This window comes from Ptiloglossa arizonensis, chromosome 2 (genome assembly GCF_051014685.1).
Source record: "Ptiloglossa arizonensis isolate GNS036 chromosome 2, iyPtiAriz1_principal, whole genome shotgun sequence".
Taxonomy (NCBI): Eukaryota; Metazoa; Arthropoda; class Insecta; order Hymenoptera; family Colletidae; genus Ptiloglossa; species Ptiloglossa arizonensis.
Genome location: NC_135049.1, coordinates 4,807,775 through 5,273,907, shown reverse-complemented (window position 1 = coordinate 5,273,907; position 466,133 = coordinate 4,807,775). Strand labels below are relative to the sequence as shown.

The 466,133-nt window shown below is 33.1% G+C and overlaps 11 protein-coding genes and 3 long non-coding RNA genes across 23 annotated transcripts; 4 read left to right on the top strand and 10 right to left on the bottom strand.

The window, feature by feature from the left end:
- Positions 1–1,234: 1,234 nt before the first annotated feature.
- On the top strand, positions 1,235–6,412 carry Eaf6 (chromatin modification-related protein EAF6/MEAF6). Its single transcript, XM_076304204.1, has 4 exons — positions 1,235–1,408; positions 2,394–2,597; positions 3,815–3,851; positions 5,491–6,412. The coding sequence occupies exons 1-4, from the start codon at positions 1,337–1,339 to the stop codon at positions 5,823–5,825; spliced, it is 648 nt and encodes a 215-aa protein (XP_076160319.1). The 5' UTR covers positions 1,235–1,336; the 3' UTR covers positions 5,826–6,412.
- Positions 6,413–7,377: 965 nt separating this feature from the next.
- Positions 7,378–12,852, bottom strand: LOC143143196 (cuticle protein 8). The gene is made up of 4 exons (XM_076304206.1): positions 12,690–12,852; positions 11,373–11,425; positions 9,981–10,227; positions 7,378–8,956 (listed from the first exon to the last, which is right to left on the bottom strand). Exons 1-4 carry the CDS (start codon positions 12,723–12,725, stop codon positions 8,687–8,689), a joined length of 606 nt encoding a protein of 201 aa, XP_076160321.1. The 5' UTR covers positions 12,726–12,852; the 3' UTR covers positions 7,378–8,686.
- A 2,699-nt stretch (positions 12,853–15,551) lies between these two features.
- Bonsai (28S ribosomal protein S15, mitochondrial) lies at positions 15,552–17,932 on the bottom strand. Its single transcript, XM_076304203.1, has 4 exons — positions 17,576–17,932; positions 17,046–17,179; positions 16,164–16,359; positions 15,552–16,038 (listed from the first exon to the last, which is right to left on the bottom strand). Exons 1-4 carry the CDS (start codon positions 17,839–17,841, stop codon positions 15,789–15,791), a joined length of 846 nt encoding a protein of 281 aa, XP_076160318.1. The 5' UTR covers positions 17,842–17,932; the 3' UTR covers positions 15,552–15,788.
- A 10,203-nt stretch (positions 17,933–28,135) lies between these two features.
- Positions 28,136–61,745, top strand: LOC143155249 (uncharacterized). Its single transcript, XM_076327731.1, has 8 exons — positions 28,136–28,258; positions 50,418–52,102; positions 52,662–53,221; positions 57,281–57,396; positions 57,915–58,052; positions 59,227–59,428; positions 59,911–60,135; positions 61,549–61,745. Exons 1-8 carry the CDS (start codon positions 28,136–28,138, stop codon positions 61,635–61,637), a joined length of 3,138 nt encoding a protein of 1,045 aa, XP_076183846.1. The 3' UTR covers positions 61,638–61,745.
- Positions 61,746–62,570: 825 nt separating this feature from the next.
- Positions 62,571–66,689, bottom strand: Vps52 (vacuolar protein sorting 52). The gene is made up of 9 exons (XM_076326907.1): positions 66,303–66,689; positions 65,681–65,856; positions 65,173–65,557; positions 64,911–65,093; positions 64,660–64,785; positions 64,394–64,578; positions 64,226–64,310; positions 63,949–64,152; positions 62,571–63,733 (listed from the first exon to the last, which is right to left on the bottom strand). Exons 1-9 carry the CDS (start codon positions 66,534–66,536, stop codon positions 63,293–63,295), a joined length of 2,019 nt encoding a protein of 672 aa, XP_076183022.1. The 5' UTR covers positions 66,537–66,689; the 3' UTR covers positions 62,571–63,292.
- Positions 66,690–66,990: 301 nt separating this feature from the next.
- On the bottom strand, positions 66,991–70,083 carry LOC143154884 (antichymotrypsin-2). 2 transcript variants are annotated; one of them, XM_076326910.1, is made up of 9 exons: positions 69,744–70,083; positions 69,315–69,369; positions 68,754–68,872; positions 68,405–68,584; positions 68,125–68,335; positions 67,828–68,042; positions 67,593–67,772; positions 67,388–67,523; positions 66,991–67,322 (listed from the first exon to the last, which is right to left on the bottom strand). In XM_076326910.1, the coding sequence occupies exons 1-9, from the start codon at positions 69,891–69,893 to the stop codon at positions 67,165–67,167; spliced, it is 1,404 nt and encodes a 467-aa protein (XP_076183025.1). In that variant the 5' UTR covers positions 69,894–70,083; the 3' UTR covers positions 66,991–67,164. The 2 variants fall into 2 exon arrangements, with proteins under 2 accessions (XP_076183025.1, XP_076183026.1); XM_076326911.1 differs by having other exon boundaries at positions 68,972–69,832.
- A 334-nt stretch (positions 70,084–70,417) lies between these two features.
- Positions 70,418–85,853, bottom strand: LOC143154883 (uncharacterized). 2 transcript variants are annotated; one of them, XM_076326908.1, is made up of 10 exons: positions 85,403–85,853; positions 85,175–85,267; positions 84,962–85,083; positions 83,979–84,326; positions 82,406–82,722; positions 80,209–80,691; positions 73,002–73,288; positions 72,559–72,780; positions 71,927–72,214; positions 70,418–71,386 (listed from the first exon to the last, which is right to left on the bottom strand). In XM_076326908.1, the coding sequence occupies exons 5-10, from the start codon at positions 82,716–82,718 to the stop codon at positions 71,237–71,239; spliced, it is 1,743 nt and encodes a 580-aa protein (XP_076183023.1). In that variant the 5' UTR covers positions 82,719–82,722; positions 83,979–84,326; positions 84,962–85,083; positions 85,175–85,267; positions 85,403–85,853; the 3' UTR covers positions 70,418–71,236. The 2 variants fall into 2 exon arrangements, with proteins under 2 accessions (XP_076183023.1, XP_076183024.1); XM_076326909.1 differs by having other exon boundaries at positions 80,479–80,691; positions 85,403–85,849.
- Positions 85,854–86,057: 204 nt separating this feature from the next.
- Positions 86,058–89,075, bottom strand: LOC143143287 (uncharacterized). Of its 2 annotated transcripts, none has more exons than XR_012991078.1 (4): positions 88,797–89,075; positions 87,617–88,384; positions 86,772–87,018; positions 86,058–86,620 (listed from the first exon to the last, which is right to left on the bottom strand). It is a non-coding gene; the product is annotated as an uncharacterized LOC143143287 (long non-coding RNA). The 2 variants fall into 2 exon arrangements; XR_012991077.1 differs by having other exon boundaries at positions 86,058–87,018; positions 87,617–87,998; positions 88,103–88,384.
- Positions 89,076–94,031: 4,956 nt separating this feature from the next.
- LOC143155210 (uncharacterized) lies at positions 94,032–95,346 on the bottom strand. Its single transcript, XR_012994349.1, has 2 exons — positions 95,172–95,346; positions 94,032–94,243 (listed from the first exon to the last, which is right to left on the bottom strand). It is a non-coding gene; the product is annotated as an uncharacterized LOC143155210 (long non-coding RNA).
- On the top strand, positions 95,221–98,600 carry LOC143155207 (methylglutaconyl-CoA hydratase, mitochondrial). The gene is made up of 3 exons (XM_076327664.1): positions 95,221–95,374; positions 95,737–96,539; positions 96,743–98,600. Exons 2-3 carry the CDS (start codon positions 95,791–95,793, stop codon positions 96,900–96,902), a joined length of 909 nt encoding a protein of 302 aa, XP_076183779.1. The 5' UTR covers positions 95,221–95,374; positions 95,737–95,790; the 3' UTR covers positions 96,903–98,600.
- On the bottom strand, positions 98,596–102,862 carry Pmm2 (phosphomannomutase). 4 transcript variants are annotated; one of them, XM_076327665.1, is made up of 7 exons: positions 102,738–102,862; positions 102,035–102,254; positions 100,158–100,242; positions 99,886–100,080; positions 99,517–99,784; positions 98,887–99,263; positions 98,596–98,789 (listed from the first exon to the last, which is right to left on the bottom strand). In XM_076327665.1, the coding sequence occupies exons 3-6, from the start codon at positions 100,215–100,217 to the stop codon at positions 98,998–99,000; spliced, it is 789 nt and encodes a 262-aa protein (XP_076183780.1). In that variant the 5' UTR covers positions 100,218–100,242; positions 102,035–102,254; positions 102,738–102,862; the 3' UTR covers positions 98,596–98,789; positions 98,887–98,997. The 4 variants fall into 4 exon arrangements, with proteins under 4 accessions (XP_076183780.1, XP_076183781.1, XP_076183783.1 ...); XM_076327666.1 differs by having other exon boundaries at positions 102,715–102,850; XM_076327668.1 differs by lacking the exons at positions 102,035–102,254; positions 102,738–102,862 and adding an exon at positions 100,866–101,066.
- Positions 100,737–103,826, top strand: Sgsh (N-sulfoglucosamine sulfohydrolase). 2 transcript variants are annotated; one of them, XM_076327662.1, is made up of 10 exons: positions 100,737–101,043; positions 101,259–101,388; positions 101,510–101,646; positions 101,707–101,857; positions 101,980–102,218; positions 102,424–102,543; positions 102,618–102,818; positions 102,901–103,070; positions 103,223–103,369; positions 103,455–103,826. In XM_076327662.1, the coding sequence occupies exons 1-10, from the start codon at positions 100,929–100,931 to the stop codon at positions 103,593–103,595; spliced, it is 1,551 nt and encodes a 516-aa protein (XP_076183777.1). In that variant the 5' UTR covers positions 100,737–100,928; the 3' UTR covers positions 103,596–103,826. The 2 variants fall into 2 exon arrangements, with proteins under 2 accessions (XP_076183777.1, XP_076183778.1); XM_076327663.1 differs by lacking the exon at positions 101,259–101,388 and having other exon boundaries at positions 101,018–101,043.
- A 93-nt stretch (positions 103,827–103,919) lies between these two features.
- LOC143155209 (uncharacterized) lies at positions 103,920–104,317 on the bottom strand. The gene is made up of 2 exons (XR_012994348.1): positions 104,164–104,317; positions 103,920–104,078 (listed from the first exon to the last, which is right to left on the bottom strand). It is a non-coding gene; the product is annotated as an uncharacterized LOC143155209 (long non-coding RNA).
- Positions 104,318–107,914: 3,597 nt separating this feature from the next.
- Positions 107,915–457,206, bottom strand: LOC143155285 (nephrin). Of its 3 annotated transcripts, none has more exons than XM_076327850.1 (16): positions 457,028–457,206; positions 439,107–439,569; positions 338,826–338,864; positions 126,961–127,090; positions 124,556–124,764; positions 120,707–120,817; positions 117,679–117,885; positions 116,965–117,119; positions 115,172–115,316; positions 114,316–114,446; positions 113,921–114,080; positions 112,666–112,965; positions 111,985–112,284; positions 110,578–110,802; positions 109,817–109,977; positions 107,915–109,127 (listed from the first exon to the last, which is right to left on the bottom strand). In XM_076327850.1, the coding sequence occupies exons 2-16, from the start codon at positions 439,162–439,164 to the stop codon at positions 108,759–108,761; spliced, it is 2,700 nt and encodes an 899-aa protein (XP_076183965.1). In that variant the 5' UTR covers positions 439,165–439,569; positions 457,028–457,206; the 3' UTR covers positions 107,915–108,758. The 3 variants fall into 3 exon arrangements, with proteins under 3 accessions (XP_076183965.1, XP_076183966.1, XP_076183967.1); XM_076327851.1 differs by having other exon boundaries at positions 109,817–109,971; XM_076327852.1 differs by lacking the exon at positions 338,826–338,864.
- Between the last annotated feature and the right edge of the window lie 8,927 nt (positions 457,207–466,133).

Sequence of the window (466,133 nt, the reverse complement as noted above, 5' to 3'; positions counted from 1 at the left end):
AAAAACTCAAGGACGAATATTGGTGAAATTTCACGTTTCGCGGTATAGTTCAGTATTGTCAGCGTCCTTTTAAATTATTTGCAACAAATGGCTTTATAATATAACGAAGGTAGCAATTCCTTAAATTGAAAGTTTGTACCAAAGCTTTCCATCCATTCTATTGCGTCAATTTTATATTTGTTTTTTTATTTTAAATAGAAACAGTATTATTTAATTAAATATCTTGTTGTCAGGGATGAAAAACATTTTATCATTTATACCATATAATGAAAAAGTGCCTATATATACAGAACAATAACACTAAAAATATACATTCTATTTATTTGTTCCCTTTTATTAAAAATATACTAACTATTATAATTCCTTAAATTGTAAAGATTTCAAGTTTTCTGCAATTTAATTTCAATAGTTTTAACGATTTAAACAAAACCAATAGTTTTATAAGAATTTTAAATGACAGGTGGAACTGCATACAGTGAACGCCTATGGGCGATTGGTGAAAACACTTAATACACACGACTATGGGATTTCCGCATTCACGTGTATGAATTTCGATACAAAAAGAATTAACTTCAATTTTTACCTTATCCTAGTATATTTGTTTATACTACCAAATATATAGTTTTATTCAAAGAAACAATTACAAAATTTTCCTTCCTTAATTCTCTAATATTAACATCTCTTTCGTTATAAAAAAATTCCTTTTTATTGAAAATTTGTGACAAAATATTTAATAAACACAACTCTTTCGTTATCAGTAATAACTATTTGGTTTCTAATTAGTAATGTTACGAAACAAGCTACTCTTAATTAAATTTTGCATTAGTATCTAGTGTGACACCATCTATAAAAAGAAACATCTGTTTCCTTTTCCATCTGTAATCTTATTTTGTATTAAATTGTACGTTTTAATTCGTGAATGTATAGGTAAGCTGCACTTTTAGCGAATCTGTAAATACTAATATATGTATATAGTAATTATAGAATACGTATGTAATATTAACAAGATACTTATAAGTTTAACTTTATAGTATTAGTAATAAACTGTTAGTTATTATTTATATGTCAGTGTAATTAAATTTAACTTCCGTAATTAATTACTAAATTTTCATAAAATGTTTTATAATTAAATTAGTTGTGTACAACTTTTGTAATTCAAATATTTATGTGCAACCGGTGATTTGATTCTTACTTCGGACAGTAACAACTTCAAGTCAATCAGGATAGTTTTCGTTGAAAAATGAAGGGTAGTATTTGTTAAAGATAAAGAGAGACGTTTTAAAAGCAAGAGAATTCGAGTTGTTGTTAGTGTTATATTTATATATTTAAATAAATAATGTCGACGAAGTCCTCCGTCGATTTGAGAGCGGAACTCGCTGAATTAGTGAAACGGAAAGCAGAAATAGCTGTAAGTATTGTGGCAACTGTCAAACTGCGTCTTTTCTTTCAGATATTTCCATGTACAGATAAGCTACATGTCTAAAGCATTGCTTATTATCACTTTTCTTACGAAAGGTTATAGTTCCTTTTCATTAGTAACCGTTTTAGAAAAGTATGAAAAAGTAACAGTAAATTTTGTATCATATTTTACAAATTTTAAGGTTAAGGTTAACATAACCCCCTTGTATTGTTTTCATTGTTATGATCTTTTCCCTTCATATTTCTTTCAATTTTTGAAATTATTAGTTATTGTTATATCAAGAAGAATCAACTAGAGACTGAAATAAGGTACATAAATATTTTTTTTTAATATCTTTGGTTGTTTTGTAATATAACCTTAATATTTTATTTTGATCACAGAAATTGTCTAAAAATCTTAATTACTTTTAACTACATGTACTGTCTTTGCATTAAAGTTATAAACGTGTTTTAATTGCATTTTAGGTTTTTAGTTCTATACGTGTTATATATATTTATTATAATAATTTTGTTTATATCTTCATGAATGCTTAGAAATGTACTTTTAATTCATATATGTATCGTGTAAAATAAATGTATAGATATCTTAATATTACTACATCTTTACTATTAGTTTTGAATTTACCTTCTTATAAATGTACACAAAAACAAATTCTATATCGTTTAATAAATGGTGTATTAAATATAAGTATACAAAATTCATAATAATAATTTGTAAAATAGAAATGATAATATATTCAAACAACATTCTAAAATACTAGGAACATTTGTATTAGTAATAAATTCAGTTAAATGTGTAATTAAGATGAACATGTTATAAAATAAAATTTCAAATTTCAAATCAAATTTTGATTTTTGTAAATAAATTATGTTGAAGTATTAATCAAAATTTTAACCATACATTAGTATTGGTTATTTAAAATAAATGGAAATGTATAATATATTTTCTAGAGCAAAATTTTATAATTTTATAGGATACTCTCGCCAATTTAGAACGTCAGATTTACGCATTTGAAGGTAGCTATTTGGAAGATACACAATTGTATGGAAATATAATTCGTGGTTGGGACAGATATTTAGCCAGCAACAAAAATACAAATAGTAAAGCAGACAAACGCAATAGAAAATTTAAAGAAGCCGAAAGGCTATTCTCAAAATCTTCCATCACCTCCATGGCAGTGAGTAGTTAATATATTGTCTTGTAACAGTTATATATTGCTGTTTTTTGTTAAGCAATACTGGTTCTCTGCCGTTCTTTAATTTGCAGCCTAATGATATTTTTCATTTAGCAACAAATGATTACCACCATTTATTCTGACCACAATATAATAATTCTCTGCTTTCCCTTAATAGTGTTCATATATGTATATCTTGATTGTATGTTCTGTACTTCTTGATTATTAACATCATAAAATGATAGAAACATAGTATGATATTATGCAAACTATTCTGTTTGAAGGAAGTGTGAAATATTATGTATTCTTGTAATCATAAAAAGCAATGTTACTCAATTTGTCGTAACACATTTTGCTTATATTTTGTATACAACAGTATCAATTCAATATTACAATACAATACAATATCACTATACATAAATGTAATTAATTATTGGAACATAACATTAAGTATTATGGCTCATAATAGAAAGAAGAAAATATAAAATTCTTTTTTAATCTCAATTTTAAACAAAATTATATTAAATTTTAATATACATGTTTGACATGTGACCTACTTTGTTTGAAATAAATGAATTTTTATATTAAATTCATAGCTACATATTTTATTTTAATAATTGTTTATATAATGGATATAAGAAAAGATATATTTTATAGATAATCTTATGCCTAATTAGTATATTCCTCAAAGAGGAAAATAACTGTCTATACATTAAAATAATTCTCATATTTATACATAAATATCTTTAAATGTTAAATGGGTAATTGAAACATGAGTTTACTTATACTATTGCATGTTTGTGTACCTACAGAGTGTTTTCAACATATCACTCATAAATATAAACGATTGTTTAATAAACCAAGATATTTGTTTAAAAAATAATAAAACCTTTTCCTAAGGTTTGATTTAAATATGAAATGGAAAATTGCAGTAGCAGCACTAGTATTTATATGTCATTTCAATAAAAATAAAATACAAATTCTGAGCAAAATTATAGTTTTTAAGTTATGAATTTGAACAAACTAATATGATCAAAATTGAAACATTTTTTACTTCTAATGAAATACTATTTCTTGTGTGTTTATTCGTTTTGTGCATCCCTTTTAGATAATATTATAGCAAGAAATGAATGAACATTACAAAATTCATAATATATTTTCTATTTTGTAAGAAGGAAAAATTATTTTAAATCATCAAAATTATCCTTATACTTTTACAGGCTGTCAGTGGACTTGTCGAAAATACCCAGGAAAAAAGTAAGGACCTCAATGGATATTCCTGAGATAGTTAATTCTTTAAAACGAAAGAAAGAGTACAACTTATTTTTCATCCTATCTCCCCTTCCAACTTTTCTTTTTATCCTATCCATAAAAACAATTCTTTTTAGTTATTAAGTTAAATTAAATTGTACTTCTTTCTTTTTCAATGTATTAATCATACTATCTTCCAGTAAAAGAAGAGTAATAAATGTAGATTGTTAAGAAGTACAATTAGATAAATTAATGATGAAAAATTCGAAGCATGTTCAGGAACCACTTCGAATTTTACGAAATAATTTTTATTTTTTTCTGTATTTAAGTTATAAATAAATTTTTATTTATTCCCTGTCTATTTTTATGATAATTCATTCTAAACTTTTCAAAGTAACTTAGCATAAAACTTTATAAATGATTTCCTCTATTTCTTTCATCTATATTTATCTTTTTTCTGTATCTCTATTATGAATAAATTTAATATCCGTTTCTCATAAGTGTTTCAAAGATTTATAAAAGATTATTCCTTAATTTTAATGACTTTTATTTGTTGTATTGTTTTTTTGTGTTGAAAGTATAGAAAACAAAAGCTCGACAATATTGCTCTATCCCCTACATTTCTTCTAAAGTTCAAATAAACTTATGTTTTCCATATCAATGTGAGTATAACAGAAAAACTTCTTTCATAATTTGGGAAGATAATTTTCAAATATTATTTTTACATAATGAAAATGACTATATCAGATTAAGATTAATTAAAGTTGTAAATATGTTTATAAAAATTTTATATTTAATCATATATGTATGTTTAACTTTAATTGTTTCAGTATAGTACACATTCATATATTCCATATTTACATTCTTCTTTTAACACCAGGAAGCTATAGAACATGAAATATTGATTTAAATTTTTGAAATTAAGTAATCAATATTAATTTGTAAAATTCAGTAAGTGATTAGAGAATACTATATAGATTCAAATGTCAAATTCTAAATAAAATCATTTTTGTGAATGGATGTGAATCAGTTGAGAAAATTTGGTTTTGTAAAATACTTTTTCAATAATGTTTTTACACTTATTTTTATTATTTAAAATTTGAAATGCTTTTTTCTTCTTTCGCCTTGAAGTTTCTAATTTAAAATTCCCATTTAGTAGTTTGTATAGTATTGATAATATAGTAGTTGATATTGTATTGTATCTAATATTATTTAATAATGTTGTACTTAATTATGAAAACTTTAATATTTTCTCAGATGTTTCTACTTATGTGAAAACTAAAAATCTTTGCCATTGCTGTTTTGAAAATATCACTATAATAATACATTATTGATTAAAATTCGATGGATTGCTTTATCAATTTATAATCAATTTCTATATGAAAAAAATATTAACTTTTTGATTCAATCACGGAGTCATCGATCGTTTAATCGGCCATCTAAAGGGAACAATCAATTAAACAAGAATCGTTCGATCGAGCAATTTTTTTATTGATTATGATAATTGTTAATAACTAAATCTGTCGATAGAACAATCTATAGTTGAATGAATCGAATAATTGTCGATTAAGCAATCTGTAGTCGGTCAATCGAGCCTCGTACCGATCGGGAGTCGCGGTTTTCCCATTTTAAAACCTGATTCCAGTTGACCGGTACAGCGAATCGGAGTCACAGATTGGCAACAGCGGTAGCGAGGACAATTGCAGCCTGATGAATTCACATGGAACAACCGGCAATAGTGCGACTAGCAACGGTAATAAGGAGTCATCTGGAAAGAACCACTCTGTTACTGGCCAGTATAATCAAAACGGATCCCTGTCTTCTTCCACTGAGATATCTGGACAGTTTGCGAATGGACACGCGAGCAATGGCAGCCTCGAACACGTCTCCTTGAAAGAGAACACCGGAAAAGAACCTTCGAAAAATAAATCTGGAAATAGTGCAAAAAAGAATAGCAATAAAAGATCTAGGAACAGGTAGAACACTTTTAAACCTCTATCTGTTTATAATAGTCCTTCACCCTCAAGAACGATCAAACGAACATTTTCTTCGAATCACTATTTCGTTTTACTCATTCGATTTTATCGATGTATGATATCTCACTCTATTTTATAACAAATGCACCACAAACATTACATTTTTATAGAAGAGTGAATGTTAAAAGCTTTTTATTAATCGTAAGAATTTTAGGGTTAGTTAGAAGGTAACAGCTGGATTAATCGAAAGTGTTGCTCTTGAAGAACAGGTCGCTTGGTATTGAAATCGAATTTTTTAATCGTTTCTTTAATACCTTGTACTAAAATCTTTCTTTCATTTTAATGTTTAAAGAATGAAATGCGACAAATGGTAGAACAGTGAATGTTGTACTGTACGAAATTTAATTCAAATTAAAAATGAAATCGAATTAAGTATTAAGAGATTCCAAATTTTGTGTTATTCAGTCAATTGAGCAGTATTTGTTAGGTTTAAGGCTAGAAATAATAGAATTGAAAGCCTCATTTCTTTCACCTTTTATTCATTGTACTTTTAATCTTCTTGTAATAAATATGAGATCTGTTTCTAAATTACATTTTGTAATCATTCTCTTTAAGTATTGAGATACTAATTGTAATATCCTCAGTTCCAATTTTAACATGTACTATAATCTTTTTATTTTCGTTATATCAAATCCCCCACTTTTTATAATGTACATACAGTATTGTTTTATAGATCGTTATTCGTGTTTCGTCGTAAATAGTCTATGTATGTAAGTAGACTACGAATGAGCGTGAGGGCATATGACGGCAACAAACGATAAAGTTCGCTCGAGTCTTTGGTAACTTTGATAACCAATCTTATATCGTGACGTTGTTACGTCGATATCACAATTTTGTAACTATTTCGAATACTTTTTCCTGTAATAATAAATCCGCGAGATTTCTCATTCATGTCTCAAAACTGTATATCCTTTGTTTTAATTTTAATTCACGGATTCTTTTAGCTGTGTAGCTTGTTAATTTATTTTCCTCACATTGAATGTGTCGAATATAATATTTTTTTAAATTTAAGTAACTTTTCCTTAAAAAAAAAAAGCAATATTTACATTCCTGTATCCCTATACAATCGAAGTCACTGACACTTGAGCAGCCCTTTATGATTTGCTGGCGTCATGTGACGCCTCGCTCATTAGTAGTCAGTTGCACTCGTCGCGGCAAAGAACAGAAGAACTGCAAAATAGGGGACTGGATTCCTTGTAAGTCGTGCCTGTCCCCCAAGTGGACGACCTATAACGAGACAATACTGTATAAATGTAACGGTAAAATTCTAGTTGTAGTAAAAATACGACTAAAATTTTGCTTGCCCAAGAAAACAAAGCTAAACGAAATTTGAGCTTGTCTTTGTAATTATCGTATATTAATTTAAAGGTTTGAATGATTAACTAATTTAATTTTAGAATATAATTAAAAAACAATCTATTTTTTATTTTTTACATAAATTTTCGCTCTAAGAATACTACTTATACACTATATTTATTTTATTATTATAACAATATACAACTTTATCCTTTTATCACAATAATTTCTTAATTTACAACGTTCACACTGTGAAATTGAATTTTACGAGAAGTATAAAATACCGAGAACATATTTTTTTGTAACTACCGCATATAAGTATTGTTAATAAAGAATTCGGAAGAATTCGAAAAATTGTTAACTTTTTTCGTAGTGATGCTTAGTAAATTTCTACCACATCTTCTAATACAGGTATGAAAAAATGTTCTTCTCCACAAATGTATCATGAACACATATTTATAAGAACACAAATTTATACATATAATGTTTGCGTTTCGTTTACACGGCTATCCTTTCTGTATTTTGAGCTTTTAAGTCGGTTAAAAATTGTTGTATTTACTTATCATCTTTTACTCTTCTCTACTTTTGTATTAAACTCTACTTGTATTAAACTTATACAGAGATGGACTCAGTTCTCAAAAACAATCGAATAAATTGATATAAATATACGTCCGATTTCGAATCATAACATGCATCTTATTGTATATTAGTAATACTGCTAGGATTTCTAATTAATTCAACATTTTAAGAAAAAAGAAAGATCACTCCTGGAAGGAATTGGAACAAATAACTAATCGTATTGGGTCAGACGTTGTAGTCAGCCATTGTAAGCCCTACACTCAAGGTATGATAACTCGTCGCTGCCACATTCTACTTACTCATAGTGCCACATTCCCCTTAATCCTGACCTTGTTTTTGCCCACAATATGTTTGTCGACTATTCCGTAAATACTGTCCTATTCTGTGAATAATTTCAATATGATCTCTCGTTAAGACCTTTTCATTTGTTAATAGAATCTGTTTATTTTATTTATATATCAGAGGTCCCTGAAAGTTAAGTAGCTCTGTCTCCATCTCCGTGAACTCTGCGCGTTGAAATAATCTAATCTACTCATAATCTGTATCATAACTACGCGTTATGAGCTATGTGTCAGCAAGATAAAAAGATGATCGAGAAAACAATTTCAAATTGATATCGAAACACAAAATGGCCGTTTTGAACATCTCCCATGGAAATAAATAAATATAAGTTACAAAGAAAAACGAAATCGGATATATGTTTGTAGGAACTTGATTTATTGTTTTTAAGTACTAAATTCGTCCTCGAAGTAGATCCCAGATATTACGTTACACTCTGTATAGAATATTGAAGTTGTGCAGTATTAGATCCCTCACTGACACTACCTTGTGAGCGTTGAAGTCACCGAAGTAGATGATCTTCCAATTCTGTCGAACATTGTATTTCAAAGGAGACCGGGTATAATTTGTTTAGAGAATAACTCGTTCCTTTTAACGAGGATGGGAAAGAATCGCTGCTGGTACAAATGCTTTTAAATTAGCGTCCTGTTTTGCATTCTTTGGAGGTTCGTTCCTTGTAACAACGGCGTTGAATCCATTATGATTATCCGCTGTGTAGGTAACTGTTCGGATCGAACCGTCTGCTTCAACGACAGAATATTCACCTTTTACAATATCACCGTCCCTTTCTTCCCAAGCAGATTTCGAGTCACCCGTGTATCCGTCCAGGACACCATAGTTAAACGAATACTTTGGATAGGCCTGTGAAAAATGTAGTTGTTCGATTAATTTTTAACCACTGAAGCAAAAATGATCCCTTTGGTTAGTGGCGTGTTAAATTTAGCATATTGAATTTCACACGGTTTAAAACAAAACGGAGGTAGTAATTTCGCTCGTTATTTCATATATTCTTACATTTTGTACGTGTATATCAACTACGTTATATGTACACTCTCGTCTAAGTACCTTGTCATGGAAAAATTGAAATCTGACTACAGTTTTACGTTGCGTTAGTAAAACCAATCAGCCGATGCATTAGTTCAAGAAAAAATTACAATTGAAAATGTTGTAATTGTATGCATATTTACAAGTGTTTGTTTACGTTATAAGGTTTACTTTGGTAATAGGGTTATTTTACGGGAAATCGGACAATTTTTAGAGTAACGTTTCGAATTTTGCCGAAACATATATCTACGTTTATATGTCTTATATATATCTACGTAGGCATATAAACATAGGTATATAAACGTAGAAATATACCTACGTAGATATATATAAACGTAGATATACATCTATGTACAATGAATATGTAAACGTAAATATGCATCTACGTACAATAAATATGTAAACGTAGATATACGTCTACGTGCAATAAATATGTAAACGTAGATATACATCTACGTACAATAAATATGTAAACGTAGATATACATCTACGTACAATAAATATGTAAACGTAAATATATACCTACGTTTATATATATGTTATATATATACCTGCATTTATATATATGTCATATATATATATATATGTATTTACGTAGATATATATGTCTTTAGTGGTATCTAAATGTATCTCGAAGAATTTTTCAAAATGTTGAAAACTATTGATTTATATTGCTCGAATCACAGTATTAACTTCGGGCAAATTGTTTTATGATTTGTCAGCGTGAAATTCGATTTACGACGAATTTGAATCATAGCCAAAAATTATCGAACGAAACTCCTCCGTAAATCGTAAGTCGAATACCTATCTTTTTAAGAATTATACGTGGATCTCAAATTACCGTGTACTCTGCCTCTTTCTCGCTCTTTGTCTCGGTCGCAGCGACAGCAGAGACTGTTTTAAAAATCGGAGGAGCAATGTATACCAAAGACGACGTCTTCGGCAGAGGCCTATATGCAATTGGAGTCGAGACTTTCACGTAAGATGGAAGCGGTTCGATTTTACTTCCGATTGGCTGAAGGGCACAAGTTACCGGTACTGCTGCACCGTCCACGGAAATTGCATCTATTGGCGTGCAAGGAAACCTCCTGAAGCATCGTTTCATGTATACCGATTATTCGTCGTTGAAAATGGTTATATAATGAAAAAGGTGCAAGTTCCATTTAATTCCTTAATGGTCGCACTAGCAACCCTTTACCAGCTCCATTCGATACTCTCGTCGTATTGATTGCTTTCGATTATTTTAACTGCTCGTGTATAATCGATGGTACAAATATAATGATCTCGTCAATGTGAATTACTAAATGGGTCTTGTGAATCACTAAATGGGTTTTTCATAGCGCGCTAGGGTTAGTCTATTGGCTACCGGGGCTCTACTAATTCATCCAAGTTGTGTTCATTTTTATTTTTTGTCATGAAACTTTAGCTTTTCATGTGTTTCTAAAAATATTTTGCCATAAAAGATACATCACAGAACCATCTTTGCTCGTTAACGTATCCACCTTGGAACAAACCGAGATCTCGAACCTTTAACATTCGAAAGGAAACCTAAAGTCTTACAAGAGGACTCGTAAAGAGAACAGTAAAGTCCTACCAACCATATATCGGTGTTGTTCGTGATAAGCTTCGTAGCTTACCACACTGTATACTCTGTTACAATGGTTGCTAATTTAAGTTACCACTCGAAATCATCAAGAGGTAATTCTAATCAAAAATGGAGAAATCTTCTTCGAATCGCTATTTAAATCACGAATAAAAACAATGTATAGCGATTTGTTCGTGTCGTTTATTCGATTAAATACCTATTGAAATAAGTTCAACGTGCGATATAATGTCGTTCTAAAATTACAATTTTTGTCGAATGAACAATTGTTCATCTTTTATTCGTTATTCGAAATTTGTTTCAATGTAGATGAAAGCTTCGCCAATTTTTGGTTCCAGTTCTAAAGCAGAGGTATCCAAACTAAACATTGAAGCTTAAGCAACTTTTGCTCAATCTAGTGATCATTGTTTTACAAGCTTTGTTCATTATTTTTCTTTACAAATTACAAATATCATTTTATTTTTTCTAATACCGTACGAGATTTAGAAAAAAAAATTAATTGCACTTATAAAGGCTTCAAAATTATTGATTACGTCACTATATGTATTGTAATGTTATTTTACTGTCAAAAAAGTATGGCTTTCAGAGCTAATGGTCTACAAAACTGTGATAAAATTTATTTAATCTTACTGTTGAAGAACGCCCGCGATGCTCAGCTTCAAAATACAGCACACAATAACAATCTGTAAAAAAAATGAAAAATCCCCATTAATATGAAAATCATAATTAATTTCTAATTTCTTTACTCTACAAAAATCACAAAAATATTGTCTGTGTGTTCACACATATATTATAAACGTTGCATTCTGTTTGAACGAAAAAGAAATGACTCCTTGTTATTAAATACTATTAGTGTAATAATTCACATGCATTTTATAGTGAATTGCATTGGGTAACAATCGTAATATATTCATCCACTTTCAGGAAGTTACTTTTAATTAAACTCGGTTAGTATTGGTCGAAGCAATAGCAAAATTAACATCAGGACTCGTGAGAATTCAACGATCTATCGCGCATGCGTGCACCAGATTCTCATTGTGCAACATGTATGCTTGCACTCTTAAGGAGTGCCCGTATAAATTCTTAACAGACATATATCTATGCGTAGCTACTTCGATCAGCGGTTCTCGAACATGAAGTGACATACGCACTACTCTTTTCTTTACATATAAGCTCTATTTTTGTTTAAGTGCAATAATATTTCTAATATTAATTTGTATTCCATACTTCGAACACTGTTGCGTTAATCTTTGGATATTTTACAATGAAAATGTGTAATTGTAAGTACGAAAGTCTATAAGTATTCTCATAAATATATGGAAAATAATAAAAAGTTATTATTATTCTTATTATTCAAAAACTGATCCCCAGACTTCGTCGCAATTAACACGATTGACATACAATAAACTACAGAATAAGTTTTCATTTATAGTGAACAAAGAAGAAATATAACTTTCTAACATTAACCGATAGTTGCATTTCCGATGCATTTATAATAATTGCAAACCTCTATATTAAGCAATCTTGCTTTTAACGAGTAACCACAAATGGAGTGGCAAAATAAAAAGTGATCGGTAAATTTAATGTGTAATCAGATTCTACCTGTGTCACCTTTTAAAGTTGTGAAGTAGTTGAACATTTATTTGTCATATTATTGCCATCGAAAAATATGAAAATCGTAAAAACTTAAAAATTCTGCGCTATTCGATCTAGAAAAATAACTGCAAATTATGTCAATCTGAAGAATCGAAGTTTGTCAAAACATTGATTTATTACTTAAAAATATCACGATTAAACTTCTCTTCTATAATAATGATGAGTGAATTTAAAAAAAAAAACTATTTCTTCTTTTTCTATATTGGTTACACATTAAGATACTAGTGTATAAACTTTGAATATCTTTCACATCGTGGAAATATTCGAATTTTTGTAGACATTCGTACTAACCTTGTTAATAATACCCTTAGAAAACTGTGACTTCATCTTATGGCAAATATAAATGCAACAGTTGACTTAAGATGTACTGGAGATTCTTCAGAATTCTTCCTGTATTGCCATTTATCCGCAGTTATTACAAAAAATAAATCGCATTTCCTTTATTAATAAAAAAGGCTTTTTTGATTAATTAAAAAGAAATCACGGTTCACAAATACGTTTATTGCAAATATTAAACACATATACACTCTGGAATTAATTTTTAATAAAATTTTAAGATTCAATGAAACTTTCACGGAGGTCTTCTCGAGAATAGAACATCAGCATCCAGCTCATCTTTATATATGACTTATATAGGGTGGTCTTAATTTCAATTATTATTCACCGAATTTGTAAATTAATTGTATTATGGAGAAAATACCATTCAACTCATTGACAAAAAAATATTTTATACATAACTAATAATTAATCAAAGTTGCTTGACTGATTTTAAATTATTTTCATCGACTGATATGTAATTCATTGTATTTCAAAAATCAAGATATATCTCAAGAACGTTTAAATTATTGTTTCTTCTTATTTTTACTACTAAAATGGGAAATCAAATATTTTATTTCCTTTCTTTTTATTATGAAATAAAGTGTGTAAGTTCATACCTGTAATATGAAAATAAAACAGTTTAATTACATTACCGTATAAATATTTTAATATGTTTAAACATAAGTTTAAATTGTTCCATTTCGAGGAAAAATGTAGAAACATTTCTCAAACATTACTAAGGTAAAAAGATAGTTCAAAATTTAAGACAAAAGAATAAAAAATAAAACATTAATATACGATGTGATTGAGGCGTTACAATCAGTGAACATGTGGCCTAAAAATAAAAATCTATTAAGAAGAATCATTTTCGATTTGAACCACCCGGTATATTCTCAGGAGTACGTTCACTTACATTTTTTGGGCCTCCTTGGTACGAGGGATGCGCAACGTGCAGTCGTGGGAACGTCATCGCCTGCTGAAACTGATGCACCTAGTGGAATACTCATAATAAATACTTTATATTTAATAAAATCAGGAAAATTTAAACAACTTAAGCAACTTGTCCCCATTTATAATTTCATTGTCCAATATTACTTTACTTTATGATACATATTTCGGAAACTAGAATGTAACTATTGAAAAACTAAAATGTTGAACCAACTAATGTAGAATTGAGCAGTAATTGATTATTTTTTGATTACTTTTGTAATTGGTTAATAGAAGTGAAGATGCCAGTAATAATCATTTAGCAATTAATTTCATGATTACTGATTTAATTATGTCTGATAATTATATTTTCTTTAACTATTTTGTGTTATTTATTACTTAATCGCAACTATTAATTATACAGTAATCATAACCATTACTTACTTATTTAATAGAAGATAATTATAATCGTTAATCACTAATCAAATTACGTTTTACTTAACGATATAAACAATGTTAAGATAGTGTATCCATACTTTTGTGCGAGCGAAGAGATATTTGGTGTATGAAATTCTTTTTATTTATCTATATATTAAGTGACGAACAAATTAAAACAATAAGTTGAAAAATTTCAAGAAAAATATTTGATTAATATTGTTTTCTATTTTATTGATCATTTTTATATCGATTTTGAAAAAATTTCTTAAGCACCGCAATTTTAGCGCGATTTTTAATTTCGTACATCTCAGTGTTGAATACATTAAAAGTTACTTGTAATAGTATTTAATTTCATAAATCAATTTTGTAATTACAATATATATTTTATTTTAACAAATACATTTATATTCTAAACAAAGAAAAATTTTAAAAAAGAAACATTGGCGCAATCTGAAACTATTCATTTCTTGTCTTACGCAATAACTCCTTAAAGAAGAATTCGAGAATCTAAACGCCTTTACGTAATATACGCAGTCTATTGTTTGTGCCTCGAGTCAGTGTTTCTCAAGCTTCATTACAGAGCTAGCAATAAAAATAGCACTAATTATAATCATAACAAATAAGAAATTGTATATCCTACTCTACAGATCAAAGAATTTCAAACTACAAGAATTTCTAAAATAACTTTTCTATAAATGTCAGAAATACTATTATATTATTAAAAATATGAACATATTTTATAATAAAAAATGTTATTTATGAATCAAAAATCAGAAACTTGTGCTCTGTGTAAATGATAATTAAAATAAATATTTAATTGTTTAATAAGAGCAATTTAAAAAACCTTACATAATAAATTTAAAAGATTTTACCTAAAAGACAGTTTGCCTTATTTGTTATTAGATAATAAACTAATTTTTAAACATATAAGAATTTTACGTCATTCTTATCGCGACACCAATTAATATCGCTAACCATCTAGTGATAAAAACGGAAAAGAATAAAACTTTATCTACTATTCTTTTATTTATATCACTAGTATTTAAATTACACTGTAAATACTATATAGGTTAACCTTTAGAAGAAAATAAAAACAGGAAAAATAGAAAAATAGATGTTGCTGTGAAACGAAAAATGAAATAAAATTTATTTTTATTGATACAAATTGATTTTAAATTTACACTTTAACAATGTTAACCTGGAACTCAAATCAAGAATTGTAATATTTTTAATATATAATCTGTATAATATTAACATTTCTGTAATGTACAAATATTTTTATTGCACAGAGTTTACGTGGGCGAGCATACAATGCTAACTATAAATAATTTTTATAAAAAAGTCAATATCTTTTACGTGTTGCAGAAAATGGATAGTAAATTAAGAACTATTATAATCAAGTCTTATTTTGATAGTAAAACAAAACAAATTGTCACCTTTCATTATCAAATACATATGTAAGTTTCCTATTTCCATCTCAAAGATAGATTATCAATTTCAACATCCAAAAATAAATATAACTTATAGGCTATAATTTTAATATTTTATTTATTTTTTATAAATTTATATAGACAATAGTATTAATTATTAATTGATACTGTATAAACTAGAATGTCAAGGAAAATAAAACGAGAAAATTAAATCAAGACAGAAGTAAATAAAGAAAGATTATTTATTTAATCTAAATTCAATTAACTTATTATTTATTTAATTTTGCAGCTCTTCCGATTTTTTCCGTGCAGCTTCAATTTCCCCTTCTGTTACAGTTGATTCTATGCCGCATTCAGTTTCTTCTTTTAAAATGAATGCCAATTTTTCAGCTTTTTCTCGGAAAAATTCTTTTTGTTTAATTTTAAGTTCAGCCTTGTACGCATCCAGTTTTTCTTGAACAAGATTATTGCAATGTTTTTCTGTTATTTGTCTCAGTGAATTTTTTCTTGAGACCATACCATTTATCCTATAATCGAGTAGAAAAAATGATATATATATATATATATCTTATAATACAAATTAAGTTACTTAATATAGCTATCAAGTCAGTCTATGTATTTTGTGCATATTTGAGATAAAAGAATATCATACAGTGGTTCTGGTTTATAAACAAGATTCAGCCGTTCAAGGATCCATTCAAATCGTTTGTAGTCCCATTTACGTAAATGTTTTAGGTGTTTCTTCCTTCTATCAATAAGTTCTTTTAAGAATACTTTTGTAAGTTTGTTTCTTGGGTTCTCTGCCATATATTCTTGAAGGTATAATATTTCACTTGTCATTGCTGCAACTGAAATAATTTATTTATTCATACAAATTCTTATTCATCCAATTTAGGGTTATCAAATATTCAACAAATAATACATTAAGACTGTACTGACTGATTCATTGCTTAAGATTAAAATAACTCATAAAATTAACAGATAGCTATATGTGTAAATAATTAGAAAAAACAAACAATATAACATCTAAATTTAAATAAAATGTATTTATTCAAGCTCACAAATGTTTCGGTAGATTGATGTAAGCTGTTATATTTATAAAGTTCACACAACACAAATAGCTAAAAAATTTTACAAGAAAATGCATCTTAAAGCAGGAATAATATAGTTCAATATTTGAAGATGTAAAAAACAAAATATTTAATAAAGAAATACTTAAATTTTGGTAGCAAAGCATTATTCGTCAATTTTTAAAAGTTAATGTATACGCATAGTTGTTTCGTAGACATAGTGCTAAGCAAGTTTGAGGTATATAAATTAACTTAATTTCCCTTCGGCAGCTTAATTGATTTATGCACTTCCAAGATAATTACTTTTTTAAACATAGTTATAAACAGAAACAATTTCTAACTTTTATGTGTAAATAGATGAATCAATGTAAAAACAATAAATTAACACTTTTACTGAGAAAGTTACTTGAAAAAAATGTTATTGTCACATATGCTTTACAAATATTTTACAAAAATAAACTTACTCTTGGATTCTGCAGAACCTCGATCACAAATATGTCGTTTTACAAGTCCTATTATTTTTTCTCTTTGGACATTTCTGCTTTCTCTCTTAGGTTGAAATCCCAAACTGAATACTTTTTTTACCAAACTATTTGCACTACACAATATACAGGATTAATTAATTATTTATATTATTAATATTTTAATAAGAAATAATAACAATTAATGTGCAAAACATAAAAATAAATAATAAATACATTAACGCATTAGGTAGCAATGTGTTAGAATAACATGTATAATAAAAGAGAACCAATTTTTGAGAGAACTATTAAGGGTAATAAGAAATTCTTTTTTATATAACGTTTTTTTAAAATGTTAGCATTTATTAAAATACACTAAACATTGATATAAAAAGTTTCATTCTATATATGCATTAAATTACTTCACTTTTTATTTATTTTTTTTTTTTGAATCAGAGTATAACAAAGTGAGATTCTTTAGATATTCTTACATTCTCTGTAAAGTGAATAGAGTCAAAAAGAAATCTACTTACTCTTCCCATTCTTTTGAGTGCTCGTAATGAAGTAGATAATCAGTTGGTTGCAAATTTAGATTTATACCCAAATCGCCGCTTTGCCCGGCCTGTATTTCAGGAATCCTCTGTGGTCTAACCCACTTAATCTTAAGAACATCTTCGATTGTTTTCATATCACGACTCACATAACCTCCTAACTTAAAAATATTATTTACTTTTGTGTAGGGTAACCTACAAGAAATCATTGCTACATTTGTTTTAATTAAGAAACGCTGAAGATACATAAATGAATTAAATGAAGTTTAAAGTTAGAAAAATGTCTATTGCACTATGTACAAATACAGTGCACTACATACATGTAAGATATATGCCTAATGGGAAGTTTTCATGTAAACAAATGTCAAGTGTAATGAAAATATCTAGTTTACATTTGTCAGCATAAGGACATGTTGCCTAATTGTTAATTGGTTGTATTAATTGTTAATTTTTATTATAAGAATTTAAATATTCCACTAACAAAAATGTGTGTGTATTTAATCAAATCTAAATCAATCAAATAATAATCAATTATATATAGGATAATTATAGATACAATATATATAATTTTTTTATCATTGTTTAATCTTATTCATGTATTTGTTAACATATTATTTTATATTTAAAAAATCTGTTTCTCTGTTACTGTCGATTGCCTTCGTGAGTACAACAACGCAGTTTTATCAACTTTAGTAGTTTAATATAGTTCCTATAATCACCGTTCTTGAACAAAGAGATTGTTCCTGAACTATTGATATTTTTCGTAGCTAGTGTAACATTAACATCCGTAAAATAAAATGTTTGTATTTCGTCTGCGGATATGACACAAAAAGGGTAAAGCAGATCGTGAGCTTCCTAATCGTGTAATACAAACTTCCGTTGGATGGCAGGTGCATTCCTTTACTTTGTTTATTTTACAAGTTAACTTATATCTTTATTTTCATGATATATTGTCAGCGATTACTCAATATTAAAATTAAACTTTAACTAAAACTTAAAGAAAAAAAGAATTATAAATACATAGTTATTAGTTAACATTATAAATACATAGATTGTAAGTTATTAATTCGATAAAGAAATGAAAATCTATAAATAAGGTTAGATAAAACAAAGAATTGATTCTGGAATATTTAATTACAAACATTTCTAAATATTTAAAACATTTGAATGACTAACTACTTCTTTTTGTAATTAATACTGAATATATGTCCATTAACTGATATCCTACAGATCTTAATTTCAAATTACTATGCATCAATTGTTACGTGGCAAAATTAATTATACAAAGAACGACGACTTGGGAAAGTGGTTTATTATCGGTGCAACCATAAAAAAACAATGCTGCCGCAAATCTGTCCGTCGCGTTGGTTGCACCCCGGGGAATTCCTAAATCGCTATTCGGCCTTACCTGGGCGTTCATGTGTAACATACGTAAGCAGGAATCTTCCCTTTTCCTTATATGGTCAGGCAACCCCTGCTCACTCCATAACCTCCAATCTCGTATTGTTTTTTCTTATCTACCATGTTCCACACCACTAGTCAAAACCATAAAAATGTCATGGTACAAGAAAACAAATAGAAAACACCCAGATTTAAACATAAAAAAATACTAGACTGCACGCCGTCGACACGAAGGTTCATGGAAAATTATATACGTGGAAATATATATCTCGAAATGTTAAAGAAAATATATATATATATATGGAAAATTATGAAAAGATTTAATTTTTTGAATAGTTCTTGAATAAATTCTTGAAGAAAGTTCTTCCTTTTATGGTAATACAAGTACTTGTACACTTCCTTAACTCATTATGATAGACATAATTGCAGTGGTTAGTAAAAATTGGTGGCGAGTTGAAAATAACCTCAAGGATGCGGGCCTTGTTTACAGGTGGCGAAATTGTGTCGTTTGGTTTGTAAAGAGTAGGCTGTAAATGATTTGTCACGAGAATAACAAATTAAATAATAATTGTCGGTAATTGAAAAGAAGTCTGCTTAGGAACGTTTCAAACACATCATTAATACATGTTTCAAATAAGATTCACTTTCTTAGCCAGTTAGATTATTTACATAAATGCTCGTTCCTTGCGTAACATCAAAGCAATTTTCAGTAAGTACGAAGGCAACCCATCGCAATCCTACAAACTTGATGACACTCGGATGGTATACGTATTATACAGAAATTACATAGGTGCACGCTTACCCCCAAGGTTTAGGGAGCTTGGGGGGTCTAATACAAAAATTATTCGTGAAACCACAGTCAGCTGACTGTTCTTATTTATGAGGTTCTTTTGCAACCGTCTCTACATTTTTCGCTTGTTAGAATCTTTTCGTGCTCGAAAGAATAAACAATTAGGTTTTATGCTTGAGAGAACATTCGAAGCAGATTATGGAGCAACAATACTTTTATGACGAATTATACAGAATAAATATCTTTGGCATCAAAAGTGGCATTTTACAAACAGAATTCCCAACTATAATTCCTTCTTAGGTTAAATATCACATTTATTTAACAATTTATATAGCATAAATCTTTTTAAGAACCTCAAGTGGGGGATAACTCTATCAAAAGTGTTCGAAAATAAAGGAAATTCTTTCTTATTAATTTACAGACCTCCAGAAACTGTATAACTTTTATTGTAACATTTTTAAATATCTTTTGTAACTTAAGAATTACATAGACATAGATAAAATGGGTGATTCTGATATAATACATACGAGATGCTTCCTCCCTTCGAATCAAAAACTAATAGCAACGAAATGTGACATAGTTTTTAGGTTGGACCAATAAATATTTGTGTAAAGTTTCGTTAAAATCAGCGTCTGACAATGTGTTCCCTTGTTAGTGAAATTTTCGAAACTATCGTCCGTCAACAAACGTACCTAACTTTCCTCATATGATTAACCCACTGAAGGCAGATTTGAATGCTTCACTGTTGTTGCAGCAATCGAATCCGTACAAATGACAATGAGATTGGGGAGGGAATAGATAGTAAATAAATGAGTAATATCTAAATAGAAAAGACTTTCGACACTTTCGATCGAACAAATGAACAGATAAACACTTATGTTACATAGACTGCAACGCAATAAGTAGACAATACTTGAATAACTGATTCAGCAACTGAAAATAATGAAAATACGAAATAACGGTACATAAAACACTACATTTTGTGAAATATAAAACAAGGTGAAATATAACATAACCCTCTGAAGTATTGCCCACTAATTATGTTATACCCTGTATAAGATCATTGTAGATGATGAACTGTAGTCCATGGATGATTTCTTGATCTTGGATCGATCGAGTAAAATATCTGCTATCCGAACAGAAGTTTAGCTTTGTAATTTCATAAAACACGTAAATATTTACATACGTTATTTTCGGTGATAATTTTGTTTAGGTTTTCGTATTATTTTCATAAATATCCAACCTATGCAATTTGCACGCCGCAGCGCGACATTATTGCGTCGTGCTACGGCCACGAAAACAGAAAACACGTCGGCAAATTATCCGGACAATTACCTCGCAAGACAGGAGAAAATCGAGGAGGCGCTGGTGAACTTAAAGAGTGCAAGGGAAAACTTGGCTTCCATATCGGGCGAAATTGTATTGTTTAACGTAAATTATGTCATATCGTACTGTTTTCTTGCAAACTAGCAGCATCCAGTTAAAAACCTTTCACTCGCGTCCAATCGTTCGTTCTTAAAAAATTTATTTACATTTCACCGCGTAAATCTTTCAAGTGAATACTTTTACTAAAGCTTCACTTACTGATCTCATTTAAGTATGGTTATTAGAAAAGTATTTGCGATACGCACAGTTACCTACTTTAATTGATGGTTGTATATGATTTTTGTGTTTCAGAAATTTTTGTTCATTTCGTCGAACACTGATTACACTTTGCGAGCCTAAAAAATTAAACACTCTCCCTCTGATACCCCAAGATCATCATCTTTTAAAGAGTGTTTTGTATACTTTTTTCTTACGATTCAGAAATGATAAGCAGCATGGAGAGGTATAAACAGGGTTTTACATTTCAGAGGTTATGATGTGACCACGTGTTGTAACACACCACTAGTGTGTGTCTGGTAAGTGATATAATACGTTTGAAGGTTCATACGGCCACGTGCTCTCATGTGAGTGACAATAATATATTTCCGCCTTCACTGTGAACTCTATCAGCTAACCGGAGACGAAACGGTTAAATGCATACGATGAACGAGGGAATTGGTGCGCATGCGCGTCTGCGTGATTCTGAATACTCCAATGGTGAAATTTCTCGATCAGAGAACGGTAAATCAAAGATTAAGAAAACTGTATTACGTAAGGGGAACACGGTGTCCGTACGTTTATCAGAAACGAGACATCTCACAACTCGTGAAAAGTATTGTGTGTACGAGTACTGTGGATGGGAAAAAAGACTTTCGTTCGTATACTCGTACGAATCTCATTAAAAAGTGTTTCACTCGCACGCACGAAACGGAGCGGAAGAGAATCTTAACGAAAATATTCTCGTAATTTCGATTCTTCTTTAAGGGAACCTTATTAACCTTTTATGCAATTATATTGTTACGGTGCGTATCGAATCTGTTCAATTTTGGCGGATTGTATAATGCATTATCTTGATAGTTTATCTTACTTATATGTACTTACCAATGAGTTTTGTTTTTCAAACGAAGCTCGTCTAAATATTTGCACTTAAGCGTGACCTACTCGAATCGGTAATTGTTTATTCAACTTTTTTTTCAAATTCTATTTTGAGCGAGTATAGAAACGATTGTATATGATTTAAAAGATAATAAGACAAATTTAATTTTGAACAAATTTATTTCACGAGGTATGTATGTACAAGTATAGAATACACTTACTTAACACTAGGAAATAGCAAATTAATTTATGAGTATCGCTAATTCTCTATTTTAATAACTATCATCGAATATTGCGGGAAAAAGCACCGTTAATAATTGAGTCATTTTAAAAAGAAGTTTAAAAAAGGTCAAATTGACCTTTGACATGTCTGAAATTTACTATATTCCCAGGTTTACAGAGAACAGCTTAATTTCACTGATAATTTAGAACAAACGAAAAAAAGTAACGTCTACACGCTATCATTTTAATTATTGGTTCGAAAAATATTTTATACTGTTAACAAAAACTACTAAAAGAAAATGATACATATGCAGAGAAATTATACACATTTGAATTTATTAACGTTTTCTACGATGCACGAAAAACAATTTTAATTATCACTACCGCCACGAAACTGAAAAAAAAAAAAAACGAAAGTACTATCGCTTTAAATACTTTTCTCGAAAAGAAATCATTTGCTTCCTACTTTATTGGTTTCCATTTTCCGTATTTATTCGATGAAATTATACTTGTGTAATTAACTTTTTTTTTTAATTTTAGAACATGTATTTTAATTAAGTAAGATTCAAAATAGTTTTTAGTCATGAATATAATTAAATATGATATTTAAAACATAGATAATTTTATCAAATTTTTATACTTATTGAATTTCGTCGAGTTTTAAAACTTAAAGATCGAAATCTACAACTAGCGCCACTAGATGGTAATTAACTTAACCTCTCCAGGGACAAACTATTTTGAAGTAAATAAGAAGTTTCTTATTTACCCATGACAAGTGTCAATTTTGTAACTGTCTTCCATGTTGTTTCACTGGAAAATTTAATTAGAAGTATTTATTCATAGTTTTAGCGGTTACCTTTTTCATAATAAAAAATCTTAAAAAACTCAAAAATTAAGCGTACATACATATATCTGTAACCTTGAAAAGGTTTAACATTTTTTAAAATATATTCCTATATATTTTATATTCATTACGAACACCTAATTGCGTTCAAGATTGATGAGACTTACTGATGAGTCCACTAGCAACAAGACAACAAATCCACTAAGACAAAATATCATTTCTTAAAAGACGAATTAGTCCCGAGACTCGAAGAAGTTAAATTTGTAATTGTAATTTTTAAGTAAATTATTCTACATTTTTAATCGAATCGATTACATTTCAAATATCATATTTAATCTTTTAATATTCCAAAATTACATAATTTGTTTAATTCGAACAAAAATTAAAATTCTGTTGAAGCGTTCGTGAAGTGTTTGCAGAACTTTCAGGCATAACTAGTATCGTAGTGTAATCTGCAAATATTGAAAGTGCAAACGTAGCAATTAGAAATTAAAAACTTGTGCAGGATGTTTTAAGACCGTGGGGTTCTAATTAACTAATAACTGCTCGTAACTCGAGTAATCAGCAAAGAAATTGGTACACTTGCATCTTGAATGTTAGCGTGATCGATACGATAGTAAATGTACTGGATGTATATATATACTTACTCCGGAAAAATACAAGCAACAGGTTATCGGAATATGATCGCACTTTGCACAAGTCTTGGCAAAAAAGGTAATTGAAACATTGCAGATGGAAAGGGAGGTTCTCTGCAGGAGGAGATTGAAACTTTCGCCTCATACTCGAGTCTTGCATCACATGGATAGTCCTGCACATTGACGTTTTAGGGTCAGATAGGAGAGACCATAGAAACTCAAACGAACATCCTTATATAGTCAATTGATTTATTTCCATTTGGTCGATCAACCACGAATAACCTGACTTCGAAATAATTAGTGTATCTATTATAAAAGAAAACACATAGCTCCATCTGCGAAAATCTTTGACGAAGAAACTTGGGTTAATATTTAAATAACATTAATTTAAATAAAATTAATCTTAATAGAAGAGTATTAATATAATATAAATATATTATACTTACATCATGAGTAATTAATTTTATTAATAATATAAATTTCCTCAAATAAATTCTTTGGAATTAAAGTAGGTATATTAGAGAAACATAATATATATTATAATAAATGTATTTATTAAATGACCCCCAGTAAATTCTATAATTTTATAAAATCAAATACAATTTTTTTTTATAATTTAACGTGTACCTACTGCTGCATATTTCCGTTGCTTTAATAATGTTTGTGTATTCATTGAAATCCTAGAAAAATTTTTGTCTATTTGGAAATTCAATGATCAGCTAATCAGTACCGTTTTATCCAAACAAGCAATGATGGTTGCTCAAGTTGGTCGTTCTCGGTATTAGATCGATTGTTACACCATTTTCGGAATCAGGAATCGTTTTTGAAAGGATCCTTTCTCTTCCAACTTTTTATCCGAAGCGGATGATCGGGCTGAATTGAAACTCGTTTTCGATGAGGAGAAAGGACACATACTGAACGCGTTTTCATTGCCCCAAGCCATTCAAAAAAGATTCCACAGATCAATCGGAAATTATTGGTTTGAATAAAACAATACATTGAATTTAATTCGATTATTATATTACCACGAAATGTATGTTCTTTAATTGACGCGTGTAACCTTTCGAATAGGGTTCTTTAATATATAAGATATTTAATGTTGGAAATATATCGTTGTACCAATTTTAGTGGAATACCCTGTATACACTATCGTTCAACCAGAGCAAACCAGCAAACAGATCATGTGTTCTGTACAAGAAAAATTAAAATTTTGTAAAAATAATAATTGAATTTTTACTCTTTTATCGATCGTAGGTCCGTACAACAAGCGATCAAATACTTTTGAGCGGTAGTATATATTTATTGTAAAAAAAAAGGTCATTTTCGGGTTAATTGAATCGAGTAATTTTTGTTTAAAATCGAGTTGTTTATTACAAATGTGATGTAAGTGTATTTATGTTTACTTTGAGATATAAAAGATATTGCATTTTTAATGGGTTAAGAAATGTTGATAAGTGTTCATTGGTTGGCAGTATGCTTCTAATAATCGAAGATAAGTAAATTTATCAGGTGCTTAGATAAAATAGATATGATCTGAAGAAAAATTTGTTTTTGATGGCCAGAAATAAATTTACACCAATTTCCTATATATCTAATTTCGAAAGTGTGGACTTGCATAAATGTTTTCTCTAAGGCAGGAAAAGAGCTACGTAACTCATTACGTCTTTTGAGCGGCAGTTGAATTCCTTCGAGCAACTAGATGTGTGAGAAAACAGGTATCTAAAAACAATAAATGTAATATGTTTATTTGAGTGGAATGATTTTTGTGTATATATAACAATAAAAAAATAACATTGTTATTGTACGAGTATAAGAACATTCGTGTTCGTGAACTGACACCACTTTCGCAATGAATGCTTTTCTATTATGTATAATTCTGTTTAACAAGTGAATTTCAGTTAACGCATTTTTATAACAAAATACATAATTGAGACAAAGAATAATTTAGAATACATATATTGTGAGAAAGTAGAAGAGATAGTCTCTTAACAACGAGTGAAATTAAAGGAAGTTGGTAACAGTGATCGTACACGGTGAAGATAAACGGTGTAAGTGCAACTTTTTTTCACTGGATAAATTATCTCGATTATTACATAAAACTCGAGCAATGTATAAAAATTCTCTATTATCTTCTTCCGTATAAACTTCATGCAACAAAGAATTCAAATTCACATTCTTCTCGTGAATAAATTTCATGTAGTAAAGAGTTCAAATTTACATTCTTCTCGTGGATAAACTTCGTGCAATAAAAAGTTCATATTTATGAGTTCATTTCAGATATAATATTGACGCAGGTATCGTGAGCGATGATTACACAAAAATGATTTATTATCGGAAATAAGTATCGAAAGATACTCCGAAACCTACGATCAGAACTGGAATAATTTAATGTTCGTTGAAGTGTTACCGTTTGTTTGTTAACATAGCGTTAAGTAACATTCTGTCGCATCGATTTACGTCTTCTATTGAAAGTGGTGATGCATTCTTTTACTTGCGGTCATTTCTCCAGGTATATCAAGGCAAAAAGTTGACACGAACCGATTACAGGATCAGCATGCTTGTTACTCCATTACTTTCTTATGCGAAGAGAAAAACAATAGAATAATTTCTTAGCACGAAACTAATAACAAAGTAACACAAATATTAAAATAGTAAGATTAAAAATGAATATAAAGAAACCATGCGTTTAAAACTTTGTGGCTCATATCAGAATTGGTATGGTATGAAATTATAGTATTTCCATGCTAACTGTTGAGTTACGAAAAGAAAGCTTTCATCAAAGCTTTTTTCATCTTAGGACGAGTTATGTATAAGGTAAACACACAGAATATGCAACACTGTAGATTTCAACAGATAAATAACAAATTCCATCAGCCACAGTACGAATCACTTTCTTACAGACAAAAAGCAGCCATATTAAGTTTTAAACTTCGGTTGAAAATCCGTTGAAAGAGATATACTTTTATATTTAAAGATGCTCGAAACGAAAGGCAGGTCAATAATTGATTTTTCTGTGATACATTTATAAAAATAAAAAAATACTATGCACATAGAAAATACTTTAATTTTAATGTATCTAGTAAGATTGCAGCACTACAATTCTAGTCCAGTGTGTATATGTCCCAATCATCACCGGTTGATTTGAATTTTGCGCCATTTTTCAAACGTCAAACCGATTAACCTGAAACTTGACACATATTATCTAAACAGATGGGAAATTAATCATGGAAAAGTACACAGTATTATGAAAAATTTTTGAAAAAGATTGGTAGTCTGTAAATATATCTTATTCCATTATTAACTCCCAAGTTTGTATTTTTAAATAAAAATACAAACATCAAGATTACTTAAACCGTTTGAGTTTTATTAAAAAAATAAATCGACCGATGATGATTGGAGCACCCTCTGTATGCTAAGAAACCAAAATATGACTAATTTTGACTATATAAATATCTTAAATTTTGAAAAGAATTAAATAAAAGACCTGTTTCGCTGAAAAAATAACACTAAAGTCGCAACAATGTACAAAGGTAAGTTCTAATCGAATATAAAAGGACTAAAAAAGTACCAACTTGTTTCACTTCGCTGTGCAAATGTTTTTCAGATGGAAGTGATCGCAAGAAACGGTAAGAGAAGACAGAAGTGGGTTCATTCTTCACCGACGTTCACCGTCCTACCTGTTCGTCTCCCACCTGGTCTTTACGCTAGAACTCTTCCCCAGCTGGGGAAGTAAAACTCTCGGACGTTTTCCGATCTCCAACAGTTCCGAACCCGTCCTTGTCAACGTGCAAAGTTGTCAGCCAACAAATACCTAACGCGTTCTTGCTATTACCCCCTTGTATTCCACCTCTGCGAGGGAAATCCCCCTAAATAATAAAACACGTTGAAAAAAGAAAGGTTCTCCTAAACGAAGAATACTCCAATTCCTAAACGTTTTCATCCTGGGTGGATATCTCGAGATTCGTCGCTCGAGACACATCGAAAACACCTTCGAAGGGTTACTATTTGATAACAGTGTAATCATTCGTTCCAATCGGGCGAGTTCAAAGGTTCAACTTTACGTTTATATCGATCAAGTAACGCAGTGGGGTTCGATGTTCCGGTGGCGAAGTTTATAGAAGAACCGATAGTTGTTCCGCGTTTGAGTGTGAGCAATTGAGCAAGAATCGAGGAAGAGGATCGCTGACGCAATGAGACGGAAGAGTGCACTGTGCTTCCTGTGGATCGCGTTGATCTTGAAGATAGAGGTTTTCGTTGCTGCTGAAGCTGATCCAGCGACTCTGTCCGGTGCTGATTTAACGCATTTTCAACAGGTAAAGGAAACGCTGCTCCCTTTTTATATTTTCTCAGTATTGTGCGAGTATTACTCACAATCAGTATTGTGGAGCGAGAGCGCAGTGTTTCTGCAGGTCCCGGAACGACAGGCGTCGTTTGAGAATTGTTGTTTAAATGGTGATATTTATTAGTGCTCTGACAATGAAGACATTTTTAAGGTAAATTATCAACACATCCTTATGGATATTTTTGGCCCACCTTCGAGTAAATAAAGCATTTCATGGGGAGGGAGTACAAACTTTATTTACTTTGTTTTATAATAATAATAGTTTGTATTATATTTAAATTCTTAAGGAACGAGTCACCAATTGTGTAATAAAAGAATGTTCCATTTCGAACATTTATCTATAGGATTGAAGCAGAGTTATTTGTAATTGATGTGTCTAAAATAATAATTACAATGTTACTCATATCGGTAAACTTAACCTTATCGCTTGAAGGGTGGCTATTAGGCGCAACCGATATCAAGCATTCTACTTCGAGTTAGGCACTCCATTGAGTAGCTTATTTTCTTTAACCTGCGAACATGAACCTGGATTGCACATTAAGGAATGTTTTACGAAATACCACACATCGGTCAAATATAACTAACCTATTAAGTATCATTATCGAAATTATATTATTTTTAAAATGAACAAAGATTGCTTTCGAATGATACGGAGTTTATTATTTGCATATTATTATCGCATTTAAAGTACGACATTGAAATCTTTCGAGCAAACAATATCCAGCATAAGTTGGAATCACCGCTAAACAATTGGAGCAATAAGAATTATAGTATACGGTTCACAAAACGTAATAAAATACAATTTTACCAAACTATTAAGAATTACACGAATAAATTGAAAATAAAAATCACAGGGTTTGGATTAATTTTCAAAATTGAATCTGCATTTCCAAACTGCCCCAACAGCCAAATAGTTCATGCGCACAAGGGTTAAATGAAACAAAAAATTGTATTGGGTACGATTAAATATTGAAAAATAATTCTTGTAATGTCTTTACTGAGTTCTTTAATTGTCATTTATATTGTACCGTATCATTGCTGTAAACGTTGTTAAAACTTGTTTGCTTAACACTGATCCTGTGTAATCATTCAATAGCCATGTTCATTGAACATGTTCGTTAGACACGATTGTACAGCTCAATTGAGCACCTATGAAGAGTAAAAAGGCTGGTTGAATGTTTATTTCGAGTAATGTTCGCTTGGAAAGAAATTTCAACCGATAAAAATTCTATTAACAATTGCTCAGTAACACAAGAGCAACTGATGTCCTTTTTCCACGATTGTGTAAAGTTTCCTCTGAGCGAGTACAATGCGTGGGAGAATCACTTTCGAATTAAACACGTAAGAATGCCAAATACAAAAGTATCTCGATTCAAGACTTGTGGAGATCGTTCGACAAAGGAGCGACTCTCCTGGTAATTTGAATATCGCTGTCAGAAATTACCATTCGAACCGGAATCGAGATGTCGCTAACCGTATTCTCGATGTAGTCGAGTGTTAGGGAAAGTAATTTTGAAGATGAATCACCTCTCAACCACTTTCAACATTACGAAAGTGCATAGTAATTTGATGAAAATGTAAAAGTCGAATAAAAAAAAAAAAGAAATACGCCAAAGTTTAATCTTAAGACTCTTAAATAGACATACAGAAATGTTAATTTGTTACAGCAATGAAATTTGGTAAAAATTGAAATTACTCTTATTGAAAGTACACATTGATTTGTTCTATCGTTAGTAGCGAAACATTGAAAAAGTAACTAAAATCTAAAGAGATTAAAAATTTGGAATAGCTGAAATTTGTTGTACACTCTTATCAAGATTATTTTCTATAATATTGTCATTACTTTTCAGTCTGTTCCTCTTATATGGAATAAAAGGTAGCAAATTTTATTGAATTATTGATTTGCAATGTGATACAAGGATAGTCCAATAATACTCCATACAAGAATGAATCTTTCATTAAACAGTATTAAATAAATTTGGTTTCATGGAATTTAATTATCAAAGAAATTTAACTAAAATATATTTCAATAATAATAAATTAAGTCTGCTCCAGGGGATCTAGGAAAGTAGAGTTTGAGGAATGTTCTAGTAATTGATAACTTCCGGGTTCGATTCCTGGCGAGTGAAAATTCCTTTTAAGTACCAATCCTGACCACTCGGAAAAGGACTTATTAAACAATTAGACATCGATCATTGCTTTGGATTTCCACGTAGCGCGTTCCAACGTGCAATTAGATCTGTTTCTAGATTTCCTCGGCGTGGCTGTAAAATGTACAACGTGTTGCACGTATTTGCAATAGATATGCAGATTTGATGAAATTACTCCGCCTGACTCTCGCACCTGACGTAATCAGACCATAGTACATAAACCCTTTCGCATGGCGGGCATAGCTATCTTTCCTGACAATCGTGCACAAGTTTCACTGGTAAAGTGGTGTACCAGCAAAAAATCTAAGGCTTACACTTAATTGTGCTCGGTCTGTTAACGCGCGACTTCCTTGCTTGTATTCATCTGCATCGTTTCTGATCCCCCGTGATCCTTCGTGATTTCGATTTCACTCGCACGTTTCCGTACTCTTAATACTTTCACAGTACGGTGTGCTCTCAAAGTTTCAAATCTGAATTGGGCCAATTGTTTTATAATATCTTACACGTTAGAAATATTGAAATCTGTTCGTTACTTTGTGGAGCAAAAGCTTAAATCATCTTCGAGGTGATTCAATTCTAAAAATATATATGGCTACTGTTTTTCTTTTTCTTCTATCCAGATCTAACAGGTGAGATTTAACCGGACCAAAGTCAGTATTGTTGACTAGAATCGAACCTACTTCGACATCGTCGGCATCTAATTTATTCTTGTCAGATCTAATCTAGTATGGTGGAAGTAACGGGTCTAATTAAACCCAGACCTAACCTACCACCGTATACACGCTTGCTGAAATCCAACTTATTCTTATCAAACCTAATCTAGTCTGAAACTAGTATCCTGAAGTAACTTCTACTGAAAGTAATGGGTGAAAATAGACCTAGACATAATTTACCACCGAATCTATAGTTGTTGATCCAACCCAAACTGTACACATTTTATTGTCAGATAAGTTTCGAATTCGCTCAGAACTGTTCGAAACATTGAAGAACTGCCAAGACTTCAGTCACTGCGTAACTTTAATAATATTCGAAGAAATTCGATATGAAAAATTGCTGAATCAATGGACAATTTACGTGATAATGGCTCGAGTGCCTATCGTTGAAGATACAGCACTTGTTCTATCTTCAAGAGAAATCTAGCAGTTGGAAGGAGATGCTGCGAAAGAGATATGGAACACTGATATTGAACGAGACAAAGATAGAGAAACGTAATATGTGTATAGGAAGATATTTGCGAGAGCAGGCAAAAGAAAGGTTAGAAGTCACTCTGTTAGTGGGTGAACATCTTGGTCCTACTTTCGTACGCTGTCATTCACGTACTCACTTGTTTCGCGATATTCCTACGACGTGTACGAACACATGACAAATGCGAAGAGGATTATTATGATTAGCGGGCTGCAGAGGAAAGAAAGGAGACACATGACAATTACGTTGAATCAACTGACAGTCGTTACGTGTTTAAACAAACGGACTGGGAACAACACAACCGATGTTTAAATTAGAAAACGTTAACCTCTTTAAGAATTCTGGCACGCACGTGTAGGTTTTAAATTATTCTTAATACGGAAATAACGTAAAAATTGTGAAGAAATATTCATAATTAAATTTCTTAATAATATTATACAATATCGTCCCAAGTTTAATAAATATTATGAGCTAGTATCGATTTGAATTTTGATTTGCTTCGAGCAAGATAATTCGTTTCTAAAGAGGTTATGTATCACAGATCGTTTCTAATCAAGAAATAGTATCTTTTACTCAAGTTATGTCCCAAGTTTGATAAATATTATGAACTAGTATCGATTTGAATTTTGATTTGCTTCGAGCAAGATAATTCGTTTCTAAAGAGGTTATGTATCACAGATCGTTTCTAATCAAGAAATAGTATCTTTTACTCAAATTTGGTCCCAAGTTTGATAAATATTATGGACTAGTATCGATTTGAATTTTAATTTGCTTTGAGCAAGATACTTCGTTTTTAAAGAGGTTATGTATCTCGCATCATTTCTAATCAAAACATAGTATGTTTTACCATTGATATATACTGATGTACATACATACAGTGCTGGACGAAAGTATTGGCACAGCATCATTGTTCTGATACAAGTGCTTATAACTATGAAACAAATTGATAAAAAGGAGAAATTTTTTAATACATTTATTTATTTATTATTCTAGATTATTATTTAACAGAAACAGTAATATAAATAAAGTGATATGCGAAATAATAACAAAAACATATTTATTGAGCGTTTTAAGCGTGGACAAAAGTATTGGCACATTATACAAAATTTAGTGTAGTTGTATCTCTCGGAAAAAAATCCGATTGTCACTTGATGGTATAGGTAGGGGATTCCCTGATAGTCATTTTTTCTAACAGTCATCCTTAAGTTCAGTCGATTAGCAACATAGGAAATATAACAAGCAACAATGTCAAGAAGAGGGAAAGAAACTACAAGTGAAGAGAGAAAAATAATATTAAATTTGCACAAAATGCGAAAATCTTATAGTGAAATAGCAAAAAGTGTTAATAGAAGTCGATTCACTATTAGAAGTGTCGTAAAACGATTTGAGAATCAATCAGATTTCAAAAGTAGGAATCGAAGTGGACGTCCCTCAAAGTTAACAGTTAGAGAAAAACGGAAAATTGTAAAGGAAGTGAAAATAAATTGTAAATTAAACTCATCGCAACTTAGAGCAAAGTTAAATGAAGAAAATCAAAAAGAAGTAAGTTCGAAAACTATACTGAGAGTGTTAAAAGATGCGGGATATTCTGCGTGTGTCGCAAGAAGGAAACCATACATATCCAAGAAGAATCGGAAGATGAGAAAAGAATTTGCAAAAGAATTTATAAAAAAGGATCCCACATTCTGGAATAACGTATTATTTTCAGATGAAAGTAAATTTAATATATTTAAATCAGATGGCAGAGTATTAGTTTGGAGAAAGCCAAATACGGAAATGGATCCACAACATTTACAAGCCACTGTGAAACATGGAGGAGGTGGAGTCATGGTATGGGGTTCCATTGCAGCGTCTGGGGTTGGCGAATTAGTATTCATAGATGAGATTATGGACAAATATGTATATTTAAATATATTAAAGGAAAACTTATTTAAAAGTGCTAATAAATTAAATCTCCCGCGTGATTTTTATTTTCAACAAGACCATGATCCAAAACATACTGCCTATATTGTACGACAATGGATCGTTTACAATACCGCACACACGTTAAATACCCCACCCCAGAGTCCAGACATGAATCCCATCGAACATGTTTGGAATGAATTAGAAAAAAGAATTAGAAAATATAATATAACAAACAAAAACCAATTAAAAGCTATTATTTTACAAGAATGGAACAATATAGAGCCGGATTTTACAAAAAAATTGGTAACTTCAATGCCAAAACGATTGAAGGAAGTTATCATGAGGAATGGAGGGCCAACCAAATATTAATTTTTAATTTCTAAGTACTTTCAATCATTTGTGCCAATACTTTTGTCCACGCTTAAAACGCTCAATAAATATGTTTTTGTTATTATTTCGCATATCACTTTATTTATATTACTGTTTCTGTTAAATAATAATCTAGAATAATAAATAAATAAATGTATTAAAAAATTTCTCCTTTTTATCAATTTGTTTCATAGTTATAAGCACTTGTATCAGAACAATGATGCTGTGCCAATACTTTTGTCCAGCACTGTATATTAATACGTATCGATTGTGTAAAAACTGACCTTATTCTAACCCTACCTGAGAGCAAAACGTTTTCTCCACGTAAATGCAGATGTACTTATTTACATCATATATAACGTTGTACACGTTCGTGCAAATGATTACAACGTTCGTTTATTTAAAAATATTGTAGAAAGCATTTCTTGGCTGAATGTCTATTCGTTGTAAATTATCAACTTTTTTTTAACATCGTTTACAAAATCAATAAAAATATTTAGTCGTTTATCTACATTATTCGAAAAAAAGTTATACGTATAACGATTAACAAATACCGTATAATGTTTCATTCGTATGTTATAAATAAATGTTTCATTTGAATAAAACTTTTCGTGACTTACGAATAAATGTTTATCTAGCTAAAACGTTATTCGTTATTCCATGTTTAGATAAAAATATGTCCAACTCTGGTATTGTGAAATCCGTAATAAATAAATTATAATAAATATCGTAAAACGAGTTTCACTCGCACGGTAGGAAAAGAATTTTAATAACCATTTCCAACTTAATCGTTCGTAATGGCGGATGGAGACGAGGGCAATAGTGATTAAAGAAACCGGTGCAAGTCAATCGAAGATCCTTTCACTCTCGTTTACCCGGAATAAAGAAACGATGAATCGTCGTCTTCGAAACGAAGAGCACGCCGTGCATGGAAACGGAAGTATTAGTGACATCCTATCAGCATGGCTTCCGGTTTTTCTTTCTCGACGCTTACGTACATAACCTCCACGACGACCGAACTTTCGATTTCACGGATGCCAGAACAGTCTATAAAAACGTCCGCAAGAGAAATTATTCGAAAACGCGATCCTTGTTTCTCGCAATCCGCGTTCTCGACACGCGCAAGAGTGTCTGCAACATTTATCGTTGCATTTTATGAAAGTATTGCTCGATGGAGCGATAGATAAGAACCGGAAATGCGATCGTCTTAACCTCCTCGATACCGACAAACAGCTACAAATGGTTCAGCTCCGATTTAGATGAAACTTTACAGACCTATAGAACAACTAAAATTAATTCTTGTATCCATCTTGGAAAATTAAATCTCTGAAGCGTTAACTCAAAAATAATTAGAGATAGGAAAAAAAGTTTTAATAAAAAGTAAACGTTTCTTGGTACACTTCAATTTATCGACAATAGAAATGCTGATCTCGGTGCTTTTCTATCTAGAGATTATCAACTATATCAAAAAGAAAATAAATGAAAATTGGACTTAACAAAACTAAATTTGCTTAATTTAACAGAAGACTTCTACAAATCAATCTATAATAACCAGATTAAAAATGGGTCCACATTAAAATCATCTACAATTATATAGTGGATAAAACCAAACTTTCTTACTACACTTTTTATGACAAACTAGTAACAGATAAGAATTTAACAATATTATACAAATATAGGAAATTTTAACTAAAGAGGCACACAGATGCGATGTAGATTCGGGGGTAGTTCTCATATTCAAGAAATGTACAAGAAACACTCTCACATTCCTGAAAAACATCAACCACATTTTACAAGATATAAAACAACCGATCCATAAGTTGCTAATGATCTGAATACGTAAAACAATGAAGAAGAAGAAGTTAACAAATTTTATACTTCCATGCAAATTCTTTATTTCGAAGGTTTACTTAACACATGGACGTTAATTTTTTGTTATGGGAACAAAGTGAAATATATTTTCATTTCTATTTTCTCTAAACATTTTGTGCGAAAATACAAAGATTCCCAACTTTTATATTCTCCTCAAGTATAATGATATTACTCATCACTACAATGATCTAAAAATGACATTACCGTGATAAATCATATGGATAGCCTTGAAACCTCGAAAGAAAATTACTTTATACTTATACTTTTTAATAAAAACGTATCTTCCAAAGCTGATGGACTTTTACGAATGAGAAATGAAGTCCAGTATAAACGCGTAAAATAATTTTGCGGTAAAAGAAGTAAGTTTTAATAAAAATTTGTAATCGTTTCATTAAGAAACATCTTACTGTTCCACTCTGTTAAGCAAAATGATTTATTCATAAGTATAGAGCATGTATGTATTAACGAAATAGGTACGAGTGGAAGTAATGAAACGTGACGTAATTCTTACATTCTTATTCTACAGATATATGTATCAATAAGTACGAAATTATAGTCTTCAAACATACCTCAAAATACATGGATACAAAAGTACTAGTTTCAAACGGAATGTCACACACGATGTTAAAACAAACCTTGATCTCATTCACTAACTACAACAAAGTAGCAGTTTAAGTTCAGTTCGATCATTATTTACACATAATCATTCATGTGTGACAAATATACTAAACGATAGTGGTTCTCAAACCGTATGCACACATTTAAACTTTTCAAAAAAAAACTAACAATAAATACTTGTTAAATACATAACAGTAAGAATAATCAGTACATTGTACAAAATATGGTACCACGAGTAAAAGGAATATGAATTGTGGGATTCATTTTCATAGTCGCGATGATCCAATACGAACCATAATCTACTTGTATAGATAGTAAAGAAGCAGTAATTTCGACACTTTTTATTTTACAGTAAATATACGTTGACACGAAAGTTCAAAAGAGAAAATTGAAGGTTTCGTTGTTGGTTTTGTTAATATGCGTCTAAACAATATTGAAGTGAGTCTTTGTCGTTAAATCTTCAGAGCTGAGTTTAATAATTACTTGGATTTCGGGATAAAGAAATGTTGAATGAGTAAAATCAGTGAGAGTGGTAACGAGTTTGCTCCAACTCGTGATGCCCGGAAGATACAACATATACATCTACATTATGACTTTTTATCTGTGGAAGATTTGTGGTAGAAAGTTGCCTATACACCTTTTCTCATTTTTGCGAGAGAATGAGAATGTCACGTTACAGTCATATTCTTTCTAAACGAGTCGTGGAAAGATTACTGAGACACGATGTAAGGGCCTCGAAAACAGAGGAAATTTGAGAGCCTCTGTTTCATGTTACAACACGTATACGTTACTATCTAACGTAGTTTTACGCAGATAAGAATTCTGATTTCAGAAGGCCACAATTCAGTGAATGCGTGGCGTCGAAGAAGGCGCGAAAGAAATTTTCGCTTGTTAATCATCGATGCAAACGGTGCTCGCTATTCCCAGCTTGCATGTGTTTTTTATTTGCCAAGATACATTATTCAGAGCGTGTCGGGAATAACTCTGGCTCAGACTGCAAAGCATCCTAGTTATTATAAACACATATAGTTTATGAGACACGATATGATAAACTTGTTTTCCGAATGTTGGAAATTATTATTGTAAACTTAATCGGTGAAATAGAAATCAGATTTTAAATCGAAAATGAGTTACCGAACAAGATATATATTGATAAAATATGATTTTTCTTTTGCAAGCAAAAATATAATTACGAAGTAAAATACATCAGCTCTGTAAAAACAGAATATGCTAAATACTCGATATGAAAATTATTATGAAATGTATATCGTGGAATATAAAATATTTGATTTAAAAATTATAATGAAACTTGTATGTATAACAATTCTGCGAATTTTGAAAAACTGAAATATTCTTCCTAAGTTTGTAAAATGATAACTGAACAATATTAGAGTATAAAGAAAGGAATTTTTCTTAATTCTTTGATTCTTTCTATTTGGTAACGAAACACAATTTAATTTTACATTTAGTGAATAAATATTTATAAACGACTGCAAGTTTATCGGTAGATACGAATTTATTTTTATGTAAACAATAAGTAGCATATTCAAAGAATTCACTGTTTCAATGTACAAGAAACACAATAGTAAATTAAAGAAATCTGAATTGATACATATAATACCGAATGATTAATAAACATATAATAATAGTCAATTTATAATGATAAAATTGATATTTTAATCCAAAGATACTCACAATCAGCAAAATTGAAAATTCGATTTTCATCGAGTAGTTTTCATCGATCTGTATGCAACATATCTTTTTTCTTCGAACGATGTTTATTGAAATTTTAAATAATTTACTTCGATTCAAATGGCAACATCCCGATTTGATTTACCTTTTCGAGGACACGAAGTGGAATCAAGGCGAATATACACGGGACAATAGGTGAAGGTGAAGTATGCTACGTGCTCTCTCACTTTCTCCAGAAACCTTCCTGATTAACAGATTGCAGCCAGGAACGTCTCGACTTGGTTCAAGCCTGGAAAGATGTTGCAATCCAAACGAAACGTCTTGAGAAATTATCAGAGAAATTTCCTACACTTAAAACGTTCCAAAATTGATCGATTCAATGTCAATATTTTAGATATTTTATTCTAGAAACTATCACATTGAGTAACGTCATATATCTGGTTAAATAAATACACGCTTAAAGAATCTTAATTGCAGAAATTGAGATAAACTTGTCAAACAAGGTAAAGAAAATTTAAGAAAATCTTGAGTGGTCGTATAATTTTTGTTCAAATTAAACGACACGTGTACATTATTTTCATTAAATGAAATTATAAGCTTTTTGTTACACAAATCGATTTCTATTATTATTTCCCATATAAAACCATCAATATATATTTATCGAAACTCTCGAATATTTAGTGAAACTCTCACGAAATATTTCAAACTTTATTTAAAACGATTATATACTTTATTGCTCTAATGTTTCTTCGTCACTAATCTTCGGTAACTTTCAGTAACTTTCAATGACTTTCCGTGACCTACCGTGATCTTGAATCAAAGGTCATTGCAATAATTTTCAAAGCCTTTATTGGAAGATGAATAAGATTATACATTTTTTTTTCGTTTAAAAAATGTTTGTGACCTTGAATTATCCTGAACGTGTCAAATTTAAAAAAAATGAACAAACAAGTAATTACTTTCAACGAAATGTAATTATTATTAATAATATACAGATTGAAAATCAAATTCATAAAATTTGAATATGCAAACATTCAACTTTCTTCTTGCTACGTAAAATGTTAATAAGTCGGGGACGTTTCGAAAATTTATACTTTCTAAATAATTGTGAAATATATTACTTATATAAAATGTTTAAATCATTTCTTATCACCAGAGTTACATTTGCTTTATTTACATCCTCAGACAGAAAATATTATTATGCCCTTCTCTAGATGTTAAAAGTAAATATTAAAATTATTAACAATAAATACAACAAATCTGATATGTAATGAAAGAAACAAACAATTTTTATGATTTATGGAACTCTAGATCGTCCCATTTTATCACTATTGGTTGGAATTATGATAAATATTATATACACAGTTTTAGTTAAACATCATAATAATTCGCTCTTTTTCGATGAAAAGAAAAAATGTAAAATCGTGAGATTTCTACGTCACATTGTTTAAAATGTTGTCAATTCTTTTATTTATTGTCCAAATCATTATTTTCATCTTCTATTAATCTTCTTATCGTTTCTTCTGCTTCACTCCGAATATCTTCCAAGTAATCATTAGTCGCATTATTTTTAGTCTACAATTCGGATGCAATAATTTTCCAAACTTATATTTACTACTATTACACATTCCTGTTCGTTTTAACAAGTTCTTGGTGTGTATAATTTTCGTGCCACTTATTTATGAACACTCTGTATATGCACAAAACAAGAAGCCCCGTGTGACTTCTGTATGACCCTGAGGTGAAATTTCTCTCTCGGTAGTAAAATGAAAGAGACAACTTGTCCTACATTTTCAGTCAAAAGTTGAGTATCACTATTCGAATAAAAGAGAAGTAGAAATTTTCTGACGAAAAAAACAATTTTACATTACCTAATTATTTTGCGCCAGAATTTCATAATTTCTGATTATTCGTTCGAATAAAAAAGAAGTAGAAATTTTCTGACGAAAAAAACAATTTTACATTACCTAATTATTTTGCGCCAGAATTTCATAATTTCTGATTATTCGTTCGAATAAAAAAGAAGTAGAAATTTTCTGACGAAAAAAACAATTGAACATTACTTAATTATTTTGCGCCAGAATTTCATAATTTCTGATTATTCGTTCGAATAAAAAAGAAGTAGAAATTTTCTGACGAAAAACACAATTGAACATTACTTAATTATTTTGCGCCAGAATTTCATAATTTCTGATTATTCGTTCGAATAAAAAAGAAGTAGAAATTTTCTGACGAAAAACACAATTGAACATTACTTAATTATTTTGCGCCAGAATTTCATAATTTCTGATTATTCGATCCTTTCGTGTAAATATTCACACGCATAGTGATGCGTTCTTAGTTCAAAGTGAGTTATCGCTATCGCTGATTTTTTATGAGAACTATGATGTGTATAATTATTTCGCGAGAGATATTTTACGAGAACATGAGAAATGTGTATAATTATTCTGTCCGAACGGAGATTTTTAAATATTTTTTCATTGTTCAGGAGAGTGTGGATTACTTTTATTGATAGAATTATCGATCAGTAGTGATGGAATCAAACATCCTTCGAGTAGGAACAAATCTTTAAGTTAATATAAACACTATAAATATTTCGAGAAACAAAAATAATACATTCGAACAAAATCGAGTGTGTTATACTTTTCTGAATATCTTTTCAAAAATGTTACGCGTTCACATGCAGCATAGTAATGATCAAAACTAAATTAAATATTGTTCACAATTCGATTATTGCTCGTAAGAGGTTCAATTCTTTCGAATATCGAAGAACTTTTAATCAAAGCTGGGAAAATTTTACTTGAAACGAAAGTAAAAAATAACTGTTCGAAATAATATTTCGGTCCTTTATTTCCTATAACTTTATTTATAAATAACGAAAATATCGATTTATTTGCTGAACAAAAGATCGTCTTCTCGAAACGATGTAAAATTTGTTTAAATATATTTTAGAATAACCTGTATTTTCGGAGGTAATCGTGTGAAAAGATTAAAATGGGCCACTGTGTACGATTATTCCGTAAATTGGAATAGTTAATCATAGAAGCAATTTACTAGAATTATAATGAACTACAAGTACAGCGAACGAAGTAGAGAAAGCAGACGCGAATTTCCTCACGTAAAATTTGCCCTTGGAGCAGTAATTTGTATAATGTGCAAAAACTGCAGTAATGTGGTCTGATTTTTTCGTCAGATAAGTCGACGACTCTGGTACCTTTCTCATTAGTATGCACCTTTCACCCAGAGGTCATCCAACGGTGCGTCGCACTATATGCATATTGCACAAAATACGCTAAACAGGCATCATGTAACACGTAACGAGGCATTAGATCACGCATGGCATTGATTTTCTTGTGCTATGGATATCGCAGTGATTGCTATGCAACTTTTACCCTAGTTTCAAGTACACTGACAGAAAGCACATTTTTTTATTCAATGAATACGAAAGCTAATATGTTATTTTATAAAATAACGTTGCATTAAAAGGAAACATCGCGATAAAATATTTTTTTGCTGTACAAGGTGATCTACGTACACTATGAAATTTCAAGTATTTCTAAAGTAAAGTTGGTTCAATTAAAATTCGACTGATTTTAGTTACACGGATTTTTAAACAAACTCTCACACTTACATTTATTAGGAAACCAGTGTAAGAACCAAAAAAAAAAAAAAACAGAAGGTTGTTAGATATATGTATATATAAACTTTTGTCATTAGATCGATCATTTTCAGGATTCCCACACTATTGTATGCAGACAGTATCAATAATATCGAGTGCAAGAGAAATGCATTCAACACAGATTAACGTGTAAATACAAAGGGAATGAAACATACGTTTATTTAAGATGTATACATCTATACTGATGACAAAAATGGAATAGTGTTATCGAAAAAGAAATTTTTGTTTAACATATTGTTTAACTATATATGTAATTAACGAAATACGTTGATGAAATTTAAACAAACGGTTTAGGAACAGTCCCTATAAATAAAAATTTTATAATTTGCGATATAACACATTATGATATAAAGAGATCGATAATACGTAGAAGAATCTAGTTAAAGGCTTACGTTTCAGGTCGTCCTTTCACTGAAACCGAACGATCTTGCGTACGGTGGAAAGTAAAAGCGATCAACCGACACTTTACTTTCTACAGAAAATAAAAGATAAAAATACGAAGACACTTTCAATGAGAAGATTATCTTTGTAGTATTTACAACTTCTTGCAAATATTTCACTTTGCAATTAACTGTTGAGAATTCAAGTTATATGTTTAATAAGTTTCTACGATTCCACAAATAAAAGTGGTGCAAAATAGTGAAAAAGTGGTGTAAAATAGAAAACAACGTTTTTAAATTGTAAAATATTCAAAATCGAATATTAATTGTTACGTGACATTGTTGAATCACATTTTATTATAATTAACAAACATGTCAGATAAATCACATCTGCCTTGCAATAAAAATTCCAATCGTTGAAGTATAATTTAATGCCATTGTGTAACTGTGATGTTTGTTTCATTATCTGGGATATACAATTATCGTGTACAAAATTATTTTTTGAAATGAAATAGTAATAATTGTATTCCAAACAGCGAAATAATCCTAACATGGAATAATACTTCAAACAATAATTATCTTAAAAGTGCTCGAGATCTGGTGTACAGATAAAATTAAGAGCAATGACACCAGAGTCAATTAGATTGGTAATTTCATTATTACTTCCAATTCTAAATGTAAGAAGCAGTTCGAAATTAATGAGGAAGTGATTCTAGTTTCGAAAGTCGTGGGAAGAGGAACAGATGGTTCGGTTTTAAAATATTATCGACTTTCTCTGCGCTTTAATGGAGCCTCGTTGTGTTGTTAGTGTCGTCGAAAACACTTCGATCGAACATAATTTATGCATTATGAATTTTGTGAAAAAAGGTAGTCCGAATCGTTGCCACGTCGAGGTTAGTCACATGGAAACGAGACTTTCCTGTTATGTTTGGCGATATAGTTGTTACAAGTACGATTGTTAAATTTTTCTCCGAATAGCCATACACACATAAAGTAACAAAATTTTTATACAAATATGTAAAAAAACATCTATACACATATTGCACAAAAGATAACGAGTATGCAAATATGATATATATTTATATTGATAATAAAAAATAAACCAATAATAATTATAATACCAGGTGAGATGCCCCACCTTTTTAAAAAATGTCAGTACATAACACTCAATATAATTGATATTAAACTGTAACAGAACTAAGGGATAATCTTTTAATTTAAAAAAGAAGATTTGCATTATATGCAAGAGTGTTTTCCACCAAGACTGTATAAGTTGAAAAATTTGGAGTTTCACAACACCCTTTGGGATTTCTATAACATTTAAATGTGCTTCTTTTGACCACGGTTTTCTACATTTTTCAACATTTTTTTTATATTTACTTGGCACAATAACAGAGAACAAAACATTTACTAGTATTGCGGAATAAAAGTATACTAATGACTATATACTAGTCATTATGCATAATTCTATCATGGCATAATGGTATGGGAAGAACTACTTATTTGTTTTTCGTATAATGATAATTATTATCATTATGCGAGATATTTCTCGTCGTAACAATGGAAACATAACCTTTACAAATTATATCAACGTACTGTATTCGAAAGAAGCCATTATTTTTAGTAAAATGTTAGTCAATTATTATTTACAAAATAGGGCAATGTGTGTGTTGCAAGTTACGAATAATAATTTAGAAACTTGTAGTTAAAATATTTCTTAAACTAACAGCTGTCTGGAAAAATATCCTAATACTTTTCAGTGGAAAATAAAAAAACTGCACTGAGTAATGCATTAAAAAAGTGTGAGGTTCCATTTAAGGAAGAGGTACAACTGCACTATGCACCTCCATACATGCACCTAAATCCATAACAGTGATAGAAGAATTTAGAGCACTTAAAACTATTCAATTTGCCTTATAAAAAAATTAACAAAGCTGAATAAGTCGCAATAAGATTTCATTTAATGTTGCCTTCATTAGAGACTAAAGGAAAAAACTATATTTAAGTTTCTTGTGAAAAATTTATTCCTCTTTAAGATTTATTTAAGGAAAACACGATTTATAATCCATTTAGCAAATTTCTACATTTGAAAACAACAATTTTTTTCGAATTTCCCCATGTGCGTTAATATTCAGATATTAAAGTCCAATGAATTTGCATAAAAATTTAAATAAACATTTCTCCCGCCTTATTTAAGCCGCATTTTTTCATTTGGAAAGTATTACGTCCCATTTGACGCTTTTAATTTTATTTTATAATTGCAACACTATTCGGGTATCTTAATGTGTGTTTTTTCAACACTTTCTAATTTAAAACATCTTCCATCCTTGTAGGTCGGAATGTAAACAGGTTGTCGTAATACAAACAGAACAAAAACTATACACGTTGTGTGTATTTAGTGTGTACGTTCAATGTAGAAACAATGGCTTCGCGGCGATTGAAAATTTTCCGCGAAATGGAAAGGAAGCGAAAGGTGACAAAAATATTTTCTGTATGGTTAAATGCCACAATGTTCGTGAGTCCGGTGAACGTAAAAGTGAAGGAGCACCCGTTACATAACGGGAACTGCACGATCCCGCGATGAATGCACGCGTTCGATCGTACATACCGATGGACGATTATGCAACTTCATATGTAATAAGGGTAGCACGGTATGGTGTGCACGGATGTGCTTGGATACCTTTAAAAAAAAAAACGTAACGCGGAAGAAATTGCTTACAAATAAAATTGGAAAGCGAAGAACCAGTTAGAAGTACTCGTGCACACGTTGTTGAAAATGATTAAAAAACAGTATAATAATACTATTGGGAAACGAATTCGAGAAAATACAGCACGCTGACATTCGTTAAATTAATTATTAATTCTTAGATTTATATTTTTCTGCAAGGAACCAGTTTACATAGCCGAAACGTCGAATGAATAATCATTTTTATCCAGGTATTAATTGCTTTTACTATCAAAATACTTATTTAACTTTTTTAGTATTCAGAAATGTAATCAGTAAAATATACAAATGTAAGAAATTGTTTTTTAAACGGTGAATCAATTCGTATCAAAAAACGAACAATTATAATTAACGTCTTACTTTTCAAAATTATTAATTATGCATCAACAATTGCAATTACTATTTACAATTATTTTAAAAGAAGTGAACCGTTTAATTTCTGCGGTAAATGTTAAAAAAGAGCACTATTTTGACGGAAAAATTATTAAAAAGTTACCATTAATAGTCGTACGACTGATGACGATAATATTCAACACAGTATTAACAATCAACTGTTTCCCAATTCAATTGAACGTGATCCAAGTAAGGGGTTTACTTTTTTTACTTCGTGTATAATACAACCACTTTTAATAATATCGAAGATATTAAAATGGCATAAATGGCACTCGTAAAAATGAGGAAAATTATTTTCAAAAAAAAAAAAAGAACTTATACTTGATAATCAATTTAGAACGTGCAATAAACATGACAGAATGAGATAATGGAACACATACACGAACTACTACAAGTTTTTTAAATAAACTGTTCAGCAACGTTTCTAAATATTGATCGAGCGTTTGACAAAATTTAAGAAAATAGGGACCGCAGATGTAATAACTTTTTTTACAATAATTCGTACAACTATCGTTAATACGACTGTTTGAACGATAATTTTAAAAATATATGGACTTGTACAACCTGTCTGTGGGTGTGTTGGACCATCCATCTTGGACGATAGTATGGCGCTGTTGCAATTCGACGTACGACTGATTGCACAATAAATCGTTACGTTTATGGTCTTAATAAGAGAGTTCCAAGTAAGATTGCAGAAAAGATTCTAGCTCTAGAATCTATGGTGGACATACTATTGAAATATAGTATATAATAACTATCCACTATTGAAATCATTCTTAATACATAAAATATTTCAAGGCAAGCTCCGGGATATTGAAGTTTCTCAAAGAAGTGTGTTAGGTCCCATAACGATGGAAACAATGCTTTCTACATCCTCAAATACACTGTCACACTAGCTATGCAAGAAAACACAAAAATTGCCTCGAAACAAATATCGAAAAACGTAACATCTCTTTTTATCAATTAATCATCAAAGTTTAACAAATACAGGAGGATATTTTTCTTACGTTATTTGAAATTTTAATATACCACTTATTCGTTCATACAATGAATACCTTCCTTATATTTAAATAATTTTGTATACTCCACGAGTGAAGAATTGAATCCATCGAGATGAATAAAAACAACTTGATTATAATAAACACAATGAGAAAAGATTGCACGATAAAAATATATTATAGTATAATAAATATTGAGAAAAATAATTGGTTCATAAATCTTAGACGCAAAAAGTCCCTCTTTTTTAAAGAGGTAACTTGGAATGCGTTCAGGAATTGACATAAGACATGAACTTGACGTCTAGCAAGGGTAACTAACGGAGTAATTTGATATTTCTTTCTTTTCCCGTAACGTGCACGAATTTCATTTCGTTACGTTTCATTAAATCACCTACACGTATGTGTGTACACGTCGGTGCTTCCTCATTGTAATTCTACCACGACTTTCTCATTTCTGATTACACGCAACGTAACTTGGTCGACTATCGCTATCCAACTTGTTGGAACAACCCGTTCACCCAAGTGTTAAGAGCCGACATAACCAACATAACCGCTCGAGGCATTCCCCCATACCAGACGAAGGAAATCCACGAGTGGTTCATGGAATCCATTCGGACACAAGATAGTTCTTGCGTGTATGGCAAATCGTTACAACGAAAGAGATAGGAAGCCGCGCCCAGAATAAACGGTGAGCTTTTCACATCAGCTGTGGGAAACCCGCGGCCACGCAGACTGGACTGTGATCACTATAGGCGACTTAATTGCGTCAGGAAAATACCATCGATGGACTGGCTATCTCGTAATATAATTATTTAACCCTTGAAGACAATTTCCTGGAACTATCTCTACTTCTTCCATCACCTAGTTACGATTTACAGCTTACATAAATATAATTGGCAAGTTGTTTCATCATAGTGGTTTAAATTCATACGTAGATACTTAGATACAATCACCTATTGGTCCATATCTCGTTCGGTTTATTATTATCCTTTGTGATTCTATGGAGGTTATCGCGTACTTTCGATCAGATTATGCGGATCTATAAGGAAGGAAAGTATTTTAATCTTTCAGTAAATCTTGCAGGTTATCGGATGATGTTCAATCGCGATTGTTAACTGTAATATGCCTGCTTTTAAAAACGATCGTCCTGCTGGAACGGACATTTCCTACAAATGGTAGATACCATCACGATAGTGACGATAGGTACACGATAATGACACGATGATCAATAATCTTATGTACTCTCTGAATAATTCTTTCGGAATGTTCGATTACAAAAACGTAGAAATTCTGATGAAAATGCTTGCTTTGTGAACAATCTATGTGAAATTCAAAAACAACGAAAGAGGAATGAAATCCTCACTTCGGACGTATCGATTCAAAAATCGATGGTCACGTAAAAGAAAATCAATATTCTAGAAATTTATAAAAAATTCTAACGATATTGTTTAATGTCGTTGAGTAAAGTTTCAGCCTGCCAAGTGAGTTGCAGTTAATTAACTCAGGCACTATCTATGCAAAGATAGTAGAGGTTGAGAAAGGTTCCGCACCAATCAGTATGGATACATGGAACTTGCCACCTAGTATCGTACTGGAAGATTGTACTAACTGTGGAGGCGCTAATTGGGTTTATCCTAATCCCGACATCCAAGATGGAAGGGAGGTTATGAGCAAAAGCCTCGATACAACATAAGTACCAGATCAGCTCGATCAAACTCTAGGTTCAGTCGCCTTTGTGTACATCGGGGACAAGGCTGAAAACAGTGAGAGTAAGCGAGATGAAATTAAATAACGAGAAACGGTGAGAGCGAGTAAGATGCAATTAACTAGTGGGGATAACTATGAGATATTATGCGAGGTATTACTTTACAAACTCGGTGTTTATAATTCCATGGAAACAAAAGTGACCTGAAATTTGTACAGTTGATTTAAACCGAGTGCGTTGTTCGGGTCTTTTTCGACCCATCGAGTCCTCGTTATTTTTCTATAATTAATTACTATGTTGTACTATATTCCCATATTTCTTAACTCCTCTTATTGCATAATAAAGTTAAAATAAACAAACTCTTCATAATATGTTATTTTTCTATAATTAATTACTGTGTTATATTTGTATTATATTTCTATGTTTTTATCGACACCTCTCATTGCACAAAGTTAAAAAAGCAAACGATAAACGACTTCCATACAGTAGGGACGTTATTTATCTAAAAAGTTTAAGCGTTATAGTCGAAGAAACACATTATGGTTAAACAAATGAATAAATAATATGCTTGATTGCTTATTAGAAGGAATGATAATGAAGAGTTATCAAAGGTTTCATTCCCTTTATAATATGACTTTCCCATTATTAATGTGACATCTATTGTATATTATGTTATCGTTACTGTTATTACAAAAACCTAGTAAACACATTTATGTTAGAAAAAGAAATCATATTTGTTTCTGTTGGAACTATTATATTTTCTCTTACAGAAAACCCCGCTTTTATGCTATTGTTTCAGTGTAAGAGGAATGGAGTCATCCCCACCACTGTTTTTATTTACTTCAACTCGCGTGGTTAACGAAAACGATCATTGTGAGAATATTATCAATCGATTGACAATATTTTCAAGAAATTGCAATCTTTTCAACTTTTCGTCCAATGATAGCACTACTCTTTTATTACTCACAAGTATTAATTACATACATGCTAACTACCTAGATACTTTCAGTACACTAATGTTTAGTTCGATCGTGTGAAGGTTGAATACAATTTATCTGTGAAGATAGTATTATCGTTGACAAATTACTCATACCTACAATTTCAAACTCATGACATTACATTCTGGATTTAATTCGTCTTTTTTGATAAATAATCTGTCTTTCTCATGACAAATATTCTCATAATCGAAATAAAACATATTAATATTATTGTATATAAATATCTTTGTACAAGTATCTGTTTATAAATATATACAGATAATTATTTCATAAATTAATACAATAATATTAATATTTAATTTTGCATAAACGCAGTCTAATAATTGAATGGGCTCGATCACCAACGCACGCAATATACTTCAAATAAAATGGCGACAGAGCGTTATGAGAAAGACAAATTAAACATTTTTATTCAAATTCAAGATTGTCCAAGCAATTATTATGCGAGTACGCTGAGAAATGAAAACCGTGAGCAGTCGTACTTTCTCAAATCCAAGGAGATTGTCTCACAGCCTCGGTACACTCGAGATGGGGAAGGGAAAGAGAACAATACCTTGGTTAATTACGACGATCCTAATTGCTTTGGACTCTCTTTCTTACTCGAACCAAGTTGATTATTAACTTACGTACGCGCCAGACGCGCAAGCTTTTCTTGAAATAATTACTCAATCTATAACCACCGTTGTATGACAGCAACGTTTCAAAGGATAGTGGTAGCGCAAAGATAGCTGCCATTGCTCTTCAGATAAATTAATATGGACAGAGCTAATTAAATTGTGGATGGTCATGCTGCTAATTGAGATGTGACTACATGGAAGTGTGTACGTAGTGTGGTCCTTATATCATGATCACTTAAAATGTAATCTTAAATAATTATTATTTCCAAAAAATTAATCGAACAATTATAATTATTTTGGAAAATGAATTAAATAATTATTATTAGTTCGAAAAATGAATTACACTTGGTTGATTGTCGAGTTTCAAAACAATACCATAGGTGTATCGATGTGATAACACTAATGTAAACTAATAAAAACATAACGACGTTGACGCAACAAAAATGTAAGACCACTACATCACTATGCACAAAACTTTTTCACTGTAACTTCATGAAAGTGTTATCAATGGTTGGTGAGGTCTTCTCAATAAAAATGAGACCAAATTAGAATTTATTCGAACTAAATTCACTTCTGAAGAACTTTCAACTACTCATCCTCATTACTCACGAGGATCTCGTCGATTGATTAGCAATACTCTCGCGAAGATATAATAAGAAATCTGAAAGTTGTTAGTTTGCATTAATATCGTCACCTCGATCAGCGTTGCAACACCGTTTTGAAATTCGATCGTTTTTAAACTTTTATAGAGGCAAAAGATGATCACTTATCGAGGGATTACCGTATTTCCCTAACCTACTATACAATTCATTAACGCAAACCAAGTATGTATAAATTTGTTCAGGGTCGACCATCTCATGATCCACGACCTCGTCTCTCGGCTTCTCAACAGGCCCAGATACTGAGCGATGTGCAGCAACATCAACAACGTTACCGACGACCTCAACAAGACCCCCCAAACCCTCGTGGATCGAGTTTCTCAAATTTGGACCATGTTCCCTCAAAGCAACCATCCAGCACGTCGTACCAATCTTTGGCAAAATACAAAGTAGATCGCGCAAAGCAACAACAAATTCAGCAACTGTTGCAACAACAACAACAAGTACAACAACTGATCCAGCAGCAACAGCAGAAGATAGCGCAGCAACTTAGCAACACGAATTACCTGGAAAATGCCCAAGTTCAACTCCAAGCGCAAGCCCCGAAGCAACAACAACAATTCAGTAGCCAGTATCAAAGTGGTGCCAGTCAGTTCCAGAATCTTCAACAAGATCTGTCGCAACCTCTGTTTAGTGATCAGCAGGCAGTGCAACTACAAGAGTATTTAGCGAAGCAACGGGAATTGGAATTGTTGCAGAAGCAAAAGCAACAATTGTTGCTGGAACAACAGGAACTACGAAGGCAACAGGAGCTGCTGAGGATTCAACAACTCCAGAAACTAACCTCGACAACTCCGATACCTGTACCCGTCACATCGTCCAGCACTGTCTCTATCAGTACCACTTTGTCTCCTGTTCTCGTATCGCTACCAACAGCAAGAAAAATCACTCCTTCGGAAACGCAGCTCTTCTTGAAAGCAATTGCCACTCATCAGAAAAAGTATTCCACGACAACACCGATCCCTTCGTCGACAACGACGAGCGAGACACCCATTGTTACGGCTGTATCTCCCAAAGCCTATCAAGGAAAAGTAACAGTTGCTTCGAACATTCCAGAAAATCTCTTGAGCCTGATCCAGGACCAAGAAAACCGATTCGTTCAACAAGGTAAACCAAAGCCTCAGATCAAAGTCATATACCAGACTGAAAAGCCAGCGACAGAAAGAACCACAAGTATGAAAACCAGGTCCGCCACGTTGAATTCGGAAAGGGATATTCTATTGAAGCAACTTAAGTTAGCTCTGGCTCAATCCGTGGACGATGATGTTAGGAACGTTAGCACAAGAGACCTTGTTCTCCCTAATGGAAAGAAGATTCAATTGATCGATACACCGACTAGTTCATCCTCTATCGCACCCACGGATAGCTCTAATTTACCAACATCCACGATAGCGTTAAGTACTTTGACAACTACCATTAGACCTCCGAAAGCCATCCTCGAGGAGTTAACGAAGGGTGTGCTTCCTCCCGGAGCGGATTTCGAAGTTATCAGGCAAAAGAGCGATGGAAAGTTGGAAGAGATTGGAAAAGCCCCTATTCAAAGTCTACCGTCCAAAAAGGTTACCTTTGTCGTTTTGGAGGAGCAACCGGATGGTAGCTACAAAGTTCAAGGTGTCAAAGGAAACGCGGACAAAGAAGGAAGTGACGTAGATTCCATCGTGGAGAAGATCAAGAAAGGAGAACTGAAATTACCACCGAGTTCATCAAATCCAGCTACCGTCTCTTCACTCGAATCTCTCAGATCTAGCCTCGATACCGATTTACTTTCAACGAGACAGAGCACATCGATATCGACCCAGAATACTGACTCTACGACCTTCCGACCAACTACCGTCAGATCCACCTCCATTTCATCGAGATACACAGAGAGGTAATTGTACGATAAGTATGTTATTTAAATTCAACAAATGCAGTGCAACTGCAAGAGTATCTATAGTTGAGTCTTACAGACTTCTAACCAGAGATTCTCTCACAGTTACTTGATTTCGTTTACACAAAGTCCTATGAGTCGAACATGGCAGAACTGACAAAGGAGTATTGCAAACTGTTAATCGTCCATTTTGATAAAACTTTGCACCAATGTTCATTGGTCTAATTTAAGCATTACGTCACACTTTGTTGCTGTTTCTTTTTTATTTAAGCCTATTTAATAGTTTAAAGAAGAAACAATGCCTTACATCTAAATCAATAACTTTATTTACACTCGTGTAACTCTTGAATTATAAAAGATATCGAAAAGTAGAGTAATAACCTATTCTTTCAAACAACTTTTTCTACTCTTTTTACGTGTGCACACGTAGGTTAAAATATTTTGTGAACAATGAAATTAGAAATATTGGGTAAATAGGAAAGAACACTATGTTATTTCTAATACTCTACAGATTAAAATTCTATAAATTTACGTATTAACGAAAACTATATTTTCACAGCAGACCCACGGAATACTTCCCTCGCGTAACTATCTCTCCCAACTCGGTTTCTTCAACCGATAAATACGTGTCGTCAGCATCGAGCGTTGCAAGCCACGTGTTGAACTCTCTGAGCACCGTGAACACCACCCCCAAGTTGAGCTCAGTGGATCAGGACAGTCGAGTGACTGCGAAATACTCAACCTCGACCAGGAGTCACTTTATCCCGACTATGGCTCCAGTCAATGAAATCATCACAACAACACCATCGTCGCTGCAGACGACTTTCCCACATCATTCAACCAATTCGTACACTCACTTCACCATTAGGCCAACCAGTGAAACTTCTCCGACGTTCAAACCAATTTCTACTACCACAAGACCAGCTACCACCTTACATAATGAAAATATCATTTACCAGGACAACTACGAAAGGTCTACCTTCGTCCCACCAACGGAATTACCTTTCACGAAAAGTCAAGTTCATGAAAGTCTAACATCGCTGTTGAAGAGAGAAGGACTATTCGCCATGACCAAATACTTGAGACAGTCGGGTCTCGATAACGTGTTGAACGAAACCGGTGAGTATGCACGGAGATTATGTCACTATATTAATCAAATTCTTTGCTCCATTAACATTTGGACAGCAAGCTGTCAGCCGACTAAACAAGTGGTAGTTACGAGTCCATTCAGAACTCGACGTAAGCTCGTATCGTACTATTTGTTTTTGTTTACTTTACAAGTCACGGCATGGGTAACAATAATTAATATTAAGAATAGAAGACAAAATAAATATTACATGTAATTCTGTTTCTACGTCACATTGCGATGTACAGTATTCTCACCTTAAGTGTGCGAAAGGACCTTACGTTAAACGTGACAATTTTATCTCCACTACTAGGGGAATCTCGTTGGAACCAATGAGTAGCAGCATGATTTTCGGTAGTGTACACGTGTGTACGATGGTTCGAAATCAAAACCTTTTTATTTTTCGTTTTTTTTTTGCACACAATTTTTATTAACACTTTCATAATATCTTTCCGATTAAAATGAGACCAGACACGACATAATTTAAATAATTTACTTATGCAATAAAATCATAACTTATTATACTTCGCAATGGCTGCCAATGAATTAGAAAAATAGGATTGAAACCAAATTTAAAAAGAAAAAGTTTTCCGTAATACCAATTTCTTGTAGACACGTCATGTCGGGAGATTATTTCGAAGTATGGAATTCGTTTCTGGTTAACGATAAATATAAATGTAAACTAGAACAACGCTATCTTACACGGATATTGCTGCTCTCAGTCTTTCTTCGTCCTTCACTTGCTATCTCTTTCTAAATTTGGAACGTGCGGTAAAACACAAAGAATGTTATCCTCCCTCGATAAATGTGACTGTTCGGTTCCGAGAAACGCACACTTAAGCTCGATGCGAATGAGCAGTGTTTCATCGTACAATCGTAGATTTTTTCATATTCTTTTGAAGCGGCAACACTGTACATCAAACTTCATTCGTAAAACTTCACTAACTCACATTTTCACAATTATCTTCATTGCCAATTATCTTCATAGTATATATACTAATGTTTAATTTAACTGTCAGTATATATTCGATTGATATTTAATTCCCACCACCCTGCATACAAAATTAAAATCCGCGTCCCTAACCTAAAAATGTAAAACTACGAAAGGGAATGGGTATGAACAAACATTGAACAATTGTTCGATGAACTCGGTAAAGTTTAAACGATAATCTATGATGCATTTATGACAAGTACTACTACAACGACGTCTTATTCTTTACATAACTGCTCGTTAATTCTCACCAGACAATTATGTTCGTACGACATTCATTGGAAAAACGTTCTCACGGCTAACCGAACGTTTCGACATAGTTGCCTCTTCGCGAGAACAATAATGGCCGTTTCTCGTTGAACAAATCTTTAAATTACAAAAGGCGACTTAATTGCACCTTGTGATCATCAACGGACAATACTTCGTGGATTGCTATGTTAATTACCCTATACAATTCGTCGACTCGATCGAACGTTGTATCCTGTGCAATCCTATATAAGTCAGTCACCAATTTTACAATTACACGTATCATTAATGGAACTGCTAACGATTAATTGGAGTCTATTGAACAGTCAATTACAATGAGAACAATGAAATGCTACGAAAGGACAATCGATTTTATATTGGATGCTTCTTTTACTTTCCAATGGAAGGATGCTTATCCTGTCCTTAACATCTGTCTTAAAAATTACGAAAGTATAATATAAATAAAATTAAAAATATAAAATTTTAACGTATGGTTCAATCACTTTGAGCCGAAACGTCGAAGTAAAATAGTAGAGTTTCGTCTGAATAACAATTTCGTTGTTTTATATCTATTATTTAAATAATTCAAAATAATATACCAAACTAATTAAAAAAATGTGTATCAAGCACTAGATACTTATAAAATTATGTTAGGTTAAGAATTTAAGATTTCTTGTGAAGACTTTAAATGCATAGTGAACAATTTTTAAGAAACGCTACTAAATGATGATTTGCTTAAACAATTTTCTCGCGATTCGAATATATTAGTATTACATAATATTAGTATAACAGTCGTTTAATGTAGATTTTGTAGATCAGCCTTATTTATGAATTCATCAGTAACTTGAGATATAGTATACAACAATTTGTTATGTAACTTCCACAAAATCAACAGTTACTATATTTGCAAAGAAAATAATTACTAATGCAGAGAAGTTCAACAAGTCGAAAATACAAAACACTTTTCAACTTTTCAGAATTTAGTACACGTAATGTAAATAACATAACTATTATTGTTGCAGTAATGAAACACCCTAAAAAAAACCGTGAAACCATAATATGTGTAAAAAGAAAAATGTAATTCAATGTTTTATGATTTTTTATATCTCACGATACGGTGAAAACGAATTTTCGAAGAAAATTATGTTCCGTGTTAAAAGTTTGATTGTTTGAGAAATGTTCGAGATTGTACAACTATCGGGTTAAATTATTAACACATTAGACAAATGTAAAAATCATTTATTTCCTTCGATTAAAAGTCGAAGAAGCGTAACGGTGTCATTTCGTGACTAACAATGAATGACCGGATGGTAATTATAGTAATTGAGAAAGATACATTTGTTCCAGCGACAGTAATAGATTTCTTATTTTTTTTATTTGTCCTCTTGATTTCTCGTTGTTGTTATTTAACGTTATTCGTGTAACGAATTATCGCAGTACACCAAGTCGAAAATATTCTTTCGGTTTTGCATCTAACTCTAATTTGGGGTTTTAATTTTCTACAAATAACCCTATACTTAGGGTTGGTGTTGTATAACAACATAACCAATTAACAAGACAAATTAAATAACGTTTATTCCCTCTGTAGTTTTCAATTTGACATTGAGGAAAAATTAACATATTTTATATACTTGATCTTACACGATAATCTGTACAATTTAATTTCATTCCTAGCCTGTTTCTCACGAACGTGTGGAAACGCTTTCTTTTAACGAGCCGTGCTTCAAATTATAGAACTCGAGCTGTTTAAAAAATATGCACTAATTTACATACAAGATGTTCGGCAACAGGTGTCCGAAACTTTAAGGACTTAATGATTCTTCGTGCCAAATTAAGATAAAAATCAAGAATGACGAAATTACATTTGAGGTTTTGTGTCCTTGTTAAGGTGTCCCTATACATAGGGGGCTTATACTACTGCCAGAGACATCTAACTCATGGTAAGGATAGTACTGTAGCCATCTAGAAGGATCCATTTAAAGATTTTTGCTTTTTGGGTCTCTTATAAAAACATGTGAAGGAACAGTATCATGTAATGTAATTTATTATGTAAATTGTTAGGCAAGTGGATCCTTCTAGATGACTGCAACAGTGTCCTCACTGTAAATTGGACGATGTCACAAGGAAATTTCTTAGTTAACATATTAAATAAGGAGATTGTTTCGGTGCGTGGTCAAGATAGCCAAAATATAAGTCAAAGTGAAAGATTCGTAAAAAAATGTACAATCTATCTGCCATTTCTATATACTCTATCTACTGATTATATAGATGACTATCTACTAATTATATAAATGTCATCAAAATGCATTTAGACTAATATAATGATGTTTTTTAAAAACTACTAAAACGAAGTCATATCACAGTCGTAGAGTATCGAAGATATTAGAAGTTATGGGTTATTAAAAAGAAATAACTGTATTTTACTTTATATTTTATTTCTCGAGAAAAAATATCGTTCTTGCTAGAACCTTACGTAGCTCGAGACAGAACTCAAGTGTAGAAGAGGGTATTAGATGCAGTTAGTCCCCTAATTCTTTTCTACAGTGTGAAGTAAACACTTCAAGTGTTCCCAGAACCTTTTCAACGGATTGTTCGACCTCGTGTATATTTTTCCTAAGAGATGAATTTGTTCCATTTATTTTTTCATAGAGAATACCCCCATTTTAGATTGCAATTCTTGAAAAGAATAATTATAATCCATTTTGTAATGTTATTAAATTTTTTTTTTATACGACTATGTACATACGTAGTGTAATCGAACGTCGATGAAAATTGTATAATATTTAAAATATATATGTATACTGTGATATTGCAGGTCCGTATACATTATTCGTTCCAACGGACAAAGCTTTCAGGACACTGTTAGTACAACTAGGCGGCCCGGAGAAAGCGGAAGAGAAATTCCGAGAAAATCCGAGACTCCTTAGCGGGGTAGGTCAGAAAAAGTTTGCTATAATCACTACCACCCTTACAGTCAAATAATAATATCGCCATTACTAAAAATTCTGAATTCGTTGGAATATTTGCACAAAAAATCAAGACACTCAAAGAGGCTATTTTGAGTTGAAAATTGATCGATGTTGATCATTTTTTCTCTCAATGAAGAAATGATTCCATCAGATTGAGAATTAATAAACGTAGAATTTGTGCATTATATTTTAACAAATACATCCTTTTCAAGTAAACCTTTAATTTGATGAATAAATATCAAGAAGAATATCGAACTAATAAATTAGTTTATCTATCGAATGAACCCCTGTGAAACAAAAATTTTAGAAACTAAAAAAATTTCTTAAGTGAATTAAAAAATGAAAATATTCAATATTTCGTGTATTTCTACTCCATACTTTACTCTATCTACTCAAACTTTTTGAAAACTATCCGAAATTACCATTATAATTATTAATTATCGTTCGTAATTAATAAAACTATATATCTTACGTCAACAGCTTCTTCTGCATCACGTAATACCAGGAGCCTTTAGGATCGACACTTTGCAAGATGAAATGACTGGTGTCAGTTTAGCTGGGACACAATTACGAGTAAACGAATATGCGATGCACGACCATGAGTGGAACGACGTAAAGGTATAGGTACTTTTATTTCACGATGTTTTGGGGATTTTTAGTAAATGAATGATTCAAAATTATTTTATCATAAATTAAACGATTCAAAATTATTTTATCATAAATTAAACGATTCAAAATTATTTTATCATAAATTAAACGATTCAAAATTATTTTATCATAAATTAAACGATTCAAAATTATTTTATCATAAATTAAACGATTCAAAATTATTTTATCATAAATTAAACGATTCAAAATTATTTTATCATAAATTAAACGATTCAAAATTATTTTATCATAAATTAAACGATTCAAAATTATTTTATCATAAATTAAACGATTCAAAATTATTTTATCACAGATTGAATAATCTAAAATTATTTTATCACAGATTGAATAATCTAAAATTATTTTATCACAGATTGAATAATTTAAAATTATTTTATCACAGATTGAATAATCTAAAATTGTTTGCACTGCCAGACACTCATTTTAATGAAACTTTATACAAATGTTCGGTAGTTCGATCTAATTAGAAAGGACTATGAAGGAGGAAACTATTAGGACTATTGAGGAAGAAACTTATATATTTACATTACTATAAGTAATTATTTATGTTTATTTTTCCGTCACTTTTTTGGTGCTCCAATTCATTTCCTTGCTCCACAATGGTCTGCATTAAATTATCCAGAACAGAACTTGTACGTTTATCGTCTAATCTTAACGAGCTATTAACACTTGTAGTGAAAGTACAGAAGAAATAAATGTAGCCGAAGTAAAGAAGAAATAAATGTAGCGGAAGTGAAGAAAACATATACGTGCATTGAAAATTGAAATGTGCATTAAAATATTTGATAGTTTTTAAAGAGATTATTAATATGCACTTACATTCACCGTTAAAACAATCATTTTAATACATTATTCAAATACAAAATACATGCCACAAGAATACATTCACGTATATATCCTAGATATATTAAAGTTTACCAAAATTGGTATTAACATCTTAAAAAAAAGTTTTTGTTACACCATGTCCACTCTTTGAATGAATTCAAATTATACCTTAAACAATTTTGTGTATCGCTAGAAACAAAGATAATAATTATATATCCTTGTTCTGGTGGGACACATTATACATAGAGGAAAGTAAGGAACATTCGTTTCTTTATCCTTTCTCATTTCTCTTAAACAGGTGACAACGATAAATGGAGCAAAAGTGACGCCAAATAAACGCAATATCGAAATCCCGCAAGGTGTCGCCCATGCAGTGGACAGGGTCATGTTCCCTCTTCCGGTTGGCGATTTGGTGCAAACTTTGCAAGCTGATCGTGAAAGAAGATTCACAACATTCTTAAAAATGCTTTATGTTTCCGGTCTTCAAGACACTTTGTCAGGTGACTGAAAAATAGAATTTCTCAAACTTGAAAATTTCATTGACTAATTTCGTTTGAAAAATAAAAATTACCAAATTTGTTAACTTTTCAAGAAAGTACTTTCTTAAAAATTAAAAAAAGGTTTTTCTTAAAAGTACAAGAAGATAAAGTTCCGTAACAAAATAATAAAAGTGAATCTAACTCGGATCCATAAAATACGATTCAGTGTTTCAGTAGAGAAAAATACATTTATCAGTTTGCACTCAACAAAGACATTGTTTAACAGATCACTCGAATGTGTCTCGAATAGATCGTCGTGTTTGTTCCGTGTATTATACGAAAATTTAATCGTTTAAATTTCGTAAAATAATTACGTAAAATTTACGCGAATATTTTTATTAGAAGAGATCGTAATAAGAACTCGTCTATGTATACATGTACCACGTTACTAACAAAAGTAATTAGACTCGATTAGAAGTGTGCATAGAAAAATAATATTCCAGGACCGAAAACTTTCACCATCTTTGCTCCAACGGACTCCGCTTTCGATGCAGCAACCACAAAAGATGGGACACCGATTTGGACAGACGAAGACGGGCCAGAAGTTGCAAAAACAATCATTTCGAAACACGTTATACCATCGACCCTTTATACAGCGGGGATGAGGTATTATTTACAAAAGGATACTCTTCGCCCTCAATCGCCCGCTCATATTCACAAAAATGGAGGTGAGTGAAATGATTTTCAATAATAGCTAGTGTTTCCTACATTTTATCAAAAGTTATTTACGTATTTTATTGAACCTTTAGGATACGAAATAGTTTCTATAACTCGAATAATTTGGTTCGAATTAATTTTGCGAAAAATTCAAGTGGACTCAAAATCGCGAACTAATTTATTTTAGTATTATATTACGGATTTAAGATTTACACAAAAAATAATATTTCTTCACGAAAAGAATTTTGCAAAAAAATTCAAGTGGACTCAAAATCGCGAACTAATTTATTTTAGTATTATATTACGGGTTTAAAATTTACACAAAAAATAATATTTCTTCACGAAAGGAATTTTGCAAAAAAATTCAATTGCACTCAAAGTCGCGCCTTCATTTATTTTAATGTTATATTACGGGTTTAAGATTTACACAAAAAATAATATTTCTTCACGAAAAGAATTTTGCAAAAAATTCAATTGGACTCAAAGTCGCGCATTCATTCATTTTAGTATTATATTACAGATTTAAGATTTACACAAAAAATACTATTTCTTCACGAAAAGAATTTTGCAAAAAAATTCAATTGGACTCAAAGTCGCGCATTCATTTATTTTAATGTTATATTACGGGTTTAAGATTCGTACAAAAAATAATATTTTCTCATGAAAAGAAGTATTTCGTCATTTAAAATACATTAACTGAATTGTTAATGTAGCGGTTCGAATTGGGTCCATTCAATGAAAGACACGTATTGTCGAAGAGTTTACATGTAAGATGACCATAAAGAATTTCATTTTCGTAAGAAGTGCCGACTAACACGCAAATCTTAAAGAAGCACCGTCCTAATGACCTATTTGCTCGTTAAGCAGTGATTCCTCGCGTTGTAATTAACACTCCCTTTCAAATCACTTCGCATCGAATCTTTAGACATTGTTGTTACCAATTTATTTAAAACTAGAGAAACCGATTTGTGTAAAATTCCACCCTCGTTAATTAATGTTCAACGTCAACCTTATTAATGCTAAAATTGTCATATGCAGTAAATGTTAATTATCGTTAATATTAAAAAAATAAATTTATGTTGTACACACACACAAAATGTGTATGTGTATTTGTTCTCTTTTTTTTTTTTTATTAAAAAACACGATCACCAATGCACATTCGCATTATGAGTGAATAATGATGTCCAAGAACAGGATAACAGTTAAATTGTAATTTTTAAATTTTCCATTCCATACTTAAAAAATTCCCTTGATTTATTGCTAAAACACACGAATCGTACACGGTGATCGTATTTTTCCATGCGTGTGTATGTACACATTTCCTATAGATAATATTATTTCCTATGGAAATAATTATGAAACAGCGTTCTTAGAAATAAGTTTTGCAATGTGAAAATGGTAAAACATTCCCTTTCGTGTTCCAGGTCGAGTACGAGTGAACGAGGCGCATGTCGTAACACATAATGTACCAGCAACAAATGGAGTTTTACACGCAATTGACGGTGTCCTGTAAACGCGCAACAACTGTTAGACCATGTTTTGAAAAATTAGTCACTTCAAGGAATATTTTAGTCGCAGACCAACCGAAGTATTTAATCGATCAATTCAAAGACATTTACTATCTAAATCAAAATGTAATACAGTTGCAACGATCGTCATAAACTTCTTAAAAATCTTCGACTTAAGAAACTTATTTCCATAGCTAATGAACAGTGATTACGATATTAAAAACATAAAATTATTTCCAATTAAAACTACAGTCGCAAAGAATGAACAACTCTTGAATTTGAGTTTTGATAAAAAGAAACAATATTTTCACGTGGCTATATATAAATTGGAAACTAAATCATTGAATCGTTAAATGTAATAAGTTATTGCTTTATAATTTCTAAGTATTTTATCAATTAGAATTATTGATATAATATTCGAATTAAATTTACATTTTTAAATATATTCACAATCTGACAATTTTTTAAGATAGTCTACATTGAAAGAAAGGCTACTTAACTCTATCAGTTTTAAAACAATTTATATATTTCCTAAAACAGAATAAATCTCTGCGACTATTACAGATTCAACAACTAACGAATGAACACGATTTGCCATAGATGTTGCGAAATTATACAAGGAAAAGACAATGTAACCTTTTTTAAGGTGTACGCGTAAAAATACTAGTCTGGTCAAAGAAAGAATCAATTTTACAGATCTTCCACCACTCATCCCGATGGAGAGAATTCTTTTCCCACTCTGTTGGGCGATGACTAGTGATAGGATCAAGCATATTGCGAGTTATATCAAAATCTGATCAGACATTTCCTGAAATTAATTCACAGAATACAAAATGGATTCTATCTTTAGAACTTTGAATGGATCCACGATAAATAGAAATTAAAATTTGTAGGATATTGAGTAACTGTAAACATTTGAAGAAACAAAAAACATAATAATCCTAATAAATTTCTTAGATTCTTTAATAAATTGAACTTACAAAAATTTTGTTTTGATCCAAACCTTATTTTTATATATTCGATTCTTTTTTCGACCCTGACTATAATTTATATAACGTAGGTATACGTTGCTCGCTTATGCGCTACCGATTACGCAAGTGCGAAAAATTCATTATTGTATAGAATGAGAATACAAAACCATGATTAGTATTATTGGAGTGTGTATTATTTTATAAATAAATGTACAGTATAATTTTCGTAAATTATGATTTTCATGTATATCACTAACAAAAACATAAACTAAGTATCTACTTACGTAGAAATATATTCCACTGAAAATCTCTCTAAATTAAATATTTCTTTAAAATTAATATCACACAATACAAAATTAAAATTGCTGTTTGTTATTGTTATTAACGATAGTTCTTCATCAGACTACCTTTACTGTTGACACTGTTTAGTATGAAACAATAGCTCATATGGAGAAGAGAAACACAAATTATACAATTAAAATTCTTAATCAAATTATCTTTAACTTAATCGAAACATAATACTTAATATTTATTCACAATTTTATGTATATAACATTTAAATTCTATTTTGAGTTAATAATATTTGAAAATCAAATCGATTTTAACACTAATATAATTATTTTTGCCTTGTCAGTTTAAAAGAAAACCAAGTTTTCATATTTTTGATAGTTAGCTTTGTTAATAAATAATTATTTGTTAGTTAACAAATAATTGCTTGCTAATTTCTTAATTTCCACTTTTATATGATGAATGTTTGTCAATTGTGTTCGTGCATTTTGCGGTAAAGTATTGTGAAATCTGTGGTAATATTGCACCAATTGTGTCATGGCACGTTGCACCAGCGCCGTTCCGAGCACCAAATTAGGGAATGAGTTTACCACTTCGCGATTAATTTCTTCTAATGCCCGTTTCCAATTATTTGTAAATGATTGGACAAGAGCTAACGCTTTTCCTTCTTGTCTTTTCAAATCATCAGCTTGTCCTTTCTCGATCAACACCTCTGATTCTTTGACTAACTGTATTATACCACCAAAATATGGATTCAAAACTTCCTCGACATATTCCGCAGAACGTGCATTTAATTGATCTCGAAAACTTTCTGCTTCCTTTGAATTATCTCGTGTTCTTTCCTACAGAAAAGTTCTATCATTATCTTATCATAAGTTTAATCATTAATTAATTTTTATTTTTTAGTAATATAATAAAACTATAATGACTGCAGTTTTAAAAACTTTATATGAAATTAACCATTCCACAAAGTTGAACTAAATTTTAAATAAAAATTCAACTATAAATTGTATACAAAAGAGAATGCTTTTGTAATTATTCAAGTTCAGTATCTTACCATTAGGACTCCGAGAACTAAATCATAATTATTGATAAGAAAAACTAGTTGCTCAATTCTATTAGGAAATATAGTTGCCATTCTTAACAAAAAACATTGCACAGCTTCCCTTAACTCTGCTAATAACTGTATTGCACCTTCACAAGGAAATCCTTCAACTACACTAATCATTGCAGCACTAAATTCAGCATATCTTCGTGTAATCTGTAAATCATTTTCATAGACACACCCAAAATAATAGATATCATTTTATTTGAGTTTAATGTTCTGAACTTACATAATGCGGTCCTGTTTCTTTATTGAGTTTCAATGGATCACAGTCTTTTATACTTCGAATATTCAATTGAAAAATACATTCAAATCTGAAATATAAACATGTTGAATAAAACATTACACTACTGAAATAAGTATAAAATTATAAATATTGTTGTATTAACATAGATACCTAGGCCAAATTACTAAGGTCATATTGTCCCAATATTTATCTAAAGCTGGTACTGCTCTTTTATGACAGGTTAATTGATAACGCATTACTAAATGCAAGCAAATGAATAAAGCAATTGTATCATAGCAATCGTCCACAAAAGATTGCAAGTTTTTAACCATCAGATTTAATGTCTTCCCCATTACCTGTATATGATACAGATATTTATGGAATTCAATCTTACCACATTCATTACAAATACATGCAAAAACGATAATAAAGTTCACCTGGTTAAAAATATCCATTGCTTGTGCACCACGTACTTTAAAAAATTCAGTTAGAAATAAATATTCTCTACAAGCATTATCTACAAGAGCATATTGTTCACTTCTGAATAAGGCTTCATAATGGTACTGTGGAAACAAGATGCACAATTAAGTTTTCATACTACTACTGCAAAGATTAAATATATAATTAACATGTAATACTATGGAAGAATTATAAAAGTACAAAAATTATCAATAATTTCTCTGCTCACTCTTGTTTTAGATGCAGTATGAGGTACAATAATAGGTGCTTCCAATTGCGAGGCTAAAACATCACCTCTATTGCCAATAGAAAATACAGTACCCCTGTGCTTTAATGTAGTTTTATGGAAAATACCTCTTCCTACAGTGTCTTCGACTCCCATCAAATCATCCTTGGTAGCACCTTCCTCAAACTGTATAATTTAATAAAGCTTGAATATACTTAAAGATTGTTGGCATTATGAATGTTTTAATTCTTTAAGTTTATATTACCTGCAATTTCATTAACCGTGAAGAATAAGATTTAAAATAAGAATAATATATTTTACTCATTGTGCTAACATATTCTCCACAAATTTCTTCAGCCACATCTCGTTCATTTGCTAAAATAAACTCGAAGAAAAATTTATATTTTAGCATATTATTTTGGGGCACTTGATAATTTGTCATTGGCTTCCTGAACTTATAAATTTGTTCTAAAAGATATGTTCTAATTTTTGACATTGCTTTCACTTTTAATTTTTCTAATATATCTTTCACATCTAAACAAGATTTGGCTTCTTTAAAAGTCTGCTCTTTTACAAAATTTATTTTGTGATTCAATGTTTGCAGCTGAGTCAAAAATTCTTTTTCTGTTACAGGGCAATCCATAATTCCTCTAAAAACATTACATTTTTTTCAAATTTTACTTAGAGAACTAAAAATATCAAATTTCTTAAAAATTACAATAATAAGAAGTATTATTTAAGTATTAATATACTTCTTTAAAAGTAATTCTTACGCAATGAGTGCTTCTGACACTGTCATATCTTCAATAAATTGGCTAAGGGGACCCCTGATTATTTGCCTATTGGATAGTTGTTGGCTCATTGCTACAGATTTACGCTGAAGAAAAAGTATTTCCGAACTTATACTTCCTAAATCTAATTGAAAACTCATCAACATTAACTCCATTTTCTACAAAAGAATATATTTCCAAATTATCTTGAAAGAATAATCAACCTTCTTAAATTACATCTACATTCAAATCCCTTAAATAGAACAATATATTTTATTTTTTATTAGTCATGAGACCAATCCAATGATACTTATTATTATTATTCGATATCAATTCCCACGTACCACATTACAGTACCAAAGAAATATTAAAGTAAATATTAAACAAATATTAAAGTAAGTATTGGTTTAGTAAGATGAATTTATTAATATATTTGATGTCGATACGGATCACCTACTCAATTATACATCATTTATTAATTTTTATTTGTTTTTGTTCTTTACTTATGTATTTTAAATCTAAAACACTTAATAGTGTCAAAATATGTTTCGGTCCCATTACTACTATTTGCAATTTTAATAAAATTAAATGCTTTTCTTATATTTGGCACAATATAAATTCTAACCTCTAAGATGTTATCGCACGCAGCAATTTGATTATGAAGACTCGCTATATTCTCGCTTTCTTTAATATAATCCTGGATAGATTTATTTTCAACTTCCTTTAATTCTTTCTCAATTTGCCTGGAATATTGACGTAAGTCTGTACCAGTCTTTAAAACTTCTTGAACAATATCATCTCCAAGATCTTGAGGTAATTGTACCTCGTTATCATCGAAAATATAAGTTTCATTTGACATTTTATTGAATTTATTTCGTTTCTTCAAATAATTTAATTGTTCAAATTTATACGAACAACATATTATATGTACAATAGAAAGTGTTAATTTCTATACCACAGCACAACTCTTACTACTTATTGCTATACACTTGCAGCTCTGTGCTGCTATACATCCTACGTAAACATGTCACAACAGGTCTGACAGTTGATATAATTATAATGGCCCGTCGACAATCAAACGCTATGACGCCTGTTGAAAAAGCGGCTTTTTTTAAAACAATTTAAATGAGGGTCGTATAGCGCGTGGTAAAGAATTAAAATTCAAAGGTTAAGATTCTTTCTTACCAGAAATTTATATAGTAGTATTTTATATAGTAGTTGTTTTAATTATTTACTACATGTATATACTTATCTGTAAGGTAATATCATAAAGAAATAAAATTGATTAGACTTAGTAAAAGTAATTGTAAAAATAATATTAATTACAATTTTGACAACTTACAAGTATCTGAATAAAATTAATATAACACGAATGCATGTTAATAAATATACGCACATGTATATATATATATATAAAAGTGTTACAATGTTAACAAATTATATTCTGGCTAAATAATTATGCCTTGTCATCATCTGTAAATAAAATTTTATAATTCATCCCTTTCAGAAGTAACTTTTATATCTTTTACATTTCCAATAAAAAGTGGTATTTTATTTGGTTTATGTTCAATTGCAAACATAAAAGGTCGATTAACTAGAAATTGTTCTGGTATTTCAATCATCCGTCGCAGTCTCATAACAGCAGCTAAAATGAAATATATAAAAGTGTTGCGTTGAAAATAATTTTTCTTTAATTAAAATTAAACACACCTGTTGCAGCTGCAGCTTCTGTACCACTTTCATTAACTTCTATCACTGCTTTATGCAAAACCTTGCTAACCTTTAATGGTACACTTGAAATGTGACTGAAGTTTGCATTATCTTCAAACATTATAGATAAGCCAAGCTAAAATATAAAATACAACTGAAATATAATCTTTTCAAAGATGTGACACATAAAATGTATTATCAATACTTTTTGTAAAATATTTTTCAAGTCTACTGTAAATTCTATTTTGAATCTTGGAAGATATAATTCAATGTCTTTATTCCATCGCTCTGCATTTGCAAGTATTTCCCATGAAAAATTATTTTGCAAATTTGAAAGTCCATCCACTTTGTTTGGCAATATTATCATCATTACAATATCTTCATTCTGTAAGATATTTTTTAAGCTTTTTGACAAAACAGATTTATACATTTAAACATACCATATATGGAATTTCAATAAATGTTGAGTCCAATGTTGGTATTTTACCATAATTATATTTAGATTTATTGAACATTGTTGGCACAAATTTTTGTTCATTTTTTGTCACATGGAATGCTTTCTTCTCTGTGTTCTTCTCATTAAATTTGTATAACCAATTACCGTTAAAATAAATTGCATTTATTAGTACTAACTTTATGTATTCATTGAAATCATCTATGTAAAATATTATTATTATTAGTATTGTTACAGTTATCATAATTTTCTTTTATTTCCTTACAGATAAATAATAATTCACCTGAAGTCACAAGATTAGATATTTTATTATTTGTTGCTGCTTTGACCCATGCATTGATTTTTTCAGCTGCATCTATATTATGTTTGAAATCTAATTTTGAAATTGAAGATTTATAAACATTTGATCCTACTGCCAAAAATTCTGTTAGCAGTTCAAATCCATCTTGAATATATATTGTATTTGCAAGGTGCAATTTAACATTTTTCAGCTCCTTGTGAGTATACAAATTATTTGTTATTTTAATTTATCTGTGACTTGAACTTAATATCAATAATCTTACATTTAATCTATTTATTAAAGTCATATATTCTTCTTTTATGGAATCTTTATCACGATGACAAAGACCATTAGTTAATTCACTTAAAGTTTCAGACTCTGCTCCATGAGAAAGTAAAGATAATATCATATGTATACTTAATGGGGATGTAACAATGTTTTCCTTACTGGTAACAGATAATTCCTAAAACAAATTGAATAGTTTGTTTTAATATAAATAAACCATTGTATTAATCTTTATTCTATAATTAATTAAAAAGAATAATATCATATATTATTAAAATTTTTATCTAGATATATTTAATTTATAAAGCATATTACTGAAATCATATAGACATGTATTATTTACTCACTTTATAAAAAGCTTGTGCAAAATCATTACAAGAGGCAGATAAATTTTGATATATATTTTTGTTGCTCGAAGCCATATTAAGTGATTGTGCAAATGTGAGAACAATAAATATACTTAAAACTGTAAAATAAAATGATTATTATATATAGTTTCAAATGTCACAGAGCTTATTAATCATATTATAATATAAATATTTCATTGCATACAACAAATTATCACCTGCAAATAATGTAAAAGACATCGTTACTTTCATAAAATTTTAATACTGTTGAAAAAATTAAAAAATTTCTAATATAGTTCAACGAAAACAATTATATCTATTTTTATCAAGGGTAAACTGAAACACCCGAATATTTCTGCTTAGCATTTTATTCTTATCACGCAACAGATAACTTTTTAAGCTATTAAAGCTTCGTGTGTATAATAATAAAATAATATGGACATTTAAGGAAAGTAACTACTGAATTATACATTTTCTAGTATGCAATATATGAAAGTATTGCAAAAGAGACACTTTGAAAAGAGGTTAGATTTAACGTAGTAGAGAAAAGCGGTCCACTACCTGCCAAAAATAAAACAACCGGCAAGCTCAGAAGAAAGCCCGCGATATTGTTTAACTTTAAATAAATACACTTGCTTTAATTTTATGCGTTTTAATACCCAAAACTTATACTATTTTTAAAGTATAACTTATCAACATTTAGGGGAATGTATTCGCATTGAAAAGCAATTGAAAATGATCAATCCTGAATTAATTGTGATCGATTTCACAATTAAAAAGTATCACTGTACTGTTTACAATTAAATTATGAATATATTGTTTTTGTTTGATTTAAATGATCGTAAAAGTTATAAAGGATAAATTATATGTTTTCAAGAAGTACTTTATAAATGATAAATTTTAGTATTAAATATGAATGAAAATTTATAAAGATAATTAAATTATAAAATCCGGAAATATTTATTGTACACGACAAGTAATATTATGTACACAGTCGCTCGTGTATAATACGGTATTCGTATAACACGATTTCGATCTAACACGGTTGGAGAATTGCGGAAATCCCCACTGTGCATGCAATACGATGTCTGGAAGGTTTTCGTTTGCTGTTAGTACTATGAAGTCGCGGGAAGAGTACATTACATTGTTTACAGTGATTACAAAGTTAAAATTTTTCAACGTATTTTAGACACTACTATTTCATCTACAGTGAGTCACACCCAAAATCGTATACCACATATCAGAAAATGTTTTTTTTTCGTAAAAAATTTAAGTATAATTTCATGTGCATTTCATTAAAAGATGATTACAGTAGTAACAAAATCAGTCGCTCAAAACCATCATATTGTCTGGTTACCCCCACTATTTTATTTCTTGTTTCTGTACAAACTAAGGATGCAAACACAGAATGCAATATTCCTATAGTAATAAAATTGGTTTGGTAGAAGTTGTTTAAAGTCCAAAATTTATGTTAGACTGCACTGGATTATAGTGTAATGTTTTTGTTAGAAATTAGACTTTTCATTACATAAGATTGTATTTGAATGCATTAATCTAATATTCATTATTCATCTAATTTGTATTAATCTAAACATTAATAAATATTTTGAATGATATATGTATAAGTTAGAGTAGTAATATAATAATAGTACAAAAGATTGATTCATTTTTTCTATTTTATTTTTTAAATGTAAGCTCAACCGTCATGTATTGTGTAACATGAAATAGTTTACATGAATTTTACATCGATACGATATCGTGGTTTGGAACAAGTATCAGACTTTGTTAAGAATTTATAGAAACTACTATAAATAAATAAATAAATATACTTAAATAAATAAATAGATTTAATTCGTGCCGTGCGTTGGTCTAAAATGAAAACGCATATTTTTTAAGTGTCTTAGATTTCCTTCCTTAGTAATTGTAATATTCTTGAATAGATTCTCTTTAAAACAAAGAAAGTATAAATAGTTTCCGCTTTTTTTCTAACTCTTATATAAGTTCCCTGATTTACAACAGTAAATTTAGTATTTTTGAACTTAAATTAGACACTCTTAGCTCTAAAAAGTAACTATTATAAAAAAATATTAGATACATTCAATTTTTGATTACATAAATCAATGATTAAAATATTATCGCGGTTCCAAAAAAGAATTAAACAATAATTTTTCTAACATACTGGTATACTTGGAAAGTCAATCAAACTTTCTAATGCCATCAACATTTTTTCTATAATATTGATGTATAAGTAAATTCCCAACTACTGCAAGTAAAATTTCAACTAATTATGCCTACGGGAATTTCACGCATCCAATTTTCCCGTTTCGAATCTATCGACGTGCGATTTTGTTAAATTTGAAAGACAAGAAGCATGGAAAATAAGCATAAATGGAAATTACTTTGAATAATGAAAATTAAATAAGTTCATTTTTATAGTACTATCGGATGATTTCATTAAGACCAACTGCGAAGACGATAAAAACTTAAGCAGCGATCACTGCAACAGGTGGCGGTCGTAGCATCGACCTCGTAGCTGACGATAATTTCTCTGAGACTAAATGAGCGATATGCGACGATCTCTTCCACACAAATTCTCGTGTTCTATCATGATCGTCTGCGCTCTCCACTCGTACCTAATTAAAAAATACCAAATTAATTTCAAATACAATAAAAATGTTCTTTGGGGAGAAGAATATAACTATTTTTAATGCGAATCGATCATAAAATGTAATCTATAGAATATAAAATATAAGTATAAAAAATCTTGTATACATTTTATTGTATTTGTATCTATTTAGAAAATTTCTCACTACCAACATGTCTGTATTGCAGTCACATGATTCTGTTCACCCATACTTGGTCTTTGAGATAAGTGGGCATTTAAAATTTTTTTAATATAGAATCCAATAACTTATACGTGTCGGGAAAAGTTTATTGGAATATAGTGTTCCCATTTATTATTTCAAGTATGATTATACTAAGAATCTACAACTAATTTCGGGATATGTGATGTCTAATATATTGAACAATGTATTCTGTTGAAAGAGAAGGAAACCAAAAATGTTTCGAGATTTCAATAGGGAGAGCAAAATGAGGACGTTCCTAAATAAATAATATAAGATATAAGTAATATAAGTAATATAAGATCCGATAAGATTTGATCGTTAACATACTTGTTTAGGCTGCAAGACTCGAATAGAGTTTAAGGTGGCAGCACCACCATGGAGAACTCGAAGACTCAATTTCCCCGACATTTCGGCAGTGGTCGCGGTCGCACTTCTCAATTCTTTCTTCGCGGCTCTACCGAATTCTTTTTCAACTTTCAGGATAAGGGGACCCAAAGTGAATCTCGTTTTAATCATGGTATGATCGCTCATCATGTTCACCGACACATCTCCTGATCTTTGAAGGCTCGCAAGTCCGTAAAGAGTGGCTCGTGCTTTCGGTTTATTTTTCTTTGTCTGCAAATTGAACAATGTTTATTTCAATAAAATACCATGTTTGTACGAAACTTACAATTGTTTTAAGTTTTCAGAGAATATACCCGAATAGTTAAAGTATGATGTTTATTTAGAATAATGTATATCAAGTAAAATTTATTTCTTTTTTAGAAAAATGTATATCTAATAAATCTTTTAGACAAAAGCTATAAAAAGATATTTGACAAGTATCTTTTTATATTTTGTATAGTGTAAGCAGCAATATTTAAGAATGATATTAATGAGAAAATTATTTAAGCTTTTTAAACGAACAAAAGATTTTATACAAAACAGGTACACTATGTGTACAAACAAAACATAGGTACCTTATTTTTATTGGTGGTAGCCTGATTTTTTGTTTTGTTCTTTGTCCCAACACGAGTTTTACTTGGCTTTTTATTTTTTGAGCTAGACGTTCGTCGACTTGTAGATTTTACAACAGCTTCACTGACAGATCTACTTGCAACCTCAGATGTGGATATGGTGACTGGATCCTTTTCCACACTAATTGATGATACAGTTATGTTTTCGAGAGGTACTACGATTTTCTGTAAATTAATTCAAATAAATTTCTTATAATGATCTACGCTATAATAATAGTATAAGGCAAAGAAAAGATCTTTTTACTATCTCTAATATTTCTCATGAAAATAGTCTGCAACACTTCACGAACACCCTGTATATATCTTCTTGATATAAAAAATTTGTTTACTAGATACGTTGGCTTCTTATGTAATTCTGATTGTAAAAATGTGATTACCGATCGTACCTGTGCATTTTCGGAAATTTCCTCATTCGGGTTTTCAGTTGTTGTTACGATTGTTACCACAGGGTTTTTCTTCAATTCGTTCTTGTTGTTCTTCTTCTTGGATTTGCTTTTGTTCTTCTGTTTATTTGACTTCGTCTTTGAATTTGGATTAGTCAGTTTCACCGTCACTGGATCGTAATTGCTGCGCAAAATTTTATTAATCCTCCCGAGGATATTGTCGACGAAACGATTATACTTCGCTACATAGATAGCTGACACATCGTTGCTCGATTCCAGCTGCATACCACCTGAAATGTATATGTACATTTCTGTGCATTTTTACAAACGTACAACACACCAGTCACTTTACAGCATTATACCTTTAATTTCAAAACAATTTGAAAGATCTAATGCTCCACCCAATACAGTTAATACTTTTCTGAATTAGCATATTTGTAGAAATAAACATATATAAGAAATATTTAACAATAGTTGTAGAGAGTTTACAAAAAAAAAAATATATTAATCATATTGGAATTCGCAAATTTAAAAGCAAAGATGAATATCTTAACAGCAGCAGACTAATGTACTATGTACGATGTAAAATATTCAAATCGATAACCTTGGTAATACATTAATGTATTTTTAACAAATTATCATGTTCCACGCATTGACGAAAAAATTTACATTTTTGTGGAACATAACAATGTTTTTATGAAACATATGTATACACACTTATAATATTAAAGTTGCTGTATTTTAAAATACGCGTGTATTCGTATTAACTTTTCTCACTTTCCATATAAATTTATATTAACATGCTGGTCTCATTTGCTTAATGAATCCGTGATAACAAATTTCTTTAATAAAATTTAAATTAATATTTAAATACCATAGGACTATTTATTTTATAACTGTTGAATTTATGGTATTTAAATATTAACAATTTTCGAACATTTTGGTATTTTTCATTTTAAGCAATTAATTATAGATTATAGAAACTCTCCTGTTGTTCATAAATTTTACATTTACATACGGCTATAGATAGATTATGTTGTAAAAAATATTTCATAATAAAATTGTCCAAAATCGTAAGAGACCAAATTTGGTCCAATTTTAAAATCGACAAAATGAGAATTAATTCGAGTTATTATTGTGTGTTTGCATATAATATACATATGTACACAGTTACTCTAAAGTATTGTATTATATCATGCGCCCGATATAACAAAAATTAATTTCTATTTGCTACAAGACTGTAATTGAGTCTTAAATCAGTTACTGTTAAAATCAGTAAAATTATATAATTTCATAGCACTGAATGGGCATCGATTTTATTTGATACTGTTCAATATTAAATTATAATAAATGTAGATTGTTTGATGTATCGATAGTATCAATTCGGTATCATTGCTATTGACATTGAGTGTACTCATGGACGTTAGCGTAAATCCAGCGTGGGCGTAAGCTATGCAATGAATCGATACGAAAAATGTCCGTGAGCCGACCTCGATGAGTTAAGTTTGTAAGAAAGAGCGACAATGTTAACGGTATGTCGGAATCCTTTGGTGAAGCCAAACTGGTCTTCGATCTGGGTCACGACCTGCTTCCTACTCACCTACAGACCTATCTACCTGACCGAGGACGTAGGTATGAACAACCTTCCTCGTGCTGCCTAAAACTCTCCCCGGTCGTTGATCCTATTTTAAGCCACTTTCTTCGAGCTGATCGAGATCGATGATCGAAAAAGTAGGCGTTGAACATTTTGACGAAATTTATCGTCGATGTCACCACGAACCTTACTTGAACTGTTACAATCAAATTCGAGTACCGTATGCCAATATTTTCATATTTTAATCTGTTAATTATCGTGCTCGTGTAATAATAGTTTTTTAGCTCGAATTAAATTTCGAACTTGGTTTGGTTAAAAAGTCTTTACCTTCTGTACCGCATAATTTTTTAACATTTTTGCTTAATTTACACACACACACTTCTAAGATATAATTATTAAAAATTAAATTGTGGAATTAACTCAGGACAGATACTTTCCCTGGAACTGATTACTTCAGCTTGTTTCATAATATGTATTCACGTGACTCGTTAATAAATATTCCTCTACCGATTTATCTATTTATCGATGATGACGATAACAACAGGTATGCGCGTTCATTCAATTCTTTGACTAAGGTTAGATACGCAACGATTCTTACTGGATAAAGAATCATTACAATTGTCGCGGTAGAAGAATCGTAAATAACGATTAGATTAAACCCATAATCTTTGGATTTTGCAAATAAAGATTTATGGATTATTCCACGTCAAATCAATCACTTTTTACACTCAACGGCAGTGATTTTGATCAAATTATAAAGTCTTTAATTATGAAGACCGTGTCATTATTCTTTTTTTTATTTTCAATTTGTTTAAAAAACGCAGGACATAAAAGTTTACGACTCTCGTTACCATTTTTATTTTTTTTTAAGTCAAAATCTTCTCGAAAACGAAAGCCCATTTTGAAGAAATCCATTAGGGTGTTTTGATACTAGATGTGTACTATAACTTGCACCTACTACCGTCTCAAAACGGATGTCCACTATCGTAAGGTCCCCCCTTACGATAGTAAATCGTTATTTACGGTCAGTCGGACGAGACGAATCGGTAAAGAAACACAAACGTTCGTGAAACAGACGACGACAAACCATAAGTTTGTTCTTGTCTTGCCTATGCGTCGATCGTTTCTATTTGTTTACATCCGCTGACTCGTCTGTTGGCCCGAGTATAGCTGTGACTTTGGGTATGGGTCAGGGTCACGGACGCGAGAACTCTCGTAGGGGCATGCGCGTTTATACTCTACACTCCGGGTCAGTGGCCTCATTCTGTTTTGGACCGACTGCTCGGTGAAAGCCGAGAAAAAAAATTCAACCCGGTCACACCTTTATTGGATGTCGTCTCGGAGTCATGTAGAAAGTTAATTGACCGACGCGGCGCCCGATTAAAAGTTCCGACGCGTTTGTGCGCGCCGCTCGTTTCCTCCTCAACACTCGACATGCTTCTTCAATTAGCACTTTAATGAAATTAATCGGAAACTCTCGGACACGCTTCATCTAGCATGTAATCTTTACGGTACTTAAAAGTCAGTTGTCTATAATCGTGCTACGAGAAAACAACTGGAGTGATCGTAATAAAATTTGATAAGTATCCATAAAATAGCTCAACAACTTAAAATATAAGCTACCTAACATCGATAAATTAACAACATTAAACTCATACCGGAAGGTGAATTTTTTAGTGTTGTTCTCTCCTCGTTCGAAGAAAATCTATATACGATATCACGCTTACGGTTGTTTTTCCAGGAAATACGTACACGATGAAAGATGTTGCAAATTAAATGTTAAAACCTGTTTAGTAGATACAAATTATCGGTATAAACGATAGTAATCGAGATAAAAACGAAACTTGTGTGTAAATATATACGAGGTGGATGGGAAATCTAAGCTCTAAACTGAATACGTAACTGAAAGAATCGATTAAAAAAATCCATAGTTGTAACGCTGAAGTGCGCCATAGTAAAATATTTCATGTACAATATCGAAAAGGTTAGCTGACACACAATGTAATACTTCCCCGTGGTTATATCAAAGTTCTTGTATTTTCTATATATTGCAAATTTATAGTGCGTGTGCAGAATTTTGCGACTGACATAGTGAACGTTAGGTAACAGTTACTATATTTTACATTGTTTCTACTATTATAGTCTACTACAGTCGGATCAAACTCAATCGATCACTCGAATCCACCGTATCGCTTATCGTGAATCACGTTACGCTGTTTTGCTTTCTCCGTTTAGAAGACAGAAAGCGTATACCTGTAGGTATGCGCATAACGACGAGAAAGGGGAGATGGAGGGGTGATCAAATGGTATGGTGGGGATAAGCGCTAGGTGGCCTTGAACGGCTAGTTGATTTTGATCCGACTTCAGTACGGTGCTTCTACTTCTACAAACTATGAAAAGCAAGGCATGTAGAAGGCACAGAGTTTCGTGCTACTGTCCAATTATATCTACGTAGTTACTGTCAACTGTCGTAAAACCGTCCACCAAACATGTGCATCTTTGTACCAAAGAAAAGGCAAGGAAATTGCAAGCAGGGGCTACTACTGGTTCTACGAACGAGTGGCAAGACATGCGAGATTTACAAGTAACAAAGGAAGATTTTTGGTAACAATTGTTAACCCTTTGGAGCAATTCTACGAGCACTTAATTTCAATCGAGCTGCTTGTATTCAAATTTATTTAATTGTATCAGATTTTGGGCATCAATTCAATTCCAATTATGCATATTATATTGTCTCTGAATAAAAATTTATCTTGTTAAGTAACTTTAAAAATGAAAATGTATAGCTATATGTATGTAAAACTTCTGATGCTTGAAATCCCAGCTAAAAATGAGATCATTATTTTTAAAAGATTAAATGATTGTAATGCAAAAAATAAATTAACTTTCCCATAAAAATTCAATTGATGGTGATAAATTGAGCAAGTAGCTGCAAAGGGTTAAAAGGGCTAAGTGACAACACGTCACGCGTTGAACGAGAAAAGTGTTTCCGAATTAAATTTAAATCTTTTAGGGTATGAACGGTGTTTTATGAAATGGATATTACATCGTTGTTTCTTTTTTCAATTATTCTTTCTTTGCGGAGGAAAAGGAAAAGAGATCTTATCCTCTGGATCACGCGTTGCGTCGAGTACCTGGACAAATACACAAAATCGTTTCGACACGGACAATGGTAACAGAAATAAAAGGCAAGACACAATTTTTGTAAAAACAATAAGTTATCTGTATTTTGCAATCCAGAATGGACAATGTCTCTGTACAAGCTTCTTTTTAGACAGAAATATTCAAATTCTGCGCGATAAGCAACGCCAATGTTGGCCACATTTTCTCAACGAAGGTACATATTAAAAATGTTTACTTTCTCACGTTGTCAAATTAAAGTACTTTCTGTACAGAAACAACCAAACGATACTTCCGAGCAAATAAATAAGAAACTTCCAAGGCTTTAAATAGTATATTTTGGTCGCTAAAAAATTGTAAATATGTTCATAAATAATCTTGCGAGTTGATCGTACCAAACGGTATAAAATATCGAAGGAAATTTTCAAATTAAAAAATTATACTAGAAAAAATTGAAGCAGCCAATCACGATATTGCTTACTTTGCGAATTAATGACATTTTCAAAATTGTATGGTTCTCTTTCTCTCATTCTTACGTACGAACAAACGGAATCTTTCTCTAATCCTCGTTCATTCGATGATCAGTCGATAAATGGATCGAGAAGGAAAAGAAAAATACATGACGTGAGGTCACAAAGCCAAGGCATTTCCAGTGGTGTCTATTTCACATAATCAAAGTACCTTTTTGTAATTTCACGTCGATAAATGTGAAAACTAACTTCTAAAATCCGATGAAAATTTAATATTATTTTTCAATTTTATGGAATGCTTTATGCTTCGCGCGCTCTAAATTTGCTAAAAATAATTGTAAAAAGCAAATAAGGAAACGAAATTTTAGGTTACGAAAATTTGAAAGCACCCCACGTAACGCGAGCATAAACAAACGTGATTCGAAGAGAAGTAGACGCGTAATGTAAAAGGTACTTTGAATTCTTCGCTCCGTTGCTTTCCTCCTACTGTTTGCGTATTCAACAGCACTTACACGAACTTCGAATACTTTGGCTATGTACAATCCACCTCTTGTAATTCACCGCGGTGCTCGTTTAACAGTTACAAAGACGTAATTGGAAGTCGTGCAAGCTCCATCGAAACAACGAAGAACACATAGTGGAAGCTACAAGGTGACCGATTATATTGTATTAATTTACCATGCTGGTCGACGTGCGAATGATTTCCAGTAGAAATGTCGACGTTAATAAATAGAATAAATACCACTACTACTACTGCTACTACTACCATTACTTATACCACTACTAGGCATCTGAAAGGTGCATACTTTAAACTAAAAGCACGATAGCTTGTCAAAGTAAGAGAAAATCTTTGCCGGTCGATCTTACGTTATTCGTCGATGATCCATGTAGATTTCCTCGAACGTTGACGCTTGTATTTAATTCGTTCCCAATAGGATCGAAGCAACGAAAGGATAGGTATGAATAATTTTTACAGTTGTTGGGAGAACAAAGCGAGTCGAACAGCATCTCGTACGGGAGTTTCGCGTTTCTCGAACGAGTGCGCAGGTTCTTCTATACAATCGCAAGAGAGGTTAGTTTCCGCGCCAATTTTCCCTGATATGTAAACTCAGCCAGAAGTATCGGCCACGCGTAGTGTGAGAAACCCGTATACGTGCATCTACTCGTGGAACATTCCTGCACTTGTATTGGTGGAACGATACTTCTGCATCGAGTGTACTACCAAAATGAATTAATTGATATTTAAAAACAAATTTTAAGAAAGGCTCAAACCGTGAAATGTAATTAAAGGAACAAATATAAAATGGATTACGGATGAAATTTCTAATTTCGAATAAATTATTTCCGTTCAACTAATTAGCGTTTACGCGGTAACGTGTTCGCTGCTTGAGAACGCATAGGTAGTTGGAATATTCATTTTAGTTTTCTATTTCCGGTCTACTTGTGGACAACCGTCGAGTCTTTTGCACCTTATCGTGCAATCAATTGCCACAGACGAACTTTTTCGAACTTTACTGTCATTTACAAATATTGTTCTCGAATAGAAACGGAGCAATGTATCAGCAATATAAATGCGTGCTGTTTCTTACGAGCCTCGAGATATTATTAATATATTCAACGAAGCCCTATGTTAAGGGCATTTAGCCAGCACAACGGTAGTAACGAAGATTGCGCGATATCGTAAATTAAATTTCGTTCGTTATTATTCGTATTAACTGTATTACGGTAACGAAGACTTCACTTTATACGACATAAAGTTCGTGTCAAAGATCGTTTTCGCGTGACTATCTCAACATTTGTACATTAGCGAACACGTCGACGAGCTAACCTCTCTTTTGGACGACCGCACAGAAAACCGACTCCTTCGCGTTTAAAATTGAGCACCGAATCAGGAATCGTAGACTTGCCACTCGTCCCCTTTATCCCGGTTAAACCGTCTTCGAGGAAGGGGATGTAGCACGCGTGTGTGCCTTATGCGCGTGTTTACGCCCCGTACTGTGTTTCTTGCTCTTTCCCTTGAACTCACGTGCTCGTCTGGCGCCAGCGATGTCGGCGATGCTGTCAACATCGTCGTCATCCTCGTCGTCGTCGTCATCGTCGTCATCGTCGTCGTCGTCGTCTTCGGTGTAGACGAGATCGACATCGTCCTCGTCGTCATCGTCGTCATCCTCGTCGTCGGTATCGGCCTCGTTCGTGGAAACGGCGGGAACGTGGATCGGATTCGAAACGGTCTCCGACGTTTCGAGCGCCGTCTCGTGGACGCTGGAGGCAGCTTGGCCCTCTGACAACGCATTACCTTCGTCGTCTTCGGCGCCAGTCGTCTCGCCATCAAGGGCCGTTGTTTCGGCAGCTGCTTCTGCTGCAGTAGCCTGTTCCGCTTCTTGTGCAGCGGCGTTCAAATCAGCTTCAACTGCAGCCGGTATAGCTGGTGCAAGCGGTTGTGCCGCTACCGGGGCAGGGGGTTGCACAGGAACCGCCTGATCCTCGTCATCGTCGTCGTCTTCTTCCCCTAGAATTTTTAATTTTGTTTATCAGCAGAAAGTAAACGACACGTACGTATTTAAGTATAGATGTTTCTATGCATATAAAATTATATTTCCTATTTACCGAAAACGTGAAAAGATCAGTATTAGTATTTGTTTAGGATACAGTTGTCTATTGCATTTAGAGAAGAGTTGGAAATTATTGGAAATTATTAATTTCATAATGTTTGCTTTTATAGATGCTTCATTTGACAGATGAGACTATGACAATATTTTAAAAAAGGAGAAGGAAATTCTACTCAATGTAGAGAAACGTAAATTCTTTTGAAACAGAATCTTAGAATAACACTGAAACAGAAATTTTGAAAAATAATCGTTACTGCCTCGATATTAGTCAACTGTCAAACGCGTTAAGCGAATATGATTGAAAAACGTTAATAAAATACTTGGTTTTTCCTAAAGTAGAATACGATTATATGATTTTGTCAAATAAAATATTTATAGGTGGCTGAAGATAACTGAAAATATTAATAACATTTGGTTATTATCAAAGTAGCACACGATGGTTAATTCAGGCCGTCAAAGAATTTGTCTTTTTATCATCTACAAATATATTTCGATCGGAAACGATTATGAACAATTTATGATCAAACGGTTAAAACACCGCAACGATCGCTTTGGAATGCTTAATGAACGCGAGAATGGAAGAATGCTCGTAGTTATAGTTAATTTCCTGGAATGTGGGTCAATGTGAAAAAAGTAGCGCGTAGAAATTCTTTCCGAACTGGGATCGCCGTCAATTTATGTTAATTCGGGCGAGTTTGGAGCACCTTGTACCGTTACGGCTACGTGAACGCACCAGAGTTTCCGTTGAACCTGTCGCTAACTCGAGACCCGATGTTTGCATAACGGCCAGTACTGATTCGCAATTTTTGCCATAATTCGATCCCACGAAACATTAACGTTTTGTTGATAGCAACGTGACGAAAGCAAAAGCTGTCGAATTAGCAAACTTAAGGACACTCGAACATCAACACCTTAGCAAACATGTGTATTTTCTCACTGTACACCAAAAATTGAAATGATAAAAAAATTGAAATTTACGTGACGTATTACGTAATACTACTTTTGGAATATTTTAATGTTCAAAATTACACCCGTTATTTAACGGTTCTCTTTCCTGGAAGTTTTGAACATGCAATTGTAAAAAGAACGTTAAAAGTTTGAAATTTGTGTTCCACGTTTTTGATAAAATTGCTGCAAAATAGTTCTTTTCATTTGCAAGACCTAATTATTTATTTGTTTTTTTATTTAACTAACAGATGGATAAAGATTCATCGTAGAAAACAAAAATAATCGTCCAGTTCGACCCAAAACTTTTAAAATACACAAATTAACGAAAAGGACAATTCAATTTTTTGAACTACTTTTGCGTTCAAGTGTCATTAATGAAAAAATGTTCGAACGCGTTCTACCATTATCTCAAACTACCTACATACGATATTTATAAATTTTACAGAGAAGAATTAGGATCATCGGAATAAACCGATGATCTATTTTTTCGAAAAGACTACCGGAACAAAATTGATGCTCCCATTGACAAAAACCATTTCAAAATAATTAGAAAATTTAGAACCTGGAAAACGAATCAACTATCACAATTTTCAAAATACTGTACATTTAATGCTGCAATTATTTTGAATAGTTTATTATTGCACGAGTAATAATTAAACGTATTACCTAATATATCTTCGATGAAACGCTCCAAGTAATCGGAATCATCGTCATCGTCGTCGTCGTCGTCGTCATCGTCGTCGTCGTCGTCGTCGTCGTCGTCGTCTCCGGTAATATCGAAATCGACATCATCGTCATCGTCGTCGTCGTCGTCGTCGTCGTCGTCGGGCTCACTAACCACAGCTGGTTGGTTTGCTGCCTGTCTTCCTGTCGCTACGACGTTCTGGTTCAATGATTTCTCTTCGATCTTTGGTACCGGTGATGCGAGTGTGTCGATCGCCAGGCAGCACAACACTGCCAATACTATCGCTAACTTCATGGCTCTGCCAAACAATGGGGAAAAATAGTCATTTAATTGATCGAGAATTCCAGTGTCTGGTTTCACCGCGTTTAATAATTCGTTTGAAGAGAAGTTCCGAATTTGAGAAAAGTATTCCCTCTGCGACTAGGAAAAATGTTAAATCTTTCGTCGAGCATTTCGGAGAAAGAATAAACAATTCGAACAATTATCCTGTTTATTCTTTCCCAGTTTGCGCGCGGTCCTTGAACTATATAAATTACTGTTACCTCGAAAGATGTGTCTCAGATGTTTGTTAGCGATCGTTCCTACGTTATTACTGAATTTCTAATGTATAACGTTCAGAATGATACAAATGTTCCATTGTTTAAGAATCATTGGGAAATAATATTATAAGAACAGCGAATAGAGGATATCACGAATTAACAGAATAGAGAGAACACGAATTAAACGATATTAGAAACGTAAAGGCGCGTTCAATGTTCCGCGATATAAATGAATTGAAATATAGTAACGAGGGTACCGTAGCATAGTAGGCGTAATTTTCTCAGAACCACGAAAGAATTTCATTTGACACGCGGCATTGTGACCTTTGGCGAGAGACATCAAGATTTCTATGGCGTTGTAGTCCCACACGCGCGCGTATTTTAACATTCTCTGCAGCTAACGGTAGACAAATAAACGTTACCTGGCCATTTTCCAAGGAAACTCGTCGCATACCCATTTTATGTTACAAAACCCCATCGAATAACTATATTTCGTGCGTTCGCGCGACGAATTGATAAATGTACAATGTACATTCAGGCAGACACTGTGCGTACAATTACTAGAGCAGAGAACGAGAAAGAAGTTTCCTGGACCGAATATACGACCTCGATGGTTTCGATAAACTGCTTTACTTTCGAGTAGCCTACATTGGGAACGATATCTGAACGAAATGCCTATCATCGAGCTCTCTGTTGAACAACCAGTATACGATTCGAACCGGTTCGCCAGTTAGTTGATCACAAAGGGTTCCGGAAGTACTGACGCACAGGAAAATCGCGATGAAGCTACCCCACTATCGTCGCACACAGCATCACTGAACCCACCCCGCGAGGCAAATGTTTCGATTGGTTTCCCAGGGACGTCGATCTGGATCCACCGTTGCAATTAAATCCGTCTCGATTCCTGGAAGAGGGTACCTCTCTTCGCTGCCCACTAAATCCGAGGCGAAATATCCACGAGAGTAGTCGGATAACCGCGGGGGTGTACACGAGCCAACGAGTACCCACGACTCACCTCTCTCTCCCTCTTTCTCCACGTCCTCTTCGGGTGCGAGCACGAGTGACCCGTGTTCTAGACGATATCAGGACGACGCGTCTGATCTACCGAGCGACCCGGTGAGAGTGTTAAAACAGACGAGGCGCCTCGCTACGACCCTTTTATACCGAGCTGCCTCCACCTCCTTCGTTCTCGTTCATCGTCCTCTTTCCCGATCGAGTATTACACCTTCTTCGTGGTCTCCACGTGGCCCGTTGCGTTTTCTCCCTTTCTTGAGCGCTGTGCATTGTGCGTTGCCTTTGGTAAGAGGACCGTAGGAATCGTCGCACGACTTTACGGAGACAGAGCATCAGGAATGTTTTCCCCCTATTGAAAAAGAAATCAAGATAACTGGAAGCGGTGGTATAATTCGTGCAACAAGATCAGATGATCTATGAAAATTACCGGTCACGAATACGATCCTATTTTCAGACCTATCGAGTCTAATTTCTTTAGAAAAAGATATTCAGGGAATTACTTGTTTAATTCACCTATTATTTAATTTCAATGTAGACACCAGAGATTCGAACGAAACCAACGTATAGCTATTGAATTCTAATTTTTATTCAACGAGTAACGGATAAAAATTAATTATTCAACATTTTTTCGGGATAAAAATTAATTATTCAACATTTTTATCGGGATAAAAATTAATTATTCAAAATTTTTATCGGGATAAAAATTAATTATTCAAAATTTTTATCAGGATGAAAATTTTAAATCCGTGATATTAGACAAACGTATTGCACATTACAACGTATCGTATGTAAATAAACGTCAATCCTTATTGTGATGAAGTAACCTTTTCTGGAGAATTATCTTTCTACGAATGTAATAAAGCTTAAGCGTTAATAAGCGAAACTGTTGGGTGTTTCTTTTGGTTTAAGGGCGTCGTAAACAAAATTAGAGACATTAAGGACGTCGTGAACAGGGAAAGTTCGTGAACTTGTGGAATACGTTACCTCGCTAATTGTCGCGGGTTCTGCCGCGTTACATGTGTATAGTTACCCCCACCATTTAACTGTATATCACTCGCTCTCAGTGTTTCTCAGTCTCGCTTTCGACATGCGAATCACGAACGAATCTAAGATAAGATAATGATATAATAGTCATAAGTTGAGGTGATGAGTTATTTCCTTGGTAAAGGTCTTTATTCGACTGAAAAGATTCGGTACCTTTCGACACGATCTCATCTCCCATACTTAAACATCTTATCCTTGAGACGTAAACATCCTAACCGTGGCAGTCGTTCCAAAGATTGCCTGCAACTAGACCAATCTCGACAATTGTGATTGTTCTTGATCACGTATCCATACATACAACCTTACGTTACTCTTAGAACTAATTATAATGTATTAACATAAAATGATTAAACTGATATTAAAATATAAACTTATATTTACATTTTTTACTGCTTAAATTCAAAACGAAACCACGACTTCATCTAGTCTGGTTCAACGATTGGGATGGAGCTGATAATTCTCTTTCACGATGTAAAAACTGGATCTCTCTCTCTCTCTCTCTCTCTCTCTCTCTCTCTCTCTCTCTCTCTCTCTCTCTCTCTCTCTCAAAAATTTTCGTTTGGACTAGGCTACAAGGTCTAAAGGGTCTGTGGAGGCATCACCATAATCGTTTGTCCTATTCCAAGTACCACCGGATTACCTATTTCTTCTTGTGACCATTCTTCAGCGTCCACCCTCAACCGATTCTCGATCTAAGGGTCATGGTGTATCAAACGAGCGATAATTTCACACTTGTTGCTAGTGATTAACTGGCCTTGTTCTCACAACATTTCTTTTAGTTCATGCATATTAAATTCACTTAATGACTGTTTCTGTCCGGTAGCCATTTTCCAAATGATAGAAATAAAACAATGTTCGCAAAAGTCCAAAATGTATACACGCAATCACAATACAAAGTTACTACAACTCTTCATGAAAGTCATCCAAATTTTATAAAAAAAAAAATACAGTCACGAATAAAACATACTGTGAAAACTTGTTTCCATCGAATCCCACTTCTGAAGTTATAATAGTCACAAAGGACTTTCGCAAAGGTCTTATTCGTCTAAAGTTTGGTATTCTTCGACCAACCATCTCATCTTCGATACATAAACATCTTATCTTTGAGACATAAACAGTTGGAAATACTATATGCCGTTCGTCGCCTAATTGTAGCGATCGTTCCAAAGATCATCTACAATGACAATCAATTGAATGGCTATTGTAGGGAACAAGAGAGATCAGTCTCTGGTTAAGGGGACTGTGGTACCATGAGTAAATAGAATATGGACAATGTCGAGTAACTTTTGTTTAATTGTAATTTTTATAAAGGCTGATTAAAACGTGTTATTTAGTTTTTTCTTCCTACACTACCTTCCTTGTTAATTGTATACACAGTGTTTCAGATATAGAGAACCAAACTTTAAAAGTGTATTCCACTTTCGGTAAGGATGAAAAAAGTTATAAACACTTTTTGTTTACGAAAGAGTTAGGCAAGAGTATTTTATTAATTTTTTCTGCAGCAATCCATCACATTGACATCTCGTAAACTGTCGACTACTACAGTTGAAAAATTTCTGGAGTATTTCAAATTTGTGCACGCGAAGTGATAATATGATTCTGAAACAATGTACGCATTGTTTAGAAGTTTTATCCATCGAGTGTACATAATGTAAGACTCGTTTGCTGATACTCTATTCACTTTCTTCGTCGAATGATGCACGCGTTCGTATTTACACGGATGAGCCTTAAACTTAACGTCTTGACTTACGATTTAATTTGTGACACATTCTTCTTCAGAGACGTAGTGATCGATATATTTTTCCAAAAAGTAGTACAACTGGACATAAGAAGAAATACACAGAATCTTTTCAACTGGCCAGTGCACAACTATACATGCTCCCAAACTGTCATTCATTAAACCTGCAGCACTATCAGATTTATGACAATATCGTCCTGTCATCGAACACAAAGTATAATAACTTGTACAACAACCTAAGTTTCTTCCTCCATCCTCTCTAAACATAAATAAAATACTAAAAATTGTTTATTTTATTTCATACAAAAAGTCTCACTTGAAAGCAGTGTTTTTCAAAGTAAGTGGTACCACACTTGAAAGGATCACTATTCAACTGATGATTGAACGAAAGTATACGTCGCAAAGGTTACGAGAATGCAGATAAAAATGCTACTAAAAGATAGTCTAACCTTGAGAAATCAGTAAAAGCGTAAAGAAAGAAAGAAGAAAAATGAAGGAAAAGGAATGATAAACCGTGTTTAAAATTAATTATTTTGATTATATAAAAATTAATTAAAAATGAATTAATTAATTGTTTTTACTACATACAAATGAATTAAAATTAATTAATGGTAATAAACGATAGTACGAATAAAGTCATAACAGTGAGTAATTATCCATTACATTTATGATAATTTTGCGGATTAAGAGATTTAAAAATATAATCGAAGCAATAATAATATTCACAATGGCTGCAACGAAAGACAACTGTTTCTTTCATATCTTAACTAATAAGACGCTCTAATCATTCATAACTCGACAACGTCTTGATAACATTATCTCTTTCTACTAGATAATTAGTTTTAAACCAAACATACTTGATCATATTCTTGTCTTTCAACTGAAAATTGGTAGTTTAACAGGGATCGAAGTTTATAATATTATTGCATTGTTGTTCGTTAGAACGATGCAGCCAGAGGCTTTCTATCTTGAAAAAACTTTTCAGTGTTGGAAAAAGCAGATATCAAGAGGTTAAACAATGCCTGTTGTCCTTGGTGGAATTTTGTTTCATAACAATACTCAGTACTGGCATGTTTCCTGTTCATGTGAACTTGTATTTATATTTGTGACTGTTGTTGCTTAATTCTTTTTATTTAACTGTTGCTCTTTTTGCTATTTGGTGGCAAGTTCTTCTCCAAATTAAAATAAAAATATATTTTTATTTTTATTTACTCGATATATTTCATATATTTTCTCTTGCTAACATAGCCCATGTAATATTGTAAAATGATTAATTGTTATTCATATGCATAAATAGTAACTTGTATAAATACCATTGTATGTACTCGAGGAACAATTCTCACCAATACGGTCCTGCTGATTTTGTTTGAATCCTCTTCATCGAACCATGGTTCGTACTATAATTAGACTCACCATAAAGCTTCATGTGGTAGAATATTCCTTGAACGCGATTAATTATTAATAGTTTTCTTACGTGGAACTCTTTGGTCAAAATTACTATCGCAAAATAGATATTCATAGTAAGCATCTAGTAGAGACTACTTCAAGTATTTTAAATGTTCAAATGTTAGCACCAAAAGATTGCTCCTTTATCGATGGGACTCACGTTACGGTCGAATTTAGCGCTGAAAGATAAGAATATCTGTACAAACATATAATTTGTTTATACTTGCGAAATGAAATCATTTTACATTCCAGTATTCCTTTTGACAAATTGACCTAATTCTTGAAATTTAATATAACCTGTTTTACAACCTTTACCCTATTTATTACTAATACTTAATATTTGATACGTGGCCGTACTGACTATTTTGTAAACACCATTTCATAGTCTTTTATGATTTATTCGAATTTAATTTGTCATTATAAACATTCAATGCGAAACTACAAGTTAAAATCATTCGTGTATAAGAACTCTATTTTGTAATTTTTAATGTTGAAACTAACACTAAAATTGGTCCCACCAGTAATGAATTGTCGTCTTTCGTTCATTAATCGTACAAAAGTTAAAATAAGTAGCAAAATAATTGTTAGTACCTTAAATCTGTTGTGTAAATAATTATATCGTTCGCTCCAAATATATTCGTTCATTTTTAGAATCGTAGAAAAAAGTGAACGAGGAAAGAATTCTTTAATTCGAAGGGCCATATTTCTCATCGAGAAGAAATCATTTTCAAGGTCACGGTCTCTGAAGTCTCAAGGTCGCTTAAACGTTTTCAACGGAACTTAAATTTGATTTCAATAGAGGCGAAAAGATATACCATACGTTGCATGGTTTCATTGGAAAGTTTTCAAATAAAATATATTTCACGTTGTGTTTGTGAATCTGAAAAAAATGTTGAAACATATTCTATAAAAAAAAAGAGTATATACACTCGGTATACTCGTATTTTGCCGCTTTCGTGAAGGACGTATTTTTAAAATAATTATTTGAATCGAAAGTATGCACAGTGTCGCAAATGGTGTGATTTAAGCCAACCGAAAATCCGGAATTCTGTTTGAGAACGAGGAGCGAAAGCAACGCCTGTTTGCTAAGCGATCGTCTAACTGTAAATACCAGACAGCTTCCTCCTCTGTCTAGCTACTGATAGATCATACTCCTCACATCCGTCTAGTCGAACGCCTCGAAGCGATCGAATTTTTGCCAAACATAATCCAGTTTATTCGTCGGCTTCGTCTCACGATTTCACGTTCCGAAGCAACTCCTTAACGATTATTCAACTTAATCTCCTTTATCCGTTTCCGACACGCATTTTCTCGAAGCTCTAACTGCGTTTGCGCCGTTGCCCTCGTATACAACACACAAATTTGTAGTTATCTTTGCTAATGAATTGCATTTCGTTTTCCTTTTCCTTTTTAATTGAACAAAATCATCAGCTGCAGCGATTAGAGTGACCGATAAAAATGATCTATGGTGATAGAAAGGGGACGTCGGAGAAACGGAGCAAGGAAGCTGTCTAAAAATTCTTCGAGAGGAAGCAATCGGAATAGTTTCGAGGAATACAACTTATTTAGTATTTCCTTTTGCACGTCTTTCCTTACTTATATGTTTTCGTGAAAAAGAAAGGGGAGAATAAATTCTAAGAAATAATGTGAAAAGCATATCCTAGAGTTCTGTTTCTTGTACGGTTGCATGCAGAATAAAAATATATTTTTCTATAAGATATTTTTCTAAAACTGGCCAATTTTGAAACAAGTCTCCCTAAAATACTATTTCAAATAACCTGTTATCTCATTTTGCGGTTTTTTATTTTTAAAATACAATTACGTTATCTTATCTCACGAAATAACTTTGGGAATAATAATTCTCTATTTGAAAATATCACATACATTGAATACTTCAACAAACGAAAGTACAAATCTCTTTGTGTCATTAAACTGATTAAAATGATAGATACTGATTCGATGAAAAAAGAAATCGGTATGAGAAATATACTTTATTAATATTCTGTATGTGCATTTATAATTTCAAATACATAATGATTGATATAATTCTCGAATATACAGGGTGTCCAACAAATTGCCCTACGAACTTTACTGGAATATTTTGTGGCTAACAATAAGACGAAAATGTCATGTTATGTTGTTCTAGATATTCAAGTTAGAACATCAGCGTATAAATTTTTTAACAGATAATTCTGTAAGATTTGTCACTGCTTTATTTAATTTTTGTATACATTTACTAGTATAATTATTAACAAATGAATCGTGAAACTAACTCAGCAGAAGTACTTTTCTTGCTACTGATTTAATTCAGCAATGAAAAGGTCGAGTATACAAAGTGTTTCAAAAAGATGGGACAAATCGAAACATGCAAATTCCTCGTGTGAAGAGAAATCGAAAAGAAATATAAGCAGTTAATGATTCTACGCGCGTAAACTTCATGAACACGTGTTTCTCATGTGTAAGTGCGTGTATATGCGATCAGCTGATTGGGCTATAAATAACACGGTAAACTTTAATTACTAATTATATATCGTAAACAAAGGCTCGAAAATGGTACAAGAATTTTTGAGCACAAGGAATGTTTTACACGTTTCGTCTTGTTCTATCCTTTTGAAACACCCTATATATCCTGAAGTGTATATAAAAGCATTAGGTGCCATTGTACGAAGAATATTTTATCGCTAAATTAATTTACAATTTAAATTGTATTCTAGACACTTTTATCGTATCTTCAAATTCAAGGATTCTGGCTTTTGTTTCTCGTTGCTTAAGCTGTGTAGAAAATATGACAAAAGTTTGCTATAACTATTGAATTTCTGTTGCTTTATTTCGCGAAACATATAAAGGAGATCCTTTAATCATTGAAAAGCTTTTTTCAGAGAAACTCTAAAGTACATAATAGTTTGGCCAAGGTATTATTTTCATCTCTGAGTATTCATTTGAATTTTCATCCGAGTTTTGTAAATTATTATAAATTTGCTTTATATTCGTTGGTGGATCAAGCATTATATAATATTATTGTAAATAATAATAATAATACGAATGTATTTAAAACAGTACGATTGGAACAACAACATTTATAAATATGTGAATGATGTGTCTTAAATTCTTTCAGAATTTCATCTCAATTTATTGAGTCATATTTTACATTCGTGTCTATTCTTTTACATCTCGTTTGCATATAAAGTGTTTGCATACCGGATATCACTGACCAGTGATAAACAAGTTTTTTTATAAACAAATAGTATAACAAAAACATAAAAGAGTCAGTATAACTATTTTTCATGAGAAACACAATAATTTAACTATAATCTCTAAATTAATTTCCTTAAATAAATGCTCGAACTACTCATTTTCGCCACGTGAAATTGACTATTCAAACAAACTCGGCAATATAATGTACAATAATCGTATAAATCACATCGATGTGAAAAATAAAAGACATGACAACACTCTTTTACATAATCCTCTCAATCCTCTTTATTATCTTTTATTCTTGGCCTCGTGCGACGACGAACATTATCGCATCACGTATCGTTAAGTTTGTTTCGACAACCGTTGCCGTATGATGGAAAAATAAAATTATAAATATTTCTTTACCTATTCGTATACTTTTGTATTTTGAAAATTTTATAAGTAATTATAATTTAATAATGTTTCCTCTTTTAAACGCGATCAATATTATCTGAAAAACATGAATTTTTCAATAGTTTTCTAATTCTCAAGGTTACTCAACGATTCTCGAGACATTCAATTTGAGAAACTCGTTCTCCGGGAAATGAAAAATGTCGAGAAATCGGAAACACTAGTGCCAGGTGTCGTCCAGTCGTTATTCGCACAATCGGTCAGCGTTTTATGCGACGCGCAAACCCGTAAGAATCAACGCGTCCGTCTCGAATCTCCATTGGGTTGGAATATGGGATTTGGTGTCACAGCGCGCGAAGGAAGTAGTCCGCGGCTTCGTGAATTAGTAATCAGGATGTGTGTCTGTGACCGGCGAACGTATTTTCGTGTATACATGGCCGCACAGGTGGCTGCTGATAAAGAGGAGAGGGAGAGAAATGATTGAGAGAGTAATAGAGGGAGCACGAGAGAAGGGGCAGAGTAATAAGGGCAAAATAAGAACGGTGCGAATGTATAAAAGAAGCTGAGAGAGGGAGGATTTGATCGATGAAAGACGATGAGGAAATGAAAAATTGAAAGAGAAAGTAAAAACGAGAAACAGAGAGGCACGAGAGAAAGAGAGAAAAACAAACGATGGAATATGGCGAGGAAAAAGAAGCAACGGAGACGCGAAGGAAACTTTAATATCTCTAAATAGAAGAAGGATCAAGAATGAAGAAAGATCAAAAGCAAAGGAAAATAAAGAACAAAAAGAAATGTAATCGATGGACACTCTCGAGTGCTTAGTATGTACTTCGTATTGGTTATTTGGTTTTATCGAACAAGACAGTAGAATTAGTTCTCTACGAGTACAAAGTATCCTTAAAAGCAATTGCATATAAAATGTAACGTCATTGAATTTATAACAAGGTGATTGCTGGAATTACTTGGGCGAATATGAAAGATCTGTCAAGATTCAATATGTAATAATTAAATGTAATAACACGAATCGATATCAAACGGTAAGGTATCACAGATACAAACAAACGAGAAATAATACCTGTACTGTATAACGAAATAAAAATAGTCGGTATTAAAATAGTACACAATAATCAAATTTTCCCAAATTTTATGGATAGAACACGATGATGGTTCTGCGTCTGAAACGATGCTGTGTGGTGAACGACGCAGAACGAACACACATCTGTTGCACAAAGTGCAACGAATTAGTTGGAACGAATAAGTTGAATCGATTCGAATTCTATTCGAATATCTTCAAACTCTTTTCATGGATTTTTAATGTTTCGAAGGTCCTAAATACCATAATAGATTTAAATCGATTCGAATACCATTCGAATATCTTGAAACTTTTTTCATAGGTTTTGAGTGCTTCTAAAGTCTTGAATACCATGATGGATTTGAATCGATACGAATATTATTCGAATATATTGAAACTCTTTTCATGGGTTTTGAATGCTTCTAAAGTCTTGAATACCACGATAGATTAGGAATTCATCGAAGCCTCAATAGTCGGACAAGTAAGAGTAGGTTTAATGTCCAGAGTACGTCACGTAATTGGGACAAGTAAGTAAATACCTATCTTCTGTTTCGCTAAAAATAAAAAAAGAGGTAAATAATGTTGATAGTACCTGTAATAAATACAACGATACATGTATATAAATATTACACAGGGTATAATAGTGCTTTGTTTGTAAATGTATCCCTTTGAAACGATATATCTTCTTTTAAGATAAATTCTCCTAATTGTTTTATTTGTAAAGGTGTTAGGAAAAAGTTCACGAAGTATTTCAAATGAAAAGCATAAAGAAACAATTTAGAGTACACTTGTTAGGGATTGTAGAACGTCGACGATCTCATTCAATAAAACAGTGTTTCTCAAACTGTTGTTCGTAAAGTCTAAGCAGTGTTTACTGAAGAAAATTTACTGGTGAGTCTAAATTAGGCATGTTTCCAACATCTATGAAATTTATAATTCTTTATTTAAATCGCAAAAATTTACTCTTTCGATTTTCAATCACAATAATCGATATATGATTATTCCACAATACGAGGTTCTTGATAGTATTCTTTATTGTGTCATTCGGCCAACAAAATTTTAAGTATAAAAATATGTGAATATGTACACGTATGCGGTACGATTTCAAAATATTTAATTTAAAAACGATAAGAAGATAACCGTTGATTATGAATACGCATTACATATATAATAAATCTAATATATTAATAACTACCCTTTGCTACATTATTTTTATATTAAAGCGGATTATACAATTAAATAAAATAAAAATTAGTTCCTTTATATTTGGTTTGCATGTATTGATCAAATACATCATCGATCACTGTGAAGATGGCCGTCAACAGTAACTGATTTTCGCAGATTTTAATTGAGGGGATGTCTGCGTAGACAGTCAGAGCTGAAGTCAGTAACGTACAGATGCAAATTTTAATTTAAGTGCCCTGTGCTATTTTAAATTATATATTACATTAAAAATACAAGAAACCAGAGTTTAAAGTAATATGTATTAATATTTCATTGCATAACAATAATATTTCATAAATTACTTGTCAGGTTTAAGCACAATCTTTTTAAAAATTTACTTTCCTTACTTTTAAATTAGAAAGCTCGGCAGTAATTTTGATCAGTCTCTTCTTTGGAAAGGTACTATGGAGAGGTACGCTTAGATATGATAATCGTGTTTTTTTCTTATTCATCTTTTTTATTCTTTTTTATTTTATTGCTTCCATATAAAGTGATTGCCGTTTATGCATATATAAATAATAAAGGAGTGCTTATATACAATTATAAAGAAATAAATATGTTACCTACGTATCTTAGCACAACTTTCATAGAACTACTTGTTATCAAAAATAAATACTCTCTGATTTTGTTAACTCTTTGTTCCCATGAAAACAACTGTAGAAGTAAATATTGTATTTACTAGAAAAAAGTGAAAAGTAATTGAAAAAGCTAATTTGTTGAATAGCAGACGTTCGGTAATGTGCTTAGAGTATAATTTAAACATTGAGAATATACATATTGAATTTATGCAATTTACTTTTTGTCGATTAAAAATGTTTTAATACGCTATATAATCTTTACAGTAAATGATTCGTACAAAAAATAAACGTACAACTGCGTTTTATTTGCGTCCTCTTCGAAACGACTTTCCTTTGCTATTCTGTATAAATCTAACTATATACATATATACATAGTAAAACATATATATATATATACTGCCACAAATTGATATTTGAAGGTTATCTTTACGTATATAATACATACACAGTATATATTCATATATATATGCGTAACATTTCAGTAGATATAGAGAATACACTAGCCTTTCAATTTCTGAAGCAACCAGTTGCGTCTGCGACGTCGCCGCGGCGGTACTGAAGGTGGGGTGGAGGTTACATTGTTATATTTGAACTTTCCTCGTTTCTCCCTTCCACAAGTGGTGTTGTGATGTTATTGGCGAAACGAGACAGTGCATAAAGTCCAAGGAGTCGACTGCGACATTCCTGTACAGTTTGGAAAAAGCACGGTATGTTTATTTTTCTATAAATATTTGATCTCTCTGTGACTAAATTTGATTGATTCTTGGACAACTTTAATTTTCTATTGCGTTCCTTATTTCTCTATTTGGTGTTCCATGAAATATTCTAAAAAAAGGCAAGTCATGTGCATAAATAATATCGACATTATTCGTAAATTATAACTTGTTAATAGTATTATTAATACTTAATATCCATTACTAAGAATTGTCCATTGCTATAGTCACTTGAGAATTAATTAAAAAGTGATTTTATTGCAAATATATATATATATATATATATATATATATATATATATATATATATGTTTGTTTATTATTATGTTTTACTAATAAAAAGAATTAACTTTTAGGTTGAATTTTTACAAGATTTAATTTAGTGAAAGTCCCTATACATCAACTTTACAATGGGGCCTTTAATAACAAATGTCAGATTCAACCCTACTTTTCGTTCTTTCTGTACAATGGTAACCAAAGCAATGTCTACCAATGCAATGCTAAATCCAAAAGATGATGCAAAGGAAGTAATACTTAAATATTTGGATGGAAAAGATAATGGCATTGTGGTGTTAGGACTAAACCGGCCAGCTACTCGTAATGCACTTGGGCAAACTTTAGTTAACCAACTAAACGATGCTATCTCTTGCATTAAAGAAGATACAAAACTGAGAGTATTAATTGTGCGTAGCTTGGTTCCAAAAATATTTTGCGCTGGTGCAGATTTACGAGAAAGAGTAAAAATGGATAATTCAGAAGCTTCCAAATTCGTTTGTTTTTTAAGAAATATTATGAATAACATAGAAACGCTACCAACTCCAGTTATATCTGCCATAGATGGCATAGCTGTGGGTGGAGGATTAGAATTGGCGTTAGCGACTGATATTAGAGTAGCAGCATCGGAAGCTAAATTAGGTCTTGTGGAAACAAAATTGGCTATTATACCAGGTGCTGGTGGTACGCAACGACTCCCAAGAATAGTTGGCCCTGCTAAAGCAAAGGAACTCATATATACATCACGTATATTTGATGGTGAACATGCTATGAAAATTGGTCTTGTAAATCAAGTTGTTCCACAAAATAAAGATGGTGATGCTGCTTATCAGAGTGCTCTATCCATCGCTAGAGAAATATTACCTAATGGTCCAGTTGGAGTCAAGTATATATCAAATATACATTATGCTAAACATGAAAATTAGCTATTAAATATTAATGTCTTCTAAATTAGCATAACAGACATATAACTTTTGAACAGTTAATAGATAATAGATTTATGACTTACACAAGAAAAAAATGAATTTTTATAATCTTAATTTGTGTTTTAACAAATAATACTAATAATTTATTTTTACTATATCCTAGAGTGGCAAAAGTAGCAATATCAAAAGGTTTTGAAGTACCTATCATGGATGGACTTGAAATCGAAAGACAATGTTATAACAAAATTATGGACACACAAGACAGAATTGAAGGACTTGCAGCATTTGTATCAAAACGTGTGCCTGTATATCAAGGCATGTAAATCTGTAAAATTAACATGTAATGTACTTTACAATTTCATTACGCTTAATTAACATATAAGATAAATGCATTTCTATATTGGTATTAAGGGGATATACTACACTTGTCGCGTTAGAATTGCGCGCTTTTTCGAGAACCTATAAAAACGAACTATTGAACGGAGGGCCTTAATACTCTTTTTTAATTGAGAAATTGCACATTTAAGAACATTGTCTAAAACATTTGAATACTTAAAAATATCATTAATAATGTGTGACAGTTTGCCCAATACTAGTTTCGTATTTCATGGTCACCCCTGGACGGTATGCACAATTTACCGGGAACGACTAATCCAAGTAAAACTAGTTTAATAGTATCGTAATTTACATTAATGTTGTTATTGTGTATCTAATATTTTTTTTTTAATTTTGAGGAATGTATTTATTCTTCGATCATACCCCGAGTTATGGATCTTCGATTTATAACGCTTCAGCTTACAGACATTTTGAATTGACACTATTCCCCAAAGTTACAGCGCTTACTTCTTAGTTATGGCTTTTTAGTGACATAACACGATCAGCATTTAACTATTGGTGTCGCTGTCGTCAGTTTATTTATAAACATCGTTCGCTTAGCATCTCTGTGTTACACTGTGTTTTAGCATTACTGAAAAGTAAGGTCTATAGCTTACAGTAGTTCTTTTAGTTACAAATGTTTTATTTACGTCAATTATGCGCGATGTGAAAATTGTAGTGCAGTGCATAAATTGATAAGTAAAAAAAAGGACCGTTTCAATTTACGGACATTTTTAAGTTTCGGCATTAATTTGGAACCTTAGGTGATGTAACTCAGGGATATAACTGTATATGTATTTAAAAATCAGTGGATTGAATTTAATTTTTGAAAAAAACATTAGATATTTCTAAACAAAAATTAACCATCTCCAATATACTATCGATATTGGTATTTGATACGTGAATATAAAAATAGAGATATAAAATTAATTTAAAGTTTTGGTTAAAAAATCTTCATGTTATTTATTTCAATATCATAACATTTGCTATTATAACCATTTGAAAGTCACTTATTAGTGACTTCAGTGGAATTTTTCATATCATGTTTGTCAAACATTCATTATTATTTAAAGCAATAAAATAATTTCTGATTACATCAGAAGGCAAAGAGGATTTAATGGTATCACATGCAAAAATATTAAGGCTCACTTAACTATTCTACAACTTAGAGTGCCCATTTCTATAAAATCCTTTCTTGGGAGTAACCCTAAGAAATGATACATTAAGAATCAGTAAAAACCTTTGATTTTTTAAACTTTAATTGTATAATATCCCCTTATACACAGACACAAAAGACATCATTATTGTATTACATTTTTATAATACAACTAATTTTTATATAGAAATGTTCATAAAATTTCTACCATATTTGCCTTCATAAGAAGACATGTGAACATTTTATTGATGCTGTAGATTATATTTTTAAATTTTACATAACTTACTGTTATTTAAAAAAAAAACAATATATATCATTTTTATCTTTCATTAAACTTCAGATTTATTATATTCATATTGTTGTTGTTAATATATATATATATATATATATATATATAGTATGTGTGTGCGTATGTATGGATGAGTGGGGAAAAGGAAGAAATGTATACATATATATATATTTTTTGAAAATAATATTACTATGTTTATAATACTGATTTTTATTTTACCTTTTACCTCATTATATCTAGTTCATAATAAAATAATTGTGAATAGATTTATAGTTTTATTCTATAATTTTTCACACAACATTGATAAAGTATTATCTAAAAATTTCTTAAATATTATTTCATAAGTGTCAAAACAAGACTTTGTTGACAGATATTTTCTTCTTTGTACAACTGAAATTCAAAAAATTAAATTATTTTTCATTGAATTGTTGTTTTGGTAATTCAATTGAATTGTTTCATTTCAACTGGAAAATCTACAATCACTTACAAAGTCTTTATTTGATGTTTAACAATAAAACAGCAAAATGGACTGATGTACTATGTAAGAGTACCTTGTGTTTCTTAAGTAAAATAGTTTATGCGTTTAAAATTTGACATGTTAAGCACACTGCATTGGTACAGTGAATTGTTCTTTCTCTTTGTTTTCTTTAACCAGTGCTATAAGAACATTCAGTTGATTGATTGTATCTTCTGGACAAGTTACGCGGTGTCCAATAGTTAAATCACTTTCATAAATTTCAAAATCATTTTCACCATCTACAGTTTTATCACCAAAGAAATGTATTTCATCGTATCCTTGAATATGTCTGAGACAGTATGTCTTGTCCCAACCAAAAGGAAAGACATCAAAAGATATTTGACCTCCTGTGCATGTGAAACAATAGAAATTTTCTCAATTAAAATTTGATCCATGTACTAATATTTAATACTTAAAGTTTTTTTTTAATTGAACTTAAAATTCATTTATATATATATATATTTTTATTTCATTGTTGTAACTATAAATTAAAAATGATCACTAATAGTAAATTTAATTACTTCAGTTAATGACATGAATGATACATAACTGTACACGTAACAATAAGTACATTTTATATTAAATACAAATTTCACTTACCAATACTATATGTTAAAGCAAGATCTGGAAATTCTTTTTTAAGGGCTTGAATAAATTTTTGACGAATTTGGTGCTCCATATCATATTCATAAAACTGAATACGTTCTTCTTTAGTGCAATTACGACCAACTGGTGATACATTAATCATTCCTGTTCTGAATTCTATAAAAGTTCCACGTTTAAATGGCAAATGCAATTCAGATATGTATTTTAAGCAAAAATTTATTAAATCCTGTAATGCCTCTTCACCAATATTACTTTGAATCGTCTAAAATGAAAAATTGACTTTAAAATACACTGCATAGAATTTAAAAATTTTCATTTTAAACTTATATTTATTTTATAATATTTTCTAATTGTATTGCTTACCTCCGTGGGTAATTTTTTGCCATCCTTAAAAGCAATAAGTCCATTTTCGGCAAACACATATTTATATTTTTCATATATAGAACCATCACCCAACTGTTCTTTAATCTTGTTTAGATCTGACCCTCCAATTACAGCTATATCAAATTCCTTACGAACAGTTTCTAATAGAAATTTTTCTACATGTGCCTTAATTGGCTAATGAAAAATTCAATACAATTTTGTATAATTGCAGAAAAATAAAATTTGTATATTGTATATTAAACAAAACATACCTGTCTAGGATCTGTTAGCGTGCCATCTACATCAAATAAACATATTATCTTCTTAGACATAGTAAAACGATTTTGTTCAGTTAATCTGCAACATAAATTTCTATATTAAACACTTAATAAAGAAAGCTATAATATAATAAAAAATACGAATATAATCATTAGAACACATTCTAAAATATATGATTAAAGTTACTACCAGAAACTTTTATTATATTATTTTTACTGTTAAAAAAAAATGGTAGTAGTAAGCGAGTGAATAATATACTTCTAAGTCACGTGCAAGGCATTTCCCATCATTATATATTAACAACCCCCCTCCAACTGTAATGTCCCAATTCTTCCTAGCAAATTTTACACTCCTTCAAAAATCTCTTTTTATGTATGAAGTAAAAATTGATAGATTGACCAATAGAAAGAAAAAAGATATTCTACCAGAACCCATATTTTTAAAATGTTTAAAAATTGTAAATTTTGTGTTAAAATTGCGAGTTTGATAAATTTCATCACACGTCACTCATGACAGCGAATATAACCTATATATACACCTGGTACTTTGTATATATGTATATACATATAAAGAAAATACTACTATATTAGATATTTCATTCCCATTCCATTTAAACTATAGTTTTGCTTTTTTTGCTTTTGTTAATCTTAAAACTTATTAAGTATTGTGAGTAAAAGAGAAAAAAAAGATATAGACGGTACTGTAATTAATACGTGGCCAATTTGACGCGGTCTTTGTGTCTGGTACTATCTATTGATATTGAAATGTTGAAGAGAATTTGGTTCAACAAATTGTGTTACTTTATCTGCCTTATCTTGTTACAATTACGTAATTTAAGTGCAAATATCGCCACGCGTAAAAATGTTCTTTTACTTTTGGGTAAAACAAATTTTATAATTATCGTGGTATAGTAAATAAGTGAATTTTATCTTGATTTAAGAACCTTATAATTTTTCAACTTTTTTTAAAATAGTTTGTGCACTATAATCATAATTTTTATCTGACACTTTTTTTGTATGATATTACGATTAAGGATATTTTACTTTTTATTCTTTATGATTTTACGGTTATATTTAATCACATTTTTTATACAGCCGATGATGGGGGATTTGAAATGCGATCCTATTTAAATAAGATTTGTCAGGCGCCTAATTTAGATAATTTAGCAAAAGAAAGTTTAGTATTTAATAATGCATATTCTTCAGTTAGCAGCTGTTCACCTAGGTACAATTTTTGTTTAATTTGATTGAAATACAAACGATTCTTATATTTGAGAAATATTTGTATTAATGAAAAGCATTTTTATTTTTTGCAATAGTTTTTATAACTTCTTTTTAAATTTTAGTCGTTCGTCTTTACTCACTGGTTTACCATGTCATCAAAATGGCATGTACGGTCTCCACCATGGAATTCATCATTTTAATTCATTTGAACATGTTCAAAGTTTACCAAAAATATTAAAGAAAAATAATATACGAACAGGTATATCTAAACTAATAATGGTTGCAAAAGCAAATTCATTGTATTGTATGCATTTTTCAGGTATCATTGGAAAAAAGCATGTAGGGCCAAATAGTGTATACCCATTTGATTTCTCACAAACAGAAGAAAATAATTCTATACTTCAAGTTGGACGTAATATCACTAAAATCAAACTTTTAGTCAGAGAGTTCCTCTCCCATAATACAACACAGTATGAATCAGTTACATACTAAATTAATTTTCTTTCACTGATATAAAATGTACATTACTAAATTTAATATTGCAATTAACAATAAGAAAAAAACAGATGAATATTAATTCTAAACTTTGTAGACCCTTCTTTTTATACATTGCATTTCATGATCCTCATCGATGTGGTCATACTTACCCAGAATATGGAAATTTTTGTGAAAAATTTGGTAATGGTGACGTTGGTATGGGTACTATTCCCGATTGGCAACCAATATATTATCAATGGGATCAAGTAAAAGTTCCTTATTTTGTTCAAAATACAGAAGCTGCTAGGCGAGATATTGCTGCTCAGTATACAACTATTTCTCGTTTAGATCAAGGTATTTACAATGTAATATTTCATGAACTTTATTAATCTGAAAATAATGCAATTATATTTTATTATGTCGAACAATAGAATACAATAACTTATAATTTTTCATTGAGTTTGATTTACATTAGTTTACTATTTTATATTTTGATTTGTAATAAAATATGATAAAAATAACATTTGAATAACTAATGTAGAATATTTAAATTTTTAAGGTGTAGGTTTAGTTTTAAAAGAACTGGAAAATGCTGGCTTTAAAGATAACACATTAGTGATCTATACATCTGATAATGGTATACCGTTTCCAAATGGTCGAACTAATTTATATGAAGCAGGTATTATTAGAAGTACTTATTATAGAAGATTAAAAATAGTTATATGAAAGTAATTAATTTTTTCATAATGGTAGGTTTGGCAGAACCAATGATGATTAGGTCACCAATTCCTAATCATAGAAAAAATAGTGTAACATATAGCTTGACATCTTTATTGGATATTGTACCAACATTATTAGATTGGTTTAATATACCCTATATGAATCAATCTTTATCTGACACAAATTCTTTTCCACATTTAACAGGAAAATCGCTTCTTCCACTCCTTGTTGAAGGTAAATTTAGGTAGCAGACAATTCGTTTTCACCATTAAGATGATTCCTAAAATTATTTTATTATGCATCTTTATATGTACAGAGCACCTAGAAAACAACACAGCTGTTTTTTCCAGTCAAACGCACCATGAAATTACCATGTATTACCCCATGCGTGCTGTTAGAACTAAAAGATATAAGCTTATACACAATATTAATTACAAAATGCCATTTCCCATTGATCAAGATTTTTACGTATCTCCAACATTTCAGGTAACCTGTAAAAAAGTAAAATTACTAATGTTAAAAAAAAATGGTGTGCATTTGTTATTTATAATTTTGAAGTGACATTTATATTTATCAAATTTTTGTTTCATTTTTTTTATGTTATATCAATAGTAATGAATTTATATTTTTATTTTAAGGATCTCTTGAATAGAACTAGAAATAATCAACCACTTAAATGGTATAAAACATTAAAAAGTTATTACAACAGACCTGAATGGGAGTTATATGATCTAAAGCATGATCCAGAAGAAAAAAATAACATTGCCTCTAAGACATCTGCAAAGGTAGATACAAAAACAAAATCATGCTATTGTATGCTTTTAATTAAAATAAATTAAAAAAGTTAAAGTATATATAAACCTTTTTTAGGAACAACTTACTCATTTACAAACACAATTATTTCTGTGGCAAAAGCTAACCGAAGATCCATGGCTTTGTGCACCAAGAGGCATTCTCAGTAATATTAAAACTAAAAAGCTCCAATGTCTGTCACTTGAAAATCATCTTTAACATATTGACTACTATGTTTGAAGTACCAATGTGTTAAAAGTGATTTACTGAAATTCTACTAAAATACTCAGAAATCATACTCACTAATATTTATATATATATTTTACATAAGAGTATACATATATATTTTACTATATCACTTTTTAATTACATAATGGTTTATATTAGGGTATTCTATAGAGTATAAAAGTATACTCTATTTTATGACTTTTGAAATAAAATTTTTTACTAATAAAATGAAATTGTATTTATTACAAATTACTTTTATATCACATAAGTGTAGATATTTGGAGATATTTTATCTGTTTTTATAAATATACTTGCCACAATAGTTTACAATGGAAGAACGGTACGTGGCAGAGAAATATTTTTCATATCCCTTTCTCGATGTTTCGAAAGAATATCATTTAATTGATGAACATAAGACGACGATTTGTTTGCAGATTTTTCTACTGCCTTCAGTTCTGTTGAAATTTCATTCATCTAACATATAAGTGAATCGATTAAAATTATTGAATAAGTATTAATAGGAACATCTATCTACATCGTTTTTTGAATAAAATCTTACGTAGTCTTTATATTCCAAATATCTGTTGTACTTTTGATTGTTATTATAGATCTGTTTGACTTGTATCATAAAGATAAGGCACAGCAAAAGACCACCAAGTAACACAAGTAAATTTGTATTTTGGAAACCACGTAAAACGAGCATCACTTACGTTGTGGTTATGTTTGTAGTTCAAAATTTCGATTCACCGAAAAAATGTTGAGTAAAATATTGTTTATTATCTCAAAAATATTGTTTATTTAATGTATTAATATACAAATTAGGAACTTAATATTATATTATTATCGTACATCACACGCGATAACTTTTATCGGACATATATATTATAGGTAACGTAACAAGAAATATTAATTTAAAATATCAATTAGGTTAGTTAACACAATAGAAGTTTTAGCTCTGTATAGTAGATGTCGCCATTATTCAGTGGCGTCACTGGCATATAGGTAAGATTGCCTGGTTCCCTGTTATCACACAGCGGTTGACTAGAATTTCTCTTACATCACCAAGCGGAAGGAAGCTATCAGGCCTGGTGGGGGTTGCATTGCTTGATAGTACGATATGACATGATGCTAATCATAACATAACTTTAATAATGTGACCATAGTCATAACCCAACCATACTCATATCAGGTATAAGAGTAATATATAATAGTAATGAAATAAAAAAGTAATGAAATAAACTCTATTTTTATTAAAAATAACTCAATGTAAAATAATGTATGACATAGTTCTATTGAATATATACATGTATAGATACATAAATATAATATAATACAAAAAATAAAAATATGCACTTTGAAGCATAATACATATACAGTGAATCAAATTAATGGTCGAATCTTTCGATAATAAGTGACACACGAGAATTTCGTCGCGATCTCCTTGTCGAACGATGTATTGATAATCGAACAAAATCAGGAATCGCAGAACATATTTTTTTATTTAAAACATTAATACGATGTGTGTGGTACAAGATGTTGAAAAGTAACATAATTAAAAAATACAAGTTATTCTGAAAACTTCTCTTTTATTGTATCGTTTGCGAACAAAATCTGATACGCGTACAATACAACTTAAATATTATGATACATGAACTTGAATTTTCTTTACAAAGTCATGATTGGTACGGACACATTCATATGTGCGACAATCTTGATTTATATTTTATAAACTTTGATTGAAAACCTAGGTGCGCACGCTTCTTAAAAAAAGCTACCAAACATTGTCACTAGTTACTTCTTTCAAAGTTTTCGTAGTTTTACATTATATTAATCACATATTTACAAACAAGTTTGTAACACACATGACTTCTAAAATCAGCCTAATTATAGCACGATGTTCCCATGAACACACCTGACAATTAAATAACGGAGGTTGAAAACTGTAAACGAGATGGTACTTTTATTAGAAACATATTAGGTCTGTGGTGAAGTTCTGTCGCTTTTATCCCGGAATGTTTGATCTCCCCGTAATAAATAAGAGAACATCTAATTGGTACAGAGTTCCGTTATGCACAGCCTAATTTATAAATTTTGTAAATTTAAAAAATGAAATTGTCCACTAACAAAATGCACCTGTGACATTATATACTTTATAAGTATTAAATGTCGTGCAACGTTTCCAAGGATAACATTACTCGTATACTGTTCCATAGGGCGACCATGTCAGAATTATTATAGTGGCCATTATGGAATAATGTCCTTATGTGTTTGGAGCACTGGTGGATCAATGCATAACGATTTATGCGACTCGTTGCATTTGTATTAGATATATCGGAAAGTTCGAGTCGTGCAATCTCACGGTTCGTAACATAATTGTTTTGCGCAGGTACGTTACACAGTTCTACATGTATGCCATCAGTCGGTCAAGAAGGGAAACTATAAAGTGAACCAGTCTTCAAATAATAAAAATCTGTCACTATAAAAAGAAGTATAATAGAGACTTAGTATATTAAGGAGCTTTAGACGAAAATGAAATTATTAATGTCAAATTGGCACCATTGTACTATCTGTTTCGATTACACCTGAAAATATTGAACAGTGAAAATTCAGTAATCTTATAGAAATTATACTTTTAATTGACACCACTGTCTCTTTTATGCAAGTGGAAAAGATGAGCTGCTTATTAAAATGCAAATAGTTTTAAATGATAATCACAAATAAATTATAGAAAGATCTCTTTATTTGTTTTTGTTGTAGTATTGCAAAAGCCAAATAAAGAGAATGACAGAACTTTTCCATAGACTGAACAGTCAATGACATTGATTCATGCTGTGATTCATACACTTCTTGTTATTGTGAGGTCAAATCACTAGATGACAATATTATAACAGGGTGATGTACATCATAAGTAGCTATGTAGAATTATTATGGCACTGTTTACAGGGCAGAGTAGCTGGAATGTTCAAAAATATCTAATCTATATGCAAAGAGTAACACGAACTGCTATGAAATAACAATGTTCTGTCAACAACTTTGCATATGCCATGTGTAAAATTTATAACAGATTATTAATTCAACGGAAAAATGATTATTTATCAAGTATATATTATAATGTTTTGAGAATGAATATATATATATATATAAAGAACAATATTTTGGTATTTAATAAATAATCATTCGTTCATTGGATCGAAAATCTACTATAAATTTTAGATGTTATGACGCTATTGACAAAATGTTAATTTAGATCGATTCGTTCGATTCGTTACACATAGATTAGTCGTTTTAATGTTAGATTTTTTGAAGCTTTCAGTACATAAATTACACCATCTAGTATTATAGCATATCGCCATCTAGTATTATAGCTGCCAACAATTACAATTGTACCGCAAAGGGCAAAGGGTAAAATGAATCAAACATTTGATTTGTCCCACAACACGAATCAGTGTCATCAGATGTAGGTACATACATACATAGAACTAAATTAGAATTCGATGGATATACAATGAAAATACAGAATATTTAATGTATCTGTGATGGTTGACACAATGGAAGAGTTTGAAGTTCGTTTGTGCGAATAAAAATCAGTTACAAATGTGGAGAATCGATTAGAAAATAGAAAATAGTAAACCACGTATTGTATATTCTAATTATGTTCTCTGTATATTTTACACTTTTTTTTCTTAGAATATTTAATGTATATTTGAAAAACAATGAACTTATATATTAAATTTAGTCACCTTGATTTAAGTGAAAAATTCATTATCACTCATATTTAGTAACGTACATGTCATACGTAACCATTAAAGGTATTTTACATAAATAATTTTAATATCATCGGTTCTGATTAATTCTTCAATTTCGAAAAAGATTTAATTAATGTAACGAGAGCACGTACAGTTAACGTCAGTGATTCATGTCGTTTGAGGGTAATTGTTAGGCATATCCCTTCATAGTACGCTATCAGTTGTCGTTTCGTTGACACGCTAGATGTCGTTACTATAATGTCAATGAGAGAATAGAATTATAACTATGCTGTCGAGCACGTGATGGAGCGACATGTTGAAACATTTAAGTTGGTCGCAACGTCGTAACTAACTTCTTTGATGAATGGTACGAATTCTAATAAAATAACAATGCTTCATGAATGGTAAAGTATATAATAGGTTATTAGTTGAATAACGAATTCGAATATTTTATTTAAATTACACACACATACACACACATTTAATACTTTAGAATATTTTGTACATTTCGATTCCGTATATTTCATTCTAATATATTAAATATGTGTAATATATTTGTGTATATGTAATTTAAACAAAATTTAATCAAACTATTGATTACGCATATCGAAATTCATTCTCAAAATATAAAGGTAAGTATTTAATAAATACTTTAATCCTGAGATTTGTAATTTATCTTAAACTTTAAATGACACGAAGCCATTGACAGAGCAGTGTTATTTCATAGATATTCGTACAATTTGTCATCTATAATCTATATATGTATGTAGGTTAGGCGCGTCTAGGTTACATATTCGACTCTCTCTGTCACATGATTGGTGATATAAATGATGTTGAGCACTTACACCGTATCGCTGCGCTATCTAGCGTTTCAACTGCACGTGTGGAGAAGGGGTAACGTGAAGTGAGCTGTATTCTCCTTAAACGACACAAGTCCTTGACACCGAGTGTGCATTCATTTCTGAAGAGTACTGATAAAATTTGTTGCATACATACTTATTCATACCGTTAACTAAAGAATATTATAGCTTTACATGTGACGAGTTATATTAAAATGTTCAAATCAGTCTTATTGATCAAATTTAGCTTAAATTGATCAATATCCTTGAAGAATTTAAAAACTAACATTATCTTCACGCGTTTATTATTGATATAGTAAGAACACTCATTGTTCATTTGTATTCCTTCACTACCGTCTTAATATTCGATAATTTAAAATTGATCAGTTCGTCTGACATTGATTTCATTTTACTACTTTACACCTTTATCGCACACCAAAGAGCTTATACGTCTTATAGTAGGACAAACGGTTAATAAATCTCATTTAGTAGCTAGACGCGCGTATCATCACAGCATTATCACATCAAACATAATACTCGTTGACGTTAGGCGCGTCAAAATCGCATCCCTATACACAACTCTCTTGAGTTGAAATTAATGGTGTACGAACAGTAACAATTTCTATTGAGGGATGATGTTTCACAGTCGAAACATTGAAGTCCTGGAATGCACTCTTTGTAGACAAAGGTGTTGGTACACACGACGATCCGTTAGAGACGTCAACTTTCGACGGTCTTGCGGTGTGGTCTATGCAAGCATAAATTGTTGCTTCTTTTGTGTATGGCTTACCGCCTACAATTACTCCGCTTCCGTAACCCTGAATGGTGCTTAAACCACCGACGCCACTTATACTAGTTAACTTTGTATCGGTTGCTATCGTTGATAAAGTTGTTGGGCGTGTTAGACATAATTCGGCATAAGTTATCTCGCCCGATAACTGAAAAAGAAAAAGGAAAAATATAATTTTATTGTTTATATTACATGTATATTTCGATCCAATCTGTTTAATTGTGTAAATTTATAAAGATTTTTATATCTTTATATTAATTTATAAAGATTTTTATATCTTTATATTAATTTATAAAGATTTTTATATCTTTATATTAATTTATAAAGATTTTTATATCTTTATATTAATTTATAAAGATCGTTACGATAGAAACATCAAGAATACGAATGTATAAAAACATACAAATTATCTAAACGACGGATTACAGAGTAATTAAAACTTGAAACCTTGATGAAATATATTTATAATGGGAATAAAGTTAGTTAATATTACACTAGCAGTACAGTATTAACTAATTTTGTTCTCATTATAAATGTATGTATTTTAACGAAGTTTCAACTTTTAATTACTCTGTGAGCTTGACGTTTTTATCGTGACATAACGATGGACGAAAATAGTTTGCTACATAAAAATCTTCAAATACGAATTATGATGTAATAAGTCAGTTCATTATATAATTTTAAATTTTCAAGTTTAAACGGAAAATTTATTTATTAACAGCATGAATGATGCTTAAAAGAATATTTTCAAAAATATAGGGTAAATTCTACAGTATCCATCAAAATAATAATTAATGATAAAAAGGAATAAAGTAAAATATTTTCATTTTTACTTACCGGTAAAGTTGGATAGTTATTGTAATCGTGTGAATATGGCTGCAATCCTTGTAGATGATTTACTTGTTGAACTGAAAGTGAAGATGGCGGAAGTCCATCTGGAGTATTTTGCGCAGCCAAAGGTGTGCCGGACATTGATCCCGTCAATTGGTAATCTGAACCTTTCAGTTTATTTTTGTAATTTAATGTTTTATTTTCAACAATGACTTGTATTATTGCATTTTTTCGACACAAATATTTCTACATTTTGAAAACCCGTAAACATGTCTCACTTCTATATTTTTACATTATATTTATAATTTCTCTTACAATGTTCAATCTCTTTGCAATAATAATAAAATTTCTAGCTATAAACGTTCAAATGTTTTAAAAAATTGTAAAAGGATACTTTCACGAGAGAAAAAAGTGATTTTTATTATATTCTTCGTTATTTCCTATATAATTAGGACAAGCGAGAGCGAGATTGCTAAAAATGTATCTTTGGTATAGTTTTTAAACGTTGGTACAGTCGGTAGAATAAAATTTGGTCGCAGTTCCGTATCATATACACTTACGAAGGACCTCTTGTCCTTTCTAAGTCTATGCGATGTAAATAATTGAATCGATACATTTTGCATTTTAGTGAAACAATGTCGTATTCAATTTTCATAAATAGAGATACAATTTCAAATATGAAAGTTAGGCTCGTTCGTATTTCTATTTTGTATGTTATAATTTAGAATGATTTGTCCCTTCAATTTTGGAGTGAATTAGTATCATACCTTTATTTACTGGAACGACATCAGGATTCCTGTCGTCAGTATCGTAAAGATCTTCGGAGCTAGGTGCGGTGCTCTTTTTTAACGGTAAATCACTTGGCCTTTGAGTTCTTCTTTCACTTCTGATTTTCATAGCTATTAGAATAGTGACGGTAAGGAAAAGCAATGCGGTAACCACTCCGATCAAACCCGCTAATAACGGGGTGATCTCGAATGGTACCGGGGTACCTGTAAACAAAATACGTACTGCTTTTGTGCATTTATTTTAGAATTAAAGAATCATGGAAGTAAGTATATCGATATAGGTCAATAAAAATACTTTCAGTAGATTTAGAACAAAATATTCTAGTAGCTTCGAATTGTTTCTACTGTACCGACATCACATCGGTAACGAGTTTTGAGTATAGGTTAAGTATAGATTGAGTATAGGTTAAAGCTGGAAAAGTTAAGTAACCTATTCAAGCACGCGTCAATTTATATTGATCAAGATTCTTCTCACGCTATAATCTAGGATAGGTAAATATAGCTCAGTCATGCGCAAGTTCCCGATTCGTTTTATAAATATTCGATTTTAAATAAATTATTTGAATAAGTTTATTTAGATGGAAATGTTGTCAATACGACGAGTGGCCCTTAACAGTTCGAATAATACTTTTGTAACCTATGATGTGTTTTATTCAATTTAATAAATAAAGTCTTTTTTTTAATTCAAATATGTGTTATTATTTAATTTCAATGAAGTTTATACATGCGTTATCCTCATACATTCTCTATACGCAATGTATACGACAATTTTTCAATATTTATTATACTGTATGGTTTGTGTGAATTTCAATTAGAAGTATGTTGTGGTGGTTTCTAAACGAAGGGTGAATGAATGAAAAATACGAAAAGAAAGGGAAAAAGCGTTTCATCATCTAAGGCCTGCTAAGGGATTTATCAGTAAGGTATTCTAACAGGACCTGTTTTATACAACAGTGTAAAGATCGGTAAGGATCGTATATATAGTGATCGGAGCCGATACGGGAACTTGCGAGAAACGGTCAGCGATCGAGTTTCCTTCTAGTGGCGAAAATGGGAGATACCGCTATAATGTCATTGTTCGAATACTTTTATGAGTCCGTATGTGCGTGTGCGCGCGCACGTATGGATAGAGAAGGGGGAGGAGACGAAGTAATCAAAAGATAGTGCTCACTGTGCGATTAAATTTTTTTCCTACGCCAAGTTTTTTGGTGTATCTCCGTTTATAAAAGAATTTGTGCTATTTTCTAGAATCACCCTGTATAGTTCCATGTTGCGCTTCTGGCGATTAACTCTAATTTGCAATTGAAGGTATTAAAATACTTCTACGCCATATATCTATCGCAATACTCTTTAAAATATAAAAAGAATATTAGCAACATTATTTACCAGTTTGTTTTTCAGCAAGCTTCAGAGTAAATCCTTCTAAAGGAGTGGGCTCGCTTCGTCCTTTTGCATTTACTGCATATACGATCATATTGAGAACCTTGCCAGGTTCTAAATTTTGAACAGTAAAGGCAGCATTCTCCTTCGATGTGATGTTCGCTTGAAGTTTGCCCGTGTGCTGATCGAAGACCTCGAGAAAAAAGTGTTGGGGTTGACCACCATCAAAACCGGTGAAACATTCGACCGACAGTGACCTGGTTGTTTGATTGGACAGTGTACAGTTGTACGGAGATTCAGGTTTCCCTGTAAACGATTACGTTAGAGTTCTTCAAACGAATATCAAGCAGTCGTTCGACAAAATATACACTGTCGTTTAAAAGTTCGAAGCACCCTAGAATCTTTACAAGAAACGAACCATTTTTTGCACATGTACAAACGTTCTACCGAAAATATTACTTTACGTATTTACCGGGCTTTGTGTGAATACAATTAAAGACGAAAATGGTAGTTTTATTTGGAAAAAATGTGACATAAAATTTTACATCGAAGAAACGTGAAATAAAATTTTACATTAAAAAAAAATGTAAAATAATACATTGTGCTAAAAAAATAAGAAGGAAACTTGAATGTTGGAGAGTAATTCTCAGCAAATATTATTTTATTATATTTCACACATAGGCATACCCGCAGGAATAATGTGAAATACACAGGCATTCTTCTGTTGACCCGCGGTATTACTGGCCCAGCAAAACACTGTGCCATAGTCCATTTCCGTAACTGGTCGGTATATAAGAACACTTTCAGTGTGTCTTGTGGAGTTCTTGTATCGTGCTTGGGGTACGTCTACCATTTCTTCGGTATTATTGAAAGTCCAACGAAAGCTATCTGGTGGTGGATATGCTTCAACTCTGCAAATTACTCGAGCATCTTCGAGACGTGTCACTCCGAAAATACGTTTCTGATCTGGTACACAAATAGGTTTATCTGCAAATAACGAAAACGGTCGTTAAAAGTTGTTGCAAATTTTGTATACAGTATTTTTCAAACAATTTAAAAAAAAAAAAAAAAGAAACGAATTTCCAGAGTTATCAATCGAGAACTCGATTTCTTTCATTTTGAACTACAAATCGGTCGAGATACAAATATACCATTCGACATAAAGATTGCAGTGTACACCGAGAGCGAGCAAGATGGAGTAACAAGAGCAAGCTTCACATTACACGTGCTCGGTGAGCGAAACATCAAAGTGATGCTGCGTGCGTATTGATGTATCAATGCGAAGCAAAATTTTCATATTTTTTATAATATCTGTACAAGAATATCATACACGGTTCGGAGGGGTTTCCTCGATGAAAATAAATACATCCAAACACAAAGCGATTTTTTTCCCGCGTAATTAAAATTAATCCGAACGAGGCTTCGTTTGGACCAATTTCCACCGGAAAAATCTTATCTATCCATTGGTAATAGTGTCACGAAGATCCAATAAAAAATACAAATTTGATTTTCCATTCGTAGAAAATCTATTTGGCGCGCGGTGAGGATTGTTCTCGTTTACGATTTACATTTAATTTTTCCGTTTCAAATATAAACCATGAGAGTAAATTTCGTTATTTGATGTAAATCTGGTGCTAAATCTGTGACTTGTAAGTGAAAATTAGTCTGTCGAGAAAATTTCTAACGAATGAAAAGATGGCATGGATGATAATAGTTTAGGTTGGTATAGAAGAAGATCTAACGGATGTTTAGGTATCAATTGCGAGAGTAAAGCGAAATCCAATTGTTGGAATGCATGTGAATTTCAGATGCACGTGGTATAAGATAATATTTGTTAGTTAATGGAATATATTAGAATATATGCATACTTGTATACTTTAAGTTAATACTGTACGTTAATTTTAAACGAATAGTTTAAAAAAGATAAGCATAGGAAACTTACACATAATTTTAAGCTCGACGTTATTACTGGTACCATCACCTTCGACATTGCTAGCTATACAAGTATAATTCCCAGCCTGAGAACGATTGACCTCCCTCAAAGCCAAACCGTATTGTTGCACTATCACACCATTCTTTGCATTATTTTGTATCACGTTTCCCTGTAACAGTATACATATATTGGATATTTATAAGTATGAAATATTAATTACAGGCAACGTCTTCGTTACTGGTAAACAAAAGGGTATTTCAAATGTATTTCTCATTGCAAACGAGAAATGGTTCTACACTTTTAATGTCTGTACAACTACGATTTGATATCATACGTATTGTTGTTGTAATTGTGAAAGAAACTGAAAAGAATTTGCGAAAAGATATTATAGTGTTTTAGCTTACATTGTGTTTCCATACTACTTTATAAGCTGCAGGGTTGGCATGCACTTTGCACTCAAAATAAACGTCGTCGCCTTCTTCAATATCATCTGGATTCATATTGGATCCTAACTCCAGGTACAAAATTGGAATAACTAGAACAAAATAAATCTACAACTATCATAACCCAATTAATCACCTACAATATTGTGAGGGAAAATATTGTTTATTGAACTAATGTGTGTTTTTCCCCGTATATAAATTAATATTCCCCTTCGTTTAACGACGGAATATCGGATCTGCGCGAGGTGACGACACATAAGGAAAAAAGGAAACACAAAAAGGAAAAAAGAGCAATCGCGTTCGCATTGTGGGACGTACACGTTTCTTGAAATTTCTTTCCAACTTTCGCGATACCGGTCGACGCACGTGCGTATAGATCGCTGGTTCAAATTTTGCTCTTTGTTTATCGATTTATCGAAAACAGTCGCTAAATCGCTGCCCGAAATTCACGCGATTCGCCCGTGAAAATCCGTCCCTACAATACAGTTATATGGATTATTATATCTTACACAAGCGTGTAAGACATTAATTATGTTTAAAGTTTGAGCGATTTTTAATTCTAGAATCTGGTAATCTCGGGCAATATTTTTATTCCAACGCTTTGTGTTTTTTAAATACTACATTTTCGTTCCAGTAACACGCGAATTTCAAGAAAAGAAATTCAGTATTTATATTATTTAGGAAAATAATGAAAAAAAAAAAAAGAAATAAGAATCCATCAACACTATTATTTAAAATTACCGTACAAATTTATATAATTCGTACAACTCTTGCAAAATAAATGTGTTTTCCTTCTTTCGATTAATGCTTTACTTACAAAAAACATTCAATTTCCATGTGTTTTCCATTGCACCGTCTTGAACCTTGGTATTGTCTGCTCGACAAATTATTACTTTGTCGTGGTCATGTAATGTTGGTTTTAAAACTAACGTGGAACTTGTCATGTTACCGTCCTCAGATACCTTTAACAATAAATAGTAGATGTAAACGTACGAGAGTGTACATAAATACTAAGTACTTCTGTTCTGTACATGGTATTTTGAAAATTAGTCTCATATTTTGGTAGTAGATGTAAACGTACGAGAATGTACATAAGTACTAAGTACTTTTGTTCTGTACATGGTATTTTGAAAATTAGTCTCATACTTTGGTAGTAGATGTAAACGTAAGAGAATGTACATAAGTACTAAGTACTTTTGTTCAAAACATAGTATTTTGAAAATTAGTCTCATACTTTGGTAGTAGATGTAAACGTACGAGAATGTACATAAGTACTAAGTACTTCTGTTCTGTACATGGTATTTTGAAAATTAGTCTCATACTTTGGTAGTAGATGTAAACGTACGAGAATGTACATAAATACTAAGTACTTTTGTTTAGTACATAGTATTTTGAAAATTAGTCTCATACTTTGGTAGTAGATGTAAACGTAAGAGAATGTACATAAGTACTAAGTACTTTTGTTCAAAACATAGTATTTTGAAAATTAGTCTCATACTTTGGTAGTAGATGTAAACGTACGAGAATGTACATAAGTATTTAAGTAACTTTTGTTCAGTACATGGTGTTTTGAAAATTAGTTTCGTACACGTGGGAGATTTATTATGGAGACGAGAATATAGTGAAACAATGATAAATATCATCAATGATAGCCTTGAATTTGATGAAAAAGTCATAGTGAGCGACAAGGCTCAGTTGATCTCAGTGGAGAAGAAGAAGAACAATTCGTCAAGAAACAGAGTAATCGTTATTGAACTGTTGAAAGTTCGTGTCTACCTCGTGTCTGTGTAAAGTGGTTGTTTGGTACGGAAAATGATAATGGAATTCAATAACGGTTACTGGTGTATGTTATCGAGATATGTTGCAAAATTTCTTATCGCGTAAAATGATTGAGTTGGGCTTGGGAAACATGTGGTTTCAACAGAACGATGGTACGACACGTGATACGATACAAGTTCTGGAATCCAGCAATGACATCGACTAGCTGTCCAGTTTCTCTGACTCGACAACTCTGGATTTATTTTTCCAGGGTTTTTTTAAAGAGAGCAAGTCTACGTTAATAAACTCAGAACTCTGGAACAATTAAAGAAGTAAATATATGCCAAGAGATTAATAACATTTCTCCGAAAACCTTCAGAAATCTGATGCAAAATACACTCCAAAGTTCTGGAGTGAACAGAACCGATCATCTGTTTCGATAAATATTATAATTTACATATGTAAACAAATTAGCAGCCTTTTACTACTTTTAGACATTATTTACGAACAACATAAGGTACTAATTTTTGGGACACCTTGTATTATATAATACGAATAATCGTGTACGAAAAGCATCGAAAGTTTATTTTACTTTTTAATATCGGACTATTGTTCGTAATGTTCGAAGTAATAATCGGTATACATAATGATACGTGTAATAACAATACTGTAGTCATTTATAGAAATGACATGATGGGTGATGTTGAAGCGGTACGTAGAAAATGAAAAAGAAAACATGTCATGTTCTGTACCGTTTTATATTGTGTTTCATTGTTCCATTTGCTTACAAATTGTTGTAAAGAAATATGATCACTTTAATAATGGAAATACGTAAATGGTAAATAAAGATACCTTTTCTGTGTAGTTGGTCAATTTCTTCCCATCTATGTACCAGGACAATTTGGCAGGTGGCCTTGAACCAGCAGTCATGCAGTTTACGTCATACTTCCGATCAGCACTAAGAGGTGCATGCTCACTACTCATTATCGTCACACTCAACGGTTTCACTGAAATGTAGGAACAAGTGTGTCATTGGTTCTGTTGCTTATCGCTCGATGCTTTATTAACGTTTGATCATGTTTCCGTCTTGTGATCACAATACTCCTGGTATTATTAAACGAGATTCGTAAACATTAGTTACGTTTATAAATCGAATAATTGGCAACTACGAAAATTAAGGATGTCGATGGAGATCGCATGTGCAGACACACGGTAAAGATTCCTAGTATGCTATGCTTTTATGTAGTTCATCTTTGCCGAGTCATAGATAAATATACATAATTGGTACATTGTTGAACGAACGCTAATCCAATGAAATTCAATATAGTTTTGATGTATGCAAAATGAGCATAACGTGTAAACAGACATCTGATGCTACGTATTATTGGACAATTATTAAAATGAGCAAGAATACATATCCTGTACGTTGTTAACACCGTTTGAAGGTATTTTCTTCTACAGTACGACACCTGTGTTTTATAATGAAATTATGATCTACTTTCTAAATGGGAATCGTCAATCGTTTACAATAAGCATAATATATTTACGAAGTTCCGAGAAACTTACAGTGCATTTCGATAGCTACAGAGGCAGCGGCAGGTTGACTGATATTGTTGTTGGATGCTTGACAGGTAAATCGTGCATGAAGATCAGCTCTTGAGAGTTGCTTGACGATCAACGTGTTTCTACGAAGAGCAGGGAATTCACCTGGTTCGTCTTTGGAATCCAGAAGCATTTCTCCACGCCACCATCTCACTTTTGGTTCAGGACGACCTGGAGAGAAATACAAATGAACGAAGTAGAATTTAAAGAAACATTGATTTGTTGTTTTGTCTTAGGCACACTATTCCAATTTTAACGAATACAAGAGTAACCAAGTCCAAATCAGTTCTAGAACGAATGCACGATCGATCTTGGGTCATTGTTAAGTAGACAGCAGTCTACTAAGAGGATTCAAGGTGCGTTCAATTACTCGATTACTCAACGATTGGAAACGAGTTGTACAGATTCAACACGCGTTATGTCTTACATCAGGGCTACAGATATTTTGTAATAATTACTCGATATTACATTCACAAATTTATGTCAATTTAACGGTGACAATTTAAACTTAACAAGGTCGATAATATAGACTCAGCACGTCTTTGATGGTTAATCTGGAGTCTTACAAGCATAAGAGATTTTAAACAAAAGTTTGTGCAGTTAGCATCCAACATTCGCAGAATAGAGATGCTTGTCTTTTGTAATAGTCACAAGATTATTTTTGCTACTGCTATACCGTTACCGTGACTATCAACAAGTTACTATGACTCCTTCAAGCTTGCAAACTTTTATCTACAGAGTGTCCCAATCATCACCGGTCGATTTGAATTTTATACTGTTTTTAAAACGTCGGACCAATTAACCTGAAACTTGACATATGTCATCTGGATAGATGGGAAATTAATCATGGAAAAGTACACGGTGAAAGAACGCGTGAAAATTATTTAGGCGTATTACGAAAAATTGCGATCTTTAACGCCAACGATTTGGAAACTTTGTAATCATTTCTTTCAAAGTCATGTGGTCTGTAAAAAAAATTTAAATGACCATTTTGATGATATCTTATTTCATTATTAACTCCCAAATTTGTATTTTTAAATTAAAAAAATATATTACGATTACTTAAACCGTTTGAGTTTTATTCAAAAAGTAAATCGACCGGTGATGATTGGGACATCCTCTATATCGAAGTCCGACCGTTCGCGGCCCTTCCTGTTAAGTTTATTGTTATTCTTAATTTAAATAATCGTATGTAAAATAACATGTTTCAATGTACAAATGAAGTTACTCAAAATTAAACAAGAACAGTCCTATGTGCTTTCATTACAATTCCACAATGTCTACCTCCTGGGCTATTATGTTGCCCTGATACAATGTTTCAAAGTTCGACACAATGTCTGGCGAGAATCTCGAAAATTTTAATTCGTGGAATTTCTTGGAAGTGACGCTACGATTCCAGGAATCCGTAAAATTCAAATACCTCCTCGATCATCATGTTCTCCTAATTCCAAAGTGTAAAAGTCCGATACAATTTAAAAAAACATTCCGATAATTTTGATTTGTGGAATTTCTTGGAAATTACGACACAATTTCTGGAATATTTGGAATAGTGTCTTTCAAAATCACGCGAAAATTGTGACGTTATTTGTAAGAAAATTGGGAAAACAAATTTTTGATATTTTCGTCAGACATTTAATTTATTTAAGGAAAGAATTGGAAGAGAGCAAGAAAAAGGTTTAATTGAAAAAACAATTAAAATACTTAAACATTTTGTATATATTAAGAACAAATACCTGGTATAAATATTTGTACGATAAGTACATATACATAAGAAATTTATACAATGTACAATTTCTTTGGACTTATGAACAATTTAACGAAGTAATTATGTACTAGAATAATAATAGATAAATATTTGAATACCTTTTATTCGTTCTCAATACTCGTTTCGCTCTTATGAATAATTATTTATTTGTCATTAATAATTATACATCGAAATAATAACAGTTCAAAACAATAATTATACTATCGAAAATTACTGCTTAGGAGGGAAATAAAATGTCGATTGTATCGCAAATGAAATAAAATTTGAAACAAAGAAATGAAGTTAAAAACATGAGTTTCATAGAAACACTTTTGACTATTATTACAAATTTTGTTTTCGTACGAAATTGGGTTTTTATTCGTCAATGATGAAAATAAATGTCGAAGTGACAGAACGTGCTTGCTATTGCACGAATTACTAAATATTCAAAGAATGTTGAGAACATTGATGGTTGTCGCGAACCATCTCTGAGTACAGAGACTGGGTGGACCGATGCAACGAATGTTTGGAAACCATTACCGATTATTTACACAGAGAAAATTTATCAGTCGGAACGAAACATTCTACGATGGTGGTTGATGCCCCGAATAAAAACTCTGAAAGCGGTCGTGCGAAAAATATTCTCGCGGTTAGGGTGCGGCCTTCGGGTCGATCGAGCGCGGCGCCAACTGTGTGTGAGGAGTCGTCAAATTGACAACTCGGAATCGCGTTTTGACAGGTACTGTCATCAACACAGGTCATGTTAAATCGTTTCAATTTTTTCAACACATAGTTTGATGTATATACAATTACGTTACACCAGTCGAAAATACTTTGAAGATTATTTCTCAATCATACCAACAGTCTAAAGCGAACAGTCGAAGGGAAGATTGTTACAAATAACGATTTCTTATCGTTATATTACGAACAATCGTGCGTAGAATTCAAACGAAAACAATAATAAAATAAAGTATCTATTTATAAACAGGTGCACGTGCATTGCAACTAAATATTTTGTTCTTGATTAATGCTTTTTGAACGTTTTGAATTTTCAAAATTGTACAAAAAGAGGTTATTTAGTTAATCTTAATCTATTAAGTGTTTCCTTGTTTTCCATTTTTCAAAACAGCTGGTCAGGTAAGTATATATTGTTAAATATAGACCAGAACGACAAAATTTTGAATGATAAAAAATAAAAAAAGAAATGATACCTTCCTAAATAATTCTTAAATTTATTCTAATGCTTACCTCCAGAGACGAGACACTGTAATTTCATAACTCCACCATCTTCGTACGGACCTGCTACCGTTGTTACGGTTTTTCCATGCTCGTCGATAATATTTGGTTCTTGTGGTGGCACTGCAATGCAAAAGAAAAATGTTTCTATTTAACTTAAAATTCTTTCTGCAAATAACAGTGCTACTAAATTTGACGAATAATCCTTCGATAGGAAGAATTATTCTCTTCTCTTTAATTTCATTGCTCGCATTGACAACGGTTTATCCAGCGCATAAATATTATTTTGTGAAAATTTATATCATATTTAGACCGACATTACGAAAACGACCAAAATAATATTCTTTAAAATCACTGGTCAACTGCATTTTCAGGGATATCTTCTTTGATATTGAATGAACATTAATCTACAATTGTGTTAAAAAAAAAAAAATGAAATATTCATTCAGGATCAATTTCTCGCGCGAAGAGAAATCAAAAAGCTCTTGACTATTTTGGAATCTGAAGTTTCGTTATCGAGATACAGGCAATTAAAATTTATTCGCGTGATTCACGGTAAGTACCATTTATATTCCACTCGGCTGATTGCATTGCGGTAAATATGCACACTCACACATGAAAATCATGTGTTTATGATGATCATGCGCGTAAAGTATTTTAGTGCTTGTATCTCGATAACGTAGCTTCAGATTACAAACTGTACAAACATTTTTTCATTTATATTAACAGGTGGAAATTGATACCTAAAAAGATGCTACATTTTTCCATATTTCCATTTCGTACATTTCAAAAATTTTATATTATACTTTCGAGTTTGGAATCTTTTTTTGTAAGTAAGAATCAAAGTGTCTAACATACAGCCTGTGAGGTTGCTTAGAAATTACTCTCGTACAAGATAGTAGATAAGCGCTGTAGCTCTTGAACCGTGGTGGATGTTAGGTTTAAATTTTGCACGCGTTAGTGAAAGGAATACAGCCAGGTACTTGAGATACACTTAAGTGTATGAAGCGACAGCTTGGATAGTACAAACTGCTCAATATGTGTTTCGTCGCTAATTAGTAATTATGCTATCGCGTATGTCTTTAACGCGATAGCTTTAAGGGTTACCCTTACAGTGTGTCTACATCCTTAATACGCTAATGTCAAAATAACATACAAAATTCCTGAATAACATACAAATTCTTGACTCTCGACATACGACTTTGTTTCTACTTTCACCTTCTACTGTTTTTATCACTCGACTATATTTCTTCCATCCAGTATAAAATTTATGATGACTTAAGAACAAAAAAGTATCAGCGAGTCTGCTACGTTAACAAGTTTGTTTTTTATTCTCTTTTTACTTTATTTTACGAGTCTTTTGCAGTCAGTATTTGCCACGCAATTGAATGGTGACAATGATTAGAAGAACGAATATGTAGAAATTTCAATCTTACTCTGTTATAAATTTTGCTCGCAGGCTTGTATGTGAACGTTTTGGCTGAACTTTTATCATGATAGATGTATCTTACATTTTTATTGCATCTTGTTGCAGTCAGTATTTGCCATGCAATTGAATGGTGACAATGATCAGAAGAACAAATACGTAGAAATTTCGATCTCACCCCGTTATAAATCTTGCTTACATTTTTTGCTTTACATTTTCTTACATTGCAAATCATAAAAGTCATGCTGGTTTAATATTAACGTAACTTGTTTTTGTGTAAATTGTAATTATATAGAGTTTATCTAGACAGAAAATAGTATAAGTGGAGCTATATTATTTTTAGTAAATACAAATTAGTTCTTTTCGTTATAAATAATTTTCAAAATATTATTGATTATTAAAAATATAAAATGAAACTCATTCTTTCATTACGAGAAGTTTATCGAATCAGTGATGGTATTTAAACAGGAACGAAATTATTCTGTTTCTTAATAGTAAACATTTGATTAGAAGGCTACGCCAATGAAGCGAGGATGTAAACACACTGTGCCTTCTTCTCGTGGACGAATAATACTTGGTGGGGTATGTGAGAATAGAAACTTTCGTTAGGGCTGGAGATGAGTAATTGATGTCTTTACGAGTCAAAGCCCTCGTTTCAACGGTTAATCGGTTGACCACAGTTATGAGCCAATTAACGTCACAGTTAGAGGTGACGAGCGAGGCATAACCGCAGGATTGGTACCTACCAGCACCCAACACAGAATTGGAAGTAAGGAGAGATGGGGCCTGTTTATGCATATGCACTTGAAACTGTGCTTTTGTCTGATCGAGCTATATATACTTTTTTAGTACGATTAGAAAGAAAAATTAATATATAAACAATTCTTAAAAACTATTTGTTTCGTGTGTGCAGTAGCATTCCTTTCCATGAAACATTAAATTAATTTTGTGTCACTGATTCAATTAAAGTGAACCTCGTGAAAATTTCGATTATTCACTGGCTGCTTCCTTCCTTCCTTTGTTAAATCGAACGATAAGACTTTTATTATGAAATTATATTTAGGTAAATAAAGCCATTTAAATTTGACGTTTCTTGCACTATATTTGAAACAGACAGATCACCTATTTCTCATTTCATTTTGTCTTAATGTTTGCGCGTATAGTGTTTCAATTTTAATTTCATAAATGATCAAATTTGTATGCCATTATTTTCTAAGTAATGACCAACACTTGACACAGTATATACATTGTTTTACTTAAGATGCATTCATCGTTGAGATAGCACTTTTCCGGAAGAACAATTTATGCCAGATGCGTATACCTCGATAGCGGAGTTGTCTATCGCGGGGTAGTCTTTTCAAATGGCCAACTCGCGCTCGCCTTGGATTTTCTCCTTTATTTACAGATCAACTCTGAACCTGTACAAATTTCCAAGTCAAATTTCACCTCAACGATAACACAACATCTGTACATTTGCTTCCAGACCAATATTCTATGCGATGGTAACTTTACTATGTAAAAATATATATTTCTTTTTCCAATATGTAAATATCTTAGCCTTGATAGGAATCGAAATGTAAATATCGAAAATATAGAAGAAAAAGAATAGTATACTATTCCACTCGAGGGAAGAGAAACACGAAGAAGTTCTTAGATACGTACAAAATGCTTAATTCTGGATCTTACCAGAATTCTGGACCTACCAAAGTTCAACTAAGACTAAAAGTGTTATTTTATACTTAGCGTCAAAGATCGTGATTTTTCGAAATTCGCTCGAATAATTTTCACGCGTTTTTTTCATCGTGTACTTTTTCACGATTAATTTCCCATCTATCTAGATGACATGTGTCAAGTTTCAGGTTAATCGGTTCGACGTTTTAAAAATAGCGCGAAATTCAAATCGACCGGTGATGATTGGGACACCCTGTACATCACTGGCATCTGAACGCGACACTAACAAGTATGTTGTACGTAGGATCTGTGAGCTTCTTTACAACGAAGACACTAGCTTGTTATGGCTGTCTCTTTGGCGTTGCGTTGTTTCTCTAACAGAGAAGGAACGCTTGGAATGGAAAGCAGACATGCTAGAGGTGTCTACATTAGACAGTGTTGATACATATAACAAATTAGTAAAAAAAATTGAGATTTATTATATGCTTTTGATAATGACCAGGTTCGTGGTCGAAAAGGTTCATTTTCATTATCCATTTAAGTCGTTTACTTCAAGAAGATTAAATAACAAATGTTTGAATTACCAAGTTCTTTTTATATATTAATATCCTTTATCAGTTACGATTACTAAACATCTGGCAATCTATTAAGTGTTTTTTTTTTTACTCAAAATGTGAGCATTGCAGTAACCAAAGTGGTAGCCGTCAGTTTTATGTATTTAATATTTTTTATAAACATTAATATTATTATATTTTGATACAAACCTATCACTGTGAGATGAATTCTTGAATTTCTGGTGGGACTCTTAGCAAAATCTACTCGACATCTGTATTCACCTTCGTCCTTTTCTTCGATGTGATTTATATTTAAGGTTGCTGGGTCCGTGACTGTCCTGAAGAACGCTCGGTCGTTCAGGTGGTCTTTGTCGTTCCAATGAGAAGGTTTTTCGAAATGTTTACCCCTCATATCGTAACTGGAACAAAGCATCTTTGCTTTAGGGTTTCGAGATGCAAATATGTTTAATTCGAATCAAATTATACTATCTTAAATAAATAGAGTAGGGTCGAAGGTAAGAATAAAATATATCTCTTATACCAGTTACATTATACGTAATGATAATTAATACACCATCGTTTTAGTACACGAGTTTATGATAATTAGAAAGTGTTCCAGGAATTGAGCATTGTTACGCATTTCACCTCCGGGATGAGCCTGAGAAACCTTTTTGTCATAGACACAGGGTGAGACAAAATAACCTGTTATAAATCAGTAGCTGAAGAACAATTGTACTGTAAAAATTCTTTATTCGGTTTCACTGGTAAAAACTGGAAAGAAACTACGTCAAAGATCTTAAATTCTAAAAAAGCAGATATCGTTTAAAAAAATAGTGTCACACTGTCCTGTTCCCTTCTTGATATTAAGGTGATCTGTCATATTGATAGCTTTAATTTTTTCGAAATTTTCTAAACAAAGGAACAGATTTTTTGATCGAAACAGATATAAAATGAACGTTTTTAAGTACTTATTTAAAAATACTCCAAATCGATAAAGTGATTAACTTCTTTTCTTGAGACGAGCTATTGTCTTTAACGCAAAGGAAGTGCAAAGCTCCAACTTAACAGTTCACCTCTTAACCTGTTCACCTTTAACAGTTTGCTTTTATTGCCCTTCGAAAAAGTATATATTTTCAACGTATTCGGTTTAGCGTGTCCCTAGATTTTTTATTATATCTTGATAGAGATATTGACTTGTAACAGGATACGTGACTCACTCTATACGTAGGTAGCTACCACAAAACAATCGTTTCACTTGAAAGGAAGGTTTCTCTCACTCGGCACGATTCTCAATTAGATGGTTGGTAACATTGCCCAATTTCTCTAACAGAGACCAAACTTTCAGTCACAGAAGCTCGTTGAGTTGGAAAAGTCGTTCCCTCTCAACATTTTCCCGGAGGATAACAATTTATTTGCCCTTACTGTATACTCGATTCGTTAAATTCATGTCACGTAAGGTGAGCATCAAAACGAGTTATACCTTTCTATTTATATTGTTTACGATATATATATTCCGATATCTTATATTTATGTTGATATATTGTTTCAGCAAGATTGAATATCGCACGTTAAATATTAATATAAACAAATAGAATGGCAAGAAGGTAGCAGGTGTAACATACGAAATTAAAGAAAAATGATGAGGAACGAAGAGGAGAATCAATATCTACGAGGATTTTAACATAAAAATTGAGGTAGGAGAAACGACTGTCTGTCGAATTGAAAGCTGATGTAAGAGGAAGATTTCAAGATAAGATACTTATGGGAATTGAACGCTTGTGGAGAGAACTCAAGCTCCGAGTCCATAAGTACAGATATCCGAATAATATTGAATTATTCAAAGTTTTAATAGAAAATTGAAATAAAATCTCTCAGATTACATTACTGTTTCGTTGCAGAAGATGTAGGTATAGAGTTTTGGAAATAAAATATTACAGGGAAACACACCTGTTCGATTAAAAAAACTTTCGGACAGTATTATGGAATACTCACTATTCTGACATTGTTTATTTTACAAAATAAAATGACAAAATTAATAACAACAGAAATGAAGAATAATATCAACGAACGTTTATCTTAATAGAACATAAATTTCGTGTCTTTTCTTTAAAGAAATTTATGCCTAACACCATTTAAGGCCTTCTTCTAATATCACTCGTACTTGGAAAATGTTTGATAAATTTAATTTTTAATTTTAACTTTTCCGGTACTATGCAATTTCTATTCTTCGATAAAATAATTGTCATTATATTATTTTGATATCGTTATTATTTTCACACCAAATTATCCTTATGGAAGAATATTTCAATAAGGAAAGGGATACTCCATAAAGACATACTTCATCAACCTGGAGTACTTGGAAGCAAAAAGTTAATAAAAATAATAGTTTTGCAGATGGTTCGCAGCTGTCCAAGAACCCAGGTTATGGTTATTGTTGTCTAAATTAATTAATTGTGTACTGCAATAAAATTTAATTCTCGGAGGTTTGCATTAAATATGTTACATTCGATAGTACATTATAATGGATAACGCAGAAATTCATGGTTTGGGTATTCCAACGCGAGCTTTAAAACTGTAAAACTAATATTTCCTAATATTTTTTTTTTATTACTCACCTATAGATAGGCGTAATATCGCTTTTGTACCAGACGACCAAAATGGCGGAGTCATTTTGTCGTGGGGGACGTATATCGCATGGCAACTCCGCGGTACCCTGAATGACTGCTCTTGTTGCTATAGTTGGTCCTGCAACAGAAAACAGTGTTCCATAATAATTTATTACAAAATTTGATCAATTGTTCCTTGACCAATTGATCGTGAATTCCATAAGCTTCTACTCAATTAGCGAGAGAAAGTAGTGTATCTCGATCAAAGAAGGATAAAGAGTTGTTTCTGTAAGTCAAAGCGCTCATTCCTATTCATGAACAATTGGATATGCCATAACTGATGAGGTGCCAGTTAGGGAGCAACCACAGGAGTTGTATATTCTAGCACTTAAGACACAGAATGAGAAACGAAGGAAGATGAGACTCCACGTTAATCATACTCACACTTGTTTACGCATGCGTATCTAGAACTTCGCTTTTGCTTCGTCAAATACAGGGTTGTCCCAAACATCGTCGATCGATTTGAATTTCGCGCTACTTTTAAAACGTTGAACCGATTAACCTGAAACTTGACATGTGTCATCTAGACAGATGGGAAATTAATTGTGAAAGGTCATGAAAAATTTTTGGAAAAGATTGGTCGTCTGTAAGAAAACCGAGGCGATTATTTGGAAGATTTCTTGTTCTATTATTAACTCCCCAGTTTGTACTTAAAAAAAAGAAATATAGAGATTACTTAAACCGTTTGAGTTTTATTCAAAAAGTAAATCGACCGGTGATGATTGGGACATGCTATAATACATCCAGTGATTCGGATTCGTGTCACGTGAGGGACCAATGTCTCTATTTATGCTACCATTTCTTCCTTGCAGTATGACTTTACTTGTCGCGTAGCTGAAACTCTAGATGGCACTACTGCAAATGGTGTTGGGGCGTTACAGTTTAAGACATTTTTTTACTCTATATATGTTTAAATACACTTTTTAAATTGTACACATCGACAAAACATTTTTTAAATTGTATACATCGACAAAACATTTTTTAAATTGTATACGTCGACTTCATGGAAACGATTAATGTTTTACTCATCAAGTAAAGTTAAGAATTTAATTTTCTTGAATGTTAATTGTTGGGATGTAAATTATTTTTATTTTGTTTATTAAATTATTACTATTGAAAACGATTACCGGTCGTTTTAATAGTCGATCACGTTCAAAGCTCGAAAATTTTATTTTATTATTTGACAAATTGTTTTCTTATTTTATTGATTTTGTGTGGTATGAATTTTTTATCCGCGTATAAATATTCTCTTCCATTTTATAAATGTGCAAATGTTCTATGCCCCTAATCATTGTAGTTTTGATGATAACGCGTGTACCGAAAAATGTGTCTGTAGGAATAAAATATTATATATCGGTAAAGTAGATGTAAAAAATTCTAGATATAAATTTTTATCTAACAGGTGGCATTGCTAATACTATTCATACGTGTACAATTTAAAAACGTGTTGTATACACAATTGTGTTTCATAAATTTCATACGTTTTCCAACGTATGTATGTATATCGAATCGATAACGGCTTTAAAAAATATTTTACTATGCCGTATTACGTTTTATGCAATGAAAAATTATTTCGCTTGGTTATGTATTCGGTAAACGTATTATCTGTCCTAAAATATGTACGAGGGAACAGGAACCGTGCACACGATTATCTATTATAACGAAAATCTAGATGAAAAATTAACGATGATATTGGTACCTGTATTAACATGCGATTTCACGCTCTAGAAAACAATGTTTTCAGTGAACCTATCCGATTTCCTTTCGAGTAAAATGTCGGAGAATCGAGGAGAATATTTGTGTAGGAAACAAAGGAGTTGAGAACAACGTAAGAGAGAAACCGTCTGCCAGAAAGCGGAAACGTTCTAAATAACTGTGCCAATTGTACTGGGTATCCAAAAATTGGATCAAACTGCCGATATGGCGGTATTCGACGAATACAAATTACCAATATATATTACACGATTATAGATATGCTTTCTTGACACCTAATGAGATTATTATTTACAATTATATCTCGATCTTACTCAGTATTGATGCACAGGATAATTAGGAAGACTAGAGACTTTAGTTTATTGCTGGAACAGCTGTAAACCAATTGACTCTGCGACACGTTTGATACAATCTGGGGCAATTTGAAAGAAATAGGCATTACTTGGTCTTCAGAAGCATTTGGTGTACTTAGAGAAAGTTAGGGATCTTCTTTTATTCCTTTTTTAGACTAGTAACCTCAGCACACTACTTAACACTACTGGCGAATTATGCCATACGTTTACTTCGTTTAATACTCGGAGCCTTTAGGTACCCTAGACTTTAGGTACTCAATGTAAGCTCGTATCGTATTATTTGTTTTTGCTTACTCCTATTTCTAGAAATCATGACATGGATAATAATAATTGATGATGAGAATAGAAGGTCGAATAAACATATCTAATATTGCTTTGCAATGTTTATATATCATCGCGTGAAACTTCATTCTCACAATTATTTTCATTGTTTGTTAGCTCGTTGAAAGCTCAGTTATAATTAATAATAATCATAAATCGTATAGTAAAATGTTGTTAAATCTTCGACCAACAATTTTCTGAATTCAAGAAATGTATTTTCTATCGCTTAGTTTTAGTTTATCGTTTGTCTTCTAATTGACATTTTTATCTAGACAGGTATTTATCCATCTTTAGCTAAGATGAACGTTACGTCCTCCCAGGTCCTCAGATCAGGATTCCTGTTTTGGTTTCTTCAATTCGAAGTATGGTACATTATATAATTGTTATTGTCATTGTTATCGTTGTCGTTATTCTTTCTATTGCTATCAATGTCATTGCTGTTTACTGTTATTACTATTATTATTATCTGATGGAATTGCCCGAACAGACGTGACTGAGTATTAATGAAATCCCTTAATAGGAAAGTGCCACATTATTCAGTGTTTATCAAACTTCAGGTGCAATTGCGATCGATAGTTAGATAAAGTAGTAAACACAGCTCGAATAAACAGATTGGATAAACACTGTTGACCTATCCTTAGACCAGTGCTGTCCAACATAAGCTGTATAAGCTATGGAGCTTATGTTGGACAGCGCTGACCTAATGTATCAACGGGCATGCTTGTTATTATTCCCTTGAAAGTTTATACTCAAGTCACGAGATTTTACTACAGTATTCTCATACTTCCGTTTGTAGAACGTTTTCTTAGAGTTCTTATTCATTGATCATATCGGTAAAGTATGGTTTCAAAATTTTTAGACATTTTTTATAATCATAAAACTAGACTTTAGGAACTCATTTTAAAAGATTATACATAGATGAGAAGTTTTGACATTTTCATCAAATAAAAATGTATGAAGTACTATCCAGTCAAACGTATTACACTTTCATTAATTATTCTTTTAGCTAAATTATCGTTTTACCATAATATATATATAGCTCTATATCTTATACAGCTTATGTTGGACAGCACTGGTCTAAGGATAGGTCAACAGTGTTTATCCAATCTGTTTATTCGAGCTGTGTTTACTACTTTATCTAACTATCGATCGCAATTTCGATCGTTTTCAACGAAGAATCGATAATGTATTACCACGATAAAAAAAAAATGTTGTAAACTTTAATATACTTACTTTGTGATATTTCCGTGTACATTATTGTATCGTTATATTTAATTTTGCAGTTGACTGTATGTACTTTAGCAATCTTTTAAGAAAGCTACCCGTTAGTATTTCTCTAGAACTCGGTTTATGACACGAACGTTTGAAGTACCGCTATTTTTGAGAAGCACCTAGAAGGACGAGTGTAAAACCCGGGGTTCGTGGCCTAGATATTGTATTATTGTCGCAAACTTTCATGCTTCTGCTGACCATGTACGTTTTCAGCGTCTCACTGCTGTGTCCTCAATAACGATTGACGTATCATAAACTTACAAACCGTCAGGTGTCCACAGTGGCCTCGAGGGATGATAAGTCTTGGGTCGAGGTCTTTTGTAACGTTCCGTGTAACAAACGTACAGATCATATGCAACAAAGTGGAAATTGCAATATGGAGAATAGTGTCTGTTAGCGTTTGCAGCTGCCAAATTGTGCGTTACGGTTATGTTTACATCTTTTTATCGGTATACATACCTTAGATTCGTGTTATGACAAATACATTTGAATAAAAGGAGATTGAACTGGAAAATAATAGATAGATTTTTATAGAAGTGTATTAACACTATAAATCGAATGTTTCGTGTACCTGGACTGACCAAGACTATTTCAACGAATCTATTCTTGTTGTATGTCGTGGTTGAATATTCAATTACTCCAAGGAGTTGGTAAATAGTCGCGTTTGGCTGGAAGCCAAATTGTTCATCAATGATAATACTATGTTTGTCCAAGTGTTGCTCGATATGTTCTTTTATGACTTTTTTGTATACTTTGCTGTGTATGCTATGTGGGCTAATGAGTCTATAGTTTTCAGGAGCAGTGTCGTTCTTCTTGAGTTCGAGGATGGGAATTAGTTTGGCCAGTTTCCAAGCTTGTGGAAAGTAAATAAGTTGAAACGATTGTTTCAGAATGTAATAGATTTGCAAGACGATATTTTTTGAGCGCTATTTTAATTTGATTTATTATTTGGTCAATCTTTTACGATGTGTTTTATTTTGAAAGCCAAGAAAGAGTGTTTGGTTCATCACTTGAGTTAATCGAGTTAAATGTGATTTATAATAGTCGATCGTACTAAATGTAATTAAATTTTTGAAATTTGAAACGCGATCGACTCGATTTAAACGACCGATGATTGTTATTGGGAAACGATTGTTGTTAGGAAACGGTTGTTGGGAATATTAAAATTAATAAAAAAAAAAAGGGTAGCACTACTCTGCCACAGATCATATAGGGTGTCTCAATCATCACTGGTCGATTTACTTTTTGAATGAAACTCAAACGGTTTAAGTAATCTTAATGTGGCCAAATGGCCGCCTTGGCTTTTTTTTACAGATCACCGATCTTTTCCAAAAATTTCTCACGACGTTCTCGTACGAACTCGGGTCAATTTCACCAATGACACGTTCGATGTTGTCTTTCGGCTTTGGAATTGTCCCTGAATTATTGGCATAAACTTTACCTTTGACTCCAAAGAAAAAAATCCAAAAGTGTCAAATCGCATGATCTTGGTGGCCAATTGACATCACCTCTTCGAGAAATTACGCGTTGCGGAAATTTTGTTCGCAAAAGCGCCATTGTTTCGTTCGCTGTGCGACAAAGGGCACCATCTTGCTGAAACCAAATATTAACCAAGTGTCACCATATCGTTTCCCATTCACAGTAACCACTTCGCCATTATTTTCGAAGAAAAATGGCCCAATCGCGCCTTTTGACCAAAAACCGCACCAAACAGTGACTCGCTTTGGATGCATTGGCAATTGTTCAACCTGTCGTGGATTTTCCGAGCCCCGTATGCGACAATTTTATTTATTCACGTAGCCACCGAGGTGAAAATGCGCCTCGTTGCTGAGGATGATTTTGTCGAAAAAACGCCATGAATACTTCGTAATACGCCTGAGTAATTCCCACGTGTTCTTTCACCGTGTACTTTTCCATAATTAATTTTCCATCTGTCCAGATGATACGTGTCGAGTTTCGGGTTAATCGGTTCGACGGTTTAAAAATAGCGTGAAATTCAAATCGACCGGTGATGATTGGAACACCTTGTACACGAACACCTTGTTCATTGTGCGCAGCATAATGAAACTCGTATTCAGGCAAAGAATGTATAAGGATCAGGTAGATGGCAACGGAACAAAGAGACTGGAAATCATTGTGGTAGTTATTTTGATTTCGTTTACCCCTTTCTACGCGTAGAAACAACTGAGCCAACCGAGGTAGCTAGCTAAGCTGATAATCCTCGGGCCAGACAGTGTCGAGAAATCTTACGACTGTGCTCAGCTTGGCGCCAACTTCTATGGGAGTATTCACCTCTGCTACTTCCTTACATCACACGAAATGTTCCAAAATTGTATATTCCAGAAGTGTCTGAACTGTGATCAAGCCACAACTAATAACTTGCTCGATAAGTTTTGTCGATCGATAAGAAATGACGCTATTAGGTTCGTCGTTTCATTTTTCTAAAGATGTTACTACTGTTTTATGAACATGTGCTAAGTTTCGTGTAGATTTATCGACTCATTTGTATATTTACAGTCGTTTAAAGTTGAAGTGTCATTGTAGTTTTTTTACAATGGAAAAAACGACAAAACTTATTGAACAATCCGGTATAAACAGAACTATTTTTCGGATACCTTCTGACAGCTGAGCTAATTTCGATACATAATTTTATCTTGGATCGTGGCTGCGTTCTCCTAAGCAGATGATAACGAAACGGCTCCATTGTAATTTTAATTACAACATTCAGGTTCTTAAACTATGCGGTATTTCATAAAACGTGGAACTCGTTTCAACGTTGGACGGAGGACATGAGAACAATGATAAGAGTTCGTATAGGGGTGGGTTCTTTTCGACTTTGTTCCCGATTTATAGCCATTTTCCTACTCCAGTAGTTTTTAATGACAAACTCAATTAGTATATTTTAATAATTGGACGTATTGTTAGTCTATACGTGTCTTTACTCAGCCTTTAACTATTACATTTTGATACTTTCTATGTGAAATGGTAATACTCATTAAAAAATGATACAAGTTTTTTGAAATGTAAATATGAATATAGAAGGGATTCGGTATGACTGACATAAGGTACAAATTAGAAAATATGTAGCCATTTTATGTGAAAGAATGAATCGAAAAAATAAAATAAACTTTCTCCGTACGAGGCTTCATTTTCGAGAAAATCGATTTTGAAAACTTATCAGGATGCGCATGCGATTGAGTAAGATTTGAGTAACGTGTCTGTCCATTACTCGTTACTTCTACTTGTTGTTGTTGGTGTTTTTTTAAACATCGATTTTTACTATCTTCTAACTGATTAGAACCAGTCGATACAGATAATACCACTATAAATCAGTACACGTGTACCCGGTGAATGTTTAAAATCGATTTTCTTGAAAAGAAACCTCGCACGAAAAAATGTTGTTCCATAATTTTGATTGATTTTTTCACGTAGAACTTTTCCACGTTGGTAAATCTTGCCTTGATTATTAATTCTAAATTCACTCTGAGGAATATTTTGTTGGCTGAGTAATTAATTATTAGTAGGCGCGAGGATCTTATTTATAGGAAATGTTTTCAATTTGTAATCACGGAGAGATATTTCCTTCGACCAAACGCGAGACGTAGACCACCATTGTTGCAGTTTGTGTTTTTCAAATAAATTCCTAGAGGCGTGCACGAAATCTGCATTCCAGCATTCCGCGCGTGACAATGAGATCATCGCTGGAAGATATAGCTGGAAATTATACACCCTGATTTTCATACCGGAGATGTGCACTCGCGTGATGTGTATCGTCCTCTTCGTGTTCCAACAAATTGCTGGAAACATAGTAACGGTTACGTTTTGCTTTTATCGACGTTTCGAATGTGTTTTTAGAACTACTCCTGAGAAGCTATCGCGTTTCACCCTTATCGACGTTTGTGAATGCATTTCTAGAAATTCACCTGCATTTCGACATTGTTTCGTAGAAATATACTCGGTTAAATTGTAGTTAAATATACCTGTTAAATTTGAAAATGGTCTGTGTTAAAGTTTTACATATTTAAATATTGTTTCTGTAAATACGTATTCTTTGTTTAATATAGCTCCTTCAGATTGGAATGTTTCTAAAATATAAAGAGGTAGAAAGTATTTTCCAAATATTAACCAATGAATTAATTACGAAGCAAATCGATAACAGAAATTTGAACATTTTCGGTTCGTGAAATCACGTTACAAATTTTATAGAAAGTCTAAGACAAGTTAACAAGTTAAAGGCAAAATTAACAAAAGATTAAGATTCAATTATAAGCAGTTCTGTGTTAACTACGAATAGTATAATGAGATAAAATCTATTAAATGTATATAATATTAAGCTCTGATTGGATTAAAATAAACAACGAGGTTTCAATTTTGTACAATGTTGTGAAAACAATTGAATGTGTCGTTTATTTAAAGTGACAATTTTGTGTTTTCAAATTGTTTAGAATATCAGAATATAGAATATATAGAAAATCAAAAATATATTTTTTTAATGCGTTCCTTTTATTTTCCACTAGAATATATTATATAGTGCAGGTAATAGTCAAAAAGTAATAATAATCGAGTAACGTTTACATTGGCACCTATATATATATAGTTTTATACAAAATCAATATTGTACATACCAGTGACACTATCTTTTAATATTACTAGTAATTATTTATAAAATGAAATTGCACCTATATACTACAGTATTCACACTGACGTTTGGAATATTTTACGAGAAAAAAAATTTCAATTTTGACACTTATATACATTGTTTACTGCAAATACATTTTAATTACGAACAATGTAGACGAGCTAATTTCGCTTATTGTTAGTTTTTAATGTAACAGCTCTTGGTTCGTCACTTCTTGTAGGGTTAACCGGAGCAATAGTTTATCGTTTGGAAATAATAAAGTTATTCTGGTGTAACTAAGGTCTACTAAAATCCTTCAATCACCCTCTCTTTTGAACGATATCGACCGATGGTTGTGTTCTTGAGTGATGCGCCGGGTTGAAGTACCTCGAAATGAAGAAGAAACGTAACGGGTGAACGAAGCAATAGCGGTTGAAATGGAAGAAGCGGAAGAGATTACCGCACGAGAAGCTTTACTGGAATCGAATTCATCCTCTAAAGACGATATCGTGGAATGGCTCTTTGGGGGTGAGAATTTATTTTTATTTGCTTTTTATTTAGCCAAGTCTCCATTTTATCGAACAAAGGAGATTCGAAACACTACAGCAGTTTCCATCATGACGGGAGTGTAGATTTAAAAGCGTTCGATATTCGTTCTGTGTAACTAAACAATTTTAATGATAAAGTCACCAGTCTGCTAACAGTATATTACTAAACGTTTTTCACTGAATTTTGAATTTTGAATTCAAGAGAATTAAATTTTACGTAAAAGAATCGAATAGACTTTTCCCTGATCGTCTCTGGTAGAGTCCAAATTAAATAAAATCTGATTTATTGCATTTCTGATACGGTATGTAAACAATAGCCATTTTCACGAAAAGTTTTCAGTTCGTGTCTGGAGAAAGTGATGCGGTAGAACTCCAGAGACAACGTTGGTCACGATTAAAAGCACTGTGGAATGGAAGTCAAATTACCGAAGTCAGCTGTTCGGTAAGACAAATACTAATTTTAGCGTGACTATCGAAGAAACGCAATATTCGAGATTACACACTTTACGGCAAAGCTGGATTGTTTGTCTATCCACGAACTTCAAAGCTTTCTATTATTATTCCTTTATTCATTATAATAAGATAGGAAACCCTTACTGTGTATTTCAAGGAACTTTGGACATGGAACGATAGATTTTGCACATCAAATTTTAGCATATCAAGTTTTAACATATCAAGTTTCAGCACACCAAGTTTTAGGGCATCAAGTTTTAGCATATCAAGTTTTAGCTTATCAAATTTTAGCATATCAAATTTTAGTTTATCAAGTTTTAACATATCAAGTTTTAGCACACCAAGTTTTAGGGCATCAAGTTTTAGCATATCAAGTTTTAGCTTATCAAATTTTAGCATATCAAATTTTAGTTTATCAAGTTTTAACATATCAAGTTTTAGCACATTAAGTTTTAGCATATCAAGTTTTACCTCATCAAGTTTTAACATATCGTACTAGAAAGAGAAGTCCAAGGGTTATGGAACGTTGTTTTGGCTCCGAGTTTTTGTTAAAGCAACAATTATACAACATATTTTACAGGAGAGTAACAATAATCACAAACGGTGAAAGTACAGTCGTATGAAAGGTATATTGATATATATTAATTCTTATTCTTGTAGGCCAGATTTGGTTTCTCGTTTGTCAAAGATACTTGATAATTGTTCAGAAAATTTGTACGAAAATTTTGTTTCTAAACAAAGGGATTGGGGAACGAAACACCGGGATATCTTAAATACAAGTATTAACGGTGGCTCTCTTCCAAAATACCTTGTGGCAGCAAGTTCAGGTCGGCGATCCCAGTAAACAAACAGGCGTTGCAGCTTGCTGCGACGTTATCGCCAACGCACCCAGACTACGAATGGAATTACTAAGAGGCAAATGTATTCTCTATGTTTGCTTTTCACCATTCCCTTTCTCATGCAACACCTCTACTTGAATGTGTACTTTTATGAATAGGCAAAGTTTGAACTGCAGTGTGTACAGCAATAAAATTTGAAATGTCATAGATTTACTTAACTCTAGTGCATTGTTGAAATAATTGTTACAATGAAACTGTTCTGGTCAAATTGACCAGAAATGGAAAAGTATTATAATATTTAAATAAATTCGATTTTCGTTCATGATGGATAATTTATTACAAATATGGAACAAAGAATTACATATTATTCGTATACTACCTTTATGTAAAGTATAAATAATTCTTTTAATAGTACGGAAGATCATAATAGAGTTTCGATGCTTTATAAATAACTGAAATTGAACGAAAGTAGTAATTTATAACTAGATTGTTATAAACGTTAACCGAGATTTATTTATTCATCTTTCACCAACAATTACCGAATATTCTTTGCATGTATGATTTTTTCATACCGAGTAAACTGTAATAGAACATTTACAGAACATGCAGAACAACAAACTTCTTCATGATTTATTTTCGGTTTTACAGTTGCAAACGATGTAATGCACAAATGCATTATTTTTCTACACGATTCGAACTATTTTTAACAAAAATTGATTTTTTAATGGCCCAATTAGAAATAATCGATGTTAATTACGCGAATTATAACATAAATGAACTTTTTGGTCAACATCCGTCAAGCAATAATTGTTCAGTAACGTTAATACAAATTAAATTTGTAGAAAAATATAAAAAAAAGTATATGAGTGCCATTAAGAAAAAATACCTGACCTTGGAAGAAGAATTACGCTATCGTTGCACGTGACACTTCAATCAGTGCAACTTCATTTTGAAGAGTTCTTTTATAGGACAATAAGTAACGGAGATGTGTTTAAGTGTTTCCTTTTAAACGGTCCACCTTGTATACTTGGATTCGCTCGCGTTATGTCGAGGGAGAATAGCCATTTTATTCCAAGAATCAATTTATTTTATCTCGATCCGAGATTCAGCGTAGCGTGTAGCTACCGACGAGAAGAGAGAATGAGATACACCCAGAGTGAATGAAACAGACAAGCAATGAGCAAGTGTCAATTATATAATAGGTTGCTCAATAAGTTTCGTCGTTCGATAAGAAATAGAAATATTAGATTCGTCGGTTCATTTTTCTAAAGATGGTATTACTGTTTGATGAACATGTGTGAAGTTTCATTCATATATCTACAGTTGTAGATCATTCATATTTCAAAGTTGAAGTGTCAGTAGTATTTTTCTTACAATGGAAAAAACGAAAAAACTTATCGAACAACCTAGTTTCTACTCGGGCAACTCGAAACCGAGTGAACACCCTTCAGACACCCTCTTCACGTATTTTTAGCAATTGGTAACTAGAACATAAAATCTCAAACGAAATTTCGCTATTCTCGATTTTCGTTTTAAAGTTTCGAATACCTGTTGCCAAATAAAAAATTTGTTAAATCCTTGTACGAAACGTTTGTGTTTCCAGATTCTTTATAAACTCTGTTACGATTATTTTGAGTAAATATTGACAATATGATGAAATAATTCATTTAGTTACAAATCATTATACGAATAAGAACATTCCTGAATGGGTAGATATAGTATATTGGTGACATTCTAACAAATACAAAATCTACAGATTATTTATGATAGCGTATTAGTAATAATTATTTAAAAAATAATATAAATTTATATTATATCAAATAATTTTATATTCACTTAAAGACATCAAATTGTCATTTGTTTAAATAGTATTATCATTCAATTTCATTGAGTAAGAAAAACTCGAGTTAACCTTCATTTCAATGTTCAATAAATTTTTACAATTAATTATGTAATGGTAAATAGAAGAACCCTCCTACAAAGTTTCGTTTAAAATAGAAACTTTATTAGAAAAACTTAATGGCGAGAGATGAAATTTACTCGGTATTATTTCGTATACTAGGTACTAAAAGACGAGGAAGAAGTCGACTAAAAGGAATGTCCTGACCATTAAATGTCTTTCACAAACCAACCTTGTTGACAGGAGCTCTTCGTCTTTAGTCTTAATCCGTTTGCGGCGCAAAGGGGGATAAGAGCTTATATATCCTGTTAAACCGCATTCAGACGCTGGTAATTACAGCGTTAAAATTATTGCTTCGGATTAGTTCTCTATTTTATCGTAAGTGTGTACTTCCAACAACTGGTCATCTTTACACTTCAAATATTTTTGAATATACGTTGTTCGTGGAAATACAGTACTATGTTTCAGATTGTGATATAGTTAACTTCTTTTTTTTTTCTTTTTTCATTTGGAATATATGTACAGTAATCTTCGTGAAACTGAAATAATTTCTCCTCGTTACTATTTCTCTCCTCAGTGTTAGCAACCGTCAATTTGTTTGACCAAGTTTAAGGTAAAGCACTTTAACTCAAACAATCTGACCTAACCCAAACAATCTGCACTAAACTGATATACATTGAGAAAGTGTATCGTAAATTCAACGTGCAATAAAAAATATTAATAACTATAATTATGATGTTTTCATTATGATTTGTGTGTCATTATGATATCTGCAGATACCAAAGTCCTTGGTAAAAAAGTATACTGAAACACATAATGCTCACTATGATTAGTAAATGTATAAAGTCACTAGTGTATATAAAATTATTACGTTAAGAGATATGCAACTTAATAAGAATTTATAAATTTCATAGAGGTTGTACGTACAGTTACTGCAAAAAGGTGTTTTTTTTTTAATTCCTTTGAAACATTAATGAAAGCAATAAATGGTACCACTTCCTTCGAGGTACGAACCTCTATACGTAATTGCATCAACTACTTAACCATTTCTGGAAGTAACTGTTTCATGTTTCTTTTAGCGCGTTCACCTTCTCCTAAAATGATGCAACTACATCTTCAAGCTACTCAAAACGGCGTCCTTCTCCTCTGACTAGATTTTCAACAGTTGCCACTTTATCTAGCACAACAGCAATTCTGGAACGTCCACTTCTTCCTTCGTCAGTTAACGATGCCTGACCTTGTTTAAAATTCGCTGTAATAGCGACAAACTGTTGCTTGGGAAGATAGTTGGCCAACAAATATCGCGTTTCCCCTATTTTGGTGCCAGCCATTTTGTTTTCATTCGCTCGTGTATTCTTAATAAGATATAACATGGCGATACTCACAAGTTACGTTTATATTTGCAATTATTGGGCTAACCAGAAAGATTAGAATTAATTCACACAGTTAATAAAACAATAAAAATGGTGTCATTGTCCAAATAGTAGGAGAAGATAACGTGTGAATAATTTGTACTTATTAGTAACATGGAATTAAGTTTGCACACGAAATCTAGGTTAATCTAGCCTAAGCAACATTGTTTCTACACATTCCTTCTTTTGTTATGCACATAGTCATTTTACAGTTAATACCTTTGAAATCTTAACCATCAGTTTTTTGAATTTAATTTAATTTCTTCTTTCCTTTATTAAACTATCCTTGTAATCTTTGAATCAGTTTTGCTATTAATTTATTTCATTCCAAACATTTTGCATATATTTGTATTATATATAGAGTTATATAAATACGACAGTTGAAAATATTATTAAACAGTTTGCTTTCCAGTTCGTTATCTACTAGTATAGAGAAATCCCAATCCCTTTTGGTATATATTCTTTTCATTATAACACTGGAATCTATTCCGAAGAGATCAGAAGCTTCCGCAGCTAGATCAGAACTGAGGTACGGAAAGCACCCTTCACATTCGCTTTTGTGCCAAATGGGACTCCATACAAACCCATTTTTGCGATACTTTCGATACGACAGAACTTCAAAGCTTTTTCAGAGAGTTAATGAAACTGTCACACGTTGTAACACTTTTTACGAGCGCTAAAGCCCTGAAATTCAAACTCTGAAAGCTTGCTTTAAAAACACAAAAACAGTTTAATATTGTATTTATATCTTCAAAAGGAACAAATAATAAAAATAACAAACAATTATAAATTTAAAAATCTTTGTCACTATTTCATTGTGCATTTTGATATATCTTTTTGAATAAATGAATTCTTTGAATAATAAAATTAATTTTATCATTTTTGATCAACATCCTCAAAATTGTAAAATATTTATACAATTTTTTTTAACTTATAAATTAGATATTTGTAAATAATACGAGTTAAGTAATAATAACAATTGGAGAGGTGAAAGTCAAATATAAAAAAAATTAACAATTTGATTAATTTCATTGATTTCTTTACAACATTGCAAATTGTAGAAACATCGTTATAGTTGTAGTACGTTTGATGAAATATTTCGTGGCACCTATTCTTAAATTGTAGGATTTTTGTGATTTTTTCTTTTGTATCAGATTATCTGCAATATACAGTGTAATAAATATAATTTACTTATTAACGCGAGCGTTTTGCAAGCATTTAATTTGACCAATAATTTTCTTTAAGTAAAAATTCAAAGTCTATGTTTAAAAAACCAGAGTATCGTACTTGAATGTGCACGTGTGGGTATAATACGCACGTGAAGAGATTACGTTTAAGGTTATGGCAAATCTTATTCGTTCAGGGGTCATCCTTACACACATTCCGAAAGAAACGTAAGCATAAACTTAGTTAAAAATTTCGATGTCAGTATGTTAAAAAACGGAGAAGAATAGTCTCGAACGAAAGTACAATATAACAATTATAAAACAAACTTTATCGCAAGTTTGTTTCAAACCAGTTTACAATCTCAAGCGAAGCGAATCATTATCGAGAGTTTTCTTTATTGCTCGAATGATTTCTGCTACGAACGAATGTAAAAAAAAAAGAGTTCGTAGCTTCGATAAGCCGATGCATGGTCGATGAATAATGCAGATTTTAGTAACCGTTCTGCTTAAAGAAGTTCGAGCGACGTCGTGTTTCAAAGCACTTGAAACTTACAGCGAATGGCTGCTTTGTTTTCGTTTCCGTAAGAACTCAATATTTTTACTGACTTTTTTCCTTCCTCCGTCTTGGCGAATTGTGTAGCGATTGTGAGCAACAGCGACGAGGAACGATCTAAGAAGTCTAATAGCGTAGCGATCTACAAAGTTCCAGAACTGGCATTGGGTTTATTGCTTGGGAATTTTACGAAAGTTCTCTGGGCACAGAAAACTCTTGCAAAAGTATTAGCTTCGTTTCAAAAGCAAGGGGCCGGGATTGTATTCCGTTTTAATTAACTGAATTCTTCTTTGTTGTAAGATTGTTTTGAAGGACTATGTCGTGGAGGTACTGAAAGTCACTGTTAAGTTCAGATATTAACTGGTGATGTACTCGTGGAAACTTGAAAAAGATCTCTCATGGTAGAAATTGGAATCCTATTTCCTTCTATGGTTAGGTGAACCTTTTGTCTTTGGTTCTATTCGTTGAAGTATTTGAAAACGTCTTTGTTACGTCTGCGAATAATTTTAAATAAACAAATAGTGGCGCATGCAAGCTGTTTTATTGTTTCGTTTCAGAGTATGAATCTATTTTCCTTGGTTTCTGAAACACAGCTACTAAACGATTACAAAATTTTGTGCCAAATTAAGGGAATATGGTCAGGAATATGACGAAAGTTGTACACAATTAATTTTCACATAATTTGGACACGTATCAAATTACTAATTCGCATTAGAAAATAAATATATATCTATTTATACACGAGTAATTAACAATGCTATTTTGCATATAAGGTATTAGGAGTAAAGACCTTGTCACTGCAATGGTCAGTAACGTTCTACATATAAATCTTAAATGACCGAATCTCATTCGTTTCAGAATCCACTAAATCTCCTTTAATTAATGATCATACGGAAACGATATTTGGGCCACAAATGCACCTGATACACGGATAAAGGACACATGACAAATTATGTTGTAATTAAATTTAGTCACCTTAACTGAGGCAGTATATACGTACGTACATAGCGAGTACAAAAAGTTGCTAAACTGGTGGGGTATGCAGTATTCAGCAAAACAAATGAAATAGACTTGTACACGGAGAACAGCTGATTAGTTACTTTACATTAATTTTGGGCTAGTAGTTTTACAAGGTAATACCTTTTTACTGTAGTAATCTTTCAGGGTGTTGTGTATTTTTGTATATTTTCTTAACCATCAAACATTTTTCTGCGCGTTGAAGTAATTAAAAATAGTCATAACAATTTAAACAATTAACATGCATTAAAATATATACGGGGGCCTGTAAATTAGTAGAAAAAGTTTGAAAACAGAAACAATTTTTCAACATGTTTTCCTATTAATGTACAAGTTTCTAATATGTTGAAAATAAAAATTGTACTGCTTTTGAAAGCCTGTAAACGAGTAAGAAAACATAGCAACTTTGTTCATCGGGCCTTCGAAAATAGTACAACTTTTACTCGAATAATTTTTTTCAAAATCTTTTTTAATTTACAAGTTTTACAGACTGAAATAAAAAAGTAGCAGCATACGGCATAGAGTTTCTAAGTTGGACTAATTTATAAAAATTTTCATGAAAATTGGCGTTCGACAGTTCAGTCTCTCTATTGTTAAACGCGTCTATATTTATAATTGTATCGATTCGAGAATCCATATACAAAATTTTATTTAAGTTAATCACATTTTGGAAAACACTGATCTACATTGTTCAAAGTATGTGTGTTCCTAGACTTAAATTTATCGTAAGTATCTTGTAGACATAATTTATATTACTAATAAAAGTGTAAAAGCCATTCCTTTCTTAATGTTTGATAATTTAGACATTTTTGAACGTATTAATTGACTGTAGTGCATCAGTTTTACCGTCATTGACATTCATAACGAGCGATCTGGTTTTGACGATAGAAGGTTAAAAATTAACAACATAACATTAAATTACATAATAATTATTTAAATTACATAATAATCTAAGACTCATCAGTTAACTGTATTTCTCTGTCTGTGACAAATCTACCAAAGACTTAGCAACTCTGAGAGAGTCTTCTATGATTTCTGTCACCAAATGACTATCTTGTATACCCAGTGATCGTAATCATGTGCTTGGCATTACTGGACTACCTGATATTGCGAATGGAAATTTAATGGACGCTATATTTCGTACCGCGTCTACAATCAACGTCTCTTTCTTATGAAATGGTATTTTCTTCCACGTGTATCCGTCATAGTACGAGAAACCAAGATTACAAGGTTTGCTTCTGCTTTCATTAGAGGTATGTAGTTTTTTTACAAACGAACTAAAAAAAGGGCCACACATCTTGGAAATTTATTCTAAATGGCCTTCGTATATCGATATGTATTAGTGAACGATCAAAGAGTATTGAATCTTTGTTGAGAAAAAATGTATAATTTCCATGGAGTATCATAACCTACAAATATTATGTCTTAATCTTTTCCAACCATTACTCAGCAACAATGGCATAAAAATTGGCATAAAAACCCGCATAAAAATTGTGTGAAAAATAAGTAAGATTCCGATCGGTGAAAATAAATTTTACATCGTGATATGATTGTTTGCGCAAGAATAATTCTCGGCGTACACATACACACATTGTTGCAGCTTTTATTGCACCAGTGATGGATAATATTGGAACAGGGAATACATCGCACGATTCGTTGCTCATGACGTGCAACGTCGCGTCGTTACGTTTTGCGTTTACATGATCACACATTAGACGAAATCCGCACTGTAAACTTGTGCTTCGATACGTACGGTTCGCATAGATGCGATTAGCTCGAGGCTCGTTGGTCTTCGAAGCGACCATTGTAAGCGACCGTGGAAACCGTGCAGGTGTTCGTGCAATTGCCGATCAGTGATAAGATCAACACGGAAAAACCTGACCCTCACGTTTCTTCGTTCAATTTTCATACAAAGATAAAATACTCCCATTTGTTAAGATATGAACATTTATCCAGGAGAAATAATTAGAAAACGGAACGTTTCATCGCGAGTATTTTAAACAGGCTATAATTTAAAAACGATAAAAATTTCTAATCCAAAAAGGGACAAAATATTATATTTTGCACATTAATAATCCTCCTAATTATTGTTTTCTAAAGTAATAGAAATACAGTCTTTGGAGATCTGTAAATTAGTAAAAAAAGAAACGTTCCGAAGTTATACTCGGTAAAACCACAGTTCTTTTAACTTTCCTAGAAGCAACGAGTTGCTTGTTTATTCACCTTATAAAGTATGAAATTGTCGTGCACGATATAGCAGCGTTTTTTATTTCACAGTTAGTGAATTTAAATGTATTCTAAATTATAAAACCAACGGTATTACCATTGTCCACAACGTCTGCGGGGATTTAAATACCGCACCTTGTGAAGATTAACCACGTATACGTTTACAAGAAACGCTCTTTAGAACTTATGTCACTGTACCGTTATAGTAACGCCATCTAGCGTTTCAACTACGCGACATCTCGAAGCACACAGAGCCACGGAGAAGAAAAGGTGGTTGACTTCAATGATTTCCCCTCACACTATCCAAATTAGTGTCACTCGGTGTATTACACGGAAAAAAAGAAAACCTACTTACTCATTCACATTCTATTTACGTGTAGAACCACCCATTCCTCTGAACTTTTTCACTACCGTATTAATCGATGGTGGAAAAAACTTCTGTATTGAATTGATTTCATAATTTATTCTTTCATGTTATACTTCAGGTATACGAGATTGTTCTTTTTTCTTTCGTGCAATACAATAGACTTGTTACAACGGGTTAAAAGATAATTTAAATATTAAATAACGAATCCAATATACAGACGAATTGACATATTAGTACAAATGGAGATAGTTTGAAAATAATGCAATTAATAGTGATACGTGATTGGTAGGAGAATACCTCTGACGTGGAAACTGTGAAAACTATGACTATAGTAACACGATAAGTGATGCTAACTGAACAATGACTATGGACTACCACCAATGCCTACTTTTCATCTGCTCACATTATTTACGTACAAGAAACTTGAACACTTCATACTAAGAACTCTGTCATACTTAATCGATGCTACATTTATATTTTAGTGAAAAAACCATCTCCTTTGATGGTTAGCAATAGTAAATATTTATTATAAATTTAATATTACAAATGGAAACGTATTAATATATCCTGGATGTTGCGTCTCACAATATTATGAAATTTTGTACGCAAACGTGCATAATGTGGGATAGGCGAATGTTGGTTGGATGCTTTTTGTTGGTAAATTACCAAGATTCCACAGGAAGCACATCTGCATCGCAGTTGCAAAGGATTAAGTATCGTTTGTTCTGCGTGGTTAAACGAAATAGGACATCCCAGTTTTATTACTTTCGCTTGTTTTTCGTTGTTTTCAAAACGATGCGAGGGCTTAGATCGAAAACGTACGCTTGTGTCAGTGAATATGTGGGCGAGTGTATGCAAAGCTCCAAACCAACAATCAAGGTACAGCTTAAAGCTGATTAATCGAAGTGAACAGCGGCGAGGAGGCGTGACGGAGGTAATCACAAAGCACGCGCCATTTAAATTTTCTTACGGTGCCAAAACCGTTACTAACAGCACACATGAACAGTAATTTCTTTTCTTTTGTGGAACATTATGAAGCCTGTATCGATTTTCGTAGCCAGTAATCAAATATAATTTTTCGTGGCCAATAACCAAAACTCACGAATGAACTTTCAACAATTGACAAGTAAACGAACGATGTTTAGTTTAATCGAATTTATTATATTATTTCTCATGGCTAAATACAAAAATCGATTAGATCGATATTATAAGCGTTTGAAAAGCATTGGCACTACTTTTGTTCTCTTTTCAGTTTATTGGTATAATTAATAATGCAATAAAACTCCGAAACAACTTTTCGTATCGTAAATAACCACACTTTTCAGTATCAAGGTAAGAATAAATTCTGTATTTAAATAAATATTTCCTTTGAAATTCAATAAGAGTATCTGTCGAAAAGATAGCTTGTAACGTACAACAAATTTCGAAAATAATATCCCTGAATTTTCTAGGTGGATTTAACTTTTACTATTAGTAATTTTGTAATAATTTGACATTGCACCGACACAAGTATTACCTGTATAATCATTATACGCGTACAAATTTTGTAGAATTAATTATTTTTTATTATTAAAAAAGAAATGTTTATTATTATTATTCTTTGTAAAATTAATTAACCAAATAGAGTCCACAATCGTGATCGAAAAAGTTATATTTAATAAATGCTCAGTAGTTAAGTATTCAAAGTGTGAATAAATTTTAACCACGTAGTACTTCGTTATGCATCGTAATAACTTCTCCGAGACAAATTAACAATTGAAAAATGACGTGGTGAACGTTGCCGAACACCTGGGTCACGACGTCCACCTTATTTAAGTCCTTTCCACTCTTTCCTACGAAGTTATAGCAAAGATAAAGTGTACTCGAGTTGTAAGCAACGAATTATGGTAAAGTCCTAAATCTAAATAATGGCGGTCTTAATTCTCTAATAAAGCACAGTTAGCAAGTGCATTATTGCACTTGTAAAAGAAGCAAAGCCATGGAAGGTTAAATTACAGAACACTACTCAACTGTTTCTTCTATCACTTTTCCACTTGTCTCACTGTATATAGCGAGCAATTTATACATACGTTTCACTTAATAATAAACATTCAGTTATTATTTCATTATTAACTCTCAAGTTTGTACTTTTAAATAAATAAAAAAATATCAAGATTACTTAAACCGTTTGAATTTTATTCAAAAAGTAAATCAATCGGTGATGATTGGGACACCCTGTACTCAATAACTATTATTGGGTTGTTCGGAAAGTCATTTCGTTTTTTTTTTGGTGAAAATGAAATACGATTTTTTTAGAGTATATACACATTTTATTAAATTATGTATTCTCCATTTTGGAAAACGAAATGACTTTCCGAACAACCCAATAGTATTACTTTTCTTTTTTTTGTTTCGATGTCACTATTGTTACGTTTGCAACGAACAAAGGTAGTCTGCGATTCGAGTGAGCATTTTGCGAATGGGACGAAGTTAAAATTCTAGGAGACTATGAATACGAATAAACTGTAGAACAATAGATGTACCTGGTTAGCCATTCTACCAATCTGTGGTGAATATAAAATCTGATCAGCTACATAAGTGACGTTATTGATCACCAAATACACGCTCACATGGTATCATGCAGCATAACGCAACGGTTATCAAGTAGGGCACTAATATTGTATATGCAAATGGCTTGTCGTAAAATTGAAGATTTAAAGCTCGTACGGAATTCGCCTTCTTTACCTTCTGACAGCGTACTGAATACCAAATTTATGCTGCCACGGAATAAATGAATGTATGTACGTACGACGTATCTACTCACTAATTAAAAATATACATTTTTCACTTTCTAGATATGTGCTGTTTCGAAATTAAACTTTCCCAATTTTATTCCTCTATTTAGTGACTTGAATGCTCTGCAAAAAGATGCAGATGTTGAAAATACAATTTATACAACCAATTTGTTTATGTACACAGTTAATGTTTTTTCATTTGCTGCGATGAAATAATATAATATAATCAAAAGGTTTAAATTAATATATTTGGTGTTCTATGTTATAAAGATGGTAATATCGGTTGAGAAAATAGAACATATAAGTTATTTATACAAAAAAATGTGTATAGTTATTCAAAGAAGGCAAATTTGTACAATTATGCGAATAAGTATATTTGGAATTTCTGTTGGATGTATAATATAATTTAATTATATTATTTTATTTATCTTATGTTATTTTCTCTTATTTTATTTTATTAACTAATATTACTAAGTCTATGATGCAATGTACCAAATAAGTTATTTGCAATATTTTGATCGGAACAATTGTCGAAAGTTATAGTAAAATGTTTGTTAATACTACACTCGGCTTGATTTGTGCACAATATATAGTAAACTATTCTCCTAAGAACAGTATGACGAGTATAACGCTAACTTTTCACAAGAATTTTATTGCATAAATTAAAGGACTACGTATTTAAAAATTGTTTAGGTAAAAGATTCCATCCTTGTCTCTACTTTGTCAATTTTCGCAACATTTCTCTCGAATAATTTTCTCTCGATAAAATAGATTCATAACGAAGATAAATCACGTTTAAAGTGTTACAAAATTCAGCAAATTTCAACACGACTCTACGGTGCAATTTTTAGGATGCGTACACTGTGGTACGTTGCTACTTTACTATATTGAAAATAAAAAAAAAATAAAACAATATGCGATCGTTTCGAGTAAAAGAATTACTGGAGGGAAAATGGACACTCCGCCCCCTTCGAAACGTCAGATTGTAAACCGAGGAATGAAAGCAGATTGTGGAATAGTGTCTGAAATCACGAAGTATTCTTGCAGCACGCAATATAGAAGGAGAAACTTTTCTTTCCCGAGATTTGTGTCACCGCATTGTTCATGCTATCTCAGAGATAAATGATTTTTTTCCTGTAACAAGAGGTGCAATGTTTCACTTAAATACGAAGGATAATGAGCCGCGGTCTAATTAACGAGGTAGACGACGGGAAGCTTTTAATAATTGCTCCTTGGTTTTCCATAAATTTTAAAAAGCAAATTAAATCGACAAAATCTTCCCCTCGTAAATCACAAGAAACCTGAAACTAGGAGAGGATTATTAAGTAAATTTTGTGATTTATAGAACGACGGATAAACGTTGGAACAGAATAGGATCTTAATAATGATTCAACCCATATAAACAGAACAAAACATCTAATACTTTTATTTTAACTATCCTGTGAATTATGCGCTCCATGAACAATTGTACGCAAAGTTGTTTAAAGAGATCGTAGCTTATGTATTTTTACTACAAGTGACAAGGTTTCGAATATTTGAAGAACAACTTTATTTTTTCTGCAAATAGAACATATTTTAGGCTAATATTCGAAAATGTGTTAATCTTTATTTGTCCTAAACGTAATAGTTTGTGAGACATTTTCTGCTACATTTCTAGTGCATTATGATACGTAGGTACATTTCATTGTAATTTCTTAACAAAAACGTTGTTATAATAATAATTATTTAAGCAAACTTTTCTATAAACAAAATTAAGGTCACTTTCGTCATTTGATACTTATTACATATTTTGAAAAGTAACATAAGTCAGTTCCTTGTACAAAATAATGAAATTTGTTACTCTCCTATCATTGTCTTCTATTATTTACTTATGTAAAAGTTGTTGCATAACGTAACAGACCTTAGGTTGAAAATTACAAATTAAACAAATTCATTATTAGGATCGTATTCAAGTTTAACTTTCCACGTTAATCGTAATAATTCTCACAATATACAATTCTCAAGCCTGGCACTTTTAAAATATTCAATTATGCCAATACCAATATACAAAACAAATCAAATGTTTACTTTCTTAGAGCTTTTGTAATGCAAATTCTCACTATAAATCCACTCGAATTTTTTTTTACGCGGATGAACTCATTTCTGCGTTAGAAACTCCAGGTCTGCGTTCAGTATAGTTACATTACAAAAAGTGTAACCGTCTCAGTTAAAAGTCTCTCTTGAAATGTTAAAAAAAAAAAAAAAAAAAAAAAAAAAAGAACTTCGATGGGTGAAAATCGATGCGGGACTAGGTCGACCGTAAATACGGAAGACAAAGCCATTTCAAAGGCATTCTAAAGAAAGCATTCTTGGTAGTCGCCAAGCACTTCCGGATTGTCGAATACAACGTGGAAACTCGTCTCACCGGATGCTGCTACTATCGCACTGTTTAGCGTACTTGATACGCGAGGGAATGAATCCTGTGTTTCGATAAAAGAGATCCGATGCAAGTCTGCACAGTTAACCGATACCCCGTATGTTTCTTTACTGGCATAATCAAGTGTGAATGTACACGATATTTGTGAAGAGCGTTTCACAGTGACAGATTGTGAAGCACACAAAAGCGTTCCACAATTGAAGCAATCGACTGATTTCAACGAGAAATACACATAATATTTATAGGGTGTTCCATTCATCACCGGTCGATTTGAATTTCGCGTTATTTTTAAAACATTGAAACGATCGACTTGAAACTTGACATATGTCATTTAGATAGACGGGAAATTAATCGTGGAAAAGTATACGGTGAAAAAACGCGTGAAAATTATTCAGACTTAAACCGTTTGTGTTTTATTCAAAAAGTAAATCGACCGGTGATTAGTGGGACACTCTATACTCAATAACTAGTATTACTTTTTCTTTTTTTTATTACATAATAATAAAACCGGTTATATTTTATAGCAGGGACGTTTCCTTTAGATAGTTTAAGGTTTTTTCTATGCGATATAGAATTTTACCTAAAAGAAAACTTTTTTCACTGGAAAAGCATTGTTGAATTATTGATAATATTCTCGCCTAATACACTCCAACGTCCAAATTAATGATTTTTTACAATAGGGAATATTGAATAATAAATGGAGAATTTCTTTCGGAAGTCATATTGTTTATATATACTTCGAAGAGCCAAATCTAAAATATTTTGAATTTATTGATATTTTTTATTAACTAAGATACATAAATGTTGTTAATTTTTTTACATATTTCCAACTTTATCCAACGAACAATGTGGAGACTGTAAAATTACCAAAAGTCTCGTGTTTAATACTATATTGTAAATTTTGTAGATGTACGTAGAATTTCATGGCCGATTGTACATTTATATTAAAATATCATCCAAAGCTGAAATAACCTCATATACCGAGTCATTCTAGAAACTGGGACAAGCTGTAGCTTTTTTTTACGCGATGATATAAAAAATGGATAGCGGAAAAAAGTTGAATGTCGTAATGAGGACTATCTTGTCATGACATAATTTCTTCTGAGTACAATATGCACTGGCACCATTTGTTTTAATGGAACCGTTGTTTTCTTTTTTTACATAAATCGATTCTTATCATACTGCATCTAAAAGTGGTAAAGTTTGATCATTGAAAACAGTATACTTTACGAAATGTTTTACATTTTATATCAGGAATGTACAAGACAACTAATAAATACAAAGAATAATGTCACGAATATATACAGACATCATAAGTTCACTAAATTTGACAAAAATTGTTTCGTGTTCTTATATCAATATTTATTAACTCCTTCATTGAAAAACTAGCATTAGCTTTCAGCAAAGGTGCCCCATTTATTATACAATACGAGGTTGTTCAATAAGTTTTGTCGTTTTTTCCATTATAAAAAAAATACTATGACACTTCAACTTTGAACAACTGTAAATATATGAATGAATCAATAGATTTACACGAAACTTCACACATGTTCATCAAACAGTAGTACCATCTTTAGAAAAATAAAACGACGAATCTAATAGCTTTATTTCTTATCAAACGATAAAACTTATCGAGCAACCTATTATACATCATAAGTTCACTAAAATCGACAAAAATTGTTTCGCGTTCTTGTATCAATATTTACTTACTCCTTTTTTGAAAATATAACTAGCATTAACTTTTGGCAAAGGTACTCCATTTATTATAGAATATTTCTTATTGTGCACGATAAATAAGTTAGATGCATTGGAGTGCAGTTTCTTTATGAATAAAAATTAGACGGTAATACCGCTAAAACAGGAGAAACAATTAACGCTACATTTAGAGAGAGAGCGAAAGATACTTTCACGTAAGAAGTAATCATGGTTGGTTTCCAGAGTTCAAAGCTAGGTAATATAAACTTAAAGCTCGTAAAAGCAGACCGGAGAAAATTGTAAACAGTACTATCTTAAAAAGGATAGCTCTCGTTAGAGAATTTAGCTTGTTTCATGTGTCAATGTTCTGTATCTTTATATGTAAAAGCTTGTACCAATTTTTAGAATCATCCTGTACACATTTACGTAATACTTATTACGCATCTAACTATACTTTATTGCCTCCTTCTCGACAATATATTTTCCTTTGCGTATTCGTTTACTTCAGGATATTGTCTTATCTCAATTAAGAAAGTGCGCTTAAATAAGCAGTTATGCGCAAACGCTCTTAAGAAAGTTTATGCTTCAACTTTTGCAATAGCGTCCCGGAACAATAATTAGCTGCCATTTTCATCCCCCGCGTAATAAGAAGGAAAAGTAAGTTTTGAATAATTGTGTTACGATGTAATCCTGAAGCACAAAATAAAAATATGCGGTAATTTGCTTCCATGAAGCTCAATACCTCGTAGTAAGATTTTCATTTCTGATACGAGATTGTAGTATTTATTAAATATTCATTTGCCATATTCGTGCAGGTATTGGACCGCTTGTTTGAAAAATAATCTGTTACTGTGTAGTTAATTTACACCCAATGTTTGATACACGTACATAAATAGTATATATTTTTGAAAATGAGTAGGTTTTTGGAACCAATCGGTAATATGCATTATTTTGGATACTATTTTTTATATTAAAAACAAATACTGTTATATTTTTCTTTCATTATGATGAACTGTATCTGAGAAATTCGATAGGAATTATGTATATATATATTAAAAAATAAGTATAAAATAGTGATACATTCAGTTTATGTTTATTTAATTGTATTTCTCGAGGATAAGAACACACTTTCAAAAAAATTATATTTGAGAAATATTATTTACACGTAGACCAATATAAATACGCGGTTTTGTGTACAGTACATTATTTAACGCGTTAATCGTTTGCCTGTTTATTACACCTGTTGATCAATAATGACGAGCAAACATTTAATAGAACTCCGTGTATGCTTCGGTTATTGTAATTTCCAACGTTTATTTCAATATAATAATTATTGGCTTCGTATACCATAATAATTATCAAGAAATTAAATTTAAATAATATTCAAACTGTAAAGTATGTAATTTTGGTGCGTCATGTTTTAGTGACCAAATTAACCAAAATTATAGTTATAGATGAAAATATTGAAATAACTATGATAAGAAGATTAATTAATTCTCTTTGAGAAAAAGTAATTTTTACAGAAAAAACTTTGGTACCTACATCCTAATTTTTCGGAAAATTGCAATCGTCGAATCTTTAGACGGTGTACAAATTGTAATAAATATGCATAAACATCGAATTGTCGTAATCAGTACAATATCTCTCGGATAACTGAACGAATTGCTCCCTCGTTAACTGAAACATAATCATTCCCCCACCACCGTCTTTTTTACTCAGCGTAAGCGATACGTTTATTAGTCGTTGAAACTGGACTAGAAAGTTTGCGTAGTACATATTACCAAACTTTAATTAGTTCTTCATTTAAAGATTCGATCGGTGTTAATTTTAAAAACTTACATCAATAGAGATTTTTTCAGCAACTACTTGAAGTATGCAATGAAGAATCATTATACACGTACTTTCTTTGAGAAAACCCAGGTACAATTTCCTAGTTCGAGTTAGTTCAGAATCTCGTGTTCTTGTGGGTTTATGGTACGTCAATCACTATTGAGAGGCGTATGGAAACCGCAAATCCTCCAAGTTCTAATGAGGATTTGAAATTCTCTTCGCTGTATGCTAGCAAATCGAAATGATCATATTCAGTATACACAATAATAATTATTTCTACTACATAACACTCATTAATCCATTCCCTAACTTCTTCATTACAAACGAAGATGTGTTCGGAAAATGTTAAACGACAGAATGTTTTAAATGTTTTGAAATAATTGTAGTAGGACACTTTTTTCAATCGAACAAAAAATTTTTCTCAATTTATATACAAAACTTTATATACAAAAATTTATATACAATTATAAATTTGTGTGCCAACCATTTTTCAAATATCTATTATAGTTTCAAAGATACATAGAAAAATAGGTAAACATTTATCTTTAAGATATTTCTTTCGAAGTCGACTATAAATTTGAAAAGTTTCGCAAAAATTTAAATTTTCGGGTTAACGAAATTTTATTGTATGTGCAATCGAAAATGAAACGAGAGTATCTCGTGCAATAATCGAGGTTCTACTGCAGTTAAAATTTACGATTACGACTTCTAGGGTATTCTACGTATTTAACTTCTAATCAGCCGAAGGCGCCATTGCACATGTAGCCAAAAGATAAGGACTCTTCGATTTCTCTTGATACGAGGAACTTGCATTTCTTTGCTTATCCCACCATTTCGAGGTAACCTGTATATCCAAGACTTTATATACAGTTGGTAACATAGATTCGTGTCAGGTAAGGGGCAAACAATGCAGTTAAGTTACTCATTCTTCTTCACGGTATTTATCTTGATTAGGCGTGCTAGAGTTGGTGGCTGCGCGATATAAATGCGCAAAAACATGTTGTTAACCGTATAACAGAGCGACTTTAATCTTTCATAACATCTAACCTAGACGTGACTAATCTATATTCGCATGAATCGCTATGAATTAACAATGCTCTGACAGTATCTACGCGATACGTAAAGCTTAAACTAGGTTAGTAATCGTCACATTATTGTGGTTTGAGAATTAATTTCAATACACATAACCTATACGCGATAGATTGCACGAGTTACCATGACGTAACAATGTTGTGTCAGTATCTTCGCGATATGAATGGTTTAAGATAGCTCATTAATTTAAAGAATTAATTTTGATATATGTAGCTAATATTATACATGGCAGATCACACGTGTTGTTATAAAGTAACATGACTCTGTCAATATACTCGTATTATATTTGGGGTTCGAATTTCGTACCGCAGTTCTTGACACTTGGTTATACACATAATATTTGAGTAGGTTTACGGGTCGTTGCATCGTAAATTCTTAGTCGGATGGGAGCATATATTATACAGCAGAGTCTCCATTATTCGTACCAATAGGGAACCTACATTGTTCGCGTAAGGAAATTTTTGAGTGAAATTCGAAAAATTAGGATTGTCATATAACTTAGAACCGAACTGTTACCATACTTTAATATTGTACATCAAAACTTATAAACCGTTTTTCTCGAGACGTCATTTTTTATATTTCAAATATTACCTGGCTGATTGTTTTATCTTGAAATTTATCATTTATCTAAAGAACATCGGTTCAAAATGTTGAATGTTTCCATTTTTTAATCAACTTAAGCATGTAAGGCGTGTAGAATAAACTCTGTCAAAACACGGTTATTAAGGTTACGATTACTGTTCCCTAATTGCATATATATACGATATAATACCATTAATAGTTAAGATACAGAATTATTTGAGAAGTTGATGCAATCGTTCGTTACAATATTTTTCAATCATTGTATTACCAAATACTTATCTTTTTGTGTATTCAGTTGTTTATCACGATGATACCCTACATTGTTAATAGTAACGTTATGAGCTAATATTTCGCTATCAAGCTGTATCAACGTATTTCTGCTTTCACGAGACAATAAATTATAATAAGCGGTTAATTACCTTTATCTAGTTAGCGGCATTATATGTGTTTCATAGTATAATAAAATAGTTCTCGTCTAGTTATTTAAATTAATCACTGAAAAAAATCTTTCGTATGAAGGATAGCAAGCACCCGGCTGTTTGTCACAAAATAAATCAATTCCGTTTCCACCCTCTTCTTTTCCATTTCCATTCAACCCTTCGGCGAGATGACAGGACAGTCGGAAAAAGGTGATATTTTCCAAATGGCAAGGGAGCATTTCTCTTTACGTACCTCGAGTGACAGTCTAGGCACGGATCCATCGCTGAAGGTGTTTTCATTGAAAGACGATCTATCACGACTTAAATTTTTGTCTCGTTCTCCCCAGTTTGACAGATAAGGATACTACCGTGACTCAAAATATTTATGGTTTTGAACAATTTCATTTATTGATCGAATAATTAACAAAGAATACGTTATCATGTAACCGAAAAAGTGATCGTTTAATTTCGGGTTAGGTTGAAGAAGAAAAGAAATGAGGACGTTAAGGGAAAACGTATTTTTATAGTTTTCTACAAAATTACACATTTATAGAATAATTTTCGAGGGTGTGTTAGCTGGATCAACCGCACCATCTGGCAGGTTTGAATGCGTTTACCCTAAAACCATGTTCTTCGTATTGATTCTCAAGACTTTTCGATGTACTTCTATATTTTCAGATATACTCTCTATCGTCGAATAAACGATCAGCATTTCCTCACTTTTTCATTGGTTCTCATTTTATGTTAAATAAAAAAAAAATAAAATTGATGTTGAGAACGAAATACTTAACTTTACATGACAGTTATTTTGTTATAAATTATCATTTTACGATCGTAGAATATCGACACTAGATAATTACATTACAAAAATTGTATCTTTCCAGTACTTCAAGAGACCAAAAAATTATCACAATAAATGTTTTTACGAGCGATTAATTTCGACGATAAATAACTTTGAATAAAATTCATATTTTTTCCACCTTCATCTTAATAAAAATGTAATTATCGACTCGAAAGATAAACTGAAAAGATAACCTTATTTTTCGACCCGACACTCTGTTTATCTCCCTTAAATAATTCATATTACATATGCATACTTGTTACGACGCCCTATGGTATCCGTGGAGGAGAAAGGGTAGCGTAAACCGAGTCATGAGCCCTCCAAACGGAAACGGATTAATGTTGCCATGTGTACACAGTGTGTATTTACAGTGTGAAGATATTATTCAGCTGGTAAAGACGGCTTGCTACGAAAATCCTCGATGCTTGATGTAACGTGTTTAGATGTTCCTTGATGCACCGTTGTTTGACGCAACAATGAAAAGTAATGTTGTTGACGGGACATTTTATATTCTTTCACAGCTTTTGGGGATGAGTGGATGTTGCTCGTTGCAGAGGGAAGCGCGATGATATGGAAATTTCCGTTACAGGTGAGAAATAAGACAGACAAAACAGATTCGAGGTGGGGTATTCGGTGCTCTACGGTGAACAGGTGTACAAACTGATATTATTGTTGAAAAATTAGGTGACATTATAAGGAGACAAATCTCTTTTGTCTGTCTTATTTCTCGATGTTGTCAATAGATTCAAAAATTGAACATCACGTATTCGTGAAACACAGTGGCTCATTTACATGGGAGTGCTTAAGTATCTCCATTATTTATAGTTTTATGAAAATACTCTCCAGGACATAAGTTGCACTGTTCGTAGGGTTACGTGTAGTGATAACATTATTCTTTTTCAAAAGTCATTTTTATAAGAGCACTTGAGGTCATTGATATTTCTTTCGATATTCTTACAAAGCATAAAAAAACGAAGTATGACAACCTTGTAAACCATACTGTTTAGATCATTTAATGTCAAGAAATTTTTATTTTTTTTCAATTCGAAGATATCTGGTCTGTAGAATATTTTTTGTCGATAATCATTTTCTATGAACAGCTGCAGGATCACTTTGCTAGAAACCTCTGTATTTCTTGTGCGTTATGATTCACTATCCTTAACCTGGTCACTACGGTGTTTTTTTTTTGTAAACTTTAATACTCGATGACAAAGGCCAGTTACAGTCTGTGCTAAGTCCTGTTCAGAAATTGTAAGTTGCTAACGAATTAGATTAATCGTTCCACCTCCACTTATACGCATTTTCGTCATTAGTTAATGCGATTACGTATGCAAATTTATTGCGTGACGATTGTTGAGAAGGAAAGGCATCGAAACAGAGGGAGACAAAGCGATATCGAGCAACAACTGGAATGTATTGATGTAGACATAGATTCAGAATATTAGTTCTCGAAAATGAAGCTAATTTGTGCCTTTGATTTCTAGAACAGTGACCTGGACATCCACTAACCGAAATCACATACCTAATCTACGCAACAGTTAATGGCACAACCGTTAAAAAGCTCAATAACCCTATAGGATGACCAAACAAGAGAATTTTACTTAATTGTGATACTTTTACTCGACAGGAATTGTTATTGCATAGATCCAGAATATTAAATCTCAGCAGAGCAAAAAATTTCCCAAACGTTTCGTAATATAAACGATAATAATTTAATTTTTTTTTTTTTTATCTAGGCAATAATAATTTTTGTCGAGAAAAAATATTACAATGAAGTAAAATTGTCTTCTTTGGCCATTCTATAGAGTTATTGAGTTTTATTAACGCTTATGCCATTAACTGTTGCGCAGATTGAATGTATGTGATTTCAGTTGGTGGATGTCCAGGTCACTATTCTCCAGCAGAGTTTTCCAAATCTTATTCTACTTGATTTATATCTGTGGGGAAAATTAAAATTTATAGTAGATTTTAACAAAATTACAAGTGGAAGTGAGACAAACAATCATTGCAGCATGTGCTTCAATTACGTTACAAGAGTTAATAAATATACAGGAACCATTTATAATGAGACCTAATTATTGCATTAACGCGAATGAACATCATTTTGAACACAACAGGTATCTTCCAATTGAAAGAAAATAAAAATTTCTTGACATTAAATGATCTAAACAGTATGGTTTACAAGGTTGTTAAACTTCTTTCTCTTATGCTTTGTAAGAATATCGAAAAAAATATCAATCACCTCAAGTGCTCGTATAAAAATGACTTTTGAAAAAGAATAATGTTACCATTACACGTAACTCTTCGAACAGTGCAACTTATGTCCTGGAGAGTATTTTCATAAAACTATAAATAATGGAGATACTTAAGCGCTCCCATGTAAATGAGCCACTGTGTTTCACGAATACGTGATGTTCAATTTTTGAATCTATTGACAATATCGATACTCGAAATGTCCAAGTCTATTAACGGTAATAAGGAAAAGAATCAGCATCGAAGAAAAAACGATGTAGAAAATATCATAATAAACGGTCTTAAGTTCGCAGTTACGTCACTTTATTCAATCTCACGCAGTACGGATAATCCCATCAACCAGCGTTTCCAGCTTAATAAACCTTCGTAACAGGATCTCCGGGAACTCGTGGTCGATGATATCGCTGCTGACGTCAACGGGAATATCCATTATAATCGGTAAACACTCTCACGAATGTATAGGCGATAAATTAGAACGAGCCTGATATATCTAAGGCGACGTCAGATTGATTAGAGTTGGAGGAGCTTTAGAAGGTTGATCGTTGTATTATTATATCTGTACCCGTTCATTTCGTTGGACGGAGACAAACGTCCAAGGTTACACAGGGACGTCTAAAATTACTGGGATTAGAAATACCTTTGTCACGAGTCTTGCAAGCATTCGTGGCTTAAAAAAAGAGAGCTTAGATGGCTCAAGATATACGAGGAATGTAATTCCACGTGTATTAAAAACACTTGTGGGACCTAGGAGCTGAGAAGATTTGGAATTCGTGAATTTCTAAGAAACTTATTCGTTTTTTATTATTTGCCTACTTCTGTTATTACTATTAAAAGTACTTGTGGGACCCAGAAGCTGAGAAGATTTGGGATTCGTAAATTTCTAAGAAACTTATTCGTTTTTTATTATTTGTCTACTTCTGTTATCACTATTAAAAATACTTATGGGACCCAGAAGCTGAGAAGATTTGGGATTCGTGAATTTCTGAGAAACTCATTCGTGTTTTATTATCCGTCTACTTCTGTTATTATTATTAAAAATACTTGTGGGACCTAAAAGTTGAGAAGATCTGGAATTTGGGAATTTTTAAGAAACTTATTCGTTTTCTATTATTTGCCTACTTCTGTTATTATTATTCTTGTTATTTCGTTTTAAATTCAAAATGATTAAGAAATGTACGTTTATTATCCGAAAACTTCTTTAATCAAACAATTGTATCTCTTATTACGAATTGCAATAATTATCTTGTACTTATAAGCCTGTAATTCGGTATTAACGTTATTATTAAAACGAAAATTGCAAAAGAAGCGATAAAAGACAGGAAAAACAAAGTTCTTCGTGGATAGACTTCTCTTTATGGGAAATGGATCTTGAGGAGGAACTGATAAATCTTCCTGTCGTTCTGAACGACGGCCGAATCGTTTATCTGGATTTAATCGTTCTGAACACCTGGCATGCATGGATCCATGGCACTTTAATTTTGCCTTTCCGTTTTTACTACTTCCAATTCCTTTAAACTACCGTTAATTTTCTCGAAAGACTCTGAAACAGTTTCACCATTATACGGGCTTCGACAATGAGGCAATTTTCTACTTCGAAATACAATTAATACCGGATTGCAAGATTTTTTGTCATTTCTTGATCAAGGAAGACTAAGTATATAATTTTTCATTACTGAAAAAGATTTTCAATAACACGATACATTGTAGACCTTGTACAGGGTGTTTCCTTTAATGCGAGCATCTTGAATATTTTCATTTCCTGTAAAAATGTCAAAGTAGAAGTTCTGTTAAAATAAATGTCTCACTGATATTTGTTTAAATGTGTGAATTATAAGAAAAAAGAATATTTAATACTTTATAAGAAAAAAAATTCTTACAAATTTTTAAATGATCTCGAACAAATCATTTATACGACAAAAATCATCTAATAAACGACACTGATCGAGCTTCTTTAAATCATCCGGATGTACAGCAAAAAAATATTTTACTCAAGTTGCTACGACAAAAGGAACAAAGAAGTGTTATTGAGAAAGGAACGAAATTATACATTTTATGTTTAATTGCTGACACAATACTCTTTTTTGGGGTTATTGAATACGTAGCACTTAATGATGGAAAATTTACAATTTGTTTAATCATGGAACGTACCCTTTTTGATAATCTCTTTTGATAATTTAATTTTTTTTAAATTATCTTTTTTACTCTTGAAAACAGAGTCAAGTATATTCATTATTACGTAGTACCGTAATTTTTTTATTTACTTCATACACGTGATTGTTCACTAACTTATGAGTTCGATATTGAAATCGAGATCACGAGGTTTGTTTTCGAAAAATTTTGTGCTTCTGTCACACATTTTACATTTTATATTTTGCACAATTGCTAAGAGCATTAAAAACCGTTAAAATGTTCAATATTCTATTGAATTGTTCGGAAAGTCATTTCGTTTTCCAAAATAGAGAATATACAATTTGATAAAATGTTTATACATTCTAAAAACATCGTGTTTCATTTTCACAAAAAAGAAATGAAATGACTTTCCGAACAATCCAATATAACCATTCACGGAATCAATGATTACATCGGATGAATTGCCCCGTAGTTTCTCGGAACATCTGTTTTTATTTCGCACCAATTAGGTAGTCGTTTTCGCTTGTTACCAGGTATGCTCTTCCTATCGTACAATTTGTGTATTTTCGATTTACACTCGATTGTTTCATATTGAAATATTAACGCAATTTAACGAAAATCATACAAGCTAACGCGATTCTGTAGCTCGCAGAACCGTTTCAGCTGTATCGAACAATATTCAATGAATAGCATAGAATTAGGACATTTCAGATGTCGCGTAACAATTTCTACATGAAGAATCGAACCATTCAGCTTTCAAATAAATCTGCCCCTGTTAGGTATTGTGCGGCTGCAAAGTGGTTTTATTAAGAACCCATGATGGAAATTCTAGTCAGATGTATCAACATTTGCAGCACCCAGTATAGATTTAGGCGTTGTATATTATTGTTATTACTACTACTTCTTTAATAGGTCCTCTTCTATGTTATTTTTAACGATTTGAACTATTAAATTAAAGAAAATAAAGAATTTTTATTTTTGTTTGCGTCACGAAGATGCCGTTGACTTTTTGGAAAACGCCCACCTTGAATTTCTACCCTCAAGATAAGTAGTTGCGTTTAAAATGATTCAAAAAAATGTTTGTATACTTGTATAATTGTTAACTATATTAATAGCGAAAGATGTAGCCGCTCACATTTTTCTACAATGCGTAACAAATTTTCATTTGAGTCTATTTTGATAGGTTTAATTGTGCAAGGAATTAAGTGGACCTTCTGGTTTAGAGAGTTAAAAAAAACCATTCCTTTTTTGCATTATCTTAAAGTTTGAACTCTGGAAAATATGTCTGCACAGTTATTTGACGGAATTCGTCAAAATAGTTAAGATATAAACGCTTGAAGGGATATGTTTAAAACATAGACATGTTTTTGTGTCGATTCATATGTTTGGATTTGTGTGAACAAATCAAGCATTAGTCGAGAAACCTCGTCATTTTGTATTCCTTTGTTAAGGAGTCTTCTTAAAATAGTGTGTAGTAAATACGACAGAGTGAGAAAGAAATAGAAATGGAAGGTCACAGAGGGAGAAAGAAAAATCTTGTATCTAGAGCCAGCAACAAACAATATCAAATCACATTTCAGAAACAAACATTGTCAAATCAATTTCGTATTTCTTTGTCAAGGAAAAAGAGATCGAAATGAGATAGAAGGTCAGAGAGGGAGAAAGAGAAATCCTGTTTCTAAAATCAACAACAAACAACATCATATTTCACAAACAAACATTGTTTATCATGTACATGTTAGACCTCACTTTATCAATCTCCGTAATAAACAATGGGCTGGAAAATGTACGTAATAACCAGATTGCTATGATCGTAAAAGAAAAGGATAAGTTCTTTTGATTCAACCTACGAGAAGAAACTGTTCCAATTCGGAGCAATTATTAAATTTAGCAGCGTGCATAATAGAACAGGGTAGATTCGATACGAGTACACGGTACGTTGTCATACGTATTCGTATTCGGGAATACGTGTACGTTCTCCTCATCTTCCAAGGCGGTTTATGCTAATGCATATGAATATGCATCGATAAGTCGAGACCCACCGCGGTGAAAATAATTCCGCGGATTTATCGACTTGGAATCTCGGTAAAGTGAAGGGCTGCAAGTGCACTGACACGTACCGTCACGGTACGTACATATGTATACGTATGTATACGTGGCAACGCAAGCTCTAGAAGTGCGACCGCCTGTTTCTTTTGCTCCATTTTCCATTTTCCATCAAATAATCCTGATTTCGCGAGGTCTGCTTCTTTCGGTTTAACGATCAAAAATTTACGGTGTCTATTATCGATCGAAAATGATAATCGTCGATCGAAAGTGCATCAATTTACAGACGTGGTTAAATTAATACAACCATTTTTCACGATTTAATAATTAATATTTTGCTAATTATAACACGAATTAAGAGGGTAGTCTGCTTTTCAGATTTTTAGAATTGCAGTAATAACGGTAATAATCGTTTACAGATACTTTGTCGAAACTTTGTTTAAAAATATTAGTTACCATAGGAATTACAATCGATTACGTAATTGTTTAGTTTTTTACCGGAATATGATTACAGATTCATGAGAAATCTAAACAAAAATTCGTCGACGAGTGTACATCTTCCGTGTATCGAAATTAAAAGACGAACAGAAAATTTGATCGTTATTTTATTAAGAAAAATTGAAATTTGTTCATTCTATTCAATTTCAATATTTTTCTTCTTTTTCTACAAAATTTGTTCGATGATGTTCTCCTTTCGATGCACCTTAAATAATTTTAGATGACGCCTTGGTTATTGTTAGCAAACTAAAAGTATGTTATATCCGCGTTGATGGTTAAAAATATTTTTTTACTTTTTCAAAATTGTTGGTATAATTTTTTATAAATTTTCGAAGCCTATAATCTCAACTGTATTAGATTGTCACTAAATCACAAGGAAAATTAGTCTCTTTCTACTTATTTCAATAAATATTAGATTGTTTATTTTCTCGTTTATCAATAATTTCTATATGGATAAATATTTACCACACTGCGAGTTTCTTAATCGGTGATCGATAACTTTCCAATTAGTACTTCCCTTTTTTCAATTAGCGGTTCTTCGTACAGTTTGTTTTAGATTTCCAGTAAATAATATTGTATCGAAGTGAGTCCAAAAATTAAGTTGAAACCGTTTTACAGCAATAAATTGTTCGAATTACGTATATCCGAAAGATATAAGTGCAAAAGTTTGCTCCATCGAGAGAGAATGCGATGCAATCAACTTCTCTTTCAAACATCCAATCATACATCTTCCCGCTCCTTCTTCACCCAATCATTCTCTTCTTCATTTTCTTCTTCCAACCACACATGTTTTCATAGTGATCCTCGATAACTCTCCTGTCATTCTCGAACAGTACCAATCCCGTAAATTTGCTCATCGAAATTTTTTAAATTGTTTTTATATGGTTTAATCAGTGGATTAGAATTGTCCATAAATTGACTTAGGTTCTTCGTACGTGTCTATTCTTAAAATAAAATTTCACTAACATTTGACAAATTTCTTTCAAAAACTACATTCCGGATGATCAGAAAAATTTATTTAGCCCTTAGATATTTCTGTACCAAATATAATGCGTTTTGATTTGAAAATATGAAATCGACTAATGAAATTCAATAAGATAACAAATTTTATTGGTAAAGTAATTTCTTTTTAGCGAGAGAAGATTTTAACACATGAACTGTCCTCCTCGATGCCATTTTAAAACATTTCAAGATGGTTTAATAACTAGTGACGAAAATTGGATTTTACAAACATGTTGCAGGGCTAAATTTAGCACAATTTATCTCAATCATGGTAACGCCAAATTTGCATCAACGGAAGAGAATGTTGTGCGCATAGTGGAATAGGAAAAGGTCGGTTCCGCCCAAAATGTAGTATAACCATTACCGGTTACCGCGTGTGCTATTCATTGTAACTCTCACGTTCCGGGGGCAGCTGAAAAGTTCTGGAAATTAAAATTACTCTGTCGTTATTATACCTGACAGTTGCGAAATTTGAACGCCAGATTTTTAACATTGAATGACGCTATTCTGTCGAAACAAAGAATTAACGAATTTTACCGAGAGGATCAAGGAACTTTTTGTTTCGCTCATTTTTTGCTTTGTGTTTGCTTCATATTCTTGCTACACCATTATCGTGTTTATCTTTTTCCATGTTCGATTATTATGGATCTATGTTTACCAAGTTTACTTACAGTATTCTATACAACTTTTCCGAATCTTAATCACATTTAAGTATCTTTCTTATTTAAATTGAAATTAACTGCTTCAAACGGACCATACCAAAGTTATAGGATCGAAACGTTTAAAATATATTATAAACGTACACTTGTATACGAGTAATTTCTTTTATTGAATATTTCAATGGGCAATTTAGTACGAAATTATTAAGCTTTTTATTTATTTAATACGACAGTGGAACCAGTGTTATGTTTTACAAGAATGCGAAACGTATTAAAAAAAAGGGCATCAGAAGAGCAGCAAAGTAGAATCGTGTCACTGTAAATGCACTCGCTTCGTGACATTGATCGCGTGATATTATCCTACCCGCTTTTAAACGGACTCGTGACTTTTATCAAAGAAATCAGAGACATATTAATTGCAGACACTAGTATAGCACAATTGAAATTTTCATTCAAGTGCATTCTCTGTAATGTAGATACGTCTAATGTATTCAAACGTTACTTTTTTCTTTTTTACATGGTAATTTATATTCATATCGTGATGTATATTTATTTCGACCTTTAAGTATTAATTTTCTTGTTTCTTTCTTTATTCGATACTCTATTTCTGTTTGTATATAATTCTGGCACGATAAAAACACATGATTATTTTATTGTTTCCAGTTAACGATAGAAAAATATTATGCAAATGAAAAGATGGAAACGATGAGTCTTTATAAAAACCATTTTGTTATCATAAAATTTTTAAGAAAGTATTTAGAGTATATAAAGTGTAAAAAATAAAAAATAAAATTTAAAATATGTTCCACTGCTTAAAATTATTGTAACGATAAAATTAGTAAAAATTTATATAAATGATCACATTAATAAGAAATTAAGCAAATATTTACAGTCGTTTGTTTATCAAAACCATGTATTTTTTTTATAATTTATTTATTCTGCCCAGTTTATGTGACTGCAGTATTTTGGCTGTACAAAGTAATAATAATTGATAGATTTTTAAATTGAATCTAAATTTGAAGTAAAAATGCTTAAATATAATTTAATTGCATTTTATGGTTTAATATTTGATTGCCCCGAAAGTAGTTTTTATAATTATTGTCGTCTTCGTTGCAATAATCTGTACGTCACGTGCCAACTAAATTTTGCATGATTAGCGAGCACAAATTATTCACGTGGCGAGACTTTAGCTGATGACGGTGTTGGATAACGCAATTGCTATTTGTCTAGCTTGTTAGAGGAGCTTCCTTAGACTCATGATTTTTCATTTTTTCGACGGGCGGAAGATGTTTCTTCCAGAATTTGACCAAGCCACGTCGTGATTTTATGAAGAGAGAACTTGAACGTGCGAAATGCTTTGTCACGACTTGCATTAGTCGACCGAGGAAATTGATTCGCTGATTAATCAACGCTACACCTTTTAGAGTTTATGCAAGTGAACGATGAATAGTGGTTGGTAAATATATTACTTTTCCGAAGAGACGATGAAACTTTCGTGAAAGTGTTTATGATTGCACACAAACTTGTACATTTATTCATCCTGAATTCAAACCGAAAGTAAGTTGAATACTTTCTTTTGCATGGAAAATTACACATCAGATATGAATAACAACTAATATTTTTTTGAGAGTTTATGAAAATTTGGCCCTTCTTGAAAATTAGGATAGCGCACACATTTCTCTTAAGAAATGCGTTTCCTTTAAACGAATTGTAAACAAAAATCTTCAAATAAATTTTGTTTCAAACAGAAGTAATTTTTGCCTAATAGTCCTTTGTTCTTTTTAGACACTGATACGATTGCCAATTATAGTCGATAATTTTTAAAATTGTTGAAAATCCTTCAAAATACGTTTAATTACGACCAAAAGCTAGTTTCATTTATTTTAACAAGGCTACAGTTCCAAACAAACAATGTTATTGGTAATCCAAACAAATATGCATTCAATAGATCGAAAAATCAATAGATAACAAATTCTATCGTAAAGCGAGATTTGGAAAACTAATAATTATATTTAACGCATATTTCCGTTAGTAATATGTTCGTGAGACGTGTACATTAGTCAGAAAATTACAAAAACTAAAGAAAAGCTAAATGCAGAAATGAATTAAATATTTTTATTATTCACTTATCAGTGTAGGTAACCTTGTGTCGTCAATCGAGCAACATAAATTTTCCTTAAATCTGAAATTACAGCACTGATCCAAAACAGTCGATGGACCTATTAAGACAATTCTCCCCTATACGGTTACAGGAAACAAAATGGGGGATGATCCGTAAGCTACGGAGATTACCATAGACAGTCGTGTATTAGGGGTGTATTCATACTTCTCCTAGTGAGGTTATTGGATTCCAATTAATGACTTTTGTAAAACGCCTTCAGAGCTTGAACTCGTCCTAATTTCGAAGTACGAGAACAGTTAAAGCCTTAACGGTCCAGAAAGATAAACCGGACATTGTCGAAAGATCATTGTCCAAGAATGGTTTAACGATTGCTTGTTTAAGCGAGAACCCACCTGGTCCACCTGAACAAAGCCTGCTGCACAGTAGAGTTAGTAAAACGCTCGATAAGGGAACGTTCGGATCGTTGCAAACTTTGGCTATCGGATTAATATAAACGTGGTAGTATTTCAATAATTATTATGCAGCTATTATTTTACTAGAAACATTTGTTTTCTCACTGTGGCGTTTGTCTGCTAATTTCAAATAGAAGGATCAATTCTTTTCGCATATCTTAAAAGTGCTCAATTTTGAGAATGCGTTTTCGGTAAATGTTACTACAAAATTTGAGAAAACGATTCTGTAGAGTATTTGTGAATATTTAATTTGTATAAGAATGAAAATTTTGTACAATATTCGAGTGACCAATTCTTTAATACGTATATCCAGAGAATAACATCAATAAACCTTAATGAATTTTATATTGGAATTGCCAAATACATGTCATTGTTTGTCATACGAGCAGCTTGAACTACGCAACGGGTGAATGTTGTTTACAATGATGGTATTAAAGAACAAAAACCTTGATTTTGTTCTCACGTCGTTTTAAAAATAAAAGAAACAATCAATGAAACCGTAAACAAGTGGTAGATTTCCGTACTTAAAATAGACTATTTATTACTAATAAAAGTTTCCAAAGTAGTAATTAATACATTTCTGCTACATCCTAATATTAATCTCTTTCGGAGATCTCAGTTTGGATTACCGATAACATTGTTTGTTTGGAACTATAGCCTTGTTAAAATAAATAAAACTGTGACGGAAATAAACAGACAGAAAAGAATGCAATTCTTCATCGAAGTCATAACGATTAATGAAAAATGGGTTCGAAGTGCGAATCTTAACAATGGCGGACGTTGGTTATTCAAAAATGGAAACCTAATAGCGATTAAGAAAAAGAAGGCTGTACCCGATAAGTGTATCGTTACGCATTTCATGGTATATTCCTGGAGTACTCCATTTTGACCTCCTACGTGCAGGTAAAACCATTAAAGCAGATGTTTACTGTGATCAAATACATACTCAAAGAGCGGAATTGATTCAAAAAGGCCGTCTGTAGTCAATAGAAAATGCGTTACATTACACCCTCATACCCTACTGTATGGCTGCTACAGCCAAACAGTTGCTGGCTTTGAACGGTAGTTTCTGCACCATTCTGTTTACTCACCAGACTTCAGTTCTAATGATTATCACTTTTCTCGTTTCGTTCAACATTTTGTAGAAATATTTAATCTATATACTCAAAACTTTGGCTTTTGACACGAGATAGTAGAAGGTAGTAGGTTAAGCTATAGATTAAGGCGTTATTCAGTTTAGATAACTGTTTTTCACCTAAAATTATAACAAAATACCAAGTCACTTATCAAAGAACGTAACTGAAAATTGAAAATAAGAGCTGTAGTAATATCGTGGTAATATGTGGAAAACTAACGAAATGTATATGGTCTGCAGAAAATGTGAAGTGTTTAGTATTGGAATTTTAGGTTATGGGTGCGATTAAAAAATAGTTTGATATTTCTACTTTATCGATAAATCAAACTTTGTTAATATTCCGGAAGGTATATCTTTTGCAAACGTTCTTTACAAGATCGGCTTTCGAACAACTCTTATTTTGTTTAATAAACATCACGTGGCCAGTGTAGTTATAATTTGTCTGTGTTGCTGTCATTTTATTTCTATTATTTAATGTCAATACACGTTAATATTCTATTATATAGTGTTCATATCCCAAAACTCTATTCACTTTTTATCTCATTCATAATTAGTTTTCCTACAATATTATTATACATTGGCTATGAATATAATTAATTACTCATTAAATACTGTGGCTCAGTTGGTATATATATATATATACACTCACGTTCAAACCTTTAACACCCACTGTTACGATGGAACGTCGATTAACCGAAATGTTGATCTTAGAAAAGCCTCTTATCGGAAAGAGATAATTATAAAAGATCAAAAGAGACGAGGTAAGTCCTCCGGGTTCGTTATTAAAATGATCGAGTTTCCGAAGAAAATAGTTTTCTCTGACCATATGCAGTAGCTGTTTGTATTGATACAATATTGAAATTTATTTGTATGTATAAAATACTGAATTAAAAAGAAAAGAAACGAAAAAAATAATAAGCAGTGAATCTACACGTTAGTAGAAAAATTGGTATACAATATTTAACGAAGAGAATCCTGGAAATCATTTCAACGGGAATGATCGGACAATAATAAATGAACTTGGTTATGAATATTCCAAGCTAACACGCGTGTGACGGTTAACGCAAATATTTAAATAAAATGTCAAAAGTACGAAAAAAAAGGAAAAAACCCAAGCAATCAAAAATATTCAATAGCGACGTAATTATATAGAATTGTGCAACGAAACACTATGATTTTAAATACGAGGGAACTATTCAGATTGATCTTCTAAAAAATGCGGTTCGAAATAAATAAATAAGTAAGAAAACGTTACAACTACTCTTCAAATGTTCGAACTTCTTATTTTTGTCCTCGTCGATCGATTATATGAAAATTCATTTAGCGGAGAACGTTTTCTCTCCCCATTATTTACGATAATTGACATTCCACAGTAATTCTTATTAAATGTACTTCGTAGGAAAAAAAAAAAGATTAGCCTGGAGCAGAATGCAACGATTTAACAAGCTGAGTTTGACGCGCATCATCTTTGTGCATGGGATGAAGCTACATGCTACGGTCAGCTTTATAGAAGCTTGTTACTGCCAACAAGAGCTGTCCTTCCTGCCATGAGGTTTTCATTTCACATTGTACAACGATGTACGCGATGGTTTGATAGACAGGGTGCCATTGGAACTGCGAATCGATTCTTTAGAATAACGTCATATGTTGACGTTACATCCTATGGTCGAACGTTTGCAATTCCAATGATTTCTAATGAAATTAAAGCTAAGATAACACGAACTCGTTGACAAATATGCCGGCCTGTTGTATTCTACAAGTAATAGAATATACATACATTTTGAAACATCAAATTACCCTACAAAAAATTACACATTTGCATTTCCATACGATATAATTTCATGCTTTCCTGAGTTTCGAATATATTGCTGGTTTTCGAAAATGTAAATAAATAAATAAAACTTTTCCATTGTTCACATCGATGTGACACTGATTTGTGTCGTGAGACACGCCAATGACTCAGTTCGTGCTCAAAGTTTGATTTAATATTTTTATTAGGTGCTTTTGCTTTAATATTACGTAGATGATGCTCAAATTCCTCGAATTATTCACTATTAGGAGCTATTTGTTCAATCAGTTTTTTATGAAGTAAGATTATTCTTAATATTATTTTCAGTTACTTTGTTACTCGAAAGATGTTCAGTAATCAATTTGTTTATATATTAAAGATATAGTAAATTTTTCTAATACACGACTTCTCTTTCTCTTCGTTTTTCTTGTACGGGCAACTCCAAGAGAGATACATAGTTCTTTTCTGGAGGGCAAAAGCCATTCTCGGAGAAGAATTTTGTGATATATTGTGAGGAGAAAGAAACGTAAGTTTCAGATTAAGGAGAATATGGTACCACGAGTAAGATTAATTTTTGCTTGTAAAGGAACTTTTGTAACCTAAAAATTTCGATTCATTTCCAAGTTTTTATATTCGTTACTTTAAAAGAAGTATTGAGCATTATTTTTATCGATTACAATTCGGATCTTCAGGGTAACAATCTATAAAGAAGATAATTTTATAATTTAAAGATAGTTTTATACTCAACATGTTTAAAAGGATTATGATAACGGTGTGATGATAATTGGATACGAGTTAACGATTGCTATTGTATGGTATTATTCCGTAAATAAAGTTTAACATATTGGTCGTGGAGATTTTCTTTATTTAAAAAAAGAAAGGTTTTTATCAATTGAATCGCATTGTTTCGTAAGATGTAAAACTCCATTAAATTTTTATTCTATCTACTATTGTTTCAAAGATATATAGATAAAATAAGGACTAACGAGCCTACTTAATTTTAAGAGGCGTTTTCACCCAGAAGAACCGAATTGTAGTCGATAAAAATAGTTGCCCTGTACTTTTATCGGAGTCTTCTACAAATCTGCAAAGTTTCAAAAAATTTCGAATTTTCGAGTTACCAAAGTTCCCTTGTTAGTTGCGAACTTTACGAAGATAGACTAAAACATTTGACTCGATACCACTCGCGATTCCTTCTAAGACTGATCTTCCCTTTTCTCTACAATAGCTTACAATTTAAGTTGGTCTGTGCTCTGGATATGGTCCAAGTTTCATCTCGATTTCGCTAGTCGATTTCCCCTGGCGCGGATAACAAACAGACAGACCGAACAGGGATTTACTTATATGTATTAAACTCTGTGGATTGTTATTTGTTACATTGCTATAACGATTTTGAGCGAAAGAAATAAATATGGTTAAAAATATACAAGACACCGACACGGAACTAAAAAATCATCCATGAGTATTGTATCAAGAAAATGGATTCTTACTGTGCCACCTGCAACATTCGAATAACAATTAACCACTTCTTGTAGTATCATGAAAGTGAAAACTACAGTTTCCTGAAAAATAACGTAAAACGGATATAGATCAAATTTCATCGTTAATTATCAAATACATCGGTGATACGAACAAAGCCATACAAAAAGTTTTTTTTTAATTGTTTAGTACCTATTTTTATTTTAGTAACTAATTATCGTTGACACTTGCTATGGTTCTTACTTGTCCAGTTTTTAATAAAATGTTAGCACCCTTCCTTTCTAAATATTTACAAAATTCATGCATTTTGCGAATAATTAACAAAATATTCTAAACTCATTCTATAAAAAGTTGTCACATTTCAATTATGTTTAATCTCGCAAAATAAATTTGTAAGAAACAATTAGTTCTCTTCATCAATTCTGTCTTAAGTAATTGACGCCCACGAAATGAAAGAAGACATGCTTTTCAATCTATTAATAAAAGTTGAAAACTAGAGACTTAAAAGTTAATACAGGAAAGATTCTTTGCACTATAGTAATTAATTTAAAGTACACTCTAATTTGTTTGCCCACTACCTAGTCGGGAGTATAGATTCAACACGTGTTCTAACATAATCTCGTTTCGTCAAATTGTACCCGTGAGTGATAAAGCTGATTGCCTGGGCAAAGTGTAGTATTGTTTGCAGACAACAATGTTCATGTAGAAAGATACTTTTTACGAAGATAAAGGCACGCGACACGACATTTCTATTCAACTCGCAATAACGCCAAATTGAACTGTATTTTATAGTTCTAATTGCTCTTGGAACATTCATCGTTATCTCTATTGTCGACGTGCTATTCGAGCATTTGTAAACCGTAAAGAGAAAATTGATGACCTATCTGGTGGTACAGTTCGCAACACTCGTCTCTATTTCCAACGGACATCGTTCTTTGATCGATACGAGGAGCTTTAATGCAAGGAATTGGTAACAACAATGATACTTGAGAGCAGTTCGCGACACCATTATAGGAAGAGGAAGAAGTATATTATTTTTATTTACCATCACAATAGAAGTGTCAAAGGTTTCAGAGATTAAACGATTCATTTTGTAAATTTCCCACGATTGAGTTATTATGACGTTACAGCCTTAGTGTGACGTCGATCGAGATGAATCTACAACAGTCGGAGACTTGAATAAAAAAAAATTGGTAGTTTTATATTTACGCTAATAATGCAGCCTGTTTCGAGCATTGTTTTTTCTTACGGTGAAGACAATTTTGTTTTGGTAAACTATAGCAGCGTATTCTACTACACGTACCGATAAACAAGTGTCCTGTAAACTTAATCCCCAAATGTCCATTTTTATTAGAGTGACTTTAAAGTCCTATAAGAAAAGATGTAGAGTAAAACTTCAATAGTAGCAGAAAAATGGGGTTAATAGCCAACTACCTGGTCCATACTTCTTATTAAGGAGCTTTCCGGAAGTGATTCCACCTTCGATTTTAGAGATGAAACTACCATTCAAACTTTCACTCTTAAATTCTTTTTATCGCAGCTGAAACAAAAATAAGTGCCACCTTAGTTGTAGACTCAAGAATTTGCAACATATTACCGAAATTGTTGAAAGGGGCCATTTTGAGGATGTTTCTTCTTAATAATAAATGTGGAACATTGGTACGTAGTTGTAAAGAACTGTTGGAGAAGTATGCAAATTTTTAAAATAAAGTTTGTACGATTTCTTACGCAAATTCATTCATACACGACTTGTTCATTTAATTACGCACGTTGAATTCGTGCAATACGTTAGTGGTCAAGAACGCAAATGCTGGATCGAAACATTTAACGATAAATATATTATATTGTACACTTGGAACTGCTATAACTTGTGGATTTTAAATAGTTCTATTGTTCAGCATGGAAGCGGATTATTCAACGGAACGTTAATTTAGTATCTTCTCTTATCGCGGAATTTTAAGGAGGATTGTACTATTGCATTAACAGATTTGCCACAGACCGTGCGAATCTCAAGGGACTCTTGGTTTAATTTTGGAGGAGAACAGTTGGCCAACTGTCGATGACTGGATAGGCTAGCTGTCCCTGTGGACCAGCCTACACAATGGCGCGATCTCTGCCACCTCATTGACGTTAACCATCGGTCATCACAAGTCACCTATTGTTGCACCGAACCCTACCAGACTGTCTGAATCTTTCGACATTGTTTTTCATTTTTTTTCTTTGCTATTTCCATAATAGTTAGTTCACTGAAATTTAACATTTTTCGTTACTACTTGGTCCAACGTCGTTACATTTTTTGTTACATCGGTCATTACAAGTCGAACTATTGTCATCAACGCGTACTATTGTTGCACCGAACCCTACCAGACTGTCTGAATCTTTCGTCATTGTTTTTCATTTTTTTTCTTTGCTATTTCCGTAATAGTTAGTTCATTGAAATGTAACATTTTTTCGTTACTCGTTTTGGAATTTCTCGACTTGCAATATTTTTAAATTAACTTCATTTGTTCGAATCTATCGTAAATTTAGTTCGTGCAATATCGTCGAGTATTTTGTTCGAAAAGTACTCCAGTCACTCTTTAGTATTTGCATTCTTAGTGAGGTGGTAGATACGTGAAATTATGAACGTTAATCAAGAATTATCTATATTTGAGAGATGACTAATGTATGTACACTATTTAATAATTGTATACGTTATATTTAAAATAATCGTTTATTTCAATATAAACGTCGTTTCTTTTATAGAAGAATACGTCTTAAGGCACCCTGTTTACGTCTCAATAATTGCAAAAAGACGTTCAGTTAAAATGTATCAAAACAGCCGAATCAATTTCAGTGTAACTTTACAATTAAACTTTATATTTTCATTTTAAAACTCGATTCAATTTTGGGCACATGATGAGCACAGATAATGATAATTCCCTTCTATAGTTGTATGGCTTTTCTGATACACATTCGTTATTTATAAAAATTCTTTAAAATATTTTACACAAATCTTAAAGACAAATTTCACTTAAAAGAGTCGAATAAAGTTTTCTTGCATCTTTTCTAATACATCAAAAAATTAAACATACTTATATTTTTTAAGTAAGAAATATTATGACATATTCGTTTGTGTTGATGGCGTGTATATATATATCATACAATATTATCCTCAATAGAAATGTACTCAAATTTAAGCCTCGTTTTCATGTGGGTAAATTCTAAAAAAAATTCTATTTTATCTTTAATATTTGAACGATTCTACCAGCGACATTTTATATAATATTTGAAGCAGCGTTCATGGAGCTGAAACCCTAATATGGTTGATTCAGTTTTTCTTTTACACGGTGACGTCTTCACAATGCTCGCTAGGAAACATGTAACGCTCAAACGTACAGGGAACTGCGGGAGTTGCCGTTGTTTCGTCTTAAACAATAGGTACCTGAAATTACGACCACTTGCAACCATAGAATCTTGGGTATAAATGCAATTAACTTACAGGAACTGGAGTCTTTGTCATTTGCGCGCAATTAGCGCCGCGAAATTCGAGGTCCAGCAACGCCTGTTCTTTCCAGAGGGTGGTTCTAAAGTTTCACTCCTTCCTCACCTTTCATGAATCAGTATAGTTTAAGGTTATCGTGATATTATCATTCTAGTTTCCATTGCAAATTAATTTGCCATTAGCGCATTTCAGTTCGTATCGCTGATCTCATCTTTGAAGAGTTCAATAGATAGTTATAAATATTGAAAAATCAAACAGTTTATCGATATATATTTTTACACGCAGAATGTGAAACTTAAAATGCACAATTTAATATTGTGGACTTTTTAATAGACTAGAATTAAAAATTGTATTAGAAATAAATGTGTGTAATATGTTTACACGATTAAATCTCTTGTTTAAAAATAACAGTGAATTAATCAAGTGCACGCATATTCAACTGATAACGAGAGATCACAAAACAAAACTTTATTCTCTATTTTCGATTTGTTTTTGCACGAAGAATCATTAACTTGTTAATTGTACTACGACTACTGAAACATCCTGTACTTGCAGGACACGTACATTGTTTTGTGGCTATTTGTTTTTTAAAATAAGAAATATATCATTAATGTTCAAATGCATTTTATTCTTGATATAGTCAATTATAAAATATACTGGACGAGAAAGTTATTAAACAATAAAAAATTTTAATACCATTATTTTTTTGTGTATACATTCATTTTATTTGCATATGTAATTATATGTACAATATATTTATATATATTCGCATGTATCTTAGTATTATGTATAAAAACGTTCATATTAGTTTTAATATTGATTATTGTTTAATGATTTTTTGTTTTGTATATGTTGTTACATTTTGTAGTTTTCACATCTATAGCTCTCGTATACAAAGAGACAATATCATAGTATTTGTAAGAATGCATTATTTTTTAATTATTCTACACAGTTTGCGCAATGTAACACACGCCCTTCTTCTAGACACTCGTTTAATTATTTACAGAAAACATGATGGAAAGGTTATTAAAAAAACGTTTGAAGTGGAAGGTAAACCGAAATATTGGAAATTTTCGATTTCAAATGCACGTATAAAATGCAAAAATTCAATCGCTATGTAGTAGATGAAAATCTATATTTATATTGTAAGTGAAAGAATATTACTTTATGCATAATTTAATTCTTTTTCAATGTGTTACAAATAACGAATATATGTATACCAGGAGAATAAAAAAACTGACACAATCTTGTTAACAGACATACACACTTAAAAGAAAGTTCTATTTTAATAGTTAAAACGTGATAAAAGAAAAGAGGAAAGATCTCAAGATGTGTTTTTTCATAAAACAAGTTGTTTGAAATTTTTCTCAATTACTATGTTTTCTCCCAAGTTGTACTTGTGCATATAGATCATTGTATTTGCAGGAAGCAATATTGTAGAAATTAGGCACTATATTAGATAGATTCTTTCTTCAATAATTTTCTTGTAACGTTAAGTGTCTGTGTGATATGTTGTAATGAACTAGTTTTGCGGGACAATGCGTTCAGTTTGCAATAAAATTAGATATTTGTTGCAGTGAAATTAAGCTAATAATCGTTAAAACTATGACATAATAAGGATGAGTGTACTTGCCATAATCTGTTCAGCGAATACACCTATTGCACTGTAAATATCATCGAAGGCCTTTGATTATTACAGCTACAGAACTATAGGTACTACGTAATAAGAGTAATTAACGCGATGCAATTGATGTTACTGCTAGTACCCAATTAGTATCATCAAAATCTATTGTCCTGTAACGCCTCTCTAGAGGTCTGTCATTCGTCTCTCCTCAACGAGTGATTCTTTGTGATTTATAATACCGTTCGTTCAGGCTGATTTCAAGTATCCTATTCCAGAGTTTTAAGGGTTGCATTAACATTTTCACAACAACAGAGACAGATGTTTACGTGTGATATCCAACACGTCCGGTTGCATTCCGAGTAGATGTGAAAAGGGAAAAAATAATTTATTACGAACAGCGTTCCAGATTGAAGCTTTTCTATTCTTTCATTTAAAATGTATAATAACCATTAACGTGAATGAAACCTTTGTCGTGACTTTAGAACCATTCATCGTCAGAAACCACGTAAATGTACAGTTACAAACAGTTTTGTATCGAGACGATGCATTTTAAATACATGCATTTCAATTCTACGTATCTTAAATTTCATTAAAGTTTCTCCAGAATGAAATCCAAGTGCTTGTACGTTCAAGAAAATTGAACATTTCCTCGTAATAATAAAAAAATTTAAGCAGTAATGTACCGTGTACAGTTATATCGAACAATTCACTTGCAATTATTTCTAAATGTTGCAACATTTCTCTAGAAATACTTCTTTGTTACACGTAATAAAAAATACACAGTATATATTCGTAATTACATTCATGTTAAATGTCATGTTCGTGCATTACTGCGACAAAATTAATTTTTTGTATTTAAAAATTTATATTTAAAAATACTCTTAAAGTACAAAGTTTCAAATTAGTATCTCGATTAGAGATATTGAAACAAATCAGAAATATCGGCAAATTTTTCGGACTCGAAACTGAGGGAAATCTTTTAAATTACAACACAAGTTAAAGCTCTGTATCGCAGTACTAAATAACCCTATTCTCCCTGTAATTATTACTTATACACTTCCTATAATTAACACTTTAAGGACAAAAACGATCAAAGGGTCTACCACCACCCAATCACGTTTCTTTGTAACGCGTGTTGTGTCGAGAACGAATGACGTACTAACATTTATCTCAAGTGATTCTTCTGATCGAACAATCGACCATTTATTATTGTGACCGTATGTCGAGAACGTAACACTGAAAAGGGCGAGAGTGGTGAGCCCATAAAATTGACGACGACATTCTTTCGGTCCGAGTGCCAAATGCTCGAACAATGTGAATAATGGAACGGCAGTGTGTTCGAGGCTAGGGCGCTAAAAGCGAGGATCTCAAGAGGATAATATGCGTGTGATGCAAAGATGGCGTTTTTGATAGGAACGTTTCAAGGGCTCAATAAAACTCCGGAGTGTTCGCTATCAGCCATATTTATTCGCATTGAAACAGCGTACTTCTGCAACGGGTATTCAAGGTACACGTACGAGTAAATGGATTTTTCAATTCAAAATCCTGCATTTGGTCAAAAATCGATATTTCAAAAATCAGTTGTGAGAGAGACTAGATAATTTGGTATATTTGAAGATATTCTTTTTTTCTGCCTCGAATAACACCTGTCGCAACTGTTACTATAAGGTGTTATTGTAAATACATTCAAAACAGGCTGATATTTTTACATGATGACATTGTGATGGATATTCTGTTGCCACTTTGTTATGTTTGTCACTGAAAATTTTGCCTTTAAAAAATTTCAAAATAAAGATTTAACTCAGACCTAACCACCAACGACGATAAGTACAGGGTGTCCCAATCATTACCGGTCGATTTGAATTTCGCGCTATTTTTAAAACGTCAAACCGAGTAACCTGAAACTTGACCTGTGTCATTTAGACAGATGGGAAATTAATCGTGGAAAAGTATACGGTCATGAGAAAGTTTTAGTAAAAAATTGGTGGTCTGTAAAAAATCCGAGGCGACCATTTGAAAGATATCTTGTTCCATTATTAACTCCAAAGTTCGTACTTTTAAATAAAAAGTTTTATTCAAAACTTTTGAGTTTTATTCAAAAATTAAACAATGTGACAATTGGGACACCCTTTATATAGGTATGAATGGTACCAGGTGCGACTGTGTAACACATTGCCCATTGACGTTAAACATTTTTGTAATGGAAGACGTCTAGATGATTGAAATTTTATCGAAACTTTGGAAACGATTTGGTAATCCTGACGATATCGAAAATCTCAAATATGCTAACGGTATAAGTGATCAAGTATGAAGTGGCGTTTGAAAAGTGCAAAAGTAGATAAAGTTCACGTTACGGTTTTTTGGATCTCAAAAGGACTAGTTTGTTAATTTATTCCATGAACGCGTATGGTCAATGTTTTTTACTAAAATTTTAGAAAGAGTCAAAGCGACGTACTGATCAAAAGGATACGGTTTTCCTATCTACACTACAGTAATTTTCCTTTTCAAGTGACAGTTTTTACACCGGAACCGAGTAACAAAATTGTATTTACTCTACTGTTTAGTTTTACGAAGTGCAAGAGACCTGTACGAGATATTAATGATAATTAAAATTCTTGTATTTGTTGCCCCTCACGACGATATTATAAATAACTAAAATTTTTCTAATGAAAATAAATTCAAACATGATCCTTCTCGACTATTTTTAATTATACGTAAAAAAAATGTCTAAATTCATACAAAAAATATAAATAAAAATAATAGAAATTTTGTAAAATAGCTTTGAGATTTGTTCACTCTTCGTACGAAACACATGATTTATTTATCGTTAATCTATCACTACTACGTTCTCAACGTTGTCACTCAAACTTAATACATACTTAGATAAATTATTGTTTCTCAAACTGTAAAAGCTCTCAGAAGAGAGAAAGAAGAATATTATGTAACAGAATAAAAAGAATAATTCTCGTAGTATTTTATTCGTACTGCCAGTAATAAAAGCGTCAAAACAAAACTGAAATGTAAAAAGTTTAAAAGTGTCAACAGTTGAACTTGTTTGTGTACTTTTATCAACATTGTCTTGCACTTGTAACATGTTTCCCCACTTTTCATTTCGTTTTCCTTAAAAGTAAGAAAAATATCGAATTTTCGAAACCACAAAAAGGTTGTAATACCAGTTTATTAAAAAAACTAATTCTTTATTAAGTGATATTAAATAAAAACTCAAGGAAACTAATGCGAGTACACAAACTATCTAAATACATAATACTTATTCTTGAGCCCTATTTTTGTAAATACTATTTTCAATAGAATATACTTTGTTTAAATATGGATACCTTTTGAAAAAATAGTTCTAAAATACATTTTAGAAATAATGATTTGATTCTATTCTAAGGACTCGACAAAAGTTTCTCTTTTAATGAGGAGAGCAGCGGGAGGGTGAAGTTTGCAAAATACTGTAATAAAGCACTGTTCGAATGAAAACTTTTTGCGTTTCGTGCGATGAAAAAGTAAATCTACATATTCAACAAAATAAACATTTACTTAACCGATTATGCAATTTCTTTTGCCAGGTATTTCTATCTGCCAACCATCGATAATCTCTTCGATCTCTGATTAAAAACTTTTTATCTCTAGCAATTATTAAAATATTAACCAAAGAAGTTAAAATTTAACCAACGTCATTTCCCACGTTTCTGTGTACTGATAATTTTAGAGAAATGATCTCCATGCTTGTGTTGGTTCTGAACAAAGTTTCTTTTATAATAGGTTGTTCAATAAGTTTTGTCGTTCGATAAAACTTATTGAGAAGTATTATATTGAACAGTACTTATTGAGCAACCTAGTACTATACTGTTCAATAAGTTTTATCGAACGACAAAACTTATTGAGCAACCTAGTACTATACTGTTCAATAAGTTTTATCGAACGATAAAACTTATTGAGTAACCTAGTACTATACTGTTCAATAAGTTTTATCGAACGACAAAACTTATTGAACAACCTAGTAGAAATTATAGAGTTCGTATTAGGGTGAAATTGAATTCACCATCTGGACCTTTTGCTTCGAGCACAATTATAAGTGAATCGGATGACAATTCGAATCGCTACCTAAGGAGCACGTTCTAAGCTTATAACCAGAAGCACCACTTCGGATTTACTAGGACACAAGTTGCTGCCGAGGGATCTGGTTAAAGCTCATCACCTGGAGCGCAGCTTCCAATCCGTTGGTTTTGAATCGCTGTCTGAGAGGTTGCTTATTGTTAGAACTCTCACCCACGGTGCAAGTTTGAATCTGTCGGCTTGAGAAATCACTATCACCTTTTGTATCGTCATTTCTCATGGATTGTCGGCCAGAGTTGGACAGTAATTGATTACTGACCAAAAAAAGTAATCATGATAATCTTAATTATTAATTAATTAATCGTCATTAAGATTAATCGGTGATCACAGATTACATTTTTGTACAGGTTGTCCCAATCATCACCGGTCGATTTCAATTTCGCGCCATTTTTGAAACACCAAACCGATTAACTTGAAACTTGACGTGTCATCTTGTCAAAAGATTGGTGGTCTGTAAAAAAAGCCAAGGCGCCCATTTTGAAGATATATTATTTCATTATTAATTCCCAAGTTTGTACTTTTAAATAAAAAAACAAATATCAAGATTACTTAAACCGTTTGAGTTTTATTCGAAAAGTAAATCGACAAGTGATAATTGGGACACCCTTTATATACTCTGTAATTATAAATCAGTAATTAATAGTTTTTGAAGGGTCTTTCAATAAGATTGATGAAACCTTGAATCGAAATAAAATAAAAACTACGAAAAATAATCTGGAGATTCGATGACATGTCATTTAAATGTCCACAGTTTTTGACAACGTCGTGGAATCGACAAAATTTATCACTGAATTGACAATACAGTGGACATATTCTCTTCGCTTCTTGGACTACATTGATCTAGTCGATACGTATTAAAACGAGTCGATCAACAATTGAACCAGTGGCGTTGAATTTGTTCACTAAACGATGAATTGCAAGTTCTATTGGTCGATTAAGCGTACTGCGTACTGTGTACCAATCCTCGATGATTTGCAAAGTACTACCTAATACAAGCGTCACACGACTCTGACAATTCAATAACAAACATAATGGCTATGACAATTCAAAGTTCTATCGTTCTTATTAGAAAACCCTATATTATGTTCACATCTGATTTTCGTACGAATAGCCACGAAGCAAAGTTTCTCAAATTATCATAGTACTGTGTAAGAATTTTATGAGTTTATTTCGAAAATGGCGTTCGTTAATTCTACCGTACAGAGTCCCCATATTGATCGTTTCGTTTTCCACGATTTATCTCTGCATTTACAACCGAAATGTCACTTGTTTATTACAGTACACTCGTTCGTACAAATTTAGGGGGCAATTAATAGTGTACAGCATTTCGTAAAATTAACCAAACGAGAGAGGTTATATGATTATTTAAAGCAAGACATAAAGTAAAACGATTTTGAAACAATACAAAGTACCCGAAGAAAATTTCCTCGTTTAAATAAGCGATATTCATTGGCACAGTTTCGTACGTATTGTGTTTAAGGTAATTTACGTTTGAGAGATTAGTCCTCTTTACAATCTGTTCGTGTCTATAAAATATTTGCACGCCGAAGGTTTAACGTAATCCAAATAAATGAAGATTAAATCGTTCTTAACGCCTTAAAAACTCCACTCTTTTCAGTAACTCGGAATTTGCATAATAATTTCTGTGCCATCTTATCTCCCGTTTCTTTTTTTACGAAATATCGTTGTCCCTTTTTTCCTTCGCGAGAACGTAGACTTAATTCAACCTTGACATTGAAGGGTCGCAACCAGGGACACACTCATCACCCTTTATGGATTCTCGTAACATGGAGATACGAAATTGTCTCGAGGTGATTTACATCTCGAAGAAATTGGACTCCTCTGTCAAACATAAGGCGCAACCTGCAGAATCATACACAATTGTTCAGACGAACGGTCTCAATTTTCAAGAAACGTAATCCGAAGCTTCCACGCAGCTTCTTTACACAGATTAAGTGTTCAGAGATTTACTTCAGATCACGCATCGAGGATTGAACTTATGTGAATTGTATCGAAGAATATTGTGATAATGGTTAACATAGAACGTGATATATTTAGATGTAAATAATGTTTGTACGGAAGGGTGAGCGTGGTAAGTACGTGTGGAATTATTGTGTGAGCTTCAAGTTTATGTCACGATAATGAGTGTAGTATGGTTCTTTTTGAATAAAACTAAAACGGTTTAAGTAATCTTGATAATTTTTTTTTTTAAATATAAACCTAGGAGTTAATAATGGAATGCTAGTTTGTGCGAAAATGTCATGAAAATTTTTTGGAGAAGATCAGTGGTCTGTAAAAAAAAAAAAAACCGAGATGGTTATTTGGAAGATATCTTATTCAATTATTAATTCCAAAGTTTGTACTTTTAAATGAAAAGAAATATCAAGATTACTTAAACCGTTTGAATTTTATTCAAACAGTAAATCGACCAATTTGAACACGTATTGCGTAACAGAGATGCGTAGCAAGATTCAAGTACCGGTTTTGCATTGATTTTTAACAACATTCATTAATTACGTACATCTCAAGGAAATTGTTTTATCGCCGGCACGTGCGCTGATCTAGATTATCGTTATTTTTCTGCATTTCCGGTGCAATTTCTGCACAATTTCCAAATGAATTGCGTAACAGAGATTCGTCCCAAGATTCAAGTACCGGCTTTGCATTGATTTTTAATAACATTCATTAATTACCCACAGCTCAAGGAAATTATTCCAGCGTCGATGCGTGCGCTGATCTATAGAATCGATATTTTTCTCGATTGTTTCCACTAACAGCTGCATAATTTGGACTTGCATTGTTTAGCAGAAACTCTTGCCAACATTTAAGAACAATTTTGTCAACGATTGTTGCGACAAGAATGAGATATCAATAATTTCCAGAGGTAATAATTGTTTTCGCGCTTGTGTTTCGAAATAATACAGGGTTAGTAGACCTATTTTGTTGCCGTCAGCTGTCGCTCTCTGGTGGCAAAAAAATAAACTATTCTTGGAGGGGCTGATTTTGATTTCTGCAGTCCAAATATCAGGCTTTAGTAGCAGGATCACAGAATGTTAATGGAGGTCGTCTATCGAAAACAGAGAAAGGGAGGGGAGAATTTTGTGACGTGTAGGTGAAATATTTCGCGCCAAAAGGAAAAAATGTTAATTAACAAATTCACACAGCACAAATGTGAACTTTTAGAGTTGCATTATATAGCAGGGACGCAAGGCTACATTCAAGGACAGAATTTGCAAAGATTTTCGTTGGAATTAATTAGTTATAAACATTTCTTGAAGGCAATCGTACTAATAAGCTTCACGGTGATCGAGAGAATCGATATTTATCTCGACTTCCGGCCAGATTATTGTACAATTTGAACACGTATTGCGTAACAGAGATGCGTAGTAAGATTCAAGTATCGTTTTTGCACTGATTTTTAACAATATTCATTAGTTACGCACACTTCAAGGAAAAATGTTGCAGCGCCGACGCGTGCACTGATCGAGAGAATCGATATTTTTCTCGATTGTTTGCACTAACAGCTTCATGATTTGGACTTGCATTGTTTAGCAGAAACTCGTCCCAACATTCAAGAACAATTTTGTCAACGATTTTTGCGGCAGGAATGAGTTATCAACAATTTTCGGAGGTAGTAACTGTTTTCGCGGTTGTGTTTCGAATTAATACAGGGTTAGTAGGCCTATTTTGTTGCCGTCAGGTGTCGCCTATCTGGTGGCAGAAAAATAAACTATTCTTGGTGGGGCTGTTTTTGATTTCTGTAGTCCAAATATCAGGCGTTGGTAGCAGGATCACAGAATGATAACAGAGGTCGTCTATCGAAAAGATGGCGAGGGTGGGGAGAATTTTGAGACGTGGAGGGGGTTTATTTTGCGGCAAAAGGAGAAAATGTTAATTAACAAGTTTACAGAGCACAAATGTGAACTTTTAGAGTTGAATTATATAGCAGAGACCTGTGGCTACATTCAAGGACCGAATTGGCAAAGATTTTCGTTGGAATTAATTAGTTATAAACATTTCTCGAAGGCAAACGTACCAATAAGCTTTGCGGTGATCGAGAGAATCGATATTTATGTCGACTTCCCTCCACATTTCTGCACAATTTCCACACGCAGTGCGTAACAGAGATTCGTGTCAAGATTCAAGTATGGTTTTTGCTTTGAGTTTTAACAACATTCATTGTTTACGCACACTTCAAAGGAAATTGTTGTATCGCCGACGCCTGTAGTGATCTAGAGGATCGATATTTTTTTTGACTTCTTACACTAATAGCTGCATAGTTTGGACTTGCATTGTTTAGCAAAAGCTCTTGCCAACATTTAAGAACAATTTTGTCAACAATTTTTGCGAGAAGAATAAGTTATCAACAATATCCAGAGTAATAATATTTTTCGCGCTCGTGTTTCGAAATAATACAGGGTTAGTAGGCCTATTTTGTTGCCGTCAGGTGTCGCCTATCTGGTGGCAGAAAAATAAACTATTCTTGGTGGGGCTGATTTTAATTTCTGGAGTCCAAATATCAGGCGTTGGTAGCAGGATCACAGAATGTTAACAGAGGTCGTCTATCGAAAAGAGAGCGAGGGTGGGGAGAATTTTGAGACGTGGAGGGGGTTTATTTTGCGGCAAAAGAAAGAAATGATAATTAACAAGTTTACAGAGCACAAATGTGAACTTTTAGAGTTGAATTATATAGCAGAGACCCGTGGCTACATTCAAGGACCGAATTGGCAAAGATTTTCGTTGGAATTAATTAGTTATAAACATTTCTCGAAGACAAACATACCAATAAGCTTTGCGGTGATCGAGAGAATCGATATTTATGTCGATTTCCCTCCACATTTCTGCACAATTTCCACACGCATTGCGTAACAGAGATTCGTGTCAAGATTCAAGTATGGTTTTTGCTTTGAGTTTTAACAACATTCATTGTTTACGCACACTTCAAGGAAATTGTATCGCCGACGCCTGCAGTGATCTAGAGGATCGATATTTTTTTTGACTTCTTGCACTAATAGCTGCATAGTTTGGACTTGCATTGTTTAGCAAAAGCTCTTGCCAACATTTAAGAACAATTTTGTCAACAATTTTTGCGAGAAGAATAAGTTATCAACAATATCCAGAGGCAATAATTTTTTTCGCGCTTGTGTTTCGAAATAATACAGGGTTAGTAGGCCTATTTTGTTGCCGTCAGGTGTCGCCTATCTGGTGGCAGAAAAATAAACTATTCTTGGTGGGGCTGATTTTGATTTCTGTAGTCCAAATATCAGGCGTTGGTAGTAGGATCACAGAATATTAACAGAGGTCGTCTATCGAAAAGAGAGCGAGGGTGGGGAGAATTTTGAGACGTGGAGGGGGGTTATTTTGCGGCAAAAGGAAAAAATGTTAATTAACAAGTTTACAGAGCACAAATGTGAACTTTTAGAGTTGAATTAGATAGCAGAGACCCGTGGCTACATTCAAGGATCGAATTGGCAAAGATTTTGGTTGGAATTAATTAGTTATAAACATTTCTCGAAGGCAAACGTACCAATAAGCTTTGCGGTGATCGAGAGAATCGATATTTATGTCGATTTCCCTTCACATTTCTGAACAATTTCCACACGCAGTGCGTAACAGAGATTCGTGTCAAGATTCAAGTATGGTTTTTGCTTTGAGTTTTAACAACATTCATTGTTTACGCACACTTCAAGGAAATTGTATCGCCGACGCCTGCAGTGATCTAGAGGATCGATATTTTTTTTGACTTCTTGCACTAATAGCTGCATAGTTTGGACTTGCATTGTTTAGCAAAAGCTCTTGCCAACATTTAAGAACAATTTTGTCAACAATTTTTGCGAGAAGAATAAGTTATCAACAATATCCAGAGGCAATAATTTTTTTCGCGCTTGTGTTTCGAAATAATACAGGGTTAGTAGGCCTATTTTGTTGCCGTCAGGTGTCGCCTATCTGGTGGCAGAAAAATAAACTATTCTTGGTGGGGCTGATTTTGATTTCTGTAGTCCAAATATCAGGCGTTGGTAGTAGGATCACAGAATATTAACAGAGGTCGTCTATCGAAAAGAGAGCGAGGGTGGGGAGAATTTTGAGACGTGGAGGGGGGTTATTTTGCGGCAAAAGGAAAAAATGTTAATTAACAAGTTTACAGAGCACAAATGTGAACTTTTAGAGTTGAATTAGATAGCAGAGACCCGTGGCTACATTCAAGGATCGAATTGGCAAAGATTTTGGTTGGAATTAATTAGTTATAAACATTTCTCGAAGGCAAACGTACCAATAAGCTTTGCGGTGATCGAGAGAATCGATATTTATGTCGATTTCCCTTCACATTTCTGAACAATTTCCACACGCAGTGCGTAACAGAGATTCGTGTCAAGATTCAAGTATGGTTTTTGCTTTGAGTTTTAACAACATTCATTGTTTACGCACACTTCAAGGAAATTGTATCGCCGACGCCTGCAGTGATCTAGAGGATCGATATTTTTTTTGACTTCTTGCACTAATAGCTGCATAGTTTGGACTTGCATTGTTTAGCAAAAGCTCTTGCCAACATTTAAGAACAATTTTGTCAACAATTTTTGCGAGAAGAATAAGTTATCAACAATATCCAGAGGCAATAATTTTTTTCGCGCTTGTGTTTCGAAATAATACAGGGTTAGTAGGCCTATTTTGTTGCCGTCAGGTGTCGCCTATCTGGTGGCAGAAAAATAAACTATTCTTGGTGGGGCTGATTTTGATTTCTGTAGTCCAAATATCAGGCGTTGGTAGCAGGATCACAGAATGTTAACAGAGGTCGTCTATCGAAAAGAGAGCGAGGGTGGGGAGAATTTTGAGACGTGGAGGGGGTTTATTTTGCGGCAAAAGAAAGAAATGATAATTAACAAGTTTGCAGAGCACAAATGTGAACTTTTAGAGTTGAATTATATAGCAGAGACCCGTGGCTACATTCAAGGACCGAATTGGCAAAGATTTTCGTTGGAATTAATTAGTTATAAACATTTCTCGAAGGCAAACGTACCAATAAGCTTTGCGGTGATCGAGAGAATCGATATTTATGTCGATTTCCCTCCACATTACTGCACAATTTCCACACGCATTGCGTAACAGAGATTCGTGTCAAGATTCAAGTATGGTTTTTGCTTTGAGTTTTAACAACATTCATTGTTTACGCACACTTCAAGGAAATTGTATCGCCGACGCCTGCAGTGATCTAGAGGATCGATATTTTTTTTGACTTCTTGCACTAATAGCTGCATAGTTTGGACTTGCATTGTTTAGCAAAAGCTCTTGCCAACATTTAAGAACAATTTTGTCAACAATTTTTGCGAGAAGAATAAGTTATCAACAATATCCAGAGGCAATAATTTTTTTCGCGCTTGTGTTTCGAAATAATACAGGGTTAGTAGGCCTATTTTGTTGCCGTCAGGTGTCGCCTATCTGGTGGCAGAAAAATAAACTATTCTTGGTGGGGCTGATTTTGATTTCTGTAGTCCAAATATCAGGCGTTGGTAGTAGGATCACAGAATATTAACAGAGGTCGTCTATCGAAAAGAGAGCGAGGGTGGGGAGAATTTTGAGACGTGGAGGGGGGTTATTTTGCGGCAAAAGGAAAAAATGTTAATTAACAAGTTTACAGAGCACAAATGTGAACTTTTAGAGTTGAATTAGATAGCAGAGACCCGTGGCTACATTCAAGGATCGAATTGGCAAAGATTTTGGTTGGAATTAATTAGTTATAAACATTTCTCGAAGGCAAACGTACCAATAAGCTTTGCGGTGATCGAGAGAATCGATATTTATGTCGATTTCCCTTCACATTTCTGAACAATTTCCACACGCAGTGCGTAACAGAGATTCGTGTCAAGATTCAAGTATGGTTTTTGCTTTGAGTTTTAACAACATTCATTGTTTACGCACACTTCAAGGAAATTGTTGTATCGCCGACGCCTGTAGTGATCTAGAGGATCGATATTTTTTTTGACTTCTTGCACTAATAGCTGCATAGTTTGGACTTGCATTGTTTAGCAGAAGTTCTTACCAACATTTAAGAACAATTTTGTCAACAATTTTTGCAACAAGAATAAGTTATCAACAATATCCAGAGGTAATAATTGTTTTCGCGCTTGTGTTTCGAAATAATACGGGGTTAGTAGGCCTATTATGTTGCCGTCAGCTGTCGCTCTCTGGTGGTAGAAAAATAAACTATTCTTGGTGGGGCTGATTTTGATTTCTGTAGTCCAAATATCAGGCGATGGTAGCAGGATCACAGAATGTTAATGGAGGTCGTCTATCGCAAACAGTGGAAGGGAGAGGGGAATTTTGCCACGTGGAGGTGGAATATTTCGCACCAAAAGGAAAAAATGTTAATTAACAAATTCACACAGCATAAATGTGAACTTTTAGAGTTGCATTATATAGCAGAGACCCGTGGCTACATTCAAGGACCGAATTGGCAAAGATTTTCGTCGCAATTAAGTAGTTATAAACATTTTTCGGAGGCAATCGTAGTGACAATCCTTCCTGTGATCGAGAGAATCGATACTCCTCTGGATTCTTTACACGAACAGCTCCATAATGTGTGCCCGCCAGTATTCGATGCTGGTATATTGAGAGTTGAGGATCCGAAGTCTTGTAATATTGAAAATGTGTCATACTTTGACCCTATCCTTTGTAAATAATATTTTGATGTAACTCGAAGAAAATGTAAAATAGAAGTAAAATATAATTCGTTAAATTTGTTACATAATTTTAGAAACATTTCTGTTCACGAATTATATTTTTCATCTTATTTATCTCGAGTGATAATCCCGGTTAAAGAACTATAAACTTCGAATATCTTTAACATAAGATTCGATGTATTCTAGGCCACGGTATTTCTGACTTCTATAGTAATGTTCCACTAATTGTCGCGTAGTTATCTCCACTACTTCTGAAATTACGCACACTCATAATTCCTGGACCACCTAAGTACCTTTTTCTCTAATTACCGCGACTCGATTCTGAGCTTGTGGCAAGCACTGGAACAGGTATTGTATCTCTTAAAAATTTGAAGATTTACTTATTAAGAAGGGATTTATAATTTGGAAACATATATCTCCCCGGTATCGAAAGTAGAGTATAAAATATAATTTTGTTTTTACTTTATTATTAAGAAAAATTAAAATTTTTTCATTTCGTTCGTCCTCAATATTTTATTTCGCATCTTTGAATACTATTACAAATAATTTCCTCGAATAACGAAAATGGTCATAACTATAATCACTGTCGAACCAAATACAAAACTATGCCTTTTTTGTTTTCGAATTGATAAAATTAAAAAATCAAGAACACACAAAGGTTTTTTTCTTTACCGAGGCACCTTGTAAAACATAATTCTTCAATACATTAATGCTCTTTTATGAAGAAACAGCTACACATTTTCGTGACAAATGTTTAAATAAATACATTCGCAAAGTTTCGAAAAACTGTTATAAATAATGTTCGAGTAAAATATTCATTGAAGAAAGTTATTTTTTAATGTTCTAGAAAAGATCCTTGAACTTTAAAAATATCGAAACGTGTCTATGTTGTAAATCCAGTTGTTTGCAAATTCTCAATGGACAATGCTTCGTGCTTTTTTTTAAATATTCACGTAAAGCCCCTTTTACTTGCGGACGTATCTATGTATAAAATATAAATAAGCCCGATATATGTATACGTGCATACATCGGTATTTTTATATTTGTCGAACGAACAAGGCACTCGACCATGAAATAAAGGGGTATGCTATGTTCGATATGTAAACTCCGAAGAATAGCTTATTTTAAAGCGATCACGAAACGCTTTTCATGTCTACTTGGATGATGGAATCGCGCCTTCGTTCGACCATCTCGTTGTGAAAAATGATGCAACGCCTTGGACGTGCATCCCTCCTGCAGTCTTTCTACCTTTTTCTTGCAGGATACGTATGCACATGCATGCTCAAACACTAGACGAGACATTTAAAACAGCATATAAGAATATCTCTCTTGTCTTCTGGTGTAGAAAGAAGGAAATATATTTGGAACAAAAACTTTGTTAGTTACAAAACTTGTTACTTGTTAGTTTAATAGATTTAATGTTAGAAACTCTTGTACTTTTAAAGTACAAGATGTAATTTCTTTTTTTTATTAAATTGAAGGATTGAGGATACTTTAAGGACAGCAACTATGTCTTCAATGGAACGTGTTGAACGACCGAGTTGACCAATTGAATGCATTAAACTGCATCCTGGATGCAATAATGGCATTTATGTATTTGTGGTTATTTATTAAGTAATTACCTGTGCAATATCAGATAAATATGCACAGAAAAGGACCCAATTCCAATGATTTTAATCTTTACGTATGGTATGATAATCATAGTTATCTTCAGCAACAAAGAGGTTTTAGTTGTTGCTCACTGTTTATTAACAAATTACAAACAAGAGAAAAGTAAGTATACAATGAAACGTAATTGTTTCATAACGTATACATATGAGAATGTTTCTTAAAAGTTGAAATTAAACTCAAATTCAAACAGAAACAACTCTTGAACTTTGTTAGAGATGTGGTCTCGTCGGAGGAATATATTATTTTGATATTTTGTGACAAGAAATATACTTTTACTACTTTTGCTACTTTTTGTACATATGTATGCTAAGAGTTATGATAATACGAATAAAAAGCCTCTTGTGTTGAATTTGAAATAGGCAAACAATATACAGTATAATAAATATGTAATGTAACAATTAAAGCGTGTTATTATTAAGGCCGAATAATATCCGGTGCACAATTAAAAAATGATTAAATCTTCGAGTTACTCGAAAGTTTATAATACGAGTAAAAATGGAGCATGGAATCACTTACTTTTAATTTAGTAATTTACATAATAATACCTGGATTAAAGTAATATTCTTCCAATTTAGATTAGCCGATAAACAGTGTATTAGCATATAGATTTAATTATTGGGGGCTTAAACCTACGGATTAAATCCGCATTTAAATGTATATTTCACTAAATTTACATCATTATGTTCGTTATTAACTATAATTTTATCTGCAATTTTGTCATATGTACAACTTCCCTTGATTACGAGCTCTTGTTATTGTTATCTAGGAGTTTTGCGCCATTAGCAGAATTTAATTTCTGAAACACACTCAAGCAAGGAACAATAATATTTTAATCATTTTTGGTGCTCGTCGAAGTAGACATAAATGTGTCATAAAGAGTCACATTTGATTTCTTAAAAAAAAAAAACTTGGTTTATTCTCTAACTAAAATAAGATGAAGTGAGAAATATTGTACATCATTTGGTTTACTCGGATCAAAATAATTAAATCTATGAAACAATGGTGTTGTGATCTGATTGGTAAGATTAACCTAGTAACCTTTAATTTAACGTAACATTTTCAAAATATATAAATACACGTTGATGAAAAATGACGATTGTCGAACATCGTCCGTTCTAAATTCAAAACTGAACTAAACCATAACGATTCCTTTGAACGTTTATTCTAATCGTGTAATAAAAAGTTTGAACAATTTTTTCTGCAACAAAGTACTACTGTTCTAAATGAAAATGAGATTAACACCAATTTGAAAAGAATTCTTTTCATTTGCACTCGTTCGTTCTATCTTCCAAACTAGTTCTTTTCGTTCAATACTTCTTTCACAGAAGAGCGGGAATAATACCCATAAGACTCGTCCCCGTTTCGCAAACTTCGTTTCCTCAGCGGATACGTTTATCCGTGCTTTTGCTGTGTTCGTGGAGCAGACGGTACGTCTGCCGTGTTCATCACGTTCTCTTGTACAAGTAGTCGGCAATTATTAGCCATTGTTCCACGAAAGGCTCCGGAGACTGAATTACGTTAGGATAGAATCGGGGTCCCTGATGTACCACTCACTCTCTTCATAGTCACCACCGAACGATCGACACACGTGTCGAAGAAGTCTGTATAGACGAGGAAATGGATACGTACAAAAGACAGGGGGTGACAGCTTTCGAGGCTCTCGCTAAGGAGAAGCCAGTGAAAGAGCGATGCGGTGGTGCGGTAAATGCGAAGAAAGGAATGGAAAAAACGAGTTTGGCTGTGGGAAGGTAGTTGAACCATTTGAAGGAAGACCGCTCTGGATACTCTTAACCTCGGTTCTTCCAAAGAAACCTAACTTACACAAACGCCTGCGATTCGCCCATGATCAATGTACAGGGTGTCCCGATCGTCATTTGAATTTCGCGCCATTTTTAAAACTTCGAACCGACTAACCTGAAACTTGACATACGTCGTCCAGATACGTGGGAACTTAATTGGAAAGATTGGTGATCTGTAAGAAAAGCCGAGGCGGCCATTTTGAAGATATCTTGTTTCGTTATTAAGTTCCAAGTTTGTACCTTTAAATAAAAAACATACATCGAGATTACTCGAACCGTTTGAGTTTCATTCGAAAAGTAACTCGACCGGTGACGATTGGGACACCCTCTACATAATCTAATATACGGTGGAACGTCGATTAGCGGAAATAACAGGGAGATAAACCGTTTCCAATAATCGATCGCACGAACGAAAATAGGAAATTTGTAATTGGAGAATGTCAAAGTTACGGTTTTCAATGCTATCTAATTCTATACTGAGCGACAGAAATGTATTCTCAATAAACAATGGACTAACGATCAAAGAAAGCAAATGAAGATATTACTCTAACAATAGAAACCTACAATTGTGAATATAATACACTTTTGAATTTTTTTATTCATTGCTGCACGAACAGAAATATTAATAGTGTGAACGTTTCAGGTCTTATCTTCGGGAAACATTATTTTAAAATTATTTTTCTTCTTAGAGATTTAATATAAAATGTAAACAATTACGCAAGAATAAAGTACGGCGATGAAAATTATAAGAAGGATAGATAACTGTCCGAAGATGACCTTTCGAGTTATTAGATTGCTTAGAAATTGTCCTATCGTGTCAGTATGAGAACCTTCATCTTGAATCTCTTATGGGTTCTTCCATCGCTTAGAAATCCTTTACAGGGATTCGGAGATTCCAGGTCTTCGCTTACAACAAGTTACCGCACGTTTGACAACTTTGGAGGGTTTCCTACTTTTGCGTTCAGTCCCTGAATGTTGCTAGTGAAAATGGTTTGGGACAATCTTTAAAAGTTACTCAAGAGGTCACCGAAACACATGCCCGTGGACCCTAGCCAGATGGCCCTTTACGCAAATATCGTCGAGGGTGCTGTTTGTGCCGCTCTAGATTTATGATCTATTGTTGCAACTGCTCGCAGAGGACTTATCTATACGTGACTAACAGCGAATTCTTAATTATAATCGCCCGAAGACTGTTAGCCTTGCTCACAAATCAAATCTACCCTGTGGAGTTTGAAATAATGAATTTTTCATACTGAAAAGAGTACGGAGAAAACTTTCAATGCATGAAATTGAAGAAACTAGTGAACAAGAAAGAACATTAGAAGCAAATACTGAAGAAGCTGTCACTACCATTGCGTGGAATACCAGTGATAATGTAATTCAATTGTTTCAGTAGGATAAAGACAGTTTTATCCATTTCGATTTAAATAAATGAAGTTTAATGCAAAAGAAAGTGTTATATTGTCCGAAATTTTCACTATCTGGCCGCTTTTGTCTTTCAATTTGTACTATTTACTGTATAGCCTAATCAAGGATTGAGATGAAATCTTTCACTATATTTGGGGTAGGGCAACTGATATCTTCACAAGCTGGATCACTCGTTTCAGTTCAAGGAAAATAGATAGGTCATAGCTATTGGCTAATTGAAGACACATTGAGATGTGACAGGTGGGGAACAACCACAGGTGTGGTACGTATTAGCACCTGAGACACAAAGTGAGAATTGGAGGAAGGAACGACTCTGCAGTGATCACATCCGCTAATTTACTCGTGATCGTTTAGTTAGACTATAGAAACATGGGGAGGGGGGTATTAGAATACACTTGTTTACTAAACTTACAAACTTTCATTACAAAGTACTTGCAATTATAAATTTGCACGAACTGCAAATTGTGATTAACTTGTGTAAATTTCTATCGATGAACGTAAAATTTGACAATGTAATACCGACTAATTTATAATAAATAACTTATAACTTAATATGCTTGTAAGGAGTTATAAATATATTATATTACTGTAAAAACGTAATGGTTATAGGAAGATTTGGATGAAATTAGTTCAGAAATATTAAAAAGATTAATCGATAGAATGTCACGTTCGAACGATCATTTTCAAATGAAACGAAATATTTGATAATTTTTTGGTAAGATATAACGTATGATTTACATTTTCTCTATAATGTAAAAATCAAAGAAACGTCAGACTTGGTACATAATTTACACACCGCTTGAAAATATCAATTTATTTTTATTCTACGATCACTAACAATAAATGTCTCGTGATTTATGGATGGAAGCGTATGTCTTATCGAAAAAGAAAACCATTTCCACAAATACTTTTGAAACGAACACGAGAGAAGTGTCTATTATCGTATCGGGATTCTATAAATTCGACAGGCGTTCATGTGAACCTCTATTACAAACAAAAGGTGGATATAACTCAAAGAAGAAACGTTTTCACACTTGTAATCTCCGAACACTTTTATTTTGAAGGCAAGTGATCTATACTTCCAATATTTCATGACTTATCTTGAAACTATGTTGTACGAACGAATTAAAGCAATTATTTTCATTAGAATGTAGAATATTATATTTCGTAAGGTAGATAATTATATTTTCATTTACCTTTATGCAATTACACGTTTGCAAATAATATGTATTAATAACAAAGAGACATAATGTTAAATATAACTCTGTATTTATCAGGTCATTTAATAAATTATCTGAGTATATTTCTCTTCTTGAAAAAAGTCAAATAAAACAATTTATCTACAATCATTATTCATCAATATACTATCGCTCACCGATATACTGTCTGTGCCCTAATTTTTCCATCTTGTTCTTATGAAAAGTTTTTGTTTCTCATAAAAAGAATTCGATCAGCGATTTTAAATGAATCATTATTTCTTAACTCCTTTCCAGTGAAACGATTCTGCAAACTTCTGAATAATAATCACATAATGATTATTATTATATGACGAGAACATTTTCGAAAAGTGAGAAGAGCGAATCAATTTATTCTCGCCCGACTAAATCAATTTTTACCAGCGCCTGCTCCATGTGGCCGAACATTAATCTTAATGAAAAGAATCCATTTTCTTTTAAGAAAATTAGAACAGCTTTTTGAATGCTGATTGCAATCGTTCCAATTGCTGATAAAAAATTTTGTTCGATCGAACGGAATCCTAAATGTTTCGTCCATGTGGCTTGTAACGTAAACAAGTGTTTAATAAAAGAATAAATTTTCTTACTCTTCAAATATATTTTCATCGAATTCTCAAGTAGCTATTCAAGAGTTTACGAAACCATTTCGCCAGAAATGAGTTAAAAATTGTTGACACATTTAGAAAATACCTGACCAAATTCATCGTTTCAAAACCAAAGAATTTTTATAAATGATGGATCTAAAAATGAATAGACAGACGAAAAATCATTATAGAAAATGTAGCAAAATGATGATTAATGTTTCTATATAAATTACAAGACTTGGTCAAAGTGAGAATTTTCTAAGAAATATTTTACAAAACAGTATGAAACAATCTTTTTACACTTTTTTACAAAAGTATTCAGACTTGAATTTCTTTGTACTGACGTATCGTTGAAGTCTAATCAAATAAGAATATCGTCCAATGGGTGGAGGGCTCTAGTTCTTTTGAGAGAATCTTAATAAAATCTAGGCAGTCGACTTGCAACTTCTGCAAACCTTTTATTTCTTCACTTGAAATTCCACAGGAAAATCCATAGAGTCGCATTCCAGAGGGAAATTCTTGTTCTACTCTCACTTTGGCACACCACTTCTCCTTTGGGACAGCCAAAAAACCATATACAACATTTATGTGTATGTGCGTGTTCGCTTTTGTTCCATCTTTATGACATCGAACGTGTGATATACGATAAGAGGGATACGTGAGTAAAAACACTTGTCATAAGATATTACACCCAATGATATCCCTTTGTATTTTTAAAAATGATAAAATTATATCATTATTTAAAAATTATAATGTCTAAATTAAAGATTTACTATTTCCATAGTGCATAGTGCATGTATGCAAATGTATACATCAGCATTACTTTATTCATCTTGCAGATTTAAAGTAACACATTTAAAGTAACTATTAGGATAATCTTTTTCAAATTTTTACAAAAATAATTCCTATCATTTTTAACTACAACTGCGTTTATTTAAATTTTGCTGAAAATACTTGTGAACATTTTCTTGTATTTTTCTTATTTATATAATACAGTATTTTAAGATACTTTTCTCCATATGTAATAATATTTATATTATATTTGAGAAACAATGATGGCGAAATATTGTAGCCAAAATCTGTAAGATGAATAAGGAAATGTAGTATTGAATAATAATGAGTCAAATTATTTTTACGACCAAACAAACATTTATACAAATCATATTAATGATTAAAGTTCTCCAAAAAAAAAAAAACAATCTAACGTTACATTATACTTTTATGTTACATAATACTTCGCGAAACACTAAAACGGAATTTTCCGAAACCTACAATGTGAAAATTGCATGAATTTTTATTTGAATAAGATTATAATTAACTTCGTTAAGAATCTCTTCCGAGAAAAATTTACGTGCACGTATAACAAATAAAAAGTTCAGTATTCAGACATTTCACAGTGTTTTATAATATTATTTGGAAACATTACCATTTATTACGAAAAATAAATTTTTGAGGGACAAGTAGGAAAAGTTAGAATAATTATTCGTGAAAATATATTTTTTTTTAATTGAAGGTTTTCCCTGAAGACCAACATTATTATAATTAGCGCACCACATGCACTGGCGTTTTTACTAGCGCACTTGTATATTCTCATGGCTATATGACATATAGTTAAATGGAATAGAGTACGGTTAAGTACATAGGGAAAGATACATACATCCCTTCGAACCACACTGGTATTCTCGAGGGACTAATACGTTTCCCTGCATACACGATTCCGTCTTTCTTTTTCCGGTCTTTTTTCCGTTTAACCCGATCCCAAGTGAAATACCACGGACGTATGCCAGGATTTTCACGATTCCAAAGGTCTTTCTTTTATACCTTGACGCCGCCCTATTCAGCACAAAAACTTCATTCTTACTTCACTCTGCCCTAGCCTCACGTTTTATTTATTCACACGTTTCTACGTAGAGACGATTCTCTGATTAGTATACCTTGTTTTATACATCCAAAAATTCTAAAAATTACAAAAGCACAATCTAGAACCGTAAAATAAATTTCATACCAAATCTGGAAACATACAAGGAAAAGTTCGAATTTAATGAAGGTTTCAAGAAATAGAATATGTAATTATGATGTATACGTGAATTTCAAACGTGACAGATAGTCTCCGAAACTATCTAGTAGAAAATATAATGAAAAGTTTACTACTACCAAGTAGTTTGAGGAATAGCATATAATTTCTTACATAAGGTTAAATAATTTCTTTAGAAAATATAAAGTAGGGTTTGTGATAAAAGTTACATCAGAACAAAAATTTTATGATGGCTATGGAAAAAATGTTTAATATGATTCTTTTAAGTAAATATAATAATTTGAAATAAAATATGTTGTTAATATTCTTCCTTTCGGTTGAGAAACTTGGTATTTGGTTTTGTATTCAGAAGTATGTTTCTCTTCATATATTTTAAATGCTTTATTAATTAATATTTGATATGCACGAAGTTTAATTGATTTTCAGTCTGTCTATCGATAAACTCTAATTCGATTTTAAGTTGATGAACGCATATAAGAATTTATAATTATATTGTTTTTAATTTTATACCAAACTTATTAATTTCTTGAATAGACAATAAAACGTTGTGAAGAGATAAGTAATACTGAGATAGTGGCAATTTTTATAAATATCAATTTAACAATTATAATATATTAAACAATAATATGTTAATTTATGATCTTTGCTTTAACGGTTTAAATTACCAAATTAGTTACAGGATGAGACAGATTTAAACAATAGATATCTCTATTATTTAATAAATATGGGAAAACGAGTACAATTTAAAATCGGAGAATAAATACAGATATGTCTGAACAAGTAGGATAATTGAAGCAAACAAAAAAAATTAAAAGAAAAATTAGAGAATGATAGCCAGTATTCACCGCCACCTACCAGTGGTCAGCACCTGTTACCAAGAGGTCAAACGGTATTCGTGGAAGTGCGTGAAGGGTTTAGATATCCAAAAGGGTAGTGGTCAGCACTATGTATTTATAGTAATGGTCACTAGTGACCACTAGTGGTCAAGCGTGATCAAGAATGGTGAACAGTTGTCATCACAGTGTTAGAGTGGCCCTAGGCTAGTTCGCGGATGGACCAGGTGCTCCACACAGAGAGATCCGTCCACCTCGGAGGCTCCGCGGAGAATGAAAATTTTGGTAACCAGGCCCTCTATATATACCCCCGACAAGGTGCTTTGCAGTTACTTCGACTGTCTTTGTTCAATTTAATTGAATCTTTCAACAAATTGATGTTTTAAATCATTATTTATACTAGGACATTGTTAATAATTGTTTAAAGTATGGTCCTATGACGGTTGTTAGTAATTATGATAAATAAACATGAAGATATTGCGAAATCTGCGAAGGAGAACAGTTTTAATGAATGTTTGTTCCTGAACGCAATTGTTATTAACATTTACGCATGTTTCGAATATTAATTTTACAATACGCATTTTACTCATACATTATAAATGATTAATTTGTCTACAGAAAGTAATTTTGATCGAGATTCGAAGTAAATACATGTTGCTTTATGTTTTAAAGCATGTGAAGTAATAATTGTTTTTAGATACATTAATTTAACATTTCTTTAATTATTATAAATTACACAATACTCGTAGAAGTTGTATTTTTCACTTAAAAGATTCGAAATTCAATTAATTACTTTTAGGTAGAAAAATCATTTACTTAGAACCAAAAACAATTAATAATCTATATATATCACTGTATTTGAGGAACTTTCTTCTATTTTTGAGAATTAATTAGAACTTTCCAACATTTTCTACTTTTCGTGTAATAGTTCATTTTTGTAAAAAATTCTGGGTTTTTACAAAAGCTCGTGTTTTTTGAAAACTGGAGGTGATACTACAATTTGGCTTTCGAATTTTTGTTTGGAGAGTGTGGCTCTACATGGATCATCCACTGTTTATTGAAAGGTAAAATTCGTGTCGGACAGTGTTATAGTTACACAAAAATTGTAACAGAAACATCTATCGAATCAGAAATAGAGTTGTAGCTTGCAAGAAGCAATTTCTGCCGTAAAACGTAAACATGACTGTTTGACATGCAATCTAGGCTATGGAGTGAAATATTGTAGTTTTTGTTGCAAATCTTTCGTTTTTTACATTTTATGATTCATTAACTATCAACCTGACTACAAGATAAATTTTACGGTCGTTGACTAATGCTGTTTAACACGCAAATTTTATTTACATTGTTTAATACAGTACATTTTCATTTTATCGATTCGTTCCTAAATAGCGCAAAAGAATAATACAATAACTGTGAATAACATACACGCATGATCATTTTGTGTTTTTAAAATTAACAATTTTTGTATGCATGTTACAGAAACGTATACGTTTATATACAACTGTACCTCTATACGTTTATATATATATAATATATATATACGCGCGCGCGTGTGTAGGTGTGTGTATACAGATTACTGTTCGTGTTCTCAGAAGCATCAATTTTACAGTAACGATGCAGCCGTATGCGCAAACCAATAATCGGCTAACGATAACGTTGTAATGTTGAAATCTAGCACAATATAATGTCTACATTAGTCAAATAGTGGAACTGTACGAATACTTTTTTACTCGAATAATCATATTTGCATAATAATATTCGAATACAAAAATATTTAAAGTTGTGTGTAATATTTTAACAAATATTAAATTATTCGAACAGTCCTAGCTCTATTTGCTATGCGACTAATATTCTGAAAATTTGAATAAAAAAAAAAAAGAAAACATTCATCTACGTGACACTGTGGGCATTCGGAAGTAAATTGCGCGAAACTATCTGATATTTTCGATGAACGAGAAAAAACAAATTCGGGTAATCGGGTGGAATCTCTCAAATCGTCGATTCAATTCTATCGTATCAGTCCATCGTGTGTTTCGCGTAAAAACGTGAACGTACAAACACCTACAAGAGGAAAACCAACTCACTACCGTCCGGAGTGGTGAATTTTTCGTGATGCGTATTTTAAGCCAGAAGCTCGCGTGTTTATCGCGGTATCGATATTTATGACTTTCTGATGGACGCGGTGTTACCAAGGGCGTTGGTGTTGTTGCCATCGGTGTATTCAAGTTAATAATGCACGGTCCGATACAATCCAGATGTATGTAGGTACAATATGTATATCCCATATGTGATGTGTATGTTCGCTAGTACTTGAAATTATTACCCTGTTTATATGGTCTGTGTGTGCATGCACTTGGATAGTGTATTGACATAGCAGCACAGAACTAGAGATAGGAACATTTGCGATAAAAAATGTGACCGATATTGTTCTATTATAAACTATATTCAAATAAAATCATCGATAGTCGATCCGCGTCATACTACTAAATGTATTTAAAACAATAATGATTACTGACCTGTCAGAGCGATCACATTGTGCTCTAATAATAATACAATGTTAATGTTGATATATTTTTCCCGGATGTTGTTTAGAATTTTAATTTTAAAGCTTTCTATTGCGTGCTATTTGTTCTATGTAGTGATATTTGCTAGAGATCTAACTATTTTAATTATCTCTAGTTCCTTTTGATAGACTACAAAATGAAGTTAAAATTATACGAAAAATTGGACAAACTTGAATTTAATATGGTCCACGATGCTTTTTAGAAATAAATTTCTTGGAGTGTTCTAACACGATTAACACAGTTTATTAAATCGGTTTGATTTGTCACAGCCACTTTTTATATTTTATTTACAAATGACACTTTTACACAGCCGACACGAATTTATGCACAACTAACTGATTCGTAGGAAAGAATGGGTGATTTCCATTGCTAAGGGCGATAATTTATAATACACGAAGTTGTTAGGGCGAAAGTCTTTGAGGTCGTCATTAAAAATCGCGAGAGCGATCGTCGAGTGCGCTGGTTGTTAGGGAGAATTAAACACGACTGAAGTGTATAGGCCCTCAGGTCTTACGACGCCCTTCGTGGCACAATCAAAACAAACCGTAAGATCGACCCTTCAATTTCAAAATTTAAGAGCAAGTATGTCTATGGACATACTGAAAACGTGCAACTATCAAATTGTAATAATCTAGCGACATTCAAAGTGAACTGAGAAGTTTAAGGTTTTAAAAACCTGGTCCATGTCATTATATTGTGACATTTTGACGTTGTCAGTGTCAAGCATGAGACTCATCGTTTGAAGATTATCTATCACCAGATGACGCTAGACGAACCTTGCCCTTGCGATTCACTCAAAAACAAGCCATAGTCCAGGAATGACAGTACATACAGAGTGTCCTAATCATCACCGGTCGATTTAAATTTCGCGCTATTTTTAAAACGTCGAACCGATTAACCTGAAACTTGACATATGTCATCTAGACAGATGGGAAATTAATTGAAAAGATTTGGCGATTTAGAAGATATCTTGTTTCATTATTAACTCCCAAGTTTTTACTTTTAAATAAATAAAAAAAATATCAAGATTACTTAAACCGTTTGAATTTTATAGAAAAAGTAAATCGACCGGTGATGATTGGGACACCCCTTAGTTCAGTTCGAGTTGGAGTTGCAATCCAGTCTATCAGTGCCCTAATTGGATCTGTAGAATTAAGACAAACTAGGTGTGTGATTACTGATTCCGATAAAATCGGAATAGGTATCTTTAAGAAGACAAGGTTTGGTTTTTTTTGCATTCCCACCTTTCACACTTCAACTTCATTCTCCATTTGATTATTTTTCATCACATTTTCTTCCGTTTGTACTTACCTCCTATCATTTTATTTTATCGCTCTATGTATTTATCGGATTTTTAAAACTGTGCTTTTCTCCGAAATTTGCAAAATACAGAATTATTTATAATTATCAGTTGAAACTGTTGTGGAAACATATTCGTTGACGATGAATATTTCTCTTTATTTTTAAACACTACGCATATAATAAATGTAGATAATAAATTGTAAACATTTTGACGCATAGAAATGTACATTGATAATAATTTTCCCAATTACACATTCATGATAAAAATGAAATTTCAAGTAATGCATTTTCGATAAAAAAAAAAGGTATATCTACCGTATAAATTAATGTAGTGAGATACGAGAAACAGTCAAAATAAATCTTCGATCGAATTTATCAGAGGATAATAAAAAATGGAGAAACTCGATTTTGAATCACGGATGGAAATTGTTAAGGTATTCTGTTTAACGGAGTATTATGATTCTTTTCTCGTTTGAGTACAATATTGACCAGGATAAGAAATTAAATAAATCAACATGATCGATGAGAATAATTATTCAAGAAACTATAATATATTTCATCTACCATACAGCTACAATGGAAGTCATCCTGATATATTTGCAAAAACATGTTAAGGTGCTGGGGAAGTCTTCTAAAGAAGTGTAATCACGAAGGAATACTAAGGAACAGAAATAGAAGAAAGCGAGAAGAAGAACAAAACAAAAGAGTCGAGAAGAATACGAGCAGATAAAGTAGAAGAGACGACGCTCGTGGAACTTTGGAATTCAGGGTGCGCCGCTCCGTTTATGAAATATTCGATGTACTCTGCGGCTCCTTGCGCGAATGAAATTTCCACCGGGCTAAAGTGTTTCCTAAGAGCCTTCCGGCATATTACTAATTCAATGGCCCCGCATACACATTGAACATTAAGGTGAATGATATTTCAATTGTGTGCAATTGAAAATACGTCATCAACTGCAGACCTTATAAAATTTAAAGCGAAACATACTAGACGCGTCTATTATGTTGCTAATACTATAACCTGGTAGAAGCTTCAAGTGAAATTAACAATCTTGATGCGTACAATATAGTGTTTCACGTTGCTCCAAGTATTGGAAACCTGCTTCTAGGTTAAACGTGTTTTGTAGGATGAATTGAAAAGATAATGTGTAATACGATACTTTTACTGATCCAATATTATAGAATTACCTCGATAATTGTCGTGGTTCATGCCTCGTTAGCAGGTGCATCGTTATCCACCACCACTTAACTGAATCGGTGATAGATAACATTGGTCAATTCTTGGTTCACCTACTATCCTCACTAACTGTCGCAACTGAATGAAGTATACCACTTATTACAAAAGCATTCTAGTAAGTATCGTTTCTACTCAGCAAATCAACCGTTTTTATCTTGGATTAAAGCAAACGTAACGTATTATATACACACACGTATTTATATGTTTCATTATATATTTATAAGAGTATTATCATTGACTGGTAAAGCTTTCCTTCTGAAACTGTGTCCAAACACGATTTTATTACGACTAGTTTTAATTATATAAAATTGTAAGTTTTACGAAAACTATTCAAATAGTGTATAATAAAAAATAGCCTAACTTAAGTCGTGTTTAGTCTTATTTTTCTCGCCAAAATCTCGCCAATTCGTTAATAACATTTTCGGGAAGGTGTAATGACGAATATAAAAAGTTTTGTTTCTATTAGTGAATGAAATTTGATCTAACGCTCGAGAAGGATCGCTCTCGATGGTCAGTCGTCGTTTGTTTACACAGCTGCCTGCCGAGCGAGTTAATTGGTCGTTCGTGCTGAAGAAACACAAACAGAGGTGGGCATGATTCCTTGCTTAAATCCAGGATAAAAATTATCACTTGAAAGCAAGAATTATTGGTGAGCAATTTTTTAGGTACTGTCAATGTTAAATGGCTACTCTTACTTTCTCAGCTAAACCTAGCTACGTGTTTACGACTACTTAAAGTGGTTTTTCAATGTATTTCTTGTAATTAACTTCTTTTATGATAGAAGAAATTACTTTGTATCAAACTTACTCCTTTTTATTTTACAATCCACGATAACGATTAGCACTGTAATAAAGACAAATTTTTAAATAATACAGTTTATATCCCCTAATCACGTTTTGACTATTCAAAAAAAAATATTTGTTTTGAATGTGCATGGATAAGTATGTTTTGTATTATTGTTTGTGAAAAGACGAGACAGATTGTTCAAATTGTTAGTGTACTGAAAAGTATTGCATCAACCTCTTAATGCCTACAAAGTTTACCCCCGATATAAATCTATCCAAAGAGATGAGATACCAATGTTTACATTAATGCCTATATGATCAGTTAAATGGTTTGCAGCTATTGGTCTATTTTCTTCAGCTCCAGGAACGACTTTCACTCAGTTATAGAGGGTTCTTTGAACGGTTTGAAAGAACGTTTGGAATTTACACTGCACGTCTTCTTTCGAGTCACTTGGCTCAATTCGAATCGTTTGATTTCCCTCAAGTTGTTCGATTTATTCGAACGGTTCGACCTTTTTTAAAGGAACCCAACATTATTCGGTTGGTGGTGGTGGTGGTTGTAGTAATAGTAGTTGAAACAGCGATTCAGAATAAACTTTCAATTAAAAACAAATTATTTTACCAATTGAAGCCGTTACTTTCTGATCTTAAATGTTTAATATTATGGACTGAAAATTGATTTAGAAAACAAATATAATATGAAAATTATCTAAGATAAGGCTTGTAATATCAGAATCTATAAAGTTAAAATAAAAAATCTATAAATATTATTTTCTCATTTAATAATTTGCCCGGACTGTAATGCACTATTGTTTTATCCTACTAATTCGTTTCTCCCCAGCGGAGGGTGTAAGAGCAATCTAACAATACTCTCTCTCTGGTTTGTATTTGTAATATAGAACACCATATTCCTATTATTATTACAATAATATCCACGGTGAGTTCGTGAAATCCTGTCTATTACATATGCAGCCCATAAAGCTTAAAGATAATAGAAAACAGAAAACAGCATCTAAATATGAGATGAATCGGTAAGTAAAACTTATGATAGGTAGAAAGAAGGATGAAAAGGCAACGAAGTTGGGGTGTTCCACTGTCCTTGGAAGTAGATTAGGTAGAAGTGAAGAGCTGCAAGAAAAATACGGGAACGTTGACGGTAACGTCAAGGATGGTCTCTGCTAGTGCGATATGCACTAAAGTCGTAAATATTTATCAAGATTGGCCTCGAGGTAACGCGACATACTCTTCTCAGTATATCCGCAACTCCCTAAGTCCGTTTTCGTTGTACGCCTGAAGGCTTGTGCAGACATAAGCCACCCTTGTCTCGTTTCTTTGTATTTTTGTTTTGTTTTTTCTTGCACTTTGGCCCTATCCTTTTTACAGATCCACCTACACCCTCTATCCCCATATACCCCTCTCATACGGGGCGCTCTATCCTGTTTTCATTTTTATGCCTCTCCTTCTCTGTTACCCGTTGATCCTCTTTTCCAGAGTTCCATTTTTTCTTGCTTTAAGATACCAAGCTGCCATTGCATCTTCATAAAGTTTTGCCGGGTAGCGGGACTCTTGTCCCCAGAGGGGTTAAAACGACTACATTCTTTGCTTCTTTCCATCGCGAAGGCAGTGCCGTAAACGTCAACGATGTTTCGGCCTGAAAATTTACTTCCCGCCCGAGAGATGCTACGTAATCTTGGAATTTCTTGCCGCTGACGGTCGAATCAAATTTGCACGACGTTCATCCGTACACATATTTTTATGTATTCATCGCAAATGATTTAAGGAACACACAACGACAAATCGTTCTACATCGAAACGAAGGATACTTACGCGACAACAGTTACTCGTATCAGACATCACTTTCATTCGCGTTTTTGTCTTTGAAACGATCTTTATCCGTTTACCGCCATAGCTCTGTAATCATTCGCACCTCGCCCTAGCCTTTTGCCCCATTCTGTTAATGCCCATTCCATTTGTTACCCACCACTATAGAGATAGATATCCCAATCCTCCGTACGTCCAAGTTTCGTGTATCTTTCTTCTACATGTTCGAAATCTATATACTGAACTTCCCTTCGTGTTGGTATACGCAATCCTCCAAGTTATACCCTATTTAAACATACTGCTAATGACTTTAGGTATCTTGTTACACTCTTCTTAGTGCCACCACCTTTTCATTGTTGCATTCTTCCTTTCTTCACCTTAATCTATCTCTTATCTGCTGTTTTGTTCTATTTCTTTTTACTAGCTTTGAATCTTTAAAAATGTAGTCAGGTTTTGGCAACAGTATTTCTAGCTGCATTTCATCTCTTACGTATTTCTTTACCTTAATTTCTGGGAAATTTGTTTTATTTTCAGATAAGGCTAAATTTAATAACAGAGGAGGCATAAATCATTGATTCGATTGTCATTGGCCAATATCACACCAATATCAATGGTCGTTAAACTTTTCGTGTGGTATTGTTAACGGGGTTACTTGGTAAGGCTACTTTTAATTGTACCTTTATTGAAGCTCGATACAAAGCTTTCCTTAGAAACGAACTCTCGGTACTTTTAGAGATAGTTGATCTTGCTACAAGAGCTTGCTTTATTACCATCTTAACGGTGTAACTGCCTACTATAAGCGTACAGTTCGAGTAATACTAAACACTACGTGAACTGGTCAGTAAACGGATGAGGTAGTAATATTTCAGTTTCATCGAGATTATCATATCTAATACATTGTGATTTCTTTTCACGAAGTTACTTGAAAAGTGAGGTTTACATAAATGAAATCAGCATAGCAGGCGATATGAAAATTAAAATTACGCGGTCACAAACTCCTTGTGAATCCTTTGACTGTCATCCATTTGTCTTATCATCCCTAAGTCTATAAGGACCGGGACAAACATGGATGAACTTATTCCTATTAAAAATATTTTAATCAGACTTGCATTAAAAATGGAGAAAATTCATTGCTTTCAACAATTTTTAAACGATTGAACATATTTGAATAAAACTTGCGTTACAAAATGGCGAAAAGTCACTGCTTTCAGATAATACATAGTTTCTAGAGTATATTTTCCATAATAATTATAAAAAGACTCCCTCCTACTTTTCACAGGAAAGTATCCCATCTACTCCATATTTAATTCTTTCTCAAGTAACTTACGTAAATCAGATGTCAATGAAATATTTCGTTTACAAGTTATAGCGTTTAATTCAAATCGTACATCATGCTCGGGTAACCAAATTTGACGCGAATGTATGCCGCGAAATAAGAGTAACGGTCGTGTAGGTATTTGTGTGCATTGATATTTGCTACCTTTATATTCGTTCTGCTTATTTATGTTTATGAAGTTTTAAACAATATATTTGACAAATATATATATGCATTTCGTTTTTTGATGTTTTTGAATTGCATGCCAAACTTTACGCTTGTAAAGTATGTGTTGATGTTATGATTAAGAAGAAAGAACAAAACAGTTAAATACAAAGCAAACAAACGAAAGCAGATTATGCATTAAGAACCGATGAGGTCGTAGAAGGTATTCGTAATGATGCGAGAATTGTTGGTTTCTATGTTAATGACTATTACGTGCTATTAAGTATATCTGCAGAATTTTTAAATAACCATTTTTAAATAACCAATTATTTATAGCACGGATAAATATTATCGAAGACAATTCAGATGAGGGGGATGTCGATTCATCCAACATTATCTGGTATGGTAAAAACTTGAAAATATTTTTATATTTTCATATATGCTTTATTTATAATATTTTCTGTTTAATAAAGTTCACTAGCACCGTGCTAAGACTGTTTATAATATTATTTTCATTTTGAGGCATGAATTTGCGTTAACATAGTTACTGCGAGAGTAATACACAGACTAAACTAAATGCTGTAATACGTATACGAAAAATTTCCACATCTCACTTGAGTCATCTGAAAGAGCATCAAACAAGGTATAATTGAGTCTTTTTAAATAACAGAAACTCGTAAAAACTATTTATCTGAAAGTAGTGATTTGTTTGCATTTTTTGGTGCAAGTCTTATTAAAATATTTGCAAGAGTTATTAATTTTTATCTATTTTCGGCGAATAACGTTTTCATGCCCCCCCCCCCCCCTTTCGTCCTCGCTACGCTTTCTATGGACTTAGGGGAAGATTGACATCGGAAATAGATATCGATCACATGAGTCCATGAATGTGCAAAATGTGAAGCAAATCCATGAAGTGAGGATGGTGGAGGGGGTTGATGAGGAGGATTTGTCAATTTTGAATAAAATCCCTTTCAATCAACGAATTATTTCCTGAAGACATCTCTGAAGGATTTATTCGTTAATATGGCTACAATAAGCATAAACCTGTATATTCGTGGGATAAAACTGATTTTACCGTTAAAGGGATTCTTTGTAGTAACTATCTACAGATAATATTCAATTTAAATTCTCCTCACGACACACGTAAAGCTCACAGACTCGTATCGCGTTCCAGTTTCAAAGCTCGAACTCACCCTTATTCATAATAACTATATTGCGGGACGTGCACGTTTAACTTTTTAAAAATTATAAATGATACAAAGAACGGAACGAAGAATCGCCGACTTCTTTATGAAATAAGGAATCGATCTTTTTAGGAATTCGAAACTGCAAATTGCTCGGGGTAGTGTACAATTTTATGGATCAGTTGACGCTGAAACGGAAATCTTGGGTTTATGATACGGACACCTGGTATACCGTTACTTGTAAGAAGTATATGGAAGAAAAAGTTGGACAACTTTTTTTTTCCGAATTTAGAACTTTTGGTAGTTTTAAAAAAAGTCAAGTTCTTAGAAGTTGGTTTATTAACGAAAGAGTACAATTTCTGTACACCGTATGCATTTTCTTCGCTTTGTGCCTTTGTCCCCAACAACGATTGATGTATCATAAACCCACGACGTGGCATGCCCGGTCAGTAGCCCTAACCGATGTGTAACCCTTAGATTTAGGTTTCCTGCAAGGTTTCCGTGTAGCTAACCTACAGATCACAAGCACATTGGACATCGAATCGTATGTTGTGTCACCACTTCTTGAACACTATGTTTAAAAAATTTATTACATTTCTACAGTCTACTGTTTTCGAAAGCAAAGAAATTTAATGTGAATAAAACATATTTGTATTATGTTTTCTTCAATTGATGCAATTGGTGATGTTGTAACATAAACATTTATGTTGGCTGTATTTGTTCTCATTTTTGTAACATCACGAACTTTCTGTCTGTACATTCATTTGAATGTGTAGATTGATAGGAAATATTAGATGTCGGTTATTGAATTCTGTAGCGTTAATTTAAGAATTATTACTGTTTCATTGACAAAGAATGATAATGAAGAAACTTTGCAGGTTTGTAAAGTGGTAAAAACTAAGGCATATTTATTTTTTTAGGCTGCGGTAACTCAAGTTTAAGGAGTGAAACTAGTCTTTAAAGTTTTAACCTTCTGATGCTACCAGTTTAAAAGTATTGGATTTTATAAAAGGAGGTCTTTTAAACAAACTCTATAGAGCTTTTGGTGGGAAATAACGTAGCGTACACAGGAGAAAAAATTAACAAGAAAATCAAAAATCCACATGAAAAGATCGTTGTCTGTATTTAAGACAGACGTCACTAGGTTTTCGAGGAAGTAAACTATGTTTGTTAAAGGTTCTTATTTGATTAATTGAGTTTTTGATTGTGATAAGCAATGCAATATTTGTTTAAAATTAATTGTACATGAAATGCGCTGTCTTATGAGGATTTGTGAAGTGACACGAAGGCTTCCAATGTCAAAAGTTCTCCACTTCTGAATTAGATAGATGTTTCGGAAGATTAGAGTCGCTTCGTCATGCGGTCTGCCGCATATTGTTTCTGCGCATCTATGTCGCGCAGCTATTAACCGTCTTGGCGCGCGAGACCAATACGTGCGTCGAGAAGAAGAAGGGGTAGCGGATATATGCTTAGCGGAATCGGTTATTCCTTAGGGGTAAGAAACCATGTGACCGGATGTAGGTACATGGGAGCTTTGGGCATAGCCGAGGTTAACATATTGACTGCTAAGCTGATTTCATAAAGTATTCACTGAACACTGCTTTCCCTTTTTTCATAGTTTATACTTTCAACTCAATACCTTCATCTCGACCAATTGACAAGAATTGATTGCTACACTTTCAAACTTCCACTCGATTTCTTAACATACGGATGTTACATGTGTTTGACATTCATGCTTTAAAGTGTCTAGGTTAGGTGTAGAGGTAAAAATACTGATTTTTTTCTTTGTATACTTTTTTAAAGTTTCAAGTTATAAAAAAGTTATGGGGAAAATTCAAAAAATTTACAGTATTATAGGCGTTTGGACTAACACACTTTTACAGTGTATATTAAACCTACATATATTGAATAGTTTTCTGACAAAAAATTTCACTAGAAATGGTATATTTGCTTAAGTATAACTATGGTATACGTATAAGAAAATTGCATCTGAAATTGTGTCTATTCGTTCAGGAGTTATGTCAGGCGCGAAAAGGATGTGTGTATATCTGCCTCGTACAATTTTGGGGAGGCGACCCCTGAACAAATAGGACGCGCCATAATTCTAGATGCAATCTCCTCGTGCGCGTACTGTACCTATGACGCGACAATCAACATGTTAAAAAAGTTCGATGTCTATAAGAAGAGTTATTACCATGAATATACATACATATGTAAAGGAATGAATGCAATTTGGTTATATACAAGTAGTGGTAAATATGCTACAATATAACGATATTTTAATTAGATCGATATTATATAAAATTATATACAAATACTTTTATATAAGTACATTTTTTAGGCATATCGCCTTCATAATTTATTTTTCTATTCGTGACACATTTATATCTAATTTAATCCCGAGGTGAACAATTACGAGTCCATCATAATTTGTGTTCGTTAAACGAACACCTAAGTTGGTTACGAATTGAAGTAAGTCACAATTATTCATAAATATAATAATGTTATAATAAAACCTACCAAATCCACATATATTTGATACGAAATGTTTGAAAAACAATTGCTAGAATAAAATCACGGATTGAATCCTTTAATGCCTCACAGAAGGCTAACAGAAAGTGGATCATCTAATAATTCGTTTTGTTGGTGACTTTGTTTGAAACACGTTTGCAACATAATTCCAATTTGTAGTTATAAAATTATAGTCCGACCTTCGCCACCACTCTTTGCATAGTCTGGTTTTAAGCGATGAGTTTTAATAAATTCGGGGAAACAAGCTGCTAGCTCTTTCCCTTGGCAAAGGTGGTCTTTTGAAAACTAACCGGCACTCCACTCGCAAATTCACAAAGGTCCGAAAGAGTTTCGACTTGACTGTAGGCGTGGTGAATATGTACCGGGTGAACCTCGTAACTAGTTAAGGACAATATTATTTCTCTCATTATTTTATTTATTTGCTGTATTTATTTAACGTCTCTATTTTACTGTGAAATATGACATACAAGGAAATGATACGTAAAGAAACTACGTGGAAGCCAAATGCTGTTTCTACATTTAACCTATCTGTAAACCAGTCAAAATATTTTATTACGGATGACATTAAAGACCAAGCAAACAGAGTCCAACCGTCTCAGAATATTCATCAACAGAAACTGAGTCTTCTAATGTATATTAATGTGGTACACTCTCCTAACAAAAAGAAAACGAATTGGAGTTATGTTGAATGACTATCGTATAAAAGAGATTTTCCACTCATCATACTTATTTATATTTACTCATATTTACTCATCATACTTACTTATCACACTTACTTGTATTTATTCATCATATTCATAGCATTGATAATAAATAAAAATTAATTGAAAGGGAATAAAAAGTGGATGGCATGGTTCAGAAGTCCTTTAAAATGATAGTATTCAATTCGTTCTATGCATTTCTTCTTAGATAATTCGTTAGTGGTAGTTTCAATTAGAATAAACGTTCGAATAAAATGAATTTTATTACATGTTTAAATTTACGAAAATATTAACAACATACATTTCCTAGAATTATTACATTAAAGTAATTTTGAAGCGAGTGTAACATTTAATTTTTTCAACAGTTGGATTGTCAATAATGTTTTAAAGAAATTATCTAGGAATAAACTTCAATTTGTATTAAAAGAACCTAAAATTACTTTATAACATTTTAATTAAAACGTTACAATATTGAAAGTCACTCTGTCACTAACACAATAACTCGAGTTGATATATACGAAAGCTTGGAAATGGATGTACATACATATATACGTCGACAAGGGCAGGAGAAACTGGATGTATTATTCAAAGTCATCGTGTCTGGCATAGTCCTTGTCCCTAGTCTTAGCCCTTCAGCCCGCTTTTCCGTCTGACATTTTCTACTCATAATTCTCGCTAGGTTTACAACGAAGGGAGAATTCTGTCCTTATGTTGCAACATTTTCTATCTTCTATCTTGAAACGTATAAAAATTTATTAACTTTAGTTAGCATACGGAATTTATTACAAATTTCAAATCCAGTAAGAGTATGGTAAATGCGTTTACATGAATTTAGAACAAAAATTGACCTGTATAAAAAGTATGCTTAAATAAAAATGTGAACAGATTGCATCATATTATTCGATAAATTTAGAAAAATTAATAATCGTCGACTTGGTACGATTACATTATACTTTCAGTTTTTGTCGCTTGTATAGTTTTTAAAAATTTTTAATCCTTTCAACTTTAAGCATAGTCGACACGATCGAACTAATTAATAATCCGCCACAAATAAAGTTACGAATTAAAATTTTCAAAGTGTTGGTAATCATTCATATTTCCAAAAACTAGATAGTTCTTTCATAGCTTGTTATTCTACTTTTTAATAAGATAATCCAATAATTCTGTCTCGTACAAAATTAGGTAGTAGTAATGATTCCTGTATGTAGAATCGCTCATTAACAATATCGTGAAAAATAGTTTAAATTAATCGCTATTTAATGGAGTTAGTAGTACAGTTTTCAATCAGGTCGATTGTATTTCGAGTTCGAAAATTTTAATTCCACTTCACAATTCACTATTTTGAACCTTATTTAAGAATTTTAACCTTACGAAGATGAAAATTTTAACTTTATAATTGTTGGAAACATTTTACTTATTCCCGAGAAAGTTTTGTTTTACCTTAAGTTGCTGGCGAACTCATTAGTAGGGCTTGTTCAGTAAACCCAACCTTCTTTATTCAAAAAATTATTCCCGTGCAGATATCTAATTGTTTTATTTGTCGAAGAATAATAGTTCTATTTATTTAGTCGCTAAATTCGATCCTGAACGTTAGTGTACAAGGAAAAGTATGTTAGAACGAGTGTCTGTCCTAATGTTGTTTCTTTCCAAGTTGATAACTCAATTTTACCCATTCTCGGAAAATACATTGCCCCTTGAACGACATTAATCGAGAACATTTGAGAAAGTATAAAGTACTTTTAGTAAAGTTTGTTCCGTACAATTCGTTCAAGTTGCACGTGAAATTTTCTTTTCAACTTAACAGAAAGGAGTAATTTTATTCAACGTAAGCTGCATCTGCGAAATGAAACGAAATACTAATAATAGCTGGATAAAACGATGGGACATTTATAAGACAGCTCAGCGGTTCTATAGAGAAACCTTTCTTAACAATGTCCTTGCTAAAAAATATATTTACTTCGGTTCATCGTCGATATAGAAAAACTGTATCTCTCTCGTCCAATGGAATTAATCGAGTTCGAAACAGACGGATTCGAGCACTTGCAATCGAAGCACGTGATTAAAGTCGAAGAAAATCCAAGACTCAGCATGAGATGGATTGCAGTAGGCATACAAGATGTTTTATACTCCACTGTGCGGAGGATGCTGCGAGAAAACCTTTTGTTCACTATCAGGTGCAACGAGTGCAGGTCCTCTCGCTAGCGGATTATCCCTCGCGATTAATTTTTCCTCAGTGGTACTTGCAAGGGTGCATTGTCCCAAATTTTCAGGCGTCGATGCTTATCGTGGAAAAAAGTAAAATTTACACAAGATTTTTTAACGAATTATTACAATAATCATCAATGGGTGAATAAAAATCTGCATACCCTCGGCTGTAACGAATAATTTTCCCACTGTCTACAATGCTGTTATTTTTAATTTTAATTTCTTTGAGTAGATTTCACATGTTTACATGTGACTAGCTGCACGTGTACAAAAATGTTTACAATGTTACCCGGAATATTTCAAGTCCATACTTTGTTCCATTCAACATGGTACACGGTTTTTCGCAGTGAAATGTTTACTGTTTATTTAGAAACAAAAGTGGAATAAAATAAAATCACATGTGTTTTCTTTCCAGTGACCCACTCCGTTCTGATTTATTATTATTCCGTACAAGCGTCGCACAATAGCTACGCCAACTCGCGTTACTTGTTCATTCACGCATATATAAATTATTGAACATTAAGGGAATCGAGTCGTGAAGTGAAATCATTTTCGCAGTTTATCTTTGGGCTCTGGAATTGTTTGTTTATTTAAATTTATTAACGCATTGAAAATTCATTCTTCGGACAGTGCGATGAGAAACGAACGATTAAAAGATATTAATTTTATCTGAAGTTTATTTACCATCCTCGACATAAAATTTCATTAATTTCTTAATATAAAATCCCAATGAAGAGTATATCTGAGAATATACTGAGAAAATTTAAAGTTAATAGGTTTTAGGTTTTTATAATTAATAAATCTTTTATATTTATAAATGGATTTAAACTTGATAGTGCAATGGAGCAATCTGACGCGCTATAGGAGATATTCTATAACCTCGTTATTTTTTCGAATTACAGAATAAAAATTTTAAGACTTGATTTTAAATATTTCAAAATTTTTTAAACATTTCAATTTTTGCATCGTGGTTATTTCTTGCAATACACCGGTGTTCGAAGGAAGAATAAAATTCAATATGCATCGGAGAACCGAATATGTTTATTTGGTTGGAAAAATAAAATAAATACAAAGTTATCTCGCGCATGTGCGAAAACTCTTGTTGGAAATTCGTTGAACGTCATCATGGAAAACAATGTGTCGAATAAATACGAAATATTTTAGTTTCCTTTAGAATTACGTACTTGTTTACGTCTGGCTTCGAAATTTATTTTTGCTTGGAAACACCGTTGACGGAAGCGATAGTAATTAAAATCTCATAACCGTGGTACTAAGTTGAAGGAAGTATAAATTCGTTGCAATGCACCATATTTTTCCAAGGGATCGCCTCACGTTTTATGATGTAATAGTGCTTCCGCGCGCATAGCATGACAACCTAAAGTCTAGATATCGAGGGCGGTCTCGTGCAGAGCCAAAAGAAAGATAAATTGTTGTAGCAACGGGACACCAAAGAAAAAAGGTGTGTTCACGGCTACGTGTATAGTTTACTCGATGAAATTCTCTTGCTAGAATTTTACCGCGTTTTAAATGATTTTCTCATCAAAGTCACGCGTGTGCGCTAGATTTTAAGGAATGTGAGCTTTCGGTAGTGCTGAAAATACCGTTCAAATTGCTTCAGTAGATAAAGTAAATAAATTTCGAAGAATCTTTCAATGTTTCATTGTTCCAAACCGAATCCTTTCGTTTTCATAAAAGAAATTCCAGTTGGAATCAATCAATACGAAATACTAAAAAAAAGAAAAACAGATTTCTCTTTTCGATATAAAACATGTTTCTTCTTTTTATTAAATAATGATAAAGAAATTAGTATCCCCTGTATATTTTCTTATCGAAGATAAACAATAACGTGACGAACGTATCGCAAATGTAATATTTTGTCATCGAGGAGTCCTCCAATCGTGGATAGAAGCTTTTAACTAAATAAACAAGTGAAATTAATTCTTGTCCCGCTTTCTTTGTTGTTTTTCTGTACGTTGAACAAAAACGTTATAACGATGCGTGATATTCTACTTTCTGGTAAAGACGTTTTATAACGTAATTAACGGCGGAATACTCGGTGAAATTTTAAATAACGCGACGAGGTACTGACGAGTTAAATATCTAAGAGGAATAATTCCTGTATTTTCCTTTGTCTCTGTTTCCCCTACCGAGACACGATAGAATAAGGAGCCGACGGGTAAATGAGTGTTAGGGAGGATACGGTAGAGGTGTAGAGCACCTCTTATCGAGCGTCCTTCTGTTTTTACTTCGCGCAGACTTTTGTATCTTTATTTTAGATTGCTGACAGCTACGGAGCTTAAGAGCCGTTCCGTAACGTGAATCTCGCGGGGGGTTGAGCAGAAGAAAGAAAGGAAGACTAAGTGAAACTGGAATGAAGATATCAAAAAAAAAAAGAAAAAAAAAACGTGGAAAAGAAACAAAAGGAGAGGAGACAAGCACGCAGCAGATCTGTGAAAAACGTAGCGGGAGGATATCAGTTGAAAATAGGAGAAACAATGAGGGATACAGGAAAGAGGAGAAATGTAGGAAATAGGTACAGGGGTACCTCTCTCTGACAGAAAGGTGGGACGAGGAGGTGGGACAGATAAGATTAGAATAGGCAAATGAAAGGAAAAATATCGTAGAGTAGTCATCGGTACGGTGAAGAAAGGGCAGAAGGAGTAAAGGATGGAAGGATTGAGTTTGAAGAATATTCTCTTCGAGAAATGGAATTCTTGGCAATAGCTTGTTTAGCTAGGTGGTTATAGAAAGAAATACCTTGGTGCATCTCCTGGAATAGGTAGTTTCGATTAAAGGTCGATTTATATTATCCGATCAGGTACGGTACCTTTGTGGAACGGTTCGATTCGGAAAATAGCATCTAGTATTTATATATTAATCTGGAAGAAGACTTTGAGTGATCATTTTATGCATAGTATGGTATTAGAGGAAAGTTGAGTCAGTAGTAACACTTTGACTTTGGAACACGATTACCAAAAACTGTTGCATTTATAACTAAAATACTTGTACAAGCATTTTACCTACATGTCCAAGATATTTGTTGAATTTCCAATACCATCTAAAGACGATACAACAAAAATCATCTATAGTTGCCGTATGCATGGATGTGTATGTATGTATATGTATATTTGAATGTATGTATGTGTATATATAGAATGTCTTTCCAGAATCTTCCAAAAGATTCTATTCTTTATTAAACAAATAACAGTTTGTTTGCTACCATGACGAACAGCGATTCGCAGTTAGTCTGAATATTAGTAACGTTTGATTCGTTGATAAATTAGAAATACCGAGCTATTATTTAATCGCATCCATAACCCAAAATTCCAATGATATTAATACAAATTGGCAAGGAGAAAATGTTACAACCTAATTAGCAGCAGAAATATAACCGTGTTTCCATCTTAGTCGACTAAAGTATTAAATATTAAATTTCTCAATAAGGCTGTTCCCTGACATTCCTTATTTTCTCTCCATATCCATCACATGTTCTTTGCATCACATGTTTTTGTGTGTCACATTTCTCAATAAAGCTGTACATTCCTTATTTTTTCTCCATTGCATCACATATTCTTTGCATCACCTGTTCTTTGCACCACGTGTTCTTTACATCACGTGTTCTTTGCACCGCGTATTTATGGGTGTCATACTTCTCAATAAAGTTGTTTTCTGACATTCCTTATTTTTTCTCCATATCCATCACATATTCTTTGCGTCACGTGTTCTTTGCATCACGTGTTCTTTGCATCGCGTATTTATCGATGTCATACTTCTCAACAAAGCTGTTTTCTGACATTCCTTATTTTTTCTCCATATCCATCACATGTTCTTTGCAGACGTGACACGCATAAACATCCGCGGTCTAGTACTGACTGAGGAGATATAGATCAAACAATAGACGCGTTAAACGATGGTGACAGTTGAACGCATCCTGTCGGACGTAGAATCGAGCAGCAGTAGTTCGCATTGATACCGGTATTTCCCGTGGCTCGAGCCTAACCGACAGAATTCAGATTCCATTTAGCATTCTCGAGAGACAACGGCGGCTGGCGGAATGCGTCCGAGCCATCTCCACCGTCTAAACACATACGAGCATAAATGCACACGTACACACGCAGAATGGCATAAATACACTCGGGCAATTTCCCTCTTCGAGTGTATACAGAGAGAAATTCTCCTCTCATCTTTGTTCCCCACGTGCCATCTCTTGTCTGGTTCTGGATTCACAGATACCCAGCTTGGTACACTCCAATGACAATAGTCCAACGTTTTCTCTGTACAAGGTGTCCCTGGAATAATGTTCCCGTTCAATGGAGATACCCAACTCCTTTGGTCCGCATTCCTATATCAACTTCATCTTTCTCTCTGTCTTCCATTGCATTACGTGTCCTTCGTTCGCCCTATCAGCCCGTCGACACTTCTCAGTTTCACGAGTTTCCGGTTTCATGAATCTTTAGATAGGCTTACTGCGCATATACTAGCCGGAAACAGCAAACGGGTATATTGCTGTCATTAATCATGCTTGTGTTCTAAGTGTCGTTAGAGAGTAAGGGAACATTCGTGGAGGACGTAAGTTTCATCTGCAATGGGCCTATTATCGGCGACTCTTAATTTTGATCGCAGTAATCACCTCGTTAATCATTATTATCCATCACCCATTTTTCTTCCGAGAGTTAACTACAATACATCGAATATGTTTCCCTTTTAATAGATTGCTCGATAAGTTTTGTCGTTCGACAAGAAATGGAGCTATTAGGTTCCTCGTTTTATCTTTCTAAAGATGGTACTACTGTTTGATGAACATGTGTGAAGTTTCATTCGTATATTTACAGTTGTTCAAAATTCAAGTGTCGTAGTATTCTTTTTGCAATGGAAAAAACGACAACACTTATTGAACAACCTAATATGTAGATGAAACGTAAGATAACCTACTAATAGGTTGAAAAGAACAGGTTTGTAGTGTGAAACTAAGAGCTGGATCAGTCTATGAGTAATCTTCCGAAACCCTTAACGTGTCTTAATGAATCTTCCAAGTTTGTACTTTTAAATAAAAAGAAAATATCAAGATTATTTAAACCGTTTAAGTTTTATTCAAAAAGTAAATCGACCGGTGACGATTGGGACATCCTCATCGGAAATTGCGTGTAAAGTTAAAGCTTTAGTTTAAGAATGGTCGATTCCTGGAAAGAAACACTTTTCTCTCGGTAGAGAACCTAGTTAGAAATGAATACAATATACTGTAGTGTGTAAAGTAAAAGTAAATAAGGATGTTGCAGCCGATGGTACCCTTTTCATGATTTTAACAAAGAGTAGAACACTCGATGAAAATGTTCGAGAAAGCATTTAAGGCTGTAGCGAGACCGTAAAAATGTTCCCACGTTTCTCCAAATAGAGATTACGATACGCGGATAACTGGAAGGGAAACACGATTATTCATCGATCGTTCGAACCATGTTGAAAAGATGTATCAATCGGTACCCATTTGACAAGCTAATGTCCATAGCGAGGAAAACGAGCTAGCTCTTACACGAATACGTTAGAATTGGTAAGGGAGTATTTTGAATCGATGGAATTAACCATTGGCAGTTTGGTCACGATCCTGTAACATCGTCGCTCAATATTTAACGAATTTTACCAGATTTGGAAACGACGATGTACGCAGGCAATCATTCAAGCCGATTTATCACGCGGCTCGAACGAACACTGGCGACCATATATTCTGACTCCAATTTACATCCGAAATCCATTTGGCCGACATGGCGTTCGTCACGATATTTGGGTCGATCTACGACTTCTTGAGCACATTCCTTCAGTCGGTCACGTAGCTCGTCTCTTGGCTGGATGCCGAAATTATGAAATCAGCAGTACGTGCGTAAGGTTTCCGGATATGGATGTGGAACCGGAATGACCGTAATGCGCGGCTGTGGGATACGAAGACAAATAAATAACAAGGGAAAACAGAGATATAGGAGGAGGCAGTGACAAATAGGCAAACCTCTCGTCGCGTAAGATGTATTAACTTCCTCCCAGGAGTGCCATAATCCCTGTTTTGTGTCGCTCCTTGCACATGCGAATATACAGTCGCCAAAGCTTACGGTTTCTCCGGGGGTATCCCCTATTGCTGATACATTCATGACGTATGTGTTGTATTAGAACCAACATTGAACGATTTAGTATCGTTATTTTTTGACAATCGAGATACCTTGATCACAGGTTTATCGAGAAACGTTTCATTTGAAATTACATTATTTTGGTAAAAGGACCGTGTTTGACTGCATAGCACTTATTTCAGAACTTCCGAGAGGAAAGAGGAGAGATTTTTAATGTTTTCTTTTCACGTCCTTATGGCAAATAATACGAGTAATACTGGTTGTTCGATAAGTTTTGTCGTTTTAACCATTGTAAAGAAATACTATGACACTTCGACTTTGAACAATTGTAAATATACGAACGAGTCGACAATTCTACATGAAACTTCACGCATGTTCATCAAACAGTAGCACCATCTTTAGAAAAATAAAACGACGAACCTAATAGCTTCATTTCTTATCGAACGACAAAACTTATCGAACAACTTATTACATAAATGTTTGAATTTTTGTGTACGTTAGTTGTTCGTACATAAATATCCTTGGATATTATTTTTAGTTATTAACTTTAGTGATTAATCTCTCAGTTGTAATATGTATGATCTGTAGTTCTGACCCTAAGATATGATGTTGCACAGCTGTCCAAGAATCTCAAGTTAGGATATTTCGAAGACAATAAAGCTAAAGCTCAAGGCGTAAATGTGTGCTGAGACTTGCTCGCTTGATTTGCGATGCACCATAGATTGCGGGTCGGTTTCTCGAATTAAGGACGCGTGAAATGCCCTTGCACTGCGTACCTGCATGCCTCATGCGGTAAGGTTATGCAGGTTGCATGCAGAATTCAGGAAGCGGCTCAAGAAATTCTCATTGGCGCTCTCGCGCTCACCATCTTTGCTCACAATTTACCAACCATATTGGCGAATGAAATTAGAAATTAAGAACTGCACAACTGCACTTTTCAGAATTAAATAAATTTTCTAATCCAATGATCTCACTGACGACCTCAACTCATCTTCTAAATGAATGATGATTGCTGATTTGTTCGTAAAAATAGTTGAACTGACAAAAAAATAGTTAAACTAAATAGTTATTTCGTAGCTTTTAACCATTGTATTTTGATCCATAGAAACTAGGATTATGTGATAAATTACAATTGTATATTATAAAATAAAAATAATGAAAAATACATATATTAATACAATTTCGTATTTATACATAAACCTATATTTACATCGATAAAGTTCTAACGTAAGCTGACTGATAATTTCCTAACTGGGAACAGAGGCGGGATCTGGAACCTCTAAAATAATTTGTCTATTTTAAGGTACGGGAGAATATTGCATTCACGTTTTCCTTATCCTCTCAAATACAATAAATAACTATTGTAGATAATTAATTATATTGTAAATAAATATCAGAAAGGAAGTATTAAAGAAACTTGATAAATACAGTGTCTCGTAATATATAGTAGGGGATACGTCTCAGTAATAGATTCTGCATATGAAAATAATAAAAAAGTTGATATAAACGTATGTTCTATTCGATCTTGTTCGAACCTTGTTCGAACGATTTATTCCAAGTTTTGTATTGCAATAATTCTTTCGATAGATTGAAGTAGTTGTACAGAATGTCTATCGACAGTATTGAAATACTTCGTAAGAAAATTGAGCAACGCTTCCAGGAAATCTGAGCGATACGTAGGTAAACGAAGAAGGCAATCGATGGAAGTAGTTCTACGGAATGAGAGAAACGTCTATAGGTTTATGTTTCGGAGCAAGGAGGTAGTTTCGAACACTTCTTACGAAACTAAGCAGGTAGAGCGTACTAAAAAACAAACTCGTTATGACTTGGACACATGTTTGTGCAAACTTTTTTATTCTTTTCATGTGCAAAATTTATCCCCTTGGAGGCGGCTGCCACATGCTACAAGACACTCTCTACAGTACAAAACTTTCTCGACTCTGCTTTCTTTACATATTTATATTTATTTTTCAACTATTTCTATTATTTCTCAATAGACGTGGTAAAACTGATCAACTCTAATTCTTCCAAATATTTACATTTTCTTTTCATTTCCACAGAAATTTCAAGTTGAAACGTTCCAATGCACAATTATTAATTGTCAAAATTATTTTTAAATAAGAAGTATCTTATATCTCGAATCGACAAAATATTGTCTCACTCTTATTGAATTTCACCTCAGTAACAATAATTAGAAATTCATTCGCAAACTTTTTATTTCGTGTTTTTTAAAAATCGAACAATACGAATAAAACAATACCTGGAACAAACGAAGAAAGATGTCCACCTTTTACGAGACACAATCTGAGGGAACAAATTTGTAGTATTTTTTAAAACGGTGTCATCTTCTCTTCCGGTCTGTCCGCTGGTAAAACAATAATTAACGTTTTCGCGAATTTTGCAGCTCTATCTCTCAGGCAGCAAAGTTCGTTATGAAAGGGAATATCGATAAAACAAGATCGAGGGAGAAGAATTAGCGTTTTAGCGAGGTTTGAGTTTCACCCGTAGCTTCTTTATGCCAGATTGTTTTTATTATTTGAGAAGTGGACAGAGTCGCGTTTGTTCTTGCGTGTTAAACGTCATGGTTCCTGGTTGAAGAAATTTCGCTGCTACGTTTCCAAGAAATGAAACCGAACGGTCAACACAGAAGCCGGGACCTCGTCCAGGATTGGCTGTTGTGCTTCGGAATGTTTGTCGCAATCATCATTCGTCTTCTTGTTGACCAATACGACGTTCCTCTGTCTCCCTTCTCCCTCCCAGGGTTGCTCGGAATTTTGTCGCGGTTCTATTTCATCGTTTTTCTACCTCGGTTTGCCACTCTCCTGACACGAGTTTCCCTTTCCTTCCTTCCTTCCTTCCTTCCTTCCTTCCTTCCTCCCTTCCTTCCTTCCTTCCTTCCTTTCTACGTTCTTTCCTTCCTCTTTCCTTCCTATTTCCATCCCTTCTCCTGTCTCCCCCTTTTTTTTCCACCCTTTCTCGGAACGTGGACTGAATTGTCCAGTTTCGTTCTGGAGGTTTCGACGATGGAGGAAATCTAAGGGTAAATGGAAAGTCTGAAAGAAGGTATGGGAAGAGAATTTGACCGTATGAGCCAGCTAGCATACGGTCTGGGGGATAAAAGATAAACAAGGAGTACGGAAAGGACCAGTTTTCTATATCGTGTAGTCACGTTCGACGTTTGTGCACGACATTGGACGGCATGCTCGTTTCTCTTACAAAGACCACCATCCTCGAACAATCGGATATTTGTGTAACTTTGGTTGGTGTAACAACGCGGGGAGAGTGTTGTTCTCCGTTTTCAAGAGTCGTTCGACAAGATATCAACGAGTATTAAAACTTAGGAAACTGATGTAAAATTTAAACATCTTGTTCTTAATTCGGCGTAAGGACACAGGACTGCAGTTTCTTGTATTTTATTGTAACCGATAATTAGAAATTTTATTATAACGCGGGGAGAATATTGTTCCGTTTTCAAGTCATTCGACAGGACATCGACGGATTTTAAAATATAGAAATTTGAAATAAAATTTAAGTATTTAATTTTAGTATTCCGTTCTTTATAAAAATTTGAAATAAAATTTCAGTATTTAATTTTAGTATTCCGTTCTTTATAAAAATTTGAAATAAAATTTCAGTATTTAATTTTAGTATTCCGTTCTTTATAAAAATAATTTACCATCGTTCAGAAATATACTAGAATTCGTTTGTACAAGTCATTACTTGTATTTTGCACTTGGTCCCATTTGAAAGCCTTTTTCCCAATTTGTAGATTCTTTTTCATACGTAGAGAAATAAAATTTAACTGGTGAAATAATATCTTAACAAAATGAGTGTATTCGCCAGTGTTGGACAAATTTTAATCAATGTAACGATTGACAATTACAATTAATGTGAATAGTCATTAATTACTCGTAACGATTGCCAATTACGATTAGTACAGGTAATCGTTAATTGCTTGTGACGATCGACGAGTAAATTAATCGTAAATTGCTCGCTAAAATTGACGATTCAATTAATCATCGTTTCATTCAACTAATCGTTATACTTCGGTAGATTGGACTTGAAAACGTTGAATATTTTTTGTTCGCCTGTTCCGAAAATTTATTTTCAATTTCGAAGAAATAACGAAGCCACAAGTTAAGTCAATCTTTTCGAATAAATTTCCAAGTAGATAAAATTTGTAATTGGTTATCTTTATAATTACTATAAAATAAATTGTGATATTAAGTACTTTAGGTATTATTGATTAATTTAGTGGTAAAAAGGTTAAGAGGAAACAGACGATTGGTCCATTAGTTTATTGATAAATACTTAATGCTTCTAAAATTAATTTACATAATGTAGTATGTACTTCACAAAACTCAATATCAGAGAAGCAATCAGGCTTTGAAAAATTTAAACGATAGTTCTTACCAGAAACTCTGCAAACTCTCGTCCCTGTTGCTGCTAGAATTATACACCACGATGCGCCAAATATTCTCCATAAGTTTCAGGATTAATCGACCGATTGATTTCTTAGCCTGCACACCACAGGAGAATGCAGTTGCCACTGCAAGCTAACTGACTCACTTTTAGCGCGCGCGTACGAGTATAGGGTGTCCCAATCGTCATCGGTCGATATACTTTTCGAATAAAACTCAAACGGTTCAAGTAATCTTGATATTTGTTCTTTTATTTGAAAGTACAAACTTGGGAGTTAATAACGGAATAAGATATGTTCCAAATAGCGATCTTAATTTTTTTTACAGACCACATGATTCCGAGAAAAATGATTACGAAGTTCTCGAATCTTCAGCGTTGAAGATCGCGATTTTTCGTAATAAGCCTGTGTATTTTTCCACAATTAATTTCCCATCTGTATAGATGACATGTGTCGAGTTTTAGGTTAATCGGTTCGACGTTTTAAAAGTAGCGCGAAATTCAAATTGACCGGTGATGATTGGGACACCCTGTATGTTCGCAGGAAAAGTGAACGAACGGGAAGAGGTAGACGAGATACGAATCATGAGTAGTTCGCAATCCATACTGTTCCCGAGAGAGGCTTTTGAGCAAAGAGAGAAGCAATGATCTTACTCGAGGGAAATAACATATTTATGGGCTGCGAATGGCAGTTCTCTTCCCGGTGCGACATCAACTACTTTGATCTCCACGGCGTATCAAAGTGTACCGAAAATCAAAAGCAATTTACAAGAGTACGTAAGTTGATTTATGGAAAGATCGGCACGCGATGTTTGCATTAGATTTAGTAGCTTTCTCCGGTAGTGCAACGCCTAAAAGTGTTTCTGTTTTCTTTCTATCAAATTGTACCCCATTGTATAGTGTGTATTACTATACCGTGTTACTAAATAGCCTTATGAAAACTGTATTTGAATAACAACTTGGCTAAATGTGTAATTACGTTGCTCGTAAATCGTAATTCGTATTATAACGAAAGCTTGTATACATTGTGAGTCATTTAATATTAGGATAACCAGTGGTGAATGTATACCTACTTGTACCAGATCAGATACACATCTTCGAAATTAGAAGGAAAAAGGGTAAATTAATTTACGAATTTCATTAATTTTCTATTTCAATAATTGTCACAGAATGTTGCAAGCAAAGTACCTTTAATAATTGAGTAATTTTAAAAAGAAGTTTGTTACACATCAAATTGACCCCTTTAATATAGAAATGTGTGTGTTGCTGTTATTTTATTTATATTATTTTATTTAATATACGTGTATCCCAAAACTCAACTTTAATAGAGACAAAGAATTCGTACAAAATTAGGGGATTAGTTTTTTGAAGTGAAAAATCGTGTAACGGAGTAATTGAAAATATTCGATCAATTATCCACAACTTTGATAGTAGATTAGTTACATTGTTGTTTCGTTTAGGCCTCATTAACACTTGATCATTTAATTGTATCGATACTGCACAAATTTCAAGGTATCCAATTTATTGATACTAATGAAACTTATTTCCATAACTGTTTGATCTTTCAACGTAATGCAACAGAATGTGTATGTATCGGTATTAATCCTAGACTGAACGAAAAACATTGATCTATAACTAATAAAAATATAGCACCTATTGCAGTAGATTTTGTCTACCTTTCACCTGATTCATTATGCAAGTGTCAACACATTGACAGTGGCCGAAAAGCCGATATATTGGTTGTATCGAAAGGTAAAGAGACAGGTGAAGCTCATCAGATACCAACTGACGTAACATGTTTTGATTAAGAGAGATATAGTTGCTAAAATTTAGACACGTAAAGAATGTACAATAATACTTCGTAGAATATTTACAAATACCATAGCAGTAATATGCTATTTACTGTAAATGTAATTATGTACAAATATTTCATAATAATATAATTTCTTTATGAAATATGTTTTTAAATGGTTAAAATAAGTTTCACAATAAGTGATGTACGACTTAACGTAAATTAACATTTGTTTAAACTCATTAAATGAATTTTTTAAATTAGAATTGACTTAATAGAAATAAATATTTTATAAGTTGTTTAAAAAAGTTAAAAATTTCTATTTTTATAACTTATAATATTTGAAGTAACGATATATTTAAATAACAGTTTCTCTCACTCGTTCATGCAGATTCACATCTCGTGAGATTGAAATGTATGTAATTTATTTACTCACACGATAAGCTGTGTTTATATCATTCATTTGTTTACAGGCAGGTGACATCAAGATTTAAATTTACGTACCTGCAACAATAAAATTAAGACACGTGTGATGCATTGTTTATCATAAAATAGTAAATTGTAATTACTGTACATTTTATAAATAAAATGCTCGCGTATTTTAATCTCATTATGGTGTAATTACTTTTGAGACGTACTTATTTTTGTTTAAATGGTTAAAGAAATTTGTATAAATTATTGAATATGTTTGCGTTTTCTACAGCATTACACTTTATATATTTCATACAATTAAGAATAGAAATAAGTACGTAAATATAATAATCATGATATTTTTCAGTATTGATCCTTACGCAACAAATTTAATATGTCAACAATCGTACAAGTAACACAAACGTTACTCTTGGTTTAAATACTTAAGAATATGTTAACGTTTTGCAGTTAATTAACTCCGTGATGTAGTTACAAATTATCTAATCAATTTTTAACTTAACTTGAACATGACTTCTCGTCTCTGTGAGAAAACTTTTACGCTTAATAACGAACCGCCAGATTCTTCATTTTCTTCTAATTGCAAACACAGATGTTGTAAACTTATGTGTGGATTACATTCGCGTTAGGAGTTTCCGAAAGCCAAGACAGAAATTAGTTTTAACGAATACATATGTATGTACCCAAAAGAGTAACTCTTGCCCTGGAGGATATCTGCTCCGTTGCCAAAATTTCGTCCACCACCGAAAACAAAACAGGCACAGTTGTACTCTCGCTGCAGAAAAAGCTCGCTAAAAGAACAATGGAAAAGAGGACACGAGGCCCTCAGAAAACGGGACTCTAAAACGAGAAGTCAGTCTCTAGTTAGTATGGAAGCAGTTAACAGAAGCGGTTAAGTCTCCACCAGTCTGTCTCCAATCGGTACAAACAACTTTGAACGCAGGCAGGTCTCACGTAACCTAAATTCATCTGAAATAAATCGATTGTGACACCACCTTTCCGATTTAAAAAATTAAATTTTTTTTTTACATCATCTTAAAATTCAATATATCAAGAAAATTGTCCTAAAATATTAAGACGAGATTCAAAATATTAATAATAATATAATTTCTTTTGTAGAATATGTTTCAGCTGCTACTCGACACCAAACCTAAAGCATTTCAATTCTGGAGCTTTCAACGCGTTAAAATTACCACCGGGAAATACATAAGCTGGACCATGTAAAAGTTTTCTTATTAAACGTGTTCTGGAGATTTAAAGAGTATGTTTCTTTTAAGCAGAAACATACAAATATGACCTTTCAGTGAAGTTCTAATACACATTATGCTAATCACGAGCATAATATCATCATCGTAGTACCTGATCCATTATTCATCGATCGAAGAAGAAGAAGAAGCAGTATCACCGACGTAATGATCAATTTATTTAGATGTTTGGTATAACCATAATGGTTGAGATTAACGGTATCGATTAATAGGAGGTCGTAGTTTCAAGTGTCTCGCCCTGTGTAATTCTCTTTGACAGTATTAAAATATTAGACAAAAAAAGGCCTGGGATAAATGGAAGGGAAAATGTGAAAACTCCTTCAAAATGTTCCGTTTTATGTCTGCTATTAAATGCTACTTGTAGAACGACCATTGTGCAAAACGTTGGCTATTGAAAAGGAGGTAATGTCCACACATACCCGAGGCGGCAGTTGCTCAGTATTCTAGAGAGAAAGAAAGAAATTCCGTGGGGAGCGGTTACTAGGCGAAACCTATTGGTTAGAATATTTGACACTGCCTTTATTACATCAGCGATTGAACAATAACCATAAACAGTGGCACCTGTTGGCGAATGACCATTTTGTCTCACAGATACACATTGACTTTGGATCGTTTCTGAAACGCAACTATGAAATTATATATACACATAGATGCATCACTGCTTTGACCTGTCACAGGCAGAGTCAAGAACCCTATCTTTACGTTATATGTTTTGGGAATTAATCGTGTTATAATTTTAAGAAATGCGAAATAACTCAACTGGTCGCGGTGTTGGCATTGATAACTGTTTTAGGTAGAGTGTGGAATTATTGAAACAGAAAACACTCAGTAGATTTACTTTCAGTTACTTCAGATACAAGTTGTTTACACTTAGAAAGGTTACGAGGAAGCGAGTGCTCGGTCAACAGGCAAAATACGGTAGTACAAGTTATACACAAAGAAACTAACATGACTTATCGACAGTACAAGTATTGTCAAGAGACGATAGAGGACGCGATTACCACACTTTAACAATGACGATGCTACGAAAACCTCATGATGACTTAAATGGTAACACAGCGGTCAGTTGACAAGACAGATAAAATGGCCTAAGGATCGATACGATGTATATACAATTCTAGTCGCATAAACAGTCGATAAAGTTAGACAGTTGTGGTACACTAATTTATGCTTTCAAGTGACAAAATCAAGATCGTCCATTCACCAATGACCAGTATGTCGAATTGAGATTTAACTAGACCAGTTATTACACTGGTTCATGAGGCTGAAAAAGTTCTTAGACAGTTCTCTAGACAGTTCTGTGACCTAGGACCTTGGTGATACTATCTTGGTCTCCCACGGGATGGAAGTTCGACTTGTTGTGTGCAGTTACTCAACTCAACAAATATAGAAAGGATTTGTACCAAGAAGTATGGATATGTGGCTCTCGTAACCCAGTATTATACTGGTAGTTTGTACTATCTACGGATGTGCTGATTGGATGTATCTCCAATCGCGACACCTATGGGAATAGTGTATACTGGTATCGACAAACATGTATCCGTATAGCAGAGCTACTTCACGCCTCGGTCGCGATCAATGATGTTGAATTCAGCCCGCAGGCTGGCAATTTTAGAAACCCATGTCTGTCGTGGATAGCGACCCAACGTACCCCAGGCGTTAGTTGACCAGTATTAATAACTATAAGATAACTTGGTTGTACGTGGTGCTGATGGTGCTATGAAGGCCTCATTATGGCTTAACTCGTACCACGGAGGTTGGAGGTACCTATGATAAATCTGAACTAATGTTGTTCAATTTGAAAATACGTATTTACTTAATTCGAGTTGGATTTTCGGCTTGATTACAGTTCACTGTTGCATAGCTTGGTTAAAACTATAAACTGAAACGTCACACGTAGGCTATCCTCATCCACATCGGGTGATTACGTTCTATTTTTCGTCTTTTCGTAAACCACAATTATTATAAATACGATATCAAAATAGGAGTCGTTATTCACACAAAAGGTAGTAACCTCGAGCAATAAATTGATTTTATTCCAATTATAGTTACTCACTGGCAAGCGATTCTACCAAAAACTCGAACAATCTACTCCAATTTCATAGATCCCTAGCTTCTCAGATGATCAAGGTGGATAAATCGGTGGTCAGACTTTAAATTAGTTACTATGCCGATTTAATCATCGTCCCAAGGAAAATCACCGGTAAGAGCTTTGAGCGAAGTATTTGCTAACATTTATATGTTATCATTTATGTGCTAATTTACCTATGCAACGAACATTTGTAAATTTTTAGTGAGAAAATTTCTAAATTTACCACTTCAAAATTACCAATTTCGCCCGGAATCGATGAATTATTACCTTATCGAAGATGGTATTCTCGTTTTCCATAAGATTTCTCCTTGCCTCTTGAAGACTTGTCATTCGAGACTTCTATTTTCAAAAATCTTTGTGGACGACCTAATTCTCGCTTCAGCAATTTTCTTCCTCCGAGCTGCGGTGACCGGAAACATCGAGGAAATACTTGGTCTTCAATGCCCAGCACTTCACCAGCGTACTCATTCTTATGTTATACTCCATTCAGGGTACACCCTTCCAAAAGAATTTGACTTTCTTAAGACTTAGAGAGCGAACCCTTCGAGAAAAATCCGATTGTCTCAAGGCAAAAGGACATAATGGAAAGTCCATCGCAGACAAAAGGATTGTCCAAGGGTTTATGCACTTATTATTTCTTGAACGTTCCTCTTCTGTTGAGGGATTCAAGCGGCCATCATATTTGGCTAAACTGATCAGTTGAACCACCTGAAGGAACGTTATTCAAAATCGACGAAATTCCTCCATGGATTAGTTTCAAATTTTGCATATTCGTAAATCTATACGAGTGTTATCAATCCCTGTGGTAAACTTTCCCTTAGATCTATAAGGGCGAGATTGGGGAGAATTAAACCGCTACTCGGCATAAATCTTAATAAATGATTTGGAATTTTAGTAAAACAAAAAATAATTGCTTTCAAATTATTACGATTTATCATTTTTACCGAGTATTATTATTTTATACGATTTATATCCATTTTTTTTGTTTCGATCTATACGATCAGAAAAAAATTCATATTAATCGTTATAGAGAAGTATATACTTTCCAAATTTTTACAAAAGACTGTCTCAATTATGCCATAAGTCTGCACAAATCTGAAGTAAGGGGAATATTTGGTTCAGTTTATGAAATTTTCGTACACAAGCTTATGAAAATTATTTGAACCCATTAGTCGGTTTCTATTATAGTAAATATAATATAAAATTCGTATGAAACTGACTTTAGGCTACCTATAAAGTACACTGTTTCGTGTATCGAAATTTTACCCACGGATATTGATAGTGTAATACACTTGGCTATAATACAATAGGACAATACAATACAATATTAGTGGTAGATACCAATTTTCATTGCTTTGTAGAGGTAGGTCTGCCAAATAACTTAATTATTGCCATATACGTTCGTGAGTTCCATTCAGTGTAGCATCGATTCGAGTGAATTTAGCTGCGAAGTACAATATATTACACCGATCACATTTCAGTTATACTATTATATACGAGTGAACATAGTTACGTATTATTATACTGTATACGCTTGTTTGCAGAATGAAACGTTGAGTCGCAAATATTAATATGAACAATATGAAAATCTCAAACAAGACTGGACTCAGAGAATTCGTCCAACACAAACAGAAGTAATTGATGATACTGATCGATACTGATAAACTGGTGACATTGATCTTAGTAAACAAAATTATTTATATTCCCTTCATGTCACACTCTATCTTTCTTCGATATGTAGATGATGCAGTTTTATACGCATTTTTATTGTTTCATTTCTTTCCCTATTTTGTTTAAAATATTTACATATTTATCAAACCGTTTTACATCTGTTTGCACTGAAATACAATAGTGCCTAACTAATGCGAAAAATCGGGACCGAACAAATATCATTGGCATGTAAGTAGAATTTGGTTGCGAATTCGTTCCAGGAATCGACCTTTTTCCATCTCGAACTGAGACCCAGCCAAGCGTTAACCATCCGACAAAGAGAGCGAAGAAAATGCACCAAGAGTGAATGCAACAGCGAGCACGTCTTGCATTACAGACGCTTGGTCGCCGAGCTTCAAAGGAATGCCGCAAGTGTATCGGTGTTGCTAATGCAAACTGAAAACTTTTATATCTTTCACTGTACTCTTCATGAGAATATTATCTATTAATTAACGAGATTCTTTCAACGAAAATGAGACTAAATGCAACCGTGTTCAGACTATATTTATATATACTTTATAGAAATTATTTTCGAAAAAATATTTATTAAAAATAGTCCAGATAATGTCGTACTTGGACTTATTTTTGATAGAATATCAGTGATCCATTGATAATACGCCGACGAAGATATAATCTGAAAAATATAACAATTTCTTTTTTAGCGAATAAAATTGATTCTGATAGTTGTGTTAGCTGCTCGAATTGAAGAAACGTAAACAATGTTGGAGATTACTCTTTCATGTGTAAGATGAATAAAACGAAAGATTTTTTGTTGATTGAATAATTAAAAAAATTTGTTTATCCGTATCTCGACGTTGCAGTTTTATACGCAGGCCCGTTTCGAAAGAGACATATTATTACAGAATCGAATTAAAAATGATATATAAAATGATTACATACAATTGTATAAGAACGATATAAATTTGTAGCACTGAGATAATAAATATCGTGTGTTTTCAATTACGGTCATTTCTTGCAATTCTTTCTTCACTCAGCTTACTAAACTCGATTGTCAAACTTTGTGAAACAATTATCTGTAGCTGATGCTGACTACATGCTAAAGTAAATGAATTTGTTCAGTATAGGATGCAGAAACACGTGATGCGTGAAACGATGAGAACTTTAGTATTCTCTTATCTGCAGATTCAGAAACGATGTAAAATATACTAAATTCCTGATATTGCACATCGTAAAATGTAATTTTGTAAGCTCTCTCGATTTTTTACTTAAATAAATTTTGCTCGAGGAAAATCGGTGGGTCATCTTGTATCATTTTTTTTCTATACCAAATTATTAATTGATAAGTTAACTGTAAAATGTTACTATAAAGTTTGTTAACGACATATGAGGGTACTTTGCGCGTTCACATTTGAGGTATTTAATAGACGAGCATTTTAGGGAAATTATTCAATAAATGAGCTATTGTGCCCCATAAAGAAGCGTATCTGATAACTGAGTCTATGTTCTATCGGTTTTTGCTATGTGTTCTCTTCTTTTTATATTTCGGTCGTTCGTTTCAAGATACGCCCATACCGATCCTGTTTTTTGTATTTGTAATCTTGCGAAGAGTTATTGTAATTGCCTTTGTGGTAATATTTTGCAGAAGGCCACAGGCGTGGAGGATGGAGTTCGAGAATTAGTGTCTAGGTGAAAAATTGTAATGATTGGCGGAAGCTGAGTGTTCTTGTAAACGAGCAAATGGAAACAAAGGGAAAAACACACACGAGGAAAATTGGCGCGAAACATAGAACAATCATGGTTCCTCTTGATACGATTTAATGTTATAAAAACTCAAAAAACAGAAACAAATGAGTATGTTCGAAGATTTATAAGATACTTGTTATTACAGTACCTGGGACAATTGCTTAACTTTGTTTTATGATTTCGATAGGTCTAACTGTCACCGTTTTTGTTTATCTAATTGTAATTTTTTTATACGATTATATATTGAACAGAAAAAGCTCATCCATGAAAAATTTAATAATTCATATTTTCTATAACGTTTACTACATTTTTCTTCTATAGGGTTGAATCAAAAGTTTTTGAGTTTTATTTGGTGAATTTTTATGTATATAAATGAACGATTAAAGCTTTTGTTTATTAAATTTTTCAGCTAGTTGCGATCTTAATATTTCTACATTATATTCTTCGCATAAGTTTAAGATACGTTTCGAAAATTTTTACCGATTTTGATGGTTCAAGTATTCTGTCATGAAATTTTATTAGAAAAATTTCCTTTCTTAGCATTGAAAAAATTAGAATTTGTTCTGCTTTGAATCACTATGTGTCACAAGTTTGCAATGACGATCGTTATATGCATATGTGATTTGCGGTTATTGACCTCTGTCACAGCATATGTGTACGTGTGATTTTATTTTTTCGGCCGTGGTGTCGAAATCATCCATTGAATTTATATCACCAGTTTTGTCAATTTTGGGAATATTTTAATTTGAGAAATTATTAATTAGTATTTATTACAATTAACGATATGAAATTTTATTTAATTATATTGATATAATTGAGTTCTATACCGTATAATTTGCAACGTTTTTCGCATTAATGTTTCGTATATATTCTTTTGCGTACGACTGTAAATGTTTTACTCTTAATTTGCAATAAAACAAATGTAGAGTATTAGAGAGAAAAGAAATTGCATAAGATGCTCAGTGTTGCACATTGCTGAAAGTGAAGTTTTAGTGTCAAAATCGTTTAATTAATAACTCTGTTTAAATTTTGTTATTATAGTGATAAGACGTTCAATATTCATAGCATATCAGAGAAAAGTATTTGCACGTACACGCTGGTAACTAACCATGGACAACGCGTTGGATATGTGTGAAATGCTCCAATATTATCTCGTAGTAAACACAGAAACATTTTGTTCGATCCAATATTTGTATTGTACATCCGGTGTTCGGGTATTCGCACATGGATTTTGGCGCTAGGTTAGAAACAAATACTTTACATTCTCTTCGAGTAAAAAATATTCATTTAATTAGAAAGTTTAGTTGAGAAATGTTGTATGTACTTTTAATTACTTATATCTGTAAAATTATTGTATTACTACATCTAGTGTTCTATACATAGCAATACAAACCTATAAACTACAATTAAAAAAAACTAGATTAATATTTTCTCTTGTAAATGTTGCACTTAACTCCCAACACTACGCATACTAAATTTCTTTTTTCCGACTACAATAATTCTCGCTTTTAAGACTCAAGTTTTATCCCGGATTCAACATTTGGAATTATCTCTACTGTTTATGTTTATGTAGTGTGAATGACACATCGATTTGTACGGTTGTACGTGATAGTGATTATTATTGATCACTGTTCGGGATAAAAATAATACCTACCCTCTTTTCAAGACAGCCTCGAGTTTCTTGAACGCTAGAGCTGCTCCATTTGTAATATATTCAATCGAAAAGTTAATAAGAATATGGCGTGAATGACACATGTGTGCTATGCTTAGTTAATTAAGTCTGTCTAATAGAATTAACTTTTATTTCTCTTTCGAACCTCGTTGAAGTACAGTTCGTAAGATTCTTGACATGTTCTTTTAGATAATAATAACTTTTAGTAAAATTGGTACAATTAATGGGAAAACGTCCCATAGTTTAATACCAATTAATAATAATAATATTAATAATAATAATATTTAAATATTTCGGTCCCAAGTTGAGCTCCATTCAATAAAGATAATATTATAGTCTTAAACTATAAAAACAATTATGATTCGAACGATGTCGAATTGTGTCGATCATTGTTTTCCTTCTCCTAACTTTCAATATGACAAGTAGTTTTTATACAAGTGATTGATAAAATTAATGAACTATTATTTAATAGTTTTATATGCCTATGAAGCTAAATATAGTATTAAATTCCAAGAAACTTCGACACAGAATGGTTCTAGAGAGACATAATAATTGTTATTTTAACATTCCATTATATTAGTTCTCATATTATGGAAGTTAGAGTTTATATTTAGCCATGTTATTCTCCGCGGCACATGAAACATATATAGCATAGCTTGAGCAGTTGGCAGAGTATTAATATTTCCAAATTGTAACGAACAATAGCAGAAATTTTACATTCAATGCATATATAAACCGCTCTTAAACACGTGGAAACACGTGAAAATAGATGTTCATTTTGAACAATACATACAAATATGAGTGCAATAAGTATCAGTACAAAATAAATATCAGCATAATTTTTAATAAATCGTTAAGCAAAATCAAATATCTTGAACGCGTTTGGTTATATGTAATTTATTATATATGTATTAATTTTCTATATTAATTATATAATTTCTTTTACTTGAAATAAAATTCTAAGCATACTGACAAAGTTTGCCAATGTATAATAAAGAGCCTTACTGGAAGGGCACACTAACATAATATCTCATAGTTTTTACTTTTACAATCAGTACCAAAGATAGTACATCTGTTTACAGAAATCAGTACTGTTTAAATTAATTCATTTTTGGTAATATGTAACAACTGTCTTTATTCGGTATTACTTTGATTCAGGTTAGTATATATATATCTATTTTTTTTTCAGAATAAAGAAGTACTTTTCACAATTAGTCGACGGATCCACAACTTTGATAGTTGAATAATTATATTATCTTGGTGGGATGTGAATTGTACATAATGTTTAAATTGCATCGATACTCTTAAAATGCTTGAAACACAATGCTCGAAAATTGATGTATATCAGTATTAATAATTCGTTGAATTGTTCCCATCACTGGCCTGTACAATACTATTCTACTTGTCTGATCTAGGACGGGTGCTATACTACTTGACTGGCTCTACGTTTAGTTTTAACTGTAAGTCCCATTTTATTTGTCTGATCATTCATGGTATGATTCTACTTGCTCGATCAGTCATAGCATTTTACTATTAGCCTTGGCAGGAACTGTTATTTTTCAAAATGTTAAAAATGTTAACAACTTTGTAAATTAAGGCTATAAAAATATTTTCCTCAATGTCTTGTAAATTTTTTTACTAGTGGGAGCCTTGTATTATATTCTCCCTGAAATTTCTTATTTCAGAGGAATAAAATATCTTTAGCATGCACGTTAAATTTTTCTACCCCTCTCGTTTATCGCGCATTTCTTCTCTTTGTTATTACTCGTAAAATAATTTTTAAAGGCCCTATGCTTGTATTAATGAAAAATTCCTTGAATTGTAAGAGAGTTCGTGTATTTTATTATCTACAGTTTTCGATTCCATTGTTTTTTTTGGATAATCCTGTTATAACCCTACTCGTATTACTGTTCCTTTTTCTCTCCATTAACAACATTTCTACGTATATTTAATTTTATATTACTAGAATTTCATTACTAACAATTTATCTCGTGCAGATGAACATTGTACAATTTACCCAAGTTATCAACATTTATTTATACTTAACCCATTTATGAGTGATTTCCTTTTTCCATTAACTCAACTTGTAAATCTTATATTTTCAATATATTATGTACCGTTATGTAACAAACTTTGTCTATGCCAAAGACAACTCGAAAAATGGTGTCTAAAGCGTTATACTATATATAACTATATATAAGCGTTATACTATATTGACTATAATTGTCAACTCACTTAACAATTGACTGATGATTATGGAATTTTTGAAAGTACATAGTTTTTTTTAAACTCTTGCTAGTATCAGAAATCATAGTTGAAGATATTTGTCATTTGTTTCTGTTACCGTTTTAAGTAATAATTATCCATAAAAGTGATCTGAAGTGAATTCACTCTCCACGAAAAGGCACGTGAGTGTGATATGTTCGATGAACAGGAAGTATATATAAAAAGTGAGCCTGAAGAAAATTTCATAGCGAAAGGATCGTCCTTTGTTCAGAATCGACCGTGTCTCCCGGGATTTGTTTGATGCCTTGTCCGAAATCGAGACGATCTCCACGGGCAGTGTAACGTTCGTAGGAACGACGCCAGTCGATACAAGCCCAGAATTGAAGGGAGACGAGATGATATTGGGCGCCATCGATGCTTCTTCCGTCGTTCTCGCGCTCGTCCTTCCGGTCGTTTCCGCTGAGCCATCGGCGAATAAGATCTCGCGCAAAAAGTTGATATTAGATAGAACCACCGATTCAGAAACGAAAATGTTCGCGTACGAGGAATCGTATTTTATTCTACGGGGAAACTCCCTCGCCTTGGTCATTTTCATTTTTTCTCCTGACCGGTCAGTTTATGCTGACCAAAAAGTGCTGACAAATTCGTTGGAGAGTAGCACGTGTAAATCGAATCTCTATAAAGTAGAATTTCATGAGTACGTTATAAATTTACAAAATATTCGAACGCGTGTAATTTTCTCATCGCGTTGTATAAAGTTATTTTACTTTTGCTTTCTTTTGCTCGTTTATAGGAGAATTTTATATTATTAAACGTGAGTGTATCGAGAAAACATTGTCAATCGATTTAATTCTTTATTCATTATATTTTGACCGTAAGGTTGTATGATTCTTTTCAGGTGTAATACAACTTTGAAAATGATAATGTCAAACCTGAAGAGGATCTGCATTCTTATAAACGAAATATTACGATTGAAGAATTGAATTAATTTTAACGTTTGGTCGATATAACCAACTAATGTACAATTTTTCTATCAAATTTATCTTAATTGTTTTTAACTTGCAATAAAAAGGGACTGTTAAAATATTAAAAGCTATAAAATTCGCATACAGGTTAAATCACGTAACTGGGGTAGCACGAAGTAAAGATACATAGTGGCCATCCTAGTTGCACGACTCGCGTTAAAAGTTTGCTTAAATTTGAGTTTAGAGATGACAGTAGTTGCAGCTAAAATTGTGACACTTCTGCTATTTAAAGAAAGTGTGCCAGCATAATCGATTTTTTGCGAGGAAGTTTCAATTTAATAGGCGAAGAATGTGTAAGTTTGATACTTGGAGGAGAAAATGGGTTAAAAACTTTAAAATTTACAAGACCTAGAGATTTAAGTGAGTATAACGAAATTTGAAAATCCGATAATAAGGTCGATTGGAGTGAAAAAAGAAGGAATTGTGATATTTTAAATTAATTTGAAATATACAATTATTTTTATAAATACAAATCACATTCAAAATTTGGAGCAACGTCTTTATTTTAACTTTCTCGAAATACTTTTTAGTTACATATGTAAACGTGTTTTCAACTAGATAATGACAATGAAACGTTATTTTATATATTTAATTTATTTACCTCGGCGAAGTTGGTCAGGTAATATGGAATAAATATTCAAAGTAGTGTTTAAAATTAACATATTCATAGTCTGGGCTTATAAGCGTGAATACCATTCGAATCTGCAGTATGTTTTATCGATTTTCATAGCAATTAAATATTCTATCCCTTTCATGAACAGTACGCATTATTATGCTTCCGTTTTAATTGTACCAGCGATGTTTGTTGAATTCAAAAACGTCCTGACCCATCCATGGGACGAGGGATTGTAAACATGTCAAATTAGAACCAGTAGATCCAACTAAAGATTATTAATAACTTTCTGTGACTCTAATTATTACAATTATAATATAATATAATTATTATTGTAAAATGTTCTTTTAATTATACTACTCAGAGGGGTTTTAATTTAACAATCGAATAAATTTTACGAAACGAAAATGAACACATTGAATTTTAAATGAATTTTAAATGGAATGTATTTACGTACTAAAAAGCTTCAACTTCATTAGTTATGCGAAGAACAAAAATGGTACTTACCATTATACACAAGGAAAACAAATCTGTCATTACGTATAAGAATGGTATTATTTTAATTATAAATATCTAAAAATATATCGAGTGTCTGTCGACGTGATACCATATTTAATAAGTAGAGTGGTCAAATTTGCCAGTATACAAATTTCAACTAAAACTATCATTCGAAAGTCTTGTATTTTTTTTCCAAGTACAAATTATCCATTTGCGATTAAAAACGTTTCTGTTCGTACCACTGCAAGGGTATTACAATTTATAAAATTATATCAACACAAATAACATAGAAATGTATATGTACCACTTTTTCTCTCTAATATCTCTGTTGCTTTTAAATCTATAGTTTTATCAAGTTATTGAAAAACAAAATAGAAGGTAAATTTAACTCACCATCGATATAGCGTGTAATGGTCATATCGATCAAATTTTGTCGGTCTCCTGGTGCTCGTTATAAACGAGTTGAACTATATATATTTTTAAACAAACGTGATATTATGTTCAATTGAAATACATGGTTTTACTCCTTCTTCCCTTACGCGAAATTTGATCAGCAGGCAATACTATTTAGTGAGAAAATTTGCAGGAGAGTCCTTTGCTATTAGTATGAAAGAAAAGTATACTGGTTCTCATTAATATCTGGAATAACGATTATGAGAGCTGATAAATTTATAATTTAAATATCGTTCAATTTATACAAATTGGAAAAAAATCTTCAAATAATTGCACTTCTATTGATCCATCTATCTCCAAAGAAATGATAGAACCTCATTTTATATTTTATCTGAAGTGAAAAGCGTTGGGGAATATAGAATTTTATTAAAATTTTATACGATTGTCCTCAAAATCAATGAAACCTCTGTGGAATAATTGATTATTCTAGGACGTGGTATCGAAATAGATTTGTTTACGTACTAAAAGTAGATTTATTCATTCCTTATTCTAAGTCTGTTTTCTATCGGAAAGAAAATTCTCATACCATGCTACAATGATTCAAAGATTCTCCACTTCGTGAATTAATCACAGGAAGAAAAAAGGATTTTCTGTTTTTACTCTAGATTCAATTCAGTTCTATAGTAATTGAATAATACGTCGATAGGAATACGAATTACCACCGTGGGTAAATTATCAGTTCAATAGAAGTTGTAATTATTCTTTCGCGCTGAGTTCAGGCAACGTTTCCGATGTATCGGGTAACCGATAATTTTGCGACAACGAGCAAAAATGGGTGGCTTTACGAGGTTAGCCTCGTGTTTTGCAGCACGGAACAATGCCTAAAAACCAAAATGCTTTATTCCGCGGTGGGTCATTCCGATAACCGTGACGTATGTAGCTAACCGCACTCCGTCCATGGTGGTAGTGCTAAATGTGGTACATGTAGCTCCGAGTACATGTAGCACATTGCAAAGCCACATGTATGACCCTTCGCGTGCGCATGCAGGTGCAAGTAATAAGCCCAGCTGGACATATTCTGCAATCTCCTGTACAATCTCTTATCACAGACATAAATTGTCACGCGATATTAAGGGATATTCAGTTTTGAATAGTTGCTAATTAGAGTGTCTTGCTCTTCTTCCTTAATTTGAACGTGTTCTTTAAAGTGACTGTGCTGGTCGATTGCACGTGTATTCTATCGATCTAAATCGAAAGCAACCTTTTCGACGTAAAAGTTTGGAACAATGATATTCTCAGATGTCGTTTGGAATTCATATTGAATGTTATCTACGCATATCGATTATTTAAACGTTTCCGACCAATTGTGGTCTCCTTCTGTGAAGGTGTGCATTGAAATACCAGAACAGATTTTAACTGTGCAAGAGGTATGTACAACGAATAAAAAAAGATTAATTTAGGTACGATGTAACATGTCAATTGAGAAAGAAAGGATATAAAGATTTATGTAATTGAATTAAATGTACATGTACATAAACGATGATCCTGTCAAAGATTGACAACTTGAGTTACCAAGGGTGTCACTATTTCGAATAATATGAAAAATTACATTGGACACGATTATTATAGTACAATTCTTCTTTTCTATGAAAAAAGTAAGATTGAGTAGATGGAATTGCGAAAGGATAGAATTATATCGAATTATATACAAGAATCATGTATAATGGGAGAAATTTCAAATCAGTGTGTGTATCTAATGTACAAATACAGCCACATAGGGACACATTGTCAGTATGTATGGTTCGGTCCCAAAATATCGTGTACTTTTCGTTTTCTGTTATTGATTCTGGTGTGTATTCGTCGTATGGTGTATTTTCTCTACTGATCCCGTTTTATTTGGTCGTATCCCTGGTATTTTGTACCAGACGTTGCGAATGTGGTCTATTTCAGATGTTTTCCAATTATGTGTTTCCTTCATGACTTGTTTGACTTCCTCGAGTGTGTCAGTGCGATCATTTTGCTGTAGCGTATCTTTATATTCTTCTTCTTCTGTTTTCATCCAAGTGACTCTGTTGCTTGTGGTTTTTGCTGTTCCCATATGCTTTTCCAGTAATTTTCGACCTCTTCGATGTTCAGTGGTACGTTTTGTGTTTGCTGTCCTCTTCTATCGATTTGTTAGTAGAATATATTTTCGTCGTTAAATTGAATCTTTTGAATTGTTCCTCTTATTGATATTTTATATCTTCTTACACTCGTGGAGTATACTGCTAATTTTCGTTTTAGTGTTTCTAGTATTTGTGCTGGGTGTTTGCTCCTTACGATTTGTTGTATGCGTTACTGGATTCATTCTGATTGGTTACCTCTCGCGAATAGCGTTAATCTTCCTATTTGCTTCCCGATATCGTCAACCTTCTTTTTGCGAAGTACTCGTGTAGTTCGTGTTTGTATCCTGTTCCTATTGTTTCTAGCTTTGTTGCTTTGTAGTAGCACCGCATGACGGTTTTGTTCATTTCTGGAGTCCGTGTCATGAGTTGCTGTGGTAGACCAGTTTTGCTGGTTGATGATTGTCCCGTCAAAACACGCTTAGCTGGGTTCTTCTGCTTGTGGTATCTTCGACTATGTCGTTTTCGGGTGACCTGACAGATACCAGCCTGCTCAGCGATCTGTCAACCCAGGCAGAGATCTTCCATTTTCTCTGGCTTCTCTCCATTTGCGTGTGTGTTCCCTTTTAGTCAGCTTGTACGACACGCAGGGAACATGTTGAGCCTATTTTTACTCCGGGACTCACATTGGGTTTATCATTATTATCGTTATTGTTATTTTCACATATGGACACTGTATGCACTTCAATGAAGTTAAGACAATGTTACTCCTACGTAGAGGTTGAATCTCTTCATCTACGGTGAGCAAAGCTACTTCTAGTTGTTAACGAGTTAAATATGTTTGACAGGAATTACGATTCAAAGTACGATTTATAGTTCGTAGTTTGTCACATATACATTATTCGTCTACTGGAAATCATTGAAACATATTAGACAGTAATTAAACTAGGAAATGGATTTACTAAAGCACTAGTAAGTTTCGTATGTGCTCGCAATAATGTAGGGAGGCCATGCGTGAAGATACGGAGAGGTAAAGTGCAGTCGCGGAACATACACGAATACTTACGGACACATTGATATTCTAAATATTAGAGCTTGTGATATCGCATCAAAAGTAAATACATTAATTTTAGTTTATTCTCGTACTATTATATATTCATATATTCGGTACACATGATAGTTTTCAGTCTGTAACGTATACTGTGAGACGTCAGGGATGGTTAGCTAGCGTGTGCAAGGATTTAAACAAATGTCAGAAACGTTTTTAATATATGTGTGGTATGTGTGTGTGTGTGTGGGTAAGAACTGGGTTAGGTCTGGGTTAGGTCTCAAGGTACGTGTGGATTATCGAACAAAACTTGAACAACTATTTTGACAATAAAAAATGGAAATACATAAAAGTTATAAAAATATACAAATACTAAAACCGAGTCATCTCCTATTGATACGACTGATCTCGACGAGAGCTTGATCAGGAGTCCCTCCTTGTCGACTTATATAAAGATAAAGATCAGAGATTCTTTCAATAAACAATATTCGTTGACCCTTCGACCCGATCATTATTCTTACTATCCCGTACTTCTTTGAATAATAACATTAATCGGGTTAACTTAAGATTGTTCGGGAGTTTCTACGAGACATTTCGAAAAGATTATCGCGTTGATCTAAGCACGTTCCACGTACTTGTCTCAATTATTTTAGTTCATCGTCTCACGGGAATTTCCTCGTGACAAAAGTATCCTCGATGGACTGATGCGCCGAAAGCATAACGGTTCGTAGGAGTAGATAAAATAAAGAATACACCGCTCAATTTATATCGCGCAGATTAATGCTGAATTGACTAAACGAGCTCCGAAGCAATGGCGCGCTGGCAATAAAGTCTCGCTATGTCGACACTTTTATTTGCCTACGCCGTTACACGACTCCTCGTTTCACACCTGGATGCACTTTAACTGTTACTACCGCCGCGGATACTTCATTTGGTAAAACGCGAACGATTCAACGATTGCGGTTGTTCTTCTAGAAAAATCCACGTTAGAGCCTGAAAGGTATACGAACCCGAGATAAAGGAACTTTTCATGGAAAAAGAAATTCTCCGCTGGAACTCCTTAAATTTAGTTCCGCCGGGTGGCGCAATTTGCAACTTTTTATTCGTGCAAACGAGAATACTGAGGAGCAATTTTACGTACGAATGGAATGGGAGAATAAAAGGTGTGTGCCATATTGCTCGTCGTAGAACATCACAATTTTCAAGTAGATTATCAGTAAACGTATTAATTTCTATGTAAACCAAACACGTGTAAACACTCCTGTCATTTTTATCTAAGATATGGAACAATCGAAACGGTTATATTATTCGTTATCGAAATCTTGGACAAAGTAGGGTTGTCTTGTACTTTTGTACACATGGTAACTATTGTACATGAATGTGTCACACGGAGTTGGATAGAGAATGAAAATTTCTTGCATATATGAAATCCAAGTGCAATATTGAATAGCAACGAGAGACAAATTTTAATTCATACGTTTACCGATACGTGTACCATGTTATTTTCCATCAAACTCTATACATAAATCGATGAAAAGTTTGTTTGATATATCCAGAACTTTGGAAAATACTATCAAAAGGCTGAAACATTGGAAGGTAGTTTTACTCTTCAATCATGAGTTACTCTGGCTAGAAAGAATACTTATGTTTCATGTTAGCCAGTGTACAAACCTATAGTTTCGTTAAAATCGGGCACTTAAAAGCGGAAATTACTTTCTGAAAAACATGGAAAATAATATTTCATTATTATCTATCTGCAGAAAAGAGCATCCCGCATCCTGTCTACGTTTACGATAGCAGGGATCAGGTGGATCTCTTTTGCTATTGCGGCGCAATGATAACTTCACGGAACTAACAGGTCTACCGACTAACGTTTTGCAAATCAGAATTTTTGTTTTACCAGTGTATCACGAAGGTAGTTCACTAGACAGTAGTTTTCTAACTTTGCCCGCATACTTTCCAGATCCATGAGCTTTATGAGTTCACAATTCGCGGGAACGTTTGAAAGGCGGAAGGAGGAAGGAGCACTATATTTTCATGAACGTCTTTTGAAGGATTAGTTCACTAAAGCAACGTTAGAAAAAGAAAACGAGTAATTGTTTTGCTCGTCAAATGGAGACAAAGTTTCAAGATGGTCGAATAGTATCATAAGTTAGGAAACTTATGATAATTGACACTGGTGTTCACAGTCCTTTTAAATATTTCGTAATGTGATACCTAGAAGGAATATAATTTCATTCTATGAAAAACAGAAAGATAATTTGAGAAAAAAGAGTAATAATTACGTAAATAAGAAGGAAAAAGGAAAATACCTATTTTGTAAAAAGTGAATGAGTAAAAAAGAGAAGTGAAAGTTTAAAATAAAATACAGATTAAATTTGGACAATACCTATGTACTATGTTCGAATTGGATAAATTAAACAATTTTTTGTTGAATTTCTTTCTTGTTTATAGAAAGAACACGGGTATGACCAAAGGATAGACAGAATAGAAAATATTGGAAAGATATTTAGGAAGAAAGTTTGTTCTTCGTATTCAGGTTGATTTTAGTTGAAAACGAGAATCCATACAGTTTTGGTAGACAAATATTGTTCCAAATTGTTTGAGACAAACAATTAGACGTTAGACAAACAAATCGCGTAATACACCACGAAAATCGGAAATGGTAAAATATTTACTGCACCAGTTGATCGTGACGCGTATTTAAAAATGTTTAACCAATGTGTTAAACTACATAATCGATCTGATTAAATCAACCAATAAAGCAATCAAATTATAATACAATTTCAAGATCACGGTTTGTCCGCGTTCCAGCCATGGTAAAATATTGATTTTAATTAAGAGCTGATCAAGAGTGATTTATGTGTCGGTCAAACGTTCGACGCAGACGATCAGTCTTAACGGCTTTGAAACAGTTTCTGTGCGAACGAAATGTATGTATATCAGTGAAAATTTAGGAAAATTGTGATCATTGAATACACTTTGTCATTTAACCAAAATATTTTCTATATCTAAAATATTATCCAAATCACTTTGTGGAAAAGTCTTATTATTATCTTAAAGCTAGACAGATGTCTAATTTAATTTCAACGCACAGTTGCACAACGAAACAGTGAACTTTCAGTGTGATTCACAAGAAATTTTCCATATTCCGAATATTTCGAAACAGAGTGTCCAAAATGAATTTCTATTGGTTTCTATCTCACTTTTCTTTTGCGACTGTCACGTACTCCTTTCGTCACCCCCCTGCTGCCCTTTCCTTTACAGCCTTTAGGATTTTCTTTCAGCGAAGATTAAAGATTCCTGACCTGAATCCCTCTGCAGAGGATTATACGAAAGATATTACCGTCATCGTTGACTTTTTCCTCCGCCTATCACTTCGTTCTATCTTCCTTTTCCCCGCCACCACTTTCCTTTTTACATTTTTCCATCTTCAACGGACGTTTCAAATGTAATTTTTTTATTTCGAGTGTGAATCCTTATATTGTAGTATATTTTGCTCACGAGTAGGGAATTAAATATTTCTCCCCATTATTTATGGAAACATAAAGAAACCCACTCACGCGACGGGAATGGGGCGCGATATAATTTATCATAAGAATGGTGTACACAGTATATCAAATGCAAATCAAATAAAAATATAAATACAAATATAAGGTGTTTAAAATGTGTCGGTTGACGTCAAGCTAATGCGATTCGTTGCAGTCAAGTGACATTCAGAATGCATTCTGAACACTCATAATAGTTTGTAATATGAGGAAAAGTTGTTAAAGGTGATGACTTTTGCAGAACAATTATCGAAAATATGTGCCAAATGTTTCAAATTTTTCTAATTAATAACTTTTTACCTGAAAATAACGGGTGCTTGGGGACTATTCAGAAGGGTCTCCTTGATAACGTATGCCAAGGTTAAGCTTCTCGTAGCTAAAGCTTCTAAATGTATAATTACCTGAAATAAAGGGTAAAGTAAGGGGTTAACCGATGTAACGAGTCCTTGAAACTATCCGGTTTCATTTTTTTGACACGCAAAAGAGCATATTTGTGAGAAACAATTGTTACATATATTTTGTAATTTATTTCCAAAGGAAAACAGAAAAGAAATGATAAATTGACATTCTTTAGTGTTATTCCATGTTTATTTAATTAATTTCGAAATCAAATGTTTAGAGTAGTTAATTTCAAATTGGTTCCTTTACAATGATTCTGTTATGTGTTACTATGAATGTTTCTTTTTTTATACTTGACAGTAGATTAGTAAAACAGCAAAACATATTGGGCACGTATACTTTTTTTTATTAGACACGATTATTTTGTTATTTTTTTACTCGTGAAGATTTATGATGAAGAGATGTAAACATTTTCTGTTCAATATTTTGAAAACTATTAAGTTCAGAAAAATGATTTAAATGGGAAACTTGTTTTTACAACGGGAATTTAAATATATAAACAGTTTTTTAAACTTTTCCGGGGTATTATTGGTAAAGATACAACTAAAGTCGTAATAATTTTCATTCCATTTTCGAATATTTGACTTGCTAAATACACTGAGTAACACATAGATAAAACAAATTTATGTTTGCTAGATGTTCCCATTTCTCAAGTGCAATACATTTTTCATATTTTCAAATGAGGTATGCAAAATACCTAAGTTTCGTGTCGAATGTAAGTAAAAAGAAATAAAAATAGAATTTATACTAATAATGATTATACTATACTACATCTGTGCGAGAGTATTATTAGTGAATTGGTGGGCTATTTCCGATGAAAATGAGCACAAAAATGAACTCACTCAGATTGTTTTTTATTCCACGTTGTTTGAATTACTTCAAGAAAAGTTCCAACTACGTATAATTAAAAGTGTCCGAATGAGGTCGTGTTTGGGCTCATTTTCATCAGGAGAAAATAATGGAATTGTGAAAAATTGTTTAATTAAATGTCTTGTTTAATTTAAAAATTCATTGTCTCATGGGAAACTTTTGAACGACATTTTTCCTGTCGATAATCAAACATATTTACCACATAATGGCTACATAATTTGACAATTTAATGATTTAATATAATAGTGTAATCTGTACTTGACTTTGAGCATACAAAATTCAGAAATGTCTGGCAATCGGTGCAGGAATAACTACAATAGAGAGACCAGTGATGAACATTTATTTTGTTATTTTATTAAACTACTAGAAGTATACAAAGTATTACTTGATTGGTCGTATATATTATAAATCTGTGCTCTAAGTATAAAATTCTTAGGAGCTCTTTCCAATCTCTCCAATTCTCGATTTTTAGTATCTCAAATGCAAGAAGATTATTAGAGAATTAGTAATTAAGAGAATTAGTATCTCAATGCATTTCCTTCAAGTATTCGATACTCGTTACGTTCTGGTATGGCTGCATAGCGAAATGTCAAGAGAAGTTCAAGTCTAGTGATTACTATAGCTAAACTATTGTCCTGCCACAATGAATGCTATATATTCAAACCAATTTGTTGTTTCCCAACTAAAATTAATTGCTGCTCCATTATAAAAATCACTTTTTTTAAATTTTAAAACAGACTTCTTTCAGTAATTCGGGTAATTTTTGAAATATAAAATTTACCTAACGTTAAAGTATCTATGGAAAGGAGTGAGGATCTATGTTTGTAACAATTATGTCAGCCAGAGTCGCATTTGTTTCATTTATGGTCCAAGCAAAAAATATTATGATCCTTTGTTCCGTAGCAAACAGAAGAAAATATTAGTATTACGATCATTAACATTTGTTTACCTAATTAGTAACAAAACGCTATTTGTTAAATATAATCTCGTTTTATAAGTCTCTGCGCTCTAAGGATGTATTACGAATATACATTGTCACAGTACAGTACATAGAGCATTGTTTGTAAATACAAGTATGAACAGAAACAGAATTGCACATAATGATTTGTGTAATTAAACCCCATTTAATTTCGCAAATATCTAACGATTCTTCAAAATCAATTTTCTTCGTAGAAAATTATATTAGGAGGTCTTGTTAACTAAATGTGATAACAAAAATATTAAATTCATTGTATGGTATGGCTCGATGTACTGTATAATATTTAATTGGATCAATTTCCACACAGACCAATCTTGACAAGAGTCTTGAAATGATCCAACATAGTGTTCTACTATATATTGGAAAGTGGTTAAATTCAACTATTACATTATATTAAGTATCACAAGTAATTTCTATACTATTCGTGTGGAACTATTAACCTGAAACGTTTTGTATACACTACATACTGAATAAAGTTGCAAAATGATTGTCATGATCGCATCGTAATTGAAACGAATCTCGACGTTGACACGTCCCATTAAATATTTTCATATCTTCTGTACCAGGAAGCAGTACCAAAGTAGATCACTCTGGCACCCGCATATTTGGGTCACAGTGGTTACAGTTATGTAGTTATTAGGAATGCTGAATATTTTTGGCATCCTACCGCTATAAGAAGCGAGTGGAATTCAAAGCTCTTACGCTCCCTGGATAATCAAGCCGTTTATTTTAGAACTAATTTAGAAATCCACAGCGAAAATTTAATAATACTTTTAACAACTGTTAAATTGTGCAATTTCCACGTTACGATACAATTTACCATAGTCGTATAAATGCAGAATCTCTCATGTCCAAATAAAGGACGAAATGCAAGAAGTTAGCATTGTTTGCTAACACTCACTAACTTACTATTCAGCACCTTTTTCGACGGATAATTACACAACAATTTGTAATAATTATACGATTACGGTACACTTTTTGTAGTCCAATAATATACTTACAATACTCGATGATAATGAATGATCGATTGGGGCTACGTAATAGGATCACATTTGTTTTCCTTATCTTTTTATTCATTTTTTTCTTTAATTTTTTCACTGGAACAAATAAATTTCTTTAAAACAACTGCCATAAAATGATAAATGAAAATTTCATGTGCATTTTATTGTTTACCAAACTTAAATTACAGATAAGGCAATTCGCGATTCGAATCTAAACTCTAAGTACGTGAACATGTTAAGATATCAAATCGCCGGAAGGTGAAATATTAATTGCAAACAGCTTATATGCACATCGTTTATTTATTGTGTTTCTCGTGCTTATGAATAGGTTACTTGACTAAATGGTAACATTGTATTTGAAGCTTCCGTTACACGTGCATATAATTATTTCAGGCTAGTCCAATGCTACGTATAAAATCTTGAAAATACTTCTACTAAACTTGTTATTAGTGTTTCAAAATTATGTTACGTTAGTATGGGACTGTTCAATGTAATAAAAACTTGTTTATACCGAAGAAACATTTGGCGCTAAAATGCACTACAATTTTCAACCTTCTTCACTGTGCATTATACCAATTGCATTTTTTCATTTTAACCAAGTGGTCAGAGTGAAACTGAATCGAGTTCATTTAAGTCTTTTGAAAAAATGCAATGTCTCATGAGAGCGTCAGTTAAGCTCGATGCAATGCGAATGCCACTCAGTTAATGCGTTTCATAGCTCTTTACCGAACTGAGATCAAAGAAACTGATGTAATGACGCTGGTCGTATGACTTGTATGTTGCTTGAAATAGAGAGTTTCGAGTTCGGTGCATTGAGTGATACGAGAAACGTTCTAATTCACGTTTACGAATATTGCCATTGAAATACGAAATTATTATATTACAAATCTATGAAAGGATTCAGAAATAGGTAATTAAATTAAGGCAACTAAGAAAGGTCACAAAAATTATCACATTCAAACAAAAAGAATAACATTTACCATGTTCGAACATTCATGAGCAATTCATAGGAAACTGAAGGAACAACAGATCGATAATAAAATATGACCACTAACATTCGATAAAGTATAAAATATTCAATACTGTATAAAGCGTAAGGAACTCGATCAACTTCACTAGATCAATAACCTCAGTAACATTAAGTACTGCTGGCAGTCTTGTAATATTCCAACCTCAGTTGCTTCAATATTTAAATTAAAATTATTTATATTTTAATTCGAACGATTTACTTTTACTATTCACTCGAAATTAATTTCCTTTGCCGTGAAATGCAGCGATATCAAAAAGCATTTTTCATTCGGTCGCTCTAGTGCAACATTATTCCGCACCGTACCAAGCAACAAAATGTTCGATCGAATAAACGTTGTAAATAATTCACCATATGGTGTTTTCACTTGTCATCCGTTAATAAAATAAAATCTTGTCCATCTTCGTTGCTAGCACAATGATTCCGTGCATACGCGCCACACCAATATCTATTATTGTATCGTCATCTTTGGGATGTCTTGTTCAATGTTTGCAAAGAAAATCGATCCTGAAACTAATCTCCAATTAAATCTCTCAATTCGTTAAAACATCGAACCTGATGAAATCGATTTCCATAAAATAAACAAAATTACCTGTTACACGACTAGCCAGTTAAAATGCGCTGAATTTTTAATATAAGGGAAGGGTGCCTACGACTATGCAAGAAAGATTCGCTCGACGCTCGTTCCAGGTTAGAGAGAACAGTTTTTCGAAATTCTGTTGCCACGCGCGTTAACGAATAACGTAGTTGCGTTAAGTTGTTGCGACTATACTGTTCCAAGAGTATGCCTTTCGATGCGAAACTTCAGCTGGTCCGCAGGCACATCTGCGCGAATGCTGAAAATGACGGAGCCAGCAGTCTAAATTATTAGCTCGGTTGGTAAGTGGTGAAGAGTGTTGCGCCATCTCGATGCTTAAATTTTAGTTTTCACGGCCGACCATTTGTCTGGCGCATAATTTCCTGCCATATTTCCTCCTGGGGCCTCTCCCTCATAGCAATCCACCCTGAAAGTCTGCACAGTATTCACTGCACATTATCCGCATTCGTAGGAAACTTGTCTTTTAGCTTTCGCGCAGCTTAGTCGTGGATAAAATGTTTATAACGAGAATGAAAGGAAAAGTGACTCGAACGCCACTGTTTGCACCAGAACTATACTGGTAATCCAAGATGGTCGTTAGAGGACTAAAGTTTCTAACTCAGAACTATCACTTGCGAAACGTGCTACTTGCTGGCACGTAATATGACCCGACCCTTGACAAATGTGCTCGTGGAAATATAACAAATACTGATAAATTGGTTAGTATCCAACTTAGTTTAGCCTAAACATCAAGTTGTACAGCGCGTAAAACGGAATAAATTGCCTACATTTGTCGTATTTGTGACAAAAGTAATGGTACGATTAAGTATGCCCTCTGGTAGGTTTAAATGTGTAGTCGAATGCAGTACGGTAATAATTTGCTCATTTTATTCGATAACTTATTCTCTGACTCTTGTTGACCTATCGGTAAACTTTAATCTAAATAAATTTTATTTCATCGACACTTCGCTGAGTTTTTAACATTAATCTCGATGTAACTGTAACAAATTACGGGGCACAGTCCCCGAAAGAGTTCCTATTTTCACTGTGGAAATAGTTCTCGGCACTAAAAGTTCTATTTGACTTTCGAAGGATATTAGGTACCTGCTTTGGAACTCTATTTGTTGCACTATACATTGTGAACACGTTTACGCGCGATGTACTGTCGCTCTCTTCATAAAAGGATATTCCAAGAGCAACTTGAAGGATTACACAAGCGTTGGTGTGTTTTACACGTGATTTACACACGTGTTAACGACGGTAATATATTTAAATGCAACAGCGTATTTATGAATGCATGAACGTATACCGGGTACTATTAGCGGTACCATGGGTACCATGAGTGTATACAACGTATCAATGAAAATGTAGGATCATTTTCCAACTTCGATTTCTCGTGTCGATGTAAATTAAAAAATCCTTTTAAGGTTCAATCGTAGCTACCAAAGGCAGCACGAATTCATCGGTCTTCCAATAATTTCAAATAAATCCTCTTCCATAAAAAGTTGAAAAGGAACATAGCAAGAGTTGACGCGGAAAAATGAACTGTTGCGCATGGGATACGATAGTTCGTTAAATCGAATTAATGACGCAATACTGATTCTGACGTACGAATAAACATGTTACAATAAAGAAAAATCAGTCCTTTTTTTATTATAGCAACTAGAATCTCTGTAAAGAGATTATTTGTCTGTATAACGTAATGTTTGTATAATAATATATATCCAATATAATATATTACAAAATCTGTATCGATGTGGACAATGTTTGAAGAAACATAAACAATCAAAAACTTCGAACAGTATTTTCTACCAACTTACAAATGGCCAGAAACAGTACAATTTTTATTCGTAACGTGTTTAAATATGTTTTGTAATTTAAAAGTTTTATAAACACAAATGAAACGGGTGTCTCCGATGTAAGGAATAAATTAGGTCTGAGTCAGACAAGAATTAATAGCAACGGAATATGGTATAGTTGTTAGGTTGGATCGATGTACATTTGTGCAAAGTTTCATCAAAATTGGCGTCTGATAGTTCACCATGCTCTCTTCTAATTAGAAAAGAGATAGAAACGTAGAGAATGTCGGGGACAGAAGATAGAAAGGGACACGAGAGCAAGAAAGAATGGACAAGATCTAAGAGACATGATATGCCCCAAGACACAAGGTGAGGGTAGTTGGTTTGCCAAGGTATATGAAGATAGAGAGCGTAGGAAGAGGAAAGAAATTACAAGTAATGCCACGGTTGAGATCTGGAAACGAGAAGGTGAACAGGTATTGGGTGGAGAAGGACTAGAAACTGTGTGAGCTCTGTGGAAGAGAGCAGAAAACATTGGAACACTTGTGTGACGATGCAAAAACATAAAAAAATGGGACAGACAAGCTGCTAAGGGATGAAGAAGAGGGTTCTGAGTGGATACGCAATAGTTTTCAGAGTGTAATCTATATCATGGTGTTTAATATAATACAACACTTTTGACTAATTGTTTTAGGACTTCTTCAGTATATAAACTTATAATGATTATTAACGTAAAATTATAATAATAGAACTATTAGGTTAACACAGGATGAATACAACAGCGAGAAATGTGTATAAGATAAAATTAACATGTAAAATTAAATTATGTGTAACTATATTTATTAGTGTATTTGTCGGTTCAAGTATTTTACTGTAATATTAATATAACGTTTAAACTTGTCCGATTTTTATTGTCGATTTGAAGAAAGTTACAATATTCGATAGGCTATAAATGGTACAAAAGAGCAGAGAGAGCTCAATTGACTTAAGTAATTACTAAAAGTGATATATTCATATAGAAAGGAAAACAAATTTTTTGTACATTGAGAAAGATTAAACAAATGGGTCTGAAACGTCGAGAAAATAAAGAAAAGTTTCTTATTTATTTTATTATATTTCACTAGATCGCTAAATTTATTTTAGAATAGAGCTTCCCATTACCCATGTACACATAATGATATAAACATATTACGAGATATCGTAGAAAGAAAGAAATGTTTATTTAGAAATTTAAAGAATGGAAGAAATCAAGATCATAAGTGGTGGAGCTTTTATGATTTTCGTTTCACAACATTCCACAGCTTCAACTAGGTTAGTTCATCCAATACGCTGTGCAATACGTTTCGCATTCTCGCACGAAGCGAATCGAAATGAGAAAAGTTTTTGCGGTATAATAAGCGACATGTCCAACCGATTCTGGCCTTTGCTTCTCCTCTGCTGTGGGATTAACACTCCGGAATAGGACGATATAGCGTCAGAAATAATAAAAGGAACAAAAGGGGGAACGGATTTCGAGCGCGAGAAGCGGAAAGTGCTTTGTCCTGCTGTAAACTGTAACGATGCCTTTCGATAAGCTTAGTTTCGTAACGAAATTCTCGATTTTAATCCTACTCGGCTTAGTGCACGATGGCCGTTCTCCTTTTCGTACTAAGATTCTTCACTATTACAAAGTATAATAAAGGAAGAAACTAATAAACTCATTTAGAATTATTTAACACCGTTCACAATTGAGCTGTGCTTTTTAAAATGCACCCTATTATGTAACCTAACCTTAAAATTTGCGACCAATTTGCATTATTTTTATCCTCGAGGGAGGTATTTTATAACGAGTAAATAAGTTGGTCTTTTTCTACGTCACACTGTGTTGATTATTTAAATTACTACGAAATTAAACTTGACAACTTTCTACTCTTTCAGCATGGTTACGAATATATGGGAATTACAATAGTTCTAAACATTTTGCAACTTGTAACGTACTGATGCATACGGTATTTTGTAGCGTATGAGAAGTGCTTCAGCCATGAATTGGGAGTACAAAAATAATGAAAAATGTTTATGTAAACATTGTGTCTTGTTTGATTTCGTTAGTAGTAGCCATTTTTGTACTCGAGTAATGCATAATTGTTTGCTGTTGTAGAGAATGCTCGAAATGGAATTTGATTAACGAATATAACTGAGTTGTAGTAATTTGCTTACAAACCAGAATAGTCAATATGTTCGAGAGATAGGAAGGGCTTATCGAACGTAGTATAGAACAATTTAGTAGAACCAGTTATATAGCAATGGTAATAGGTAATAAATATAGTACAAATTTAAACATCAAGTCTGTGTTAGGGATGAGCAATTAGGATTCATCCTCACCACTGTTTATGGTTCCTCAATTCGAACCATCTCTCGACTCAAGCGGCTGGCAGTTGTAACTATAAAAATTTCAAAATGTCCAACTACTAAATTAAAATGAAAACTTTTTAATTTTTCATTGTATCTTCGTTAGAGTATTATCTTTCACTTCCAAAGATTTTAATTTAAAAATCACTTTATTGTTCAGAATCTTCATTGATCCCATTTCCAATAGCACGGGAAAGTTGTCATAAGCTCAAAAGTTTTCGAAAAGCAAGGTAGAAATTAGTTTTAACCTTGTTTGGAAATATTTTCACCATTAATAAGCATAGATATTGTTGCATTCGTTACTCAATAACGAACTGCATCGATTATACAAGCCAGGGGAGATCCCGATGCAGATATAGATAGTAAGAAGTTATTCAACATTTGGAAATCAGTTGTCACTCATTCTCAATTAGAAAAGCCAAAAGCGCTTAGACGTCTATCATCAGTCAATTAGATTTAAATTTACATAGACTTCACAGAGATCAAGATCTGTTACTTAGTTGTTCGATAATCAGTCTGTTCCCGCTATAATTTGATTACCGAGCCAACCAATGATCTTCACAGTAGGAAGGACGAGGGTCTATATGGAACTGCCAACTACGCAGTCTCTCATTGCCAGCGTACTGGTCTATTTGTAGACATCTGGAAGGTTATGTTATAGTCACAATACAATCACTTTCGAGCCAAAGTTTTGACAAGGAATATCGAAGTGTCCCCCTCTACAATTTCGATCAAACTTTGCACGTTTGCAGAGCAACCAAAGATAAGGGGTATGTATTTTTATAACTGAGGTAAGTCAAGTTTGTAGAATAGAACTACCCTCCAAAGTTGTATCCCCAGCGCTATCTTTAAAATTAATGGGCACATGGAGAAGTCTTTTAAACAAATTCTATATGATTTTTTACGGAAAATAACACGGTGTTATCGGTATAAAAAATTAATAAAATTAAAAAATTACTTGTCAAACATTAATTATTTTAATCGATTGAAGATTGCACAGGTATATAAGATAGTGGCATACTAGGCTGTTACGTTGGTATCCTAACCGTTGTAATTCAAAATACGGAATTCTGTTTCAGTTGCTTTCATTTTTCAAAATTTTTGTCAGTAATAATCAAGTAGTTCAATGATGATTAAAGATAACCGTACAAAAAATTTTGAACGAATAAAAGTAATTGAAAATAATTCTGATGCGCATCAGAATATTTTACCAATTTTACTTGTATTCAAATTAACCTTGCCTACTTTAGCCTTGTACCACCATTTTTTTTACGCAAAAGAGAATATAATTTCAAAGCGAAACTCATTGAATTCCGATAATCGAATCTCTTGTACCATCATAACGAGTCTTGTTTTATCATAGTCTTCTAAATTGATATTCATACATATTTGAAGTTTGAACTCCGGAGTTTAATGTAGACTCTGTACATATCCAAACTTTACCCATCATGATCTAAGTGAGCGATTATCGCGATGTATACAACACATACAATCAGTCAGTTTCAACAGCAATTAGGCTCAAATTGCAAGGTTATTGAATTCACACGTTTGCAATTTGATGGTTGGTTAAAAGCATTAAGTTACCGTTACGAACGTTAACACAAATATTGTGAAACTTGATAACATAACCTACACAGTATTTTTTCCTCCCCATTTTAAGGTTAGATATCGATAATCGATAGTCGATCGCGATGAATATTTCAGATTATTCACTAAAAGTGTTAACGCGTGTCCTCTTTTTATTTTCGACAGAAAATTAAATAGTACATTAGAGTTGCTTCGTAGTTCTAGAACTGAGCTGTCTCGAATATAAAATATTCTCAATGGGGTGTCCCCGAGCTTGTATCGATTCAGACATATCTTCAAAATGAAAAACAAAAAGTTGAAAAGAGACAAGAGAAGTCACGAGGTAACTGCCCGTATAACCCAGATCCGTGCACTCGTAGAACATTTACTATCGGGGATTTCCCCAGGTGGCGGCTGTCATGTATCACCAGAACGTGTAACAGGTTCACCTACAGTCGAAGGAGCTGACATGGACCTGCTCTTGTTTAATCTTGTTCCGTACCTTCAGCGGCTTTTCTCTTCATTTTGTTTATACCCCGATATCTTAGTCATTTTCATAATCCAAGTGATTAATTTAATCGATAATTTAATCGATTAATTTAATCGATTGAAACGATTATTCGGTAGACGAAAAACTTCGAGTTTGGGAACTAATCCATTAAAACAAGCTATTTTGTTTACTTTACATTTGCAATGGGAAATATAAAGTGAATGTAATATCGTTGCATAAAATCTTTTAAAAGTCGTAGAACCAAATGTAATCAAATATGCACATTAATTACACGTATGTAACAGACATTTATCGGTATGAAATTTGTACAGCAGTTTTGACAATAAAAGCGATAATTTAAATAGTTAATGTATTTTCCATTATCTCCGCTGGAGATATGATCTACGTCACGTATGTATCGTGCCACTGTATGTAGATGATATACAAATTATTTACTTTATTGTATTAGGACAATTTAATATTGTACACGAATAGGATTTACGAGTATTATTATTACATAATATTAAATATTATTATAGAATATTTAAACAGTGACGTTAAATATTATTATATAATATTTAAAAAGCGATATTAAATATTATATAATATTTATAGAGCAATATGGAGTATTATTATATCTTTATGATTTCGTGTGCACCATACTATGCGAATAAAATAAATGTCTACCCTCTTTTCTCCCAGGAGAACGAACTTTTATTACATTAAATGTTTTAACGTTTAAATAAAATTGTAAGTTGATACATATGCTTTAACGGCTAGACTATATTATTTTATTTTGTTCATGATATTATTCTTGCGTACTCACGTTCTTGTTTAGATAGCAATAATTTCATTATGGAAATTGATAAATACAAAGATCTGAAAAGGGAAAATTTAAGGAACTAATTTCTATAATTTCTAGATAACTCGATAGGTAGTTATTTACCAGCACTTAAACCAACAATAGTGCGCTATTTGATTATTTAAAATGCCTCGCATTTACTCAGCCGGGTTAGGTATTGAAGCCGTGGACACTTTGTATACTCGAAGAATTCCTCCCATTTTGTACATCTCTGTGCCGGATGTTGTAAAAGTTTTTTGAAGGCAACGCACGTGAAAGGGATATTGAAGAGACAAAAGAAACCGCGGAACTATCTGCGTAACCGCAATCGATAGAAAAAGAACCCGCTTCCACCACGCAAAATCGCTCATGCGACTTTTCTCTTTTCAGTGATTCCATTTTGTTCGTGTATTTCTCCTTTTTTTCGTTTCATTCTTGACCCGCAATCTTCTGCTTCAGCTCCCTTAAATTCCAGTTAATGGTAAATGAAAGCTAGCAGATTAAAAATGTGTATTCTTCGTAGCAACCCTTCGCCAACCATGCGACAATAGTGGTATTTTTCTTTCCTTCTCCAAGTTTCGCTCGCACGACGCATTTCAAATGAAAGTACCAAACTTGATTTTCAGTCTGATGATCTTCGTGTTCTCTCTGAAAAGTCATCTCGAATTGAAAGTGCAGTACTAATTATGCACACGTACACGAGGTGCATCCATATATGTGGGTCTCGCTTCAAGGATGAGTCTAGGAAATACTTTTGCAAACAAATAATTAATTTACAATTATTGATTAATAATTACCTAATTTTCGCAGCGTTGATCAATATCTTACAACACAAGTTAAGTCTTGGAAATTCATCAAAACAATTGTTCTTCACAGATCGCTGGATACGGTCGTTAACTTTTCTCGATTAACGACTCATCAACTGAATTATTATGGTATTATTTAAGACTTGTTGTATCTTTGATTAACACTAGTGTCGTCTGGTTAAAAATTGTAACGTAGTTGACGTAGTGGGATTTGTCTGATTCTAAAAGTAATTTTTCTACATATAAATAAAGTGTGTTCTGATTGATGTATAACGTCACAAATATATTTACAGTATAATATCAAATACTATTTAAAAATTGGTCTGAACTCGCGATGATATCGAGTCAATATTCAGACCTAACCCAGACTACTCTAATTGTAAGATTAACAATGGAATTATATGCCAATCGATCGTTGAAGAATACAAATTTCACAACTCAAAAATATAGCGCATTTATGCGCTATATTTTTATTATAGGCCAATATTTATCGTCTGGGATCTGTCAGTTTTCACTAGACTACCCTAATTCTAAGATTGACAATGGAATCGTATAATAATCGATCGTGAAAGAATAGAAATTTCACAGTAAAGGATAGCGAAGAAATTTCATAAATTTCACTGGTGTCGATTCGTGATCTTGTATCGTTCCTAATTTTTCGTATTACAGAAGAAACGCTGGTAAATTGATACCTTTAATAGAATCGGGTCGTAGTTTTCGAATTCTTCGGATAACAAATTCGGAACAGGTCTGGAGACATTTCCCCGGGGGGGAAGATACTTGTCGTCAACGAAGTGACCACGATGAAAAGCGATAAATAAGGATCGATTGGATTTCTACTCGCAGAGGTAGAAGTTTCGCTCCAATAATAGGACGGGAAGGCGGCTAACCCTCTTGCTTCCAACCTCGATTTTCCTTAACTATTCGTGTCTCTCTCTTCCGCTGATTCAACCAGTAACTTCTGGACTAAGCGGATTAACCGACCCTCTGACGACGGAAACGGTTCTGTTCTATCTGGTACCGTAACTCGTCGTTTATCCAGAGCTCATCCTCTGAGACGGTGTTATGATAAGAATCGTCCACTTCGTTGGAACTCGGTTAATGTAACCTATTATGAACAGTCTCAAATGCGCGACAAGAAACGAAGCCTCGTTTCGTTAAGTATATTATAATTTTTATCAACTATGTCCGGCGAACTTTAGTCCACTCGACGGAAGAGAAGAGTAAAAGTAGTTTGTGAAAAGAAATTCTGATGTTCTTGGGTATTTTATTAATATGAACGACTGTACTATTTATGTCACAGGAGGCTGAGTCGCATTGAGCCAAATTTTTCAAAGTCTTGGCTCGAAGTGAATACGTTTAAAAAGAAATTAATTAACGCAACTGAATTAAAAGTTTCATTAAGTTATTCGATAATTGGAAACTTCCAACTGTGAGGTTGTAGTTAATTAAATTAGTTTCCTTATTATCAATCTTCGAATAGGTAAGAGATGTTTGTATTTTGGGGCGCTTAAATTGATGTGTGTGTGTGTGTGTGGAGTTAAAGGAACGGAAAGCGAGGAAAATTGACGAAGAAGCATCATTATGTTGGACCAAAGAAATCTTTAGGCAAAATGTCCCTCCTAGAATACATGTACACCAATGTTTCCTATTGTACATTTAAAATAGTATTACAATAAAATTATTCACAATAAGTGGATAATATTATATGTATCTATCCTATGATGGCCATTATTTCGTCCTCGGATCTGCTAGTGGACTCATCAGTAAGGCATCCCAGCAGGTCCTACCTTATACGTCGGGACATTGGGAGATCGGTAAGGGATCGTATGTACTATATACCGATCGGAACAGGTGCGGGAATTTGTGGGAAATGGTCGGTGGTCAGTTTCCCTCTGGTGGCAAGCATGTGTAGCGCCGTCACAGTATCGTTCGTGGATTTTACATACAGTTGTCCCCAGTGATTTACAAATACATACAAACGCCTACGAGTGTACAAACAATAAGTGTGATAATGACAAAGCGGTCGATATTTATAAAAACATTGAGCTTTTTATATTAAAAGATAAATATTCTATAAGAATCTCAAAGAATGCTATCAAAATATGTACCACGATCGAGAAGAAAGTCGTTCCAAGTTTTAAAATAAGTCGAAATGGAAGGCAATTTTTTATTTGAAAAATAAATTGAGTGTGTAACGTAATTGGTTGGAAATTAACTCTATACATTCGTTACAGAGAATTCCTACGATTTCTTCCATATAAATAGTTTAACCTAATCGTAGGTTAAACGATTTGGAAAAAAATGATGTAACAGAAATAATAAATTTCTTGCAAAAAAATCACAAACGTCAATATTCTATATAACTTTGGAAAAGTAAGCAATGACTTTCTTTAAGTATTTGTGCTCTTGTGCTCGAAAGCTTTCTTCGTTCCACAGATCGCATGGAAAATATCGTAGCTACCTTTCGTATTGGAACGACGTAATCAAAAACAACTTTTCGAAAGTTCTTCCCAGTGACATTAAATTTCAACGAAATGGCCCACCTGGAGCTACGACGAGATATTCACGTACAACGACGGGCGAGTTACGTCGGTGTGCGCCTATAATTTTGCAAATAGGGACTATAACTTTCTCATTACAGACAGAAGGAAGGTATTTTCCCGTAAATTTACGAGCACGATATTTTCTTCGTCATAGTTGTGCGAAGGAGCGAGTGGAAAATTGACGAAGAAGCATCATTATGTTGGACCAAAGAAATCTTTAGGCAAAATGTCCCTCCTAGAATACATGTACACCAATGTCTCCTATTATACGCTTAAAATGGTATTACAATAAAATTATTCACGATAAGTGGATAATATTACATATATCTATCCTATGATGGCCATTATCCACTTCGTATAAGTTATATGCAGTATTAATTAATATAGAAAAAGGTTTCGACACAAAGTAGATCATAAACTGGTACAGCGCATGCGCAAGTTTTCCCTTTCTTTCGTTTACCATTCAAACTTACCATACCGTTGAATACACATACACCAATAAGAATATTTTTCGGTTAATTTTTTCTTTACCACTGTAACCATATTTCAAATCTGTGAATACGTATGTATCAGTTCCTTTCAGTTGAATATAAATGTTAATCACCAAAAAGGGTATATCTGCGTTCAAAATTTAAACATAAAGAATTATTATTACCTTTATTTTAATTAATCTAAAATTATGCTGTATTCATCGATTTTGACAGATTGAATTGTTCATTCATTGAATATAAAAGATTAATTGAACAGAATTCCCATTAACGTTTCCAAAACTTCACGATAAATACAAATAATATGATAGAAAACAGAAAATCAGAAAAAATAACATATTTTATTTTATAATTTTCTGGAATTAAAATTTGGAAATGCAAGTACTAGTAAGGCAATACATTGCAGCATATGATTTATAATGACGTATAATGAAAACATTGCGCATTTTAAGGCTTTAATTTAATAAACCATACTTGAAAGCATAATTTCAGCATTATGAGAAATGAGTTTCGACCATTGTTCCGGAAGCAATTGCATTCCTCTGAAAATACCATACTGGTTCTTTGTGTGCAAAATACTCTACACAATCGGGTTTAACGTCGCCATCATTGTTAAATCACTTCTCGCTCGAAAAATACTCTATTGCTCGGAAGGGTGACGCTCGAATAGAGCAAGGCGTGGACTACTATATACCCTGGGTGAATACCATTCACGTTGAGAGATGCTGCTTCAGAGAACTGCCAATGGCACGTAAAACTGGATGATACAGACATATTATTTACCAAATAGTAATACTGTTTAGAAAAAAAAATAATTTCATTATGTTGGAACTTTTTCACGAACTAAATATTCGAATAATTTCAAAGCAATTCTAAAGAGCAATTAGTGGAAATCATGGAAATTGTAAACCATTCGTTTAATGAATAATAGCAGTACAGAGATAATATATCTACATGGTGTAATTAAAATAGGTAATTAAAATTGTCCAATTTTGGAAGCACGTTTGAATCGTCTTAGAGTGAAAATTGGAAAATTCATTTTTCCAAAATTTATTCCTACAGTCTTTAATTCTTTGAAAATGACCCTTTAGTTACATTCAAGTGAATAATTAAAAAAATTTTGCATTAAACTTTTTCCAGTATATTTTACAATTTTGTAGATATCGAGGATACTATGAAAACTCGTAAAAAACTTGTTTCCTTCGTAGAATAGCTGTAGGCATTGAAAGAAATATAAAAAAAAAGTTTAAACAAAAATTGCATCTTTCTCGTATATTTACAAAATTCAATGCATATAATTATCGAGAAATCCATATTTTTCGAGTTATCCTCACCACCGATTTTCAAAGTCGAGTTTCTTCACTTTCTAAATTTATGTAAAACTACTTTCTTTCAACCTCTTTTCACATGCATAATCAATTTATGCGTTCTATTTATCTTTGTTCACTCATGAGTAATATGCTCTTAAAGTTTGTCTGCCTATTTCGGCTACACCCTGTAGAAACTTTTCAGCAGGTGGATGTCAAACGAACGACGTTTGAATTATTACTTCCAGGCTAATACAAAAGTACAACTATTTTATTTATGCAGTGAGCTGTCTACGATTCTACGTTACACCGAGAGGCTCGCTTCGAGTGGGATTCTTGAGCGAAAAGGGTCATAGCGTTATATCGTCCAAAAAGTTTCACTTTCGAACTTGGCTTCGAAATGCTTTTATTAAATAACAACTTCCAATTCGCGTCGAGAGGATGCCGGTGACGGTTGAGAAAGTATCTCCTGGAATTTAAAATGTATTCGATGACTTTCTAACTCAACTTTGATTCGCTTCAGCTTGCACTGAAAATATGTTAAAACACCCTGTAGGACCACTTCGTACTATAATCAAATTCGAGGAGGGTGATTGTCTGTGTAAAAATAAATCAATAACGTTGAATAGAATTTTTTCATACGAGTATGCGTTTTCGAGAGAAACGATTTCGATTTATCCGATACGCGTGCAATTGAGTACGAGTTGACTAATGTGTCTACCCATACTCGTTATTTCTACTTGTGGTAGTATAGGCAAACATTGGTGGTGTCATGGTACAACATATTTGTATTTTGTCGATCTCACGATCTTCTAACCAAATAGAACGAACTAAAACACATATCACATTGCATTCAGTGTTCGAATGCAATCGCATTATTGACATAAACAGAAATAATTTGAAAGAAGTTGCAAATTATTTTGGTTAGGTCAAGTTTTTTCAATTAATTTTCTTAAAAACGAAATCTCGTATGAGAAAACGTTAAAGCATACGTTCGATTGATTTTCACACAGGGAGTCATTATCATTTTTGTTTTAATTCGAATTGTACCATACTTTGCATAAAAGTGTTTTCAATATATGCTAGAAGGTACGTGTATAGAAATATTCTCAGGAGAATATACAGGGTGGTGGAAGAACTTAGTCCACCATCTCTGTCATTTTTAGAAATATGAAAGAATATTCTTTACGTAACAGATATTGTACAAGCACCATAGAGTTTATAATATTCGAGATAATAATTGTTTTATCTATGGACGAGCTATAAAGTTTGGTTTCAGTAAGTATGATTTTTAATAGAATGACTTTTAATACAAAGCCATTCAATATCAAGGAAAGTGGTAAAATAATGTTTCTTAGATAATAAAACATGTTCAAATTTATATCGTTGTTAGAAAATCGTAATTAGAAAATTATTTTCATTAATATCCAATAGACCGAGCTATCAGTATTGACAACTTTTTAGATTCAAAAGCTTTCGGCCATTCATTGTATTCTTCCAAGTTGGCTTCCTGATATTGTTTTATTCTTTTTCAAACAAAAAGAAAAGCAATTTTGAATAGTTTTCAAGAAACTTCAACCGTTACTCTTTTCACTAATTTCCAACGACGAATATCATATATATTCTCAGAGTTTCCACAACCACTGTACACTACATTCATTCGTAAGGAATGTACTTAATAATTTAAATAAAAATCTCTTCTGAAAAATTGTTGTCTCAATTTAAGTTTGGTAACTTTTGCTTCAAACTGTCCGTAGTTAACATTAAATTGTTGTGCGCATTGTGTAAAGGATTCATTAGCACAGAGACAACAGTTGATTAGTTGGCACCTCTGAAATTAGTTTATCTTTTTGTTCGTGTCGTCGTCAGGGAACGGACAAACGCGCCGCAGTTAAATTTCGCACGAAGCTTGGAAAAAGCGGTAAAATAGAAAGGTCAAATGGTGGAGGATGTCTGTGAATGGCAACACTTGAATGACACCGCTTGTTTTTTTAAAACAATACGAGTAACAGTAATACAGCGGTCACATATTGAAATGATATCAATTGATAATTAATTATTACTAATTTCTAAAACGTTGAAACGTCACTCAAAGTGCAACACACTTATTGTTAGTTCAGTGGTGTCGGGCGAGATTCCTTTTGCTGCACAAAGCGCGAATGTAAACGTCTATGATTGTGGTGCGCTTTTTTCGTGCGAGACAGGTTACAATTATTCATCACCCTCCTCCCAATTCTTTCAGCAGCGAAAATTTGTCTCCTTTCTAAGGTAAAGTTATACGGGAAAGATAAATCCTCTCACGTCGTGGATGAAATTGAAGCCAACGTAACCAGCGAGTTGAAAGATATATCAGAATATGAACTTTTTAAGAAGTAATAAATTGTGATAATGCTAAAAGATTCGTTTAGAAGCCTATCAAATACACTGTACAGGACAAAATACTTGTATACCACAGCACACACTGAATTCTCTATTTACTTTCATATTGCACGACGTGCTTGAGTGAAGCTATTTTTTTTTTTTAAGTGTTTTTCAAACTGTTTGATAGTATCTTGATACCAAGAATCCAATATACAGATTGATTTGAAATTGTTCACACGTACAATGTAAAATGTCCCCTATTGTTTGAATTAAAATATATTCGACATATTTGAACGTTTCTTTTTATCACTTAAACAAACGTTAAAATTTAACGAGAAAGTTGAGTTTCTTCTTCGATATACTGTATGTTTTTCAATTTTTAAGATTCTCTTACTTGTTTTGATTAAAACAATAACCACTTTTACGCACAATAAGAATCTCTCCAATTTGTTTATTTTGGATGACCGTAACGACGTAAAAGTTTATTTAAATAAGTTTCTTCAGTTTTCATGAAATAATTTCTACACCTCGACAAAGTACAGGGTGTTCCAATATTATCACCGGTCGATTTGAATTTCGCGCTATTTTTAAAACGTCGAACCGCTTAACCTGACACACATGTCATCTAGACAGATGGGAAATCAATCATGGAAAAGTATTTGGCGCACTTTATTTGTGTAATGGAGGTAAAGGAAAGGAAAGCGAGGGAAAAGGAAGGTATGGGTTTTGATCCCGGGCCTGTTAGTGAACTCATCAGTAAGGCATCGTAGTAGGCTCTGCCTTATAAGCCGGGACATTGGGAGATCGGTAAGGGACCGTATATATAGCAATCGGAGCAGGTACGAGAACTTGTGGGAAACAGTCAGCGGTCAATTTCCCTCTGGTGGCAAACGTGGTTAATGTCGCCACAAGTACACTGTCGTGAAAATTTTTTAGAAAAGATTGTTAGTTTGTGAAAAAAAAAACCAAGACGTACATTTGGAAGATATCTCGTTCCATTATTAACTCCCAAGTTTCTACTTTTAAATAGAAAAAAAAATATCAAGATCACTTGAACCGTTTGAGTGCTCTTCAATAAGTAAATCGACCGATGCCGATTGAGACACCCTATAAATACATCTATTACATTAGTAATCGTTGTGTCTAATAGTATTCTCTTCAAAGAAAACGTGAAATGTCACCTAGTTTCTATGGCTCGAACCGGATCAGACATTTGAAGATTCTTCAAAATTAAGGATCAATCTTGTCACGGATTTTGAATAGTTCTTTAGGAGTATGGTGAAACAAACGTGGTGCACCATGCCCTCATGATGTTACGACGAACTGTGGGGGAAATAGTAAAAGTATTCCAATGCTCCCAGTTTCCATTTATCTGGAGGATCCGTTCCCTAAGGAGCCGTCAACGTCGTCAGGAAGATCTTTCTCGAATTATTGCCGCAGACCTGGCTTCGTAGAGGTGCTCTCGCTAGGATTGACCGCGTTGGGATCTGGCATCGAATTCGATCAAATATATATCGCGGATCCCAGCTTAGCGACCGTCCCATTTTTCGATATCGTGGTCGATCCTAGTTTACAATCTGCGTATATGTCGTGATAGATCGGGGAATCTTCGACTCCGCAATGCGATACATACATATTTCAGCAGGAACTCAACGGGAGAGGAAAAATTTTCTTTTCTCAGTGCTTGTCAATACACCGGCCGGTCTTGCACGTCCTATTTTAAACGAAAAGAATATTTTCATCCGGGATTTATCGCGAGTGTGTTATTAAAAATACCGTAAATTCTAGGAATCTAAGACGAACGACATCGTCGTCGTTTGTTATTTATGAACTCACGTTCGAGTAGATAACCAACGTAATGCAATGGAGAGATTATAAAGTAAAAACATTATTTATGCTAGGTGAAATATGAATTTTGACATCCAGCGTTTGTTATTTATGAACTCTCGTTCAAGTGGGTAACTGAAGTAACGTAAAGAGAGATTATAAAGTGAAAATATTATTTACGCTAACTAGAATATGAATTTTGAAATAAACGACTGATAATGAAATTTCCCTTAAATTCTGTTTTAATTCCGTAATCCGATATTTATTCGTGTTCCGATAAGTTATAGTTACCTCGTCTGTAATTTTATCTTTTACACCGCAATATCGACCAAACGCGAGTAAAAGGTCGATATAGATGAAATTTTTGGTAACATTCGGTAACAAGTTTCATGGTGTGTTGTTGTTTAACGTTAGAATTATCGATTAATATCTTTGTAATTAAAGTAATCGGAGTAACGCAATTAGTTCTCTATTTGAATAATTGTCGCTTAAAAATTGCGCCATAATTACCGCTGGTAATTATCTCATTGTAAACAGAAGCTCGAACTGGGTCAAAGTTGGAGCATTTTGGTAGTTCTTAGTCGTAAAATGAACGCGGAGAAACTGAACGGATTTCGAAAAAACTATTTGTTTCGTTCCAAGATTGATAGTGTTGGATGTCAATGGTGCTTGACAAATGTTATCCAACAAAGCGTGAACTCACAGAGACTGGGATACGAAAGATCAGATTGAACCGCGGGTAACGTTACGAAGAAATCGAATTTCTGAAAGGGCATAGCCGTTGCTTGTTCCTTGAAAGAAAACAAGGGAATAGATATTCATGGAATCGAATCGACATGCATCATCCAATGCAGTTACGATGTGCATCACACTGGCTGCCAGCTAAGATTGGGTTCTGATTCTGAAGGCTTTTTAAAACAATATCTTCTGAGCTTGAGCCTGAATTTTATTCAAACACAGTGAATAGGATAAAAAGAGTACGAAGCAAAAGACACGAAGGTCGAGTTTGTTTTTCTAAATGAAATTATATGTTTTCTTTTACCTATCTTCTAACAGAGAGAACTTTTCTTATAACATTAAGGTGTATAAAATTATTTTTAATTGAAGGGAAATATTTGACTTTAAAGAATAAATCAAAGAATTCGATAATGTTTTGCGTAATAATTATTTAGAATAATCAAAATTCGAATTGGTTAATAGCGAATAATCGAGAATGCAATTATTGGAAAATGTTCTAAATCTACATGCGTCCATGCATCGATGCATCGATGCAACGAAAGTATGTCATAGTGTTTCTTTTGAAACGTCAATGTCGACACAAGGATAGTGAAAGCTATGAGTAAATTGTATTAAGTTGTTCGGAAAGTCATTTCGTTTTTTTTTGGTGAAAATGAAACACGATTCTTTTAGAGTGTATAAATATTTTATTAAATTATATATTCTCTATTTTGGAAAACGAAATGACTTTCCGAACAACCCAATAGATCCTGATTTTCAGTTGGCTTTATTTCATTTAAGTCTGTGTGAGAATGAATACATGTATGTTGATGTTAGTTCAGTTATTTCAATAAATACTCTTGTAAAGTAGTTTGTAATTACTTCAAATTATTCCACGCAAAATTCCTGTCAGCGTTCAACTATTGTACTAATATCGTACGTCATTTAACCTGAGAATATAAGGTTTACAATTAACCTCGTCAGGGACGAATTATTTTGCTTGAATTAAACTACAATTTAAATGGATTTACTATGCCATCTAACAATTTTGAAACGATTTTGTTGTGCTATACCACTGGGAAATTTAATTATGAATATTCACTTACAATTTTAGTGGTTACTTTCATATCATAATGTGTGAAATTAACACAATATACGAAATAAATTACGACACACATAGCTAGACATAAATTATATTATAATTGAAATATATTTAAAATTAATATTTATAATTACTTAAAATTTAATATTACTAATATTTAAGATCACCTGAAAACTAAACATATACGTAAGGATGTGTCACCATCTCTCAAAAGGTTAATACCTTATACACTACATTGAAATTTATTAACAATATAATTTTCCTCAAAATGACCAAATTTTATTTATCGTATGATATAAAAATAAAGAACACTACTAAAATAGAATCTTCATTATTGCCACTTTGATTATTGCATGAAAACCTTGTTCCTTGCATTGAATAGATAAGTAAAAGTGATGATTACTTAAGAATGAGTAAAGTTGGGGGGGGGGGGGGGGGGGTAAATGATAGTGAGGTATGACTCCCTCTCGTTAGAATGGTTGCCTCGCTTTTCTGCAATTATCGAGATTTCTACCGTATATATTAAAATTTATACAATGAAATTTTGTATTATATTCATAAGGGGTAAAATTATTATAATACGTATAGTTAACAAGTAGAAATAAATTTTAAACGTTAAATTTTTTATTATACTCCCAAGGTGTAAAACTATGACACGTACAGTTAACAAGTGGAAATAAATTTTAAATCTCGGTGAAACAATTGCATAATTTTCTATTAAAGTGAATGACAACAGTGTATTACACCTTATGATAATTTCACATATATACTGCAGATTACCACATGCATACGCTATGGAAAACCACTGTTGGATAGGAATGCGACAAATTAAATCTCAATTCTTTCGAAGAATTAGTTCTTTGAAGCGTACAATTATGGCGTGGAAAGGAACAATTCTCCGTTTAAAAGCACATCGACAATCTATGGTAAAATGCAATGTAACTGCATTTCCCTTGTGATTTTAAAAGCGTTTTTCTGTGACGTTGAACGTTTTCAATGTTCTTATCGTCGTTATGATAAAAATAACGAATTGATTAAAAGACGTACAGATAAATTAGCACCCATTGAGCAAAAACTGGACAAAAGAAATCGATGAGCCGCGAACGATTCTCTTTTTCTCGTAATTTCAATGTTCTTTCGGTGAGGTTAGGAGATATACATACACATACTTGGGCGTTTCATGCTTTATTCGCATGCGGAGATTGAGCTGACGTTTCAATATGGCTGTACAACAATAATACGTTACTGTGCAATTACGTCTCGATAGCGGAATAATCATTCTTCTGTACTTGAATAGGACATTGAGCTACGCTCTCGACAGAGACAATGTAATGAGTATCAAAAGATAATTGCATCCATTCAGTCGAGAAAACTCGTTCTATTGAACAGAATTACGTTGCATGCACACTTCTCTTTACAACTTTTTTTTCTGTTTCCCATTTACCATCCCGGTTATTGAACACACATCATCCGTAAATTTTCATCCGGCATGACGAACAATCATTAATTCGACGATTGAATTACCCGTGTACGTCGCGCGACAACTGTGTTTTACGCATTCGTTTGCAAATTTGCACAAACTCGGGTTACATTTTAACGCTACGTATCATAATATTACAAGATAATTATTTCGATAAGTCATTCGTGAAGTTTTACACGAAACGGTGTAAATATCATTGTTGCTTTGATCTTATTTTTTAAATACCTGATCAAAATATTCTTAAAAAGTTCTTGAGAAACTATGAAGGTATAAGTTACAAAACGTGAAATATTATAAGATATCGATGCGAAGCTACTGTTGTTTAAATTGCAGTAAATGTTAATTTTATATTTTCCAGAATTATACAAACCTAAACAGATTTATCGCTAACACATTTCTGTCATTGCAAGCTGGCAAATATGCTAAAGTTGACACATTTGTTGACTGTGTTATTTGAAAAGATATATAAATCTCTTTCTCTATGTATGTACTCTGCATCTATTCCTCGATATATTTCTAAAATATCTGCTTACCTATTTATTTCCCTAGATATCTTATCATCGCTGATTTAGATCGCGAAAGAAATAAGAGGTAAATTTGCTCCAACTCGAAATGTCGTTTATTATATATTTCAATATTACTTGGAATGCTATAGCTTCTCGGTATAATTTTCTTTTTCCACGAATATCTGTTAATTGTCTTCAACAGTGAAAATAAATCTTACACAAAACTTAAATTTAACAGGTAAACACTTATACGCAATTGTTCACTTACATTATACGTTGCACACAGTAATATTTGAATTCTTACCATTCGAAATCGATTTATATTACTATGGTTCTAGACTGATGTTTAAAATTTCGACTCTGAAAGTGAGAAACTGATACTCGAAGATACGAGAGTCGTACACGATTGATTAGAATTTTCTGACACATTTTTACTATTTTTTCTTGCATGTTGAATAAAATTGAAATGTTGCAACTTGTACACAAGCACATAATCTCATCGTCTAGATTAATCTGTTTTCCAATAGTGACTAAACTATTTATTTTACTTATTTACATTTCACTAATTTTCATTCCGATTTAATTATTCCTTCGTAGGAAAGAAAATATTATGAGAAACCCACAATTTGGACTCAAAAGTACCAGACTGCTTCCTGCTCAAAGACAAGTACGGAATTCTTGCACACGACGTTAACGAAGCATTCAAATCTTGGCACAGAAAGGGTTAATAGAATCGTGGGTAAGCGAGAATTAAATTTCGTCTACGACTTAATTGCAATTAAACGTCCCCTATTTGAAAACTTCAATATTAGCAGTATTTAGGCCCAAGTTTATGTGTCGAGTCATTCTCGATTATCCATTTGAGTTTGTTGTTCTTGCGATTAAAAACTACAGCCACGTTTTTGTCGTTCATCTTCAACCTTCTATCTTTCTTGCACGAGCGAAACACGTATATAGTATTGTGTTCGTCAGCAGCATTTCTGTCCCATAGTGTGTTAACATTACAAGTAGTTTCACTCACTCGTGTAATCTAATTCAACCCCGTAGAGCAGAATTGCACGAAACTGCCATATATCTTAGCATAGTAAAATATACTACCAGTTCATATTTTTTAAACGAGAAGCTTTAATTAAATACTTCGTCACGTATATTCTGCTTCGTAGGATTTTCGAGTAATATCCTTGAATGAGAAAATGAAGCTAACGAATGATCAATGAATTTGTTTAACAGCCAGTAACAACGACGAATATTACACATTAATACTCGCTCAAAATCTATGATTTTTATTGAGATATTTCGTTTAATTTTTGATCTATCATAAGATTCGAAAATATCACCTTCTACCTTCCTTTCTACCATTTCTCATTAGCTCACTCATTATTTTTATACCATATAAATTTCTGTTCTCTTCTACTTGCGTATATAACCTCATTTCCATCCTTCCTTCTAACCTCACTTTCTAGTTTCTCATCTATCCTACCATCCTATATCTTTCCCCCTATTCTGTTTCCTTGTTTAATATTTTCTTACCTCCTGTATATAAATCTTTTAATTTCTCGTACCCTCCCTCGCTAGATCTCGTTTATGTCTAAATTATTCATAAACTTCTTCGCAGCCTTCTGATGCACTACTCTCCATTCATTCCCTTACTCAGGTCTCTTATATTTCGTATAAATACGTCGACGTATAAATAAAATTTAATACTTATTACAAGCATAAAAAACATAATTTATTATAATTTTATTATTTCATCATTTATCACATAAAATTTCATACTTGTTACAAATATAAAAAGCATAATTTATTATAATTAAATTATTTTATCGTTCGTCACATTCGATAAAATTTTAGCTAATATGTTGTAGAGAATTAGCATAGAATTTTCATGCAACGAACAAATCCATTCAAATGTGAAGTTCTACCAGTAATCTCCTCTTAAACTAATTCGGGTTAAATGGTGACTTAAATGCACTCACACACGTGCTCGCCGCAACAATTCTAAAATAATAGAACCAACGGAAAAGAACGAGAAGATGGACGAACGGTGCAAAACTAAATGAAAGGATAGAAGAAAATGAAACAGTATAATTTATAATTTTTGACGTTGGTTTCTCTGTGGTATGTGTACAAGAATCCAATGTCACACCGCTATTAAAATCCATCCGTTTAAAGAAACAATAGCAACCGAAATAATGGCAGCTGAACGGGGCAAACAATAATTCTTCGATAAAAATATAAGTGGCACGCATAACCTCATTTTCCGCACGAGATCTTCATTATACTATCTCAAAGTACGATATGGTTATTTTTCCAGACGATAGACGTAAAACCAATTCAAGGCTAAAGCATGGAAAAAGAAGAGAATGAAAAAGACGGGACCGAAAGTCTGGAAACTGGGATCAGGTTTATTGAATAAAACGATGAAGAGAAGAAGTTGGAGTTCGGGATAATACTGCTTGAAAAATAATTGGCCGTGCGCCGACGAATCACCAACGAGACTGTCAGTAATTTGAATACATTTTAACGGAACGATTTTCCATCTACGTTTTGTGCTATTTTCAGGAAAACTCGCCTCAATTTTGTTCCATTTTGATACGAATATATGAAGAGCGAAGCAGGCGGAAAATTAATTATATTTAAATAATCAATCAATTACTAGATATTGTCGCGTTTACGCAAATTTCGATGGCTAATTCAACCGTTTTAATCCGATGATCGAGTTTAGTGCTCTTCGTTCCAACTTTGAGCTGGTTTATTGGCGAGTTGCATTCTTTAAAGCGTCGAATAAAAAATGGCGATCAATTCTTCCGCAGGTTTTAGGTGAGAGTTGGTTTTCTTTTTCAGTTGGGATATTATTCGAAATTTCATTTTTTGGTAATATCGTTCGATAATATTTGCTCCGAGAAAAATTGGAGAAAACGATTGCACGTCTTCTAAATGCAACAATAATAAGGGACGTGCGTAAAATTGTCTGCCTATTAATATTAACAAGTAGTGTTTTGTACTTTGAATGGAATTTCAAGCAATTTCGAAACGAACCGGAAGTAATAACAAATTATAATACTCTGTACCATAGCGTTGAGCAAAATATACAATGTAAAATTAATAGCATTCATTATTCATGCTTTCAAATACAGAAAATGTTTCCCAACTTACTTGAAATCACAATAACATCTTCGCTAGTATTGTCTTCTTTAATACTTCTTCTATAGCGTGCAAGTTCGTTATATTTGAGTTATTTTTAAAATGAATTATTTGAAAATGAATGCATTTATCTTTTATAAATAAACCCAACTGTAATCGTGAATCATTTTTTATATTTGAAACGAATACATAGAGTATGTCCCAGTAACAATCGACACTTTAATTACTTTCGGTGTTATGGCAGTCAGAAAAAAATTTCTCAAACAAAAATTGCACAATACGTTACCATTACTTTCATTTAATGGAATGTTATATTTTTAAATTTAGTATAGGTGATAGCTATTCGTAGTAGTGGTTGAATTGGCAAGGAAAATGTATTTTTTATTTACATTTCGATCTCCTGTGTGAGTTTTCTTTATACAGGGTACCCCATCATGGATGGATCAAATTCTATTCTTTCCAAGGGTGAAAAATATCATACTCACATAAGTTTGGAAATGTTCTCTTTTTAAGATAAACTTCTTTATTTACCTCGAAATTCTATACAAGTAGATACCACACGTAGAATTACGAGTTTACGTTACTGTTGACACTTTTTCTAAGTAGTAAATATTGTGATAGAGCAATTTTGTGCAGCTCGTGTCGTAGTAAATCAATTTTCTACCTAAACGTTTGATAGTTAAAATAGTATTGTCAATGTTACTGACTTAATACTTATTTTAATATGTCAAGTAGGCAAATATTCACTTTACAAGCTCAACGTTTGTACGAAGAAACTTTTTCACAAAGACGATGTCCTATCAAGAATATCTTTAGTTCGGTGCATTATCGACTTAGAGAAATTGGATCTCCTTCACCTACTATAGTTAATCAAGGACGACACAGATATGCTCGAACCTCCATAGGCGAAGAGCAAGTAGATACTTAGACGTGTCGAAGAAAATCTAAAACAGCGCAAGATAAATTGCATTAGAAATGCAAAATATTTCTTGCACTAGTGCACAGAGAATTTTAAAAGAAAATACATCACATGCAATCAGTACAAGAACTTCTGCCAGTGGATTACCAACCATGAGTAATCTTTCGTAAGTGTTGTCTGTAAGAACCTTCGATACCATTTAAATTATGTCATAAATATTTTTTGTTCCATTAAAAATAAATGGTATAATCAAAATTTCGTCCATCCTATTTGTAGAACCTTTTCAATGGATGATTATATAAATATAACGTTGGAGATATTTAGATGGTCTCCTTTAGTTAAGTCATCCTGTATAGGTAGGAGATTTGATTTGTTGTTTCAGAATATTCATAAAAAAAGCGCAACTAATGCAAAATAAATTCCTCGGAAATATACTCGACAAAGCCAGAGATACCTTGGTAAAAAGTCTGCACGACACGACAAATATCGCTAGTATAAGAGAATGTATTTTTAGCTTGCTTATACACACACCCCAGTATGGTTGACCTAACCCTCTTGCAGCCAACACAGGGAATTGCAACTCTGGTACAATCCCATTTAAATTGAATGTGAAATTTTCTAGGTGCCTTGAGAGTAAATAAGTCTATCATACTTGGTTGTTGCTACCTAAAAATAAAGTAGGCTATTCTTGTTTGAAAGTAAAACTCCCTAGGTGTCTTGAGAATAAATAAGTCAATCGTACTCGGTTGTTATTGTCATATTAGCAAATATATTAACCATTACCTGCATTATATATTAATCTGCGTAATTTCGTGCTCAAGAACGCGAGTAGTGTCCTTATTAATTAAACATTTTGCATATTTGTACGAATTTTCTATCAAGGTGAATTAGTTAACATCTATAAACGTATAATTAAGCAAGCAATATTATAAAGCTGAAAAAGATTGCAACAATTATTTATGAAAAACGGAAAGTGAAAATCATTTATAAATTAAACAAGACATTTCATTACTTTAAACGAATTTATTACTAGATTCTGGTGTCGAGAATATTTCAAATTTGTTGCATCTGCAATTATGTAATGCACTCACAATTAAAGTGTAATTATACATAGAGAATTTAGTTATTTATATTTCCATCGAAAGGAAGATTTTTGATGGGTTTATTATTAAGAATGTTGTATGCACCTACGTGTGCATACGTATATACATAGAACTGCAATTCAACATGCGAAAGATATTAAAAAATTTAATTTTCAAGATTACCGTTGCAGAGAATTCATTTAATTTCGTAAATCCGATTTTTCACTGTAGAAATGAGTTCACTTGCTTGTGCAGCGTCCAATTTAGGAAGAGAAAAATACTAAACAGCGTTCGTTCTTCCGTATATTACTCGGGAGCTTTGTTTCTATCTACGGTACCGCTGTCGCAATACATCCTCATTTCATTTCACGATCCAACGCGTGAAATTTAAATGAGCATTAACGGCATTAATTCAGAATTGTTTATACGCTATTTTAGAAAACGAATACCGTGGTGTTACATTATCGTAATTTTGCGATCAGGAGTACGAAAATCGACGATGACAAATGTATCGCAATATCTTACGTCACGTCATATTATATTTATTTCAATTGAAGGATACGTGATTCGAGTATGCAACGAACAAGATTCAATAGAATTTTTTTTTTTTAGTACAAGATGGAGAGAATATTTGTTCAATTTTCTTACGTACAATTTAATTTTCTTTCATTTATTTAAAATATTTCAAACATTTTTCACAAATAACGAACATACTCAGAAGTATCGAAAACTAGAAACCATTATTATCTATAAACCGATTTTATCGAAGTAGATCTTGAAATGAGAATATTTTTAAGTATAAAAATTTAAGTATTAAATTGAAATGAAACTATATAATTACGTTTCCTCTTTTTCGTTGTTTGCAGAAATAAATATTTATATCTACAAAACAATAAAATAATAGCATATTGTTTTAAAACTGTTTTCTCTTTTTTTATTAAATTGTATGATCAATGTTTAAAAGTGTATAACAAATGCATGAAATAGTTCAAATGTGTTTTATTTTACTATCTTTCATTCTTACATTTTTTGTGTCAATAATCAAATTATTTAGAAATAATTAAAAAATATAAATCATGTATTTGTTTTACATTTTCAATCACTGCGTGGTTTCCGTTAATTTTGATTTTGGCTATTGAAATCTACATTTAGCAATATTTAGAGAGCACAGAAAACTGCACCGAAGCCTTCGACGTGAGCATATCAAGAATCGAGTTAATCTACCGAAACAGAATGCCAAAAGTTTCCCAAGATACGATTATTTCGTATTTGTGTCGGATAAAATTCCAATATCCTGATTCACGAATAATGCATCGTTGGATGTCAATAAAGCTAGTATTGCCGGAATATCCGCATTACCGGAGCATTGTAGCAATTCGCATCATGTAGCCTAGTCCAGATATACATATTATCCAGACAGCGAGAGCAGCGATATTAAGTAGTATAAGAGAATTAGTAAAGATCGATTTAGTTAGCCAAATCACGATATTGAGCAGAACTAAAATTAGTTTGTTTTAACCAATTAAAAAATTGGAAATACTGAAGGTACTGTTAGCACTTGAGGAGAATACCTGGTTCGTTAATTCGTTCCGTTTGAGCAGGAAGTCGTTAGCTTTGACATTAACCAAGATGGATGTCTTGGAGGCCTGAAAGAGAACACCTTTCACCTTGGTTGGTGTCGAAGCTGGTGAGTTTCTGCTCAAAGGGAAAGCATTAATGGGCCTCATTAGTAATAGAGACATTCTTCTCGAGTGCGAGCTATACATCAGAAAGAGTTCACGACGATTTAGTTCATAGGGCACAGGGTTGTGAACGAGTAAACGAATTTAAATAATACCATAAAATACGATAAAGTACAAATGTTGTCTTGTTAATACCATAAAGTACCATAATGTAAATGTTGTCTTGCGTTTATGTTTATTTTAGTTTAAATCGATGATAAGGCAATAGAAACGACAGAACGTAATTGTCTGATATTATCAGAGGTTCATAAAGAGAAATATAATCATAAGGTAGAGATGAACCAAATTTTTGTCTAAATGAAAATTTTTGACAATAGATACAAAATAAACATCCTTTTCTCCGTTTGTCAAATTAAAATTTTAATTATAGAATGAAATATATTACAATGAACAAGTACAAATTTAACTGTCCAATTGAAAGAACGATATATACACAGTGAAATTTAGAATTATAAGTGGAGAATAGAGCATACTATCCTCGTATAAAAGAACCATATAAAAAGTAAGTCTTTCCTTGTAACAATTTTTTCTAATGTGCTAGAATTATTTTAATTTTGTTGCGTATTATTAATTACTATGTTTACAATTGTTTACAATATTTTGCGTGTATTAACATTTCAAACGCTCGGAATATTAAGGTTCATTGGTAGAAATTCTCGTACACGTGTTGAATTATTTTCGATGAAAATGCATCATATGAAAGTCTGTCAAAATTGTTGGGTAGTCAACTGTATCTCCCCATTGTTAGTTCAATCCGTGCGTATCTGACGAATTTTCAACCGTGACTTTCTCGAAAACAAAATTTCGATGAACAAAATTTTATTGCTTTCAGTTTATTTTTTAACAAAGAGTCCACTCAATTCTAAATAGTACTGAATTCAGATTATATGGTGCTTGTTACAAATTGGTATATCTAACAATAATGCCTAACCCATGACCAATATTATATCGGATTTACGTGTACCCATAAATTTTGGTATATTATTTGGTAAATACTTTAAAAATATTCAATTATACATTGGCACCCACTTTTGACGCGCAATTAAACGTTCGAATTTAATAATAGCGATGCGTAATTTTACACTTGAGTTATTATTGTTCGTTGAATATTTTATAAATAAATAAACTTTGCAACGATGTTTGTAACACTATTCGATACAAGGTACTTTATACATTTCAGGTAACCTGAGTTAAGTAGTAATACACATCCATTCGTTTGTTAAATTTAAAAACTGTTCTTTGACATCAAATGTTATTCACCCGACACAATTATTTGTGTCTGTTTATTTTAAAATGGTATGTTTACTTCCTCGCTTGAAAATCTGATGGAAACAAACTTTGCATCGTATGAAAATTTGTTTCTTGTTCTACTTTGGTCGTTACGAGTGTATATCGTAAAGTGTGTATATATTATCAGGTTCCAAAAAAGAATTTGGACACGTGTAATTTAAATTAATACACACACACACACACACACACACACACACACGCACGCACGCACGCACGCACGCACAAGATTCACATAAAAGACTTGTCATTGTCCTCAATGAGTAGGCGAAAATGCTCCTCGTATTAGAGCTCCTTAAGTAAATTAAAGTAAAATTTATCTCATACTCGTGAAGTATACGAGTACTTACGTTGCAAATAATATTCACCAAGAAAAATGTTTTAACACGTTTGCGTTTACCTTGCCAATAATAAAATGTTAATCTTGCTACGAATGAACTAATTAATATACAATTACTCTATAAATTATAGCAAGGGTAAATAGCATGTCGCAATGGAAAATTTACACCAATACTTATTTAATGTATCTGTAAATTGTTATATCGTACATTAGTTAATTATCGACAAATATTTGTCGATTCTCTAATTGTATTGTTTTCTAGAAATGGGTGTCTACTATTTTCTCGGAACGGAGCTCCGTAAAAATATATTTTATACAAAATTTTTGACTTTTTTTATAACCAAATCGTTCACCATTTCATTCACTCCAGTGTACACAGGCTACATAACACATAGGTTCTACTTCAGCGGTGGATCATGGACAGAACAAATTGGATGAAAATTGTTCATTTAAATATATATAATATGTTTAATATGGACCTTGATCCAGAGTTAAAATCATTTTTGTACAATAATTCTTAGTGAAGAATTTTTAGTAAAATATATATAATTCGTAGTGAAATATTTTTGTACAATAATTCTTAGTGATAACTGAGTTAGGTCTGTAATCGAATGTTTAACAAGTGAATCTCGTGTCAATTTTTTGAGTATTGAATTGCATAAAATATTGAAAGAACTCCCGGTCGGTGTTGCACGTTGCAAGTGGTTTATGCATGGCGGTGCACCGCCACATTTTAGTCGAATAGCCGGACAGTTCCTGAACGAACGATTTCCTATGAAATGGATACATCGTGCAGAACCTACTGCCTGGCTTGCTCAATCTCCAGACTTAAATCTCCTCGATTTCTATTGCTGAAGTGGCTTTAAAATAATTGTTTATTCATCGTTCACTACCAATGTTGAAACAAACAAGACTGCAAACAAATATCGAAGTTAGTGAATTTTCTAGAGATGTAAATGACTTCACATTATAAAAGTACAAAATTGGCTACAACTCGAAAACAAGGGCACGTCTTTATACAAATTCTTTTTATTTTGTGACTCTTGTGCATTGCTGAAATGGATCCAACGTGTTATATAAAACATCTGCAGTTATTATCTGTTCAAAGGTGAGTTTACACAGAATGAGATATTTAAAATTGACCGTTCGTATAATTTGTTCACTTTTAATGAAATTCTACCTGGTTTCAAGGGAGACATTATCCAATGTCAGCAGTTTGTAATCACCTCGTTTTTAAAAATGGAATGATATTTATCCTTTAAAGAAATGTATTTCAACCTCGAAAAATTGTATGAATAAAATTTCTTGTTCAAAGTCCTGTAAAGGGAGAATATTTGAAAGGAAAGTTAGTTGCATAAAATTTGCTTATCAAACTTTATTTTTGCAGACAATCGTCGAACTTTGCGATAAAACTGTAGCGATCAATGCCACATTCGACGACCTTGTACAGTTCCCAAAATGTCCACTGTGGCTGTACTCAGCCACAAATGGAAAAATTGAAAAAAAAAAACGATGACAAACCGAAACCTGATACCTCTGCATCCCTGTTATTGTATTACTTAAGTGTATCGAGTGGACAACGATGAATTAAAACATCAGAACGCTTTCGAAACTGAAAACAAGAGTATTTTAAAACTCAGAACACTCACTTAGCGTCTCATTGTTGTAATTGTTAATCTAAAACTATTTATTTGTTCGAGTTATTATACGTATGTATCAAGTAGAATAATTTAATTACATGATTCAAAAATTGACACAAAATTAAAAATATTGACTAGCTATTTCTGGCATCAATTGGAAGGTCTTGATTTGGTTGATATTTATTTTCAGCAAGATGGTGTTGCTTGCCACACAGCGAATGAAACAATGGCACTTTTGCAAACAAAATTTCCGCAACGCGTAATTTCTCGATGATGGTCACCAAGATCGGGCAATTTGTCACCTTTGGACTATTTTCTTTGGGGTTAAAGGTAAGTTTTATGTCAACAATCCAGAGACAATTCCAGAGCCGAAAGACAACATCGAACGCGTTATTGGTGAAATTGATCCGAGTTTGTGTGAAAACGTCGTGAAAAATTTTGGAAAAGGTCGGTGGTTTGTAAAAAAAACTGAGACGGCCATTTGCAAAATATCTTATTCCACTATTAACTCCCAAGTTTGTACTTTTAAATGAAGAAAAAAATATCAATATTACTTAAACCGTTTCAGTTTTATTCGAAAAGTAAATCGACCGGTAATGATTGGGACGCTCTATACGTTCAACACGTACAAAGTGTACAATACAATATAGAGCAGTGTAAAGACAACTGTTTCCGATCGGTTGTTAGAGACGGCTTGTTGATTTCTTGACTATGTTTGAGTGGATAGAACGCGACATTATATTCTTTTCGAGAAGCTAGAGTCTTAAGGTGATTGGTTGACGTTTAGTAGGGAACGGTTGGTTGTAGAGAAACAAGACCCAAATGGCTCGAGGTAGGGTATTGGATGTGCTATTGTGCACAGGCGTGCAAATGAGTTTATTGCTGAGAATTAGATGGTATTAGTTTCCACGAAGTTATTTCGGTTGAACGAGATTTTTACGAGTGCCTTTGGGAGTGACTATTATTACGCTACTACGCTTCGTAAGATTATACAATGGAAAATTAAGGAGCTTTTATTCGAAACGAGTTTTATTTTTCAATCTCTCGAAGAGAAGTAAAAGTTAATAAGAAACAGAACTGAAAAATGAAACTCCGTTGTTTGGATAGAACAATATATAGCTTGTCGAAGACTGAAATGAGTTGTTATAATTTCTTACAAGCAAGCTACTATACAAATTATTATTACGAAACAAGATTAATTGAGGTCAAGCTTTATTAAATAGCCAGAATAATCTATATTTCATAATCTTCAAGATCTCTTGTCTTTGCGACACTGAGTGTCGCCAAAAGAGAGAACACTGATTAAGAATCTTTTATGAAATACAATTCTGAGTGAAAGGGTTCCAATAAAGAAATCAAAGGTATTGTTAAAACAGAAAGAGTTATGTTATGTGTTTAACTTTACAAGTATTACAGTCGAGATATTTATTTAATACGAACTTATTATCTCCTGGTTAATTTTAATTGCTAATTTCTATTAAATATAATAGAATCTACTTAACTCCCTTGAATTTTTATGTTCGAGCACATTGAAATTTAGTAATAATTTTTCGAACAAACTGGCATTCTAATAAAAGAAAACTGTCCATAATGTACAATATCACTTAGTATAATTTGTTTTGTTTTTTTGGGTAAAAAATTCCGTAACAATTTGCTATTTTTTAAGAAATAGTCTAGAATATCTAGACTATTGGTATTATTACATAAGAAAAACATTCTTTATCGAAGAAAAACAATTTGAACGACAAACATGTTTATTTTGTACGCGAAACGAAACGCCATCAATTAAAGACAAATAAAAAAGCAATTGTACACTTACCTATATGCATATGTATGCGCGAATTCAGGTATGTGTACTTAACTCAGGTACTTTTCGGACTCGAACAAGTCGATTAGCATAGAGATTGAGTCGTGGCTGTTTATGCAAATGTAGTACGGTAGTAAAGGTAGTAGCAGTAATTGACGTCGACGTCGTCAACGACGATGACGTCATTTCGACTTAATACTCGATCCCAGACCCGTCCCTCCTCTAGAAAAAAGATAGGAAATTAAATTATCGAATTAAGTTCCCAATGAAAAGCAGAATTTTGTTTTCGCGAGAAAATCTTTTACACGAGAATTCACTTTTTGGTATTCTTCTCAATTTTATTAACGCGGTGGATATTTCTTTACTTAAAAATTGAGAATCCGAATAGAAATCTGAATCGGTACACTTCAGGAAACATCAATTGTTGTGCTTTAATAATGCCTGCCATGTTCATCAATATTCGCGAATGAGTTTTATTGACTGTCCAATGCAATACTGCTGAATAAGATATTGCGGAATCAAATTTCAGATATTTCCTCAGATTAGTGATAAACTTAAGACTTCGTTTCCAGTTTATGTTTATTCCAATATAGTTTGCGCAACAGTTATTAATATAGAATTAAATAAATTTATTCTTAGTAAAAGAAATTTTGTTCCTTAGTTATTGCTTACGGCGATAATTGATTTCTTGAATATTTATTTATTAATTTCCTTATTCCACATTTTTATAACAATTTTAAATATAAAATAAACATACGATAAATGAACAATACGAGGAATATAGTGTGCAAAGAAATCGAAATGGAATTAAAATATGAAATAAAAAATATGAAATATGAAATATAAAATAAAAAGTATAAAATATGGAATATAAAATATAAAATATAAAATATAAAATAAAAATTATAAAGTATAAAATGTAAAATAAAAATTACAAAATATAAAATATAAAATATAAGATATAAACGCCCATAACTTTTTTGAATACTTATGTACGATGTAAAATATTACATTTGCATTCGAAGAGCCAATCTAAAATGCACTTAATCTTATTTTATTAATCGAGTAATTCAATTACAATGAGACAATAAATATTCTCCTTCGATTTTGCAGAGGAGTTAATTAAACCAAGAATACAAATATATAAATTGAAAAGCAATATCCACTATTGTAATAAAATCTAACTTGTTGATAATCGTTTACGTCCGAAACAACCAATCTTTGCAAATAGTATCGAATTAACGTTGATTGGAATACGAGTGGTATCTGTAGCTTTCATCATTCGCTTCTGCCTAAAGCATCCTCGTATAATTGCAAACAGTTCGATACGCATCTAAGCCACTAAGCGTTTCATACCACGAATTTCCCCTAATTTATCGTATTGGTGGTGTTGGTGATCGGTGTTCGTACTTGTTCTCTAATAACGACGCGTGCTTAAAGTATGCAAGGAACGTTGGTTCAGTCGCATACGGAGTCTCGAAACGAGGATGGAAGATGATCCAGCGTAGTCGGTTACGATTGATTTGCTTATCAGGATCGTATAAATCGGTGATAATCAATTTGCTGGCTTGAGGTGGTACGTGTCTGTCGGTGGGTCCATTCGCAGGCATAGATCGGCAGAGGACAACGTCAACGCCATTAGCATCGACATTAGCATTAGCATTAGCATTAACGCCGACACCGGCAGCAACGTCATCCTCGGCTCGTCCCCTCTGTTCAACGCCTACATATATCCATGCAAAACTGCTCGCTCTTCGTTCGGACGGACCTTCCATGATTTATATTGGACACGTCTAATACCATGGTTGCCTTGTAGATTCGGGACAACTACCGTGAAAGCTCTGGGAATACGAAATCTGTTCACACGACGAGTAATATGCTTAAAATCACGAGGAATACCCAATTATAGCGATGACATTGGTCGTGTTTCGTTACCACCGATACATTTACCTTTGGAATTACATCTTCAAACGATTTAAAACCTATTCGAACGTGCGATTTAACTGTCGGTGTAAATTAATTACATCGAGTTCAATAACTGTCTGATTACACACCGAATTGAATTTTTCTATGCGTTCGAGGAATTCGTGATATAAAATTTTTCTACGGGTTTACAAATATAAATTTACTTTGATGAAGAAACAGTCTTTGGTGATGATACAACACCCTTTGTTATCGTTAAAACTGGGACGTATTTTGATACTTATCGATGGGACAACATTTATCTTTGAAATTAATACTCTTGCATCGGACGACTCTAAGGTACTTCCTCGGGGGATTTTAAACTTATCGAGGCATGTATTTATCGTATCGGTGCATATCGATTGTACGAAGTTTTACATTTGTTTAAATGCACGTATGACTCGTTATGTCGATAAGGAGATGGTAATGTTCGAAAATCGGTCTGAATGTTAAACATAATTAGTAACAGTTAAGGTTACCTGATCAATTGATCCCACAACTGAGTGTGTTATATTTTGTAAAATTAAGAGGAAGAAGCAAGTGTAACAAATACAATAACAAAGATAAGTGTTGAGAAGACAGTTCAAACCTAGGTTTATGTACACCATGTGCAAACATAATCGATTGCACGGTAGATGGAATAAACAATAATAATTCTATTGAAGTATCGATTCGTAAATAAATTAAATTCATATTTTGGAAATTAATTACAACGGCATGTTTCCATTTATATTATGTTTTATTTTCAACTTTATAATGGTCGTTTCAACGAAAACAAATTTTCTCACAATTTTATCGTGATTTCGATTTTTAATTGAGAGAAAGAGTTTGCAGAACGGATTATTTTTCAAAAATGAAAAATCCTGCGAATATAATACTACGTGGAAAATAATTAAAAATATTTAAATTATTATCTAGAGAAACATTTATTCGTTAATCCATATTTTTGATAGTAGACTATCTACATCGTTGTCTCATTAAGGGTTCAATTATATTATAAAACAGATATTACTGGTAGTAATTACAATTTATTTCTACACCTGTTTGTTTCCTCAATCAATATTTGGAAATTGATACATATCGGCATTAATGCGTATATAATCGATCCCGTCATTAATGCATTGTAAGGAACTACGAAAAATGTCCCCGAGTGATAAATTGCATTTTTATGATAATAATACTATTAATCATTGCTTCGTGTAATACGAAATACCGACCAACGGTGCAATTACCTGCTTTAAAAATTCTTATCGCGAAATCTCCATTCAATTCAGGAACATTCTTTTAAATTCACAAGTATAGGTTAGATTTCGACTTGTCTGGTCAATGGCGTGTCACATTCTACTTACGGAACCTAACCGCGACTTATTTCACTAGTCTGATCGGGCACCCAGCATTTATACTTGTCTGACCAGTGACAGAGCTTCTTCTACTTGGACAGACAAGAAGAATTTTATTCTCGCATGTAAGAGGAGGTAAAAATTTTCTTTAGAATTTCTTGTCAAATTTTCTTTAGAATTTCTTGTTATTTTCTTTAAAATTCCTTTTTATTTTCTGTAGAATTTCTTGTTAAATTTTCTTTAAAATTTCTTGTTAAATTTTCTTTAGAATTTCTTGTTAAATTTTTTTAACGATGTGTACACCTTTTTATTTTCTACGAAACGTCGTAAAATACTTGTTTAAAAACTATTTTGTCTTTCAAGCAGTTTTCGAGAGGTAACAAACGGAAACTTTGAACAGTACTTTCATTCTTTTGACTTAAATTACCACAGTTAAAAGAAATAGTGGCCGTTTATTTTAACCGCTCTACAAACTTGCAAGACTTTGTAAAAATCGATGTTGAATACTTTGAGGATGTTTCTTGTTAGTGCAAAGAACAATGAATTGTTGATGATTGCATGATAATCACTGCTGTTTTTGTCGACCAGTTGCCCAACCGTGTTACAAATTGTCATCCAACATGGAGCCTGACAGTAGATAAAGCTGCGTCAACCTTTCAACAGTTTAATGCGTTTGCAAGACGCGAACGACGATATGCACTTGTATTATTTAATACACAGTTCTTTCTAGCGTAGAAAAATTATTTGTTAAATAGAAGGTAATAAACTTTTAGTGAACTACTAGATGGTTAAAACTGTAATTTTAATTAATACTTAATGTATTTTATGGTATTACTTTCACATAAAAATTTAATATTCTTTAGTTTATTCCTTCAATTATAATTTAATATTACAAGTACCAATATCACCATTATTGAAATATCTTTATCTCACGTGTATGTAAAGATGTACATATAATTGAGCAAAAGAGGTGAGATATAGCAATCGTTTGGACAATAATTTAGTTAAAATGATAGGTACGTGAGCCTATAGGCTATATCAGCTATATAGATATAGCCTATATAGCTATAGCCTGATATAGGTTATATCAGGCTTATATACCTCATTGTAACCAGTAAAGCTTTTATAGTAAGATGCAAAATGTTGCCTTAGTTAAACTTAATTGAATATTTCATTCAAAACTGCCAAATTTTTTCTCTTCGTAATTTTATAAACTGCGTACGTGCTATCTATTCTTCATATTCTTAATAACGTTTGTACCAGGTTTTAATTTTCTCTATCATTGCCCGAATACTTGTTCATTCAAGAGACCTTTGAGCTTACGAAACAAACAGAAATCACGGGGTGCTGGAACCGGTGAGTATGTTGGATGAGGGATCGCAGTGACGAAGTTCTTTGCACGAAATTCTTGAATAGAAAACGTTGGAGGTGCTGGAAACACCAATTGCCTGGAGCTCAACTCTCTGCTTTTCTTTGTACCGCTGCATTAGGACTATCTTCAATCATTCGTAATTTACTTACCAATTTTTAAGAACTGACACGAAGAGTTTACTTAATACACGTAAGTTTTCTCTATTTCTGACATGTTTCTCAGACATTTTCTAATTCGAATTGTAATATACTTTAATATAATTTTCTCGAAAAAAAAATTATATTTTTACAAAGTTAAAGATCAAGTATAATGCAAATAGAAATGTATCGTAGCAATTAATTTTCAAGATATTAAATTGTGTTTGCTTATGTACCAGTACTCTGATATAATTATTATTTTTATTATCGTGCCTTTTACATTAATTTTTTTCTTTTTAAATTTAAAAGAATCTTAAACTATCGTGCAACGATAGTTAACTAATGTGAAACTAATTTTCGGTAAAATTATTAAATTCTATTCTTGAAAACTTTGCGATATATAATATTTCTTTATGACACATATACAACTCCGTGTGTTTTTTATCAATTAAATTGTCTTGGTGGTAAGTAAGTAAAATTTAAAAAATTATGACAACCCTCGTATAACGTGCTAAAGACAATTTCAATTGCAACAGTACAAAGGAATCCCCAATTGCATAATAACCTGCATACGAGATTTGTGTTATTTTCTTGTTTATGATGAAATAAAGACAAAAAATTCTGTTATTGCGATGTTACAAAATACTTTTGTCCTTCTTGTACCAGGAAGCATACTTCCATATTAGACCCTTGATTCTCATATAACACGGCTTCGTGTAACTTCGAATAAGATTCTCCGTGTTCAAGTAGAATGTCCGCTTATGGTCAGGTATTTGGAACACGGTTCGTGATTGATCAGACGAGTAGAATAGGTCGCTCGGTGCGTGGACAAGTGAATTCAAACCGTTTCTTGTCAGACATATAGACCAATTCGTTTCTGTACAATTACTTTCTAATAGTTCGTATACTGATCTATTCTATTATCGATTTATTAAATAATTTCGAGAATTAGAACTGATAAAGATAATAATTATCCCGACTAGGATATTTCTTTGAAAATACGCTGCTAAAAAATTTTATGTTGCTATAATGTTTTCCATACTGTCGATACTGATATTCCCGAAGATATTGAATCGATCAGCTTGTTCTTTTGCATACATATAAACTGAATGCCCTGCTATCTCGTGAAGCAGGATTATAACGACAGCTACAATATTTTTTGTAATGCTTCGTGATACTTATAAAATTAATACCGTAAATAAAATTTTACGTTTTCAGTGTCCATCAATTTGTTAAATATTATCATACGTTATTTATCACAGGACACAACAAAATAATCACACTCGTATAAATTAAAATAAATTTGAGTTAATGGATAACTAAAATATATCCAATCAAAATCGTCAGTTAGGTAGAAATTTCGAAATCACGATCTCTAGCTCAAGTACAATACAGTACGATACATTTTATTTTTAATTTGAAAACTTTGCCAGGAAAATAATTATCTAGAATTGGGAGAATATTCTTCTTCCTTAGAAGAAATAACGCAGCTTAAATTGCATTATTACTGTTCACTCATGTTCCATTTGTTAAAAACTACACACACTTACCTGCAATCACCCTCATCTGTTCGAAAAGTTCCATTCACCCTTGGATTCACCGGACATTTTCTCAGTACTACACATACATATGTCTTAGAAACTTCTTCGTATTTCTGAAAGTTTCCTGAATAAGATCAGAGTAGTGAAAGTTTGAAGGGTAGTTTCATCCTTAAAATTTGACCCACCGCAGCTGAAAGGAATTCGTGTCTTTTACTCTTGATTGCTCTTCACATACCCAAACTTTCGATAAAATTGGCATTGGTGTCTTCACGAATATTTCACATGTGTAAGTGGTCAATTGGCTTGTGAATGTTATACTACACTGCAATATCATGTATTCCTAGATTTTAGAATTGGAAAAATTCAGTAGTATGTGATAGTGGGAGCGTTACTTAGCTTACAGTATAAGTCATCGACACGTTGACTGGCGATGGTTTTTCACGAGTAGAGTTATCTTCGACATTTGTCCAAATTGGAGTGTGAACAATAAAAATATGAGATAATCATTGTGTAAATTGAAATTCAACAGACTGCTTTTTATTTGTAAATCATAGACACATTTTGACAACGATTTCGACGTATGGATTTAGATGGATAAAGAATGACGATTGCTCTAATCACAGACAAACAAATAAAAAATGATCTACTTTAAGTAACGATGAAGTAAACACAAATTATTTGACTTATTTTGTTCGATTTCTTCCATTTCACTTATCTTATTCGATTTTTTTATTCGATTCATTTTATTTTACTTATTCTCTTTGATTAATTTTATTTTACTTGTTACTTGAGTGATTGGATCGATTAGAGTTTTTAAGATGTGCACGCAGGAAATGTATTTTCATGCATTGAACAAAGTGAGCAGATATTCTTTATAAAGAAAGAATTAATAATTTTCATATGTTCATGACGTACTACGTGCCATGTCACGCGAGGCGTTCGGATAAATCCGATCCGTTTGCTGCTCTTGTTAATGAATAATTTATTTTGATGCATGTGCTGTCAGAAACAAATACTGTGCCCCTAGTTCCAGATTTCCTTCCACTTTAATTTATAATATGCTCGATGTGAATACATATTTCATTTTCACATTTTCAACATTTCCTAACAATTTTAACATAGCATTTCCAAAATATTGAGTGGTTGTGACAATGTTCTCAATTTTTTAAGTATAAATATTCACGAACCAAACACACACGAGATGTCTTACAAAAATGTATATTCATTTTATCAGTTTTAATAGTATAACAACTTTTTTACTTTCCGGCTTGAAAGAAAGGAAAATTTGTAATGATAATTTTGAAAAATTTTTTTTCGCAGAGAAACATGTTTTAAAACTGATCGTGTTTTGATTAAAAATTTACTTTAAAGGCAAACTCTATTAAATTAAAATTAAGTGAGTTAGCACAGGTGTTATTGACAACAAAAGTTTGTATAATTTTGTTAGGGACACTCTATTGCTTTGTTCACACGAAATGATTTGGTCACAATTCTCTATTCTAACCCAGACTCTATTAAATTAGAATTAAGCGAGCCAACACAGGTGTTATTGATAACAAAAGTTTGTATACTTTTTTTAGGGACACTCTTTATTGTTTTGTTCGCACGAAATGATTTGGTGGAAATTCTGACGTTCATGCACGCGTAATCGTTGAAGGCTAACGTGTAGGGGACGATAGTACGAACGTGACTATTGAAGACTGAAGTGTAACGGACGGCATTTCGAACGTAACTGACAATTTCGCGTGCTGCTTTTTTGTCAGGACGACGATTGGTTGAATACAACTTGAAACACGTTTGGATGTAGAACTTTTCGCAAAACGTTGCTTGTACAAGCTAGAATTGCGATGGTTAGAGCTTCTCCCTTGACGTTCGGATTGGTTGAGACCTGGATTTGGTTTTAAGTGAATCATTCACTATAAAATACCGGAAAAAGTTGTTTCTATGTGAATTTCTTGATCAAATGTTATCGACAACAGCTTCTTCAAATTTTACATACGTTTTTCGACATATTTCAAAACAACGTATTCTTTTATAGAAAGAAATATTAATTTGTTGAAAAAATTGATATTGAAAGTACGCTGAAAAAAAGAAACATGCAATCTAAAATCTATGAAACTCTATTGATCCGAAACAAGGCAATAACGTAACTTTGCGTTTAGTCTGATTTCAAGTTTGGTTAGGACCACAACGATAACAAAATTATATTTTAATTAAGCTTCTCATTCTTGTCGATTAGTGTGATGTCTTTTCAATTATCTATTTGAAAGATATCTTATTTCATTATTAACTTTCAAGTTTGTACTTTTAAATAATAAAAAAAATATCAAGATTACTTAAACCGTTTGAGTTTTATTCAAAAAGTAAATCGACCAATGATGTTTGGAACACCCTCTATTTTATTATTTCTTCTACTTGATAGCAGTTTCTGTATTTGTTTATGTCTATATATTTTCTCTTTTTCTTCTTCCTCTTATGTTTACTATTATTATTACTATATTATATTATATTATATTATATTATATTATATTATATATTATTATTATATTATATTATATATTATTATTATATTATATTATATATTATTATTATATTATATTATATATTATTATTATATTACATTATATATTATTATTATATTATATTATATTATTATTATTATATTATATTATATTATTATTATTATTATTTGTCTCTATTATGCATATATGGAGGTACTTGTACGTGATTAAAAACAAAATATAACTTCATATTCTTACCATAGCTATTTTGATTTCATGGTTTATATATTGTTATTAACAATATATTATTGTATATTGAGTTATTATATATTGAGAAAGGTATCTGAATACATATATTAATCTGGACATTATTGCTCAGGACGTAATTACTTCTAAACCATTCAGAGGAGTGTGTGAAACAAAGAAATAAATATATTACAACACGAACGACGTATAATGTCATAATGACCGTACACAGAACAAAGTGACGGGTGTATATAATATTGTTGGTCATGAAAGAAATCGTACCTGTCTAATGAAGAGCTTTCACATCAGACTCGTGGACTACCTATTGTTTGTCTTTATGAAAGGCCATTGTTTCATTTATCAATTAACAAGAGTATTGAGTTTTTCATAATGCCAAAAGAAATGATGAACATAATGATTATTATATCATTATTTACTTCATATTAGTCAAAATTTCTTATACATATCTCTAATTATATAAATAGTTGGTAATTTAAAAGAATTAAGGAACTAACTTTTTTGTTACATTGCTTCATAATTTTTATCATTCGCAAATAACAAAACGGAAACGAAAAAGTTGTTTATTTTAAAAATATTGTCTGAACAGAAAACTCACAAAATTGTATTAAACATATTTTTCAGAATTAAAATGTTGTCAGAGATTGGATTCAAACGGAAAATTTGGCATGTTGTATGTTAGGTAATACATTGTCGAATAGTTGTGTTTGATTTGTTTTTATAACTATTATAAATTGTTCAAATGTTAAACTTTGGTAATTTCACTGAAGAAGCTTGAAATTGACAAAAACTGAAAAGTTACACGTTAGAAGACGAAGAAAAGAATTTTGACAAACCGAATGTCTAAGGCATGAATACAATTAACACAGTTTTATAATCTTGTCGACAAATGCCCCAGAAACTCGAGGTTCCGACGCACAAAGTAAAGCTGCAATTAGAGTTAATCAGAGCGATGTTAATTACTCTGCAATCAATCAGTCGCTTTTCCGATTTGCAGCTCCCGAACTAAATTAAATTCTTTTGGGATTTCTTTTTACCCTCCATAGTACAAATATGTATAATAACAGACGTTGAAGCGATTGTCGTAATGAAACAAGTACCCTTTAAAGTAATAATTTATAGATGAATGTGTAACGCTCAATTGAACGTCTTGGCTGCATACGGAACAAATGCATCAGGCACGAAAACGTTGCACAAATTAGGAGAACGTATCGAATTGAATCGTTACACGATCTCAGCTTTACCTTTGAACCTAGATCATCAATTAGGATCTTGGAAAGGGAATTTTACCTCTGATGGAATGTCACCATAAATTGAGTCGGATAGTTCAAATAAAATTGAAAGAATATACGGTCTCGATTAAGACAAGTTTACAAATTGTTTAGAATTTTAAACCACATTGCCTCAAGTGCTACACTTAACAATTAACAGTGTTTATTTCCAGTTAAATCGAACGTCGTTACTTCCTGGAAAGAAACGATCCTTTGTATTGAATTTTTCAGTCGGCATGTACAAATTCAAATCATTAAAGTGTGAACGAGAAGGTTAATATCAGACTAAGGGATCAGTCGAAACTAAACTTTTACATATAGTAATGTACGAAACCTTAAATGCCTCCTCGAATATTTCGTTCGTCAGGTATCGTACGAGAAGATCGTTGGGATGCAATAAAGATGAAAAATGCGCTCACAAATCAAGGGAGGTGTGCCCGAAGTATGGGCATTTGTTGCTGCGAATGTAACACAGGACACCTGACACCGCAAGAGTGGGGCTCGTGCTATCGATGTAGCAATACAATGCACTAGGTCGAAAGCTGTCGATGGAAAATCCTTTTCACCAGGTGGTAAAATTGTTATTACCGTTGGCTTCCACAGAGTGGGATAATCAAACCGATTATTTAAGAAATAGAACATTATTCACAAACGGATAATATTTAACAGTACAGAGTGTCTCGAACATCATCGGTCGATTTAAATTTCACACTATTTTTTAAACGTTGAACCGATTAATCTGAAACTTGACATATGGCATTTAGATAGATGGGAAATTAATCGTGGAAAAGTACACGGTGAAAGAACGTGTGAAAATTATTCAGGCGAATTACGAAAAATTGTGATCTTTAACGCCAGAAATTCGTAATCAATTGTTCGTAATCATTTCTCTCGAAATCATGTGGTCGGTAAAAAAAGCTAAGATGGTTATTTGGAAGATCTCTTATTTCGTTATTAACTCCAAAGTTTGTCCTTTTAAATAGAAAAACAAATATCAAGATTACTCAAACTGTTTGAATTTTATTCAAAAAATAAATTGACCGGTGATGTTTGAGACACCCTATACAAAAATATTCAAATGTGCCATAGTTGAACTCTTAGGGTATTCTAATCTTCTTTTGAAAACCTTGGTTCAACCTGACCAAATTCAACATGTATTCAGGTGAGAACATATATTCAGTTAGGAGTTTTATTCGTATTATTCGTAAACGGACAGTATTCGTTTAATAATATAAAAATATTCAAATGTGCCATAGTTGAACTCTCAGGGTATTCTAATCTCCTTCCGGAAACCTTGGTTCAACCTGAACAAATCCAAGCTCCTTCCACCATCAGTGGAGGAACATGTATTCAAATGGGAGTTTTTTAAGACCAATGAAAATTGGGGCGGTTTACTCATTATGCAAAGCCAACAAGACTGAATGCAGTTGTCCCGCAAGAAGGCTGTGAAGGAACGTTGCACAGGAAGTCCTCTGTTCGAGGAAACCGTCCTATGGCACTCCCAAAAGTTTTTCCGCTGTGCCTGAGCCTACGATGCGGCAAATACCGTTGAAAATTGTACGGCTGGATTCTTTCTCAGAAATAGTTAGCTGATATTTTCCAGCCGTACCCAAGTCTTTGAAAATATAGACAAACTCTGAATGCTCTAATGACTATCTCAAAAATAACACAGTCCTCGTGGACACAGAGTGAACCCAGCCATGTGATTTTAATGATTGCAGTGGTGGAATTTACATTACAGTCTCTTGCATAAATCCTCTTCTCGAGCATTTCAATGCTGCGAAAAATTATCGGTTAATATTTTTAAGGATAGTCCACATTCAGTGGATCGTCAGGTTACTCACAACAGAAAGGATTGGGCTTTACAGGTTCGTGTCGAGGATAAAGAGACCTTTCTACAATATCCTTGCATGGTCTGTTTGCATAGTTTGCTTGCAGGAGAAACGTATGGGCTCGCAAGCGATGCATAATTAGAAAACAGCCTGAAATTACCCATCGATCTTATCGTTCGACTACCCGCGTATGCGATTCTCCAAGGATGTTTTACAAGGGAAGCACTCGACCCAACTGGCTTCGATTTTAACCTACATCCACAGAATAACGAAGCGCATGCCTCTGTTGCTGTATGTAAAATAATCGGTGTAATTACTCAATAATCGTGACGATATACAGTCTGCTACGAAAGTATTTGGAAAAAAAATACAAAATCTTATGCTCTGTATTTTAAGTAAATATACGATAAATATATAAAAATCGAATCTATTATGTTACAGTACAATTTCTAGTTAACGAAAATGCAGAAACTTTTTAAACACTGCACTGTTCTCAACCGAAAGACTTTTTTCAATTTTTGCATCGTATAAACTTCTGGAGTCGAACATGTTCACCATATTCGCACGTATTTGCACTCTGAATCGCGTTCACTCCTCCATACTTCCTCTGTTCCGATTCAAAATTCGAAAACTTTGTAATACGTGAAATTGAATGAACTTCGTTTCTACTCCGACGAAATTTCGAGCGATTATTCAAAATTAGCGCAAGAAATCTCGCACACGGTAAAACACTAGGCCTAGCCCAGGAGCATCGACCGGTCTGCGGTAACCCAGTTCAGCATACGACCCATTTATAGTAACCTTTACGTTTAATAATTTGAATAATAACAGGAAAATGTTGAATTATTCTTTTACGGAAATTATTAATACTAATTCACAAAATTAAAGTTCTTGATAGAAATTAAATTTCGTTTTTCTGGAATAACGTATTTAAAGTTCAAGAATTTGATTTCTTTACGAAAATAATGACAGATTTGTTCAACAAATTATCTTGACAAAGTACATTTAGAAACTAATAAGGAACATTTATTGTCAGATACACATGCAAGTATCCATTTTCGCATTTTTGAAAAACTGAAACGACCCTGTAATAACGATTTTTTATTACCTAGAGCGTCTAAAAGTAACATTTTGTCAATTGTTTTACAATAATAAACTTGGGCTGTAAACTTAGGGATCCCGTCAAGAATGTTCTCAATTGGACCCAGAAGCTCAAACAGTGGCAAAGCATACATCTCCGATCAAGATCACCATTTCGAACATTTAAATTAGAACTCGATATGTAAGAATGCAAATTCCTGAATCGTTGCATCTATCACTTATAATAATACGTAGAATTACTATTCTACGTAGAAGCCCTTTAGTAACCCTGGATAACCTCGAATTGTAAGACACTGTAATCATTATACAAACCTCTATTAGAAGCTAATTAAAAAAATATATCGATCCATATAAAACAAAATTATAGACCTTGAAATATTCTTGGTGATTTTAGTCAGAACTGGGAATAATACTATCATACTGTATATTCCATCAAATCAAACAACTTCTTTCTTAATTACAAAAATATATCGATCCACACAAAATAAAATTATAGACCTCGAAATATTCTTGGTGATTTTAGTCAGAACTGGGAATAAAACTATCATACTGTATATTTCATCAAATCAAACAACTTCTTCCTTAATTACAAAAATATATCGATCCATATAAAACAAAATTACAGACCTCGAAATATTCTTGATGATTTTAGCTAGAACTGGGAATAACACCATTGTACTATGTATTCCATTACATCAAACAACTTCTTCCTCAAACTCTTTTTTATCTTTATAAATAAACGGGTTACAATAGTGCCTCGTGTTCAAAAATGAGAAACGCCAACTATTTATCTATCAATACGCGAAACAAGAGTTGAGAATTTTGTCTCGGAATTGACCGAAATCAAACGAGCTGTCCAAAGAGGACAATCAATGGGGTAGAGTTCTACTAGCTGGGATTTGTTTTCACAGCTGTCTTCGGTTCGAATCGCAGGTCGCTCGAGTTGAAGAAACACAAATAGTGGTGGGGATGACTCCTGATCACGAATCCGAACAACAAATTTGATCAATGCCCGAGGTATTCCTGTTTTCGACTGACTTGTCTTAAATGTAATGTAAATTGTCTTCCATCCTCTATTGTTTTAGGCATAGACTGTTACCATAATAATTCAAGAGATACTCAATGCGAAAATTTTGAGAGATTCTATATATTTGGTAATAAAAACACCAGCTCGTTCATGCTAGGAAAAAATACATGTATCGTCCTGAAGCTATAAGAAAAAGTTTATTGCAACGAAAGGAACGAAATATAACACGTATTAACGAACATGTATAATTTAATATAAAAAATGTATAATTAACTCCGAAAGAGGAATTAGTAATGAATAGTAGCAACAAGAAACAATATTTGAAGTAATTTTTCGTTACGTTCCACAAACTTTATTTTGCTTGTTATAACTTTCGATTCATTTTTCTCTTTTACCTCATTATAAAATCTCGTTAAGCGCAACAAAATTTGCTTCTTCCGATATTCATAATATTTTATCACAACAATTATGCGACTTTTCATATGATCATCTTTCGTTTACCACAGTTATCTATGATTCACAAAATTTACATCACAAAATGAAGGTACATATTCTGTTCTAATAACTTTGAAAAAAAAAGCTTCTAATTACATTAGTAATTTAAAATAGTCCAAAGGAAGTCGTGTCACATTCATAATACTCTCATAAAGATATAATAAAACATGTAATTTACATTACATTAATCCTTCGTGATAATAATAATCGCTTTGGTTTGCTATATGCTCGGTTTGCTATATGGTCGGTTTGCTAGAGCACAGGTAATTGAAGATTCGTTTTCTATTGATCTATCTCACTCTTGATATATACTCGTCCCTCGCTTAATGTAAAAAGAAATTAGGACCGTCAGGAGACAATAACCGAGGGTGAGTCAAGTATTTATTCCCAGAACTGGAACTCAAACGAACTGCTCGAAAAGGACAGTAAATGGAATGCAACACTCGGGACGAGTGGGCCATAATTCCTCAAACATATGAAAACGAATGCGTTCGAGTCGGTTTGTTGTTACAAGTTGAATTTACTGTACTTTCAAATTATCAATGATTCAAACACACATTTCAATGAGGATTATTAAGGGATTTTGTGGATGAGAGTCAATAGAGTAGGTTCTAATTGCGATAGAGAGGCCATGTGCTAACGGTCAGGTAGAAAGTTATAACAGAGTTATTACCTCCATGTTGGCTGAATTAAATGATAGTCTGCGGAAATGGGATCGCTTTCAAGACCGGTAGAATTCGCGTTAAAAGGTATTATTTACCACGCGGTAAGTAATAGAAGCAAGCAATTGGTTCGTTATCTAATTTTGCCATCTAAAACTGAATTTTGTCATGTAGACAAGTACACCAGTGAACCAGAATACGAAACTTTGACGTATTTAAAATACTTCTTTGCACGCGTTGGAATATTTGAACGATTAGAATCGCTCACAGTCCTGACTAATAGCAGTAGAAATTCAGGATGCCTAAAATTAAATGGCGAACCAGGAAATTATCGAGGAAGCTATACTTATTAGCATAGATTTGCATGCATTCACTCTACTTCGTACGAAAGTGATGCAACTTTAAAATTGAATTATTTGAGAATCACTCATTGCTAATGTAGGAGATATAATCGTATTCAGCTTGAAGTGCTACCGAATGTTCAATAAAGAGAAAAGCATAGTATAACGAAACAAACCAAGGTATTTTTACAGAATACATTTACCGTTTCCTTAAATTCGAAAACTATTTTATAGTAACGGAGTGATTCGACTTCACAAACTATTCTTATCGATATTAAATATCTAACGAGAGTACATACTATTGTACAATGTATTGCCAAAGTTTATCAAATAAAATAGAGACCAAACATGATCTCAATTGAACTATTCTTTAATATACGTAACCGTAATTTTTTACTCTTCAATCTATGAGGAAGAAACATATTACAATTAAGAAAAGGAAGATAAAATCTTATTCATTGCACAATTAAATCACATTTTTTCCGTCAGAAAGTATTTTGACATATTCGTCTCTGTTAATTTACAAACGTTTCAAGTAACGTGTAATTAAGAGTGAAAAATTGTTTCTATCGTCTATTGCAAGTACTGCGAAATAAAATTTAAGAACAAACATAGAAAGTAGGTAATTCAATACGATATCGCAATCGAACGTAAGAAAAATGTCGATCGAGATTCTCTCGGTATAATAAATAACGTTAATTTTTATGCATTCCGTGTGCGGGATATACCGTTGTAACGTCGAGATTCGTCGCATCGATTATCAAAACAAATTGAAAAAAGGGAGAAAAGGAGAGATAGAATCGAAGAAAAAATCACGGGGGTAGGGGCGAAGAGCAGGGCAGGTCGCGGCTGTGAAACGCCGTTGGCTGCATGGTACTCGCCGTGATTGTAAATCAGTTAGTTCGCATTGTAAATAAATCACCGTTTTACAACTCTGCCATGCCGCACCAAACGACATTCGTATGAAATTTATCGTCCATTTTCGTTGGAGTCGCTTCGATTTTGGGGCTACGGTGCAGCGTCACGACCATACCAACTGGCTGTAACGAGGCTATTACACCCTTGTTTCTTCATGCAAGATACCGAGATATTTCATCTATTTCCCCTGTAATAGAACGAGCAGAACTAGCTAACGCAGATTGCGAATTTGTCTGCTTTAATGGACGCAACGATTTTCAGTTTTCATTACGCCCAGGCTAGAGTTTGCGTTAATTTTCAATTCCCTCTTTTTTCAGGTAATATGATTTCGAATACGATTCTTTCAACTGCCACAGTCGAATCAGCGGTTCTTTACCTGTATAGTCTGATATTAATTCTAATTTTAAGTTAGTCGAAGGATCAAGTATATTTATTAACAAGTGGTGGTGACACATGTGACAATTTTCCTCGTACGTAGAGTAACTTGTCATTTGAGGCGACGTAACATGTCATAAATTGAAAAATGCATCTTTATTGAGAGCATTGTGCAAAAGACAAATGACGTTCTTAAAATAACTAACGATACAGAAAATCGCATAATTGGATATAATATTTAAAAGAAATTTACCATGGTGCATAAGATGTGATCAATTCGTTGCACATTTCGTCATTTGCTTCTTACAAAATTTGTTCATAATGGCATTCATTAGGTATTACAAAATGTGGGTATCGCGCTAGATATTTTAGTTTATAACTAACAATTGTCTATTACTACTAGTTGTTTAGTTTAGTAATTGTCAGTCGTTAGTAGTAGTTATAATGTGAAATTTTATATAACCCTAGTTTGTAAATTAAGAACAGTTGTAGATAAAATTATGTGTAAATTTCTTTAAAATTTTCACGGTCTGATCAATTTTTTATTTTGACAAAATAACAAAGGTAGGAGATATGAAACACTTTGTACAGAAAGATTGTTTCTATTGTATCTTGCAGCGTGCTTTACTATGCAATAGAATTTCATTGCAAGCATAGGACAATGGAATAGCTTTCTTAATAAAAAATTCTCTTATTATTGCATGTCATATATCCAGGACGACGCGCATTTATGCGTATGCATGCGCGAAATCATGAGAATGTGTAATCGTGAAAATCGTGAGTACGGTAAGGCACAGAGAATGCTCATATGAGATAGTCGTAGTGAATGAACTAGTCAAGGAATGCTCTGTAGATTTGTCTCGACACGTAAATGCTTTGAGCAATTTTCCAGAATCAGATATACGTAACTATATTTCTGTTTCAAAGGTCGATGCTCAGTTTTTTATACTAAAATGTACCGTAGTCCAAAGTACCTTTTTTATTTTGCAACAAAATTAATTCCATATATTTATAATTATTACGATAACTTCTAAAAATTTAGCGAATTAAATTAGTTCTGAAAACATATGGCAGTTTGGAGTATTTTATTTTTAGAACAAATTAAATATTTACACTTTTAAACTATTACAATTACTTGTAAACGTTAAGCACGCTGTAAATTATGTTTGGTATATTTTGTTTTGAAATAAATTAATTATACAAATTTACAATTGCCATAATTGTGAAATTTAAATACCATTTGGGTTAATAACAGCATTTATCAGTTGGTTTCGAGATAAGTGCGAGTTCCGAAATAATCTTTTAGTTCAATAAATGGTAATTAGTGACTCGTGCTCTAAAATGTACACAGTAATACAATAATCAAACCTCTTGACTACTTTCAGAAGAATGACCTTCTTGAGTTTTGAATTGAAAAAGTAAAAGGATAGGAAAAATCTCGATCACCGTGATTATAAACTTCAAGATGTCAATACGATCAGGTCGGAGTAATCAATACGGTGCGTTTATGAGGTGTTGTGCTCTACACAGTATTGGACTATAGCTTTATAGGACGGATGTAGGATCAGGCTTGCGGAGTTCGTGAGCGGTCAAAGGATTAAATTCGACCGAGTGATTTCCAATTATTCTCCGTTCATTGTCAAAGTTGAGTTTAAATTAATGATAACAAATCGTACAAGACCGGGATTATGTTTTCTGGTCGAATTTGAATATGTTAACTCTTTGCTTAATTTAGATCCAATAAGTTCTGTTGAGAAGAAAGAAAGATGGTCATGAATAATCATATTTGCAGACTGGTAATTTCAGAAAAAAGCTTTCGATTTTTTGTTTTCTTTGTCCTTTTTCCGAGGGCGTAGGTTTAGAAATGTATTTTGTAAATTTTATTGCAAAATTCAAAACTGAAAAAATTCTATAGAATTGTAAAGCGAGCCAGTCGAATGCGTTCGCATAATACACAAAGTGTGTGAAGTTAAATGCCAGCCTGAAAAATCTCTAAATGATTGATTTTATAGAATAAAGGTACACAAACAATCTTTCTCGTACTAAAGGTTGCTTCAAGCACAACTTAATTTCTTTAAATGAAACAGGTGTATTTTTCTACTATTATTTCTTCGAATAAAAAGTGATAAACTTAACCGTATGAAAAAATAATGTTCAGAATATATATAAATTAAAATTTGTTATATAATTACCACTTTCTTTGTACCGAAAGAGACAGCTAAGGTACCAGAATTTGTTTGGAAGCCCATTTTTAATACGATGATAATGTTTACTATACGTTTCATTTGTAAATTCGGATGATCTTGAACATTATTGTACACCGTATCGTTGAATCTGTATTTTTTATATTTGACAAAATATTAACGTATGAATACAGAATTTATTTAAAGAAATCCATCTAAGAAATAAAAGTCCTGAAAGTTGCTTGTTATTGCAGTTTTGCTTCTTCGGAACACTCGTGCTTCAATCAGTAGCCCTAGCGAGTCTAATACTGGGTGCAGTTCTTCTGCACTCTTCTGCATAGTGATCAGAGCTCTGTATGCAACGAGACGGGCAAGAGTTGCAATGCGGAAAAACTGTCCAACGGTAAACATTTCGGTCACTGACTCGCCAGTCATATCATATACGTATGTATTATATAAATACGAGCGTGACGAATTTCACTTGAGGGGTTGTTTCATCACCTCTGCTAGCCAAAACAAACAACTATTTTACGTGTACCGAACGAACTGTAATTTGAGATATAACTGACAAGAAACTGATTCGTTGTGAAAAATAAGTCGGGAATATTAGATTCGGAGGTTTCTGTAGTATGCAGTGTATTCGACTAGGCTTTGACTGACACTTCCCTCATGTATGTTATATCAGTCATCTTATCCTGTTTAATTCACTGTTTCTATGGAGTTAATACAAGTACAATAACGCTGTATAATAGGATTAGCTTGTAAAACAGCAAATCACTGAACTTTGGCTTTTTACTTTATTTTTTCTACTATATAACATTTTCATGTACTTAACTTGTTTTTTTTTTATTACGATTAGTAAAGTCATTAAACGAATAACTATGAAATAAAAATAATTGATTATTATAAAGCTGCTTTTAAACCTAATCTCAAAATCTATGAAAATTCGTTGATTTTACGAAAATGTTCATTAGAATTCGAAAAAAAATTGGTAAAATAGTTTTCGGTCTATTTCGTTAATTGGTAGCCTGTAGAAAATCATTGTAATAATGTGAAATTTTAATAATCGAAACGATGTTTCATACGAGGAACATTTAAAATAAATTATTCGGAAACAACTCCAATATGGTAGCTCGTATAAAGTTCGTAGAGTCAATCGTATAAAATAGCGTATAAAAATTATTTGTGAAGAGATGACAAATGTAAAATATATATAATAATTCACGTGAAAATAGCTCAAAAGTATCCGAAGTTCAAACAATGCTATTTCAAACTTCAAGTAAACGATCTACTGAGAGTGTTCAAAAACTGTTTGACTAAACTTTGACAACGTATCCTTGATACCAAATGGACCGGCAGCTCAAGACCATTGAAGAGTAAGTCTCGCCACATCGTCCATACAGCCATTTTGAGATTCTATCTCTCGTTTGCTCGCTTCGCGTTTGCTTCACCTTCGCTTCACCCCATTGTTTGTATTAAAACCAGTAAGAAGGAAACAGAGACATCAAGTTAACGAGGCAAACATCTGCGGAAGAGAAGTGCGAAAGTAAATATAGGGTGTTCCGTTTATCTTAACTATGTTAGTACTCTTCTTGCTACTAAGGGCATGAAAAATATGCAAGGAATAAATTATTCGTTCAAATAAGGCTTTTAATTGATTACTTTACCTTCGGAGAGTCATTCTTTCGAGATTTCAAGATAATTACCATTTCTGCTAGTCGTAATGATACAATTTTATTATCACAATCCTAAAATTGGTAAAAACACAAAATCAATCGTAATATATGACGATGTTATGTATTATGTTGAATAAAAAAGGTACGATAATTTGATGAAACCAGAGTTTAAAGTTTATTCAGTTTCGAAACGCTATTCGCTCGGCAATTATTGAAAATATAGTAAAATTGTTTGTAAAACAATTTTTGTTAATATAGCGTTGCGATTAAAAATATGTTAATAATGTTGGAATATCGAGAAACTGACCTTCAGAGATTGGATTCGTAAATGGGAATATTTGTCTTCTAAAATGATTGTCTGAAATGAATATATTGCGCATTACAAATATTAAGACGACAAAGAGAAGCACTCTGTGTAGGATCTGTGCGAAGCCCGTAGTGACACTGTGAAAGGGGAGATAGATTGTGACATCCTTATAGAGTTGCATAAGTGACCTTAAATGTCCAATTCCTTTAACGCTGAGATTCATGACGCAGATGGAAACATGATATACAAGGTGTTTAGTGAGATATTCGATAAACTTCGTCAGCGTGTTCAGCGAATCCTTTTAAAGAAAAAGTGTCATATACACTATAATAAGCTATCGAGCAAACATTTACAGTGAAACAATAATTCCAACGTATTTACTTTATTCTACTTTTGATTTTATCATTTAATAAAAATAAACACGATCCGAACCTTTGATTGGTGAATGCTTGACCTGGTCTATTGAATTATGTGTTTCGGAAACTCTAGATGTCTCTACTGGGAGAAACTAGAAACTGTATTCTACTATTTTAACAAATTGTTACGAGTGTAATTAGAAAGATATCAGCGAGTAAAATTTCACCGAGAAGTTCAAGAACATTTTGTGATATATATGGAAGAGAGTCCTTAGTGCCGGTGCTTACAGTGCAAAAGTTTAAACTGGTCGAATTCTAAAACTAATCTAATACTGAAACGAGAGTTCTAATTTCTTCGCGTAAGATGTTCTTGGAGTAATGTACGTCAAGGTAGAGGCAGCAGGGACGCCAATGAGAGCTTTTTGGGCGGCTTTCTCCTTGCTTCGGCTTTCTGAATTTTATGTACGCTCCGCGTCAAGCCTGTTACCTAGTGCATACAGATATGCAGTGCTGTTACGTTGTATACGTCCTCAATCTGGGAAAACCAACGTGCAATCCTCTAGACCAAGTCCGTTCGTAGTCTAGCATTCTCGTGGGTTTACGATACGTCAAGCGCTATTGGGAGGCGGGAAGAAACTTCAAGTTCTCTAAGTCTTAATTACAGTTTTCGAGTATTCGTGGCTATAAACGTGTGAACTAAAACTAGTTGCGGGAAAGATGCAGAGAAACTTCGACTGGTGGAAATAACGAAGAAGTCACGTATATGTCGTAAACTACGTCGATGGCTTATATTTCTTCTCGCTGACTTTAATCTTAGAGTAATACGGTGAAATTTAATACATCTCAATCGACAAACAATGGTCTATAATTAATAAACACATAGAGACTAATGAGCTACCTTTGTACGTTAGAACATTTTTCTATTATTAAATATTTTTACGTACTTGGTATTCTTATTCTATTATGAAATACAATGAGCATTATATGTTATGATATTTATAAGTATTCTACACGATATTATTGTTTATTCCTTTCCTCTACCAAACCAAGAACGTTAAAATTTTTGGTCAAACAACTTCAGTCCTTGTTGATCAAAGTGGATTTCGTTTGCGAATATGTTCCTTCATTTTCGATTTAGTTTCGCCAAGGAAATGTTGCTCGTTATCTACAATTCTGCTGCCGTGATCTCTCTGGGAAGTTTTCTCGCCGCTTGAACTTATTGTTAAAGTGTAGTGAAAAATGATTTGACTTACCAAGTTTTAATTGTATGCATGAGTGCATTTACTAGAAAATAATTGTATTATATGCAATACAAACATCTACGGTACAGCTATTTTTTAAACAACTATGTTTAAAAGTTAGTAGCTGTGTACAGATAAATACAACATGTGATTGTTAAATTATAAGAAAATAAGAAATGTTAAATTAATGTATCTAATAAACAATTATTACTTCTCATTCTTTAAAACATAAAGGAACATGTCTTTACTTCGAATCTCGATAAAAATTAATTTATGTAAGTAAATTAATCATTTATAATGCATACATAGGATGCATATTGTACCATTAATATGCGGAACATGCGTAAATGTTAATAACAATCGCGGAAACGAACAAACATTCACCGAAATCGTTCGCCTTCACAGATTTCGCAATATCTTGATGCTTATTTATCATAATTATTCACAACCGTCGTAGGACCATAATTTAAACAATGATTAACAATGTCCTAGTATAAATAATGGCTAAATTATTTGATGAATGCTATCAATTTCTTGAAGTATTTAGTTAGATCGAACAAAGACAATCGAAGTCACCTTATGGTGGGTATATAAGGAACTCCCGGTTGCCGAAAATTTCATTCTACCGGGAGCTCCTGAGGTGGACGGACCTCTTCATCTAGGTCACGTAGGTTCTGCGCGGACTATCATGAATGCCGATTGACCGTTTGGTAATCGGTACTGACCGCTGATAAGCGGTGGTCAATACTGGCGACCATTCCCTAATTTTTGTTCGTCCAGTTTTTTCTTTCTTTCAGTTGTTTTTTTTCACATATCTGTATTTATTCTCTGACTTTAATTTGTACTTGTTTTTCCATGTTTATTTTTTGTCACTGCTGTCATTTCCTTTGTTACTGCATGACTAATTAACCATTAACCAACTTCGTTTCTCTTTTGTTAGGAACGTTTCTTGTTACTTTGATTATTGTTAGTCTTGATTTATATTGCATCTTAAATTTGTATGCCTCCTAATTTATATCATGTACTTAATTATTGTGCCAAATTTTCTATCATGCCTTCTTTAATCTCATATTTGTCGTTTTTCAATTTCTTTTTCTTAGGTAGGTCTACAGGAAGAACAAAGGACAAAGGACGAAGAACGAAGAATGAAGAGGACTCTCTCATCGCAGCCTTTAGTTTACCGCGGGATCTTTAGTTTAGTTTTAGTTAAACTAAGATCTTTAGTTCGACTAAGTTAGTTTTAAGGCCACCATGTACGAATATATGTGATCTGCCAAGCAATTATTCAATCTTTAGCTTATTTTTGCTCGTTTCCTAACTCGGTCACCTCTGCTTGTTGCATAAGCAAGTGACTGGCCGTGTAGCTGCTCCGAATGGTCAGTTGTCGTCTCTTCTGATGCGTCCGTTTCCAGAGGAAGATGTTGCGAACGCAGAGGGAGATATTTTATCTCTGTCTTTGTGGAAGTCACCGATCGCAGGAGAGGACCCTCTCTATTGTAATCCTTTGTAAGTCCTGACTACGTGGACTTGCGTGGCTCACGGCGCGAAGTTGTAGGGAAATGGGGCACTCCTTTCGGCGGCATCGGCCACTTCCTCCTGAATTGGGCCCATTGAGGGGAAACGGGACCGACATAGTGGGACCAACTACTCGGTTCGTGTCGCGCTCTTCTCAATTTTGCCTCATTTTGCTCGACGATGTAATTGCTTGACAGAACAAACCGAGGAAGATCGATGGAACTTTGATTCCATCTATCTCCCTCTGGGTCTCCGCTCGCAGCAACCTTCACGTGGTGAGACCTGGTAATCGGTATTACTCGCGACGAACAATAATTCTTCGTCGCGGGTAGTACCAAGCTAATTGGCTGCGAATTTAGTATATTATATTAACGAAATTTCTGTTGATTGAAATTGATTAAGAAGTACATCATAGTTTGATAATTGGTATGTATAGAAATATACGGGAAAAAAATAGTTGTATATCTAAATCTAGGTATTAGATATTTCTGAAGTGGACTAATAAAATTGAAAGAAAACGTTTAATGAATATGATGTGCTTAAATCGACTTTGTCCGAATTATCGAAATGAATAATTCCTATTAAATATTTGAAAATTAGTATAAGATTTGGAACTAAAGTAGGAATTCATTTATATTCGAATTCAAGCAGGTAATTTATGTGGAATAGTGGAGGATTGTCGAATTTCTGTAGATTGTATGAATTTCTACCATGTCACTCATTCGTCTTCAGTATCGATTGTCGTGTCACGAGCTTGTCTTATCGAAAGCCCGTCGACAATTAACCAACACGCAAGTTCACAACTCAACAGCAATGAGTCAATTCAATTTTCGATTCGACAGGGCTAACATTTCACTAATTTCTTTAAAAAGAAACTACACAAGATGTAATTTCCAGCTCTTTTGGAGCTGGAAACGTTGCTCTAAGCTGTGGATTAGGTTTAAATTAGGAAAACGTTGAGTTTAACGATTGATAAAATATTTTTGCTGCTCGAGTGTATCGCACTATGACCTTCTTGTAACATTTGCTCGAAAAACTTTTTCATATTATTTATAGTTTTTTAAATATTTACATGGTTCCACATAAAACGAAACGACTGTATTCGTGCAAAGTATATAACGTTATTTTAACTCATTAAGCATGTTTTGTTAAACAACTGAATATTTTTAAATATCATTCTACAGAACTGTAAGAAATCATCAATGTCATTTACACAATGACATGTATTGTTACCATAAATTACTATACGGTTTACACTATCTACTTGTCCATTTTCTAATGGAACTTCCGTCATTTTAAGAACTTTGTAAAAAAACTCGACTCTTTCAGTAACACGATATTTCCGAAATTTCTGAACTATCAAGAAATTCCCTTTATAGCGTATAATCTGCCATGGATTGCCACATTTTGTTAATTGCTCAAACTGTCGGTGATTTCCTCAGCAGTGGTTGACTTCGTCGTATATAGGGGAACTAACTTAGGAAATTAAGCCACTACTACAAGCAAATATTTATACGCCTTCCTAGCTACATACAGCCGTGGGTCCTAAGTAATCAATGCAGAATGTGTTTAGAGGAGCGTTGCCCTTCGGCGCGAGAATAAGTTCGCCTTCGAGGATCCCTTTCTTCTCATCTGCTAGGATCTACAGAAGGAAGTTACTTAAATTTTTTAGCGGATGTGGAATATAGTATTCTTTTTGAATATTCTCTGCCATCTTCTTTACTTCTTAGTAATTCATTTCGTGTGCCTTACAGATTACATCGGTATGTACACCAGGCGACGTGGAAATGCACATATTCTTTCATTAATATCGTTAACAATACAATTTGCATAAGGTTACGTTTTAAAACTGTTTAATGATCTAAACTTTTCTCTGACATGTGTCTTTCTGATCAAGGCAGTAATTTTGTGCTTTGTTACCGTCAAACGAAATCTATAATACTCAATCCATCAACTTTATGACGAGATTTCTCTTCACTTCGTTTCGTATAAGGTTCTGTCATTTATCGTTACTTCGATTAGTTTCAATCTCATTCGTAACAAATATATTCTCGAAATCTAAAATCGACTATGCGATGTCACAAAGTTCCTGCTAAGAAGAGGAGTTGCAGAAAGCCAAGAATAAAATGCATGATTGGAATTGGAGTTGGAATTCAAGACATCGTAGAACTGTGTAAGTTCGTGAGATATAAAGTTAAAAAGTTTGAAAGTTCACAGGACTTGCTACGTTTAAAATACATCTGAACGAATTAGAGTTCAAAATACATTTCAGTAAATTAAAGTTGAAAGTAGCTCCAAATAATTCCGAATTCGATTATTCGATCACGGAAGTTTAAAACGTATTTGATAAAGAAAGTCAGTTTAGTTCCTGAATTCCAATTTCTTCGTACAAGAATATCAAAGTTGTAGTTAAAAATGAAAATGGAAGGACGATTATTAGGTTCTTTTTAAAGTTTCCTAAATTTAGAATGATATTCAGCAAGCGGATCAAACTTTATACTTTCTAGATATCAACTAGAATTTATACTTTTCTAGGGCATACATGACCCTGAAGAACACGAAACGAGAGATGGACATTACCAAAAATGGAATCGAACGGTTCTTGACAGAAAATTCAATTCATTAATCAAGTTAGCAATATCGACTTCTAGGCCAACGAGGAATTCTCAATAGGGTTAGTTCAACTTACAATTAATTCTGAATGCTTCCACTGACTCAGTGGTTAGCATTCGTTTCTAACTCTAAGTTCTGGTTGATAAATAATACTTCCTTTGCGATGTACGTGGATTAATGGTATTTCTTAACAAATTGGCAAAATTGAAACTATTTATAAAAGAAAAAATGTCAAAGAAATAAAAAAATAATTAATGTATGATATGCTAAAATTCGGTAAATGTCATTTAACAATTCATAGAATTAAAGGCTCTAGATTAGGGACTTTACATAGAACACAGGCTCGCGTAAAGCGCGCTAAGATTTCAATTTGTGATAGATTTAGATTAGATTAGAGATTCTAGTAGTAATAAACAGTTGATGGGCTTGTTATTATGGCGTCTCAAGTCCCTTGTCCCACATTGTTGACCATTACACTGGTTAGTACAGAAACATATAAAATAACGAAAAACAAACTTCTAGTCATCACGAATTGTTTATCTACTTTATAAAAAATAATCTATTACCAAAGTATTGCTTAGCATGACGATACATATTTTAGTAGATGAATAACGTTTATGTTGCCATTCAACAAAGGAATTGGACTTCAAATGTTTCAGACCTTTTAGAATCCTAATCCAGTTAGGATTTGCAATGTTTGTAATTAGAAATAATAAAAATAAAGGTACATACTAATTGTAAATTTTAAGAATAGTGCAAAAGTCAAATATCATTTATGACATAAAATTGTGAACCTGTATCGCAATCCCGATTGTCTGGAATATTTTCTAATAAATTTTACGTAAAAAATAGGTCGCATTTCGTCGAAATTTGTCGCATTTTTTAAAGATTGATATTCCATTGTATTAATTACGTGCAAGTCGAAGTATATCAAACCTATGAATCCTTTATCGCTCGTTAATCGATAAGCATTATTGTTAAATTGAAACGTAGTTGAAACTCGTACCGAATAAAAATTACCAGTGATTGAAACGATATCGTTCATTATCGTATCTTTTTGTTCGTAGAACTCTAATAAATATATGTGTAACGACTTCCATATTTCTGCACGTGTAATGGGTTCGACGTGTATATAGAGGGTGTCCCACTCAAGTTGCCACAGTGAAGTATCTCGTAGGTAACTAATTAAAAAACAAAGTGGATCCTCTCTTCTATGATTTTGAGAGGAAATTCAAATGGTATTATCATTTTGTTAATAGGTAGGTTTCTTCAACGATGGTGAGAAATATCGAAACATCATTCGTTCTAGGAAATAATCGTTTTGTAAATGTTTCTTTAAATATTTTAAGATCTATAAGTTTTACAAGGAAATATTTCGAAGAAAGTAATGAATATTTTTGTACAAAATAGGATTCTGAAATAAACAATCTTTATCATGTTTATGATAAAGAAAAACAAGTTATCTTCAATATAATTTTGAAAATGTTCACGCATTGTAAAATGAATACAAATCCCCTCTTAAAATCATGAAAGGTACGTTTCACCTTTTTTTAAATAATTAGTTATCAACTTAAATGAGAAACCCTGTATATAAATTTAACGAATCCTCGATTATCGACGTTCGTTATTTCAGTTTGTTCTGAATCAGAAAAGAGTTTCTGTTTCCTTGAATTGATCTTTTATTTAAATCTCTACATTTAGATTTGATGACAATGGAAATTTCTTGTAATATTCCTAATTGGCAGGAACAAAGATGTAGATGGTAAACTACAATAAAATACTCATTTCCTTACCTTTGTCTACGTACACACATTCAGTTATGGTAAGGAATACAATATCTTCGATTTTATTTAAAGTCTATAAACTACAATTGAAGTATTTTATATTTATACCACTGGAAATACAAGTGGTTTAAAACTCACTTAACTCGGACAAATAATAAAATAACTTTGCCTTCTTCCCTTTATACGAAACATACTTACATAAATAAGTTTACTGTACTATCAAAACACTTGCACTTACAGAGAGATCACACTTATGGAGTCACGGACATCATTGAAATTTTTTCTGACGATTATAGAGCAAAAATAAGCCAACATGTATTTGAGCTTTTTTGCCATTACTTGTTACTTACAATGATAAAAGACATTTAAGTTTCGGACTTGTTTACATATTTAATTTCATCAAAGTGTGCAATGGCTGTATTGGTGAAAGTGAATGAGTAATAGTGTTGTTCTCGAGTTCTCAAATCTTTACAAGCACAAAATTTTTTCTTTATTTTTACACTTCTCCTAAATTTGCTTGCTTTCTTATTTACTTCAAGATTTTTCGTAATACATTACAATACGAAAAGCAAAATATGTACGCAATGCATTAACTTTTACGAAATGTGCACATATTATTACACTGTATACCATCTGAGATACTGTCAAGTAATTTGAAAAAGGAAGGTATAGAAGAATAAAATAGAAGTAAAGACATAAAAACTTTAAACATATTAGGTCATCTCATAAGTAATGTCGTTTTTTGACAATGACTTTCGGTGAACAAAATTAATACTTACATTTACTTTCAATCATCGATATATTGACCATCAGTTTCGATGACCTTTTCCCATCTATCAGTCAACTTCCTTATTCCATTATCGAAAAACTTCTGGAATTTTGAATCAAAATACTCATTTAGTATTGATTTCACATCCTTGCTATTGTTGAAATTTTTTCCACTTAAAAAATGTTGCATCGACCGGAATAGATGGTAATCGCTTGGAGCAAGATCCGGAGAGTATGGTGGGTGTGGCAGAAGTTCCCAATTGAAATTTTTTATTTTTTCTACCGTTATCCTTGCTGTGTGTGGCCTAGCGTTATCGTGATGGAATAGAACACCTTTGCGATTCACTAACGATGGTCGTTTTTCCACTAACGCTGCTCGAAAACGTTCAAGTTGTTGGCTGTAAATCTCAGCTGTTACGGTCTGATTTTGCTTTAAAAGCTCGAAATGAATAATTCCTCTAATATCCCACCACACGCGCGACAAAACTTTCCGGGGATAAAGCCCTGGTTTTGGACACTGTAAAGATGATCGATCAGGTGATAGTCATTGACGTTTTCGTTTGGGATTGCGGTATAAGACCCACTTTTCGTCACCAGTAATAATCTGATCGAGAAACGAACGATTATTTTGTCGATCTCGCAGGGAAGCACGAATGATCATGCGCTGGATACGGTTAGAAACCGTCAGTTCATGAGGTATCCATTTTCCCAGTTTCGATACTTTTCCCAATTGTATTAAATGTCTATGGACAGTACTGTTGCTATTGCCTAATCTCTCAGCAATTTCATCGGTAGTTAATTGTGGTTCTAACTCTATTAAAGCTTTCAATGCCTCAGGATCAAACGCTGTTTGATCCTCACCTTTTCGAAATTTGGAAAACCATTTTTGACACTTTCTCAAATTCAAAGCATGTTCACCGTACACTTCACAAATGTTTTCAACCGTATACGTAGTTGTACTACCTTTTTTAAATTCAGATAGCATATAGTGCCGCAAATGAAGTTCGCACACGCTCATTTAAAAATTCGTTTTGAAGTGAAAAATGTCGATCAAACTGCATCGAACGCAACCGATAGACCGTCGAGAGAACACTCTTTAAGCTACATAGAAAGAAGTTTCTATAAACAAATCGCCGAGATGCGATTCAAGTCCTTATTTAAAGTACGATAAGAGACGACATTTTATATGGGATGACCCAATAGTTGCGTTACTAGCATCATTTGAATGATATTTCTACAAAGTTTTAAATTTCTATGAATTTTCAATTTGTTCAAACTATCTTTGAGGACACTGTCATTACAAAATACACGTCTATATTTGTTGGAAATTTTTTTGTTCGCCATTTATTCTTAAGACTTTGCTGGAACCACACAGTATAGTATAATCAACGCGTCGATCTATTGATTCGAAAAGAATTTGCATATGCATATTGTAGGTTACGAGAACGTAACAGGTGTATTCTAAGTCGATGTTTCCAAGAAATACTTTGTAAATATTGTTTCTAATGATGAATATCCTTGAAACAGGTATAATCTTGACACTTGAATGTTACTGATATAATAAAAGTAGTCCACAAATTGTAATATAGATAACTTTGTTTCTTTAAGTATTAAACGTTTGTTTTAAAAATATACTTTTATGAGCTACTCTATCTAGCACGAGGGAACAAAATGGAGGCAGCAGAAATATTAATAATATTCGATGAGAAAAGGTTTACAAGAAAATTGTTTTTTTTTTTAATGTTGTACTTTCTATCGTATAAAATACGTAGGAGTAAGTAAAAGTGACCTTGGTTTTCAAGGTTAAAACGAATTTATTAAAACGTGTTTTACGAGACTGCCACGCTATACTCTCACGGAAATCTCATGAGAATATATTGCATTTTTGGGGGACACCGTGCACGCACGCAGTGTATTCAGAGTGAAATTATTTAATGAAAGAATTAATTTTCCCGAATTGCATTCGGACATACTATTCCATATATGCTTAATGCCCGATCGGTAATCTAATCATAATTTGTTTGAATATGTACTACGTAGTCCAAAAGCATCTAGTAGAAAAGCAAATAATAGGCATTATAAGCATAATAATTATGGATTCTTTCTTTATTGGAACGAATTTAATATTCACTTAAATACAGTTTTCCATTTTATATTTCACCAAATGTCAGGCAAATGTGTGTTTTTTATCATAATAAAATAAAGGGATAAAATGAACAGTCAGAAAAAATTGTATTTCTCTACTCTAAATGTTACACGTAACTATGTACATCTTTATTCAATGATGATTGTAAAAATATAGTGTAACGCATTAGTCTAATTTTCTTGAATTAAAATTTAGGAATAGTGGCATTTATTGGACAAAGGAAGTGATATATTTAAATAAATATACTCTTAATGATATTAAACTACGATGATTAGTTTATTAATAAAAAAAGATGTCAAGTCGTCTATATTTTTCTAAATACATTAAAAATATTCTTATGGACTGCTCTCTAATTTTAAAGGGTCCTTCTATTTTGAAAAGCACTGGTTTAGGTTCCTTCTAACAATATATTTTGAAATAACTTTGCATCGAATAATTTCGTTTGGAATAAATTTTATCCATTATTTTCATAATATTTTCTATAACAATTTTATTCGACAGTTTTTGAAATATTTATTTAAAAAATTACACAGAAGTCACAGAAGTCATTCCACGAATGGGTGATGGAACACCTGCAGAAACATGCGCCTCATCCAGATGTGGGTGACAGTGAACGTGTTAACAGACGTATAGATTTATTTGTAAAAATTGTGATAAATATTTTTGTCTATCCGGTATAACGATTCGACTATAGTGTAAATTTCCAATTCAGCGGAGAATTTCTCATTGCATTAATTCGGGCTATTGCAGCGAACATTGTCGCAGAATAGTGGTCATTTACAACGAAGATCACTGCTCTTATCGGCCAGTCGTAGCGAATTTCTCGTTAACACCCATATATCTTAGTTGCATTGGTTGTTTTTACCGCTCTACTGTATAAGGCAGCCTCCTTCCGTTAAATCTAGATCGCTGTTAATTAAACCTGAAACGAAATCCCGGGGAAAAAAGATCCCAGAATCGAAACGTTCACCGAAGTTTCTTATGTTCGTTCTAAAGAATTTAATGCTTTTATACCTCGGCATTGTGTATCGTTCTACAAAACGAGGAACGAACAATCGAATTTTATTGCTACTAAAAGTTTAGTAAGCGAACATAACCAAAACACTCGCTATCAATCATGTATACCTACTCTCGATCGTTATAAAGGATGTCCCAATCGTTATCGGTCGATTTGAATTTCGCGTTATTTTTAAAACGTTAAATCGATTAACCTGAAAAATTTTGGCGGTCATTTGGAAGATATCTTCCATTAATAACTCTGAAGTTTGTACTCTTAAGTAGAAAAAAAAAAATATCAAGATTACTCGAACCGTTTGAGTTTTATTCAAAAAGTAAATCGACCGGTGATGATTGGGACATCCTATACACGTAAGTTTTGTGCCTTCTTTCTTTACACGTTTACATTTTACAAGAATTCCTTTTTCTAACCTATTTTTTGTTTAAAAGAACTACTACAATATTATTGTTCACAGAATGAATTTGACGTTACGATTTCTAACAGCATTTATATATTCCGGTTATATTTTGTTTTTAACATACATTCGTGTATTTATTTTCATATTAAACACGTTTAATACTACTACTACTACTAATACTAATAATAATAATAATATCGATTAAAAGTATCGCAGGACACCTAAATACTCCTATAAAACGTCACTGTAATATTAAAGTCCTCCGGTTCGTATATTTATGCTGTAATTAATTATTACGCTCCGTACACAAAATTATTATACGCGACTGCACGAGATAAGAAAAAATTGTCCAATTATTTTCCTCGTAAACGAACACGCGATGTTGAATTTTCAGTTAATTGCAGCTTTTTGTAAACATCAGCTCGGTTTATACCTGGAATTCAGTTAAAAATTGTTTCGCCAAAAAAATAGGATCCCTAATGTATTCAAGCTTGCCACGAGAGCCCGCTGGTGTAGCTGCTTATCGACGTGGACCGTCAAACTCCATGAAGTAATCAAGAATCTCCAGTCACCGGAATTACGATGGAGAGGTAGTAAATCACAGAAATCAATTCTCGAGAAGAAAGCGCTCAACGCTCGCGCTGAACGATCAACCATAAAACTTTCGGTGGGTTTGCCTTGTGCACAGAACAAAAGAATGAGACGACTGAGTTGGCAGTTCCAGGGTACGGTTTAGCGGTGGATAGTTGTAACGGCGAAATACTGGAACCAGGAGCCGGAGAAACTGAACGAAACGCGAGGAACAGGGGAATGTACTGTTGGAATAAAGAAGAAGGAAAAGAAAAGCGAAACAGAGGTAGATTGTGTGAAAAAAGAGGACGAAGAAAGTAGGTTGGCAGTATATGTATAGAACATGGAGGATTTCGGCCGTTCGAAAACCAAAGGTTGACCACGAACTGGCACAGTGTAGACGGAGAACTCGGCGCTGGGACAAGAGAAAAGGACTGACAAGGACTCGATTGGTTGGTTGGTTCGTTGGTCGGTTCGTTGGTCGGTTCGTCGGTCGGTTGGTCTCCTTTACCCTTTAGCGAGGCACAATGACCGGCCATTTGGGGATTCTTAGACCGTGCCGTTGCCACCACCCACACGATTTAACATCCTTCTGACCTCTCTACCCCCCGATGACTCGCTTCTCTAGTCACCGCCACGAGAACTTGACTAAGTGAAAGGGGTAGAGAGCACGTTTACACTCGAGACTTTCAGGTTCAGAGTGCAACCACCGAGCAGGGTGCAGCGTCTCTCTCCTGTCTCGAGAAAAACGGACTGCACACTTTTGGTGTTCCTCGAGCCGCGATAAATCCTCTTATTTCGCGCTCTCGTTGGGCTCGTGTATCTTACCCGAGCATTGTGATGGAAATGCGTCCCACGATATTCGTACGTCAATCATTCACCCCAAAGAAAACACTTATCGGGCTGCCGCTTGTTCCGTAACCAAACTTTCCCCCTCGAAAAACTATCGCGACAAGGAGGTACAGAGAACGATATATCTTCGTCGATGAAATTTCCAGATACTGCGCATACTTTGATTAAACGCGCCATTGTACTGCGCATACAATGGAATTTATACGTAAAACAACCGTGTATTATTGTAAGGTTACTGGTGTGAATTGTTTAAAAAAATATGTATCGGTAATGGAACTAACACGTAAGGTTCCTGGCGAGGATCCAATGCTCGTAGAAATATCTTTCAAATTTATAATTTTAAAATACAATTTTCTCGGTTTAATTTTCGTTCAAAGGAACAAGTGTGTTAGTTTTTAAATTGTTACAAACCGAATAACGTACTTAGATACGAGAATGCAAATATTTAAGTAGCTTAGAAATTTTTAAAAAGTGCAACCTTAAGGAATACGATCTTTTCTAATTGAATATTCGTTCAACATTTTTTCATATCATCAAAGGCTACATTTCTTTAAAATCGTTCGATTAAGTTTACTATGTGTATTGTTAAAAGAATTTGTATCGGACCACATAGGTATCTTCGAAATTAGATGGGGAAAGGACAAATTAATTTACGATTAGTTGTCTACTATCATTAGTTGTCTATTTCGATAATTGTCCACGAACATTGTAATCAAAGACATCGTTAATAATTAAGTAATTTTAAAAAGAAGTTTGCCGTCAAGATGTGCAAACATTTAACAAAATTATCAATTAGAATACTTTCCAGTTTCAGGAACTAAAAGAAAAAAAAAGAAGAATCATAGTTGTTTCCTACTTTCGATTCGTAACGTAGAAAATACCTTCTTAATTCCTTGCCTTGCGATTGAAATTTTAATAACACGTGTTACAATCAATATCAAGATCGGTTACAATTCTCACTGTCCTCGAAAGCGCTAAATTTTCTTTGTGAAAACATTATGTAAGAGTTTCTTTCTAATATCTTTAAGAAAATATAACTTACGAATGTGGACAAGATTCACTCATGATTCTTCAGTTCGGTCCGATTTCATTACCACGAGTCTCCCACCATATTGTAGGCAAAAGGGTTAACACTGATCATTTCGAAACCTAATCCAAACCCAACAAGTTGTCTTCAACTGGTTCTTAAATTCAATCCGATTTCATTACCAGGAGTCTTCCATCGTATTATAGACGAAAGGGTTTGAACACCGATCATTTCGAAACCTAATCCAGATCCAACAAGTTGTCTCCAACTCGTGGTAACACCGACAGTTGGGATTTAGGTAGTCAACTGAAGTAACGACAAGCACCTTCGAGAAACGTTTTCTCTCGATTAGCTGTATCAATCGGAGCAAGATCTGTTCAGTGGAAAGATCTGGACGGTGAAACATGAATCTCGATGTGGAGCATAAATTCCGGAAGTAGGCATCGGGCCAGTCCCTTCGTGCGAAGCGCCTAGTTGATCCGGTTTTGCGTGCTTTATGGAGTGCAGCAGGACCGTGCACCATCGGACGAAGGGACGAACGTGAGGCGCCATATTTCCATCGGATATAGAACGATCGTGAGTTCGTATCGTAAATGAAATCACGTACTTCGGCCGTTTAACACGGAAACGTATTCTACGTAAGCGATTCCGTCTGCCTGCTATAGTACGCGGTCACAGATATGTGCGCAGCCGCCACCGAAGAGTGTTTCTATGAATGTATGCATGTAAATTCAATAACGCGTGCAAATGCGTGCACGAACCTAGACAGGAACTATGATCGCGAACTTGTACAGCGCATACTTATGCATATGTATTTTCAATTCAATTAGTTGTGCAAACGTATGGCGTTGCGCGTGCATACACGCGCACGACATCGCGGAATATAGAAATGCTTGTTACGCTCGGTGATATCGCGAAAGATGAACCGCGTGTACGGAATATCGCGAGCTTTTCGTTAAAACGATACCAACCGATACGATAACAGCCGTATCGTTTAAAAGGATCTATTTAATTTGGCTGCCTTTATCCCGTCTTTCATCCTTGTTGGACACGAGTAAACAATTTTAACTCAAGTGAGTACTTCTTTTTGATAATAGGAGTGTATTTTATTAGCTCTGCTGTGTACAGATTCATCGTCGTTGATTACGAAATATTTTACAGAATCTAAAGAGCTATCTAGTTGTACCTTCATTTGGAAAATGCTAACCAATAATGGAACTGGCTGCAACATTCTTCGTACGAATGCAGACGTTGAGCGAAAGTCAGTAATGAAGAAAGGTTACGATGTTCGTCGAAAGAGCTGCTTTCCTTCGGATGGTTTAAGTGAGGTTTGTGTGGCACGTAGCAAGGGAATACAGGGTGTCCCAATCATCATCAACTTGACATACTTCGTCTACACAGATGGGAAATTAATCGTGGAAAAGTACAGGGTCATGAAAAATTTTTGGAAAACATTGGTGATCTGTAAAAAAATCCGAATTGGTCATTTGGAAGATACTTTATTCCATTATCAATTCCCAAGTTTGTGATTTTATGTAAAAAAAACAAATATCATGATTACTCAAACTGTTTGAGTTTTATGCAAAAAGTAAATCGACCGATGATGATTGGGACACTCAAAATGGCATGAAAAAATTTGGAAAAGTTTGGTGGTGTATAAAGAAAAATTTGGAAGATACCTTATTCCATTATTAACTCTCAAGTTTGTACTTTTAAATGAAAGAAAAAATATAAAGATTACTCAAATCGTTCGAGTTTTATTCGATAAGTAAATCGGCCGGTGATGATCGGGACACCCTATAGATGGGTGCAACTTTCTGCGCGAATGGCGTAAAATTATCAGCGCGCTGTCTTGGAATTTCGATTTTAGCCGGCCGTGATTTAGATGGTACATACAGAACGCCTGTGTATAGAATCGAGAATGTTGTAGCGTACTCGGCCAGGTACGGTCAGAGCAAAATCAATTGTAATCAAGACCGACATATAAATCAAATCGTCCGCGAAGGGGTGGAAAGTAGGAACTGTACAGCAGGTCGCTTCCTCCTGAATGATTTGTTACCGGGACGCTTTAGGAACCTCGACATAGTGTCTTTCTCGCTTTTCTCCCCACCTCCTTCCTCGACTGTCAGCGCGCTCCAAAGCCCATTACCTCGTGAGAGCCAGAGGGGTGACTGTCGTCTAGATACGCCGCGGGGAAAACTTCTCTCGTATCTTTTCAACTTTCGGCCACGAAGAAACAATATCCATTGCGTACGTGCACCGTGATACGAAACGACACAGCTACGACGGATATTGGTTGCTACCGCTTTGAACCATCGAAAAAGTTACCTCTTTATGGCACCTGTCAATCGTTATTCCGGGATTTTATTTCCATTACTCGAAACGGTTTAAGGAAAACTTCAGACACCTCGATACCACTTACGTGTTTCCCTTCCTTTCGCGCTGAATCAATCGTAATCCTTTTCGCTCACGTCGATTCGAGACCCAAAATCGTTGTTGGATTACGTCTATTATCTTCTTAATCAGAATTCTTACGCCTACCGAAACTTTGAATGCAATATCACAAAAATAGTTCAATATTACCTCGGAGAAAATGGTTAATCTGTCAAATCGATTCAATTTTAAATCCAATTTCGTCGATGAACAGTGGAAGGAGTATCGTGCGTGTATAATCAGCCACATATAAATTGTTATACATTACGAACGATACAAAAATTTCATTCTATGTATCGGAACTTTTTAATGCAAAGACGTTTTACAATCCAAGGGGAGCATGACCACCAAAGTTTAACAATTGTAGTTGTTTATCTTTGTTGTATTATTTTTAATCCACCGTTTATCTTGCGCAAAAAAAGTTTTGAAATCATCGGGGTGGATATTAAATTGTTTGTCGGTTAATATCAGAAATATGTATATCGAAGAAATAATAATAGGCATCTCTTAAACTCGTTTATTAGAAAACAAAATATGAAATTAATTCAGCGCAGAGGGTTTTCCTATCACTGATCAATTCATGTTGAGACTGTTAATTAATCGTTACTTATTTACAATATCTTACATAATATAAACATTATCATCGTATTCTAATCAAATATACATTTTTAATTCGTAGACATGTCAGCAGAAAGCTTAATATTCGAATAAATGACCAAACATGGATACAACAACGTAGCATAGTATAAAAAATAATATTTGGGTAGATATTAAATGTGGCAGAAAACGTGTAAGGAGAAAAAGAATCGATCGGATTACTGGACCCGGATTCGGATCCGGTTAATCCACGAAGCTACCCAGACTGTCGATGAATTTTTTCCCTTCCAAGCTTCATATACGAAACGTCTGCCGCCTACAAATGACAGCATTACCTGTTGGAAATCTTAATTTTTATACAAGAGAAGTTTTTACGTTTCCAGGGGTTTCGTGGTAAGTACCGTGCGGTTTCTCACAAGTCCCTTACCGAAAGTGCATGCAACGCGAAACAGGAATGCACGAACCTAGAATGCAAGTTCGAAACCTTGGGAGTTTAGATAATCGCGATTTTTATCTATGTAATACCGCCGTAGATTCTGTCACGAGTATATTTAGACTTGGTTATAATAGAAAAGTGATTCACGAAAATATTTATCGAAAATAGTTATATTTGAACCCTTCAAGGTTAGTTTCTCTTGCCTTTCGTAACGGAGAATTTAATTGAAATGTTCCGTTTAAGTGGAACACCTTGTATACTTTTAAAATTAGTCAAAATAAAACGTTGATCAGTGTTGTTTATCTTGTTAAATCAACGTTGGGATATTCGACCTTGTCTACAATAACTGAATAATTGAAATAATCTTTACTGGCCTTGGTTCACGATCAAAATAGCTACTCATTTCTTTTTCAAGCCAATTGACACTCTGGATTTTGTCACCTGAAAATAGGAGCTAGTATAACTTAACTAGCGATATTGGTGATGTTGCGACACGAGTCAAATGATACTAAGAGATTCGACAGAAGATGTTGGCAGAGTTGTAGTATACCTTGCGTTCCCTCCCAAACCGCAGGGTCGATAGGAGTCGTGAATCTCCTAAACCAACCGATTAGGATGGCAGTGGTTATTCCATATCGCAGAATAGAACTAAGGTTTGTTAAGCGAGTTAATCGATTTAGATACCGCCTATGAAAATATAGAAGGGGTATAAAAAGACTTTGCATCGAACAGTTTGGATACAAGGAGCTTTTAACACGAAAGCGTATTGAAAGCGCGTGCTACAAGCGCGAATGCTCTGATTAGGTGTATTCGAATCCCGATATCCAAGGTGGTTTGCGTCAGTGTAGACTTTGTGTCTGTACTAGTTTCGGTACAGCAATGTTGCTTTACGGTTCAATCAGACTCAATAGTATTTTGGGCTACTTTCCTGGATCTGGACTCTCTGGTCTCACAGAGAGTATTCTTACTTTCTAACTCTGCGGTCAGATCCCTTAGGAACGATAGTCACCAATTGCGATCAAACCCCTTAGGAACAGTATGTCTGTTCCTTAAGTGCTACAATTTGGGATTGCTTGCCTATTTTAAAACATCTCGAGCTAGCGATGAGATCAATGTGGTGATACATTCATTAATGTTGATAATATTATATTAACACCGAAATTCAAGCTTTGTATTAAACTGATATCCAATAAGTTATCATTGGCATTAGTATGGTTGGCATCATTGAAACCTTAACACTTCGAATATACGTAGGCAGTCTATTATACGAATGGATCCAGATTAATATTGAACATATTTTTATCTATACGATAAATAACGAATAGAAACTACGAATAACATTTTATTCTTGAATGATGAATAAATGTTTATTCATCCAAGTTTGTTAGACGAACGTAAATTGACGAATATATATTTATTCTTTATGTAAGGATTGTGTATCACACATCTGGTAATCCATGATAGTTTTAAATAATTATTATAAAAGAAGTATAATAAAAATTAAAATAAACAATAAAGTCATTTTTAAAGTATGAAATTATTTGTTATTATGGATCATAATTTCAGTGCAATGATTATTGCATCATTATCGCATTCGTTGTATATGTAACTTCCTCTATATGGAAGTTTTTATTAATTATGTCTAATGGTTATACTACGTGTCGAGTGTTATAATCCTTTATTTTATTTACGGTCAGGTAAGAATTAAACAATTTTCAAACACGTAATTAATATACAATCGATAGTCGCAAATCTCATTAAGTATCAAATCAAACGAATCTCAGAATGAACTCGTGCAAGAATCTGTATCAATTTCTAACCTAAATATATTGAAGGTATCAAAACATATTTCAGTCTCGTCACTAATTCAAGCCTACTCTAAACAGTCAGTCGCTTGAGAATCGTCAACCATGTAACTTCGAGTCACTAACCATCGCCTAGACAATTCTCAGCCGTGTGCCCAATGTCAAGGTTGTCCCTAGTCAATCCTCAGGACAGCCATAGATTCTACGAAAGTCAAATAGCGCTGGGCTATTCGTCTCCACACCGCAGTCAATCCTCAGGACAGCCATGAATTCAACGAAAGCCAAATGCCGTCGAGTTATCTGTCTCTATGCTACCCTTAAAAATACTCCATACGGGCTATCTTAACAAACATTATGCTAATTATGGAAATAAGAAGAAGATCGAATGCATGACCTACACATTCTTTAAACATATTAAAACTTAAAATTTTTTCATTAGAAACACACATATAGATTATTTCTTGGAAGTTTACTTCTTTTAAGTTTTCTATAGATTATTATGACAGTATGTCAGTTTTGCATAATAATACTTAATAATTATTACGACGTGTACAATCTATCGCTAACAAGACACGTCTGTGATAGTGAAAATACCTTATATAAATGTTCGAGGGTTAATGTTCTTACTATTTCTTATTTTCAGCTTTTATTAACAAATTTACTTCTTCTAAATTTTGTGTAGATTATTTTGACAGTATATCAGTTTTGCATAATAATAATTAATAATTATTACGTCATGTACAATCTATCGCTAATAAGACACGTCTGGAAATTTACTTCTTTTAAGTTTTCTATAGATTATTATGACAGTATGTCAGTTTCGCATAATAATACTTAATAATTATTACGACGTGTACAATCTATCGCTAACAAGAGACATCTGTGACAGTGAAAATACCTTATATAAATATTCGAGGGTTAATGTTCTAACTATTTCTTATTTCCAGCTTTTATTAACAATGTACGTCAACAATAGTAAAAGAATCTAGTCTATCACTTCCTCATCTGCTCGTATCCTGTATACAATTTAAAATGTTCAAAATCATTAATGTGGTGTACGTATTGCACCGTATGTGTAGAAGCTATAGTTTAGGTAAGATGCGTTTTCGAAACTTGGTGATGTAGTTTCCATCGAAAAAGTTCCAACGATAGAACAGGGACGAATTTCGTCAGGGTCGTGTATCAGATTGGTATTGGGGAGTGTTTGCCAGTGTTTCGAGCAAACTTAAACTCGGGACACAGGTGTTGCCTCTTTGTAATTTCGTTCCTCGTACGAATGAATAAATCTAATTCCTCTCTACCTAGCTTCTCTCGAAATTTCTATTGAAGTTCGTACATGGATCCCCAGTTTTATATCAATAAATCATACATATTATTTCAACCAGAGAATTTAACGAGATCCCTTTCTCTTTTGCAATAGAGGCTTAAAATGGTTAAATAGTTAATATTTGACTCTCACCAGCACTTAGTTGGCATATTAGAATTGCTACCCTAACGTAATCTATTTATTTTATTCGACTTATTTATTGCAGATATGTATAGAAGTGCAGATATGTATAAGATAAATATATAAGATATGCTAATAATAAAACAAGCAAAGTGCAGCTGAAGTGCTCTTGCTAACCTAATTTCGAAACCACACATGCTACGTATTATTAATGCTGATCTCCTCGGGGCTACATGATTTCACATGAAATAGAGACTCTCATTGATGTTGTGTTTCTTAATACTCATCTTACATATTTGTGGCTTTACTCTTTATGCATAATACTTTGTATTGTTAAAAAAACAATTGTATAGATATAAATGATCGAGTTACTAAATTGTTCAGATTATTCATTGAAATTACATATCTTTCTTCGTAGTAGATTTTCAGTGATACTGAACGACTTTGAATCATTGTATTCATTCTATAAGCCTCAATTATAAGACGAATAAACAATATACTATTCCAGTTAATAAAATTTTGTGACCTCGAATCGTGCTTGGCGTTTCCATTTAAAATTAAAAGATTGAAAGAAAAATTAATTTCTATCTCTACAATTGAAGGAGTCCTTGAATGGTCGGTCCTAAGTGTCCCTCCTTGTTATCATTAAATAAAACGTTAATTTAATTAAAACATACATTTCAACCAGAGTTACAAACGGCTATATAAATGTTTCAACAATTATATTTTTAATTAGTTTATTCGCAAACTTTGCTGGAAAGTGAATTACTTTATCGATACAGTTACATTGACTTTTTCAATTGATTTCATATATATATATATATATATATATATATATATATATATATATATATATATATGTTAATTAATTTCACTGCTTCTGTATTCATAAGGTACGCACGTCTTAACTCGTAAAACCAAGCCGGCTTATAAGCATAAGCTGTGTTAATCCAATCTGCCAGTCGTAATATAATGGCGTTTAATATTCCCCGGACCAATGGTGTCAAATTCACCTTCCCTATACAAAGGTGATCTATACAAAGATTCTCATAATTGATAATCCGTTTTAGTCCATACCATTACGTATTACGTGAATAAATCTTTAACCAAGTATCATCTAAGTTTTTGAATTTCATTCTGAAAAATAAAACTGTACGAATAATTTAGGTGGGTTAATGTAATAATTTTATGTGAACAAATGTACAGATTACACTACTTGTATAATATTTCTCTAAATATTACAATATAAATAACAAATGCATAGTTAAGTGTCAACATTTCTTGAATCGTACAATATTTAATGCATTGCATCTTTATTTGATGTGCCATTTGTGATGATCTTCTATAAACGTAACTATATTCCAAATTAAAGGAAGAATGCCCTGCGATTCTTGAAAATACATTAGTGTGATATAAATGTACGAAAAGCTGAAGTAGACAAAATTCAACGACGAGAATACAGTTGACCTCATTTTTTTTTACAATAATTTAATTAATTCCACAGTCAGAAATGTGGATATATTGTTTTCGTCTTAGCGCTAATAAAAGCCATTTGAACATTCTCTGTTCCAAATATGCATTTTAAATATTTCTCGAAATATCACTCTATTAAACACACCTGAAAAATGTTAAATATACATGAATATACTTTACTGGCGAAAATACTGCATTTCGCTCTAAATCTACTAGCGAACTTTTCAGTGACACTTTTTTTTAGTAGATCCTGACTTATAATTAGATGCGCTACATCCTTTGAACAATTTCCTGTTTGTGGAGGATGCAGGTCAAACTTAACGTCGAGAAAAAGATTTTAATAATGAATATCTCAAGAATTTAAAACATAAATAATGTACCGTAATACAAGAATCGAAGAAAATATTTACGGAGGTCAATTCTATTCGACCAATTCTTTGAATTGAAATTAATGAAAATTTGAATGCACTTGCTCCCATACAAGGTGGTTCGAAAATATGGGACAGGTTATTCCCATAATAGAATGATAGAATTATAAGTTAATAATTATCAATTACAGCTATTTTGTTATGTAACAATAATACAAAGAGAATCACGTATTTGTCGTAGAACAGTATTTTTTTTTACAATTTTCGCAGCTGAATTGAAATTTATTTTCAATAGTAAAGTTTATTGCCACACAAGTCGACTCGAAATTGCAAAGTGTACGGTAGCGTATTACGATCTATTATTTGATTGCATATTCTCTCTGCACAAAGGTTCATTACTCCATCAATTCGACTTACATTCAAGCTATAAATAAAACGATTGCACCCAACTCCGCTGAACAATTAACGAAGAATAAGGCCAAATTCAACACAGACGTAAAAATTGTATCGCAATTAAATTCAGTATCGACACTTCCTAATAACTTCTATTCTAAAAAATCGAACGCGAGATTATTTCTCCCCGATGTTCTAGCAATTTCTGTTTACAAAGGTGTGAATGAATATCCAATTCTTTTTCAATTTCAGCAAAATTCAATTTTCTGCAACGCATGGTTGACATAACTGAATTTCAATTTTACTAGAAAGTAAAAACAATGAGACGGAAACTCGAAGCGGATTGATCATTGTTAAATCTATACAAGAAATTTATGATAAACAAAAAATGAATATGATCAATAATTTGTATGTATGAAAATTATAAGGAGCTCGACAGTTTGCGTATACGCTCATAAAAGAATTTCTATAACTAATACCCATAACCAAACATTTTGTTCCTAGAAAGGGTTTACTGATTACACGACGTTACTCGAGATAAGAAATATCGTTTGAATGCAAAACATTATTATAGTGTCCTCCTGTTATACAATACAATCTTTTTCGTTCTATTGTCTGGGTTATAAATAAATAAGGTTGGTCGTAGAATTTCTATTTTAACGGAGACAATTATACAACAAACGTGAAATGAATAAAAAAAAAAAAAATGATATCATGGATTCCCATTGCTCGTTTCATCTACTTGTTTTGGTGTTTGTGAATACTGAATGCGATACAATGTTATTTCTTTAAATCGATTGTAACTAGTTTCCAGATTTCACACATATTCTTTTGTATATTCGTATATTTTGGATGAATGTGACGTAATATATTATAAACTGTATACTGATGGAATAAGATATTATGTGGAGCTAAATGTAGTGCGCTTGTGCAAACTATACAAGTCTAGACCGAGAGTCGAAGCAGCAAAATTTCTTGCAAACTCGTGTTCAAGTAGTTACAGGGCTGCGATCTATAAAAGCTCAAAGAACTCGCAAAGTACCCTGGTAAGTTTGAATTAATCTAAACTATAGCATTGTTGAAGAATTTTTAACCAGTTTCTTGACAAACGTCTCCAAGGTAACTTTAACCAATTCCTTGGCGAGTATTCTGAGACAGTTTTAACCAGCTCCCTGCGAGGGCTAGGACGCAGCTTCAACCAGTTCTGTGGTCAGCATTCCAAGGTAGCTTTAACAGCTCCTTGGTCAACGATTCCTAGTCAGCTTTAACCATCACACGACTAGCACTTCGTCATAGTTTCAAACACGTCCTTGACCAACAATCCTAGTTGGCTTTAACCCCTCAAGTTGGTTGTTTTACGTGGATTAGCTGATGCCTCAGGTAGCAGTAAATTTGGAAGAATTTGATAAATTTCTTTAAATTTACATAAACGAAATCTATGATATTTGTACAATTAATATAAAATTGTAAGAACATGTTAAGGAAATATCGTATAATAATTTAAAAATAGTAAGTAATTAAAAAATAATAATTTTATTCAAGAAAATTAATAGAAATAATATATCTGTTCTTTTCTTATTTTGTAGTGAACACCTTAACCGATTTCGTTTCATATTTTCGCAGTAAAGGTATAGAATGAATATAAAATGTTCCTTAAATCTTGAGTATGACAATTGTAAAAATATTTTCTTGGAAATCTACGCGATCAAGTCCTGACAAACGTTGAAGGATTAGTAGCTGATGGAAATGATAGAGTTTGTAAGTATTGTACTATGGAGGTGTACATCAATATGTGCTGGTGCATTCGCTTTTATAAATCCAAGCAATTAATACAAACGACTATGCTGAATCAATTTCAGTTTAACCTTTAGCTATCATTAATATCAATTAGAGGTTGAAGAAAACTTGTGCTTTTCTATAACGGTAAAATTTTTATTTAAGAAAATTCCACGAATATCCTACCTGGATTTTCGTGATACTTGATTTTATATCGTATAATTATAAATATTTTTTGATATTCAACGAGTAAGAAAATAATTTACTTTTCGATGAATTAAAATGAAAATAATAAAATTGTCCATATACCATGGGAAATTTTCTTTTTTTTCTTTCAAAGGGGGCACTTCTTAAAAGTTTGATAACTACATTTACCAACACGATATGGCACAGACTCTATTACGTATTAAAAAGTAAAACAGGATCCAGTGTATCGACGATGCTGATTTATTTTTTCACAAGCTGCTATTTGAATTTCTTTTCGAAACGATATCTCGTTTGATTTTCACTCGCGCAGAAATTTTACACTGTAGTAGCTGTCCTGGAAAAACGACGATCAGGAACGCGAGGAGCGTCGTCGAGTGCACATCGCCGGACGTCGCTGTCGACGGTACCGACAATGGATGTCGAGAATGTCCTGAATGTTTGCCGCCCCAGGCAACGAGACTTGGTACTTGAGGCGTCAGTCGAGCGACAATCTTGTCGTCGTCATCGTTACCGTCCTTCTTGTTGAGAATCGCTTCGCGAAGCAATTTTTCATCGATTATTTCAATAGTATATGTAAATACATTTAAAGGAAACGAACCACGTTAATTAGTGAGCAACATTACCATCTCAATGGCATAATTAAACTTCGAAGTTAACCTTCAGACGTTCAACTATGCACTTCAAGTGCATAGTGGGCTCGAAAATGTTCCAAATGTATATAACTCGTGTTTTTAACTTTATAATGCCATGAGAAGTCTAAAGGAATACTGAGACATCCAGTCGTATCTATAAGTTTTATTATAGAAGAATAATACGGTTAAATTTATTATTATGTATAGAAGAATTCTATTTATTATTATTATGCGTATGGAATTCAACGACTTTGCAAAATTCAGTGTTCAACACGTAGAGTTCAAAAGTTACTCGTTCGATTGATTACCAATTCAATTAGTCACAAATTTAATTAGTTGCAAAATGTTGAAGTTCGATTATTAGAATCCAACATGCAAAATTACCCTCGGGTCGAAATATCTCTTTGTACGATGTTCATGTAGGATCACAGACAGAGGTGAGAACATCAATGAGAATTTCCTGGGCGGTTTCCTAAATTTTGCATGCGTTCTGCACATGCATGCTGCATGTAGCATGCAGCTATACAATACTGAGACGTACCAGGCGTCCTTAATTTGTAAAGCCAACCTGTAATCTCGTAGCCTCTGAAGTTTCACATCGCGGGTTTATGATACGTCAATCTTTAAAATGAAACAGAGGGGAACTCGGAATTTTCTAGCCGTTACATAAAATTTGGAATGGCCGTAGTAAAAAGTTACTAGATTAAAGAGTACCGATGCGGGAAAAAAACCATGTCGTCTAAATTTCAAAACTGATTCGTATTTGTATTACAAACGCAGCCTAATTTGACTAATTTAACACACGACTAATTTAAATCGGTAATTAATGTGCTAATTGAAACTCAAAAATTAGTATTTTCCAAACCGAGGGACTCGAAATATTTTACAATCCAAAAAGAGCGCAAAAAAAGAAAATGAAATGTAGGAAGTTGTAGGTAATTAAAAAATTTTGTTTATTAATGGTGTACAGTTCTCCTTGTGTCACTTTGAATCTACAACATAACTTGGGCGCATAGATTTTCTTTTTAACGAACCTGTCTTCTAATAAACTATTTGTTCATTCTCATTGAAATTTATAATGTACGAACTTTCTTTAAAACAGTTCTGTTCAAATTATTTAAGTAGAATCTATTAAAAGAGATCCATAACTGCTTCAACCTCTGTTTTACGTGCATTTTTCTGAAATTGACTTTTTTTTACGCTTTTTACATGTTCAAGCTTTTTATTTTAATCCCTGCCGATCGATTATATGAAAATTCATTTATCGGAAATATTTCTGTCTCCCAAATATTTCCGATAATCAATGTGTATTATCTTATCAAATACAATTAGACTTATTAAACATAATATTTGAAAAATGTTTCGAAAGGATCAAAATAGGCAAAAAAATCATACAAACATGGATTCGATTTTTAACTGTTACAGAGGTACTACTTGTTATTTATTAACGTTCAATGTCAATAGTATTTTTGAAAATCTTCTAACGTAAAATACTTTTTCCTACGTGGTATATTACATTATTAAATAAAAAGCGTCTTTCATAACTGATGAGTTGCTTTTAATAGCTATTGCTAAGTCAAGCAACAGTAAGATTCTAAATGCACATGCGTAAACCAACAGCTGTGAGCACAGAGTCCGATTTCCCTCCACCAGTCATCTTTCACTGTGATGTCATTGGACTATAGCTACGGCTCCCCTGATTGGTCGTCTTTAGTCCGGTTTCTATGCCCAACTACTCCACCAATAAGGTTCATTCAGACCACTCACTTGAGCCAGCTATACTTAAGAATGTTCTACTTTGTTAACCATTAACACCTATTATCTCGATAACGACTGAGAATCAGACCTATATTTATATGACTTTTTCTATATATTTTGATCACTTGCATATATTATCGAAATATTTCCTCAATTATTACTTTACAGAGACTTTAGTCTGACCTAAAAGTCATTGTCACCAAACTTTCCTCTAATAATAATATTGCAGAAGGGAAAGAGTCTTTCCACTATGAAACGTGACTGCAATGTTAGGAATTAAACATTTAGAAGATGCGTGCGTGCATTGGACCAATTAGGTGGCTGCTGGCAACATTTCTACAGGTATATAGCTTAGTGTTGTTAAGGGCAATCAATGATAGTAGTATTAGGGGCAAAGATTCCAAGAACGAAGTGCTCAGAGAGATTTATCGACACCCTAGAGAGAAGAATTATTTTATTTATAGATAGTTCTTGGTCTGTTGATAATCTGAAGTGGGACACTCTGAATGTTTAATTTTGTTACATATACAATTTGTCTATTATTGAACATGTTCCTAGTAGTAAAGTAATAATATATTACTAATCTTAATTGGCACGTATTCCATAACAATATTTATTGCACAATACCACATACAGCGTGTGTAATTTGTTCCTTTTTTCATCATCTTTTTATATATTATATTTAATTTATTACTCAATGTTTAGTGTAAATTAATTCTTGTATTTTATATATTAAACGAATTTACGGTTTTCAAGGTACAATTTTCGTCTATTCTGTTTCTATTAAAATTAGAGGCGATACATTTCATGAAAAACAAGATGTATTCAAATATTTATTAGAGATCGACCAATAAAATGATATTGGTCCGTATATAAGAATACAGTCGCGAGGAAATGAATTTAATTAAAAATTCGTGTACGTTTTCGCGTGTTTAAAAATGTAACAACAGAAAAAATACCTCTACACTTTGAAACCGGGTATTGTAGTACAAGTATACTTGACGAAAGTTTTTCCACAATTCTTTCTGTACAATTTCACTTCAAACATATTACGGTAACTTCTCTATACAAAAGAAAAGTTTGCGGAACTGCTTCCAATATTCCCCCTTTTAAACCGTATAACGTTTTTGTATTTTACTCTCCAGAAAGAGTTGCAAAAAAAAAAAGAAAAGTAAAATAAAAGGATAAATTCAAATAGGGCGCCATACTTGGAAGTTTAAACTACAATCGCGCAGAAAGGAAATACTTGAGAAAGCCACAATTCCGGAGAACGGTTAAGTAAAAAATACGGAAAAATGTGTTTGAATGCTAAATTTTAATGACGTAATCACAAATTCGGTATCCATACTAACCAGCCAGGCGATGATAACCAACATCGAAGTACACTGATGAAAGAAGTTAACCCAATTCTGTATGTTACAACACAAACATGAGCAATACACATCCTTGGGTTTCTTGCCGTCGTGCATACAAATTGCACGTACAGACAAAAGGGCACGCGATGGTCACACATCTAAACATTAATGAACTAATGCTAATGGCATGAGTTTTTGAGAAGAAGAAAGTCAGACTGATAACAAACTAGTGCAGTTTTGGTGTGTCACATATCACGCAATGAAAAGAACACTCATTAGTACAGTTAAATGTACGTTTATGAAGGGTTGAAACCATCTGAATGTCTACGTTGTTTATGGATATATGAAACAATTAGTCGGAAGGTAGTTAAATAGTTCAAGGTTTTCGTTTCTTCTTTTTGAAATTTCAAGGTCATCCATGTGTGTTTATATCGAACTGTTTCATTTGGACGAATCACTTTTTGTAATATTGGGGAAGGGTATTGGAAAACATTTTGTCAAACGTTTTAAACGAAAAATAGTTTAGAAAATGTTTCTTATATAATGAAGAAATTTAATGTCATTAAGTTTGATAGTATCGTTAAGTAAAGCATCTATTAATAATGAATTTAAAGTATCTTGTGAACAAAATTGATTTGACTAAAAATATATACTGCTCTATTAACAAAAATTTAATCGTATATGGTGTGTCAACTATCAAATAATATTGGATTAAAAAGTCAATAATTCATCTTTTCATTAAGTACGACTAGTGTTAGATGCATCATTGCAACTACAAGTCGTTAATGACCTTGAAATTATGAAAAGGTAGAACCTTTAAAAAAATATTCTAAATTCTTATATACAAACTACTTTCTCTTTCGAAACAAATAATTTGTTACTTTTTCATTCTTTCATATCTCTAAAAGCAACGTAGTTATTAAGGTGGTGATGTCAAACGACCCACTCTCTATATAAATTGTTTCGTGAAATGTTTCATGTATAGTGACGCAAGAGATTCCTATCGAAAAATGTGACAATTTTTTACGGTCTAATTAGATTCATACTAACGTTGAATCCATAATACAGAAAATTGGCATCGAATGTGGAAAATTGAGATTAACAGAGTTACAAATTAAATAAATATTTGGCGCAAATAATTTTCAGAGTATTCACATTTCTGAAAGACTAGTTAAATTATGATCGATCATTGATTAAAAACAGATATCTCTTTCAAGAAAATTAATCATAAGATTGTCATTTTTGATACAGAAATCTCTACGGGACACGTTGTGTATCGTAAAAACACTTTGTATAGGAATGAGTATGTGTACACACGGTTACAGAAAATCATGCCAACTTTGGCAATGTGGTACACTTGAAAGTACCTCTTCTTTTTCACAGCATTTAGGTATTGCCCTTTACGACACTTGGCACATGTGCGATATACTATGAGCGAAATCATTATGTTCTTTACGAATCCTTACAAAACACCAATGCTCTATGAACAGTTGTGTATTATGACAAATTTTAAGCAGTTAATCAATCCAAAGTTTAAAATATTATCAACTACATTTCACTACATTATGCAAAATATTTTCATTATATATAACTCGTACCTTGTTTGTTTCATTTAAATTAAATATACACACACATGTATATGACACATAGCTCATGCACCAAAATACATTAGAATGTGCAAAATGAAATGTGCGAAATAAATCGAATCTGAAGAACGTACAGCCATTCATTAAAATTCATCTAATATAATGTATTTGTGTGTCGGAATTAGTTTTCAAAGCATAATGCAGTATATTTACTGAATAATATTGTAATCCATGGACTGATAACAAAATTTAAACGTTACATATCGGACAACTATTGACAGAGCATTGTTATTTCTGAATGATTCGTGCGAAATTTTGTTACATTTAGGTTAGTTATGTATGCTCTCAATTCATTATAAGTAGAACATATCTAAACAAAATTACGTATATAAATGGTAAAATAGACCAATGAGAGATCATACAGTGATTCATTCCATTATATTCATTCTATCTTTATTTTGGAAGGATTCAGAGATCGTCAACACGATGGTTCTACGCATCCTAGTCGCGCAGCCATTAGGCACGTGACACCATGACTCATGCCAATATGAAGGAAGGGTACCGTCGAGCAAGCCATGTGCTCTCAAGTTGGCACAAATCCATGTAACCGTGTGTATGTACATTTGAATAAATGTCAGACTACTTACGTACATAGATATAAAGAAGAAGCGTACAGATACATACGCTTGGTTAAGTAACGTTTGCCAGCTGGATTATATATCGTATTATATATTTGGCGTTAGAGAAAAACAGAGAAGAGAAGCCAGGATATACATAGAGAAAGGAAAGTATGTATATACAGATACACAGAGTAAAGGGCAGAGACATACAATTAATGTTATACATGTATATTGTATGTATAGATAAGTATAGAAGTAAAAGCGTAGTGACAGATACGCGTGAAAATATGGAAGATCGAGGAAGAGGATCACGGCATTTAGAGAAAAAATCTACTGTCTAATCCTAATTGCAAACCATCAACCAAACAAACGAACCAACCTCCTCGGTAAGGCCTAGCAGAAAATGTTCGCGGGCCCCCTGTAACAAAAACATATATAAATCATAAGAAATCATAGGCGAACGAAAAGAAATAACTACGTGATTTTAATAACTGACACTCATGTATATTACAATATGATATGAGAGAGTAGCTAGTACTCGAGACGGGGGAGGGGAAGGTTACTTTCAGGTGTGAGAAACTAATGGGACAACGAACTCGATACCGAACACTCTGGATTACGTTTAATACGTTGCAGCGTTTAAAAAAAATATTTATGATAACAGTGATTCGCTTTGTAGCACAGTATACTAGAGAACGAAATGAAACGTTAAGGTTTCATACTTCTTGAACTTGACATTACAAAATTCTCTTGCAATAGGCGTGGCTTATACACTGCTCGAAACGATTAAAGGAAGGACAATATTATGAAGATTGTAATATGCTCGTAATTAGTAATTTGTGTGTACGTGTACTGACAAGCGTATTTACAGGCACAGTACAATCATATTTACACTAATTTTCTTCTCTTTGCAATAATATAATTCTTCAATGTACGATAGGTAGTTAATGGTACAGATATTCTAATTAGCTCGAGCAGTATATATCACAAAGGTAAAATAAAAGTTGCTAACAATTGAAAAATTGCTGCACGTCGTTTAATACTCCCATAGGTATGTTTTATTGCACGTAATTTTTCAATAATCATGGTTGAGAACGATAATCATCGCAGCACAGCAATTAAGTAACACGTTGGGCACGTAAAAATGGTTACTCCGAAAATCATGGTCGTTCTAGTTTCCTGGAATTGAAACTAGAACGAATTGGGTACGAAGTCTAGTAGAAAATGATGTACCGTTATCGATATTTCAAATATCCTCCGGTTAGACTGGTTTAGGTTCGAATATACAGGGTGCGTCACGCAATTGAGGTAGTTCGTACCTCTTATTTCGTGGAAGATGGAAAAAAGGAATAATATAAGAAAAAGTCGAAGGAAATAACAAACTTTATCTTCCCTTGTTCTCACTTCTTTTCACGTGTGCCACGATGCACTCACCAGGTGTAAATCATATTTTTCTAAACATTGATTCATACATTTTATTTAGACAGATATCGTCGTTCTACGTACAAACATAATAGGAGCTAGGTATTCGAAGAACAAATGCTGCACGAAATATTTCGAGTGATAAAGATTAAAAAACGGTTAAAAAAATACTTGTTACGTGATTGCGATTTCAACGTCTTCAATATAAGATAAAATGTATTAAAGAATTTGAAATACCTCGTAAGATATATTTTTTTCAACCAAATACCACTGATACTTTTGTACGCGGAATAACGAGAGAAATTTTTTTATTTAAAAAAGATATATACGGTTAATATTTTCAAAATATGTAATTATACTTGCTAACGAAGTAAGATTATAGGAAGTTAAAATTTGTTTTTACCTTCGGTATAACAAGAGATATCATTTCATTTGCATGACGCACCCTCTACAAAAAGTGTTTCCTCAAAATGGAGTAATATTCCCATTTTTTACGATGATACAAAAAATGGCAGAGCGCAAGATTGTTATTTTCGAAGAGATAAATACTCTGGAGGGTAAAAGTTTGTTTCACAGTCGTATTTTAGAGGATATCAAGGTCAGCGATATTCGTTTAAACGAATAATATTGTTTTATACGATATTCTCTTAGAAATATTTTTTATAGGGCTCAGTTATCGGAGAATTAATCTTAAAAGTAACGGTAAGTTTAACAATAAGTACGATGTCTCTCTCTTGCGAAGTAATCGTAAAAAGATTGTACCGTTAACTATAAATTATTATTTCGTCATCAAATTGCACACGAACGTGCCAGATATCGATAGGGAAATCTATCGAACTCCATTTTAGTAAAACGCGCGCGTACCCCGAGCAGTTTCCAAATCGATTTTCTCGGAAACGAAGTCTGGCACGAAAAAATTCTATTCCTCGATTTTTCCATTTATTTTTGCACGCACAATTACCTCCCATTCGGTTGCACCGCGGATTGCGAGACGTCCTATATATCTGCACGTTATCGTGAAAATAGAAGAGACTTAATTACCAACCGTCAACGTGATCAAAGTAAGTAACCATGAAAATGATGAAACGAGTTTTTTTTTTTTTCGAAATCATCCTAGGTATACAATTTGTTACCAAAATGCCCGTATGGAGTATTTTAACGCAAAAATAAATCTCGAAGATATTCCCCGGAAACCATAGAAACGATTGCACAATACCGGGAAAGTTATAATTTACAGGTAACTGTAATAAAAGGATCGCGATAAGGGAACGTCGAATAGTACCTTTTACCTTTTCTATATTACGCACATTCATCACGCTTCAGGCAGCGTACATGGAAGATTAAGTTTCTACATCCGTTCAGTGGATCGCTTTGTTGGATTCACAATCAGCATTAGGGTAGTTCATACGATGAAGTTCATATTACTACCGTTGGCACGTTACTATCGCCGTAAGTAACACCGTCAGAATCGATAGATAATTCTGTGTTAGAGGAGATACACGGAAACATAACGTGCAAGGGAATCTGATATGCCATTTCCTTTAGCGCTTCCGCTTCGAGTTCTTCGTTTTTGTATTCAGAATTTTTTACTTTGTGCTACAACTTTGTAACAAGTTTATTTTTAGTAATACGTTTAACACATATATACGTAGCTAGTCATGTGTAGCACATATATATACACAATAGAATTTGAGCGAGTCTTCTAATGGATCGAAATCACATCTTAAAAGATACGGTTTGATAAAAATCACCCAAATATAATTACCATGTGTGTAAGAATAAATAAATAAAAATTTCAGACTTGATTTCTCATAAATGTTACATAATTTTCTTCTGTGCGATATAATAATATAATGCATACAGTGTTGTTAAATTATAATATTAAAAGTTATTCGAAGTGTGTACTGTTTCTCTTGATTTCATAGTTTTGTCATGTCAGATAATAGCACCCTGGAAAATAACGCTCGTTCTTTCCGTTCATATTCATGAACGCGTACAGACACAAGACAACGTAGCCGTAATCTTTGAAAATTTTTCGTATTTGAAATTTTGCGTTTGTTCACCTATAATTTGAGTATCAAAAAATTATTAAGTTGCATAAAATTATACAAGATTTTTATATTTTGGCATATAAATTTTTCCAATTTTTAAATCTTCATTCATAGTTTTATTTTGTAACAAACGTTCAGTATTTGATTTTATCGATGAAGATTTCTTAAATTTGAGACGTTGATTTTGTTTTTGAAATGCATTTAATTTTTTACGTAATTTAAAATTTTTAGTTTCACATTTTCCACAAAACGTTTAACTTGCCTTTTCTGTGCTCGTTTCTTGCCTGCTGTGACCTGTTTAGATAATTGTAAAACTGTTATGTCTTGTTGAAAATGGTCTGTCTCTTTAGATCGTAGACATAGACATTGTTCTTTTTTTTCGACGACGCTATGCTCTTTGCCATTCCACCTGTTCCTTTCTTCTCAATCTTTTCTCTCTCTCAGACAATTCATTAATTTTTTTAATCTTTCCATCTGGAAGCGCTTTTTGTTTTCTTTTTACTTTTTCGCGTTTGCAGTATTCTGCATAAGCTATGGGATCATCTCGAATTTTTTCTCTTCTAGCTTTCTCGGAATTTCGTTTTTTTTTTCAAGACGTTTCACCCTTTGAGTTTTATTTTCTGCCTATGTTCAAATTTACTTATTTATAGTTCTGTTTCTTCTATTTTAATGAACATTAAAGTACTACATATTTGTATAAATAATTACTTTAAATTTACTCACAGTTACTTGCAAATAATAAAATAAATAATATTTCTGCACTTTTTTTAGAGTATTAGCTTTGTATTTTTCGTTTTTTTTACATTTTTTATTTATTCGAAATGAATGACTTTGCATATTTTAAAGTTAGTCGATGCGTGACGTTTCATTTAATATTGATTCTTCTACTTTTATTCTTGTTTCGATCGATCGACTTACATTTACTTTTTGAGATTGAAATCTTTTCCCAGATTCCTGTCTGAATTGTTATCATATGGCTTCAATTAAAATCTGGGAGGTTTTATCAAATTTTCTCACGTTGCAAACACAAGTGGTACATGCAATTATCAGTGCCAAGATAATAAAATTGGATACTTTTACATTCCTCTCGAAACAATTACGTGACTCAGGAGTTAAGTGCAACGTTCTCTCTTTCTCATTCGGTCGAGATAACATTAAAGATTCATAACGCGATCACTATAGATCCCAAAACTTCCTGAGGGATTGGCATTCTATCAAACGAGAAAACGACTTTGCAAAATATGTTTCCAATATAGATCCCACTGTGAGTGTAATTGTGGTTCAACTGAAAAGAGGATACTTCTTTGTGTGAAAGTAAACAATACTTTCAAATGCAAAAAAGGATTCAAAATTAATCGATGTTGCTGGTATAAATAAATATTACTTTGCTAGACAAAAAATAAAGCTATGTAAGTTGATCTGCCAGGTTTAGCGAAGAAATTAACTAATGATATAAACACTATTGGGAATCTTATTTTTATCCTATATTATACATTTTTACGTAGACAAGCCCTACCGGATCTATTAGAGTTCCAAAAGTCATAGAAATTATTTTTAATATATCTAATTAATTTCAATAATTTTTATATTATTTCGTCTTTGAAAATATAACGAAAAAATCCCCCTCGCCCTTGGGGAAAGAAGCGAACGGTAATAATATTTTCTATTCAACAATATAAATAAAGCGTTTACAGCCCTGAATACAAGTATTCCCGTGTTCAGTGACTCTCACGAGTATAATAATAATAACGAATAAATACTCATTCCGATAGATTTTTATCGAGATTAATTTTCATGCAGATAAATTTTTATTCGAATTGTATCCACGTAAAACTTTTATTTGTGACTTACGAATAAAAGTTTATCTAGATGGAACATTATTCGTCGTTCGTTATCTACATAAAAATTTGCCCAACTTTGGTACATAAAAGCTGTATGCTTGACACACGCTGCTCGGAATACTGTCGCTCGAAGTATGTGAGCCAGAGGGGCAGACTGTTTGCACGGAAAATGTGCCAACTTAACGTCGGCCGATGTATCATTTATTAAATGTGTTGAGTGGAGACAGAGTTTCTGTATCGCGAGAGGGACAGAGAGAGAGAGAGAGAGAGAGAGAGAGAGAGAGAGAGAGAGAGAGAGAGAGAGAGAGAGAGAGAAGGTGGGAGTCACGCCAGGTTGAAATTGTTGGAACCGGTCATCTTGGCAGCGATCCAAACAGCAGAGGGGACTCTCGAAAAGCGCGGGAGAAGAGCGGACAATGCACTTTTGTGCATCGAGGGACAAACTCCACAGAATCTTAGATAACCCCAAATAAAGTAGTCACCGATACATATTTATCGGCAAAGAAGGGATTTCTCATAGAAATGTTCAAAGTATGTTTCGTGTTACAATTCTATAGTGTATATATATTTATGATGACACATATATATATAGTATATCTAATTGTTTTTACGACGCAAATGAAAAATATTTTGAATTAAAAATTATTGTACGGATGAATTGAGGAGAGTCACAGAGGGTTAGTAATTTTTCAACTTGACTTTAATTAATTCTAATATTTTATCTTTGATTCAAATTTTGGGAAAAACTTTCTTCTTCTTATTTTATTAGCAATGAATTATTACACAAGGATCTAGGATACGACTCATCCGTAGCTTAGGAAATGTTACGTCTGAATCGATTAGGTATAAATATTAAAATATTTATTATTATTCCGCATATTAAAAATTGCGGAATTTTAAAAAATGTTTGTTAAGGAAACAAATGAATGTATGCATGTAAACCAAGAATATGATAAAAATATATTATTTAAAATTATTCTAATGGTAATGTTTTAGAGTAAAATTTCACTTCTCACCAACAAATTTAGTTGTTGCAGAGGTGTTGCGGTATTGTAACTGCATAAAGTTAACTAGAATATATTTTTCCTATTTTCCAGAACACGTGTGTTTTTTCGCTTCTGTACAACACTAACAGCTATAGTTTTATTTCAAAAAGCAGTAATATCCGTGCAACTTTATTTCCGCAACCACGATGCGTTTAATTCTTACTTTGTACCATTTCCATGAAATCTCTACATTTCCATTATTTTGCCCTATTACCACAAACGGATTTAAGAATTTTGACTTTGATATTGTTTTACAATATACTGAAGAGTACTAAGACTTCTATTAATAATTTTCACAATTTGACGATAACTTTTACCCGTGTAACTCTATATATGCAAATACGTGCATGTCATTCAAAATCGTCAATTTCGTCAATTTTTGAAGTTTCCCTATAAGTCTATGCTATACTTATATCTATCGAAATATGTAAAAATGACAAAAACGGTTTCTTTTCCAAGTTTAATACTCGACTATTCCCTCGAGATACGTTTACTTCGCTATGGAAACACGTGAAAAATAATTTCACTTGTCCTTGAGTATATACGCAAATATAGAAAATTCGGTGAAAACGTGAGATGTGATTTTTTTTATCGTAGGATGGAAGTGTACGTGACTTATGTAACTTGCAGAATAATGTAGTATTGATAAAATTTCATACGAATGCCAAGGGTGAATGAAGTTTCCGAGTGAACAGATCGAGCGATTGTAGGCGCGAATGTCGAGTGTTTGGCCAGCCCGATAGGGGATCGAGATGGTGTTTACGTTTGGATGTCGGTTGCGGGAGAAGAGTGATGAAGTGTAAATGGATTCTAAGGATGCACGTGGAGTTTTCGGCGCTTGGAGTCATGTGACGCGAGCACTGTGTGTGTGTGTGTGTGTGTGCGTGTGTGTGTGCGCGCGCGCGCGCGAAAGAGCAAAAAAATGTAGAGCTATCGAGAATCGGTTGGTTACTTGGTGGTTAGTCGAATTGAGTGTCAGTTTGAAAGTTCTGAGAGTTACTGTGTCGATCTACAAGGTGTGTTGTGCGTTATGCTCTATCGTGTACTTTTGTTTTTTATTTTACTTAACATAGTTCATTTCAGTTACTTTTCGTTCTAGGTTTAGAGTAAGTATTTTACTTTTCTTGTTCTTTCAAATAACGAACAATTAACATAAATCTTGGTTTACATTCTGATTTACTTTTGCTTACAATTAAATATGTTAATATCGTTACATCGATGTACATTATAATATAACGTAAACGGATACTGTTAATACATTTCTTCGTGTGACTAACCGATCGTTAACAAATTTTTACATCTAGCACAGTTTTGAAATCAGTCAAAAATAAAAGCAAAATTTAATGAAAAATCGAAGTTTAATACGTATATGTGAAAAGAAGTAACTTATACTAGGTTGTTCGATAAGTTTTGTCGTTTTCTCCATTGTAAAAGGATTCTATGATACTTCAACTTTGAACAACGGTAAATATACGAACGAGTCGACAGATCCACATGAAACTTCACGCATGTTCGTCATCATTCGCCATCTTTAGAATAATAAAACGACGAACCTAATTGCAGCTTCGTTTCTTATCGAACGACGAAACTTATTGAGCAACCTATTGGTTATGGTATACGATTCTGTTCCAGTATACGGGGCTTGTACAGATATCCTCTATCGATTTTGTATTAAATATCCCCATCTATACGTTAGAGTTAAAGCTCTGTTCGATATATAAAAGAAAAGTGTAGTTTGATTTTTGACAAAAACGAATCCAATGTCCCACAGGGGTTGAAGCGTCATCTGCAATATTTGGCGACGAAATCTCGTGGATCCCCATGAGAGTAACCTATTACCACTAAGGTGGTAATGGTCTTGATGGGTGGAAGGTGGTGTTAACGGAGCGAGTGTTCTGGCGAGGTGTAAGTGTGTGAATAGAGTAGAATGTGTATCTACGCGTCAAGTTGTCTTTGTGAAAGGCGGGGTACGATTGGTCGGAGGTTTCATAACACTTGGAAACAGGTGGCGTTCGCTCGTCTTATTACCACGACTATTTCACACGAGAGTCGATTGCTATGTACGTAGGTAAAGAGTGGAGGTGCCAAGGCGTCAATGTGCTTGACAAGGGCGAAACACCACGAACGATAAAACGTTAAACGTCTCGGGCTTTCCCTCAAACAACTACGTCTTATTTTTTATCACAGTTGCGCACAGCCTTTACTTGTATTTCATTCGTGAGAACTGTTTCTGGAACGAAGCTGAAGAAACGAAGAACAAACGGAACAAATATTACTCGAAACTTACATCAATTGTAAATTAATGTATTTCTTTTATTTTCAATTTAACGTAAAACGAAACTTTTACTGCATACAAAAAGAAAGGGTCCTTTCGGTCCAAAAATGAGTAGCAATTGCAGTTTATTTTTGTCGACGTCGTTAGAAAGTATTTTAGTTGATAATTTAGCTTACATATTTATACATCTTCGAAAAAAATGTACAAATATTTATATGGTAAAAACATTGATATTTAAAAAGTTACAGGCTTGAGTAGTCTTTCATCTATAATGTTCTCTTTACAGCAGGTACAAGAATGATTGAAAAGAATGAGATACAACAAAATAATGGTAGATAACATCACGTGTACCGATTTTTCAAGATACTTTTCAATCCTACATTTGTCATTGTAAGTAGACTATAACAGATACGTTTATAATCTTAGTATTTGCTACAAAGGTATGTTTATGGAACATAAATATGGATATTCTAAGCACTATATACTTACAGTATTTATAAGTAATAAAAAATTACTTATAGAAAATATAAAAGAAACCTCTACTTATTTGATTCAGAGAAACAAATACCCTCTCAAGTGGTTAAACGTTTAATTGTGTTTTAAAATATATTGAATCTAATTTATTAATATGATCCAAACTTGTCAGTGAATCATTTTTGTGATCAATGTTGAATATGTTTCATCTGAATTTTACAATCACAGCGTTGGTACGAAGAACTGTTTTTATTACTTTCTATGGAATTTCGGTGTAGATTGAACGAGGAAACTGTGATTTATGGGACGATATTGCATAGAAGGGAGACATAATTCTACAATTTCACACCACTCTCAGTTTTAAACTGTCATTTGAATATACGCGATTACGTATAATTCAAATTACAGAACGACAGTGAATGTACAGTAGTATGGATATATGTATACTTCAAGTAGATGTTGGACCGTTTTCACAGGAGGACAAGAGCACGTACAATTTGATGTATAATTTAACCAACTATTAAAGGAAGATGCTAAATCCGTAAATTTATAAAATGGTGACGTTTTTGAAATATACAGAGGTTTTACTTGACTCGGCCATCTCGCATACTTTTATTGCTGTTAATGATATGAAAAAATGTCACACAAGGAAAGTGTTTGATACTAAGCGATAAATGTTGCTATTGAGAGAACTTTATCGACATTTTTGTAAATATGAATACATATTTTTGTGGCTACGAATACAACGTTATATGACAACAGGACCTTCAAATGACCTTGAGTATGGAAAATCCAGAAATGCACGAAAGTGAATAAAAATAAACAATTATATTAGAAAGATTAGTGACAACAAATTTATTTTAGCAAATGTTCCAAATGGTGTCTATTGACGTTGATGCATTTCTGTAGATAACAAATAAAATTTAGTAACTCTTTTCATAATCCCTTAGCCAATAATAACACATGCACCAATAAGCGTGAGTACAATTCTTTAAAAATGTACGATCTTTAATATTTATTTTAACGAAAACTACATAATATTAAAATGAAACTTTCTGTGTTTATTGTTGCTCATCGAATTACTATAGTATCATAAAAAAATATGATATCAATGCTATAATTTATATATAGTATTAAACCAATAACACGATAACATGAATATGGTATCAAATCATCGAGATAATAATTTGAATACGATATTGAATCATTTATAACGTATCTGGATGTGTGATATTAAACGATGAATACCATAACTTGAATATAGTATTAAATTATGAATACCACAACTTGAATATAGTATTAAATTATTAATACCATTGCACGAAACGGTTACAGCCAACGATAGAAACACGCTCGTTATTAGATTGAATGTTAAACACGATTTCAAAGATGTAATGCATGTTTTACAAGGCGACGCTCTAGACCGAAAAGGCTGTGGGTTCTTCAGTTAACCGTCCTGCGGAAATGAAGCGCAAATTCACTCCGTGGGAATGCAAGTCAAATAAGGAGGGCCATGCAATCGCTTTGAAATGATACAAAAACATAGGAGGTACGATGTACTTGAATTAAAAGCTACCCGACTATTAAATACACATTCAGACCCCGTCTACTTACATCGTCTATCACACGTACTTTGTAAGTGTATTGCCTACGGTGCCAAGTGGTGCGACCGTGTATCGAATTGTTTTGAAACATTATGTTCTTCCTACTCTTTCTAATTAAACCCTCCCTGAGTTGCCCGGCGTATCGATTCTCCGAAAGGTATACTGTCCCTTTCCATATTGTGTGTAACGAAGCATTAGCGTATTATAATCTCACAAGAGCGATTGTAATTCAAGTAAATTCACTCGAATTATTCAACAATGTTGCGTGTAACGATTTACACTCCAAAGTATCCAATTTCAACTTTTCTATGTTATATAGAAACAGCATAACACGAAGTTTTGTACGAATATTTTATACCATGAATTTTTTCATATGGATTCGTTTTTCCTTTTTATAACAGTTTATAGAGTTTATGATCTTCTGACCATAAAAATCAAATGCTCACGTTTCAAACATCACCGCATTGTTAATTTTTATTTTCTCGAGGTTAATTTCAGGGACTGGCCATGGCAACACATTTAACGTTGAAAATTAACTATGGTTTTTTAATTTTGGATGAGGGGAATGGTCAGCCGTAACTCGATGAATTTTTGACAATAATGTTTGAAAGAAGGTTCTATATTACTTTATGCATACATAAATTTCCAAAAATCGCACTTGGAGAAACTCCCTTAAATGAGATTTAATAATCGAAGATTAGCAAAACAGGCTGTAAATGATCTAGATACGAATTGACTCAATTGAGACGCCTAGACAGAGACTCCTAGAATAATTTCTAGAGTTAAACGAGCTATATAAGACTGCTAAGAGTAGAAATCAAATGGTAGATGCAAATTAAATTATTTCATATTTATGATAGATTACGTACAATTCAACCTTGTCCTTGTCTCTGAGAAACTAAAGGTTATCTTCGTACTATCGAGTTTCTATCGCACGAAAGTTTGATCCAGAGGGTAAAAGGCATCTATACTGAAGCATGCATACCTGGTCCACCACTCCTTGACTGTAGGACAACGCTTTTTACCACATCCACCCGCTTCGACCCAACTGTCGTGCAATGGAATGTCGATAGAACGAAGGAGGCCAAACTGTGAAAGGGTCAGAGTAGAGGGCAACAGGGAGCAAGAATGTCAAACACCTGCACCTTACAGAGACTGTTAAAGCTATAAACCTGCGCGAGTGCTTCAAGAAGTGCATTGTTTCCACAAAGAAAGCCTGCAGGTCTGGTACGATTAGATTCTTCAGGATGCTAACTTCCCTTGCAAATGTTTAAATTTCTCTTTGATAAACGATCCGTCGAAGTACTCCAAGAATATATATACTAGTATATATATTATACTAGTATGTAGTGTTATTATTGTAGTTGTAGTATTATTAGCATTAGACGTGGTATTGGTAATAGGTTTCTCTTTCCACTAAAGGTAGATCGACTATGCATAAAATTAAGCTTAATAGTCTTCTTAGTGCTTTCGGTACACGTCTTTACCGTATTCGTCGTCTGCATTTTTACAAGTATCTCATCTTACTACGTCTTTCCAACTCTTTTCTCTTACTACGTCTTTCCAACTCTCTTCTCTTATTACGTCTTCACCAGTCCTTTCTCGTACTCTTACTCATACTGCCACTACGTCTTTACCAGTCTTTTCTCGTACCTATACTGTTCTTTACGTCTTTACCAATCTCTTCTCGTACCCATACTGTCCTTACGTCTGTACCAGTCCCTTCTCGTATCCATACTGTCCCAAACACGCTCCTTTCGCACCCTATATCCTTACCCGCATTCATTCTTTTTCACTCTAATCCTCAATCTCTCTCATTTCAGGACTACACGCATTTCCTTTCGTTTTCATGCATTCCCACGTTCGGTTGTCTTGCACGACCCCCTGTAAAGGATCGCTCGTACCCTTTAAGAAACCTGGCGACAGATCGGCGCCAAGTGTTTACCCTAACGCATGTCCAATCGCACGCAATGTATCTTCTAGGCCTGCACTCGAAACAGGCCCAAATGGGCACGGAAAATTCCAATACCACACTAATATTATAATAGAACTACATTAATCCTGGCTTAATCTGACTAAACATTCTATTGTACTTAGTCCGATAAGGTCTATCTGACAACAAACGTAAAACTTATGAACACAAGTGGTATGTATATTCTTTACTTAATATGTTGAAATAGTTTGATCATGCTATCAATCTCTCAAGTATATTACAAGCAAAGAAATTATATAAGATGTGTGTGCTAATATTTTAACTTTAATTTTTAAACTTTATTTTATGGTAAAATGTAGTATTTAACTATTAATATTGCATCTATGTTTACTTGTTCGGATTACAGATAGGTTTTTCTTTATTATAAAATTATAAGTAATACTACGATAAAGTAGGTGAAATAAGCTTTCGATTGATGAATAATAGTCTTCATAGATTCGATACGAAGGAGTACAAAATAATCAAGATAAGTATAACATATGCATATTTATATTACTTAGCCACAATCACTTTCGATAGGCTGCTTATCAGATATATTATTTTAATTAATATACAATAACAGTTTGTAGAATATTTACGAATATCGTGGCAATAATGTGCTATATATTGCAATTGAAAACATTTAAAAATATTTTATAATAAATAAGAGATTGCACATATTATGTGCACGCGTGTTTCTCTCTCTCTCTCTCTCTCTCTCTCTCTCTCTCTCTGCATGCGCGCCCGTATATATTAAGTACGGTAAGAAGCCAAATAGAATTCTGTAGACGATTGGGTTTACGATGCGAACGTGATTTTCTCGCTATTCTCGGAATTAAGAATTTTTCGAGACTTTGAATGAATCGAAATGTTCTCACCCAGGCAGGGTGTTTTATGAAAAATTGGCAATATTTTAGGGGCTAATTCCGTACTTGAAAACAATGAAAAGAATTCATACCAGCATATATCGTCGAGCTTAAAATTACGTCCTATTGTAGTTATTACGTAGTAAATTAATATTTTCTGGAGCACCCTATATGTTCGTGTTCGACACGACGTTTTAAAGTTTGCTGAAATTTTGTTAGGATTCTCTTTCACCTAAGCGAGTCGATTAAGGAAAACGTCATAAAGAAGAATAGTTTCGAGACCAAGGGGCTCATTTTTTCCAAATTGTAAATCAGTTGGTAAGAAAATGTCGAGAAAAGAGGATAGCGTTGTGCTTATTATGTATTTATGCATGAAACACGAAAAAACGAGAAGAAGGACATGGGAGGTGGATCCTTTTATTAAAAGTAACAGACGTAAAACAGTGTTTGTTGTTGGTAAGTAGGTATTAAAGGATGAGAAGAAATTTAAATTTTTGTACAGGATGTCAACAATTTTTCTTTGAGATTGTCAAAAATGTAAGATTAGACATTAATAAACTAGATACAACGATTGACAACCTTTTGGGTTTCACTATATGTAAGTGGATAATAATTCGCATTTACTATTATACTATTATTGGTTCTCAAAATACACTATTGTAAAATTCTTAAACGACTAATAAGCCACTGTTCTGAAACTGTTTCTTCTTTTTTTATCGCATCGCTTAGATTAGAGAACGACACTATACATCAAAAGCTTGAACTGTATTGAATATGATACTCTCAAACTATACGCATTTGATTATGATACAAGAGCCTACCTTTTATTATTGTCCATGTATATACTGTTTTATTATAGCCAAGGCAGTATCGTCAGAGTATTAGGTTGTATCTTCCTTCGACTTTAGGCGTTTAATAAGCCATCACAGGCTGAGTTATCCGCAGAACACCTATATTTATTTCTCCTGTATACCATTTGCCATCAACCATATAGTGGGTCGATCTGTCAAATAGATATCCTCAAATTACTCTTCTCTAATAAAAGGGGAAACGTTTATTCCGTGTTCCCCACAAAATTTCATTTAATTTTCTTTCTTCCTTCATCGTACCTTAATCCAAAAGTGCTATTAAAACACACCGTGGCACTATCGCCTAACTGCCGTTTCCACGGGTTTTCTAACTCTATAAAATACGTTTAACGTTACCTTTTCTGCGCCCCGTATTGATTTCTCGCGAAACTATTTTCTCTCGCTACATTAAGGATCCTCTCTTTGATTACACACTCGTGTATCTTAGTCCATGAATCGACGATGTAAAGTAACTGATACGCCTCAAATATTTTTGAATTATTCTCTGTTTCACACGCATTCATACTAATTTTTGTTCTCTCCAGGATTCAGATATTTTTCTACCAATCGGACTTCCGTTGATCTCAGTCCTTACTAACTCAAGATCAGGTCAGCAACCCTTTCTACGTGTACTTTTTTAAACGTTTCTATCACCTCATCCCGGTTTTAACATCCTCATTCTTCGATAATGGGAAAATTCATCAGTAGTCTAGCGATGAAAATATTCCTTCATTTCAGGAATAGGTGTTTCACTATTTGTTAACATTCAATTTTAGCTTTCGTGTCAAGTGTCTCCTATCCGAGCCACGATGTCATCAACTTGCCAAAGTCTCGATAGATGTTTTCGTATAATTTCTCGTTTCCTTCGCACAGGTTCATCACGGACTCTTTTATCCGGGCTAAGGTATATCCGTATTTGTTGCAGCTTTAGCGCCCTACGTCTTTCGGCCTGTTTACATTTTCTTTCTATGCGTTTATCGAACTTGTGTTCCTTTCGAACGCTTCAGAGACACGCCCCCCCCCCCCCCCCATCCCTACTTGAGCCAGAGATTACGAAACACCCAATCAGAATGCCCGTACTAGGTACAAAATATCAGTATGCCACAGGGTTGCAAGTACCATGTGCTCTCTCTCTCTCCCTCTCCCTCTCACTCACTCACTCACTCACTCTCTCTCTCTCTCTCTGGTGAGAACGAAGCCTTTCTGAACTTCCACTATCCAGGCGGGACGTGCGCAAGCCGTAACAACCACAGTAGTCTCGCCAAAATTACAAAGACTTCTACCTCTGCGACGTGGGATCATCACTGCTACCACAATGGTTCTGCCCGAGGAGGTGAGAGGGATCGAATCAGTTCTCCCAACCTCAGGATTCTGGCCCCCATGATGCTTGCAGCTACTGGCAAGGCTATCATAAAATAGAATTCGAAATTACTACTAGTTGATTGCAATCCTCCAAATTGTTAATCCAACGCAGACGCGTACGATGACCACTCTCCAATATATCTATACTAGAAGAGAATGGAACCTTCTAAATAAGTCTCATAATTCTCAGTGAGTTGTTTCTAGAAGTCTTATATTTTTTATGCTGAGTAAACGCACGTAATACGGAACCTCGCAAGATTTTGATAGTCATGGAACAAATTTGACATGCATTTACGTTAATTACTTGATACATTGAAGATGCTTTGAAAATTTTCCGTGATACGAATTGAATAGTTAAATTTTTAGCGAAAGTTCAAAATTATTACTTTCTTTTAAGCAATACTTGTGTATATGTTTAGTGCAACAAAAACCAGTATTAACTACTTTTCTTTAGGGATACAAATTCAAATGTTGCTTCCAATTCTCTCAATATATTTCTATTAAATCTGGGACGTGAGACCTACTGGAAAGACATCGACTGTGACGAAACTTCTTGACCTAGTTTCGATGTTACTAGCAGTCGTGTTATATTGGAATATTTGGTGCTGATAGACCAACATCAAGTCTGAAAGCACGTTACCTTTCAGCAACCCCCTTCCATAGCGGTATACCGTGGGATCCATGTGTTTACAGTAAGACTCAAATGATATTCATTTCACAGATGGTGTACATTCTTCATCATCTTGTCCAGGTTCACTTTGGAAACTAGTTGGAGAGTAGCAAGATACTCTTTGGCCAGTAATAAAACTGCAAGACAACTTCAATGTTACTGTTACTGATGATACGACAATGGTCTAAACATGGACTAGAATTACACGACTGAAGAGATTGAGAAGATTGAATAATTCTTCAGTTCTTTTCAAACTCAAAGTGATGGCAGGGTTTCTAGTTGCCAGTCTTCTAGCTAACCGATGATGTTGGATTATTGTGGTAGTGAACCTAAGTAAAAGGCTTCGGATTAACCAGCATGAATTCGTAGGATTTGGATACCTGTATCGTACTAGCAGTTCGTAGTATGTACAGACAAGCCGATTAGATCTCTCTGTAGATTGGGTGAGGCCGTAGGATAGGAACAGGCACATTAAACACACAAAGACGAAATCTCATCTGTTGCTCTTGCTAAATTTATGGCCGAGACAGCGATACTCGATACTCGATACTCTAAATAGATCGAAGAATATGAGTCGTACCAAAGTGAGTATTATTTTCTCATCACAATTTGGAAAGTCCATTTTTGAAAATTCATAAATATATATTCCAGTTGCTTATTAATGATATCATTTTCGTCCTTGACACTGTTTCGATCAGATGCATACTCTGGATGGAAATTGGAAGGGCAGATGGTAAATATATGATGACAACATCCATTCTTCCTGTTGTAATTCAGTATTACAAGAATCTTTTATTGTTTGAACGATATGCTTGAAAATTTAGGAATATATTGATGCTCTTTTGGTAGTGAAAACAATCGCAATGTAATTTAATTAAACATCTTTTAAATAATGTAATTTAATTAAAAATTTCTTCCCTCCGTCAATATTACATTACAACCCAATATTTGATTGATACTAGCCTGAACACTACTTCAGTTCCAATATGTGTTCTGTTACTTGTTACAGACTCCTACTTCACATTCGAATCACTGTTGGAAATCAGCTTTCCGCCGCAATTTATTACAAATGTCGACCCACCCTAAACGACCCTATCATAAATTTTTCCGTATTATTACCGTGAGATCTGGAAATAGGTCATATCGTCGAGTACCTTTACATAGTTATTCAGTCAAATGGAAGTATTTTTAATATCGAGGCTGGCCAATAGTTGGGAAAATGTACTTTAATTCCAAAGCAACCAAGTTGTCGTCTTTTGTAAAGTACCTACTCCATTTACACGAATAATTGAATAAAGTTTTCTAGATCGTGAAATTGAACAAAATTAAGTAGGATAAAAAGAAACTAAAAAAGAATTTCACATTGTATCGAACATTCAGTAGATTATACTTCATTTTAAGAACTTATACCATAAGTGGACAACATATGATTTTCTGAAACTAAATTGGCAGAATACATTTTATGAACGATTTCTAGTTTATCAACAATGTGTTAACATTATAACGAATTATAATAGCTGTATAAAGAAATCGTGCAAAAATATGTTGCAAGATAAATAAACTTTAAGTGGTATATAAAAATGATATGAAATACATATTAAAATTTATGATATGCATTTTAGTAAAAAATTTGATTCGTACTATAAGAATTTTAAAAACCTATTTTTCATTGTGTGCATATTTTGCATGTAATTGCGTACGCTTTGCATGTTTGTCATACGTGCATAAATATTCGCGGTTATTATTACCAAAACATATTAAAAGATGGTAATACATGTGAATAATTACATAATTATCGCCGCGACTCGATTATCTGTAGGCTCTTTATTAGTTTATTTATAAGGTTCTGTAGAGCCTACAGCAATGAAATGATTACAAATCGTTAAAATTGATGTTTACTATGTGTGAAAATCTCGTGTTATTCAAATAAATTTTAACGAAGATAAACAATTTGTGTCGAAGGTCCTGTAATTAAAACGCTGGTACATAATTAGTTAAAAGTTTTGCTTCGATAATCCTTCATCGATATTTTTACGAAACTTTGTTCCTGTTTATGAGTGATAGCTGTATCAATTTTTTTGCCAAATAGAAATATTTTCATTAATCTTTCAAGCACTAATTACAATGTTACTCTTCAGGTGGTCGTAATTTCGAGACCGAGTCAGGGCAACCTAAAAAATAATTAGGTGTTCTAGAAATTGAGGCACGGACACTTGGTAAATCTAGAATAAGAACGACTTGACATTATGACAGGAAATTAACACGTTATTAATTATATGCATTGTAGAAGAAGTGTAAACGATATAATAGTATATTAAAAATTTTTATGAAACCAGAGAATGTTTTTGAATTTTATTTTTATCGATGCAATCGCTTCGTTTGGAAATTAATTAATTTAATTCTAATTTTTTATTACTATTTACGACCAGTTTTTTCTTGTTTTTAGACACGTTTATCTTTGAAATTATTATCGAGGAAATGCTAGGTGCATTTTGATACGTAACAACGTGGACATTATTGTATATCAATGGAAAATAATTAAATAAAAATATATCATTACCCAAAATCTGATAAAGGAGACAAGAGATAAAGATAAATTGTGCAAGTACATTGTTAAAATTCTACACTACTTCATACGTTACATGTAAAAGCGACGTTATGAGGAGGTTAGTTACATAGCAATAAGTTAATAGAAAATGTAAAAGTAGTTTTTCTATGATGGAGAAATTTTTAACTAAAATATTCTAATAAAACTGGATGGGACACAAGGTATGGTACAAGGAAAGAGTGAACGAAAAAACTTATACAAATTACTTCCTTGGAGCAAAACAAATTCTTTCATATATTCCATGGGGACTTTAAAAATTTCTCCTGAAAGCCACAAGAGAATCTTGGAATGAAGATTGGAAAAACTCAAACCACACTAAACTACATAAAGTCCGTGGAGACATACATGAAACTAGCTCAGCAATCTCTATGACAAGAAAAGACCAAGTGATAGTGACAAGATTGAGAATCGAGAATACCTATTGGACACACTCCCATCGCCAAAACGGAACACAATATTTAAGAAGATTGTGTAGGGATTATATTTATTAAATCCCACGTGACTAAAATCTAGAGATTTGGAGAATAAATAAACTTCTTTAATATCACTACTATGTTTTATTAAAAAGAAAAGGACTCTCGCTGGACTTTCTTCGATTCTGACTCACTTTGACAAATCTCTAACAAGTGTCCCAATCGCGTTTCTCTTGCACCCTATATTCTCATATGCATTCATTCCCTTTCATTCTAATCCTTAACCTTTCTCACTCCATGCATCTGGTCACGTTCACCTAAAATTCCTCAGTCTGGCGCCATTTCAATTGCTCGTCTTTCACACTTTAGTTCGGACATTCTGTCACTCGGTTCAAGCACTCTTCTTTCACGCCTCGAAAACACTTCACTCGCTCGTCTATCCCAAACACTCTTCACATTTTCTCTAAATTATACATATTTCGTTACATCCTCACAGTTGCGATATACAAAATTCTATTGAGCAAATTTTAAACAACTGTGCTTAGTACTGAGAGAAAAGATTAAAACGCGTCAATTGTCCTAGAAGTGTTACAGACAGCAGATTACTCATGTGAAAGAGTGTTAGCCTTTCTAAAAGATACAGAACTTTATCATTGACCTAAACACATACCTAAAATTTAAATTACTGATCTCTCCACCGTGGTCACTAATAATCTAGCTAAGTTGATGTAACTTTAAACACTAAATCAAAAAATTCTTTGATCCTAGAGTGTTTAAGAGTGAGTGACGCCTTGTTCTAATGAAACTACTCACTGCACGCATTGTCAAACATCTCTAAAAGTTAATCGAAAGCTTGTCTTATAAGCTCGTGACTTTATTTAAAATATTTATTTCTTTAGAGTTACGCGATCGATCAATATGTCAATACCATAACGCCGTACTCTACTTTCCTGGAAAGTTCGATAATTTAAACCCTTTACCGGCGCCTATACTCCCTTTCAACTTTGATTAATGATACTTCGGTAAGCGCGTCATCCTGTTCATATGTTACATCTACCCCGCATAATGTAATTTACTCGTAATTGATGTTTATCCTGTTTTTTGTACGTAGAAGTACACAAAATAAGAATGAACTCACACCCATAAATTATAATATTTATCCTCTTCGGAGACGAAAAAGCTGTTGCTCTATGTTGCTTTAATTAATATTCGAAAAAATTAGATTCAAATTTTAATCGACACTAACCCATAACATCAATCTTGTAACAATGTTATCCTTTGTATCATTGGGAAATTTAATTATGAATATTTATTTACGGTTGTAGTGATTATCTCCAATGTTGCTCCGTTTCCTTTTTAAAACAATATAGTCATATATGTGGAATAAAAACATAAAACTATAGTAGTGATCGAAATAGTTTTTAAACAATTAAGAAAGCTATCTTTAAAGGATGATGTATATCGAATGGATGTAAGAGAAATCACATCAGTAAAAAATAAGATAAAAGTATAAAAGAACAGATTAATTTACTGCAAGCAAAGATTATATTGACACTTACATATTCGTAACAATATATAAATTATATACCTGTATAAAACCAAATTCATTCATAATATATTACTAATTCATTATTAATACTTCGCTTATTCTTTTTATTGTTATTATAAAAAGCTATGCTGTTTTGAAAGAGACCCACAATAAGGGTCGAAATGTAAATCAAATAAATGCTTGATTGACTCTTGATGTATTAAATTATTTTTATTTGAAAGCACGAATTCGAATCGTTACATTAATATATTAGTAACACTAATATTACTAAAGTATTTATTAAAGTGATAATTATTATTAAAGTGGTATACGATTGTCATTTCTAAACCAACAAAAGAATTTATTCTGAAATTAAAAATATTCTTTTCATTACTGAATTTATGTAACCTACATTATTCAATTAGTTCATCGTTTGAAAAATTAGAGGAAATTTGTAGTGTCCGTAAACTTTTCATGCCTTTACTCGGGGAAATCGTTCTTCGCGGTCGAGATATTTCCTCTCTTATTAAACCGAAAAAAATATAGAGCTATGCTGATTCCGAAGTTTCTAACTTGAATGGAAGGAAAGTTCCAGAAGCTTGCTCTGGGTGTAAGTATACTGTTTGAGGTTCTCAACCTATGATATCCTTACAAAATGTGTCATTCCTTGTAAAATTATAGAGCTTTTAATCTATCGCTTAACACTGATTTCAACATAATGTAATATATCGTGAAGAATTTAAACAGTTGGGAGTAACTAAAAACTATATTCTGATCTTTCGAGTAGACTTATTAATTGTTGAAATATTGCATTAGTGACCTTTTCGACCTACTACAATAATTTTATCGTTAATTTAATTACAAATTCGCCTTCGGACAAAAACAATATCTATAAAGAAACAATTTTTATATTATGTACTTTCTTTTCTTTACAGTTATTGTTTTTTGTTCGAAGATTATCTGAAATGAATAAACAGGTTAACAATGTAAATGTGATGTGTTCACATTTAATGAATTCAATTTAGTCCAAGTTTTACAAGTTATTCAAGATGACTATCTACACTTAATATGTATTTGACATAAGCACGTATGATCCAGGTAATTCGTTATACGAACAATTTAGATAGATAAATGCATGTTGAGCGCAAGTGGAGAAAATTCATAATTCTAACGAGTTAACTATCCACTGTCACGTTCTATTCCTACAACGATGAAGGTGTGTCTGTATCCATTTTACAAAGACATACTTTGGATCGTTATCATTCGACAGTCTACCACGCGTTTGGGCCTATCTTCAACCATCATTTTATTTCGATTCGTTCTACTGTTGACTTGAGCATCGAGTGGCAAAGTTTTTCGATTTAGCTGGAGTACAGGAACGTAGGGATTACTGCATATACACGCAACGAAGGAAGGTTTGAGACACAGAAGGGAAGAGATATAAGTAAAAGTAGCACGAACATACTGCAGTACCGTTGCAGATTTTAGGCGCGTAGCGAGAGGCACTGGCGGCTCGAGTGGCAAGAGTTCCAGAGTTCCGTGAAGCGAACAACTGGAGTTCAAATGCCTGGCTCACAGAGTCTGACAATGAGACCACGTGGAGTGCCACGCACCGATTTTAATGAAACTCCGTAGTTACATTCAGAACTGAAAAATATTTTACCGGTGCTTGGCCGTTGGCATACAAGGCCAATATTTGAGACGTACAGAGTGTACGGTTTATTATTATAATTAATACAATAGAACGTCAATTATAGGAAATAACAAAAAGGCAAAATATAAATATTTTTTTATTCGTCACATAAAAAAAGGAGAAAACTTGTAAAAGGAAAATGTAGAAATTAATTCCTTTCTATCAATAATATTTAATTGTTCGGTGACAAAATGCATTCTCAATGAATATCAACAAAATAGTGGAAATCTTTAGGTAAAGTCTAGTTCTTTTTCTTTTTTTTATGATTTTATCCATTTAAATGCAACGTACAAAGTAGCTTACATGTAAGCAGTCTTGTGGAATAACAGGATGCATTAATTTTAAAATATTGTTGTTTGGAACTTTTTTGAAACGTGTTTACATAAATTGATTTTCCACTCCCAATATTAAGGGCTGTTTTCATATATCAAATAAGGAGGTTTGTTGCTAAAAAACATACACATTAAATATTTTTATAAGTATTGTTACGTACAAATTCCATAAAAAATATGAACTTCGAAGTTGTTCCTCGTGAAAAGCATTTAGTACTTTATTTGCTGGTTACAGAATATATGTACCCTATTTTTATTTATAATTAGTTGCTTTTGGATTGCGAAAGAAAATGTTGTTTCCTCATAACTTATTCTTTCCTCGAGAATAGTACCTATCAAACAAAATGAACAAATATAAAATATGATAAAAACTATGAAGATCTATTACTTTTCACAAAAATATGTCAAAACTGTCCGTGGTTGTCGTCACGTATCGTGAAACGTGTCCGTCAATCAAATGACAACAGTATTTCACTCGTTTCCAATGTTTCTCACTCTCGTCCTCGGTACAGAGAAAGATATGACAGTCAGATAAAGTTGTTCAAAATCTCTAAAAATTCAGGACGAGACTCGAATGTAAACTAGAATCTCGAATTTTCCAGACATCTCAAATTTTATTGAAAGTCGCGAAATTAAACGAAGACTTTCAAATATTAAAATTTCGGATATTAAACCATCAATTTTGATTTAAAGTTCCAAAAATTCGAGATCTCGGTTAATTTTAAGTCTTATTTCAGATTTTCGAAAATGTACTTACATATACATTTACAATGAAATTATGCTGTAAAATCGTACCCTCCTTTTTTGACAAGGGGATGCAAGTAAGTTTTTTAAATACATTCTTTATAGTTTTTTATGAATAATAAAACCTCCATCGGAGAAAGATTAATAGAAAAAGATAAAGAGATCGCTTTTACTATCTCTATTCTTAACATTTTTTTCTAACAGCTATGATGACCTTTTTGATAGGTTATTTTTCACATTACACTGTCACAACAACATAATACTATATTTCTTCTCAAGAACTTACCATACTCATGATCATCGGTAATTTAATTTTAAACGCGCATTAACGGAAAAGAGAAATTACATTTGATCAAATACATATAAACATGTCGTGATAAATTCAACGTGATAAAATTCATAATTAATAATAGTCGTGATAAAAATACGTGTTCTGCTGTTAGAAAGTCATCGTGATATTCTGCATTCCGTTCATAATATATTAACTATACTTCGTATACGAATTTTATACACCATTTTATCGAACAATCGTGTTAATGGAACTATGTAATAAAGTACTACGGTAATCGTTACGATACTAATTATTATGCATGTTAGTTAAATCGATAAATGAACGGTATCACTTTGTCTGAATTTCGGATAATGAGGTTAACATAATAAAAGCGACGTTCCGTGATTAAGTACAATGATGAAGTTACGTATTTTCTTGTCGCAAGAATCTTTTCTTTACCTTCGTGAAACTTGTACCGTTGAATGATTATTTATCGACCTAAATATTCATATCGCATCGTACTACTATATTTAAATACACATAGAACCAAAGTGCAAAGGATCGATAATAAAACTTGGTACACTAGATTTAGCATATTTTTTTTTTCACTGAAATAATGTCAACTTCGTTATCTACTTAAACTTTATTCCAGAGGTAGTTTTCATCTTCCTATTTAATCAGTCACGTTCCAAGGAACATTAGCACTTTACTAAGAAACACACCTAATTATATATCTCGGATTAACAAAGATGTTAATATAACATCAAAGTTATACTTCTCTCATGTTTTACTTTCTTCTTTTCAAATTAGAAGCGGTATAAATAAACGATTGCACACAAATTATGTATATAAATTCGCGCTATATAATCTAACTTGCTGAATCTTAAAATTAATCAATGATCACTCAAGAGTGTTACGATTTGTAATAAATAATTTGAAAATAAATTATCTCGTCATTAAACATTGAATCAAACAATTAATTATTAATTTGACTTAATTCTACTGAATTTATGTATCTGCTACGTATAGAATAGATTATAATTATATTAAAACAATAGATTAAACATTCTATTTCTACAATCAACAACAAGTCTTGCCAATCCGATGGTAATATTTTCGCAAAGATAATGAAAAATATACCAATTTTAATTTTCATTAGTGGTTGATTCATCCTGTGCGCAATAAGTTTAAATTCCTTTTCTTTGGTTAACAATAACATTAATTTCTTTGTAATAAATATTACTATAGTATAATCATCTTCGGCCTTCGTCATTTTTTTTATTATTCAATCTTTCGAATTTGTATTCAATAATAAAGGAGAATATTGTTCTGCAAAATGTCACTTTTCTTTCCAAAATATCATAATCTCGTCAATTGTTCAAAATTTACAAAATTTATAAAATTCTATATATTGTTGTATCAGATCACCATGGGAATCTGAATCGTACAGTCCACCTATAGTCGCATTAGGTGCAACGAAATTTAATTTTAGTGATAATATTTGCTTTGTATACAACTTTTAAAATATCTTAAAATAATCTAGAATCTATCCCCTTTATAATGAAAGAAAATCAAATCAATTCATCGAGTATTCATCTTCTTGAAAAATTAAAAGAAGTTCTTTTTGCGGATAAAGTCCCTTTATACGCGTATAATCTTTTATGGATTGCATACAGTAACATTTGCAACGAAGAGGCAAGTCTGATTTGGGATTTCCAGGTACGGGTGTTTTCGTATGCCATTTTATAGAAACAGACGGGAATCGACTTGCGTGTGTCAACTTGTATGTACGGCTTCGCCAAAGAACACTGACGGTAGCCAAAGCCGACTGTAATGGAAACGCAGCTTTAGTTTGATGCCGTTTAATTTACCGCGTGAGCATACATTGAAAGTTGCTGTGTTAACTCTTGGCGATTTTACATTTAATCGTATTTGGAGTTGAACGGTATCATGGTAAATACACGAACCACTCAAGTACGATATCAGAGCACTGCACTGACCTACGAACACTTTGCCAATGGTCAACATTTTTCAGTATATTTCAGAGTTTATAAAACAAGACTTATCGACTAATCTACTTAGCGCAGTATCTGTTTGTATTTTCAATCCACGCTACACTATATCCTTGCAATTCATCTTTTTCTTCTCTTTTTGTAATTATGATGTATTTCATCTTTTTGTTAAGGAAATGACTCTAAGATTGACTACACCCGGTCTAACTATATCTTCAATTTGCTGCTTTGTTTTAAGAGTCCTGGTATTGTTTACGATTTTGATCATTCCAACGATTAGATTGGTTCTCATTCGATATAAATACTATGCTAACAAATTAGTGGTATTTACCAATGTGTTCATATAAGCTATGTTTCTTTACTAATTCAGAATATTGTAGATAGATAATGTGAGTCGAATTGCTACTAATCGATGATTAGTAAGTTGTTCGATTTCGTATCAACCTGCCGCAGAATTGCTCGGATTGAGAATCTGCAGGAATGCATTTCATTTATGGTTTCCATAATTAAAATGTTCCAACTGCTGTAACGGAATATCGATGAAAATTCCTTCATAGATGAATATCGCATCGTTTAGTGTTTAGGAGCATTCGTGAACAATTATGAGAGCGGTATATTTCACAACAATAACAACAATATCCACAGATTATAAAAAGAGAATAGAATTTTATGAATGTTACGTAGATGCAGTTCTTGAAAAAAGTTAATTTGAACTAAACTGATGATTCCTGTACAGAGTAGACTATGAATCGAAATAGTTTTCGTTCGTACATCACTTGTCTGTATGAATTTAGTGCAAAGGAACTAGATATACGAATATTTTTTAACACTGAAAGTATTGATAATAAAGAAGCTCTGACATTTTATCGTATACCGAACAACCAGTAGCGGTCTGTAGCGATATCTATTCGTATAACGTCAGTCATTAGCAACACGCGTACTCGACTAATTTTCGAATGCATGTTTCTCGAAAGCAGTACCGTCAAAGCAATTTCGTTATTCTGGATTTTTTTTTTTTATTTTGAGTCCATAAAATCTCTCTGATCTCGTTTACATGATGTATAGGGTGTTCCGTTTTAAAGGTTCTCAAACTATAGGTTGTTTCAATAATTGTATCGAATAAATAAATGTTTCGAAAAATTCTTATGATAGTCACAAATCTTCACTATGCGATTATTATTTTTTGGTACCCTTTCTTTTCTATGAAAATGTATGTTTATTTCGGTAGGCGTATAACCATACATCGATCCAAATATATTGGTCGTTCAAGGTCATTCAAAGTCATTCAGACTTATATTATTTTGTATTTAGACATACACTATATTATTTTATCCTTACTGACTTATAAGAGACGTAGGCTTGTTAGATGACTAACATGTCTAATCTGGTCCTTTATAAATTCACGAATAGTGAGTTGTCAGTCTCTTTGTGTTTAAATCGATGAATAACTATGATAAGGAACCATTTTTGAGTTCAGAAATGTAAGCATTGCAGCTGAGTTCTATTTTAATTTAAATCTCAGTCTGTGACAGTTAGTCTGACATCAATTTCAAATGTAATTCAAGTTAGGATTCAATTTTAGAATAAATCTCATTGGTTATATTAAATTGAATAAATATTTGTTACCAAATGGTATTTACCTCTTCTCCTGTTCGTTGTACGAATACTAAAAAATAGTCTTAATGTAATAACGTTCAATAACAATGAAAAACAATGTCAGTTGAATTTAATTATGTAATAACACAAGATTTAATTTATTGATTAAACGCCAGCGAACAAGCTCACCTGCAAACATTCATTTTAGTAATAAATCCCTTACAATATGTCAAGCTTTATTCGGCTGATTACTCTTTATTTAAATTATGATGTTATTATATTCAACATAAGTAAGTATATCTTGGGAAAGCCTTTTCAAAGATTATTTTTGGCTATCGTTGATACAGTACATGTAGATATATTTAAGAAGAAATATTTGTTTAACTTTTCAGAGTAAAGAAATTACAATAAACGAAGAATGTTAATCTGCGAAATACGTTTATTTAATATTTTGACTTGTCCATTTCGACTCTTTTTCAAAAAAAAGTATGCATGACCTTAGGATAAAACGACACGTGGTAAAATTCAAAGTAGAAAATTATTTATGGTACGAACAAGGAAGTTTTGTGTTGAAATAGGGAAACTCACAATTGTTAATCTTGTAATCGAGTAAAGAATTTCTGTGGGAGATATCACAGTTTATTGTCGTCTGTATGGTGAATCAGTACGAAACATTGAAGAAGCTATTAATTTGTATGCTTTGATGATGTTGTACCGATTAACTGAAAAAAAAACATTCCTTTTGATATTCATTTAGTGTTTTCGAAAAATAAATAAATTTACAATATAATCTTACAACCGAACGAATCACGCCCTAGTTTCGATTTCAGCTTTTTTCACACGCATCAATCTTCATTTCCAATGCAGCTCTACTGCATTAATTCGTCACGTAGGGACTCGTCAGCGAAACGACATCCTCAACAAAATGTATGGTCCGATTACACTTCCAAGAAGATGTGCGCAACTATAAAAGTGGAAAATTTGTACGAAAGATAATAACCAGAAAGGAGCAAATATTAATATTTTGTAAATGTAGAGAGTTTACGTAGAAGTAGGATTTCGTATAATTAAAACGAGGTTCTTTGAGAAGAGTAATAATTTCGTAAATAAAGTCAAATTAATTATGTGAATGTATAGCCAGAGATGGATCTAGCATAAAGCTAATGAAGTTTCGGACTCCCCCACATGTTAAAGAACCTCTCAAAGGTTCGTTATTTATTTATTTTGCAACTAAATTATTATTCAGAAATGTAGGAGACAAAGTTTCTTTGTTTTTGATAAATGATGCAACACGTGCAAATAATCTCGTGTTTCTTAATTTCATTTAAGACTTGTTTTATTTATTTTCCAAGGTGTTATTAGAGATACAAGGTTATTTCTCGGATTTATTATTGACGAATTATTATTGCTTTAGATTCTTAATATTCTTTTTGTTAGAATTCACTAACTGAGCAGAATACAATATCAGTTGTACATTGTTGAACAACTTGCTCTAAAACTTACTTCGGGTTTCAATTCGGTTAAATTCCTATTTCAGCGGTTTCTCGCATGGAATACGCACAGATATCGGTATTTCTGCTTCTCTACATGTTGTGAACTATCGGAACAGAACAGTATATTGAGTTTGTAGTGTATAGATTTAGGTACAAGGCATTCTATTGTAGACCAAACGGCGGAGTTGTGCATTATTCGAATAATAAGTTAAAAGTTTTTTTTTCCTTTTGTTATTGTGTCTCTCGTGCACTACTCAACCGGATATCGCATACAGGACCATTCTCCATAGTTGAGGAAAATTAAATAAAATTAATTGAACTCCAGTATAAATAACTTTTTCGATCTACACTTTGTGACTTTAAAGCGACTTTCACGAACTCGTAAGTAACTCTCTCCTCTCACTAGCTGATCCGCAAATGTACGCATGCCCATGTACACACACACACACATATACACACGCGCGCGCACACACAAAGTCCAGAAATCCAAGTGCATTCATAAAATCCATTCGCTCTTTATCACTTTTCTCTTGCAATAGATACTCCAGTATAAACGTTCATTCGATCTCTGTTTCAAACACTTATCATTTATACTCAAGTATACAGCCCACAACGTACAGCTATCGTTCACTGTTATATAAACATTCGTCCAATCCAACCAGGTTTTCGATTTTCAAATATTTTTGCATTTCAATAATTCTCACCTTAAATTGAGGTAACGTAACTGATATCATTCAGCTGTTTCCTGTGAAAGATTTATACCTAACCCAGACCATAGGTGCTTACAAACATTTACATAATATTTTGTGAGTTACTTAGACCTATTTCATAAACGAGAACCGTACCGAATATTATATTTTTGATACAGATCTGTGACTGTTCCTATTTTAAGCGATGAAGGCAAACTATACGTGTTTTAACATTTATATATAAAATGTTTTCCTAAAACACGCTTTTAAGTCCAAAAGTCGAATTTTCCGATTATAACTGTCATAATGGAATCATAAGAATAATTCAATTGTCTTGAATTTGAGATCGCTACCGAGTATTTGTTGTTCGTTTTTTTCGGAAATAAATCTGTTGGATTTTTACTTTGGCAACTATTTAAAAGATTTTATTTATGCAACACTCATTACCATTGTTAAAGTATATTTGGCAACGTATTCTAGAAAACTGTCAATAAATCCGATAAATATTTAGAGTTCTAAAGATCAAGAATTTCTATCTTTGTACTAGGTATTGAAGTAGCCATTTTTAACACTTCCTGTGAATGTAGCGACTGCACGTTACTGGATGTACAAAAACGACAATGAAATAAAAATAAGATTAAATAGTTTGTAGAAAGATTTTTCGTTATTTTTGTTCCCCCGATTGAAATTCACATATGGTATAATAAATTTTGTATAGTCTAAAAGCAGTACTTTTCGAAGAATCGATACGACTCTTTCCAGCATTTAGATTTTTTTTAATTGTCTAGCTTCAGAAACTTGGTTGAGAATTGTAATATACTTAGAAACTCATGTACTATATACACTATTATCAATAAACCAACGGTCTACGGGTTTCTTGACCGAATTCCAATAATATCTGTACCAGTTCAATTGAACTGCTTCAGTCTGAAGTTCCTTAATTGCCGTATTTAGTTTCTAAAGTTGGCGTTTCGCATTTTGGTACTAACCACATTACGATTCAAACATATAATACTGTAGAATGGAACTACAATACAGTATGTCCCCGAGTTACATGGATTCGTAGATATGCGGTTGCACTTCCACTTATGTATGTTCTTGTATATACACATTTTGTAAGTGTGCACGTACAATATTTACGTGTTAAATAATATTTCCTTTTTGTCAAGTTTTTCTTTCTACAAAAAAAGAAAAGAAAAATACCGAATGTATTCTAGGGAGAATTTTTAAAAAATTTATATTCTTGTTTGCGAAAATAAATCAGAGAGTCGAAAGAGCAGTTTTAAACGTCACAATCTTCTAAGCAATTTGAAATGAAACAGCTTTTGACAATATCGGATATTGGGATGTAAGTGAATATGTAGTTTGCGCGGAACTTTATCAATAACGATGAGTGAGGCAAATCCTTTCAGTATTGTACGAAAATATTTTGCAACGTAGAGGTTACTGATACAGTTAGAAAATAGAAAAGAAGACTTATATTTTACGAAATAAAGGACTAATTGAATAGAGGAAACATTCAAACAATATATTACAAACCGAATTCTCTATTTAAACAAAAATAAAGAGTAGAAAAACGAGTTTATTTCTAAATGTAAATTTTTAACAAATATCGCGTTTCGGTTTTTGTTCAAGTCCAAAAAGAGTAAAAAAGTTACATAGTGTACGCAAATAAACGACATTTGTAATATTTAAATTACACGCAGTAAATTTAATAATTACAAATAAATTATATAATACGATATTCTCGAAAATGAAATGCATTTTAGTAGAATGTGTTTACTTTTAAAAAATCACTCAATATTCATATATTTCCTCCAAACAAACTATCAAACGAAAAGATGTATTTATTCTGTAAATGAATACTTTTCTTTATAGACTTTAATATTTAGTTTGTATTAAATATAAACGTTACAACTTTCCAGGCAATATTATTTCACGTTTTGGTCCACGAAGTGCATCAATTATTTTGATTTTTTTGAGTAATTGGTGAAAGGAAGGGAAAATAATTCAATTTCAAAGTTACACCTATTTTGACTTTATATAAAAATTATTTCCTTCCTTACTATATCTAATTTATATTTTACCAACTTTTTCGTTCACTGTTCATTTTCATATCATTTTTAATCCGTACGTATTTATTATGTATTCAAATGTATTCAATCAGAAGCGTTGATACATTTTGTTTTAATTTCCAAAATTGTTGTAAATTCCTAAATAGTTTACTCAAATTTTATCTCTGTATTTCACTGATTGTATTAAGATCAAACAGATCCACAAATGCTTCCTTTCTTAGCTACAGACATTACAATTTGTACATTAGCAGAGTAATCGCAACGTTCCAATAAGCGGGATGTAAGCAATTGCAATTATACACCGAATAACTGTGATAATGATAATATTAGTACGCATTTATTGTTCGTGTCGATAGCACAGCCAAGCAGATAACAATAACGGTAACAACACTTCCGCTAAATATGTACTTTTCGCGAAATGGGGCATTAATATTCAAACAGTGAAATGGTAGTTATGAATTTCATATTTTGCAAGTGACTGGAAATAGTACAGATGCTTAACGTCTTTATCAACATGTTCAATAGTCAATGAGTCGACGTAATTTCCTAGTTCAAGAAGTCTAGATCGAAGAACACCTGCCTTGACGTAATTATACAAGGTGTTCGAAAAAGAGCGGGACGAAAACGATTCTGCGTGCATTCTTAAAACTATGCTGTTCTCTTAAAGTTACGTTTTCCTAAACCTACGCTGTCCTAAAATTACGATACTACAATATTATGATATTATAAAATAGATACAATTAATTGACAATTCCATTAAGTCACCAACACAATTAATAATTACCATTTCGATACACAGAGAAGAAGAAAACAAAAACACACATATTTGTTATTTATTAATAATTATTATTAAGATCAGGGTAGCATCCTAAACTTGTACTCTAACTGAAAATGAATAAAGCAATGAGTTGCATATTTAGAAATAGTTTTAATGTCAACCTGGAGAGAATTAAAATATAATTGTAAATCGATACATAAAAAAAATTAGCTGAAAATTTAGTGGTAATGAATGGTACATCGAAAAAAATTTAACTAGAAAGCGATGAACGAAGCAATTTGAATATACGGAAATAAATTGGAGAGTTAATTAAAGAAATAAATAGCCTCTGAGGCAAGAACCTTATAAACAAGGCAATACGAATGAAAATTCCATCTCTGTCGCATATTCAACCAGCTAGAAGGTTGGAACAAAGAAATAATGCGATTGAATACATATCTATCGAGTATGTGCAAATGCACATTGGAAGAAAATAGCTTTCTTTCCTGTCGCAGACTGATTCGATGCAAAGTGATTCATAAATGCACAGCAATAATTCTGAGAATAAATCCACATACTGAAACAAATAAAAACTGTTGTACGAATATCGGTTGCACATATCGTAGTTATTGAATTACGGAAGATTATGGAAATACACAAAGTATCTGTCTGGTGCCTCAACACACGTTACGCCATGTTTTAACATTCACTCGATCACTCTCTGGGATATACCAGGCGTCCTTTCGGTAATTTCGAATGCATTTCGCATCTTTTCTTGCGTTATTAATTTCTACAGCGTACACAATAGATCCAAACAACCGCATAAATAAAAATTCAACGGATTTATGTTAAGAGAGACAGACTGAAATCGTACGATGTAGAAAGTGTTTCTGGAACAAACAATATGTTTCAATTTAATTGGCGTTCGTGCAGCCATATTATTACAATATATCCGTCGTTTCAATATAAATGTATACAGACGTTTGTTATTGCATCTACGAACTATACAAATGTACTCCGACATCATTATTGCATCTACGAACTGTACAAATGTACTCAGACATCATTATGGCATCTACGAACTATACAAATGTACTCAGACATCATTATTGCATCTACAAACTATACTCAGATAATCTCTTTTAGTATGTTAATTTACTCTCTGTATAATGTAACTATTTAAAAGACAAACATGAAATGCAACATCGATATGATTAAAATGACGTAGCACGTGAAAGGTTGTAGAGGATAGTTTACAATACTTCCTACCAGGTTAAAATGCAAACTGGTTGTCTAGTTTATGAAAGTGCAAGTTGTTTGATTGAAAATCTCAAACGATCGAAGAACTCGCAACCACTTTTATTTTTTTTTATAACTTTGTAATCGTGCGAGATACGATCAAAATTTTCTCACAAAGAATGTTCAGTTTTTAATGCTCTATTGTTCAACTTTGAACAAAGTCTCCGAAAAGAATCGTATTAAAACAATGAAAAAATGTTGAATTTTTGGGTCTTAATTTTATCCTCTCGAGAACATTTTTTGTCGACGAAAAAGTTATGTGCTTTATATGTACATAAACTTCCATTAAAATTGGACTTATAGGTTAGGGGATTCTCCTCAGAATATACTGTACAAATAGTTTTTTGACACATATATAATACTTAGGTAATTTTACTCGCATTGTTCAATCACTTGCACTCATACTACAGGGTGTCCCAGTCATCACCGGTCAATTTACTTTTTGAATGAAACTCAAACGGTTCGAGTAATCTTAATATTTGTTTTTATTTAAATATAGAAACTTGGGTGTTAATAATGGAATAAAATATCTGTCGATTAGCTTTTTCACGCTTAATTTCTCGTCTATGTAGACAACATATGTGAAGTTCAGGTTAATTGGTTCGACGTTTTAAAAAAGGCGCGAAATTCAAATCGACCGGTGACGATTGGGACACCCTGTACAATCACCTACGACGTTTATTCGTACCTCGATTTATGCTCGTTATGTATTTCCTCTGTACCGTAACGAAACGGTCATCTACCTGTATAATGATAATAACAAGTTTCCATGTTCACCTTTTCAAGAATCTGACGGAAATGAAGAAAAAAGAAAGGAGAAATGCCTAACAAGGGTAAAAACTTTCCGCTTGAATCCGAGACACGGTAAAGGGTTCTCCCCTTTTGTGGCAAGTATAATTATTAAGTTCGTAAGTAACAGGGAAACTGTTTGTTCTATCTCGTTAGGTGGGATGCACACGTGATAATTGAAACACATTAGCACCTCCGCTGTCTTCGTTTCGTTCTCTTTCTCAGAACGTACAATATTCAGCCCGCGTGAATATTAAAACTTCTGGCGTGGTCCAGACGGTTTCGCTCGCAGCAGCGGTACACTTTTATTCCGCGTAGACATATATACATGTATATATCTCGGGTAGCCGAAGTGTGCTAAGTTCTTCCTCGAGCTCGTCCTCGAGCTCGTCCTCGACCTCGTTTTCCAGATGTCATGAGTCTCGACGGAGTGCAACGTCGTCGACCACGACACCACCCCCTTTGGCGTTCCTTCTCCTTTTCGTTTTACCTTCAACCCCTCCCCCTGCCCCCGCCCCCCTCTCTCTCTCTTTCCTCGGTCTACGCGTTCTTTTACTCGCTATCAGATTTCCCTCTTCCCATTCGTTGTCCTCCTTCCTCCCCGAATATTCCCTCTTTCTCCACCTTGATATTCCTTTCCCGCTAAATATTTCCGTCGGTTTCTCCCTTTTGATTTCTCTCCCCTTTTACCCGCGATTACTTCCTTTTTTGCAACCCTTCCGCTGTTCCTTTCTTCTTTCGCGTATTTGCGTTTCTCGTTACACCCTCGCCAGTGCTCCGTCTTCCCCTGTACACATTTTCGTCCCTCTGGATCGACCGCTCGCCTCTGTCTTTCGACTTCATCCCTTCTATCTGCCTCCATCGAATAATTAAGGCCGTTGGCCGCGAGGTCGGCGAGCAAACCGCTTCGACGTCACTGTACCCCGCCCCCTTCCGTGCCACCGCCCCTTCCCCGTTTCATTCTTCTCTTCCGTAGCCAGGCGCGATTAATCTTAATTTTCGTCGAGCTATAATCTTTAATTAAATCGCCATTGATCCGCGAATGCCAGACCCGGCCAATCAAGTGGCTCTGTCGGGACAGAAAAAATAAAGGGAACTATAAAAAGCGAAAGACCGGACGAACGGAACCCGCATGATCGCGCGGCCGAATACAAAGGGAAATCAATTTTCTGGTCCAGAAGAACGAGCTCTAATTATCAATTTATGGGCATAAATAACGAGTGGTGTTGAAAGCGTCTACGTGAAATCTTGATGCCACGAAAATCGCTACTCTGGATACACCTGCAAATTGCTTCCACCTTGACCGTGTGGGATCAAAATCGTGCCACGAACACGTGTGCTGACGCGATACCTGAATCCTGTGGATCGTTCTGGATAGATCTTGATTACCGATTACCTCGTTTTCGTTGAACGTTACAGAAAACAATCTTCCTTGGACGAATTGACCGCTACTGAAACTTATTCTCGAAGTTGGGAGAATTTTTCAACGAGTATATGGAGTGTATTTCGCAGTGTCGTTAATACAACGCAATTGAGCAAAATAAACGAAGGTTTGAATCGATTTAATGGAATTAATTTCATTTTGATTCCTTTGACTGAGAAAACTTCCATGGATAAAATACGAGTCGATACGTATTGTAATATACGGTTAATAAATAGTCGAGTAAAATTTCTAAAGTATATTTAATTTTTTTTTCACGTTTATATACATTATAAGTACAGGTATAACCTTTAGAAAATTATAGAATTTAATTTTCTCGTATCGAAATACTTTGGTAAAATAAAATTCGAACAATAGGCAACAAAAACTTTAATTTTTTGGCCGAAGTATCGATCTCGGGGTACAAAAATGTAATTCTTTCGTTCTTTTCATCGATATTTACAATTCGGAGAAAGAACGAAAATGAACATTTTAATGGTTAACTCTACTTTTCGTAAAAAGAGCTGCGAATTTGCGATTATCATTCCAGAGTTTGTTCATACCCACCGTTCCTTACATTCAGAGCTCAGTTTCATCCGAAGAGGACTCATCCTAATTGTGATCTCCCTTTGTAAGGAACACGCGAAGACGGGGTGGCCCCACAAAACTCATTTTCAGTTGCATACAGGCGAGAAACGTTATCGAAGAAAGTTGTTTCGCGTGCAAGTTGATGCACGAATATCATTAGATCGTCAAATTATGCGATACTCGAAGTGTGCGCGAGTCGCTGATGAGCTCGCTGATCCCCCGAACAACTGGAAAGTTTCGCGACAGCCGAAGTCTCAAAGGGAGATTCGGGACTTCGGATCTTCCTAGATGCTTATACAGGTGCGAATACGGGATCACCATAATGAAATAATATCCCGCGGTAAATGCAAGATCGTGTTTCTATCAGCGGCTATACACTCTAAGGTAAGAAACGGAAATGCGAGGCGCGGCAAACCGTAAGCACGGCACGAAACTAACATTGCAATTCAAAAGCTGTGGCCGTCTTTACTGCCAGATACCATCGGAAGGAATTGTAATTAATGTTGATTCGAACGTGCTCGAGGCACGATGAAAATCTCGCTCCCTGTATCCTGACTAACTCGATTAAGCAGTTACTCGTGGTACGAGCGATAAATCTTTGAAACTCGTCGTTCTCGAGTTCGGTCACATTTCTCTCACTGTATTTAAAGATTCGTGAATCCACAGGATTCTGTTTTGTTTAACCGTGATTTTATTCACGCGCAAGTACAGGCTGTCCTGAACATCACCGGTCTATTTGAATTTCGCGCCTTTTTTAAAACGTCGAACCGATTAACCTGAAACTCGACGCACGTCATCTAGACAGATGGGAAATTAATTAAAAAGATTGGTGGTCCGTAGAAAAAGCCAAGGCGGCCATTTGGAAGATATCGTATCTCATTATTAACTTCTAGGTTTTTACTTTTGAATAAAAAAACAAGTATCAAGATTACTTGAACCGTTTGAGTTTCATTTAAAAGCATCGACCGGTGATGATTGGGACATCCTTTAGATCAGAAATAATCACGTATTTAACGATGCACCGACCGGTGATGTTTGGGACATCCTTTAGATCAGACATAATCACGCATTTAACGATGCACCGAATCCTTTGTGACGAATCATGTCAAAGGATGTTCGAATTCTACGATGTTCTTTGCAGTAATATTCACATGGAAAGGTAGCATTGAACCCTTGTTGCACACAATTTAAAAAGTGAGAAGGAACGTACTCATAGATAGGGTGACATATTGTCGAGCTGCATTGTAGATCTTATAGTAACTTGAAACTGGTACTTAAAAATAAATGCCAACAAGCACTAGATAAGATTTGGTTAAAAAAAAAGAAACATATTAAGGTTGCCTTACTTAAGTAAAACATCTACCCTTTGTCTTTGAAGCACTTTCTCACTCTTTCACAATTCCTGGTCTATACTTCGTTCACCGTGTCTGTTAAGTTTCTGCTAGGGTTTTTGTTGTATTTGATTCTAAAGTAACGATATAATCGTCCTATTTGTAAAGTTAGTATCATCCTCTTGTAAAATAAACTTCCACTAAGTCCTTAGTACTGGACAACTAGCGTTCGGGGTATGTCGAAACGTAGCTATAGATATATTCTATGGTACAAACATGTACCTATACTAACTTGTGCTGCATCTAAGCCAAACATTAACAGCCTCCTTCAAAATAAGCCGCTGCTAGTAATATGCACTTGCCCCGACGTTCTTGCCACTTCTGAAAACATCGCTGAAAGTCTCTTGGGCAAAGGCTGTTGAGCTCCTCTGTCACGTTCGCTTTAATTGCGTCAAGCACAATTGGCACGCTTTTAGCTTTACTTTGATTCTGAGAAATAGGATAACGTCAGAAACCAAAAGATTCAGAGAACAGGGAGGATGAGATAATATAGAAAGTTTTCTCCAAATAAAATATTCTCGAATTGAAAGAGTGTTCTGTTAAGATACTCGTTTGGAATCGAAGACATTTGTCTCATCAGCGATCTCTCGAATGATTAAACTGCGATCAGCGAGCATTTTCAACTTTTCAACGAAACGCAAGCAAATGCTTCGTGCACTATCATCGAAGAATTCCCTACCCTCTTTAAATATTTTAACCCATTGGTAAAATGGTTACCTGATTCGAGTAATCCCCGTCGAGAACAATTTTCAGTATCTGAAATTTGCTACATTTTTCACTACAAATTCATGGAACACTTAACAACGAAGTAGCGAGATTTTTTCAATAAAAATAAGTACGAACACGATCTAACTCGGATTACTTTTTAATTATATATAATTTGAATCACTTTTAAAAAATTGTTCAACTGCCTGTAATTAAATATAATCGAAATAACAGTGTTTAGTCTGTTTATACTCATGGTTACAGTGTTTATAATTATTTTTATCGGAAAATCTCACTAATCGATCGCTAATTGCCTAATAAAAATATAATGAAAAATATAAAAATTTTTATTCCAACTATTGTAGAAAATTTGATCTCGAGTCGCCAAAAGTGTTGTAGGTTTATTAACGCTGATTAAATATACATATAATAATTTAATCGTTTCTCGCGGTACAAATAATCGGAGGATGTTGTGCTGTTGAAAATTCTTCACTTTCCCGACAAACACAACCCACGATTTGAAAATTGTACGTACATCGTCACATACGCACACACCTAACAGCGTGTATTTTTTTCCCATCCACAACGCAATCTAATAACTCGTGAAGTATGTACAAACCCGAAAGACCGACACCAGTGATAAATTACCAGTTCGCAAGTGTTACGAGAATGCTTAAAAACACATTAAGGTCATCCTACACGGCTGCATGTAACAATTCATTCTCCCGCTGCCGTCTCGTTTCCGTGTCTTTTCAATTTCACGAGATCTTAAGTTTAATCGCGCCACCTGAATTTTACGCGGCGATTAATATCGCGAGGGGAAACCCATTGCTCAAAGCGAATCAATCTCTCGTAGACGTAGCTCCGACTGCAACAAACGGGAATTACCGAAAGCATTATCTCCGGTTCAACGAACGAAATGATGATAAGAAGAAGAGGGTGACTAAGGAGAGAACGACTCAATGCTGCAGTAAAAATAAAGGGAGGCGTTCGCAAGAACCGTTTTCAAATGATCCATTACTCGATGGAAACATCGTTGTATATAATTTGTGCGCAACCACAAGACGGTTGGGAGTGGGAGGGGGGGGGGGCAGAGGACGGAAGTGACATCCCTTCCACCTTCCAATGTAGAATATTTGTAATGTACAGAATGTCCCAATCATGAACGGTCGGTTTACTTTTTGAATAAAGCTGAAACGGTTTTAGAAATCTTGATAGTTGTTTTTTTTATTTAAAAGTAAGAACTTGGGAATTAATAATAAGATAAGACATCTTTCAAATAACCGCCTTGGCTTTTTTTACCACCGATCTTTTCAATTAATTTCCCATCTGTCTAGATGACGTGCGTCGAGTTTCAGGTTAATCGGTTCGAAGTTTTAAAAATAGCGCGAAATTCAAATCGACCGTCGATGATTGGGACACATTGTAGAAATATTTTAATTTTAATTTTAAATATCTGAATTTTACAATAGTACGAACTGCCGCCAGCGTATCGAGAGAATTACTATTTCTCGTCCCGGAAACAAGTTCGTAACTCGACATTAAGCCACGTGAGTGCACTCGCGGCAATGAATTCGCACAAACGAATGCCACGGGGAAACATACGGCGTGAAAAAGCTAGCGATTGGTCAACGGGCGAAAAAACATATTATTTACTTATATCCTTTTGTTTCGATTGAAGTGACGTAACAATTTTTCGATAATATTTTCTCCATTTTTGATGAACGTTTAAATTGAAATTCTTCGACGCGTTCAGTTGAAAGGACACATATTTCTATTTTTAGGTTATAAATGACGTTAGTATTATATATCCCCCCCTTCTCTTAATTCGTAACTGATATGCGAAGGACGAATTATTTATTCTTCTTTATTCGACGTCTTTATTACGAAATAGAGAAAGAATTAAAGATAAGGGATAATAATGTTCTTAGAACCTAACCCAACTCACGACACTATTTAAAATAACTTTGAAACTATACGTTGGATATAGATAGAAGAGTGATCTGTAACGGTTTATACATTGATGTCATTAGTTTATTAGTAAAATTTCAACGTCACATTCAATTTTGTAAATTGAATGGTGAATTTTATACGAGAAAATGCGATAAAATACCAAATTCCGTGTAAAAAATCATTACACTTTATTTGTCCCAGAATAACGATATAGATGGTAAGGATCTGAGAGACCCCTACTTTATTACGGGGCAATTAGGCACGCGAGGGTCACGAAAACCTGAATGTAGCAACCTTCTTGACAAACTATAAAACAACCAAAGGGCTAAGAATTAAAATCGATTGTTATTTTCCACAAGTTATTAACCATCGGTAGATTTTTATACTCCATTTTCAAAAAAGGAGCAAATAAAGTAAAATAATATTATTAACGATTCATTTTTCGAATAAATATGGAAATATATTAAATTCAACGTAATACGAAATATACTTTTAAAAAATATGTATATTTTAAAATTTATTAAAGTTTCGTTACGTCAGTACCGTGTTATTTCATAACCAATTAATGCACATTTATGATATAATTTCCCATCTTCGTATTTCGTTTTCTTTTTCCATTCTGTTCATCATATTTCAAATATTCGTTACACGAACAGTTTTACCAAAGCTGCGAAGCTACGAAATAAAGCTTAAGCTTCTTAATTTCTTGCGCTAACTCGCACCACATTAATCTTGGGCATGTTAAAGTTTCATTCAGAGGAAAATCACAAAGCTATCTTCATCTATTTTACTCTTTAGCCATTCTGCTAAAGTTCAAAGTTATGAAAAACTTCATTAACGATACAGTACTATCTTAATTATATCGGCGGTTTTCACTGTTTACTTATCCCGTTAGTAGTAAGAATCCCGAACGAACCCCGAAAAGCACATCCTCGTAGCGAGCATTTCGAAAATTTGATAAAAAGTTCTTGCTTATCCCGTGAAACTGTTGTTTTCCATTTCAATGGTTTACGCGATATTAATTTTTCTCTTCATCGATAAAAGGCTCACTTCCATTCATACGAAGGAAGTATTTAAATTTTCCTTTGCGCAACTATATTTATGTATCGACTGCACAGTCCAGATGAAATATTCATGTAATATGTCGTTACTGTAAAGTTCTATCACATGTATAAAGCTGCAATACTCGCATGATCGCATTTGTTATTTTAAACTGTGAAAAATAACTTGAACCTACCTAGTTTGAAATTGCTATGAACCACAAGTGTGTTTTCATGTACCTGTAGACATGGTTATTAAATTGGACAGTAACAGACAAAAGCATTCTTTAATACGTAGTGCAGATAGAAAAAAGGACCGTAAAAACTTAAGATCACCTTTCCAATTAATATTTATTATCCGTATAACTAAAATACGCATAATTTTTATCTGGATTTCTTTGGTTACTTCATAAATCAGTTTAGCGTTGAAATATTGTATAGCGTTGTAAACATTATAAGGTTGGGAGGGGGGAAGCTTGGAAAATAAAAGATATTCTCTTTCCTGTTTTAAAAAAGTTGCACCTCATTGTGGAAGAGAGCTACAGGTGTTACAAGCGGCGCACATATTACAATCATATTTAAATTAAATTATTTCAATGAAATACTTCTGCCGAGTGAAATGCGTCAGAAAAGCAAATTTTATCGCATTTCTTTGAAAAATTTAATTCCATGAATTTTATCGTACACGTACACGTACATTGTTGATCAAATTACGATAAGCGGGTAAACTTGAATATATCCGGTTCTTTGACTCTTCATTTATACATGCATGTATGCAAATAAAATGCAGTTGTGTTTGTCGCTGCTTCTACACCAGTATATTATCTTATTATATATAACACAAATGATTAAAAATTAAATTTGGAAACAAAATAAACCTTTGTTCGATAGAAATTTTCAATAAAATCGATAATAACTGAGACAGGGTAAATATAGTTGTGTGAGTTATTACAACACGGGAAAACAACTAGGGGGATTGCTATAAAACTTTGGGGGTACCCATAATATGACCTGAATTAACATATAAGCTACATAACATTGCAGGAAGACTGTTTAGGGGATTGGCAGTGCCCCAAAAAAGAGCTATCTACTACAATATATCTCTTTTATAATTGCTTTTACAGTAATTATGTACATAAGAAAATTTAATGCAAACTTAATTTGGAAATGTTTCTGTATTGTGAGAATTTTCAGTAGAATCAACAATAACCAGATATTCGACCCTTTCTGCCCTTAGCAACAAGGTTCTCATTATTATTCAACTACTCGATAGTTTTTGAGATACTTATGATTAAAGTTTTATTATTGCGGTAACTATAGACTTATTTCAAATAATAACTAAGTACTGTTGCGGTCCTGTAATTAATAGTTTCTTTACCAATTTATTTTTTATTTTGTATTATTTTTTCGTCTATGAAGACATACAATTTTGAATAAATTGTAAATAACATTTTTCAATAAAAACTTTATTTTCTACGTTTTCTCATACTAGTGTATATTTGTTACAAAACGATAAGAATACTATACAAGAATAAATTAAATCTTCTTCAACAGAGTCTGAAAACAAACGAAACATGATGAGAAAACCATTCGTCAGAATGTTACATATTACAAAGCATAAACATATTAGAATAGATCCAATATGCAAATTGACCGAAAATGTCTATCCGACGGAGCATCTTCATGGTGTAGAGGTTGTAAATGAAAAATTTAATTCCCAAAATGTCAACAACTGCATCCACTTGGTCTGTGACCCTACGGTTGCGATGCAACAATATCGATTGTACGGTTTCAAGAGGTTTGCATGTCACGTCCAGGTAAATTGGCAACCTTCTACGAAAAACCGAGGAATACTGGTACACTGCATCCAGTTGTCGTATACCTCAGGTGCGATACCCTTTCCCGGTCCTTCTTACCTTGTCTGCGAGAGTTTGCGTAAAAATGCCGAGTCAACGATCGATTCAACGACATCCAACGTTATTCTTTCGCAGTTACCGTCGTTTCGAGCGAGTCGGTGCTCCTGCATGATTTATGCGATAGATTTTTACGTAAAATGAAGTAGAAATCAGAGACAGGGCACAATTTCCGCGTTCCAGCGAATCGATTTCCGAACTCGTATTATCTAGTTTCAGTAATCGAATTTCTTAATCCTATTAGAATATTTCTTGAATAATGTATAAAACTGGGCCGCAGCTGCTGCATTATTTATTGAACGTTTTAAATTTTCCACGACGGCCAATGATTATTTAAGAATTCGCGTTTCAGCCGAATTGAAAATTACAATCGATATTGTCTGAGGTAGCCTGGCTGGAACTGATAATTGCTCTGCGTGCGACGGTGAATAATGTCGCGATTATTTTTTACATGTCGGATAATTTCATAAGTAATGCGAATATTTTTCATTCTTTTTTTTTTTTGAAAGGATGAAATAAAGCAATTTAGCGACGGACTTTTATACAAGAGGAATCGAAAAATTATTAAATGAACGGAAAATCGTTACGGAAAGTAAGGAGAAATATATCGATGATTAATTATTGAAAATAAATTGTTTCGTTTCAAGTTGTTCGAGAGAAGAAATATACTAACATTATTTATAGCAGTGTTTCTTTAACGGAGATGTGATCACGGATCTCTGGGGTGTCCTGAACGTGTTGGGAGTTCACAAGCCCTTAGAAGAAGTCACACAGCATACTATACAGTGGAATAAAATATGCTTCCCCTGATATTATATTTTTATTAAAAATTTTCATTGATAAATTTTCTCTCGCTAGTAATAAAAGCATGATAAAGGAAGCATTTCATTTCTAAGAGGTTAACATTACTATCTCAGAAATGTTAAAATTATTTCATTTTTTTTAGAACTTTATTAATATTATTTTATACTTATAATATATCAATTATATTTTATTCTGCTTCTGTTAAAAGCGACAAAAGGTATAAAATTTTATTATGTGTTTCTATTTACAGGAAACATTTTTTCTTACTATTAAATAACAGAAATTTAATATTATTAAGTAGTATTAAAAAATTTCTAAAAAATTAAATTCGCGAGAAACTTAAAGTTTAGTTCGACAGATTGTTCAATATCAAGTGTATTATTAGTAGCATCAGTTTAGAAATTTAGAGGAATCTAGAGAACCTAGAGAGGAATAGAGTTTTCTCTATTTTCGTTTCTATTCAGTTCCTTCATTGTATTTCATAATTGTATTTCCTTTGCTATCTTATTAACGTATACTGCAATCCACGGACTTCATACACGTTGGTGTCTAGAACGAAAGCCACTTATTGTGCCGCAAGCCTCTGAGACTTTAGCACGGATACCAAGGTTTTTCGTGGCTGCGACTAAATCCTGTCACAGTGTCACTTGCCAAACTTGGCTGTCCTTCGTTGAAAACGTCAAGGAAGTATTGATTTTCATATTCCAGCCAGAGCTCTGGTCAATGAAATTACTCCAAAAATATCTTACCGATCGAACAGAAAATATAAATAACAAATAACATTTAAAGTTACAGAATATTTTAATTTCTCTACTCCGCATTTAAAATAATGGTGTAAACGTAGAATACACATGCATCGTAACATATGCAAAAAAAATATTTTTCCCGATATTGAAAACAATTTTCTGTGGAAATCGGGAATCCCGAAATATATAAAAATTGTTTCCCTAGGAACGAGAACGAAAACTTGTTAAAAATTCTCGAAAATCGTCAAGCACGATAAATAGACACTGTGAAACAACCAATTACATTTAAGGCAGAATCTATTCCATTAAATTTTATCGACAAATGAAACTACTAAATTCAGAGTGAAACACAAAAGGTTTTGAAAATTGGTGTACGTTTATAGCAAAACAAACTATCCGAAAGATAACAAAATTAATATTCACATTTCTGTATTGATCAGTAATGCGGATTGGTTCAAAGCGTTAACAAGAATTACCAAAAGTAACGTATTTTAATGGAACTGCTAATGCGATAAGACCTGGATAAAAGCGGAGTCTAATCCAGGTGTTAACAGCGAAGGAATTAAACGCTTTACCAGAATAAGATACAATCACTTTAAAGGTATTCATCTGTTTTGGGCGTAGCACAAATTGCATCTGAAAAATTTAAATACAATAGTGGATTTGAAAATGTACTTATATAAATTTTAAGCAATTTTCTTTAATTCTGAGTGTGTAAAACAGTTCAATCACAAATTGAAGGGCTACAAAAATAATAATTCCTTTTTAAAAGTTCTTAGAACATAAATTACAATTTTTTAAATAATAACACCTCATTGTAGCGTTGGAAAATGATATTCTTTAATTCTATAATTCTATAATAATTCTATATATATTAAATTTTCCACGACGGCCAATGATTATTTAAGAATTCTTAAAGAATTATTAAAGAAGAGCAAATATATATACTCTGAAAATATTTCAGACTAAACTAGAGTAGTTTCTAATCTGAAGATACAGGGTTGACAAGAAATTTCTAAAAGTCAAGAGGTCACGTCCCTATGATGTGGCTCTAAAGACAAATGTCAGATAAAAAAACATCGACGATACTGATGTCCCATCTTTGCAGGGAACTTTGGTTCAGTCGATGTCACGAGTTTTCCCAAATCCACTCACCACACCTTCACGTGACACCACTAGGGTTTCTTGCGGGACGTCTCACGAGACAATCTGCAAAGAAACGTGAACGGTTGAGTGGTACGTACAACCAGCCAGAAATGGCCGATCCAGCTAGAGTAAAAATGGCTCACGTCTTGAGGTAGTGGTGAGCAGAAACTGTTCTGAGACCCCTGTAGCCGACGTAACGTTAATCTCTCGGTCGCTAACGGTCCCCTGGGGGCACCTGGCGCAACTCCCTTGTACGTAAGCCGCCTTACCTGTCTAAGGCAGTTCTAGGCAGGCAACCCTTTCTTCTGACCATTAACCAAAACTTTACGGATCGTGTACATAAAATCAAAAACACCCGGACGATCAATACCATTGACAAAATTGGCAAAAAATAAGTTCAAAATCTGAACCACAAGATCGGACATTTCGTCCATCGGATGATTTAGAAGAACAATGGAGATTCGTCAGAGTGGATCTGCTTGTGGACAGTGTTCTCGAGAGAGGAAAAAATGAACTCAAGGATATCGTTCCAGGGCAGAACGCTTCATGAGTCTAGAGAAAGCTTTCATTTATCACTGTATTGATCCAGAGATCACGAGCACAATTGCAATCATCATCTGGCAAGGGGTTCGACCTGGAATAATTAGTTCTCTCGTTGTATTTGGACTCTCATCGGGGGTCGGATACCCTCCCTCTATTCTTTTGCAATTACAAGGAAGTTTCCTCTTGGGTCATTTTTACTGCTAGAGTTTAACACAATTCCACCAGGGGGCAAGACCCGGAGGAACGGAAGAGCAAGAGTTGCGAGGTCACTGACCTCGAACCCGGCTCTTCCGGCTGGTGCTAGGTCGGTTCGAGAAGGGGATGAGGGAATCTTCCCCCCCACCACCCTTTTCCACTCGACAATGGCAGCTACGGTGGCAGCGACGAAGTGAACGCTTCCTTCATCCGCTAGCTGGCCACATGGGACCTTCAGTGGTCATAAGTTTGGGGACTCGCGGCGGTCATTACACACGTTCCTCCGGGTTCAAGGGGCGACAGGGTGGTTCTTTCCGATCGCAGTGATTGGATAAAGTGGAAAAGAGGGCTGTTACCATCTTTTCCCTCACTGAGACGTGCGTTTACGCAATCACAAGAGGGGTGTTTGGAGGGTTGAAAATGTGACGAAGGTAGAAGGTAGGTAGGAAAAGAAAGGAAGAGCGCGTTTCGTCCTCAGACCTGCTAGTGGACTCATCGGTAAGGCATCCCAACAGGCCCTGCCTTATACGTCAGGATGTTGGGAGATCGGTAAGGAATCGTATATATACCGATCTGAGTAGGTCTGGGAACTTGTGGGAAACGGTTGGTGGTCAGTGTCCCTTTGGTGGCAAGTGTAGGAAGTGCCGCCATAGGTGTACCAGAGATTATACCACTGCTGATTGTCGATGTCCCCTAATTGTATAAGAGAAAGGCAGCATTGGAATTTTTTATTGGGTTAATATCTCGTATTAGTTTGGCCTTCTCCAAGAGGTTGATGGTGTCTTCTTAAGATTTCCCTCGTGTAATATTAAAGGGGTATTTATCGGAACTAGGTGAATAAATATTTTTTTAGTGTTTATAGTCCACCCAAAAATTATGAATCTGATTCGTATAAATAACGATATAGATAAATTAATTGATATGTACAGTAGATATGAAGGATGTCCCAATTATCACCGGTCGATTTTCTTTTTGAATAAAACTCAAATGGTTCAAGTAATCTTGATATTTGTTTCTTATTTAAAAGTACAAACTTGAGAGTTAATAATGCAACAAGGTATCCTCGAAATAGCCGCCCGTGTACTTATCCACGATTAATTTCCCATTTGTGTAGATGACACGTGTCAGGTTTCAGGTCAATCGGTTCGACGTTTGAAAAATATCTGAAGAATCCTCTGCCTCGAGTTGTTTGGATACCGTCTTTTTAATTGTTTTTCACGATATCGTTGTACAGCTTCTCTGTAATTCGCATAATACTTTTTCAAAATTAAAATCATGTTTCACAAGTGAACTTTGAACCTATCACGTTCAATATATAATAAAACAAGCTTATGTAATTAATCATTTGAAAGCTATTCTATTGTACGTGAGCGAAGAGATTGAAGTTATGGCAGGTCCCATTTGTTCAGGCGCAATCTCGTTAGGTGCGAAAATGTTAGTGTGTACATCTGTCTCGCACGCGCCTGAGGGGATGGTGTCTGAACCAATAGGACCCGCCATAATTCCAAACGCAATATTCTCGCGCGCAGAGTGTACACATCATCGTTGTTTACAAACATTCACACGAATATAGCTGTAGAGGCTACGTGCAAATGTACAAGATCGAATTTCGTGTATTTTCTATAACCTTGTCTACAAAAAAGATGTTGAGATCATATCGCCTTGAAACAGTTCAACTTCTCTCTGAAACGTTCTTACAATCTTCTTAACAACTTTATATTTGAATAGATCGATTCAAATGAATCACCATGTACGTATTGGAAACTATTAGGTTGCTCGAAAAGTCATTTCGTTTTTTTTGGTGAAAATGAAACACGATTTTCTTAGAATGTATAAACATTTTATTAAATTATATATTCTCCATTTTGGAAAACGAAATCACTTTCCGAACAACCCAATAAAATTGAATTTTACTGGACGGATGCAACCCACCGTGATTAAATCCATTTCTTTCATTCGGAGAATTATATTATTATTTGAAGTATGGTTCCGGATCTAGTTATGTCTTATTTCACCTAGAAAGAAGTTTAATTTACGGCCGTAATTCCTCTGTGCCTGTTTTTTCCCTGTAAAAAATGTGGATTACCTAGTCTACCAGGAACCTCAGTTGCACGAAATCCTAATCCACTTATTTTACCACAGAATCTCATCATTTTCTATTTTCATTCCTTTGTTCTAACACTGTTTCAATTTTTTCATCAGACACGACATACTCGAATCGTTTCTACGTACATGTTTAACTTTAATGTTAATGGCCTCGAGGGCTTCATGTTCATTGCATCGTTCTCGATACACATCAGTTTTGGAGCATTGTTGTTCTCACAATATCTATTGTGCGTTTTCATTTAATGGATTGTTTTTTGAGATCGACACATTACTTCGTAGTCATATTAAATGGTTTAATACTTTTAACGGAGAAATATAACTTGCACCAAATATTATTAAGAAACATTATTAAAAATATTTCCTGGTCAATTATGTGACTATCGTTGAAATTTTCTTTCATTGTTGGTTCTAATTTAGGTTAATGTTTAACTTACACCTTAATAAGGATCCTTGCTATATTCAAGAATAATTTTCTAAGTAAATTGTAGAAGAAAAGTAAATTTAAATAAGAATTTCAGATAAAGAATATCTTACGTCGCCATTAAAAGGAAAGTGTGACAATTTTTAATATTGTACTTTATCGACGATCGATGCCTATTAATTTTCGTTTGTAATATTTGATTACCAGATTGTCGTTTCGGAAATATTCTATACACGTGGACAAAATATTTCACCATTGACAATAATCGTTGAATAAACAATTATTTTGAAATAAAAATTCCACGAATCGAGGTCTCAGACAATAGTTCTTGCACGATCTAACCATTTGTTAGGAAATCGTTCTTTCAAGATCTGTCTGATCACTTGGCTAAAATATGACGATGGTGCACGGTCATGCATAAACCACAAGTAACGTATAACGTGAAGTGGGACCACTTTCAATAATTCATACAATTGATTACATAAGAAAGTGATATAAAATTAACCTATTAATCTTTCAGTTGAGAACCTAGCTCAGTTGTTAAGAATTACTAACTAACAAAAGTGACTGTTTTGAAAACAGGATTACAAATTGTATTAAAATCATAATGTTTCAGCCTGTGTAAACCCTAACAGGATAAACAACGCGCTTTAGCGAGGATATCGATTTACGTGTTTCGCGAAATAAGCAATTACTTTTAGAAAAATTGAAGTGGGGAATGTAATTCTGTGAAAAAATCTGGAGGAACGATGTGAATTTTCCGGAGAGGCGTTTTGCAGGACACAACACACAATAGAAAGCTACACGTCATTGCTCGTTACAAAAGTGGGTGACGAGAATTCCCCTAAATCTGTGGCCTGGCACGAATTCAAGTCGCAGTTCAACTGTTACATTCAAGAGAAAAATGGCGAACTGTGCGGTGGATGCAGTGACGAGCTTAATACAGAATGCACGCGAGATGCGTTTTAACCGAGGAATTTATTAAATAGCAGTTAGAAATTCTAAAATACACGCATAGTATTTCGTATGCGTTTCAGAAGTAATAACTAGACTGCGGATGCATATTTACGAAAGATATGAAAAATATGTATATGTGTGCGAGAAATATGCACATATGCACGAAAAATATGGAAAGTATGCAAGTAATATATGTACGATATAAATGTACCGTGTAATACATTATTCCGAATTGTGGTAATATTTCATCAAACGTTTAGAATTATATCTGCTATTAAATTTGATGTAATTTAACAGCACGAAGTAAAATCGCACGAAAGTAAAAAAAAAAAATTTGATACCAAAGGAATATATCCAATTAATAATTTATTTACGTTAAAATAAACGATAAATAATTTTTCTCTATTCGAAACAACTGTAAACGAAAGACGTGAAAGTTCGAAATGCAGAAAATAGAAAAAAAAAGAAGAAAATGGGAATAAAAAGTTAACGTGTACGAGTAAAATTAAGTTTACATTCGGTACAAAGACGAAATTATATTAAAAATAATGAAACTGTTTATTTATAGTAAAAGTATACAAGCTTTGATATGTAGGCCAATACAAATTGGATATCGGCCAATTTATCAATCAAATAGATACGAGAAGCATGGACATTAATTGGATTTGTTGGTGATGCAATGAATATGCCAATAATCTAATCTGTACCTCCAGTCCCTTTGTATTTTACGTTGTTTCTGTCGCTTTCTGTTATGAACTTGTAATTCACTATATTGTAGACTTAACTGGTCTTTGTCTTCAGTTTAGATGAAATTTTTTGTTTAAGTCAGTGTCAAAAATCTCACACTCCTAAATTATATTTACACTTATATTACATTTCAACCAAAATATGTAATTGTCGCAATTTGGTACAGTATAACAAACCATTTATGTTATTTTTAACTTTATTTAAAAAACCATTATTGCTATTAGGCTATTCTTTTAGGCGTGATCTAACCCTCAAGAACCGAAAGTCGATCTGAAAAAATAATTATTGGATGAATGTACAAACAAATCTTCTCCAAACGAGTTTGAAAAAAATCAGAATTTTCGAGCGATCGAAGATTTACAAATATTTAATGATTTCGATGAACCGAAAATCAATAGCGAAAAATTCTGAAAAATTACAAGCTACGTTGCAATTATGCCAGGTACTCGAAGGTTTAAACGAACATAAAAAGGCAAAGAGGAAAGAACGCCGGAGGTAACGGAGAAAAATGAGAAAATACCTTTTATTTGTTCCAAAGACAAATGTAATTACGCGAGAGGAATTAATTACTACTGCGAAAAAGGTGCAACGTTACGTTCCATTGTTTTTTAGAGAAGACATTATTTAACTTCAATTTTTCTTTCATCGATGCGCTTGAAATTAAAATAGCAATACAAATGTATCTTTTACATTCAGTTAACAAATTTCACGAATAATTTTTATATTGGTAAATGAGGTACTTCAACACATAGAATTGCTGTAATTACTTAACAATTACAAATAGAAACTAAGATAGAAAGAAAATTTACACTATCGTACCGTGTATAATAATTTACTATTTAATTATTCTCCCGCAATTTTTACATTTCATTAGGTAATTTTCATTGAAGATCTTGAACGAAGGTTTTTATACATTTCAACATAAATAACAAAAAGAAGACACCATTTGTGTACTTAGTCAGAAGCATTCATTCGTTAGAATGTTTTTAATAATAACATAATAACATATGTTATTACGTATTCTAATTATAAATATTATTTACATGTAATACCAAAAACTTGACGAAAATTACTCATGCAAGTAAAAAAATTGTTCTATTTCTTATTATACCTTCGTGAATGTATAATCAATGGATTGATAAGGTTTTTCCAGTGAAAGTAAATCCAAATGCAATTTTATTCGGTCAATTGTTTGATTTAGGTCTTATTTGAATTCATTTTCATCGGAAAATTCTCACCGATCGTTGTATATTATACTAGTAAAAATATAATGAAATGTATAGAAAATATTAATTCGGGCTCAGCATCACTTTAAAGCTTTGATCACACGAGGTCAAAACTCCACTAACGAGAGGAATTATTTTTCAGGCTTGCTTATTGCTGTATCTCGTTCATTCTTGTATTGTATCTCATTCATTGTCCTCTTTGAATCACCCGTTTATAAAAATAAATTCTCGAACGAGCCTCGATTAAAGTTTCCTGACAGTCCTAATTTTTCCACATTAAACCAGGAACTACCGTACGATCGATCAAACTTTCCGTGTACGTAGTTTAACATTATTGGATGGTATTTTACAATAATAATTCAAACTATAAATTATCGACAAACGAGTTAATCCTGTAAAAAGCACGAGGACATTATATTCTGCGATAATCGAAAATAATTCAAACCCTTTTCAGAAGGTACTGTTATCTATTAATCAAGCAGTTACGCCACAATCGGAAAGTGTCTACTTCAGCCTTCATTAATAATGAGTTAAGCCACCATCGTCAATTAGTAATGAATTAATCAAAGACAGTGTTTGAATTTTATGCTTTAAAAAGACCAGTGATTATTTGTATTACAGAATTGTCAATTATCGAGGAGGTAAAATATTTTATAACTTACATCGAGTAAAAAAGTGAAAATTTAGAGTCAGTAGACAGTTTATTTGAAGTTATTAGAAATGGAAAATGTGATTAAAATAAAAATAAAATATCACGACTGCTAACGTATGAAATCAAGTTGGAGAAGTATCATTAAAAATTTTTTTTTTTTAGGAAAAGAGCAAATCTAGTCAAAAGGTATTAATATTGAAAAAGGCTGGAAACTCGTTCTCAAAAATATTGAATTGATACTATTGTGGTCAAATGGAAGAGAGCTATCAGAGAGAGTACAACATTTCAAAAGAAATTTTACAATTACTTCTTGAAAATGTAGTAGGCTTCTACAGGTTTTTGTCCACTAATTGAATTTTTGACTTGGATGAAAACGTAGATAAATTTAAAAAACACAGACATTGGTAATCACTGAACTTTAAACTCTTCTAAAATATTCTCACAATAAAAATTGAAAAATCAATTAATCCCCATTTTTATTCTTTTCTCATTGATAAAATATCTTTTTCAAATATTACTATCTATTAAATTGCTCCTACATGTTGAAACTATTATTTGAATCAATCCCCAAGAGTGTAGAAAGTATAATTTACCTACTGTAAATCAAATAAATTTGAATTTAATGATCTCGGCACGAAGTTGGTATAGTTTGAATTATTATTACAATACACCATCTTGTTACTGTAAAAGTAATTGCAGGAACTGTTCACGTGGCCTTCGTTGCTAATCATATAGGTATGCATAGATATGTTGCACGAATGATCGTTTTACAGATTTGAAAATATTTGGCGTGTTCCAACCATGTCGCATGCATGCAACTATTAATAACTAGCGACCCTACAAAAGAAAATCTAGGTGATTTAAATCAGATGATCGAGCCAACCATATACATAGTTAGTTTACCACGAGCTACCTCGACATTTCTTATCCGATAGAAGACATGTTTTCCTATGTCAACATTACAAGCATCCTGAAACCTAAATCAGCTATAATATCTCGGAAATGTATCTTTCTTGCGATCCGGTTAAAAAAATGTAACACTGCAATTTTTAATAAAAAATAAAGTTTTTCATTAAGAAATTTTATTTACAATTTATTTAAAATTATGCGTCTTCGCGGGTGAAGAATTAATACAAAATAAGAAATAGATTGAAAAATCTTTTTTTTAACTATCAGTAAATGTATACTAACATATTCGGTTAATATTGCACGTACAGTAACCATAGATATAGATCAATCACACCAAACCACGTATCAATTTGATCGAACTTGACGTTTCCTATTACTGGCCCTTTCCTTGAGAGATGAGAGAGTTGTTTTGCAACGAACGATATAGAATGTTTCACGAGTTGTAACGTAACACGTAGCTTCTTCCTTTTCCAGCAATTCGTGGCATTAATTCAATCATCTTTAGCATTGGTGCACGTAGAAATTGCAAACGAACAACAATCGTACTTATTAAATATTTGCGAGAGTCTTTCTAGGTGTTCAACTGTGACCACAAAGCAAGCGCACACTTCAAACGGTAACTCAGCTATTCGAAAGCGAGGTACGATCCCGCACACAGTAAGCGACGCTAAGCATCGAACTCGCTTTCCCAGAGCGAAGCACCCTCATTTCACTATGTGAATAATGCACGTGCCTATTGACACACGAAGTTTCCTACTCTCTGACTCGCTTTGAGTAAAGCATCCAGACTTCCTGAATGAATAACAAATGTTTCCATCGAAACATTTCTTCCCTAATCCAGACCCAACGTCCCCGTCAATTAGACCAAATCTTCGGCTAGTTCCAATATTAAAGTTCACCTCGACGTTTCGATGAGAAATAGCTTCATAGAAAAGTCAGCAAACTTGGCGTCAATGCATCGAAATTCATGCCGCGAAAATTTCGTCGGAATCATTAATTTGGAATTAAATAATTACCATTTGCACTTGGAATTCATTCTGCAATCATCGATGCTAAAATGAAGGTTGCAAAAGTGCAAATTACAATGTTAAACGTGTATTGTTGTATCCTACCGTAACGTATCCTAATAGAATTGAAGAAAACGATAAAAATAGAATCTAACTAGAATATGTACATGTATGCGTCAGAGATCAGAAATCGTCACTCGTTAAATGTAAATAATAAAGTCTCATAAATAATATATCGTATTTACAATCATTGTAGAATAAAATAGTAAGTATAAATCATTACTTTAAATTTGGGTTCTTGTAAACTCTACACTACCAAGAAACGTTATACAGTTTCTATATAACGATTTGAATTTCCCGCTATTTTTAAAACGTCGAACCGATTACCCTGAAACTTCACATATGTCATCTACACAGATGGGAAATTAATTGTGGAAAAGTATACGACCGGCTATTTGGAATGTACCTTGTTCCGTTATTAACTCCCAAGTTTCTACTTTTAAATAAAAGAAACAAATGTCAAGATTACTCGAACTGTTTAAGTTTTATTCAAAAAGTGAATCGACCGATGAAGATTGGGATATTCTATAATTATCGTAGATTGCACTTGAATACTTCGAAGCTTCGAATTGTATTTAACAGTATCTAGAAATATGCACGAGAACATGCTCGATCTCTGGATTCGCCTTTAGAGAATTTCACGAGATTCCTCGTGCTATGATTCCCTTGTTAATCTAATCGACGACGTGGCGCGACCATTTGAAAAGGATCTGATGACGCAAGTTCGCGTTACGTATCGAGTTGGAATAAGAGATTTGTATCGAAAATCCATGTTCCAGCAGCTGCGAGAACCGAGAAATTCTGTCACGAGGAATATCCCGGGGACGTGGAAAAATAAATTCGAAATGGGTTAACGGTACTCGCCACAGATGTCGCGCGCGGCACACGAGCGACACGACGCGTGCAAAAGCCAAAATTTCGCGCAGGTTTCGAAGCAGACCGATTGTTGAGCAACGATTCGAGACATTCACAATTTTCCATAGCGAAATTTGTCTACTCGCCCGAAAGCTCGGGAATCTCGAAGCTTTTATTGTGCCCGGTACCTCCATGAACGTCCCGTGCATTAGAAAAGAGGAGAAAACGCCGGAGAAAGAGGAGGTTCCTTCTTTGACAACAAACGTCGCGTTTCGCTCCGAAAGCTTTCATCCGTTCTCGTGGTTTTCCGCACGAATCTGTGTACACTGAGCTGCATTCTTGGTATGCATCACCCTCCTTTCTGCATGGCGCTTTCGCCGTCCCAGCTATCGAAGGAAGATCATATACGAACAGGAACTTATCCTCGATGCAGGAAATAACCAGAAAACTGGTAAGCTGCCGGAAACCAGGCTTGAAGCATCTTGTTAAAGGAGAAATACATCAAGATTTGGGGGTAGTTGTCCGTTGAGAAAAATATTATTGCCCGAGATATCGAATTTTAACACGCGCGCGTGCCTTCTTTCCTTACGTTGGACTTTATTTAACGATACCGTGTGCCATTTGTCGATGGAGAATTTCACAACATCTGCGAGAAATTTCAACGAGTTTGAAAAATAAAATTGTGCCATTGTGTCATTTTGCAAGGAGACTTTTGGGAAAATGGATTTGGTTAGTTGCATTTTATTTGGACATGGTTGTTCGAGTAAACCGGAAACGACAAATCTATCCAACACGTGAGCAGTAAAAAATCACTGTTGTAAATTGTAATCAATAAATTGAAAATTTGAAAAAGATACTCAAAGGATAGGTCTGAGAGTAGTGGAGCAAACGATAGAATCAACTGATACTTCATAAACAAGTGGAAAAACCACGAATAATACGATCTTCTAGATATATGTAACAAGTTGTTCGATAAGTTTCGTCGTTCGATAAGAAATGGAGCTACTAGGTTCGTCGTTTTATTTTCTTAAAAATGGTACTACCATTTGATGAACATGTGTAAAGTTTCGTGCAGATCGGTCGACTTGTTCCTATATTTACACTTGTTCAAAGTCGAAGTGTCATAGTATATTTTTTACAATGGAGAAAACGACAAAACTTATCGAACAACCTAGTATTCTCAGATCCACGAAGAGAAACGAGTATCTAGTTTCATCGTAAGTTACAATCAGGTTTATTCTAAGAATTTCGTAAATGAACGTTTCGTAGGTTTTGTCCTATCTGTATAACGGCGAGAAGGAAGGCAATAATTTATAGGCAAGCTGGTATACCGGCCTTTCCTAAGCATCGAATTGACCATAATATTTCATTCGCAGCCTAATACAGCCGTACATCCGATACGATAAAAAGTTGGAAGGTGTAATGCGGATTTCCCGATGACCAGCGCAGAGAACCATTTGTCCTGCTTCGCGTTGTTATATACGATCGTAGCGCGACTAAACTCGCACCACCGATAACCAGCTCGCCATTACGAGCAGATTTCGCTTTCGTTCATCCTCTTTTGGTAGCGCAGGCACGGTTCTCTACCTCACGGATTTCTTGCGACCGGACACCTCTGTTGAATTTACAACCGACACCAATGTCTGCCCCATCCGTAGCGGTAGCCATTTATGCAACCGTGGAATACCATGAGCACAGCTTACCGAACGACTTAAGGTATGCAAAAAATAATCTATATGAAACACATATAATGGACGCGAGTTTACGATAGGAGCTAGGCTGCTTTGTTATTTTATACTATATTCTTAATTATATTAGGATACTCTAGTAAAGCCTCGATAAAGTATCGCGTTTGTCCCTCTATAAAACGTAACGGATCATCGCTGTTCACGTTTCTCGAGTCGAGCGATCGTCGACTGGTGTTAGTGCAAACAACTTTTATAATTTTCATTGTATCTTCGTGAGAATATTATTAACGTTTCAATAATTTGTACAGGGTGTCCCGATCATCCACGATCGATTTGAATTTCGCGCTATTTTTAAAACGTCGAACCGATTAATCTGAAACTTGACGTGTGTCGTGTACACAAATGGGAAATTAATCGTGGAAAAGTACATCGTGTGTAGCAATATCACTTGAACCGTTTTGGTTTTATTCAAAAAGTAAATCGACTGGTGATAATTGGGACACCCTGTATCGTAAAACGCGTAAGAAGAAATAGTTCGAATACGTTCGTCTTTGGTCTCATTTTCATGGAGGCAATCTTGTCAATCCGTGGTTAATATTCTCGTGAAGAAACAGTGAAAAATATGTTTTTAGTTTGCACTAATGGCACCTTGATACACAAGTGGTCACTTTGAAGTTCGACGACCGAGCGGCTGTAATGCGAGTAACTCGTTCGTTATCGCACTCACTCTTAATGTATCACGTTCGCAGTTCTCATCAGATTGTTTACACGTGGCTTTGAACCCGAGATACAAAAGGTCAATTCTAGAAATAAATCGCTACCAACGTCCTTAAAATATTCCATGTGAACCCGAAAGTAGATTTTTACTATGAGTGTTACTCTAAATACTTGTTTTTTATAAAATTTGATATTTTATTTTAGGTTGCTCGTAGATCCGCTACTCAGACGTATCCGTGAAAATCAGACTAGACACGATTAAATATTTCATCGAGTTCTACACGAAAGACTGTTTACTTATTTAAAACGTGGAAAGAAGTTTTAGAGGTTCTAGCGGTTTTCTAGAGGCTTCCAGACGTACTATATAAATTTTGTAAAGTTTCTAAACAAATAAGAGTGGACTCTTAAATTATGCATTATAATTGTATATGATATATTATTATGCATTATTGTTGTTGTTATTTTTACCGTTAAAGTAATAAGCACACTAGAAATCGAGCGGTATTATTTATCGACTATTATTAAATTAAAAAAATTCAATGCGTTTGTAAAAGAAGATGAAAAATACACGAAGAATGCAGTTACCGAGATAATTGAAAATAAATAGTACAAAATACAAAAGAAAATGAGAAATAAAAAGAATTTTATTAGTACTACAACTGTGTACATAATCGTTAGGTTATTGATCTACCGTAAATATTTTTAAAAATATAGTCAACGGGTATTACTGCTGACGATTTTGGTTTCGCGTAAATTTTCGTACTCCGTTATCTATAAATATTAATTAATTACGTACCAAAACGTTCCTTTTGCCCACATATACTTTCATACTACGGGTTAACATTGCATCTGTTTTTGTTCGATTGTATCGGAGAGGGCTCATTATGGTCGAAACGTTTACGATGAAATAAACGATACATGTTAAAGTTACTCGCTAGATTATTACGTACTTGGAACGACGTTACTGCTTTGAGAGTACGTTCATTAACCGAACGAAATTCCGTAATCATGGAAGATCAACGATCGTTTAAACGCTGCGATTAGAATGAAGTATCGTGTTCCAGAAATATTTACGGTGAAAAATGGTATCCGCGTTTCAACGTTTCTAGTACATCGACAAATCCGTCGGAAGAGGAAACCCGCGCAGAAGTAGTCGTATTTTGAAGCTTGTTTCGCTCGACCGTCCTCGAAAAATGAGTCCTCCTACACCGGGAGAACCGAGCAATTTTCGAAGCTCGTAAAAATAGCGGAAAGAAAAGTGTGAAAAGGGCGGAAGCTCGAGGAAAGAGCGCGGAAGGGTCGAGGGTATGGGATAAGGCAAAAGAGATGACTGAGGGTAACCGGGTAGAGCGGGGAGAGATTGGAGGAGCAAACGAGCGAATAGGAAAAAGGGCGAGAGAAGGACCTAGCGCTGGAACGGAAATGGCTGTACAGAGAGGAAACGTACGGCTCCTGCGTACGACATTCGAATTACTGCGCACCAATAACGATATTTATGAAACGTTTCGGGTGATGAAGGGTCCATTGGTTTTCGAAATTCTCCGAAATGACGTAACACGAGTAACAGCTCGATGCGATGCTTGACATGTTCCTGGAGGCTCCAAACAGGGCGTGAATTCTTTAACGAGATCACCGTGTTATAGTTGAACTCTAGCGTGACTTATAGTCGGATTTACTAATTGTGACTATAACGTTTGGGACAGCGCTTGAGAGTTTAGAGGGACTGCATTATAAATATCGTGTGCTTTATGAGCCGAAAAATAAAGTCAAGGAAAACAAAAATTATACTATACTAATAGTGATTATATTAAATGTTTCATGTTGAATCTAGAGTAATCCAATGAAGTTCAACATATTTTAGTCGACATACATTGCTTTGCATCTAAATGGTATAATGCTTAATGCAGAAACTGCGTTTTATATGCCCCTCAGGCAATATACTGTACATTTGTCAACAAATTGTTAGTATTCTCTGAACCAGTGTACCATGTGTATCAAGGAGTAAAGAGGCAATGTAAAGATACAAAGGGTTTATCTGACCTCGGAAGAGCCCTGGCAGGATTTCCTCCTATTAAAGTAGATATAGTTGAAACTTGTACTACATTCAATTTTACTGCAAATGTACTATTCGCATTTGTTAATTATTTATATAATATTATTCATTTACTTTAAAGTATTTTTACGCATTAACATTTTAAATGTATTATTGGATTCGTATTCGTAAATATTTAACAAATTATTGTTATACAAGTGCGGGAATGATAGGAAACAAATTTAATTTTAATTCCCTAACTTTACTTTTAATTACTCGTTTCATTTACTTTATCATAGTATCAACATAATTGTCTAAAAAATAAAATCGGCGCTCAACAAAAAAAAAATATTCTCAAGTATAATATTAATAATAAGATACCAGATTCTATTGTAAAATTAGATGTGTATGTCTTTTCTTTAATATGTTTCTAGGAACACTATACTAGTCGAAACATTTCAACGTACAACGAAAGGAGCATATGTAATTTTTTGCATTTACTTAAATTACTTTTGAGGTTAGGCAGATCCTAGCAGAGCAATTCTGTTCTTATTTTTAGCCAGAATACTGAAGCGTTAACAAGCTAATAAAATATAATTGTGTATAAACACATTTTGGATAAATTAACAAGGAGAATGGAAGTTTCATTCTTTTTATGATACATAATTACTCTTAATTGCGGTTGAGAGTTCGTGTTCTCCGTCTTTAAACCTTTTGGCGCTGCAGATACTTATAACCGCTCAGTCGGTCAGTGCAGTCGGTATAATCAAATAAATTGCTAAGCTTTCAAATTTTAGTATCGAAGGACTCTTCTTGAAATTAATGATAGAGTTATTTATTTTTCTACCAATTTCTACCCATTAATATTAATTTGACCAACTAAATCCATCATTTCGATTCAATATTCTTCTCCACTTCTACTTTTCTCCTCTTCTCTTTTCTCCATAAATGGCATAAGCGCCAATTCGTAACTCGGTATGTATGATTTGCAAATATGAATATTTATCAATGGGTAGCGAATGGCATAGAATTATCTGAGGCGCGAAATTAAAGACAGTGTTACAACAGAGTACACTAACAGTGACTCTTAATTGTCTACAATTTTTATATTCTTTTTCTTTATCTCTGTATACGTTTAACAAGATAATTGTAAGTATGACTTTCAGTTTCTTTCTGAAAGTTAACCGAATGTAGTGTATATTAACGTTTTCACTTTTGGAAATGAGTGTTTAGTAATAATGAGATTCGTGACCCAGAATTAGATCAAGAATTAGATCAAGAATAATATTGGAATACGCCATCAGATAATTGAACAAGGTTTCCAGCAAATCCGAGTAACACCTGGATGCGTCGAAAGGATAAGGAGATCAGTGATAAGCGGTTTATAGGTTTGATTCGAGATGCAAGGTGATTATTTTGGATACCTCTTGTGTAGGCAACCAGGTCCAAGCTGCTAGAACGCAAAACTCGTTACAACTCGGAAACAAAGGCAAATAAAGTATACATCTGGACTTATTAGGACACTGTCGCATATAACGAGACAGTATGTATTACAATATCCTCTAAGATTTCATAACAAATATATACAAGCATTTAATGTTTACTAACAGCGACATGTAAGTCACAAAACTTTCCAATGAATAAAATAGGATTTAAGTATGCAATGTACAACAAAAAGCTTTCTTCTCAATTCATTATTTTATTCTACTTGAGCAGCGATAAGTTTATGTAAGTATAAGTAACAGAGAAATACAACACAGTCGTAGAAACACTAACTTTATAATTTAACACTGATTCTTCATCAAAATTAACAATTTTTATAAATATAGTAGTAAGATATATTTATTGCGCATGAAGATCCAGATCCTCTCTTCTATCTGGTGTTATTATCAAATAAATTATATCTAGCTTCGTACTAAAATCCAGACTCATACGTGGTCCACCAATAAGTATCGATTCTGCATTAAATGGCAAGATCTTAAAGAAGATATGTGGACGGTATGATACGGAGCTGTAAAAGGATATTATGTGTTCAATTTCTGCGGAACATTTCACCTTTAGAGTGAACTTTTCCTCCGCCATTTTAGTGATTACTTCCATACTGAAATAATTCAAATAGCTTAAAAATTAATTATAAATCTATTCTATCGCTCAGAAGAATTTAATTTCTTTATACTAGTTGCATTTTTCAATTTAAATATATTTTTATTAGACGTATTTGCTTCTATGAGAACAGTAAAATTATATATGTTATTAACTCCTGACGAATAATAATCAAATGTTTACTTTTTTATCAAATTATCAAATTATCAAATACTTTTGAGCTGTAGTATATACGCCAGTGTCCTTAAAGGGTATATAGTAAATATTTAAACAGACAAAGTACCGGTTATTAGATTTTTTTTAGTTTGCATTTTAAATTTTAACCTGTAAATAATGTCGCTAGATAGGTATTTGCTCAAATCTGGTCCCACAGGTTCATTAAGCAAATTACTTCACCATATAGAGGAATTAATTTGCAAATCTTGTCAAAGGCCATGTTTGCCAGTGTTGTATATATTACTTCACAACTGCATAATTTTTAATGTACTAATGAGTTTACAGGAAGTCATTCATTCTGAATGTAATTAACCACACTTTCGACCCGTTAAAGCTACCACGGTTTTCTCGATGTGCTTATTTTCAATTTTGTTAATTCAGTTTCAAATTTTATATTATTATTATGATCAACCTTTAAAAAATCTTATTTAATTTTATCCGAGCTTTTAAATATGTAAAGTCGTGTATTACAATTGCTAACGCTATATGGCGATTAACTTGAACCGTTTCTCGTGGTCATTATTAATAGGAATTTCTACATATAGGGGTCGTCACGAACGTCTAATTGTACCCAAGGCAAGGTTGCCGGATCGTACACTTAAGGAATTCACAAACAATTCAGGACAAAGTAACAACGCCTCAGAAAACAATTATTTCCAGTTTTTAGCACTAAGTATTCAATTCGGCAGTTTCCTTCGCGATACAATTATTAATTATCAATTAAATTTTAAATATTTAACAATATTTTGTTTTATCGATCTCGACTTTATTTCATTATGTGCTATTCAAATATTGATGTGCTATTCAATTGTTCCTGAAACACTCAGATTTCGTGTATGTCAAATTGTAACCAACATGAATAAGTTTGGATATGTTAAATATTCGATTTTTTCGAGAACTAAGACACAATAAAAAATTTCGAATGCGTATCTTAGAACTCTCGGTTCAACGTAGGTAACCCGAGACTCGCTCGCTGTTGTTCTATCTCTCTCGCTCTCACTGTACCCGTTCCCTCGCCTCGTCAGAAGGTCTGTGCGTGGCTCAACCTCAGCCAGGGATAAAAAAAGGGTCGATTCCTGGAACGGAAACTCGATCTTCCTCGGATAACTAAAACTCTGAGGATTCAATTTCGTTTCGGTTACACAGGGATTACTGTACTTGGTCAACGTATTGAAGAAGGTTGCCAAGATTATCAATTTTCGAGCGTATAAAGAATCAATAAAAAGGCATTTCGAAGCTTTTATTGAGGTTTAGAATAGTTGCTTCAAGCACTTTCTTTGAGAAAAATCTTTTACGAGGAGTTTATGCAAGTTCTGTTTATAACGAGAATGATTAAAATACAAAAATATCTATAATTCGAAAAGTAAAACAAGTATGCGTAAGATCACCTCGTCAGGGCTTGATTATCGCTAAATTTTTGATTATTGTTTCAATGCTATCAGCAGAACGATACTACGTATCGATAGCTCAATCAGAATAGTTTTAGAGCTAAAAGGTTGGCCCAGTTCTTATAATTTTATTTACCTAGCATGAACCTACTGTGCAAAAATCAAACTGGAGTATGGACCGCCCAAAAGTATTCGATGACTTGTTACATGTACGTATGATAAAAAAGGAAATGTTTGATTATTATTTCTATGGAGTTAATAATATACCTAAGTGTACACGATTTGTCGCAAAAATAACCGCACTTGTTAAAAATAGTACAACATGGAAGACCTTTGAGAAAAAATGTTTTAATTTATTTAAAATACATTCTTTCGGCAGCGAAACAAACCGTGTAAATATATAATTCTATTGTTTTCGCTAAAATAGATATAAGTTTGAAAACTCAACTACATTATTTTAGTAGAATAAAGATGTATTATGCCAGTCGTATGATAAAAAATATTATCAAGTAAGGGTGTATATACAAACATTCGGAATTAATTTCAATTAGCTTCCATATTGTCAGTTTACGAGTATCGATATTTTTGAAAGTTTAGTCAGTAAAAAGGACAAATATAACTACACGTTTCTACCCACATTTTAATTCACCTCTGCAATTAAAAAATCTCATTTATTTAAAATAATTGCAAGAAATGATGATTTCTCTTACAATCTCACTAATTACGATTAACTGAAAAAAAAACGAACGTCATCTTGCAAACTATTGATAAAACGAACAATTTAAAAAATATTGAAGAATTCTTTGAAAACTTTCAATATTTATTTCCCAAAGAAAAATCGTTTGGATTTCTCGAGAACAATTAACATGATCTTTCGAACAGCGGCAAATCGAGCAATTTGAAAACTATTGAAAAATTCTTTGGAACCCGTGAAAAAGATCATTGTAGATTATTAAGTAGTCAAGTTTCCCAGAACAAAATCCGAAACGTTCCCCGAAAAGTGTCCGGTTTCGCGGGAAACAAGTCCAACGGTTTTAACTCCGAGAATTGAAATTGTTGAGAGAAATTCCAGAGCTGGTTGGTTTGCATTTGACCTTCGACACGTCCTCCGTGTGTTTCGTGCACCAAGGGGGAGAGATTGGGTGGAATTGTGTCGGTGCAGCCGATACGAGAGGTCCGCGTGTATGAGAAACGACAAAGCTAGTCGTCGCGCAAACGAATAACTAGCGACGCTTGTTCCGAACAAGTTCTTGCAGGGTGTACACACAGCTACTGCGCCGGTACACGTTTTACTTAAGTACGACACACGACATACGTACCCGGGGAATTTAATTAGTTGCATACTTGAGAGTACGCCGCCGTACCTGCACATGATAGATTCTGCTCGACGCGAACTGCCGCGGAAGTTCAAACCTCCGGTGTTCTCGTTTCCCCTCCATAAAGACCACTCAACTGTTTAAACCGTTCTTTAATTACAGAGGAAACGCTTCGATTTTTGCCGACCTTCCTTCGTACAGGTTAGGGTAGAGAGAGAGGGAGGGGTGAACACTAGAGAGTTCAACTCGCGAAACGCTCCTTGTTCTTCTACTTGTGAAAAAAAAGCCAGGCGAGGGTGAATATATACAGCTGCGTGACGTCACGAGAGAAACTTATACCGCCTTACCCACCCCTGGAGCCTCCTTTGTTTACTTTAAGGTTCCAAAGAACGATTACGAGAGAAATTCAAAATGGCAGCGGTGCGCGACGGTTTACCTGCAGTTGAAACTCTTCGGCCGGATCGAAATCGAAGTTGTACGAGGAACTTGCTTTGAATTCAAAAGCTAGATGAATTGGACACAGTATTGATTCGCCGAGCCTAGCTTTCTTCTTTCACTTTGCGACGTTACTCCACGCGGAAAAATACTCCTTCGAGAATATTTCTTTATACACGTTGCAAAATATTTCCAGCAGTTTATCGAGATCACCGATTATTTGCAAATGTTCGTTTAATGGAAGCAACTGCACGAACGAGGCTACGTTTTTCATTTACCATTATATTTGAGTCTAAACGGTTGAAGAGATTTCAACGAATCTTTATATTTATGCTCTGTGTTCTTATACGAAGACCAGACTCGATATTGAACAGAATCGGTTTATCGATAATGATACTTGGCTCTCGTAGAATTTCGTTATTATGTTATTAAAGAAAAGTTAAATAAAGTTCTGTATGTTCTTTAGTAAAAAAAAAGTAAACCACTTTCTTTTTTTCAATTAAAACAGTACTAAAATGATGCGTCCGAAATATTATTTTTAATACATCAAACCGGTTAACCTGAAACTTGACACATATCGTCTAGACAGATGAGAAATTAATTGAAAAGATTGTTGGTCTGTAAAAGAAGCCTAGGCGGCAATTTGGAAGATATCTTATCCCATTATTAACTCCCAAGTTTCTACTTTTAAATAAACTGTTTGAGTTTTATTCAAAAAGAAAATCGACCGGTGATGATTGGGACACCCTATAAGTTAGTCACGTAGAAGATATCCTCAAATGTTTGACTTGCTCTATTATCTCTCCGGTGACATAATGATACTGAGCACTTATATCGCATTGTGTAGTAGCACCATGTAGTGTTTCAGCACAAATCATTCTTACCGAATGGCTAGTAGCGAATCCCGATAAGTGCAACTTCAACGATTGCATGACAGTCGTTTGTTTCATTGCAGTGACAAGTATCGACGAGTAGAAAGTATGGTTGCTAAAGTATGATGACTGTAGATGAATGTGAAAATAAACTAATAGAGATACATTATGTACACGAGATTCGATTATTACAATTACTGCACGAATTTCGATACTTTCAGGATATATAGTATACGTAATGTTTAATTGCAAGAAAATGGGTCGAAAATTTGTTTATAAACTGCACATATAAACTAAAGAAATATACTTTTAGCTTGTTTATCATTGAAATTACCTTCCTTGCTTTTCTGTAATTATTTACTTCAAAATAATGGTCGATACATTACAACATATTACAATAGAGCATTGTATATTGCATCGTTGTTGCACCGAGTGTTGGTCAGTATAATCAATCAATCTCGTTACTTTCATACTTGATAATAATTGATCGAAACATTAATAAATACTTCTTTTTCATTGAATATTGCTTCCCGTGGCTGGAAACATGTAAAACAAAAAATATGATTTGGAATGTGCAGAATTGTGTACGATACACTTTAAAAAATTGCATAATCATCCAAATTGGTGAAGAATATTGATCCTGTGTCAGCAGCAGTTGATGTCACACGAGATAATCGATTGGCAACAAGTGAATGGAAAACAAATTTCTCGCATCAACGAACTGAGTGAATACAACTCATTTATAACCAATCCTTAACTCTCTGTACGGTTTTTGTAAATTTCTTGTTGTTCATTTACTGTTTCGTTGTTTGCAGTTAATAATTAGCGTTATCAATAGTTCTCTGTTTTCCATTGTTTTCATTTTTTTTCAAACTCACAAGTTCTCGCGCAGTTTATTGGCTCGCTTGTTATTAATATCAGCTTACTCCATCGAATGGAAATTCATATAAAGGTTAACAATGTTAACAAAATCTCAATACGATGCACCTGCATCAAGGGAGTTGCGTGGGTGTACGTGGACACTATGGAAGGATCAATCAGATAAAATTTTAGTAATGCTTCACAATGGTCCGATCCGATCGCTCATCGATTGTTTCTCTTGTAAAATCATAGTGAAAGGATAGCGACGACCTTTGTTTACAAGAAACATCGAAGGGAGTGTCTAAATTGCGCAATGTACATTTTTAAGTGATATTTGAAATTCTTCCAGTTTTTTGAAGCATTCGAAAGCTTCCATTTTTCATGTGGGTGTAAATATAAATATAAATGGAAAGAAAAAATCAGACGTGTTTCGTGTCTTTAAATTTGTTAAAAAGTGTAATTTAACGTAAGTTACCTTTCACTGGTATGGAGCTTCCGACTAATAATATGATTAACAATTCTGTATTATAACGTTCTATATTTTTTAATTTAATATTGACTTTTAATTGCTTTTAATCATTTCTACAGTTCCTTATAAATTAATTAAATCATTTACCTTTATGAATTCATAATTCTCTGAGTCTATTTGTATCCACTTAAAATTAATATTCTTTCGTGGAAAGCATTACACGTAGTGCGATCACTTTTCAACGAGTCAATGTTGCCACAAAATTATTTTCGAATAACTCTCAAGAAAGTTTACGTTCTGTGACATCCACTCAACAGACGCAGACATTTTCAGTTGTAGACAACAATTCGTGTTTCGAAGCATTTATCTTCCCAGGTTTATAGACCTGGTGAGATCTACACAGTTAGCAGTGTGACATCCAAGTGTTCTCTTTGTCAGGATGTATCTATTAATGTCCCCAAAAATGAAGTCCCGAAGAGTCACAATCGAAACGAAATATAAAAATTCAACACGAAGTAATGAAAATATTTGTTGTTCCATTAAATATAACACACATAATGTGTAAGTTATATTTCTTTCATTTAGATTTCACAAAGAGAGATAACATCCTCTGACACTTTCTATCATTCGTTATTCCTGTTTAGAAAATCGATCGTTCTTTTTGCATTTCTACTTCATTATCATCTGCCATTAGACGCGTTGGCGAAGGTATGTTATTATGTATATTGCCTTATACAGGAATCCATCTAGTCACTATCCTGAAGTCAACGTCGACCCTTTCCAGCAATAATACCTCGTTAGAAGTAGTTTATGTGCGTCGTAAGTCATTCCAGTCTTGACCTGCATTTATGACTGTAAAACTCCACTTGAGTGCAATATTCACCTGCGTTTTAAACGAAAAAAATTTTCTACTTACCATTGCATTGACGCGTTTTCTTCACACATACTGTGCAATATTCTATTTATATTACCAAAACAAATCTCCTAATCACTAACTGCTCTTATATTTTCAAAATACCCTGTTTACATTATGAAATCAAATCTCCTAATCACTAACTACACTTACATTTTCACAATATTCTGTTTACATTATGAAAACAAATCTCCTAATCACTGCTCTTATATTTTCAAAGAATGCAAAACCTAATGTTTTAAACCAACGCAACAAGAAAAAGTTTTACTTCTGCACTAAAATAAACGCTCAAATTCTTAAGACTATTATGCGAATCATCTAAATTTCTATTCTATTTATTTGTGTTAAGAAAGCAACGTTTTGTAATATTATGTTTTCTAATATTAAAAATAATATTTCGGACCCATCACTTTAGTACTGTTTTAATTGGAAAAAAGAATGGTTAACTTTTTTTTATTAAACAACATACAGAACTTTATTTAACTTTCTTAGGTAATTCTCTTTAATAACACAATAACATAATAACGAAATTGTAAAAAGGAAATAAACTTGTCTTCGTTAATTTTATAATTTTCCGTTTAACGAAAATCGTATTTATTTTTCTCTGATTTGAACAGAGTTCCTTTGTGCAAACTAATTCAATCAAACATTCGGCCAAAGTTTACCGATTATAATTGTTTCCAGTTTCAAAAAAACACGCGGATATTGGCGAGAAGTCGCTAGAGAAATAGTTGATTAATAGTGAAACTCTCCTCACGTGTGCTTCAACTGTATTCAAGCTCGCGCGTCATTGCTTCCCTCTCCAATAGTTAAACTATTGGATCACCCTTAATTAAAACTTACCTATGAAACCGCAGTGTGATTTTATACTGAAATCGTGTTTTATTTTTTACATAGACTCTCCCGTGTTACTGAATTCGTACCTTAAAATCCACTGGTAACGGAACACTGAAAACTTGCCGAACCAGCTACACGTTATGGACAAAGTTTTGTATTCACGGAATATTTGGAATAATTCCATAATAATAGAAAGTGGTTTTCTTTCCATGTCGAATTTGCACACGAATTTACAACGTTCTTAGATTGGAATATAACGTTTGAACGATTTGGGAATAGAACGTTTGTAAATTAGTGAAAATGTTTCATCTTGTGTAGTGAGTATTTAATTAGTCCAACATTTTCTGTACACTTAAGGAACTATTCCTCTTCCGAACTATTAAAAGTTACTTAACTATTTAACCATTAAACAATTATTATGAAATTAATTCGGGTCGTGACTTTTTCCTACTTGCAATTAGATCTAAAAATTAAATCTCTGTCTGATAGTGACTAAATAACCAATTGTTGAAGTTTTTATAATATATGATGTTTGAATTGTATCAACATAAATAATAATTACAACTTGTTTCGATACTTGTTTGATTCTTCGACTCAATATTTGGGAATTAGTGTGTATTGATATTTATAGGTATGTCATTGGACTGGTACTACCACAACTGTCAATAATATTTTGGTTTCTATAATTTTCTTAAGTATCAACTCTTTAACAATTTCAAACTTCAATGTTCAGTTTACAGAAATATGTATTGGTGGATATTCCCCGTTTTTCACGTACAATTTTCAATCATTTAAATGTACAATTTGGAACACTTGTGACACTTAGAGGAACGAGATTGTATATGAAATAGCTTGAATCGATTAACGATAGGTGTTTGAAGAGAATGTCAATTGTCTGTTTTAAACCAGACTTTTATAGTTTATGAAATTACAGAACATTTCGTTCCTCTAACGAGATTGTCCCAGATTTGAAACTAAATATACTCGGATTTATAAACTTACAGTCCATCGTGAATGTGACAGTAGATGTCGTCGAGTATGATGTATAATATTTTTGCATTCGATTAACCATAGAACATAAATATTTACATTATGCAGAGATCCGATTAGTTTAAGAACGGAGATCTTTGTATTTCAAACGTTATTGAAATTCGAAATCTATAACCTACTTTTATTATTTAAAGGCATTATTAACTGTTACGAAGTTCTTGGAATCGAGAATTGTCAAAGAAAAGTTTTATTTGCGAATATAATAATTATTCGTTAAAAAATGAGTGCCAATATCTTAGGTGGAAATGTAACGTTAACAATTTATAAATAAAATTTGTAAAAGTGGCAGTGATACAAAAAGTTCAAGGTAGAAATGCATTCGATTAGAAAATGTAATAAATTTGAATTTTAAAAGCTGATGCAATGAATGCAATGATAAACGAAGTGTTTCGATTTCTCTCTCCAAGATATTTTGTGGGTTGTATAGATAGACACGACCACGATGAACTGCGACGTGAACTTTTTAGATGATCCCCTGAATTCTGAAAACGCCTCGCACAAGCTAGCTGTAAGGGTCGTGAGATGTATACACCTATGAGACGTTACTCTCGTCCTCGATAGAGGAAGACCAAACCACAACCCCTGGACCAAAATCTGGCATCCCAGTGAATTCACGTCAATCGTTACCGAGAGACAGGGAGATATTCCAAATCCCCCAAGAACTAATTAAAATTGTAAAATATACCTAGCTATAAATTATTACAGTAAATTTAAAAGTTTATAAAAAATCTTTCATCGATGTTGAGGTCCGAATATTATACAAATTCATTAATGTACGCGTAATGAAACAGATATATGATGGAGAAAAAAATAATGTTTGAAAATGGAATATTGGAGCCACAGTACGAAATTAATTATTCGTCAAATGAATAATTCTTTCCATAGAAAATTAACTTGAAACAATTATAAACATTGAAAATAGAGGTTCTTAATAATAAAATATCTCATCGTTTAAAATCACCACTGAAAGGATATGGATCAGTAATATTGATATTTCAAATGTCAAATACGAAAATGGTTTAATCATATTTTTTCTGAAATGTGGACTTTATATAAAATCTCTCGAGGGATATTTCCATCATTTTCCAGTTGACGTAGCAGAAGCAGCAGAATTGTATGCATCGTAGGTTACCTGCGTGCAATGTATATCCAAATAGAAGAACGATGTGCAAGGAACTTGGACGATTTTACAATTCGTCTGATTAAACTTTGACTTGTTATCCATCCGCTGAAACTTTCCTCGCATCGAAGCATTTGAAGTAACTTCGATATATGCTAATACAGCTATTCGGATATCATCATCCGATACTATTTATTCTGGAACATCTTTCGTTGGCTGGAAGAAGAAACTGTACCCTCGTGAATTAAATTCAAGTTTTGTGGAAATATATTCACACCGGTTGTCGATCCTCAGAAAATATGTATCGCAGTACTTCCTCACAGCATCCATGAGGGAATTTATACTGCATAGAAATATTACGAACATATTCCTTTTTTAAGTTAAAAAATGATTACTGATTTCGTTGATCACATGTATGGCCACAAATTTAATCGCAATAATATTAAAATAATAGAAACAGAAAAGAAATTTGGGAAAATAATACTTTGGAAGTTCTAAAGGATAATAAAAAATAATATTGTTAAAGTCATGTTATAATATGCTACGTCCCGTTCGCCACAATTTAGGGTAGGTATGTCTAAAATTATTAGATTTAGCCTCATACCTAACGTAGATTATTAGACATTATGGCATTCCCTTTAACATTGAGATATCTGGGATGAAATATACGTTAATGAAACGAAATATATCCATTATAATACAAATTTTGTAAGTTACAGTAGCAGTATTGTACAATATGAGTCGATTAAGTCTCACTTAAATACGAATTTTAAAAGTATTTGTCGAATATCTATATTCCAACTACTCATTGGATGTAACATTCTGACAATTTCCTAAATGAATAAATTATTCATTAAATAATATCATTATGATGATCCCTTCACGGATATAATGTTTCCACTAGCAAATGAAGTCCACCAGATCAAATGTTTAGATATACACAGTCTTTATTACATTTTTAATAAAAATATAATTAATAATGGGATTAAGGCATGTTTCAATATTATCGATAAAATTTACATTCCAAATTAATACTTTCGTGCCAAACCTCCTAAAGAAATTGATACTTGTTTAATTACATTTGGAATTGATCAGAAATAGAAGAGGCAATACAACTGTTCCTTCCTTCATGAAAAAGCAAATCATACCAGTGATCAACTCATACTAAAACTTTAAATTGAAAAGATTACAAAAATAAAAACAATGATTCATCTAGGTTTTGCTGGTAACCTCATCTGTGAGGCTGACACAACAAACTTTGCCTTAGACACTTCTACATTTTGATCGACTCGTGCTTTAGGGTCTTTAATCCTTCTAAGACACACTGTAGTTAGGCATGTTAGGGCTAGACACATTGGGGCTTACAAGATCAATCCATTCTTTACGTTAATTCAGCGCTATAAAAGATACATGAAATTTTGAGGTTCGACCTATTCAATTTTATTTACAAAAAAACAGCAGTTTTGAGATTTTTAACTTCGCCAACGAAAAATTGACCAGGCTTAGAAAATCCAGTCGATCCACGAATGATTAAATCAAAACTTCAACAGTGAATGCAATTGTTCGTTGAACGATTACTTTTTTAATATTTTACTCTTCTATATTACCACGCCCACTGAGTAATATGTAACCTTTCCACGACGTACCGGTTATTGCTACTAAAATAAATCGATATTACTACTTCCATACCTTAGAAATAATGCCATTCCTATAGATAGTGCAAAACAAAATGTTGTTTAGTATTTCAAATTAAGCATTCCACTTTAAAGTCACTTACAGAATCTGTTTGCACTCAACTGAATAGCTGTTAGTGTCATTGTTTGCTCTCAACTGAATAGGTGTTAGTATTATCGTTTACACTCAACTGAACAGGTGTCAGTGTCATTGTTTACACTCAACTGAATAGGTGTTAGTGTCATTAGACTCCTTCCACGATATCCTGATTATTTCACATAGAGTACCTAAACTATAGCGATACATTGCTCATGTAGCATTGCTAATGTGACTGTCTTGATCTACCCGTGACTTCTCATTTAAGTTTAATTTAAGCAAACACTGTATCAGCCGTGCCCCAATATCCTTGCGTCATCCAAACCTCTGTGTCTTCTCTAAAGCTTCCTAAACCTTACAGAATCCTCTCATCCCTACTCTCACTTGCAAAATCCTTAAAACCCATTGCATTTCCACAGCTCAGTCAGTATCAGTTCATTTCGAAGTTGACGTTCATCCGTTGCAACCTTTCAGACTCCATCGTTATCGATTTTGGTTCCAGAATCTTCTTAATCGACCACTGTAGGTCTACTTGAACCTCTGTAATTTTTCATAATACGTCTACTATAAAAAGTTTATATCTAGTGTCGAGTTTTGCGTAACTCCATCCTATTGAGCGCTTCACGATTGATTAATTTATCACATTTTATACATAGATATTGCATAATATTAATATTATGATATTTCCCGTTTCAATGTTGCTTAATTAGACATTTATATTTAAAAATTATGTTACATTTCAGACCAGTATTCAGGTAATTCTTGAATGAGCGATTTTCGACAGATGAACTGAGCAAAAGGAACCGGTTTCACAGTTCAAATCTATTTCTTTCGCGTTTCGTTATTCCAAAGTAATCTAGTCATAAGATACCGGTTTCACAGTTCAAATCTATTCTTTGTGTGTCGTTATTCCAAGGTAATATGCTGAAAAGATACTGGTTTCACGGTGGAAATCTATTCTTTCGCGTTTCGTTATTCCAAGGCAATGCGCGCAATATTACTAATTCATACTAGGTTCAGATTAAAAAGTAAACTGAACGACTCCCGTTTCTTTAACCGATACAGTACCAAGTCACCGCAACGACATCTTTGCAAAACGAACGAATAAAAGTTTCGCCGATAAAAGCGGCTGCGATTGTGCTTGGGAAGAAAGGAATAAATTGGAACACGATAGCCCGATGCTGAAGTAACCGCGTGTAGGATAGGGTAAGGGTAGAGCCCCGTAAGTAGCCTCCGACAGAACTCGTGCCAAACAATTTGCAATGCTGAAACGAAAAGTTGTTGAGCTTTAGTGCAAGGAGAGTTTCTCACGAGGCCTGCGAGTAGAATGAGTTTGTCTTCGCTGCTACGGAGAAAGACGAAAGAGAACCACCATCAATCGAACGAAGCAACTGGAAACTGAAGGAATCGTGGAAGAAAAAGATTAACGAAACGAGAGACGATCGAATAATTTTATCGAACTACACTTTTAGACACAATCACAGAGAGGTAGAACACATTTCATACCTCGTTACCTTGACGTTTCCTATTTCCACCTCCTACCATTTTTTTTTTTTTTTTTTTTCGTGTATAGGGCAGTTTTAAAAATGTCTGAAAATCGAAGATTTTAGAAATGTTTTAGACTATTAAACGCATCGGTTCGTATAGTGAATTATCCTTTGTAATTAATTGTGACCGGTATGTAATTATCACAACTTAGTATCTTTACGAAATAACGTCAGGAGAGAGGTTGAAAAACAAAACAATGGCTACGTTGAATTTTTATATACAAGAAAATATAAACGTTTACTGACACGTTGGGACATCGCTTCAGACGTGTAATTCAAAGGTCGTAGAATTAATAACATAAAAAAAAAACACACAATAATATTCTTTTCGTTTAATTTTATTACATCTATTTACTTTAAAAAATCGCATCTTACTTGTATTGTAGTATTATTTAATACTAGAACTACCATAGAGGTTAACTTGTTTCAAACTTCTTTTCAAAATTAGTTCATTATTAACGATGTCTTTGCCTGCAATATTCGTGGACATTATTAAAATAGACAACTAATGGTACTCGTAAATTAATTTGCCCTTTCGTCATCTAACTTCAAAGATATGTATATGAGCTGATATAAATATGAATACGTTCAACGTTGGTAGTTTTAGCGTTAAAAATTTGAATATAAAGTGGGGAATCTGTTAACAATTTGGTACGCTAGAATTAGAATATTCTCGTGAGCAACTGTATCGTTGTAAATGTGTCTCGCAATGTTGTGCATTTTACATAGGATGGAGAACGTTTCTGCTTTTCGCTTCTGCGTATTGTCCTGGGATTCCTGGAAATCAGTCTGCAACGAGTAACTGTTTGAATGACCCATGATCAGAACCCGGTGCATGAAGTGTACGACTGTTCAGAAAGCCCAGTTCATGATGCTTGTTTAACTTGCACAGCAACAAGCTCCATGGGAATAGTGTAACTACAAAATTTTCAGAAACATGGCATATTTCTTGGAAGCATACGTATAAACAACTAATGCTTATTGCAGCAGAGCAAGTAAAGCGATTAGATGACATTTATGGATATTCTCCAAGTAACCAAAAACTATCGCATTTCTTTTGCGACAAATAACGGAATATTCAACATGGTGTAAATTTCAATGAATTTTCATACAATTAAGTTCAAAGTGATTGGATTTTTAGAACTTGATACGCAAAGGGGATAAGTAAGTCTAAGCTGGCTACATTTTCAATGGTTTTTCAAGTTTTGAAATTCTCTCCGGGTATAAAAAAACTTTCAGCAACATTAAAGAACTAAGGAATGTCGTTGAATAGATTTTTTAATATATTTCATAATCTTCTCCCCGCGAAGGGTGGGTTAATTTTACCCGAATAGAAATTTCTAATCTGAAAATCAAATTCTGTGACCCAAAAAGCTCTCAGACTGAGCATTTTTATAATGAAAAACGATGAAGTGTTAGCACGGCGGTTTTTTATCGTGTTTCTCGGTGTTTTGTGCCACTGTGCATCGCACGATGTCGCGATCTGTCAAACGAGTGGCGCGTAAAGTACGTGTTGAAAATTTGTATACATAGTCGGTTCAAGTGCTATATTACAAGCACGTGACAAGCAGAAAACACCTTCGTTACCAGTGAACGAAACAGACCGAAAAAGTTAACTTTAAGGAAATATTGTCGAAATAATAAATATTTTCCATTATTTTTAAATAAACAACGAACCACTGAAACTATATTCGAAAGCAAGTATTTCATCACCCTAAAATGCAAAAAAAAAAAACTGTAACCTACTCTCGTTCACATATTTCGTATGAAAAATGTATATTTTAATACTTTGTCGTGCACCTGAATTCTCGTATCACAACTTTGACACGTTGAGACATTGATTCTATATGTGTACCGACCCGTATGCTGCAATTCTGGACGAATCTCGCATGGTCGTAAATCTCGCATAAACGCGGTCGCGACGATACACCAATTGGAATGTCTTATGTCAAATTAATCGCGTAACACTGGTTCAAAGCACGAATAAACCGACAACACGTTGGTTAGCTGCAGATATAATCTGCCAAGGAATTGAATTTAACAGATTCAATAATATTATGCAAGTGTCTCGTGTAAGACATTTCGAAGAATAGGTTTAAAATATGGATGCCTGGATCATGCTACTTTTAAGGAACATCCACTGGAGTCAATCATCTATCTGATAAACATTTTAGAATTTAGTAGGCTTGATTTAAGATTATCGATAAAAATTGTTGACAAAAAATGAAGCAAGGGCAAAAACTATCTTCCAACAATTCTCTGATCAAATATAAAATGTTGGAATGTTTCTTGGCCACTTTAAGTCGAAAATTTGTCTAGTTTACTTGGTATTAAATATCAAATGTTAATTAAATTCCAATAGATAAATTTCATCGAAAATATAAAAATGAAAATTTAGACACACGATTACTTATAATGAAGTAATAAATGGTCTTGGAAAGTATAGTCTTGTATAAATTGGACAATTTCGGCAAGTTGTACCCTTTACAAATTAAAATCCACTATCTGTAAACATTCGACTCTCGAGTCTGAACATGCTAGCAAAAGTTCTTGGAACAGAATTATTCGAAGATCGTACACTGAGGCAGAATTTCGATTCGTCTCGAAAGATTACATCTTCCTACGTTTCGTCGGTTCAGTCAGCATATTCTCGATTCAAGTGTAAGTGATTCTTCTTCATTTTCTTTATTAAAAACGACTTCTTGCTAGGCCTTCTGGCGTTCAGTCACACTTGAAGAAATCCACACCTTACTGGTCGACCGGATACTACAGGGTGTCCCAATCATCACCGGTCGATTTAAATTTCACGCTATTTTTAAACCGTCGAATTAATTAACCTGAAACTTGACATATGTCATCTAGACAGATGGAAAATTAATTATGAAAAGTATCTCCTTCGGCAACACGGTGAAGAAACGTGTGAAAATTATTTAGACGTATTACGAAAAATAGCTATCTTTGAAGGTAACGATTTGGGAACTTCGTAATCATTTCTCTTGAAATTATGTGGTCGGTAAAAAACTCGATCATTTATAACAGTAGATCATCTTTAGTGACCCTTTTCGTTGACCCTATTCAAATGTCTCATCTTTTTATGCTTTTTATCAATTCAACACAGTTGATCGATTAAATCCAACTCCTGCTGCAATTGTCTCCGAAGGTCTTTAACGTTCAACTCGACGATAATACTTTTGTGATAGGATGTTGGTTCAATACCATTGCGCATTTTGCACCAACCCCTTGGAATTAAATTATTCTATTGCACAATACTGCATCCGAACGTAGATTTGACAGATTTGATGCAATAGCACAGTTTTGTCGTGTCGCTCAATAACAGGTATTGAACACTCAGCCAACAATCGCACAAATGTATTTCCCCAACACGAACCGAGATACAAGTAATAACACGATAAATATTTAAACGATTCAATTTATATTTCCAGTAGCATCCTCGTCGATAAAACTCGAACGAACCGTATAAACAACCGTTTTGACGTCGTTATATGCGCGACCAATTACACGTCCATGGTTGCTTTAGCGCGTCTGTTCGTTGGTCGTGCGTTTCTCCTTCGCTATGGTGCAAGCAACATTTTCATGGAGCAGAAACATGTCCAAACGATCTATAACGCCAGAGCCGCTCGTAAAGCGCAAAGGACACGGTGATGTAGTTGCGTGGAAAAATAGTTTAGCAGCTGGAATTGCCACGCTTGTGTAATAAAACGGTTCCCACTTACCCGTGTAATTTTTCTAGACGTAATGAGAACCGACGACGGGGTAGCTCGTTGGTTAACATTCTGCACTGTGAAAGTCACGGAGTGAAATTATTGCGACAATGTATCTGACTCTCGGAGGTGGACCGGAAATAAATATACGGTGTCCCAATTATCATCGGTCGATTTACTTTTTAAATAAAACTGAAAAGATTTAAGCAATCTTAATATTTATTTTTCTATTCAAAAGTAGAAACTTGGAAGTTAATAATGGAATAACATATCTTCCAAATGTTTGCCTTGGATATCATTACCGACCAACAATCTTTCCCAAAAGTTTTTCGTGCCGTTTTAGGTGTCCCAATCGTCATCGGTCGATTTAAGTAATCTTGAATTTGTTTTCTTTTTATTTCAAAGAAACAAAAAGTACAAACTTGGGAGTTAATAATAGAATAAGATAGCTTCCAAATGGTTGCCTCGGATTTTTTTACAGAGTGCATGATTTCGAGAGAAATGATTACAAAATTTCCGAATCGTTAACGCTAAAGATCGCAATTTTTCCACCGTGTACTTCTCCATAATTAATTTCTCGATAGAGAAATCTATTTCTCGTAGATATACGATGTACTTTTCCACGATTAATTTCCCATTTGTGTAGACGACACATGTCAAGTTGTAGGGTAATCGGTTTGACGTTTTAAAAATAGTGCGAAATTCAACGTTGGTATAGATCGACCGGTGTAGATTGGAACACCCTGTATTTTTAGGAGGAAAGGACTTTGATCGGTTCATCGAAGAGCATAAATCTGTTCGTTGTGATACAATGAGACGAACAATCGTAAATTGGAGGAACGACAACGCATATTAACGCATATAGTGAATTTAAATGTTGCGTAATTATTGTCGGGCAACCTTCGGACAAGAAACTGCGTTTAATTAAAGGTTTAATCTTCGGACATAGTTACGTGTAGCCGATTATAGAAGGCAATTAAGGAACGCGCATTAAAGCGTAATCAAATTTTTTTTATTAGCAGCGTATTTAGTCGTTTTTGCTCGTACGAAGTTTCATACCAATATACAGTCACAGAGTGTTTTAATTTTTACAATTGTGAATTTTCTCTCGCTAACAACTATCGGACGGTTGTTAAAATCCTTGTGTTGTGCTTCAATGTTATTATTGTACTATTCTTAGATCGAGAACAAGAGCAATATCTTTCAAACGAAAAGAATTTTTGTTCGATGTTTCGATAAATAATACATATCTCGGTAAATAAATATATCTTTCACTGGAGATGCGTTAGCTTCTAGTAATTAAATTTGTAAAAGTATCGTTACATAACCGTAATAAAAATATTTCGGTCTTTTTATCATTGTGCAAAACTTACAATATTTATTTCGGCGTTCTATACAATTTTGAAGTAACATTTTGTCGCAGTTCGAATAACTGCATCATTAGTACCTACATTTTCGTGAGTGCAGCAAACAACGTGCGCTGCATGCAAATGGAAGTAACTCATTATTTACTTGGATTTCGGGATAACTTATTTTTATTTAGATTTCAGGAAAACTTATTTTTATTCGGGAAAATTGTTTCAGGAAAAATTGTTCTGCAGTCGATAAAAAAAAAAAAACAAATTCTATGAACTGCAGCAAAGTGACCTTGAAGTGATTCTGACAAATCACAATAAACGATAAATACAAGGAGGTTGAAAATCATTGATTTCGTCTGTTTATCATCTATAATACAACACAAAAAATAAATATGCAGTGCTGTTTAAAAAGTTCAAAATTACCTCGATGGCTCAACAAAATACATACATGAAAAAAGTGAAATGCTTGTGTTCATTTCATCGAATTCGACACGTTTCGCACGAGATAATTGTTTCTATAATCGATAAATAATAAATTATTTCACGATGGTTATTCTGCTGAAGAAAATTAAAATTATATTTTTCATTGTATTTTCATCACCGATGAATTGGCAAAGTGTTCCTCGCGAAAAAATGAGTCCAAACACGATCTTAATTTTATTACACATTGTAAATATTATTTAAACGAAATCATATCTATATTTTTCCGTCACAAACATTAAATCGTCAAACAATCGAATTGACATATTTATCGAATGGGTTGATCGTTGAGAGTAGAATTTAATAGAATTTATTTAAATATAAAATACGTACTCCTTTCTTGTACGTTCGTGGAAACTGACGTATTGATTGATAACTTGTATTTGTTAGAATCAATATTAATTCAAGACAATTTGATACTAACTACATATTTCATATTGTTATAGTCAATGCCAATAAGGTCAGTATTTCTTTGGATTAAATCTTTGTAGATACAATATATGATTAATTTTTAAATAATTACATTTATGTGCAACTGATGTGCTGGCTGATTACTTATATCAACAAGAATTATGTAATATTTACTACATAATTGATATTGTTTTTATTTTATATTAGTTATCACTAATGAGGTCAATATTTATTCGGATTAACTCTTGAAAAACTAGTTCCTAATTATGAAGATACTTGATATATTGTACAATAAACAAATTTATGTTTAAATAACGCCATTTATTCGTCCTGTGCAATTATTGGTAAATTGTCTATCAGATATATTGATACGATCCCAATCCCCTTTTATTATCTCTCATTATAACATTTCTCTGTTTTCAATGGAAATTTTGCTGGCTGACATTTTCGCCTACTTATCGTTTTAGCTTTTATTCTTTCTTTCATTATCTGGAATTTTCATAAATATATGAATTAGCAATTCATTTTTATATTCGCGATCTTACATTTTTAAACTCTTTCCACCGCATTTCTGCAGTATTATCATATTTTAATTTAAACCATTGTTCTTCACCGTTGTAATTAATTTATTTTATATTGGACTAAATTTTACATCACGTTCAATCTTTTACATCAGTATATTTCTCGCAAAAATGAACTTATATTGAGTGTCAACTTAGCCATTTATATGGTTCGTTTCATTTTTAATATCGTTAAAACGTTTTCTTTCGCCATTTGTTCTATTTTTTCCCCATACACCCTGCAAATATAATTCTCAATTCTGGCTATTGATTTCGAATTATTCTATATTTTTTTAGTCGTATATTTATTCGCCCAAAGAAATATACCTTCGACGTATTCATTACGCATTTACAAACATTGATTTTTCTACTTTTATTTCTTAATAATTATCGTACTTCCTTATGTAATTGTAAATAATTCCCACTAATTGTAAATAAAATGACAAGTAATTATCCTCAATATTCCACAAGATAGGGACCACCACGCACATCGTGTTTCGAAATTTCTGCCCAACTGGCGACGTTGATTGGACCTTTCGCAGTTATCCGGATCAACAGATTGAAGTTATTTTTTTTAATTGATATGACTGGCAATCGTCTGAACTAGGCTAAATAACATAGAACGTTTAACAAAATGGCGGTCCTTGAAATTGTAAAATCTCTATTTTCGGTGTCAATTTGATGATTTGCATAAATTGTAAAAAAAGTGTTGCATCTACCAATACAATCCTAGTTCGTGTCTGATACATCATAAATATTTATTTCTTAATTTACTATTCGAAAATTATTCTCAACTGGTTTTTAATTTTTCACAGGTACATTAATATGTATGGACGCGTGTAAAATAAAATATAACGTTTTTTAAAATTCTCGAGATTGAAAAATATTTTTTCCCCGGAATCGAGGATCGTGAAATATTTGAAAATTGTTTACTCGAGAAATCGGAATGGAAAATTGTTAAAAATTCTCGAGCATTCTCGAGATGGGATTGTCGAACCCAATCATTTTTCAATTCGTACGTACTCGTTGTTCTGGTAAAAATGGTTGACAGACATTCTATCTTTGTTTTCTTGATGATATGTTTATTCATACCTTTGGAAATTTATCGGAAGCTTAAATTTGCAGGAAATTAAAATTAGAAATGCCTACGTTCGATTATTTACCTTTAAATTCGACTCCATTCGTTTTTATATTATTTTAATTCGTCACGTATTGCATATTTACTTGCACGTGATTTGTGTATTTTTGCTGACTCTCAGAGACTTTCGCAATTTGTATATACAATTTCCGAACGCATGTTCTATCGTATATTTTTTGCAGTTTAATATTATCTCTAAAAACAAAAAGTAATTTATGAAAATTTCACGCATGCCCAAGCAACACAGTATTTATTCATTCCTAATGATACATTTAATCCACTCTGTGAAAAAAACAGTTGCGAAAAAAATTTGAAACTCCTCAAAATGTTTCGAAACCGCAATTAATTTCAACAATTAATTTTATTAACACAAAATATTAAACACAGATACACAATAATATTCAATCTTCTGCCTTTAGAACAAATTGATTTTTCTCTGTTCAGTTTAAATAATTCACTATCTACTTTTATACGTTTGACGTACACTCCCGTAAGATTTCTCTGAGTATTGATACTTAAATATTCGACTAATTGATAACATTATTTATACACGTTCTTCCAAAGCTATTGAAAAGATATCTCTCTTTTGAAGTGCTATAATATTATATAGATTGTTCTGAAGAGAATTTCATCGAAGGGGACGATAATAGGTAACATGTACGTATCGATTAATAAAACGGTATTCATTTTTAGAAACGTTACGGCAAATATGTGCAACCCGCATTACGATTTGGCAACTGCAGAAATCAGATTTCCCAAAGTGCAATTTAACGATAACGAGACTACGATTCACATGAATACCCCGATTCGCTCGATCGGATTACTTATTAAGTGCGCGTATATTTATCGATGGTTACAAATTGTTAATAATCGATTCGAAGGTTATCCCAGCAATCGAGATAACGCCAAGTAAAGTATGGTAGTCGAAATTCATGGTGGTACATCGGAACTATATCGAATCGACACAATTAACTCTAGCCACCACAACGAGGTCGTGCGCGTGTTTCGACTAGTGGTCTGTCCTAATTGTAATACTAGGAATTGTACTTTCATCCGAATCGTCTCGAAAATAATTATTTACTGCACATGTAAAATAGAGTGAATTCTGACCAAATTTCTTAATGACAGGTTTATACGTATATTTTCACACAAAATGTAAATATATACAGTTTGTCGATATTGTTCTTACAATTTCTTTTAATTTCTATACTTGTATCTAAAAAAATTGCTTATATCAGTGTGTTCCAAAGTAGAATCTTTTTTTATAATATTCTCAACGTGTCGTTTATTTAAAAAATTCTACCATTCCTAAATTTCAATCGAAGAAAATTATACAATTGTTATTCGATTTTGTATCGCATTATTCACAGTATTGTATCGTGGTAAATGTCATTTACTTATTAGTACAAGAATTTTGAAAATATTTCTAACAATCAGAATTTTCTAAACATAATTAAAAATTTTGTTACCTTCTAAACATAACTAAAATTATGTAATCTTCTAAACATAATTAACAAAAAGTCTAGCCGTAATTTGTTAGTGGGATTCGATTATTTAAGGAGAAAGGACATTCTTTAAAATAAAAGAAAAAGGAACGAACAGAGCCGGCGTTATAATTTTGCTCGATATAATCTATGGCTGACATCTTTGTGCTAACAAACGTTGCACGCTACCGTGTGCACCGATAACGCAAATCTAATGAACATCGAGGGTTCAGTACTACTTTGAATAGAGACGAATATAAGCCTACTTTAAATAGTTCCAATGCCCACAGCAATAAACGGCACAAATGCTTTCATAAATTCATAAATCTCGAACACCCTACTGGAACTCCAAAGTAATGTCACAATTATCACACACACACACACAAACACACACATTCTCATCATCAGAAGGAATTAAGCAATGTAGTATCACGATATCCAATCTTTATTGAACGTGCTATAAAACTTGCAAGAGACTGCTTTCTGATGTAGACATTTCAACATGTGAACATTATTTATATAAACTTACACCTCACCGATGATCTTGTCCTTGAAATATATCATGCAGGATGAATTGTTGAGTAACTTGCACTTTGTATTATGTGGAGATCACTCGTAGTTCAAGAACAACAATGTTTCTTTTTTTTTTCAGAAAACACTGGAATAATAATGTCACTATCGTATTACCAATCTCGCATACTGATTGATAAAAGTTTATAACACTCTTCTATAATATCTGTTTCTAACACATATTTTATATTTTAATCTGTACATTCTTTCTCGATCAGAGTTTTTTTTTTTATATTTAACACCGTTTTAAACAAAACTCGCATTCAGAGTCGAAACGTCGAATAATTTAATTAATTTAATCTTTTGCAATACATTTTATGGAAATACAGAGTTTCTTTTGACATTGATATCTGCAACAATGAAATCAATAAATACAAGTATAAATTAATTTAAGCAATCACGTTTAAAGCCACTTGTTTCCGTTTTATTTAATAATATCGGATAGATTCCGATATTATTATAATCACGGACTAAATACATTTAAATGTTTGCGTAGGAAAATCATGTAAACACTAACATTTATTCCATTTTTACTGAAATATGTCTATCTCCCTTCAATCAGTATTTACCAATATCTACACTTTTTAGATATGTAACGTAATTCCAACAACTAAAATGCTATACCTACTGAGTAATTTGAAACTTGTCATTCGATGCTGTACGCAGAGTATAAACTGTGTCATAATTCATGAAATGCAATAGCAGCGTTTAAATTCATAAATATTTTTCTAATACGAAACTCGATATATGTGTTTATCTATGTACATTTTGTACATAGATGGAAGCTGCAATATATAACGTTTAGAACGTATATGTGTGTACGTGTAATTACATTACAAAGCGAAAAAAGTAATGTGAAAAAATAATTTTAGATAAATATAAAATCTACTAATTTCGTAAATAAATTGCTATACTATTTTAATAATTTCGGTACAAAAGAATTGTTTGTGTTGCGCAAAATGAACACAGGTGGTTTCTAATACGTTTATTTTTCAAAAATAAACGAAAGATAAAAATGTTGTCACACATACAATCGGCTTTAGAAATTTAATACAGTATAACGCATTTGAACGATCAATAATTTACTCACGAAATGAAATAAAATTTTTAGCTGTTCTGAATGTTAGAAACGTTTTGACAAACGAATTGTTGAGTTTGATCGATTGTTCTGACCGCTTCAATCGTGTTGATTATTTTTTAAACTTCAAAAATTTAATTATATTTCAAATGAAAACTGTGATTTTTGTCAAAGAAGTAATCGTTTACTCGTTGACTCTTAAATGCAACATTTAAAAACGTTTTCGACCTCCTCTGGATCACTTTTAAACGAAGTAAAATTGTATACATTTACAGAAAATAATATAATGTTTTGCTCGAAGTAAAAAAATAAATAATCTGCTTAAAAATTACAATGTAACCTAAGTTCGCAAGAAGTGCAAGTTTCTTAAATTGGTTTCGCGTTTCATCATATGTATAACTTACTTTTTCACTTTTTTGTAAAACATTATATTACTTCTTATAAATGTAAAAAATTTTATGCTATTACTGGAAATTATTATGACCTAAAAGAGATCGAAAATATTAATAAATATTGCGATTAAGATTCAACGAACGAAAGATTGATTCTTTAACCAAAACCATCGTCTCCATTGAAAGCATTTAATAAGCTTATATATTATACTATACATATTGTGTATAATTACATTTATGACGAATTAAAAAATAATACTTCTGACGAGGTATGTAAAATCAATAATTAGCACACACACCAATGTATATTATTTATAGATTTCGATCTTGGTGTTTGGTTTTCTTTAATAGATATTAATCCCTATAGAAAATATAGAAAAATATATAAACAATTAGCTTATGGTAGCTAAGAAGATTAAAGAGATTAAAATATCAAGAAGTTGTATAATTATTATATTTATTACGACTTTCACTCTTGCTAAAATTTATTAAGATTTTAAACACACAACCGTAGACAATCGTTACAGCGTAACAAATTTACACTCCACAGATAAACGAACTGTTACGTATCTCGACATTATAAATTTTACAATAAACGTACAAGTCGATTTATTAAACAACATTCAATTCTTTTCATCGCGTATGTGGACGATATCTAGTTGTAGGATACGAATTCAATGCCAGCTGACAGTAAGGACATATGGCAATCAATTAAGATCGCCACATGTCATGGGAATTAATTGACTGCGTTGTTTCGATCGATAGATATGCTCGTACATATGAAGTCACCCAATAGGGTAGTATTTATTTTATGGCGCATTGAATTCGTAAATTTATAATCCACCGTGCGAAATATTTAATTCGCAAACACGCGAATGATAAATCTTTCATAACCGATAAATGTTTCTAGTTTCGTCACGCATAAATTCACGTTTAAATAGGGAAATGAACAACCATACAACAATATCGTTCGAAACGTCAATTTTCGTAAACAATGCTTTCGTATATTGACCGCGATGCATTTCACTCCGGAATATGGCTGCAACACGCACGACTTTTTTTTTCAAAGTAAAATGACAGAAGCGTTAAAAGCATCCAAATAAAAATATTCAAGTGCTGCTCGCAATCTCGTATTTCTCGTTGACACCCGTACTCTGACTATGTAGCGAATGTGGCCGTCTACTTTTTAAAAATATGAACATAGATGAGTATTCTTGGCATGCGTTACGAAATAGCTATGCGATAAACGTTTGGAAATGGCAGCATTTCAACGACCACTTTGACCACGTTTTATACACGATCGTGACAGTCATGTTCGTAACCAATACTATGTTTACGCGTAAATTTATTAACGGTATTTAGCTACCAACGACTCGAACGATTTCAATAAACTTGAAGTAAGATAAAGGGAGATATGTTCCTCATACTACATATATTCGATTTCAATCACTAATGGCTGAAATGAATCTTAAATAAATCGACGTACATCGTTTTCGAAAACTAAATTTATTTTCACATTATTGATTTTATATAAAACTCACGTTTCCACCTAAAACCCAAGTAACTGTTAATGTTAATTTGGACGATTTGCATCGTAAAGCCTACACTTTCAAACCGTATTTATCGTAATAATAATTAACCTAACAGTTGTTTCCAAAGAGGACCTTACGAGAAAAAAGTTTTCATCTTAACGATAACACTATTTACATTCCAAACTTTCAAGAATAACGTTTCTAATCTCAAACACCGATAGATTCCATGTTAATTTTATTATTTTGTTTTCATTTTTGAGTATAATTCCTCATATTTATACACGTGTACCCGTTTCTCGTTCTTCCTCTACAAATTTCCAAACTTTCCACCATACCCTGGGCAATTGTTTCTCGTTTGACGCTGAGAGTACAATGTAATCCTCAATTAGCAAGATCAGAATGGCTCACGTCGCCCAAGTACACTACAAACGAACATACTTTTATTTTACTATGACGAACACGATGCTTGAACGTAATATTTCCAAGGTATTTTAGAAAGAGTACAAACAACGAACGAGAAGGAAACGGAATCCAATCTCGAGTGTTGTACTGTTCAAAGTCTTGTCATCAGAGTGAAGAAGCGCTGGGAAGTTCTCGCCAACTCCCATAAAACCTGCCTTGTACCTACCTACCTACCTACACGTATGTTGTACGTCTACGGATCTGAAAGCTATCCGTACGACGACCGTAAACCGTACGAGTCGCTGGGGGCGCACGGAAGAAAGGTAAGGGTGCACGGAAAAATATCGGTAACACCAGAAACCAGGGACACGTAATTCGTCGGGCACACCTCGATGCTTGTAACCGCGGTGCGCGTGCATGCGAATCCGTATGCACGCATGCAACCCCGATTCCATTACGCAAAGGGCCTTGCGACGCGCAACAGACTGGCATCGTGTCGTCATACAAGTAAAAACAAATCGAAGAGTGGGCGTGACAGAGTTCCGAGTTTTAACGTAACGTGCTCATTCTGTGATGTACACGGTGTAACTAAAATTAGCGGATCGAACTTTAAACGGAGTCGTAGAAACACGAATCGTAAAATTCTCTCAAAGTGTAAATTTCTTATACAAATGTGTAATTAGTATATTTAGTCGAATTACATGTATTCTTATCGTATTCACGTTTTGATTTACAAAGAAGGGAAGTATTGCAAAGTATTGTTTCGCGAAAGAAACACTTTTTAACAGTTCTATTATTCGGAAGGAAAATTTATCTCGATTGTACATACGTGTGTATGTGTGCCGGTCTATTAATACGATTTTGTATAGACGACTGACTGAACTTCAGAGAGGTATTAATATTTACATTTGATACTTTTATCTCAAGACCTGGTTTGAATGCAAACTAAGTCCATGAATAATAGTAGTTACTTCTTAGACATTTTTCTCAATTCTATGCTTTCAAAAATAACTTCCACGATATTTCACTGCCGAATTTACTTCAAATTTTATACAACTGTTCTACAAACATCCTTACACAATCCAAATGAGAGTTATAAAAATATTTCTCCTCTTTACAATATGAGATTAAAGTTAAAAAACGTCATGTGAAATTGATATTTGTCTCCCTCTGACATTTTATTGTATCTAATTTTTGAATAAATAATTGTCGTTCGAGATAACTTTCTTAATATTTTATTTTTCTTCAATATGAATAAGTACATTTACAAAGCGAAAACTTAAAATATTTTTTACCTTCTTCGAAAAAAATATAACTCAACAAGTTACATACTCTTTCAGAAGTAATTATTACCGTAATGAACACTATGTTAACATTCCAACCAAAATAAAGCCTGATCATTTTTGCGTTTACTATGGCTCACAGTGATTCTAAAGTGAATTCGATCTGTTTAATCGTAAATACCATTATGCACTTTTAACAGAAAAAAATTGGTAACATTAATTGCAACTCTGAACTCGATAGGCGTTGTCGTCCAACTCTCGTAAACAAATAGTGTTCAGAATACGGTTCTAAAATTTCGTTACCTGTTTCAGTTACACACTGTACAGGAAGTTATCCCGCAACGAATAATAGAACTTTTTTACTCGGAGCTTCGTGTTCGAGAATATCGATTTTGAACGTTTACCTATCTATAAGTATTGTTATGTATCGGAGAAAATTTTCGTTTTCCTATGAGAAACTTCTACTGCGTTTATGACAATATTTCAATCCATCTCAGCACGACCACTCTTGAAATGTGTATTAATCTCCACAATCTGATTTTTCTTTTTAACATTATCACAATAATCACATTAAATGTCCCCCATTAATCGAAAACATCAATTTTTATGCTTCTGGAAGGTCATTGAGAAATACATCATTATTTATGCCAACCTTTCATAAATCTGTCCTAAATTATTTAAATACTGTAACTTGCATATACAGAGTGTACTGAAAATCGTGGTGCAACCGAGTAGAAGATCATTCTACGTGTAAAAATGAATCGAAAAAGAACAAAGCTTTTTCGTTCGGGGCTTCGTTTAATCGTAAATACCATGATTATGCACTTTTAACAGAGAAAAATTGGTAACATTAAAAATCGACAAAGATTATAACGTGCCATCTCGATAGTTTCACGAATACTAATTTCAAAAAGGTATTCACGATGATAATAATAACAACAAACAAACAACGATGTTACTGCAAGTCGTGGCATTGTTTATAAATACAAATAGAGTAGTTAAGTGCGAAAAAAATCCGTTCATGTTCGATTTTCTCGAAAACGAAGCTTCGAAAAAAAGAATTGCATTCTTTCTTTTCGATTTATTTCTATACATAGAATCACTCTCTTCCCGATTGTACCACAATATTTGGTCCCATAGAAAATTCCTTCAATATTTGTCTCGAATAGAATACTTTTCTTCTTTATAAATCGGAAAATAAAAATAAGCGGGAGAGAAGAGCGCTTGATTTGAAGATTCAATATAACGAAGCTCTTTGCGCATCGATTTTATGTTTGTACACATCCTCGCGCAAAGCGTACAAAGTTAATTATCAAAATATAGTATTTCCGGTTATAAATTATTACCCTTAAGTTCTCTGAACAAACATGACGGACTTGCAGAGCGAGATCCATTAAATCGGGTGATAGGGAAACATGCGCGTGCTTCAAGCAGCTTCAAAATCAATTTCCTCGAAAACGAAGCCACGTTGAAGAAAATTTCACTCCACGTTTCTTGCTTACCTTTGCATTTATGTTTACCACTATCGTACTCAATACAAACTTTCGCGTATATTATGCTTAAAGTTCGTTGTCCATAAAATATGTACTTAATGTCATTTAATATAATTTGTAACGTAAAAACTAATTTCTCATTCTAGAATATAACGTGTACAATATCGTAAAGGAAATTTGAACAATCGATCGTGTCTTTATTTTCAACAAATTTGTCGAAATTTACTTTTTCATAGGTGTATAATTAAAAAACAGGGACGTCATCGAATGTTTTAAAAGATTGACAAGAAAAAAAGAGTAGGTAAGTAATTGAACAACCATAACTCGTCGCGTGAGGATTTCAGTGGTTTGTCTTGAAAACAATTCAGTTTTTATCGACAAATATCATTAATATTCATTTACGGAGATTAAAATTCAGTTCTCGTATTTGTATAGTTAGAATGGAAGTGTACGATGTTTAAAAAGCACGCGGCTAAGTTTTAGGACGAAGTAATGTTTCCCTGCACATAATTATTTTACCGAATTACGTTCTTTCTTTACTACATGCGACACTCTGAACCTTCGCAAACACTTTAGTAAGATTAAATGGAAAGTGCATAGAAACAGAGTAAAGTGTGGTCTTACAATTGGTAGAGTAGAATATTTTTAATGCGATGTTTCTAGGAAATATGTCGTTATGTACGACTTTTATGTTATTTTAAAAACGTAATTAAATATTAAAGTTCTTCCTGCAAATAGACGAACTTTGAAACCATTTTATATATTTACAAAGTCTAGTCTTATTTATTTTAAACGTCTCTTATTTTTTATGTAACTTTTCCTCGTAATTTCACTTTAATTTACAGTAAGATAAATTAAACATTATAGAATATCGTTAGAGTTAATTATTATTGTTATTCTATATGTAGATTCGTACATACGATACGTACATTCAATTTTTTACACGATATCGTGTGAGAAAAAATGTGTGTTTAAATTTTCCAAGATTTCAATAAGATAGCACCATTTGCAAAGGCAAATAAAATGGCTGTAAGTCATTTCTCACGTAATTTGGTGTCATTATTTGTACATATAATTGGTGATGTATTAGCGTGAAGAGATCGAAGGTTATCGTTCGCCTTGGGTACAAAAAATACATTATTTATCATTTGCTCAACAACGAGGGAATTTTTTGTTCACTGTCTGTGACTAGTCTGTGAATTTCTTCACGTGAATGGTGTAAAGTATAAGTTGAGGAAGAATTTCTCACGTTCAACTACGAATCAGGCAAGATCGACAAGTCTTCCTTTCCTTTTAGTTTAACATGAATATGCAAGGAAGCTGAATGTAGACGAGTTCATTGATCGCTATGCAGAAATTAAAGTTCAAAAGCAGAGACTTTGAATCCTCTCGATTCATCTGTGATAAATTGGCTGAACGTTAAGACTAAATTCCTTGGATTTCCTTTTTAATAAAAAGCAATATAAATATTGCGAACAATAATTCGTTTCCTGAATATATAATTTCTATTTGTCTGACTTTTTGTGATTGTATCGTTTGTATTTGTCTGACGTTTTAACTTGCCGGTCACAGTATTGCACTGTTTAAAAATCTAATTGCAAACACGATACATGCTTCTGCTCGTTTAAATTTGAAAAAAGTGTTAAAAGCAGAACCTGTCTCGCATGCTAAATACTTTGGTTGAGTCTCTGCCTATAATACTCTTCTCTGAAGAGTAATTCCTTGCCATGCAATTGGTGACAAACTGATTCTACACACTTATGCAACATTCCGATGAAAGAATTATTTCATCTTCATATCGAGTTGTATGTTTTCACGTCAATTTTCAATTCAAGCGTTATCTTGTTCTTAAATACTTTAATTCCTGTTTAAATAAATATTTCAAACTTCACTTCTTTATTGTAACGCAAAATGATTTGTCATTTTATAAGTACATGCATTACTTGTCCAATCTCGAAATAAGTCGTTACATCAATTAAAAAAGATTGTTCATTCAAGAAGTCATCCTCGTCAACTTATCATGAGCTGTCACAATATCATTATAGTAACGTCACCTAGCATTTCAGTCGCGTGACAACTAAAAGCGTACTGTGAAGAACAAGGGTTAACATAAATTGAGCTATTGGTCCTCACGCGGCACGAATCCATATCACTGAATGTATAGCTCAATCAAGTGAGAATGAGATCTGAGGGCGGATGGATTTGGGATAGGTGAAGATGGAAACTTTCATTAGACTTAGGGATGGGCAACTGATGTCTTCGCGAGCCAGAGCACTCGTTTTAGCTCATGGGCAATCGGTGGGCCACAGCTATGGGCCAATTGACGTCACAGTGAAAGATGATGGGTGGAGACCAACCACAGATTGGTACGTACCAGAGCGCCTAAGACAGAATGAGAAGTTCTTACGACAAATTAGTGTCGTAAGGGCTAGTTAGAGTTGAATGATATGAATGGGGATGGAGGAACGTAATGTTCCACGTGGGAACTTTGTAACAATGAAAAATTATACTTATAAAACTGAACTGTGTACAACCGTGAACGAGTACTTTGTGTATTAAATGAGTTAGATGTATTCGGTTGAGTAAGTTCTCCTTTCGATACGTTTTCTGTATATTCTGAGTGATATTTAAGTGTATTTGACAACCTTCTGTCTTCGATATCATCGATATAGTTGCATTTTTACAACGTTTTAGAAAAAATAATAGTAGATTTCCAGTAGCACTGGAAAATCTAAATAATTGTTTAAAAACGTCAAAATTAGACGTTTAAAGTTCCATGAATTATACAAAGTACCCTATTGTGGCGTTAGTACGTTTACTGTTAATACATTTACTACAATGTCATTCGTATACAGGTGGCACAAATTTTCACTACGATATACAAAAATCTATTCTTAATGCGTGATGTTGGAACAAATGAAAACCCAATAAGATTTCGAAATTCCGATAAAGTTGGAAATATAAGTATGAAAAATCTTCTAAAAATAACATTTTGGTTTCATAGAAAGTTTCGTGGATATTGGTCTAGTACTCGACGCGATAAGTGTACAATGTAATATTTTAACACAAATTCCACTTGCCGTCAGCCGCAGCACCCTCGTTATGAAAATAAGTAGTGCCATTTAAAAGATATTGATACTCGAGTTCTCGAAAATTGCAGCTATAGAGAAATGTTTTGTCAACCATGAGGCTTCCTTATAATAGCTCATCTAAATAATTTCTTCCTCAAACACTTCATCGTGTGATCAATAGCAACGGAGATATTGCAGGTGATAAAGTTAAGTGCTATACATTACGTACGCTGTTTCACGGCAAAGTGTGTTCAAGACGCTCGATATCCAGGAACTAGCTCGACTTGTGTGGGTCTGCAGATGTGAGCACTCACGCGCGTAAATGGATATATGCAAATTATAAAGTCCGTTAGAAATAATCATCTCGCTACATCGAACTGCTATAATTTCTTCTGAACTAGACTTACGTTAGACAAGAGACTATTTATAAAAGTCACTTGCATATCTTGCGATAAGGTAACGGATCGATTAATGATCGTGTTTATCTACCATCGCAATTTTCATTCAAAGAAATGGAATTTGTCTTCTACAGGGTGTCCCAATCATCACCGGTCGATTTACTTTTTGAATAAAACTCAAACGGTCCGAGTGATCTTAATACTTGTACGTTTGGGAATTTTCGCAAAATTGTAAAACATATTTTTAACAATATTTGATTTCTCATACTGTTTTATACATCTTTACTGATCGTGTTGCTAGCTGTAAGAAGCTCGCGGTCCGTACTCAAACACGCTCTATATTCATAAACGACCCAGCTACTAGATTGTTAGCCGTGGAGGCGTAGTTTCGTGGCCGTCGATAGCTAGAGTAATCCCCGGTTATGTGCAATAATTTTTCCCTGGCTAGATGCAATGAAATTACCCCATCAGTGTTACCTTCAGCTCGAGCAACCCGTGCTGAAAAATTTTGTATTTCTTACTTTATATCTCCTTGAAAGATTAATACTGTTTATTAATAAATCATTATTAATAAGAAATACGCGATAGTAAATAACTGTAGGAGAAATGTAAGTTTAACTTACCAGTCTGAGATAAATGAATTGTCGTGAAACTATCTTGAAACTATCATTATATGCCATCTAGACAGATAGGAGATTGATTGAAAAGATTGGTGGTGTGTAAAAAAAGCCAAGTTGGACATTTGGAAGATATCTTATCTCATTATTAACTCCCAAGTTTGTACTTTTAAATAGAAAAACAAATGTCGAGATTGCTTAAGCCGTTTCCGTTTTATTTAAAGACTAAATCGACCGATGATGATTGGGACACCCTATATTCGAGTAGTATTCGAATAGTATTTGGTTTATATTCATCGGATATTGGAAACGCTGATGTGTCGAATTCATAAGTTTAAGAATCTGAACTTATCTACAAGTTACATGTTCGTGAATTTAAGTATAATCGAATGTATAAAAGCGAAACAGGTTTTTAAACAGCAACGTTCAATCTGATCCAAGCGGAAAACAACTACCGAGAATTCATACAAACGAACCCTCCATTACGATGTGGGAAACCAATCTTATTTGCATAAAAACAAAATGTCGCGAAAGGAGACACATATATCCGGTGGAGATATGTTTCGGTTACCATCATAGCAGGGATATACGTCGTTAATTATTTCAGCCTTTCCATTTTAACTGGAGCACTGAGTTTTCGTCCACGGAGCGGAAAGAGGATGGAAAAAAGAAAACCGAAGAGAATTTCTCGCAATATTGCTCATCGTGTTGAATGGCACAAAAACTTCGTTAGGTTCTCTCTTTTATTTTTAAAGAACACGAAAGAGCGACGTAACTCCGGTAAAATAATATTGTTGTTGCTTTTAGGAAGTGCATCGTCGAAGCATGATGAATGATCGCACGCAACAATAGATACGTGTCACCCGATACAAGCGAAACCACTGCATTCATCTGAATCCCTCTGTGCAGGGAAACTATTGTTAAGAGAATATACCGTACTATCAAGTGATTTTTTCCTCTCGTTACATCCGATAAATATCGAAGATTCTCTTTTCTGAAAAATATCATGTTTGTCAGACATTTTGCTACACAGTGTACGGTACTGGAATAATATTAGCATTTTATTTACCTACTCGAATAAATTTAATATAATTACTACGTTTAAATTTATTAACATTCGATATTCGATAGATTTGGGAAAATAGAATTTTGAAACAATTGCAATTCAGTTGATCGAATAAAATGCACAAATTGTAACTGTATAAACGTTAATCGGACAAGGAGGAAATTTACAACTAGAATTAATGATCGCAAAGAAAGCATAAGAATTAAAATTCAATTATCAGAGACTAGTGTTGAAATAACCTCAACGCGAATTAGAATTATAAATATTGGATATAGACACTGTGTTATTGGAAAACGTTTAATATCAGAAACACTGTATACAGTCGCGCGAAAATTATGCTCTTAATGTACAGACCGATATTATTGAAATAAATTCCACACGACGAATTGTCTATTAAGTTGAAATAATATATATCTTCGGGCACTAATGTTCGAAAACACAAAATGGTAAATAGCTCACAAGAAATAGAATACAGTGAGAAAATCAACGATTTTAGTATCATATATTATTATAATTTTGAAAGTAAACAGTATTAAATAGATGCTTGCATGTAACTATTTGATTAAAATTTTAAGTAGGAACGAATCTTATAAAACCTTAACTATTATAGATACATATTATATTGAATTTCCTAGCTCGATTCTGTAAAGATAGTAATTTCTAAATACACAAAGTATTATTAAAATTCTAACAGATTTGATTGTTAAACAAATGCACTTAAAATTATTATTAAATATACAACGCTGTATTCCTTAAGCAATTTATATAATAATTTATATTCAGTTTTCTTCTATTATTTCGTCGCAATATTTATTATAAATTTAAAATTCGTTGAACTGAAATGTCTACCTAATAAAATGATTATAATTATATTTGAACTTATAATTATAATCATATATGATTATAATTTGACATTGAACATTCATTACATTAATCACTGCAACGTACCTACTTTTTCACTTTTTGAAAATGGAAAAGAAAATAAATTGAGTTCCGTGTCATCCCATTAAGAAAATTTCAAAGGAAGGAGTGTTAGTTGGTTGGTATAGGTTGTCACGTAATGAACTCGCGAATCGTCAATGAGAACTTTCTCATAGTGAGTTTCCGGGTCCTTTTCTTTTCATAACTTTCTTAAATAACATTCTTTAGAATTATTATATGTACAATGTTCCCTTCAAAAGGCTAATGTCGAACAGTAAATGGAAGTATATTGTTTATTTTCAGTAAACTTTTCTCTTTAAAAAAGTTATTCGATACAGGGACTTGAAAATGTTGGAAAATGCATAAAGAAATGAAACTCACCTTAAAATATATCTTACATTTAACGTTACATTTTTATACTTATATCAATCGGGAATTATTGTAAACGTTAGTCATCCGCTAAGAAGAAATTCAATATAAATAATTACTATCTTGTTTATGTACCATTTTCTTCTTTTACTTTAATTACGATACAAAAGATTTGAATTTTATTACAAATCTGAAACACTCGAGAAGATTAAAGTTGTAAACATTATCTTGTGAGTGATTATTGATAGTTTCTAATCAGGTGGATTATATGTATACTTTAAAATGAAAATGAAATTTTCATTCAGTGTTTGAAGAAAACGAATAGTATTTATCTCCGGAGAAAATTAAATTTTCAACTTTATCCTCGGAGTAATAATTATTGGTTTCAATCGGATCAATTATACTTAAAATTCGAAATGAAAAATGGAGAATCTACTTTTTGCACATAATAATTTTCCTTATTTGTAGATATGATAATAGCTGCTTCCGAAGGGGGCCAGGTCTGGGGTCAGGACTGGATAAATCTTCGATTAAGTCGAAACATAAATAAAAATTGATTTCAACTCGATGGCCTCCAGCTGATACTTTCCTTACACTCTACAATTAGTGGAAATTTAAGAGTCTCTTGTACGAGCTACCGATGGCCCAGAGAATAAAATAACGAAAACGTGTGTCAGCAACGTACAGTATAGCCATGATGAAACAATCGCATCGGTCGACATAATTCCTTGCTAAAGCGATCGTAGATCACGGGGAACGAGTACCCACGTAATAGAATCTTCTGTAGAAACATAGTGGGTAATTCGGATTCCCAACGGGCGGAATCCCTCGAATTCAATTAAACAGGAAAATGTCAAAAGCGGTACAGTTCATTTTCACACTCGCCGGACTATATCGCGTTGCATATTTTATCGTGCAACGAACTTCGTACCGAAAATCATTACGTTCACTGCAGCGTAATAACCCGTCACGAACTTCGAAATTTCAACGAACTCGTCGAGCTCATTGAGCAAACGTGCCTTCGAATGGATAACTTTTTCAAAGGGTTTCGAAACCTATCGATCAGAGTTCGAAATTCTTCCCTCGGCTTCGAGCAACGTTTCGCACGTTCGTGTACCCACGGATCAGGATACACACACTGCTTTGAACTTTTCGTTTCGAGCACGCGCACCAAACATGTAAAATGCAGTTTAGTTTAGTTTTTAGTCTTACGTGCTCGCTTCTGTACAGTCGACGACATTGATTCGTCTCACTCGAGAATCGTGCGGTTCGGTTCGTGCTACATTCCCCCACTCCTAACCCTACCCCCTCCTACGCTTCCAGTTGTTACATAATTCGAATATTAGATGGCGTTAATGGGTGTGACGTTCGGCGCGGACCGGTACAGTGTGTCCCAATCATCATCGGTCTATGTGAATTTCACATTATTTTTAAAACGTAAAACCGATTAATCTGAAACTTGACACATGTCATCTAGACAGATGGGAAATTAATTGTGGAAAAGTACTCGGTGAAATAACGCGTGTAAATTATTCAGGCCTATTACGAAAAATCATGATCTTTGGCGTTAACGATTCGGGAACTTTGTAATCATTTCTCACGAAATCATGTGGTCTATAAAAAAACCGAGGCGGCGATTTGGATAGAGTAAATCGACCGACTATGATTGGAACACCCTATGTATGCATACTTCAACTCAAAGGTCGGTAAAATTTAAATAGAGATTATAACGGATGAAAGAGAAATAACTTTTTATCCATTTCTTGTGAAATAAAAATTCGAATTTGAATTATAAAATAAAATATTTTATACCGAATAAAGAAAAATTTAACTATCTAATCGGATAAACGTAACTGAATCGCTATACGTTGATTTTATTCGTAATTTTTTATTCGTATTAAAGTTTGCCCATTGTGTCAAAAACTTTTCAAAATGTCTAACCTCGACGTGACTATGCAGACGTGTCACACGAATCACTGTAAAATAATATTTTGCGAACAGATTCGGGACATTAATGTTTACGAAATATCATCAATTGTACGAAGTAATTATTACTGATTAAAGATTCATAACATTCTGAAAATAAACTTCAATACATGTAATCAATATTTTGTATATATTATTTAAATACCATGTGCACAAATATACCGCAAGTATTCGCTACGTCGGATTATCCAGAATTGTACCTATATTTCGTATTCTGAATATTTCATTGAATCTTTTGTACATTATTTCATAAGTTGACAAAACGAATATTTCTCTCATATCATAGATACTTGTCATGCATAGATTATACAAAGATGGGGCCACGTATACCAAAAATAATGTAACATTTCGCATTTAGGCTCGTATTCCAACTGTTCTCCGTATCACTCTGGCCCATTTAATCTTTCCCTATTGATTGGGCTCAGATTTCGTCGAGCTGAATGGTACAGCAAGAGATTAGGGTTGCTTCGATAATTCTGATTCGTTCTAAAAATATTCTCGAAATAGAAACCGAGAGCGTTTAATTTTGTCAAGGGTTCAAAAATCTTTTTTTTTTTTTATATGCACAAAAACTTCTTTCTTCCCGTTGATTATTTATCCAATAATAAATCGAATCCACTTGCCCCTATAACGGAACGAATCCGTGTCACCGAGTGTACGCGTGCGCGTGGACGAAGGATGCTTCGAAATCCTGATCGACGAAGCGTCGACGCCATGTTTTCTTTTTCGTGATTACGCTCGCGTGATCCGATCGCGTCTAAAAAGGGGGGGCGGGGTTCAAAGGTGTCTGGGTCAGAGCGGGAAACACGCAAACAAAGGTGTAACTAGCAAACTCGAAACTGGAGTGAAAGAATTTCTAAACGGATGGAAATTACACCAACCTTGAGCGTGGACGACATCGAGGAGGATGACGATGGCAACAAGGACGTGACACAGCATTTTTCTATCACCGTTTCCGCTTCTAGGCTGGTTCTCCTCCTCACCTGTATCCAATTTCGTTAGACTTTCCACGCGATCGGCACGAACCCGTCAGTTTCTTCGTGCACAGAAAAAAGACACACTACGTTTTAATCGCGTTTCCGGTTGTATCGCGTGCTGGTTAATCGACGGTATTTGTTTCGACGAGGTCGAGGCTCGATCGTTTAGCGTCACGAACGATCCTGTATTCATTCATATCACTCCGACGCTCACTTCCCGAAAGATGGTCGCATCTTTGTCTACAAAATTCGTCCCGTTCTTCGTTGTTCCACGAACTTTCGACCACGAAATAACAGTCACGTGGCTCGATTCCCACCAACGAATAATTCTTGAGTAGGCATTCTTGCGGTGATCCTCTCGATCATTCTGCAACACGAAAGACATTATGTTTGAAATTCCAATGAGACGAATTACACCCCTGTACTCTATGGTTACTACTTTGTTTAATAAATCACTGTGCTTGGCAGCAACAACGTTATGTACACGCGTAAATGTATACACATTATACCATTTGGCATATGCACACTATGTGCGTGTACTGTTCTTCAACGAGAGAAATGCTAACTTGTGTTTATATCTTTACTATAGTTTACAACTCACACGCGTTGCCACTATTGACAGAGAATGGTGAAGTTGATTAACAGTGACCAGTAACGACAATGCGTGTAATAGCTAGTAAACTGGACTAGAATAAGGATGTAAATGCTTGTTAGCCTTCTTTTTATGGACAGACAGTACATATGGTGTATATACTACCACTTGTGTGAGTCAGCGAACAATTAATTATCCGACTGGGAAAATGCAATTTAAAATACAGATATAATTTTCTAAAGCGATTTTATTATCTTATTATTAATTTTAATATTTTACCGTAATATTTATATCGCATGTATATATAAAATACACATTATTCTGAACTTTATACTGCAAATAGTATAGTACAAAACAAAGAATCGTGTAAATTTATATAACATATTCGATTATTTTCTTTACTTTACAATTCAAGAATGGGTGCATTTATTAAATGAAATATTTAAAACAATGGAAAAAGAACATATTCTATTATAAGCTCATTAACGTAGAAAGAGATGTTTAAGTTATCTCCATTTTTCTACATCACAAATTTTCTTTCACACCCCTCTTGGATTGTAAGGCACCACTCTATAGGGGATGCAACCCCTAGTTTGGAAACGATTACTGTTTTATACAGTTCTTGGAGGCCTTTTATATAATATACGAGGCAATGCATCTAGACATCTCGGAGGGGTAGAAGGATACCACCCTTCGCTTCGTAAAATGAAACACACATCTTTTCATTTCTGACTAGTTCATAAAAATACACATAATGTTTATTTAAAATAACTTTTTTCCTACCACAAGTGATTGTAGAGTTACAATAATAAATAGGAGTAGATTGAAAGGCAGTAATTACAATACTTTCTGAAAATGAATTTTAGTTTATTACATGATCAAAATCTTGTCAAAGAACTTTCCCAAAAATAATTTCCCATCTGTCTAGATGACATATGTCAAGTTTCAAGTTAATCGGTTCGAGGTTTTAAAAATAATGCGAAATTTAAATTGACGGGTGATGATTGGGATACTCTGTACGAGTTTAAATATTCAAGAGAAACATATATAAGACCAAATAGAAATTTATAAAGAATATTACAGGGATATTGAAATGAAATTATATAAGTCGAAGAATCATTTCTACACTAAGTTAAGATTATTCGTTGAGCTTCTGATAAAATTATCAGCATACAATATGATTTAAATTTCCTCCACAATGTAAAGAAGTGACGAGGATTATTTTTATTTAATAACATCAATTTCTTTTGATTCTTTGTAGAATTATTTTGTACGAAGAACATAACCTTCAAATATTATTGACTTTGAACGATTGTGAAGTGGAGCAAATGACTTCCAGGATATATGTTTTCGGTTCAACTAACCACTAAAACCTTGTTGAAATTGTTCCATTCGAGGTACCTTTTATTCAATAAAATAGATTGTGAAATGGAAGTATGTGAAATGGATGTACTTGAATTGCTTATTTGCGAAGCTGCTCACGTTCAAACCATCGAATTCTTCACGAGGGAAAGAACTGATTTTTCTCTGATTTTCTCTTATTCACTTATGCTCAGGTATTTTTCTTACTTTATCGATAAATATTTGTCAATTAGCAACCAGTTTAATGCTGATAAAACAAAACCCATTCGGTATCTTTTACCGTCGATTTTGTCAATGTGATAGTACTTTTGTTATTTACTACATATATGCCATCCAGCACTATTTAATTTTACACAATGAACATTTGTTTCTATCTTTTGCCGTTTAATAGGTATGGCTGGATCCAGTTGCTTTGTATACGAATTTGAAACATTGTCGGTATTAATAAACGAAATATCTGATCCTGTTGCACAACCATTTTTCCTTTCATTTTCCGTTACTTTCATTAAATCTAATATTTTTGTTTTCGAGAACTCTCGTTTAACTGTACTCATCAGAACTTATAATGCAAAAACTTCTTTTTAAAAAGTTCCATTGAAACTATTTAAAAAGATGGTATTAAAAAAGTTTCATGACCGTTTCGATCCCTGATCTGAACTACAACCAATATCAAACTATAGAATATAAAACCATGAAATAAATCCACGCGATTCTGTTAGAAGTCTCATGGCCTGAAGTTCGCCGTCCCGTGTCGGGGTCTCGCTTTTCTTCCTGAAATGATTCACGTGAATTTCAGAAGTTGTTTAAAGTCTCTTGAAAGTGCAGACCACAATACCTGTCACCTGTGGGCTCGTGCCACGGGTTTTTCCGATCCCGTAGAGAGGCAAGTATCGATGAAAGATATAAAAAGCAAGAGCGGGAAGAAAAGAACGAGCGTGAAGAAAAGTTGGCCAAGTAAGCAAACCCAATGGAGTCAGAAAACTTGGGCAGATCGTGGTGCGATCCAGCGATCTGTGGCTGCAGCCGTTCCGTTTGGACCAACTTGCCAAAAGTCTGACTTTAGAACTTCCATAAGCGTGAAAAAACAAGGAACAACTGAAAGACGCTGTCTATGGAAACGGAAATTTTCTCAACAAATTTATACCTACAAGGCTCGAGGGAATCTATACAATATTTATTCATTAACAGCTCAGTTTGATCAGTTTGGTTCTACGAGCCAAAACAACACAGAGGAAAGGTGAATCGTTCACTTATGTCACTTGTGACGTGATCTTTATACACTCGCGCAGACACACTATCACTGTTGGGTAAGTTGAACGTCTGCAGAAGTCCAACACGTGACGAGAAACACGAACGAAACAAAATACGACAAAGTGAGATGTAAAGATGTAAATGTCTGTGATACATTCGCGGACTCTATCGTTGTATCTCACTTTGTTTTATTCCGTTCGCGTTCCTCGTCAAACGATGGATTTCTGCAGTTAACAGTTGTCAATAGTAACAATGTGGATGATTCATCTCTACCGTTTTAGCTTACGGAAACCTGGTCACTTACTCGTACACCTATGATGAAGAGGCTTGTAGATACTATGTACAGGGTGTCCCAATTAATCACCGGTCGATTTGAATTTCGCGCCATTTTTAAAACGTCCAACCGATTAATCTGAAACTTGACGTATGTCATCCAGGCAGATGGGAAATTAATTGAAAAGATTGGTGATTTGTAAAAGAAGCCTCGGCAGCAACTTGAAAGATATCTTGCTGTATTATTAACTCCCAAGTTTGCACTTTCAAGTAAAAGAAACAAATCTCAGGATTACTTAAACCGTTTGAGTTTCATTCAAAAAGTAAATCGACCGGTGATGATTGGGACACCTTATAGAGCGGTAGAACTCTTGAGGTAGAACTCGTGAGACCTGGTTTGGACAAGGTTGATCTATACGCTAAAAATTTACTGCTCTCCTCACCATTTCTGATTTACCTCTACCCTGCAATCGCGAAAGCGAGTCATAGGGACTGAAAGAAAGCGAAAAGTAACCACTAAACAACGTGTCTCTTCTACGCTAAGAGCATCGAGCACTTAACGAATAAATACCGTGTCGCTCGTCCAGTCGTTAGCAACGATAAACGCACTCGATGAAAATGAACCCTGGTAAGCATACGTAGTTGCCCTCACCGGGAAGCTGCGTTTGCAATCTCATTCATCTTCCAATTTCTTATCGGTCCTCTTCCTTCTTTAACACGGAGTACGAAGCGAAATATGCTAACGACATATTGAAAAAGTGGATCGACCTTTTGAAGGATTTTATCGTCGATGATTGATGAACACAGAATACGTACACTTTAGCGGCAACTTCCCGCTGTTACCCTACCGTTATGTTTTGCATTTGCGTACAAATCAAATACCACTCTACTAGGGACTTCCGTTGCTTCCTCCTTCGTCTCCAACTTTCCTTTCGACCTACACCATTGTCGCCAACAATCCTAAATTCTCCTACTACTCGCGTTCCACCGGCACTCTGGACCGCGGCAAGACATAATTGAATAAAACCGCTAAGTGATTAATTGCATGAACCTTCGCGGTGCTCTTCCTTGCCAACTAACTTCGTGCTCGAGTTTAAAGGACATTTACCGTGTCCTATTGCTTTTTATGAGACTTCAACGAACGATTCGTGATTCGATAGGATCTGAATACAGACACTTGTAAAAGTATCGCTGTTATGAAATCTCAATACTAGTGTTCCAATAGTGGTCAAATCGACCGGTGATGGGTCGATTTGAATTTCGCGCTATTTTTAAAACGTCAAACCAATTAACTTGAAAAATCTTAGGAAAAGATCGGTGGCCTGTAAAAAAAGCCGAGGTGGCCATTTGGAAGATATCTTGTTCCATTATTAACTACGAAGTTTGCGCTTTTAAATAAATTTTATTAAACTCGGTGGACTATAAATGACGTAAATGAGAAAAAGAGACACGAATGTTTTCTATCAACCAAATTATGAAAATTGACGAATAAGATTTTCATAAGTGAATCAAGGAGTTGTATCACTTTCCTCACATATATGTTTTTTCGTAAAGAAAACACAATGTACCTTCAAGATTTAACAACTGACGCTATTTCTAAACAGATACATCACACAAGTAACGTGTACTTTTTTATTCTTAAACCATCATCAGGAATTAGTGCGATATTCCTACCGGCTCTTGAGATATTGATTCACAACAATGACTCACCCTGACTCACCCTGTACACTCCCAGTTATCGTTAGTGAATCATTATTATCTTATATCTCCTTTTAGATCAATGAATCAGCTGGTAATAAACAAAAATTGTTGTTCGTTGCTTACGTTTGTTTACTAAATACAACGCGTACATATACGTCAAGATTCAAATGATCATACATTTATACAAGGCCATTTGAATTCATAGCCAAAGCTTTGAGAATTTATAGCTAGGCTTTGTGAAAGGTAAAGTATACCGAGATGAGCCCACCGCCCTTGATAATCTGAATGCTTAGAATACGAAACAGAAAATTAGAATGGCAACTTTCGAGGAGATAGAAGTATCATTCTGGGACGGAATAAATCAAAGAATCGATGTTCGAAGTCATTGTTTCTAATATAGAAGACACAGAACATTTTCTGAACGATCAAGATTTTAAGTGATCCTAAATGACCTCGAATGTCCTTGAAAGATTAATCATAGGTTAGTGAATTTCCTTCGGAATAAGCTACAAATCTAGTTGAATGAAAATATACAGTTCTATTTAGAAAAATAAAAGCCACCGTGAAACCTTGAAGGCGCTTCCACCCAGAGAAAACTTGTGTTCATTGTAAGATATCTCCCTCGAAAGAGAGTAAGTTCTGTTTGAAACTTTTTCCAGATAACGAATAGTTAGGAGTATAGGTAGGAGTAGTATAGAAGATAATTGCGTGTATAGATACAAATGGGACACCCTTTAAATATTTACAAATCAGGTGAGCAGAACTATGCATTGTTATCATAGGTGATTGAATTCGTTATTTTACCTACAGTGTATAAAACTATGGAAAAATGTATATGGTTACATTTGAAAAGATATTGCAAAAATCTTACATTAAAGGGAGAAAGAAATTTTTTCATTCTTTCCATCTATACATACGTTCCTTGAAATAACATAATTTTGTCGTAAGAAGATTTTTCCTACGACCGTAAATAACGGAGATATTAGATGTTTCCATTTAAATGCTCATTCTGTATAGTAATGCTACACTATTCTCTGTAAGTACATAAGTACGTATAGCTCGATAAATTTAATAATACCCATGAAAAAGGGGCTTCAGCGTGGAGGAGTGTGCAATGGGGATGAAGACACTTCCTTGTACGTTTACGACCCAACTATCGGGTATTATCTAATATTATTATTACTAATAAGACTACTCCAGAGATATTACTTTACTCTATATATATATTACAATTTTCTTTGTATTATTCCTTAACCCACAGAGTCTAACATTTTTATTATTCGGTTCTTCTCAAGAAACGTTTGTCGACCCCAGAATCTCGGTTCTCAACTCCTGGATTGCGGCCCAAATTAGGGTCGCGGATGATATAGGAGATTTCTAATGCGAAAGATTCTAGTTGTAAAACTCGATGAAACGTTTCACCAGACATTTCATTTTATGCAAATATTCCCATAAAATATTCCAAACGGTAATGTTTCGATGGAACTATTCATTTTGCAACTTGACAAAATGGCTGTACACGACCTGGGGAAATGATTTTATTCAGTATTATTGGTTGTGTTGACTGTATGAATATAAATGCATGCCATCTGCGTTGTATTCTGGCCATTTATATGGAACCACGATTTGATGAACTCATTGAAAAGACTGAGGAAGTATTTTCCTGGAAACTATTGAAACCAGTATTGTATATTCCACTTCTATAGAATTTTTTATCACGAAATGAACTTTTTTGTTTCCGACGAAACATTAAATACACGGATACGCATAATATGCAATGTATTGTACTTGCAGCTTTAAAATGTTTGTTTGTATATTATCGTATCTGAATACTTTTCGTGTATTTTTCTTCCTTTTTTACGTAAATTGTTAACGACATAAATTGAGTCCTTATTGAAAGTCGTTATGTTATCTTGGATGACAGATGAAATGATTGGGAATCTGCACCAAAGTTTAGTGTTTATTATCATGTGATAGAAGGAGAACCTGATATTGCAATACTGAATGCAGCGAATAGTATATATATACTTGATGTCGAGTCGTAAAAAAGTATCTGGGAAAGATTTTGCGAACTACATATTTCATTATTACGCGATCGTAAAGTATCACTACATCATTAAATTGAACGTGCTAAAAGTCTATGCACCAATGAGAGATCGTATTATACTTGTATTGGACACAACTTATATTTTTATACAAAAAATCTCAAACTTTGCGTTCGAGCGCTTATCATAACCGTAAACATCTAAATGCAATCAAATCTATGATTACGGTTTGCATAGAGATACTGCAGTGAATATTTAGACTTTGTATCTCTGAGAGTAAAAATATTTTAGTAAATATATTTTTATAATTCTCGTATCAGATGATATCTAAATAATTATGCTTTTTGAATTTCTTGTAATCTGTAAATGCACACATATAAAAATATTATATATGGTATAATATGTATAAATATTTACGTATATTAGAGTATTAAATTAGAGTATTTAAGGGTGGCAACATTATTATCAAAGGTGTTAAATATATTCTAAACAAATTCCGTCGCTGAACAAGAAGCATACTTGGCTGATATTAAGGATACCAACATGTTTGTAATGCTTGTGCATAATTATTTAGATTTACATAAGACACGTTTCAACATCGATAGAATTTTAATTTTGATTTCGACTCGTTACTGTCGCATCTTATAATCACAGAAAAATATTTTCTAACGTTATTTTTCGACTAACTAGTTAAATCAGCGTTTCCCAAACTTTTTTCATCACGAAATACGTTCAATCTTTCGTAGTTATTTGGTTGTTAAAATTAAAATTTTTCAAAACAAAACCAAATGAAATAAAAGTGTACGAACACAAATTGGAAACTCGGTTAAAAATTAAAACTGCATTCTATGCGAAAAAATTACATATACACGTACATACCAAAACAACGCAAATTATAATTTCTAAAAGAGAAAAATAAATTGTGTTTTAACGGAATTGATGTATTTCTGTTTTTGAACCACACATTTTTTGTTTATATTAGGCATAATATTGGCCGATGAGTTTCTTACTTTGTCAGTCTCGCACAAATAAATTCTAACCAAAGAAAATGAGAATCAAATTTCCCATTTAATCACATTGACATTCTCCTCTATTATCCTACTCAAGAATTATTTAATGGAAGTCCTTTAAATGTTTACCTTGTACCAGAGTTTAAAATCAAAAAAACAAAAAATGCTAAAGTTTATAATATACTTGTATATTTTATTTATATATTTCATTTTTCCAATTATTAATTATGATTTTTCACAAAATTTTTTCCATGGAACATAGTTTGGAGAATGTTACGTTGGACTGTCACGGACATTACGTTTTTTGATTCTCTTAACTGTTTACCAGGACTTGCAATGCAAGAGGAACCGTATTTTGACTCGACGAGTTCTTTCTGCAATTGGAAACTTTGACTAAAGTTCTAAGTGAGAAAAGTTTTTAATGAAGTTCCTCTGTCTTATCCAGTAACAGTAGCTGAAAGGCAGCATTGCAAGCGCGATTACGTATTTAAAATTTTTACCCACTGTTGGAATTATTTCGTGCCAAATCAACGATTTAAAACGTATAAATTATTTACAATAATTTATAGGTAAATTACCACTTTTCTCTCGTAAAAGTACAGGTAAACACAATTTAACACTTATAATACGAAAGAAATTCATTTTCTTGTCAAAAGAAATTTATAAATGTTATTAAGGAAGACTCAGAAAGTAATTCATATTTTTGTAAATAATTTGACGGTGTATGTTTCACGACATTTGCAACTCATTCATTTACCTTTTTCTTTTTAATATTAAACTAACGAAAGTATGTTTTTAGTACGAGTCAAAAGGACCTTGTAATAACTGGAAGTCTTTAAAGTATCGCGCACGAAACAAGAGAAGAAAATAAACACCTTAAAATGAAAGCAAGGTATTTTAATCGTGAAATAGCAAAAAAAAAAAAAAACGTCACACGATGGAAATTCAAAAAATAGCCACCTTTGAAATTACAACGTATAAAGTATTCGTACGTTAATAATGTAAATTGTAGTACAGTTATTATTCTCGTAAATTAGATCGAACAAATTCATAAGTCCTCTCATCAAACTTCCAAAATCGGTATCAAAGTGATAAATAGTCATCTCGTTTAAATTGAAATAATTCTCCATTGAAATGTGCGGCATTTTGCGCTTGTTTCAATTTCATAATTTTAGGGGAACCAATTAATACTTAAATTCGATTGCAAATGTCGAAAGTTATTGGCGCATCGAAACTCAAAGTTTTGAAGTTACGGTAACGTGAGCTTTCTAATTTCGTGCGTGCCACCCGATACTGGATGTGCGCATAGAATAAACGAGATACTCACATGGAGTACACAATTTGCGTCTGTCTATACCGATCGGTAGTTTGTATTAGTCATGTTAGTTCAATGCATTTTACTGCAATTCACTGCATATCACACATTCATCCAACGTAACCGAAAGACACGACACCCAACTTTGATCGATGATCTTTTCGAAGATCTGTCAGATTGTGCAACAAATTAATTTCAACTTCCACCTTAAATTTACGATACACTCGTCGATAAGTTGCGATTAATTTTTTCACCGGAACAACTTTATCGGAGGAAACTCCACTTTATCCACAACACACGGTTCGAGTTACGTTACGTATTAAATCGAATTTACTCGGACGTCTCCTAACGTTCAAGATTAGGTTTAGGTTAGGTTTCACTGGTTCAAATTTTACCGCCAGAATGACAACCGAGCTATTAGATTCGTTGGAAAGAAGAAATCAATGGATCTATCGTTTCTGGAGAAAAATTTTCGCGCGTACGAAACTGAAGAGCAACTTGTCTCGCCGAAGTTCTTGTCACCGAAACTTCACCTTCCCTCGTTTCAAGTACGCAACCCTACGTCGCACTGAAATTACGCACTGATAACACTCGCGATGGTCTGTCATGTACCAAGATCGGAAATTTCATCCGATTTTCAAATATCACGTAGCACTCCGATCACTAAACACGTTTTACAATTTCATCACTGTGACGTACCTACGTGTTGACCTTAATATCGGTTTCAATATTTAAGAGAATCTGCATATGCGAGCAGAAGAGTCGCTTGTCCGATGTTGAAATTCGTAATGCCCACTCTACGTGTTCGCGACGTACAATATCAAAAATATAAAAAAAATGTAAAATTAATGGTCCAACTGGTCCAACCGGTCCAACCTAAAAACTATGAGTTTCGTTGCTTGATTTATGCTTCGTTGTATCTTGATGTGAAATTTCAAAAGATATTGAAAAATATTTTAAATAGAAGTAATATTTCGGGAGACTTGTAAATTGGTATATATTAGAAAAATAATATAAAATAATAATTAAAGGTGAAAGCAACCAATAGGAACCAAATATACCATTGTTGTTAGGTTGCAATAATAAACGTTTATGGCAAATTTCATCAAAATTGGAGTTTGGAAATTATGCGGACTAATTGTTTTGCAAATATTTTTCTAATCTGAGTCCTTTGTACCATTAATTGAGTATCGTATAATGACTGATATCTCAAGTGTTCAAAGTAATAAAAACTTACTGTGGGTGGTCGTCTTATTATTGAAATAGTAGCCATTTCTTGTTATTTTATTTTTTTTGAAACATTTTTATTGCGTATACTATATGTGGAAACGTTAGAATAAAAAAGAAGCAAGTGTTGATAATTGTTCAAAAGAGGTAAGGTACAGCTAAAATGCTATTACTAGTTTCAGTTTGAACGATTCTACGATATCTGTAGTGGTGAAAGAAATTTAAGTTAAAAAATAAAAAACTAAATGTCTTGAAAACGATTAGGTTGCGAACTACTTAGACAATTTGCTCGGACTGTTCCGTTCGCTGTTATTACTTCCATTAGCTAGTTAAGACTACCTACAGTTCTAATACACCCTCTATACAAGGTGGACCATGTAACCAGTCCACCTCTATTATTCTTCGAAGTGCTCTTTAGCGCGATAATATTGGATTTCCTACACGGCAATTTTTCTACAAGTTTTCAAAGTAATTTTCACATTTTTAATTTACAAACTTTAAAAATTTCTTTACACGTCGTAAAATAGATGCGTGGAGAAACTTTATTTATGAAATTTTTGTCATCCGTTTAATTTAAATGAAATGAATGATCTATTTATACAAATTGTACCAATTACTTTTTAGGTAATAGTTATTCAAACACGAGAATCTTTAACATAATTTAAAACATATAAAAATTAAAAGCGTCATCGACCATATTATTAGTCATATTGACAAGAGATACGTATAATTTTACCTTACAAATGATAATAAAAAAATTATTCGATTTAAAATACTGGAAATTAATTGAAATAAATTGTCACTACCTTGTGTTGTAAAATTTCAGAGACTACACGCGAATGTCAATGCTAAACAGGATTGATCGTTCATAAGAAATTTAATCTTTCAAAGTAAAAATATTCTTTGGCGTTCAATGTGTACAAGCAAAACGAGGTTATAAATTGGATCAAGGATGGCGATTTCTATCATTCTGAACGGCCTTATGCAACTAAAATATACAATTTCGAACGGTTAAAACATTATTTATTTACCACCTTTTGTGTTGGTATCATGAAAATCTAAATAAATTCTTTTACTTTTTCTCCTGTAATAAAGCATTGCAATCACGAAAAATATGGAAACAATTTCTTTCACGGACAAACACATTTCAAGCTCTCCTGATCACATTTTCAGTGTTAACAAAGAATTGTTTTAGCATACCGTATGATACGTATGCATATAATATGCGTCTGTTAACTCGATTGCGTCTAAGCGATTGAATGGATATCGATAAAACTTTATAATTACGTTTTGTATTTTCATTTCAATATTAAATTCAACTGTACATCGATTCAAAGGTAGGTATCGATGGTCACCTGTCGTAGCTTTCTGGTTTTCCTAATCACTATTTCTAAAAATTTGATAAAAAGTTTGAAATAAATACTAATTTTACAAATTTAATTTTGCAAAATAAAGCTGCATATTAACGATCTTATGAAACGATACTAAAGGAAAATCCTCACTTTTTCAATCCCACTTTCCCGAGCTTTCAATTTCGAATTTAAAAAAATGGATGCATCGCAAATATTTCCCTTGGTATATAATTCTTCGAATACGGTTTCATCGAAACAATGATTTTCTACGGTTGAAGTAGTATCAAAGTGTTCGTCTTGGTTATACTTTTTTCCCTCGCGTGTTGATGAATTCAACGACCTGTAACAACGAGAAGCTTCTCGAAACGGACCTAGTTACGCGGTTTCACTCTGTACGTTCTGTTGCTAAAGCATCACGATGAACAAACATCTTGCAACGAGACCAGAAGGATCTCGAGTGTTATTCGAGGACAATAAGTACAGCGGCCGAGTGAAAATGCACAACGGAAGCGCTATTTATTTTCTTTTCCCACGAACCGGAAAATGCCGCGTCCAGTGGAACTCACGACCCCCAAGTCACTTTCCCGGGGGCGAGAAACTTTATTAAACGCCAACATCACCGACGTTCGCATTATCCCTCCGGTTCATGTTCCATCGGTGGAAGTTACCGCACCGAATCGAATTTGCTAATACGCTGGCAGCCCAGAGGGACTCCACTCGTCGCGTAGCAGGTACCCGTTGCTGGGCTTATTTAACGGAGAGAGAAACATCGCTCTTAACAATGTATTAACCGTGAACGTCTATAAACGAGAAATACGTCGAGAAGGATTTGTGTTGGTAAACGGTTGCACGGCGACGAGCCTAAAAAATTCGACCGTCTTCGACCTACGTTGAGCAGATTTCACAATTCGATCGATCACTTCTGTACGTTCGTTATTAATTAAATACACATTCTGACGTTCTAAATCTACCAACGCTAAAAAGTTTCGAGCACACTTCGATCTTTAGAGAAACAAAGTTTCGCCTCCGTGGAAGTTTACTCTTTCGTATTAAAAGGACATTACTTGGCTACGATATAGAATAAAAGTTGCATGTCGTAAATATTCTTCGAAGAGGCACGAGAATAAAACTGGAGTCGGTGCTTGCGAGTTGAAAGACCAAATTGAGTACACAAATAGTCGACAGATGTGCACCATTCACAATGTTCTTCGGCGTAAATATTCGTACATCGATGTTCTTCTCGGTTGTATTTTTCTAGCACTTCTCCTGTTGTATTTTTCTTACACTCTTACTCAATGTGCAAGTGTACGTGCACGATTAATTAGTTTATCGATTAATCCTTTTCTTTATCGGTTCCGATTGTTTGTACGGTATTTACCCCATTTATGCGGGACAAAAAGCCACATGATATTATTTATATATGTAATTAATGTAAATTTATACACAGTAAATTTCTTTTATTTCTAACTCAATTTTTATTCGATGTTAAATTTTATGCAATTTCGTTTCTGGACGAATGAACACTTACACCGAAGAAGATCCAAACTCGAAATGATTATTACAAATAAATAACAAATAGTTCGCTAATTTGATACATCGAAAATTTACAAACTACTCTTACTCGAAGAAATACAAAGTATCTCTTCCGTGATCGAGCAACAGTTTTTATCAAGAAATTTTCACTTCTTCGAGAAAATTCACAGACGGTGATCTTTAATAATTGAGAGCTGTCAGATATCTAAACTCGAAGACAATTATAATATTTATCTCAAACTGTACTTAAGTAATAACCACTTAACGAGCAAGGATAGTGTTTTTCACTATATTAGATTCGAGTGGAAGTGTGCATTATCACAACGTTTGATTACCGCGCGAACTACCAACAATCGAACTTCCGCAACATTTTCAACGTCTGGCAATGATAACTGGATTTCCATTTCCACCGTGGTAAAACGAATATTTTATCACAAAACCGAGAGAATTTGAATATTGTCGACGCTTACGATATTCGTTAACATACCGCGGTTGAAAATTTATTCGCGAACCAATTTGCGAATCATCGCCGGTGTTAATTACAAAATGCTTTCACTGTACGCTGCGATTCATTAAGATAGTTCTAGTTCATCTTGTTAGGAGTAATCCTCGCTATCGTATGTACGGATGCTCCACTATGCGTATATAGGCGTATGTATGCGTGTGTATGCGTGAGATGTATTACCACGTGTTGACGGTACATTAAGAAATCGGAGCGAGAAAGGAATATGCACGTGGATGCATGTACATGCGTTTGTATGCATGTGTATGCGTGTGTATGCGTGTGTATGCGTGTGTATGCGTGTGTATGCGTGAGATGTAGTACCACGTGTTGACGATATATTAAGAAATCAGAGCGAGAAAGAAATATGCACGTGGATGCATATATATGCGTTTGTATGCATGTGTATGCGTGTGTATGCGTATGTATGCGTGAGATGTAGTACCACGTGTTGACGATATATTAACAAATCAGAGCGAGAAAGAAATATGCACGTGGATGCATATATATGCGTTTGTATGCATGTGTATGCGTGTGTATGCGTGGGATGTATTACCACGTGTTTACGATACATTAGGAAATCAAAGCGAGAAAGGAATACCTAAAATTGTCGAAAGTTGTCGTTTAATTTATTTATCGTTCTTTGCAAATATGGCGACGATCGTTCGATGGAATAACATGTGCGTTGAGCGCCTATAGCGAGTTCGACGAGTATGCTCGATAAACGCGACTATTAAAACCGCACACGGCACGCGCATAGCGCTCAAACAAAAATAGAAAAACTTTCATTCACAAAAACTGCAAACTGCAAGATGATTGACTAAACGACTCGATTAAACAACTTTTTGTGCGTATATACAATAAACATTTTCCTGATTTGTGCACGCGTAAATTATATTAATTGTATTAAAAGATTTTCGAAGATTCCTTAAAATCGTAAAAATTGTTGTAAACTCAGAAATAAATTTTGATAATAACCTTCAAATGACATTGCAGGGTGTTTTCTAGTCAAATGTGTATTTGGATGTTCATTGAGAACGTTGATCGAAGGATTTAAAATACTAAATATGTTTCAGTTCTTGAGTCAACGTAAGGCAAGATTTACGGTACTTGTATCTGGTACCATTTTTAATCCCATAACGCAGTTCATGTACAAAAATTGCGCAATACCATTTGAGGGTTAGAGAGTTACAATAGAGTGACGAGCTAAGGGTAGAATTTACAAATTCTCCTCGAAGATTTTTACTATGTAATTATATAAACTGTTTATCTATTACGTATATTAAACTACAAATTTACTAAATTTCATTGAAAAATGTTGATTCGTGTAAAAGTCGCGGCTAGTCGTGTACAGCCACTCCATCTGGGTTATCGGAAAAGGTATCTAACGACCGAATTGTGTGAAATAAAAAAAACAAGCACGTTTTATAATCTGCATTGGTGGTGCTGGCGTTAAATGTACGAAATAATGCAAAAATATGAAATAAAAAATGCAATGTTCAACATTGAACCAATACAAATACCGAGAAATAAAAATAAAAAAGGGACTTCCTACATTTAACCACTAACGAATGCAGATTGTAAAATTTCCTTGTTTTACGATTTCAGACGATTCGGTCATGGGATATCTTTTCCACCGGTCCAGGCGCGATGGTTCCACGTGATAGGCCATTACTATTACACGAATAAACAATTTTTTACCAAAGTGTAACAGATTTGTAATTCAATACGCGTACATTCAATAGGCAAACATTTCGTAAAATTACAGGGTTTTAAAAAGAAAGAAAAAAAATAGAAACGTCGAAATATAACCTAACTTTTCCAGCCCCAGTGACCTTTTCTTATCCCGTTGAAATTATTCAGATTAGGAAACCCTGTTTTAAATTCGACTACAAACGCAAATTTTCGCTTTTAAAGCGTGCGGAAGCTCGATCAACCCTTCCTCGATGGACAAAGCTACAGCAACGTAAATATACACCGCAAGGGGCTATAAAGAGTGCCCCCCGGGTGGCGTTCGCGATGCGAGAGAAATCCGTAAATGTTTTCGCGATAGTAATGCTATCGGTCTATGCGAAACGAAATCCTAATTAACGACAGAAGGAAAATTTCCTAAAAATTCTTTTCATTAAATCCAAATTCCATCTGTAGCTATTCTCTGCCCCCCTCTTTCTCTCTCTTTCTATTTATCTACAGAATACTCATCATCGCGTGCATCGATTCGAAAGTATCCAGAACGAGAAATTTTGAATTCTTATTTGCCCGCGCTTTTTCTCCGTTTTCCAAAGGTCTTTCATCGTCACAATTTCCCAAAGGGTTCGTGAACGAAAAGTCGAAAATCTATCCGCGAAATGTATTCGAAAACACCTGTCGGTGTCATCGAGTCGCGCGGCAAGAAAACATCGACAACTATTTTTCGTTCGGCGACGAATCGACACGGATTAATTTGTCGATAAAAGTATCGTATCGGTGGAAATTCTGCGCGCCAGTGGATACCCAATTACCAAACGGTCGACCGAGGAAAAACTCGTTGAACTCGTTAAGCCGCAGCGGCCAGGCCTGTTACCAATCCCATCCCAACGCGATGGTTCAACGTCGAGTAAGATTCGCGCGAGGATGAAATCATGACCCGGGGTTTGTTGCCTGTAACGTATACGTAGTCACGTATACCCGACGCGCGTTCACCGATTTCGATAAAAGCGACTGAAAATGAAAATTCACAACCGCACGAGCGAGACGTTGCTGTTACGCGAAACAATTCCTCCTACGAGACCTCCAACACAGTTTACGTTAGAGTCGTGGCGTGCAACGGTGGAGAATGATTACATTTCGAAGAAATGTGTATAAAGGAACGACCTCGGATTTCGCGCACCAGTTACGACCATTTTTACCACTTCGATTGCGAATTTTCCAATGACGATAAACGGTTCCACGCGTGTCTCGTAACTCGCTTCGATGGTAGAGAAAATAATTAATATAGAATTAGAAACGATCGACGACGAAACGGACACTACAACGAGGAAATGGAAACTCGGATTCTTAGGTTCTGATCTTCGCGTGTAAACCCTCTTCAAATACTCCTTAATTTCGTTCGACTTTGGAGGAAGATTGAAATCCTATTCAACGGGAGTTGAAATAAACACACCAGAAATGAAATAAATCGTCGTTCCTCGTCCTTTTTAAATATCGACGCTGGTTCGAGTGTTCGAGAGGACAGGTTCGAATCTATTAAAGCTCGTAATTACGAAAATTCTTCGACCACCATCGCAAACGAAGATTGCGATAACCCTTAACGTTTCTGTAAAATATTCAAGATTAATTCATTTCGTGCATGAAAGTAGCACGAAAAAGAAAAAGAGGAAATTGTATTACAGAGGCTAGTCTGCCGTGGTATAGGTAATCTTTAACTCGGTGGTTGAACGCCCGACTTAATCGGTGAATGAAATCTTCGTCTTTCTAGTCGTTGTAACATTGAAGAAGATTCGAAATACATCGATTATCCTCGATCGTGCCAATTTGCAAACAACGATAAATTGCTCACGGAAGAAAGATGGGGGTGTACAACCAGATACTTTGAAAATGATATACAAAGGAACGTTTATGCGATAAATTCCAATTGGAAACTCGTTATACGGATCTCGAGACACTGATCACTAATTAATAACCTTTTCCAATCTCGGTTTCCCCACGACGCGTGGTGTCAGAAAGTTTCTCGCGGAGGCATCCCCTTTCGTACGGGAAATCCCCGAGAACTCGGTTGCGTGTATATGAGTGCGCGCACGGTACCCGAGAGCAAGCGTACGCGCGAACAAAACCGCGAGAAAATGCGCGTACGCTCGCGACGATCGCGGGCTGAACACTGGCGCGTCGTGGTGCCCGGACTTTTAGTTCCTGGCGCTACCGAGAAGCGTCGCGACGCTTCTCACGCCCCACTCCCTGTTTTAGCCCTTGGTCCTGATCGTTTGGCCGGCCCCTTCAAATTGTGCGCCGCGTTTCACGGTATCCATCCACTTGGCGGACCTCGAACCTACTTCCATTATCAATAAACGCATCGTATCCTCACCTGTGCGTGTAGTCTTTTCGTGACGTACAGTGAACACGAACTTCTTACTAGTTAACTTTTTTCGAGTAAGGTCAGACACGTTAAACTACCCCTGGATCCACTACACCTAGATCAAGGTAATGAAAATGAGACGTTTCGATAAACGTGTGCCAAAGATTGGTAATAAAATCAAAGACGATCTAATTGTCATTTTTTGGAAAGAAACACGAACGATGGTATTCTGAACTCGTTGGAAAAATGTACGGGTAGACGAATAAGGTTCTATCGAAGTTTTTCTTTGCTAGGGAAGACGGAGGGAAATATTATTCAAGTTTTTGGTTTTTACGTAGAATCGAATCGTCTTTAACATTCGTTGAAGGTGTTTGTTTTCATTTTTACAAATAATAAATGTTTAACGAATAAAGACACATAGGTACACGTGTACACTGATACACGTATGCGTGTTTCTGTTAAATTGATTGCATTTAAATGAATAACTGAATGAATTTCAATGGAACTTTACATTTTATTTTCATATTCGCGTCTCAAGATCTGGTTAGATTTTGGATAGACATTTTTTTAAAGGTATTCGATAAATAAATGCTAAAGGGAATTGAGTTTCGTATAAGAAATAATGGCTGGCCTTTTTGCGACCATGTGCCAAGAATTGATAATAAAATCAAAGATTTATGTACTTGCATGTGGCGTCAATATACGCATACTGAATTCGTATAACAATAACGATTGATTTTATGCACTTATAACGTGTATTATAATAGAAGATACGTGAAAACATGAAAAATGTATTTAGAAAACATTAAATAAAATAATATAATATTAACATTCCATTCTTTGTAAACATATATATTCTGTATACATTTAAAATATGTTCTTTATATTTGCACACTAATAATGACACATACACGTTTCGATTCTGATTTTGACGTACCGCGGTATACTAATAGCAACAGGTTGAAGAATAGAATGCGCACATACATAATTAACCGATCTAACCATAAATTACGAATAAGTTCTCAACTTATTTTATCTGAGAAGAAGTTAATAATAAAGAAAAATCAACGATCGATCGTATGATAATTTAGCGAAGATATCGAGTCGTATTTCATTTCCAAATACTTATGTTTCTATTGTACATTTACTGTACATTTAATTCTGCAAGAACGAAGAATATCTTTTTAATTTTTATATGTAGGATTGGTACTGAAAAACCATCCCATATTTATTTAAACACCCTAAATGTTACATTTATATCTTTGCATTACGTTTTTATTTCAATCTTCCAAGAAAGTAAGCAAAATCTAATTTTCATGAAATTCTCTGACTTTTATTTGGAACTTTTGAAATGCAACGCGAAAACAATTATTGTGTAATGCAAATGGTTGACTAGTTGATGCACAGTGTCACCTGATTTAGTATGGTATAATCCGTTAGGCGATCGCTCACCATATCGACATACGTACGATACTTGTGAGAGATTTGTGCATTCGTTACGAAATATGTTTAATTTATATTTATTTCCAAACCTTTGCATGTTTTTCTAATTTTCAAACCACACCTCGCGTGTCATAGGTTTACCAACCCTGCATTCCAGTGTGCTATTTTTAATTTATCGATGTTAAACTTGGAATTCCGTAAATATCATGAATCGTATATAAGTATTACGTTATAAGAATATATAAATCGACCTTAGAAAAACATGACTTCTTTTCGTAGAAATATAAACGAAGAGATAACAAGAACTGAATGATAAACACACTTCCACTGTCTCAACGCGACATACGATTGAACGGATTTCAATGAAACTTTATATTTTTGTAACCTCGTTTGAATTTATGTTTCAAACTGGGAATGAATAATTTGTTACAAATGCTCCAGATAACAGTCACTCTTTTATACTCGATCTCTCGATCGTTGCGAAGTTGAGAATTCTAGATGAATTATTATTTTTTGTATTATAGTTTAGGTCAGTTAATATATTAGTCTATATTGATGATTTTTCGTTAAAAATTATATATATATATATAAAATCTTCACTTTCATTTTTATCTTCGGAAACTTTAATCGTATAAATTACATAGAGGGAAAGTTAAAGATAGCTACAATAACTTCGTAAAGGAGGAAAGTAAAGGTTAATTAGTGCACTGTACGTCTCCCTTGATGCCACGCTACCGTTAGTTGAGGAATTTCTTCGCGGGATGGACAATTTACAAGTAATTAAGGTCATCAAGTTAGGTGACTCACTTTGTATTTTTAGGTCTGACCTTTCGCGCCGACACCAAAGGGCGTACCATCATTATTCCCGACTCTTTTAGATCCTCAACTAGCCATTAGTCCCCTCAAATATTCAATATCTACGTACATTGACTTTGAAAAACTTGTTCGTTCTACCACAAATGCGCCGAAACCATCGCTAATTCTCTTCACGAGAGAATATTTCACTAATTATGAACTTCTCACAATGACATTTCACGTATTTCAATAATTGTTCATTCTATATTCAATAGACACCGCAATGTTACACACTACGGTCAAGATGATTTTCATATTTTGATGAAAAATTAGAATTGATAATAAATTAATCGTTGCACTTTAGTGCTCCCCTTTGTATCAAACAACTTTCGTTCGAAATATTTCTTCAAAGTGGCTTCAAAATTACGTTTGCGTGACATTTTATTTTCCTAACGTATACATTTCACAAGAATATCGCATACATATTTGTGCAATAAAAATTACCTAAATCTCAACGTTTCGATAATTTAAAGCACAATATTTGAAACTATGAAACGATCTCGCTACTAATTGTAGGCTGCAGCCATTACGTTTATAAAACATTGAGAGAGAATTCCTCATCGATCTGTAGAGCTTATTTGGTTAAAGCAGTTCGAATCCCCGGTCCAGCATTTCCATCGATTCCTTTTCTCTTACGTAATGAACGCTTCGATGCAATTTTATGAATAACACCGCTCGAAACTGCTTAAAGTTTATTTAGAATCAAAGAGACATTTCACGAAAGAAAATTCCTCTTTCTGTTCGTCACTTTCTCTCTCGCTCTGTCATTCCGTAACTGAAACACTTTATTTCCTGTTTGACGACAATTTACGACTTAATGAGTGAATGAGGCACTGAAGAGAGAAAAAGTAACGAGCCTGCTGCACTTCTATCGCGACGATCTTTCTACGCTTTATATTGACTACGTCATTGCGGTAAAAGGAAGCTTATAGGATTTCCCGCTTCTGTCACTAGTTTACTGTAGTTTCCGCTGCGAACGGAAACGGTAAGGACCCCTTTTCTCGGCACGCAGTTCTAACTGTATCGAGATGGAGCCTTTCAAGAAGATCTCGTCGAACGTTTCACCAACTATGGGAATAAGGAATAAGGAGGAATGTATGGAAGAAAGTATGGAGAAAGACCGAGCAAAGTCTTCGGAAAGAAAATACTTAGGTGTCTGTCTGATTTCCTCGATGACGTAAAAATACCTGTAGCTGTTCTTCTCTCCAGTAGTGAATTACAAGGTCAATCGCGATCAGAGCGAAGCACCGAATCCTGTTTTCTTCTATAATGGCTCGTCAATCACTTTTACACCAACCACTTTCCCAAAAGATGAACGCAATTCAATAAGTAACTATTCTTGCTATACTTTCGAGACGCGACAAGGTTTAAAAAACGATTAGGTAAAAGATTCGTTGCGAGAAACGTGGGTCGATTGGGCCTCGTTAAATGCATCCAAGTGAATCTGAAAATGATAGAAAGTCGCTTGTATAATTGTTTCGAATGAAACGCTAAATTTTGAAACGTTTTCGAAGTCTTCCATCAGTGTACAACACTTACAGTAATGTTTAACGGTAATGTGCAAAGTATCCTTTTGTATTTAAAATTATTGGAAAATTATTGGATGTTTAAACGGTATTCTGACCTGGAATCTTTTACCTAGCCTGGTGCAACCGATTAATTACATGGGTTACATATACCATATAATGAAATAAAAAACCAATTTAAGAAACTTGCATTTAATCGAGTAGAAATGATGATTAGATTGGATAGATTTCTTCCGAGGAAAACTAATTTTGTATCGTTTAGTTAACGAGTCATTGATAGAATCTAGTAAGAAAGAAAATTGTACGGATGTTACGAATCAACACATTCGTGGAAAAAACACGTGGTGACATAGACACAAGATGAATTCATCTAATTATTGAAAGTATCGAGAGTCGTACAATTATCGAGGTAATCGATCCAATATGAAGGAGCATTGCTTACAATTAGACGTTACATCTCTACTACTTATAATCATCGCTACCTGTGCCTTTCGCCTCCATCTTCGTTTGTTGCTAAGCAACCATCCCTTCCATTTGATATTACAGTGCAACGAATGAGGTTTTCGTACAATCAATCAGCTTCTATTGATGTTCTATTTTATACGAATTACAATATTTGTTGTTAAACTCTGTATGTTCATGCAAATGCATATTTTGATAAAAAGCAAGTAGATAAGGAGATTAAGATGAAAATATCACAAGAGTATTGCCATAATTGAACTGTTATCTACATTGGATCAGTGCTGAAATTTCAGATGAACTTTCAGACCTTGCCAATTGCTGCAAACAAACTAGAAATAGTAAGATTATTCTTTAATTATTCTTTAAAGACTCAAGAATATCAGCAAAGTTTCCAATAGCGATTTCAATAAAATTTGTCTAATATCTGAAGAATGAAAATATTCGTTCTAAATTTTCACTCAATTAATGGTATCTTGTTCTTTCTTTTCGTCGTATGCCATAAACAATTTGTTTGAAACGCTCCCATATATATCAGACAGTTTTTAAGATAGCACCGAGAGATGTAAAACTTCGAGGATAATGTCAATCCCCTGAACTTAAGTTTCTGTCGCTATAAAATAATACGGTGGCCTTATTTTTGACTCTCCTAAAACTGTGAAAAGTTTTATTAAAAATCAACGACGAACACTTCACGTGTATTCTTTCTGTTTTAATAAGAGCGGTTGTAAGCATGAAAATTGAAAAACTGTACCCTCTGTCTGCGTAAAAAAAAGTTTGGAAAATATTTGAACGTGTACTACAGAAAGATCCTGATTTTGATGTGGCATCAAAAATTAGTAGTGTTCTAAACGATGCGGTTGAAGGGATTTTCATTGAAGGGATCAAAGGCAACTGAAGCACGACGTACACATCAATTACGTCCTTTGATGTAAAACGACCTCTTTCTCGACACAAAGAAATTTTTTCGGACAAATGGCATTTACGGTTGATAACATCGACAAATTATACTTGCATATTGTAATGCAAGTATAATTAGTTACTTTATTTCCAAAAGGGGTGCCTAATCCTACGGTGCAATATGCAACAAAATCGATGTTTTCGATTCGATGATTACACTGCGTTTAATAAAAGGATGTATGCACTAAAAATGTTTTATGTAGATGAGACAATAATATGCAATAACTCACGTCGTGCAGTACATCGACAATTCTGTGGATTTAACATCACGCGGTTTAAAGAGAAAGGAATTCATTCGTAACGAACGCTAACATTGTGATCTCTCATATTTGAGATACTGTGCAATGCAATGCACATTGCCACGTTCCAGGACATGCGACCACTTATTGCTCTACCTAGACATACCATGAATTTGAACATTTTCGAACGAATCACTTCCCCTTGTGAATTCAAACCGTAAAAGGGTGTAACCTCTTTTACAGAGTTTCAAGCATAATAATTATTGCTCCGTGTGTACTTGGAACCAAAATCGAATAATATGTAGATTCTACAATGAGAATCATCAACGTCAAGTTTAAGATAAATTAACACGGTATTTATCAAAATGAGAATTTCTTCTATCATTGAATGAACGTATACATTGCGTAATAATTATTTCACATTAACAAAATATAATGAAAAAAGTTACGTTTCGTTTGAAATAATCGTATAATTACTTCTCAAGCTCAGAGTTAGATGGAGTTGGTTACTACAGCTACATCTATTAATAATACTATACTATATACGTAAGAAATATTGTTGTATGAAATAAAAGGTGAATAGAGTTTTGATATATACGTATATCATAAAATAATAGAAACGAAATAACAGCAATAGAAATTATAACTCGACTCAACTCGACTCAACTCGCTTTGACCCATCTCCAACCAGATAGTGTCTCGATTGAGCTTCTCTCGCATTCTATATTCTTACACGCATTCGTTCCCTTTCATTCTAATCCTTAACTTTTCTCACTCCATGCATCTGGTTACGTTCACCCAAGATTCCTCAGACTGGCGCCATCTCAATTGCTCGTCTTTCACACCTTAGTTCGGGCACCCTGTCGTTCCGTTCAAACGCTCTTCTTTCACGCCTCGGAAACATTTCACTAGCTCGTCCATACCAAACACTTTACGTTTTCTCCGGACCACACGGAATTTTTAAAACTACCAACTAGACAGACTCCTTATTACTTACTGTAACACGAAGACCATGCTTGGGATGCGTGTTCCAAACGACGGAGAACTATAAAAAATTTGTTATAGATTTTAGTAGAAAATTTGATTAGTCGTGTGAAGAAATAATCAGTGAAGTTTAACGACGACCAAACATCTCAACGTTGTTAACTATTACAACGGTTAAGTGAGTAAACATTACGAAACTGTCACTTGTTACAGATCGTACATTATTTAAGATCAAAGAAAATTATATACACTTGCACATTGCAATCTGTTAATGTTTCGTAATAACAGTAATAATACGTTTTTATTACATCAAGATTGTACAGAAAGAAATGATGCATTAAGTTGAAGAAACGAAAATAAAAAATGAATATTAAGCTGCAGGAATAAAAGTAAGTGCACGTTGCGATACTAAGATGAAGTACAGCTACATATGTATGTACTGTGGTTAATCTAACCTCAATCGCTTACCATTTGCACTTATTAAGTACAACACACCTTCGTTTAATCAACGCGACTGAATCAGTCGTGTGTCATTAATTTGCCACGAGACATCGGATTCCTGTTTCGTCGCGACAGCATGTAAACGAGACTTACCACCTCGTAAAATTCTTCGAATTGCGGCATACGGTTAGGAGCAATGTATGCAAACAACGTTCCAAGGATAAACTCGTGACAAATTTCGTGAGTTACGTTTCAACCACCGTCCGTTACGCATCAGTCTCGTAGTAGCAGTAGCCTGAATTGTATCAATGACACCTCATTTCCATACATCAATAAACCCATAGACTGCACCGCTAGACTACATCACATTAATCTGTGACATACAGAGCGTTCCGTAATATCTGGGATCCACTTTAGAGATGGATTTACTGCTTTAGGATTTTAGAAACCGATTCTTAATATCGATTTCAAACACATTCAGCGACGATAAATCATTCTTTGGAAAATATTTTCTATAATAAAATAGGATATTTAATTCATTACGATAAAAACGTATTATTATATTACTTTTATTGTTGTTATTACTATAATATAATATATTACCATTATTATAATTATATTAGTGTCATCATTATTATTATTATATCATTATTGTTGATATTTTAATTATATAATCGTTACTCTTATTATTACTACAATAACGTGTACAGAAATATACAAATATTTTCACGTATGCGCAAAATATACAAAAATATGCAAGGTGTGTATGCATTCGTATGCAGATGCACATGCATGTAAATGAGATATACATACATTGGTCGTATTCTGGAACGATTAAGCGCATTTTTGTCTACGATCAAATATCGCAATTCTATCCTATTAGAACATGCATCTAAATCTTGATCCGCAGTTTAAATTACTTGCAACTCGTTCTGAGCGATTTAATCTGGCCTTTAAACTGTTTGGAAATGCCGGTTCGTGGTTACTGCCGGTTATACTAACCTCACATTGGTAAGCCCAATTTCTTCCTCGGTTTAGACAACGGTCACTATCTCGTACCGTTCTGAGTCATTGCAGTTCCTTCTTTCGATAAGAGCATTACGTACAAGAGCTTTGTACCACTTTGTGTTCAAAATGACAATAGTACCTTATCTTAATCGGGAGTAGCCGACATGCATCTGATATATGGGCTTGTCGAATGTTATCTGACCGAAACAAGACGAATTGAACAAGGTGTTGAACAGATTGATTAATAAATGTCAATATTATACAGCATGGACCAAAACCAAAAGGATGATTAGAATTAGTTGCATTTAACGAACCATATCAATTACAGCAAAGTTGAACAAAATTTAATCTAATTATCGACTAATGATTGCAATTGATAAATGTAAGCTATGAATTACGAATTACGAATTACAAAATGAAATTTCTACAAACTACAGTTGTAATTCGAGCTCTAGTTACATTTTACAATTACATCTGACAGTTACAGTTACAAAATGTAATTTTACGGCTGTAATAATTCTACGATTGAAATTACAAAACGCAATTGTACAACCGCAATTACAAAATGCAGTTATTATCGACTACAATTCAATTACACAATTGTAATTTTACAAAGAATTGTGATTAACCAATTACAATTACAATTAATGAAATCTGCAATCCTCGATGCTTCAAGTTTGTACAAGAGATTGGAAACAGTTAGTATATCGATTCCGAATTTTTAGAGAGCTATAAAGGACGGTTTTTCGGAATAATTGTTATTGAGATCCGAAAAAAGTGACTATCGGTTACGATTCGATAT

Coding starts and splice junctions, on each gene's coding strand:
- Eaf6 (XM_076304204.1), top strand. CDS start 1,337: ATGTCGACGAAGTCCTCCGTCGATTTGAGAGCGGAACTCGCTGAATTA. Junction 2,598..3,814: donor CTTCCATCACCTCCATGGCA/GTGAGTAGTTAA, acceptor ATACTTTTACAG/GCTGTCAGTGGACTTGTCGA. Junction 3,852..5,490: donor CGAAAATACCCAGGAAAAAA/GTAAGGACCTCA, acceptor ACCTGATTCCAG/TTGACCGGTACAGCGAATCG.
- LOC143143196 (XM_076304206.1), bottom strand. CDS start 12,725: ATGAAGTCACAGTTTTCTAAGGGTATTATTAACAAG. Junction 10,228..11,372: donor ATCGCGGGCGTTCTTCAACA/GTAAGATTAAAT, acceptor ACGATGCTTCAG/GAGGTTTCCTTGCACGCCAA. Junction 8,957..9,980: donor AGAAAGAGGCAGAGTACACG/GTAATTTGAGAT, acceptor CATTTTTCACAG/GCCTATCCAAAGTATTCGTT.
- Bonsai (XM_076304203.1), bottom strand. CDS start 17,841: ATGTATCTTCAGCGTTTCTTAATTAAAACAAATGTAGCAATGATTTCT. Junction 17,180..17,575: donor CACTCAAAAGAATGGGAAGA/GTAAGTAGATTT, acceptor TATATTGTGTAG/TGCAAATAGTTTGGTAAAAA. Junction 16,039..16,163: donor GTTTATAAACCAGAACCACT/GTATGATATTCT, acceptor ACTCGATTATAG/GATAAATGGTATGGTCTCAA.
- LOC143155249 (XM_076327731.1), top strand. CDS start 28,136: ATGAGACGGAAGAGTGCACTGTGCTTCCTGTGGATCGCGTTGATCTTG. Junction 52,103..52,661: donor TCATCGAGATACACAGAGAG/GTAATTGTACGA, acceptor ATATTTTCACAG/CAGACCCACGGAATACTTCC. Junction 60,136..61,548: donor TCATATTCACAAAAATGGAG/GTGAGTGAAATG, acceptor TTCGTGTTCCAG/GTCGAGTACGAGTGAACGAG.
- Vps52 (XM_076326907.1), bottom strand. CDS start 66,536: ATGTCAAATGAAACTTATATTTTCGATGATAACGAGGTACAATTACCT. Junction 65,558..65,680: donor GTGTCAGAAGCACTCATTGC/GTAAGAATTACT, acceptor TAATGTTTTTAG/AGGAATTATGGATTGCCCTG. Junction 63,734..63,948: donor TAGTTCTCGGAGTCCTAATG/GTAAGATACTGA, acceptor ACTTTTCTGTAG/GAAAGAACACGAGATAATTC.
- LOC143154884 (XM_076326910.1), bottom strand. CDS start 69,893: ATGTACTCTTCCCGCGACTTCATAGTACTAACAGCAAACGAAAACCTT. Junction 69,370..69,743: donor TATTATACACGAGCGACTGT/GTACATAATATT, acceptor ATTTATTTAAAG/TTAAACAATATCGCGGGCTT. Junction 68,873..69,314: donor GGTTGTTTTATTTTTGGCAG/GTAGTGGACCGC, acceptor TTTATTTTACAG/TTTTAAGTATATTTATTGTT.
- LOC143154883 (XM_076326908.1), bottom strand. CDS start 82,718: ATGAAGTTAGCGATAGTATTGGCAGTGTTGTGCTGCCTGGCGATCGAC. Junction 80,692..82,405: donor TTTCATCGAAGATATATTAG/GTAATACGTTTA, acceptor TAAAAATTCTAG/GGGAAGAAGACGACGACGAT. Junction 73,289..80,208: donor CGCTGGCGCCAGACGAGCAC/GTGAGTTCAAGG, acceptor TATACATTTCAG/GTGGTATGCAGCTGGAATCG.
- LOC143155207 (XM_076327664.1), top strand. CDS start 95,791: ATGGGGCCTTTAATAACAAATGTCAGATTCAACCCTACTTTTCGTTCT. Junction 96,540..96,742: donor AATGGTCCAGTTGGAGTCAA/GTATATATCAAA, acceptor ACTATATCCTAG/AGTGGCAAAAGTAGCAATAT.
- Pmm2 (XM_076327665.1), bottom strand. CDS start 100,217: ATGTCTAAGAAGATAATATGTTTATTTGATGTAGATGGCACGCTAACA. Junction 100,081..100,157: donor CGCTAACAGATCCTAGACAG/GTATGTTTTGTT, acceptor ATTTTTCATTAG/CCAATTAAGGCACATGTAGA. Junction 99,785..99,885: donor GCAAAAAATTACCCACGGAG/GTAAGCAATACA, acceptor TTTTCATTTTAG/ACGATTCAAAGTAATATTGG.
- Sgsh (XM_076327662.1), top strand. CDS start 100,929: ATGTTGAAGAGAATTTGGTTCAACAAATTGTGTTACTTTATCTGCCTT. Junction 101,389..101,509: donor GTTAGCAGCTGTTCACCTAG/GTACAATTTTTG, acceptor TTTAAATTTTAG/TCGTTCGTCTTTACTCACTG. Junction 102,544..102,617: donor AACTAATTTATATGAAGCAG/GTATTATTAGAA, acceptor TCATAATGGTAG/GTTTGGCAGAACCAATGATG.
- LOC143155285 (XM_076327850.1), bottom strand. CDS start 439,164: ATGCTGTGTCACGTCCTTGTTGCCATCGTCATCCTCCTCGATGTCGTC. Junction 124,765..126,960: donor GATATTACGCCTATCTATAG/GTGAGTAATAAA, acceptor GCTTTGTTCCAG/TTACGATATGAGGGGTAAAC. Junction 120,818..124,555: donor AATTCATCTCACAGTGATAG/GTTTGTATCAAA, acceptor TTTGCATTGCAG/TGCCACCACAAGAACCAAAT.